General features: G+C 52.4%; 26 protein-coding genes, 2 long non-coding RNA genes and 1 other non-coding gene across 70 annotated transcripts in view; 19 read left to right on the top strand and 10 right to left on the bottom strand.

Annotated features, from left to right (window-relative positions):
- The window catches only part of JMJD6 (jumonji domain containing 6, arginine demethylase and lysine hydroxylase), a 14,277-nt gene extending 1,956 nt beyond the window's left edge, over positions 1-12,321 (top strand). The window contains exons 3-8 of one of the 2 annotated variants that reach the window (XM_039716272.1): positions 2,420-2,706; positions 3,976-4,111; positions 4,229-4,367; positions 5,007-5,134; positions 5,875-5,954; positions 6,696-12,321. In XM_039716272.1, coding sequence (XP_039572206.1) covers positions 2,420-2,706; positions 3,976-4,111; positions 4,229-4,367; positions 5,007-5,134; positions 5,875-5,954; positions 6,696-6,739 — 814 coding nt within the window. In that variant the 3' untranslated portion in view covers positions 6,740-12,321. The remainder of the gene's footprint in view (positions 1-2,419; positions 2,707-3,975; positions 4,112-4,228; positions 4,368-5,006; positions 5,135-5,874; positions 5,955-6,695) is intronic. The other variant, XM_039716273.1, reaches the window with a different exon arrangement.
- Positions 12,322-16,578: 4,257 nt separating this feature from the next.
- Positions 16,579-44,864, top strand: MXRA7 (matrix remodeling associated 7). Of its 7 annotated transcripts, none has more exons than XM_039716253.1 (7): positions 16,580-17,159; positions 24,108-24,203; positions 26,427-26,487; positions 30,191-30,290; positions 32,198-32,251; positions 32,384-32,464; positions 39,144-40,835. In XM_039716253.1, the coding sequence occupies exons 1-6, from the start codon at positions 16,701-16,703 to the stop codon at positions 32,415-32,417; spliced, it is 804 nt and encodes a 267-aa protein (XP_039572187.1). In that variant the 5' UTR covers positions 16,580-16,700; the 3' UTR covers positions 32,418-32,464; positions 39,144-40,835. The 7 variants fall into 7 exon arrangements, 6 of the variants coding, with proteins under 6 accessions (XP_039572191.1, XP_039572187.1, XP_039572188.1 ...); XM_039716254.1 differs by having other exon boundaries at positions 32,201-32,251; XR_005628249.1 differs by having other exon boundaries at positions 16,581-17,159; positions 32,214-32,251.
- A 15,248-nt stretch (positions 44,865-60,112) lies between these two features.
- ST6GALNAC1 (ST6 N-acetylgalactosaminide alpha-2,6-sialyltransferase 1) lies at positions 60,113-74,531 on the top strand. 5 transcript variants are annotated; one of them, XM_039716407.1, is made up of 10 exons: positions 60,113-60,499; positions 62,254-62,834; positions 65,804-66,437; positions 68,096-68,264; positions 68,457-68,628; positions 68,964-69,102; positions 69,758-69,861; positions 70,394-70,483; positions 71,747-71,846; positions 72,209-74,531. In XM_039716407.1, exons 2-10 carry the CDS (start codon positions 62,704-62,706, stop codon positions 72,377-72,379), a joined length of 1,710 nt encoding a protein of 569 aa, XP_039572341.1. In that variant the 5' UTR covers positions 60,113-60,499; positions 62,254-62,703; the 3' UTR covers positions 72,380-74,531. The 5 variants fall into 5 exon arrangements, with proteins under 5 accessions (XP_039572341.1, XP_039572342.1, XP_039572343.1 ...); XM_039716408.1 differs by having other exon boundaries at positions 60,113-60,242; positions 62,245-62,834; XM_039716409.1 differs by having other exon boundaries at positions 60,113-60,242.
- A 6,671-nt stretch (positions 74,532-81,202) lies between these two features.
- Positions 81,203-91,088, top strand: ST6GALNAC2 (ST6 N-acetylgalactosaminide alpha-2,6-sialyltransferase 2). The gene is made up of 10 exons (XM_039716322.1): positions 81,203-81,678; positions 86,814-86,906; positions 87,026-87,083; positions 87,698-87,872; positions 88,578-88,743; positions 88,827-88,965; positions 89,131-89,234; positions 89,387-89,470; positions 89,993-90,092; positions 90,280-91,088. Exons 1-10 carry the CDS (start codon positions 81,554-81,556, stop codon positions 90,445-90,447), a joined length of 1,212 nt encoding a protein of 403 aa, XP_039572256.1. The 5' UTR covers positions 81,203-81,553; the 3' UTR covers positions 90,448-91,088.
- Positions 91,089-92,581: 1,493 nt separating this feature from the next.
- Positions 92,582-95,762, bottom strand: LOC120505617. The gene is made up of 5 exons (XR_005628261.1): positions 95,705-95,762; positions 95,007-95,086; positions 93,870-93,953; positions 92,827-92,952; positions 92,582-92,664 (listed from the first exon to the last, which is right to left on the bottom strand). It is a non-coding gene; the product is annotated as an uncharacterized LOC120505617 (long non-coding RNA).
- LOC120505703 lies at positions 95,156-95,231 on the bottom strand. The gene has a single exon (XR_005628283.1). It is a non-coding gene; the product is annotated as a small nucleolar RNA R38 (small nucleolar RNA).
- A 16,538-nt stretch (positions 95,763-112,300) lies between the features above and the next one.
- LOC120505634 lies at positions 112,301-120,351 on the bottom strand. 3 transcript variants are annotated; one of them, XR_005628264.1, is made up of 4 exons: positions 120,115-120,351; positions 113,731-113,814; positions 113,474-113,615; positions 112,301-112,857 (listed from the first exon to the last, which is right to left on the bottom strand). It is a non-coding gene; the product is annotated as an uncharacterized LOC120505634 (long non-coding RNA). The 3 variants fall into 3 exon arrangements; XR_005628263.1 differs by lacking the exon at positions 120,115-120,351 and adding an exon at positions 114,811-114,903; XR_005628262.1 differs by lacking the exon at positions 120,115-120,351 and adding an exon at positions 114,187-114,597.
- Positions 120,352-126,186: 5,835 nt separating this feature from the next.
- CYGB (cytoglobin) lies at positions 126,187-141,976 on the top strand. Its single transcript, XM_039716108.1, has 3 exons — positions 126,187-126,697; positions 136,556-136,787; positions 137,468-141,976. Exons 1-3 carry the CDS (start codon positions 126,555-126,557, stop codon positions 137,630-137,632), a joined length of 540 nt encoding a protein of 179 aa, XP_039572042.1. The 5' UTR covers positions 126,187-126,554; the 3' UTR covers positions 137,633-141,976.
- A 10,203-nt stretch (positions 141,977-152,179) lies between these two features.
- RHBDF2 (rhomboid 5 homolog 2) lies at positions 152,180-171,326 on the top strand. Its single transcript, XM_039716193.1, has 19 exons — positions 152,180-152,240; positions 161,326-161,433; positions 162,864-163,155; positions 163,238-163,344; positions 163,638-163,830; positions 163,902-164,114; positions 164,661-164,786; positions 165,098-165,231; positions 165,462-165,665; positions 165,791-165,902; positions 166,232-166,306; positions 166,621-166,782; positions 167,078-167,178; positions 167,632-167,695; positions 167,796-167,890; positions 168,111-168,186; positions 168,502-168,602; positions 168,804-168,957; positions 169,521-171,326. The coding sequence occupies exons 3-19, from the start codon at positions 163,030-163,032 to the stop codon at positions 169,938-169,940; spliced, it is 2,463 nt and encodes an 820-aa protein (XP_039572127.1). The 5' UTR covers positions 152,180-152,240; positions 161,326-161,433; positions 162,864-163,029; the 3' UTR covers positions 169,941-171,326.
- A 573-nt stretch (positions 171,327-171,899) lies between these two features.
- AANAT (aralkylamine N-acetyltransferase) lies at positions 171,900-184,690 on the bottom strand. The gene is made up of 4 exons (XM_039716189.1): positions 184,582-184,690; positions 174,220-174,498; positions 173,284-173,438; positions 171,900-172,682 (listed from the first exon to the last, which is right to left on the bottom strand). The coding sequence occupies exons 2-4, from the start codon at positions 174,374-174,376 to the stop codon at positions 172,377-172,379; spliced, it is 618 nt and encodes a 205-aa protein (XP_039572123.1). The 5' UTR covers positions 174,377-174,498; positions 184,582-184,690; the 3' UTR covers positions 171,900-172,376.
- On the top strand, positions 184,548-245,578 carry UBE2O (ubiquitin conjugating enzyme E2 O). Its single transcript, XM_039716159.1, has 18 exons — positions 184,548-184,966; positions 216,379-216,438; positions 221,496-221,606; positions 222,278-222,375; positions 223,801-223,864; positions 225,523-225,666; positions 226,314-226,423; positions 227,207-227,357; positions 228,129-228,631; positions 231,246-231,400; positions 232,280-232,392; positions 233,562-233,687; positions 234,684-234,773; positions 236,972-237,629; positions 238,515-238,651; positions 239,434-239,637; positions 240,306-240,363; positions 241,893-245,578. The coding sequence occupies exons 1-18, from the start codon at positions 184,589-184,591 to the stop codon at positions 242,606-242,608; spliced, it is 3,876 nt and encodes a 1,291-aa protein (XP_039572093.1). The 5' UTR covers positions 184,548-184,588; the 3' UTR covers positions 242,609-245,578.
- Positions 245,579-247,249: 1,671 nt separating this feature from the next.
- SPHK1 (sphingosine kinase 1) lies at positions 247,250-261,952 on the bottom strand. Of its 3 annotated transcripts, none has more exons than XM_039716181.1 (5): positions 261,760-261,952; positions 250,267-250,416; positions 249,908-250,002; positions 248,970-249,085; positions 247,250-248,442 (listed from the first exon to the last, which is right to left on the bottom strand). In XM_039716181.1, the coding sequence occupies exons 1-5, from the start codon at positions 261,917-261,919 to the stop codon at positions 247,668-247,670; spliced, it is 1,296 nt and encodes a 431-aa protein (XP_039572115.1). In that variant the 5' UTR covers positions 261,920-261,952; the 3' UTR covers positions 247,250-247,667. The 3 variants fall into 3 exon arrangements, with proteins under 3 accessions (XP_039572115.1, XP_039572114.1, XP_039572113.1); XM_039716180.1 differs by lacking the exon at positions 261,760-261,952 and adding an exon at positions 254,513-254,913; XM_039716179.1 differs by lacking the exons at positions 249,908-250,002; positions 250,267-250,416; positions 261,760-261,952 and adding exons at positions 249,310-249,404; positions 249,674-249,823; positions 254,513-254,783.
- PRPSAP1 (phosphoribosyl pyrophosphate synthetase associated protein 1) lies at positions 261,938-287,240 on the top strand. 5 transcript variants are annotated; one of them, XM_039716187.1, is made up of 11 exons: positions 261,938-262,070; positions 262,713-262,824; positions 270,608-270,660; positions 272,306-272,372; positions 276,728-276,900; positions 277,311-277,426; positions 278,129-278,184; positions 278,669-278,814; positions 284,700-284,770; positions 285,434-285,580; positions 286,159-287,240. In XM_039716187.1, exons 2-11 carry the CDS (start codon positions 262,742-262,744, stop codon positions 286,315-286,317), a joined length of 1,071 nt encoding a protein of 356 aa, XP_039572121.1. In that variant the 5' UTR covers positions 261,938-262,070; positions 262,713-262,741; the 3' UTR covers positions 286,318-287,240. The 5 variants fall into 5 exon arrangements, with proteins under 5 accessions (XP_039572121.1, XP_039572119.1, XP_039572120.1 ...); XM_039716185.1 differs by lacking the exon at positions 261,938-262,070 and adding an exon at positions 262,097-262,224; XM_039716186.1 differs by lacking the exon at positions 261,938-262,070 and adding an exon at positions 262,231-262,573.
- A 4,016-nt stretch (positions 287,241-291,256) lies between these two features.
- LOC120505528 lies at positions 291,257-297,642 on the top strand. Its single transcript, XM_039716178.1, has 10 exons — positions 291,257-292,152; positions 292,367-292,471; positions 292,937-292,993; positions 294,333-294,441; positions 294,569-295,221; positions 295,404-295,573; positions 295,713-295,790; positions 296,309-296,374; positions 296,496-296,579; positions 297,092-297,642. The coding sequence occupies exons 1-10, from the start codon at positions 291,916-291,918 to the stop codon at positions 297,246-297,248; spliced, it is 1,716 nt and encodes a 571-aa protein (XP_039572112.1). The 5' UTR covers positions 291,257-291,915; the 3' UTR covers positions 297,249-297,642.
- Positions 297,643-299,709: 2,067 nt separating this feature from the next.
- UBALD2 (UBA like domain containing 2) lies at positions 299,710-304,150 on the bottom strand. Of its 2 annotated transcripts, XM_039716190.1 has the most exons (3): positions 303,986-304,150; positions 303,367-303,429; positions 299,710-300,597 (listed from the first exon to the last, which is right to left on the bottom strand). In XM_039716190.1, the coding sequence occupies exons 1-3, from the start codon at positions 304,103-304,105 to the stop codon at positions 300,277-300,279; spliced, it is 504 nt and encodes a 167-aa protein (XP_039572124.1). In that variant the 5' UTR covers positions 304,106-304,150; the 3' UTR covers positions 299,710-300,276. The 2 variants fall into 2 exon arrangements, with proteins under 2 accessions (XP_039572124.1, XP_039572125.1); XM_039716191.1 differs by lacking the exon at positions 303,367-303,429.
- A 3,504-nt stretch (positions 304,151-307,654) lies between these two features.
- Positions 307,655-331,715, top strand: RNF157 (ring finger protein 157). 5 transcript variants are annotated; one of them, XM_039716174.1, is made up of 21 exons: positions 307,673-307,848; positions 312,537-312,655; positions 316,179-316,267; positions 316,649-316,795; positions 317,283-317,400; positions 317,494-317,560; positions 317,710-317,753; positions 318,117-318,164; positions 318,418-318,489; positions 318,968-319,127; positions 320,150-320,262; positions 320,549-320,787; positions 320,883-320,991; positions 321,200-321,311; positions 321,721-321,929; positions 322,062-322,127; positions 322,560-322,608; positions 324,074-324,184; positions 324,821-324,916; positions 329,108-329,148; positions 329,561-331,715. In XM_039716174.1, exons 1-20 carry the CDS (start codon positions 307,761-307,763, stop codon positions 329,146-329,148), a joined length of 2,097 nt encoding a protein of 698 aa, XP_039572108.1. In that variant the 5' UTR covers positions 307,673-307,760; the 3' UTR covers positions 329,561-331,715. The 5 variants fall into 5 exon arrangements, with proteins under 5 accessions (XP_039572111.1, XP_039572108.1, XP_039572110.1 ...); XM_039716177.1 differs by lacking the exon at positions 329,108-329,148 and having other exon boundaries at positions 307,655-307,848; positions 329,561-331,710; XM_039716176.1 differs by lacking the exon at positions 324,821-324,916.
- Positions 331,716-333,354: 1,639 nt separating this feature from the next.
- FOXJ1 (forkhead box J1) lies at positions 333,355-339,818 on the top strand. Its single transcript, XM_039716182.1, has 3 exons — positions 333,355-333,450; positions 334,143-334,697; positions 337,404-339,818. The coding sequence occupies exons 2-3, from the start codon at positions 334,200-334,202 to the stop codon at positions 338,202-338,204; spliced, it is 1,299 nt and encodes a 432-aa protein (XP_039572116.1). The 5' UTR covers positions 333,355-333,450; positions 334,143-334,199; the 3' UTR covers positions 338,205-339,818.
- A 7,911-nt stretch (positions 339,819-347,729) lies between these two features.
- Positions 347,730-368,835, top strand: EXOC7 (exocyst complex component 7). 10 transcript variants are annotated; one of them, XM_039716170.1, is made up of 22 exons: positions 347,730-347,904; positions 348,686-348,751; positions 349,801-349,985; positions 350,646-350,751; positions 351,244-351,466; positions 352,540-352,707; positions 353,671-353,682; positions 358,163-358,255; positions 359,227-359,295; positions 360,491-360,636; positions 360,846-360,998; positions 361,413-361,511; positions 362,090-362,152; positions 362,468-362,534; positions 364,064-364,102; positions 365,125-365,190; positions 366,395-366,515; positions 366,936-367,031; positions 367,299-367,362; positions 367,859-367,900; positions 368,065-368,198; positions 368,580-368,835. In XM_039716170.1, the coding sequence occupies exons 1-22, from the start codon at positions 347,755-347,757 to the stop codon at positions 368,680-368,682; spliced, it is 2,265 nt and encodes a 754-aa protein (XP_039572104.1). In that variant the 5' UTR covers positions 347,730-347,754; the 3' UTR covers positions 368,683-368,835. The 10 variants fall into 10 exon arrangements, with proteins under 10 accessions (XP_039572104.1, XP_039572094.1, XP_039572097.1 ...); XM_039716160.1 differs by lacking the exon at positions 359,227-359,295; XM_039716163.1 differs by lacking the exon at positions 358,163-358,255.
- A 4,921-nt stretch (positions 368,836-373,756) lies between these two features.
- On the bottom strand, positions 373,757-377,193 carry GALR2 (galanin receptor 2). 2 transcript variants are annotated; one of them, XM_039716104.1, is made up of 2 exons: positions 376,616-377,193; positions 373,757-375,214 (listed from the first exon to the last, which is right to left on the bottom strand). In XM_039716104.1, exons 1-2 carry the CDS (start codon positions 376,855-376,857, stop codon positions 374,449-374,451), a joined length of 1,008 nt encoding a protein of 335 aa, XP_039572038.1. In that variant the 5' UTR covers positions 376,858-377,193; the 3' UTR covers positions 373,757-374,448. The 2 variants fall into 2 exon arrangements, with proteins under 2 accessions (XP_039572038.1, XP_039572037.1); XM_039716103.1 differs by having other exon boundaries at positions 376,517-377,193.
- A 4,615-nt stretch (positions 377,194-381,808) lies between these two features.
- SRP68 (signal recognition particle 68) lies at positions 381,809-395,970 on the top strand. The gene is made up of 16 exons (XM_039716207.1): positions 381,809-381,989; positions 383,803-383,869; positions 384,362-384,475; positions 385,364-385,559; positions 386,249-386,331; positions 386,559-386,668; positions 386,999-387,081; positions 387,327-387,467; positions 390,753-390,851; positions 391,133-391,197; positions 391,480-391,639; positions 392,363-392,457; positions 392,690-392,819; positions 393,237-393,312; positions 394,146-394,198; positions 394,630-395,970. Exons 1-16 carry the CDS (start codon positions 381,842-381,844, stop codon positions 394,855-394,857), a joined length of 1,848 nt encoding a protein of 615 aa, XP_039572141.1. The 5' UTR covers positions 381,809-381,841; the 3' UTR covers positions 394,858-395,970.
- Positions 395,971-405,532: 9,562 nt separating this feature from the next.
- Positions 405,533-430,301, top strand: EVPL (envoplakin). The gene is made up of 22 exons (XM_039716525.1): positions 405,533-405,645; positions 411,738-411,837; positions 412,555-412,709; positions 413,488-413,611; positions 415,131-415,256; positions 415,503-415,541; positions 416,229-416,390; positions 416,962-417,069; positions 417,663-417,758; positions 417,996-418,121; positions 418,928-419,074; positions 419,219-419,373; positions 420,671-420,768; positions 421,283-421,464; positions 422,169-422,347; positions 422,756-422,894; positions 423,434-423,627; positions 423,948-424,098; positions 424,683-424,766; positions 424,852-424,962; positions 425,667-425,759; positions 426,525-430,301. Exons 1-22 carry the CDS (start codon positions 405,572-405,574, stop codon positions 429,972-429,974), a joined length of 6,093 nt encoding a protein of 2,030 aa, XP_039572459.1. The 5' UTR covers positions 405,533-405,571; the 3' UTR covers positions 429,975-430,301.
- A 9,762-nt stretch (positions 430,302-440,063) lies between these two features.
- CDK3 (cyclin dependent kinase 3) lies at positions 440,064-445,130 on the bottom strand. Of its 2 annotated transcripts, XM_039716294.1 has the most exons (8): positions 444,865-445,130; positions 444,591-444,763; positions 443,619-443,696; positions 443,168-443,288; positions 442,506-442,676; positions 441,986-442,087; positions 441,325-441,528; positions 440,064-440,931 (listed from the first exon to the last, which is right to left on the bottom strand). In XM_039716294.1, the coding sequence occupies exons 2-8, from the start codon at positions 444,716-444,718 to the stop codon at positions 440,806-440,808; spliced, it is 930 nt and encodes a 309-aa protein (XP_039572228.1). In that variant the 5' UTR covers positions 444,719-444,763; positions 444,865-445,130; the 3' UTR covers positions 440,064-440,805. The 2 variants fall into 2 exon arrangements, with proteins under 2 accessions (XP_039572228.1, XP_039572229.1); XM_039716295.1 differs by having other exon boundaries at positions 444,591-445,130.
- Positions 445,131-446,289: 1,159 nt separating this feature from the next.
- On the bottom strand, positions 446,290-450,816 carry TEN1 (TEN1 subunit of CST complex). The gene is made up of 4 exons (XM_039716296.1): positions 450,665-450,816; positions 448,491-448,593; positions 448,214-448,371; positions 446,290-447,011 (listed from the first exon to the last, which is right to left on the bottom strand). The coding sequence occupies exons 2-4, from the start codon at positions 448,574-448,576 to the stop codon at positions 446,872-446,874; spliced, it is 384 nt and encodes a 127-aa protein (XP_039572230.1). The 5' UTR covers positions 448,577-448,593; positions 450,665-450,816; the 3' UTR covers positions 446,290-446,871.
- A 35-nt stretch (positions 450,817-450,851) lies between these two features.
- On the top strand, positions 450,852-471,115 carry ACOX1 (acyl-CoA oxidase 1). Of its 2 annotated transcripts, none has more exons than XM_039716292.1 (14): positions 450,852-451,049; positions 452,002-452,161; positions 457,166-457,326; positions 462,283-462,390; positions 462,878-462,997; positions 464,149-464,264; positions 464,463-464,632; positions 464,935-465,097; positions 465,662-465,852; positions 466,447-466,626; positions 467,242-467,347; positions 467,433-467,576; positions 468,334-468,540; positions 469,565-471,115. In XM_039716292.1, exons 1-14 carry the CDS (start codon positions 450,935-450,937, stop codon positions 469,613-469,615), a joined length of 1,992 nt encoding a protein of 663 aa, XP_039572226.1. In that variant the 5' UTR covers positions 450,852-450,934; the 3' UTR covers positions 469,616-471,115. The 2 variants fall into 2 exon arrangements, with proteins under 2 accessions (XP_039572226.1, XP_039572225.1); XM_039716291.1 differs by lacking the exon at positions 457,166-457,326 and adding an exon at positions 460,392-460,552.
- Positions 471,116-472,920: 1,805 nt separating this feature from the next.
- On the top strand, positions 472,921-477,981 carry MRPL38 (mitochondrial ribosomal protein L38). The gene is made up of 9 exons (XM_039716293.1): positions 472,921-473,048; positions 474,072-474,251; positions 474,680-474,808; positions 474,892-475,100; positions 475,411-475,483; positions 476,163-476,208; positions 476,535-476,693; positions 477,032-477,168; positions 477,423-477,981. Exons 1-9 carry the CDS (start codon positions 472,982-472,984, stop codon positions 477,557-477,559), a joined length of 1,137 nt encoding a protein of 378 aa, XP_039572227.1. The 5' UTR covers positions 472,921-472,981; the 3' UTR covers positions 477,560-477,981.
- A 427-nt stretch (positions 477,982-478,408) lies between these two features.
- Positions 478,409-494,708, top strand: TRIM47 (tripartite motif containing 47). The gene is made up of 12 exons (XM_039716194.1): positions 478,409-479,845; positions 480,424-480,519; positions 480,591-480,821; positions 481,099-481,270; positions 481,593-481,673; positions 482,749-483,272; positions 485,100-485,831; positions 487,408-487,503; positions 487,935-488,165; positions 488,721-488,916; positions 489,577-489,651; positions 491,116-494,708. Exons 1-12 carry the CDS (start codon positions 479,405-479,407, stop codon positions 491,739-491,741), a joined length of 3,501 nt encoding a protein of 1,166 aa, XP_039572128.1. The 5' UTR covers positions 478,409-479,404; the 3' UTR covers positions 491,742-494,708.
- A 1,609-nt stretch (positions 494,709-496,317) lies between these two features.
- Positions 496,318-504,036, top strand: WBP2 (WW domain binding protein 2). Of its 2 annotated transcripts, none has more exons than XM_039716310.1 (8): positions 496,318-496,472; positions 498,064-498,172; positions 498,698-498,833; positions 500,377-500,469; positions 500,686-500,802; positions 501,015-501,137; positions 502,221-502,297; positions 502,476-504,036. In XM_039716310.1, exons 1-8 carry the CDS (start codon positions 496,327-496,329, stop codon positions 502,527-502,529), a joined length of 855 nt encoding a protein of 284 aa, XP_039572244.1. In that variant the 5' UTR covers positions 496,318-496,326; the 3' UTR covers positions 502,530-504,036. The 2 variants fall into 2 exon arrangements, with proteins under 2 accessions (XP_039572244.1, XP_039572245.1); XM_039716311.1 differs by having other exon boundaries at positions 496,362-496,477.
- Positions 504,037-507,665: 3,629 nt separating this feature from the next.
- Positions 507,666-528,042, top strand: UNC13D (unc-13 homolog D). 5 transcript variants are annotated; one of them, XM_039716462.1, is made up of 33 exons: positions 507,666-507,753; positions 507,889-507,906; positions 516,008-516,040; positions 516,269-516,376; positions 517,055-517,114; positions 517,538-517,604; positions 517,686-517,863; positions 517,989-518,033; positions 518,413-518,481; positions 518,563-518,632; positions 518,959-519,063; positions 519,395-519,487; positions 519,722-519,825; positions 520,018-520,135; positions 520,662-520,786; positions 521,043-521,133; positions 521,410-521,466; positions 521,553-521,650; positions 521,884-521,935; positions 522,223-522,353; positions 522,595-522,715; positions 523,240-523,380; positions 523,540-523,638; positions 523,994-524,200; positions 524,372-524,440; positions 524,702-524,781; positions 524,994-525,099; positions 525,170-525,241; positions 525,364-525,447; positions 525,728-525,848; positions 526,420-526,543; positions 527,093-527,298; positions 527,390-528,042. In XM_039716462.1, the coding sequence occupies exons 3-33, from the start codon at positions 516,008-516,010 to the stop codon at positions 527,491-527,493; spliced, it is 3,138 nt and encodes a 1,045-aa protein (XP_039572396.1). In that variant the 5' UTR covers positions 507,666-507,753; positions 507,889-507,906; the 3' UTR covers positions 527,494-528,042. The 5 variants fall into 5 exon arrangements, with proteins under 5 accessions (XP_039572396.1, XP_039572395.1, XP_039572398.1 ...); XM_039716463.1 differs by lacking the exons at positions 507,666-507,753; positions 507,889-507,906 and adding exons at positions 513,651-513,723; positions 514,962-515,001; XM_039716461.1 differs by lacking the exons at positions 507,666-507,753; positions 507,889-507,906 and adding an exon at positions 509,585-509,627.
- Positions 528,043-532,218: 4,176 nt separating this feature from the next.
- The window catches only part of UNK (unk zinc finger), a 43,061-nt gene continuing 25,867 nt past the window's right edge, over positions 532,219-549,412 (bottom strand). Inside the window, exons 9-18 of the mRNA XM_039716195.1 lie at positions 548,640-548,782; positions 547,320-547,367; positions 546,244-546,444; positions 542,040-542,108; positions 541,191-541,365; positions 539,957-540,058; positions 538,299-538,487; positions 535,338-535,519; positions 534,574-534,831; positions 532,219-534,212 (exon numbers count right to left, since the gene is read on the bottom strand). Of these exons, the coding sequence (XP_039572129.1) occupies positions 534,057-534,212; positions 534,574-534,831; positions 535,338-535,519; positions 538,299-538,487; positions 539,957-540,058; positions 541,191-541,365; positions 542,040-542,108; positions 546,244-546,444; positions 547,320-547,367; positions 548,640-548,782 (1,523 nt within the window). The 3' untranslated portion in view covers positions 532,219-534,056. The remainder of the gene's footprint in view (positions 534,213-534,573; positions 534,832-535,337; positions 535,520-538,298; positions 538,488-539,956; positions 540,059-541,190; positions 541,366-542,039; positions 542,109-546,243; positions 546,445-547,319; positions 547,368-548,639; positions 548,783-549,412) is intronic.

Below are 549,412 nucleotides of genomic sequence, written 5' to 3' on the forward strand. Positions count from 1 at the left end.
ATCTAAAATGGGCACCAGTTCTTAGCTCCCCTTCAGATGGTTTTGGGAGAGAACAATATTTCATATCTGTGTAGTCTTTTCAACTCTTTATTTTTGCTTCAGCTTGGAAGAGGGTGAAATGCCATTTCATTCATATATTCAACTGCAACAACCTTGTATTTCGACTTCTAGATAAAAAGCCATTTTTATCTATGTTACTATGACACTTCATAGCACTGTGAGCTCAAATTGAACCCTCCCAAGTAATTAAAGTCTTTACAGTGACATTATAATTGTCAGACAATGCCTGTTGCTCTTTGAGTGACATGAGGCTGTGATGTGGTTTATTTAAATCAAATTGAGCAAGAGCTCATCAGTAATGGCACTTTCCTCTGCACCCTCATGTGTCTGTAGTCCAGTTGTGCTTTTGCAGGAGTGAAGCAAGAGCCTGATTCCATTTGAGATCACTGAAGGAGGTGTTTTTACAGTGCTTTCCAGAATTCTCTTCTAAGAGCATCCAACACTGTGGTCAAACACAAAACCACACCCGGTGTAGTAGAAATTAAATACATTTAATGACCTCGAGATCATTTACCCGAGTTAGAGGTGAATGAGAGTCTGGTTGTGACTCATTTATTTTGCTGTCTGTGTCCCCCACACCCTCCCCACCTACAGGCACATGCTGAGCTCCTTGCTCATGATCTTGGTATCCAATTTCTTGTGTTTTGTTCTGGAAAATTAGTATTTTTCAGGTTGTTGAGGTTTTTTGAGAGCTGACTGATGCACGAGAGCACAGTGATGTCTCCTGGAGTCAGAGGGTTCATCTAGGTACAGAAATGACTGTGCAGTAAATTTAGAGTATAATTGAAAATCTGATAAGTGGTGCTAATTGTATGAGGAGGATACAACCTCTACAGGTTGATCTCTGGATTGAGAGGTGTATGATAGTGTGTAGACCTTAAAAGAACAATTGGTTTAGCACATTTTTATTGGCATTGTTCCTCTTTAAAATAAAGACAGTGATTTCTGGAAGCCATTTACTGAAGCAGCTATTTTAATTTGAGGAAGGTGGCTGGGGTTTGCTTTCAGGTTGGATTTAGGAGCTGTGAAGTTTTTAATGGTAAATTTGATGTCTTGGGGCAAACTCTGTTTTGTTCGTTATAAATTAAGTATTTGGAGGAAGGTGCTGGTAAATGACAGTGTTGCTAAATAAGGGTTTTAAAACCTGTGTGTGTAGATTCAGGTTATTGTCAGAAAAAGGGTTTTGAGCAGGGCATCTGTCTGTGCCAGACAGAGCTTCGTGTGTATAATTTCTTCTGATTTCTTAACAAAAGCCTTGACTGTTCTACCTGTAGTGCAGTCAGCTTTCTAAGCATAATATAAATCTAAAGAGTGAATTTGCAATAGAAATGACAAACACCTGCTTATTTACAGCTCCTTTGTGAAGCAGGAAGAAATCAGCTTGATGATCAGACTTTACTGTCCTACAGTTGATGCCAGCAAATGATCCTTCAAAACCAGTTTGATTTACACCTGTACTGGAAAGGGGAGATGGAGAACTTGCTGTATTTTCTGAACCTTTGCATTCCTCTTGCTGGGCATCACCCTCCTGCCACTACACCATGAAGGGATTGTGTTGGTGCTTTAGTGTCTGCACTCTCTTGCTGCCAGTTAAACAATTTTTGTCATTTTTTCCTCTTGGTGCTTGCTATGAAGTCACCTCACACTGCTTTTTCTGGTGTGGTTGCTCTTACTGCTCTGTTCCAGGGAAAATGAGCAGCTAAAGGTGCTGCTGCAGTTAAACATGTACAGTAGATAAAGTTCTCCACTGGGAGAAATAAACCTTGTAAATGGGCAGGGGGAATATAAACCTCAAATCCTGAGTGGGCACTGGAGAATAAGCTCCATGTAGTTAAGTGTTGGAATGAAAAGCCCCTTGTGAATGAACAGAAGGCAAAGAGAGAGGCCAGGGTTGTGTAACTTGCTCTGTTCCTTGTTGTTGCCTTTTGTTCCTCATTGTTCTGCAGTTCTGATGTGTTTGAGCAGCAAATTCTAGAAAATCATAGGAGAATCTCCCTGCCTAGGAAGAATCCCAGCACGGGCAGTTGGGACTTAATCATGCTCATAAACTTTGAAATCATGATTTTATTGAAGAACTGTTTTAAACAAAATACAGCTATGACACATCAAAAGTCATCTTCACTTACTTATCCCACAGTCATTCCTGTCCCAATTCATACAGGATTTTAGGTTAACCTCCTGTTAAATTCTTTTGCTGCAGTGTGAACTTAGCCAAATCAGGAATGTAAATGAAGGAACTGTAGTTACTTTAATTTCTAACTGAATGTGCAATGAGTGCTCTAATTGTCAGTCTAACATGAAGAAAGGGAGCTACCTGCCTGCTCTGTGACTACAGCACTTTTCTTCCCCCCTCATGCAGATGGTTTGTGATGGGCCCACCTCGTTCTGGAACAGGAATTCACATTGACCCCTTGGGAACCAGTGCATGGAATGCCTTAGTGCAGGGACATAAGCGTTGGTGCCTGTTCCCAACCAGCACCCCCAGAGAGCTGATCAAAGTGACACGGGAAGAGGGGGGCAACCAGCAGGACGAGGCCATCACCTGGTTCAATGTCATCTACCCTCGGACACAGCTTCCCACCTGGCCCCCCGAGTTCAAACCCCTGGAAGTCTTACAGAAACCAGGAGAGACAGTCTTTGTGCCAGGTATGTGCAGATTTCTCCAGGGAGGAAATCTGGGAGGAAAAAAAAAGCATATTTGTAACATTCCATTTGTAACATTTCAGCTTTCTTATATGGCCCGTTTCTTACAAAACAAACTGAGCTCATTTTGAGACTACTCAGTTACATCCTGAATGTCACAAAATGTGTATGACCTGTGGGTAGAATTGCATGTGATACAGATGGCAAAACAAGTGGGATTTAAATTGCAGCATCACAGGAATGTAATCTGAACTAAACTGCAGTAGTAGAAAGCTGTCAGGGCATAAAATAATGGCATAAAATAATGGCATACAATAATAGAGGTGTTTGAGCCCCAGTAACTCTTAGACAAAAATGTTTTAGTTTTTACATGCTGGAGCAAATTTATGGCTGAATTTTGCATGTGAATGTTTCTTAGCTGTGGGAAATGAACTACTTTAAAGGCACTGACACCTTCCACCCACCTCTCTGTGCTTATGCTTCATCTTGCATTTGAAATCAAAAGCTAAATAAAGCTGTGCTGAAGATGCCCTTCCCTCTGAGTGGCTGCACACTGTGTGCCCATTGTAAGTGGGGGTGAGGTGAGTTCAGTACCAGATTCTAACCTCTGAACCTTGCATCATTTATGTGCAGCACAGCCCATAGTTTCTGTCCACATTGCTTGTCTCTAATATCCAGCTGACTTGGTGTGTGTGAAGGGTGCCTTGTGATTGTCTTGGCACTTATTAGTGACTCCTGAGTGTACCTTCTGTTAAGAGTTTGTAGCTGTCGGGTTCCATTAAACTGTTCCCTCAGTCTTTTCTGAGCCTCTAAGTGGGTTGTAAGAACTCCACTATTTTTATCCCATGTGGAAAAACAATTTTGCATCTATGTTTAAATGAAAGGTTAGTCTGTAGTCATAAGAACTTTGCAAAATCAGCGTGGAGAGTGCTCTGCAGCTGAACAGAAAGGGCTCTGTGCACTCTGGGTTACAATGGCTGCTGCTGTTAAATAAACTGTCAGCAGCCAGCCTGGTGCTGTCAGGTCACATCTTCAGTCCTGGGTGTGAGCTGGGTAATTTGGGCAGAGCACGGAGCTGCCTTCTGTAACAAGAACCTGTCAGGCACTGGGGTGAAAGCTGAAATAAGGCAGGAAAGGTGATGTGTTGGAAAACACTCCGGGGTTTGGGTGATAAGTCCAGTTCCACCTGCACTGTGGGAAAGGTGTTCTTGGCTGTTCTTGAGCTTGCTCTCTGCCATGCAGCCACCAATGGTCACTGCTGTTGTGTTTTAGGTGGCTGGTGGCATGTAGTCCTCAATCTTGACACGACTATTGCCATCACACAAAACTTTGCCAGCTGTACCAACTTCCCAGTGGTGTGGCACAAGACAGTAAGAGGGAGACCTAAACTGTCACGGAAATGGTACAGGTAAGAGATTCAGTAGCTTTCTTTGTATATTCTCCATAGAAAACAAGACCTAAAAATATTCATTAATGTGCAGTGTTACAATTCAAAGGCTAACCCTGAAATTTCAACTGTATTTAGGATCCTAAAGCAGGAGCATCCTGAACTGGCAGCCTTGGCTGATTCAGTTGACCTGCAGGAATCTACTGGTATTGCTTCTGACAGTTCTAGTGATTCTTCCAGTTCATCAAGTTCCAGCTCCTCCGACTCTGATTCAGAGGTAATGCTTTTTACTGCAATAGGTGATCCATATTCTGCATTTACATTGTTTTTCCATACCTGATCATGTGCCTTCATCCTGATATTCATGCCATATGGAATAAATTAATGGGAAGCAGCTAAACCAATCTACATGGTGGAGGAGCCTGTGATCTTAGCAGGTTCTGTTTGCTGAAGCCTCTCTGCATTGCTAAATGCATTCAATCTGTTTGATCCATGTCTATATTATATATGAATCTGTCACTCATTTAGCTTGTGGAAAATAGCTGCAAAGTGAATGTTCTAAAAATTGGGGGAGGGGGAAGAAATCCAAAACAGGTCAGTTATGGCACGGGACTCTTGCAACACCTAAATCCTTCAGAAGCCAAAGTCTTCTCTTGGAAGACGAGGTCCTTCTAGGGATCAAAAGAAGCACATTCATTGTTGTTCCTCAAGTTGCTTTAGCCAGTGATGAAATCCAAAACTGTTTCTGTTGCTGACTTTTCTATGCCTGATTTAAAATTTCCTTGATGTGTCTAGCCTAAAACAGCAGGTTGTTTGAGCTCAGGGTTGCTGAGCTCAAAGAACTGGTGGGGAATTGCACAGCACAGACAGCTGTTGAGGTTCCTCTGAACTGTGCTTTCACCTTTCCACGCTGCAGTGTGACTCTGGCTCTGAGACAGAGGGGATGATGCACCGCAGGAAGAAGCGGAGGACGTGCGGCATGGTGGGCAACGGGGACACCACCTCCCAGGACGACTGCGTGAGCAAAGAGCGCAGCTCCTCCAGGTGACCCGGGCAAAGCTGGCACACTTCAGACAGGGCATTCCTCAGGAGAGGGGCATGGAGAGCAAGGGACATAAAGCAGTTGGCCAGTGGTATCTTCCCTCTGTGAATGATTTCAGTTGTTCCAAACAGAAAACTAAGATTATTGATGTCTCTTTTAAAATCGGGGGTTTTATTTAATAAACAGACTTATTACTTTTCCTAGTTGTCTCTTTTAATAGATGAAAGGATTTGATTTTTATCTTTGTTTAATGAGAGAGGTGGGATGTTTAAACTGCTCTTCAGAGAGCACAAATGAATAGTGAACAGTTAAAGATGAAAAATGATCAGGCAGCACTCAGATTTCAATGTCTTGTTCAAACAGAAAACCTTCAAGTAGTTGTATGGTTTCTCTTGCTGCTGCCTGGACTATTTCAATTTGTTCACTGCTTTATCTGTTAAAGGCAAAATTCATCCTAAATTCCAAATGTCTGTGTTTACATTTTAAATAAATAAATAAATACATACATAAATATTAATCAAGTTTCAGTCAGTGTGGAAGGAGGCAACATTAATATTGCAAAATCAAGGATAGATATGCTTAGGGTAAAATTGCTGAGGAAAGCAATTCTCTGGACAGGCCAGGTTAAAAAGAGTGGAACGCTGGGAATTTGTAGGGAAGAACTTAAACATTCTTTGCTAAATGAAGCATTTTTCTCATATAGCAGAGGCTTGCCAAAAATTCTTAAGCAAATTCCTTGCAGCTTGGTTAACCAGTGCTGCTGGATTGGCTGCCTGCCTGCCTTAGAGTGCTGGCCAGCTCCTGAGCTCTTGGATGCTCCAGGTTTGGCATGGATGCAAGTGCTGTGGTGGCTTAGTGTGTGGCTTGCTAAAGAAGGTGTGCAGCAGTAATTGACCTGAGGAAGTCCATATTCCAGCATGATTCCTGCCTGGCTCCCTAGTGTGGGGACTGCCTGGAGGCCTGTGTGCTCCTGTAGATTGCTCTCTTGTTTCCAGCAGTTGCTCATAACTGAATACAATTGAATTACAAGTACAGAGCATCATTAAAGGTTGGGGAGAGCTGTACTGACTGCTTATTTTGCCCTGGGGGTTTCCACAGTTTGCTTGTTATGACATTGTCAAATCCCATTTTGGCAGCCAGTGTGACTTCAGGCAGGGAATGAGCAGCAGGAAGGAGCAAACATTTAATGCAGTGCCTGGTTTAAAAAGAAAGCTGTAAAAATGCAGATCATGATGCAGATCTGTTTTTCTGAAAAACCTGTGCACTTTTTAATTATTTGCCATTCAGATATTGAAATGAATACCCTAAATATTGAAAATTAGCACCTTGCTTTCTGGGTTTCACTGTTCTGCCTCCCATATGTTGATTGTTTCACTCTGTGAGGGTGGGTGGGCGTTCTCTTCCAGCTGTGTGATGGTTTAATTGCTAGAAATGCTTCCAAACATGAAATCCTAACCCTGCTTGTACAATGCTGGAGGAAGAATAAGGCTGAGATTAATCTGCATGCTGGGATCTTGTGCCCTGATACAAGGGGGAATGCTTAAAGGTACCTTTTTTTGACAGGATTAGGGAATCTTGTGGAGGCCGCAGCTACCCCTGAGGGATAACACCACCTACCCAGAGGCAGCTGCTGATGGAAGCTCTGTTAGCAGCCAGCCAGCTCTGTTCTACTCCCTTCTGCTTCTATTTCTCACACTCCTTAAGTTTTTGTTACTCTTCCTCAATCCAGACATCTTCGTTCCGTGCTGTCCAAGGTTGGTTCCCTGAAGGGAACTGTAGGAAACTGCATCCTTTGTGCAATGCTTTGTCCCCTCTGCACCCCGGGTGAGTGCACCCCAACCCAGCTGTGGGGAAGGACATGCCAAGTATTTCATGGCTCACAGAACTGGCAAGGAAGGCAACGGTCAGTTTTTAAAGAACTCTTTTTAAAACCAGCAGGTAAATGTAAAGACCTGCCTTGCTTTGACGCTGTCGTATGTTTACATGTTGTCCTGTACACTTGAGGAAAGGAGCACCAGCCCTTTTGGCCTATTGGAATGACTGGTGGGTCTCACTCCACAATTTTGGGAAGAACAAGGAGGAAATGAGCTTCTGCAAGAGCTGAGCTGTGGAAAAATGAGTCCTTGGATCTTACCCTGCTGCAGGAGAGCATTGCTGTCAGGGCTGGCACTCCAAGTGTGTGTCTCATAAAATCCTGGAATACGGGCACCTGGAAAGAACCCATCAGGATCACTGAGTTCAACCCTGGCCCTGCACAGAAACCAAAACCCCACCCTGTGCCCAAGAGCATTGTTCAAACACTTCATGAGCTCAGACAGGCTGTGCTGTGACCATTGCCCTGGGGAGCCTGTTCAGTGCCCAGCCACCCTTGGGGTGAAAAACATTTTTGTGATATCCAACCTAAACCTGCCCTCACTCAGCTCCAGGTGTTTCCTTGAGCCCTGTCACTGGTCACAAGAGTGAAGAGATTGGTACCTGCCCCTCTGCTGTCCTTCGTGAGGATGCTGAAGACAAAAATGAGGTCTGACCTCAGTTTCCTCCAGGCTGAACAGACCTGGTGACCTCATCCTCGTGCAGCTTCCCCTCCAGACCCTTCACCATCCTCATGGCCTCCTTTGGACGCTCTCCAAATGTCTGTTAGGTGTTGTGGTTCCCAAAACTGCCCCCAGCACTAAAGGTGAGGCTGCCCCAGTGCAGAGCAGAGCAGGACACTCCCCTGCCTTTCTTGGCTGGCGGTGCTGGGACTGGTGCCCCCAGGACATGGTTTGCCCTCTGGGCTCCAGGGCACTGCTGGCTCAGATCCAGTTTGCCACCAACCCCCAGGTCCCTTTCCACAGCTCTGCTCTCCAGCCTCTCATTCCCCAGTCTGTCCACACCACCAGGAGTGCCCAGACCCCAGTGCAGAATCCAGCCCTTGTTAAACTCCACATGGTTGGTGATTGCCCATCTCTCATTTGTTGAGGCCTCTCTACCCTTGAGGGAGTTGACAGCTCCTCCCAATTTAGTGTTTTTGGCAAACTGAATATTCCTTCCAGTCCCGTGTCCAAGTCATTAATGAGGATGTTGAAGAGCACAGGGATGAAGACAGAACCCTGCAGAACTCCACCAGTGACCAGTGCCAGCCTGGTGTCACCCCAGTCACTGTCACCCTTTGTGTCCAGCTGTGAGCCAGCTGCTCACCCTTCATGTGACATGATTTTAACCAGCTGTGGGCTGGACAGTCTGTCCAGAAGGTCACTGGGAGAGACAATATCCAAAGTTTTGCTGAAGTCCAAAAGGAAACATCTGCTGCCTTTCCTAGATCAATGAGGGGGGTCTCGCTGTCACAGAAGGAGAGCAGGGTCAACAAGCAGGACTTTCCCTTGGTGAAGCTGTGCTGCCTGTGACTGGTGCCTGCATTGTCCTCCAGGTGTTTTTCAGTACTTTCCAGAATAATCTCTTCCATGATTTGGCTGGGCACTGGAGTGAGACTGACAGGCCTGTGATTTCCAGGGTTCTCCTCCTTGATGTTGAAAACTGGGACATTGGCCAGCTTCCAGTCATCTGGAACCCCTCTGGATTCCCAAAACTGCTCAAAAATCATTGAGGGGTTTTGCAATGACATCAGCAGCATCTTGAGGATCCTCAGATGAATGCCATGAGGCCCTGTGGCCCTGTTGTAGGCATCCATGTGGAGCAGCAGATCCTCCTGCTTTGGGGTCAGCTTGGACATTCCCACAGTCACAGCTCCAGCTCAAGGCACTGAGATCCTCTTGGTCCATCAGCTGTGATGAAGACAGGCAAAGAAGCATTAAAAACCTCTGCCATGTCCATGTCTCTGTTTGTGAGGAGACCATCCTCGTCCTGGAATGGGCCAGTGTTATTTCTAATTTGCTTTTTGCCATTAATATATTTGAAAAACCTATTTTTTATTTCCCTCACAGTTCTGGCCAGTTTCATCTGCAGCTGAGCTTTGGCCACATGAATTTTCTCCTTACAGTGGCAGCAGCATTTCTGTATCCTTCCCATGTCACCTGACCTTGCTTCCACTGGGCAAACACCTTCCTTTGCCATCTTGTTTCCAAGAGAAGATCCCTGTTCAGCCAAGGAAGGGGAGGTGCTGTGAATGCCCCAAGCACTGCAGCAGCTTCAGCAGAGGTGACCTCCAACCTGAAGCATCTTCTGTGGGCTGAGTCTGCGTGCTCCATGCACACACCTGAGGTGCAGCACCTGAACCAGAGCAGTCCCTCCAGTCTGGCAGGGTGACAGTAACAAAGCTGCCCCTGCACCTTGGGATGGAAGCTCAGTGGAGCAGGAGAATCCTGGAATTTCTTACACAGGGAAAAGCATTTGCCAGTACTTCCAATCCTTCAGGTGTGTTGTTTGGCCCAAGGCAGCTGCTGACAAAGTCTGACTCTGGCAGGATCACATGTGCTGGGCTTGGAACACCAAACACTTCTGGGGCTGTGGGCTCGCTCAGGCCAGTGCAGTTCACAGCCCCAAATGGCTTTTCTTTGAGGTTATGTGTTCAGACCTTTCTGAAAGTTGCAGTGCCAATTTTAAAGGACTGAGGGAGGGGGACATGTTGGTGTTTTATGCTTTTTAAAAATGCAATGTGTTGTTTAAGTCTGTGTAGATGCATTTGTATTATGCCAGGTCAAGCTCTCGTCCCCAAGGGATCTTTTGGAGCTGCTGGTTTGTTATATTAGCAGGGGCTTGTGCTGGTGGTGTCTCTGTGTGGCTGAAGGTGCTGCCAGGAAATCGGAATTTCCCATGGGCTGCTTCAGTGGGTCTCTTCTGAGCCCTAGGAAGTGGGCACAGAACTCACTTCAGCCATTCTTTGGGAGAGGAAACTTGACAGCAGAACTGCTGTGTATGTAATAAACACACAGCAATGCCCAGGCACCGATGAAAGAGCAAATTAAAGAGAGATTAAAGCCTCAACTGTGATTTTCTTAAACGTGTTGGGTTTGGTGGAACCTGGATTGTTGCTTTTCTGTGCTCTCTGATCCATTTTTAACCTTGTCTGTTCCTTATTTAAACACTCCTGGGCCATATCCTTTTGTACAAAGGAATCCTAAATGTGTTTGTGGGGATCTCTGTTTTTGAGTCTTTTGTGCCAGTAAGAGCAGGGTGGTGGTGGGGAGATGGAGAGAGGGAAGGTTTATTGACACATTCTTTAGCTGTCCAGACTCCCAAATTTCCTGTGATAGGCAGCCAGGCATAAGCAAGCACACTTACTCTGTAGCCACTGCAGATTCTTCAGCAAGATCACTTTTAACAAATCCTCCAACTTCTCCAACTCCTGGCATTTCTGGCCAAGGCTGAACAGCCTGGGAGCCTGCACAGTCTGTGTGTGTCCTCTCAGAGATGTCTGCAGCTTTTGGAATCATATGGGGCCTGGAGGGGTGAATGCTCACAAGGCTCAGCTCTGTCAGGGTGAGGGGAGTCCTGGGAGAGCTGTCCCTTCCTCTCTGGTGGCTGGGCAGCACCTCAGTGAGATGCAGCTGCATTTGGCACATGGTTCAGTTTGCACAGTCTAAAATGTGATGTGAAAGCCTGATTGCTGTGCTGGGAAAGCCACAGCTCTGCCTCTAGAAGCAGCGTGGGAAGATGCAGAGTGCAGAGCATTCCTCCCTGCCTGTGAACTCTTCCATAATGTGAAATAAAGCAGTTCCAGGGGAAGCCTGTGTTGGTGTGACACCCTCACAGCAAAGCAGCGTGTTCACAACAGACAGCAGACATCATGACACCAGCAACCCTCTCCTGCCTGCCCCACAGGGCATTTCCTGCTGTGAAACAGTGTCTGCAGGCTTACCTGGGAATCAGGACTCTGGGATCTCCAGTTCTTCCACTTCTGGCTTTTGCCTGAGCCACTTTGGTGAGTTTTTGAGCAGTGAGGAAAACCCCTGCCTTGCAGGGCTGTGAGGCTGAGGTGCAATTGCTGTGTAAGATGCTTTGAAGCCATCCCACAAAACATGTTCCATTCATCCGGAGCAACCTGAGACTTCTGAGCCTGGTGGGAGCTTTTTGTAGCAGAAAACATTGGGGATGTTGTTCAACACTGCTGGCCACGTGGTGTTCTGTGATGGCCCTTCCAGAATTGCTGTGTGGTACAGAAATTGTAGCAGAACAAAACTTCTGTTTTCACCAGGGTTGAGCTGTTGTGTTCCGTGGCCTGCTCTAAACAGGATCTGGTTTTAAATAGGACTGGATGCAATTTTCTCATCAGGGAGTCAGCTCCTCTGGCCGTAGAGGAATGGGGGGAGCTGGTGCTTCCCAGGCCCTCACTTCAGCCTGGGTGAGGGTGGAACAGTTAAAAACTGTGCTCCCTTTGTGCCTCACTCCATGCTTGGAATCTGCCTGGGGAGAGTGGGCTCTGTGCTCTCATTTCTCCAGGCTTGTGCTTCTTGGGACATCCTTGTGTTTTGTTCCAACCCTGCTGCTTTGTTCTCCAGAGCCCTGGATGCAGCTGGCCCACACCCCGTGGAGCCCTCGTTTCCTTGAGCCCCAGGGCAGCAGCACAGCTCTGCCTCACTTCTCTGGGGCTCCCTGCTCCCCAGGGATGGCAGAGGGCCTCAGCCTCGGGCTGGCTGTCACTGTCACAGTCCTGCCTGCCCTGGGACAGGTGATGGGATTTGGGAGCTCTGCCTGTGCTTTGGAGCCTGGTGACAGCCACAGGCAGGCAGAGCTCAGGAGGAAACGATCCAGCACTCCATCAGAGCCACAAACTGGGCAGGAGGCACCAGTGCCAGCAGCTGCTCCCTGCACAAGTGCTGTGGGGAGCAGGTGACACCAGGAGCCTCTGGCAGAGCTCCCTCCCCTTTCAGCCTGGTGTGTGCTGGCTTCAGCTTCTCTTCTCAGTTACATCAAACCTCTCCAAATGCTTCAAGGAAAGACAGCAGCCTCTTTCATAGTTAACCTCCCCTCTCCTCCCTGAGTCCCCAGCCACTGTGGGCTGGAAGTGAGACTGAATCCAGGCTGGAATGCCTCTGTGGGCACTTTGTAACTGGGAGGATTTTGGCATCCCCCTTGCAGAGGGGGGAAGGAAAGTGTTACCCATTTGTGTGACAGTCCCACTGTCAGCTCCAAGCCCTGCCACTGCCCTTAGCTGCTTTTATCACCCATCCAGCAGAGCTGGGATACTTGTCTTGTTCGGATGATTGTGGTTTTGCTTTTTATTTTAAATAAAATCAATTATTTTGCATTATCTTGTCACTTTCTTTCATACTGCGATCTGAAAAAACCTTAGAGGTGTGCACCTCTGTCCCCCAAAGTGCTAAACGTGCTGGGAGCAGCTCTGGGGATGCTTGAGGCTTTGCCCATCTGTGCTGGGCTGTGGTTTGGAAGCTGCTGGAGGTGAGTTTTGTTGGTAGCTTTGTTACCAGACTGTCCCACCTGCTCTTTGGCCCTGCCCTGGCCTCTCCAGGCTGTCACAAGAGGTTTCTGTGTTGTGTTTCTGGTGCCACCTCACACTGCCAAGAGGGGGTTTCATCTTCCAGATCCTGTGCTGCTTTGGGATGGCCACCATGGTGACCAGAGGGATGGAGCACTTCTCCCATGAGGAAAGGCTGAGAGAAATGGGATTGTTCAGCCTGGAGAAGCCTCCAGGGTGATCTATTGTAGCCTCCTGCTCCCTGGAGGGAACCTACAAGAAAGAGAGAGAGACATTTTACAAGGGCCTGGGGTGACAGGACAAGGGGCAATGGCTTCAAGCTGACAGGGAGTAGGTTTAGCTTGGATATTAGGATGAAATTCTTCCCTGTGAGGGTGGTGGGGCCTTGGCACAGGTTGCCCAGAGAAGCTGTGGCTTCCTCATTCCTGGAAATGTCCTGGAAAGGTCAGGGTGGAGCAGCCTGGGATCATGGAAGGTGTCTCTGCCCATGGCAGGGCTGGTACAAAATGAGCTTTAAGGTCCCTTCCAACCCAACCCATTCTGTGATTCCCTGGTTCTAAATAAGCCCCACAGTGCAGAGAGGTTCTGTGGAAGGGCTGCACCCCAAGCAGAGGGGTTTGGGGCAGAGCTGCCTCAAGGAGCTGGGCTGTGAGGGGGAACAAGGACTGGGAAGATGGGGCAACTTCTACATTTTGTCAGTGAGTGTTGTTGAAACCAGTAACTGTGGGTAAACAAGCTGGAACAGAGTGGGACAGCAGCCCTGAGGCTTTTGAAATATTTATAGCAATATACTGTAAAATGAAACACCTCAAAGAGTAAAGGGCTTTGTGGCAGCAGACAGGCAGTTCACTCATTTCCACATAAACCTCTGTCCTCCCCTTCCCAGCCACTGCTGGAAACATTCTTCTTCTTTAGTGTCACCTGTAAAGCTTTTTTTTTTCTTCTTTCCAGTTGCCCTTCAGCAGCTCTCCCCAAGCCCAGCTCACCTCCCCTGCTCCATGCACAATTAGCAAATGAGCCCCTCCTCTCCTTGTGGGTGATCTGGGTGTGTCCATGCCTGGCATTTAACATTTAACAATTCCAGAAAATGCTGCGACTTAATGGTGGCTAAAAACTGTGTACAGCCCCTGTAGAAATGCTTTTATAATTGATCTCTCGGGGTCTGTCCCCAGCCATCCCCGGCTCTCTCAGGCACTGTCCCGGGGCTCTCGGGCACTGTCCCCAGCCATCCCGGGGCTCTCGGGCACTGTCCCGGGGCTCTCGGGCACTGTCCCCAGCCATCCCGGGGCTCTCGGGCACTGTCCCCAGGCCATCCCCGGCTCTCTCGGGCACTGTCCCGGGGCTCTCGGGCACTGTCCCCTGCCCGTCCCGGGGCTCTCGGGCACTGTCCCCAGCCATCCCGGGGCTCTCGGGCACTGTCCCCAGCCATCCCGGCTCTCCGGGCGCTGCAGGGCTGTTCTCCTCCCGAGAGAGGGCAGCGCGCTCCAGCCGCTGCCGCTGCCCCGCTCCGGGCTCAGCCCAAGCCTGGCCCGGGGGTGCCGTGCCCAGGGACCCCTGCCCGAGCCCCCAGTGCCAGCAGACCCCGAGTTTGTCTGCGGGCAGGCCCGGGCGGAGGTGCCTGGCTGGGAGCCTGCCTGGCTGAGCCGAGTGTGAATCCATCCCCTCCCACAGCGGGAATGATGAAGCTGGAGGCATCAATCACGCTTTGGAAGTTGATAGAGGAACCCCAGGGATACCTCAGTGCCTCCCGGCAGGAGCTCTGGCCAGGGACCAGGCCGAGTTTATTCCATCAGTTCCCTCATGGAGGGGACAGGCCAGCATCACAGGGGACCTGCTGTGCCCGAATCCTGCTCGGGGGACCATCCCCATCAGATCACGTTCTGCAGGAGCTTTCACCCCAGGTGTGGACACGGGGAGCTGAGCTCTGTTGCTGATCCTGTCACCTCGTTACTGCACGAGTTTGGCTCAGTTAGAGCAGCTCTTCTGGCAGACACGTCCTTGCTGCTCCTGCCTGTTGCTCTCAAGACCAGGAGTGTTGTTTTTCACAGACATCCAAACCCGGCAGCTCTCACAGCTCCTGTGAGTGCTGCAGATTCCAGCAACCCGAGAGGGAATTGCTGCAGGTCCAGAGCCAGGAGCTGCTGCTGTTGAGCACCTCTGAAGCTCCTGTTGATTCCCTTGTCAGGGATTCCAGCCCCCGGAGAAGCTGTCAGGACCAGCTTCTCTTATTTTAAATAAATAAATAAGAGATAGATAGATAAATAAATAAATAAATAAATAATAAATCCTGCTCCGGAGGGTGCTGGCTGAAGTGCTCTGTCTCCGTGCTGGGTTAATGCAAGCCACATGCTGCTGCATTCCTGAGCGGGCAGACACCCTCCAACACCCTTCCAACCAAGAGCTGTGGAAAATTTATACTGCCAGGAGAAAGAGCAGGAGTGTCCTGGGTGTTGGCAGCAATCAAGGGCACTGTGACAGCTGGAAATGTAACACCTAAACACGCCATGTCACCCTATTAGCTGCTCCCAGTGGCCAATTTCCCTCAGTCTCACCCAAAATTCTTCTTTATGCCCCAAACTGACAGTGAGCACAGGAGCAAGGACCCAGACGCTGGAACTTCCCCACCCTGACGCTGTCTCTGGCCATGAGCCATTTCCAGGGCTCAGAGGGAGCCTCTGAAGGCTGCACTGGACTCGGGATGATGCCCTCATGGCTACCGGGATTAGGGCAAGCAGGGGGCAGAAGGGACCAAACACACACGGAAAAGCTGCTGAACCAAGGAGCTGTGACGCTGCCAATCTCCGGGTGATTTGGCTGAGCTCTAGAGCAGCTCTGACGATCGAGACCCAGGAAATGCAAAGCTCTGCGGGAGAAGGGCAGATAAAGCCCGTGGTTGGTTGTTGCTAAGAATACAATTATCCAAACGCTAACGATTGCCTGCCTGATAGGATTACCAATAAAGACAAACGCAGTGAGGATCATGGCTTCACTTCCTTCCTCCCACCCGGGGATTTAATCCCGTCTTTGTTTGAGTTTTGTCTTTGGGCAGTCAACAAAAAAACTCTGCTCCGGGTGGTATCCCCAGAGCCTTATCCCTGGAAGGAACTTTCCGGGGTGAATTCCATGTCTGCTCCCCTCACGTGCATCCCACTCCGTGCTGGTTTCACCCTGGCAGGAATAGTTCAGGCCTTCTAATTTCAGCCTGCTTTGTAAAAGGTTGGCTAATCCTCCCAGCAGTCTGGAAATCCTCAGTGGCAGAGTCTGCAGGAACCTGACAACTCCTTGGCCACTCTGCTTGCCAGTTTGTGATGGCTTTTGGACACATCCTGGTTTTTCAGTCTCCTGTTTTTCAGACCTCACAGCAGCAAAATGCTCGGGGGGAGGCTCTCAGCACCAGCTTTACCTGGTGGACATCACAGCAGTTTATGGCACTGATATCCCCTGCAGCTCCTGGGGGAGGCGGAGTGATGCTCTGCAGCTTGGCATGGATGTGCTGCTCACCCAGGGCAGTCAGGACAGCCTTCCTGGCCCTGCCAGCCCCTCCGCTACCCACCCAAGGGCTAACAAGGTGCAAATGCTCATTAAACACTGCCCGGAGGCCAGCCGACACCCCAGCGTGTCACCAAGCCCTGGGTGCCCGCGCAGGGAGCATCCCGGGAGAGTGGCACCTTCCCACTGTCCCAATGGCATCCTTAACGAGTGACAGGGCAAGAGGAAATGTCCTCAAGTTGCGCCAGGGGAGGTTTAGATTGGGTATTAGGAACAATTTCTTCACTGACAGGGGTTATCATCCTAGAAGTCTTTTCCAATGTAAATGATTCTCGGATTCGGCGATGCAAGGCATTGCCGAGCAGCTCAGCAATGACTTTGTGGATGTAAGGCACGAATGAAAATGATCTAATGAAAGATCCCCTTGTCCCAAGCTGGACTCTCGCACTCAGCAGAGCCGGCCCAAGCCTCCCGTTCCCAAATCCCACCCCGGGTGCGGGTGGGTGCGGGCGCGCATCCCCGGCATGCGGGGCGCGGGGCCGGGCGGATGGTGGGTGCCGGGCCCGGGGGGGCCGGGGCGGTGGGCAGGGCCGGCGGATGACGCCGGGAAAAGCCGGCCGAGAGCCGGCCCAGCCCCGCCGCCGGCCGAGCGCTGCCCGCGCACCCCCGCACTCGGGTCGGGCGGGCTCCGGCGGCGGCGCACCATGGAGCTGGCCCTGGACTTGTACCTGGCCGTGCCGCTGCTCTGCACCGTCCTGGCGCTCGTCCTCGCCTCCGTCTTCCTGAGGCTGCGGGGCGGCGGCGGCGAGCGGGCGGCGGAGCCGGCTCGGGAGGGCGGCCCCGGGGCCGAGGCGGCGGCAGCGGCCGCGGACAAGGGGCCGGAGGACGAGGGGAGCCGGGTGCCGGTGGAGGAGGTCGGAGTGGGCGACGAGGGGAAGGAAGCGGTCGCCGAGCAGCGGGAGGAGGCGGCGGAGCCGGGCCCCGCGGCCGAGCCCAGCCCCGCGGCGGCCGAGAGCATCCCCCGGCAGCCCCCCGAGGAGCCCCGGCATCCCCCCGAGCAGCCCCGGCAGCCCCCCGAGGAGCCCCGGCAGCCCCCCGAGGAGCCCCGGCAGCCCCCCGAGCAGCCCCGGCTGCCTGCACACCGGGAGGATGCGGAGAGCAAGGTGAGGCCGGCTCCCCACAGCCGAGGTCCCCCCGTGCTGTCCCTTCTCCATCCCTCTGTCCCCGCGGCTGGCGGGGAGGGAGCAGCGCTTCGCGTTTTCCCCTAAACTAAGAGAGGTCTCGGCAAGCCCCGTGTTTTGTTTCGGGTGGGAACGAGCCCGTTGTCCCCGGAGGAGGCAGCGGTTTTTGGGGGTGTTTTTGGCTCCTTCCCTCCCCTGTGCCCCAGGGAGTGCTCCTAAAAATCATCGAGAAAGTGAAATGTAAGGGAAGAGAAGCGTGTGTCCCTCTCCTGTGTGCGCATCCAACCCCTGGGAGTCTTTCCCTTTCCCCACGAGCTTATCCAGGTGCTGGGGTGTGTGCTTGTGTTTATTCTTCCCGTCCTCATCCCTTTTGTGTGGGTTCAGAAGCTGTCCCCGTGCCAGCGCGGGTTCCTTGCGCTGTCCCTGCCTGCCCCAGGGAAGGGACCGCCCCGCTCCTTCCCAGCCCCAGCAGGATGCTGGCCCCAGGCTCTGGGTGAACTGGGGGCTGAACTGGGGGCTGGGGGCGGCAGTGATCCCCACAAACGCCCGGTAAATCCTTCTCCTCCACCGGATCTTGTTTAAAAATAAAAGAGCGACCCAGTGTCCACGGGAAGGTCTTGCCCAGGCTGGATGGGACTCGGTGACAGCCTGAGGCACCTGAACTCCCTGCCTTGGTGGCTGTGTCCCATGTGGCTCCGTCCAAGGGGCGGGAAGGGAGCGCTGGGGTGGATTCGGGAGCGTCGCCCGTGTGCCGGCAGCGTGCTTGGGCCGGGGCACAGGGCTGGGGCCCAGTCGCCTCCTGGCTATTATTAGCAGCATTTGTAATCCTCAGCAACTGTTTCCAGGCTGCCGGGCAGTGCATACTCAGCCCTGGCCTTGGAAAGCATCTCCAGTGACTCACTGGCCAGCCCTGGGCAGGTCCCGGGGGCTCGCACACCCTGCTGGGGCTGGGGTGCTCTGCAACACCCACGGGTGACCTGCTCGGGGCTGGGATGTGGCTCTGCCTCCCTGTGCTCCCTGCACCTCCCTCGGTGGTTTTTGAGCCTCGGAGCTCTCCCTCTCCCCTTCCTGGTGCCCCTTGCCCTTGGATGCAGCTCTGGAGCAGCCCTGTGCCTTGACACAGCATCCTGGAAACCACATCTGTTTCTCTCTCCTGTGATTTATCGGTGCCTGTGAGCACCAGGATCCCTGCAGAGCTCCTGGGCCACCATTAGCCAGCTGGGTCCTGGCTGGGCCAGCTCAGCACCAAAGTTGGCCTCTTGGCTGGAGCTGCTCTCTGGTGAGGTGAGGTGCAGCACTCCTTGGATGGCTGGATCCAGGGCTGCCAGAGCCCACGGGCTCCTCTGCTGCTAGCTCACATCTCGGCAATGTTTTCCTCCCCTCTGGCTGCTCTTTGGCCCCGATTTCTTTGAACAGGCACTGCTGCAATGCTTGTTGCCTTCAGAGAAGGGCTCAGCTCCTTTGTTCCCACTCGGCTCAGGTGCAGTACCAGGGTTTTGTGTGCCTGGAATGAGTTCTTACTCAAGAAACAGGGAGTTCTGTGTCCTCCAGAAGCCTGGCTGGGCTCTGAGGGACTGGGGCTGCCCTCAGCCCGTCTTACAGCAAAGGAGCAGCACAGGGTCCTGCCCAGCTTTTCCTCCTGGGAAATTGTTCCCTCAGTGTGTGAGCAAGGCAGAACAAGTGGCCCTGGGCCTGAGCAGCATCCCTCGGGCAGGTCAGGGCCAGGCCCGTGTGAGGTGGGAGCAGTGGGAGGGGAGCAGTGAGTGTTTGGGAGCCGTGGCCCCGCATGATCCCAGGGCTGCCTGGCAGGGCTGGTGGCACAGCTGCCCGAGGGACTACGTGCACTTCCAGCAGGCACCACACACGTGTGGCAGTGCCCAGTCTGCTGATCCAAGGGCTGCTGCTGAGGGCAGAGCAGGAGAGACCATCCACAGCTCTGCAGCATCTCCCTGCATTCCCTGGTTTTGCTCCCTATGAACATCCTCAAAGTTGCTTCATCCTTCCCCTCCTCCAGCACCACCCAGACCCAAGCCCAGAAGATGTTACGGGGATGGGACGGGCCCTGGGCAGAGCAGGGAGTGCTTTGCAGGCGGCTGCTGATGGAATCGTTCCCTTTCCAGCCTGCCTTGGCTCGGCGAGGGCTGCAGTCCCTGATGTGACTCAGCACCCGAGGCTCCCAGACCCTGTCCGGCTGCTGCTCCTGCTCTCAGCACATCAGCAGGCAGAGGGCTGAGCTGCCACTCAGACAGCTTTCTCTCCTTTTTTATTTTCTTTCCTTTTTAATTTCCTTTCCTTATTTATTTTCTTTCCTTATTTTCTTTCCCCCACGTGTGCTTGGCACACACTGTGCCAGGCTGGCTCGCACTGCCCGCAGCCATTAACCACTCGACCAAAATGCTGATGGATGGATGAACCCGCCCAGGGAGAGCAGCCTCGGTGTGTTAATGACGGGCTGAGCCGTGCATCCTCCTCCCCTGCTCCCTGCCTGTGCAAACTGCGATCTGCTGGGGCAGTTCCACGTCTTGGCCACCCTCCTGCTGCCATCTCCTGCAAGGCTGGTAAAATCGCTGAGATTGAAGGCTCCCTGCCCCTCTCTGCAGTGACCAGTTCATTGCAGCATCATGCTCAGGGCTGCAAAATGACCCAGGGAAAGGAGCCCAGGAGTCCTTGTTTCCCTCAACTGCTGGTAGTGTTTCCCCTTGTCTCTGCTGGCTCCCATCTCTGAAAAAAAACTTAATTAGTGTGTCATTGTCTGTTCTCATCCCCATCCCCAGCTCGTTAATGGATGAGGCAGTGCTGTCAAAGCAATCCCCTAATGAAAAGCTGCTGGGTGGGAGCTGGGGCTGTGGAGCGAGGTTCTTGTGAGAACGGCTGCAAAATGACCCAGTGGCAGAGCAGGGAAAGGAGCCCAGGAGTCCTTGTTTCCCTCAACTGCTGGTAGTGTTTCCCCTTGTCTCTGCTGGCTCCCATCACTGAAAAAAAACTTAATTAGTGTGTCATTGTCTGTTCTCATCCCCATCCCCAGCTCGTTAATGGATGAGGCAGTGCTGTCAAAGCAATCCCCTAATGAAAAGCTGCTGGGTGGGAGCTGGGGCTGTGGAGCGAGGTTCTTGTGAGAAACGGTCAGAAACTTCCACTCCCTAATGAGCCCTTCTGTCCTGAAGGGGCAGGTGGCAGGGACCGGGCAGGGTTTTCAGCGTTGGACCAGAGCCACCTCCGGGATGCCATCCTGGCCAAAATGTCCTGGAGAAGGGGAGGGTGAGTGGGCAGAGCCAGGGCACGGCAGCCTGGCTGGTTTGCCAAGGGTTAATTGCAGCTGAGGGTTTCAAACAGAGCAGGGGCGAGTGGGTGACAGTAGGGAGAGGGGACACACAATCCCTGCCTGAGCAGGGCAGCCTGGGGCTGTCACCTGGACAGCAGAGGCACAAAGCTTCATCTGTCTCTTCTGCCAAGCTCCTGGTGCATTTTCTGCATTTTCCCCGTGCCTCCCACCCCAGGCTGTGCCTCCCCGGGGGCTCCCGGTGCCTCTGGACACCCCAGGCAGCACAAAGCACCCAGCTCCCACCAGGAGCCCTCTTCACTTTTAAAAAGTCATCATTTCCCCCCCTGATGCCTCCTGCCTGCCCTCCCTGTGCTGCAGGGTGTCTAATTAAGTCAGGCTGTAATTGGCAGCTGTTCATGTCTGCACTGCCAGAGGGCTGGGACAGGAGCTCCAGTGTCCCACAGGGCACTGGGCAGGGATGTGGTGATGTGCCACCCCTGTCACACCCTGGCAGCAGCACTGCCAGGGAACGCAGGGCTCCCCACCCAGACTGCTCAGATGTGCCCAGCTCTCACCCAGAGCAGCCCGTGCCAGGGACAAATGCATCATCTCTGGCAGTGAGTGGAAACTGGGAAGTGAGACAGGACGTGTGTCACCCCCAGGGAGCCTGGGCACGCCCTGAATCCCACCATGGGGCTGCTGCTGGCACGTGGCTGGGGCAGGGTGGCACTGGGCTCTGCTGTGCTCCCTACACGGGGCAGGGAGGCTGGGCTGCTGCCCTGGGAGCCGTGGGCTGGGTGAAGCCCTGGAGCTGTGCCCGAGCCAGGGCACTGCTGGAGCAGAGGCCACGAGGACTCTTTGCCTCCTGAAGTGCCCCTTGTGTGAAGGGCTGCCAGCTTTGCCTCCTGCCAGGGATGCCATGCAGCTCACCTGGGCAGCAGGGGACGTCCTGGAGGGTGGTGTTTGCTGTAGCACAAAGGGAATGTGCTGGGTGGGAATGTGGTGGTGCCTGCAGGGATTGAGCTGGGCTCCTCACCCTGCTCTGGGACTCACCAGAGTTTTCCTCAGCAGCCCTGGCACTGCCTGATCCTCACTAAGGGCTGGATGGTCCCAGAGCTTCAGAAACGCTCTGCCCACTCTGTGCCTTGTCCTTGCCCCTAGCAGTGACAGGGGATGTGGCAGGAGCAGATGTTCCCACACTTTGGGGGGCTCAGACCTGCAAAACTCCATCCCCACATGAGGGACACCCTGTCCAGGCACCCCAGAGCTGGCAGGGCTGGAAATCTGCTCTGGGTCTGCAGCTGCTCCTCTGGCAGAGGGAGGATGGAGCCCCAGGGGTGGCTGAAGGGAGCTGCTGACACAGCAGCTGCTTTGCTCTGCTAAACTCTGCCCAACATTATTGTTATTATTTAGTCTTTTTTTAAAGGTTTCTTTCTTCCTCTTTTCTCTGGCTTTTCTCTTTCTGGCTGGCTCTCTCCTGTCTGCTTTCTTTCCCTCTTGCAATGTCTTGCATCAGGCTTGGAGCAGAAAGTGCAGCCATAAATGGCAACACACAGGGCCCAGGGGTTTAATCCAAGATAATTTTCTCCCTTTGCTTTGCAGCCTGGGATCTTCCCTTTTCCTGAAGCTGGAGCAGGGCACTTACTTGTCCCCAACCTGCCCATAAGGGCCAGGGCTGTCCCTGAAGAAAGGTGGTGAGCACCACCACCCCCAAATTCTCCTCTTGTCCTTTCTGAGACAGAAACCCTTTGCTCAGAGGGGTTTGCAGTGGGGATAGAGGAAGTGGGGAGGAAATGGCCAGAAATGAGCTGAAAACCAGATGATGCTGAGTGGGAAGCCTGGCTCCCATCTCCCATGGGCTGGGAGAGGGTTCAGCGGTGGCAGAGCCTTGAGGGGGCATTTTGGGGTCACCATGTCATCCTCTATCTGAGCCATCCTCCCCAGGGAGACCCAGGGCTGTCCAGGTCAGTGCTGGCTGTGTCCAGGATGTCCCTGAAGCCTTTCCTGGCTCTGCTGTGCTCCAAACCCCGCTGCCAGGTCAGCTTCTCGCTGGGTGTCTCACTCGAGGCCATGGAGCTGAAGGGCAGCAGCACGAACAGGAGCCTCGCTGTTCCTCAGGGTGGAAGATTGCTGGAGTTTAACCCTGGCCTTTCCGGAGCCCGCAGAGCTGTGCCCAGCTGTGGTTCCGAGGTGCGGGCAGGGCTGTGCCGGGGCTGGCTCCTCTCGCAGCTGCCGCCGGGCGCGTCCCTGCCCCGGCAGTGACATCTTTGTTCGGCAGTGACATCTTTGTTCGGCAGTGACATCTTTGTTCGGCACTGACATCTTTGCTCGGCAGTGACATCTTTGCTCGGCAGTGACATCTTTGTTCGCAGCGGCAGCTGCTCGGGGCGGCCCGTGTCAAGTCTCCTCCAGATGCTCCCGGATAATGACGCGCACGGCTCCCTGCAGTGCCGCTTCTCGCCTTTTTTGTTATTTTTTATTTTTTTGGTTTTTTTTTCCTGCGGGGTGGTTTTTGTGGTGCTGATCTGTGGGCTCTTGGACAGAGCACTCAGGTCCCTTCTTCTCCGGCTGTTCCTTCCTCACTCCCAGCTGCTCAAAACTCTCCCTGCATTCTCCCTGGGCTGTGCTTCCTACAGAAGAGCAGCAGCTGAGGTGCCCTGGTGTCCTCTGTGGCGTCCAAGTGCTGTCCCAACGCCTTCCCCTCCCTGCTTTGCCTGCGGGATGCCGGGACAGCAGCACCCGCTGCCCACGGCAGGGCTGAGATCCCTGAAATTGGGGGCTGCTGCAGGCAGAGAGGGCTCTCTCTCCCCTCCCTCCTCCCTGGCTCCCAGGGCTGGGGGCACAGCCAGGCTCCAGGTGGGGCTTTGTCCCTGCTGGCACTTCCAGCCAGCCCAGAGCTGCTCCCATCCCATGCGAGGCCAAGGGACACGCTGTCCCTGCTCCCTGCCCACGCACATCCTCCTCCACAGCAGGGAAACCTTCAGCTGCAGGTTTTGGACAGGGAGAGCTGTGCACGGGGTCCAGGCCACCCAGAGGTGCTGTGTGAAAGCCCAGCCCCAGGAGGGCAGGGTGGGATGGGGAGGTTTCCGGGGCTCTTTGCCTGTGATGGAGAAGGCAGCTGGCAGAGCACCAACAAACCCAGCGTGTCCTCCTCTCCCTGCTGCTGCATCAGCGCCCCGGCAGCTGCCGGAGCCCTGCCGGGACACAGGGCAGCCCAGGCTGCAGCTGGCACAGCCTCGCTGAGGGCTGCTGGCACTGGTGCCACCCCACGGGCTGGGGCTGCCACAGGGAGCAGCTCTGAGCTCCACAGGGAGCAGCTCCTGAATTCCACATGGAGCAGCTCCTGAGCTCCACAGGGATCAGCTCTGAGCTCCACAGGGAGCTGAGCTCCACAGGGAGCAGCTCTGAGCTCCACAAGGATCAGCTCTGAGCTCCACAAGGATCAGCTCTGAGCTCCACAGGGAGCAGCTCTGAGCTCCAAACCCTGGCTGCAGGCTCTGGGGGTCTCTGGGGTTCCCCACTCCGTGGCTTGGCACACAGCCCAGGGCAGGCTGGGCTGTTGGGCACCTTCAGGATTTGTCCATGTGTGCTGGCGCTGCCAGGGCTGGTTGGTTGAGCACAGGGAGGGCTCGGGGGTGTTTGTGCTCAGAGCTTTTGTCCTTTTCCAGATCCCACCCTTGGGTGCCTCGCCTGGATCCGGCCTCGGGCACACGGGACAAGCAGAGGACACAAGTGGCCACGAAGCACTTTCCAGCCACGCAGAGGTGTGTGGCAGGGAGAGCCAGCCTGGGGAGGGTGGCACGGCCCGCAGAGTGCCAGTGTCCCTGCAGGGGTGGGACACTGTCCCAGGGTGGCAGTGGCTGTGGGGAGGGGGGCAAATCTTGCCTGCTGCTGTCCCCTGGTGAGGCTGGGTGGCCTCTTAATGACACAGCCCATGTACAGCAGAGAGAAGTGGTGTTCCAGGTGCAGGTTTGCCATGCCCTGGGGATGGGGTCGGGGAGGTGGGTCCCCCTGGGGCAGCTGGACCACGATGGCTGCGGGATGGAGCAGCCCCAGGAGGGCAGAGGGATGGGATGTGGAGTCTGGGGCCACAGCGTGGGGGGGAGGGAGTGCTGGCATCTGCCTGCGAGCCATCCAAGCAGAAAAGTGCTGTGCTGCAGGGAGCAGGGGCTCCCAGACAGCCCTGGCACGCTGCTGCCGCCTGCCAGCCTGGCCTCCCTGCCTGCTCCCTCGCTGCTCCCCTCAAGGGTCTCTTCCTCTGTGCTGGAGCAGATCTATTTTCCTTCCTTGGAGGTTTGCCACCCAAATTTCCTGCTTGCTCTCACTGTTCAATGCTCAGTTCCTAATTCCCAGGCAAGGGAGAGGCTGAAATCTCCCTCCCTGTGGCTGCTCCTGGAGGGCTGGGGCTCCCAGGGGATGTCCCAGCTCACAGGGGGAGATGGATGTGGTGGGGAACTGCTGCCCTGGGCTTGTGGCAGAGTCTCCAGAGCTGTGTCCCCTCCCTGTGCCCTCCCCAGCCATCCTCAGGGGAAGCCCGGGTGCCCAGTGGGAAGTGCCCATGTTTGGCAGTGTGGCCCAAAATAGCCGTGGCTGCAGCGGGCAGGGGTCCCAGTGGCACCTCCTTCAGGGGAGCAGGGTGCCCAGAGTGGCTGTGAATAATGCACATTCCTCCCCCATGACAAAGCAACCCGCTTCTGGCCCGGGGCTGTGCTCCAGCAGCTCCTCCAGAGCTCTGCCCTGCACAGACTGTGCACGGTCCTTTTGGGGCAGTGTCATTCCCCTGGGTCTCCTTCCCCCAGCTTCTGTGTCCCTTGGTAATGAGGGGCTTGGCAGCCTCCCCCCATGCTGCCCCCCTCTCTGCAGCTGCTTTGCCCTTTTGCCAGCCCAGGGGTGCACAGGGTTAGGGTTAGGTTGGGGTTAGAGTTGGGTTGGGGTCAGGATTAGGGTTAGGTTTGGGGTTAGGGTTAGGATTAGGGTTAGGGTTAGGGTTAGGGGTAGGGGTAGGCTGGGGTTAGGTTTGGGGTTAGGGTTAGGATTAGGGTTAGGGTTAGGCTCGTGTTGTGGTTAGGGTTTAGGAGGCTGCAGGAGACACCCCGAGGTGCTGGTCACCCCTGGGCTCAGCTCACAGGGGTTTGCAGCTGTAGCACAGGGCTGTGCAGGAGGAAATCTCTCATGCAGGGGCTCTCCCACGTGTCCTTCTCTTGTCTCCAGAGCTGGGCTGCTCCCTTCTCTCCCTGCTTGGAGTTTCTGCACAGGACAAGGAATCTGGGCTTTATGGAGTTTGTTGTGTTTTGTAGAAGGGAGCCCCAAAACTTCCAAAATTGCTTTGCCTTTTAAAAAATCCCCAAAATGTGCTGTTGCTGCTCTCACCTGTGCTCCAGACAGCAGCTGTGGATGGCTCCTGGAGGGGTCCCAGCAAACCCCCCAGTGCTGCCTTTGACCCCTGTGCTTCAGAGCAGCCCCTTGGCCGTGCCTGCAAGGTGGCTTTGGCTGGGGATCCACCTTTTCCTGCTGCCAGCACAGCCTCTCCTGGCCTGGGGGCACACAGGAGTCCCCTGGCTCTTGGCTCAGTCCCCTGCCTGTCCCTGGGCAGGAGGGGTGGCAGGGGTGCAGCTGGGAGGAAGGTGCTCAGGCACCAGGCTCTTCTTAAAAACCTTAATATTCTTTTGATTCTAAACCTTAATATCCCTTTGATTCTAAACCTTAATATCCCTTTGATTCTAAACCTTAATATCTCTTTGATAACTTGCATTTCACAGCCTTTGGGTGGGCCAGATCACCCGGACTGAGTGGTGAGAGGGAAGCAGACTAATGAGCCCCTCTCATTAGCGAGCATCCCTTGTCCTGGTCCCTGGAGGAGGCAGGGAAGGGGTGCCCAGCCCTGCCACTGCAGCTCCAGGCTCTGCACCCAGCCCTGCCCCAGCCAAGCGTGGGTTGTTCAGCACAGCACCTTCTCCTCATGGCTGTTCTCTTTCTCACTCCTCCAGGAGGAAGAGGTGGACTCAGAAAACGAGAAGCTGGTGGTGAGAGAGCCAGAGGATGAGGATGGTGAGTGCCAAGCAAGCCAGAACTCTGCAGGGAGATTGTGGACAGGGCTGGAGCCCTGAGTGCTTGGGCATGGTCTCCTTCCCCCAGGAAATTCCTACCCTTCCCCAGATGCCCTTGGGCTGCTTGCCATGGGGGAGCTTTGTGATGCAGCTGCTCCAAAAGCTCCTTGCTCATCCAGGACAATCTCCAGGGGCTTTAGTCAGGGCCACGTTTAACTGATTAGCCAATTAGTTGATTGGAAAATGATTAATTGACTAATTGGGGTGACAACTGCTGCAGTCCTAAGAAAATGGAACAGATGGTGCCTGAATGTGTGTCTGAAGGGGCTCTGCTCTCTGAGCAGCCCTGGAGATGCTGGGATGGCCCCAGGAGTCCTGGCTTGGGGTGGCTGGGGCCAGCCGGGGCAGCAGGAGGCCTTGGGGTGTTCCCCCTTCCCTGCCCCACTTTCTGCCTGGCTTTGAAGGTGCTGTGTGGCAATCCCCCAGCTCGGGAGGATTATGCCTAATGCCACAGAGAATCAAATTGTAATCCTGATGCCATTCCTGCAAGGCAAGGGAAGCTCCTTTGGAGACAGGGTTCCCAAAATACACTCGTTCCACCCTGCTGGGCTTCCTTGCAGCACTGGTGGCTGGGGATGTCACCGTGGGGGGCTGTGGGAGGTCTGCTTTGAGATTGATGGATGCCCCTGGTGCCATCCTTACAGATGGGATGGGGGAAGGTGATATTCCCTGGCTGTGAGACTGGCTAGCACTGTGTCCTCCCTAAGCAGCTCCTGCAGGCAGCCCCTGGCTCCTCTCCTGAATCATTCCCACTGTTTCCAAGTGTTTGCTAACGGGGCTGGGCAAAGCCTGGGCTGAGGGAGCAGCAGCAGTGCCCTGGGACCAGCCCTGCTCCTCCTGCTCCTCTGCTGTGTGTCCTGGCCCCACTCAGCCCGCAGAGACTCCCCTGGGGCAGGTGGAGATGCCACAGCCTGGGATGCTGCCCTGTGACCAAAGCCACCAGAGCCGCCTCCCCTCCACCCTGGGCAGGGGGGACGTGTGGGTCACACCAGAGCAAGCCTGTCCAGGGGAGAGGTGCTCTCCTGGGGCTGCTCTCACCCCTGCAGGGGCACAGCACTGCCAGTGCGAGGGCAGAGAGATGCAAGACAAATGTTTTCTTTAATCAGAACTCGTGGAGGCTCTCAGTAAGTAGGGCGCCTCCTGTTCCTGTGGTGTTTTCCCTGTCTACATGAAAACCCAGCCTCCCCTTTTCTGTGTGTTTCCTGAAGTTTGTTTTTGAGCTGCAGGGAAAGTTCCTGAGCTCAAAACCAGCCAGAGGTTTCCAAAGCCACACACTGTCTCCTTTTTTTAATCTCACCGTGTGGGCAGGGAGATGGGGACCTTCCTTGCCTCCCTCCTCCCTTATTATTTTCTGGGGAGGTGGCAACTAAACTGCTCTTTTTGGGCCAGTCTAAATCCCAAATCTCACTTGATTTGGCAGAAAACCATGTGAGGGAAACGATCTTAATTGTCCTTGAAATCATTCAAGCTTCACAAAGGTAATGAGCAGCTCCTGCTCTGCACCAGCAGAAGGAACAGGATGTTACACCCTCTTTTTTTTTTTTTTTTCCTTTCTCCTAATATCTCCCAGGGCAGCAGCCAGCTGAATTTTCTTTCCATGCACTTTTATGGTCACCCAAAGTGCTGCTAAGCTGCAGCATTACTGCTTGTTTCCAGCTAGCCAGGTTTGTTTGTTTGTTTGCTCATGGGGAGGCTTTCCCAGAGAGGGAAGTGGAATATGGCCAAGCTGGATGTTTGGGGCTGCACACCAGAGCTTTGGGCTGCTTTGTGCTTTGTGAGCAAGCTGGATAAAGGGTTTGCATCCCCTGGGAGCCCCAGTGGCATTTAGGGATTAGAGAAACACTCCAGATCAGTAATTGAGTAGTAATCCACCAGGACTTCCCAGGGAAGCTCCCCAGCATCAGGAACCTGGAGATGTGAAGTGAAGAAATGTGGGCATTAGAGGGGAGAGGTCTCTGGGAAATTCCCATCCCACTCCTGTTGCTCCAGGCATGGTGTCCTGGTTTAGGGCAAATTTGGAAGAGAATATCTGAAGGGGTTCTTCTAGAAGGTAGATTTAAGTGGGGTTTCTTTGGTTTGGGTTTTTTGTTTTACATTAACTCACCAAATTTTATTAGTAAATTACACTTTTGGCATGGCAATGGGTAAAAGTTATTGTGCTTCACTCCAGTGAAGCCTTGCTCTGCTTGTTTCTGAGATCTCTGGTTTCCCCACCTGCAAAATCAGGCTCTGACTTACCTTTTACAAGGAGGTCCCCAAGGTCTGGCAGCAGCTTGGGGTTGGGGAAATCAAAAAATCAAGGTATTGGACACAAAGAGAAAAATCCTTAAGGGCAGTATTGATCAGAAAATAGAGGGAAGCTGGTGCTGAACCCTGTGTGTGAGGAAGGGAGGGGCTGTGAGGGCAGGTAGAGGAGGAGAGACTCATGGATATGGCCACAATTGCAGTGGGGAGTGTGGGAAGGGGCTCCCTGTGCTCCTGGCAGCAGAGGATGCATCCATGTGCAAAGCTGGGCTTTCTCTCCTGCCAGGGGAGTGTCACCCCTTTAGGGGCCCTGCTGGTGTCACCCTGGATCCTGCTTTGTGGATAATGTGCAATTTTTCAGGGCCATGAAGTACCACGTTCCTTCTGTGCACCCCTTGGAGGCATCCCCAGGGCTCTGAGGGCTGGGGGAAGCAGCAGATGTTCCTGGGAATGTGCAAACCCCAGTGCTGGGCGGTGGGATGTGAAGCAGCCGAGTCCTGCAGTCCTTGGGAGATAAAGGCTCTGAGATAAGCAGCCCGTGGATAACACAGCAGCAGCTCCTCCTGGGCCCCTCTTGGGCTGACCTCCCCTGCTGTTGTTTTCCCCTATCTGCAGGGAGATAAAGCACGGGAGAGGTTTTTAAGAGCAAATAGTGCTCCAACAAAATCCGATTGGAAAAGGATCGGCTTTGGCTCAGAGTCTGAGCTTTGGTGCTCTAATTAGCACGGGGCTGAGGCTGCAGAGCTGGGTGGGAGAGCACCCAGGAGGAGGAGACCTTGGCTGGTGACAGAGGGGCTGCCCTGCCTCGGTGCTGTCTGCACCCTGGCATTTGCCATGGGGCATCTTTTCACAAGCTGTGTCACAGGCTGCAGGAGAGCTGGGACAGCTCTGCTTGTGGCCCCATCCATGAGCCCCAAGCTGAGGAGAGGGCCCCAGGATGGGGAGAGGGAGGAGGAATGCAAGTCTGGAGAGGAGAAGCGGAAAATGCTGCGAGTTAATCAGGGCAGGATTAGCCTGTCTTGATAAGCCAAGCTGGGCCTGCAAGGCTTGGAATCCAGGGAGAACAATGGCATATGGCTGCTGTGCTCTAGGATTTCCTTGGATCTGCTGCTCACTCAGAGCACCCCTCGCTGTTTGCAGTGCCAGTGTGGCCAGGCTCCTCCATCCTCTGGCCAGCAGCACCTTGGCTGTGCTCTGGGATCCACGCTGCCCCCCTGGCAGTGCCCAGCCTTGCTGCAGGCTGGAGTGGCTCAGGAAATGTGCTGGGGTGGCCAGAGCATTTGGGGTGCAGGGGCAGGGCACAGAGCACCCAAAGGAACAGCCCCACTGCTCTGGGTCGTGGCTCTCAGGAGGTCTCTGGTTCACGGATTTCTTGCTCTTTTTTTGTCTCCCCTCTCCAGCTGCAGATGAGAAGTTTTCTTTTAAGTACAGTCCTGGAAAGCTAAGGGGAAACCAGTACAAGTCAATGATGTCCAAAGAAGAACTAGAGGAAGAACAAAGGTAAGTTGAGCTTCCTTTTTCTTCCTGCCCAAGCCCACCTGGCTGACATGCCCGTGGAGCAAGCTGGGTGTGCTCAGACTCTCTGCCCACACTGCCCTCAGCCTCTCACTGCTCTGGAGCTCCAGACCTCTCCCACACAGGAAGACATGATAAAAAAGTCACACTGATTTAGGAGATGGAGGCACTGTGGCCCTAAACACCTTTGGAGCTCCTCTGGGTGCTTAGATCAAATTTTCCAGCTGATGCAGCTGGTGTATTTGCCCTGATCCCACCAGTTCTGTGCTGATAGGTGTCTCCTGAGGACCTGATTTTGGTTACTTCCCCTCCCTTGGCCCTGTGGATGGCATCCCAAGCAAGGACATGGGCACAGCTCAGAAGCACTGGGGCACAGTGAAGGAGTGTGAGGTTCTAGAGCTCACTGGGATGGGGCTGACACTGCAAGTGTCCATCCCCAGGGCTGTCTCCTCAGCTGGACGTGGTGGGATTTACCAAATAGCAGGGCTGGTGGAGATGGAGAATTGTCCATCTTGCACTTTTTGCTGAAGTATCCCCCTGAGCCCTGCATGAAGAAAGGTCAGACCTGTCACTTAAAACAAGCTTTCTGGCTGGAGATTCCCCAGCCTATAGAAGGAATAACCCCACAGCTGAGGGCTCTGTGGCAGGCTGCTCCCTTACAGGTGTCTGCAGCTCACAGCCCTTCCCTGAGGCTGAGCTCCAAGGAACTGATTTACCCAGGGTGGCTGGGAGGTGGTGCTCTCCCCACTGCTGTCCCAAGGGCTGTGGGACCCAATTCTCCACCCAGAGCTTTGCAGAGAGTGATTTAGGGGCATTTGTCACCCCTCGCCTGTCAAATTTTGGTCTGAATACCACCACAGTTGGCCTGGTGTAAAGAACCAAGCAGAAACTGGAGCACAGCAGGGAAGGCAGGGATGGGGGGATCACTGCTCACCCCCAGCTCAGGCATCTCCTGCTGGCAAACCTTACCTTGAGGCTCTTGGGGAGCATCTTTGTGATGCCACCAGCTGGGCTGGCTGAGGTTTGTCTGTGTGAGGTGAGCAGGGCACTGTGGTGGGCAGAGCAAATCCAGAGACCTGCCCTGCTCTGGGGTCAGCAGCAGAAATCAGCTCTGCTTTCCTCTGGCACGGGGTTGGTTCTGCATTGGTGGCATCAGGAAAAAAATGTTTGCTTTCTTCTTTTCCATGTGTCTGTTGTGGCTGAAGCCCCCACCCTGTAAACTGCTGGGCAGGGCTGTGAGTGTCACTCTATTTTTCACTTGGGGAGGGTGGTGGGGGCATGAGCCAGGTGAATGTCAGAGACACCCATGGGGCCAGATGGGATATGGGATTTGCTTTTCAGGATCCTGCTAAACACCAATGCAAAAATCTGCCTGCAGCTGGCAAATTCAAGCCCACTGCAGAAAATTCAAACCAGCAGCTCCATGCAAACCCGCTGAGCAATCACTGCTCAGGTTTTCAGGCCCAGGAGTCCTGCAGAGCCTTGGGCTGGTTCTTGAGGGGCAAAAAATGCCCTTGTTGTCACCTGAGGACGCTGAGGGGACATTGCCTAAGGACAGCAGTGGGATGGGGGTTTTGTACTCAGGACTCAGAACAGAATCCAGGGGGTGATGGAGCTGTCCTGGGCACATGGCACTGCTCAGGCACTGCTGGAGCAGCCCCAGGGCAGGACAGTGCACCCAGAACTGATGGGCTTTGTGTCCCTTGGATGCTCTGAGCAGCCTCCCCACTGAGGCCCACTGGCAGACGTGTTTCTCCCACTGCTCCTTTATTTTCTTCTCTTCCGTATTTGTGTTGTTCGTTTCTTTAAGGCAGCCTGGTGAATTTTTTTTTTTTGTCTTGCTTTGTTGCTGGCTTACTTTTCCCCCCCTCAAATCTTCACTGCGGCATCAGCAGCTTTTCATTGCAGGCCTCGCAGGTGGTGCAAGGGGGCAGGGCTGCTGCCAGGTAAGCTGGGCGAGCTGAGCACAGCAGCTCAGCCTTTCCTGCATCCTTCTCCTTGCCCTTCCACCCCTCTCCACGAGCCCTGACAGTGCTGCTGACCTGCTGTGACCCGGGTTTGCCACCTTTATGTTGCAGGATTGAGCTGACCTCTGATCTCACATCTCTGTAGCAAGTACCTTAGGTCCTCGGCCACAAACATTCTTGCAAATCTTTTTGGTAAGGACACGCTGCTGCTTAGAGGTAGTGGTACCACTGATAACACCTGCTCGTGTCTTGGGTTGTTTTGCTTTTGGGTTGTTTTCCAGGGGAGGGGTTGTTTTGAGCTGCAGTTGGTTGCCTGCCCCACCTCCCTCTCCACCTGCCTCCCCTTCCCTGCTCATAACAGATTAATGAGTCCACTCCCCTCTGCCTCCATCTCACCTTCCATGAGCACTCCAGGGCAAATGGGGGCTCTCACGTGTGGATGCTCACCTCTTCCATCCTGGATGCCTGAGGCTGGACATCCCACAGCCACTTCTTTGTGCTGATTTGGGAAACTGGGGCTGCTGCAGAGTGGGGGATTAGTCCTGGGGTGTGTTACCAAAACTCAGACAGGTTTGGTGTGCACTTTTAGCCTGTCGCTCCTCCAGCTTTCCTGTGGATCAACAGGTTCCCTTGTGAAGCAGCAGATGTAAGAAACATCCCAAAAATGCAAGAGGGTCCTCAGAGGCTGCTTGCTGTGTAGTTCACAACTTTGAATTTTGGGACTCCTTGATTTTGGAGCTGCCACTGAAAATATTCCTTGCCTGTTCCAGGAGGAGCTGTAGGACTTCAGACAGGAGCATACAGGCATGCAATAGATTTGGTTATTTAAGCAAAAAACCCACTTCTGTTCTAACCTGCATCCCTGCAGAAGCTGTGGTTGTCCTGCCTACAATTCACTTGAGTCTTGTGGCTTCCAACTGGTGCTAAATCTGGACTAAAAGGGGAAGGAATGTGACCTTCACTGAGTGATGCAACTTCCTGCTTTCGGTGACTTCAGCCTTAAAAATTAGAGAGCTCACTGAGGGAGGAGAACAGTAAATCCTTTTGGCAAATGCTTCTGCTGGGGTGGTGGCTGTGCTTGATCACACCTGGTGGGTCACCAGTCCTTCTGGAACAGGAGCACGTAGCCTTTGCCCCCCTGGGGGAGAAAAACAGTCTGGGCAGGAAGGGGAAGAGTGCAGGGGAAGGATGCAGCCCTTGGTGCAGCCAGCACAGCTAATTCCCAATTCCTTGTCTCCTGCACCTGAGGCTTTTGGCCATCTGTTGCCAGCTGCAGCTGCCACGGTGCAGAGCTGGAGCTCAGGAAATGTGAGTGCTGGTGGTGCAGCTGCCCCTGCTCAGGCAGGGCTGAGCTGTGGGTGTGAGACACGACCAGGCTGCTGTCCTGGCTGGGCAGCTCCTCTGGAGGAGGGAGAGCTCCCCAGTGTGCCTGCAGGGCCTGGCTCTCATGGGTGGCTTGGAGTGGTCTCTGCCAGATGTTCTTCAAACCTCCCATAAGGTTGAAAGAGGTTAGTGGGGATTCTGTCTGTTAGAAATGAGTATGGTCAGGACTCTGCTGAATGTTGACAGCTGCAGCAAGGCTCCACTCCTTACAAAAGAGAAAACAATGGGAGAAATGGCCCCCTTGCGTCTCTGCTTTCAGTTCTCTCTTTCCATGAGGCAAAGCAGGTCCCAGCCAAGCCTTGGTTGGCCTCAGTGCTGAGCTCTCTGTGCTCTCTCCTTGTCACCCTTGGCTTGGAGTGTTGGTGGGACAGAGGAGAGCAGATCCCACCAGACAGGCTCTAGAAAGGTCTCTCCTCTTTGTCCTCTGGTGAGCTGGGGGTGAAGAGCCAGAAGCTGCCCCATGGCAGAGCCATTGAACAGGGTCTGGTGGATGGCACCAAACTGCTCCTGGCAGGGGCACTCCTGGATGGAGCAGGAGATCCCAGACCACTGCAGGGAAGATGGGATAGCTGCCCAGTTTCCCTGGCTAGTTCCCACGTCCAGGTGACCCATTCAAGGAGCAAACTCTCCTCCTGCCTCTCAATCCTCTCCCCTCACCTCCTGGCCAGCCATGGATGGGTTGAGGTGACACTGTTTGAATGCAGGCTGGGTTTAAGCCTAGAGCTCAACTGCAAATTGGAATTCATGCAAGGGGAATTGGATGGCTGTAAATATCAAGCTCAGCCCTTTTCTGAGTGGCAATTGAGCACTGGAAACCTGCCTCCTCCCCAGCTGGGCTCAGAGTGCCTCTTGGTTATGAGGTACTGAAAAGAACTGGGCTTGGACCCTGGAATTTCAGCAAGGCAGGGTAGACTCTGGTTCTGGAAAGTCAGAGAGGAGAGACCTTTCCCTGCTCTACAAGGCATCCTGAAGAAAGTGGGATGCAGCTGTGGCTTGAGGGCCAACTGTGCTGAAGTTTGAATGTTGAATGAGACAATGCTGGTGATGACAGCCCTGGGGCACACAAGGGCAGGAAGCAGCTGCAGAGGTTTAATGACTGTGTTGACAGACTTTGACCTATTTCAAACATCTCCACTAGTAGCCCTCCAAAAATAGGTGGGTGGACAGGGCTAGGGGAGGTTGCATTTTGGAGAGCTGTCCATTGGCATCTGTCCCTGTCCACCCCCTGCATTGCCATCACATAACCCTGGCCTGCCTGCTCTCTCCCCTCTGTGTACAGCATGGGACCTGGGCTTCTTTCTCCTCCCTCTCTCTTGCTAACCTTGCCCCCACCCCGTGGCTTTGCAGTCCTGCCCTGTCCTGTCCTGTCTTGTCCTGTCCTGTCCAGCATGGTGCTTCTTTTGGATGAGGGAAGCTGGTAAGTTTGGGCTTTTTTTGGGGCGTGATGGATATTATTTGTTTGCTTCTCATCTTCTGCAGCACGATAGTCGTCCTGGGCTGAGGGAGGAGGAGGAGCAGCAGCAAGGGGTGCAGAGCCCAGGGCCATGGCACTCTGCAGGGCAGGGTGGCCACTGCTTCACTGCAGCCACCAGCCACAGGGATGGCACCAGCCATGGGCAAGGCTGCTTTCAGCTGCCAAACACCCAGGGCATGAGGTGTGTTTGCTTCCCAGCTGCCTCTTACAGTAAAGGCACTGTATGTCTGGGGATCCCTGCTGAGCTCCCCCTCATGCTCACTCTGTGGCTGCCCAAGCCCACTTGGATGAGGAGGAAGTCTGCTGGTGGCCTGGTGCTGTTCCCTGCCTCCATATCCCCGGGGAAAACATCCTCTGACCTATGAGATGTCAGTGGACTGGGGCCCTGGCCCTATTTATAGTCATGATTGAGTCATGAATCCCCAAAAGCTTTAAAAACAGAGTCACTCAGGATGCCTCCCTCAGAAAGCCAAGGAAAGGGAGGCCAGGAAGCCCCTTCCCATCTCCTCCTCTCCCATCCCAGGGAGGAAACCCTTGCAAACTCCCCCATAGCCTTTGCAGGGTGTGAGTCTCTGACCCTGCCTTGGCGTGAGATTTTCGTTCAGAGAGCAACTCTGCTTGAGCTCCTGGGGTTTTTTTGGCTCAGGTCCTGAATTGTCCTGGCTTGTGGCTGCTTCTCTGTGTCTCCCTCACCCAGCGCTCATGACTTGTCTTCATCTGCTTCTGCTTAACCTTGTGCAGCATGGGCAGCTGGCTGCTCTCTGCCTGCTAACTCCCTGGGAGCCCTGCTCTGCCTGTCCTGGGCTCCCCTGCAGCTGGGACAGACCCAGGGATGCAGGGAATTGGGGCATCTTGCCAGGCTGGGAGCAAACTGGTGTTCAGTGAGCTGGAGAACAAACACTGAGTGATGGAGGAAAGCCCAGCCCAGCCCAGCCTGTCCATGGCTTTTCCCACTGCTGTGGTGTTGGCTGGGGTGGTCAGGAGTGTTGCAAGGGAATGGGCAAACAAGTGATGGATGAGCTGGTCAGGAGCCCAAGCCACCTCCCTGGCTGTGCTCTGGCCTTTTCAGCTCTTGCTGCTCTGGCTGGGCAATGTGGGAAGCTTCTGCCTCAGAATAGCTGTGGGCAAGGTCTGCTGGGGGTGACACAGCCCCTGGTCACACTGGCTCCTCACCAGCCCCTGTCCTAAAGCCAAAGACACTTGTGCTCCCTGGTCACACTGGTCCTGGCAGCCTCGAGGCACAGCAGGTATTTCCCAAAGCCCAGACACCTTTCAACTTCACTGTCCCAGTGGAGAAATTTCAGATCTGTGTTGATGAAGCTCCTTTTGGTACCTCTCACTCAATCCCTTCTCTCTTTTCTAAGCACTGTCTCCCTGTTCTGCATCTAAGTCCTCTCTGTGTTTTGCTGATTGGCTGAAGCAACTGGCTCACACTTTTGGGACCACCAGGAAAGTTTAATTTGGTGTGTCATTCCTCATATTCTTCCTGCAGTACCTCAAGACTGGGTTATAGTCACCACCAGAGAAGAGATGGTGTCTGTCCCCATGGTAAAGAACTGGGGACAGTGGTGATGGGACCATCCCCAGCAGTGAGATGGGAGGGAACTCCTTGGGGAGATCCCAACCACCCATTGCCAGCTCTGCCCAGCACTAAGGGCTTTCATTCCCTGCTCTTCATCCTCAAGGGTCAGTCCTGGTTTGGAGTGAGAAGAGTCTGGAGCCAGGTTGCTGTTCACCTTCCTTGCCAGGATTTCAGAGCAGAGGACTGATGGTTCTGACAAGGTCCTGAGCCAGGGAAAGGAGCTGGGAATGCTCTGTGCTTCTGAAAATAATCTTTTTGAGTGAAACTATTCCTTAAAAGGGCACAAGCAATTACCAGACATGGTTCCAGTAGGATGATCTGGGCTCTCCGTAGAGTGAGTCAGGACTCCTTTGGAAACCTAAAGTCTATGAATGGGCTACAGATTTCCTGACCTGCTGTGGATTTTTGCACACAGGAGAGATAGATGCACATGGGAATGCCACCAGTAACCCCTGTTTTTCAGAGCTGAGGTGCTGTCTTCTCTCAAAAGCAAGAAGCCTTGTGCCAGTGCCGTGGGTGAGCTGGAGTGAAGGGAATGCTCCTGAGGCCACTGGGACTTGTAGTTTCCATGCTTCTTTGAGACATTCAGTCCCTGAGCTGCCCTCATATTCCAGGAGCTGCTTTTGTCTGGGCTCCTTGTCTCCAGCTTTTCCTTGCACAGAACCATGTCCAGCTGACAAATCACACGATTCAGTGACTTGGCCATTGGCTTGAGCAAAAACAGAGATATCTGGATAATCTTTATCTGTAGAAAGGATACAGCTTCTGGCAAAAGATGACCCTAAGATGGTTTGATTGATGAGCTGCTGGGGGCAAGCATGCTGATCCAAGGAGAATGGAAAGGAGGGAAGAGCCAAGGATAAGCCGTGGCTCAAATCTCTGGGCGTCCATCCCAAGCTAATTAATACTTTCGGGTTCCATGGCTGAAATGCCAGAGCTTCTCAGCCTGGAGGGTTATATGGCCCCAATGTCCCAGAGAGGGACTGCCTCATGCTCTTTAGTCCAATTCCCCTCACAGCTTGCTCCAGGACCAGGAAGGGGTGTCCCTGTTGTGCAGATGGGAATTTCTGCCTCTGATGTTCATCCTCCATTAGGGTCATGCTGGTTTTGAGATTTTCTCACCCCAGCTGTCAGCCTGGCCTTGTGGAGATGAGGATCCCTGTGGGGGACTCATCCACCCTCTCTGATGTCCCCCATCCCTCCCTGCTCCACCTGTGGCACTCTGGAGGGGACCTCCCCTCCTGGGCCCCCGTGGCAACGAGCTTAGGCCCTGACACGTGAAATCTGATTAGGCTTGTGTGACTTGAGCGGGATGATCCGCTCCTCAGCGCCGCGGATCCCGCAGAGCGATTATCCACCCCGGGAAATTTCCTTTCTTTGTCCGGTAACCGCGGTGCCACGTGGTGATCTCCATCCGGGATCCAGGTCACTGGCCGCTCGGAAGGCTGCTGGACAAGGCAAGAATTTGCAGAGGAGTGAGGAAGAAATGAGGCTGTTCCTCACCCTCACGCCATGCCTGGCTGGAATAGGGGACGTCCAAACATGGCTCAGGTGTTGTGGACCATGAACCCGATTGAATTGAGGAGGAATGAGGCTGGGGTGTGTCTGAATGTGTTTGTAGGGTAGGTGATGTGTGTTGTAGCTTCCCTCTACCCCAGTGCGGGTCTCTGTGTCCATGGCAGCTGTCCAGCCTTGGGCCAGCTGTTTCCTGATGTGGATGGTTCACCCATGAGAGATGCTGGGCAGTAAGGGCAGAGTGTCTGGAAGTTTCTGGCTGAGAACAAGGGACCACATTTTTTAGAGCCTGGCTCTGCTGCATGGAGGGAGTGCCTGGATGTCCCCACACATTAAACACATCTCACCCTCCTTCCCTGGGACTCTGGGAGAGCTTCCCATCAAAAGGGAGTGACCTGCAGGGAGTCTGGGGGTTTTACCTCCTTGCCTTGAGCAGACTCATCTGTAGAAAGATTGAGAAAGGTCACGCAGTTCAGGCACACCACCCTGTGAAATCAGCACTCGTTCCTGGCTCATCTGGCCACAGGTGGGAAGAGGAATCTGGGCTGTCAAGGGTGCCAGCAGCCCCAGGAGGCTCTGCACAGGACAGTGAGGCAGTAACCCCTGGAGTTAATTCCTTTGGCTTCTCCAGTTCTTATTAGTAGCTCAAAAGGGTTGTTACTTAGCTTGGTGCCAGACAAGAGGATTTGCACTTCCGATTGGGTTTCGACTATCCTGCTGCAGTTGATGAAGCAAAGTCCTTCTTAGAGGCATGAGGTTTGCAAACAGCAGCTTGTCCTGCCCTGAGGGGGAAGCTGCCTTGCCTTCCCCCCAACACACACACCGAGGGCTCTCCCTGCTCGTTTATGTGAATAATAATGAACCAAGCTGAGGAGTGAAATGACTGAAATGATTTCTCTCCCTGTTTCTCTTTGCAGACCTGAAGACTATATGAAGTTGTCCCTAGCCTCCTCCTAAAGGCATCCCTTGGCATCATTAAAGGCTTGAGAGAAATACCAAAACCAACCAAACACACCCATAAGAGAAATCCATAAACCCTCAAAACTTGGGATCCCCTCTTGGTCTGAAGTTGAGTTCTTCAAAAACTCCTGTCACGTTTGAGGATATCCTCTTGTGTGGCTCCACGGACTGGGGCTGGGCCCAAGCAATGACCTGAGTTGTGTTTGGGGGACTGGGAAGAACCTTCCTCCCTCTCCCCCAGACAAAACCCAAAGTGAACACTAAATATGCAACAAGTCTATTAGTTGTGTTGGCTTCATGTATGAGGCCATGAAATCCATGTTGTTCCTTTCCTGGGGTGGACAGTCCATAGCTCTGCTCTCAGACCAGCTGGGACCTTGTACCAAAATCTCAAGTTGTTCTGTCCTGGGGTCAAACTCCTCTTTGTTGCTGGGGGGTGGTACCTGCCTGTGATTTCCAGTGTTGTACAAAGCTGCTTTACTCCAAGGGCTGGAGGGACAAAGTGGGGTCCATGTGAGGGATGGCAGACGATGGGTGGGCTGACTCAAATTTGCTTCTGTAGTTATTTTAGCAGAGCTGGTTCTGTAGGTACACAGGATACTCAAGAAGTGATGAAGTTTGATCGTTTAGCTGTTCTGCTTGGGGTGGAGAGGCCACACTTTGGCTGCTGTTATTATCTGCATCCTCACTTTTCCCTACCCCAGCTCCCAAGAGGAGAGACCCAAGGAGGCAGCTGTGGCATCAGGGGTTCCCTCTGGCTCAGGATGGGGTAGTGGAGGTCCTGGGAGAGGCACACTCCCCATTCCTCTGCCTGCTGGCTGTTCCAGTGCCCTCTTCTCTTGCTGGTCCATGGGAGCCAGAGCTCAGCGTTGCCCCTCAGCTCTGTCACACAGAGCAGATGAATCTGGCTGGGCACATGCTCGGTTTTAAATCAAACCCAGCTGGTTTTTGAGAGAGAGAAGAGGGTCTAAGTCCTTCAGTGATGTTGTAGAAACACCAGCCTGGGTGGGGATGTGTCCTCCAAAGCTTCTTTGTCACTGCCTCTTGGCTAACACTGCAAACATATCAGCAACCCAACAGGCTGCTTTTTTTTTTTCCTCTTTAATTCCTATGCAGACAATACTTGAAACCTTGTACACAGTTGTCCTTTCCAGCGCCTGGGGTTGGCAAACTCTTAATAAATGGGCTCGTTTAAAAGAACAGCAGGAGGCTTCAGCTTTAGAAGAGGCTGGGCTGCCCTCTCCCAGCCGACAACTGCAAGCGTGTTCAGTGGTTTGCATATGAATTTAGGCACATCTGGACCCTCTGCTTCAACATCCTGCTGGTACAGCTGCTGTCTCTCCTCGGTACTGGCTGGCTGACTGTGTCCCAAGCACCCAACTATGCAAAGAATGCCTTATATCCGTTGTGTTTAAGTTACATGGCAATATGTACATCCAGCAAAGTCGGTAGCTAAGTCCAGATTTTTGCTAGTGGCAGCAAGTCAAACTCTTTCTTCAACTCAAATGGCTGTCTGGGTATTTTTTACTTTTGTTTGGTTCTGTTTGTTTTGTATCTGATGGTGGCTCTTATACAAAGGACTGTAATTCTAGTGGCTTGAATCTGTAAAAATTGCCTTTGTTTGGTCCAATAAACCTTTGAATAGTTTATTTGGTTTGTGCTTGTTCTCCCTACCTCCAGCAGCTTGTAACTTCTTCCTCAAGAGATTTGTGTTGAAAATCTGGATTTTAGGTTAGATTTTAGGTTACTATGACTTTTATGCCATAAATGATTACATTCCCATAAATGATCAGAGGGAAAATCAGGGATATTCACCTTTTTCTGCTGAAGCAATGCAGTGTTGCACTCCTGCTCTTGTTTGGCTGCAGAGCAATTAACATCATTCCCAATGCAGAGCTCTGCCCAGGATTTCAGCTGCTGTGGACACGGGTGCTTAGCAGTTCCTAAACCCCAGATCTCTAACATGCCTATGGCTCACTGCCCCAAATCTCCAGCTAACTGTAAAAGTCTTGGACTGAATTGTCTAAAAAGAGCCTAAGGGAGATAAGTAGGCAAATATAATTGTCTATGAAGAAGAATTAGGCTGCTTCAAAAATCCTTAATTAATCTATTTTGTTAGCAATAAGTAAAATCCTGTTTGACCTCCTGAATCCAAGTAGTTTTGAGGACAGCATTTATGAGAAGAGAGAATGATTTTATTTGTGAATGGGGTGTGTTTGATCTGAGCTCATCCAAACAAATACCCAAAACCAAACCAAGCTGGATCACTACAAGGTTGTTTTGCAAGGTCGCCTCCGATAGGAGAAGCTCCTCTTCAAAGACAGTTTCGTGTTTGTGGTGCCTTGGTCTTCCTTCCCAGGCTCTTTTCTCTCTTTATCTTTGTTTTGCTGTCCCTTTGTAGTAGATTGTGTAGTGCAGAGAAGTAATAGCAGTAACAGCTCTTTTATTCTATTTTCCAAATGCACTTTCATGATATTTAAACTTGAGGGGAGAGCCAAAATGCATTGATGTTGTGTTTCCAAAAAAGAGAGTGAATATTGTCTGTGATCCTGATTTTGGAGACAAGGAAATGGGCCTTTGGAGAGGTTTCAGCAGCGCTGATGTCTGGGAAATGAGGAGTGAGGGATGCAGACCTGTGTGAGCACTCCCAGCTGGGATGCACTGCAGACACAGGAGCCAAGCTGTGTATTGAATTTCTCCACACCAGACTGGCAACGTGCCAGTGGTGCCCAGTGGTGATCTAAAATAAAATATTGATCACTCATGACCCTGCTTAACTTCCTCTCATCTGGAAAGGGCAGCTGGATGCTCTTCCTGTGAGCACAAAACATTACAGAAGAGGCAAACAAATCCAGGCTTCCATAAACAAAAGATCCCACATCATTATCAGGATTTATTTGGCATAGGACCGTTGCATTTTAATTGCAATGGAAAAGAACTGGCAAACGAGCTTGCTTTAGCCAGGATCTGCTTTTTTCCTGCCCTGTTTGCTTCAGCAGTGCTGAGAGGACAGGCTGCTGTTCCTGCTGCTGCTGGGGCTTAGCCCAGGAGAGGGGAAAATGCAGAGCAGCAGCTCAGGAGCACGGGTAGAAGTTCCTCTGCTCGTTCCTGACTGTCTTCCTCTCATCTTATTCCTGGTGTGGGGCTGCTGGTGCGTTGGTGCTCTCCTTTCAAGCAGAGATTGTGCCCTGGTTTTGCCTGTCAATAGTTATTACTGCCCCTCCTGCTGCTGGAACAGATGACAGCTTGTCCACACAGGCCTTGCAGGAAGAGTACCCCAGGTTATCCAGCAGCATGCATTTAAATGGATTAATTAAATGGTTTAGAGTCCTGGGTGGGAAGCTGGTTGTGGCAGAAAAGGGGACTCTTGACAGGGTGGCCATGTGGGAGTAAAAGGCAGATTCTGTGTTTTTAGCCCACGGGAGGTCTAAGGGTGCTGAGCGAGCAGGAGGAGCTGGGACTGTGGCAGGTCTGTGCTCTGAGCTGTCACTGAGTTCTGGCCTCACGCTCATGCAGGGACAAAATGAGCCTTGAAGTAACAGGAACTTCATCTGCCTTGTCAGAGCCATAAAGCACCACATCCCCATTCGTTCTTTCTGTCTCCCACAGGAGAGTCAGGAATGAGATGTGCTAGGCAATAGAGCAGCCTGATCCCCATCAGGTAGGGGTCTGGCAGTGGGAACATTCCATCCCTCAGCCAGCCCTGCCTGGAGCCACGTGCACATTCATCATGCCCCAAAAGGGAATTTTGTGCAGTTACAACAATTCATGACCTACCTGCCAAGAAATGCTGCCCACCCCCTGTATCCCCCAGAGATGAGCAGTATAAATCCTCCCACAAATAAAGCCCTGTCACAGACACCAGTCTTCTTGGGATGTACAATGGTTAACTGGTTCAGGGTAGGGAAAATTCAAGATATCTTCTGTCCCGGGGAGAAGGGGGTTAATCATCTATTATGGGACTGTCTGGGGATTAAAGATCTGAGCTAGGTGGTCCACTGGTCAGCCTCTGCCTACACAGGGACCACCTCACTGCTGGACTGGCTACCTGGGTCCATCTTACCACTGGACATTGGCAGACAAACTGGAATCAAAGCAAATTCCTATCCATGCTCTTATCTTCCAGTGGCTGATTCAAATCATGTCCACACTGGGAGGTAGTCTGCTCTCTAGTTTTAAGTTAGGATATGCATCTGAAATTTAATAGCTATTCCTGAATTATTCTGTATCCACATCCTCTCATTACAGAAGTAAAGCACACTGGGCTGTTGAATCTTAGTCCAGGTTTGTTATGGAGTCTGCTAAATTGGCACATGTTGGTCTTATAAAATTCCATATGTCAAGTTATCTTGAAAGTTTGAGCAGAGACAAGCCCTAAGGAGCTCCAAAGCCAGTGTTAAGGCAGGCTGGTTTATCCCCACATTCAGGGAGCTGCAGAGAGATGTGCAGGGTGATGGGATGGATGGGAAGGGGGAGGAAGGAGAGCCAGAGGCTATCTCTGCCTTATCTCACAGGGACAGATTTCCTGCAGCCAGTAAGGTTTGCACAGTGACCTGCCTTTGGCTCTGGGTTTCATTTCACAGTGGTGTTCTTGCTCCTGGACTGGCTATTCCTACTTCTCCTTTTCTTCTCGACAGGGTTCAGAGAGAGCAGCTGGCTGCCATCTTCAGACTGATGAAGGAAAAAAGTGACACGTTTGGAGAGATGTCTGAAGGGGACATGAAGGAGCAGCTCAGACTGTACGACATCTAACCCTGCCCAAAAGCCATCTTGGCCCTTGTTCTGAAGGACACTGGAGGCTGTAGTGCTTTAAAAGCGTCTCAGTAGTTATTTTGCAGTTCCAGATTGTTTTGCAAACACATATAGGCCTGTGATATGTATTTCAAAAGACTTGTAATTCCTCAGTCGTTTAATAATTTTTCTTTGTAGAGCTATCATCTCGTACAGCAATTTTTTACCTCTTTCTGGCTGGGTCATATGTCTCAGTCCTACAAAGCAGTTAAACTCACTTTTTTTCTGGCCATGCTTTATGCAAATGAACTCTCAAGCCTAGTCTTTCCCAGTTTGAAATCTGAAGAAAGCCAAAGAAGATTGGTGTGAAATGGATTAAAATAATAGAATAACTCAGGTTGAAGGGTCCTGCAGTCCAACCTCCTGCTAAAAATTATGAGACCAAGGTGGGTTACTCAGGGCTTTATCCTGTTAGGTCTTAAAAAACTCCAAAGATGAAGACTGCCTCCCTCTCTTGGCAGGGAGGCTTCCAACCCTAGAGCTAGAAAACAAACACCACAAGCAAGGCATCAGTGCTCTGATCAGGGCGTGCTGCCCCTCATCTCCCTGCAAAGAACACTTCATCCTCCTTCAGGCTGGCTTTTGAAACCAACCCAAGCTGGTTCTGGCTGACCTCACTGAGATCATCCTCACGCCTGAGGAAGCAGCAGCAAACTCCAGCCTGGGAACACAAACATCTCCTGACGCTGGTGAAAGGACCACAGAAAGGCTGCTGGGTTTAGCACAGGGATGGTTGAGTCCAGCTCAGATCCTGCTCTTCTCATGCAAAATTATGTGGGAAACTACATGCTTAGGAAATCTCTGTGATTTTATCAAGTATTTTGAACAGCCTTGAGCAGCCCTTGGTGGTTTGAATAGAGTAAATCAATGAGCATTCCTAATTATAACTAAATGTCTTCTGGTGTGCTTATCTCTCCTATGAAATCCTGTTAAATACTTTCTTGTCAGGAAGGATTTTCTTGCTTTTTGTAACTGCTCACAAAGGGAGGCAACATTTCTGCCCCGGTTTTAGGGAATGATCACTTAAAAAATTAGTTTTGCTTTATTTTGTGTAATCCTCTTCAGCCCAAGAAACCTAATATCTCGTTACCTGGTGGCTGTCTCCCAGTACAGTGTGTTCTATAACATTTAGACTTTAAAGAACCATTTGATCTTCTAATTGTTTTCACTTAGGCCAAGGCATATTTATAATGAGTTCAAGCTGGTTTTACTACCAATCATGACTTAATTTGAGGGGTCCCTCAAGAGGGGACGGCTACACTGGGGGTCCCCAGGACAGGATAATGGCAATGAGGGGTCCCTCATGAGGAGACGGTGACACTGGGGATCCCCAGGATAGGATAATGGCAATGAAGGGTCCTCATGAGGGAATGGCGGTACTGGGGGGTCCCCATGACAGGATAATGGCAATGAGGGGTCCTCATGAGGGGACAGTGACACTGGGGGTCCCTCATGAGGGAATGGCAGTACTGGGGGGTCCCCATGACAGAATAATGGCAGTGAGGGGTCCCTCATGAGGGGACAGTGACACTGGGGGGTCCCCGGGACAGGATAATGGCAGTGAGGGGTCCCTCATGAGAGGACAGTGACAGGATAATGGCAATGAGGGGTCCCTCATGAGGAGACAGTGACACTGGGGATCCCCAGGATAGGATAATGGCAGTGAAGGGTCCCTCATGAGGGGACAGGGACATTGGGGTCCCCATGACAGAATAATGGGCAGTGAGGGGTCCCTCATGAGGGGACAGTGACACTGGGGGGTCCCCGGGACAGGATAATGGCAGTGAAGGGTCCCTCATGAGGGGACAGGGACATTGGGGTCCCCATGACAGAATAATGGCAGGGAGGGGTCCCTCATGAGGGGACAGCAACACTGGGGATCCCTATGACACGATAATGGCCCAGAGGGGTCCCCGTCAGGGGACCGTGACACTGGGGATCCCTATGACACGATAATGGCCCAGAGGGGTCCCCGTCAGGGGACCGTGACACTGGGGATCCCCAGGATAGGATAATGGCAGTGAAGGGTCCCTCATGAGGGGACAGCGACACTGGGGATCCCTATGACACGATAATGGCACAGAGGGGTCCCCGTGAGGGGACCGTGACACTGGGGATCCCTCATGAGTGGATGGCAGTACTGGAGGGTCCCCATGACAGGATAACGGCAGTGAGGGGTCCCCGTGAGGGGACAGTGACACTGGGGGCTCCCCACGGCCGCAGGCCCCGCTGCCATGGCAACAAGTGACGATCGCCATTGGACTGACATGTCCCTATTGGGCTCCCGTAGGCAAAGCGGATTGTCCCTGTACGCCTTCCGTACCGCGGCGCGGCGGGGGCGGAGCTGGCTGGAGACGCGCCGGGATGGCGGTTACCGACAGCGCGCGTGCGCAGTGAGTGACGCCAGGCGCCGAGTGTGACGTCAGGCGCCGAGCGTGACGTCAGGCGCTGCCCATTACGTCAGTCTCTGTTGGTGACGTCACGCACCACGAATGACGTCCGTCGCTGCGAGTGACGCCACGCAGGTGCCGCTGTGGCTCTGCCGGCGGATGAAACCAGCACTGGGAGATAAAATAAACAGTGGGAAGGGTTCCACTGAGTGATGAGTGGAAAATGATATTTGCTTTTACAAACGAACTGCAGGCTTGCTGATAAATGACATTGGATATTGAAAGATGAAAGAAGCAATGGGGGAAAACATAAATTCCGTAAGAATTAAACATTTAAATGGAGGGTTGTTCATTAGTGGGAAATCTCTGGTATCAGGCATTTCAGGAAGTCTGTACCTCTCATGTACCTCAGAAATGGGGAAAGAGAGAGGGAACCAGCACTGGGAGATGAAATAAACAGTGGGAAGGGTTCCACGGATTGATGAATGGAAAATGGTATTTGCTTTTATGAACAAACTGCAGGCTTGCTGATAAATGAAACTGGATATTGAAAGATAAAAGAAACAATGGGGAAAAAACATAAATTCCGTAAGAATTAAAAATTAAAATGGAGGGTTGTTCATTAGAGGGGAATCGTCTGTATCAGGCATTTCAGGAAGTCTGTACCTCTCATGTGCCTCAGAAATGGGGAAAGAGAGAGGGACATGTGGGAAATTGGGATTAAAAGGAGGCTGTGTCCTCCAAAAACTTGAGAGACCCCAAGGGAATGCCCCACGGCCTCTCCCTTTATTCGAATAAAATAAAATTACTCCTCTGTCTCCTCTTTGGACATAAACCTCTGGTGGTTTTGGGTGAATTTTCCTGACAGAATTAAACAGGATTCAATTCGAGGGCTTGGAAAAGGCTTCCAGACTCAGGTGCTAGGAGGGAGAATGTGGATTTGCAGTGTAAGACAGAGACATGTTAAGTGGGGATGGAGTGCCAGTGCCATGGGTTTGAATGGATTTGAATCTGACTTTGTGTAGGACAGGGACAGAGCAGAGCACAGAGAGCCCTATGCTTTGTTTTGTTGTTGCTTTAAAAAAAAAAAAAATTAATAGATCTCATTCAGCTCATCCAGTCACTGGATCCCAGCCAGAACTTCTGGAATAGCTTTTTTTTTTTTTTTTTTTTTAAAAAAAAAAAAAAAGAATAGATCTCATTCAGCTCATCCAGTCGCTGGATCCCAGCCAGAACTTCTGGAATAGCTTTTTTTTTTTTTTTTTAACCTAAAGGGGAAATTCTCCTGTCTGAAATTCTTTCTTCATTCCCAAAGTAGGTCAGGAATGCAGCCACTGAGGTCTGTGCTGTCCTGAGTGTGCTCAGCTGTTGGGAATGCTAAATTGCACCGGGAACAATAAACACAAAGTGGAAGCATTTCATAGTTTGTTCCGTCTTAATCTGTCTCAGAGGGAGGGGATAATTGATTTTGTTTTCCATGAAAAGCTGCCGCGGGGATTGGGACTGTGCAGGCGTCGAAGGGATGCTGCTGCAGGGGGGATGAGGCAGCTGACACCACCCTGGGGAGGCACAAACAGCCTCAGCGTCCAAAACTGCAGTGGGACTGCAGGGAGCACCCTGGGGACACGAAAATGTGCACCCTGCACACCCTGATGGCATCATCCCCGTGAAAAGTGCTCTGCGCAGATATTTACTGTATTTACTGCACACATTGTGTTGAGTAGTGCTGTGTTAACATTTTAATACTGTGGTAAATGCAGTTTCATAGCAAAAAAGGTAGCTTTTGTAGTTAAAATAGGAACTATGTGTGTGGGATGTTTTCTTTTAGAAAGGAGAGAGGGGCCCTCACCGGGTGGCAGCTGCAGGACACCTGAATCTTTCAGAGAAAGGGAATTTATTGCTCCCTTATCAGCAGAAAACTAACCTCTTCCCACCTTGCTGAGACAGGAAGACTGCATGAGGATTAGGAGGAAGGAGTTGACAGTGACCAGACAGAATCCTGTGTTTGAATGGAATTTATGCATCGTGTATATGCAACAGGCAGTTCAGGAAAAAGTTGACAGTGACCAGACAGAATCCTGTGTTTGAATGGAATTTATGCATCATGTATATGCAACAGGCAGTTGTTTTTCAGGGTTAATCCTCTGTTAACAGGTGTCCTTTTTTATATATAAATATAAAATATATTTATAACCATAATACTATTAAACTTTTAAAATTTCAAAAACAAGTGATTGGCATTTTTCACAATGCCCAAACAATCTTTGGATTCCGGTGGATGCATGGGAGCAGTGGGTTCCTCACCTTCCCAGAAAACTCACTTCCTTCTTAACCTACAACACCAAGGCATCTTCTGAACCTCAGGAATCAGAGATCCTTGGCTCTGTGTACGTGACCTGTTGTGTCTGATTTAATTATTCAGGGAAATTCGGGGGACTCGCTGCACCACCACGGGCTGTGCCTGTGAGACATCAGGGTGAGGGATGATGAGTCCTCACAGGGCACTCAGCTTTTCCTCCTCTGCACTGGGGAAGGGATTGCAGCCCTTGGAGAGAGGTGGTGCTGCCTGCCAGTGGAAAGTGGTTTTTTGTTTGTTTGTTTGTTTGTTTGTTTGTTTTTGGTGGGGGTTTTTTTGGGTTTTTTGGGGTTTTTTTGGGGTTTTTTTTTTTTTTTTGGTTTTTTGGGGTTTTTTTGTGTGGGGTGTTTTTTTGGTTTTTTTTTTGTTTTTTTTTTTTTTTCTGGAGATCTTCATGGCTGCCCCCCTGCAATGGCTCGTGTTTGCTCACCCAAGGGTAACTCGAACCCTGCAGTGCTCCCAGCTGGAATAAAGCTCACATCCTGCAAATGTGGGCAAAAGGAGCGTGGAGCCAGCAGTGTTCACCCTCTGGATGGTGCTGTTGTGTTGTACAAACAGCCAGAGGGCCCGCAGAGCTCCGGCTGAACATTTCAGCCGCTGTTTGCTCCGGGGAGGGTTAGGGATGTGCTCAGTCCTTTTCTATTCACAAATCTCTCACAAATCCTGAGATCCACCTGTTCTCCAGCAGTCCTGAGACTGGCTAAACTTAGCTAATGAGTACTGATGAGAAAACTCATATTTTCTGAGCAATTCCTCCTGGTCAGGACCAGGAGGTTTTTTAGCATCTTGTTTAAAACTTCCCTCGTTCCCCCAGGCACCAAGAGTTAAGCTCTGTTTCACCTGTGGGATGAGTATTTGTTGGCTCAAGGGAGTGCACTGAGCTGGTCTGGAGTCACAGGAAAAAAAATAATCCTTGTCTTGATTAAACTTCACTGTGCGGGAAGAGAAGGCACATGCCTCTGAGGAAGCCAAAGTTCCAGAGGTCTCACTCTGATGTTTAAATGTTGTTTGTCTTCGTAGCTCCAGATAAGATCTGAAATGGGTATTTCCTACTGTAATGCTCACTGTGGGGGAAGAGAAGGCACATGCCTTGAGGAAGCCAAAGTTCCACAGGTCTCACTCTGATGTTTAAATGTTGTTTGTCTTCGTAGCTCCAGATAAGATCTGAAATGGGTATTTCCTACTGTAATGTGTGTGACCTTTTTCTAATGGTTGTGGAACTTTATTGTTTTGTTTTATAACTCTGTCATAAAGATATAACTGCAATCCTTATGGAGGAGAGGACGTTGTGGATCATTGCCTCTGTCATTTGTCTTCCTTGTCAACACTGCTGTAACCCTTTTATCAGAGAGAAAACCAGCAGCCTGTGTGAAGTAAGATATTGTTTTGTGACTGCCTGTGACTCAGTTCTACTCCTGATAATTGATGGAGGTAGAAATTAACTGAAAATGCTTTTTTTTGGAAATGGGAGGGTGGTAAAGGAGTGGTGGAAGTGTTTGGTTTGTAGTAAGTAAGGAAGGTCTCACTGGCTCAATAATTCTCCTGAAAGGTGGTGCTTTGGCTTTGTAGTGCCTTCCAGCATCAGAGAACTGCCTGTGTTTGCAGATACCCCAAACTGTGGTAGCAGAGCATCGCAGAGCAAGCTGCAGTCTGCTGTTCCTGACGAGCACTGCAAGTCCATGGGGTGCAGGGAGAGCCCCCTGTGTGACAGCTCAGAGCTGTGTGTGGTGTCCCTGGCCAGGCTCGTGTCCGTGCAGGGTCCCTGCAGCAGCTCTGGTGAGCTGAGCCAGAGCTGGTGTCCAGAATGTGTCCAGGATGTGTCCAGGATGTGCCTAACCAGAGACTGGCTGCTCCCAGCGGGCAGCAGAGGGAGTGTCTGACCCGGAGATGCCAGTGGTTCATACATGAGGCAAGTCCTGATTTCAGATGAAAAACAGCATCAGATTCATGCTTTAAAGTCTCATCTTACTGTAACCTGTCTGACCACAGTAGTGGTTCCCCACTGGAGCACAGGATCTTTTAAATCCCTCCTGTCACCCTGAATCCCCTTTAGCTGCCCCTCTGTTTATGTGGAGCGTGTCCTGTCATGCCACAAGGACCACTGAAAAATCCAGCTGTTTAACTCTGGAGGAGAAACAGCCCAGCTGCTAATGGCTGTGACTGACCTTTGGTGGGAAGAGGCACGTAGTGAAGATGGGACTGGAGGGATAAACCAGACTGCTTGGGAAAACAGATTTGCAAGGAGATGGAATGCCTGACTGCTCAGGCTTGTCCCAGCATCTGACTCTTTACCAAAAGTTAGAGCTAAAATGGAAGATTTATCATTTCTGGAGACTTCCAAGATGTGGTCAGTATATCTGGGAGGGAGATCACACCTGCTGATTTCTGAACGTTCTGTTTGTTTTGGCTTTTTGTCAGAAGCTCTCCTCTCTGTGTGCTTACACACTTCAGTTCTGAAGGGTCTGACCAGATACTGTCCATTCCTCTTCCATGCTCTTTGTTCTGTTTGCTTTTCCACTGTGATGTGAAGCCTGTGGATGAGTTACTACATGGAAGCAGCAGGAACACCAGAAGAAACCAAATGGAGAAAATAGAAACCCCAGCTTTCCTCTGTACAGACTACGCTGAAATTTGCACACCCACACACTTAAATCAACTTTGCAGTGGTGAAGTTTGACTTTTGGCATGAGCAAGAAAACTTCTATTTCAGGCAGCACAACATGAAAATTTTAGGTTGGCTTTGCCAATTCTTTCTCCCCTGTGGGCTGTATTTTTGTCCTGTAGTAAAGGATTCCTGTGCCCCATCTGCTGTCCTTGTGCTGTGTGACCTTAGTGAAGAAGGCAAGTGCCACTGTGTCTGAACCCAGTGACCTTGAGATAGGAGCAGAGGCATTCTGAAAACTTGTTTTTAGGGGGAAGGTTATCTTCTCCCTGTTTTCAAGCTGCCCATGAACACCCAGGAGTGTTGGGCCTCATTTGGTGTGTAGACCATGACAGTTTCAATAGCCCTACAGTGGCACTCTTAAACTGGCAGTGCTTTGAGTGGGTTGATGGGATGGTTCCCTAAATTTCCTGAGGAAATGGCACTCTATCCTACACACCTCCTTTGCTTTTTATAAACTGCTGGCAGCACAGCTGAGGTGGGAAGTGGCTCCTCAGGGAAGTGGTGACAGCCCCAAGGCTGCCAGAGCTCAAGCAGTGTTTGGACAACGATTTCAGGCACAGGGTGGGATTTCTGGAGCTGTCCTGTTCAGTTGCACTTGATCCTTTTTGGTTTGCATGGCCAGGTTTGGGTGGCTAGAGGGATGGCTTCTGTGAGAAGCTGCCAGAAGTTTCTTCCATGTCCAGCAGAGCCAATGCCAGCTGGCTCCAGGGTGGACCTGCCACTGTCCAGTGCCAACTAATCAGTGATGGCACCAACACCTCTGTGATGGAATACACAAGAAGGAATAAAAATCATTTCCCAGAGGTAATTGCAGTCAGAGAAGAGAGGAGTCAGAACACGTGAGAGAAACAAGCCTGCAGGCAGCAAGGTCAGTGGAGAAGGAGGACACACTGCAGGCACCAGGGTGAGGCTGCCCTGCAGCCTGTGGTGCAGAGCAGGGTGAAGCAGCTGTGCCCCTGCAGCCCATGGAGGTGCACATCCACCTGCAGCTTCTGCAGGAGCCCACGCTGGAGCAGGGGGTGCCTGGAGAAGGCTGAGAGCTCCTGGGAAGGCTGAGCTGGAGCAGGGTCCTGGCAGAGACTTGCAGTGAGAGGAGCCCATGCAGGAGCGTGTGACCTTGTGAGGGATCCACACCAGAGCAGCCTGCTCATAAAATGTGTGAGTGCCCAGGCAGAGATGCTGGACCTGCATCCAGTACCTGTATTTTTTATGTAGGTGTCCAGCAGCAGTGCTGGCTTGGATGGTCCCTCCATTCTCAGGCTTTTTCATAATAAAATCTGTCTTTTCCAGCCAGCCAGCTCCTCCTGTGGCCTTTTGAGGCAAATGGTTTCTTCCTAAAGGGTGGATTACCCTTGTTTGTACGTGGATATACTGCACCTGGGAGTGATCTCCATCGTGCTGACAGTTTGGTGATATTTGTACTGACAAGCCTGTGGTGGTGGGGTGATGTCCCCACTCACCTTTCTGCAACAAGAAACGAGGCAGAGAGCCTCAAAATGGTGTGAGCTTTATCCTGCTCTCTGCACTCACAGCAGCTGAGGAAAAGTGATTGTTGCAATGTTTTGGGGGGCACAGACATGCAGACCCTTGGGGTTGGGATTTGGGGGCCCAGGACTCAGCCACCAGGTTGTTGTGAGGCAGCATGAGAAATGGATTTGTGAAGAATTCTCAAAATCTGACAGACAGCTCACACAGCCCTGTACATCTGTGTGCAAACTCTGAGATAAGGTGTGCTGGCTTAGGAAGGCCATGGAATAGAGATGACATTGTGGAGAGAGAGACGGAACTCAACAAGTTTCAAAACATGGCTTTGCAAAAGATATTTTAGAGAATTAGAACTGTGAAAGACGCATTGTAGCAGGACCATGTGGGGAAAAAATATAGGTGAGTGGTGTTAGAAGTAACAGCAGCACTGTGGGGCAAAAGCTAATGGGCTGAAAAACATTTCTAATGTGACCAGGAAATAGGTTGGCTTCTGATGGAATTGAGTTTTACATCTCTTGTGTCTCACCCTTCATCAAGACTGATAATGGAATAAAATCTTTTAAAACACCTCTCAGTTTTAAATAAATCTATTAAAACACATATTTAAAAATAAAATATTTTAAAACACATCTCTGTAAAAGCTGAGAATACCAACAAGGTAGGAGAGCATGTGGTGATGGGAACACCAGGGCTCTGTCCCAGCAACCTCGGGGTCATCAGCAGGTGGAGTTATCCAAGACAAACCTTGTACAAACCTTCTTTCTTTAAACAAACCCACCAGAGGACAGGAGATCTTTTTCCTTCTTTGTGAGTGCAAAATAGGACAAAATTATCCATATGTACCTACTTGTGGAGAAGAAGTTGGCTGGGGGTGAATGTCCACAGTCACTTACCATGGTTATTTACAGTCACGTTTAGGTGCATGTAGGAAGGGATGGTGTAAGGTGATCTGCTCATCTCTTCTCCAGGTATGAATTCCACCTGCCAGCTGCAGTGTTGAAACAAAATTTGATCACCTTGGCTCTGCTCCAAGTCAAACCAGGTTAATAAATCTGGTGACCAAGTGTCTGCAGGCATGAATGTGTCTCGGTTTGGCTTGCAGGAAGCCCTGGCAGTGTTGGTGACCACCAAGTTCTTTTTCATGAAGGATGGATAAATGAATCCATGGAACCATTTATAATAAATGGAACTGCAGGCTCCTGGTTTACTTGAATTTGTAAGGCCAGACCTTATGAAATTCTGGTATTAACAGAAGCACAAAGCTGGCTTGAATACAGTATTGTACAGGGAACAGTAAACAACTCAGGGAAATGGCCTTCTAGGAAAACTGGCCTTCAATTCAGCTGCAATCCCTGGACAAGGAATTGTTTCACAGAATAACACAAAACCCAAAGACTAACCACGTGACAAGACAGGAAGTTTTTATTCCTGTTTAGATGAGATAGCAAACCATGTGAAATTCCACAAGTAAGATGCCACTTATTTATCCTCAAAGAGGAAGAGACAAATGTGCATTTTGCAGATGTTACGTAAAGCTAATTCTCAAATAAAATTGTATGTGAACTTCCATCCATCAAGCAGTGCAGTTATTTTAATGTGTTTGTGGGGTACTTGACATATCAACTTGTTTTTAATAGATTGCTCTCCTGAACAATGGTGGAATGTTTTGACTGTGGCAAAATGAATAATCCACCTTTGACTTGTGGGCTGCTGGAGCCTGGTGGCTTCAGCCATCAGGGCTCCAGGGATTTTGTGGTGGAGCCACGAAAGATAAAAGCTGACAGATAAAGCTGAAAGCAAAAAGATACCCATGTAGTTTTGGGCAAAAAGCAGAACTGTTGGCACCATCCTGGTTAAATTCTGATGTGGTTAACTGCCTTTACTGCTCTGTCTCCTTTCTATTTATTTCAGAGATCTTCTGTCTGGAAAAATGTGGGGTGCTGTAGGATAGCTCCTCATCCTCCTGGCAGCCAGGAGTGCCTTTCAGCATCAGCTGAAGGACCCACAGTAAGGCAATTTCCAAGTGCTTTAGGGTAAATTACACGAAGTTTGTCAACCCAAGGGCTTGTTATTTCTCAGTGATTCTCAGAGCACTTCACCATATGGTTTCACAGATAGCACTCACAGTTAAACAGCCAGCAGAGTAACTTCTCATAGTTCTCATTTTAATACAGAGCAATGTGTCTTCTTTCTCTTGATTGTTTTATGCATTTAAGATGTTATTTTAGTTAACTGAGATTGTTTACTTGTGTCTGGCTGAGACTGAAACAGAAGAGTCCTTCCTGGATTCTTTGAGGCAAACCTGGATTGAACAGATACTGAAGAGCTCCAAGGAATCAGGAGAGAATGTGTGGCCCTTCCTGAGCACCAGGATCTCACATTTCCACTACAACAGCATAGTGCTGCTCTCCCCAGAAATTTTTGGGGATTTCCAAGTAGGAGGTTCATAGGTGGTGTGTATCTGCTATGGCAAAGGCTTCCTTTTTCTCCACAGCTAACAAAAGGCTCTGTCAAGTTAACAGAAGGATGGAGATAAGTAGCACCAGGTATGTATCTAAATAAAGCAGGAGAAGAACTGTTACAGAGAAGGCAATACACAAAAGGGAGAGAAAGGAAGAGAAGCATCTGATTTTCAGCAGCTCCTCACAGGACCCTGTGGCTGTCCCATTCTTGCAGCTAAAAATGTGACTGCACTTCTCTGATGCTCCTGTCAGCCAGGAACAGAGAGGAAAGCACCATGAGGCCACATTTTCCCAAGTGTAAGACAGGAACAGGATGATTTATACCACTCAAGAAGCAGGCTTATGTCTTGCATTCCCTGCAGCACTTTTCACCCCAAAGGATGCCAAATGGCACATTTGTCCTGCCAGAGATGTCAAGAGCAACGGTTTCTGATGTTAAGGCTGTGGAAAGAGTATGGGAAAGACCTTTACCAAGAAATATTTCACTTCTGGCTCTAAAATTAGTGGATCCCCTTGGAGATGTGTTCTGTAATTCATATCTCTGCAGGGCCTGAGTTTTGCTGCCAGATGTGACGTGCTGAGATAATATGCCTGCATTTTTTTTTCCAGGGGTATGGAGAGGAATTTGGACTTTGTGATTCTTATATTTCTTTCTCTGGAGCAGTGGAGAGTCCTTGAATGCTCCTATTCCTGGCAGCTGTGAGGGACAGGAGCTGGAGAAGCTGCTTTTCTGATGGGAGGCCAACTAGCCATGAATTTAATAAATTACCTCTTCACCTGTCTGCAGTGCTGCCCTGCTCCTTAGAGGACCAGCTCTCTGAGAGATTCCCAGTCAAGGAACAGAACTTTTTCTTCCTTTCCATCAGACAGATTTTAAAAGGGGGGGAAAAATTCCACAAGCCATCTTAGCCCAGAAGTGGTGTCAGTTTGTCTCTCTGTCTGTCAGCTCTGGGGTGATGTGCTGGGCTTCCTGCTGGGATGGCACAGACAAAAGGCTGCTGTGGGAGGCATTTGGATAAAGGATCCCTGGTTCTTGCCAGCCTGTGTAACTCCAGATGATGTTTCCAGCCATTGTTGCTGGGAGTGTGTTTTTCTGTGGTTTTTTAAATTCTCACAAATGAAGAGGCTCATCAGTCTTCTCAGCATTGTGTGTCTGAGGAAGGAATGCTGGGAGCAGAGCATTCAGTGGGATGGGTGAATGTGAAGAGCTCGAGGAGCACAAAAGGCTGTGTGATGGCAGACTTGGTCTGCTCCACTCTGTTCGGGGAGGTTAAATATCACCCAGAGCTGTGGCCACAGGGAACAGCTCAAAAGCCAAGTTCTTACTTTGCTTACTGAAAGAACTAAAACAATTTCCAGCAACCAGAGCCTGTAACAGGGCCAGATTCAGAGGGGCCACCTCCCAGTGATTGCTCCAGGCAAGGACATTCCTGGTGTGTGGGCACTGGCTGGAGGAACCTGCCCATGGTCCCATTACCAAGTGGGAGAGGGGGAAATAATCCAGGCTGGACCCATGTCATCTGCTGGCCCTACACAGACCCAGGGCAGTTTCTTTACAGGGGCATGAGCTGGCTGGGGCTGGACACCAAGCACACAAATCAGCACTAATGAGAAGCTGACGGGGTTTGCAGTCCCTGCAGCTGCTCTGTGGACACTGAGCGGCCACTTGCTCATTCCACCATCAAAACCACTGTGTCTTTCCCTCCTGGAGCATTTCACCCCATGGAGAGAACAGACCAGTTGGCTCACAAAGCTGTTCCCTCACTCCTGGCACAGTTTACTGGGGCTTTGCTCTGTCACAGAACTCCAGGCGTTCTTGAAAGTGCCCCTGTATAACATGTGGGGACTTTGCTTTAACAAATGCTGTTGTCTCTGGCTGCTTGTTTAGTTTTTGAGAGAAAGTTTGGTGCAGAAGGGAAGAAACTAGCTGGAAAATGGCCAGTGAGTGTGGAATTATGGCAAGCTTGGGAGTTTCTATGCTATCAATTTCATTTGGTAAAAGCAAGACAAACAGCTGTGCAGAGTTTGCTCTTGTAATTTCTTCCCCTCCAAACTCCCAGCCTGAAAGCATTTGCTTCTGAAGGTGATTGCTGAACAGGGAGGGAGAAACAAGAACCTAAGGTTGCCAAGCCAAGCCCTTGCTAGCCCCAGGGCATGGCCACTGAGCTGCTGCATGCTGCAGACAATGTCATTCTTTTTCTCCCCCACTTATAACTCAGTTCTTGCATCATCAAATCATACTGTGAACATGTCCAAACACCCCCAGCTTTAGCAGCTTTATTCCACTGGCTTCCAATCAAACATTGGTTTTGGTAGGTTGTAGACATCATGAAAGACAAGTTTATCCTGCAGCTAAGATTCATTGATCTGTAGAACAGTTCTGTTCTTGAGCACATCTTGTGATGTTCTGTTCTGTAGACCAGAGACATGGGAGAGTGGAAAACACACAAGGCACAGGCAAGTAAACAAGATTTGGTACACAGCCCGGTGAAGAACGTGCACACAGAAAAGTTTATGGCACAGTTTAAATGCCAGCTTGCCAGCTGACACCCTCAACACACACAGTGTAGGATTTAACGACAATTAAGTTTGTTTACGAATTTTAAAAAAAACAAAAAACCAAATAAATAAAACCCCAAGCACCACTCCAGGCAAATTTGCCTTTTATATGTCCAGGATGTAATTAAGGATTAGTGAAGTGGATGCGGAATTAAATGGATACTGGAGCTCAAATAGGGCTGACAGAAAACCATCTTCACTCGATGATCCCAGGTGCAGTTTGCTTAAATAAAAAAGTCATCTTGTTTTTACAGTACTGAAGAATGGAAGAACTTCTGCTGCTGTGGGCATTGGTGCTGAGACTGGACACACCAGCAGTGCTGGGCTTGGAGTCTCTACACCATTAATGAAGCAGCATCTCCTGAGATTGCAGGTGGGGTTGCAGGCAGGACTGCAGAGAAGCATGCATTTGGAAAAGGATGCTTCCTGCCCAGGGAGCCCTGTGTATCCCAAGAATCTCACTTCTTACAGAGCTGTTTAAGAGATAGCTCTGATCTTGACCTCAGTTTTCACCAGGTCATCCCTGGAGGGTTCCAGTACATCCCCATTGCCCAATCTGACCTCATGCTTGGGCAGACCAGCCTGGTGGCTCCGTTGTGACAGACTGATCTCACTGGGGGTGGGTGGTGAGGAAATGATGCTCCAAGGAAGTGAAAGTCTGTACTCCAAGTGGGGGTTAGGTTTTCTTTTCTTACACCAAGAAGGTGAAAAGTCCTGTTTTGCATATATCAAGCCTGCTTTTGGCTAATGTGCTTGCATATGCTGACGTATGACCGGCCACACCAGGGAGCACAGGGCTGGGCATATCAATCAATACCACAGTAACATTACTCCATAAATTTCTCCATGGAGCAATTGACTCTGACTCATGACCCCAGCCCCCTGTGTTATCCTGGCAGGGAGGCACATAGCCCAACTCATCTTTACCCCAGCAGCACCCTGTCTGCACCCCCGATAACTGAACAGAGGGAGGGGGATTTTTGGTGCCACAGAGGTCCCACAGATTTTATGGATGCAATGTATTACATCTGAGCATCCAACATGCCAATGCAGAGTGACTCTGAAAGGCAGAGACACTCCTAACATGACTCATTGACACTGGAGACAGTGTGACTGTTATCTCAAAAAGCCTCATGGCTGTGCCTCAGGTGCTCCTGGGCATGGGTGGCAATCGTGAAAGTTAAACTTCATGTGATGTCTGTCCCCCTGGTTTTATGGAGAAGGGATGTGTTAACACCATGGGGAATTTTTATGCAGATTTTGTACAGGAGTCGCTGGGGACACTGGACACACCCCACAATGGTCCCTGGCTGAAGCACCCAGGTGCTTTGAAGCATTGGAAGGAGCAGTTCAGCTATCAAAAGCCACAGTTCATACAGATCTAAAGCCCTGAGGGACACCTAGACCTGGCCAGCTTTCCTGTTACTTGCCTTGTTTTTTAACAACCTATTTTGTTGTGAATTTTTTGGCACAGCTATTTATTACTGTATAACTACATCTCTTTTGGTTTAGCCTTCAATGTTTGTATGCCATTACTCTTACTAAGCCAAACTTAAATCTATCCTACAAGCAATCTTTAAAGCTGCTGCAGGGGGTTTGCCCCCCCCATCCTGCCTGGCACCAGCCAGTGTTGAGATTTACCCTCTAATTTTAGTCACTTGTGATTTGTGATTTTTAATAGGATTGCTATAGGCAACAACCAGATCAGGCCAAATCAATAATTTGAGAAAGCCAGATTAAAATAAAAGGGAATAGATTTTATTTCATGAATCAAAATACAAAATATGCCAGCCACAATCAAAGGGACAGCGTTGAGCCCGGGACTCGACCCTGGGTGAACACAGGTCTGACCCCTTCTCACCTCAGACCTGTGAAGTTTGATGAGCTGTGGTTATATACTGTTTCTCTTGCCCAAAGCTAGGTTTCCTTTGTTTCTTTCTCTTTCTTCAAATATTCATATGGTCCTCATCCCCTGTCCAGAGAATTCTATCTTTGAGTAGACAAAAAAGTGTCCAGGGAAGGATTTGAATATTCATGTAATCCCCTGTCCCCATCCGGTGTTGGAGAAATCCCGTCTCCTGCTCGGACAAAGCTGCCTTGGGACAAACAATGCCGTGTCCAGGAAATGACACATGTAAAACACGAGTTACGGGAACGGGGCATTCGCATCTCGTCGGTGTCGGCCGATGATGGCTTGGGCACTCCAAGGTTGACTCAGAATTTCTGTAGGAGCTATACCCTGAATTTCCACAGGAGCTATATCCTGAATTTCCACAGGAGCTATTCCCTTTGCTTGCTAATTTGGACTTTTATTCAGTGAACACCTGTGTGTGCTACAATCTAGTGAGGTAACCAGTTTCTCAACCCTTGTGTGAGATTTCTAAAAACCTGGGTGCTTTTTGTACAATATTCTAAAGCATGATTCGAGATATATATATATATATTCCTAAGTATGAATATATTTATTACATTTATTTGGGCACAAATTTGATACATTTATTACAAGATTGTTACTAGAAAAAATTCAAAGGTGTTAGTATAAAGGTGGTATCTTTTTACATATTACTAACATAACAAAACTACATCGTTCACAAAGAGGAATTAGGTAAGTTTTAAATTCAAGATTCTTTACCTCATATTCAAGACAAATCTTGAACTTTATCTGTAATGATTTTTTGAGACTTAACTCCACTGTCAGCATTGTTAAGTGCTTGCTTTTTACTCCATAGTTCTAACAAGGTAATTTTACTGTAAAGGTTTCAGTGCAGTTGTTTCCTTGAATGTTGTTTACTCTGATGTTTAACTGTTATATGACAAATAAGTTAATTCTTGTTAAGATTGATTTTTGTTTAGTCTCAGTGATGTTAACTTTAAGTTCTTTTACAGATACTTGATTAAGGTTAAGTTTTACTGAAGTTGATTTTAAGATTTTTTGAAGCATACATGTTTGAATTACAAGATATAATTCCTTTGCTATAAAAGTGAACGACATAAAGCCTGAATTTTTGTCAAAATTTGATCATTTAAATGACAAGATACAGCTTTTTTACTATAGCAATAAGAACAATTTTATTTTTAATAAATAATACTGAAGAATGAGAAACAATTCCAAATTATGACTGTAATTAGTTATGAGTTATTTAATGCTTTCTTTTACTTTTTTGCTTTAATGTCATATATGTCTAGAAAAATATAACCTCAATTTCTTAAGACAGTTTCTACTGATATATTAAGTAACCCTGATTATGTTGTTAATCTTGTGATGTGAATTCACTGACTTTTTATAACAAGCATTACTTTTTTATAACAGGCATTACATTTGCTATTTGTTTATGGTACCACTGACTAACTAACGATAAATGAGAAAGCTACTTCACAAACCTTCACTTATTGTTGTATAGCTATTTAGAAGACATATATTATTTTTCTAACTACTATTACTAAGAGATTTCTAAAATACATTAAAAAACCTCTTCCAGTTAAAAGGACCCTGGCCAAGTCCTGGCCTTAACTAGTAGAGAAAATTTTCTGCACCAAAATGATATTAAAATAATTTTGACTTACCAAATTTGGACCTTTTAAGGTGAACTTGGAAGTCTTACTCAGGAATGATTTTCCAAGCCCTCACTTTAAAAAATAAAGCTTGCCAATTACTACAGATCTAAGCAATAATACAATATTAAAGAAATTGATAAGGCATTGTTTTAAATCACCATTCTGTTTTTCAAATGCTACTTACTGTATCTATTACCTGATTTACCTTTACTTAATATAAGTTGATTGTTTTATTATATATTGTTATGCTTTTATGTTGCCTTCATGTTCATAATGAGAAACACACATGTTATTAAAAACCAAAACATTAGGGGGGAATATAGCTCCTTCAGAACTTTACACTAATATTTACACAAAAAATTAGGGGAAATATAGCTCCTCCAGAATTTTACACTAATATTTACACTAAAATATTTTTAAAGCAAACCAAATCATATTAAACTGGATCCTCTACCCTCCTGAAACATCATTGGTGGAACCCCAAGAACTAGAGTTCCTGGGTTCTGTGAAATTGCATTGTTATGTTAATTTTAAATACATGGGAAGAAATCAGTCTGAAGCTTGAGATGTTTCTCCCTATCATCCCGTGTATGAGAATCAAACCTTTTGGTACAATTACACTTCTGGCAGCCTTTCTAAATCCAGTAGTGCAGCTGCCATCAGAAATGTTTTTAGTTAATAAAGATCAAGCCTGAGCCTTTTAGTGGCTGGAGTTTTTAGCTAAAAGATTCTTTTTAGGATAGGTAGGTATGTGGTAATTTTGATAATAATTGTATTAATCATGATACCTTTCAGTGTGTGCAGAGATTAATTAAGAAGACCATTTAGTCAAAAGGGAAAGGGGAGTGCTGGAATGTTGGGGGACACAAGACAGATCATGGTCAACATAAGAGATTTGATAAGATGATACCTTGGCAAAAGCAAATGGAACTTTGAAAATTAGACCTAGATTGCAAGAAGATTAAATCAAACTGAAAGATCAAATCACCAGAAAAAGAAAATCCCATTAAACTCTGCAAGCAAGAGATGTTGTTATATGCATAAGTTTGTCTGTGCGATTTCAACCTAATCATTGTAGTACACATTACTGGTCTCCCTGAAACAGTACATAAACATTTGTGTCCCACAATAAAACCGGATTTTGATCACTGAGTCATCTCCCCGTGTCTGTCCATCGCTGCCAGCCCAGTCCTTCCACACACCCTGGTGAGGCGGTGCCTGGCCAGCGCCTCTGCCACCCACGGGCACCTCACCATGCGCTGCCCCAGGATAAGGCTCCCCAAAATTGCCAAAGCCCTGCTTTGCCTCATTGCTGTAACGCAGTTCTGCCTCTTCTTTGGTAATTCCAGATCTTTGTTTGACTTGGCGAAGACGAAGATTTTCAGGTAAGGCACCTGTTCCTTTGTGGCACTCTCTGCCCGGTGTGGGTGCTTGTGCTCGCTTTCTCTCTCTGTCTCTGTCTTTTTTACCCTGAAACTTGCACTTCTGATCCAAGTTAGGTGACCACTTTGCTTTAGCAGAACGTTCTGGTGGAAGATCCACAGTCAAAACCTGCCTCTTTTGGCTCACTGTTTTCCAGGGCTTTCTTTTGTAGCTGTGTAAAGCAGCTTTTGCTTCAGTAGTCCTACGTGTTTTCATACTTTGGCACTACACAGTATTTGCTTTTCCTGTTGGCTCCCAGAAGGACCTTATTCAGCCCTAATCCAGATTGTGTTGGTGGACGGTGAATTTGGTGGGATGGCTTTGAATTTACGGCAAGTTCAGCAGCTGATTCCTAACACAAAATGCGCTGCATGCTGCCACACCAATGTCATGTAGACACGATATATTGATATCTATTTTATATAAATGGTCAAGTAAATCCTACAGGAATGGGTTTGGAGGGAATTGCAGTGAAATGTCTCCAGCATCACTGGCAGGGAGCACTGCTCCTTGCATGAACCCGTGCAGGGATCTGAGCCTTTCCCAGTACAGGTATGGCTCATGGATGTGTTGGTAGATAAGAAGCACCACTCCCCAGCCTCCCCACCACCCTCACCTGGTCCCAGCTCTCCCAGGAAGCTCACATGGCTTGGCTGGGTTGGGTTGGTTCTCAGCTGAATGTCTGGGCTGGTGCTATGGGGGCAGGCAAGGGGAGTGAGGCTGGGAACATCTGCAGCTCTTCTGGAGGTGACTTGAGTTCAGCTCAGCTCTAGCAGCTTGAGACCTTGCTTTGAGGACAGCTGTCAGATTTGGAGAGGTTGGAACCTGCACAAGGGAGGTGGGAGGGAAAGGAGAGAAGGAGGAGGTGTAGAGAAGTGGAGCTCTCCTTGATCCCAGAGCCCATCAGTGGCAGAGCTGGAAAAAGTGGCTCTCCATATTTAGCTGCTTGAAGCCATCTCCTTCTACTGTAGTTTCAGAGAATGGAAATGCCTGTATTTGTACAACTTAAATAAAACATAACAAGATACGAGCTGTGTGTGGTTGTCTGTGTGGCAGTTCTATTTCTGTACCTTGTATGCCACGTAGAATACACAAAGCAGTATTTTCATGGCTTTATCCTCTATTTGTCCTTGGGCTTTGTAAAAGGGGAAGAAAATGACAGTAAATGTCATTGAGCTTCTGCAGTTGTTTGCCAGCTGGACTCTAGAGCCTGAAATTCACCGAGCTGCTTTGACAATTTATCTGGATTTAAAATGCTGTTCAGGAGAGCAGGGTCCTGTGTAAGCACAAGTGCCTGGCCATGTGGGCCTGACTGCAGGCAGCAAGTTTGGGATGTGAGGAGTCCTCGGTTTTACATTTTGGTCTCTGGCACAGCATTTGAAGTGTAACAGACTGAGGTGGAATCTGCCCTGCAAGACAGCTCTTAGGGAAAGCCTGGAGTGGAGGATGGTTTCTCATATTGAAACTCCTGTTTCATTTGTTCTCTACACTTTCATTTCGAAGTTTTAAACATCGTGTTAAAAATACAACAGAAGTTCTCCAAGGGATTTAAGATCTGCCTGAGCTACCTTACCAAATTTCTCTTTATTTAGAGTGTCCATATAAAATCTTTCCTCCTATTGGGCAGTAAACAGTGACAGTAAGTTTACACATGAAGCACTATGATAGAAAGAACATGTTGCACACTTGGTTGAAACTGGCTAATGATTATGAGAGAGGCAGAGCTGAAAGGCCATTTGCTACAAGCTTTTTTAGCCTTGGAAAGGTTCATGCATTTATCTGGTACGAAACGATTTTTAAAAGCCTCCTTAGCTGATCATTTCCTGAACGCTTTCAGAGTGGTATAACACCCATCAAATTTCAGCAGCAACTGAGCTGCTATCTGCAGCCTGTTATCTGCAGAAGTGCTTTTTGTCCCATTTGTCACTTCAGGAGCAGTCCGCAGCGTTCCGAAACAAGTGCGTCATGCAAAGGCTGAACGTGAGTGTGGGATCAGACTGCCACAGCCATGGTTTATCCTGAAAAGCTTTGCTGTACACAAAAGCTCAGCTGCAGATATTGTTCACCTTCCTTTTTCCTGTTCTACCCCCCAGCCATACTCAGAGAAGAGGGAATGTTTAGGACAAAACTCACCACCACTTCTGCCTTGATTTTTTTTTCTGGGTTTCAGCACAGTCATGTTGCAGGTGGCTCTTCTGCTGCTGGCAGATGTGTCCTCCTGTGACAACCTTGTACCTGCCTGTGCCTCTGAATCAGGCAACAGGGCAGCTGCAGTATTAGAGGCAAGTGCTAAAAATGTAGAGATTTTGCATTTTAATAGCTTCACAGTGTCTGCCTTCAGACACGTGCCTGGTGAGTGTGATGCCTTTGCATTACCTGACCAAGGCAGAAGAAAAGAGAAAGAAATGCCCTGTGGTCCCCAAAGCTCAAGAGGTGATGTAGGGTAAAGAAGTGAGTTTCACTTCTTCTCAGACTTCCCTTCCTGAGTTCTGGAAGATCTTCATGCTCTGCTGCTGAATCACAGGGCTCTGCTGGCAGAGGGGAGAGGCAGATGGCTGCTCCATGGTGGGGGCACGTCCTGAGCCCAGGATCTCCAAACCAACCCCGCAGTGCTCCGGGGACGTTGCCAGGGGGCCTGCCCAGTGCGTGGCAAACTGGGCTGTACTGGTTGGCTGTTCCTGCCAGTGAGAATGTTTCGTGTGCCAAGTGCTGAGGAGAGAATGTGTGTGCCTCTGGGATTTGCCTGCTGGGGAGATAAGCGATATTCAGGCTAGAATGGTGCAGGAAGTTGAGTAACATTTTGGCAAAGTTTAAAATGAAATTGCTCTAAAGCACAGAGAGAGGCTGAGAGTCAAGAGCACTAGAAATGAGCGGAAGGGTGTTCAGTGTTAAGTGTGTGTGATGTATCTGCTTTTCCTTTGATTGCATGCAGGAAATTGAACATTTTCCAACATGACCCAGAGACAGAACAAGTGGACCCCCAAGAGCAACAGGGTTTAAACTATTCTGATAATAATGGGAACTCCAGCAGCATTTTAAAGGTGACTTTGGGAGGACACATCATAACACTCAAAGATGTGGTGGAGAAGACACCAAGATGGACAGGAAAGGAGGAGCAGAAGGAAAAAGTGAAACCAGTTATGAGCGTTAAGGAAGCAAAGGAGAACATGGCTGTGAAACCACCACCCCAGCTGGAGGGAATCAAGAAGACAACAGTGAATACAACCCCTATGGTGCAGGGAAACAAGGGTAAAACAACAGTGAGGCCAACTCCATGGGTGGAAGAAGCCAAGGAAAAGACAACAGTGAAACCACTTCCCAGGGAGAAGGGAGGCAAGGAGAAGACAACAGTGAAACCATCCTCAGGGGTGAAGGGAGCACATGAGAACAGCACAACCACAGACCAAGCAAAACCCAAAGCACCTCCTGCATCAATGAAAACTGTAAGACCTGCTCCTCAGGCTGCTGTGACACAGAAGAGGAAACTGAGCTCTGCTAACTTCACATCTGAGCCAAAGTGGGACTTTGAGGATCAGTACCTGCTGGATAACTCATCCCCACCCTCGGTAGGTGGGGTGGTGCAGATGGTCACCAGGAACGGTGCCTCCCCACTGACCTCCCTGTCTGCTGCCCCGGGCATGTGTGCCCTTTGCAGCTGGGGATGATTTCAGAGCTGGTAGGGCACTCACTGGTATATGCAGATGTTGCTGGGAACCCAGACAACAAGACCCCTATATACAACATCTGCATTCAGATGAAGACACAGGTTAATTAAATTTGAGCATCTCTTAATTACTAATATCCAGGAACAGGGCCTTTAGGAAAGTAGTAAACTCCAGCAAAGTTCTCAGCAAGCAGCTGGGAGAGGTTGTGGTGTCTCATACTGTCTCTGGCCCCCATCCTATGCTGGTAAGTCTTTGTAAAGCTTACCCAGAGCAGTTTTCCCTGGCACCCTTGTTTCTGGAAGGCTTGAACAGGTGGGTCAGATGTTGTGTCTCACTCCCAGACCTGATCTGTAATTCTGCAGAGAGAGGGAGTCATTAGGAACACTCTCCCTCCTTAATTTCCTGCATGATCAGAGTTTTCCCTTGTTTCTATGGTACTGATCCCATCCAGCTCTGGAGGCACAAGTACCAAGCCTTGGACAGTACCTGCTTGAGCAGGACAGGGATGTCCCTGTTTCTGGACATGAAATAGGCTGTGAGTGAAATGATGCCATCATGAAGCCCTTGACAGTGCTGTGCTCAGTGTGCTCCTGTGGTGACAGGCAGAATGAGGGCTGTCTCCTCAGGCTGTGACAGGGCTGTTGTCCTCATGCCCATCCTCATGCACAGCTCAGCCATGGAGCACTCAGCAGGGCTTTGGCAATGCAGGGGATTTGAGCTGGGCACGAGGGTCCATTTGGTCTCTATTTTGTCTTTCAGTCTTTGTCTTCCTTGGGGAAGGTGTCTAAGAAAGCAGAGCTCAAATTGACTCAGCAGAAAATTCAGTGTAGTGGAGCTGTTTGCTTTCCATCTGCACACACAGCCTCACTCTTGCCAGCTGCAGTGAGACCTCCCTTGTAGGATAAGCTGGCTTGGATTCCCTTCTCAGCTGCACATTTCACTGATTTATTTATGACATTGAACAAGTTGTTGCACATTTTTTCTTACCCTTAAAGGGAGTGGCAATGCTGATCTGGTTTCATTTGTTCATCAGTGTTTCCTTGGGTGGACTCTTAGGACCTTGTGAGGTGCATTGCCAACAGGGACTGCTCATTGTAGCATGTATATGTTATTGCAGCATATTCCTAGTGCTGACAGCTTTATTTGATGCATTTAGGTTAGACCTATTACAAATGTCAATTTGCATCAGCTAATGGGGCCCAAAGCCAGTAAAACATTTAAAACAGTAAAATATTTTAAACAGTGAAACATTCAAAACATTTAAAATATTTGAAACATTTGAAACAGTAAAACAGGCCTGTTGTTCTGAAGAGGAAAGTCTCAGAGGCTTGGAGTCATCCTGGCTCCCTTGTAGGTGACTTTTCACCAGCTGGTTATGGATGTAGGGCTAAAATTGTGTTTCATGTTCTGGTGGTGGGGATCATGAGGGGAATGGTACCACTGGAGTTTCTGTGTTTCCCTTTGGTCCTGCCACAGGCAGGAACACAGGCACTGGCACACAGTCAGGTTTATCACCTCTGCTCATCAGTCATTACTGTTTTTCCTTTTTGCTTTTCAAGACCTGCTCTGAATCAGTGAGGGCCAGGGCTGCCAAGTCTGCCTGGCTGCGGGATCTTTTCCTGCCCAACATCACACTCTTCATGGACCAGAGATACTTCAGTGACAGTGAATGGAACCGCCTGGAGCATTTTATACCCCCCTATGGCTTCATGGACCTGAATTATTCACGTGAGTCCCTCAGGGCTTGTCAGGATGGGAATTTCAGACTCCTAACAGGAACCTTATCCTGAGTAGCTGGAGGTTTGCAGCATCTCCCCATCAAAGGCATCAGTCTAGGAGGATCTCATGGTGGAAACTCTGGTGGTTTCACTGTGACCATCCCAAGGCTCTTGATAACTCACCACTGTGTTTGCTTCACAGTGGTAAAGGAGGTCATATCCCTGCTGCCCCCAAAGCCCCACCAGCAGCTGCTCCTGGCCAACCATGACAGCAGCATGCCCACGTGCATCAGCTGTGCTGTTGTGGGGAATGGAGGAATTCTGAATAACTCTGGGATGGGCCAGGAGATTGACTCCCATGACTATGTCTTCAGGTAAGGCTGCTTTCCTTCTCAGAAGATGCACAGCTAGCTTACTGTGGCTTGCCCCTAACTGTGGCTGGAGCACTTCATCTCTTCTAGTATTCCACTCATTCCCAAGTGCCAAAATGATGGCTGGCAGGAGATAAAAAGTCCAAAAATAATTGGAAAGTTACTCAATATCCAAAGCCTGTGGTCACAAAGAGCCATCTCCACAGCTGGGGCTCTCCTGCAGAATGGGCTAGTCTACCCTTCCTCCAGGCTAACCTGTCTTTTCCTATTAGGAATGTGCATGGGAGGGGTTTCAGTGGTCACCTAACTCTGCTCCTCTGTTTGATTTCCTTTGCCAGGGTCAGCGGGGCTGTAATCAAGGGTTATGAAAAAGATGTGGGAACAAAAACCTCCTTCTATGGATTCACGGCCTTCTCCCTGGTTTCCTCTCTTCAGATCTTGGGACACAGAGGGTTCAGCAGGATCCCGTGGGATGAAGTGAGTGAGGTCCTGCTGTGTGCACGCACAGCTTTAGCAGGATGCTGTTTGTGTGTGTGCTTCAGTTCTGCTCTTGCCACGAGGAGCAAAGGGGCTGAGGCAGCCCTTTAGCATTATCCCCAGGAGGGAACCAGCCCTGCCTTGGCTCACTGTGAGTGTTTGCACTGGCAAGTTGTGTCATTGCCACCCAGCCTTGTGTCACCTTTGAGCCAGGAATGGGAGTGAAGGCGACACATGAACTCTCTTCAGCAGGCTGATTCAAGTTTATTAGAAACTCATTCTCTTTATATACTGTTCTGATACAGGTGGACTTGATTGGTCACTTAATTAACACCCCTTCACACCATTGGCTAATTAAGAAGACACCCTTTGGTAAACATCTTACGAGAAAACAGCTGTTCAAAACACCAGCTCCACTATTTTAATTCTTTCTCTCAGCCTTCTCAAAGCACTATTTTAATTCTTTCTCTCTGTCACATCCACAGCCTTGTGGCATGTAGAAGGAGCTGCACCTCAGAGGTTTTCTCTATTTTGTTGCTGTGGGCTGGTTGAGAGCTGCAGACTGAAGATGTGTGCCCAAGGAACTCAGTGACCCCAGACGTCTGCTTGCATTTTTTTGGAAGCGCTGTTCACTAATACTCACTTATTTTCTTAGCACGTCAGATACATTCACTTCCTGGAGGGAGCAAGAGACTATGAGTGGCTGAAGGCTCTTCTGCTGAACAAGCACATCAGGAAAGGATTCTTGAACCTTGGCAGGTAAAACAAACTAGAGCCCCCTCCACCCCTCCAGTGACGAGCTCTCTCTTGGGCTCTTTTCCTCTCCCAGTGCTCAGCCCTGTGGAGGACCAGGCTGGTAAAGCCTCCCTCCCCTGGCAGACAGAAATCTCTAATTTTCACAGCTGTGAGCGTGGTCAATACACCTCCATCACACATTTCAATGATGTGTGGCCAGAGCTTCGAGAAAGCTTTGTGGTTTTTGGGGATGAACACACGCTGCTGGCTGGTCTGGTGTGGCCTGCTCGTGGATGAAGGCCTGGTTTCACTAATTTTTGCCTATACAAACACATGCTTTTGATATTCCTGTCTCCTTTTGTTGCCTCTCCTCCCTGAGCTCTTCCTCTGCAATGCACACAGGCTATGGAGGCTTTGTCGTAATGTGGGAAATGTTACAGAATATTTTCACAGTGTTTGTGGTCCTCCTCTCAGCACCAAGTGCACCAGGGCTGATCCTTTGCAGCTGTGATGAGGTGTAGGAGATTGTTTTGGGTCTCTCCATTCCTGTCCTTAGGCAGAAGCCCCGGCAGAAATTCGATGAAGCTTTCACAATGGACAAATACCTGGTGGTTCACCCTGATTTCCTCAGATACATGAAAAACAGGTGAGCTGTGGGCTGGGTGCTCTAACAGGCTTGTTTTTCCTGGCCAGCACCATCTCTCTCTGTCTCTGGCCTCTCCTCCCAGCTGCCTCCCCTGTTCCCACAGTTCAGCCACACCAGCAGAGCTCAGCTGGAACTCTCTGGTGCTGCAGTGGGGTGCTAGTGCTGGGTAAACATCCAGAACTTGTGAGCTGGAGAAGCAACAGCCATCAGACTGCTTGGTTTTCTGCATCCCAAAGAGACCCAGGGCCAATTGCAACTTTAGGTGTAGGAAGAATGCTGCTGAAGTGCCAGGATAGTTGATCTCTAGTTCAGGGCTGGCCTTTCATGTTCCCCATTGCTTGGCACCTTGGAGGAGGGCTCTGTAACAGATTTTCTCTCCAGAGATTCCTTTTAGGCTCTGGAGGTTGGTTATGCCCTCAAGCACAACAGGCTCTTCTGCAGCATCCCCTTTGCCTGGCCTGGCTGCTGCTCTTCTGTGCCTGTCCAGCCCTTTCCACAAGCCTGCTGGCCACTGTCACCATGAGATCTGCCCATCGTGGGCCACACATGGCTGAGAGATGGAGGAACAGGAGCTCCTGTGGTGCCCTGCTTTGGCTGCCTTTGCCCTTCAGTGTCCTTGAGAGCTGCTGCCTTGGCTGGAGCCAGATGGCCAGCCCTGCCTGCCTGCTCTGCCGTCCCCCCTCTCACCTGGGGCCTTTCCAAGGCCAAGAGGACTCCATGCTGGTTTTTCCCAGTCTTTACTCCTGCTTTCCTAACAGCTCCTGGCATGACACAGTGCAGCTCCTGGCAGGTTTTGTGACACTCCTCTGCAGCTCCCCTGTGTCTCTTTTCACTCCTAGATGTGGGACATACCCACAGCTCCTGGCAGGTTTTGTGACATTCCTCTGCAGCTCCCCTGTGTCTCTTTTCACTCCTAGATGTGGGTGGGGAGCAGGATGTACCAGGGAGCCCCAAATCCACCTCTGCACTGCGAAGCAAAGGGCAGAGTTAAGAGCAGTGGGCTTTAACCTATGAGATCCTTTAATGAATCCCCTCTTTACCCCCACTGCTTCAAGACCTGCCCCTTCCACAAAGCTGGGCCTAGGTGGCAGTGCAGGTGGTGGAGAGTTCTGGGCACACTCGTGGCTTCTCTGAAATGCCTCAGGTGGCCCCAAGCTGCTGCAAGGAGGGAAGAGGCCACAGGAGCCACAGGGAGACAAAGGGTGTCCTGCTTGAAACACCACAGCCAGCAACTCCTCAGTGCTCTCCTCTCTCCTGCTGCAGGTTTTTAAAGTCCAAAAATTTGGAAAAGCACTACTGGAGGCTGTACAGACCCACAACAGGGGCCTTCCTGCTGCTGACTGCCCTCCATCTCTGTGACAGGGTAAGGGTACAGTGGTTCTTGCACCCAGAACTGTCTGGGAGTGGGGACAGGGGACACAGGAGAGCAGGGGTGGCTGCTGTCTGCCTCCAGAGTGTATGGGCTCGTGTCAGCTGTGGAGGAGCAGACTGAAGGTGAGAAACAGCCCCAAAATGGATCCCACAGAGATGGTGAAGCCTGCTGTGACCTAGAGCACACGAACCCCCAGGGAGGCAGTGAGGGGACAGCAGGATCTCTGGAGCCAGTGCTCACAGGCTGGTCCTTCTGGACCCCCACACAGGGTCACCAGAGAAGCCCCAGCTGGCATCTCTGTCCTGTGTTTCACTTGCTCCCTCCACCCCTGGTGAGCCCTGCATGTTTCCCAGGTCAGTGCCTATGGCTACATCACGGAGGGGCACGAGAAGTACTCGGATCACTACTATGACAAGGACTGGAAAAAGCTGATTTTCTACATTAACCATGACTTCAACCTGGAGAAACAGGTGTGGAAAAGGCTTCATGATGAGAATATCATGAAACTTTACCTGAGAACCTGACTGCAGCAAGGGCCAGTTTGCCTGGGCAATCTCAACAACACCTCACTGGGAACAGAAGACAACCACCAGAGCCAAGGTTAGCTCTGGACTGCCAGGCACATTTCATCCCCACAAAGACATTTCCCTCCTTCAGCACCTCTCTTATTTCACTTCAACAAATGTATGAATGCTGCAGACCCAAAGACCAACAGGAAAATGCAGCCTGCCAACAAAGTGCCACCTGGCTGTGCTGCAGGACTCCTGCTGGTTGTTGTAGGCATGGGTATTGTGAGAGCACAATCCAGGTTATGCTCCTTGGTGTAATTCAGGTTTTCTCTCTGCAAGGAGATGCTCCTCAGGCTGGGGCCACTGCTCTTCTGGGTGGATCCTCTCCATTAGCAATGCCCATTTTGGAGCTGGGTATTGTCTAAACAAACTCCCTGGGGAGCTGGAATGGATGGAGGTGGAAAGACAGATTTTGTTTCAGGTTGATTTAATTTCTTGATGGGGAGGGCTGCACTCACTCTGCTCCCTGCAGATAAAAAGGATGGACTGGACACATCCAGGTGACTAATTTGAGAGAATGGGTTTCACTTCTGCTACCCTGTGTGGCCTTGCTACGACACTTCCAGAGGAGCAGTGCCATCAACTCCAGGGCAGGTAGCTGCTCTCCATGGTGCAGCAGACCTCCTGTACCTCTGCCTCTTGCCCCAGGGCTCCCCTGGCTGCACAAAATGTGAATTTTGTGGCATGGACCTGATGTGCCAAGTCCTTGCATAGCTGGACTTGGTCACGCTTGGCTCCCAGCTGTGCCCAGGGCGCTGTGTTTGTCCTGTTGGGAGGAGAGGTGGAAGCTCTCCAAGGCCAGGGATGGATGCCATGTGTCCTTGCTGCTGGCTGAAGTGCCTGTCCCCCGTGGTGCTGAGAGGGGCCCAGCTGCAGCCAGCACACCTGGAGCGTGCTGGCCTCCTGGAAGGGGTTTTGTAAGTAAAATAAATGGCAATACTTTGGCCAAGCTGATCTTTCGTGCAGCCCTGTGGGTTGTGGTTATTTAGTGCACCCAGAATTGATGTTTAATGGCTGAGATACAACAGATGGCAAAGCCAGGAGAGTACAGGACTGAGGGACAATGAGGTTATCTTATTTGGAGAAGCTCTGCAGCTTGTGTGGACACACCTGAGCATCCCCCAGCTGTTCACCTTGCAGGACAGGGATCAGCACCAGCCAAACACCTCCCTGAGGAAGTGGGTGAACACCTGGCAAGTTTGCCCTAGTCCCAGCAACTGCTCTCCAAGTGCATCAGATATTCAAGGAAAATGCACGAAGGGCTGGCTGTTTCCCCCATGACACTGTGGAAAAACACAAAGCCACCTCCAGTGTCCCAGCAGGTGCAGAGCCTGTCCCTGGGGTTAACCAGCTGCACACTCACCAGACCTGCTTGGCTGTGAGTGTTTTTCCATTTCTGCAGCGTTTTTGTGGGGGGCAGCAGTGTCTCCAGGGACTCTCTGGGCTCCAAGGAAGGCATTTCAGCCGGGATTGTCAGCAGGGTTGGTCAGGCTTGATTTCCTTTCCCCCTTTTTGCTTGTGCTGCAGAGAGGCCGGGCAGTTTCTCATGTCTCACTGAGCTTGTTTGTGAAGGACAGCCGCCCACAGTGAGAATCAAAATGCAGAATTCAGCTTCTCTGGAGAGGCTGTAGCCTGTGCCTGGCTGCTGTGCACATCAGGAGCCCGTGGGAGCAGCGAGCTGTCCGAAAGGCACGGTGCCTCTGCTGGGAGTGATGCAGCCCTGTGGGAATGCCAGGCAGAGCAGAAATCCTTCCTGAGCAGCAAACAGGGAGGCCTGAGTGAGGCTGGTCACCACCCAGAGCTGCCTGAGGAGGAACTCCTGCAGCCAGGAGCTCCGGACCTGCTGGATGCCTCAGCCCCTCGTGGTGGCCGTGCACGCTGTCCCCAGGTGGCCCTGGTGGCGTGGCTGTCCCCAGGCCCTGCAGGCTCTCCCTGGTGGGCTGTGGGTGGGCAGTGAGGCAGTTTTGCTCCTTGCCTGTCCCTCAGGCCACACCACATTGCTGTGGGTTGCTTAGTGACCGGCTCCACCGGGCATTCTTCCTGCCTGAATAGGGCTTTTCTCTTCCCCAGAAGTTGGAAGAAGTTTCTCTTAGACCTTTCCCTCCCCCCCTCCTCCTCTTTTGTTCCTCTGTCCTTTGGGAAGCAGGAAGGGGCTGAGTCCCACTGAGCAAGGATTCCCCAGTGGGTGAGGGGGCTTTGGGATGGGCTGGCAGCCCCCAGCCCACGCTTTTCCCTGGTGTGGAGGCAAGGGAAGGAAATTCCCGGGAGGATTTCCCCAGAGCCTGTTTCCTCCAGGCTTTTCTCAGAGCACAGCTGAGTTTGATGTTATCAGGGATAATCTTGGCTGGAGCCTTTGTTGTGGCCTGAAGTTTCCCAGAAAGCTCAAAGCCACATCCTTCCTGGTGCCAGGAAAGCAGCTCTTTGATGGTCCCCGTCACCTCCTCACTTGGCTCCTATCCCCCTGCACCGAGGCATCCCGTCCCACTGTGGGCTGGCTGAGGACACATCCCCTGGGGCACAAGTCCAGCTGTGCCCCACCAGAGCCACCTGATCTTGTGGCATCGGCTCCAGCGTGGCCACAGGAAGCTGGGCAGGGTTGGAGGTGGCATTTCCCTGCCAGCTTCCAGCCTGGCACAAATGGAACAAAGCCTGTGGAGAGCAGCTACAGCTGCAGCAGCCTTGGCAAGAGCCAGGATTCAGGATTGCAAGAGTGTCCCAGGGTGAAAGCAGCACTGCAGGGCTGTGCTGCAGCAGCCCCAGCCTGCTCAGTGACCCTGAAATCCAGGTCCGCGTGGCTGGCACGACATCAAGATTGTCCCTGTGCCACCAGGTGGCAGCTGCTGTTCGGGGATCTGTCTTTGTGCAGGTCTGGCACATCCAGGTGTGCCACGGTGTCCCGGTGCTGGGCACAGCCCTGCAGCTCCCTGGGGAGTGGGGGGACACACGGAGCAGTCGGGGACACACGGAGCAGAGTTTGGAGCCTTGCAGTCACAGGCTGAGTGCAAAGCTGTGGCCTCTGCTCCTGCAGCATGGCGTGGAGCTGAAGGCTGCACGAGCAGAGGGGTTGATGGTGGGATCAGGTCTGACATCCCAAGAGATGCTCAGATACAGCCACTCCTCCTCCTGCACGGACACAGTACCCAGTGCCAGCCGCCAGTGGATTCCCCGCTGCCAGCAGGAGCTCTGGGGGCTGCAGGATTTAGACAGAGACATTTCATTTGGGGGATAAATAAACCGTGTGCCTCAGCATGTCCAGAAGTTGCTGTTTTGTCAGCCCTGCTATTTTCAAAAGCTCTTGGTGAGTACCATGAACTGTTATTACAGCTGTGCCAGACTCCTCCTGGGGCTCCTCAGGAGTTAACAGCCTTTAAATATTCCCCACCAGACTGTAGAAACCAAAACCAGTTGTCACCCAGAAGCTCTCAGGGTGTCACCTTCCTGGCAGGGATTCAAATTTATTGCTTCATTTCCACCTCTTCCCTCTTTCAGTGTGACTGCCCACCTGTAGAGCAGCAGCAGAGCCCACCCTGTCCTGCTGTGTGTCCACAGCTCCTTGACTGCAGATGGAGCAGGAGGAAGCAGACACGGGCTTGCTGGGGGACAGGGATGCATTTTGGGGACAAGTGAGTGGTGCAAAGCCCATCTGGTCCCTGCTCCTGGTCGGTGCAGCCCTGCTCTCTGGATCCACTCTGGGTTTGGCCCTGCCAGGAGCAGGGACAGGGTGGGCTCTGCACCATGTCCTGGGGTCTGAGGTACCTTCTAAAGGTGGCAGCCAACCCCAAACCCAACCAGGCGCTGGAGGGAGCCACTGTGTGTGCCACACACAGCTCCAGGGCAGCCTCGTGCCAAGGTGGCACATCCATATTGTCACTCCTGCCTCAGGGAGGGAACAGGGGCACAGAGCAGCCAGAGTTTTAGAAAACAGAAAATAATCTAGATGTCTTTATCCTTGCTAAATGAATGCATGTGTTGAGATTGTTTGTTTATTGGCTGTTTTCAGGGTTTAAATGCCACTTATTATATTCCCATCAATGAGAATGAAGGTTGCTCAGCACCTTCAATAGAACTTCTCTTTTTCTACATACTTTAGAAAAAGAGTGTATGCAAAATAGAAAAATAACTTTCTGCATCATAGGGTGATACATTTATTCAGCAAGGTGATGATTTCTCTCTCATAACCTTTAAACTACTTTAGAACCATGTTTTTCATGTTTCATTTTGCAAAACAGCACCCAGCTTCCCAGCCTGGACTTGCTCCCTCTGGATGTGTTGCTCTCCAGCCTCTGTGGCTGGTGGATGCTGTGGGAGTGTGGCAGAGCTGCGTGCCTGCTCCAGGTCAGCACTAAAAGCTCTGTGCTGGGGACTCAGCAGGTGCTGTTGATGTTCTCCAGTTGCTGAGAGGTTTGGGGCAAGCCTTGGGGGCAAAACGTGGGAGGTTTCCCCTCCTTGCCTCCTCTGTGTGGACCTTCTCCCTTTCTTGGGGATGTGGTAGCAGGTAAATCCAGTTGGACCAGAAAAACTATTGATAATAGGGGAGGGAGAACAAGATAAAGGAGCAGCCCTTGGCTTTGTTGTGGAAAAAGCACCAGCTGACCTGCCAGGAGCCCTCAGCTCCAGGTGCTGGAGCAGGGCCCTGCAGGTAAACAGCTCCAGGGGGTGCAGCAGGGCTCCTCTGCCAGGCTGAGCAACAGGACCTTGGGTGCTGCAGGGCTTCCCCAGCTTGGCCTGGCCAGCCCTTGGGGTGGGAAATTCTGGAAAGACACGTCCTGAGCCCTGGGGACATCCCAAGGCTCCCTCCATCCCTCCCCTGGCAGCCGTGCAGTGTCAGATGGGACCACACGGGAGGGTGGGCGAGGGGCTGGGTCACCCACCCACACCCAGACATGGTGTCCCCTCTCCCCAGCTTTGGGGACAGAGCCTGGCCTGACCCCAGGGACACGTGGCTTTGAGATTCCAGGGCAGGATCAGCTGATATCTGCTCTGCTTGGCCCAGAGATGACATCTTGGTCCAAGATGCCTTCTTGGTTGCCCAGGAAGGGGGAAGGCAGTGGTTTGCATCGTCACCCTCATTTCTCAGAGGTGTTTCTCATCTCTGCACCCCTCCTGGCATAGCTCAGAGCCTCCAGGCTGCCTCATGCCAGTGGAGAGGGGATGGCTTTTGAACTGTGTTTGAATTTTTGAGCCCTGCTCAGTGGTCCAGGGCTGGCCAAGGGCTCTGCCATGCTCAGGCACCTGGGCCAGCAGGGCCAAGGGGAGAGAGCCAACACGAGCCAGCCCAAGCCACATGCTGCCACTGCTCCTGAGGTCCCGACCTGCCACCTCAGCCCATGGCTCACCCCAAGAACCTTCCTGCTTTGGGGAAGAGCAGGAGGGGACTATGGGGTGCCACACTGGCACAAAGATCACAGAGTCACAGAATCCCTTTGGCTGGAAAAGGCCTCTGACATCACTGATTCCAACCTTTGCCAACCAGACCATGGCACTGAGTGCCACATCCAGCTTTTCCTCAAACCCCTTCAGGGACGGTGACTCCACTGCCCATTCCAATGCCTGACAACCCTTTCTGAGAAGAAATTCCTCCTAATGTCCAGCCTAGACCTCCCCTAGCTCAGGTCTATGTCCTCTCATCCTGTCACTGGTTGCCAGGGAGAAGATCCCCAGCTGGCTACACTATGGACTATGTCCTCTCATCCTGTCACTGGTTGCCAGGGAGAAGATCCCCAGCTGGCTACACCCAGGGACTTGTAGAGAGTGACAAAGCCTCCTCCAGGCTGAACAACTCCAGCTCCCTCAGCTTCTCCTCATGGGATGTGTGCTCCATACCCTTCACCAGCTTTGTTGCCCTTCTCTGAGCAGTTTTGCTGCACCCCCTGAGCCTCTTTCCCCCCCTGCAGCCTGGGGCTGTGGGCAGGAGGGCAGAGCCCAGCCCTGAGCATCTCTGATCCTGCAGCCAGCGTCCTGCTGCCACCCTGCTGTCACCCTGCTGTCACCCTGCTGCCACCCTGCTGCCAGCTGGTGCTGCAGCCAGAACCCTGCTGCCACCCTGCTGTCACCCTGCTGCCACCCTGCTGCCACCCCCATCTCCAGGCATCCTCTGTGTGGTCACTTCTCCTGCCCTTGGTTGTAGAAACACCTACAAATCCAACACAAAGCTGAGCAGAGTGTGGGGAATTCCCTGACCCGTTGCCCCCGGGCCAGGGGAGCTGTGGCCGAGCTGCTCCCGCTGCCCTGCAGGCAGGGCCCTGCGTCACCTCCCGGGACATCTGCTGATGAATTCTTCATGCTGCCACGCAGCAGCCATATGGCCCCCGTTCTCGGGGCTGACACAGCTCTGCCTTTCAGGGACCTGCTCGGCGAGCAGGTTTTTGGCACTAGCTTAAATGTACCTCTGACCCGTGCTGAATGAATTTGGATGTGTAAATCCTCCAGGAGATTTTTGGAGATCTCATTCTCCCACCTGCACAGTTCATCATGGCAAAGACCATGAGATTTTTCCTCTACCAACCTGTGGCTGGCAGCCAGCTGGTGCAAAATATGTTTATTCTCCTCTTGTGCTCTCTAGCCACGGGGAGGGATTGGGCTCTGTTTCCAAGTAATCACTGGAATAAAAAGCCCAGGCTAAAAATGACACTTTTTGGTTTCCATTGTAATTTCTTTTATGTTCTTTTCCTAATCTTTATTTGGCAACTACCATCCTAAAAGGTTTTTCACACTTATTTAACTTCTAAATTAAGCACCACTTAATTTTGGGGCATAGTCCAAAATGCATTGTAGCACAAAACAAGTAGAGCAGATGAAGAACTGTGCATCTCATTTTCACCCTGCTGAAAATAAAACCAACAGTAGAAAACCACATATCATGGAAACAGTGAGATGTGAAGAAACCAGCTCCTCCAGCCCTTGAAGCTGCCACTCCACCAGCATTTGCATGATTGGGCCATAAATGTTTCCAAATGGCAAATTCCTCACTTTCCCCAGGTCCATTTCCCCTGGATCATTGGTCATCCATCTGGAGCCAAGCCTTGCTGTGTCCCTTGTGATTTTCTCGAGCAGTTGGTAATAATTAGCTGTGGTTAACGAAGGGCCAGAGTCAGGAGCACGCGAGCCAAGGCACCGGATCAGAGGGAGCACATCCAGCAGCGTGCAAGGCAGACCCGGGGTCACACAGGGTGGGGACAGCTCCAGGCTGGGGCACTCTGAGCAGGACACCACACTCAGCCGTGAGCTGGCTCTGAGACTTCCAGAAAATGCCTGTACCCCGAGGGCTGGGAGCAGCTTTTGGTGAGAGAGGCAGAAAGCATCAAACCCCTCCACTGATGCACCCCCATTTCTCTGAGCTGCCTTCTGCTGCTGGGGTACATGTGACCCCCTCTTCCTGCCTGTTCTTCCACAGCTTTAGCTCCAGCTGGGCTTTAAGCTCGATCTCATCCCTCTGTGTCCAAGTGGCCGTGGTCTGTCCTGTCCTTCCAGCTGCTCTCTCCTTCCCTGGGACAGCCCGTGCCCAGCCAGCCCTCCTGCCACAGCTGCCCTGCACACAGCAGGGAGGGTTCCCTGCAAGTTTGCTTTGAAATCAGCCTGGTCCCCGTCCCTTTGTGGTGTCCCTGGGGCAGTGTCCTCTCTCCCAGTGGGACAAGGCCAGCAGTGGCAGCACTGCCAGCCTCAGGCACTGAGCTGCTCCTGTGTGTTCCTGGGCACTTTGTGGATGCCAACACGGTGCCATCCCCAACAGCCAAAATTCCCACAGGACCAGGGCTGGCAATGGAGGGATCTGGAGTAATGGAAGCAAGTGGAGATTGAAGCAAACTCCTGTTAAAATTTGTTTTGCTTTTATCTTCCTTTGAACCTGTCTAGGCAGGCTGGAAAGGAAGAGGGGAGTGGTTGGATCTGAGGGGATAAAGGAGAGTTGGGGGAAATGCAGGCACAGTGTGGCCAGGGACAGGGATAGGGTTTGGGCCCAGGTTTTGGGGCTGAATAATGCAAGAGGGTATTTGTGCAGGGGCTGGAGGTGTGTGAGAGCCTGGAACAACACGTGAGTGCTCAGGGAGCCACGGGCAAAGGGTTTGGATGGAGCAGGGCTCACCAAGTGCTGCTCCCTGCGTCTGGTGGCTTCCTAAAATCCAACCCCCCAAAACCCCTACAGCTCAACTGAAAAGGCTTGTCTGCCTGCTGAGTCCCTTCCCCCACTGCCACAAACATCTTGGTATGCATATCTTTCGGTTCACAGGCTGGTTCTTTCGGAGTTGAACTAAAATAACACCAAGATATTCTTTCAAAAAAGAAACTGGAGCACATCCTCTCCGAAAATACCAAAATAATTCATGCAATTTTCCCCCCAAACCCGTTTCTCCTTTCCTCCAACCCAAACTCTTTGTCGAGCTTGCCACAAAGCTCTGAAAGGTTTTGTTTGCTGCAAATGCAGGGGATCCATTCGGTCAGAACCCCAACCGTGTCCCCCCTCCTCTTGAGTGGCAGCACCCCATCAGTGTCCCCCTTTTTTCCCCCACATTTATCCCCCCTCCTGGCGGGTTCACTGGGTGGCTGCAACAGGGTGCTGCTGTCGGAGCCCCGACTTCAGAGCCTGCGGTTTCTGAGGAGCACAAAATAAGAATAATAACAAGAATGAGCGGATATGCTCGGGGGTGGCACCCGCCGGGTGTCCGTGCGGGTGCAGCCCAAACAGCCACGTGTGTGAGCCAGACAAGAAAGTTACAAAAAGGGGAACCCCTGCTTACTAGCAGTGGGTGGGTGGATGAAAAGGAAGTTAAAAAAATTAAAAGAAATAAAGAAAAAAGAAAAATTAAGGAAAAAAAAAAAAAGGAGAGAGAAAATTAGGGTTCCTTTCTGGTCTGGGTAAATGTTTAATCCCCAGCTCGGAGAAAATGCAGCTCAAAAGTGCTTTTTTTCTCAGCAAGTCTGAACCAGTCAGCCTGGTGCCTCCTCCCTCCGGTTCACACCCTCCCTCCCACCGCTCCGGAGGAATATCCCAGCCTGCTCCCAAGCGCGCCTGGGCACCGGGGGCAGGACGGAGCCAGCTCCCACCGGGCTGGGAGAGCCGAGGGACCGGGAACTTTGTGTGCCCGGGGCTGGCTGCCACCCTCCCGCGAGGCTCCGGGGGCTGCATCGGCCGGGATGGGGTCCCCGCACTGGAAAAGGCTTTGCCTTCTGCTCCTGGCAGGTTTAACATCCTCCCTGCTGCTCTACAGTCACTACCACGCCACGGTGGAGGTGCCCACCAGCCCGAGGATCATAGCCAGGTGAGGGGGGACGGGATGGGACAGCGAGGCGGGGATTGCAAATCCCGTGCGCTGGGATGGGGAATCGGGGTGCCAGTGTGGGCACCTCAGGGTTGGTGATCCCCGCTCTGCCCCGGCCGGTTCGGGAAACAGGCTGGCAGCAGGCTGTGCCCCTCTGAGTCCTGCCCACGGCCCCCAGCCGAGCCCAGCGCTGCCCGGAGCGGACCCAGCTGTGCCCCTCTGAGTCCTGGCACCGGCTGCTGCCCACGGCCCCCAGCCGAGCCCAGCGCTGCCCGGAGCGGACCCCAAGGCCATGGAGGGTCTGCAAGGGTCCCTGCATTGGGTTGGACCCCTCCAAGGGTTGAGCGCATCACAGTGCAGAGAAACCCCTGCGGAGTGGCTGGGTCCAGCCCCGATCCCACCGCGTGTTCCCGGCGGGCTGGTGCGGGACCCGAGCCCGCTGACGCAGAGAAACCCCTGCGGAGTGCAGGGACGGCTGGGGCTGGGTCCAGCCCCGATCCCACCGCGTGTTCCCGGCGGGCTGGTGCGGGACCCGAGCCCGCTGATGTCCCGGGGGAGGTTTGGCTCCCCACCGAGCCCCCCTTGCAGAGGCTGCCCCGGTCTGGGATCCCCGGGCTGCCCACGCCGCTCGCGAACTCGGGGCTGCAGCGTTTGCCAAACTCCAGCAATTTGCAACTCCGCCTTTGTCTGCTTTCCCTGCCTCCTCCAAACGTCCCGGAGCCCCTTCCCGAGCCTGCCCCGAGCCCAGGGCAGGGCTGCTGGGCTGCCCCGGGAGCGGGCAGGGGATGGAGCCCGCACGGTGCTCGGGCTGCGGGACCGGCTGCCCTGTCCCCTGCGAGCATCAGGTGCTGTGGGTGTCCCCACCCCTCCTCGTGGGTGCCTCTGGGTGCCATCGGCGTGACAGAGCCCCACCGGAACGGGGGATGCTGTGGGGAGCGGGGCCGGTCCTGCACAGGGTGGGATTTGCAGCGGGATTTGCTGAGGGTGCAGCCGGATGAGCTGCCCTGGGGTTCAGACCTGCTCTGTTCCCCAGCTGGGAGCTCTCCTTGCCCGATGCCAAAGGGAGAGGTCCCCTCTCCTGCCAGGCTGGTGGATCAGGGGTGTCTGCAGCAGCCCGGGCTGGCTGTTGGCTCCTTGCACCCTCACCGTGCTGGGTGTGCAGCCTTACCAAAAACTGCCCGGGGCAGCCACAGCTGCGGTGTGAGCAGCTCCCCACAAAGAGCTTGATGTCCACGGGAGGGGAAACTGAGGCCCTGAGGGCAGCAGAACGTGCCCATGGCCCACGCTGGAGCTGGGAATGGAAACCAGCCATGCCCTGACACAAGGTCTGTGGGTGTGGAGAAACCCATGGGATGGAAGCAGGGAGCAGGTTCCCCCCACCACAATCCAGCCTAACCCTGCCTGGACCTCCCACAGCCCCAGGTCACCTTCCTTGGAAAGCCAGCCCAGGCTCCAGCTCCTGCCTGATGGGACCAAGGGTCAGCTTGTCCAGCCCCAGAAAGGGGCCCAGGGGGAGGTAACTCAGAGCTGACCTGTGCTCCAAAGCTCTCCTGGACTCTCCTCTTGGCTTTAATTCAACTCCTAAAGCTAAACCCAAGCCAGAGTTCTGCCTGTTTGCTTCAATTCCCTGTCTTTACAGACGTGGCACTGCACGAGTGCTGCTCGTCCCAGCAGAGCTCTGTCCCTGCAGGAGCTGGTGCTGCCCTGCTGGCTGAGTCCAGAGCTGGAACTGGGCTGGCCATTTCACAAGGCTGAGGTGCCATCACAGAGCACTCATTTCCTACTCTGCAAGAAGGGACAGGAGGGTCAGAGTCCTCGCCTGTGGGTGCAGGTGACTCGGTTTCAGCAGCAGGTTTGTGTGAGCAGTGTCTCCATGCAGAGGGGCAGGGGGATGAAGGGGATCAGGAGGAAGCTGATCTCTGATGGATGGTGGCTGCTGCCAGCACCAGGTCACCCCAGGACCCCCACAGCAATGCCAAGTTCCCCTGCAGTTCTGCACAAAGCTGGTGGCCCCATGGAAGTGGGCAAATTCCCTGTTCCCTGCAGAGCTGGGATGGAGAGAACCAAATCCCCTGGGGTTCAGGTGGGCACAGCCCTGTCCCACTCCCTGCCCGTCCATCTCCCAAACCCCACTGGTGAGCTGCTGGCTGCACTCGTGGCTTTATTCTTAGGGCAGATGGGATGAGCACAGAGCTCTGCCCAGCCTCGCTGTGCCACTCCTGCTGTGCACCAGGGGAGGATGCTTCTGGAGCTCAGCCCTTCAGGGTGAGATGGAGCCAGAGCGGGTTCTTGTTGCTGTTTTGGCTCCCTCCAATGTTTCCGTGGGGCCCTGGGAGTATTTGCTGAAGATAAGGCCGGAGTGTGTGCTCACAACACTCACACACAGCGTTATCTTCCGGAAACGAGGGATGGCCTTGGACCAGGAACGTCATATTTGTGAATGTCACGATGGTGAGGGAGCGCACCCAGCCTGGGCCGGCTCTGCTGCCACCGCCGGTGCCCAGGCAGGGGCAGCCACGGCTTCCCGCAGCCCCATTGTGCATCTGTCGGTGCCGGGCAGGATTGTCATCTTCTGAGTCAACCAAGCAGCACGAGGTGCTTCACCACATCCTGGCAGGTGACGTCAAAGCGCTTGGCTCCCGTCACGCCGCCGAGATGCTGTTTGGTGGGGGGCCGGCTGCCCCACGCCCTTCCCAGCAGGGTTTGGGCAGCAGCAGTGCTGGAGAGCTGGCTCCAGCACCCACGGCTGGCAAGCGAGTGCAGGGAGGTGCTGGCACTGATTTATCAGTTCAGCACAAAGCCTGCAAGAAACGATGAGCAGGTGCCACCCACTGTGTCCGGCCATGGGTGGGGCTGGGGCCCAGCTCCCGTGGAAGGTCAGCAGGAGCTGAGCTGCCAGGCTGCCTGTGCCCACCTCCCTCCATCCTGGGCACAGCCACAGATCCCTGGCAGCTCAGAAAGTAGTGCAGCACCCTGGCACTGCCACTGCCCAGGGCTCTGCCTTGTGCTGCAGGCACTGGGGGAGAGCTGGGGAAGGGAAAGGGGAGAAACAGGAGAGGGAGAGCTGGGGAGGGGCTGGGTGGGCAGAGACGTGCAGGTTCACTGGGGCTTGTGAACCTGGTGGGAAGGGCTGGGGAGGTGGTGGGGCTGGGAGAGGCTGCTTGGATGCAGCTGAAGCCTGGACATGGTGGGTGAGGGTAACAGCCCCAGGGTTTGGTGGGGGCTGCACCTCTGTGGCCAGAAAATGGGTGGGTGGGCAACCCAGGGGCTTTGCACGCAGGGACTTCAGTGCTTGGCAGGAGCCAGCTCGGGGTTGGAGCAGGGAGGTTTCCCCAGCCCCATGTCCATTGTTGGGGGGTGGCTGGGCGCTCCCTGCACCCCAGGGCAGTTCCCCAGGGCTGAGCCCACTCGGGTCCAGAGCTGTGGGACACTTGTGTGGAGAGCTTTGCCCTGCAGGATGTGCTGTCAGTACCTGGGCTGAAAGAGCAGCTCCCAGTGTAAGCAGCAGGTCTGGTACAGCCTCTGATGGCCTTGCCCTTGCTGTGAGCAGACCCTGCACTGCCCCCTGCAAGCCAAGGGAACAGGCAAGTTTGCTCAGGCTGGGATTAGTTGGATGATGCATGATAACACCAGAAAGGCCCTGCAGAAAGCTGCAGCTCTGCATCTCTCTGGGATGGCTCAGTTCCATCTTGGTGGACGCCCTTGAGGATTTTTCCTCCCTCCTCTCTCTGCCTGCTGAGGTGGTCTCAGGGTGAGCCTCAGGGGTGAGCTGGTGGGGGCCCCACTGTGCTGACCCCTGGGCTGTTTGGTGTGCTGGGGGCTTTGCAGGGCCCTGCTCCTGCTGGAACCCATGAGACACCAAGGCAAGACACACAGGCTTGATTTAAAATCTGCCCTGCTCCACTGCTGGGGCTCAGCACCCTCAGCATGCCCTGCCCAGAGCTGGCAGTGCTGGCATGGTGCAAGGAGGGTGCTGGGAATAAACTCTGCTGGGTGCTGCCCATCCATCCATACCTGGGGAGATGCTCCAGCCCCCAGGCAGGGTGCTGGGCTGTCCCCCCATGTCATGCCATGCCCCCAGAGTGGCGTTTGGGTGGCAGATGGGTTTGGATCTGCTCCTGGGCAGGGCTGTGGGTGCTGCTGGTGTTGACATGGCAGGGACAGAAACCCAACTCCTGCTGTGCCCCTGTGCCAGGACACGTCATGCCAGCAGGGCTGGGGGGGGTGAGGCTCCGCTCCCCACCTGCCTTTACCTGTCCCCAGGCTCCCAGGCAGAGATCCTGTAACGAGGCCGTGGCAGAGACAGAAACCCAACTCCTGCTGTGCCCCTGTGCCAGGACACGTCATGCCAGCAGGGCTGGGGGGGGTGAGGCTCCGCTCCCCACCTGCCTTTACCTGTCCCCAGGCTCCCAGGCAGAGATCCTGTAACAAGGAGCCCTTGTCTCCTCCACAATAGCCCCCTTCTGGCCGCAGCACCTGCCGCCCCGGGGCTCTGAAGGGCCTTTCTGTGTGGGGATGAATGGGAGCCTGTTCCCCTCCGGTGGGCTCCCACCTCCTGCTCGCCTGCCCACCCCCAGCCCAGTGCCCCCCCAGGGGCTGGGGCAGCTCAGCCTGGCCCCGTGGGGCTCAGGGCACCCCAAGTTGCTCAGGGTGGGCAGCGCCTGGTACTAGTGAAGGATCAGGGCATGCCCCAGCCACCCCCATGGCAGAGGGTGTCCCATGCACCCCGAGAACCTCCAGAGCCCAGTTGCAGATTGCTTCTCCAATAGGACAATTAAATGTGTCCTGCTGGCCTGTCCAGTTTATTCCAGCCCGGTGCTCTTGGGACTCAGGAGTGGTGGGATGGTGGGAAGAGCCAGGGGTGTCTCAGCAGGAGTCCCCCAAGGCTGCAGGCTGGGCTGGGTGTGATTTTTGGTTTATGGGAGTCCTGGAGGTGGGACCCACCAGAAGACGTACAAATCCTGCATTTTGCAAAACCTCATCTCTCCACTTGCAGATGGGCATGGGTGGGCACAGCAGTGGTGAGTAGGAGATAAATGGAGGGGTTGTGGTGCTGCCCTGTGGCTCTCATGGGGGGGGATGTCAGGGTGCTCAGTGTCACCTCCTCAGCTGAGCCCTCACTTGTCTTCTCCCAGCTTGCTGCAGCCGGGGCCGCTGGTCCTGGCTCCCTCAGGGACACCACAGGGAGCCAGCAGCCACAGGTGGGCTCTTGGAGGCAGCTTGGAGAGGTAAGGAGGGAGGATGCTCAGCCATCCTGGCAGGAGCTGGGAGGGCCCTGCCCACTGTGGGCTTCCCCAGTTCCCAAGGAATGGATTTTTAACTCTGCCATATGTTTCCCCCATCCCAGTGGGAATTCCTTCAAGCCCTCTGCTGAGCTGGAGGAGCCGGAGCCCAGCAGAAAGCAGGTAATCACTAGCACAGCACAGTGATGTCCATGGTACCCCTCTGTGCTGGGTTTTGTTGGTTGAAGGGCCGTGTGGGGAGGCTGAGGAGGAGCAGCATCCTCTGGAAGGGGTTTACAGAGGAGCAAGCTTGTCCATCCACACAAGAGGTTCTCCCCAGGCCTCCCTGCTGCATTGCCCAGTGTGGAGGCTGGAGGCAGCATCACCACCCCCATCCAACCCTGTGACTCCTGGGCCAGCAGTCCAGGCTGGAGACTCATGGGGATGGATCGGGCCCTGAGGAGAGCTGTTACTGTTGTGTTCTCACAGAGCAGAGCCCTTCAACAGGTTGCCCACACCTGAAGGTGCTGAATCTTTCTGCCCTCAGGTGACTCTAAGCCCTGGTTCTGCCAGCCCCACTGAGCTGGGTGCCAAAGGCTGTTCTGCAGCACAAAACCAAGGCACAAGGCAATGCCCTGCCTGGGTGACCCGGCAGAACATGTGATGGACAAGGAGCATTTCTGTCCCTGGGTTTGTTCTCACCTTGGTGCCTGCTGGGGGCTGGAGGTGTCACAGGGAAGGCAGAGCCAGGCTGCAGATTGAGCAGGGATCCTCCTTTCCTCCTTCCTCCCTCCCAGCCCAGCCCCTGCCTCCACTCTGTAATGGCCAGAGCAAATGCAGACCCCAAGTTTCGGGACATCTTCCGCTTCAACACCCCGGTGCTGATGTGGGACCAGCACTTCACCCTGGAGACCTGGGACAGGCTGAAGACTCGACATGTCCCCTATGGCTGGCAAGGCTTGTCCCTCGCAGGTACAGACTCAGCTGGGATCTGGGGCAGCTTGAGGGGACTGGGGAGCCCAGAAGGGACTGGAGATGTGGGACAAGGAGCCCTGCAGAGGAGCCAGGAATGTTGATCTCTTCCCACCCCACCTCCCGAGGCAGAGGGTGCGGCTCCTGCTGCATCTTGTGACATTTTCCCTGAATAAAAGCTCCAGTGTGTCTGTGATTATTAACTGGGGCCGGAGGAGCTCGGACAACCAGCTCCATTGTTGTGCATGCAGATTGTTTCCCTTCCCACCCCAAACCCACTCTCTGTTTTCCCTGGCAGCTGCCAGCTTCAATCCCTGGGCTGGGAAGCGCTGGGAACGGCGAGCAGGAGAGAACCAGTGGCATTTGCAGAGACATCACCAGGAGGGGATGTGGCCAGCACAGGCAGCAGCATCTGGAGATATCTGGGTGCATCTCTGTGCCTTGCACAGCCTTGGGTGGCCTCTGCTTGTAGCAGGGTTAGGAGCATGGGGAGATAAGAGATATGAGGAGGTGACACCAAGCTGGGAGAGGAGAGTCTGTGTGGTGCCCCCATATCCCACCTGCAGATCTCTCCTGCACGGGGGTGGTGTGAGTTTTCTTGGTGCTGCTCCTGGCTGTGCTGTGCACACGCTCACATGGGTTGGCACACACACCCTTTTTTTTTTTTTTTTCCCTGCTGACTGGTCTCATCCTGCTCCATTCCAGTGGTGGGCAGCACCCTGCAGCTCCTCAACGCCTCGGCCAACCGGCACCTCTTCGACAGGGCCGCCTTCTCCGGGGGCTGCGTGCGCTGTGCCGTGGTGGGCAACGGTGGCATCCTCAACGGCTCGCGGCAGGGCCAGGCCATCGACAGCCACCACCTGGTCTTCAGGTGAGGGTGAACGCCAGGCAGGATGGGGCCACGGGTGCTGGGAGGTGCCAGCCCTGGACACGTGTTCTCTGCTTTTCCTGCAGGCTCAACGGTGCCGTGATCAAGGGCTTCGAGGAGGATGTTGGCACCAAGGTCTCCTTCTACGGCTTCACGGTGAACACCATGAAGAACTCGCTCGTCTCCTATGAGGAGTATGGCTTCACCCAGATCCCCCAGGGCAAGGTGAGACCCTGAGGGCTTGTTGGGGACTTGAATTGAGTTGTTCCTTCAGGCTGGGCTTGCTTCTGAGACCTTCTCCCCATCTTGAGAGCCCTCAGTCCTTGCCTGCAAGCGTGGGCCGTGTCCCCAAACCCCCCTCCAAGTGCCCTGTGTGTGTCCCTGCTGCAGGACCTGAGGTACATCTTCATCCCCTCGGATCTCCGTGACTACGTCATGCTGAAATCAGCCATCCAGGGCAGCCCCGTGCCCGAGGGCTCGGACAAGGGCGACGAGTGAGTAGCTCCCCAAGATCCCCCCAGCACCCCCAGTGATGCAGGCATGACTCGCCTGTCCTCTCCCCACATCTGCCCCTCCGGGGATAAACCCCAAGGAGCTCCAGGACTCCCATAACAAAAGTTCTGCCCTTCTCCTTGCCTTGCTGCAGCCCACAGAAGTATTTTGGACCGGAGGCATCTGCGGAGAAGTTCAAGCTGCTGCATCCTGATTTCCTGCAGTACCTGACAGCGAGGTGAGGGTGATGAGCACTGTGGCTGCTGTCTGGCTCTGCTCCGGGCTGGACTCAGACCACCTCCTCCCCCTCTGCTCATTCCAGTACAGACCAGTAGCTGCCCAGCATCAAAGTGCAGTCCCAGTCTCCCCTAGACACTGGAACCACCCCTGCCCTGCTGTTTGCACACAGGGCATTGGCGTCTCTCCCCTGCCATTCCTGTTCACTGCAGCACAGCTCACATCCCCTCCTACACCTCCCTGTGCTCACCTTGCTCCCATTCCCCAAAACAAATTGCATTTTGTCCCAGTCTAACAGGAGCAAAGGTCCCAACAGGATGGTCTTTTCCTGCCTTTTGGGGTTGGGGTGGCTCCAAACAGCAGAGGTGCCTTTTACCAGCCTCTGAGCAAATGAGAGCAGCCATCAGAGAGCCCAGTGTTTCACGCAGTGCTCCTGCCTCACTGGGCACTGGTGGCACTGGAGAGGGCTGGGGCTGGGGGCTGCAGGGCTGTGCCAACCCCACAGCCACCGTGTCCCCGTCAGGTTCCTGCGGTCAGAGCTCCTCAACACCCAGTACAGCTCCCTGTACATGCCCAGCACCGGCGCCCTCATGCTCCTCACCGCGCTCCACACCTGCGACCAGGTAAGGGCCCACGGGGCCACTGCTCCCCTGGGGAGAAGGAAATCCCCCCTTTGGCTGCTGTGCGGTTCCAGTGTATCCTCGTGGCTGTCCTACATCTCCCCTGACCCTGAAGGGAGTGCTGTAGTGATGGACCACCCGAGGTGAAGCCTTGACCCTTCCTCTGTCTGCCCCACCTCCTTCCCCACAGGTGAGTGCCTACGGGTTCATCACGGACAACTACGAGCAGTTCTCAGACCACTACTACGAGGTGGAGAAGAAGCCTCTGGTGTTTTATGCCAACCACGACATGATGCTGGAGGCGGCGCTGTGGAGGAGCCTGCACCGCGCAGGGATCATCACCCTCTACCAGCGCTGAGGCCGGAGCTGCCCCACAGGGGCAAGTCCAAGGACTCTTGTGGCTCTTCTCCTTCCTCCTGAGGGTCACCTTCTCCCTCCTGAGGCCTCTTCCCAGCTGGCCCACGGAGCAGGCTTGCTGCACCACAGCCGGCAGTGATGTGAGGATAAGAGGGCAGCTGGTGCTGCTGGAGGAATGTTGCATCTCCTCAGGGATCAGTGTGGTTGAACATGGCCTTTGGGGCAGCCAGAAGCACCACAGCTGTGGCTGTGCCCTGCCAGCCCCGTGAATGTGGGTTTGGGGCAGCAGTGGCCCCTGTGGAGCACAGGAGGGGCAGGGTGATGCTGGAAGAGGATGCTGGAAAATGCCCTTCACCTTAAAATGGTCACCACCATGGTGGGACCACAGCAGGCAGGATAAACCCTTGCACTGGAGCTCAGGTGACAAGAGGTGACATGTCTGGAGAACACCTCTCTCCAGAAAGTCCCAGCTGTGTGTGGATGTGTGCCACGTTCCAGAAGGATCTGTTTGCCTCCCTGGTCAGTGGCACAGAGAGTAGGACAGACACACTGGGCCCTGTCACTGTCCCCTTCCTGAGGTCTGGTGTTTTCTGACAAGGAAGGGGCTCAAAAGCCACCAGCTACAAGGAGGGTCACAGCAGCTCAGCCTTTCTTGAGGTCTGGTGTTTTCTGACAAGGGGCTCAAAAGCCACCAGCTACAAGGAGGGTCACAGCAGCTCAGCCAGGACACCAGGAACACATCCAGGCTCTGAGCCCAGAGGTGGCACTGGCCTCAGCCATGTGTGGCACTGGCCTTGTCAGCCTTTTCTTGCCCAGGGACTCCCTGGTGCCTCTGAGAGGCAGCCCCACACCAGGTGGGTCAAAGTGATGGTCACTCTTAATTTCCTTCCCCAAACCCCAGGGGAGGGGAGGGTCCTGAACCCTCCAGATGTCCCTCACCCACCAGCACTGCTCAGGGAGACCCAGCTGGGGCAGCTTCTCCAGCTGGTGGGGGCTGCAGACAGAGCAGTGTAATCCAAGACACTTTCCCACTTTGTGTAATTACATAAATGTTGAATGATTGTTTTCCTTAACACCTGTTTCTGTTGTTTTGATGAACTGGGTGGGGTGAGACCCCCGTTTACCTCCCACAGCAGAGGAGCAGTAACAGGGATAGAGACTTCAACTGGGCAACAGCAGGTAGGGATGGAAAGCAGTTTAAATCATGGAGACTGAAGGCTCTAAGCTCTGAGCACAGCCCTCTTCCACTTGGAATGCTATTTACTGTGTGAGGTTGGTGTACAGAGATGACAAAAGATACCCTGGCCCTGAGCCAGGGAACCTCCAAACCCCCTGAAGCTCCAGCAGGCTGCTTCCAGCTGGTTCAGACACAGGTTAGGCTCCAAGCCTGTTCCAGATGTAATCTCTAGCTTGGGGCCCATCTTGTGTTCCCACGTCTCAAATTAACCTTTGTTCCCATCAGAGCCACCTCACACTGGTACCACAGCAGCCTGTCAGGCCTGTTTGGTGTTCCCAAACACTCAGCAAAACCTTTCATGACACGAATGAGCCTGATCCTCACATCTCCCAGCCAAGACACCCTGAAACCTCCTCAAACCAGCTCTGGCCCAGCCTCAGGTGACATCAGCAGCAGTGTGACACTCGGGGCAAGGTGAGCAGGATGGGGCTGTCGTGGTGCTGCAATCCTGCCTGGAATCACCCAGTTCACAGGAACTAAACAGTGAGAACCACAACGAGCACCTTCCTTCCTTTCCCCTTTCAAAAAGGGACATTCCCAGCCAAGGGTGGAGCTGGAGTTAACTCATTTCAAAGACTTATTCATGGCTGTATTCCCAAGAACACCACAAGAACCATTTGGCACCAGACCTCAGCCATAAGTTGGTTTTGTCACACTGTTCCCATGAATTACTTCTGGGACACTGCATCTGCAGACACTGAACTCTTTGTTATCAGGTTCCTATGAAGGGTAAACTCACAACAGCCATTTCAGGAAGGGTTTTAATCCAAATCCTTCATATCAGCACAAAACCATTTCTGTCCAAGAAGAATCAGAATCATTACAGTTAGAAAACACCTTTAAGAGCATGCACTCCAACCTTTACAGAAATAACCAAATAAAACCCAACTTTGACTCGTTAGATTTTCCACAACTTATTTTATTCTGGAACAGAAGAAAGCAGGGAACCACTTTTTCCTCCAGCCAACTGTAGATCAGGTCCTGGTGAAAAAAAAACCCAAAAAACCACGGTATCAGAGCAGCTGAAAGTTCCTGGTTTGCACTATTTAATGTGGAGTACAGATCTCAGCAGACAAAACCTTGCTCCCACCCAGACCAATGGCACTAGTACCCAAATTCTTTTTGGATTTAGTGGTCTCTTACCATGGTGTGGCTGCAGCAACCACTGAGCAGTGAGGAGGAGCCTGTGGCTACACACAGGTGGCCATTTCACATGACAAATCAGCAGTCATTTGTGGCATCCAGTCCGGAACAATCTTCCTCCCAGATCTGTGGGAAACCACAAACCAAGGCTGTAACTGTTCTCCTAAAAAAGTCCATTCTGAAACAATTCCTGCCCTTCTGACCTCAAAGCACTGAGTAGCTTTTACTTGTCCCATTTATTATCAGGCTGCCTCTGCACTTTCTTTCCCCTTGGAAGTCAGAAGCTCCAGGTGCTTGTCCCAGGGCCTGATGCTGCCTGGGAGACAGCAGTGCCTGATTTGTGGTGCCATTCCCTCCCCTCTCACAGTGCTCCCTGTCACCAGCTCTGCTGGCCTGTCACAAGCTGTTATTGACCTTCTGCAAACAAAACTGAATTCTGTTCAATAAAGCGTAAAATCATTTAGCAGAAGGCAGCTGTCAGCTGCCCAAGACAAAGTGCTGCTCCAGCCTGTGTGTTCAGTGACTGTACATCAGGGAAGATAAAAAATGCATTTCTTATCTGCCCTTCAACCTGTCACTGTTTGCACAGGGAACTTGAAAGCTCCTTGCAGCTCTAAACTGTGCTATGACAACAGCAGCTCTGCAGCTGTGCCTGGGACTGCACCTGGCACAGGGTGGCAGGGCAGGGGACAGATCCTGTCACACTGGTGCCACTCACACCTCTGGACTCTCTGCAAGGGGCAGGGGACCCACAAAGGGAAGTACCTGAGCCTCAGTGGACATTTTCCTCCTCAAGCTGAGTGTCAGACAGGGATAACACACATCACAGGCTCAGTGTCTGTCCCACCCCAGGCTACACAAACCCCTCATGTTCCCCAAAACCACACACAGCACAGATACACAGCTGTTCTCCCTGGGATTTCTCCTGATAAACCTTCAGAGATTAGGCTCACCAGGTGACTCAATGTGCCTACAGGGCTGGCATGTAATTAATGAATTAAAAACAAACACACAATACTGAAGAATTCAATTTTCTTACCAACCTGAAGCCCAACACAGCAGCTGCCCTCTGGCCAAAGCTGCCTTTGGGCAAGAGCAGCTCCAGGATTCTGCAGGACCATTTCCTCCTAAATACAAGTTGCAATGAACACTGTTAGCAAAAGTACTTTAAATAAAGTCACCTCTCTTCCCCTCACTTCTCCTGAGAAAAAACCCAGCACTGGATCACAGAGCAAGAATTAAACAGAAATTCACCATTCAAAGACAGGCAACTTTTGTCTCACAAACTTAGCAGAGCAGAAAGCTGTCCCCCAAGACACAGAGGAGCACGTTTGCCAGGGGGCTGTCTCATTCACAGACAAGAAACTTTGGGAGGTGGATGCTATTTAAATCTTTGTTTAGGGAAAAACCCCACCAGCCCTGAGACATTGGTGGTTTAGACCCTTTTAAGATGTTTCAACTTTACTTTCTCCTCATCTTCCAGAAACCTCCCAGTCCAACTCGTTCCTTGCACCCAAGAATAATCCACCCATGGTGCAATTTGGGTTTATCCCAAGAAATGCATTCCTCAGCCCTAGGACAGCCACATCCCCTCAGGTGACAGGTTCCTCAGGGTGTGTCACTCACAGGATGACCCTTTGGGGCAGGTGAGCTGCACCTCCCCACCCCCAGCAACCTGATGAAAGCCTGAAACTGTCCCAGAGCACCTCCAGGCAGGCAAACAGAGCAATTATTCTGTCACTAGGTCTGTTTCTGAGACAGATACAGTTATGAGATGAGCTGTGTCAGGTGTCTCCATAATGGGCTGTCATCTAATCCCTCCTACCCCTAATCCTTCTGCTCTGGCTCATCTCTGACCGTGCTGACAAGCAGGTGCTCTGCTGGGCACCAACACCACTGAAATTCCCATTCAATCCACGCTGCTTTTCAGCTTGTGCTCTGTGCCAGCCAAGGGCAGCACACTCGGCTGGCAGCTGTGACAAAGCTACAGCCTTTATTGGCTTAATTACATCCATCAATGTAATTAAGCCAATAAAGCTTTTATATCTTTTATATCCCCTCCCAGGAGCCCCAGGAATTCAGGAGGGTATAATTTGAGACAGCAGTGAGGCTTTCTCCCATAACCCTAGAGGAGAAAAAGAAAACCAGACTGTGCCAAGCCAGATGCTGCTGTTTCTCACCATTGTGAAGGTGCACTGTGGGTGAATCAGCTCCCCAGTCAGGGGAGTGTTTTTACCCCTTCTTGACACGGTGTCATGCTCTGAAACCGAGAAAGGGGACAGAGTTAGTTCAGGTACCAAATCATCCCTTCACCTTTGTGTCTCTAACACTGAGCCTCAGAGTTACACTTCCACAGAGGCAAGATCCAATTCAGACAGGGATAACTTTTATCATCACTAGCTCAGCTTCCAGAAGAGATAAAGAGCAGAGGGCCATCCCACATCGCAGATCTGTTTCTGCCCTCGTGGCTGTCACCTCCTCACCCGGGCAGCACCAATGGCAGCGGCTACACCCGGCCGCACCGGCGGGGTCTCGGCCCGCTGAACGCCCGCCTCGGGGTGCTGGGACACGGCCCCGGCTGAGCCGCACCCCCAAAACGCTGAGCACGGCTCGGCCAGCCCGCGGTTCCTGGCGCAGCCCCGTCACAGCAGGGCCGGAGCCCGCAGGGCCCAGAGCCCCGGCCTCGCTCTCTCCGTCCACCATGGCGGGGAGAGGGGCCACCATCACGCCGCCCCCATGCAGCCCACAGCCCTCGCCGAAGCCCTACTGGCAGTTCCGGCAGCTTACGGGAGATCCCCACACACCATCCGGCCGTCCCCGCGCCCCTCGAGGCCGCCGTGCCCGCGGATGGCGGCGGATGGCGGCCCGGCCCACTCACCACACGCAGCACCGCCGCCATGCTGGCTCAGAGGCTGCAGAGAGAAGGGCGGCCGCGGGGGCTCATGGGAGCTGTAGTCCTGCTCCGTGAGGGCGCATGGGAGCTGTAGTCCGGCCCTGAGGAGCGCGGGGGCTGACGGGAAGTGTAGTCCCGTCCCTCAGGAGTGAAGCGCGCTCCTGGCCCCCCTCACCACACTCCTTAATGGCACTTACTAATTATTTATTGAATCTTCGTGTACTCTGTTCACTAGGGAGACACGTATAATTGTTCTTAGTAGGTCGAAGGCTTCAAAAGGCTGAATGTGCGTTAGCTCATGGAGGAAGGGGCTAATTAGCTGGAAATCAGGGATTAGTCAGAGATTAGTTAGTAAATGTATGTGCTGTGCTTTGAATGTCCGATGCTTCCAGGATGTTCTGTGATTGTCCTTTGCTGTTAAAAGGACATGGAATCCACAGGATCCTATTTAGCTTATACATGAAACTATAAATGAAATTATATGAAGCTATGGATGATTCCATTTAGCTTGTACATGAAGTCGGTGTGAACATTAACAAAGTGCAAACACAACCGAGGAGAAGAAACATAAAAACTGCTAATATCTACTTTCTTGCCCCAAAGGCTTATCCATCCTCGTGACAAAGAGCTCAAGTGAATGGGAATGGAGAGACAAAAAACCAGAATCTGAAATCAGCCAAGTCTGAGCACAGATGCCAACCCCAGTGCCACATTTCAGAAATGTCTGGGAACAGTGCAGGAAGTGCAGGATCTGTGGTCCCCTGGGGTGTTTGGAGCAGAGGTGTGCTCTTGAACTCTTTGCCCTCCAGAATGGCCCATGCTGTTTCTTAAAATTTCTTCTAAAAAGTCAACGGGCTGCAGGAGACTTTAAAAAAAAAAAAAAAAAAAAGTGCAAGAAGGCCGTAGAGAGATACCAAGGTGCTGTGATAAATAATCTGCTCCCAACAGCAGCAGCTGGCTGTGGTGTTCCCGTAGAGAGATAGGTGCTGTGATAAATAATCTGCTCCCAACAGCAGCAGCTGGCTGTGGTGTTCCCCAGCCCTCCATGTCCCCCCTGGGTGCAGAAACCCCAAATGTTCTCCTGGCTGGGAAGAGCAGAGTCCTGGGCTCTGACATGGGGACACAAGGGTCTCCCTGCCCCACAGGAGCCTGTGGGATGAGTGTTTGGCCTGGTAGGGAGGCAGATGATGGTACAGAACAGCAGTAATTAGCACAGCCTTCGTTGAAGCAGCCTTTGCTCCGTGAAGATTTGGCTGGCGATCTGCCTGGCTGCTTTTAGCATCCTAAAAAAGCAAAGATAACCCATCTAATTCAACTAGAATTAGCCCTTCAAGGCCCCAAGGGAGGCAGGTTTTAAAAAATAAAACTAGTAAAATCCCCCTTAAGCAGAGTTCAGATCCCAGAAGGAGAGAAGATGTGACTTGGATGTGCTGAGGGATTTGCCACTCTTGATTTTTGGGTGGAAGCTGCTCAGCCCACAGAGCCTGTTGTGCCTATAAAAGGATAAGCTCTGCCAGGTACCAAGTAATGAATGGACTCAACAATTAAAACTCAGGAGGACAGCATGAGCTAAGGGTGCAGTGGATTTGATGTAATAATTCGTGTTTGCAGTGTGCAGATAATGGTTCCAAGGATATCCTGGAGTCAGAACAAAGACTCTGGGTGAAGAGGGATAGCCTCGCCCATGCCCACGCTTTCCTAATTCCCTGCAACTTTGCCTGTGTGGGAATTAATCGGATTTTCTCAGCTCTTCCCTTTAGAGGGCGGCCATGTCCCGCAGATCTCCAGCACAGAACCTTCCCCGGGAGCTGCAGGACAAGGCAGAGCCTCCCTGAGGTCACCGAGAGGCTTTTCTGAAGGTCTGTGACCTGTCCGAGATGTGAAGGAAGTCACAGCCTGGTCTGAGGGCTGTGTTTGAGCACACTGTCCTTCCTCAGGCAGCTGCAGTGCTGCTCCCAAGGGCAGCTTGGACATCTTTGGAGAGATTTCCTGTGGCCAGTCTCCATCAGTTGTGGTATTGTCTTGCTCCAGTCTCTGAAAGGTTGGACAAGCAAGGAAAGCTATGAAAAGGGGATGTAGATCTTCCACACATGAACTTTTGGGGGCTGCTCTCGATTTCCCTGCAGAGGATTTGGAAGAGATTGCTTCCTCCCACAAATCAAATGAGAGATCAGTATCTGACAGAGGAGGGAAGGATGGAGAAACAAATGGAAATCAATGACAGAGCCACTCCATCTTCGGCTGGGCTTTGATCCCATGCTCAGATTAAAGGACAAGGTCATCTCTCCGTTTTCCACCCATTTCTTCTCTTAGCTGCCTGTAAATCCCTCGAGGGAGAAACTCTCCATGCTTATTGGCAGTAATTTGATTTCCTCCTGATTTCCCCTCTGCCTGCCCTGGTCCCACCCTGCAGACAGGGCTCCACAAAGCCTGGAGAAACAAAACATCTGGGCCTTCAGAGATGCTTTGCTGTGGTTATCTTTGACACGTGGCTGGGGGGAAGCAGCCATTTGAACCCATTAAAGGCAGATCCCCCCTGGAAGACCCCAGCCCCTGCCAGGCTTCAGTGCACAGAGCACGAGGAGATGCTGAGGTGCAGGGATTGATGCTTCTTTCTGTCAAAATACTGGGTTCCCAACAAAAAAACAGTCCCTTTGGGTAAGGCTGGAGATTGCTTGCTGGTGTTTCAGGTGCCAGACTTCCAAGAGAAAAGATCTATACTATTAAAAAAATATAAATCCTGCCACAAGGTCCTAAATCCTGGTGTCAGTTGCTTCAAATCAGCCCCCTGAAATGGCAGAAAGGCTCTTTGGAGCTCAGCAGCAGACAAGCAATGTCTTCCCACACAGGACAAGGCACACTGCAAACAAAACATCCTTCCCTGCTCCTGGCAGCAAAGCTCTTAAGCCTTCATTTAATATTAAATACACATTTAAACCTAAGCCCATTTCTCAGCATGTCTCGTGTGCTTATGTAGAACTTCAGCAGGCTCAGGAATGCTCTGCTGTAACTGGAGGCCTGTGCACTGAATAACAAGAGCTTTATGCTTACAGAATATCTCTGCAAACAAGGGATGGCTTCTCTGGGATGGATTCTGCAGGTTGAGGAGAGAAAATGTTCCCCTTTCTCCTGATGGTGCAGAAGAAATTGCAGCTCTGACCATTCAGCTGTTCCTCCTGCTTCTTCCCCTGTTTCTCGACTGAGCTTTGGGCACAGTGCAATAAAGTCAGTCTCAAGGTTTTTGAGTGCAACACAGAATGGATCTTGAGGAGATTGTGTCAGTGGGATGGAGACAAGCTGATCAACACTTTTGATCCTTCAGGTCTGAGTCCCAGCCAGGCAGAGTGACCATCTTGTCAGAGGCAGCCAGATTCTGTTCCCAGCTCCTTGGGGGAGTGATCAGAACACAGAACACACACAAAATGTTCCAATGGCAGTGCATGCACAAATAAATCCTGGGGCCAGAGTGATGCATTTGTTGAACAGTAGCAGCAGCAGGACACCAGCTTCTTCATGGATGAGCATGTTTAATTGAAATATTGAAATTGAATTTAATTGAAATATACACCCTCTGAGCATACCCAGAGATGTGCACAGCTACACAAATGCTCCAAAGGTAGCAGGAAAACTTTAACATTGTAGAGCTACTGAGACCAGGAGAAAGATTTCCTTTTAGGCCAAGTTAGATGAGCAAAGAAAGGAGAGTTGTCCTTGCTTTGGGCAAAGAGATGGATCCTCTCTATTTTCTGTGTCAGCCTGAGCAATTACTGCTTGGTAAGCAGAAAGAGGGTGAGTTGGTATAAAAATACCCAGCTAATATGGATGGGAAACTTCTCAGGCCCTCTTTTATCACAGTGCTTCTGTTTGCTTGGATTACTTGGCCAACCAGCCATCAGTTCAGCCATCCCCATCTGCACTGTGCTGTAAGCAATATTTCATCTATCAGGCTCAGATACCAGAAATATGCTGGGCACACACAGAACAAACAAGAATTTTCTTGCAAGTAATTAGCATAAGCTGCACTGAGGTCAAGCAGTTGTGTCAGGGCACAATGCAAATCAACATTTCTTCCCGCTGCAGATGGAAAATGAAGAATTGCAAATGCCATATCTCCAGCTCACCTCTTGCTTCCCACCATTTATTCCAGAGGAAGGAGATAATTGTTTTGAGGTACTTTTCAGAATAGCATCTCTGCTGCTTTCACTGGTTAATGGGAAAAAACATGTTTAAATAATGAAAGGTCACATTATTTCAGGACCCTTTGGTTAATTTTTCTTGCCCTTGTGCAGGGAAAGCAGGCCAAATCCCTAATTTGATGAGGTCTGAAGGTAAGCTGAGGCTTTTCAAGATGACAGAGGACAGCTGGTTAAAGGACAGTGGTTGTTCCTCCTGCTGCCTGTAAAAAGGTTCCCTCAGAACAGTTTCCCAGTGACATCTGCTCGAAGGAGCCCTGCTGCAGGGCATCAGACCAAGGGCCACCCAGACTCATGTCATTTTTCCAAGAGATGTCCAAAATGAATGCCTAGGGAATGCAGGAGCAGTGATAACTTCCAGTACACCTCCCAGCACCTTTCCAGCCACCAGCCACTTGAGGGGTGCAGATTCTGAGAGCCAGAGGTCAGCTCACTGCCCCTGCTAAAGGGTCTTCTCTGGAACAGAGATTTCAGTAACTTTGTTTTCCATGAACTTGCTCAGTGAATCTGTAACGACCATTCCCTCCTGTGGGGAGGAGAGGGACCAGCTTCCCTTTGTTTGCTCCATGTCTGGCTCCTGATTTTGTTCTGTGGCCCCAAGTTCCTGCACAGGAAGAGACCATAAATGGCCTTTGCTGTCAGCCCTCACTGTAAGGGCAGAACTCGTGGATCTACTTATCCTGGCCTTGTCTTCAGGCTCACAAGAGTGATTTCTTCAGAATAGATCAAAGAGGGTAGTGTTGTTTTAAACCATTGTTCTCCTCCAGAATGTGATCTATCCACTTGCAGATGGCTTTTATGGTCTCTAAAGCCTTGCATGGATTAGCCTGAGTTTGACTGTGTAAACATTTTCTCTATCCCACATCCTGCTTCCACAGCATGTCTCATATTCCCTTCTCTGTCCCTTCACTCAATCCAAACATCCTGCAGAAAGCCTCCAGCTCTCCCGGACAGCCTTCCTCGCTCCCTTTCCCCACAGGTTGCAAATAAAGCTCAGCCAGCCCAACACAACCCCCAGATTCCTGGAGATCTGCTTACAAGGCAGAGGCTCACACGCCTTTCTTTCTGATCAAGCTACCACCACACTGCTGCAAGGTCGGTCTGCCTTTAGCCGTCTCCCCCTGCACTTCTCGAGTGCTCTCCTCTCTCTCCTCAGCTGCCACCTCCCCGCTGCTGGAGGAGGTGGGCGGCAGAGCACGCTCCGCTGGAGACGGCTAATCCTCCGTAGCGCCTGTGCTCGGCGCTGGGAGCGCTCAGCTGCTCCGGCATCCTCCTCCTCCACCTCTCCTGCCAAGGGCAGCCCCGCCGGGGCTGCCTGGGAATGCTGCTGGGGGGCTTGGGGGGCTGGACATGCACCCCTTTACCCCACAAACCAGCACACTGCAGAGGAGGGAGATGCTGCAGCAGGTCTCGGGGTGACCCCTTCTTTTGGTGGGGCGGGACTGAGGTTTAGGGGGGTCACGGGGGTCCCTGCTGCTGGAGCAGCTGCGGGGCAGGCAAGGTGAGGCAGGGGGAGGCAGGACAGCATGGGTGGCACTGTCACAAACCTCAGCACCTGGTTTTCCAGAAGTTGCGTGCGCTGCTGGCTTGGAGCAGCTGGCAAAAAAAAAAAAAAACAACTGGAAACAACCCCCTTCCACCCCAATCATTATTTAAACAGTATAAAGGTCTCTGTAAATGTTTAAAACAACGTGGTTGTGAGGGGAAGGAGGAAAGACAAACAAGTTTGCTGTTTCAGCTTTGCAGAAACAGATCTTAATTTTTGGCAGGGTTTAATTCATCCAGAAGATCCAGCTGGTAGCCCGCTTTGGGAGACTGCAAATTCATAATGACTTCTCAAACATCCTTCAAGAGGCTGCAATTTGGCATGGGCACCACCCTTGATGTCTCTGTTTGGTCAGGGCCTCATGCCATAGGATCCCAGTTCATGGCCAGGGCACCTCAGCCAGGAGTCAGTGGCTGTGAGTACTCACTCCCAGCGATGTTTTGCTTTCCCACACCTAAGATTTATGGTGGCCAAAGCTCGGCAGGAGCCAGGGAGCTCAAAGCAGCAAGGTGCTATGGGCTGGCTGACTGCTGGGGTACCTTTCCTACATGTGAGCAGGGCAGGAATCAGGAGCACCCCTGTTCCCTGACCTCTGCCAGGTCCAGCCCACTGCCCTTCCTTCCTTCCTCATCTGTCTTAGCAGCACTTCCAGCACCTGCTGCATTGCCACAGCAGAATCCCTATGTAATTCCTGTTTAAATACACAGCTGGCACCATGACTTCAACTAATTCAGCTTTTTGCTGTTGAAGAGCTGGAGCTGCATCCTGGTTTGGCTCCAGACTGAGAGGGAATTGATGTGAAGCACTGGGCACTGTGGGCTCCTGGAGATCCATCCCTGCAGATCTGATGCCCTGGGTCCCAGATCCCAAACCCTGGAGCAGGACCATCATCTGTGTGGGCTCTCAGGGAAATGAGGGCATCCTGCTCAGCATGAGGGACACTTTGGACTGGGAAAAAGAGGGTTCATCCATGAGGAAGACATATGAGAAACAGGTCTCTGGGGAGCAGAGGAGGACTGTGCTCCCCACCAACTTGCCTGAGGTCTCAGCTTGTCCCCAGCACCCAGTCAGGCCTTGCTGCTGCCCAGTGCTACCTGCTCTGCTCCTGTCCAACAGGGAAGGACTTTGTGCTCCTGGTCAGTCTTGGTTGCCCTGGTGTCCTTCTGGCCCAGTCCTGCTCAGCCCCATGCCCAGCTGTGGGGTACAGATCCCCTCAGCACCCACGGCTGGCTGCTCTCTGTTCCTAATTGCTTTTTTCGGTGTGTGCAACCTGTAGTGCTACAGAAATGTGCTCTGCTCTCCTGTATTTGCTCTACAGCCTCTAGAATGACATTCCTGCCTCAGCTGTTCATTCTGACAATGGTGCTGGGTTGTGATCTGAAGATGCTGTTTCCACAGAAGCTCAAGTACCTGTTGGGTGGCTAAAAATGCCTTGCTGCTGCTGAGGTGTGGGTGGCTGTTCCTCTGTAGATATGGGAGGAGGATGTGCATGATGGTTCCTCATGCAGCCAGTCCCAGCCTGGCTCTTGCTGCTTCTGTTTCTGGAGTGACCTGATCCAAAACAGAAAGACTGAGCTCAGCTGTGCTGGCTTAGCTCTTGAGCAGGGCTGCTCCTGTTGCCTCATGTCGTTTGGGGGGGAAAAACTCTGATGCTATTTTCAACCAAAGCCTGAAGAGTGATGTGATGGACCAGCTGCTTGTGTGCTGTCCTGCCTCCCTGGAGTCCTCTTCTACTCAAATCAGTAACTGCCCACAGACAGCACCAGGAAAAGCTGTTGCTGGGGTCTCCTTTGCTTTTCTAACTTCAGCCAGCTCCTGTGCAGAGCCTACACTGCGATAAAAGAGACTGACACAGTGTGAAACCTTCCTCCTCTTCAGCAGATGGTGTTTGTGACAGTGGACTTTGCTTGTGTTGTTGTAGCAGAACGGCCTGGGCTAGCCAAGAAACAGAAAGAGAAGCTGCAGTCTAGGCTTGCTGGAACTGGCTTGTGTAAACCTGGATCACAAAGGAATTCTTGATTTTTCCAGGACTGGACTTCTCTGTCATCTCCAGCTTACAAGCTAAAGCACTGTCTTGACTTGCCTGCAGTCAGCAGCTCCAGGCTCTCCGAAGCACTCCTGGCAATCTCCCGGGAATCTCAGTGAGCAGGGAGGTGATGCGTGTTGCAATGTGAACTTCATGTTACCTTCACAGAAAAACTTAATGCATCTTAAGTGGGGCTAACCTGGTGTTGCTGCCTTAGGCTTTAGCAGATCAGTGTTGCACCTGTCCTAGCTGTGAACTCTACGTGCTTCATGCCTAAAAATCCTCATGGTCAGAGAAACTGCCCTGACTTGAGTGAACCAGAGGTGCTGCTGACGGAGCCTGTTCCTGTACATCCTGCTAAAATCATCACTGAGAAGGTGAAGCTGAATCTCCATCAGACCCATTTCTGTCAGACTGAGACTGCTGAGCACTAACTGCAGCAGATGATTTCAAAATAAGCCTCAGTCTCAATCAGGGTGAACAAGAAAAACATATTGCCTTCATATTGTCTGAAGGCTGCCTTCTGCACCATGACTGAGGGTGGAACCCTGTTATCAGCAAGGAGCAGGTGTCAGCTAGCATAAGCCCTCCAAGAAACTGGCTTGCCAATATTTCTGTCCTTATTCCATCTATCACATTCAACATGTGAGAGAACACAGAGCAAGTGTTGTTTCTTCAGCTGAAAGGGGCAAGAAGCCATGTGCTTTAAGGCTGCTTCTGTGTCTCAGAAGGTTCCAGGCCTCCAGAAACACTTCTCAATTTTCTTCTGGGTATCTCTGATCCTGTCCCTGCTTCCAACCCTGCCAAACCACAGCAATCTGTGAAGAAATTGGTGAGCATGGCAGGGAAACTATTGCAGGCTCTGTCCTACATCTGGTTAACACCTGGAAGAGATACTAACCCTCATGGGGAAGGGGTTATGTTCATCTGGGAGCTCTGCTATTCGAGCACACAGAAGTTCTGTGGACACAGATACCTCCCCATGCAGCCCCTTGTGTGCTTCCCTCCTCACCAGTCTGACCCTGATAGCACCAGATTTCCTCACAGCACTTGGGGACACATTTCTCTGAGTCCTGACAAGCCTCAAAAACTCTTTCACAACAAGCCATGTGTGAACTTAGTGTGCTCCATATCAGCACCTGCCTCTACCCTGCCCGGTTACAAGAGTGACAACAAGCCTGGGCAGGTAGGAGGACACCGGACACAGCTGGACTTGAATGCTGGGGGATTCAGCCAGAGTGCACTGCTCCCCACAGCACTGCTTTCAGCTAAAGATCAGATCTCTCTTCACGTCCTCCTTGACTCCAAGCTCTCAGACTGGTGCCGTATGGATGTGATCACAATGTTCATTAGTCTCTGTCTGAGCCCCCTCATGCTGCAAAATCCCTGGAGGGGAATGGGCTGGAGTGGAATGAGGTTTGCTGTGGCTGAGATCTGGTGGTTTTTCCCCTGGGGTTTCAAGAAGTTTTGTTCCACCCATGAAAAGTGCCAGGCATCAGGGGAAGATTTGTTTCTTGGCAGCTGTTCCCGTTTTGCTCCAGAAAACCGATGCTGTGCTAGGAATGCTCCGTGACTAAGATGCCTCTGGGCTGCTCAGGTCAAATAGCAGCAATAGGGGAAATGGGGGACGGGGGAACAGTTCTGCTCAGCAGAGAGCAAACAGGAGGGCTGAGCCCTTTCATTCCCCTTTCATCCTTCCCCGAGCCAAATACCTCAGGAGCTGAGTAGCTTGAGGGAGAGAGGAAGCTGGGGTTAGCAGGCTGCTTCCTCCCACCTCTGGCAGCCCCGGAGCACAGGCATGCACGCTTGGCTCTGCCTGTTGCTGCTCTGGGAAGCTTTGACACTGTCAGTCTCATTGCTTTTGAGGTGGTGTCTGATCCCTGTGGAGAACAGACCATGCTCTCTCCATTTGTTTTGCTGAGGGCTCAGGAAAGCTTTCAAGAGCAGAGGTTTAAACAAGGGGTGTGACAAGCAGCGACAGTTCGGGAAAAACACAAGCAGCAAAAGGTTTTGGTACTGTCAGAGAACATGACAGGCAAGTTCACAGCCCCTGCAGGCCTTTGGCTTCCTGTTTTCTTTTGCCAAACTGAGAAAGCAATCCTCTGTGGTGACCTTGTGGCAGGCAGAGCAGAACTGGAGATGCTGAGAGCAAAGCAGCAAGCCTAGGCAGGATCTGGGACAGGGAGATGTTCTGCAAGGGCTAGAGAGGATGCTGTGGGGCATCTGGAAACTCAGCTCCTCCAGCATGCTCAGCTCTGTCCTCTGCACCTTGGATGGTGAAATTGCTCTCAGGGCATCTCTTCCTGCTGCTCAGAGGTTGCCAGGGTTGATAGGAATCTCTGGGGCTGGAGAGTGGGGGGTGAGAGGAGCCCAAAACTTGTCTCCTTGCCCTCCAGCAGCTGAAGATGCCAGGACTGGTAGTGGGGCCAGTGAGCCCTGGGTGGGTGCAGTGTGGGGGCACAGCCCTGATGCTCCAGCCCCTCAGCACCACTGCACCACGTCCCATCAAAACACATCTTGCCTTGTTCCCAGACTAAAAGAAGGGGTTTTGTGATAAAAAGCTGCAGCTGGTCTTTCTAATCTTCCACCAGCATCTGCATTAACTGTCAAGACAGTGATTTCCTTGATGCTGAGCAATTTTTTTCTGTGCACGCATCCAGCTAATCAATTAAGTTTCTCAGCAGCTTCCTCCAGCATTCAGGCTTGGAGGGTGGAAGGAATTTGTTATTCTAGGCACTGTTGGAGAGGCATGAACTGTACTAAAAGCAAATTGGTTGCGCTTTCCAAGCACTGACACTCTTCACTCACAGCTTGTCTTGCTGATCCTCCTCCCTCTGCCTCCTCCCAGTTCTCCTGAGCAGCTCTGGGTGCAGCCCTGGTCCCACCAGCTCACCCGGGGCTGGCCTGAGGCACATCTGCTCAGCACAAGCTGTGCCCAGCTGTGATGGGGATGGCTTTTTGAGACACTCAGTGTCCTAGGCAGAGGCATGGGTGCCTTCCTTGGGGCAGGTCAGTTTGGCTGTCCAAGGACTGAATGGTGGTGGTTTGTCTCTCATCTGCTTTCCCAGCTACAGCTGGTACAAGGTGGCAAGGCTGGGTACCACACCACTGTCATGGGGACACACCAGGGTAGGTTGGTTTGTCCCTCAGCTAAAAAAATATTCTCTCTTGATGTTTTTATTTTTGTTCCCTTCTTGTTTTCCTCTCTCTTTTGTTGTTCCTTGCCCTGCCTAGGTGTGGTCCTCAGCATAAGATGGGATGTATTCACATCCGTCCCAGGAACCTTGGGCTTCACCGAGCTGAGCACAGATCTGAGAAAGGAAAGTGCAAGGATCCAGCAGAGTGGGTGGAGGCACCAGGAAATATGGGAAATTTGGGGTGATCTTGGGAAGATTTATGGGTGGTTGAGAAGAATCTCCTGCCAGATCAGATACACCCTGGCTCTCTTCTGGTGGGAATGGGGATGTTTTTTCTGAGTGTTTAGCAATGCAATGGCTCAAACATGGGAGCGGCAGGGTTGCTGGGGTCAGGAGGGCTGCAGAGGTCTGTTAGGAGCACAGCCAGTTGTGTAAAACTCCTCACTCCCCACTCTCTGGCCTGTCAGGACATACGCACGCATCCTCCCGGGCCAAGGAAAACTTGGCCCCAGCAGAGCAGAGCCGGGTGGCTGGCGAGTAGGGGTGGCCACAGCCTGAGCCCAGCCTGGCCTGGAGATGAGCAATTTCCCATGAAGTGCAGCCTGGCAGCCTCAGGAATGCCTGCCCAAAGGCTTCCCTGCAGATCTGCCGCCCAACATGTCATCCTGCTTGGAAATCTCAGCACAGAGGGTAAGGAGGAGCTGGGTGAAGAAAATGAGCCATGCTTTCAGTGGGTTATCTTTGTCAACAGGAGGATTTCAGCCACCTTCAGTCCTGTTGCAGCTAATGGCATTTCTTCTGTAGGTGAAATCCCATAGATGTCCTGCTTGGGAAGTGATTTGGTGAACAAGGAAAGAGAACCCAGGACCCCTGCTGCCAGTCTTCTTTCCAAGCTGTTACACAATACTATTCTGGGGTTAACAAACCAAAAACATCTGGGAATAATCAAAGCTATTTAGGCTCTGAGAAAGCATGGCTGGAGAAAGTTTGAAGGAAGCAACTTGAAAGCTCAGCACTGTTAAAAACAATCTGGAAGCCCTGAAAATTAAAACTAGGGTAACATCTACAAAGAGTGAGGAAGTATCAAAAGAAGGATCTAATATCCTCTGAGGAGCAGAAAGGAGCCGGAATGAATTGTAATGCTTGAGCTTCTAAGCTACAGGGCATTAAAAAATTGCTTCAGAACAAACAGATCTGCCTTTCCTGTGGTTTCCACTGGCATGAGAGCAGAAGGAAAGACCAGAGGTCTGGCTTAAAAGCAGCTTGGGGATTGGAAGTGTGATTTAAAGACAGATAATTGCAATCTCCAAAAGCCTGGCAAGGGTGGTGCAGAGCCCATTGCAAGCAGTACCTGCCAGGGCTGGGTCAGGGGGCACTCAGGGCACACAGCAGAGATTTGGGGTCCAATGGCATCCCGGGGGCACCAGCCAGGGTACAGCTGGCTAAAGGAGGAATGTAACCTGCAGGCTTTGCCTTGCTAGTGGCAGAATGTGTGTGCTTGGCTGACTGATGGCATCGCCACCATAGGTCATGGTTCCTGCGGGATGCTCCTGGTGGAAGGTGGGGATGTTCCTCAAGGATGGTGGGGATGTTCCTCATGGAGGGTGGGGGTGTTCCTTATGGAGGGTGGGGATGCTCTTGGGGGATGTTCCTCATGGAGGATGGGGATGTTCCTGGGGGATGTTCCTCATGGAGGATGGAGATGTTCCTGGAGGATGTTCCTCTTGGAGGATGGGGATGTTCCTCATGGAGCATGGGGATGCTCCTGGGGGATGTTCCTCATGGAACGTGGGGATGCTCCTCATGGAAGGTGGGGATGCTCTTGGGGGATGTTCCTCACGGAGGATGGGGATGCTCCTGGGAGATGTTCCTCATGGAAGGTGGGGATGCTCTTGGGGGATGTTCTCAAGGATGGTGGGGATGTTCCTCATGGAGGGTGGGGATGCTCCTGGGGGATGTTCCTCATGGAGGGTGGCAGTGCTGTGTTTGCTGTCTCTCACTGCAGGGCACATGCTCAGGTCTGCTCTGGCAATCCTGGGACCATCCTGGTGGATAACCCAGGGCTGGCAGCAGGCACAGTGTCTGTGGGGTGCCCAGCTCTGTGTGCTTGCTGAGCTACCTGCAGCACTGACCCTGCTCCTTCTGCAGGAGCCTGGAGGCTGCTTCCCTGGAGTGACTCAGTGACTCCCTCCTCATTGATGGAAATCCCCTCTTTTAGCATCACAGGAATCAGTCTGTCCCTGGGAAATCTCACTGCTGCTGATTTATAGAAGCTTTCATCTCTCAGTGCTTTCCATTCTCATATCACTTTATATCTCCTGCCCTGGCAGGGTATGGGGTACAAGCCCCCAATATCCCCAAGAGATGGAAAAGTGTCTTGGGTGTAGAGAGGGTGAACACACTGCAGGAAGGACAATGGCACAGCCAGCCACCACAGGAGCTGTGGAAATTGCTAAAGATTTGGGGAATCCAGATTTACTGCATCTTCTGTGGCAATCTGGCCTCCCCAGCATCCTTGTAAATGAGAAACCACATAAGCCTCACACTCTATTATTGCTTTAGAGCATTAGAATCCCTCATTTAGGATAAACATTCTCATCTCCAGCAGAGCATGAATAACATCAAATGAGATAGTTAAAATGTTTCAGGCCAATTATAGCCCTGGTGTAACTTCGGCAGAGTTACACCAGGGATTAATTTGATCCGGAGAGCTCTGCCTCCTGTTCCAAACTGGGATTCCAGCACGGGTAATTACATCCTGCCTCTCTGCACTTCCTCTGGAGTTTTAATTGGGTTGAATGGACTCAACTTCTGCTCTTTTCTTCAGAAAGCCATGAAATTTCCAAACTGCTACATGAGCTGAGGGAGCTGTGCTGCCTCTCTGCCGTGCAAGTGTGGCCAGGCTTCCCTGGGTGTGGGTGCACAGCAGCCTGTACCCCACTGCACCTCCTGCTGGCAAGCCCACCACTCCAATCTTGTGCTGGGGGTCCAGCCCACCCATCCCAGCCTGGATCCCAGACCAGGATCCCTGTGCACGGAGACAGGCAGCTGGACTGTCTCCCCCTTCCACTTCCCAGCCCTCTTAGTAAATCAGCATTAATGAGGGACATTTGACCCTCTCTTTCCCTGAACAGCCTCATGAAGCATTTTTGTTCCATGAGATAGTTAAGAAACTGGAACCAATTTCTTCTACTTGCTTCTACTGTCGTTTTTTGGTTGACTTTTTGTTTTCTTTTTTTTTCCTTTTCTTTTTTTTTGAAAAAAGGAAAAGTTACAGGCCACACACAGCCTTTAGGATGCCTCAGGAGTGGGAGCAGAGGAGAGACAGCAGGGTCTGATGTGGAGGGGATGGAGCAGACAGGGCAGCTGAGATGAGGTGACCCCAGTCCTGGTCCACTGGTTCGTCAGAGAGACCATGTGTGCCCCTGAGACAAGAGGGTCAGAGCTGGGAAAGTGCACATGCTGGCTGTGATTAGGAATTTAATTGGGAAGGAATTGAATTCTGAGGCATTATCTCACTGAGCTGGAGCAACACAGAGCCATACATCCTCCATAGCCAGCTGTATACTGGGACAACAGCAGAGGGAAGGGTGCTGGGAACAGTCTCCCTCACAGATTTCCAGGACTTTCTGCTGCTGTGTGGTCCACTTCCCTTCTCAGAGAGAAATGATGAAAACAGACAGCCTGATAAACCCCAGGGAGTGGGGCCCAGCAAGGCCCCACAGCTTCACCCCTCCTCCAGACTGTGTGGGACTGCTGGTCCCACACCCCCTCCACCCCGCTGATGGGGTGGTCCCCTCAACGTTCCACTTCCCCTTTCAGTTTTTCCCAAACTGTATTTCAGTGGGGACGGAGATGGAAAGAAGAAGAGCAGAGATGTCTCAATCCTTCCTTCCTCCTCAGACAAACAGCTTCTCCTCAGTGGGATCACAACAGTGGGACCAAGATGGGGGGACCATGTCCATCAGCATTCCTTGGAAAAACACTGGGGACACCATTCCTGACCTCTGAGGGCTGCCACCACCCCTTCTGTGTTTCTCATGAAGTGGAGGGCGGTTTTGGCCAGCAGAGAGGACACAATGAACGAATTAAGCAAATTCCCACTCCCACCCACCAAAGGCCTTCCGGGACCATCCCAAATCTCCGTGCAAGCAGCAAACAGCTCGCCATGGCCAGCAGGCCTTGGCTCTGAGCTCAGCCCCTGGCTGTGGCTGGTGAGTAAATAAAGAGCATTTCTCATGAAATCCACTCCCTCAGAGGTCCCCAGGCAGAGGGTTGGCCTTTCCATGGCTCAGGAAACCTTTATCCCCCAAATCTACAACGCTGCCCTGCAGCTGATTTAGCAAGCTCTGTTTGCACAGCCAGGTTTGCAGGGCAGTGACCCTGTCCCAGCAGCAGTGTGACATTTGCAGGCACCATTTCCATCTGGCCCCATGTTGTCCTTTCTGGGAGTTTTTGAGTGCTAGTCCAGATGGGGAGAGACGTCAGAGTTATTGATGGAAAGGTGCAGACTGCAATCTGGATTTTCACTAAGCCCAGAATGAGTGTGCCTGGGCTGACCCTGCAGATCAGGGCTCCAGTGGGCTCCCCTCAGTGAGGCTCTGCTCCAGTCTTTGGGTGTCTCACAGCCCCAGCATGCACCCATCATTCTTGGGGCTCCTCTCCATCCTGTTTCTGACCTTGCAGATCCTCCTTGTTGCTCATTTCTGCCCACCCAGACTGAACAGCACCTCTGCAGCTAAGCCTTTGACCTTTATTTTCCCTTAAATCAATACATAAAAGCATTCTACAGCAATACCAGCATGCCAGGAGAATCCAGGTGATTCATATCACCAGAAGAGCTGATTCTGCTTTTGAGGCTCAATCATGGTGAGCTTTTGTCTTTTCAGATTCCAATCTTTTCTGTGCTGCCTTCAGCACAGCATTGTATTCATTCCCTGACACCCCTTCCTGGCATTATTGACTCTGTATCTTGCTTTTAATCTGCTATAAAATGAAGATAGCTCGAGGTAAAACCAGTTTTATTGCTCCTGATCCTAATACTTCTTTTGCCAAAAAGAAGAAAGCAAAATGTTTTACATGAGTTGAGGATGAAGAAGCTCAATTAAAAAACTTACAGGGGAAAAAAATCTATTAGGAAAACTCTGTAGACATTTGTGAAATTCTCAGTATGGAGAACCAAGCTGCTGGGAGCTCTTGTCTGTGTGTCTGGCCTTACCTCTGAGGCAGGGAGGTGATCCTACAGCCTCAGGATGGGGAGAGGTTGCTGACATCAACCAGAACATCCTGGGCAGGAGACACATCCCAGGTTTCTTCCCCACCATCAGCCGCTCTCCTTCCCCCATTCCTGTGGCTGTCAGAAGAGGTTTGCTCTCAGAAGGAGCAAACAACCTGGTTTGGGGGCAAACTGGGTATATTTGGCACTGAAAATTCATGCCAGCCATGGCGAGGCCAGCACAACAGTGCCCATGGAAAAGATTCAGCTTGTGACTACTTCACTTACCAAAAACCAAAAGACCTGTGTGCTTGTGTCTATATCTATTTGCAAAAGCTCTGGGAGCTGCTTTTCCAGTTAGTTTGAAGCTGATGTTTGCGAGCCCACCGCTCCCAGTGACTGATCAGCACACCCCAATAGACTTTTCCCATCAGAGCATTTATTTTTACAGCAGGACACTGAGTCCTCAAACAAACGAAGGCTTGCACAAGAAATCGTCTGCCTCAGTTTGGCAGCAAACGGGAATATTTCTCTTTATTCTAAACCCAAATTTTTGTGGCTAAATAGAGCCAAAAATATAACTCACCCTGCTACTTCTCCCAGACACAAGTCATCTCTGAACGCCGAAAGCAACTCTTCCCCTGCCACAAATGGACCAAATAAACCCAGCACGAGACTGGTGCTTAGGAGAAGCTGATGTGCCTCTAATGCTATCATCTTCAGTGAGCTGTGTGCACGCTGATCTTTTATTAATGGATTTATATCCATGGGAAAGCTGCAGGGCACGTGAGAGCCCCGTGGCCGGGAGCAGGATCCCCAATGGCTCTGTGACCCAGGGCTCAGCCTCAGACAGGCAAATCTCCTTCCTGGCCCAGCACTGAGCCCAGAGCCTGGGCCTCCCCGGGCTGTGGGAGGACAGCTGGGTGATGTGGGTTTGTTGCTGTCACGGGTTGTTTTGTGAGGGTTTCAGCAGGTGCCGAGGCTGGGGTGTGCTCGGTGCCGGCTGCAGAGCGCAGGGGAGCTGCAGGATGAGAAGGAGTCGTGGTTAATTGGTGAATTGTGGTTAATTGTCTGTTGAGAGCTGAGGTTAGAAGACTTGGGGGAGCTGCCTGCAAGGCATAGTGAGTCCCTGAGCTGCCCTGGGCATTCAGCAGTGCCCAGGAGGGGAATTGGGAAAGACAGCTCTGGCCCCAGTTTCTCCCCATAGCCCAGTCCAGTGTCCCCTCACCCTTGACGTGAGGATTCCCTCCCAGAGCCAAGGCAGTGGTGTGTGAGTGACCCAACCTTTGCTGGGAGCTGCACATGGACACCCCAGAGCCAGCCCTCAAGCCCTGGGCTCGCTGAGCAGGACACAAAGCAACATCAGTCCCAAATCCCACACAGAATCACAGTCTGGCTGAGGTTGGAAGGGACCTTAAAGATCATCTTTTTCCAATCCTCTTCTTCAGGTTCCTCAAAGCCCCATCCCATCCATCCATCAATACTTGCAGGGGTGTGGCATCCACATCCTCTCTGGGCAGCCTGTGCCCTTGCACCCCATCCCAGCTGGATCACCCTGGCTCTGCTGCTTTTTCTGTCCCTACGAGATCCCCCTGGCATCCAGGCAGCCAGAGAGAAATGGCTGTGTGTGCCCTCACCTGGGAAATGAAATGCTATTGAAAGTAATGGAAAAATGGGGTTTTCCCTCCAATCCAGCCATTCCAGGTTTAATTTCCTTTCTCCAGAGCAAGACACTTGAGACTTCACAGCCTCACCAACAGGGGGGAAAACCAATAAATCCTGGTGAAACACAAAAAAATCACCATTAAAATACTTGAAAGTGAAATCCAGGCTTTCTGCATGTCCTTCCCCCAGTTTCCTCAGAGCTGCATCATCCCAGATAACTGCATCCCACCTGGCCTCTGCTCCGCAGCGCTGTTACGTGGTGTGAGGGTCAGAGCCAGCCTCTCTCCTGGCCTCCTCCTCTCCCTCGGAGTGCCTGGGGACACAGGAGATGGGGTGAGCTGTAGGCAGTGGTGCTGATTGAAGCCCCTTTCTAAAGGGAAGTGATAACTTGCTGCAGTAAAGGACATTTTTGCACTGAAGAGCAGAGCCCCCAGTAACAGCAAACCCTCCTTCTCCCCACGTCCCTCTGGCTCTGCAGAGCATCGTGCAGCAACAGGGATGAATCTCCCTTACAGGGGACCAAGCAGCTCAGCTCCAGTCCCACATGGAATTGCTGCAGCACAGTTTAGCCTGAAATATGCTGATTTTATCCAACAATTCTTTTCTTCTTCCTTTTTATTTCCCAGGAAATAAATAAATCATGCAAGTCTTCCATCACCCACTCTCCACGCAGCTGTCCCCGTACCACGGCCCATGCTTCCCCTGGGCTTTGGAACTGGGTCAGTGAGCAACTTCCAGCACTGGTTCTTCCCACTGAAATTCATAGAAAGCAGATATGGCCCCCGGCTGCTTTGGAGCAACTTTGCCTTTTTAGCACAAATCTCATCAGCCTGGGGTGGGCTGGAGGAGCAGGCCATGCCCAAGCACAACCCCCAGAGGGACCAGGGGATCTGCCAGCAGCACTTCCCTGCATCCCTCTGCCACGCTGGGGCTCATGGTGGGGAATTCATGGTCTTTGAACTTCCATCCCCTGCCAAACTTGGCTGAAATAAGCCAGCAGGCTCGAAAGCCATTGGGGGAAGCAGGCATGGACACACACATACACACACACAAACAGAGCACACAGCACTTACTGCTGGGGAAACCAAGCAAAAGAGGGAGCAGCTTCACCCTGTGATTGTGCCCCTGCTCTCCTGACAGTTTATTCTCTGCCCTGTTATACCCCGTGGTAAAAGGGAATTTGTTCTCAATGGTTTGGGACAGAGCTTGTCTCATCATAGGGAACATGGCTGAAACAAGTCCAGGGACCTCCTTAAGCTCCCAAAGCAGCCCTGCAGAGACCAGAAAGGTGGGTAAAACCTATCCCTACCTCCAGATACTGTTGGCTTCTCCACTTGTGCTCCTTTGCAGCGCTAGAATTTGGGGTCACTTTCAGTAACTCGTTCCAAAATCAGAAGGAAAAGCCAGAGACGCTCTCTGAGTCACTGGCATGTTGTTACCAAGGACACTAAGGTTCCTGATTTTGAAGAAGAGATTAATTACATTCTACAAATAGACATTTTAGCTGCACTGAAGAGCAGCAAGAGCAAGTTCTTTTAGCGTGGCTCATTATGTATCAGCAGGTAGTATTGTGACAGATGTAGGAATGCAGTCGTATTGTCACTGGGGTTTAATCATCAGAGAGCTGTCTTCCCCAGGTCAGCTCCCTGTGAGGATTTGTAATATTTACATAGCACTTGGGGCTGGCTTCTTTATTGCTGGAGTCTGTATTCACTCGTCAGTCTCTCATTATGCATGTGCCAGTATTAATTGCATTTAGAAATGAGATTCTAAAGCAGAAGTGAGAGCTATTTAGACCTCCATTCAGCTTGAAAGACAGCAGCCTTCTGTGTGACAGCTCTCGAGATGTTCTTGTGCTCAGCTCTCTCCCCAGCTGAAAAGCAGGTGTTGGAGAGAGTTGGTGTCAGAGCCACTGTATCAGCACTGCCTTTTGTGCATGCCCAGACATTTATATAACCGACAGGATAATGACTCCGCAGAAGTGGCACAGAATTGACCCTTCTGGTACTGGATTGAAAACAGCCAGGGAGAGAGCGGATCTGCTCAGCTGCTGTGCAGGCATGGAGGGAAAGCAATGCTGAGCCCTATCTCCTGTGGAAAGAAGAGGGGTGTTCCCTTGCTGGTGGGTTTGGGGGGTATTTATCGGCTCTCCTGTGCCTGCAGCACTTTGGGGCTGTGTTTGTGGCCTTGCTAATGTATTTAAAGTGTACAGAAATTTGGCTGACACTTGTCTGTGCCTGCCTGCTGCGCTCTGATTGCTCCAGCCTGGAGAAGCAGAGCCGTGTGCCACCACTGCCAGCTGCCAGCCGTGCCTGGCCAGTGGAAATGAGGAGGTCATGTCCTGCTTCCCAGAGGGAAATGAGCTGCAAGGCTGATCTAGAGGATGCCAGGCTACCGGCTCTGCTTTCCCCAGCCTGAAGTGCAGAGGGTCTGTTCCTGTCTTGCAGCAGTGTGGGGGATACAATGAGGGTGTTCTGGGAGGAGATCAGCACAGGGGCCAAACACTCCCTCTCTCCATGGCCCTGGCTCCCAGTCCCAGGAAAGCAATCCTCTGGGGCCCAGGGGGTCCATGTCCAGCCTTTTGGGAGGGGTCCCAAAACACAGCAGTAAGGCAAACCCACATTTCACTTCCCAAAGCACCTCCTTTGCTTTGCCATAGTCCAGCACTGCCCCACCAAGCCTGAGACCTCTCCAAGAGCTCTCCATGGAGGACATCTCACAGACCTGGCTCTTTCCAGCTGGCTCCTCTGTGTGACCTGTGCCCCTTTGGGTGCCCCTGTAGTCCCTTGGGTGCTCAGTCCCCTGCATCACCCCGTGCCAGACCAGCACCAAGACCAAACCCTGTGTTCCACACCAGCAGCATCTCTACCTCCCCAAACCCAGGAGCAGGCCATGAGCAGCTCCTGCCAGGAAGAGACTGGAGGGGAAGAACATGAGAAAGGCAAACAGAGCAGACATCCATAGCCAGCTCTGGCCCCCAGCCAGGATCTTCTCCTTAAATATCACACAAAACAAAGAATAAATCACTGCTTGTGAGGAAATCCAAGCACAAGGAGTCCCTCTTGACCTTCCTGTCTCTTGACAGCAGGTTAGTCCAGGATAGTGTTCCAGTTTGCTTTCCAACTGCAGCGAGGGGTGGGGATAGCAGACCCCAGGGCTGGGATGATGGGAGGAATCCCTTCAAACCTCTCCTTTTGGGATGGTGGCAGCCAGCTCCTGTGGCCAACACTAATCCCATGGCTGAGCCCCCCAGTCTGTGAGGGTGGGCCAAGGACAACCTGTGCCATTCCTGGCTGCCCCAAGGTATATAAATAGAAGGGAGGGACGTGAAGGAGGTCAAGTGAGCAGGGGATTTCGCATAATCTGATCTTGCCTGTGCTGTTCATTTGTGTCCTTTGCTCAGGGTGCACACCCTGCTTCTCACACGGGCACGTCAGAGGCAGAGGGTTGATCCTGCACCGAGCCAGGTTTATCCTGTGCAACATGTGGGCTCCTGACTTCCTCTTCACATGGGCTGTTTCTCAGGGATGTCTTTAATCCAGCAGTCATCCAGAGCAGTGCACACACGGAAAATCCTGGTCTTTGTTGCTCTATGGGCTCCTGGTGCCTGAGCAGCCTAATCTTGGTTGTCTAGCTGGCCAAAATCCAGTTGGATCAACACAGAACTGGGGCTCTGGTGCCTCAGGTCTGTTCCTGGTCTTGAGGATGCTGCCTGCCCTTCGTGAGGTCCACTGTGCCTTGGTCTCCTGCACCATTTCTCCCCAGGCCCTGCCCAGCAGCACATTTTTCTCTTGCTTCTGCTGCTTTCCTTTTCCAGGACATGAAAGTCTGGAAACAGAATCTCTCTTGGTGTAAAGCTGTCAGTGGAACAGCTCTGATTTATGCCAACACCAAGCAAGGCGAGTAGATGAATGTCCAAAATAGATCAAGTAGAAAAGCTGTTAATAGCCACTGGTCTTTAATGGTGAGAGCAATTAATCACCAAAAGAACTAATCTAGGAGTGTACAGCTTTTCTATGGGCTGCATCCAGACCAGGTGCCTGTCTGAAGACTGCAGTGGGGCTTGCAGGAAATTTTTCCTGGCCATCCAGCTCTGAGTCTCCCTCATGCTCCCAGATCCAGGCTGTGATGGGAGTCCTTGTGCTCATTCCAGCTTTTTGCTGCTGGTGCTGGTACCAGGCACATTCCCTCCCTGTGCTCTGTTGCTGCTGCTGATGCTGCTGCTGCTGCTGTTGCTGCTGATGGTGATGATGATGATGGTGGTGGTGGTGGTGGTGATGAAGCCAGCTGGGTGAAAGGACTGACCAGGCTACAGGCCTGCAGTTTAAATGCGGTGGAAGGAATGCTGATCCTGCCTTGAGTGGAAGCAGCCAGGGCAGGACCATGCCTGTCCCAGCCCCAGCCTTTTCAGCTCCAGCTCCTTCCTATCTCCTCGTGCACAGATTTGTGTTTTATTCCCTGCTTGCTCCTAAGAGGCTGACCCTGCACAGAGCTCCCCAGGGCAGGGCTCGTGCTGCAGCTGGATCTGCCTGTCCAGGGTTGGGGCACAGCTCTGTGCCATCATTCCAGGTGGCTTGTCCTCCAGCCACGTACCTGCCCATCCCTCCTGCAGCTTCCCAAGGGATGGTCCTGCAGTCTGCCAGCCTCGCCAGTCATCCCTGTGCCCTCTGCCCAGAGACAGCCCCCACCTCTGCAGCTCATTTGCTCAGACGCTTAATGAGTGTTTCATCCAGCCAGCACTGCAGGTAGCACAGGGAAACCCAGGGGCACAGATGCCAGGAGATGCCTTCCCCTGCTTTGAGGCTTGTTTCTCCCTCCCCCGACTTAACCGGCTCATTAAGTGCCAATTCCACCTCCCCACTTTCAGATGTCTCCAGTCTCCACCGGTAAATAGATTTGTGCGTCTCCAGCAGAAACCTCCCGTTGGAGCAGGCACAGGGAGCCAGGGCGATGCTCGGGCTGGCCACGAGCACGGCCCCGGTGCCTCCGAGCTGCAGCCGAGTGCTGAACGGGAGCAGGATGCCCTCCCAAAAGACGCGGGGAGCTGCAGGTAGCGAAGCCGCAGCCGCCGGCACCGTGCCCGTGGCGCAGCGGGGACGCACCGAGCAGGAGGTGACCCTGCCCTCCTGTCGCAGCTTTGTCATCGCCTCGGCGTGGGACTGCAGCAAGTCCCTTCCCATCTGCTCGCTGCCTTCGCCTGGGAGCCGGGATCAGCTCCTGTGAGCGTGTGTGAGCGCGGAGCGCAGCGCAACAGGGCGCGGGGTGCTGCCTGCTGCCTTTCCTCAGAGCCCACGTTCGCCTGGTGCTCTCAAGCATTCCACACATCCAGGCACTCGCCCAACCTCCCAGAGCAGCAAGGGTGGAGTGGGACCTCCCCGGGACTGTTCAGCACCAGTTGAGTGTCAGTGTCAGGCTGGTGATGTCCCCACAGCTGAAGTCGCTGCTCAATCTCCTCCCAAGCCAAGGCATGAGGAGAGTCAGGCAGCCAGGCTGCAGGACTGCTCCATTTGGGAAACACCTTGAGCAGTGCATGTAAAACCACCCAGTGGTTTGTCCCTGGCCCTTCACACCAGACAAACAGGAGGAGCAGGTCTGCATTTCCTCCTTACTGGCACTGGTGCATCACAGAAGGCTCCTCTCTACCCAGCTCAAGTGAACGTCTCCTGATGCCATCCAGAGAACCAAAACCAGAAGGAACCCAAATATCTCCATGAATCTCCACGGGCTGAGGAGTGAGATCCTCCACCCCAGACCCCCCTTTACCCTTCCATCCCAGCCCCAGAGCCCTGAGGGGACGGGAGGGGGACAGCAGAGGACGTACGGTTCGACTTTGTTGCAGAAGCGGCGCCGCAGCATGAGGACCAGTGGACCCAGGATCAGGATGGTGGTGCACATGGCGCTTCCTCCATCACCACCAGCACCCACAGCCCTTCACGTCCCTCTGCAGGCACTGCTCAGCCCAGGGCTGTCACTGCGCCGGGCTGGCCTGCCACCCCAGCTCATGGGCACCTCTGCCCAGCAGCCACCTGGAAGCTCTCAGGGAGGGTTTTAGGAGGAATTAAGGCAGGATCAGATGTATTTAAGAGGCAGCAAATGAGGACGCTCTCCTCTGACCTCTGGATGGGAGGGAGCCCCGGAGCTGGTCTGCGAGCCCTTGAGCATTTAATTGGTTTTGGTGTGTGGTGCCCCTGTCCTGGTTGGTCCCAGCCCTGCACCTTGCCCAGGTGGGTGCTGGGGGTGACATGTCTTGGACCAGAGCAGTTCCCACCTCATCCACCCCATGGCACCCCCAGTCTGTCTTCCTTCCCCCAGCAGGGCTGGGTACTCTCCTCTTCTCCCCCCTTTCCCCCCCTCTGTGCTTCCCTCCCCTCTGTGCCCACCTTGCCCTGCTGCTCTCTCTCCCTCCAGCTCCTCCATCCCTCCTCCTGCCAGACCTGCCTCAACCCGCTCCCCCCTTCCTGGCTCCAGTAATCTGACAGGCTCAGACCTGCCTGTAATTCCCTGTGGACTCGTCTCAGCCAGCTGATCCCAAGACCTTGTCTGCATCCTTCCCTCACCCGGGCTGGGTTTGCCTCCTCCTCCCTGCTCTCCCATAGCTCATCAGCACACTCACCTTTCTTCACAGAGCTGCTCTGGCCCTGTGCTCTCTGGTTTTGAAACCAGAACCAAATCTGAGCAGCATAGATGGGTCTGGGTTCATTGAGTGCTTGAGGCTGAAAGAAAGCACAACTGAGCTTTCCAGGAAGCCTGGCTCTCCATCCCCATCCAGCCAAGGCCAGAGATGCCCCCTGAGCCCAGCCATGGCAGGGGCCTGGGACAGCTGTGGTTAATTCTCTCCTGGTGGACATGTCCTCTCAAAGTACTCCAAGCCCTGAAAACAACAGTCTCAAGCAGCTCTTGAAATGTCAGTAAAACCAAATTCCTCCAAGGCTGTGCGGTAAACAGTCCCCATTCCTGAACCTGGGGGAGCAAAGGGGATGGATCTGGCCTCGTTACTGGCACCAGCAGGATGGGAAACCTTTATGAGAGCGGTGCAAGAAACATCCCAAGCGTGTCCTGCAGCCAGATGGAGACAAGAGTGACTAATTCCTTCCTGAGTGTAAGTCAGGCCGGCGGTGCGGAGCTGCCTTGCGCAAGGCAAGGGTGGGCTGGCCAAGCCCCTGTCCCAGCCAGCTGCCCCAAGCACGCTGAGCCCCCAGGAGAAGCCACTGGAGCCAAACAAACAGCAGCTTCTGGCTGAGCCTGAGCCCAAGAGGCTGGAAGGACCTTCTTCTCCCTGGCAATCGGCAGCCTGGCTTTTGTCCTCCCTGGGAGGAATCCACGGAGGAGTCCATGGCTGCTTGTAAACTCTTCTCCCCTCGCCGAGACCCAGCTGGGCTGACACCAGCAAACCCTCGTTCTTGCACCCCAGATGCTGCCTGAGGCCCTGAGCTTTCTCCTTCAGGGACTTGTTTATAAGTACACATCCCTCCTTCACCAAACAGGGCATCCCCCGTGGCACGAGCCCTGGGTGCCCCCCAGGTGTGAAAGGCAGCCCAGTGCAGGGGGCAATGCCTGAGTGCTGGCCCCTGCACTCACTTGGGTGACCTCTGCAATGCAAAACACATCTTCTGGAACCGATTGACTCTGGCACTGAGGTCACTGGGTGACCTTGGCAGCCCAAACTCGCCCCCTGTGTGGGAATGTATCACCTCCAAACCCTCTTGATTGATGCTGAGAGGTGCTTGGTTCAAAGGCAAGGTAATGTGAGCAGATTGGTTAATGCTTCTTGCCCTGGCCCTTGGGAGCAGGGCTGGAATGACGGGGCAGACAATGGGTTCTGAAGGCTTTTCGTTTTAAGATATGAATCAATGAAGCTGTACAAGGAGCATGGATAATGTGATCGGAATAAGAATCATGGCTTGTCTTTGAACCAGAGAGAAGTCCTGATGGTGTTTACTTCATGTCCTGGCACCAAATGTGAGATGATATGAATACATTAGCTTATTGGCTTTCCTGAGCAACCCCTGCCATGCTCAGACCAGCTCCAGGAAGGAAAAGAGCAGCAAAGAGAATCAGTTTGGAAATGCCAGCTTGTTTCCCAATAATCCTGTCACTCTTGCTCACCACTGAAGGCTCTGCCTGTGACAGGGGCTGTGCTCCAGGGGGGCAGAGCTGGGCACTGGGGGTGAAGGGGAGAGTGGTGACACCGGGGGCTGTTCAGGAGCTGGGGAAAGTTACCAGCTGGCTAATGCCTTGCTCATGAAGCCCTGTGGTGCTGGATCTGTCATCTGCTTCCTGAGTGTCTCTTGCTTCATCTCTCCCAGTTGCATCACAAGGTTTCTGTTTCTTCCAAATCCCAGTGTGGAACTGGGAGTTTTTGCAACATTCCCAGTCCAGGAACAGGTTAATCTGGGTTGGAACTGTTCTCCAGGGTTGTCTCACCCTGCCCTGCCCTGTGCTGACAGAGAGCCCTGGGCAGCACCAGCCCCTCTCTCAGGGCTCCTTTCTTCCTGTTGCCCTGGATTTCCTAATCCTTGGGGGGTTTTAGATTGTGTGGGTTGGTAGGGATTTCTGGGGAAGGAAACCAGAAAAACTCTCATAAGGTTTAAGGTCATGGGGAGGTTGTGCCTGCACCCTGCCTGCTGCCAAGGCTCTTCAGCCCATGGTCCCTTCCCAGGCATGACCTCAGTGCTGCCCCAGTGCCCAGCGTCCCACACCTTCCTGCTCCCACACACGGGGGTGAGCTGAGGCTGGAGTGGCCACAGGGCTTGTGGTGCCTCTGGGAGCTGGGGGCTTGGGCAGGGTGCCACTGGAAGGTTTGCTCTGGTGGCCCCTCAGTCTGCATGAAGCCACATTTGCTCGTCTGGGAGCGCAGAGCAGAGGAGCCCTGTTCCCGTGCAGGAAGGAGCATCTGGGCTGCTTTGCTCTAAGCACATTCCTCACAGCTCCAGCAGCACTGCCTGCAGTCTGGATTCCATCAGCCAGGAATGTCTGCTCCTCACCACAGCCCAGGTGTCACAGGGCTGGGAGGGCACAGCAGCTCCCTCACTGTCACTTCCCTGGCACATCTCCTCCCAGCCAAGCTGAAGACATGGAACTGGGGAAATCCCAGTTTCCCAGTAGCTCAGTCTTTCTGGGTAAATTTGTGACCAAGCCTTCCAGCAATGGGGACAATGACTGTGATTAAACTGGGATCACCCCCACCTCGGGATGGAGATTCAGGCAGCAATCCAATCCCAGCTGTATCTGTGGGGGTCCTGCAGCCCCTTTATCCTCCAGCCTGACCCTGCAGAGATCTGTGACCACAGGTACTGCCAGCACAGCTGGAGCATCAGCACTGCACACGGCTCTCCTGGGATCACAGAAGCTGGGGGAAGGAAACCTGCAATAAGCACAGAGCATTTGTACAGGCTTTAGGCTAAATCCTCCCCTCCCTGGGCAGCAGCACTGCAAAGCTGTTGCCTGAAGTCTTGTTATTCCTTTTCAGGCTGGGGCATTGCAGTCAGCAGCAGGGCTGGATTAGGAAAGGGGAGAGAGAGCCGGGCATTGCTGGGTGAGCTGGGCTGGTAACCAGAGGCTTTGCTTCAGCAAAGGTCAGGGTGACAATCCAACATCTCCAGGTCAGTAGCCCAGAATGGCTCTGGGAGGAGAATGAAGGAGGAACTGGTGCCTTATTCCACTCAGAATCCCAGGACTGCTCCTGTTCTGGCCAGGCTGGTGCCTTGAGGGTCTGGAGAAGGGATCTTCGCTGCAGCCCTGGAATCTCCCCAGCTCCAAGGCCTTGGGGCAGCTCCTGCAGCTCCTTCCCATAGCATTCCCTGATGGATCTCATGTGATGTCTTCCTGGGACCACCCCAAGTAATGGTCAGAAGGCCCCAGGGAGCTGACACTGCAAGGGACACAAGAAGTGGCCTGTTATTCTCCAGGAACCAAGTGACAAGGCTGTCCCCAAGCACCAGGAAGGGTGGACTCAGACCCAAAGGTCTGGATTTGAGGTGTCTGCCTTCACCCCAGAGACACTGGAGAAGTCAAAGGTGGGGATCTGCCATCCTCCACATCCCACACGCTGTGGAGCTGAAGTCTTGGGTTTTTTTGCCTTTACCTCCCACTCAAGGATTAGGAGCCAAGTACATTTCTCATTGCACCCAGCACATGAGAGGAGGAGAGGCAACGTGGGAGGGCACGGGAGGAGTGGGAGCAGCCATCATCAGGTGGGTACAGACCCCTCAGGAACATGGCATGCCACAGGCTTGGAGGGCCTGGACACCCATCCTCACCCTCTGCAGCTGGCATGGAGGATGGCTGGAACAAGCAATTGATCTCTTCCTGCTGTGCAGAAACTCTGGGAGAAGCAGGCTCAGGCTCAGCAGGGACAGGGCACCACAGTGTCACCCCACCACGGGGACAGGACGACAGGAAGGAGATGGAAAGCAGGAGGGCTGTGAGGCTCAGCTGGTGAGGGGAGAGGGACCAGGGTGCTGAATCAGGATCTGGGAGAGATGGATTGATTTCTTCAGTATGGATTTTGCAGGCTGACCCCATGTCAGTGTCTGCACTGGCCATGGGGACTGAGTGCTGTGTCCCCCTCCCTGGGGTGCCCTGTCTGAGCAGCAGGCACCGTGCTGAGCTCCCCTCGGGGCCAGCAGGCAGCAGGGGTGTCAAGGCAGCATCTCTCTCCTTCTGGAACAAGTCGCCTCCTAACCCCAAGCCCTTGAGAGCAACAGTCACGGGAAACCATGGAAACGGGTGGCAGCACGTGACAGCGTGTGCCTGCACTCCTGCCCTTGATTTATGTCCCACGTCTGGGACCAGACGCAGAAATGCAGGGCTGTTGGGATCCTTTGGGATTTCGAGGCAGTGGAGAATCACCTCTGCCCCACTCCCCACCTCCTTTTGTGGAGCAGGATGGCAGGGCTGGGCTCCTGCCAGGGCCAGACGTGAGGAGCCCAGGGAAGGAGGCAGAAATCTGGAAAAAGCTGGGGGATTTCTCACTTACTTTTCTAATGTTTTCTAATATTTTAATTTTTCTAAATTGAGACTTTTGAGCCCAGACATTTTGACTCCTGGTGCCAGGGAGTGAGGAAAAGAACCTGCTGCACCCAGGCACCACGTGCCAGGCTCTGAGCCAGGGTGGACCAAGACACCAGGTACAAAAGCTTGAAGATTTCATTTCTTTAAACACACAGCAGTGATAACCAACACCCGACCCAGATTATGCCCCCAGTGCTCACATTGGTCAGTATTTGATTTTTTCCCCTTTCTGAAAGGGGACTTTTTCCCCTTGCACTGCATTGCAATTTTAAGGTTTCAAGCTGGGTTTAAGCTGGGTCTCTCTGGGTTTAAGCTAAGTCTAAAGCAGCTCTTCCCCAGGGAAGGTGAGAAGCTCAGCTGTGCCATCCCCAGTCCGGAGGGGTTTCTCTGGTGACCACCTGGGGACATTGTTTGGGCTGGGGCTCATGGCTGTCCATCCCAGTGGCTAATGGGCAGGAGCCAAATGCAAACTTGGTGACAATCTGCTGGCTCAGCAGCTGCTGGTGCTGTTATTGAACGATTCCTGACCTCTGGCAGGGCCGGGTTGGCCACACTGCTCTGTGGTCACCCCGGTGGCTTCAGCAGCTCCCAGCTGAGCTTTGCCCTCCAGCCAAGGGGTTCAAGGCTGCGTGGAGCCCCTGTTCTGTCCCAGCACGTGTTCCTGGGGGACCCACAGTGGGGGATCTGCGGGCAGCATGTTCTCCACCAGCTCTCATCAGCTCTGCAAGAGCAAATTTGCTGACACCACCAGTCTGGCGGCTGCTAATGGGGAGGTGGCCGAGGCTGGTTTGGAGGAGAAATACAGCAAAAAAGCCTCGACAGCTCTGCAATAACAAAGCTCCAGCCCCTCAAGGGGCTCAGCCACCCCCAGGCTGCCAGAGCGGCACCCGCAGCCCGTCTGTCCGTCTGTCCGTCTGTCTGCCCCGGCTGCGGGGCACACCCGCAGCTCCGCTCGTCTCCGATCCCCCCGGGGCACTCGGGTTATGACAAGTCCCCGTAGGATTTTCCTGCCCTCTGTTGCAAACGGACTGCGCTGTGGGTTTAACACGCCGGGTTGCCAGCGAGCATTTGGGAATGGCATTTGGGCGCACAGCAGCCCCAAAAGCACTCCCACGAAGGCGGCGGGAGCCTGGGGTGGAGGTGTTCCCTGCCGAGGCGCTGCCAGGAGCGATGCAGTCGACAACAATGCCTTCATTTCACCAGCGCCTCAACTCTGGAGCCCTCTCAGCTGGGTCGTGCCACCAGAAGGGAGAGCAAATTCTCAGCATGGAAAAAGTCCCTATGGGACAGATCATGATCTCTTTTGGGGGGCAGAGAGATTCTGGCAGTGGGGAAGCCCTCTGCACCCGAATCTCTTCACAGCCCAAGAATTAGAGGTGAGGGGTCTGTCCTTCCAAACATCACCTCCTGCAAAACCAGGGAGTGCAAAGAGCAGAGCCGGGGCAGAGCTCGGCGCAGCCAGAGCTTGGGCTAACTTTAACTCAGCACTCTGAATTTCCTCTGAGCTGTTTACAAAGGGCTGGAAAAAAAACTTCCAGCACTACCTCCCCCCCGCCAGCCCCGTCCTGATGTTGCCCAGAACATCTCTCTCATCCCTCCCTTTCAGGGCGAAAAAAAAAAAAAATGGGAAGGAGGGAGGAGTGGGAGAGAGGAGGAGAGAGAGAGAAAGTGAGCTCACGTTCACACATTGGTGAAGAGGCTGGTCTTGCAATGCCTTTGAATATTTTACTTTTAGGCAGTTCCTCATCAGTCAGCCACACGCATCCGAGGCGAGCTGAAGCTAACTACAGCCATGGACAGCACTAGGAGATCTCAAATCTAATCGCACGCATCATTCCTCCGGGATATTTTTTAAATTCCATATCTAAACACGCTGACAGGCAGCTGCACTCGCACACACTCACACACACACACACACACATCCACACGTCGCAGAGCCGCCAAGCAAACACCTTGTCTCCTCTTGCAGGATATACCCGCTCACACACATCTCTCTTTATCTCCTCCTGGCTTCCCGGAGGATCCTGCCGGCTGTTTTTCATGGAGAAAGTCCAGGGAGAAATGGAGATTGAGAGATGGGAAAGAAGTGAAGAAATTTCAGACGCAGAAAAAAAGGTTATTCAAGAGATATGGAGCAGAGTATATGCAAACTGCGAGGACGTTGGGGTCTCCATACTCATCAGGTATTTAAAAAACAAACCAAAAAAAAAAAAAAAAGGAAGCAGCAAATCCAACCGAATCTCTATATAGCTCAGAAAGAGGCAGAACAATATATAGAACTGAGTGGAGATGAATGACAGCGAGTGGGGAGCTGGCTGGGTGTATTTGCTGCCTGGGAGCAGGGAGGGATTCACAGCGCTCCTCGGATTCCCACACCTTCGAGCCGGGTGGCAGCGAGGGGGCAGCGAGGGAGCCTCGCCGGGGACTTTGGGGGGAAGATGCTTCCATGCAAAGGTCACCTTAACCCGAGCCGGGGCTGGGGGGCGGCGGAGCGGGGGGAGCTCAGCCCCGGCTGCGGCTGGCTTGGGGCTCCGGGGTTTTGGCCCCCCCCAGGGAGCGCTGTGCGGATGGCACGGGTCCGTAGCAGGCTGCCGGGTGAAATAATGCAAGTTGGGAGCCAAGATAAAACCCAAGCAGGTGTGTCTCCGAGGGCACCATCTGTCCCTCCGGCGGCAGCGTCGGCGGGAAGGAGAGCGCTGAAGTTGGCGGTGGAAGGGGCTGTGGGGGGCGCGGGGGGGTGTGGAGCATCCCCCGATGGCAGTGGGGCACAGACAGCAGCTCAGAGCCCTGCACCTGCAGCCAGAGCAGGGGAGATGCTCGGGAGGAGGGGAGCAGAGGCAGGCGGGGGCTCTTGTGTTGTCTGGGAGTAAAAGCTAGCCAGGTACACCGGGAAAGTGGAAATCCCACAGGGTGGCACTGGGAGTTTGGGGCATCAGTGGGGTATGGCACCAACAGGCTGCTTCCCTTATTGAGGAGGGCAAGGAGAGGGGCAGGCGAGATGCCTGCAATGGCCTTTGGCAAAGAGCAAAGATCCTGCCCAGAGCCACACGGCTGATCCCTGGGGTCAGTAATGCTGGGATGTCCCCGGTCAGACCCCACCTGGACCAAACCCCACGTGTGGGTTGTGTCCTTGCCGTTTTCTCCTGCACCAGGGACTGTGGGTGTGCAGGGAACTCCTTGGAAGGATGTGCTGTTTGCTTAGAATCATCTGAAAGTTTTCCAGTTGACTGAGCTAAAGCTCTGAGCCCACGGGGTCTGCGGGGAGCAGAGCCTCCCTGGACACCACAATGAGCAGAGCCCGTTCCCCTCCAGGCTCGCTGCCAGCACTGCAATGGGATTCTCTTACCAAGAACCCTCTGCAGATTGCAAAATGACATTGGAGACCCCTCTCCACCTCCTTGACAAACATTTCCTTCTCTCAGAGCCAGCTGATGGCTGAGCTCGCTCTCCCGTGGCCCCCAGTCCGTGTAGGCAGCCAGGGCAGTCAGGAGCTGTGACAGCTCCATGGCTGGGGACACCAAACCTACCTAGGCTGGGCTTGAAGCAGGAATGGCAGAGATCTGGGGGTTACAAGAGTTCCCTCAGCCTCCTCCCAGGAGGTTCAGCTCACGGCTTGGCCACCCCAGCCCCTTGCCCAGCAGCTGGGCCATGCCATGGCCCCACTGCCAGCCCTTCCAGGTGCCCACTGCCCACAGACACAGGGAGGCTGTGGCACCAAGGGACTCGTGGCAATGCCGTGGGGGATTCACCCAGGGCAGCTCATTGCTTTTGGAGTCCCCATGGTGCTTGGAGCAGGACTGGACATGAGGAGAATCAAGGTGTGGTGTGGGGACTGGGTGGCCGAGCTGTGGTCCCAAGTCAAACTTTCCCATCAGAAGTTTTTGGTCCAGTTTGGGGTTTTGTTTTGGTTTTTTTTTTATGCAGGCAGAGTTGTGCGCTGTGGTGAAGGTTTTCTCCTGCTGTGACAAGGCAGGACAGAATTGCCTGCTGGGGTGAACCCTGGCTCTTTGGGAGCCTTTACATCCTTAGCCATGGCACGTGCCCTGGCACACCCCAGCTAAACCCACCAGCTGCTCCCTCAGCCAGAGCTTCCCCGGGATGCTCAGAGTGGGGTCTGGCCTTGTGCACGGCCCTGGGGAGAGCGATGCCATTTGGGAGAGGCAGCAGACCTGCTGGTTTGTGTCCCCTGCTCACAAACCCTGTCCCCAGGGAGGTCTGAGCCCCTCTGGGAGCTCTGAGCTGCACCCGAGCCCCCCGGGGAAGCACGAGGCGGCCAAAAGCAGGGCAGCCCTGGGGCTGGAGCACCCAGCTGTGCCCACAGCTGGAGCAGCCGCGGCAGAAGTGGGTCATGCCTGGAGCCGCTGCCCAGGACGTGATTCAGCAGCTCCGGAGGTCGGGGCTGGGCAGGGGGCGGCCGCTGGTGGGGTGGGTGCGAGGTTGACCCACCCCACATTTTGGGTGGGCACGCACACAGCGTGTGCCTGGGAGCTGCTCCAGTTCAGCCTCTGCTTCACCAGCACCAGCCTGGTGCTCCTGCTCCCCTCGCTAGGGAAACTGAGGCAGAAAAGGGTTTGCACAGGTATGGCTAGGGAGAAGGAAGGGGGTGCGTGGCTGTGGAGCCCCCTTTAGTGCAGCCCCCACGGGCAGAGTGGTGAGAGCAGCTAAATCTCTTTTAAAAGTCAGCACTTCTGTGGCTGGGGTTGTGACCAGCAGCTTGGCTGTGTCTGGGGGCAGAGGGTCTCTCCTTGTTCCATCCTCTCTCCGTCTCTTTAGAGATTACCTGTTCATCCTCTCTCCATCCCTTCAGAGCTGCTGAGGACAGGGAATTACATTTTCCCATGTAGGAAGGGCTGGGGGAGTTGCAGGATTTCTGAAGTTATTCTGGGGCCTGATGCTGTGCTCTGAGGCTGGAGGCAATGCCCACCAAAAGGCAGGGATGGGGGACCTGCCATGCTGCCATCCTGCAGAAGCCCAGCCCAGCTCCCTTTGTCCCTAACCAGCATCCCACCCTTCCACCCCCAGCCTTTCCATGCTTTGCAGGTGGGGAAACTGAGGCACAGAGCTGGGCATCATCTTCCCATCCCTCGTGGCTGCTGCTGGTGCTTGAACCCACAGCAAACCCCCGGCGTCCTGCCCTAGCACGATGAGCCCCTGATCTCGCAGAGCTCTGGGACCCCGGGGGACACAAACAGCAATAATGGGGACTAGGGCTGAGCAGCCCCCGGATCCTGGGAATGTGCGCTCTGCGGTTAAAACTGTGCCGCTAATTGACAATTTCCTCGGCGGGGAGCCTCGCCCCGGAGGAAGCAGAGTCTCCTCGCCACGCTCATCTTCCTCCTCGGGAGCTCAGGGGCCTCTGCAGGCTCCATCTCACATCTCACAGCTGCCTTAACCCTTGCTGGGGCTGGAGCAGGAGCTGGGGCTGAGCTGCTCACCTGGGGCTGAGTGATTCCCAAGAGCCCTGGGCTGAAGCTCCTCCGTAGCCTCCCCACGCCCCAGGCTCATTGCTGTGCCTCAGTTTCCCCATCTGTTATCCAGGAATCAGTCCTTTTTGACCCCTCCCTCAGCACGGAGCAGGGCAGCCTTCAGAGCCTGCATCATCCCTCACTGGGTGCAGGAGCCCTCCAGCCCTGTCCCTCCCCAGGGTCCCCCTTTTCTCCTTCTGATAGTTTATTGGGAATTCTGTGACACAGGGCTGGGGATGCAAACACCCGGGGGTGGCTCAGCCCTCTGCAGCACACGGGGGCTGAGAGCACCCTGGGGTGAATGTCACAGGGGGTTTGGGACCCTCTCTCCTTTGCAGGGCCCAGCTCAGCCCAGCAGCCCAGGGCTGAAAGCTCAGCCTGTCCCAGACATCTCCCACACCCACACACACGTACCACAGGCACAGATGTGACACCACAAAACTTTATGGATTCCAGAGGGGCTAAAACCCAGGGATAGCTTCTATTAGATCCCAGGAGCATCTGGACCAAATGGTAATGCCAAGCCAAGTGCAGGCAACGCAACCTGGCTCAGCCACCGCAGGCTGTGCCGCCTCCACAGGGCTTCTCCAGCACTCTGCTCCCTCTGTCTGCACTTCAGAGCCATCAGCTTTCCAAATTTCCGCCTTCTCCATCGCTCCTGATGTGCTCTTTCCCCCTCAAGAGGTGTAGGAGGGGAAGGAAAAGGTTTGCCAAGGCAGGATCAGGCCCCTGGGTCTCGACGGCTGCTTAGTCTGAACAAACACACCTGGATTCAGACACTTTGCAAAGAGCTTTAAAATGTGAAAGCACTCCTTGGATGCCAGACGTTATTGTGGGTTCTAGGTTAAAATAGCAAAAAATCTGAGTAATGAGTCTGGCAATGCAGAAAACCATTTTTTTTTTCCAGCTGAATCAAAAAAGTATGGGTTGAATCTACCCAAAAATGGCATTTAAAGAAGTGATTTTGCAGCTAGCCCCAAAGCCAACATGTGTTTTGTGGAGGCGTCCATAGGGAAAGGCTCCGTTCCCGGCTGATGAAGGACACATTGCAGGGCAAAGTGGCTCAGAGAGGTGCAATATCTCTCTTTGAAAAGGGCCCAGTGAAGAGCAGCAGCAGTGTCCCTGTCCCACGCTCGTGAATGGTTGTGGTCAAGCTGGGGAGATGTTTTTGTGGAGGGCCAGAGAGCAGCAGGGCTCTGCTCTGCTGGCACAGGCTAAGGGACACTTCCCAGCCTAACAACCACTCCCTGAGCACTGAGGGGGTGAGTGAGGGTTTGATAAGCTCAAACCAGCCCCTTCTTCTACCACTGCATTTTCTGATCACAGCTCCCAGGACCAGCCCTCCTGGCTTCTCCATGGCCAAGGCAGCTGTGTGTGGCACATCCCACACCAGCCACAACCTTGGTGCTGCCAGCAGTTCTTGGCATACCCAAAGAACCTTCCCCGTGTCCCCAGTCCCCGTGCTGCCCTTGCATCACTTGCAAGCCCCGTGGGGGTAAAAAATCCCACTCAGCACCCCGAGATCCACAAGGATATCCGTGACCAAGGCAAGCAAAGAGGGTGAGCAGTGTGCCCGGGCATTTTCCCTGGCTGTGGCTGAGGATGGGTCGGTACCAGCCGTGGCAATTCCCCTGCAGAGCAGCGGGGAGGGCCAAGCCCCGGCGGTGCCACCAGCCACGTTAATGAGCCTGCAGGAGCTTCGGGGCTCATTAACAGCAGGGAAAGGGAGGGCCAAGCCCCAGCGGTGCCACCGGCCACGGCCACGTTAATGAGCCTGCAGGAGCTTCGGGGCTCATTAACAGCAGGGAAACGTCAGGACAGCCCCAGCCAGGCTGGCAGGCACTCAGGGTGCCTGGGGAACGCTGAGTGCCGGCTGGCTGCCCATCCTGCCCAAGCTGAGCAGGCTGGAATCACCAAGGGAGAGCTGGTGCTGGTGGTGGGCACACAGCCACACACAGGTTCAGCCTGAGTGCAACATGGACCACGTCCTTGTGGATGGGTCTCACCCACCTCTCTACCCAGCCAGGGGTCTTCTTCCAGCTCCAAGGGAGGTAGGTCTCCAGAGCCACGTGGGAAAGCCACTTTGGTGCTGTTAATTCACTCCTCCCATGGATAAATGTTCATCCAGGGAGGCTTCGGGCTGAATCCACAGATGTGCTAGGGAAAAACAACAGCAACGAGGACTTGGAGGTGTGAGCTGTGCACATGGAAGTCAGCAGGACCTGCCCCTGGGGTTTCTAGCTCTTGTCCAAATGTGTTTGGTGGGATCTTTGCTGAGGAGTCGACTCCCAGCCCCACTGGGTGTCCTGGTCCCTGTGCCTTGGGCACTGGGGCATCACAGCCCCCGAGCACGGTTCAGCATCGTGCTGGGTTCTGCTCCCAAGGCTTTGCAGGGGATGTGAGCTTCACCTGGAGGAAGGCCAGCTACACATTCCTCTCAGCTGTAAAGCTGAATTTAGCATTAGTGTGTGGATGGGGGGCTTGGCCCTTCCCACCACCCTCTCCACCTGTCCAGGAGCTTTCAGAGAGAGGACACGGGAGGAAGGAGGCACCATCCTCTTCCTACTCCTTAGATTTGCCTTTTTCTGCCTTGCTGAGCTGTAGCATCGACATGGCTGAGACCTTCCTGACCCTGGGCTGGGTAAACCCCCAGGCAGCAGCCTTTCCCCAGCCTGAAAAGGGGATGGTGGGCTACAGGTGGCTGGGAGGAGCAGGGGGAACACGCAGGCAAAGCCGTGAGCCAGCCCTCGGCACAATAAATAGCAGCAGCACACAGCACCTGCCTACCCATTATCAGCTGCTTTGTAGGCACCCCAGAGAGGAGCTGGAAGGAGAGGTTTGAAAGGGACACCGAGGCTCCAGGCTGCCTTAGAGTTTCTCCCACGTAGAGGGACGAGGCGAGAGAAAACATGAAAGCATTGGTAGGTTGAGTCACCAACCCTGGAGGGATTTAAGAGATGTGTACATGTGGCACTTGGGGATGTGTTTTAGTGGTGGGCTTGGCGGTGCTGGGTTAAGAGTTGGGCTTGGTGATCCTAAAGGCCTCTTCCAACCTAAATGATTGTGGAAATCTGGAAAAAAGGCAGTCTCCAAGTGCTGGCTGGGCTTTAAGCTGAAGCCTCCCAGCAGATCTGAGGTGAGCATTTTCACCCCACGGTTTGCAAACAGGGGAAGTGAAGTAGCAAGGGTTTAGGTGCCTGGGGGACCAGGCAGCATCCAGGTATCCTCTTTCCAGCTGGGGAGGCAAGGAGGCGCTGGGCTTGGAGGGTTCCTCCATGCAGGATTTGCTCTGTGTGCTCTGGGGAGAGGGAGGAAGGTGGCGGAGATGGAGGAGATGCCACTCCTCCTAACAGAAAACAGGTTTCCAGTAACTGCAGTGGGTTTGCACCTTAATTATTTCCTTTGGCTCTGCTACTGGGAATGGTTGTGTCCTTAAAGTTGTTACAAGGGCAAAAGAGAGAGGAAAAGCAATCCTGACATCCTGTCCTCTGGGTCCAGATGTCGCTGGCAGAGTACAAATTAGCGGGTGGAGAATGGAATCGCTTAAAAAGAAATTTAATGAGATCGGTATGCAGGCATCTGGTCCCTATCAATCATCATTTTGTGTGATAGGCAATGGTAAATATCATCTTTTAATGACTCTGATGGAGAAAAAAAGCCCAAACCACACACACGCACACATAATGATCCAAAAAACTTCCAGATCTCAAGAGGTTTGAACTCTCAAAATTTTCTGTAGATGGAAAAACCCCAACAGACACCTCTTCTAACTCACCATTGTTGGATTATTTTATTTCTTCTTTTTTTTCCCTCTTCCTTTCCTCTGGTTATATTTAACCTTTGTGTTAAATTAATCTTCTCTGTTTATTAACAACTACCACTGAGTGAGCCTCCTTCCCTCTTCTTTGTGGTTTGACAGCTCAAATATTTGCTCCAGGCTGAAGTTCTTGCTGCAGGCGCCTGCTGCTCTCCAAGCAGAGGTGGCTGCAGGTCTCTGGCCATCCATAGGTTTGCTCCTGAAGATGTTTTGGGCTCCTCTGTTTCAGTTCTCCACCAAAGAAATCCAGCAGACACAGGATTGAACACAGGAGCTGAGGGTTTGCTGGTTTTACATCCCCTGGGAAAGCTCCCGTAGGGGCATCAGCCTGAGGGCCTGCAAAGCAGGGAAAGACTGGAAACCAAGAATTTGGATCCTTCATTGGTCTGGTTTTACACAGGTTGGGGTATTTTGAGGGTTTGACCAGTCTTTGCTGCTGGCATATCTGTCCAAAAGTGGGGAGAGGTGCAGGTGATGGTGCCAGGGTCTCTGTTGGCCCTTCTCTTGCTGGGGGCACACTGTGACTCCTCATGATGCAGAGGTCAGTCCCCCATTGCTATTCCCTTCCTGGTTCAGACCAGGAATTTTTCTCAACTCCTTTCCCATGCCTTGAGAATATCCTGCCCTTCAGCTGAGATAAAATACAGCTTTTCAGGGAGCTTCCTGTGCTTTGGGGTTCAGAGGCTGAGGCATGCAGGGGCCAGCAGCTGGCAGCCTCCATTCCCTGGCTGGGGCAGCAGGTCCCACTCCCAGTGACATCCCTTGCTCCCAGTGCCTGGGGGGAGCCTGTGAAGGGGAAAGGTCCACTAGCAGGGATGGTAAAACCCATAGCTCTGATCCCTGCTGGAGCTGGAGGGCTTTGCTGGGTGACTGGAGTGCAACAGCTTGAAGAGAGGTGGGGAGGGATGGGCTGAGGGCAGAAGAATGCTGAATCCAGCAGGAAAAAATTAAACCAGAGTGGAACACTTGCCCTTCTGTGGGGAAATGCCCAGGGCAGAAGTCTTAGATCCTGGAAATGATGTTGTCTGTGAAGCCCTGGCCAGCTCCATCCCCCAGCACCTCTCTGACAGCTCTGGGCTGAAGGACTGAGCATCTCTGTGGCAGCAGGAGCTGCAGACAGCCAGGCCTGGGAGTGATTTCTCCCGACAGCGACCAGATGTGTCAGGAGGAGCTGTGCTGGGGGGAGGAGGCTGCACAACAACAAGAGGAGTTTTGTCGTGGGTCCCCTCTGGGTTTGAAAAGCAACACCTCATCTCCCCCTTCCACCTTCCTTCCTCCCCCACCCTTTCTGCCACACATTCTTCACACCTCCAAAACCTATTTTGGGCCATCTGATGAGTCCCAGCTGCCTGGGGAAGCAGCAGGAGCGGTGGTGCACTCCAGGCACAGCTTCAGCCGCTTCCTTGGCAATGCCCCCAAGCTCTCACCAGCCAAGGGAGCGGGGGAAGGAAGGGAGGGAGGGGGGGAAAGGAGGATAACAAACTGCTAAAGGAGCCTGGTACTCAATATTGTGATTATTCACGGAGTGGTGAGTGGGGAAGAGGATCCCACCTGGCTCTGGAGAGAAGGAGGGATGGTTGGAGAGAGAGGTGGGATGGGTTCGGGTTCCCGTGGTTTGGGAAGGGGTCAGGGAGGGGAGCAGGGAGTCTGCCTGGAGCCAGGAGGGATGGGGGACAGCCTGGGAGCACTCTGCTGCCTCCTGAGCATCCTTCACCAGCCCAGGAGCCAGGGAGGGAGCTGGGTGACAGCGGGGAACCAGCACTGGCGTGGTTCTCTCCTGCATAAATGAGGTGGAAGGGGGTGGTTAATGTGACTCAGGTGTCAGCCCCAGCTGCAATCCTGGCATGGGTGGTGTTGGCATTGGTGGCTCCAGCCTTGGTCCCTGTTACCTTGTGCCCTTCAACTCCCTGTCCCCTCCAGCCCTCCACCTCCCTGGGGAGCCCAGCATATGAGCTGTGGCCACAATTTCATTTCTTTCAGCTGCTTTTGATTGGGTTGATTTAATCCTGCAGAAAAGAGGGTCCCCAGGCCCCTCCCAGAGGGGTTGGTGAGTTTTTGGAATATCCTTGTGCTGGGAAAAATGTCCCAAATGAGCAGTGACACCAGCTCAGGCCTTGGGTCCTGCTGGAGACTCTGGTGGGGCTGATCCATGAAAGGTGGGGCAGCTTGGACGAGGGGAGACTGTTCTGGGTGGCAATGCAGAAATAAAGCCCATGAGAGCAAGGAGAGGAGGCTGGGTGGGATAAAGAGAGGTTTTCATGCTCATCCCCAGCTCTCTGAGGCAGGATGGGAAGTTTTGATATATGTGGGCACATATCCAGCATCTGGCACGCCTGGGTGGCATCTCTGGGCATCAAGAACGGCAAGGAGAGGCTGGGTGGGATAAGGAGAGGTTTTCATGCTCATCCCCAGCTCTCTGAGGCAGGATGGGATGTTTTGATACATGTGGGCACATATCCAGCATCTGGCACGCCTGGGTGGCATCTCTGGGCATCAAGAACTCAGTCTTGCTTCTGCTTTGAGAGTGACTATCCAGCTGTGATGACCTTGTAGCAGATGGGGTTTGGGAAAGAGGCATCAACCTGCTGGTTTTCAGGCAGCTGAAATGCTGCAGCCCCTGGGGAATTTGATAGGAAAATCAGCCCTGGCTGTGAGAGACACGGGGTGGATTCCACCACCTCCATCCCCCGTGCTCTGCTTTAACCCCTCAGCCTGCTCTCCCCCTCCTGATGGCGTTTCACGTCTGCTCTTTCTGGAAGGTTTTTTGTGAATTTCCCCTCGGCCAAGCAGTACTTCAGCCAGTTCAAGCACATGGAGGACCCGCTGGAGATGGAGAGGAGCTTGCAGCTGCGCAAGCACGCTCGGAGGGTCATGGGGGCCATCAACACCGTGGTGGAGAACCTCAACGACTCTGAAAAGGTCTCCTCTGTGCTGGCCCTGGTGGGCAAGGCCCATGCCCTCAAGCACAAAGTGGAGCCTGTCTACTTTAAGGTAAAGGATAGGAGCAAAATAACCTTTGGGCTGCTTCAGGGAGAGGGCAGGGCAGCAGGAGCTGTGCTGAGCTGGTGCTGCCTGTCCTTGGCTGGGTGTGGGGGCTGCTCCCCACATCCTGGAGTGTCCCCCTGTGTCACTGTCCTGTGGACACCACATCCCCACACACAGCCAGTGCCAGAGCACCCAGTGCCTCCCCCTGCCCAGGGAATCCCACCTGGCTGTGCCCATGTTTGTGGCTGTGTCCCCCTTCTTCTGGAAATTAAGCATGATAGCAGAGACTCAAGTTGGTTAATTAGCCCACCTCCATCTCTGCTTGGTTTCTTTCTGATGGGAGCAGTAACACCAAGATTTGATCACAGCTTTGATCCCCACATGGCCATTCACTCAAGAGTTGATGATCCTTGTGGGTCCCTTCCAATCTGGAATATTCTATGATTCTGTGAATAATTTGGGGTGCCCAGACTGGGGAGATGCCTGGACCTGCAAGCAGCTGCCTCCTCTGCTGCCTGGGCAGGCTGCTTACCTGTCCTGCCTGCTCCCAGGGGTGTCAAGGGACCTCCAGGACATCTCTGTCCTGCAGACCAGCAGCATTCAAGTGTTTTTGTAGGAAAAAGCTCAATTTGGAGCAGCTCCCTGGAGAGTTCCTAACCCCTTCCTTGCTGTCTGCCTCCCCTCAGAAACTCACTGGTGTCATGCTGGAGGTGATTGCTGAGGAATACCCCAACGACTTCACCCCGGAGGCACACGGAGCCTGGAGCAAGATGAAGAGCCTCATCTGCACCCATGTGACAGCAGCCTACAAGGAGGTGGGCTGGGCTCAGTACCCCACTGCCACCCTGTGAGCGCCCAGGGGGCCACCAGAGGGGCAGGGAGGGCTTCGCTCCCCCCAGGACTTCACTCTGGTCTCTTCTCAAGATCTTTGCTCGGTTTGGGGAGCCCGGTAGGGCCAGTTCTGTCAGCTGCCAAGTCACAATTTGATCTCCACGGGGTTTAAAAACAAACTAAATAAGCCAAAAAAAAAAAAAAAAAGCCACAGAACCGTTAAGGGTGTGGGTGGGTCGGGGTGAAGCAGTTGCAGGGGATGCTGGAAGGGGATGCAGAGGGCGAGGGGAGAGCTTTGGTTGTTGGCTCCATCTTCCTGTCCTGGCCTGTCCATCACCACCTCCCAAATCCTGCACCTCACTTGCACCATCTCAAAGTCCCTTGCACAAGCGCTGCTGCCCCGTTCACTGAGGAACAACACAACCCTCATTTTCCACGTGAGGCCCCTGGCTGAGCCTGCCTTTTGGGGGCACGCCTGGACACCTCCGACTGGCACCGAGAACACTTTGCTTTGCACTTTGGGTGTCACCTGGCAGGGCTGACAGCCAGAGCCACCCGGGGTGCCCACCACCAGGTGGGCAGCAGAGCCCACCCCTCCTGTCACCCACAGTCCCTGTCCTTGGCTGGCTGCTGCAGCCCCTCCTGGGGTGGGAGAGAAGCTCCCCCACAGCACGAGAGAGTGGAAGGAGGGGGATGCCTTTGGGGGATCCCTCGTGGCTCAGAGCATGGCGTGTGGGTGGGATCCCTGTGCCACACGTGGGGAGCTGGTGAGCCCACCCACTGCCCTGCAGCTCCCTGAGGAGGGGCTTGCCTGGTTCTTGATGTGCCCTTCGGGCTGCTGTGGGTAGGTCTGCCTGCCCAGCTCTGCCCTCTCAGTGAGAAGGGGGTCAGGCTGTGACTAGGAGGAGGAAAGATGGCACAGACATATCAGGAGGGATTTCTGGTTATGAGGAAAGGTCCCTTCTCTGTTAAACATTGATAAATACCTTGTATAGAGCAGATTCCTGCCCTCGTGGTGAGACTGGGCTCCTCCAAATAAAGTGCCTGGTGGAATTCAGCCCATGCAGGAGCTGTGTCCCTCCTGGGGACAGCAGTGCTCCTGCCTGTGCCTGACAAAGGCTAATCCCACACCCCCCAGAACGTGGCTGCAGGGCTTGGAGCACTCACCCCGCCTCCAACACCAACTCCTCCTGAACCTCTGGGTCAGTCTGCCTGCTTTGTGCCTCAGTTTCCCCTGCAGTTAAGAAAAAGGGAGGAGGAGCAGCCCAATTGCCTCCTTCCCTCATGGGGTTGGATTAATAACATTTCTGGGAACTGAATGGCAAAGGATTGAGGATGAAATGTCAGATGTGCTGGGAAGCTTTGGACTCATTGCCACCCAATATTTCCCTAAAGGCCTCTGCTATTTTTAGAGCTCGAGCATTAAGGGCAATGTTATCTGTGGAAGTGGGAGGAGGGTTCCCCTCTGAGATTTCCTCTGGCCTCGCTCCACCGCTGTCCTGGAGAGCTGGCAGCCTCCTGAGAGACACCAGCTCCTCTCCTGGATGCCAGCTGGACAGGCAGCAAGCCCAGAGTTCCAACTGGGATCCCCACAGCCACCCTGGGGACATCCCTGCACTGTGGGGACACTGCCCCAGGCTGACCTCCCTCCTGCAGAGCAGACAGACAGACAGAAACTCCTGCTTTGCCCACCTGTGCTTTTCCCCGTCCCCAGGAACAGAACAGGTTTGTGATGTCTCAAAAGAGCCCCAGGACTCCAATAATGTCACTGCAGCCACGCTGGCCTTGCAGTCCTTTCCTTCCCACATCCCACACTACCACTGGTGGAGAGGAGCAGTGGCACATCCTGGGCACCCACGAGAGCTGGGTGGCAATAACAGCTGGGCACAGCTGGCCCTGGCGTGGCAGCGTGCAGGATCAGGGGGCTGTGAAAGGGAGGGACAGGCACAGGGTGACAGGTGATGCTGCTGTGCTCACGGGGCGGGCTGCCAGTTAGAGTCAGCATCCCCAAAATTCAGCCTGCACGGGTGAAGGTGCCAATGGCTGCTCATCCCTCGGGGGTCAGTGCAGCATCCCTCAAACAGCTGCTGCTGCTGCCTGGGGTGGGGATGGATGGGAAAAGCCTGTTCAGCCATCGACTTCCCTCCAGGGCAGGACTGGAGAGGGATCACTTGGATCAAGACTGTTGGGGGATGTTTGTGTGTGTGCACATCACGGCACTCACGAGCTGACTGCCCAGAGGCCAGCAGCACAAGTTTCTGAGGGGTTCATGCACTCCCTGTGCTCTGTGGATGCTGGGCCAGGGATGTTTCCCTACAGGGATGTTTCATCTTTAGACAAAATTTGCACATTAACCTTTGAGGTTAATAATCTCCAGGTGGGAATTTTATTTTTGCAGTGCAAACCCTTTCCCCTTCCCCACCTTCCCTCAACCAAAACTGGGCTCCCAGTCTGCAGAGAAGCCACTTTGGAGTGTCTGGAAATTCTCCATGTTCGTTCCCAACCTACCCGTGTGCCTTGGTTTTTGGGGAGCAGCAGCAGGGAGGTCCCCCCACCTTCCATTAAACAGTGCTTTGGTTTCTCCTTTTTTTTTTTACATCCCTAGAAAAAGCTGACCCGTGGCCTCCTGCGCCCACGTGCGTGTGTGCTGGGCTGGGGTTTTTTTCCAAGCACTCTTTCCTAAAACAGATCCAGATGTGTGCAGCTGCTGTCCCTTGAGGAGCACCCCCCCATCAGCCAAACTGCAGGCCGCTCCAAGAGATGCAAACAAAACCACGTTTATTTTTATCAGCTTCCTAGGAAGTGACATGGAGCAGGAGGGCGGCCGGGGCAAGGCTCGGGAGGGAGGAGATGGAGATGAAAGGAGCAGCAGAGGAGGCATTGCTGGAATCCAGGAATGTTCTCATCTGGGGAGAGATGGAGATCAACAGAGTAAGGGAAAAGCACCATTCCAGAGCGACAGGGCTGATAAATGCCACGTGGAAGAGCAGAAAGGGGGGCCGTGTCCTGGCTCTGTGCGTGGCTCTCTGGCACACACACATCCATTCCCCATCACTGCTCCCCCCAGCCCCACCACAGCTGACTGGGGGCCCCTTTATCCCCCTTTTGTTCAGCTCTTGCCCTCTGGGGCTTGACCTTTCACTTCCTGGCACGCTTAGGCCGAGCTAAGGGCACACTTAGGCTGAGCCTTGCTCTCCTTGGTGGCGGCAGGTAGGGACCGGCTCACAAAGTCCTTTCCCCAGAGCTCACAGGACAGAATCTGAGGCTCAGGGCAGCACTGCCAGCACATCTTGGGGGCCAGCTGGTCCCTGTGGAGGACCCCTGCACCCCCCAGACCCAGCCAGCCCCTGGCTCTGCCACGCCTTGGCAATATCACCAGGGCTTGGAGCTGTGACCCAGGTGGGAAAGCCTCTGTGCCCCCTGCCAGAGGTAGAGAAATGCTGAGTGAGGAGGGGTTCAGTATCCCTGGGGCAGGGTCCCCCTTGAGCACCCCGTGCTGGCTCTCCCTGGCAGCACCTGCTCACATCAGCCAGCTCTTGTCCCCTCCCCTGCAGCTCGGTGTTTGGTCAGAGGGAGCTGGGCACTGGGGGAATGGGAGCACTGGTTTGGGAGGGGGACAGATCCCACCCACCATGTCCCCCCTCCATGGCCAACATTCATGGCAGGTTTAGCCCTGCAGACACCCAGCTAGAGAGACCCCCCAACACCACCAGAACCCTTATGGGCCTCGTGCCACCAGCCTCATCTTCTCTTGGGGGGTGACAAATCCCCTGTCCCAGGGGAGTCCTCTCACATCCCCTTTGTCCCGGGAAAGAGGTCACAGTGTGTCCCCGCTGTCCCAGGGGATGCTCAGCGACTTCAGGGGGAGCCAGATTTCACCTGGCTGGACTCTGGTGCCAGAGCTCAGCCTCCCCTGCTGCCCTGGCGTGGGGATGTGTGGGCCAGCACCACCAATGCCAGGCAGAGGGATAAAAGGGAAACCCACGCGCTGACCTTGGACCAGCTTAGGGAAAGGGAGGCCCAAACCCACCCGCCTGGTCTGACCTCTGTGCCAGGCTGCCAGTTATTTTCCATAGCTGAAGTCGTCTCTAATTGTTGGTATGTCTGACCCAGCCCCAGCGTGACCCACAGACATGAGCGTGGTCTGATGTAACTCCGTGTCTTTCCTGTTCCTGCTGCAGATCCTGTTCATGTTCGTGTTCCTCGGCGCTTCCGTGCTGGTTTTATACCTGCGTTCCGTGTATATGGGTGTAACTCGTTTTTTTCTTTTTTTGTAGGTTTTTAGTATGTTTGTAACCGGACAAAATGGTGTTATTAAACTGAAACTTGTATCTTCAGTGGATAAATCAATCAAACCCCCTCCAGCTTTGCTTGGTTTCTTTCTGAGGGGGTGGCTGGAAGGTGAGGGTGTTGGGGGCTGCCCCATGGCTGTGTGGGTCTGAGGGTTCCTGCTCACTCTGAGGGAGGTTTTGGGCAGGAAAGCAGCAGCAAAGGGAGTGGATGTGCCCACCAAGGGTGGTAGAGGTGGGGAAGGAAGGGTTTGCTCCTCCTCCAGGCTCTTCACTTGGCTTCCAGGTACTCGTGCAAACCAGCAGGGTCTGTCCCTGGATCAGCTCACTGATGGCCACAACGTGCAGCAGCCACGACCACCGAGGACTGTGAGGCTGTTCCCAGCCTGTAAAAACAACAACCAGCTCCCTGAGCAGCAGCAGCAGCCCAGTTTTCCACGTCTCAGTCCCTGGTGGCCCCTCCTGCTCCTCTCGCTGAGGGTGGATCACATTGCAGGGGGGTCCAGAAGGGTTGGGTCACTTTGTCGTTTCCCCCCGTGGGTCTTTCCAGCTCCTTCATTTGCAAAACAGGTCCTCACAAGTTCAGCTGACACTGGCCAACCTTCCCAAAGTTGTTGGCAGAGGATGGACAGACAGACAGACAGACTCGTGCTGTGCTCCCATAAGCTCCATTGCTGTGGGATCCAAGGCTTGGAAAGCAAATTCAAGCAATCCTGTTCCTTGTGCTCCTCTTTACCCTGAATCCAGAACAGCTTTCCAGGGGTGGGAAAACCCATCCCACAGGGTGGTAGAAAACAGCAGCACCTTTCCACAAACAGTTTTAAGGGGAGCAATCCCAGTTTGGGACTGAGCTGGGGAACACTGTTCTGAGAAGGAAGAGGGCAGGGATTAGTGCCTTGGAGGTTGCTCAGGGTCTTGGGGAGCCTGGTGCCAACTTCTCCTGTTGGGCTGAGGGCAACAAAGCTGTTCTCCAGCCCTACATGTTGGAAAAAACAGCAGCTGAGTGGTGCAGTTTTGCATGGGCAGGCACTTGAACTACTCTGGAGTGCCCAGGCCACAATTAGAAGGGTGGCCTTGCAAGAGGAACCTTTTATTTCCCTACAGCTTCACCACGGCCACAGAGAAGGGATCCAGAGGCCTACTCATGTGGGGAGGGGAATAAGTGCCTGGCTCAATCTTCTCCTGCTGTCTCTTTTCTTGTGGGGCAAAAAAACACTTGGTGCTGTTAATGTGATTAATAAGCCATCCTCAGAGTCTCTGCCACATCCTGTACACGCTCCCAGGCAGAAGTGAGCAGTCAGCAAAGCCTGCACACTGCTCTGCTCCAGATGGGAGATGGCTGGGAAGCCTGGAGCAGCAGGACTCAGCTCTGCAGTGGCACCCAGAGCTCCCAGACCTTGGCACGCTGAGCTGAGAGTAGCCAGGACCAGCAGTGGCCAGAGGGTGCTAAAATGGGGCTGTTTTTTTCCTAACAGCTTGTTGAAAAGGAGCAGGGAATTTCAGCATTACCTTGCAGGGAGAAAATATGTACACAGCCCTTCACTTCGTACTAATATTTACCCCCAGATGCTGTCACGTCAGGGTGGCTGTGACGATCACACCCTGACCCAGGCCCTGTGGCCTCACCAGAGCCCTGCAAGTGCTGCTGGAAAAGGAGGCTGAAGCTCACACCATGCCAGAAAACTGGCCCAGGGGCTGGGACAATGGGCTCACACCCTCACTGCCCTCTGCTCACAGAGTGCCAGACCCACTTTGTTCCCAAATATCCCAGCCTGGGGGTGCTGCTCTCCAGGAGCTGCCCAAGGGAGCTGGTGGAGGTCCAGCCCTGAGATCACTGGTGGCCCCAGTGATGTTTTGTGGGCTGGGAGATGGAGGGAAGGAGGAATTTGACAGCTCAGGCATGGCCCAGGGTGTGCTCCTAGTCCACTTGCCATGCTCCAGCTCCAGGAAAGGCTCTCCATCCACTCCAGGGCCCAGTGCTCCTGCCCAAGGCCTGTCCCAAGCTGGGAATGGCGGCTCCACCATCCTGGTGCTGGGTGGGACCAGAGGTGACACGTCTGCACCGTGTGTCTCCGTCCTGCTGGCACCTGGTGACAGCTGAGGAGAGGGATGGGAGGCCACTGTGGGGGACAGGCAGGAACACAGCTGCAGGGGGGGAGATTAAGAAAGAGAACATGCAATGACTGCACTGCAGGTTTTAACATGGCTGTTGAAATTCCTAGGAAACCCCATCCCATGGAAGCTGGCAGTAAGGAGAAGTGGGTGTGGGGGTGGCACAGGGTGACAATCTTGCAGATTCCCACCAGCTTGAAGGACATGTCCCTTCACCAGGATAAGAGCCAGGTTTCTCCACATGGACCCCACCATGGCCACCCTCACCAGGGGGGGAGGTTTTGGTGGCTCCTCGCTCTGAGCAAAGCCCCCAGGGAGAAGAAAAAAGGCAGGAAAACACCCTGGCAGCCCAGAGGGGCTGACACTGAGCAGGAGGCAGCCCTTCCTTCCGCGCCCGGCTCCTCTTCAGCTGCGCAGGCTGATATGGTTTATCTGAGCAGCGCTGAATGTAAACGCTGTCAGCGCCGGCCGGGATTAATTCCCGGGAGTTTGGCAGCCGAGATGAAATAACAGCGCTGCGGGGGGGGGGAGAAAGAAAGGGGGGAAGAGCGCATCTCAGACTGAAAAATCCTCCTGGTTAATTTACAGCCGGGTTTCTCTTCTCCCAGGCGCTCTTGAGAGGGAGCAAAGCCGGGGGCAGAGGGAGGGTGGGGAGAGGACCAGCAGCAGGAGGAGGTTGATGGAGGGAAAGGCTGGGATCCCAGCGAGGGGGAGGATTGGGAAACCAGGCTTTCCCCAGCTCAGGAGCTGTCCCCATGGTGGGGACATGGTCTGCAGCCCCCAGCCCAGCCCAGTCCCCCTCAGGACCCCCGGGTGCAGCACCAAGGACACCGGGATGCTCCGGACACCCGAACCTGGACAGGAGCCCCTCTGCTCCCCACTGGCCTGGGGGCCACTGCCAGCCCCTCTCTGAGCACCCACCGCCCTCTGCTTGGGCAACAAACCACCAAAAAATACATTCTGGCCGAATATCCCCATCTCTCACCAAGAGATCACCCAAGGACTTCGCTGCTCAGGGCATTCCCAGCCCAAAATAGGTGGGACTGTCACTGCTGTTTATTACAAATCCTTTTCATTAATTGATAAATGTACTTCCTTTAAGGGAAAGCTTTGGAAAACTGCCCCACTACGCTGTTGTTTCAAGGTTGATGTTCCAAACAGGTCCTGAAATAAAATAATCATCGGGCTCTGCCACATTGCTATAGTTTATATTTATACAGCAGAGGGATTTGGTTTGAGGATACTTTTCTAAAGAATACTGTGGTTTTCATTTACTTTCTTTGGATATTTAAGTAAATAACCACAAATGCTTTCACTTATTTTCATTGTTTTCTTGGTAGAGGATTGGCTGGACTAAGAGCCAGGCAGTGCACGGGAAGATAAATTGATTTATTTTGAACTTAGGAAACCCATGCCCCATCTGTCTGCCAAGAGCTGTGCACCACTTGGGGCTCTGCAGCCAGCAAATTATGATTATACTCAGGATTTAATAATTTTTTTTTTTATGTTTTATATGTACCTACGTAAAATGTAGTCCCTGGCCTGCATCTGCCAGGGCACTGGCTGACATCTGCACCAGGTGGAGAGGTGAAGAGAGGGTGCAAAGTGCAGGAAGCAGATCCTGGAAATGGTCCTGTCACTTTGGGGAACCTGATTTAAAAATAATCCTCATGGTGGTGGCTGAGTGGGAGGCCAGTGAGACAGAGGTTGTTCCCTGCTCCATGCAAACCTCCCTGTGCCATGGCTCCCTTTGGATCAGGGGCTGGCAGAGGCTTTGGGGTGATGACAGAAAGGGTTGGGGTGTCTGCAGAGGTGTTGTGGAGGGAAGGGGTTCCAGCCCATGTGGGGCTGATGATGATGCACAGGGCAGGTGCCTGTCCTGGCAGCCCAGCCTTCATCTCTGAAGAATCGTGTTTCCTGGGCTGTTGGGGTCCACTCCAGTAGCTACAGACCCCTGCGCACACGATTCTTCATAGACAAAGGGAAAAGATTGAGAAGCGCTCTCCTCCACGTGGGAAACGTGGTCCTTTATTTCAAGACACACATCAGGTGAACAGACCCATGGGAGAAAAAAGAGGGTTTTCCCTGGCAGCAGGGAGCTTTTATACCCCAGGAGGGGGACAGAGGGAGAGGTCCACAGCCAATGGGACACCACTGAGGAGCGCCGAGGGGAGGGGTAACCCAGGGGAGGGACCACCAGGTGGTACCGGGACAGGTGAGGGAAAGACCGTGTGATGGGGAAACGGGGTAACACACCACATGATGTAACATAAACTATACATTGCAATATAAAACTATTCTGTGCAAATTCCCAACCACCCAGTGCAAGAGAACAACTAAACTGGTGCACCACAACAGCTCTCCACCAAGCCCCCTCTCCCCTGGGATGTCAAACCCCCCTGGCCCCGCAGCCAAGAGCGGCTGGGGCTGATGGAGCTCTGCCTCCGCCCCGGCCCGGCTGCTGCTGCGGCTTGGCTGGGCAGCTTGGCTCGGTTCTCGGGAGGTGGATGCGGGTGAACACCGCGCTGCAGCCTCTGCTCGGCCCGCCGGGCATTCCCGAACCCCGCATCCCCGAGCCCTGCACCCCCGAGCCCCGCATCCCCGAGCCCTGCACCCCTGAGCCCCGCATCCCCGAGCCCCGCATCCCTGAGCCACCATCCTTGAGCCCCGCATCCCCGAGCTCCGCGCTCTGCATCCCCGAGCCCCGCATCCCCGAGCCCCGCGCTCCGGCAGGCGCGGCACAGAGCCCTGGGAGTGCTGAATAAATAACAGCGGGCGAGGAAGATCGCTTCTGAAAGGTCAGCGCTTCCTCCGCGCTGCTGTGAACTCGCCCACTCGGATCCCTCCTCTCTCCAGGGCATCCTTGGAGCATCCTCGGCCCCAGCCCCGCTCCCAGCAGCTCCCGCTGACCGAGCCCCACAGCCGGGGGCACGAACGGGTCCCCACCAAGCCAAGCTGTTCCCAGCTTTGACATCTGACTGAGCAGCCACTGGAAGAAAAATTCCCAAGGCTGAACTACCCTAGGTTATTTCAGAGTCACAGAATCACAGAATTTGCTGAGTTGAGGGAGCAGGCAGCTCCCAGCCTCCTGACCTTTCCTGCTCCACTAAATCACTCCAGAGTCCTCCCAGGAGTTTATTCTTTGAGAAAGCAATAAGAGAGGAGGAAACCCCAGAAGAAAAACTCCCACCAGCCTGCCTTTGATTACATTTGATATTGTTTTATTTCTTAATGCTTTCCCACTGTATCCTGGCTGAGCAGGGAGGGAGGGCCAGAGGGCAGGAGGAGACAGTGCTTGAAAGGGGTAAAAATACAAATTTTCCCACTAATATCTGTGGCTTAGGGCGGCTCAGGCAGGATCTGAGGGTAACAGTGGCTCTGAGGATGGGTCCCCCGGTTGCCCAGGCTGTGAACTGGGGGTGAGCAGGAGCATCCCCATATCTGCTGGGGTGCCAGGGCATGCAGAGCTGGCACGGGTGGGCAGTGGGTGCTGGTTCCCAGTCCCAGCCCCTCGAGGGCTGAGCAGGTGAGACACCACAAGCTCCATCTGCCACACAGCCGGGTGGCACTGCTGCCACGCAGCCAGGGGTGACATCACTGCCACACAGCCCGGTGACATCACTGCCACACAGCCGGGGGTGACACCGCTGCCACACAGCCCGGTGACACCACTGCACAGCCGGGTGGCACTGCTGCCACACAGCCGGGGGTGACACCACTGCCACACAGCCCGGTGACACCCTGCCACCACCCCTGCGATGCCGGTGGGGAGACCTTGCAGGGGCTTTCTGTGTGCTCTGCCCTCCCAGAACCAGATCCAAATTCCCAGTTTGCCCGACAGGAAAAACTTCTCCTGACTTTGGCAGAGCCACGCTGTCCCCAGGGTTCCTGGTGCCATCAGGAGCTGGGCAGCGGTGACAGCTGTGACAGCCGGCGTGGCACTGGGGGGAAGGAGGAGAGAGGGAAGGGAGCGCTGGGCGATGGCAGAGGCTGAGCATCCCCTGCTGCTGCTGCTGGAGCAGCTTCCACCCCGCTCGGAGCGCGGCCGCGGCCTGGCCTCTGCCGTTCGCTGCGGGAACAGCAGCGCGGCGCGCCCGAGGCTGAACTGGTCCGGGTTATCCCCCCAAAGGCTGAACTAGTCTGGGTTATCCCCCCCAAAGGCTGAACTGTTCTGGGTTATCCCCCCGCGGGGGATCTGCTGCCTTCCAGGGGAATGGTGGCAGCAGGGACACACGTTTTGTGACCCTGAGGGAGGTGGGACTATAAAGCAGGGCAACCCCGACAAAAGGGTGAAATGATGCATGTGACTCTATTGATATCAGAGGGCTAATTAATTATTTTATTATAGTATATTATATATTATTATATAATAATATAAAATATAGCATATAATGTAATATAATAATATAATATAATATAATATAATATAATATCATATCATATCATATCATATCATATCATATCATATCATATCATCAATTATATTATATTATATTAATTTATATTATATTATATTAATTATATAATATAAGCCAGGCCTGGAGGTTTCTGGTGAGGGGGAAGATTAAATCCACAGGATGCAGAGCTCTTTTCCACAGGGAGCAGGAGCCTCTCGGCCCCAGCAGCTCTCCCAAAACACAACAACGGGGTTGATGCCACGTGTCACAGCCTTGCTGGCCCCTGGGTTTGCTCAGCAGCATCCTTGGGAAGAAAAACCAGCTGCCGTGCCTTCTTACAACATACCTGAATGGCAATAAAATCATAGGATGGTTTGGGTTGGAAGGGACCACAAATCTCATCTGCTGCTACAGGGTACGTGGCCAAGGAAGGTGGGGCTCAGTTTGCCCCTGAAAATCCTCTTTAAAATCCCCTGAAACCTTCCCTGCTGTGGTTTCTAGAGAAGTCTGGTGCTGCTCAGGTGTCCTGCAGTGCCTCCACACCCAGGGACAGGAGCTGCCCCAGCAGCAGCCCCTGCCAGCCTTGGGTGGGCAGTGAGCAGCAGGGCCTCGCTGGCTCTGGGCTGCTGCGACTGATCCCACGCTGGAGGGTTTCACGGCGCAAGAGGAAGGAAAATCTCTTGCCCAGAGATATCCCTGGGCCCAGCACACCACTCTGGAGGCTTCCAGCACCCTGCACAGGATGGTGTCCCAACCCTGGGCTGCACAGTGCTGTGTCCCCTCCCTGCTGTCCTTGGAGCCAGAACCCTTCTGGCCAGGCTGTGGAGCCGTTTGCTCCACAAAGGGAAATGCTCTGCCCTGCTCTCCCCAGCAGTGACGCAACACCCAGCAAAGCTCTAACCTGTCCTTGCTGCCTTGGGCTTTTTCAGTCATTTCTTTTGCTTCCTTATTGCCCAATACTCAGCAGGGCTGGCACAGGTGGCAGTCACCCTCCTCTGTGGGCTTTGCCATCCTGCCTGGCTCCTCCATGGAAAGATTCATCCCACAGGACACAAGCTTGAAGCAGGATGGGCCACAGCAGTGTTTTGTCAGCCGTTGTTTATCCCACCCAAAGGTTGTTCTGTCCCTTCCCAAATCTGGGAGAAGAGCTGGCACCTTGGCACAGGTCCCTGCTTGCCACCTGCACCTCACCCTTTGCTCACCCCTGAGTCACGGGCAGGGAACACCCCCAGCCCCAGCCCTGCCCGCGTCGGGCTGTCTGTGCCCAGACACCCACCCTGGCACCTGCCAGGCTCTCCCTTCCCCACCCGCTTGCAGCCACACCTTCAAAGGAGCCGGCAGGAACCAAGAGCTGCCCCCACCCTCCTTTCCACCAGGAACCAGGAGCAGATTTGCTGAGCGTGAAGCCAGGGAAGGCTGATGAGAGCACGAGCTCAGTGCCTGAACAGGCACCCGTGAGTCCAGGCTGCGCCACCCAAGGTCAGGCTTAGCACAGTGGGTGTGCAGGGAAAAGAAATATGAGGGGAAATTGTAGTTTTGGACAACAAGGCGTAAAATTCCTCGTCCTGCCTGGTCCCAGCTGTAAATTCAGCTGGTGCTCACCTGGAACCTGTAGCCAGTTGGGAATAAAAAATTTATTTTACGGCAAAATCCAGGGTATATTTTCCTCTATAGACCCCTCAGCAACAAAACCATGCCAAACCCCATCTGCAAAGGTGTCGTCTCAGCCCCCACATCCTGCCAGCACCGTCTCCCCCTCGGGGATGGAGAGAGCCGAATGTGAGGCTGCTGCGGCAGAAGAACAGCCCAGCTGATGGAGATGGAGCAGCTGCAGCTGCCGAGGGGCTGAGCTCTGCCAGCCCCGGGATGAGTCAGGCTGTGAAAGCCGCCGGGACCGGCCCCGCGGCCGCTGCCCGCTGCCCTGCCCGCCTGGGCGTCACCACGGCCAGCGGAGGGACAAGCCCGGGCCCGCAGAGCCCGGGGGCTGTGCCAGCCTGGCCCTGCCCACCGCTGGGATGTGGGGTCAGGGGGCCGTGCCTTAGAGCCCTAATAGTGGCCAGTTCCACTAGTGATGGGTCCTAATAATGACCAGTCCTAATACTGAGAGTTCTGATAGTGACCAGTCCTGATGGTGGCTGGTTGTAACAGTGATCAGTCCTAGGAGAGGCTGATCCTAACAGTGACCAGTCCTAACAGCGACCAGTCCTAATAGAGACTGGTCCTAATAGTGACTGGTCCTGATAGAGCCTAGTTCTTATAGTGGCAGGGCCCCATAATTCCCCGCCCTCATGCTTACCAGTTCTAATAGTAACGGATCCTAATAGCGGCCAGTTCTAATAGTGACCAGGCCTTATAGTGACCGGTCCTAATAGCATCCAGTGCTAACAGTGCCCAGTTCTTGTGGTGGCTGGTCCCAATAATGCCCAGTCCTAATGCTGACCAGCCCTAATAGTGACCATTCCTAGTAATGACCATTTCTAAGGGCTACCAGTCCTAATAGTAACGGGTTCTAATAGCGGCCAGTTCTAACAGTGACCAGTCCTAATAGTGCCTGGTCCTAACAGTGACCAGTTCTTATAGTGGCAGGTCCCAATAATGCCCAGTCCTCATGCTGACCAGTTCTAATAGTGAGCAGTTCTCATACTGAGCAGTCCTAATAGTGACCATTCCTAGTAATGACCATTCCTAATGGTTACCAGTCCTAATAGTAACGGATCCTAATAGCGGCCAGTTCTAATAGTGACCAGACCTTATAGTGACCGGTCCTAATAGCATCCAGTCCTAGCAGTGCCCAGTTCTTATGGTGGCTGGTCCCAATAATCCCCAGTCCAATGCTGACCAGCCCTAATAGTGACCATTCCTAGTAATGACCATTCCTAATGGTTACCAGTCCTAATAGTGCCTGGTCCTAACAGTGACCAGTCCTAATAGTGCCTGGTCCTAACAGTGACCAGTCCTAATAGTGCCTGGTCCTAACAGTGACCAGTCCTAATAGTGCCTGGTCCTAACAGTGACCAGTCCTAATAGTGACCATTCCTAGTAATGACCATTTCTAAGGGCTACCAGTCCTAATAGTAACGGGTTCTAATAGCGGCCAGTTCTAACAGTGACCAGTCCTAATAGTGCCTGGTCCTAACAGTGACCAGTTCTTATAGTGGCAGGTCCCAATAATGCCCAGTCCTCATGCTGACCAATTCTAATAGTGAGCAGTTCTTATACTGAGCAGTCCTAATAGTGACCATTCCTAATGGGTACCATTCCTAATAGTAACGAGTCCTAATAGTGGCCAGTTCTAATAGTGCCTGGCCCTGAGAGCGTCCAGTGCTAACAGTGGCCAGTTCTTATGGTGGCTGGTCCCAATAATGCCCAGTCCTAATAGTGGCCATTCCTAGCAATGACCATTTCTAAGGGCTACCAGTCCTAATAGTAACAGGTCCTAATATCGGCCAGTTCTAATAGTGACCAGTTCTAATAGCGCCTGGTCCTGAGAGCGTCCAGTGCTAACAGTGGCCAGTTCTCATGGTGGCTGGTCCCGATAGCTGCCAGTCCTGGCAGTGCCGGTACCGGCGGTGCATGGGGCCAGCTCCCGGTGCCGCGGGGCGGCCGCAGGGCTCATTCCCCATGGGGCATTCCCGTGGATGGATACGGGGACCGGGGGAGACCCGGCTGGGGAGCCGGCGGATCCCGGGGGGAGACCCCGCCCCGGACACGCCCCTGACACGCCCCCGGGAGCCCCGCCCCGGGCCCGCCCCCAGCCCCGCCCGGCCCAGGTGGAGGCGGCGGCGCTGCCGCGGGACCGGCACCGGGAGCGGCACCGGGGCAGCACCGAGGTGAGCGGGGCCGAGGAGGGGAGCGGAGCGGGGCAGAGCGGGCCGGGGGTCCCGCTGCCTCCGCGCCGCCTCGCTCCGTGACCGCCCGGTTTGTTGCTGCTTTGTGAGCGCCGCGTCCCGCCAGCTTCCTCCTCCGCCCCGCGCCTCCCGCCCGGCCCGGCCCGGCCCGGCTCGGCCCGGCCCGGCCCCGCGGGGCTGCGTGCGGGCTGCCCCCTCCCACCCCGGACACTTTGCGGGCCCCCCCTGCCCGGGGCCGTGCCCCACGCCTCCAGCGCGGGCATCCGGACGGATGGCGGGGGCCGGGCTCTTCCTCCTCCTCCTCCTCCTCTCCATCACAGGGGGAAGTGGTGCGTGTCCCGGTGACCCGGCCGGAGGGAAAGCCCTGCCCGCTCCCGGGCCGAGGCAGGCAGGAAAGCTCTAACCTACTTTCCGGCGCTGCCGGCCCGATAACCCGGCGGGTGCTTTTTGTTTGTGCTCGCTGCTTTTCCCCTGCCCAGGTGAGCGCGGCTGGCAGCGCCCCTCGGGAGGGGCAGGTGGGCAGCGCAGGGGGCCGGGTCCTGACCCCCGGCGTCCCCCTGCCCTCCGCCCGCCGGGGCTTTGTTGTTGTGGCTGCTTTGGGGGTTGCTGGAGGCGCTGGGGCGCTCGCACGTGCTGCCTGGAGTGGCCAGTGCTGCCACCAGCCCTCCGCAGGCGAACAAAACCCTTACAGAGCGGAGGGTCGGGTCATCCTCCGTCCGTGTGTGCATCCCGCCGGGAGCAGAGGGATGCTGTGCGGGGGTATTTCAGTCAGATTTTTGCTGTTGGTCCTCCAGGTTTGGGATAGAGGGGTGAGGCTGTGCTCTACCCCATCCTGCCCTGCCTTGCTGCCAGGCCAGCAGGACTGGGCAGAGATTGTCCTTCCAGGCTCCCTGCAGCCAGGTTGAGGTGCCCTCGGTGATCTGAGACCCTGCAGCTCTCGCTCAGCCCCCCAGGCCCACGTCCTGCAGGGGGAAGGGACCTGAGAGGCTGCGTTGTCACCGCTGGGTCCCTGTGGCAAGAGGAAGTGTCTGCCTTCTTCCCCAGCGTGGCGTCATCCTCCTCACCACTAGGACATTGTCCTGCTTGCACTGTCCCAGTCCCTGGACGGTTGCTCCTGGGGATTTCCAGGGTGAACTCATCGTGCTGCTGCTGTCCTGGGCACACAGCCTCCAGCCCAGCTGGGGACTTGGGCAGTGCACCCCACCACAGTGCCACGGCTGTCCTGAGCGAGGAAACGCTGCTTTGTGCCCTCTGAAGCAGCATCCTTTGGCTGCTGCCTTTCTCCCAAGTGGGAAATAACCAGTTTGGAATTATCCCACCTCCAAAATGAGCTGGAGGGAGCCTGGGAGAAACCAGAGCTGCCTCTGCCTGTGCTCCCCTGGTCAGCTCTGGCTTCACATGTGGCTCCTTGGGCTCCCGGCTGCTGCACCTGGGCTCTGCCCTTCCCAGCTCCTTTGCAATTAATGGGGTGATCAGCACCTTTTGCTGCTTGCTGATGTGGCCGGAGGCTCCTGCCAGCCCTAAAGCAGGTGACCATCTACCACTTCCCTTCGCGGGGCTTCTCCGGCACGGCTGCAGCTGCGCTGGGGCACCTGGAGGTGCTGCAAGCCCCGGGGCGAGAAAGGGCGAACCACAGAGTGGGGTTTGACACCACAACAGAGCCCAGATGCGAGTTCTGCGAGACGGGGCCGAGCCCGGCGTGGCTGTGCCGTGCACGTGTGAGCGCTGAGCGTGTGCCGGAGTGGAACAATAGATGCCTGTGGATGCCGGGAGAGCAGCTCCGAGCTGGGGATGCAGGGCACGGGGGCTGAATCCGCTGGGGAGGGGTCTGCTGGGTCGCCCCAGGGGGAATGCACTCGTTGGGATGCGCTGTGCGATCTGGGGAATGTGGGCTGTGTTTGGGCTGGGATGAAAGCTGAGCTGTCGTCTGGTTCTGTGTTTTGTTCGTGGATGCTGCTCCCGTTTAGCTCTCACAGTGAAGCTGAGGGATCCCCCCAAATACATCCTCATTCCTTCCCTTTGGTTGTTCCTGAGCTGAAAACAGCCCTTGGGACAAGCCAGGAATCCAAACAGAGCTCATTACCAAACAAAGTAGGAGACAGGTGATGGAGAACCAGCTGCTGGGGAGGTTGCAGAGCTGCCCAGACCAACATGGGGCTCGTGAGGCATTTCCACGTTTCCCGTGGGCATTGGGAGTCCTGCAGAGACCTGACCCGGAGGAGTGAGTGCAGCTTGGTGCTGACAGGGGCTCAGCACTGAAGGAGTCAATCAGTGGAAGCTGAAAATTAATTACTTAAATCTCTATGAGCCCACAAGTGATGGGATCATGAACTCTCCTGCTCTGGAGGAGCTTTTTACCTAATGACTTTCAGTTTCCGCTGTCCTGCCGGCCGTGAGATGTCTGATAACACAAGCAGCTCCCAGCGGGGGTGGGCACAGTCCCTTTTAATTACAGGCATCCAGGAGCTGTGGTCATTTGGGGGTGTGCAGTGCTTTCAGTTATGGTCATTTCCTGGCCTTAAAGTCAGCCTGGAGAGCGCTGTGTGTGCTGGTGGGTATGGAGGAAACCCTTGGCACTGGTACCTCTTTTTCCCACTTAATCCCTCTTAAAAAAAAAAAATACAGTAGTTGTTTGGTGGTTGTTCTCTTAATGAGGCATTTAGGGTGGAGAATGGGCCCAGGGAGGACCCCAGGCCACCCCTGCCTCTGCTTGCCCACCACACAGGACCCCTGTGTCCCCCTCGTCCTTGGGGACTCGCACTCCAGGGTCAGGCTCTGTGGGGTGCTGGTCACATTAGCTGAGCACAGAACTGAGGAAACCCCCAAATAATTGCTCTGGGAGGTGAGGGGAGCAAATATTTATGGGGTTTGCATGTGAGGGCTTCCTCCTCCACCCTTGTCCTCCAGGAACTTAAAACTGGGAGAGCTGTGTGGGCTTCGATGGAGAAGGAGCCAGCTCCCTGCCTGTGGAGCAGCAGTGGGCTGAGGAGGCAGGGAGCTTTACTGTGCCTCAGTTTCCCCGCTTGTGAAATGCCACAAAGGAGTGACAAAGCACGGAGGTGTCCCGTGAAACCACAGCTTGTCACCTCAGGGACAGTTTGTGCAGCCACAAGAGCAGGGCTGATGCTGTGGCTGTGCCCTGGGAGCAGGGGCAGTGAGCTATAAACCAGCCCACTTGATGCTGTGCTGCAGTGGGGCAGGAGGGAGCAGGACAGTGCCCACGGATCTTCTTGACCTTTTCTCAAGCTGCTGACGTTGGGTGGGAGGAAGAAACCCACCAGTGTGGAGGGCACACGGGCTCTGTGCTGGATGCCCAGCCCTGTGAGGAGCCGTTCAGTTGGGTGGTGTGTGGTCCCCCAGGGGATGCTCCTGCCTTGTGGCCATCCCCCAGGACCACCCCTCCCATCTCCAGGCACCTTTCTCAGCTGCTGCAGCCCCCAGAGAGATGGAGCCCTCCTTCAAACAGCCTCCGTTGGTTTGTGTTTTGTTGATTTATTGCTTAAAAGTGATATTTCCTGGTGTAATTCCTCTGGCCTGACAGACCCACTTGGGGCAGAAGAGATGTAGCCAATGTCCCCCAAGGTGCCCAGTGCCCCCTCCCATGCTGTGGGGCTGGCTTCAGTCCCTGTGTGCCAGGCTGCAGCTTGTGCTGGGGGCCTGATGGAGCTGTTCCTGTAAGGGAATTCCTGCAGGAATGCCAGGCAGGGCTGGGAGTGACCTCCTGTCACGTGTGAGCCCAAAAGCTGTGCTCTGTGCCCATGGGCAGCCAGGGGAATCCCCAACCCTCGGTGCTGGTGTGTCCTGCCAGCCTCAGCTCCCCCATGGAATGAGCAGGGACGTGGCACCAGGGCTGTGCTGTGGTCACACAGCTTCTCCAAGGGTGATCCCATAACCAGTCATGACTTAACCAGTCCAAGCTCTCCTGGGCAGGACATGGAGGTGGCTCCTTGAAAAGCAGCATCTCCAGCCCCTGCTGAGCTTCCCTGTGGGTGCAGCACCCCAGGGGGGGATAGCAGGCAGGAGGAGCATGAAGATGCTTGAGGAGACCCCATCTCCAGCTCTGGGCAGCTGAGAGGCTGCAAAGTGCCTGGCTGGCACAGGTCCATGGAGATGCTGTGGTGGGAAGAGCATCACACTGCACAGGCAGCAGTGAGTGGGGGATTCCCTGTGCAGGTTTGGGGATGGATGCTGCATGGGGATGAGCTGCTCCCAGCCTGGGAACCCTCTGCAGGGTGCAGGTCTGGGTGCTCCAGGCCTCCTGCAATCAGGAGTGGAAGGAAGGAAGCTGAGGAGTGGCCCACCCACGCTTGGCTGTGCTGGCTGCGAGGAGGGAGGAGCAGCTTCCCCAGCTGTCCTGGGGCCAGGGAGCTCTGAGCCCTGATGGGCTGTTTGGGGGACAGCCTCCAGCCCCCTGCCAGCTGAGGTGTCACCAGCCACAGCCCAAAGGGACACCACAGGGTCCTTTTCCCTTCTCCTCAGGGAGCTGCTGGCCCTGGAGTGGGAAGGAAGGAGGCTGCTGTGTCCACCCAGGGCTCCCCCTTTGCACTGGGCCTGTCAGGGCGAGCAGCACTTTCTAAAAGCCTTGGAATGGCTGTGTTGAGATAAGGAGTCTGTTCCCAGAGATAGGGAGCTGCAGCCACGGGGGCTCCAGCCCAGAGCTCATCTCATCCCTGGGCTGAGCCAAATTCCTGCCCAGGGCTGAGCACCACCTCCCACTGCTGCCTCCCACACAGCGTGGGGATGGCCAGAGCCCAGGGCAAGGGAACCCTCTGTAAATATGGGGCATTTCTGCCAGTCCTGCTGCTCTGGGTGGCTTGGTGTGCTCTGGAACGGGCAGCAGGGGACTGGGGAAGCCTGCAAGCCCAGCCAGGGCACCGAGAGCTGCTGGAAGAACGAGTGTTCAGCAGAAGAACCAAAGGGAGGAGTATCCCCTCCAGCCCCACTGACCTTTCATACCAAGAATTTTGCTTCGAGGAGGGAAGTGGGAGTGAGCTCAGTGCTGACCTGCAGCATGGGGATGGCAGGCACGTGGCTGCAGGCAGGCTGTCCCCTTCCCTTGGGTAAACACCAACCTGGGACCCCTCAGCCCCCTCCAGAAGGTGCAGCCAGGGCTGAAACACTTGCATGTCTGTGCCCTCTGTGTTTAAGCCAAGCTAATAAGGAATTGGAGTAGATTTGAGTAATTAATCAGTTCTTAGATAAAACCAAGTTAAGTCAATCCTGGTAGGTTGGGAAAAAATGAAAAAGAGCTTTTCTTGTGTGTCTGTGACCCTGCCTGTGGAGCAGCTGATCCCCTGCACATTCACCATTGAAGCTGCTGTGCTTCCCTCACTCCTGGTGGAGACTTTGGCCCTTTGCTGTCCCCAAAGCCACTGGGGTGACCCAAAATCTCCACGTGCATGTTCCTCACTTGGCCTGAGCTCCAGCCTGAGGAAGGGGGCAGTGGGCTGAGGGTCCCCTTGTGCAGCCACAGCCACTCCAGCAGCTCCCCCACCTTGGCAGGAAGCAGGGAATGGGTTTGTGCAGTGCTGCCTGGTTGGGGTGGCTGTGCTGTGAGGTTTGTGGGCTCCAGGGAGGTGGGGACACGTGGGGTGGGTGGCCCAGAGGGACCCCAGCCCACCGGGACTTGCCACCCACACCAGCAGGCTGTGGGAAGCCTTTGTGTGCCAGCACTTGCTCTGCTGGGGTGGGTGGGGTTTTTTATACTGGTAAACATTAACGAGAGTGGGAAGTGGGCTGTGGGAAATCCTCCACATGGCTTTTTCCACCCGCTGCCAGGCACTGCAGGCAAATCCTTCCCTCTCCGTGCCAGTAGGGATGGCGTCACCCAGGACTGCTGGGGAGCCCAGGGCCACATCCCTGGCCCTCCAGCTCTTGAAGCAGGGAAGCCCAGCTCAGGCTGAGTGAGTGGCCCTGCTGCCCATGTCCCCCTGTCCCTGTGTCCCCCTGTCCCTGTGTCCCCATGTCCCCCTGTCCCTGTGTCCCCCTGTCCCCGTGCAGGGCTCTCCTTATCAGCAGGCCCAGCGTGGCTCCCTGCCCGCCATGCTCTGTCTCCCCAGCCACTTTCCTTCCTCCTGGGGCGTGCCATGCTCCCAGCTCAGCAAACCTGCTGCCATTGCCCAATGTCCTCCCTGATGGAGGAAAATGGGAGAGGATGTTCTAGTGGTGGCGTGGGTGAGGCGTGTGCTGGCTGCCTGCACGCCCTGGGCGTCAGGCAGGATCTCATCCCTACCCCATCTTCCTCCCCCAGGCAGGATTGGAGCCCCTGTGGGTGTCCATGCTGACTGTGTGGCTCAGTGATAAGGGAGAGGGCAGCTAACCATCCCCTCTGAAGCACAGAGGGCCTCTCTCAAGACTCAGAGTGAAACCCTGCGTGTCACAGCTTTGCCATCCAGTGCTGTTGTGACAGGGCTGGGACACGTGGGGAAAAAATGGAAGTGTTTTTCTTTTTTTTCTCCAATAATACGATTTTATTTCAAGAGCTGTTTGCGCTTTGTCTCCTTTTCTCCAGCCCTGAAACTTGAGACTGCAAAATGGCAAAAAGCTTTTTGAAAGGGAGCAGAAGCAGAGAAGGTGCTGGGTGTGAGTCCACAGGATCTCGATGCTCAGAGCAGTTGCACAAATTGAGTTTTCTGTCTGGAGCTCTTAATAACTGGAGCACCTTTTAACGCGGCTCCAGCCTTGAGAGGTCTTTAACGTGCTCCTGAATCATTTATGGGCAGCAGCAGCAGCTCTGCCTGATGGGCTCCTGGGTACCAGCAGTGCCAGAGGCTGTGGGGCTGTTTGGGTGCCTGGGGCATTGCTGGTCCCTTTCTCCCTGCCCTGTGGAGGTGCAGAGGAAGAGCTGGGCTCATGGTGCTCGGGGTGATGGGTGTGTTGGGTGCTCTGGGGGTCCCTGCCCCACACCCTTGGGTGGCTCAGAGCTGCTTTGTCCTCCAGCTGCCACAGTTCAGTTATTCCAGTCCCTTCCCCCAGTGCCAGCAGGCTCAGGGAGAGAGATGCTGATCCTTCTCCAAGCACCCATGAACCCACTGCACACACCCCCCTCCAGCCAGGGCTGCTCTGCAGGGTCATTTCTGCCCTCCTGTGCTATAGCTGTCCCAGTTCTGCTCACCTGGCCTTGCTGCTGGTCCTTTTGTGTTGCTTGGACCATCCCAGCGTGTCCTGCAGTGATGCTTTGTATGAACCACATCATTTTTTCCATCACTTTCTTCCTCGGGTGTGCTTCCTCTGGTCAGTGCTTGTTGTGATTCACCCTGGGGCTGGGAGCCAGCCCTGGTCACCCTCCTTGTGCCTTTTTTGGCTGAAGGCTGAACCCTTGTCCCAGTTGCTGGACAGTGGTGCCAGCACATCTGCCCTCTTGGGAAAGGCTGAGGCCTTCACCCCCGTGCTGCTGTTGGAGCACAGGCTGTGTCCCTCGCTGCTGGGTGTCAGCTTTGGTGGCCTTCAGTGGTCAAGAGCTCTGGGAGCTGGTGATAGTGGGGGATCTCTTCTCACCAACCAGACCAGCAGCCCTCCCTCCATGGCCTGCCCATTTATCACTCCAACAATGGCAACAGCCCCAGTGCATGGGGATCTTTTCCAGCCTAAACTGACAACATGCTGCCCCCAGGACCCTTCTTCCAGCCCAAAGCACAGCTCCTACCAAGCTCAGGACATGCTTGTGGCTGCCCAGTTCCTGCTGCTGTGACCTGCCTTGTCCCCACAGCAGGACATGTGCTCGGCCATCCCCCCGTGTCAGCTCCGCACGTCGCCTCTCACTTCCTTTTTCTGTGCCCAGGACAAAGCCACCACATCCACCCAGAGTGCCCGAGGACTGGGCTGAGGCTCCCTGGAGACCCTTTCCTGTGCCCTGCAGTGGGGTGGCTGATGCCAGGGCTGCCGGGCAGGGAGCCATGCTGCTGCTGGCAGAGCCCTCCATGCCAGGGCTGGGGGTGACAGGGACCTGCAGGGATCTGGAGGGCTCGGGGCAGGCTGTCTGTGTGTGGAGGCACTGCCTGGCCCATTCCCACGCTGAGCATGCCAGCTCCAGAGGGCTTGGGCACCAGCACCAGGCACGTGGTGAGCTGGAAAACACCTTCCCAGCACCGTCCCCTGGGGATTTCTCTGCCTGGCACGGGATAAGGCTCTTGTGGCTCAGGATCTGTGCTCAGGGGGTGGCTGCTGCTGCAGCCTGTGTGGCAAAGGAGCCTTGAGCCCTCGGGGGTGCTGCCCTCCTCCCCCTTCTCTCAATGCCAAGTGTGCCAGGGCACGGAGCCGTGACAAGCGTGACCGTGACTGGGCAGCAGGTGCTCACCAGGCTGTGCCAGCTCCCCCGGGACTGAGTCACCTCAGGAGAGGCCAGGCCAGCCCTCCTGCATGGGGAGATGGTGGGAAGCAAGACCAGGGTTTTAAACAGGCTGCAATGCTGCTTTGCTGGGAAGCACAGAGAGCTGGGGCTGTCCGGGGTGTGATGGGAGCAACTGGGGATGGGATTTTGGGATGGGAGTGTGCAAGAATTTGGCTGCAGTTTCTGTGCTTCAGGCTGTGCTGGTTGTTACCACTCAGAGCCATTCCCCAGAGCTGGAGGAGGAGGAGGGTACCCCAGGGATTGCTCTGACCCCAGAGTGTTCCCATTCCCAGCTCTCCAGAGCAGCTGCCATCTCAGGCTCACTGCTGGCTGCCCTGGGAGGAAAACAAACAGAGCCTCCAGCTCACCAATGGGATGGAAAGTTTTACTTGCTGGGGCTGGCACTCTCCCAGTTTAGCAGCTATGAAATACCCAGTGAGGCACTCATATTCCATGCCTGGGTATCTTGCTTCCCAAGAGACAGGAAAGCAGCAGCAGGGGAAACCTCCCTGCCTGCCCCAGGCTATTCCCTGCCATGGGGCATTGCTGTAAATGGGGTTTTTTCCTCCTCCTGCTGCCCTGTGCCAGTGGCTGATCCCTGTCCCTGGTGTCCTGCCACCTGCAGCCCTGTCCCCAAGGTCTAGGGAGCACTGAGCTCAGTTCTCCCTCTGCCAGGATGCTCCTGCAGCCCTTGCCTGCTTTCCCATGCGTGGTTTTCATCACAGCCTGTCCCCACAGGAGGAATTCAGCCGTGTCCTGGAGCTCCTGTGTGTGAAGGACAGAGGCAGAGGAAGGCTGCCGTGGCTGTTTGCCATCACTGCACAAGATCCCTGTCACTCTTATGAGGTGAGGAGACCCTCGTGGGGACCAGCACTGGCTGAGCCCCCAGGGGAAATTTGGGAGTTGATTGCTCCCAGCTTTGGTGCTGGAGAGGGAGCCCAGCACCCGTTTTAATGCGGGAAGAGAAGACTCTCACAGGGCCCAGGAGCTGATGGAGGGCAGCAATTCCTGCCAGTGCTGCCCACTCCAGGCTTTCCCCTCCCTGAGGAGCTGGTTCTGGACTCCTGCATCCCCATGAAGCTGATCCCTTGGGCACCCCATGCTGCTTAAGCCAGACTTTGCTTGTGGTGTGGTCTAAGGGGAAGGTTGTGTTCAGGACTCCAAGTGCCAAGGGAGCTGCAAAAGTGTCCCTGTCCCTGACCCTTGCTGTGGGAATGGGCTGCCAGTGGGATGCTGGTGGGATCTCAGTCACTCATCTGGTTGCTCAAGTGATGTTGCCTAAGGAGAGCAGAGCTGGAGGAGTGTGGTCATTGGGATCTTGGGCAGGGAGAGGAACCAGGCCTGTGGATCAAGCTTTTGCAGCCAGTGGCACTGGGCAAACGTGCCAGGTGACACCATTCCCATGGCCAGGCTGTCCTGGGGGACAAGAGATGCTTGTGAGAGCTGCGTGAGTCCCCTGGGCACTGCCACGTGGTCAAGCAGAAGAGGTCAGAGAGGGCTGTGCCTCCCTTTTGATTGCCCTCATAGTCCCTAATAGGATCTGGGACTTGTTCTCTTGCACTCTGATGGAATTACTTTTCCTGCAGAGCAAGCCCTGCCTGGAAGAGCTGCCTGCAGGGACCCTTGGGAGGGGATTTCTTGAGGAATTAACCACATCTTGGCTGTTAAGCTTCCCTCTCCTTGCACGTGGTGCCAGGGAGGATTCAGTCTCCCAGCCTGGTGTTCATGCACGTGCCAGAGGGGAATGTCCTGCACCTCCCCTTCATGGGGCACCCCAACAGGTGACAGGTCCACGTGGGAGCTGCAGTGCACGTGGGGATGTGGATCAGGTGTTTCCAGGCCTTGTGCCCTCCCTGCCCAGGCAAGAAGAGCTCCTTGCAGACCTCCCCTGCTATCTCCCCTTGGCTGCCTTGCCAAACTGGGAGGGCTGGTGTTCCCATGTGCTGCAGCTGTGTGCCATGGGCCTGGCCAGGCCTTGCTGGGATCCCCCATATTTCCAAGGCACATGGTCAGCCTCATCCAGGCGGGGTGTGAAACCTGGGTGTCCCACTGGAATGTGCTGGGATGATGTGGATGCTTTGACCTGGTCACTGTTGCCATCCCTGCCCTACTCCCAGCAGGTGAGGGGATGGTGTTGGTGACCCCTGGGGGACTGGGAGTGACTGGTTAATGTAAGCCTTCCCATCCACCCAAACTCTGGGAAGGAATGTGGGTTTTGGGGATGCAGCAGCTGGGTTCATGACGGCAAGACTCACTTTTCCTCCACTTCCCACCAGCACAGCCAGGGACACAGGGTGCTCAGTCTGGTGATGTCCCACTGATGAGGCCCCATCTCTTACTGGCACCCAGCCTTTCCTCGCACACAAGCTCCTGGGGGAATACTTCTCCCCCCGTGGCTGACTCCCTGCGCCCTGCCAGCCTGCTGACCACCCCCTGCCCGAGATGTCAGCCGGGGACAAGAACGGGGGCAGCCGCTCCAGCAGCAGCCGCCTGCAGAGCAAGAAGCCCCCCAACCTCTCCATCGTCATCCCGCCCCGGGAGGCCGAGGAGGATGGTGCCCACAAGGAGGTGAGTGCTGCCTCCATCCCACGCTGGGCTCGGGGCCCTGCCAGGTGCCCTCGTGTCCCTGATGCCCTGCTCTGCCTTCCAGCCCTCCAAGGTGCCCATCTACCGCAAGAGCAAGAGCCTGCAGGAGCCCCGCCCGGAGCGCCGGCCCGGCTTCCGCCGGCAGACATCCCTGTCCCAGAGCATCCGCAAGTGAGGGCAGGCTGGGCTCCAGCCGTGCTGGCCCGCTCACGGGGGGCCGTGCCAGGACACTGTGGGCACTGCCCGAGGATTTGGGGTGGGGTTGGAGGGTTGTGTCTCAGAAGGGAGCGCAAGAATCGCTCTCCTCTGCTTCCCTTTGACCCACAGCCAGGTGAGAGCTGCCCTGCTGCAGGCTGGGCTGAGACACCCCAGCTTCTGCCAGAGGGGATCGCTGGGCTGGGTGGGACGGTGGTGCGTGGTGTGGGGGACCAGCTCTGTGACAGCCGTGCCCACCCTGTGTCCAGGGGCACGGCGCAGTGGTTCGGCGTCAGCAGCGACTGGGAGGGCAAGCGGCAGCAGTGGCAGCGCAAGAGCCTGCAGCACTGCAGCATGAGGTACGGCAAGCTGAAGCCTGCCTATCGCGACATGGAGCTGCCCAGCCAGGAGGTGCCCTCCTTCCAAGCCACCGAGTCGCCCAAACCCGCCAAGATGCCCAAGGTAGAGCTCAGGGTGGGGCGTCCCACTGCCAGCCTTGCTGCCCCAGCACTGACACCTCCTCCCTGCCCCAGATCGTGGACCCGCTGGCCAGGGGCCGTCCCTTCCGCCATCCCGACGAGACCGACCGTCCCCACACGCCCCACCACGTGCTGCCCCCGCTCACCCCCGGCGTCGTCTCCTTGGCCTCCTTCAACAGCATCCGCTCGGGCTACGGCCGCCTGCCGCGCAGGAAGAGGGAGTCTGTCGCCCACATGAGCTTCAAGGCGGCTGCAGCCCTCCTCCGGGTGAGTTTGGGGAGTGTGAGGGGGAGAGGGGGATCGCCTTCCTAAGCTGGATTTCAGTTCTGTCCTTCACTCGTCATCTTTGTTTCTTGGCTGTTTGCTGTGCGTGGAGACTGCTGTCTCTCCAGGGCGGGTTTGAGGGGGGAGATTGGTTTTTTTAACCCGAGCTCTACTTAAAAGTAGAGGTTTTGGTGGAAATTGGACAATCTGAGAAAAAAAACGACTTCTGGGTTCCATTGCTGAGGGGCAATGAAACCTCTCCAGCAATTTTGAGGAGGGCAAACCTTGAGGATGGGTTTGTGGGTATGAGCCCAGATGAATTCAGAGGTCACTTGTCATGCTGACTATTGTGGCCATGGTGCAGCATGGATTCTGAGGTGCTAAAGGCAGCATCTTCTGCCAATTCGTCCCCACACGAGGGGCTATGGTGGCTGACTGGGATTTAATCTTTGCCACTTGGCTTTGGAGAGGGAAGATCTGACAAACCCTCAGTGCTGCAAAAACGGAGGGCTTCTGGTTGCTTACCTTCATTTGCTTGTGCTGCCAAAGGGGCGCTCTGTCCTGGAGCCACTGGCTCCCAAGCAAAGGAGCAAGAGGAGCTTCCTGTACCCCAGCTTCATGGACGAGGACATGGTGGATGCTGCTGATACCCTGGACTCGTCCTTCTTCAGTAAGGCAAGCAACTTTCCATGCTGGCTGCTGGAGCTGGGGCGTGTCCCAGTGCCCTGCACCGGGGGCTGGGTGTGGAGCAGGGCTCTCACAAGCACCCCTGTGTTGGCACTGCACCCAGCAGTGATGCCTGCCCTGCCCCAGCCCTGGTGACAGCCCTTGGGTGTGACAGGGAGTGATGTGGCCATCTGGGCACATTTCACAGCCTGTGATGGGCCATTAGTGTGGTGTCATTGGGAGTCACCCACTCCCCCTGGCCAGGGGGATGCTCAGTCAGGGGGATTCTGACCAAGGACACGTATCCATCCCCTCTCCAGATGGACATGCACGACGAGACATACTCCATGCCCGACGACGTCTTTGAGTCACCTCCTCTATCAGCCACCTACTTACGCATGCACCAGGTGGCAGAGGAAGCCAGGGTGTCCCCTGAGGTGGAGCAGCCCACCCCGTGAGTACCAGCCCTCAGCAGGTCTTGCCCCCAAGGCTGCCAGATGCCCTGCTGCAGGCAGGACAATGTCCCCAGCTGTCCCTGCCGTGAGCACCGGGCACTTCCATGATGACCCTGGGAGAACAACGGAGCCAGGAGGCGCTCAGAGCCTCCCCTCAGGGCATCCTCAGGACTCTGTGTCTCAGCCGGTCCTTTTTGGGGGTGTGATGGGTTTCTCCTCTTCCCCACAGGCGGGAGGGCGTGCGGCTGGCCTCGGTGTCGGGCCCGGCGCCGCGGCGGGGCAGGCGCATCGCCTCCAAGGTGAAGCACTTCGCCTTCGACCGCAAGAAGCGCTACTACGGGCTGGGCGTGGTGGGCAAGTGGCTGAACAGGAACTACCGGCGCAGCCTGAGCAGCATCGTGCAGTCCCAGCTGGAGATCACCGACAGCCACCGGTGAGGGGCACCCCCCTCACATGAGTGTCCCCCTCAGTGCCTGGGGATCGGCCTTTGGGGGACTGCACTGTCCCTTTGCCCAGACGTCTTTGACCAGCTCCGTTTTTGGGTCCTGTCCCCTCCAGGCCGTATTTCACATACTGGATCACCTTTGTGCACATCCTCATCACCCTGCTGGTCATCGGCACCTACGGCATCGCCCCCATTGGCTTCGCCCAGCACGTGACGACAGAGTTAGTAAGTTTGAGAGCCATCCTTCAGGGGCACTGTAACCACCAGTGCCCCATGGTGTCATGCTCCCTGCGAGGACTGGGAGCATGACACCAGGGGACACTGGGAGAGAGCATTTGAGAGGCTCTGAAATGGCCAGGGCACGGGGATGAGCAGCACCGTGTTGCAGCACAAAATGTGCTGGGAGCAGAGCTGTTCCCCTCTCCTGCCTTGCTGGTGGGACCCTTCCCCTCGGATGAAGGGGCTGCTCAGCCCCTTTTGAGTGGAGGAAGACGGGGTACCCCCCCTCAGCACTCATCCCCTCAGTGGGAGCTGACCCTGGCCTCTCTTGGCAGGTGCTGAGGAACAAGGGTGTCTACGAGAGTGTCAAGTACATCCAGCAGGAAAACTTCTGGATTGGGCCCAGCTCGGTAAGGACCCTGCCAGACCCTTGGCCCCTGGTCTCACACTCTGCCCTCTGCTTCCCCTGCCCTGAGCTGGGGGGTTCTCTGTGGTGCTCCTCTCCTCAGGGGGGCAGAGCTTGACCTCCTCACTCTAGCCTGCTGTCCCAGGCCCCCATCCACATGGGACATGTGGCATCGCAGTGGGATGGTCCTGCCTGCACTGGGATGACAGAGACCTTTGTGTATTGCCTGTGGAGACCCCCTGCTGAACCCTCCCTGGGGGTGGCTGGAGCGAAGGGAGGTGCACAGACAAATCCCCTTTACCGGCATCTCCCTGCCAGATCGACCTGATCCACCTGGGAGCCAAGTTCTCCCCGTGCATCCGGAAGGACCGGCAGGTGGAGCGGCTGATCCAGCGCGAGCGGGACCGCGAGCGGGGCTCCGGCTGCTGCGTGCAGAACGACAACTCGGGCTGCATCCAGACCCTGCCTCAGGACTGCTCCGTGCGTGCCCCTGCCGCGGGAAGGGCTGGGCAGCCCTGGGGAGAGCAGGGGAAACCGTGTCAGCAGGTGGGGTCAGAGCCGTGCATCCCCTGCTGCATCCTCAGTCTCTCCCTGCTCCCTGCAGGAGACACTGGCGACCTTCATCAAGTGGCCGGGCAGCAATGCACCAGCCGTGGGCTCGGGAGAGAGGAGGACCTCGGGGGCTGTGTGCCTGCTCTGCAGCAGGGCAGGGTGCAGAGGGGGACAGAGCCGTGCATTCCCTGCTGCATCCTCAGTCTCTCCCTGCTCCCTGCAGGAGACACTGGCGACCTTCATCAAGTGGCCGGGCAGCAATGCACCAGCCGTGGGCTCGGGAGAGAGGAGGACCTCGGGGGCTGTGTGTCACCAGGACCCCAGGTAGACGTAGCAGCAGGGTGGAGGTGGCCCTGTCACCTGGCTGTGTGTGGGACACAGCAGAAGGAGCTGCCTTTCCAGCTTGGATGCCTTGAGTCCTCTTGTCCGAGGGGATGGGAGGCTTTTGCACACTGGGAGAGTGATAAAGAAAAGGGAGTCAGTGGGGAAACTGAGGCAGGGCCTGTGTTTAACACAGGCAGCAGCAGATGATGCTGTTGTGTTGTGCTTGTCCCTGTCCTGCTGGGATGGGAACATCCATGGGCATCAGCGGGGTTGTCCAGCAGCTCTGAGTTCTGTGGGATTCACTCGCAGAAGGAGCTGCTGGGGGGTGTTGTGGGGCACCCACTGGTGGGCAGGATGGAGGCAGGTCCCAGAGCTGTCTGTGCCTGAGGGGTTACTGCTCTGCAGGGGGGTGTGATGGGGGTCCCACCCGACTCACCCCCCTCCTCCTGCCAGGACATGTGAGGAGCCTGCATCCAACCCACCCCATGTGTGGCCAGACGACATCACCAAGTGGCCGGTAAGAGCCCGGTGCCACCATCAGCTGGTGGCTCCATGGTGGCAGTGGCAATGAGCCTGGGGCTGGATCTGACCAGGGCTCCTTTCCCTCCTGCCTCTAGATCTGCACCTACGAGACCAAAACCAACCACACGGGCTTTGCCCACCTGGACTGCGAGATCAAGGGCAGGCCCTGCTGCATTGGCACCAAGGGCAGGTGGGTTGTGGCAAAGGGGGCACCTGGCTGGGCTCCCCCCTCTGCACTCCTGCCTCGTGCTGTCCCATCAGTGTCCAGAGCTGTGCCTGGGGGCAGAGGGAGCTCACGGAGCCTTGTGGGGTGGGAAGCAGAGTGGCAGCAGGCTGGGAGCAGAGGGGGATGCTCAGGGGTGTCCTGAGTGTGCCCTGCCCCCAGCGAGCCCCCTCCTGTCCCCTGGCAGCTGCGAGATCACCACCAGGGAGTACTGCGACTTCATGCACGGCTACTTCCACGAGGAGGCAACGCTCTGCTCGCAGGTGAGCAGGGCCAGGGAGCCACGGCAGGGCGTGTGGGGTGCAATGCCAGCAGCCATGCTGATGCCAGAGGCCTTCAGAGTGTCCTGCTAGGGATGGGACATGGTTGGGATGGGCATGAGCATTGCAATGTGTGGGGACTTGCCCAGCTATTGGTGGGCTCCTGCTGCTGTGCCCACCTTGCTGGTGTGGGGCAGGAGGCACCTTTACCAGGTGCCCCACACCATCCAGAATCCCCTCTCAGCTGCCACATGGCATCCTTGGCAGCCCATCCCTGTGACCCAGGTGGCTCTGGGGACAACCCTGCTGCCTTTGCAGGTGCACTGCCTGGACGAGGTCTGTGGGCTCCTGCCCTTCCTGAACCCCGAGGTCCCTGACCAGTTCTACCGCCTGTGGCTGTCCCTGTTCCTGCACGCCGGGTGAGCCACAGCCCCCCTGTCCCCAGGGAGGGGGGAACTGGGCACTGGGGTGCCCACTGGGATGGGCTGGGAGGGAAGAGAGAGGGGCACTCCCAGACTGTGACAGGAGCCTTCAGTGGGGGTGTTTGTGAGCTGTTTCATGCCCCGGGGCACTGGGTGGGAGGACTGGGCAGGGGTCTCTAACCCAGGGCCTCTCCCCAGCATCATCCACTGCCTGGTGTCGGTGACGTTCCAGATGACGGTGCTGCGGGACCTGGAGAAGCTGGCAGGCTGGCATCGCATCTCCATCATCTTCATCCTCAGTGGCATCACGGGCAACCTGGCCAGCGCCATCTTCCTACCCTACAGGGCAGAGGTGAGGCTTTGGGGCTCTGTGCCAGGGACCAGAGGACACCCCTGTCCATCCCCACCCTGGGCAGAGGTTTGGGGAAGGGGCTGGGGCACAGATCCTCACCCCCTGGCAGGGTTTGCTGCAGGGAGAGGGGGAGGGGGTGTCCCTGCCCCACGTGTGGGGTTGACACATGCCATGTGTGTCACATGTCACCACGTGTCCCTGAATGTGCAGGGTCCCTGGGCAGATGGCTAATCTGCTGCCAGCCAAACCCTGTCAGGCTTTAAATGAGATCATGCCAAGGGCCCTAATCCCCCCACAGGTGTGCCAGGATGGGGCTGTGGTCTGCGAGGGGGTGATGCTGTCTGGCTGCCAAGTCACAGAAAATACCAGCTCTGCCAAAACAACACCCTGCTCCCCTCCTCATCCTCCTCTGCCAGGGCTCCCACCCCTGAGCCCCATGCAGCATCCTGCACAGGGATGCAGGAGCCAAATGTGCTTTGCTAGGGGAGGAGATGATCCCTGGGGGACGTGGGGTGTGTCTGGGGTGACACAGAGCCCAGCCCTGACTTCCCCCATCCCTGCAGGTGGGCCCTGCCGGCTCCCAGTTCGGCTTGCTGGCCTGCCTCTTCGTGGAGCTCTTCCAGAGCTGGCAAGTGCTGGAGAAACCCTGGAAAGCCTTCCTCAACCTCTTTGGCATCGTCCTCTTCCTCTTCATCTGCGGCCTCCTGCCCTGGATCGACAACATTGCCCACCTCTTTGGCTTCCTCAGCGGGCTGCTGCTGTCCTTCGCCTTCCTGCCCTACATCACCTTCGGCACGCTGGACAAGTTCCGCAAGCGCGCCATGATCATCGTGTCCCTGCTGGTCTTCGTGGGGCTCTTCGCCTCGCTGGTGGTGTGGCTCTACGTGTACCCCGTGAACTGGCGCTGGGTGGAGTACCTCACCTGCCTGCCCTTCACCAGCAAGTTCTGCGAGAAGTACGAGCTGGAGCAGGTCCTGCACTGACCCTGCTGGCAGGGATGGGGCTGGAGGTGTTTCCCATGGGGTGGGTCCTGCCCAGCCTCTGGGAGGTGCTGGTGGCTGCTCCAGGATGGGGCAGATCCTGGCCATGGCTCCATCATCAGGGAGGCTGGGTTTGGCTACCCCTTGCTCAATGCCCTTGGCCCCCTTTGGGGCTCCCTCCTGATGCTGGAAAGCCGTAACTGGTTTGGGGACTGACTCTGGCTGCTGCCTGTGTGGGGAGAGGGCTGAGGGAAGAGGGATTTTGGTGTGTCCGTGGCCAGGCTGGACTCCCAGTCCTGGGGTGAAGTTGCTGAAGTCTCCAGCCTGTGCCCCTGCCTGCCTGGGGCTCCGTGCCACCTCGGTGCCCTGCAGCTCATACTGTGAACACAACCCCCTTTTTGCAGGGGCACTTTTTTTTATCCACAGCTCTTTGGGCCAAGGGTTTCCCCATTTTGGGCTCCCTGGAGTCTGTCGTGGCTCCAAGATGTTCAGGGCTGACCTTCAAAGAGATTTTTCAGGCCTGCTCCCCCTGAGGCCAAGGAGGCTTGTGCCTTCCCACCTGGCTCCTCACTGGATGGAGAGGCAGGACTTGGGACAGGGGGCTTCTCCTTCCCTTATTTCAGTGAAATTGTCCTTTTGGAAGGGGAGGAGTGGCAAGAACCATGTTTCTAGTGCCATGGTGGGAGGCAGACATGGAGAAAAACCCCCTGGGGGGGCTCATGTGGCTGCTTCTGGAGCCCACAGACCTCTCAGGAAGCTGTTGGTGCTCCCACCTTCTGCCTTGAGTCCCTGCTGTTTCCCTTTTTCAGAGCTTGGAGACCCAGGCACCCTTCCTTCCTGCAGTGGTGCTGGTCAGATGGGGAAGTGCAGGATGGGGCAGTCCCCTTCCTTCTTCCCTGCCCAAGGCTGCACATTCCCACCTGCCCCCAGCCCTGGGCTGCTCTCCCCAGCATCTCCTCCTTGCCACCAGCCATGGCACGAAGGCAGGTCCTTCCTGGGGTCCAGGTGACCCCTCTGGGCTGGTTTGGACCCAGGTTGGTGCCAGGCTGTCTCTCCCCTGAGATGTGTTGCTTTGGTGCTGGAAGCCTCAGTGCTTTTAAGTGGGGGCAGGTGGGAATGCCCCAGTTAGGATGTCCTGGGATAAATATTCAAGGACTGAGAGCCTGGCTCCCTCTCTACAACCACTTTTTGAGAGAGCCCAGGAGCATCTGCACCTGTCCCTGTATCCCTCCCTCCACCCTGGGCCAGTTTTCAGCCCCACTCTGTCCCTCCAGTTGCTGCTCCAGCCAAAGACAGACACTTCACCTCATTTGTCTCTTTTTGATACTTTTTTAAAAAGCTGTGGGTTCCCCCCCATCCTTAATAAATTTCTACCTGTATTTAATGAGATGCACAAGGTCTCTTCTCCCTTCTTGGGCATGGGGATGCAGCACTTTTGGGGGTTCTGGTTGTTTGGTGATGGCTGCTGTGGCAGGGAGGGAGGACAAGCTGGGCTGGTCCCTGAAGGGCCACTCAAAGCCCTCCCTGGGAGGAGACAGGGTTTGGAGGGTCTCAAGCAGAAGGAGAAGCCAAACATTTGGATCCATGGAACCTCCTGATCGTGCCTGAGGGCAGAGTCACCCCTGCCTTTATCCCACCCTTCACTGAATGACCTGGGGCTGGATTTGCCCCTTCTCCCCTGAGGCTGAGGAGCCCCCAGGGGTCCTGGATTGCTCCCCTCATGCAGCTGCTGCCCTCCCTCTGGCCATTGTGGTGATCATGATCAAAGCAGGGCAGGAACACACATGGGCTGTGTTAGAAAATCACCACCACGTCTTTATTTGCTGCTTTCCAACAACCTGAGTTGTTTGCAGAAGGCTTGTCCTGGGCTGGTTGTGGGTCTGGGACAGGGAGGACCAAATGGTTTGGGCTGGTTCCCTGGGGAGGCTCTGCAATGTGCAGCTGAGGGTGGCTGGGAAGGGGGCTGGAAGGATGGCTGTGGGCAGGGAGGTGGCTGCCATGGCCCTGCCTGGCCTGGGGGCTGCTCAGGGAGGGCTTGGCCATGGTGTGCTCCACTCGTGGTGGTGGTGATGGTGGGAGGGGTGCCAGGCTGGGGCACGTGTTTGCAGGGGCTCTGCTGGGTGTCTGAGCAAACCGTGGTGGGTGGAAGTGTCCCCACACCAGCAGAGCCCCCCAGCCATTCCCAGGGCAAAGCCTTTCCATCCCAGGGGGCTCATGGCCCTGCAGCCCACCCAGAGCTGCCAGCAGAGCCCAGGCAGCCGATGCTTCCAGCCGGACCTGGCAGGAATTCCTGCGCCCAGCCCCGCAGGGATGGGACGGGGCCAGGCTGGTGCAGCTGTCAGGCAGATGTGGCAGAGGGAGCAGCCACATCCAGAGCCAGCTGGGGACGACGGATCGCAGGGGATGCACAGGGGCTGCAGCCTCTCGTGCCCCGGGGCCTCAGCAGCCGCTGTTCCTGCGCATGAAGGCGTGTCCCCGCACGGCGTGCTGCATCTCCACGAAGGCCATGTCCCCCACGGTCACCTGGCAGGGCCCCAGCGCCTGGAAGCCGCACTTCTGGTAGAAGGGCACGAGGAAGGGCTGGCACATGAGCAGGGCGCGGCGGGCGCAGGGCAGGCAGCGCAGGTGCTGCAGGTAGCGCCACATCAGGATGGAGCCCTTGCCCTGCTGGCGCACGGTGCGGTGCACGGCCAGCACGTGGATGTGCACGGCCGAGCCCTGCGGCTTGTGCAGGGTCAGGGCTGCCTGCCAGGGGGGAAACAGGCCTTAGCAGGGCTAGAAAGTCCCATCCTGCTTCTTATTCCCCACCCCAAAGAAGCAGGGTCTGCATCCTACCCGCCCCGTTTGCCTCCCCCTCATCGCCTCCCCCCGTCATCCTCAGAGGGTTTTTAATTTTAAAATGAATGTTGAGGGGGATTTTTTACTTGGTATATTTTTCAACAGCGTCGTTTAAATTAGTTAATGAGAAAGTTTGTTTCTACCAGAGCAGCCCTGTAGCAGTTAGTCATGGGAGAAGATTTTGGGAGTAGCCTCAGGGTCCCAGAGAGCTTCTCCTGGTCCCCAGGCTCTGGCAGGGCTGGTGCCCTGATGGGCCACTCAAAGCCCTCCCCGGGAGGAGACAGTGAGGGTCTCAAGCAGAAGGAGAAGCCAAACATTTGGATCCATGGAACATCCTGATCCTGCCTGAGGGCAGAGTCACCCCTGCTTTTATCCCACCCTTCACTTGGGGCTGGATTTGCCCCTTCTCCCCTGAGGCTGAGGAGCCCCAAGGGGTCCTGGATTGCTCCCCTCATAGCAGCTGCTGCCCTCCCTGGTGGTGCACGAGGTGGGAAGGACTGGGTCATACCTGGCTGAGCCTCTCCTGGTCCCAGAGGGAGCCAATGATGAAAGCCACGAGCCGCCCTTCCTCAAACCAGCCGAGGGACAGCTCCGGGCACAGGTTCAGGAAGTGGCGGATCTCATCCAGGTGCAGGGGACAGTCCCCAGAAACCGATATAAAGGCTGGAGGGGGGCGGTGGTGAGCACAGGGAGACACAAAGCACACCCGACCCAGAAACACCCCCAGCACTGATGTAGGGAGGGGAAAGTGGGATGTGATGGGGAGAGATTGCATGTGTCCTGCTGCCTGCTGGGTCTAAACTCTGAGGGACACAGGGAGCAGTTCTGCCTCTCCAGAGGCAGCTCCCCATGGCCCAGTGACCAGCTCCTGACTCTGCTGATTCCAGAGCTACAGCAGCAGGTGCTGAATTGAGCCCACTGGATCCAGGGAGCAGTTCTGCCTCTCCAGAGGAGCTCCCCATGGCCCAGTGACCAGCTCGTGACTCTGCTGATTCCAGAGCTACAGCAGCAGGTGCTGAATTGAGCCCACCCTCGCAGCCCTCCCTGGCTGCCCCTCTGCTGGGAGAGGAGGGAGAAACGGGCTGGGTGAGTCTGAGCTATGGGGAAAGGTTGCCAGGGTGGCATCTCAAAGTGCCCCTGCGCAGGAGGAGGCAGAGCATGGTGTCCTTCCTCCCACCTCCCCTTTTCCTATCCTGCCTTTCACAGGGTTGTTTTGGGGTCCTACTCAGCATCCCCACCCCAGGGTGAGCTGGGGCCGTGGTTCTTCAGCTCATTAACCACAGATCCTCCTTAGGGAGCCCGTGGTGGCCACAGCCACTGCATCCCTCCCATGAGGGAATTCACCACTACAAGGAGCGCAGGAGACTGGAGACAGATGCTTCTGTGGGATCCAGAGGGATCCACAGATCCAGCTGATGGGATCCAGCTCCCCGGCTCCCCGTACCTTCGCGCTCGATCTCGAACACGCTGGCGGCGTCCCCGGGGCCGAGGCAGCGGAACTCGCTGGCGGGCAGCGTGTGCCGGCGCTGGCCCCCGGGCGAGCTGCGGGGCGACCGCAGGTGCACCGGCTTCAGGAAGGGCAGAGCGCTGAGTGCCGACATCCTCCTCCTCCTCTTCCTCTCCTCCTCCTCCCGCCGCTCCCTCGGTTCGGGGCCGCCCCTGCCGGCTCCCACGCTCTTTATTCCAGCCGAGCTCCTCCAGCACTGTTAGCCGGCAGGAGTATCTGTTGTTCACAGGAAGAATTAGGCTGCTTGTCCCCCTTTTCCTGTGGGTATTTGTTTGTATATGCAGCAAATGTCTGCCCACAGTGACACCAGCTGCTCTCGCTGTCAGCCAGGGGACGCAGGAGGCTGGCACGGAGCAAACCCCAGGGACAGAAGTACAGTGATGCAGGTGGTGGGACAGAACAGGAGAGGAGGCAGAGCTCTTAGAGCTGGAGCAGGTGGGGGGCTGAGCATCCTGCCCAACACTGCCCAGCCCATGGCAGCACCAGGCAGTGGCATGGGCAGGAGAGCCCTTGGGACAGGCAGGGTGGGATGTGCCTGCAGGAGGCCAAGAGCTGTAAAATAAGCATCTATTTCAGTGAAAGCTCCCTGTGATGCTCCGTTTTTTGTGGAACAGCTGTGCTGGAGTAGGAGGTCACAGGGACACACACCAGGCAGCCAGAGCCACCTCCTCCAGAGCACAAGCTGGCAGGATTTCCCCCCTTCTCTGACTCACTGAGCAGGTGAGTGACACAGCTTCACTTCTCTTGGCTTCTTAGGTCACGTCCACACCCTCAGAAGTGGGTCCCTGGCAGGGCTGAGCAGGTGACTGAGGCTGAAAGCCTTGCCTGTCCTCCCTGGTGAGGTGGCCTCAGGCTTTGCCCCCTGCCCCAGCAGCTTTGGGCAGCATCATCCCACCAGGCACAGCCCAGGCCAGGACACTCCACCTTCCACAGGCTCTCCCAAGAGGGTCACCAGCACCCGAGGGCATCTGGCAGCACCCATCCTGCACAGCCCAGACAAATCCCTTGACCTGGATCAGCGCCTGTAGCTTCAATCTGCCTTTCACGTGTGAGTGAACCGAGGCAATAAACCCAGAGAGAACCACAAACTAGTGAATAACTTCACTAAGCACACGCATCCTGCAGACAGAAATAGTGGGAATGGCTTTCAGAGCCACCCGTTCAACCACCCATCCAAACTCAGAGCAATATGTAAGCAATTTTCAGTGAAGCCAGAGCAAAGCCAGGTCATTTTTCATTATTGTTTCAGAGGTGCCGGCTTTCCCTGCTAATTATAGGCTTGCCTCCAGCTAATAGGATTTATGAAACAAAAGCATTACCAGCACAAACATTGCACAGGGCACAACTGGCGCAGGCTGGGAATTTTCCATCCTGAAATGCCAAGGGCTGGATGCTTGAAATGCCAGTGTTATCCAGCCTGAGGTGAGACAGGGTGGTCAGGATTTATTTTCAATGAATGGCTGCTTTGGCTGTGGGTGTGTATCTAAGGGATCAGATCCATCAGGGACAGAGGGTTTCCTTGGCAGGGGAATTATTTAGCATCCCCAGTGCTCATTCCAGCCACCAAGGACTGACTGAATTCATGCTGGGAATGGGTGGTTCATGTTCCTGCAGGAGGGAAGCAAAGCAGGGTGAGCTGGCAGGGAGAGTGGGGTGCTAGGGGAGTGGGTCTAGTGTTCATAGAGCTTATTATCAAACCTTCTGGAACTCCTCGTCCTACTAATTGGATTAGGGACTCTTCTGCATGAATAAATCCCAGAGTAGGCAAAAGAGTAAGCTCAGGATCAGGGGAAAATGCAGTGGTGGTTTGATCCTGGGGGTGCTGAGTGCCTGGGGTTGATCTGGGGGTGCTGCTGGACCAGGCTGGGATGGCTGTGCAGGGATGGCAGGGCAGAGAGAGCAGTTGAATATGACCTCAGGCAGGGCCAGCACTTCAGTTCCCATGGGAATAATGGAGCTGGATTGTGGAATCACAGGGTGGTTTGGGTTGGAAAGGACTGCTAAAGGTCATGCAGTTCACTCCCTGCAGGGAGAAGGGACACCTCCCACCAGCCCAGGTTCCTCAGGGGTGTTCAACAGCCACCATGCAGTGCTCACTGTCCAAGAGCAAGTCTTTATCCCAGAGCACATGGAGGCTGGAAACTACTGAGTCACAGGAAGTCTCTACAGGGACAGCCACAGAGCTCAAGGTTCAAAACCTGCCGTTTGAGTGGCTGCTCCAATCCCATTAGAGAAAACTGGGAAAGGGCAATCAGGTTCCTCCAGCTATTTTTAGGAATTACCTGAGACCCCAATCAGCAACACCCTGGAGCAGTAGGCAGGGAAGGGGAAAGGTTGCTCCTTGTTTGTTTTCCTTGTACTTTTTCCCCTCCAGCATGTTATTCCTGCCAACCCAGTTTATACAGCTGAAGGGCTGATATATTTGTGTTTGTTTTCTGGAAATGAACTTCTTGCTTTGCTTCTCAGCTCCCTGAAGAGTTGAAGTTCTTCTGGGGAGGGGGGGATACATAGAACCTGCAGAGCACAGAGGAACCAACAGTGCTCCCTAACCCTGGAGAAACCCACGAGCCCTGCACAGCCATGGGGGTACCACGGGAAGCATCAAACCTGCAGAAGTAAAGGAAACTCTGCCCAGGTCCCAGAATAAGTGAGAAACAGCAATGAAGAAAACTCTCTCTCCATAGCTCATCTGTCCTCTGATGCTCCAGCACAGCCTTCTGTATTTGTCCATGTCACTTATACCCCAGGCTGAATTTTGTGCTGTGACTCCTTGCCAGACCTGCCTGAGATGAGCCCACTGTGTCTGTGTGTCACAGCAGTGAACCAAGAGCTTGCTCTGTAAATTTTTCCTGCCATCACTTGTGTTTGTGCACCAGAAATCAGAGCATCCCTGTGGTACAGAGAGATGCTCACAGATAAATAAACAGGCAGGTGCACAGAGCCCCCCTGGCAATATCTTTTACTAAGTTATGAATTGTCTGCCTGGATTTGGAGCTGGATTTTTTTAATTAGTTGGCAGTACAGAGTTATTCACTCAGTCTTAAAGTCAAATACTCTGTATGGAAGAGCTCAGAGAACAGGGAGGGTTTCAGTGAGAAGAGTCCCTGCAGGATTTTGGAAGCACATGTTGAAAATATAGGGGTGAGACAGGAGCTGGGATGAGAGTCACACCCTTCCCTGTGCCAAAACCACTTCTCAGCAAGCCAGGCTCTGTACACCAACCTCCCACCCCTCCGGGGAAATCCCCCCTGTCCTGGGACACAGGAGCAAGCTGCACTGGCCATGGGACCAGGAGCTGTCCCCGAGGCTGCCAGTGCCCCTGGGATGGGGCAGGGATGTGGGTGCTGTGCCCCTGGGATGAGGCAGGAAGATGGGTGCTGTGCCCTGGGATGTGGGTGCTGTGCCCTGGGACGTGACAGGGATGTGGGTGCTGTGCCCAGGGATGGGGCAGGGATGTGGGTGCTTACCAGCCGGGACGCTGAGCTGCTCCCTGCCCTCCTGCCTCCAGGGGTGCCGTCTCAGTGCTGGCAGCAGAGGAGGATCTGGGCTTTTGCCTCCTCTCCTCCATCTGCTGCATCCTCCACAGCCCCTGCTTATATATATTTGTTATTTATGGAGCACGTGATGACATCCTAAGGAGTTTAGGACTCCGATGAAAGACAGGGAGAGGTGAGAGGCTTTAGGTGTCAGGCCAGCAAAGGGATCACTTCAGGCTCCTTTCTATTATTTTTTTTCTCCTTCCCCTGGTGTGAGTGGCTGCAGAGGGATAAAGCATTTAGCTGATTGCTCTGCTCTGCGGGCTGGGCAGGGAGAGCAGGGGACTCAGCCAGGAAAGGGGAGCACTGTCCTGTTCTGATCCTGACCTCTCCAACAGCACCAGGAGCCTGCCCAGAGTGGATGAGCTTTGTTTGGGGAAGGATGGGGAGGCCTCTGGTTGTGCCAGCCATGATCATGGCTTGGGCTTGAGCAGGGGGGAGTTTCTCAGCTGACTCCTTGTAGGATGGGGAGTCAGATCTAAGGTTTCTTGCCCAAGGAGCTTATTCCAAAAAGCAAGCACCTCTCCCCCATGCAGCCCTCTGTCCCTGGGAGCTGTTACATAAGAAACTGGACAGGCAGAACCAGCAATGTTTGTCCCCATCAGGACACGTGTAATAAAAGGGAGATTATCCCAGGCAGGAGCACGATGTTGGCATCATCATTATCATTGGGAACCAGATGCAGCCCTGAAAGAAGCCTGGAGCAGGAGGCAGAGCTGGCTTTGCTCCACTGGAGACATTTCCAGGGCAGCTCTGGACCTGCTTTAGCTTCCAGCCATGGGCAAAATGACCTGGAGCTACGCCCTTATCTCTCTCTTTTAAGCTTTTTCATTGAATCGAAACAGAAATATGACCCAGCAGCTTTTTGCTCTTCAGAAATGGCATTTTTTGGAGCAACTCCCAGCCATTAAAAGAGCCCAGCAGAGCAGAGGTTGGCCCGTGGCTGGAATAGTCAATCAGGGATGCCGCATTCCACAGCCTGTCTCTTCCTGCTCCCACACAGCTGCAGAGGGTCAACAGCTCCATTAAATCAGAGCCACAGCAGCGTGCCTAGATTTGCATATTTAGCAGCTCTCTCAGCATCTTCAAAGAGCCCCGAGCTGTCGCTGCGGGCTGGTCCCTGTGTCGCAGTACCCACTCAGGAAGGCAGCAATTATCTCCGGCTAGGATTTGCTGCGAGGGGCGACATGTGGGAGGCAGATGAATCACGGCTCGGCCCCCCCTCTGCCAGGGTTTGGGGATGGAGCCGTGCTGCCTCTCCGGCCCCATTATCCCGGTGCTGAAGGGATTAAGCTGCTTGTGGTGTCTGCAGCCCTGGCTTTGAGGCTGGCTCTGCCATCACGGGATTCAGATGGCATCGGGATCCTTGCCTGCGTGACGCCGTTGGAGAGGTTTCTCTCTCAGGCTCACGTAATTGCATAATTCCCAGCTGGGTGCTGTTTACATCCCTGTTCAGCACCTTCCTCTGGCTTGGACCCACGTTTCCAAGGGGGCGATGCTTTTTTCCTGCCAGTGACCTAACAGCAGGGCTCTGCATTTGGGCATTGCTGCAAGGTCAGCAGTGGGCTCTGATTTCCTCCTCCCTCACCTCCTTTTCCATCACTCGTGCTGGTGCTTGCTGTTGCTGTAAGTTCCCAGCAGGACGTGGCTCTTTGGACACGCTCACTATTCTCAGCTCTTGCCAGGTTGCCCACCTGCTGCTTCTGTCCCCCAGTGCTCCCTCTCGAGCCGCCAGGAGTGGTTTTAATTCTCCTGAGGAGCCAGCGTGCCTCCAGCCCTTCCTCTGGAGCAGGACATGGTGGTTTAGGAACCTGCCAGCTGCTGCTCTTTCAAAATAGCAATAGAGGGCTCCTGTGGAGGGTGGCCAGCCCCCAGCCCCACGCTCTGAACAGGCCCTGGAGGGCCTCTGTGCTCTGAAGTGTTTATATATGTATATCTGTAATATGAATAACATGCAAATATACATGTATACGTCTTTCCTCTGGCATATTCCCCTTGGCCCATCAGTGGTGAGGCTGATTCTCCCCACAGACACTCTCAGGGAGCTGGGGAAGGGATGAAGGAATGAAAGGATGTTACTCTTTTTTGGGTTCTCAGCAATGGTTAGAGGAACAGGCTTTGACCTGCAGTAGATAAGCACGTGCCTTTGCAGGCCTGGTGTATCTTGCTGCTCTTCTATCTTTGAGGAAGGAGAACAAACAAGTCTGGCGGATGGTTTCAGCCATGGCAACCTCAGCCAAAAGCAGGAGGTGGGTGCCAGGACCCAGCCAGGACCTCTTTAGTCCCCTCCCTGGAGCAGAGCACTGCTGCTGGTTAACCTCCTCTCCTCTCATGAGCTGGGGTTTGTAACTAGGTCACACACTCATGGCACAGTCCTTGGGGGAAGGTCAGGGGGGCTGCAGGAGCTCCTCTGGGAGCAGAGGGCTGGGCAGGGGGGAAGGAGCTCAGCAGTGGCAGCCCCAGAGCTCCAAGCAGTTTAGAGCCAGTGTGGCTTTGGGAAAAGAAGATTCCAGCCCCCTGACAATTGCTGGGGCATCCTGCTGCTTGCAGGATCTGTCCCGTCCCCAGCCCTAACCCTGGCACATGCTGCTGGCAGCCAGGGTGACCCCTGGACATGGCTGGGGACAACATGCCACCCACAGGGAAGAAAAATCCTGGAGGGCAAGGCTGAGCCTGGACCAAGGCCATTGGGGGAGTTCTGAGGTCTTGTTGTCAGTGAAAAGGGTGAGAGGCGGGAGAGGAGGAGGATCAGGCTCTCATCGGGTTGTTCATGTACAAGGTGATGCTGCTCTGAGGTTTTTTAGGAGAGCCAGCAGCGTTTGGTCGGGGCAGCACAGCCAGAGGGGGAAGGGCTGGGTGATCACGATTCCTGCAGGATCACAGCATGGCTTGAGGTGGAAGGGATTTCACAGACCATCTCCTTCCCTGCCCACCCAGCCTCCAGAGCTCTCTGGGATCACAGAGACAGGGATTGCCATGTGCTGCATCACATTCCTGTTCCCTGATGTTAACGGGGACACGGGGACTCCTGCTGAGCCGTTTGTCTGCGTGATGATGAAGATAAACGCCCAGCTCTCCCTGTGGGAGGGTCTGGAGCATTCCCTGTGACACGAGCTGCTCTGAAAGATTTTCCCGGAGGCACCAGCTCTTCCCAGCAGGAAAAGGAGGAGGACTCTGCCTCTGCGAAGCAGCAAAAGAGGGAAACACCGGGAGGACTGGCCAAGGAGGGGCTGCAGAGCTGGTGGAGCGCTCACCTGCGTCTGATATGGAATTACATCAGCTCAGAGGAGCTGCTGCCCCTGGGCAGCCGCTGCCACCGCTCCCCCCGCCGGCCCGGAGCCACCGGGAGGCGACAGCCCACGAGGTGGCACCAGAGCCCCGCCGCAGCCGGCACCGAGCGGGCCCCGCGGGCACCCCCGGCCGCGGGCACCCTCCGGGGATCCCCGGGGGACATCCCGGCACCCACTCCACTCCCTGCGGGCATCGCAGGGCCCGGCAGGCATCCCCAACACCCAGCAGACATCCTGGTACCCTGCTGGCATCCTTGGCACCTGCCATACCTCCTCGTACTCTGCTGGCATCCTTGGCACCTGCCATGCCTCCGTGTACCCTGCTGGCATCCTTGGCACCTGCCATACCTCCTTGTACCCTGTGGGTGCCTCCAGCACCCTGTGGGCACCCCAGCACCTGCCCCTTAAACCCTGAGCAAAGAGGCCCTGGGAGAGAGCCAAGGAGGAAGGACAGGGCTTGCTTTTCAGCAGTATCTCCACAGGGGGATAAGGAGTGTCCTGGGCATCCCAGCACCTGCTGGGCATCTTGGCACCCTCTGGGCATTCTGGCACCCTCTGGGCAGCAGAGCTCAGCAGGGGGACGCTGGTGATCTAACCTCAGTGCCATAAGGTGGTTAGATCACTGGGACAGCCTGGTTCCAGGGAGGATGTTCCCCTGCAGAGTAAAGGCCATCCCTTCCCAACACAGCAAGAACTGTCCCTGAACTGGGCAGGGAGGCTGCTTGGCAGGTGTGGCTTTGCACAAGTGCTGCGTGTTTTGCTGGGTGGTGTGGACTTGCAGAGATGCCTCAGTGGACATCTGAGTAGTGATGTTAAATAGGAGAGGCTCCTTTTGACACCCAGGCACTGCAAAATCTGCAGGCCCTCAATATTGTGACAGCCAAGGCCCTGGGCTGTTGTGTCCTAAAAAAAGCAATCAGTCCTCCTTCAGTGCCACTTCCTGATGGAAGCATGTCAGAGCTCCAGCAGGGATCAGAGTGCACAAACACACCCAGCTCGGCTGCTGCTAACGAGCAAACAGCCCTGACTTGTCCCCATTACAGAGCCCCTGCCGTGAGCCTGGCCAGGGGTATAATGTGATTGTTTTCGTGGCTATTTGTGGCTACCTGAACCCCCACCACTGCTCTTCAGGACATAATAGCCCTGAAGAGGGACGGTTTCCATCTCCACACATGATTGTGCCCATTACTGTATCTATATTTTATTAGTGGCTGTTGTAATGCACATTAAGGAGACGGTGAGGAGCATCACTGTGCTGGGTAAAGCTCTGCTTTGAAACCTCCAGAAGGCATGGCATCAGATTAAATGAAGCCAAAGGGCACTTCTGCCTTTCTCAAGGGCACAATTCTCCCTGGCTACAGAGGGAGAAGGGCTGGTACCTTGTCCTCAGCTCCAGTGGGCTGGATGAACGCCCTGGGGAGATGTGTCCTACTCCCCCCTCCAGCACAGTGATGGTCAGAGGGTGAAATCCTCGTGCTCTAGAATTCTGAACGCTGCCTATCAACCCTACAGCTTGTCCACAGAGGTCAGGGCATGTGGATGCAGGTCTGCATTCCCAGGAGCACAGCCCTGGAAACAGCTGTAAACCCCCAGTGGCACTGACTTGATATTTAACTGCCTTTCCCTGTGGGGCAGGCTGCTTTTAGCCACCCAATGGTCCCTTTTAGCTCTATTCTGTTTCTTATCCCTGGAGCTGAAGCCAAAAATGCTCCAGCAAGGAATCACATTAACTGATTAACACATTGACTGATCACTTTCTGATTAACGGGGTGCTCTGGGGAGTGATTAAATGCTGGGTGGAAGCTGGCTTGGCCTGGAAGCAGACAGGGGCTGGAGGGCTTCACTGCCTGCAGCTCCCTGATTTGGAGGCAGGGCAGGGGTAGTTTGTACCTCTCCATCCCTTGGAGCATCCTGCTGCCCTGCCACCCACACCCAGGGGAGGGAGGAGCTGGGCAGAGCTCCCAGTGCCCCCATCACCCCCACACTGCCTGCCCCAGCCTCTTCTCAGCTGCTTCCCAGGGCTTTAGGGCCGTTTGGAAGATTGGAAGATCCCAGTGTTGAGGAGAGGGCTCCAGAATTGAGGAGGTGAGCACAGGCAGAACTTTATCCTGGTTGATTTTCCTGAAAGGAGAACCTTGGGAGGTGGACTGAAGGCCAGTTGGTTGATCCAGCCGAGGCAGAGCAGTCTGGGAGGGAGAGGACAAGAGGGAAAACTGCTCTGCTGCTCCTGGGGTCTTTTTGGCAAGAGAACAAATTAGGCTGAGGATTTCAGGCATTTTCTTGATATTCAAGCCAGGGCTGCACAGGCAGGAAGGTCTAGGGAGAAAAGAGGCAGGGTGTGTTGTGGTAAAAGATAGGCAGTGAAGGCTATTTTGGATTCCTTTAGTCCTTTGCCTGCCAGAGCAGCAGGGCCTGCTCAAAAAAAACCACAAACTTTTCTGTTTACAAAATCTCTGCAGACAGAGGGGAAAAATCCTCAGAGTCAATGAAGCCAAATATTCTGCTCATTTGCACACCCTAATGAGGGCTTCTAGGAGCCATGAAAAGCAAGGCCAGGCTTTGATGTCAGCTGGAGAGCAGTGCCCGGTGCCAGGACGGACCCCAGCTGTGCCCAGGCAGAGGGGGCTGCAAACTGCACAGCCCCCATCTCCGGGGAGCAGGAGGGGCTGCAGGGCAGGGGCTGAGAGCTGGGGATGATGCAGAGCAGTGTCCCCGATCCCTGGGGACCAGGGACAATGCAGAGCAGTGTCCCCCATCTCTGGGGACCAGAGGGTGATGCAGAGCAGTGTCCCCCCCATTCCTGGGGACAATGCAATGCAGCCTCTCCCCCCAATCCCTGGGGTTCTTGGGATGATGCAGCAGAGCCCCCCATCCCCGGGGTCAGAGAATGATGCAGTGCAGCCCCCGCCATCCCTGGGGATGATGATGATGCAGTGCAGCCCCCCAAATCCCTGGGGATGATGATGATGCAGTGCAGCCCCCCCATCCCTGGGGATGCTGATGCAGTGCCCCCCATCCCCGGGGATGATGCAGAGCATCCCCACACCCCTGGGGCTCAGAGGAGGATGCAGCCCCCCCCATCCCTGGGGCCAGTGGCGCAGCACAGCCCCCAATCCCTGGGGGAGATGATGCAATCTCCCGTTCCCGGGGATCAGCGGGCGATGCAGCCCCCCCGCCCCGGGCCCGGTAACGCAGCGCAGCCCTCCCGGTCCTGGACCCGGTCCCGGTCTCGGTCCCGGTCCCGGTCTCGGTCTCGGTCTCGGTCTCGGTCTCGGTCTCGGTCTCGGTCCGGGTCCGGGTCCGGGTCCGGGTTCCGGTCTCGGTCCCGGTCCCGCCCCGGTCCCGTCCGCCCCTCCCCTATGGGCGTGTCCTGTGCCCGCCGTGGGCGTGTCCTCCCTGGCCCCGCCCCTGGGCCGTTACTTGCCGCCCCTCCCCTGCCCTCCCCCTCCTGCCGGCCGCGCGCTCCCGCTCACCGGCGCCATGGCGGACCAGCCCGAGGAGGGGGCCCCGGCAGCGCCGGCCCCGGCACCCCCGGCTCCCCCCGCCGCGCTGCCCCTCTCCGCCCCGCCGGGCGGCTCCCAGCGCCTCCTCTTCTCCCACGACCTGGTGTCGGGCCGCTACCGCGGCTCCGTGCGCTTCGGCCTGGTGCGCCTCATCCACGGCGAGGACTCGGAGGAGGACTCAGAGGAGGGCGGGCGCGGGGCCGGGGCCGGCGGCGCCGCCAGCTCGGGCGGCTCCGAGTCGGGCGGCCCCGGGGGCGGCGGCGGGGACGAGGGCCGCGCCAGCCCGCTGCGGCGGGGCTACGTGCGGGTGCAGTGGTACCCGGAGGGCATCAAGCAACACGTCAAGGAGACCAAGGTAAGCGGGCGGGGGGCGGCCTGCGCGGGGCCGGGCCCTCCCCGCGGGGCCGGCGCCGGTTGCAGGGCAGCGGCGCCGCCTTGGAGGCCTCCCCGGGCAGGCCCTGCCCGGCCTGCGGGGTCGGTGCGTTGGAGGCTCCCGAGGCGGAGGTTGCTGCCCGGTTTCCCCCGGGGCGGGGAAGGGGGGACGGCGTTCTGCAGAGTGTGAAATCCCGCTGCCTTCCCTTCATCGCGCTGCCCCGGGCAGCCCAGCGTGGATGCTGCCGCTGCCCTGCGCTGCTGGCAGGGCACGGCTGCTCTGCTGGGGCCGTGGGGCTTGCGGGCCTGTGAAGGTGATTTAAGCGAACTTCCAGACAGCTCTTACTTGCTGGAGTTGTAGGCCGGTGTCTCAGCCTTTATTGAACGGTGTCGTCACCGCCTGTTCCAGGGGAGTCAGCAGTCGAGCAGGGAAACCACCCCTGGATAAAGATTCCAGCAGGAAGGAAGCAAGCACGGTTTGGATCTGCCCTTGTTTACGTGAGCATTTACCCCTTGCTAATGAGTTACACATAAATCTGTGGTATCTTAATTATATCTGACGAGCAGTAAGGTGTAGGTCTGCCATGTAATATTCGCACTTCCCAAAGTTGGTGTGGCCTGGGGTTTTAGCCCAGGCTGACTGGCAGCTCGGAGACAAAAGCGGGCGAGGGGGGCACTGTAATGGAGCACAAAGGGGCTGCCAGGGATGGGCGTTGCACTGAGCAGCACGGGTGGCTGCTCTGTCCCTGCAGGCTCCCCCTGCTCCTCTGGGCACTGGGAGGCAGGAGGCTCCTGGAGAACCGTCTGCTTTGCTGTTCCAGAAACGGCCCCACACGCTGCAGGAGAGAGGGGAGACTGAGAGGAAGAAAGGTGTGTTGCAGTCTTAAAGGCATCGCTAGGATTGCCAGTGCTACAGAATGAGCTAAATTTAGGTGGTAGTGTCATTAGACACGTGACTGCTTGGAGATAAGGAAAACGAAAACAGGTATTCTGAGAAGATACTGCCACATGATGGATTTCTACCTTAAAAAAAAACCAAACCACCTCTTTTCTCTAGAAAAGCTTCAGTCACTGCAGCCTTCCACTAAAATCTTCATGTGTTATTGCAGCAAAAATTTGTCCCAAGTTGTGATTGGTTTTCAGCATCTAAACAAAGCCACCTCCATTTGGATGAGTAAACACGGATCTAGTTGGTGCTGTTGGGCTCCTAAATCCAGAAGTATTAGCTCTGACTTCAGTCACTTGGTAACTGCACCCATTGCAGTGTTAGAAAAAGCTGGACTGAGGAGGCTCAGAAATCAAAGACACTTATGTAAATAAACAGTCTGTCTGTTTTCCCTTTTAGTGCTGCTGCTCTGCTGTAGGTGCCTTTACCACTCGGGTAATGGACCCTGGGGAGAAGTTTCCTGAGTGCTAGAGAAATTTAGGTGTACTTGTATTGATTTTTTTTTTTTCTGGAAAGCTGCCCACTAACCAAATTGAGAGGCATTGTGTACAGTCTGCACTGCAGTTTGGGTTTGCTGAAAACAAACCTGACACCACTGGAAACATGCAGTGGGACTGATCATGGTTCTGTGGTTATAATTGGGTTTTTTAGCTGTTTGCTGACCCAGCCTCTTTTGGGTTCCAGTGATGTGTGAGAACCAGCCAGGTAAGCCTGACAAGCTTGTCCTTGTCTGTGCTGGTGCAAACCATAGGCATTATATGGTTATCCTGGGTCTGAAGTTTGTTTTTGGTGCTGTTGCCTACAGGTACATCTTTTGGCAGTGCCTCTCTAGCATCTTTGCCTGTGAGGGTCTTGTTTGAAGCCTTTAAAACATTATCCTGTCCAGGTGACAGCTCAGCCCTGGACTCCAGAGGATGCTTGTTACACTCTTTTATTTCCCTTAAGTCTGAAATGGGCAAAGGGTGAAGGTGCTCTTGGGGCCAGGGCTTTTGTGTGTCTGTTTAGTGTATCAGATCCTGATTCCACACAAAAGGCTGGCAGCCTGTCTGCCTCCTGCTTGTCAGGTGCTTCAGGATCTGGGAATCCTGCTGTGTGTATTGGATAGAGCGAGTGTTGTAAACAAGGGAGAAATAAAGTTGTTAGAAATTTTGAGTCCTATGAAACAGCACCTTTGGCTTCCAGTGCAAAGGTCAAAAGCAGCTTTCTGTACCCAATTAATAATCCTCAAGCTTTCCTGTCTTTTCTTGGACAGTTTGGGGTTTTTTTGATGTAGGTTGTGCAGTAATTTTTGCTGTTGCTTCTGGAAGTTCAACACTTGCTGTTGCTCTTTCAAATAGCAGAAGCTTTTTTAAGTGGCAGAATGCCACTTAAACCCAGGCACACAACTACTGATATTAATCAATAATAGAAACTGTCTCTTGAGATAGAGCTGAGCAGTTGGTGCAAAGCCCCACCAGCTCCTCCAAGAATTGTGCATGTGAGCACCTTCCTGCCTTTGGTTCCCCTGTTGATAGTCATTAGCAGCACAACAATGATGAGAATAAAAAGAGCCAGGATTTCTTTCTCTCTGGCTTCAAGTGCTCCTTTCCTGCTTTCCATGGCCATATCACCCATTTAAGACACTGGGAAATATTGAATATTGTAAAACCTAGCAGACCTGGAAGGATAACATTTCCCTTTCCAAATATATTTGTCATCCATGTCTTGTCTGACCCAGCAAATCTGCAGAGCAGTTCCTCTGGCTGGCTAAAGCCATATCACTGGAGGTAATTTGGAAGGCAGTTTTGGAAGTACTATTAACTGCTGTGAACACCTGATGCTTTTTTTTAATAAATTATCAGGAGTACTTGAGGCCCAGCTGAATTTTAATTTCATGATTTCTCCGCTGTAGTTCAGCATTCCTACTGCACACTTGAGGTGCCTTTGGGAACTTTATGGGAATGCTTGGAACATCCTAGGTATTAGTCTGGCTCTGGGGACTTTAAAATGCTGCTGCCCTTTGTCCTGCCTCTCCCCTGAAAGCCTCAGAGCTCTCTGTGTCCTTTCATTTTCATAAAGCCTGGGCAAGGCAGAAAGACCTCTTGTGCAGCTGGGGGAAATGGAAAGTGCAGGTGTTGTGTTTCAGCACCTTATCTGAAGGCCTTCAGCCAGCCAGGCCTCCCGGCTTCCCTGTGCCTGCCTCTGGGAGTGAGGGCTTGGTGTGATGCTGTGATACCCTGGCAGTGCTGGGTGGTGTGTAGGGACCATTGCAGGACTCCAGGTTTGCTCTAAGAGTCTGGATGCAATTTTAAAAAAGTTTTTTGCAGCCTTTTTTTATAAGGTCCAGAATATATTTTAGTTTGGATGACTCTCTTACCTCATTCAACTTTGCTTTGGAAACAGATTCAAACTATCAGGACTCCTCAGACATAAGCTGGTGGCTGATAAACTCATTATCTGGAAATTATCTGATGTTATCTCCAAAAGGCTCTCCATGAATTCACCTCTGCTTCATCCCACACAAACCTACTGTTCTTTTCCCCCCTTTGCTCCTGTAATTTCCTGACCTCAGATATTGGGTCATGGATCTAATACGAGGTTACAGGAGGAGTTTCTGAAGATCCTCAAGGTCTGTGTTTCCCTCTGTCCATTCACATCTGGGATCCCAGCCCACCAGCATGTGCCCTTCAGATGTTAATCCTGGCTAGTGACTCTGCAACTTATTTAGAACTGAGGCATGAAAACAGCCTTAAAAATCTCCTATCTTCCATCCTGGCGAGGTGTTGGCTGTCTGGAAGTGCAGTGTGGGAACGCTGGGCAAGTGAAGAGGGATAGCAGGATCATTTTTGGGGCTGTGAGGAAATGCTGGCCACAGAATGAAACTCTGGTTCTGCTGCAGCACACAAATCCCATGCCCATAAACTATTAACAGAGGGTTTTACTGCGTGAGGAAGCTGTATCTAACCCTCTTCTTGCATCTGACATTTTCAGTTAGTCTCCCAGGGGGGTTCTTTGAAACCACCTGATGTTTGTAGCTGTTAGAGACAGAAGAGAAAAGGCTTACTGGAATTTTTGCAGTTCTGCATAATATAGAACCAATTAATGTGTGACCTTTCCATCCTGTGGGTATCCATTGCAGGGTTAGGTACCCTTGGGTCAATTCCCCGTTTTACTTTGATTTGTTTGGCTCTTGTGATATAGACTTGGGGATCATCATTAATATTTTACTGCAAAAGTGGAATCCGGCACAATTCACAGAGTGGAAGTCTCAGGAGTACTAAATATTGTGCACTGTTACTGCTTTGTGTACTGTGTGCAGAGTGAATTGGTAATTCAGGAGTTGAAAGTGGCCATCTGGGCTGAGCCATTTATTATAATTATTCCAAATGTGGACAGGAGTGTTATTTTTAAAATGAACGAAGCCTGTCCTCTAGAAGCAATGTTTGTGATTTGCTCTCTTCTAAGGTGTGCTCCCTTTCAGTGTGCTGCTGTAGCTTAAAAAAACCCCAAACTAAATTAGTAATGCTTTTAGGACTAGTAAACAAACTAATGTGCACTAAAAGCTTTAGAAGGAATCAATCGATGCCCGTGACAGGCTCTGAAATACCTGTGTGGGTGAGACATTTTGCTGCAGCTTTCTCATACAAATTTATTTGCTGATGCGATGCAGCTCCAGTGCAGACTTTGGCAAGAAAAGGGACTTCAGGCAATTTTATAAAGTTTCTTTTTTGGCTGAAGATTCTTTATTGAAGTTAAATAGCAGCAGCTTTGACAAATGCTTTTTGGGACAAGGTCTTGTTGCCTATGGCAGCTGTCCTCAGCTCCTCTGCTCTCTTCAGAGGAAAGACATTATTTTTAATGTTCAACATCTGTGTTGGTGTGGGAAATAATTGGTGTTTGGGAAGCTAAAAGCCTCTTCTCCTTTGACTGTTTAATTGCTTGGGGGATTTCAAAGGCTCAGAAGGTGATGACACCTTCCTTAAATGCTACTTAGGAAAACCCTGCCTCATTTTTTCCATTCTGCTGTTACCTCCCACCATGTGCAGGGTCTTTGCCCAAAGGGACCTGTGTTTAGGTCATCCTGAGTACAGGAGCTGATCATTTGAGCTGAAATCCTTGTGCTTCCTTTTGAGGTTGGCAGTCCTGACTTTCCTGGAACTGAGATGTGAGGTGATGGCTCAGCTTCTGCATTTTACATAGTTCTCCAGAGTACTTGACCTGTAACTCAGGCTCTACTTTGTGTAGCTGGTGTGTCCCATTCCCGAGACCTTTAGACCTGTGGCAAGGTATGAGAATGCTAACTCCTAGGGGGGAAAAAAAAAAGTGAAGGGAGGCTCCATGGTAATGTTTGGGCTTTCTTCCATTTGCTTTTAGGCTACTAAATAGAAATGTGCATGTTTATGTCTGAATCAAAAATATTCTGCTAACTTGAATTTGTGAAGTTAAGCAAAAGTGAGTTTCTCTTAATGACAGTGTCCTAGAACTCAGATAGGGCTTTTTCTTTCTGAGTGTTAAATGTTTCTGTGAAAGGAGCAGGAAACTTTGAGGGGTAATGATTGTTAGGGGTGATTTAAAACATCAAAGACTATGAACAGCATGTGGTTTTGACAGTAAAGATGCTAGGGCTTGCTGATTACTGTAATAGCTGCAGCATTTTCAGATGTGCCTGAGTTTCAAGTTGACAGGTGTCTTTAGCTTTAATGCCATTTCTGGTCTGTGCTGACTGAATTTCAGAAGCTGCTGTGCCTGTGGTGGTACAGAATACACACATCCCAGCTTGGTGTAGTTGGAGACTTCAGACTTGGATGCATTTCTGGATAGAAAGCATCTCTTCCTGTGCATTTCAGGGTTATTGTTACCTCCCATGTGTTTGACTGCACATCTGGCCAAAAGAGAGTGATCCAGTCATGTTTCTGCTGTGCTTTCTCCATGTTTGGGAGCACTTGGACCAGGCTTTGGAAGAGACACAAGAGGAAATTGTGAACATTTACTGGGCTCAAATCTTCGTGTGTGCTGTAGATGGAAACAAATATGGATGTGGATTTGATAACTATTCTGGACATGTGCATGTGCAGGAGAGGTAAGGGGAAGGACAGGTGATGTTATCTTTGTTTTCTGCCCTTAATTGTATTAGGGTTTAGAGCAACTTAATGGAGAGACCGATCCAATAAATACCTGTAGATGGAATTTCTTCCTCACAGAATGACCTGTAGATCAAGGCCAAAACCATGTGTTGAGAGTGGGCAGATTTGAAGGCTAAGAAATCTGTACCTCTGTACATGTTTTGGATTGCTTTTTAAAGAAATGGCATCACTTGAATGCTTTCTTCAGCCTTCTCCATCAGTCAGGCGCAGGTTGTACCAGGGAAACTCTGACTGCAGGGAGCTGCAGTTCAGTTCAGGTTACTGGGAAGACTTTAGCTAAATAACATTGATGCTTCTGTGCTGAGAGATAAAAGCGTGGACCTGCTGACCTGCTGGTCTAAAATTTAACAAATGAATAGTTAATGTGTGGAAGTGATGTCTTAGACCAGTATCTCGATGAGCCTCTGTAGTTTTGGTGGGTTTTTGGATTTGCTTGCTGTGTTAGCTGCTGGCATGGTGTGTGAGGTTGCTTGGATATATAAGGTGGAAGCCAAGATATAAAATGCTTTTTGTGCACATATGCTGAGATCTTGAAAGTGGGACACATCAAGCTACACCATAAATAATCTGTCTGGTTTTTCAAAGGGTCTGAACAACCATCTCCCTGATGATGTATGTTGGATGCTCTAGGTAGGTAGGCTTCTTTGAGATTGCAAAGCTGTTTTTTTCCCATGTTTTTACCATTGTCTTTAAAATCATGACTTCTGTTTCTTTCCTCAACAGCTGGTGCTGCTCTCTGTGTGAAAGAATGGGCAGTGTGGAGGCAGTTGGCAGGAGGTGAGACCAAGGACTGGCAGGCAGCAGAGCAGGCCAGGAGAGGACAGCAGCATTGGTGTCTTACTGTAGCTGCCAGGACAGGAAAAATTAAATTCACAGGAGTACATTAGGAATGAGGAAACCATGCTCAGCTTGCATTTGCAGTGGTATCACTTCACAGCTTCTGGTTACAGCCTCTTGAGTTGAAGAGAAACTGCACAGCCATACCCTTGGTCCATTAAGCAGGATTGGTTTTGTACAATAAAACTGCAGCAGTGGTACCGTGTGGTTCTGTATTCAGCACACATCAGACACTGTCTCAGTGGTTTGCTCTTACTGCTGCCTGTAAAACTTTTGGCTTCTCTGCTTGTGAGGGAGGAGTTTGGAGACAGACAAGTGAAGAGGGCTATTTAATCACCAGCTGAAAAGATGAGCAGCTTAAGGCTTTTAACTGTTTTTCTTAGCCTGGAGCTGGGAGTTGTGGTACCTTATTCCTGTGGAAGAAGTGACTGGATACAGTTGTCATTTGTCAGTGGATGATGAATCTTCTGCTCAGTAAAATACACTAATATGGTGAGCTGGAATTAGTTCCATCATGACTGATTTATTTTTTACCTACTTTTGAAAGGATAGAACTTCTTTGAGAATAAAAGAATTTTGTGTATGAATCATTTGGGTGTAAGAAACGGTGCTGCTTTTCTGCTGATAAAGGATACTTAGCAAATAAGTAGCACTTTTCATCTTCAAAGCATTTCCTGGGCTCTGATGTGGCAGTGGGTGTTGGAAAGGTGACAAAAACTCTCCCCTCAGGTGACTCTGGATAAGGCAGCCAGCATTAGTGCTGCCAGGTGGTGTTTTCTTAGTGTGTGCTCAGTGCTTTCTCTATTTGACCATTTCCAGGACTCAAGAGCATGACCTGGCTGCTCAGTGGAAAAACTTTGACATTCCTCAGTGCAGTTACAGCTAGAGATTTGTCTGGGAAAATTGCTCTCAGGCAGAGCCACAATACATTGGTTATTTGGTGTATGTGTGACATTGGATGCTTGGGAACTCACCATTTGGTATTGAGTAACTCAAGTTTGATTTGGTTTCAGTTATGTGAGGAGCTAAACTGAGTTACCTAGTGTTTTAAAAGTTAGTTTAGGTGTAAATCTAGTGAGTTGAGGGTTTTGCAAGGCTGGGTGAAAAGTGTAGTCAGTGAAGAACAGCTGAGATTAACTCTTTAGTTAGTTCATAGTGGTGTTTCTAGAATCAAGTGGGTGTTTCAGACCTGCTGTTAGAGAACTGGTCCTAGATCTCAGTCCTCAGTGAAATTGTTGGCAGCAGCTGTACAGAAACAGTTGGAGCTTTAGTACTGATCACCAAGGAACCTTTTTATTTTCATTTACCCTCCTGGCAATGGCTATTCTGCTTTACCTGCTGCTGGACAGGGGTTGGGGGTGTCAGCAGTGTGAGGGGCTGCTGCCCATCCCAAGTGTCCAGTGCTGCCTCTGCTCTCTGCCCTCTCATCTTTGCTTTTCAGTATTGCAGTGAGTGTGCATGGAGCACTGCTTAATATTTTTGTCGAGAATTGATGGCATTTCCAGCAAGGCCCTACTTGTCCTTTGGCTTTGCCCTTCTGTCTGCTTTTGAAGATGAAAGTTAGGGTTTTTTCCCTCTTGGAAGGCGAGTTAAGTATCAATTCCAAGTGAATAAATCTCATAACTATTGCAAGTAATATTTATGCTTCTGTTGAGCCTCTGAGTCCAAGTTCCTTGAAACAACATTAGTCTTGAGACAAAATAGCCACATTTTCTAAATTTAGAGTTACTACGCAGTTGGATAACTGGCTGGAAAGGATACATCATGAACCTCCTCTTCAGATTTGTTTTGTCCTTAGCACGTGTAACTTCTGTCAGAGGTCTTTTCTCTGTCCTTGTGCTGCAGGTTGTTGAAATCTTTCTGATTTCCCATGCTGTGGTACAGCCTTGTCTTAGTGAACTGTCCGTGGGTTCAGTTTAAAGCAGAAAGTGGGAGCAGGGAAGAGGGAGGAATCTCCATCCTTTGTTTAAAACTTGCTTTTGTGTATTTTGTGTCTTAAAGTCTGCAGATGTGGATGATTCATTTGCTTCCTGTTAGGGGCTAGTCTGCCCAGCATTTCAAGTGTATTCCAGAGAGCTTGGGAAGCTCTTCCTCGTTGTAGTAGCACATAATCACAGAACTTCCTCGGCTGTGCATCTCTGTACATTCCTGAAATACAAGAAAGAAGAGAGGACCCTGTGGAATGCCACAGCAGGGAAGGTGACACTGTACAGGAAGCACCAGCATTCCTGGCTGCTTAGTTTAGGAAGAAACTTCACAATGGCTTTCTTAATTCATTAACTGATATTTTATCACTTCCATGTCAATGTTGTGAGATCTCACTTTGTGTTAAAACTGGACAAGCAGATCCAGACTGTGTCATTGACTCAGTAACTGCTTTTTCACCCACAACATCTCACTTGCACAGCTGATTCGGCTTTTTGGTGCTTTTGACTCTGGGGCCAGAAACTTCCTCTGTTTTGTTTTGTGTGGTGATGGGGATTGTGCTGGCACACGATGGAGAAAAATGTCATTTGGTTCACAAATGAAATCTGCCTTGTAATGATAAAGCAAAGTGTGGGGTGACCTTATTGTAACAAAATGTGTGCTGGCCAGGAACTCCCTGTGAGCACCCTGGGCTGGTGCTGCTGAAGGCATCCCTGCAGGAGCAGCCTGCTCTCTCAGAGAAGTTCTATTAAAGAGTTAACTCTTTGCTTTGATTCCTTGAATTAGGAACCTGTGTCAGCCTGGATGAGAAAAGCTGTAATTTCTAGTATAAACATCCAAACAGCTTACACCCATCTCCTCTAGTAAAAAGTAAATGTAACTCCTAAATAGCTGCCTGTCTTTAGAAATGTGCTATTATGTGCTGAAGCACAATTATTTTCTCCCTTTTCACACTCAGCCTGTACATCACTAACTTCCTTCCCAGAGAGGCTCTTTCCCCACTATTCCTGCACCCCTTGTCCACACTTACTCCAGTTCACACCATGCTTTCTTCACCAGAGTTCACTCTGGCTGCCCTGATCAGCCTCAAGTGCCTTGTTGAATGCTGTTAATCTTTTTTTCCTGAGCCCAAGTGTTAGATGAAAACAATTCCCACACCAGGCGCTCTTTGCATTTCACAGGAATATTATGTGTTCTGCTGTCATGTTTCTTGTTCTGTTGTGGAGCCTAGAGAAAATTTAATTTATGGAAAATAAATACCACCAAGATGGTGATTGCTCTGGTCACTTCAATGAATGTGTAAACTCTTTAGTTAGAAGAGTCTTTCTGGTTTTTTTCAGTGTTGACACTCTGAACTTTGGAAGAAATCCAGGCTGAATTCCTGGCTTCCTCTTAATTGTGCTGTGTTCTTTTTTCTGTTCTCAGTAACTTAATTTAGTACCAAGTTGCCATCCATAGGTATTGGTTACCATTTGAAATCTGTCTACTTGTGCACAATCGTTAAAACAATTGTGATTCGAATTTCCTCTTATCTTAGTGTAGTGAATGCAGAGTGTTTGTGTTGCACTAATTCGTGTACTCTGCTGCTTCTTTGGCACTGGGTGCAAACCCAGCAGAGTATTCACACCTCCTGTCTCCCTCATAGGGATGCTTTGGTTTTCTTTTGTTAGTGCCCCACAAAGTTGCTTTCTTTTGAGCTCCAGCAGTCTCTGATTAGCATATGTACAGCCATGCAGGGCAGCTCTGGAGGAAATGCTCTTATCTGAGAGCTCCCAAAGTGGAGCTGCAAAAGCGGGGTTTTTTTCTCTTTTAGTGGTTGTGCCAGATTGGAAACTGGTAATGCTGGAAACCTGTTGGATTTAACAAGCAATGTTTGTCTTTGCCATGGTCAGCTGGGTAGAGAGGTCTCATCACACACCCTACCTCTGACAGCAGCCATTGAGTGCACATCACTGTCCTGATGTCTGACAAGAACCTTAACTTTCTCTTGTGATAATCTCTTCTAATCTGGCAGTGATAAGTGCTTGCTGTCAGGAGAGCTGTGATGAGAAAAGAAGGGACTAAAAAATCAGCTTTGAATGTGGTGTTTGTAGGGCAGATTCCCCATCTCTGTGCTCCTGTTCCTGTGTCTCTGTGTGAGTGTTGTGCTCTGGTTCTGCTGAGGGCAGCAAACTCAGGGTGGGGAATTCTTTTCCAGAACTGGGATCTTTGTGGCTGCTTGGTACTGTTTGGGCTAGCAAGCCATTCTGTAAAAGCATTTATGAGCAGTCTTAGAACTCTGCTGTGTGTCTCCTTTCTGCTTCTTGGTGCTGGAAGAATTTGTGATAGTGGCAGCAAACGGAACACCCCAGGAGCTGAGGAGTCCATAATACTTATTTGGAAAGCAGCCTAAGGAATCTGTATGAATTGCCAGTTGTTCTCATTAGTGCTGCTAACTTAGCCCAGCTTTAGCACAGTTCGCATTGCCTGCCTCTGATCTGCAGTGCTGGCAATGCTTGAATAAAGCCTTAAAACAAAAGATCAAGGATTAGAGACAAATTTATATTCAGAACATCATTGTCTGACCTGTGTATTTAACTGAGCATGGTAGAAAACACACCAAATTGCAAATTGTAGCTAGGGATAATGGCAGGACAAAGCACCTAATCAAAAACACTATTAAATAATTAAGTTGGTTCCAATAATTCAACTCTAAGCTATGTAATTTTTCTCTGAAGCAATAAACTCACACTAAGCAGAAATAAGTAAGGTAATACATAGAATTAGTAGCATGTGAGAGAGAGGATGGTGACTTAGAACAATGCATCATCAGTTCTGTGAATACTGTACCATCACCCAGAGTCTGCAACAGCTGGCAAACCTCATTTCACAGTGAGGACCTGGAGAACCATTCCTGGGCAAGGTCTCCAAGCTCACTTCAAAAGGGTTCTTTAATATTTGCTAGCTGGGCTCTTGGCTCAGCTGGTCCTGCTGTGCTGTAGGAGGATCAGGTGCTGCTGCTGCTGCACACAAAAGTTTGTTGTTGTAGCAGGTTGTTTTTTCATAACTTTCTTTGATTTTGATACCATTTGTCTCCTTCCAAGCTCCTGAAGCATTCTTCCCTTTGTTTAGGTTTAGTTTTCTCTCCACATCTGGAGGGACACAAAGACCCTTTCTCTTCACATCTTTTATCTTTGCTAGTTTCATTGTTCTCTGAGAATTAAGTTATGCAGGGCAATAGCATGTTCATTGCTCTTGAGAGAGGTCCCTACCCTGCTCTGGATGGCTGGCAGGGCATCCATTTGCTCTCTCAATTTTCCAGTTTCACCAGAAAAAGATCCCCAGATATTCTCAAAATACTTAATTGGTTAATTATGACCTTCTAGCCTGGGCGTGTTGCATCTGAATTGAGGAGTGATGTTGAGCTGAGATTTTAGGTTTTCCTGCTGGTGAATTGAGCTAAAATAACATTTCCCCTTCCCCTCCGCGCCCCCAAATTGCTTTAGGGTGTATAAAATGAAGCAGGATTGTCTGTGTTCTGAAGAAGAATAAAACAAAGGATGTTTCTTCTGTTCTCATGGAAATGAGGCTCTGGAGGAACATTGCAAGGTTAGTATGTGCTGTGTGCATACCTAGTGCAGCTGCTTGAGCTTAGTCACATTTAAACAGTGCCTTTGAGTTTATCTCCTGCTTTCAAGAAAACCAGGCACCTGCCACGTTCAGCTCCAGTGTGATTTAGCAAAGTGGCAAATCTTCATTAGAGACCAGGAGGAGCTTTTAATCAGAAATGACAACATGCAGTCTGTGATTTACACCCAGGCCTCAAGTGATGGGAGAAATCACCCTTCTCAACACCCACCTTGCTATAAATAGCTGTTTTCACTGGGGGCAGGTGCTACTGAAATGTCACTTGGGTGAAAGCTGAGTGACACGTTGAGTGTGTGTCTCAGAGCCAAAGAGGCATTGTCTTTGTCGGGTGTATTGAAACGTGCAGTGTCTCTGCCAGGAGATGTTGTAATGGTGAGATAGATATCGATCACAGCTCCTCTTGAAGTGTTTTGAAACTCGAATACTTCCTTGAATCATCTCTGCTCCATTCACAAAAGCTGCCGTTGTTAAAATGTTACACTGTTAGGTTTGTCTTGGTTTTATTCCACCCTGTTCTGCCACCATAAGGGTTTTTTTTCAGGAAACTCTATATTTTTCAGTTCCCTACTTTTGTGCACATCACAAGGGGTTATTTTCTCCCCATTGTTATGAAAAGAAGTGTTGTTTGAGTGCCCAGACAGTTGGTAACATCTGGCAGTCTGCTTTTTGGTGGAGTGTTAAGTATCTTCACAGTTCAGTTTTTATAATTGTCCTCTGAAAGAGCAAGCCATGATGACTCTCCCAGTGGAATATTTATCTGTCACACTCTGTCTCTGCAGTTTTTGGTGGGACTGTACTTCTGACACTGACAGTTTCTGCAAGAGGAAAATTAGTTTGTCTTGATCCATCAGTTCAGCCCTGGAGTGTTTCTTGAACTTTGTGGAAAGGGTCTGAGATGGGTACATGTGGTAGAAGAAAAGTAGGATTCAATTGCAAATTGCCATTATTGCAATCACTTTTTGAGATGAACTCTACCAGTCATCACTTGGTCTTGAGATGAGAGCAGCAGCTTCTTTTTAAACTTCATTGATGTCTTTTTTTAAAAGCTACTTTATGGAAAGCATCTTTGCTAGATGAAATAGATTTGGGACTTTTGAATTACAGACTTTGATTTTAAGCAGATGTCAGATCTTCAGGCTGTTCCAGTTCAAAAGGTGTGTGACACTTCAATGCTTTAACACTGAGGCTTCTGAGCACCTGTCTGGAGAACTTGGACACCCAAAGCCTGCAGAAGTTACCCCTGTTTTGCCCTGCTTTTGGCTGTCAAGGAGGGTTTTAGTGCAGAAGCCTGTGGGTAATGGCGTTGTGGTGACAGGGTAGTCCTGAAAAGGATCTGGAGCATGGCTGTGGTGGCAGACTCAAGCACTGATGGGCAAGAGTATAGCACACCTCTGTAGAAGTGATTTTTAGTAATTCCTATTTTTGTCTTACCATCTAGCTCAGCCTGGTCTGCTGACCAGACTGAAAGCTATAAAGAGCTCTGAATCTGGGGCTGAAGGAGCATGTGTGTTGTACAGAGTGCTTGCACACAGCTGGGTTTGGGAGATTTGTTTTATTTCTCCAAGGCTGACACACAGGATGGAGAAGTTTGAGGAGATGAGATGCTGAACAGCACCAGGAACCTGAGATGTGCTGGTGCTGCAGTGAGGGGGTGGATGTCATAGAAATGGTGTCTGTGGTGCTGGGTCCTGCTGCAGACAGGGGCTCAGGTTTGTCCTGCCTGGATTTGGATGTGGTCTGGCTGCCAGACCTGCCTGACCACTGCAAAGTTCTTTTCACTGACATTTCCCAGCCAGCGTATCAGAAGAGCTGCCTGAAAAAATGAAGGAATTTATAGCATGAAAAAGGAGAGTATGAGCTTGTTTCCTTCCAATTACAAGGAACTTTAAGCCTGATCTCTCCTTAGTTTGTTCTGTTTGGAGTGATATGAACCAGAAGAAAAATCGTGGGATTTTCTTCATCTGTGATTTTCTTACCCCGCCCCTGGTGATCTCATCTCTTCAAATCTGAGACCTATTTCTGTGCAACATAATCCTTGTTGTTTTGTGACAGCTTATTGTATGCACATTCTGTGTGCATCTGCTGCTCTTAACTGCTTAGTGTGTACCAGAGCAGGAGTTATTTTTACTGCTGTCAGTGGTGTTGAGCTTTGCAGCACTGGGCGTATCCTGCTCTGCATCCACGAAGCAAGCAGCCTTCAGAGGGACCAGGGGCTTGCACTGCTGCTGGTGATGGAGAGGGCAGAAACATGATGAGGTTCAGCATAAAAACTGTTGGGTTTTTGAATGTCTAAAATGAATATGGGATTGAAAAACATAGCTGAAAAAAATTCCAGTGGGGAGAATGCGCTGCTCAAGTGTGTGTTTACCAAAGGCTGTGGCAGTGAGGTGTGTTATTCTGGCAGTGCTTTTTCTGCCTTTTCTCAGTGTCTGTTGCATTCTGATGGCCTCAGTGTGAGCTGTTGTCCCTGATGCCCTGCTGACAGACTGTGTCCATGTCCCTGGTGTGCCGTGGGGAAGCTCTGAGCAGCTCAGGCTGCAGCTCTGAGGGATGGGCCTGGCTCCCTGGCTATGCTGCCCCAGAGCAGCTTTACACAAATTCTCTTATTTTAAATTCTCTTTACACAAGTTCTCTTTTGAACTTTCCATGTTTCATTTTTGGTTTCCTGGGGACTTTTTTAGGGTGAGTTGGGTGTGTGTGTTTTGGGGGGTTGGTTTTTGCTAGCTCTGCATTAGTAGAGGCTGGATCTTGATAGCAATTTGAATTTCCCAGAACTTGTTGGACACAAGGGTTAGATGTAATCCTTATATGTGAGTTGCTGCTCTTTTTTTTTTTTAGTTTTCTTTTAGTGCAGCCCATGAGTCTGCTTGCCTTTCTTGTCCTCACTAATGGCTCCCAGGCTCCTTTCCTGAGGAGACAAGAGTTGAGCTCACTGAGTGCCCCAAAGCCACCTCCTGAATTTGTCTTCCTCCTCAGAACTGATCTTGACTGCAATTTCTCCAGGAGGGAAGCTCTTGTCCAAGGTAAAGCAGCTGGCCAGGCTCACTGAGGGCTTTGGTGTTCATCCATCCCAGTGGTCTCTGGAGCAGAGGGTGCCCATCAGACCAGGTTGCAAGTACTGCCTGCCATTATTTGAACCTGGTGGCTTTTTTATCACTCTCTCATGGAGCTTCTGTGAGTTGTTATCTGAAGAGACATAAGGCCACTCCATCCATCCCTGCCAAACCCTGAAAAAATGCTGGAGCTGGTTAAAGAGGCACATTCCCTCTGGAGATGGGGCTCCCTTGAGCAAAGGAATGTAGGTCATGGTTAAGTGTATAAAATGAAAAGCTACTCCATTGTAGTGCCAGCATTTCACCACAATAATCCAGTGAGGTCCTTGCACTAATAGGAAACCTGGTCTTATATATATGCTATTTAATATGACTCATTAAACAAGCCTAATTAAACAGCAGCTTCAGCCTTACTGAATGACATGGCACTTAAAATCCTTAAGGCTTTAGTGCTGGCATCCTGACCAGTTCATCCTCCTGTGTGCCATGTTTTTGCTGTCCAAATCATGGTTCTGTGGTGTCAGAGCCCAAGGCCAGCATAGAGGGGAGCAGTGAGCTTTGAGGCCCTCTTCAGTGTCAGGTGGGATAAAGGTAACAGTGCATCCATGGCAGTCTGAGCCAGGCACAGAGCTCTGGGGTAATGAGAAATGAATCCAAATGCAGGAATGAAGGGGGATGGAAGCTGGCTGTGTGGGGAGAAGGAGGTACTCTGGTCACTGCTTGACTATTGCAAAGGTATGTGTTGTAACATGCAGGGGACCACTCATGCACACCTGGTAGGGGATGTATCCCCCAAAAAATTCTGACAGGAAGATGATGAATGCCTGTCAGGAGCAAGCCTCAGGCTAGTGGTTGTTAGGCAGATGTTCGTGGTTGAGGACTTTTCAGTAAAGATTCTACTGCATCAGGTGCCTTCTGTATTTTGTGGGTCATTTCATAGTCCTTGCAAGTGTCCCTTTCATGTTGTTTTTTTCTGTATACTCAACATACTTTTTCATCTTGACAGTATCTTGAGTACCTGAGTAAATACTTGAGTATATGCAGAGTGTTCACCTTTGCAAGGAGAAGTGCCATTTTCTTGGTGTATTATTGTCCCCAGTGTAACTGTGCACCTGGTTTTTCATAGGTACCACTGTTCAACCCCAGTGCTGCTGCATTTCAGTGCCTGATGGCACAGTACCTTGCATATGCCTGCAAAGCTGAGCAACCTTTTTAAGTAAAAATCACTGTTGTAAGCATAGAAGTGTTCTGGCAGTGCCTCGTGTGACTTGGTTGGAATTGCTGCTGGGGGTTACATCTCCTGCTCAGGAGCCTGCCACATCTGAGTAGTACAGAGTGGCAATTAATGAGCAGGGGCAGTTTTAAGGAGCAACTTAGTTTTTGTGTTTAATTAAGAATGACAGGCCATATAATGCAGCCTAAGGCTTATCAAGCCATGGATCCTTCCCAGAACAGGGCTGGGGCTCAGCACCTCGGAGCAGTTCTGCTTACTGTTGTGCTAACGCTGCTCAGTTCATGCCGTGTGACTCTTCAGCAACTCTGAAATCTGCTGTCCAGTCATTCCTTTCCTCAGTCACAGGCCTGCAGCTTTGTCCCTGTTTCAAGGCTTTTCAGAGCACTCCTCACTGTGGCATTTTGTCAGTGCTGGGTAAGGCAGATTCAGTTCACCTCCATTTTTCAGAAGAGGAAGAGGCAGAGCACTCTTTCAGCTCTCAGGGGAGCAGAGCCCTCTCTGTCATCTTGCAAGGGTGTTTTTATAGTGTTTGCAAATCTGCTCTACCTGTGTTTATGGCTCAGTGTTTCACTGGGGTTGTGATGAGCTGAAATCCCTCTCTTACAGCTGAAGTCATTAAAGCCAAGAACGAGTTATGTATGTATGGCACATAGCAGAATCTGGTGTTAAAGCACAATACCCACTTACCTGCTATATATGTGCACAGCAATATATCCTCAAAAAAGGTAATTTTAGGAAGTAGGCATCAAGTGAATTACAGTTCCAGGAAATATGGGGCTTGCTGTCAAGGGTAGCAGGTTGGCTTAAGAAGGTAAAATTTATTTTGCAGAGGAGACTATTGATTAGCTGTTCACCAGACTGCTTTTATTGTTTGATGTGTAGATGCAAAGGCATCCAGATGTACAAAGCATGCACTTGGAGTCAAGCCATTGCCAGGACAGGGATCAGTGGCTTTGTAATGGATTAGCTTTATCTTTTAGCCTAGTATTTTTTCTTCTTGGTTAAGATATTTGCTGTTAGGTACAGTGCATCTGTGCTAGGACCTGGTACCTTTCTGCTTTGAAAGATGCTCTGGATGCTTTTTTTTAAAAGGGGAAAAAATGGCCTCTCACTGCCTGGCCATTTGGAGACAGAAGTGCTGACTTTGGGCAAACAGGCTTTTGGTGCTTTTTGCTTGTGCTGTGTGGAGTGAGCACTTACTCCTCTCAGGGCATCTCAGCAGAGCTGCTTACATCCAGTGAGGTTACACCTGAGAGGGTCCACAGAGGCAGTGAAGGAGCTTTAGATGAAAGACCTTGGCTCCTCTCAGACATTAGGCTGAGCTGGCACATCTGAAGGAAGGGTGGGAAGGACAGGAGAGGAACAAATGCACTTTGTAAATATGAAACATTTGACAGTTTCCAAGTCAAACATATCTCCCAATCATATTTTAGCATCTTCTCTAACCAGCTCTGCATTGAAATACCTTACAGGGGATGTTACTGTGTGATGTTGGTGACATTGGGCCAAGAAGACACTAAAGAAATTCTCCTGCTAGGAGAAGCTTCCTGATCTGTATGCAAGGTGAAAGATGCAGCAAAGCATCCCTTAAAACAGTTTTAAACTCCAGTTTGGAAAATTCTGTGCCTTTAGTCTTTGACATTTATGGGGAAATAGTCAGCTCTGAGGCGAGTTCTGCTAACAATCGATCTCCCCTTCCTTGCCTGTAAGAGGTGACCTTTCAGAAATGTTTTCAGTGAAGGGGCAGTTCCAGGCCTCTCAGAAATACTCCTCTTGTTAAAAATAATATTTCACAGCTTCCTGGTTGGTCTAGAAGTATGTTACTCCCCTGGGGACTCTTCGGATGCTGGGTCTCCTAAACACTTCTTTGAAAACTGGATTTGAGTATCCTGGGAGATACTTTTTCCGAGTAATTTGTGATTGCTCTATAGCTGTTGGGCTGTAGAGCCTGTGCAGAGCAGAGGAGCATAAAGATGTATTCCTACAGGAATTCTGTAGCTGTCTGTATGTTATGTCCAGAGGAAAACCACACTGGCAGGGATTAATGCACATAGAAAGGAGTTTGTCTTAAAAGATCTGTAGAGGAGAACTTAATAATCTACCTTGAGCAGGTTTAGAATGGGAACTGTGTGTACACTGTACAAAACCAGGGAACATCTGGCTTGATTACTCCTGTGCTTCTTGTGCCATTGCTGTGTTTACTTACCCCAGGGGCTGGGTGAGTTCTCTGAGCCATCTCTACATGTGCTGATGGGTTGCTTAGTTCCCAAGGAGGAGATGGGGAGAAAAGAAGATTCCCCAAGCTATAAGCTTGAATTATTGCCACATCAAATATATTGCTGAATAACTGAACCTGCAGAGTAATGTGGAGAGGAGAGTGGTGTTTCCATGTGGGTGTTGGATGTTCTGCTGGGTAAATGCTGTGTTGTCTCAGGCTGCTGGCAGAATCTGGAGAGCTTACAGTAAATGGTTTAGAAGTCAGCCAAGAAAACACCCAAAGGCAAAATGATACAGGAGGGTTATTATGATGACATTGATGAGTTTTAAATATGGTGCTGAAAGCTTTGTGCTCTGCTGAGATGGGAAGGAAGAGAAAGTCAGTCCAGTAGACTTACCTGTGCAGGAGGGGAGAAACATGGCTTTGCTCCAGGGGTATTAAGTCCAACTCTGCAGGGCTTTTATATTTCTGTCTCTGTTGTATCATAACTGTCACCAGTGCTTGTTGAGATTTTTCTCAGATTTATTGAAAGGAATTGAAGGTTGGTTGCTTTTGTGTTGTGGAGTGTATAAACAGAAGGCAGTGAATGAAACCTCCTGTGGCTGGGAGATGTTTTAGTCTTCCCCCAGCCATTCTGCAGGTGGTGGATCCACCCCTCACAGAAAGGGATGTCACAGTGCAGGGGTTGCAAAAATCCAGTAGTTAAATATCTGGGCTTCTGTAGCTTGGTGTATGCTTTCAGTAGGGGCTGTTCCTCCTTTTTGTAATGGCCAATACAGCATTTATGCATGTGGGGGATAACTGAAACTCTTTCAGTGAATAGAAAATGCAGCTGAGGTTCTTTGGGCAATGATGCAATTGTGCTGCATTGTCCCAGTAGCATTCACATACTCTTCTGCAGTGTGAGCTGGGGGAGTGGCTTTGCTGTTTATCAGAAATAAATGCATGCACGGGGTACCCACACTGTCACTGAATTTTGGGTGGATTCTCTTTAGCATTCCAGAGGTTGCTTCAGATGAATGTAAAGGCATTGATTTTTTTATTTTTTTTTTAAGGAATGTATGACTTAACTGTGGATACAGCTGGCTCAGAAGGAGTGTTATTTAACAGGAAAGTCTTTGAATGCTTGCTCTGCCTTGGAGCAAGCATTGGCCATTGTACTTCTTAAAGCAGTGTTTGCCTTTGCTGTGTGCCAGGAGGGAGCGAGGTGACCCCAGACCTCTGCCCTGGCTGTGGCCCCATGGGGAGAAGTACCACTGGTTTCTCTGTCAGCTGGACTCGGGTGTCCCCAGAGTGCTCTTAATCACTGGCTGTGGAAACTGCCCTCAAGGCCAGCCTGAGCATCCTGTGTTTCTGAGCTAAGCTAGCCAGGTCCTGATCTTCCTCTGGAATCAACTGCCTCCCTCTTCTGCTGGGGGTGCAGGCAGTCTGTCTGTCCATGCAGTGTTCCTCTGTGTGACAGAGCACTGAGGCACTGCAGTGTGTTTGGGGAGTGTGTTCTGCATGGGAGATGAGCCAGGAATGTTTCTCCAGGGGGATGCTCTGATTCCAGAGCAGGGATGAACCTCAGAGAAGGTACAAGGGAGGCTGGCCAGCTTCATGCACTGGCTGCCTGGGATTGACTTGGGAATGTGGCATGACACAGCATTTGCTGTGCTTTCATCTACAGCTATTTATACATTGCTTTTCAGGGTTATTTTGTCTCCTCTAGGAGATTCTGTACTTGATAAAATATTCTTGCTCAAGTTTATTAAATTTGCCGAAGTTCCTAGACTTATTTGAGTATTTTAGCTCTGTGGCAGTGCTCTAACTCTGGATCCAAACAGGGCTGAATGTGAAGGAATTTTTTCTTTAAGATACGTCTGGATTCAGTCCCCTAAAGTAATTTGACCTGCAGACTGGGCTTGCATTGAGTCTCTATGTGAACTAAAACAGGCACGCTAGGGATTTAAGGATAACACACTAATACCTTCCCTCTTCCCTAGGAGAGAAAATTGCAGTAATTGTGGGGGAAGGGACTCCTGTGAGGGTGGTGGTGGAGGCTCTGGGTGAAAGGAAGGGAGAGGAGAGTGGGCTGTATTACACTAACCATCCTGTGTCAACCTCCTCCGTTCGGGTGTCGCATGGCTGACATCCTATCAAAGAGCTCTGGCTGTGTCCAGAATTTTAAGCAGCATTATAAATAGTGTTGCTCAAACAGCCTGTGTGTGCACAGACTGTGAACGACTGGGGTAGACCAAAATATTATTGGTTTAGTTTTTGAACAAGTCCAAAAATGGGAGCAAGAAAGAGTAGAAACCTGAAGAGTAGGAACACCCATGGATTATCTCCTTCCTCTGCAATGCCAGGCATACATCTGGGGGGTCTGTGAGAGAGGCAGCATTGCTGGAGATGGCAGGCTGTGAGACTTACAAGGCATGAATATGTGAATCTTGTCAAGGCATCTGAAACCATTCTTTCTCTCCTACTTGCCTGACGTCTTCCTGCTTGCAGGTTATGCTGTGTCTGAATAATTGTGAACAATTAGAAGCTAATTTAAATGGCTGGTTTGTATTCACAGCAGCAGCAAATGAGCTAACCAGCTGGAAAGCAGACACGGTGATTTTCTGTTGATATGTCTCCCTCTTGTTGTTCCCTGGCAGTTTTTGCAAGGTGGATTTTTTTGCTGTGGGCTAATAAGGACTTCCTCCTGCATGCTGCTGACCTGATTGCAAAGGGGAAGGAGGATATTTTGTGTCCTAGCACAGGTTACCACCAACCCAGCAGAGTCCAGTTTAGCTTAGCAAAAGAGCCCACCCTGCTTTGCTCTAGGAATGTGGAGCAAAGGAGTATTTTTTATGGATACACTATTTACTCTCAAAGATGTAGAAAGGTGAGGCACACTGTTGTGCCTCAGGAGTGAATTGGCCAGCAAGAGTCACACAGATTTCCTCACAGCATCCTTTTTGTCCTCTGAAAGGCAGATGGGATCTAAGCAGCCCCACTCTTTCCTCCAGAGCTGGCGTATGCCCCAAATGCAGCTCAGAGTGGCCAGTGACTAATTTGTGCTGCTGATGCTGTCCAGATGGCATCCCCATCCATCCAGGTCCAGCAAGAACCTGGAAAACCTGTTGTATAACAACTGCCATCTCCCTCCCAAGGCAACAATTTGAAGAATTCTTTTGCTTCAGGAAGAGCTACTGGACAGACTATTTTTGCCCACAAGGAAGAACACAGCTTAACTGGCAAGTTAAAACAGCAGGCTGTTGGGAATCCTGGGAATCCACACTGGAGGCTGAAATGGGAATCTCTTCTTCCTGGAAGAGAACACAGTGGATGGTGTCAGCATCCATGTGAGCTCCTCAGGGGAGTTTCTTCTAGCAGTGAAATGCATCTCCCTTAGAGCTTATCCCAGAAGAGCTGCACAGCCCTTGCTTTCACCTGCGTGGTCAGATGTTCACCAGGCTCTGCAGCCATCCCTGAGGTCCTGCTGGAACCAGGCAGCCCTTGACACACCGGGCTTGGGGCTCTGTGGAGCTGCTGGGTTCCTCACAGCAGTTTCTTCTGGGGATTGCTGCCTCTGATCTGTACTTTGGGTGAGGTTTTACTGCAGGAGTGTTGGGGCAGCCTCTGTGAGCAGTGTTGGCTGAAGTATAGGCAAAATGTTGTCCATTTTCCTGCTTACTGCTGACAGCCAGCTTCTCCTGTGCGTGTAACTCTGGTCTCCTGTGGTTTTCCTCAGGTAACAGTGCCATCTGGTGCTGGAGCACTGCTCTTGGTCAAGCTTTCCTCAAGTACTTGGCCAGAGGTGATAGGAGAGCAGTACTGCTTTTACTCAGCCATCTTGCTGTAAGAAGATGAGGGGGTGTCCTGTAATAATCTGTGCTTTGGGGACATTGCACCTGGAGGTGATCCTTTTGTCTTTTCTGTTTAACAGTTGATGTTCACAGAACTGCTGTACAAGAGGCAAGAACTGTAAACACTGAGAAGGGAGATAATTTTTTACTTAAAACTGCTGCTAAGAAGTAAAATCCAACATTTAGATTAAATTCTGTAACTGGGGACATATTTGAAAGAGTCCCTGTAGGACTCTTAAGTGATTTCCTAGTCACTAAATCTTCTCTTGGAAGATCTTTTACATATTTTCTAGTCATAGCCATGTACTTTTAAACTTTACCCTTCTATATCTTTATGCTGAGCATTATTATGTTCATGCTGTCTGAATTATTTTTACTTTATTATTTTATTGCTTTTATTTCCTCTGAAGTTTTGTAAACCTTTTTGCAGACAGGGTTTGATTATGTTCCCAGATGAAAGTCCTGGTTATTGGTTGATGGGAGTGAGTATATGGAATGTACTGTTTGAACAAACAGCACTTGGTGACAAGGTTGGCAAAATTCAAACTGTGCTGTAATTTTTTTCTTTAGATACCAGTTTTTACCCCTTTGTCAGGTGTCCAATCCAGGCTGGCACGTGTGAGTGTGTGGTAGTATTGAGCATTTACACACCAGATAGAAAAGTGAGGCTGAGGATACTGAACAGCTGAGAGTGGCTGTTGTTTGTGCAGCTTTGCTTGTCTGCTTCCAGGATCCTCCTCTCTCCCAACCACATTCTCTCTTCTGGGAAATGCTCCCAAACCTACTTATTTTCCTTTAAATAACAACAACCCAGTAACCTTCCTGTTGTCTTATCTTCCTTCCCTTGAACTACTGCCTTGTACTTCTTTTTCAGAATGGTGTGTTCACTGGGCCAGGGAATCTGTGTTGCAGTGTTTTCCAAAATGTCATGTAAATATGCAGAACCACAGAAGTGATTTGTTGTCAGTAAAATAAATATGCTTCTTGGACAAAGGAAATCCAAGTGGAAGCTTTACTTTTGCTTAGCAAAAGATTTCTGTTGAAGCCAAATTCTTCTGCTTCAAAGTACAGCATTTACCCACATTATAATTACAGTGAAATTTTGTTTCATCCAGTGATTTATTCAGACTTTTTAACTAAGTTCTACCTCTTGGCAAAGGAAAGTAGAATATTTCAGTGTCTTTCTGCCAGGAGGCTCAAAGGTGATATTTGGTGGGAGGAGGGGAAGATCCTGCACTGTGACTGAAAGACCAGAACTTTGCTGTGGAAGGAGTTTTGTACTTTATTAGCCAAAAATAACGTGGAAGACAAAAATAAAAATAGCTTGTGTGGTCAGAAATATGAACAGGAACGAAAGTACCTGCAGGTTCATTGGGGATCAGTGTGAAAATAGGGGGAGGAAGCTTCAGCCTGCAGTTGGAAGGGACTCAGCTGAGTGACTTCAGGTTTCTGTGTCTCCATAATGTGTCATAAAGACAAATTACAGAGCTGTCACTTTGTCTTATGAGAGCTGCAGGTCCCCAGGGAGGCTTCACAGCACTGGGAGATGATCAGAACTAATGGCACAGCTGGATTTTGAAGCTGCTGTGTTACAAGGCTCCCTGCACCTCTGGCAGTGATGTGGTTCTCATTTTTCAGATTCCCTGCTCTCCTGTGGGTGTCGCAGAGACTTTTCTTTGCTGCCTGCCACGAACTCTCTTGTTGTTTACTCAGTGACTCTGCATGATGGCAGGTGCTGCCTGGCTCTGGCAGCCCTGGGTACAATTCGTGTGTAATTAGATAAAAAATCATGTTCTCTTAGTACGGGGGGCTTGGAGATTTGTAGGCATTCAGGTGTGTTTTAGAGCAGTGTGTGCTGGCCTGGGGCTGGAAACTGCAGTGTTCATCCCTACCACTGATGGAATCTTCATGAGCTAATTAGGAAATTCTGCTTTAGGCCATGCCTTTTTCTTGTTTTCTGAAAAAAAAATGCTATGTTCAAACTGTACAATCAATCCACAGTAGTTTGCAGTAACAGGCACTGCTTGGGCTTGGCTTCGTGGTGAATCTCAGGTTGTGCTGCTGTGGATGTGCTGAATGTTGGATGATTGGCAGATTCAGAGCTGCTTGCATGAACAAAAGAATTGTAATGTGTGATCAGGTGACTGCCTGCAGGTAGAGCTGCTGCTATGCAAAGCTGTCTTGGTTTCATCTTGGCCTCTGTGAAGTGTTCTAAAACATCTCTTTCAGATCAGGGGAGCATTTTAGCACCCCCACTGCCTACCCCTGTGCTGTTCTGTACCTGAAGTTAATCATCAACCTGACCTTTCACAGAGGGATGTTTTGCACTGTCCAAAGCAGCCTCATGAGCAAGCTTTTGGACTCTTGTACAGAATACATGAAACAAAGATCCTGCTTGCTGTCCTTCCCCTGCTTTGACCAAACCAAATGGAACTGTGTGTTCCTGAGTCACTCAAGGCTCTTCAGAGTTAGTTCAGTTGTTCATATTTGAACAAATTTTTAATCTCCTGATGCAATTCCTAAGTAACTTAAATATTTTCTCCTTTTGTCATTCTTTGAGTGCTTTCAGGTGACAAGCAATATAATGATATTATGAAAATGCAGAATGCTGCTAAAGTAAAATGGGTGAAAATCTCCACATGTCTACAGGTTGCCCAGAGAAGCTGTGGCTGCCCCATTACTGTCGTGTAGGAGTAGCCAGGCACTGTCATAGGCAGAACTTTGGTACCAAACAGTGCAAAAGATTTATTTTCATATTTTTGCAGCTGCATCCCTCCAGGGTTGTTTTGAAAACCCTCTGTATTGTGTAGCTCATTGTTCAGCTGTTCTGGGTAGTAGAATTTTAGTTCTCAGGAGTCTTAAGTTTCTGTTAGTCTGTCTTCTGTCCCATTTGCCCATCTCTCTTTCCCATAAAAGCCCAGCATGGCTGGAAAACTCCAGTTAGAAGTGAAGCAACATGTGCCACTTTAAATGTCACAGTGTGAATCAACTCTGAGCTTCCAGGGGATTCTCTGCTGTTGCTTTTCTCCTTGCTTTTCACAACTGCTCATGTGCAGTGCAATCTGATCAGTGTAACACAAGTCTTTCACGGAGGTGAACTTTGGATATGGAACATATTTTTCCAACAGTAGTATGTGATGCCATTGGTAATGTGTTGATACTGAAAAGATATTACAATATCTTGGCTTCAGATCTTCTGGGTCATTGAATTTCTGAACCTTTGTCATCTAACTTGGTGTATCCCTGTTATATTTGGACAGCTGACTTGTGTTTTTAGACACCTAATCTAGATTTAAAATAAAAACAGCTTGTGTTGAGTTGATTGCTACCCTACTGTTTTAGTTGAAGTGAATTTCGGTGTTTAATCAGACCTTGGAGTTAAAAAAAACAAAACTGGGGATGCTGAGTTGGGTTGGCTGCTGCCTCTTGTGCTCCCTCCTGCCCATTTCCATGAGCACCCACCCCACAGCCCTTCCAGTGCCAAGGCAGCTCTGCAGCTGCTTTGTTTTCTCCTGGTGCCTGGGGCTGGAGCTGGTGGTGGCCAGGAGCTGCCTCATGTAGGAAGGAGGATTCCTCTTAACCCCCAGGAAGAGCCTGGCAGTGGTCCCAGTCACAAACCATTGCATCTGGTGGAGGTTTCCAAGCCACAGCTTCAGGACTGGAGGAGAAAAGGATCTGTTTGCTTTTGGGTTTAGAAACCAGGCATGGGAACTGTGGTACATCATGTCATGTTTCAGGTGCTGAGAGGATGTCCAGGTCTCACCAGGCATTTGGGTTTAGCTTTAACTGGTGCTATTGAGGTTTGGAGAGGTTTCCAAACACCTCCAAGGAGCCTGTCTGTCAGCTCAGTGAGACAAGGCTTTACCTTTTCCCAGCACCAGGCATTTGGGTTTGGCTTTAACTGGTGCTATTGAGGTTTGGAGAGGTCTGTCATGCCTTGTTACCTGTCACTGCAGTAGTTGCTTTCCCTGTGGTTTGCTCTTAACCTAGGGGTTTTCTTCATCTTCTGAGCATTGATGTTACAAGTTTCCATGGCAATTTCCAAGCTCTCAAGTAGGTGCTGTCCATTCAAAACAGAATGCTAATGTGGGGTTTGTAGGACAGTGACAGTCCTGGTGACCCTGGGGGAATGTTCCAGGGAGTGGATTAATTTTTAACTTCAGAACATTTCAGATATTGACTTGCCAGGAGAACTCTCCAATGCAGTTTAAAAAAAAAAGTCCATCTGTGTGAGTCTAAAGTTCTATCTGTTGATGTTGGACAGAAATCAGGTACCTAGTTCATATCTGCTCCATCATAGTATTTGTCCATTGTCAAAAATACAAGTGTGATGTGTTTTCTATGGATAAAACCTTGGCTTGACTAGAAAGGAGGCCAGAAAATGATAATACATCTTAAAAAGGCATTATTATTTTTCCCCTCACATTTTTAGTCCCATTGAGGGAATTCAAAACAGGCTTCACAAAATTGCAAGTAATTTTTTTTTTTTGTTACAGTTGTAGGTGCAGAGCCTGGGAGCAGTGCTTGAAATGAGATCAGTTATACAAGATTTGCAAGGGGAGGGTTGGGACCTGTGAGATGGGCAAGTAGCCCAGAGCGAGTAGAAGTGACAGATCTGTGCAGGTCACAGCCTGGCCTCTCTGCCCTTGTGGTGGCCACTGCTGTCCAAGTCCTTGCTAAGTCAAGAGGCAGAAGCAGCTTTCATAATAGATAATTCACTTCTGAGTCAGCTGGATAAACATCTCAACCATCATACAGCAGTTCAGGTCAATGTACAGAGTTTCATATCCAGCATTGTGCTTTCCTCCATTTTTTTGGTGGTGCCTTGTATTCTCATTTTTATAAGCAGATACCAGTGTGTGTGTGCTGCTTTTTCTCCTCCATCTGTATGAGCTCATTTCCAGGGCTGTTGTTTTGGAGGGTGAAATTCAGGATGTGTCTGGAATAGAAAGTGATGTTGTCACCACAGTGACTGCGTTGGAGGGAGAGGCTGTGGGATCACTATCACCACTGCTGGGTACCAGGGATGTTATAAACCTAAATTGCTAATTAGTGAATTTAAGCTCTGCTTTAGTTATGCAGAGAGAGGACAGGGATTTAAGCCACTACTGAATATCTCCAGTACTCTGTTTGGATTCTCACCACCCAGGGCTTGTCTCTGTATCAATCCCAGCAACTCCCATATTATTTGCCACTGAATTTCAGAAGTGACTGTTGCTTATTCACCTGCCACAATATTTGGCATTTGTTGCTAGTCCAGATCATCAAAGTAAATTGTTCTGCTTTTGAGCTCTTGCAGCAGGGAGCTGCTGGAGAGGAAAACTGGCACCATATCTTGCATTTGTTCAAGGGAGGTGAGAGAGAGTTGCACTGGGAGTTTAGCCCACCCATGCCTGGGGATGTTTGCACCTCACTGCCAAATTGTTTGCTAAAGTGGGAATTCATTTTTCTGTCACGGACATCTCTCTCAACCTCTGCTGTTAGTTTAAACAAATAAAACCCAAACCACAAAGATTTCGTTTCAGATGACAAGTTTGTAATAAAAAAATAGGCAAGTGGATGAAAGCAGAAAGCTCCCAAGGCTTAATGAGCTGGCAGTGTCTGTCCTCTCCCAGTCTGTCCAGTTCCAGGTGTGAGCCCTGATGGCTCCCTTACTTTGCTGAGGTGAGATGACTCAGCTGAGAAGGGGAATGTGGTCCTGTTGGTGCTTGTTCTCTATGCAGAAAATGAGAATTTGTGTACTCCTCCCGCTGTGTGTGGTTTCAGAGCATCATCAACCCTGCTAAAGAATCAGGTGTTCTCCAGATTGCAGCTGCTGCCTTTTGATGAGTAAATGTGCTGTGGAGCTCAGCCACTGATTCAGTGCTGAGCACCAAGAGCATCTGATTAGCAAAGGAAATAAATGAGGCCCAGAGCTGTTCTGCCACTTCTCTGTGCAGTCAAGGCCCTAAGGAACACAACTGACTCCAGGCTGGGTGTGTCATCCCTCTTCACCAGGGTGAAATGAGTGTCTTTGGTTTGCCTCATAACATTTGTAATAGTGAATTTATTTTTTAAAAAGCAGCACAAAACCCATCTTGCATTTGAGGAGGGAGCTCAGCTTGGCGTACAGGAGTATAGAATTCCTCAGAGCATCTCTGGGAAACTGCTGTTTCTCATTCTTGGGGCTATTACTGAGGCACATGGATAGAACATAAACCCAGCCATGTTAATACTGACTTTCATAGAGGTAAATATAGCAGCAGCGAGGACCTATTTTAAAAGTGCTTCTGCAACAGAATTCCCTCAGTGCTGAGGGAGGGGGCTGTCCATCACATTGCTCTGGGTATGACAGAGGACAGGAGGAATCACTGAACTGCTGTGTTCATCAGCAGCCATTCCAGCTCACTCTGGTTGAGTTTCTTGTGGGTTTTGAGTCTTTTGTGACATGACAGACCTGTGAAGTATTTATTGTTGATGCTGGCATTCTGCCTGCTCCTTGGCTTGCTTTTTCCTGCCACTGAGACAGGTGAGTCTGGCACATGAAGCTGAAAATAGTGCTGCCTTTAAAAGCCAAGAGACCTGAAAATAGGTTAAATATAGTCCCCTTGTAGAGGAAGTTTTATGCTTTGCTTTGGGAAGAATTGGTATGATTATATTCTTGAGGAAGAATCACAAAATGGGAATGCTGCTGATTGACAGCTTCTGTGTTTTACAAGCATTGACTAACCCAAAGATGCTGCTGCTGCTGGGTAACATCAAATCATCTTGATGATCTGGGTTCTTCAGAGGCTGCATCATAAGGAACAGTATGGCTGAGTGATGTGTTGAAACTTAATGCATCAATTTAAGCCCTAATGCATTTTGAAATGAAAGTATCATCATACACTTGGAGCTGTGCAGTGAGAATACTTCAGTTACAGTACCCAAACTGCTGCTCATGCTTGAGTACTTACTGAAATGTAAATGTTGCAGCCTGATTATGGATTTTAAAAGGTTGCCTATACAGTACTTACTGTAACAAATAATTTTAGAAAGCTGTATAAAAATTGATGTCTATCTATATACCACAGTGGGATGTGGGAGGCAGTGAAAACACTTCTACAATCTGGAAATGTGCTGTGGGCTTCAGGTTTCCCACTCCAGTGTGGTTCTGACTCCAGAAGTTGGGTCTAAAAGCCTGGCTGGGTCTCTTCCCCTCTTGCTGAAGCACACAGTCAAGAAGATGATAAATACTCAGGTCCTTTGGCTTGATTCCAGATCCTGTTCTTGGATTATAGATTTGTCTAATTTCGTAAAGCAGGCTGTAAGCCAGGGAGTGGGTTAGGATGAAATGCTGACAGGGCACAGTGGAGTTCAGGCTGGGATGAACAAGGAGAAGCCAGGAATGCAGCAGCAGTGGCACGGCTGGGTCTGAACGTGACATGTGGGAGAGGCTCTGTCCCTGATGGTGCATTCATGTGGCACTTCCCAGAGCACATGCTGTGTAATTAGTTTGTTAGCAGGGCTCAGTGATGTACCAATGCAAATAACTTCTGGAGCACTGAAATGCAGATGAGGCTTTTCCATGCTCAGCAGAGGGAGATTTTAGCTGAGTTACTGGGAGGCTGAGCAAGCCTGAAATTGGAGTTCAGTCTTGTGGCCTCCCGTAGGACATCATCCCTCGTGTGGCATTCCAGTGTATTCAATGGCAGCTGCATTTTGTAGTTTTAAGCTTGTTGAAAACACTTAATGAAAGTGCCTGCAAGTAGTCTTGAGGTCAGTGAAACAGCTGGGTGAAGGACCACTTGTGGAAGGACATCACTTGGTTAATCAGTGGAGATTCATCAGGTGATCCATTCCCTTTCCAGGAGCACTCCTGGTGCCCACAGGTCTGTGGGAGCTGCTGTAGGGTACATAAGGATGGTCCAACCACATCCTTTGTTTCCAGAACAAGCTCTTTGCCATCAAGTGCTTTAGCAGGAGCTGGAGTCAGCAGTGCTTGACTTCATCCATGGGCTTATTGATGTTTTGATACCTGCTTGTACCCGAGAGCTTCTATGTGCAGAAACAGCTATTTCTTTTCCTTTTTTTTTCCAAAACAAGTGCTTGCTGCAGTGGATTTGTCACCTATTCTCCTGCCAGCCAAGACTTCTTACTGTACAGGACCTTGCTTTGTGTCCCAAGCCAAACAGGCTTTCCATGGATATTTGGGAGTATCTTGGGTGAAAAGCGTGCAGGATGAGACAGAACTGTGGCGTGATGTGCTGCTTTGTGTGTCTTCTCTGCTACATAGACTGGATGTGGGAAGGAAATGATGCGTGGTGCAGGCAGAGGAAGAGGAGAGGGAGACTTGAGGGGATGAATGAGTCAATGTCTGCACCCTTTTTGATGTGTCTGCTGACTTAGAGCACAGTCATGGATGGATCCCCTGGTTGCTGATGTCAGATCTGTCAACTGGATTTGGCAACTATGCCAAGGGGATTAACTCTGTGTATGGAAGTGCCTCAGCGTCCTCCACTGCAATCCTCCTCAGTCTGGAGGATTGGGATACTGTGCATTTGTATTTGTCATGTTATTTCTGACTGAGTATCATCTGGGGTCATCACTAAAGCCAATCTCTCTCTCTCTCCTTAGCTGAAACTTGAAGATCGCTCAGTGGTCCCTCGAGATGTGGTCAGACACATGAGCTCCAGCGTAAGTGCTTTTTTCTTTGTCCCTTTTTGACTGTGGTACTGCTGCATGGATTTCTAGGACTTGCCAAATTGCCTCAATGGAGATGGACAGTAATGCTTTGAGGATGTTCTATTTTTAGTGTGTTGGATAGACTTAGCTCTCTCCAGTGAAAATGCAATTCTCCTAAGGCTTCCTCTCTACAGTTGCATATCTGCAAAGGTCTCCTGAGCCAGCAATGCTGAGTATGGTCAGAGAAGGAGACAAGAAGCCTGTCTACCCTACCTTATTAAAGTTTTACATTAATCCATTCTGAGATGTGGGGACTGTGGACCTGCTCTCCCAGACCTAACAGGGAGGTTGGAGTTGGGGGCAGATCCCAGTTCCACAGCTTGTCTTTGCCTCTTTGTGTGCTCTGGTACAGAATTTGGAGAGAATATTTTCAGACACACCTCTCAATCTACAGTAAACAGCATCTTTTCCAGCTTCTCCCAGAAATTCAGCAAACCCAACACTGCTGGAGCATCCAGCACAGCTAGGTTGACAGAAAGCAAGCTGTTTCTTAAGCAGCAGCTGATAATTGTTCCCTTTGCTCTTTCTGGATGCTGTTCTATGTCCCAGCCCCTCTGTTCTAGTTGTATGGCACTTGTACCTATCAGAGATGTGTGAATCTGGGTTTTGTGTAGGGAATACTGGGGAGATTGTTGAGTATCAATGATCAGATGGGATGTGCACTCTTTAGGAGCTCAGCAAAGTTGGCAATTTCTTGCTGTGGCTCAGAGCTAACCTCTAACCCTGAGCCATATGGCCCTGCCATGTGTTTGCCTCCATCTTCTCTTGACTTGCTTCCAGCAATGTGGCTACCAAGGCTGTGATGAAGGAAGCAGCTGGCCACTAACTGCTGCAGTTGCACCACATGGTGTGCAGCCTGGTGCAGGGATACAGAGGGCTGTTCTCTGACCTGTCTGGCTTGTTTGGGTTTTTGTTATTTTTAAATAAAGCCTTTTTTGTCAATTAATTAAATTTAACCCACCCCCTTTTTCACAGAATATTACAAAGAAAAAAAGAATGAGAAGCTTGAATAATAATTTGAAAATTGCTGAAGCAAAGTATTTCCTTAAGAAATTTAATGGTTGTTTGAAGTGGAAATTTGAAGTCAACATATTTTTCTAAAACTGCAGCTTTATGGAAGAATTCTCATACAAAACAATGAACAGGTAGAAACTGGAATTATAGGCTGTTAACAGTGTTGTACCTGGCACAGCTGGAGCTGTCAGAATGTTCTTCTCACTCAGGGGGATGCTTTGAGTCTTGTCTCTCAACTGTTTGTTATCCAGTGCTGCTTAAAGTCATTTTAAGCTTTCAGGACAGCAGGTTGTTCTCCTCTTGGCAAACATGGATGTGCTGCTTTTGTTTGCAATTTCCATTCTCATTTGAGCAGAAATTGGCTCCCCGGGCTTGCTGCACATGCTTTGGTAGATATGTACCCAGCAGTTGTCTTGCACATTCATTTTTGTTGGTTTGCATGTTTTATAATGGTATCTGCTTGACCCTTGTGTCCAGTGACTTCATTTTTTAATTGATGGAATGGTGAGATTGTAACTCAATTTCTTCTCTCTATTGAAAAGCCTATAACAAATCTGAGGATGACTTACATGTCCTCACCCTCAAATGTTTCTAAATGTTAGTGGGGGTAAATCAAACAATAAACAATTAAACAAAAAACCCTCTTTATCCCAAAGAAAACCTTCACTTGCTAACAGATATATTCCAAAATTTACAGGAGCATTTAAAATAGAAAACCTGCAAGTGTCAGCCTGCCAAATTCAGGATGTGGGATGGTTGCCCTGCGCCAGTTGGCCTGGCAAATGGAGAATGTGGAACTTATTCTGTATTCAACACACTCTCTTAGGGCTTGTTTTTAACCTTGAGCCAGAAGGACTCAATCCTCTGTTCCTCAAGAGAGGAGAGCTGCCTCAAAATCCATGTGCTTCTCATTGAGCACTGAGTGTGGGAAAAGACTGCTTCAGGGGGAAATGCATAAAATGAGATCGTTTTCACTGAGTGCAGTTGGGCCTGAAAGTCTAATCCAGCTGGATGAGGAGCACAAGAAGTGGCAGAGGTAATTTTTCTAGGGGATATGCTAATTTGGGGAAAAGATAAGAGGTAGGTCTGTAATCTGTGAGACACCTGGATTTTGTTGCTTCAAAGGATTCTGGGCTATGTTATTCCTTTTAAATAAAGGAATAAGGGTGGTGTAAAGATCCTCTTATTAGAAAAGAGAGTGCTGAGGAAAGAGTGGAAGGATGGGAGGTGGAAGATATGGCATTGATGGCTGTGTTTCCAGAGCTGCTGAGCTCTTAGATGGGAGTTTGCTGGTCTGCCTTAAAGCCTTGTCTCTGATGGGGAAGGAATCCATTCACTGCTTAAATATTCAGTGTCTCCAATGTGGTGCATGATGTCAGGGTACCAGAAGAAGCAGGAACAAGGTCTAGGGAGTGCATTCAGTTGTGGAGTGAGTGAGGCTTGAGGCCATCAGCTCTCCTCACTCAGTTCAGTCACCTCCCTTCTCCAGTTCTGCTGTTGGAATTGATGGAAATGGATTTTTGTAACAGAGCTGTGAAGTGTCAGCTTTCATTTGGCCCCTCCTTTAATGGGATCAGCTAATGAAAGAATGGGTGTGTTTGAGCTGTGCCCAGCTGAGGGCCTGCCCTGGAAGATGAGACAAGTTGGCAATGTCTCTTTCTGGGACTGCACTGCTATCAAGTCAGAGTGATTCAGCAGAACCTCTCAGCCTGCAAATCTGCATCCTCTGTCTCAGGCTGATGTTTCATGTGACAGGGAAATAAGTAAACTCATCATAAAGGAAGGTTCAGTGGCAGGTAAGGGAGGAGAACTGGGATTTGACAGGACAGCAGGTCCTGGGGCTGGATCACAACACTGATCTCTGCATTCTTAACCACAGACAGGGCTCTGCACGTGCTCAAGCATTTTATAATTGGAAGGAGAAGCAAGCTGAGCTAAACCTGTTGCTCTTGGCCATGACTAATAGCTGTGTTAGGTGGGAGGCACCTTTAGGGTGGTGCAGGTACCTTCTCCATGAGGAAACTCACTTAGGGAACAGGCTGAAGGGTGCTGGAGCACATCAGTCACTCCAGTCCTGGTTTTATTGCTTGCTATACTTTCACCATCCATTAAAGGGATTTTAGACCAGGAGACAGTATGATCCACAGAAATCACAGGTGTTGGATTGTATCATGTCTCAGAGCTGCTGTCGTGTTGGCTGCTGATAAAGAGGGAAAAATAATTTTGAAATGCACAGTGTAGGGCAAGGAATTTGTTTCTTGAGGGGTTTTTGGTTCTGACTAACAAACAGTGTAAAGCACAGGGCCTGAACTGCAAAGCACAGCCAGAGGATGGTGTGGGTATTCTTGTTTTAGCTGGCTCTGGAGGAAAAGCAGGGCAGGTGGCTGTGCTGTAGCCTGCAGAAGCTGTGGGTTTGTTGAGCAGGTGCCACTTCTGAGCAGGCCTCACTCATCCCACGGCTCGAATCGTGCTGGCAGTAGCTGTTGTGAAGCCAAAGTAGTTCTGGCCAACCCTTTTCAGGTGAGAGTGATGGTACAGCTCTGCTGGGCTCTTTGCTGGCAGCCTGTGCAGGCAACAAGCTTAGCTGCAGTCTGTTGTGATGGAGCTGGAGCTGGGAAAGGCTCCCTTTGCTTCCCACCCTTCTGGAAGGGCATGGGAGTGATCTGTGGAGCAGCTGGAGGGAATGAGCCCCTGCTGCTTTGGGGTCTGCCAGCCTGGCTCTCCCAGCCCTCCTGGCTGTGCTGGCACAGCTCTGCCTGGGGCAGGCCCCCCTCTCCTGATCCCACTGCCTTGGGAGCCTCGGGGCTGCAGGGCACTGGGCTGGGTGGGGTGAGGAGAGAGCTGGCAGCAGGCAGGTGGCAAACCAGCCAGAAGGGCTGAGCAAGCTGTCCAGGAATTACCCTGGACTGTCTTTGCTCCAACTGCCAGTCCTCAAGATGAAACTGCTGAGTTGAGCACCAACAAACTCCTGAACTCCCACAAGGCTGCCCAGGGCTCTGAGTGAAAGCCTTGACTAAAGATTTCCTGTGGTTGAAAGAACAGAACTGAGCAAACAAATCCACTTCTCACAGGGTATAAGCCCTTTAAGTGTTGTGCTCAAGTCCTGCTGGAGCAGAGACCTTGATGTTTGAGATAAGGACAGCTCATAGCAGGGCATTTGTCATGCTGGCCCTCAGTCAGCTTTGATAATGGACTTGTGGTCTTTAATAAATAAGACTATCGATTGTCCCAGCTGTCAGGAGGCCAGGGCAGCTGCTGCCTTTGAGTGTTTGGGTTAGCAGCCCTTCCTTGCAGGCCCCCACCATATGTGTGAGCAACATGCACATTGTGTGCTCCCTGCCAAGCTGCCCCCAGAAGGCTCCTGACAGCATGCCTTCTTTTCTTGGGGACAAAAAAGATTAAAACTTCGTTAAAAAGTGAGGGAGATAATGACAGACTATCTTATAATTAGACCAACTGTGAATTATCTGGCTGCAAACCTTGAAATTTGACCACAGGTGCCAGATTTTTTTGTTTTTTCAGTATGACACAAAATAAAGACTATTTATAATGTCCTTCAGAATTGTGAGTTAAAGTCACAACAGCTTTAAAGAATTTGTTTTGTTGCTGATCTATCTCTGCCTTTTCTGATTCAAGGCAATACCTGCATGATGGTCCTGTGGAGCTGGGAGCAAAGCAGATTTTAAAGCAAGTAAATACTAATCACCCGAGACAGTATGGTCTTATTTGACCAGGTGTAGGAGACTCTGCTTTAGCATCTATTTTCTATTTCTACCTGGGAAGAAAACACTACAGGTCTGTAATAGTGATGTCACCTTCTGAGCTCTCATAGCATTGTATGAAATGCCCCTGCAGAGCAAGGACCTGAAGGGTAAGAGGGGGTTTAGAGTTGAGGTTTATTTGTCTCTGAACTTACGACTTGTGCACAAAACACACACATTTGTATGGAGGACCTTCCCTAGGTAAGAAGCCTCTTTTCCCTTTTGTGTTTTCAGGACAGTCAGTGTGGAACCGTAATTGACGTCAACATCGAGTGTGCTGTGAAGCTGGTGGGAACCAACTGCATCCTTTACCCTGTCAACAGCAAAGACCTGCAGCATATCTGGGTGAGAACACAGCCAAAACACACGTGGGAGCCAGGGCCTGCTGTGTGGAGGGATGCTGCTGTACTTCAGGTCTCTCTTGAAGGCGAAGCATCCATGTTGTGCAAGAGGCATCTGCAGTTTGGTTTTATTTTAAAAACCTCCCTAGCAGAAGATGATGCAGCATCTCCTCATCTCCCCATCTGTTCTGTGTTTCTCATCACATTGCTGAGACCAAATTTTCTTGAAGAGCTAGACTGACATTAAATTATGTGAGAATTCCTGCACTGAGTGTGGAGAGCTGCTGTGGCAGCCTGACCAGGGCAGCCCATGGCCGTGGCCCAGAGCTGCTGGGCTGTGACACCACTGCTGTTGAAACAGGCTATGAAAATGCTGAGATGAGTCAAGCATGTTTCTGTTGAGCTGGAACAGTCTCAAACATATCTGTTTCTCTCTTTGAGTGGATAGTTGGTTTCCAGAGAACAGGTGGGGTAGGATTTCATTGTTGTTTTTCCTCTGAGATAAAGATAATTTGGGAGTGAAGAGCAGGAATGTCATAACTTGTCCCAAGTCACAGCCTGAGGGAAGACAGTAGGATATGAGCTCCTCTGGGATGAAAAATTAGTCTTAGTGATAAAAATTGGCTCCAGCTACAACAATTACTTAAAAAGTTTTGTTTCCTGTTTTCATCACAGCCTTTCATGTATGGTGACTACATAGCCTATGACTGCTGGCTGGGCAAGGTCTATGACTTGAAGAACCAGGTCATCCTCAAGCTCTCCAATGGAGCCAGGTACTTCTCTCCTTCCTGTGGAAAACTGTCCCCGTGGTTTTCACAATCCTGATCTGTTTTAAAAGAACAAGAAACAGTTTGGACTTCATTGACATAATGATAAGTTCTCTGCTTGCATGATCTTCAGATATAGAGCAAGAGAATACTTCTCTGAAAACATTGAGACTCATTGACAACCCTCTGGAAAAGCTGTAGTCTGAAAGGTGACAATTGTTTTCAATCCAAGCAGATCAGTGCTCCAGAACTAAAGCACATTGGTCTTTAAACTGTGCTTGTCCTCTGCAAAAGTAGCTGTTTAAGATGGGTGGTTGTTCCAGACTATTTCTCAGTAGGAGAGCATAACTTCACTGAGATGCAGGGAGAATTCTTACCTTAAAAAAGGGTCTGTGAAATGATGGAAATTTGTAGGCTTGTGGTTTTTATCAAAGATGAAAAAGCAACCCAACATAGAAACAGCTTTTTCACTGAATTTTTTATAAATGGAAACACAATCCAAAGTCTAGAGAAAAATTTCACCACAGATATTGAAAGAAATATGTGGTGAAATTTCTGCAAAGCCAGCAAAAGAATCTGAATTCTGTTCCTCTTGCTAACGGTGCATTGCTAACCCTTATGGATTCACTACATTCTCTGTTACTGAGACCTGTCTTATCCAACCAACTCTTGATGCAAGGGAAGGAAGGACCCAGTGGAGGGCCAAGAGGTGTATAGGCCTGGGGAATAACCCATCTGTCTTGTAAACTGAGTGTTGGCATTGCTTTAAACACAACAATCAAATCCCCAATCCTGCAGCCAGCTCTGAGTCTGTCTAAGAGAAGTGAGTAATGTGGGAGCTGTAGCAGATGACTGGTGGATGCATCGGAGAGTTTGACTCTGTTACTGTGCAGTTAACCCAGGCTGGAAGGTTCTTAGGTCTGAGTTGAGCTAGGAGTGAAAAATAGCCACACATCTGTCTGTAGTGCCTGCAGTTATTGGTGCAATTTAAAACTTTGCTTGGAATCTTGTAGCAGCTCCTGCACAGCTGTGTAAAGTGAGGTACTGCTTGCAAAACCTCTTCCTAATGAATCATTGGAAATGCCACCAGAACTTACTCTGGAAATGAAGCTGTTACTGAAGGAAATATGCCCTAATTGCCTTTAGGTCCCAGCATGGTGTGGGTAACAGATGGGACCTCTGCAGCAGACAGATCTTGTCCAGCACCCAGCCTGTTATTTAGTTTGGTTTTTTCATGTTGAATTGGACCTTTAGATACCTTTAATGCTTTTACAGTTTGTCTAAAGCAGTTTTTCTCTGGCCCATAAAAGCTCAGTGATACACTGTTGGGTGCATGGCCAGGCTCAGGCTGTGTCAGTTCCTTGGGTGCTGTTTGCTTTTGGGATGGATGGCTCTGGAAATGTGACCCCGTGTCTCCTGTCTGCTTTCCAGGTGTTCCATGAGCACAGAAGATGGAGCCAAGCTGTATGATGTTTGTCCCCACGTCAGTGACTCGGTGAGCTGCTGCCTCGCCCGAGAGTCCTTTTGATCAACTTTGTTTGAAAAACTTGTGCAGGAGGGAGGGAGAAGGCAAAATTCATTGGCCTTTACTAATCCTAAGAATGTATCACTAACATGTAACAGTTTAAAGGTGATGTTAGTCATGAGCAGGGTTTGAGGGGGTATTACAATTGATACATCCAACTGGTTTCTTTGTAAACAACTCGTGTAACACTGTCAGATGGCTGGTGGCAAGGCAGTTCACTCACTGCTCCTTCTATCTGCACCTGCTTCTAAAGGCTCTTAGTCCATTTACTGCTTTTACAAACTGTTCCTCTTCTGGAAAAAGGGGTTTTGTTTAACAGGTGTTCTGTTAGAAGCAGGTGCTCAGGTCATGTAAGGTAATGTCTCTTGTTACTGCAGTCCATGGTGTTTTTTGAACAGAGACCTGCCACCACACTGGCATTTTCCAAATCACGTGGCAGGGAAGGTTTTGCCTGCTTTTGGGTAAAACAGTTTGCTGTGTGATGGGATCTAACCTCTCTCACCTTCACAGGCTGATGACAGCTTTCTTGTTCTTCCAAAGGGCCTTGCTGCACTCCTGGCAGCAGTGTTGGGAGATGACAGAGGATGACGTGTGATTCTTAGGAACTAGCAAAGCTCTGAGCTCTTATCCTTCCCAGCCTTGAAAGCAAAGGTCCCTTTGATCTAAAACTGCACTTCTGCTAAAACTCGATGCCAGCTTGTTGAAGAGTAAATGGAATATCAGTTCAATAGGATGTGCTGCTGTGGTTTTCTGGTTCTGTACAGAAAAGGAGTGCTCTGTCACTCGATATTCTCCAATACCTCAGTCTCTGCTACTTTGGATTGTGCAGTGTGTTTTCTGCTCACTAAATGGATGTTGTAGCAACATTTAGCTTCTGGTTACCCAATTTTGAGATGGTTTGTTTTGAGTTAGGCTGCCTTTAGAGTGTACAGAGTCCTTTGGAGAATCACAGGCTGTCTCCATTGTTACTCTTGATCCTGTGCTCAGAATTACTGTGTGAGATGGTTACCTGACTTGGATCTTGTCACACTGCTCTTATCCCTTCTGACAAATTACAAGACTCGATGCAGTTTTGTGCTCAGTATTTTATCTACCCTAAACTGCTCTGTCCGCCCCCACACTCTGAATCTCAGTATCAGTGGGAAGGAGCTCTAGGAAAGCAATTGTTGTGTTTACTGTCCTGTTTTTGTTTTCAAAGAACTGTCATATTAACTAATCCACCTGAGACGGGAATAGTATTTACACACTTAATTTGACAAGCAGAGGAGTGAAGGCACACATTCTTTCCCTCTGAAAGATATAAGTGCTTGAATTAGAGCATGGAAAAGAGATGTCCTTGCCCTGCTGACCTTGGCTACCTCTGTGTGGAAATATGCATCTTTAGTTTCTTGCAAGTACCTTTGCTTCTCCTGCACTAAGTCCTGCTCCTGTTTGGAAGTGTGACAGAGCAGGTTGCTATAGGAACTGTTGGGTTGCCTTCAGGAGAGGATGAGATACAGGAGATGGGCATCTTGAAGACGTTACCTTTGTAGTTAATTTTACTGATCACAAAAGGGGGCAGGGAAATGCTGGAATATTAAACCTTAGAGTCCTTTATGCTGTTTTTTTCGCCTCTATTTCTCCCACAGGGTCTCTTCTTTGATGATTCATATGGCTTTTATCCTGGACAAGTCCTCATTGGGCCATCTAAAGTGTTCTCCAGTGTGCAGTGGCTCTCGGGTGTGAAGCCTGTTCTGAGCACAAAGAGCAAGTTCAGAGTGGTGGTGGAAGAGGTAAGGACTGACACCCTGACACATGGCCACCTTCTGCCTTGCATGGTCCCTGGCTGGCTGTTTGGATCAGAGTCAGCTTGCCATGGTAACCTCCCAAGAGCAAATGTGCTGTGGCTGTGGTGTTCTGAAGTGACAAATTTCTCACTGGGGACTGGCAGGACTTTTGAGCATCCTAGCAAGGGTCCCTGCTGGCACCCTGTAAAGTGATCATGTGTCAGCACACTCAGAGGGCAGTACTGCTGATCATTAGGGCAGTAGGAGCACATCTTCTATTGAAACTTAATGTTGCACGCTGTCCAAAAAGGAAGAAATATTGCTGATTCTTTGCTTAAAGAAGGAGCAGCTCCAAGTCCATTAGCATATCTCTTTGTGACATTGGACTGCTGATTTACATGTACCATAGCTTCCTTCCCAAGCCACTTGTCTTTGCTTGAAGTTAAAAGCTGTAGAATCTCTGTTTTCAGGGATCAGACTCTCACAGGGGGCACTGTGATTGTCCTGGATGTGGTGAAACTTCACTTGCCCATATTAAATGATAAAAGCAGGTTTGCCACTTTTCTGTATGTAAACTTTGAGATCTGAGATATGGGAAGTCTCTGGGAAAGTCTCTGAAATGTGTAATTGCCTTTTCTATCACTACATTATAGGTACAGGTGGTAGAACTAAAGGTTACTTGGATCACTAAAAGCTTCTGTCCTGGAGGTACTGACAGTGTGAGCCCTCCTCCCTCAATAATCAGCCAGGATAAGCTGTCCAGGTAAGATCTCTTGAAAACCCCTTTTCACTCCCAGCACTCTGTCACCCCTGCAGACTCTGGGTGACAGGCCTACCAGGTGAAGGGACACAATTCTTCTGTTTCCAGCAGGATTTTTTTTTTTCATGTTGCATGCCTGCATATCCCAGGGCTTTAAAAATACGAGAGCAACTTCCAAATTAGTTTAGCAGACACTTGAGTTACCAGCACGAGGGCAAGCATCCTGCTAATGCCAAGTTCTCTCCAGCTGACAGGTGCACAGAGTGGTATCTGGCAGCAGCTCCCTTCTTCCCTTGCCCTCAGACTCCTGCCTGGAGCAGGCTGCAGCTCTGTGTGTGTCAGGGGTGGAGCTCAGGGGTGCGGCTGCAGCCCAGGCTGCTGCTCAGGCAGTAACTGGTGCCCTCTTCAGGCGGCTGGAATGTGCTGGGAAAGCTCAAAAGACAAGTCAGATGACTGTCAGTGTGGGTCCTGCCTGGAGCTCCTGTGCTGGAGGGGAGCAACTCTCAAATTACAGCAAAAAACCCCAAATGTCTCTTGGCAGCTCTCTCTGGGGGGAAGAGGGGAGCTGCAGGGAGAGGAGTGACTTTTGTCCCACCCAAACCCTTTGTATCCCCACCCAGTCCCTGGTGAGATTCCCACTTCTCCTTTAGAATTGTGTGCCTGGAAATGATTTGGTGTGCTGCTCTGCCACCCCTGCAGCAGCACTGTTGGTGGAAGGCCATGCCAGCCTTGTCACAGCCCTGGCCACTGCTGGGTTCTGTGCTCACACTTCTCCTGTTCTGCCAGGGTAAAGCGTCTGGGGTGCTTCGACCATGCCCAAAGGCAGCTTGGGGAAAGGTGCCTCTACGTGTTCCCAGACAAAGTGGAACCTGCAAAAATCACCTGTGAATGTCCAGAGAGGAACTGTGTCCTGGGTGAAGGATCAGTTGCCAAAAAGGTGAGTTGAGGGGTCGAGGGAGGCGTTGACTTCTCTAAGCATTTGTGGTCGCTGTGGCTTTTAAAGCAGAGATCTTCCTGGTAGTCATGTGGTCTGAAATGTGACTCCTAAAGTGGTTGTGAAGAGTAATGGCTTGTTGTTGCCAGCAGGGAAGTCACCTTGTGGAGCAGCCTGACTGCTCTGCGTGAAGCGTGCAGCTAACACCTTGAGAGAACATGAACAGGGCCTCAGCACAGAAATGTCACCTTGCAGGGGTCAAGTGTGCTCTGACAGCTGGGTTTAAAAACATGTTTTCCTTAGCATTCTCATGGAGCTGAAGTGTTCAGTTAATCCTTGCTTCAGTGAAACAAGGAAGTTGGTTTTGCTTTCTAGGCCAAGTGAATCGTGCTGTTGTCTGTACTTGCTGGCTGTAGAGCCATGGTGTTCCTAGAATAACAGGATGTCATCAGTGTGTAGATGGTGACCTCTCTACATGTCTGAGCACGTTACATGGATTTATTTGTGCAGCTTCTTGTGACCTTCCATAACAAAAAAGATCAAAACATGCTTAAAATAAGCTGAAGGGGCAAAGCTCACTTTACTTGGGCTATTGCAGTGCTGCTCCTGAGCAGAGCACTGTGAGTTGCTGGTTTGCAGAGTGGTCTGGTGCAGGGGAAATTTGCAGAGCCCTGTGGGTGCTGTTTTTCCTGCACAAAGCTGAGCATTCCCCAGGCTGGCTGGCAGCCTGCTGGGTGTCCAGGCACAGGTCTGACCCACATCTGCTCCCTCCAGGTGAGACGGCTGCTGAAGAAGCAGATTGTGAAGATCATGTCGTGCTCCCCGGAGTCTCAGGGCACCAGCGAAGCCCCTGACAAAGAGTCTGCTGCAGCTGCTGACCAAAAATCAGAAGAGCTTAAGCCTGAATCCAAGTGTGAGCTGGATGACTCTTCCAACAGTGCACCAAGTCCTGGGGAGAGAAAGGAGGAGCAGCCTGAAGAAGCAGGGAAGGAGAAAGGGGGAGCAGCAGCGCGGCAGCAGCAGCCTCCCTTTCTCCTGAAGGATGAAGGGCTGCCCGACTACCGGCTGCAGTCCATGGAGCAGGATGCTGATGATGAGGCAGCTGATGACACTGATGACACCAGTTCTGTCACCTCTTCTGCTAGCTCCACTGCCTCGTCCCAGAGTGGCAGTGGCACCTGCCGCAAGAAGAGCATCCCTCTTTCCATCAAAAACTTGAAGCGGAAGCACAAGAAGAAGAAGACCAAGGTTTCACGAGAGTTTAAGCCAGGAGACAGGTGAGCTGTATTCCCACACCCATGTGTAATTGCCAAAATCTCCCTTCCCAAGTGCTCAGCTCTAAAGCACCACCTGAAGTGGGGTGCAGGATGATGGGGAGTTTGGTAGTAACTGACAGCAATTATCTTGTGATGACTGTGCAGTGGCTCGTGTGGAATCAGCTTGGTCTCAGTCCAGCTTCTGATGAAACTGGGGCCATGTGACTGACACTGATGCTATTCCATTTCAGCTGTGCCTCAGGGCATCAACAGCATATCTGTGCTGTGCTAGATTCTGTGTGCAGGGAAAGAGGTGAATAAAGATCACACAGCTTAAACATGACACTAATTTGTTACCTTATTGGCAGCTTCTGCAGAGAGGCTGAGGACACACCACGCTGGGAATGGACAGTTTATCCTAGAGAGCTGTCTCCAGAGCAGCACAGAGCTCTGAGCTGGCAGGTGGTAGTGCTGCCATGGTCTCTCTTATCCTGGCCCTGCTCTGCAGAGATCTGCAATTTTTGCCAGCAGTATACTTAATATTAGAATTTTTTAATGAATAAATTGCACTCGCTTCTTGAGAGCCCTGGAGGAATTTATTTCAGTAGCTTGGGGGAGGGAGCACTGCATGTATCTGCCCATTTCTAGATAAAACTGCAACTCAGCACCTTTTGCCTTTAACTTAGGAATGTTTAAACTGTTTTCATGGGGTGCAAGAACATCTAACAAGTGGTCTGCCTGTCTGCAGGCTTCCCTGGGCTGCATATTGTGTATAGATTCTGTATCAACTGATGCAAGAGAACATGGGAGGATTCTCCCAGGAAAGTGACATTATCAGAGATTATTCAAGAGATTCACTAGTTTGAGAATGAAGTTTGTGACATTCTCATTTTTTGTAGGTATTTAGCCTTGCCTGTGAGTGATTCTTGTAGTCCTTACAAGTTCTGGAGAAATTAGATTTGAAGGTCACAAAACCCAGCAGAGCAGCATCCAAGTGTGAGAAAAAATGGGAGCGTGTGATAGAGTTCCTGGGAGCGGATTCTCAGTTCACCCTTCAGTCTCACTCCCCCACTGAGTGTCTCTGTTTTACTGAAGGTTTTGCTAAGGAGAGCAATGCTAGGGCACCTGGTGGCTCCCTGCACTCTACAGGCAGTGGGGAGAAATCCCTGTGGCAGCCCCAAGAAATGACACAGAGTAAGAGTTAGAGGCTTGTTCAGCACAGACTGAGAGCCCCAGCTGATGCTGTGCAGGTACATGTGGCAGCTGGGCACAGCTCAGTGAGGGGGCAGTGCTGTTGAATATTCCTCTGGGGTGCTGAGGAATCAGAGATGTTTGTCTGGTCATCAGAGATGTTCTGCCAGGCACTGCTGAGAAATGCAGAGTTCTTGGGCTGCCTGCACTTGGTCACCACGTGTGATGTGTCAGCTCCTGGGCAGTCTGGCTGCAGGGGCCAGCTCAGCATGTGGCTTTGCCATCAGTGAGTGACCTGCTGCAGCTCTCTGTGCAGCACACAGACTGCTGGATATCTTTTAGTGAGGGTATGCAGGGATTTTTATTAAAATCAAGTCTTGATTTTTGTTTGCAAAAATCCACAGCTGCAGACAAGAGTGCCTCATTTCCTTGCACAGCCTTTCCACTCCCATCCTCAGCTGCACATGTCCTGTGTCCCCCAGACATGTCCTCTGTCCCCACACACACACTTGGGCTGTTACAGACCCTTCTCTGATAATTTCTGCTGTGGAATGCTGGCCCTGCTGAAAAACTTATTGTTTCCATTTAAAAATATTTCTCTGACATTAATAAAAACAGGGCTGGGGGCAAACAGCTGTATTTGCCTATTGTATCATCATTCTGATTTGATTCTGAAACCAGCATAAATCCAGCACTTGTGTTATTCTGGAAGGCCTGGCCAGCAAAGTAAAGGGAAGATTTAGAGCCAGTGTAGGGTTTTGGTTTGTTCTGTAGGAGAGATGAAATTAGTGGAAGGCTCATTAGAAGAGTGTCCAGCTAGGCTGTCCCTCGTGCCCCAAGCCTCCTCAAGCATCCCTGTCAAGCCCCACAACAGAGAACCAGCCTGTGGTCCATTGTGGTGTGTTTGGGTTTAATTTCTGAGCTGCAGAGACACGTGTGTGTTTGAACAGCTGTGGATGACATTTTTCTCTTTTAAACAAAATCCTTTTGCTTTACTCACATTCAATGTGTAGCCTCTTTATTTTGTTTTTTTTTCTTTTTCTCTCTGGAAGGGCTGTGATGATTTATCTTTCCAGTTATGTGCTCTTCTAGTTTCCAAGACTCTCAAAGCTGGAAGGTGCTCCAGTAGAGAAGGTCTCAAGCTTCAAACTATTTGAAGCTCCTGTCAGGGGCAGAAAGTGGGTGCTAGTAGATGTTAATTTGCCTCCATAGGAATAAAGGTGAACTCAGCAGGAGCTCCCTGGAAAGTCAGTCCTCCTTCAGCAGTGTAACACCTATAGGGGTTGAGAGCCCATCAAGACAAAGCCTGCTGTGTAGCTGTGTCCATGTGCTTCACATGGGCTTTCCTGACTTGCTTCCCAGCCTGCAGATCCATGTACCTCCATGTTGCTCAGGTCCATGTTGATGTTCCCTTTGGTAACTCATTGCCTTTGTGTGCTGCCAGGGTTGCTGTGGAGGTGGTGACCACGATGACTTCAGCTGATGTGATGTGGCAGGATGGCACCGTGGAGACAAACATCCGCTCCAACGAGCTGATCCCTGTCCATCACCTGGACAACAACGAGTTCTGCCCCGGCGATTTTGTGGTGGACAAAAGAGGTATTGGGTGTCAGAACAATGCTCTTAATTGCAAAGTATTGCTCACTTTGGATCCCCTAATTTGCTGTGTAGCTGTTGGTGCTCACTTGAGGTGGGCACCTGACAGGGACAGTGATTCAGCTGACTTGGTGGGAATGGCACCATCATTTACATACCAAAGTTGAACTGTGACACCAGGAAGGATGTGGAAAGAGTAAATGCCAAGGATGCAAACTAGGATTTCCAGTATTTCTGTAGAGCAGGAGTTGCCCACCTTGAAAGGGCCAGCAGCTCTGAGTTCTGTCCCAGAGTGAGGGGAGAAACAAACAGCTTACCTCAGCCTGTTTTCTCTGTTGTTGTTTCTCTGTCATGACCCTCACAGTTTTTTCATGGAAAGTTTTGGGATCCAGAGGCCTCTTCTTGAATCCTTTTTCTTCACCAAACCAATTGGTGATGCTAGTGAGGGCTACAGGACAAGTTCAAGGAGACTTAGAGTTTTTGGATATGAAATATTGATGATGCCATCTGGCTGTCAGCTCCTTTTCTAGCAAAGGTAGACCCTCAGCAGTGGGGACCAGAAGACACTCAGGGTAGGCAGCAGGAAATCTGACTTAGCATAAATAGAGGCTGTTTTATGTGGCCATTTCTGATGAGTAATGTCTGACTGGTCTTCTGGGTTACACGTAGTCTGTGGAAACTAAAGTTACCCATCGGCTCCAGCTCTACCATTCTAGTTTGGCAACAATTCTCACTGTGTAGGAAGTGTTTTTCCTCATGCCATTCACAAGTGGAAGGCTTTAGCCATGAGAGCCCAGGAGCTGACAGCCTCAGTCACTCAGCAAAATCTGTGCTCCTTTGCCTGATTTGTTCTGTTTTCTTCCCTACCATTGTGACCAAAAGTTCAGAGCTCCCAGGATCCTGGGTTGTATGGAGTGGTGCAGTCTGGGGACCACATCGGCCGTACCTGCGTGGTGAAGTGGTTCAAGCTGAAACCCAGTGGAGATGATGTGGAGGTAAGTGCAGGAGCCACAGCTGCAACCAGCTGAGAGAAAGCAGCCACAAAATAACACAAGCCTCACAGATAAACCTGGAAATCAGCTCTGCATTGTGTGTCCTTGAGGAAGGGAACAGTGCTTATGGGCCTGGGAGACTTAGCTAGAGGTGATATCACTTCATATTTGTAGATGTGAGGTAGCCAAGACCAGGCAGATAATTTACATCCTATGGTATCATTGGGTTCTGGTATGGATGAATATTTTTGCTTAAGTTGTCACAGACAATTGATTTCTTGAGTTCACCATAAGAATTTTTCCTCTCCATGTCTTTGCATAGTTCATAGAAATAGGATCAACTATTGCATGTTGCTGTGCTTGCCTCTGCCAGGTACTATTGCCCATAGTTACCCTAATGCGGAAATAGGATCAACTATTGTTGTTGTGCTTGCCTCTGCCAGGTACTATTGCCCATAGTTACCCTAATGCCTTTTTCTTGGGATTTGTAGGAATGCTGTATTTTCCAGCATCTTGATAGACTGCAGTCTAGTTGGAGATGAGAGGGGGCCTTGACACTGCTTTGTTTTGGCCTGCCAGGCCACACTGTCATACCTGAGCAGGGCCCTTCACATGCAGAAGCAGAACATGTGTCTGGTCTGGGGTTGTGCTTCACTTATTTCTCATAATTTGTGAGCTCCTAGCTCTCTTTCTCCAGGAGAAATCAAAGGAAAGATGCTTCCCATTAAATGACGAGTTTTTTTGTCATATACTTCCTCTTGCATTGGATAATTTAAAAAATGAGCTCTTGCCCTTTGGGCCCCAGTGAACTGCCTTGAGAAATCTGGCTGTTTAGAAGGGAATAAAACACTGTGGTTGCATGTCTCCTTGTCATGGTGACATAAATCCTGAGGTGAGAGTGAGCAGATGAGACAGAATATCTGCTTCCTTTCATTGTTGTGCGGTGACATAAATCCTGGGGTAAAAGTGAGGGTGAGCAGATGAGACAGAATATCTGCTTCCTTTCATTGTTGTGCCTTGATCCACGTGCCACTGGCTGAGGTGACAAAGAGCGACAGCAGCAGCCCCTTGCAGGCTGAAAAGGGCTCAAATAAAACACCCAAGTGCTTGGGAGGGCTGCAGGTGTGTTCTGGGGCCCGTGGGGCTGACGTGTTGTGCTGTGTCTGGTGCAGCTGATCGGGGAGGAGGAGGACGTGAGCGTCTACGACATCGCCGACCACCCCGACTTCCGCTTCCGCACCACCGACATCGTCATCCGCATCGGCAACTCGGACGGCGCCGCCGCCAAGGAGGACGAGGTGGGTGCTGGCCACGGTGCCACGGCCACAGTGGCACCAGGTGTCGGTGGAAACGCCTGGAAGGGTTGATAGGAAGGTGTGAGGCCCCCACGTGGGCATCCTAAATCAACTCCCTGGCTTCCTGATTTTGTGTCCCCTGATGTCATGAGTAACGCATCAGGGCTCTGCTGGTGGAGATGCAACCTTGAAATCCTTGATGACAGTCTGTAACAGAGCAAGAGTGGAGCTGAGACAAGGACTGAACACATGCCTGAGGGCTTTTCATAGAACTCTTGCTTTGGATTTCAGAGTAACTTGTAATAAAAGGATATTCTGTGGGCTCCTGAGCAACCATGAGGTGGATTTGTCATGAAACCGGTTTCACTTAGCAACAGAAGACTGGGGTTCAGCTGTGGTGACTGAGCTATGTTCATGTTAATTTTGTTGAGCTGCTTGATTTCCTTGGGGGAAGAAAGAACAATTTGTATTGTAGACAAAACACCTCTGGAGAAACCTCCAGCTTTTGAGCCTGCTGCCCTAAAAAAGTGTTAAAAGGTGTAGTGTGGCTCTTGCAGCACAAAACACATCCCAGCCTGCTCAGCTGACCTAAATAACCTGCTGCAGGGCAAGGTGCTCCATGCATGCACACCCTGCAAGACTGTGGCTTGTTTGTTCATGCCTGTACTCTCCGAGGAGCCCCTGGTGCTGGGTGTTGGGGGAGCTGAGGGAACCCCACTAGAGGGCACCCCCATTCCACAGAGGACCTGTCCCTTGCTGGCACTGAGAGGCTGCTGGTCCTGTCAAAGATCAGGATCTCCTGCCAGACCAGCATTCCTGCTCCTTGTGGAGAAGAGTTCTCCCCACCTCCGTGGCAGAGCTTTGTGGTTTCTGTATGTAGGGTGCAGGTGTTGCTCTAGGTGTTCTCCAGCTGGGGAATGTGTTTCTCAAATCCTTTCTGCTCTGCACTGAAGTGCCTGGGGAGGAAAAGGGGCTGACAAACCACTCTTGTCTCCACAGCCTTCGGTCGGGCAGGTGGCTCGTGTGGATGTCAGCAGCAAGGTGGAAGTGGTGTGGGCTGACAACTCCAAGACTATCATTCTGCCTCAGGTGAGGTCCTGTTCCAGCTCCCAATATCACTGTAGTTGTTAGCTGACTACAAGATGTGATTTAAATCCTGTGTGTGAGGGATTCATGGGTTAAGGAACTCGTGCTCTATTGATTGGTGCAGTCCCATATGATAGGGTGACTTCCCAATTCTGTTATCACAGGAAAACCCTTTTGTCAGGTGGCAGCTAGTTGGTCATAACTGCTCTCTAATCTAGTGATTAGGAAAGCCTGGACAGGTTCTTTTTGCCTTCACAGGTGCCTCCAGCTCTGTCCACAGCCCTGCTCCTGGCCTCCAGCACCTGGAGCTTGGCAGACATGTTCTGTCTCTCATGTGAAATGCCACCATAGTGGGGTTTTTGCTAAAGACCCCACTATGGCCAGGACCTGGGCCAGAGCCATAAATTGTACCTTAGCTAACCTAGGGATCAGACTCAAATCTTATCCCAGGGCAGGAAGGGAAAGGGTTGAATGCAAGCTGAAAAATACAGATACAGCCACACTGCTAATCCACTGCACCCTGCTGATTTGTCTGGGGTTCTTTTAAGGCTTTTGTTGTAATGTCTTGCTACTCCCCATACAGTTTCATCCCATGTCTTCTCTCCTTGTTGCCTGGAATGAAGGCAGACAGCCTAAAGATACAAGACAACCTACATCTTTAGAGTCCATTCTGTCACTGACAGAGCAGCCACTGCCTCCACTGCAGAGATGCCTTAGCAAATACAATGCACTTGAGCAAGATTCCTTTCTAAACCAAGCAGCTCTGCATTAATTACAGTAGAATAGTCAATGCCTGCACTGTGGCAGTGGGCTGGGGCATACAAAGCAGGCTGCTGTCTCCCTTGCCCGTTGTCACATGTGCTTGGATCACAGGCACAATCAGAGGTCTGATGTGTGCTCCACAAAGGCTGTTCTCACTCTGCAGTGCTGGGGCTCTGCAGCAGCTCCTGCTGTGTCACGCCAGTCCCTTCGATTCTGCTCCTCTGCGCAATTATGGGAGTTAGGGAAATGTCAGCAGCATGAATTATCAGTTGGTAAAACCATGATTTATCAATGCCTGACCGTGTGCCCAGAGACGAGCTGTCTGGGTGCTTTTTCACAGCTCTAAAAATAAAGATGGCATAACAGGCTAATTAACTTTCCAACTCAGATCTGGATTAGCTTTGAGGGCAGTGAGTTTTGATGGCTTTTCGTGCCTGCAGTCACTTGTGTTGAACCCAGCTAACCTCTACTGGCTGCCTGTCTCTGGCTGGCACAGGACTGGCTCAACAGTGCTGCTTCAGTGGAAGGCTTTGACAAGATGACTGAGGGTCCATGTGCTTTAGCCTCTGGGGTTGTATCTTGCAAGATTAAGAGGATTCTTGGGCTGTCACTCAAGTATCAGAAGCTTGTGGATAAAATGCTCCCATCTTGTCACTGCAAACACAGCCCTGTAAAAGTGTTCTTGCTCCCCTGGTTCTGTGTTGGTGCTTGAAGCTGGAGGAGGTCTGTAAACCTCTGCAGAGAGACCTCCTGAGACACAGCATGTGCAAAAGCAAGTTGTAGGAGGTGAGGCTGGCTGGAGTAGGGATGTGTTCAGCTTCCAGTAGTGAGAGGGAAGAGAGCATTTTATGTAAGAGCTTATTCAGCAACTTGGGTGAGGCTCCATTGTCTCAGCTGAATTTTAAGCAGTAGCCACATATAACAGCTAAAGCAGCCCAGCAAGGCTCTGTTGGCAAGTATTGTGTGCCACAGGAGAGGAGAGCTGCTATGGGAATGTGTTCCTGGTTCCAGCATTGTCTCTGTGGAAGGACAGAGTGTGGAGGCAGCCAAACCAGGGCTCTGTGCCAACCAGTTACTGGTGCAGAAGCAGGACTAGAAATACCAACTCCTCACATGATACCAAATACCTTCTGAGCTCTGTGTTCTGAATCCCTGGGGCATCCAGGGAGCTGTGGGGCACCTGCCTGCTCTCCAGGGCTGGATCCCCAGCACTGGGAAGACACCAGCCCATCTAGAACTTGCCTAGTTTTACCCCCAATGCTGCAGTTGGAAAAGTGGAGGATGGGACTGTGTGGTTTCATAATCCGTGCCAGTATAGATGGAATGGGTTTAAACAGCCCAACCTATTCCAAATGGAAAGTCCTTTTTCATTACTTACTTTTGAAAACAACTAAAACTGTGCTTCAGCCTAAGTCTTGTGTAACTCTGTTCTCCTTTAGCACTTGTACAATATTGAATCAGAAATTGAGGAGTCAGACTATGATTCTGTTGATGGCAGCACCAGCGGGGCATCCTCAGAGTGGGAGGATGAAAGTGACAGCTGGGAGACAGATAATGGCCTCATGGAAGATGACCACCCAAAAATTGAGGACTTTGAGCCTGAGGAACCAGCAGCAGAGGAGGTGAAAAAAGTAGAAGAACAAGTCCAGGGAGCTGTGGCTATGGCAGTTGCAGATCTTGCTACAGAAAAAGCTGGCAAGGATGGAGCCCCCAAGAGCTTCCGGGAGCTAAAGGAGGCCATCAAGATCTTGGAAAGCCTGAAAAATATGACTGTGGAGCAGCTGCTGACTGGCTCTCCCACCTCCCCAACTGTGGAACTGGAAAAACCCACTCGAGAGAAGAAGTTCTTGGACGATATTAAAAAGCTGCAGGAAAATCTAAAGAAGACCTTGGATAATGTGGCTATTGCTGAGGAGGAAAAGATGGAAGCCATGGTAGAGACGGAGAAGAAGGAAGAAAAAGCAGAGGCACAGACACCAGTGAGGTCAGAGTGGCCCAGTGAGACACCAGTGCTCTGCCAGCAGAGTGGGGGGAAGCCTGGAGTCACCTTCACCAGTGCCAAGGGAGAAGTGTTCTCTGTGCTGGAGTATGCTCCAGGTGAGTGTGGGATACTCCTTCACTGCTCTCCTGCAGTGTTTCTTTATTCAAAACCTCTGCCTCAAATCTTTTGGATTCTGTATCCTCTCTTCCTCTTAGTCCTTTCCATAGCTCATTAACTAGAGAAGAGAAATTAAGCCAACTTCTGTAGCACAGTGTGTTCTGGGACCCAAGCATGGCTTTTAGATAGCATCTCTGGGCACTCTTGCACCTTCCCAAGCCTCAGAAGTGTGCTTCCCTCTTTCCCAGGGTGGTGACTAACTTTGGAGGGCTGCAGACATCAGTTGCTTTCCACTGCCGACATTTCCTTGCAAGTTGCAGGGTTTGTTCAGGCATTTTTTTCCCAAGGCTGAATTGGTTGAAAAGCAGAGCAAAAACAGCTGCTGTTCTCATGCTGGCTGTCCTTGGAGAGTGGGTGTCCTTATTCACTGGCACCAGTGTTAGTGGCCAGAAATAAAAAAGAGCATCTGGCTGTGTGGAACATTGGTGAGAGGGAGCCCCAGGTGCTGCAGCCAGGCCAGACCTGGGTGGGAAAGGTGGCCAGGCTGTTGTGAAGCTGCAGGACTGAGCCAGGGAGAGTGGAGCTGGGTTGTGTTTGGCAGGGAAAGGGCCATTGCTCTGTGGGATTGTCCCAGCTGTGGGAAAAGTTTCCTTGCTGGGCCACAGGGGACAGAGTTGTGTGGGACAGTGAGAACAGGAGATGCAGGTTGTGGTTGCTGTAGTGTGTGGGAAATCATCTCTCCTGCCTCCTGGCTCAGCACCAAAGCAAGTTAACTCCTCTCTTCCACAAGATGCGTATTACACACGGGTAGATTTGCCTTCAGGAGGAGCCTGTGGCAGTTTCCAAAGGCAGGCTGTAATTCTGTTGTCTTCCTTGTCCCACAGATTCCCATGCCTTCAAGAAAATGGAGTTCCAGCCCCCAGAAGCCAAGAAGTTCTTTAGCACCGTGAGGAAGGAGATGGCTCTGCTGGCCACCTCCCTGCCCGATGGCATCATGGTGAAAACCTTCGAGGATCGAATGGCAAGTGCCTGCTCTGATGCCTCTGTGCTGGTGCTGGGCTCAGCATCTGCATCCCTGTCTTTGGAATTCCCTGCTTAGCCCTAATCCTTTGCATTAGAGCTGCAGGAATGTGTGCATGACCTGTGGCAGTTTCCAAATGCAGGCTGTAATTCTGTTTGTCTTCCTTGTCTCACAGATTCCCATGCCTTCAAGAAAATGGAGTTCCAGCCCCCAGAAGCCAAGAAGTTCTTTAGCACCGTGAGGAAGGAGATGGCTCTGCTGGCCACCTCCCTGCCCGATGGCATCATGGTGAAAACCTTCGAGGATCGAATGGCAAGTGCCTGCTCTGATGCCTCTGTGCTGGTGCTGGGCTCAGCATCTGCATCCCTGTCTTTGGAATTCCCTGCTTAGCCCTAATCCTTTGCATTAGAGCTGCAGGAATGTGTGCATGGTGTGAAACAGGGCTGTAATTGCCCAAAATGGCTGCTTTTGCATTCACTGGGTCAGGGTGGCAAAAAGGGAGCTGCTGATTGCAGGGAGCCTGTTCTGGGTGCTGAGTGGGAAGACAGCCAGCAAGGAGCTGTGTCAGCAGGGAGTAAATTTGGGATTTTTAGCCCTGTTCCAGTTGCAAAGGTTCACTTTGCTCTCAGGGTGCAACTTCTGGCGGGGGAAGGTGCCCTGAGATGTGCTGCTTGACCTGACACTTGAAAGGGCCAAGTCAATCACATCCTTACTCTCCCTCTGTGCAAACACAGCTCTGCCAGGGTGTTTCCCAGTGCCTGACCTCCTGCCTCTCCCCACAGGATCTCTTCTCAGCACTTATCAAAGGGCCCACACGCACCCCCTACGAGGATGGCCTCTTCCTCTTCGACATCCAGCTCCCCAACATCTACCCCGCTGTCCCGCCTCTGTTCCGCTACCTCTCCCAGTGCAGTGGGAGACTCAACCCCAACCTCTACGACAATGGCAAAGTGTGTGTCAGCCTCCTGGGGACCTGGATAGGCAAGGTAATGCTGTCCTCCACCTGGCCCTGGGGAGCAGGGCTTGTGCTGGGCTGCTTTTGGAACGAGTCACTGCCTACCAGACCTGGGTGACTTCTGTCTTGGGTGGTGCTTGAGCTGGGGTGGCCTGGGCTTTGGGCACTGCTTTAGGTGTCTGGAGCAGATAACTGGTGTAGTTTGGTTTTTTCTGGGTCTGTATTTGGCTCAATGAGCAGTCTGTGGTCAGTCCAGCCATAGCAGAGATGCCAACACCAGCACGGGGTGTGCCTATGGGTTAGAGCTCTGTCTTCCACACTGTGGACAAAAATCATGTGGCGTGGTACAAAGTCCAGCTGGAGACTTGGAATAAGCAAAGCCAGGGAAGTAGGTTTTGAGCAGGACAGGGCAGCTGGGAAGGGGTTGGAACTGATGGCTGGTGTGTAAGGTTACACAGTTCCAGACAGAGCTGGCCTGAGGGGGTGTGGTGCTGGTGAAAAAATAACGGAGAGATGTGTTGTTGAGATGGGACACCAGCACATCACGTGCTTGTGGAGTCAGTTCCTTGTTCCTGCCGTGAGCCACAGGATGTCAGCAACAGGAATGCAGAGCAACTGGGGCCTCACTTCATCTGACAACACTCACAGAGCAAACTGGTGGTGCTTCAGCCCTTTAACATATTTGTGTTTGCATTTCAGGGGACAGAAAGGTGGACCAGTAAATCCAGTCTCCTTCAAGTACTCATCTCCATCCAAGGTAAATGTTCCTGCCAAGCCTGTGGGGCAGGAAAAGGCAGAGGGAGGAAGGGATGTTGGTTTATGGGGGGCTCACAATTGGGACTGCCACCCCAGCTGGGTTAGTGCTGCCTTTTGGTCTCACCTTGCTGGACAAAGCAGTGTCCTTATCTCTGTGCTTGAGCAGTGGAAGCAAGTGCCAGCTTTTCTCCTGCCCAGAGTTCTGGCTGCATCCCAGAGCTCTGACACAATGCTTTCCCTTCTTCTCACTGCAGCAGCCAAGCAGAGTTGTCTGCTTGTTACTCTGAGCTGACAGAGGTGAGCCACCGTGTCCTCAGCCTGTTACCAAAGTTAGTTGAAGTTGCTAAACAGGGCCACGTTTGCAGGACTCTTTTTTTTTTTTTTTTTTTGTCCTCACTGAGTCACCCGCCCATCCTACTTGGGACATGTTTTGCACATGATGCTGGTGTTTATGCTCCTACCAAAGCAGAGAATAATCAGGGGTGTGCCTAGACGAGCCCCAGGGCTTCCTGCCATGGGGCTTTGCTCTGCCCTATCCAGTTTGGGAGCAGACAGAGTAAATCACATAACTTCCTTATGGATGGCTTTCTGTGCAGGGAGCTCAGGCATGTGATGAGAAACCTTTGACACAGAGCAAGGGTTCCTGCTGACTGGAGGCAGCTCCTTCTCCTCTGAACTCCCACAGTCCACCTGTATCCTCCTGTGGGGGAAGGACACCACAATAAAAGCCTTTTCTCGTTTCCAAAGCCAACGATCCAAATTTAGAAAACGAAATACTAAATGTTTTACTGGAGCAACTTGGTGTTAAGGGAAAATTTCCTCTCCTGCTGCCTGGGTTTTGAGAGACACATGATCTCCCCAGCTCTAATGCAACTTGTGGCAGGCTGCCAGCAGCCTGGCAGTGCTGGGGATATTGCTACATACCTGTAATTTCATTAGACCAGAAGTAAGCAAGAGAAATCTTGGTAAAGGTGACTTGTCACAATCTTCTGTGTCTCAGAACTGTAATGTCTGGTGGGACTCTGCTGGACAGAGCAGAACCTGGCCAGCTCAAAGCCTGTTGCTGCAGTCTGGCTTTTGTTCTGGTTAAGAGGAGGAAGAAAAGAAAAGCTTTTGTTGTGTTAGTGGGGGTTTCTGCAGGAGGGAAGTGAAAGGAGCTGTGAAACCTCTCCCTTCCTGCCCTTTTGATCTCCTCTGCTGTTGTGTGCCCTCTGCATTGTGCTGGCAGAGGGCTGTCCTTGCCAGCCAAGGAACATGGATGCCACTCCCTGCAGAGTCTGAGCTCCCACCACGTCACACTATGCTCCCCTTGCAACACCAGACCTTTGCACCCTGCAGCTTCTGGGGGTCTCCCACCCAGGCTCCCACCATGTCACACCGTGCTCCCCTTGCAGCACCAGACCTTTGCACCCTGCAGCTTCTGGGGGTTCAGCCTGCCCTGTGCTTGACCCTTGATCTTGACCCCCTTGGCGGGAGGGCATGGCCCCGGTGTCCCTGCCTTAACCCCTCGGTGTCCCGTTCTCCCGGCAGGTCTCATCCTGGTGAACGAGCCCTACTACAACGAGGCAGGCTTCGACAGCGACCGGGGGCTGCAGGAGGGCTACGAGAACAGCCGCTGCTACAACGAGATGACGCTGATCCGCGTGGTGCAGTCCATGATGCAGCTGCTGCGCCGGCCCGTCGAGGTCTTCGAGCACGAGATCCGGGAGCACTTCCGCTGCCACGGCTGGCGCCTGGTGTCCCGCATCGAGTCCTGGCTGGAGACCAACGAGCTGGTGGAGCGCAGCCACGAACAGGCCAACGGGGCTGACGCTGCCTCCCTGCCGTGCGCCGGCAGCAGCCTGGCCGAGAGCCCCGGGGACGCGGAGGGCAGCGCGGAGCAGGGCGCGGCCGCCGAGCTCTCCGACTCCAAGGAGGAGCTGGACGAGGCGGAGTTCCCCACCAGCAGCGACCTCCAACAGTACTCGGACTCGGAGAGCACAGGCCAAGCCAGGGGGGAGCTGGCCAGAGACCGAACGGACGAGGGGAAGGCTGCCCAGGACTCTGCCTCGCAGCCCAGCGTGAAACCAAAGAAAAGGAGAAAGAGCTACAGGAGTTTCCTGCCGGAGAAGAGCGGTTACCCTGATATTGGGTTTCCCCTCTTCCCTTTGTCCAAGGGGTTCATTAAAAGCATCCGCGGTGTCTTGCAGCAGTACCGGGCTGCCTTAGCAGGGGCCAACATCCCAGAGTGGACAGAGGACAAATAAACCATCAGGTTAGGGACAGGCAGGTGCAGGGGAGAAGGGAAAGCAGCAGAAAGTAAATTGGCAAATGCTGTTATCAATCAACTGGCTTCTCCTTCCAGCTTTTCTTCCTCAGCTTGGTTTGTTCCAAAGAAGGTGGTAGGCCTGACTGCTCCTCTGAGGAAAGGTTGTTTAAGCATGAATAACTCTTTTCCCCTCAACCCCTCTTCCTTCCCCCTGTCCCATGTACGTGCTCTTATTGCAAGTTTGACCCTGCAATGGTAAGATTTGAGACCTGCACAGAAGCAGTCTTGCAGCCACGTTCCCTCTGCACTTTCATCTTGGGGCACCTTTCCACACGAGGACTCTTCCCACCCAGCGTACACCCAGCAGTTTGTTCTGGTGGGGTTCCAGCCAGGAGAAAGGATTGCTGTAGTTTCTGGTAATGAAGGGCAATGCCCTCCCAGTCTTTTCTTTTTCTCGGCGTTCCCATGGGTTCTATGAAGTCTACCCCAGCTTATCTGTACTTAGACATTGGGTTGTGTTTGCATTGGAGTTGTCTACACCATACAGAGTTGCTCTAGTCTTAGTTGTTCACCCATAGCTACAAGGTTCTTCCAGTCGGGGTTGGTAGGCAGGGCCAGAGCTCTGCCCTGGCACTTGTGCTGCCCTGGGAGTGCTGCAGACTTTCCATGCAGTTCTGCAGCTTCCAGGTCAGTCTCCTGGAGGCAAGTCTAGCCATCCCCACTTCTTTTTCTCCAGAGTGAGGCAAACTTCCCTTTCCCCACCACGCATGCCTGTCTTCTAGAAGTACATGGGATTCAGGGATCTGTCCCTATTATTGCTTAGGTATCTCTCTTTTGTTCCCAGCCATCCCGGCTGTCACACAGCACTGCACCCACCCTGGATCCCAGCCCCACCCGGGCAGGCAGCAGCCAGTGATCCTGGGGCCTCTTGTAGATCTGGATGAGCCTGGTGTGGCTGCTGCTCCCTCATCCAGCTGCACACGGGGTTCAGGAGCCGTGGGAGTCAGGGTCACCCCAGGGAGGCCGTGTCATGGCCAGGCCCTGTTGTGGCAGCAGCAGTTGGTGCTGGTTCTGTGCTGTTACAGCAGCTGCTTTGGGCTGTTATCAGCTCCTTGCCTTGCCAGCTGTTTCCCATGGTGGCCTGGTTGTGGCCAGCAGCACTGTGGGCACAGCACTTCCCATCCCTAGCCCCAGCCATGGTGCTGCTGGATGCTCTGGAAAGGAGAACCCCTGGTGAGGGCAGCCTGTGGCTCACAGCCTGAGCTGTGACCATGAGCACTCTGAGGCAGTGACTTGCCAGAGTCCCCTGCTCAAGTCCCTTCCTGAGGCCTCTGGTCCAGTCTGCACACACCTTCACTTGGAGCTGGGGGGTCACTGCAGCCCTGCTGCCTTTGCCCAGTGCTCAGGCATTGGAGAGGCACCCTTGGGTGCCTCCCTGTCTCCCAGTGTCAGGGAGAGCCCTTCCAGCTGCACAGCAGGGCAGTGGTGCCAGGCTGCCAGGGAGGAGTCGGGCTGAGCAGATGGCTCTGCCAGAGGTAAGGATGGAGACAAAGCTCTCCTTTGCTTTTGCTCTTGCTCAGTGTGGCTGCAGTTACAAACTGATAATAGCAGGAGAATCCCAACACGTTGGTGCAGTGCTTTTTGCTCCCAGAACCACCAAGGGCTGCACCCAACAGCCCAAATCCACCCCCTCCCCTCCTCCCCCAGCTCCCTGTGCTTTCCTGCTGCCCCCATGATGCTCCTGAGCCAGGGGCTGGCTGCACAAAGCCCTTCTCGTGTCCCCATCCACCACTGGGATTTTGGAAGACACGTCCTTCTCCTGGTGCTCCAGAGGCTGCAGGGCTTGGCTGTGATGAAGACCTGGGCTGCAGCGCTCTCCAGACCCTGCTCCAGGAGCCCTCCCTGGCAGGAGGGACGTCGGGCAGGTGCTGATTTGGGGTGCAGAGAGGTGCTGGGGGCCGTGGGGGGGGCAGGGCAGGCTCGAGCTGTAACCACGGCCACGTTTGGCAGTGAATGGATCCCTTTGAGCAGAGCACAGAGTGTCTCGGAGGGCTGGGGGCAAGAGGTGAGGCCCCTGCTCCAGGAAGAGCAGGCAGAGGCTGATTCCAGGCACAGCCATGATCCACACACTGACACCCTCTGTCCCCAGAGCCAGGCTGTGGCTGCCCCATGACCCACAGGAGCAGGGATGGAGGGAGGGAGAAACCCACAGGGGATGGAGGAGCTGTTGAGTTCCCCTTTTTCCCCTCCTTTACTCTGCAGCTTTCATCTCACAGGGCAGGCACCACGTCCTCCCCTTTGCCCAAAAAGTCTCTGATCCTACACGAGAGCTTTTGCACAGGCTGGGCTCCCTCTGAGGAGGTGGATGTTGGCCTTTGGAAGGGGACACTGCTCCCCCTGGCAGTGCTCTCTGCAGCTGTCCCAAACCCGAGCGTGCACAGAGGTTTACAAATTTTCTAAAGCTTTTGATAATGTGAAGCTCCTGGGTGATGAGGTTGGTGGTGAGCACACTGCAGCTATGTAATTTTTTTGTGTATGTATGTAATATTTAAGGGTAACAAAATTTAAAAGGCTAAAACCTTAAAAAAAATTTAAAAACACACAAAAAAAGCCAAAGCATGATGCATATTGTTAGCCTTAAAACTGGCTACACGACTGTGTGATGTACAAATGAGAGCAGCCTGTAACTGTTTTAAGTGCTGGGGAGGGGGAAGAAGCATTACAAAATCAGTTTGTAGCCTTGATTCTGTACAGTATTTAATGAATAAAAACAAACCTGACTATTGAGGCCATGCTTAGAGGTGTGTCGTTCACGTGCAGATGTGGATGCTTGGTTGCTTATGATATATGTATAAAGTGCTGTGTGACCATTAAAACTTTTTTTACCTGCAGATTTTTTTTGTTTGGCTAACCAAGGTGTAATAAAGGAGGGAAGATGACTTGCCATTAAATTTTGCCTCTGTGAGTAGATCTGTGAGTTGTCTCTTTCTTTCCCCCACCACCCCCTGCCACTCTTCTGGCACTTGTTCCCTGTCCAGCACATCCCTGTGCCAGCCTCGGGGCTGGACAGGGTCCCGCTGGCTGGATCCAGGCAGGTCTGGCAGGGAGGGGCTGCCTCTGTGGCTCTCCATAAACTGTTCCCCAAGATGCTGATGTGCAGACTGGGATTTTTTGTTTTCTGTGCTCCTCGCTGTGCCTGGTGCTTGCGGGTGGCTCAGTGCATGCCCCAGCACAGCTTCTTGTGGTCCCACTGCTCATAGCCAGGCTCAGGCAAAAAAAAAAAAAGCTTTTTGCAGCCCCCAGCTTGACCCCGGGAGCTCTGCCCTGCCCCTCACCTCAGCACCCAGGTAAGTGTGTGATGGATGGGGCTGGACGCGGCCGGGTGCGGTACCTGCCGCAATCTGGAGCGGTGCTGTGCACTCGGGAGTGCTGACTTACATTTTGTCCTCGCTGCAGGATGCTCGAGGTGCCAGTGCGCGGCACGGGCAGTTCTCGGTGTGCTGGCCTTGTTCGTGCGGGAGCAGGGCCGGGGGCTCCCCGCCAGGAGCCCCTTGCTGGTTTTGGAAGCAGATGGGTGATGGCAGAGCGAAACCCGGGCCGGGGAGGGCAAGGGCAACGCCGGCCAACCTGCTGCTGAGAGCCACGCAGGAGCCCGGGAGGAGCCCGCGGGGAGCCTTTCGGGGCTGTGACCCGGAACGGCTCCGCTCCCGTGCGGGGACAGAGACAGCGAGAGCTCGGAGCGCTCCCCTGCCTTGGGCGCTGCCTCCGGCAGCTCAGCAGCGTTAGAGAGTTATTGCTCAGCCTGTTTCTACACCTGGCCCGATGCCACGGGGGAAATAACTTTATTTTGGGAGGTGGTTCCCAGCTGCTGCCTGCCCTGCTGGCTCAGGAACAGGGCTCCTCTCCATGAGCAAGTGAGGCCATGGGGGGAGGACAATCGTGCTCTTCTTTCCCGGATCTGCCATCCTAATTGCATCGTTTGCAGTTGAATAAATGCAAACAGCTACCCTGTTTACTCTTCTGCTTTGTACTTGAGCGCTGAAAATGAGGTTTAATTACTGCAATTTTATATCAAAGAGGCTGAGTAATCCCCCCAGGCAAGCCCCAGGGCAGGGACCTGTAGGAGGGCTCCAGCTGGCCCTGGGCAGCCGGAGGAAAGAGATGCAAGGGTCCCCCAAAAGGGCCCTGCTGCAGGCGGAAAGCCAAACGACCCCTCCTTGAACCTCTTCCATGAGTCCTTCTCTGCTGTCGCTCGGAGGCACCGAACTTTCCCCAGGATGTCCCCAAGTGTCACTGCAGGGCTGAGCTCCCTGGACACGATTAGCCCCAGCATGAAGCTGAGCAGGGAGGCATCGCTGCACCCCAAAAATGGGGGTGGCTGGAGGCAGCAATGCCCGTGTCCTGCATCCCCAGCACCTCCCCGGGCCCCTCGCTCCGTGCTGCTCCTGTCAGGATGTCAGGGAGCAAAGGGCTGCGGGGCTGAGCTAAACCTGTCCTGCCCAGCCCCCGAGAGCAGCCCTGAGCTCGGATTCAAAACCCAGGAAGGATTTTTTTTTTTTTTTTGCAAACGCTAGATATTTTATTTTGCAGTTCTCACAAGAATAAACTCCGCTTCTACAGGAAGCTTTGGGTAGAAACATTCTTTAAAAAGTCGGTTTATTGTATTAGATCTATTGGTCCTGACCCTCCCTGGGGAGGTGGCACTGGCTCCGGGGCGGGGACACAGCAATGCCACCGTGTGCGTCCGAGCCGGGGAGGGGACGGGGCTGTGCCGGCGCAGCCGCCTGCGGGCCGGGACCTCGTACCAGGATAAAACACGCTGGCATCTCGCCGGCACCGAGTACCTGATGGGGCTTGTGGCTCATTTTTGGAACAGTTCCGGTGGCTGTCCCAAGGGGGTAAAGCTAAGCGTGGGGGCAAGCGAGGGGATGAGCCCCACGCCCCCCCAAGACCTATTGCTATGGAAGGAGGGGGTTCCTGAGTGGGAGGAAGGCTCTGCCACCCCCGCGCCGGGCCGTGCCGGCAGCTCAGCGCCGCAGGGAGGGCGAACGGGGAGCTCAGGAGCCGCTGAGGACGCGGCAGAGGCGGGCGTGGACCTGGCCCTGCACGGGCTCGCAGGCCAGCGCCTCCCCGTCCACTGTCATGATGCCCGCGGCCACCCGCGGCTCCAGGCGGAACGCCCGGACGGGGACGTAGGACAGGTGGGGACAGTTCAAGTCCAGGTGCGTCCCCCTGGACATGGCCAGGAAGAGCTTCAGCAGCGTCACGCGGCTGATGCCGGCCTTCATGTAGAAGAGGTGGATGCAGCCGTCGTGCAGCCGGGCCGCCGGTGCCATCAGCAGGTTGGTGCCCAGGTGGGACTGGTAGATGGCGTAGACCAGGACAAACTCCTCCTCGGGGACCACGGTCCAGTGCGCCGGCACGGGCTGGCCCAGCGGCGCCAGCAGCGAGTCGTGGGGCGGGGAGCCGGGTGCCTCCGTCCCCGCCGGCTGCGGGATGTGGCCGTTGGTGACGGGCGCGGGGCCGTCCCGGGGTGCCGCGGAGCTGCCCTGCTCCGCGGTGATGGGCAGGTAGGACAGGCGGCCCTGGTACACCCGCAGCTTGGCCAGGCACTGCAGGGTGCCCAGGGTGAAGCGGGCGCTGCCCAGCCAGCGGTACTTCTCGCTGTCGATGTCCACGTCCGAGATGAAGCCCCAGCCGAAGCCCAGGAAGGAGAAGAAGCGCTTGCCCGAGGCCGTGCTCAGCGACACCAGGTCCATCTGCGTGTACAGCCCCTTGCACAGGATGAAGGTGCAGTTCGTCAGCAGCTTTTTCTTGGCAACGTGGTCGTAGCTGTGAGGAATGTGAGGAACGTGAGGAATGAGTGAGTTTGGAGCTCAGGACCTCTCCTGCTGCCCCAGCATCCACCTGCAGATGTGTCATAGCTCATCCTTGTGTCACAGCTGGGACAAGTCCCTGCTGGGTGACAGTGTCCCTCAGAAACAGCTGCTGGGAGTAGTTTTGCTGGGGGTGGGAGGAATAAACCAGTTCCTGAAAGAGGGAACCGAGCCAGGGCAATCTTGGTCCCCCACAACTTGGGACTGGCTGTGCCTGGGGTGGGTCCTTTGGGTTAAAGCTTTACCAGTCTCTGAGCCCAAAGGGAGTGGGGGGAGCAGGATACACAGGGACTGATCCCTTGCTCACAGCTGGGGCTGTGCTGCAGCAGCCTGTGGGGGGTGAGGACCTTGCCAGGCACTCCTGGGCATCCCAGCACCCTTCCCTGGGCTGCAGCCCCACACAGCCTTTCTCTTCCCTCATCCCTGCCTGGTTCCAGTGCAGCCCCGCAGGGGGCAGTGGGTGCTGGTGGGGCTGGGACTCACCCTGCATAGTAGTTGATAGAGGCAGCCAGGGCGTTCCCAGAGCCTCCTGGCAGGATGCACAGCGGCTTCTTCATGGCCTCCTTCCAGTCTGGACGCTCCATCAGCCCGTTCACCACCTGTGGGGATGCAGGAGCCTGTGGTACCCAAGGAACCCAGCAGCCCCTGCCCAGCCCGGGGGCAGCAGAGCCCACGGTGCCCTGGCCAGGGCAGGACAGAGGTGATGGCTGCTTTGCTCCAAGCTTGGTGCCATCTCTCCTTTGCCATTCCCTGCCTGACTTTGTGACTCAGAGCTTGGCTCCTGCCCCAGGCACCCTCTGCCCAGCCCCGAGGTGGCCCTCACCTCGAAGAGCAGCCCGTCCCCAGACATGACCACCAGCGTGTCCCACTGCGACAGGTCCTCATCTCGCACCTTCTCGTGTGCATGGTGGGGTCTTTCTGTTGGGGAGAGCAGAGAGATTTGGAGCATCACCCTCCATCCCTCTGCCCTTCCTGCTGCCACCCCCCAAACAGTGACCCCAGCCCCAGATGTGACCCCAGCCAGGGATGCAGGAGGCATGGCAGTCACTCTGTAGGATCCAGAGCAGTGCTGATGCAGAGTCAGGGGCCCTTGGAGGAGCCTGTCCCCATGTGGCAGGGGACAGGGAAGGGATCCCAGGGAAGGGAGAAGGAGGAGGAGGAGGAGGAGAAGCTGCTCATGGACTCACCGGTGACGAAGACAGTGGTGGCAATGTCAGCCTCAGCCAGCATGGGCTGCACCACTGCCTGGAAGTCATCAAGGGCACGGCCAGAGCCGCTCTGTGGGTTCAGCAGCACCAGCGCGTGGCAGGGCCGGGGCAGCACCCCATAGCTGTCACCTGGGGGGGACAGAGGGGACTTTGTGACTCAGAGCTCGGCTCCTGCCCCAGGCACCCTCTGCCCAGCCCCGAGGTGGCCCTCACCTCGAAGAGCAGCCCGTCCCCAGACATGACCACCAGCGTGTCCCACTGCGACAGGTCCTCATCTCGCACCTTCTCGTGTGCATGGTGGGGTCTTTCTGTTGGGGAGAGCAGAGAGATTTGGAGCATCACCCTCCATCCCTCTGCCCTTCCTGCTGCCACCCCCCAAACAGTGACCCCAGCCCCAGATGTGACCCCAGCCAGGGATGCAGGAGGCATGGCAGTCACTCTGTAGGATCCAGAGCAGTGCTGATGCAGAGTCAGGGGCCCTTGGAGGAGCCTGTCCCCATGTGGCAAGGCCCAGGCAGGATCCCAGGGAAGGGAGAAGGAGGAGGAGGAGGAGAAGCTGCTCATGGACTCACCGGTGACGAAGACAGTGGTGGCAATGTCAGCCTCAGCCAGCATGGGCTGCACCACTGCCTGGAAGTCATCAAGGGCACGGCCAGAGCCGCTCTGTGGGTTCAGCAGCACCAGCGCGTGGCAGGGCCGGGGCAGCACCCCATAGCTGTCACCTGGGGGGGACAGGGGGCTCAGGGTGCTGGGTCATGGCCCTGCCCTGGGAGGGCTTTGCCAGCCAGGGCAGCATTTGCCAAAACCAAAAGGGGAAGGGGAACTGGCCCTCCCCCATCTTCAGAAGCTCCCTGGGCTGCATCCCTACCCAGAGAACACGGGGGTGAGCAGGGATGGAGGCCCCTGCTGGGAATGCTGGGGAGGTGGCAGGACAGGACACAGGGGCCTGCAGGGACTCATTTGAGCTCCCCTGCAATCTGCAGAGATGTTCACACCCAGGATGGAGCCCTGCAGCACTCCAGCCATACCAGAGCAGGGAGATGAGAACTCCAGGTCCCAGTTCCCTGCATCCACCCAGATGGAGCGGGGCCAGGACAGACAGCTGTGCTGCCAGACGGACACTCTGCTTCCCCTGCTCCCCACGGGGCTCAGGTTTCGCCTGCGAGGGCCGGGCTGTAATTACAAGCCTGGCAGGGGTCCCACCCCTCTGCCTCCCCAGTTGCTTCCAGTCTCTCCTTCCCCAAGCCCAGTGGTCCCCGTGCAGGGGGACAGGGGGAGGCCACTGAGGTGCCCCGTGAGGAAGGCAGGGGGAGGAGGAGGAGGGCAGGAACCCCGGGTGCTGCTGGGCACCCTGAAGTGAGGAAGGGCAGCAGCCTCAGGCTCCCCCAGCGCCTCTGGAGATCCCTGGCTCTGCAGTGAGGAGCCAGTTTTGGGATTGTTGGGGATGTCCCCACCAGCTCTGTGCCCCCTGAGCTGTGCCCTGGGCCCGGGGGGTGTGGGTGCCCACCCCAGCCCATGGGCCCAGCTGCAGGCTGCACCTGCTGAGTCAGCAGGAAGAGCTGCTGAGTCAGCACAGCAGAGGCCTTTCCCAGCACCGTCCTGGGCAGGGAACCCCCTCTCAGCCCCTGTGGCACTGGGGGTGCCCCCACCTCACATGTGCAGTGATTTGAGCTGTTTGAACACACGAGCTGGGGCTCTACAGCTAAACCCTCCCAGCACCCACAGTGGGACAGTGGTGGGGAGAGCATGGGGCCACGGAGAACACCACGTGTGTCACCTCCCCTGGGTGACATCCAGCATCACACCAGTCACGGCCATGAGCTCCACAAGCTGCCTGGAGGGAGCTGGGACTGGAGCATCCCATCTCCATGCCTGTCCCAGCCCTGGGAGCACACAGAGCTCTGCTGACTTCATCACCACCAGGATTATTTCCTGGCCCCACGGATCACCCAGCACTGCTATCACCCTCCAGGACACCTCCCTGTCCCCTCGCCAGCTGCTTGGGACCTGCCACCAAGTCCACAACAAAGATCTGCCTGTGAGAGTCCCAGGGCTGAGCCTGGCTCTGGGCACTGGCTCCAGGCTGGCCCTGGGTGCCAGCTCTGGGTGCTGGCTCCGGGCTGGCCCTAGTGCTGGCTCCAGGCACTGGCTCCAAGCTGGTTGTCCCCACTGCTGCCCAGGGCCAGTGGCTCCCCCTCACCTCCCCAGCCCCTTATCAGTGGGTTCCAGACACAAGGGGACCAGCTGCCCTCGGGGAAAGCAGTGAAGGGCCCAGAGCAGAGGCCACTCCAGTTTGGGTCAGGGACAACAAAAAGCAGCCCAGAGCCCTGCTCTGAGCCCTTTGGAGCTTCCCTGGTCCCCACAGACAATAAATCCCCTGCAAGCAAATGCAGACAAGCGCCCACACAGGGTTTGAACACAAGCCCAGCTGCTTTCTCTCTGGGGGGGAGTTTCTGTCTCTTTCCTCCCCGAAGTCCTGGATATTGAAAAGCAAAAGCCAAAGGCACTTCAAAGGCCTAAATGCAGTTTTTAACCCTGCAGTGTTAACCAGGCACACTGATTCTCACACAAACATGGAGCTGCAGCTCAGTCTTGCCTAAAAATCCTGCCCAGACCTGTGGGTGCTGCCCTGTGGCCTGCTCTGGGCAGCAGGGAGAGGCTGGGACCCCGAGGATCAGCCCCTTGGCTGGAGGGGGAAAACAAACCCTGCTCGGGGCACAGAGGGATGCCACAACTCCCTCCCAAGGGACACACTGTTGGTACCAGGCTGTGAGTAGTGACAGGAGTGATCCCAGCCTGGGACTGGTGACACCAGCAGCACCAGGCTCAGCCCTGTGGTGGAAAAAGTGCTGGATCAGAGCTGGAGCCCAACAATGGTGATGCACAGGGAGACAGATTTCAGCAGCATCCTGACCCATCCAACCCTTCCTGTTGCACAACACCGGCCAGTCCCTGGCATCCCAGCAAGATTCCACTTCCCAGCACAGTGTGGTCGCTTTCAGCCTCAAATGCTGAGTAGAGCAGAATCTGAGTCAGCAGGAGGAAGGGGCTCCAGCTGCTGCCACAAACTCTGCTCCACTCCCTCTGCCCACATCCTCCCGTGTGATGTGCCCTGGCTGTGCCCTGGCCGGGACCACACTGCCACAGCTCTGCTGCCTGCAGCCCAAGCCACCCCACTGCATCCCTGCCTCCTTCTAGAAACTCTCTGGGCACAAGGAGCAAGCCTGCCAGGTGGCGTAACGCTGGGGCTGAGCTTCCCGGGGCTGGATTTCCCTGTTGGGACACGAGCCTGGGGGCAGTTTGTTCCCTCCTGGATAGCTGCAGTTTGGGGCACGCTGCAGGCAACCCCAGCTTTGGGGTTATCAGCTGCTGAGGAACTTTCTGTTTCTCCCTTGGGGTGAAACGAGGAGGGGGAATCATCCCTCCATCCCTGCTGCAGCATTCCGCAGGACCTGTATCCCAGAGGATGCTGCAGCTGCGACAGCACCAGGGTGGGATGGCTGGTGGCTGCCCAGGTCCCCTCCCCATGGGGACAGGGTGACAGGACTCTCTGCACGGACTCACCCTCAGCTTCCCAGCACGGCCTTATCAGCCCTGCACAGGCCTCCCTGCCGGCACGTGCAAGCCCTGGGTGTGGACGAGGGGCATTTTTAGCTCTGTCCCAAATTGAGGGAGGAGGATTGCAAATCCTGATGGCCCTCAGCGAGGAAAGTGACTGCAAAATTCTGCACTGCCTTCTGCCATCCTCCTTCCCCCTGCTGCCCCTGCGTGCCTTGAGCTGCTCCTGCCCCACAGCCTCACACCGTCTGCTCGAGGGTTGGAAAGCGCTCGGAGACTTCCAGCTGCAAAGTTCAGGCTGGAGGTAGAGCTGGGGAACTGGTTCTGCCCTCACCCCATTCCACTGGATTTTTTTGTAATTCTTTAGGAAGAGAGACAGAAAGTTGTTTTGTAGCTGCAGGTCATGTAAAAAAAAAGGGCTGCATTTTAAAATCCAAGCAAGGAAGAGCTGGGCTAAATGTGATTTGACAGGATCCCTCTAACCGCATGCCTCTTAATTTCCAAGTCTGATCAGAGCGACTGGACAGCAAATAAATGAAGTAGTGCATATAATTGAATCTCTGCTCAGATGTTCAACTATCTGCCAGCACGCCCTGCCCTGCCTGCGGGAGCTGGGGGATGCGGCCCCCGAGCAGGACCCTCCCCTCCCGGACACTGAGAGCTCCCGAGGGCAGCAGGATCAGAAACACAGACCCCGCCAGGCTGCCCTGAGATCCCGCTGGGCCGCGGAGGTCCTGGGGGGATCTGCCTGTCCCCAAATGCCAAGTGATGGATGGGACCTGCTTGGGGACAGTGCCTGGCTCCCGTCCTGCCTGCGTCAGCAATGATTACTTTTTTTCCTTGGATCATGCTGCCCTTTGGAGCTTTGGAGTTATCGAACGGGAGCAATGGGGATGGGGGGTGCAAAGGGCCCCCACGGTGTTGCCACGTCCCTGCTGCCCCTTCAAATTAAAGGTGAAAGGGGAGAGAAACAACAAACCCCTTCAGGGGCTGTCCCTGTCCCCCCAGCCTCGGCGAAAGCGGGGGGTGTCCGAGTGACCCCACGGCGGCGCGGGTCACCCCCGCTCTGCGTCCCCCCCGTGTCCCCGGAACGCCACACCGCGCAGCGCCCGCGGCTCGGGCACAGCCTGGGGCCCGGCGAAAGCGGAGCGACCCCGGCCGCGACCCCGACCCGGACCCCCGCACGGCCCCGGCGCAGCCAGCCCCGCGGGGAGCGGAGCCGGGCGGGCGCGGCGCGGCTCGGCGCGGCTCGGCACTCACCGTCCTGCGCGGGCACGGCGGGCACGGCGAGCTCGCGGATGCGGCGGCTCCAGGCCTGGGCGATGCGCAGGTTGCCCTCGGCGTCGGGACCCCGGCAGACGCGGAAGGTCCGCTCCAGGCGCTGGCGGGAGGGCGGCCCCCAGCGCGGCCCCCGCAGCGGGTAGCACACCAGCGAGAAGCAGGCGGCGGCCGCGGCCGCGGGGAAGGCGGCCGAGCCCACGCAGTCGGCCAGGCGGAGGGAGCGGAGCGGGAGGCACCGGGGAGCGCCGCCCGCCGCCGCTCGCTGCTGACGCCCGGCGATGGCAGGCGGGGCGGCCCCATTCATAAAAATTTAACCCACCCACCCCCCTAGCCACCTCTTCCCCCGCCGAGGGGGGCCCGTCCCGGGGCCGGGCCGGAACCCCCCACACCCCCCGGCAGATGCCTCAGTTTCCCCAAGCGCCGCCCCGCGCTCCGGGCAGCGCTCCGCGGGGGAACCGGCTCTGCAGACGGGCGGGGGCAAAGGGACGCCGTGGGTTTGCCGCGGGTGGTTCTGCGCTGCCGGGGTGGGTGTCTGGCGTGGGTGCAAAGAACAGACCCACGGTCACGCCGGGAGAGGGGAGGCAGAGCAGCCGGCAGCCACCCCCGCCCCAGTTCCTGCACATCATTCCCAGCAAGGCACGCATGGGCGCTGGCAGGTGTCCCCGGAGCCCCCACGCTGGCCTGAACAGAATTTTGATACCATTTCTGCATCTCTCCAAGCACAAAAGGAGTGAGGCGGGGGCCTGGCGAAACCGAGGCACGGTGAGGGGTGAGGACAGGGGCAGACGGCCAGGAGGAGGACGGAGGGGGGTGATGTCCTACCCATGACTGGTGGCTTGCCATCAGGTATCCCTGGGGGCTCGAGGTTGCCATGGGTGTGAAGCCCCGTGGAGGGAAGTGGGCTGTGCTGTGAACCCCACCTTGGGGCACAGAGCTCTGGGGACAGAGCCCAGGGGACTTGTCTGGAGAGTGCCAGCAAGGCTGTGAGTTGCTTTGTGTTCACGGCAGCTGGCAAAAATCATTGACAGCAGTTTTTGCTGGCAACAGGACTGACCTCACCCTCCCAAGGGACTGCTGGGCTCCAAGGGGTCTGGCCCAGCCCAACAAGGATTTGTTTTGTTTTGTTTTTTTTTTTGGCCAACCAATTCCCCATGGATGTAACTCTGTCCTAACCTTGAGCTTGCACCTCAGGGAGGCATCACTCCTCACACTTAGGGCAGTTTAATTAGCAGGAAGCCCTCTGTCCCTGTTAAAACCTTCTGGAACTGGCCAAGAAATTGCAGGGAGGGTACAGGATGACCAGCTGGGCAGGTAACATGGTTGAGTTTTGTTTTCCCAGAGCAGACCCATGAGGAGAGCCGAGGTGCTGTGATTTGGAGCATTGTGCTTTCCAGAAAGACTTCCCTGGGCGCTGTGGGCACAAAGGGATGCTCAGAGGGGCAAAACCTGCTCCCAGCCCTGATGCTTTTGGCTTGGGAACTACAGCACTCGCAGCTGACTGGGTGAGACTGGGGCTCAGCCGCTTCCCCAGGCGCTGCCATGACACGGTGCAGCGTTTGTAAACAGCTCGAGGTTCCTCAGCAAGGTGTCATGGGAGGAAACGGCTGGCTGCCGGGGAGTGCAGCGTCCTGACCTGCCCCTCACCCTTCTCGGTGACTAACCCGCTCCCAATTTCCGCTCAGGAAGCCATGAGTCGTGTCGGGAGGATGTGAGAGCAGCTGTCCCATTGCTCCTGGCAGGTGCCATGGGACGATGAGGCTGCTTTGGGCTCTGTCCTCACCACGCTACATCCGTCCAAGGCCCTGTGCCCTGGGGCTGCAGGGATCCCCCTTCAACCTGATTTAAATAGGAGTGGAATGCCTGTCCGGGCTCTGCTGGCCATGCTCGTGCTGTGGAGACAGGGGCTGAGAGTGGCTTCATGGCGAGGTGTCAGGGCTGGAGGTGGGTGCAGGAAGGGCTGGGGAAGGGCTGTGCACAGTGGGAATGTCAAGGGCTGGGGGCTGCAGCCAGGTTTGTCTCAGAGGGGGAATGGGACTGACAGGCTCAGCCTCTGTGACCACAGGGGAGACACAGACAGGGCTTTTCCATCTCAGTTCTGATCTCTGGGGATTTCCCAGAAAACTGACGTGGTGCTGTAGCACCCTTGGATGCCCACCCCATGCCGTGACCAGCGCCGTGGCCACCACCAGCCCCAGGCAGGTTCCTTTGCTCTCCACAGCCACAGGCTGATTCAGCCCGGGCCCACACAAACACCACTTGCCTCTAGATGTGATGTCTAATGTGGAAGTGGGATCACTTCCCTCTCCGTGCTGATAACCAGTCATTTGGCGCTCTCTTAATTAGGAGAGCCTTACCGAGGCCCCTCGACCCCAAGGGCAGCCTGGAGGGTGCTCAGCAGCTCCCAGGCTGCTGCAGGTCGGGTTTGTCCTGATCGGCTCCATTCCCGCCCGCGTGGCGCTGCTCGGGCCCTGTGTGTGGGAGGGAAGTGCCAGGATGCGACGTGGGGATGTGGCACGGAGCTGGCGTGGTGGGGGACAGCCCCTGGAGAATCCCCCCACTTCCTCACTGCATGGAGCAGAGTGTCCAGTCCAGCCATGACCACCAGTCTCCCTTCAAGAGCAAACATCCCTCCAGCTCCTGTCCCGGGAGGAGCCCTGGGATATCCCAGACTCTGCAGACATCATTTGGTGGAGAAGGTTTGTACATTTGAAGCCTAGGTTCGTTGAGCAAGATGATGTGTGGCCTGAGTTTGGGGACACTGAGGCAGAAACACCAGATAAGGTTTGTCTTGAGTTGTGCAAGAAGCCAAGGGTTAAATACAGCAACAACCTCCCTCAGCTCCCTCCGGCCCCTGGGCTTCTCCTGCTCCTGCCCCCAGCTGCTGGAGGAGTTGATCTGCACTGGGAGTTACCCTGAGGGAAGAAAAACACAGAGCCTGGGGGCTTCCCACGCCTTCCATAACCCTTCGTGCCCCCGGGCGTGCCCCCGGGGGCTGCAGCAGAGACCTGGGGCCCTCGGTGCCAGAGCAGGCCCGCATTTCGGGGTCCCACTGCCACATCACAGGAGGCGTGCAGAGGACGTGCCTGATGAACTGCAGCGTTTCCCTTGGAGGCACAGAGCTCCTGCACATCCCTGCCCGCTCTGCCGCGTCCGCCGGCAGCCACCCGGGGACGGGGACGGGCGGGGGATGCACTCCTCCCGAATCCATCTCTTTTAGCATCGTTCCCGCTGCTGAAGGTACATGTCTCAAGGTGGAGCCAGAAATAGCGCGGCTGGCGCTGCATCGGGGCTGGCAGGGCTGCAGGCTTGGCAGGGGGACAGGCACCGACTGCAGCAGTGGGAACTTTCCAGGCAGCTCCTGCGGGAGCGGCCGGTGCGGAGATGGAGCCATTTCCAAGCAGAGCCGGCCCCGGAACTGCGGATCAGCCCCGCTCAGCCGTGGGGTTGTGGGGCTGGGGCTGACACGGAGGACAAGCACAGAGCAGGAGGGGACACAGCTAACAGAGATATCTCCTGGAGGAGAGTGACTGGGATCACATCCCAGCTGAGCTCGGACACGGGTCCGGGCTCTGCCACTGCTTTCGTGCAGAACTCAGGAAAGTGGCTGCACCTTCTACCTGCCCCCGTGACCCGGGGTGGCGGGGCAGGTTTTCCCCAAAATCCATCTTCTCTCAGCCTCCAAGGAGCTCAGTATTTTTGTGGCAGCTCCTAAATCACAGCCAGGTTCTGCAGCTCGTTGGGGGCTGCTCCCCTACACTGACCCTCGGCTGAGCTCCCCGCAGCAGCCGGCACAGCCCGGAACTGCAGGGCTCACCGGGAGGCCCTGAACAATGCCGACGAGCTGAGCTCATTCCTCCCAGCTGATAATTTGCTTTAAAATATTTCTGAGCTCAGGCCTCCTCAGGGAAAACACTCCCAAACGCCAGGCAAAAAGCTGCTGAGTCTGGAGGAACCACACACCCACCACTTGCTGGCCGAGACATCCCCCCGATGACAAGCCCTGGCGTCAGAGGGACTGAGGCCAAAGGCTGCCGTTTGATCTCCCCCTTCGCTGGGGAAAGCCGAATTTCAAGCCGTCCAGGGGTTTTACCACTTCCCGGTAGCGGTTTCCTGCGATGATGTGAGCGCAGGAATTTTTGGGAGGTGAGTCAGAGGCTGCAATGAGAACCACCTGGCTGGGGCTAGCTGGGAGGCTCGATCCCGATCCGGGGTGATCCCTGCTGCGATGCTGGATGCCGGCAGGCAGCATTCCCAGAGTGGAATTACTTACAGGGGCACAACAACCCATCACAGACCCCATTGCTGGCCTGGAAGAAGAAAGGGATTTGTTGCCTCAGTTCCCACGGCTCCTCCTTCCTTGCCGGGCTGGGATCGGTACGCTCTGGCCACCCCACCCGGGCTCCAGGGAGAAACTTGGGTAAAAATAAAGAGCAAAACCTCGTCCAGCTCTGCAGGAAGCCGCCTGGAATGGCTGTCCCGCCCCAACCCTGTCTCGGAACCGGGTTGTTCCAAGAACAGAACTGCCCCAAAGCAGCGCCGAGGCTTGGTTTTCCCTGGGGAGCAATGCAGGAGTTGGCGGAGCTGAGGAACTGCCCTCCCTGCTCTCTGAAATTCAACATATAAAATGAGTTCCTGCTAAAGGAACCTCCCAGTTTTGTCTGCTGGGCTATTAAAGCTCCATGACCCCGTGCCCACTCTCTCCCCAGCATTACTCAAACCCCTCCATGTAGAGAATAAGTGAATTGAGTCCAGAGAGTGAGACTGAGCCAGGATAAGCCTTTGGAAAGGAGCTAAACCTGCTCAAAGCCGGCACTGTTCCCTGACCCGCCCTCCTAATCCTGCCTGGCTGATAATGGAATAATAAAGGGCTGCACAGCCTCACTCTCTGCTGCTCTGTGGGGGAGGTTCCTGCTGCCTCGTACATGCCAGCAGCTGGGATATTAATGACTCCCTAAGTAAACAGAATCGCTCCTTTCTTCTTCTTTGCGTGGCTGTAAAACCGAGTGTGACCTTCAGCACGCAGAGAAATCAGAGACCCTTTCCAGGAGAAAGGCTGGCTGTGGCACTGATAACACCAGTGATAACACCATGATCTCTGCCCGCCACCCTTGCCAGGGCTGATCCCAACCCTGCAGCTCCAACAACGATCCCGGTGGGACTCGCAGGGCCACCCCCACGAGGCTCTGGCCTCTCCTCACGGGGATGAAGCAGGTGATTCACTGAGGGGGAATCTCAGGAGCACAGAACAGGGGGGTTTGGGACACCCAGACCCTCCAAGGTGTGCACACCTCGTCAACTGTGCCAGGGGCTGCCCTGTAACAGAATGTACAAATTTGTTGGATCTCAGCCTCAGCAGTGGGAAAAGGGCAGGGAAGTGACAATGCTGTTGAGAGCCATTCCTTGTGTCTGGGAAGGCTCTGAGCACCTATGGTGACAGGGGGAGGGTGCTGGGGGACCCAGAGGGCAGAGCAGAGGCTGAGGGCACTCAGATGCCACAGCATCATCCCTGGGCTGCTGTGCTGAGGCTGCTGAGTGAGGAGCCAGCTGGGAAGGGAATAAACAGTCCTTCCTTCTCCACACGCCTGATTCCAGGCAGAAAAGGGCGTTAAAGAGGACGGCTGAGTGCTCTGCAGAGGGATGTGCCATGGCTCCTGCAGTGGCACGATTCCCTCCCCAGCCTTGGGGCATGCCTCCCCTGCTTGTGTGCCCCTGCAGCAAGATTTCCTGGCTCTCCTGGGAACTGCCATTTCTCTGGTGGGTGCAGGAGAGACCTCAGGAAGCAGCCAGCTTCCTATGTCACAAAAAGTCTGTCTCCATCAAATTTTTTGAAGGACAAAGGCAGCAGCAACCTGTGAGTAGTGACTGCCTGTGCCATGGGTGCCGTGACTGCTCCCAGCCTGGGTTGGGGTGCCCAGGAGGGGTGTCTGGGCTCTCTGGCTGATGGATGTTGTGGATTCATCCCAGGATGATGCCAGCCTGGAGGGCTGATCAGAATCCCACACCTGGCTGTGCTGCCTCCTCAGAGTGACCCCAGGCAGCTGATGCTGTCAGCTCTGGCCTCGCCCTGGGGGAATGAGCTGGAATGAGGGAATGAGCTGGAATGGCCTCTACAGCTGAGCTGGAATAGCCAAGGCACCAATTTAGGGCCTGCAGGAGGCACAGCAGGAGGGAGATGTGGGGCTGGAACTGCAGGGACAGGTAAGGTGTCACCAGGTGTGGTGGAAGAAACTCTCCATCCCAGTCCTTTGGCAGTGCTGGCATACAGAGGGGACAGGGACAATTCTGTCCCGTTTGCATTGAGGATGTCTGAGGGAGACAACCTTTAGTGAAGTGTCAGTGTCAGGGGGCTGATGGCAGCAGCTGAGGCTGTGACAGGGACTCACTGCTGGAGGCACCGTGGCTGTCACAAACTGGAGCAGCTGCAAAGCCACTGGGTCAGGGAGGGGAACTTCATCCATGTCCTGAACGAAGCCCACCAGGCCTCCTCCTCCTTCTCCCTCACTCCCAGCTGCGAGGACACGGGCCAAGGGACAATGGCATTGCACAGCAACTCAGAGAACTGCCAGGAGAAACCTTCCAGGGTGAACCAAGGGATGTGGGGTGATGCTGGTGATTAAATTAATGCAGTTTGCCTTCCCTGCAATACATAATTTCTGTCATGTACCCTCATTTCTGCTGCACTGTGGGGTGCTCTGATCCATCCTGACCACAGGGGATGGGTCCTGACAGTGTTGTCACCTCCTGTCATTTTCCCAACTGCCAAGGCTGAGATGTATATTATACATATATTAATTTTTTTTTAAATAAAGTGTAAATATATATAATTTTTTTCAGCCAAGTTTCACCTTGTCATATATATTGAGATATATGTATTCCATGCATATAACATATATAACATATATTTTATATATAATTACTATACACATTTATATAATATGCATAATATATGTGATATGTACACCATATATTATGTCATATATTTCATCTTTTTAAATACGCTATGTATTTTACCTATAAAAGTGTATACTATTTACAATATATGCGTTATTTAATTTAATTAAATTTAAAGAATAATTAATAATTAAATTAAATTTAAGTTTAATTTATAGGTGTTATAGATGTTATATATAAGCACACTCTCAGTGCACTGAAAGGTCAGCCCAGCGCTGTGCCAGATGGGCTGGAGCTGACCTTTCCCGTTTAACTAAACCATCGAGCGCCTGTACCCGTGAGGATTCCGGAGCGGACAGCGGAGCGCCGGGCACGGAGCGTTCCCTCAGGAAAGAGGTGCGGGAGCCGCGGGCCGGACGGATCCTGCCGCCGCCGCCGCCACAGAGCGGGGCCAGAGCGCCGCCGCCGCCGCGCTTCCGTTCCCCCCGCCGCCATCTTCGGCACGGGCACTTCACCCACCGCCTACGCCCAGCGCCTCTCACCGCCGCGCAGAAGCGGGAGGCGGCCGCGGTGCGAGCCGCCCTCGTAGCGGCGGGAAGTGTAATTATCCCCCGAGGAGGGACGTTTCTGCCGCTGTCCTCCCCAGGTACCGGCGCAGTTCGGGTGAGGGGATGCCGTGACGGGGGAGAGCGGCGGCGGTGCCCTCACCTAAGATGGCGGCGGGGGCGGGCTTTTCCCGCCGAGAAGATGGCGGCGGAGGGAGCGGGGCGCCGGCCGGGCGGCGGAACGTGCTCGGCTGGGTGAGGGGAGCGCGATGGGACCGTCCCCCCCAAAGACCTCCCCTTCCACAGGGACTTCCTACACCGCCACCGGGACCTCGGTCCAGCCCCGCTGCATCAGAAAGAACACCCCCAGCCTGCCTCCCTCACCTCATCCGCACCTTCTCCAGCCTTGCTCCCCGCCCTCATTTTGGGGTCATCCCTCCCCTGCTGCATGAGGGGCCACTGGGTGGGCGTGGGGTGGAGTTACCCGTTGCCTGGCCACCCCTCTACTCCCCAAGGCAGCCGCTGCTCCATTTTTATTTTAATAATCATAATTTCCACCCTCCCGTTCATACTTTGCCGCAGGAATGGACCAGCAAGTCCATAGGTAGCGGAAGGGTCCCCACCCTCCTCTTCCCCCTCCTCCTCCCCACCCCTTAAGGGGCGGTGATCGCCGAGGAGAGGAAAGAAAAGGATGCCACGGAAGCTGTTGTTGCCTTATAAATCTGTTTTTTCTCACTTTCGAGCTCCACGGGGCTTGCATGACGCTTTGGCGATGAACGCGGCCAGAAGTGGCTACCGGGTCTTCTCGGCCAACTCCACCGCAGCCTCCACCGAGCTGGCGAAGAAGATCACGGAGTAAGTTGCCTTCTCTTTCAAGTTTCTTTCTCCCCCATCGCTCCCCTGCGCGGGCAGGAGCCCTCCGAGAGGCTGGAGAAGCTTCTGGCATCCCCCCGCCTTCCCAAGGCTTCTCCTGCGAACACCTTTGTGGAGATTTTGCGCTGGGAATCCTCGCCAGCTCTGCCTGACCCAGCGATGGAAATGGACCCGCCGCTTTCTCCCTTCTTTGACGTCCATTTCGCTGCTGGAGAGGCTAGGCTGCAGCAAAAGCTGTTACTTTTGGGGAGGGTGGAGGTGAAACTTGGCTGGACAAACCTCAGGAAAGCGTTTTTAGCAGGTTTGGGAGATGCTCAAAACTTTCTCCGGTTGCTGACCTTGTTTTTCGCAGCAGCTTCGGTGCCTGGGGCAAGGGGAGTGTCCATGTGCACACCGGCACAGCACCTTGCACTGACCAGAGCGGATTTGGGAGGGCTGGGCAGCCTGTGCTCTTTGGTTCAGGGTAAAACTTTGCCCCATTTTCTTCAGCCCGTCAGTTTAGGCAGAGTTTGACCTTGCCTTGTTGGGGATGGATGCGCTGGGTCCTGCTGAGTGAAGGGTGTGACAGCTGCCTCCAAAATGGGGCTCTTGGTGCGCAGAGCTCTGAGTTTCCCCCAGCACTTGAACTTTGGGGTTGAATGAGTTTGGTTCAAACTGGGGTAGTCCCAGCTGAAGGGACTGTTCTGAGAAGGGCATCTGTGTATTGGGCTGTCAGCTTGGAACAGGATCTGGATTTTCTTTCTGCTGTTTCTCAGCTACAGTTCATAGGCAGCTGATCCCAAAATCGAGGGCTCTCAGTGCTTATTTCCCTGCTGCAGATTACAGCACCCCAGTTATCTTTTCTAGGTGTCTGCTGTCCCATTCCCAGCTCCAAGGGTGTGCTTAAATTGGAAGTAGGACTTAAGTACAGGTGTGCTGCCACCTTAAACTATGAAAACACTTTGCTGTTCATCCTGTTCGCTTAATAAATAGTGTTCAATCCTTAGCACAGATTATCTCCACGGAGCTGACTTGGCTGCTTGCTGGGAGGTGTGTTGGATAATAGTGATGAACTTGTCTAAGTGTGAGGCTAAGAGGAAAATCCTTGTGTTTGGGAGTGGAAAACTTTTTTTTGGCTCATGTATTCTTGCTGTATTTGGTCAGTTCTGTTCCACATTTCCTGTTCATTTTTCACTGAACTCTGAAATTAATGTATCTCTCTGGAAAAGTAAGTTTTGCTGCAGCAGATGGGACAGAGTTTTAGAGGACTCATTCTGTTGCATCAACACAGCACAACAGAATTCCCCTGGGGGTGAGCTCCCAGTTCTCAGGACTGGAGGAGCAAACAGGCAATCCTTCCTTGCTCTTTGTCTTAAAAATAACTCCTTCTTTTTAAAGATGAAATGAGAAGAGACGCAGAGAGGCTTCCCCAGGCCATGGCGCTGGCTGGAGTGATGTGCTGATGTTATCCCAGGGATGCTCTGAGGGGGAAAGAAGCATGATCTGGATCCAGAATGACCTCCCTGCTCCCTCCTTGATCTCTCCCCAAGTAAATTTCTGATAGGAGCAATGTGGGTTTTTTCCCTTGGCTGTGCCATCAGTGGATGCTCTGGTGGTGGCAGGAGCACAGCCCTGTGACACACAGCTGCTGCTTAACTGAGGCTTAAGGACATTTCTCTTTGTTGTGGGTGCAGAATCTGGAACTGTGTGCAGTACAGATTTGCCCACAGTAAAAAGTCTCCCAAAATTAAAGACATTTACAGCATCTAGTGCAGTGGTTTTGCACTGCCTTCCCTTGGGAGCTCAAGGGCTGTTTCAGCTGATCTGTAACACATCCCTTGTTCTTTCAGGTTGCAAAAGATGCGTGGCTGCTGCCTTTTTCCCTGTCTCACATCTCAGCCTGTTCTTTGCTGGGGAGGTCAGTTGCACCTTTAAATAGTGTTGGAGCAATCTTACAAGGGTGAGTCTGTCCTCTAATATTGTGTGTTCTTTTTAAAGTTTTTTTATGACCTTGAGTAAAAGTACTAAAAGAACTTTAAAACAACACGCAGTATTAGAGACACCTGTCCACCTGGGCTCTGTTCTTTCCCTGTAGGTGTGAGCTTAAGATCTCTACTTGAGTGGTTCTGACTTACCCTTTTTTAAACCTCAAGCCTGGAGAGGAGCAGTGTGACACTGACCAGTTTTCAGACACCTGATTTATCTCCTTGCTTTGTTCATTGCAAAATTTCCAGAGCTGCTTTCGTTTCAGGCTCTGAGCATCATGTTCTGGCACAGATCTGATCTTCATCCTTCCCCTTGAGCATTCTCTAGTTATGGGACAGTGATTAATGGTCAGTCTTACTTTCACTTTAGGTTTTCAGAGCTTTAGTTGATGGTAGTGACTACCAGGGAGAGGAGATGGTGCTAGATTATGAGTACCTTGTGAAACTTGAAATAATGAAGATGTTCCTTAGATTCAGCACCACTGAAACATAAATAAACCCATATATTTACTTTTCCCTTACAAATTGAGAGTGATGATTATTTTATTTTAAATTCTTTCCATGATGGAAAGAAAACTCTTGCTGTGATTGACAGACTTGGGGCCTGATGACAAGCTGTATTTTCAGGGGAGAAAGATAATTTCTGTGACCTAATGGCTCCTAATTCTGCTCCTTAATGGGCCTGTGTGCTGCTGGGGGGAGGGAGATCTAGGAAGTCTTTTTGATCTTTAATCCAACAGATGCATTTAGATCTCTCTCTGACTGCAGTGCTTGGCTCAGCAGGTACAAAGATTAGATTCTTCTCACTGCTTGTGTGTTTGGCTTGGAGAGGGGTGGTGATTGAATCTTGCTAATGCCTCCCCAGTGCCCCTGCAGCCCCCTGATGTGGGATGTGATACTGTCTCACTGCCAGCCCTGGATGTGAGTATTCCAGAGATTCACTCACTTTGCAGCATGGAAATTGCTGGTGATCTGAAGATAAAGCGTTGCCATGAGCCTAAACGACATGGAATTAGGAAAACATGGGGATTTGTGTTTTGACCTCTGGCTGCAGGGAGCTGGGTCACAACACTAAACCCATAGTGGTGTCTTCTGTGACTGGGTGGGAAGTGAGCCCTGCTTTGGAGGGAGACAGTACATTCAGAGGACTTGCAGCAGCCTCCCTCAGCTGAAGGAGGATTTCTGTTAGGAAATGTATTCTTTAGGTCATCTTGCCAGCACGTGAGAAGGTGGCAGAGGGGAGTCAGAGCATCTCTGTGCAGTTTAGGTGGAGCACAGAGTGTGGATGAGCAGTTGGGCTCATGTGGAGCTTTCTGTCCTGGCCAGCACAGCTCTAGAGGAAGTTCCTTCACCAGGAGTGGGCTGGTAGCAGTAGAGAAAAATCTGCCTGGTGTTTGCCAGTTGGGCTGCTTGGCTTTGGCATGGCTGGAACAAGTGATTCTAGTGGTAGATGAGCAATAAGGACTTTTCTTCAAATAAGCAGTCATGCTGGATGGATGGAGAGAGGCAAAGGAGAGCTCAGATAGTTTTAAGGATATCTAAACAGATTGTATCCAGGAAGCTGCCATTCCCTTTCCTTTCCTGGCTGTTCTTATGCTGAGGCATTAGGAAGTGCACAGCAGAGCTGCCATTGTGCTGGCTGGACCATGACTGATCTTTATTTGAAGATTTGTTAAAGTTTGAAAAGCAATTCAGAGTCAGTCTGTGGCTTGATTTGGCCACAGTCAGGAACAGCACAGACCTTCTGTGCTCTGCTCCAGCTCCTTCTGAGTCTGCACCAGTTCCTGGAGTCTGTAGATGTGGGAAGAGTTGGGAGTTTGCAGAGCTGAGACCAGGGAAAGTGTTTATAATGAAGAGGATACGCCAAAATAAAATATCATAATTAAGAGCTTTGTGTGGAGATTTTTTTTTCAAATTGAATGTTTGTGCTGTGAGCTGGCCGGAAGCTCCCTATGGAGATAACCTGACAAAACTCTTGGATTCTGGTCACAGAGGGGAGAAGGAAACACAGCCTTGCTGAGGGCACTTCTCAGTGGCACTGACACAGGCTCTGATGGCACAAAGTACTGGGAGCACATCTGCCCCTTGAAATTTGATTCAGCTCAACACGGAGTCTCTTGGGCTGCCCTTTGTCTCAAGAGCCTGGTACAGTGGTTTTTGAGTCTTCAGTGGAGCATTTTACAGAACAATCTGATACAGCCTCACAGTGTTTCCTAAAATGCTGCAGTGTGTCACTTCCTCATTAAACTATAGGCAACTCCTGAGCTGTTTGCATTGAGATGTGAATTTGAGACAAGTTTTATAAACACTTTTGTATTCACAGCTTAATATCCTCTTGGCATGTTTTGAGACTGCGGAAAGTTAGATCATCCTTCCTGGGCAGTGTTTACAGAGAGACTCCAGATCAATAGGAATTTTTACTGGCCAGTTGCTCTGAGTAGGATTTTTAAAGTCATAAAGATTGGGTTTTTTTTTCTCTTAGATGCTGTCATGCCCCAGAGGAGTTGGTTTAGTGATGGAGCTAGTGTGAGGATAGCAGCTCATTTTGCTTGGAGATGTGATTTATCTGCAGGACCTAAAATGTTATTTTTCCCAGAAGCAGCTTTATTTCTGCTGGGTGTGTGGTCTGGGTTACCTGCAGTGGCACTTTCTCTGTCCTAGGGCAGGTCTGTCTGTGTCTGCAGATGAGTGATCAGTAACTGTGGTAGCCCAGGTTCATGTGATTATGCTGTTAGTGCTGGAGCTGGATGAAAGCAGTTCTTGCTGTCAGTTCAATTCCTCTATCCTCTAAAGCAGCAACCATTTGGGAGCTTCAGGATAGAGAGGATTTTGAGAGAAAAGATTTGGGATGGAAGAGAAAACAAGGGAGAGGTAATAGGAAGGGGAAATTTATCTTTGAACTCTGGCTGCTGCTAGGCTGTGTGGTTGATAAGGTTGTGCCCTGCCCTTGACTTCCATGCAAATATCCCTTTTGATAAAAGTCCTCTGGAACTTGGTGCTTCACAGCAGGAGTTGCACCAACAGTCCCCTCTTTATTGTTCTTGACTCAGTCAGGGTTTATCAGACTCCTTCCCTGGCTGATACCTTGTCTAGCTGAAGCCTGGAGGAGGGGATTTGGTGCAGGGTGTGCCCCTGGGGTGCACACCTCAGCTGCTCAGGGGGAGCTGCCTCTGATCCTGCTGTGTCTGTGCCTCCCCTGGAGTGCTGCAGGCAGGGATCTGGGGCTTTCATGGGCAGTTTTATCTCATATCCACTGCTCTTGTTTACTTACAGTCAACAGTTGGAGCAGAGCTGGGATTTATTGTCTGACTAGAGCTGCTCATTCCCCTAAGCTGGCATCTGTGTCTTGTTTCTTCTGCTGCTCCCCGCACCCAGGTTTGACAACTGAGCTGTCTTAGTGCCCCAAGCCAAGCTGGTTTAGTTCCTCTTGCCATGGGAGCAAACTTGTGCTTCTGGCTTCTTGTTTCAGCAGCACACAAACTGCATTGCTGCTCTGTGGTGAGTAGGAGAGCACTGGGCTCTGGTTTCTGCTGGCTATATCATGGAATCATGAAGTTGGAAAATACCCTTTAAAACTGAGCCCGGCTGTTAACCCAGCTCTGCCAAAGCCACCACTAAACCACATCCCCAAGTGCCACATCTACATGTCTTTTAAATCCCTCCAAGGATGGTGACCACTTCCCTGGGCAGTGTGTTCCAAGGCTTGACAACCCTTTCATGGAAGCAGTGTTTCCTAATATCCAATCTAAACCTCCCCTAGTACAACGTGAGAACATTTCCTCTTGAGCAACACAAATACAGTTTTGTTTGCCACCACTTAGCACTGAAAGTGCCACCTTCCAAGGGGTGTTTTGCTGAGATGAGTCTGGCTGGACTGATTTTGAAGCTTTCCTTCCTGCTAAGAGATTCAGGGCTGACTAAGAGCACTTGCACAGTCTCTCCAATGGATTTCCTTTCCCCAGTACTGAGGTAGGATTGTGCTGTCTGCAGTGAAGTCCAAAGACTGAAGCTGTCTGCACACGTGCCTCCAAGGGGAGCTTGCAAGACTTGCCATGCAGTTGTGGAGGAACAAGAGTGAGTCATTAAACATTTCCCACCACACACTGCTCTGGGGGCTGTGTGTGTGTTTCTGAGCTTGTTTGGACTCACATGCCTTAGCAGTGATTAGGACTAAGCTTGGTGGTTGCAAATGCCAGATTATCCTCATCAGGACAGCAGGATCCCACCTGCAAAACTCACCTCTGGTGTCAGTCTGTCCCTGAGGTGCCCAGGCTTGCTTATATTTGACCAGCTGCCAGCCCTTTGGAAGGTACAGAAGGTACTGAGGATGCCTTTGCATTGCAGCTGCAAGTTTTAACCCAGCTGAGCTGAGAGGGGCCCAGCCAGAGATCTGTGAGTCTTGTCTGGCCTGGGCTGCAGGGGGATGCTGCAGGTGGTCCCCAAGCAGGGCTGGTGACAGTCTGGCATGTCCAGCTCTCGAGGTGGCAGTTCAGTCACCAGCCCAGGCATTGCAAAACGTGCTGCCAGACACTTGGTGGGGAGGGTGTGTGTGCCAGAGACGTGCTTTGGAGCCAGCTAAGCAAACACATCCCGTGGCATTCAAGTGTCTGTTATCTCAGCTGTCCCAGGCACACTCTCCAGGCCAGCTTCTAGCTGGGACTCCAGCTTGGGCTCACAGCTGAGCCCAGCAGTTGCTGATGGGACAGAAGCATGCCAGGGTCACATTGTGTTGCTCTTCCACTTCTAAAAGCACAGATCTTTGTGACAATTGAAGTGCAAGGCCCAGTTAGTGGGTAAGGAGATGGAGTGAGACCAACTGCTGAAGGCTGGAGACCAGGAAAAAAAAGCAGCAGAAGATATGGACTCTTCTATTTAGAGTTAGTCCTGATCTGCAGAATTTTGGCACATATCCAGGTAAATATAGTACAAGTGCAGGCAGGAAACTGCTGCCATAGTCAGCGTGGTGAACAAAGGTATTTTTCAGGCTGTTTCCCAATTCATTGTGTGGCCATGGCCATAGAGCAGATCCTGGGAAAGGAGGGAATTGCCCCACTCCATCTCACTTGGCTGAAGCATCTCCACTGCTGCAGGGTCTCTGAGGCTCTGGGTTGAAGCACAAAAGCCTTTAAGTGCTTACTAATGGATTACTTGTCAGTACAGTTAAATACTGAAGTGTCACCTGAGGGAAAAGTCTGCATTTTGGAGCCTTTTAAAATGCTCTTCAAAGTGAGTCTTTGTTTTATAAGAAAGAAATTAAAAAGAGAAGGAGGGTGACTAATCTTTGTTGCAGATTTGATATTTGAGAAAAGGAAGGAGTAATTTGATAAAATAAAAAAATTTGAAGTTAAAATCTCATTAATCACTTGAGTTATTTCAGAAGGAAGGTTCAAGGAGAAAAAAGAAAAGGAAAAGAGGTGGGAGTCAAAAAAAGTGACTCAGGGGCCATTAATTGAGTCTGAGTAAATCATTCAACTCTAGTTGCACATCAGACCTGCCCAAGGGGGCATTGCACAGGCTGGCAAGGTGTCCTTTGCCATCAGGAGTCCCAGCCTGTGGTCAGTCACACAGCTCTGGGTACAGCAGTGACCTGCTGCAGAGCTGGGTGTCCAGGGCCTGTCAGGGACATCAGAAGGAAGGAGACCCCCAGGGAAGGGGAGGATGTAGCTCTGCAGCCTGGCTGGCTCTCTCAGCTCCCTCTTGGGCAGTGCTGTGTTTGGGGGTGTGTAACATGCTCCAGTCCTGCTTGGCAGCACAAACTGCTGGGTTCCTCCATTTCTAATCCTTTCTTTCTTTCTTTCCAGGCGTCTCGGTGCTGAGCTGGGGAAATCTGTGGTGTACCAGGAAACCAATGGAGGTAAGAGAAATCTCTGCTATTTGCAACTGTTTTGAGGTAATCTTAGAAATGCTGGGTATCTCCATTGGGCAGACCTGTCTAAGAAGTGCAGTGATTCAGCTGTGGTGTTGCTGCTGCTCCTGGCACTGCTAAACCTCCATGGCTGACCTTGGACAAGGCAATTAAACATATTTCTTGTTTTCTCTGGTTATCTTGTTTGTCTGCCCATCTGCAAACTCTCCTCTAGAGTTCTACCTCAGGTTTTACCTGCTGCCAAATCTTCTCTGCTCCTACGCTGAGCAAAACATCTCCAGATTTAAAAGTAATGCCTTGCTTTTTCAGTGTCTGCCTTGTGAGCTTTTAAATTATCCCTTCTCTGCCACACAGAATTTACAGCTGCCCTTGCTTTTAAAAGTGCAAATTCATGGCTGTGCTGGGGAAAATGCCTCTTGGAGGTTGCTTTTGTTTTTAAGGAGGTTAACACTCTGCAAGCGTCCATTTTCAGATGCTGGGCTAAAACACAAGGATATTGGCCAGCAGGATTCTGTAGCCAAGAGTCATTTACTGTTTCAAGACCTCTGATACCTTGTTTGCAAGAGAGTAGAACCAGAGAGCTGCTACAGGCTGAAGGGGTGGAGGATTTGTGGTGCTGCTGTTGCGGCTGAATGGGCCTCACAATGGGAGAGCTGCTTTGGTTATGGTTGGGCTGGCTGGTGCATTCCTGCCCGGGAGAGTTGGTTTTAAATCAGGTTGCTTGCCCTGAGGTCTGAAGTAGTTTTTCATCACTGCACAGCAAATCAGTGTGCTCTCAGCAGAGTCCTGTAGGGTTACTGCCAGGGCAAGGCAGTTGGATTTGGAATTCCATAGCTGAGGAGCTGTTTCTCTCCTTATCCTTGCCCCTGCCCTCTAGCTCATGACTGTGTGGGAAATGAATGGCTGAGGCAGGCACCTTGGGAAACCTGGAGTCATTGCTCTGGCTTTGCAGAGCTGCTGGAGGCTCAGCTGCTGCATTTGAGCCAGGGACTGCAGGAGTGGTGCACAGCAGAGACCCAGACTTCCAACCTGTGTCAGTGCTGGAATGCAAGAGCAAGAACTTGTCAGTCTTGACCCTGACAGTGAGACTGACAAGTTCTTGCTCTGAACTCAGTGCTGCTGGTGTTGCCTTGAGCTCTCCAGCCAGCATGGAGCTGATCTCATGGTAAGCTGAAAGAGCAAAGTGCAAAAAGTGCTGAGTTACTTTCTTGGAAGTACTGAAGGTTGTTCTGCCTTGGGTGGTTAATTGCTCACTAATGAATGTGCTGCTGACAGCTGTCAGCACTCCTTGGAAGCATGAAAAGGATTTCTCATTGAAAGTTAGGTAAATTGTCTTCTCAATTTTAAAATTCTAAATTCTAAAATTCTAAATTCTCTAAAAAGTAAACAGCTATTCAGCCTGCTTTTGCTTTGTAAATACAGCTAACTCACTGGTATCTTATGCCAGCTGTACCCAGCTCCAACCTTTGGAAAATCCACTTGGCTCATCTGTGTACATGTGTGCACAAAGGGCAGAGGAGCGAGTCCTCATCTGCCCTGACCAGGGGGCAAGGTTGCTGCTACAACATGGTGTGTTGTCACTGTCAACCTGATGTTTGGAAACAAAACTGACTCTGCTTTCCATCCTTTTCAGAAACAAGAGTTGAAATAAAAGAGTCTGTCCGTGGCCAGGATATCTTCATCATACAGACAATCCCCAGGTGAGGCACTTGGGACTCAGTTTTGCACCTGGGATGTGTTTGAATACCTGGATCAGCAGATGGTTCAGTGGTTTGCTCACTGTAAACCAGCACAATAAGCAGTGGAACTCATGCACTGTTGTCATTGCTCTGACTTGGATGAAGGCCTCACATAGTGCTAAGCTGTTAACATTCCCAGGGGATTGATTGCAGCACTGAGATGTTTCCCATCAAATAGCTGGAGTGTGTCACTCGAGGCAGGAACAGGAGTTTCAGATGGTTTCCACTGAAGCATCCCTGCTCTGTGTGTTGATGGCCTGTCAGGCTCAGCTGTTGGATGATTCCTGACTGGCAATTCCATCCCAGGATGGGTGATTTCCTCTGCCTCCACCACCAAGCAACAGAGCCACCACCAAACAGAGTTGCTGCTTTCATTGCAGGCTGGATTATTCTTCCCCTTTTATTGTAGTGGTGTAAAACTTACCTCAGGTGGAAACCCATAGCCTCCCTTGTGTGCTTTTACAGTTTGTGATGATGGTGAGCCTTTTTGGGTTTTATTTTGGGCTGTTCTAGGCTTGGAGTAAGAGAAGTGTTGCAAGTAAGCAGGGACTAGAAAACCATGTGTAACCCCAGGAACCTTGCTGCCTGCTGGCTCAGGAAGAGTAATGGGACAGCACTAGGGTGAAGGGAAGGGAGCCTACAAATAAATGATAACTTCAAATTGACCTGCTGTGAATAGGGGAGGTGCTGTTTTCAGAGATGAGGTATTGATATTAACAGAACAAGGACATTCCTGCTCTGATAGCTTTTTCCAAGTTACCAAATTCTGCTTAGATTTTGGAGATCACAAGAAGTGATAAGTTAGCAGAGCTCAATTTTAGCTCAGAAGTAGCAGGGAGCAGAATTGCCTGGATACAGGATTTTTCCTTGCTTGCCAAAGAAATAGAGCCCACTGAGAATTCAAGTTCATTTCCTCTGTGAAATGCTTGGCCTGTTGCAGAGAAATCAGCAGGACTGCTAGACCAGCTTACTCACTTCTGGAATTCCTGTTGCAGGCAGAAACATGTTCCTAGGGCTCATCTCTCTCCAGAGAGATGCCCCAAGTGTTTCCTCCCTCAGGGAGCAACTAAATCTCTGCGAGATGAAAACCCCCTGCTGCAGGATTATGTTTCGGGTGAATGGTGCCATTCTGCTGTCCCTTGTGAAGGAGTTCTCTGGAATAACTTGTAACTGAGAGCTGTGTAAACATGAAACAGATCAAGTGTTCAGAGAGCTAACTCGGCATTAGGGACAGGAAGAGTTTGGGAAGGGAAAACCTCCCCTTTTGTTTTAACTAGTTGATCCCCCTTGATTTTCCATTAACTAAATTCATTGATTTGGGCCAAGAAATGGATTTTTTTTAGACAGAATGTTCAAGGCCCTCCAGGTGAGGAGCCAGTGTTGTGCAGCCAAGTCATCTTTCATTCCTAAGCTACAGCTGTGCCTTGCTGCATTGCTAGAGAGGACAGGCTCAAGGACATCTCAGTTTTACAGTGGGTTTCAGGGAGCTTTTCAGGAGTCAAAACAACAACTGTGTGGAATAATCTTAGAACAGGACTCCTACACTCAGTAGTGGTTTGAAAAGAAAATATTAGGACTTGTTAGCAGAGAGGGAAACAACATTGTTATGCTGCAGTGTGAATTCACAGTCTGCATCTTAAATGCACAGAGATCACAGAAAGACCTGAATATTTGATACAGGCTCTCTGTCATAAAAGCTGTAGCACAACCAAAAAAAAGGTGACAAGGACAGTTACCATCCAAGAATGGTGTGTGGACTGGCATTTTTGTGAGGGAAAAATCAAATAGCACAAGTTTAGGGAATAGAAAAATGAAGGAGTTGGTGATTTTGTGATACCCTAAAGGCAAAAGGAGCCTTTTAATGCTGAGTGTTGGTGCTGATTGTTGCAAAGTCCATGGAGAGTGTCACATAAAGTGTTTGCTCAGCCTCCAGAGCAGGAGTGTCCAGGGGTGGCCCAGGAGGAGATAAGGAGCAGCAAGGAAGGCTCTGGTGTGGTAAGCAGGGGGTGGGGGACAGCTGAGCTGTCTCTGAGTGTCCTGGTGTGAGCTGCCAGCCCTGTGTGAGGTCTTGGCTCAGCCCTCCCAGCAGTAACTAACTGAGCATGGCTTCAGGAGATGAGGGCAGCAAGGAGCCTGGGATGCTCTCTTGGGTACCTGTTTTGGAGATGCTGGGGCTGGGCTTCCTCCACCAATGTCATTTTCCCCAGCTGGTGCCCCTGCTTGGGGTCAGTGCCCCTGGCAGAGGAGCAGGTCAGTGATGGCTCAGCATGAAGCCATCTCAGCCCAGCCACCCTGGGCCCTGCTGGAGGGACAGACACATCCATCTCTGCCCAGTGCCTGGCCAGGTGATCTGCAGGAGCTTCCCAGAGTCCAGCTTGGGATCCTGCTTGAATACTGGGAGAAGTACCCTCCTTGAATAACTTCTCCATCATTATGGCTACTGGTGTCCTGCAGCAGCACCAGGACTGCTGGTGCCTTTTGAAGTCCCACTCTTGTTCTCTACCTGCTTTCCATACTTCCACTTCCACTTACTTCAAAGAGTAAGTTGAAAAATAATGATGAAAAATACGAAATTTCTCAGGTGAACTTTAAATAGGCTTCAGTTTGACCACTTTGTTTTTATATGACACTGATAGTAGCATCTTTTTCTTCTCTCACAGCCCCACTGCACAGCTAAATCACCAAAGGGAAGAAACAGTTCTTTGTTGTCCAGTGTGGCAGGGGGCTGTGTTTTATGTAATTCTTGGCTGGGTGCTCCAGAGCCAACAAAGCTTTCTTGTGTGTAAATGGCATTGTGTGCACAGGCTGCTAGGGCCAGCAGGACAAAAGAGACCCAGAGCCTCACAAAAGAGGAGGCACAAGTGGAGGTTAATTTCCAAAGGAGGGGAGAGCAGTGGGGAAATTGAAGTGGTCAGAGGTTTGTCATGGGTCATGTCTCTGGGCATTTGGAGAAGCTGTCTCAGGAGGAAAACAGGGCTGAGCAGTGTCTGGGTGATGTCCAGAAAGCTCTGCAGAGCTTTTGGCTGCTCTGTTTGCTCCTCTGCTGCTGTGTGGAAAGATGGCCCAGTCAGCCCTGCCCTGTCACCGTGGGCTGCACAGCTGAGCCCCTCCAGCAGTGCCCTCCTCACTGGGCTGGGGACATGTGTGTGTCCCTGGGAGTGTCCCTGCTGGAACCCCCCAGGCAAGGGGGTCTGTGCTGCCTGTCCTGCCGTCTGAGGCACGTGCTCTTCAGTTCCCAGAAGTTCTTGAGTCAGCCTGTGGTGATGCAGACAGTGTCTCTTGGTGTTTGCCTTAAGAATTAAAGGGGAACTAAGGGCTTAGCTTCTTTCTCCATCCTAAAATTAATTAAATTGGAGATTAATACACTCCAGTGATTGTGGGGGAGCAGATATTGTGGGGGATATTTCAGTCTCGTGACCAGTGACAGGACTCAAGGAAACAGCATGAAGGTGAGTCAGGGGAGGTTTAGGTTGGTATCAGGAAAGGGTTTTTCACCCAGAGAGCTGCTGAGCACTGGAACAGCCTCCTCAGGGAAGTGGTCACAGCACCAAACCTGTCTGAGCTCAAGAGGCATTTGGGCAACACTCTGAGGCACAGGTGGGATTGTTGGGGTTGTCCTGTGCAGGACTAGGAATTGTACCCCAGATCCTGATGGGGCCCTTCAAACTCAGTATATTCTGTGATTTCTCTGCCTAGGTTACTTTTTTGTTTTGTTGGTTTTAATTTCAGGAAACAGTCCTTTATCATTTCCTGTGCTGTTGTTCCTTCCATCTCTAGATAAGAGTGTGGAGATGCTGATGTCCACCAGAGTGCTCTGTCTGGAGTTTGTACTGCTCAAATTGCAGTATTTCTTAAGGCAGGAAAAATAACCTGCCTTACACTGTTAAAGAGGAAAATACCCTAAGAAATCCAATGTGGATGAAATTATGTTGGCTGCATGTGTCCTGCTTCTTTAAAAGACTATTTTATTTCAAATTACACTGTATCAAGTGACATGAGTTCCCAAGTAAATTCTATAAAAAGCCTTTTCTTTTGGATTATGGAGGGAAATCATCATACACCTTATGTTAAAATATAAAATCACATTGCAGTCCACAGCTCTTTAGTGCTGGTGTCATGTCCTGTATGTGTAAGAGTTGATTGTAATTTGTTGTGGAAGGAGCTGTATGGCTGCAGTCTGGGTCTGGGATACATTAGCCTGAGATGTAGCATTATTTCCTTGGAATTTTGGTGAGGGGTGGTCTGGATACAACTGGAAAAGGACTTGCATTGGAAAAACACCTGCTAATATTTGGAATTGTGTTCAAATCTCCTAGAGATGTGAATACTGCTGTCATGGAGCTGCTGATCATGGCCTATGCACTGAAGACTTCCTGTGCCAGGAACATCATTGGGGTCATCCCCTACTTCCCCTACAGCAAGCAGAGCAAAATGAGGAAGAGGGGCTCCATAGTCTGCAAGCTGCTGGCTTCAATGCTTGCCAAGGCAGGTGAGTGCCCCAGGGAGCAGCAGCACAGCAGGCTTGGTGCTGCTGGGCATCCCACAGGTCACCTGTCCTTCCATTCTCCTCTTTGGTGTGGGGATGGGTTGCTGAGATCTCCAGCCACATGGGGGAATTGATTTTCTTCAGCTCTCTTGTGTTTCTTTGTAACTTGCACCTGGGGAAGTGGCCTAGAAATGTTACAGTGAAATACAGTGTCAGCCCAGTGCTGTGGTTTATCACATGTCTGTTTCTCATTAAGTCTGTGGAACTTTCTGTGTTAATCTGTTTATGGTTATTTTATGACATGGCATAATAGTCTGAGTAATAGCTAAAACAGTCTGGAAAATGGAGGTGTTGAAGGAACTCCAGCCACGTGGGAATATTTTCAATAAATTGTTGTCTTTTTTGCCCTTTAGGTTTAACACACATTATCACTATGGACCTTCACCAAAAGGAAATCCAAGGCTTCTTCAGTTTTCCAGTAGACAACCTGAGAGCATCCCCTTTCTTGCTTCAGTATATACAGGAAGAAGTGAGGTTACTCTAGTTCTGTGTACATCAACTTGTCTGAACTCATTTTAATGTGATGGCAGCATTGGGGCTCTGCTTAAGTAGAGGTGGTGGTGTCAGTCTAGGTCAATCCTTCTGTTAATGAATTCTTTCTCAGGGGGTTCCTATTGCATGTTTCATGGAAAGATGTTACATTTCTGTGATTGGATAGAAACTGAACTGCAGCACAATCAGGAGAGGAGCTTGCTCTCTGTGGAGTTAGTGCCATTTGAGAGATGATACTTGTGCCTCTGCCTCTAATCACCTCTGAAATCTTGTTAAACTGCTCCCCTTCTCCCTTTGTGCTGTGCTGGATTTCTGTCTGCTCTGAATTATTGATAGACTTTGTCTTGGGCTGAGTGTAGGAGTGCTGAGCACAGCAGGGCTGGGAGCAGGGCACGGAGGTTTTATTCTCCATGTGCAAAAGATGATGATTTATTCCCACATGGTGAGAGCAAGGCTTCCCCATATGGAGAGGGTTAAACATAGTGAACATTCCCACCTTTGCAGAATGCACAAATACTGGTGTTGGAAGCACGTGCAGTTGCCAATCTAGTTTCTTGTCACAGAATGAAAATTTGGTTCTGGGGAGGAGGATGGGTGAAATTATTCAGCCATGTATCAAACCAGTTGCTTCCTAGCAAGAAGGCCTTTTTTTAATGAATTAATTTTTTGTCACATCCAGATTCCAGATTACAGAAACGCAGTTATTGTAGCCAAATCTCCTGGTGCTGCTAAAAGGTAAATGAATGCTTTGCTAGCTGGTTAAAAGTTACTTGGAAAATACCTGAGCTGGTGGAAAATATACCAGGGAAAGTGTGGGAGGGTGGCAGATGGATCGACAATCTGGTCATAATTCTTTTGTGGCTGGAAATGGGACGGATATGGTGCAGATAGCTGAACTTTGTATTCCCATCCCTATGGGCATGAACTCTGGCAGTCTCACTGAAGTGGTTCACCTGGGGTTCACCTTGCTGCTGGAATTTCAGCAGTGCCTGACCATCTCAGAAAGCATTTGTGGAGGAACACTGTGGTGGAGCCAAGGGGCAGAGTGGGCTTTGGGATAATAACGAGGAATGAAGAGTCACATCCAGTGAGGTTTCTTGCAAGAAACAGCCACAGAGGTGCAGCCTCTGCTTGCTGTTGGTGTGAGTGAGTCTTGCTGTGGTGGGCTGTGAAGCTGCATGAGCCAGCACCTTGCTGAGGGGCTGTTCTTGCCTTGCAGGGCTCAGTCTTACGCCGAGAGGCTGCGGCTGGGGCTGGCAGTGATCCATGGGGAGGCTCAGTGCACGGAGCAGGACATGGACGACGGCCGCCACTCCCCTCCCATGCTCAAAAATGCAACTGTGCATCCTGGCCTGGAGCTGCCATGTAAGAGCAAGCTTCTCTGCTTACCTTTGGGGGAGGAAAAAAAAAGTTTGGTGGGAAATTTCTGTTGGTTTATCTGTGTGGGTGTAACCAAGCTAAAGGCAGCTAGACCCGTGGAATTTTTTTTCATAGAAAGGTTGATATCAGTGAGTTGTGGGAGAAGTCACAGGGGAAGGTTTTTATTTAACTCCTTCTGGCCATGCAGAGTATTTTCTCCTTGCATCAGTATTTTCTCCTTGGCTGTGCCTACTCCATAGTGTTAGACTGACAAACCTCTGATAAAGGTGGTGCTTTTAGTGTTCAGCAACAGATTTCATTGAGCTGATGAAACAAGGGAGATGTAAAAGTGTAAGTAATGAGATAACAACCACTGAGACAGGCTGCTGGCTCCATTGGGTGGGGCAAGGCTGGTCTTTGTCTTCCCCTCTCTGTAGCCATTGTTACTACTGGAAATCTTCACCTTGGCACCCAGATGATCATATTCCAATGACAAGGTTTTGAGCTTTGTGTGGCTGGGGTGAATAGGTTCTCCAAGAGCATTGTTGACCTGCTTCTGGAGCTCTTGCCATTGATTTAGGAGCAGAGAGCAAAAGAAAAAGTGGAAACTTGTGTTCTGGGGAATGCCATCCTCAGGGTTGCTTATACTCCTGCAGCAGTCAAATAAGAACAGTGCAATCAAAATCCAGCTCCCTTTTGGGAGGATTTTAGCTTTCTAGGCAGGTGCTGGCAGGACAGAAATTGGGAGCAGGAAGGTGGCTGAGAAGTGCCCGTGGGAAAGGCTGGGTGCTGCTGTGTGTGGCAACACCAGCAGTGGTTTGGGCTACTGATAATCATCTAATCTTTGGAAATTCAAGGAGAACATCCAACCAGTTTGTGGGCAGCTTGTGGAGGGGAGGCAAGTAAGACTGCAGGCATTTTGCATCACCCCAGTTGTGTCTCACTGGAATACAATCAGTTAAACAGTGCTTTTGTTGCTGGTGAAACTCCTCTTGGGCCTTGGGGGGCAGGTGGGGTTTGGCAATGAAGTTTGGGACTTTATTGTTCTCCTTCTGACGAGGGGAGTTTTTCCATGCCTGTCCAAGAAAGCAGGAATTTGCATGGTTATTCTTCACTTTCTTCCTCCCCTCCTATTCTGGAGAATTTTGTCCTCCAGAATGTCAGCAGCTGACATTTGTCTGCTGTGGAGGAATTGATGTGACTGTGTGTTTATTTCCAGCCATGTCACTTCAAAGAAGCTCAGCTGTGGAAGGTTGTGCTGCTGGAGAACCCTGTAAATGGTTGTTCATACAGAAACGTGCCCTTGTCCAGTTTAGTTATGAATCCAATGGAAGATTGTTTTCAGTCCTCAGCTATCCAAACACAAACTAATTTGCTGTGTATCACCACTTCTTATTTTATCTCCTGCTGCACAGACTCAGCACTTGACCAATGACCTTCCATCCCAGCATGCCTAAGGCACAGTATAGAACAGCTGAGCTGTGGCTTGGCAGCTCTCTGTCATGGGCTGGATTGTGGGGCTGACTTGTCCCAAACTCTCAGCAGAAGTTGCTTTTCTCTGCAGTTTTCTAACCTGAGAGATACCTGATTTTGAGTGAGCTGGGTTCTGGAGGTGCAGAATTGAGGTTATCCCTATCTAAAAGCAGTCTGTACATTCTGGTTGTGTCACAGTCTCTGCCAGACAGGTGAAAGTGCAGCTGGGATGGCAGTGCTGTGAGTGTCTGTGCTGACCCTCTCTGCTGTGCCTCATTTCTTGTCCAATTCAGTCATTTGAAAAGCATCTTCCCACCTCAAAAGTCACATAATTCCAAACCCTCATTCAGCTCTCCCTTCCTGATGGTGAAAGCTCTGAGGGCAGAGTGTAGCAGGGTTCAGCTGTGTTGTGAAAGGTCAGACACGTGCTGCTGCTCAGAACTGGATATTCCTAACACCAAAACTGTCCCCAAACCCTCCAGTTGTCAAAACAAAAGCTGTGAGTCTGCCTGGCTCAGCAACCAAACCTGGGCCTGGCAGGGAGGAGCTTGGGGATGTTCCTGAGACTTCTTGTGGAGCATCCCACTGAGCTACAGCCACATCAGTGTGGAGCATCCCAGACTTGGCAACTGAAGCTGCAGACAGTTGTGTGAGAGCCAGGAGAGAGGTGAAACCTGTGTTGGGGAGCAGCCCCAGAGCTGTGGCTTGTGCTCTGTGCCATTCTCCTTGGGCTTCCTGGTGAACTGGCCAGGCTCCTGTGTCCTGGCATGCACCTTCTCCCCCTGTTCCTGCAGGGATCATGTGCCTCCAATTAATGAGTGCTAGGCAGTGTAATGGCTTATTTATTGTCCTGTGAGTATGGCCTGATGTGATATTCTGATTCGTAGGGAGCCACAACAGAAAAATGCCAGAGGTGCTTCTAATTGCACTTAAAATGCTTCACTGGAGTGGCAGCAAGAGCCCCCAGCAGTGCAGCCCCTGAAATCAGAGCCTTGGAGACAGGATGTCACTCCAAGGTTATTCCCTTTGATTGTGTGCTTTTGTGTCCCAGAGCTTGCAGCTGGCTCGGGGCTGTGCCTTAACAAATGCACGGGGACTCTTTGCCCGTTTCCTGGAGAAAGAGTGGAGCACCATCTGTTAAATCCCTTCAGTGGCTTTGGAATTCAGTACTTTATACAGAGAGCTAATGGTCTGCTTGAATCCCAGAGCCCAGCCAACTGCCACAAAGGGAGTTTGGGGGAGAAACTGGAGTGACCATGGGTCTGGTCCTACTTCCCTGCCCCCATCTTGCCTGTGTTTAGGCTGGGCACAGGGGTGTTTTCTGTCCTTCCAAGGTTATCTCTGCACAAAACAGTTCATTCTTGAGCAGCCTTTTGCTCCCAGGTTCTGTCATAAATGCAGCATTACATTTCTTGGTGATTGTCACTTTAATTTGCACTGTCAGCTCCAAGCAGAATTTATTTTAGTATTTCTTAACCTGTTTTTGACCACTTAATTAAAGCAACATGTTTACACACCTGGGAATGTTCTTTCTTAGTGCCAGTGATCCTGCCTTTAACATGTGGTACTTTGGTGTATATTATGCACATCTGAATGAAAGTGTTCTTTGATATTCTTGTTTTATAAAGAAATGGTGGTTGGTCTAGTTTTTTCTCTTTTATTTTTCCTCCTCAGAAGCTACAGATACCACAAGCATCTTTTCTTACCCTCCAGAAAAAGTCAGCAACTCTTTAAACCAAACTTGTACATGATCCAAGGGGTTACACCATGCAAAAGTACCACCGTGGCTTATTTCTGTTACCCTCTTCTGACTGCAAACATAGAGGGTTTGTGTCTGGGAGGAAAATATTCTTTTGTTATTTGGATCATTTTTCAAGGCACCTCCTCGTAGCAGTTCTGACTTGCACATCTTGATATGTTCAAAGATTTTGAAGAAGAAGCTGGCTGCACTAACCCCTTCTCATCACCTTGGAGCAGTTGAGATTTGATGTGGTTGTGGGTAGATCTTTAGCTTGCAATTTTTTTTTCTTTTTTTTGCAGAGAAAATTGAACAAGGAAAAGGGAGAACATCTCTTTAAGATCCGGGTAGGTCGACACGTTGCCTACCATTCTTTAAAAATAAACCAAAAGTGAAATACAGCTTTTAAAAAACAGACAGAGATGCAAAGCACTGCTAATGTTGCTGGTTGCCATGTTAGCCTTTAAGCACAGCAAGGAATGTGTCTGCTTCCTTCATGGAGTAGAAGGATATTGATTTGCTGAAACTCCATATTCTGTGAGTAAATAGTGCTGAATTTCAGCTCCCCAGGCCTGTTCACCATTTGTGTAGAAAAGTTTCCCCTGACCTGGCTGTTGTAAACAGAGATGGCACTCATCAGTGGATACACACAGAGGCTGGGATGGCAGCCAGGTGGATCCTTTTGATACTTCACAGGTCCCACCAGGAGCTCTATTACTGTCCAGACTAGACAGTAAACTCATAACTAATCTGAACAGGTCAGTAGTGCCTGTAACTGAAATTTATGATCTGCTTATCTCTGGTGGTGCTTAATCTTCGTTTATTACAAATAATCTTCCTTCTCATAAGAATATTTTTCCTTCAGGATTTAGATGTGACTTTGCATTTGATAGGAGACTCAGAAATAACCATGCAAGGGAGGCTGAGGAGTCTGTGCCATGAAGAGCTGTTGATTAACTCTTCAGTCCAAGGTAGCTGTGACTTTTACTCCAAAACCTGGCAATGAGTGATAGCACTTCGGGCAAAACAGAATTACTGGACACCTTTTCATACAGTTTTGGTAGGTTTATGGAAAACCAGCCTGTGGGGTAGGTCATGATGTGAAGAACAGCTCTACACAAGAATCTTCGAAGTTGTGGTGCTTAAAATTGCTTTCATCATATCCCTCAGTGTGAGTCATTCACCCAGCTGTGCTTGCACTCTGAACATTCCCAGGCACGGATGAGATATGGGAATAGTACTGGATCATCCTGATGTGCAGGATGAGGAGTTTGATGTAAGACTTTTTTGGTGAGGAGAGCAGAGATCGATATTTAGACAGGCTTTTTGGTGGGCAGTGGCTTGTGTTCTCCTGCTGCTCGGGTATTACACTGAAGTGGATTGTCCTAAAAGAGAAAAATCTTGCTTTGTCTGAAGTCCTTGAGGCACTTGAGAAGCCTCTGTGGCTGGAATCCTGGCAAGACCTGAGCTTACAAAAGGAGGGGCACCAAGTGCCTTGGTAGGATACTTTGCACTCACTGTGGAGAGTATAAAACAGGGCTGTGGGGTGTGGAGGTGGGCCAGGTAAGTGTTCCAAAATGCTGGAGGTGCCTCTTGGCTTCAGTGGTTAGATCAGCCCAGATGTCAGCTGCTGACACATGTCTGCCCACCACAGTGTCCCTTCCATGCTGGAGGTTTTTGTACCTGCACCCCATGGCCAGTGAGAGGTTTGGCAGGTGGACAGCAAGTCCTTGGCCTGCACTGGAGCTTGGTTGCTGTTTGGTGTAAGTCTGCAGGCTGTGTTACATCTGGACACTCTCAGTGCATCTCAGTTCAGCTCTCTGGTATTTTCATGATGCTGCTGGAATTTTGGCAGGGTGTGGTTTTGCATGAGCCCTGTCAGTGCAAAAGTAGTGTCAGGAGGGAATGGAATTTTATTTCCCAGTACATCTCTTCACTGTGTGCCAGGTAGCACAGCTTGTCAGGGTATGCTTTGATCCAATTGCTGGTTGCACTGAGCTTGTTGAACTGAGTTTCAACTGGATTTTGTCCTACTCTTTCCATTAATCCACTTAAAAATAATCAGCAAATTTGCTTCTGCAAACTTCCTTAAGCTTTCTTTGCCTGAGCAGGTGGTGTTAAGGTTCTTACACCCTCTCAAAGACCCCTCTGTGTTTGGTGATGTGAGAAAGCAAATGAGCTGCAGTGCAAGTCTCTGGTCCTACAGATGATTTACTGAGTCCAGGAGGTGAAAAGCTGCACCTTGTAAAGCACCTGCCCTTTGAGAGGTGCTGCTTGAAAAGCCCATTTGTTGTTCCCAGTCATGGAATGGACCCTTTTTCAAGTGCTGTGCTGGAGCACAGAGAAGGTCACTGATATTGCCCATAAACCAGGTGCTGCTTTGGAGCTCTCCTTGCACAGGGGTCTGTTAGAGAGTTGGAATTTCTTTCTGTTTCTGAGGTCAGTACAAAATCCCCACAGAAACAGAACTTCCTCTTTATGCAGCAGTGCTGTTCATTTGAGGAGAAAAATGATGGTTAAATGAGAGTTTCTCACTTAGGTGGGTGTCAGGATCACTTAAAGCACATCTGTGTCTGCATCAGTGTAAGATGTTTAATGGTTCAGCCTCTTGTCTGGTGGAACTGTTGGGGTTTGACTCAAGCCTGAGTCACCTGGACTCTTTTTTTCCCTTCTTCTTTAGTGATGATGGCCAAGGAGAAACCGCCAATAACTGTGGTTGGAGACGTTGGAGGAAGAATTGCCATCATTGTGGTATGAGTGTGAGGGGAACAGGTGGGGGGTGCCTTCTCACAGCCTCTTTGCTTCAGCTCTTGCATCCCTGAGGGTCAGAGGGATGGCTGTATAGGAGTGGGAATGTCTTTTTTAGACACTCTTTTCCCCAGTAGTGCTGGTGGCTTTGATTATTTCAACTTTCTGTTGAAAACCATTTGCACTTCAGCTCTTTAATCCCTAAAATGTCCTTGCTGCCTTGATTCTAAGTGTCAGATGTCTGCAAGTAATGAATAAATCCAGGGCACACAGAAAAAACTCCTGAAGTGTTAAAAAAACCCCAAACAAAAAACTTGCCAAGCCTCTCTTACTTGCTATGCCATGCTGCAGTGGAAGTAATCAACATGCAGCTCCTGCCCCACGGAAAAACACGCCTTGCTGATGATAAACTGAGTGCATGTGCAGGGACTGATTTGTTTCCAAGACACAAGATTTGTTCTCCACACTAGCAAAAGGGTCATTAAACCAGGGAAATAGCATTCACAGATTAGTCATGCATGTGGCTGTCCTCATCAGCAGCTGAAGTAGACAGGGATTCTATTTTTCATCTGTGTGCATGGCCAAGCTGCAGTAGCCTGCAGATCCACTCCTGCCCTGCAGGCTCTGTAGACTTCTGGCTTTGATGTTGTTTCTGTTTCTGCTCAGGATGACATCATTGATGACGTGGAAAGCTTTGTAGCTGCTGCAGAGATCCTGAAAGAGCGTGGAGCCTACAAGATTTTTGTGATGGCTACTCATGGGCTCCTGTCAGCAGATGCCCCTCGTCTCATAGAGGAATCCTCCATTGATGAGGTGAGTCTGCTCTCCAGACTGCAGAGTGGGGGCTGGCACCAAAACTCCCAAATTGATGTCCTTCCCAAGGCACGTAGCTTATGTCTGGAATTACTCATTGAATCAGGTGCTTTCAGTTAGCTGCTGCTTCATTGGAACAAAAAAAAAAAAGTGTATGTGATTAATACTTACTCAGATCAGATCTGCTTCCCTACTGTATTTTCTCCCTAACAGAAATATTAGTCATCCCTGCCTGGACCCTTCCCTCCCTGCAGCTGGGGCTGTGTGGCTCTCACTGTGCAGCCCCTCTCCCCCAGCTGGTCAGGGGCTGCTGCTGCTTGAAGAGGACAGGATTTCAAGCTTAATAATAGATCCTGTGATCTGAGTGGGCCCATCAGCCTGCTGGAGAGTGCTGGTTATGCTGGTCCCCTCAACAGACTGTCACAGAGGGGACACCATTTATTTTAGTCATTTTTCCTAATATTCAGAGAGTTCTCCCCCTGAGCTGTGAAACAGCAGCACACACCCCTCAGGCTGCCTGCTCATGGAGGGTGAACCTTCCAGCAGCACAACTTCCTTTCCTTTCTGGCCCTCCATAGGTGGTAGTGACCAACACAGTTCCTCACGAGGTGCAGAAGCTGCAGTGCCCCAAGATAAAGACTGTGGATATCAGTTTGATCCTCTCGGAGGCCATCCGGCGGATCCACAACGGCGAGTCCATGGCTTATCTCTTCCGCAACATCACCGTCGACGACTAGACCTGGGCCTGCCCCTCTCCTGGGTTCCACAAGAGAAGGAAATCTGCATGGAAAGGCAATACCATAAAACATAGGCATAACACAGCTGTTTATTTTTGTAGGAGTGTTGAGGTTTTCAGGGTCTTGAGCCGTGAGATCTAATAGAAAAAAAAATCAACCTGACCAGCACTTTACAAGTCAATAGAAGGGGCCACTGGCAGTGGGGGGAATTACACCTTAATTGAGAGAGATGGAGAAATGAGGTGGTTTTGAATTTTTAAGTTCCTTTAATGATTTTTTTTAGTGTGTTTTCTCTTGCCCTGTAGGGGCAGAAAGAAAAGCTAAACAGAAGTAGCTGTCAGCTTGTGAGAAGGGAACAGGGACTGCTCATTGCTGTGTGGGCAGCGAGAGCAGCCTCTGGGGTTGTTTCTGCCTGTGTCTCACCCCAGAGCACAGAAGGGAATGTTCAGGCTGTGCTGCTGGCAGAGCTGAGCCAACAGCAGCTCCGTGCCAGCTCAGTGGCCTCTCCTCTCCTGCACAGCAGAGCAGGGACTTTCATCAAAACTAAGTTAGCGGAACATCCCGAAAGGACGGCTTGGGGCACCCCATTGGCAGGGCTGCTCCCATCCCTGGGCCAGGGAGCTGGGAACAGGCTCTGTGTGTGTCCCAGCAGAGCAGGGAATGCTAGTTAATGTGTTGGCCTTTTCATTTTGCGAGCTTTGGATCATTTTTGCTCTTCAGTGACCAATCACGTGAGGGTCTTGGTCCTCTCTGGAACACTTGTCTGCACTGCAAAACTAGGCGTGATTTTTGGAGTTGCCTGGGGCTGAGTTTGTGGCAGAGTCTTGTGGGGAAGGGAAGTTGGAACAATATCTGCTTCTAATGCAGCTGTGCTCTCCAAAACACTAACACTGAACCTGCAATAAAAAGTCTAAGATTTTTCAGTTTTGGTGCTTCCTGTGAATCCTGTGCCCTCTGAAGAGCTGCTGTGTGTGTTCAGTGGGGCTGCTGCTGTAACAAGGCTCACTTGGCAGCTTGCAGCCCTCTTCCATGGATGTAGGACTGGCTGATCACTCCTTTCTTGAGTGATGCTAATTTTTGGGTGGAGGGGACACCTGAGGAAGCAGCACAAGATGCATGTGGAAGGCTTTGTTTCCAGGATGATGTAAGGATAAACTCCCAAACTGATCTTCCCCCTTGATGAGACAAACACACTCCAGAAAAGCCTACACCACTAGTCTGCTGATGTGAGGAACAAATAAAAGCTGCTGGAAGCAGTTGCTTCAACAGCACAGGAACTATTTAATTGTTACGTTTTGGTTATCCTTATATTACCCTCTTCTATTCCACTCTAACATATAAAATGTGCCAAGGGGCCAGCAGTGACTGAGCAGGACAAGCCTTGAATGCCAGGCAAGCAAATGGACCTTGGCATGGAGTGCTTGGACCACCTTCAGTACCCAGCATGGATTAAACCTCCATGCCAAATTCCATGAGGGGTGTGCAGAACTCAGTGAGTTATCAAACCTGTTGGTGGGTTTTCCTGCATTTTCAAAGTACCACAAACAGAACTCAAAACTCAGCTGTGCTGTGACCACAGCCTGGCTCCTTGGCCTGGAGGGGTAACATAATGCTGTACTGCAAGTATTGAACAGAGGATCTGGAGCTGTGGAGTCCTTGCAGATGTCTGTGCCCCCTTTATTCTGAGCCAGTGCTGGACAATGTTCATCCTGGAAGGCAGTGTTAAAAGTGGGAGCAGTATTGTTGTTCTCTCCCCTTCAAAGTGCTTGTCAGACCTGCCAAGAGCAACGCTGGGGCTCGTTGAGAGTTGTTGCCCCATTCAGGCTTGCTTTTGCTGGGCTGTATTTGGGTAGGAACCGTAGAATCACAGCACCACTGAGCAGAGGGTTGTGCCTGTGTGCCCTGGGCCCTTGTCATGAGTGAGTGTTTTATGAAAAATCACCAGCAAAGGTATCAGCAAAAGCAGGTTTAGTATAGAAGTGAAAGTTCCACAGAGTTGTTGGCAAGGTTCACTCTACTACTTACTGTGTGGTAAAAGCAAACTAAAATCTAAAACCAGGCAATCTAAACCCAAAATCAATCAAAAAATTATCAACATTGAGGCTAGGGAGGGGGGAAGGGGAAGGGTAGGAAAGGGCAAGGATAAAAAGGAAACAAGGTTCAGAGTAGACCCCATTGCAAAACTGAGCCCCAGACTTGACCAACAGTTTAGGCCCAAAGGTTTAACAGCATAAGCTGTTAAACTGTTGCTTATGCTGAAGTTAAACAATTTAACAATTTCATATGGCATTTACTTAAAATCTAAAGTACTTCAGGAGCTAGGAGAGCAATGTCCACAGTAGATTTGCTGTTGTGCATTCCCACTCACACACAGACCTGAAGCAGCCTGTACAAGGAACCTCTGAAGAATTCCCCTCAAGCTCCTGGAAATACATCAGATGTCTTTGCATCTTCTCAACAGGCAAAGAGTGGAGCCTCAAGGAATGGTTGTAATTCCTTTCCATCCTGGCCACAATTCAGGTCAGCAGCTTTCTTTGAAAGTTCAATAACAAAAATGTTGTTCTGCTCGGGTTGTTATTCAGGCAAGAAAAACAGTTTTCCAAGGCTGTTTGTAAGAATCAGGAGTTTGTTAGACAGCACAAGTTCCTGGGAGCAGACAGTGTTTCTGATAAGATTGAGAGTTGCTCAGCCCAAGTGCTGTTCTCAAGGCCAAGGCCTAACAAGCATTTCTGAGATCATAGTGCAGCTCAAGAGCTGGGGGAAGGCACCACCAGAGTCCACCCTGTGACTAAAAACAACTTGTCTTGCTCCACAGAGTGGCCATGTGGTCACCTCTTGCCTCTGTGCTTATAAACACAGATTTATTATGTCCAACTTAAAAATTGTGAGAAATTTTTGATCAGGTTGACAAAATACTGTGATTTTTAAGACTGTTGAATGTGAGGGAACAATATTATGTATGCAAGGACATCTGTGGGACAGTGCTACCTGTCTAGCTAATATTAACACTCCTGCATACAGAACACTACAGTACATTAAGCATAAAATGACAGAAATCAGCAAAATTACAACAGGATGCAATGTTAAATCTGGAATTCCTGTTGCAAACAGCACCCCACCAGTGATGTTCTCCATTTCTCATCCCATGATATATGTATTCTGTACTTGATGAATTGTGGTTAGAGCTCTGTGTCCATTGCTTCAGCCACCTTCCAGCAGTGAACACAGCTCTTTGTGCTGCAGTAATTTTTCCACCAGTGCAAGGTTCATTCCAGTGGGGGTGAGCAGGAAATCTTGCTGGGATGTGTAGGTAGATTGTTGCAATTCATGGGTTGTGACAGAACTGAATAGATGAAGTCACATCCTCCAAATCTGGAGAAAACTACAAACCCAAATGTTTGGCTTATTTCTATAGTGGTGTGGTCTCTGTGGAATCACAAATAGTTCTTACTCTTCCCAATGTATGTAAGTACAGTTACAAGCATTCAGCAGGACCAGTATTTCAAAATGACAAGCATTTTGTTCAGTGCCAAGACAAATGTCTTGGGCATTAGATTGGTGTTACTTTCACAAATAAATCCCTGTTGTTCCTGTACAACACACACATCAGCAGTGACAGCTTGCCATTTGTTCCCATTTTGTTGGCCCTAACCCCCAAGGTCTGCTCCTGCTCCCTGCACACCCACCAGGAGGCACAGCCTGGCACAGGCAGAGCCAGGGCAGCTCCAGTGTGCTCTCTGTTTCCTGCTCAGAGAAGGGCTGTGCTCAGGGTGATGGGAGAAACAGCAGGAGCCTGGGCCAGGCTGCACTGGATCCCAGCCCAGCCCCTCCATCCCACACAGCCCCTCCTGGGTGCCTGAAGCCCTTGGCTGGGGAAGAACCTTTTGGAATTCAACAAAGGCAAGGCCATGTCCTGCGCCCTGGGGTGTTCATCCAGGATCCCCCAGCACCTCCATGCCGTGGGTGCAGCCAGCACGAGGCCACCCAGCAGCACAGACCCTCTGCCCAACAGTGTGGTGGGACTCAGCTGAGTGCCATGGGGACAGCGATGGCTTTGGGGACAGCTCTGGCCCTGTTCCCTCTGGCTGTCATAGCCAGGAGCCAGGTGATGCCCTGGCATCAGACCCATTTAGCCAGTGATGGAACTGTGGGGGTGCTGGTGATGTCCTCCCAGTGGCAACAGGTTTCTGACATTCAGGGAGGCACAAGGAGTGGGCAGCTCCAGGATGGAGCCCCTCTGAAGGAGCAGCTGCTCGTGGCTGCCCAGGACACCCAGGGATGGGAGGTGGAGGGCTCAGGCTCCCACAGCTGCCATCCCAACCAGCCTCACACCTGTGTCCTTGCTTGGTCAGCACCAGGCCCCCCCTGTGCCCTGCAGGAGGGCAGGTCAGGACCTGGCTCTGGCAGCATGGACCATGAGAGGGTGGTCCTGGACCTTCAGGATGTCCTGGAGCTGCATTAAGGCAAAACAGCACCAAACAGTCAATTAGAAAGTTGGATGTTTTCAGCAGCAAGGATTTAAACCTTGTGATAGGTTGTACAGACTGGCGGCAACAATTTAAACCCTCCTGAGCAGCCTGTGGATTCAATTTCCCTGGACAACACGTGGATTAAACTTCCCCAAGGAACAGCCCACAGATTAAGTTTGTTTCAACAGCGTGTGGATTAAAATTCTCTGAACAACACGTGGCAACTTTTTTGAGCAGCCCACAAATTAAACTTCCCTGATGAAAAGCCCGTGGATTACACAACTACCCCAACAGACAGCTCGTGAGTTAAATTTCCCTGAACTACATGTGGAAACAGCGATTTCTTAACAGCCCATGGCAGCCACAATTTAAACTCTGTTTTCCTTCCTTTGCTCCTTCCTTTCTCCCTCTCCTCAGAAGTTTAAATTGCTTGTGTTTATCTGCTTTTCCCTGCTTCTATGGCTCTTGGCTTTGAAGTGAGGCACTGAAAATCTGTGTATTGGTGGAGTCAGCAGCAGCTTTCCACCCTTCCCAGATCTAAGGGAGAAGGGAAACTCATCCTTTTGAGACCCCAAAAAGGAATGACTGGAGGTGCTTCCTCTCTGGGGCTGGTCTCCTCCTGGAGTGTTCTGGAATGCTCCGGGCTGGGTGAGAACATGGATCAGCCCTCCACAGGGCACAGCTCTCCTGGGCAGGCTCAACTCACCCTGTGAGCAGCTCCTGGGGCACCACCTGCCCCGTGTGAGCTGTCCTTGGAGTCATTTTGGGGCTGAAATTGGTAAAGGCTGGAGGTGTTGTGGCACATGGTCCCTTGCAGGTCCTGCTGGAACCAGGACATCAGCAGCAGCAGGGGACAATGGGGACAATGGGGACATTCCACACAGGGCTGAGCCATTGCTGTGTAACAATGGGCACTCTCTGCCTGGGCAGGGGGACACTGTAAAGAGGGACACAAGAGGCACAGGCTCCGGAGCAAGGAGGAGACTGAAGAGGAAGGACCCTGTTGGCTGTGCACCTCTTCCTCTTCCTTCTCCTCCTTTTAACACCTCCCACCACCCTGCCTGCTCCTCTCCGGGGCAATAGCACAGGAGCCTCCTGTTCCTGGCAGCTTTTGGACACACCAGCAGCAATGGCAATGCTCACTCTTGGCCAGATGCTGGATGCTGCCCTTGGGTCATCGAGAGCTGGAATCATCGACTTTGAGCAGCTGCACAACCTCCTGAATGGGATGCTTTTGCACCTGGGTCTGCGGGATCTGCTCGTCCAGGAGAACGGGGAGCCACTGGAGGGGGCCGAGGAAAGCCCTTTCGCTTTCCTTAAGGAGTTAAAGGAGAGAGTGGAAGCCAATGAAAAAGAGCTCGCCGAGGTAGAGGCTCTTCCCAGCCCCAGGTGCTCCCCCCAAGCCACCCCTTCCTCTGGAATCTGAACCCCCCGTGCTGCTGGGGAGCTGCTGCTGAGGATGTGCTGAAGGCCAAGCACTGCCCAGGCCCTGAGCTGCCCCTGGCCCTGTGCAGACCCTGGTGGCTGCAAAGGACCTGGGACCCTGCCCTGGGGCTCAGCTCTCCATCCCCCTCTCCCAGGTGAGGGCTCTTTGCCAGGAGCTGCGTGAGGAGGTCAACGAGGTGAAGCTGGAGCAGTCCCACATGGCAGAGGACATGCAGTATATGCTACAGAACTTTAACATGGTGAGAATTTTAGCATGGACCCCCTTGAGCTGCCCCTCACTGTGCTGCCCTGCTGCCCCTGCCCTGCAGCCCTTGCAGGCTCCCAGTGTGAAGGGCACCAGGAGGGAAGAGAGCAGAAGGTGGGTGCTCATCCCAACCCACCTGGAGCCCCCCACTTTCCTTCTGCCAGCACTGCCCCGGGAAGGGCAGAAGGGCACCACTGCCCACAGGTCAAGTGGTTGAGATCACTGCCTCCCTCAGACAGGGCTGCTGAGGCATTTGTGAGCTAAACAGCCATCAAAAAAAAAGTAATCTGGGTCCAGGGAAGGTGAGGAGACAAAGGTCCACCTGTGAAATACAGCCACAGCCACTTGGCATAGCCCTGTCCAGGACCCCTCTGTCTGATGTCCAAGTTAATTTGCAAATGTCCCTTTTAAATCCTGCTCCTGTGTTCTGACTCCTGTCCCTGTCCTCACCCTCCTCCAGGAAGATTTCCAGAACATGATGGATGAGCTCCGTAACCAGCTGATGGAATCTCTCATGGTATGTCCTTGAGCAGGGCCTGCTCCAGGGCAGGGTCCCCTCACATCAGGACAGGGTCCCCAGATGTTCTGGGGTGGGGAAGGGGATCAACACTCCTCTGGATCCTGTCCTGCCCCCAGTTACACAGATGGCTCTGATGCCTTCCTTCCCAAAATTAAATCTGGAAAAGAGGCTGATGCTCTCCCCATCCCCAGAGGAGGTGAGAAACACGGTGTGCTGGGACGTGCTGGAGGACTGCGTGGGCAGGAAAGCAGGAGGAGGAGGAGGAAGAGGAGGTCAAGGCCTGGCAGTGGAGGGGGATCGCAGCCCCCTGCACCCCAGCGCCTCTGCCGAGCTTGCTCGGGACTCCCCTTCCCTGTGCATCCCAAAGGAGAAGGACCTGGATAGGCTGAGCCAGGGCAGCTCCTCAGCTGGCCTGGCGTGATCCCAGCTTGGTTTCTGCTCAGAAAAGGGAATGTTCAGGGTGGTGGGACAAGCAGCAGGAGCTGGTACCTCCCTGGGTGCGGCCTGGCTGCGCTGACATCGCACCACAGCCCCTCCTTGCTCAGCACCAGGCAGGACCAGGGCTCCCTGCCCTCCAGGTCTCTCTGGAGTGGTGGCTAGGGCTGGGGGACAGCAGAGGGATGTCACGGGGCAGGTCTGGGATACTGAGTCCCATTTCTGGAGGCAAGAATGCCTTGCTGCTGTATTAGATGGCATCAGTTGGGTGTTTGCTGATCCCCTGGGTTGGCTGTGAAAACCATGATCATGGAGGTGCCCAAAGGGCTAAACTGGCTGGGGAGGAACATTTTGAAGCTCAGCACAGGCAGGTGCAGGGTCCTTCAGCTGCGAGGAACAGCCCAGGCACCAGCCCAGGCCGGGACTGCCCGGCTGGAAAAGCAGCTCCGTGGGGAAGGAGCTGGGGCTGTGCACGAGCAGCGCTGTGCCCGGGGCACGGGAAGGGCACTGGGCCCGGGGTGCCTCAGGAGAGCATCTCCAGCAGGTCTGGGGCTGAGGCTGCCCCTCTGCTCAGCCCTGGCCAGGCCTGCCCTGGAGCAGGGTCCAGCTCTGGGCTCCTCGGGATGGGACACGGAGCTGCTGGAGCGGGTCCTGTGGAGGGCCTCAAAGATGGTCTGGGCACTGGGGCATCTCTGTCCTGGGGAAAGGCTGAGGGTGCTGGGGCTGTTCAGCCTCAAAAGGAAACACTGAAAGGGAACCAAGTCTGGGAGGCTGATGCTGAGCAGCCGGGCGGGGGGGGGATCTGTGCCTCAGTTTCCCCAGGAAGAGCTGGGTTGGAAGGCTGGCTGGGGGATCCTGAGTGCAGCCCAGTGTGGCAGCCAGCCCATCCTCTCCTTCCCAGTCTGCCATGAAGAACATGCTGGCTGGGCCCAGCTCCCGAGACAAGAAGTCTGGCCACCACCTCCTGGACTCAGAGGATGACCAAGGGCTGATTGTCATCGGCAACGAAAGTACCTCTGGGCACAGCTGGGGAGGGAGAGAGGGCACAGCGGGCCGGGCAGGGGGCTGCACCGCTGCCTTGTCCCCCAGCCACGCTCCCCCTGGCCCCGGGCAGCTCCCTCTGGTTTCTTCTTCCAGTCACCCTCGTGGAAAAGCCCAAGACACCAAGGCACGGGGACAGCCAGCCTGCCAGCCCCCTGTCCCCCAACGGCAAGACACAGGGCAAGGGGAAGGAAGAGAATGCGGGCAGTGACATCGTGTCCATCGGGGAAAATGACACGGGACAGAACGGGGGACGGGGCGGCGTGGGACGCAGGGGCATGGGACAGAAGGACACGAGACGAAATGGGCAAGGGGGTGACATGGGACAGAATGACACGGAGCAGAAGGACACGGGAAGGAGCGGGAGATGGAGCACCAGAGGACGGAATGGCGTGGGACAGGATGAGCTAGGACAGGATGACATGGGTCAGAAGGACATGAGACGAAATGGGCAGTGGAGCGATGCAGGACAGAGTGACATGGGACAGAAGGGCATGGGGAGGAATGTGAGATGGAGTGACAGAGAATGGAATGAAATGGGACAGAAGGACGTGGAACAGGACGACGTGGGGCAGGATGACATGGGACAGAAGGACATGGGACAGGATGACATGGGACAGATCAAGAAGGAAGAGACCGAGATACACATCTCTGAGGTAGAGGCTCCTCCCAGCCCCCTGGGTATTCCCCCTGAGGTGACCAGCATGGGAGAGATCAAGGAAGAAGAGACCAAGATGGGCATCTCCAAGGTAGGAACTCTTCCCAGCCCCTGAGCCACCCCCTCCTTTGGGGTCTGCACCCCCTCTTGCTGCCCTTAGACCAAGGTCTGGTTTAAGACCAAGCTCACAGTGGCACAGGGGGCTTCCTTGAGGGAAAGGGGTGGAGCTCTAGAGGTGAGAGCTGGGGCTGAAACCCTGCTCTGCTTGCTCAGGCTGCTCCCCATGTTCAGAAAAAGGGTTTGGATGGCAGTTTGACCACCTCAGAAATGCACCCAAGAGCCCCTGGCAGCCATGTCCCAGGGCAGCGGGTGCAGTCAGTACGAGGCCACCCAGGATCCCAGAACCTCTGGATCCCAGCCGAGAGCGTGGCTGGGCCTAGCAGGTGAGTGTCACGGGGACAGCAGTGGCTTTGGGGACACCACTGGCCCTGTTCCCTCTGGCTGGGCCCGTGTGGTGCCCTGGCGTTGGATCCATTATCCACTGCTGGGGCCATGGGGATGCTGATGGTGATTTCCTCCCAGTGGCAGCAGGCTCCCACCATCCAAGGAGGCACATGGAGGCGGCGTCAGGATGGAGGCATACCCAGCTGAAGCTGGACTGTAGGTGCAAAAGCTTTTGTGACAAGTGTGGGGGACACTGGCTCGTCCCCTGGCAGGGCTGGGACACGCAGTGCCAGAGTCAGGTGGTGACCTGCCCTCCTGGCAGGGCACAGGGGGGTGACCAAGAGAGGTGTGAGGCTGGTTGGGATGGCAGCTGTGTCCTCTGACCTTGCCAGCTGCCCCAGGTCCCATGGGACTGGGTTGCCCCTGGGAGACATTCCCATAGCAGTGGCTTTTGGGAGCTTCCCCCTGTGGATTCACCATTGTCCAATACGAGCTGGAGCTTTGTCCCAGGTGGGACTCCATGAATAGCCCATTTCCCAAATCACACCCCCTTTATTTTGTAACCAGCCAGCGGGTTGGACTGTGCTGTGGTGGTGGTGGAGAATCCAGGCTCAGCACCCCAAGATTCCCCTGAAAATTCCCCAGGTCCCTGCAGTGCCTGGCCCAGCTCTTGGCTCTGCCCAGTCAGGGCTGTGTGCCCCAGGAGCCTGCCCAGTCTTTTCTCCCTGCTTCAGGATGCTCCTGAGGGTGCCCTCCTCCGAGTACTCACCTTGTGAACCGCTTGTGAAGCTGCCTGGCCAGTGAGTGGCACCGGGGCACGGGGGTGGGACAGGGCCAGAGGGGTGCTGGCAGTGCCCTGCAGCCTCAGGGCTGGCTCCTCTGGCCCTGTCACCCACCCCGTGGCCCCTGTCACCCTCCCAGACGCCCTGACTTCATCTCATCCACGCCACCGGCATCCCCCGGCCTCTCCATGCGCCTGCCCCAGCTCCGCAGGCAGGAGCCCAGGTAGGGAGCTGGGCACCCACCCTGGGCCCTGGGGAGCCACCCTGGCCCTGGGGAGCCCTGTCCCAGCAAGCAGAGCTCTCCTGGCTGGGGTGGAAGAGGCTGGAGGTGCCCAGGCAGAGGCAGAGGGTCAGCTGGGCTCGCCCCAGGTCAGAGGGGTTTGATGAGTTGTGTCTGGTGTCAGCCTCAGCTCAGCCTTGCTGGGGACTTGGTGCCTCGTGTGAAAGGAGTTCCCAAAATCAAGCCCTGGAGCTGGGACAGGCCTGCTCCTGCTTCCTGGCGTCCCCTGCAAAGGGCACCGGGACCTGTCAGGGCCATGGGCAGCTCTTGGGGCTGTGGGGAAAGGGCAGATCCTGCAGGGCTGGGTGGGCAGGGGTCTCCTGCAGCAGCTGGAGGAGGGGGAGCACCCCCTGCACCCCTCCTGGCAGAGCAGGTTGGAGCACAGGGTGCCAGGGCACGGAGCACAGGGTGCCAGGGTGCCAGGGCACTGAGCCCCCCCGTGCCCGGTCCCACAGGGAGCAGCCAGCCGAGGGCTATTACCGCAGATCACCGATGTACTCGGGCGGCAAACACACCAGCGTCAGCCCCGTGCAGCCCATGGAGCCGCTCCTCCCAGACCCCAACATGGTAGGGATGGGGACGGGGACGGTGGGGACGAGGCCGGGACAGTGATGCTGGCACATCTGTGCCTCAGTGTCCCCGGAGGAGCCGGGCGGGGAGGCTGCCCTGGGGGTGCTGGGTGCAGCCCAGAGCGGCAGAGCCAGCCCGTCCCCTCCTTCCCAGCCCGGCACGTACGACCTGATGGGCAAGGATGGAGTCTTGTACCGGGGCCGGACTTCCCCGACGGACTGAGCAAGCAGCGCCGGCCTGCAGCAATAAAGGGAGCCCACCAGAGCGGGATCTGCCCCTCGTGCACACCGAGCAGCATCCCCTGCCCTGAAAGCACCCCTGACACCTCCCAGGCTCTGGGTCAGCCCCCGGGGGTCGTGCAACCCCTGGCCCTGCCGGGGGACCCCCAAAAGGGGGAAGCAGGAGACCGCTGCCATGGAAGCACGGACCCCTCTGCTCCCACCTCCCAACAGCAGAGGGACACGAAACAGCAAGAGGAGGAGGAGCTCATTTGCTGCTGGGGAAGGGGGAAATGGGGACCTCAGCAGCAGAGCACAGTTTGGTGCCAAATCCCAGCTGGTTTGCTGCCGCTTATCCCGGGATGAGCACGGCCGGGCTGCCTTCCTCACCCTGAGTGCAGAACCCCCCTGGCACCCCCCGTCCCTCCCGCAGCGCTGCCATGGAAGCACGGACCCCTCTGCTCCCACCTCCCAACAGCAGAGGGACACGAACCCTCCTTCCCCTGGTGCCACCCCAGGGCTTGGGGCTGCTTCTCCTGGCCCTCTGTGCCACCATCCCAGTGTCACCTTCCCTGTGCCACCCTCCCCTCCCAGTGCCATCCTCCCCGTGGATGGGAGGAAACCCCAGTGCGTGCTGAGGAAGCGGGCAGGACAACCCCGACCCCCGGGCACCGAGGGGTGTCCCAGTGCCACCGTCCCTGTGCCATCCTCCCAGTGCCACCGTCCCCGTGCCATCCTCCCCGTGCCATCCTCCCAGTGCCATCCTCCCCGTGCCATCCTCCCGGTGCCACCTTCCCTGTGCCACCCTCCCCGTGGATGGGAGGAAGCCCCAGTGCGTGCTGAGGAAGCGGGCAGGACAACCCCGACCCCCGGGCACCGAGGGGTGTCACAGCTGGGGACACGTGGCTGTGCCCGCAGGGGACTGGGGATGTCCCCTCTACACACAGTGACACTTCCTGGGGGGGGACACAGCTCTCGGGTGAGTGGGAGGGTGAGAAAGCCGGAGGGGAACCCCACTGGAACCTCGGGGGGCCCCAGAGCTTATGGGGGACATCCCCTGCTCGCCTGGTGGGTGTCCCCAGGCTGTCCCCCCGCAGGGACAGCCTCCGTCCCTGTCAGCTGCACTGCACTCCACAGGCACCGGGAGCTCCCCCTGGAATCTTCTCCCTGCTGGCTTTGGGTTTTCAGGGGAAAACCAGGTGCTCAAAACCTTCTTTGGGGGTACTGAGGTGGACAGAGCTGGATCTGGGATCTCCCCAGTGCCACCTCCTGTAGGATAACTGGGAACACCCTGAGCAAAGCCCTGGGCACCAGGGCAGAGCCAACAAACCAGGGCAGAGCCAACAAAGAGCCATCCTGCACTCCTGGCTGGGGCTGAGGGGTGTAAAACCAATCACCTTTGGGACAGATCGCCTCTGCAGGACGTGGCCCAGCTGGGGTCTCCTCTTTGGTGCTCCTCCTCCTCCTGCCCCTTCTGCTGCCCCCAGGATCCAGGTGCACCCTACAACCACCCCCAGCCCTGGGTGATGTTTGGAGCAGGTAAAGCAACCCCAGATAGATTTTTTCTGCCTTTTCTCCCTGGAGTTTGTGCCATCCTGGGGAGCTCCCCATCCCTGCAGGAAGCTTTGCACTGTGCCTTGAGTCCCCCTGTCATTCCTGACATTCCCAGAGCTGCTGTGCTCCCATTTTGGGGTTTATCCTGGCTGTTTGGTGTGTGAATGTCGTGGCCACAGCCCTGCTGAGCTCCCATGTCCTCTGGCTGGTGACCTTTCTGCAGAGGGGACACTCAGAGGACACCATCCCCTGCCCCAGTGTCCCCACAGTGCTGAGGCTGGGGGGCTCATCCCAGGGTGGGTGATGGGGCTGGGGGGCTTTTGCAAGCTGTGACATTTTGTGAGGGGGCAGGCAGGGCTGTCAGCTGCACCCCCTGGCACACGGGGGCTCCTGGCTGTGCTGGCACAGCACCCCCATGGCCCTGGGTCTTCCCTTCTCTCTGTTCCCCCTCTTTGGGGACAGCAGAGGTGGCTTGTGCAGGCAGAGCTGATGGCACTGCCTCACAGAGGAGTCACCCATATTTTCAGTGCCCTGCCAGGGACACCCTCCCAGCAGAGAGAAAAGGCAGGGACAGCTGGTGTTAAAAAAGTGATTTTTTTTTTTTTTTTTGTTTTTTTTTTTGAAAACTAAAAAACCCCCAGCTCCCCCCTGCCTGGGGAAGCACCACTTAGGGCAGTCACAGGGACAGGGGGACATCACTTTGATAAACCCCCAGGCCCTGGGGGTGCTGAGGGAGGGAGGACAGGGTTGGGGGCAAGTCCAGGGGGGGTCTGTGCAAGAAGCCGGGCTGAATTTCAGGAGCCAGAGAGCTGCTTTTGCTCTGGGCACTGCAACAAGTGCCCAGGGAGCCAGAGCTGGGGAGGGTGTCCAGTGGCTCCATGTCCCTGTGGCTGTGATCTGGGGTGCCAACAGCCACCTCCATCCGGTTATTTTTGTTATTCCTGTCCTCCCCTTCCCTCTCCTGCCCCGATGTAGAGATGCTGGGTGGGGACAGAGCCACAGGGAAAAGCCCCAGACACCCAGCAGCTGCCTCCACGCCGCTGCTCCTTCTCTCTGGATTTATATACATTAGATATATTTATATATTATAGTTATATATTTTTTTTTAAAAAAGGGGAGGGGAGTAGAGAGCAGCCAGAGGCTCTCACAGGTCAGTGCCCTCCCTGGCAGCACATGCTCCCCCGCCGCCACCCCACACTAAAAATAATAATAAAACCTAGAAAATTCTTCCAGTGCGTTTCTCGGCGAGAGCCCCTGCTCCCAACGCCCCGGCCCGGCCCCCCCTGACCCCCCCAGCCTTATCTCTGCCCATCCATGGTGGCCACGGCTTTCTGTGGGGGGGCAGGGGCCGGGGGGGTGGGCGGCCAGGAGGGCTGCGCGTGGTGCAGGTGGTGGTGCAGGCCGTGGGCGGTGGGCGAGGAGGGGGGCAGCCAGGCTGGCTGGTGGCTGGGGGGCGAGGAGGCCCAGAAGGGGCTGAAGCTGCCCGGGGGGGAGCAGGCCATGGAGGTGATGGGGCTGTTGCTGCTCTGCAGGCTCTCCGAGGTGCGCAGCTTGGAGAACATGGCCAGCGCGTCCGGGAAGTTGGGCGGCGTGGCCGGCGTGTTGCTGGGGGTGCACATCTGCAGGGCACAGCAGAACTGTCAGCTCAGGCACAGAGGGGTTTTTTTGGGGGTCCCAACCCACCCACGACAGCCAAGGGATCCGTCCTGTATCCCACAGCTGGTACCCTCCCAAAGGTGCCAGGTGTGGGATACAGGACGGACCCCCAGGGGTATGTGTGGCTCCCCCAAAGGTGTGGGGTGCCCAGGGAGAGGATCCAGCCAGTCTGGGAAGGACATTTTGGACCATCCCATGGATGAGGCGGGTTTGGGGAGCAGCACGAACAGGGCTGACACAAAGGGGTCCAGCATGGAGGGTGCTGGGGTCCTTTCACCAGGTCCCTCACCCCGCTCCCCTTCACCCCACAACGGCAGAGAGAGCACGAGGCAAGCAGGGCCCCCCCAGTTCCTGGTACAGGCCCTGCCTTCTTGGTACCCAGCTAAATTTAGCACTGGGACAGTGATGGATCCGTCCCTTTTTCCAGCAGAGGAAAAATCCACTGGGGAGGACCCAGCCCTGCTCCGAGGCTGGCACAGGGATCCCAAATCAGCCAAGAACTGGCTGAACTGAGAACTGGGGAGGGGCTACAAGGGGCACAGGGGTGTGTATGCAAATCCCATGAGGATGCACACACAGGCAGGGGATGCCTGGATAGGGAGGGGTGCGTGCACAGGGAGACTTCACCCCTCTGCCTAAATCCATCCCAAATCCCTGCTGCCCTCCTGGAGCCACAGCTCCTGACAGATGTTTGTGGGGACTTCAGGGGGCTGGGACAGTGTCTGCTGCCTTTAGCAATGGGGGAGTGAGACGTTTCTGGTGCTTCATCTCCCCCTTCCTGGGCCTTATCCCAGGATTTGCCCCTGGCTGGTGCTCACCTTTAGCAATGGGGGAATGAGATGTTTCTGGTGGGGAATAGCTGCTTCATCTCCCCCTTCCTGGGCCTTATCCCAGGATTTGCCCCTGGCTGGTGCTCAGCAGCCCCTCTGCTGCCAGCACAGCCCAAAATCCCTCCCAGAGGTTCCTCCTCATCCCCATCCCAGTGATGCTGGGATCAAAGGAGCAAACCCTTGCTGGGGGGCCCAGACCCCTGAAGTCAGGGTGCTCCCCAGCCTGAGGGAAGCAGCAGCTGGCTCTCACCAGCCTGGGGAGCTGGGGCACCCCAAAAATACAACCACGGCCTGGCTGGCACTGAACAGCTTCATAGTTAACCAGGAATATTCCTCCACAGAACTCATTTCAGAGCTCAGCCTCTGCTTTTTAAATTAACCTATACATTTGGCAGTATTTGAAAAAATACTTGTTGGGAAAAAAAAGCCCCAACCAATCAACAAACCCCAAAAACCTTAAATTTGCTCTGTTTTGAAAAAAACCACCACCACCACAGTGAGCCCTGGAATGATGCTGGACACAGCTCTGAGCTTCTGGGCTGATGTTTGCCAGATTAATTTGAAATATTAATTAAAAAATAAGAATTTCCATGTGATTATTGCCTTCCTCCTCCAACACATCTTGGGGAGAGCTGTCAGAGGGTCAGTCACTGACCCCCCAAACAGCTCTGGCAAGCCCTGGCCCCACAGCCTGGAGTCTGTGGGGGCTTGGGGGGCTCCCCAAGGGGTGGAGGTGACAGGGACGAGCCCCCGCCCATCAAACCACAGCCTGCACTCACAGCTTTGTTCCCTGACGCCTGAAAAAGAAATAGAAACTGCTAGCCCCAAACTCCTCATCTCAAACTGCACAAATCAGGGTGCCGGGGAGGGGGAGGGAAACACCAAATAAATTCCCCAAGACAGGAGTGTCTGGAGAGAAGGTGGAAGGTGTTTTGACACCACGTGGAGCACACACTGCTGAGGAGGGGGGAGAACCAGGTGCCTCGGTCCTGGGGAGGAATGGGGTGCCTGTTTTGGTTGGGGAGGGGTCCCTGTGCGGGGATGGGGGAACTCTGCCGGCAGGAATTGCCCTGAGGAGGCTTTGGGGTGGGAACAGCAGGGGCTGGGTCTGCTCCCTGCTGCTCCCCAGCCCCTTTCCCCCTGGGAATCTGGCTTTTCCACCAGGAGACCCTGGGTCTGCTCCCTCCTGCTCCCCCGGGAATCTCCAGCTTTTCCCCCGGCAGACCCTGCAGCCCGCCCGGGGCAGCTCGGAAGCGTGCGGGCTGGGCAGGAATTGCAATAAAAGGGGTTTTACTGGGAGCTGGCTGACAAAGCGACTTTCTCCGAGGGAAACCCAGCGCGCTCGCTGCCGGCAACGCCGGGCAGGCTGGCGATTCCCGACAACACGAGAAAAGGGGGGAAAATTCGCCTGAACCCCGACCTGCTCCTTCCCCCACGCCGGCAGCGTCCAGTTCCCTCAACACCAGAGCATGGCGTGGGGGGGGAGAGGGGAAACAAGAAAGAAAACCCGCAGAGAAACACAAAACAAAACACCCGGAGGGGAACAACTTCCTCCCTCCGGCCAGGGGGATGTGCCCTCGGCCAAGGTCAAGCGGCCAGGGGGGGAAAAGGGGGGTCCAGACGTGGCCCCCCGGCCCGGGGGGGGGAGCCCAAGTTGCAGCGCGATGCTCGCCGAGACAAACTATTTCCTGGCAGACATTTTAGCTCGTGTTTACATTCCCGGCTGCGTGCTCCTGCGGGCGCCCAGCAATATGGCTGGCAGGGAGCTGACAGCTCGGGGGCCGGGGGCTGCACCCCTCGGGGGGCTTGGTGGCGCTGGGAAGGGTGTGAAGGTGTTTTTGGGGCTGGGGGCGCTGGGGAGGGGTTTGGGGGTGTGCAGGGGTGAGGGGGGGTCCCACTTACCATCTGGGGGGGGTGGTGGCTGCTGGGGATGTTGGTCTCCTGGAAGAAGGCGCTGAGGGCTGTCTGTGGGGACAAGCTGTCAGCTCCAGCCCCCCACCCCTGAGACAAAGGCGGAGGGACAACAGGGACCCCCAAAACTCACCCCGCAGCCCCCCGCTCGCTCCCACCCCCGGTGGGGGGGGGAACCCAGGGGTGCCCCCACCCCGCCAGGCCTCGGGGCTGCCCTTCAGCGGGCCCGGCGCTGATCGTGTCCCCTCCTCGCCCCGGGGACCCCCAATCCGGGGGACACCCCCGGCCCGGCTCCGCACCCCCCCTCCCTCCGCGGCACCCCCGGAGCGCGGCGCGGGGAGGGGCCGGCCCGCCGCGGCTCGGGTTACGGCCCCGGTATAAATAACCCCGGCGGGGCCCGGGCCCGGATCGCCCCCCGCCCCGGTGCGGGTACCGGGGGGCGGGCACGACCCCCCAAAACCCGGCCCCGCCTGCCGGTGGGCCGGGGCCGCGCAGGCCTTGCCGCCACCCCCACCGCCTTCCGCCGCGCGGCTCCGCGGCCGGCCGGGCGCATCGCGGCCCGGGGCTCCCCGGTTCGCCCGGCGGGTCACCCCGACGCCCGTCCCCGTACCTCGAACTGCCAGTGCGCCGCCTGCAGCAGCTGCTTGGCCTGGTCGGCGGCGCAGCCCGCCGCCAGCACGAACTGGTTGATCATCACCTGGTGCCGCAGCTCGTCCATGTTGACGGACATGGCGGGGCGGCCCCGGCCCGCACCGCCCGGAGCGCCCCGCCGCCCCGCCCACCGCCGGCTTCGAACCTTCCAGCTGCCCCGGCGCCTCGCCATTGGCCGCCGCCTGTGTTTTGGCTGCAGGCGGCGCGGCGATTGGCTGGGGGTGGAGGAGGCGGGGCCAGGCGGGAGGGAGAAGGGGGGAGCCGGCCGCTGATTGGCTGTGAGGGGGGTTTTGTCGTGAGGCGTTGGTGATGTCACGTGTGTTCAGGGGTTATTGAGGGGGGTTCAATTTGGGGGGTGTTCATTGAGGGGAGATGTTCAGGGATGATTGAGGGGGGTTCAGTTTGGGGGGCGTTCATTGGGAGGAGCTGGTCAGGGGTTATTGAGGGGGTTCTGGTTTTGGGGGGCGTTCAATGGAAGGAGCTGTTTAGGGGGTTATTGAGGGGGGGATTCATTGAGGGGAGCTGCTCTCCCATCTGGGCACAGTTTCCCCTGGGAATGGGACCCTCACCAGATGCTGGGACCCCTCCTCTTCATCCCCAGGGACCCCTCCTCTTTATCCCCATGCTCCTCCCATGTACAGGCTGTGGGGTTCAGGGCAGCTCCTGTTTGGGGTAGGGGGATTGGGATTTTTTGTTAATGGTTAAAATCCGGATTTGAGCTCCAGCCTCAGCCTGCAAGGATGAACTCTCCCCTGCTGTTCTCTCCCCACACCAGGTTTGAGGATCTGAGTGGGACTTGTGCGATTTGTGCCTTGAAGTGTTTTGATTAAAAAAGGAAAATTGGCATTTAAACCCCAAACAAATAAAGAAGGGACTTTGCAAATGCACGGTGTGAAAGTAGGTTGATCTGGGAAGAGCCACTGGAAGTTTGGATGTGGTGATGGTGACCAGCTGGCCAGGGCAGAGGGAATGAGGAGGAGGAGAAATGGAAACTCGAAGCTGCATTTGCAGCTGGTTACCCCAGCAGTGAGGGCCTCTGTGGGCTCTGCAAAATCCTGCTGGCCCCATGGAGGTGAAGCCCAGCAATGGCAGACTGTGGCTGGAATCCTCCTGGGATATTCAGGGGCATCCCACCACTGGGGCTCAGCAATGGGTGTGGAGGGTCCTGCTTGCCCAGCAGGATTTTGTCAGCTTTGTCCTCTCGGAGCAAAACCAGCCTTGAGGCAGGTGGAGTGTGAGAGGAGCAGATGCAGATGCAGGGAGCCCAGACCCACCTGCCTGTGCACGCAGCCCTGGCGAGCTCTCAGAAGCTCCTCTTGCCAAAGCCACCCGTGAGCACGGCTTCCCTGGGCTGGGGTGGTGCCTGCCTGGGGTAACCCACGGGAATGCAGCTCATGGCAAACCCACGGGAATGCAGCTCACGGGCCCTTGGCACCCAAAGCTGTGACAGAGCAGTGCTGGTGACACTTGGAGAAGCCAGCAGGACTGGGAGTTCTTCAGAATGAGCTCTTTTCGGGGCAGGATTCGCTGTCACCTCTCCATGCTGAGGTGCTCTTCCAGATGTGCTGCCCTGACACCCCCCTGGAGCCTGGGGGTCACCCCTGCAGGCAGAGGGGGTCCCCAGCAATGCAGAGCCCTCGGCAGGCACCAAGGAAGGGTCACCCCCTCCCCAGGCATGGCCACGGCAGGGCTGCACAGAGCAGAGCCAGCCCAGGGGAGAAGGGCTGCTGCCCCCCAGTTCGTGCTGGGAATGAACTGGGAATGGACTGGCTGTACAGACAAACCCTTTCTGCTGTGGGTGGGCTGCACGCCCTCCTCTTGTAACATTACCCGCTGTGCTCTGCCGTGACTCAGTTTCCCTCTCAGCACAGGGAGGCAGGACCCTCTCTCTGTGCCATCCCAAATCCCACCGCCGGGCAGCACACGCATTTTGGGTCTAAACGTTGCGTTTTCTCTGGATTCGCCCTCCGGGTCAGCCCTGCTGGGGTTTCTCCGGGATGTGCAGCCGGGCAGAGCCGGGAGGGACCCTGCCCTCGAAGCCGAACCATCACCCAGCCCCTGCCGGGCTCCCGCGCTCCACTGCGGCACTGTCCTACAAAATCCTCTGCTGCAGTAATCGCTGGGAAAAAAATAAAAGCCACGAGCCGTGCATGCAGGCAGCAGCTCTGCGTGTAATGCCTGCCGGGTTATGGATGTGCACGGGGATAACTCTGAATTATTGCCGGCGCTAAAGCCCCGCAGTCTGCTGTGTGCTGCCGGCAATGAAATGTGCCGGGCTCCCTCTCCCAGTTTTCCTCTGTCGGTGCTGGCTGGAGTGGGGCTGGCAGCTCAGCAACGCTGGAGTTTTAAATTACAGGGATCCCCCCAAAAATGTGTGTTGGGGTGAGCAGGGATCAGCTCCTGGGGTCTGTGGGCGCCAGTGCTCAGAGCTGGAGCAGGCTCCCGGTGTGGATGCTGCCCTCGGCTCCTCCGAGAGCCATTTGGGGTGGAAAAGACCTTTAAGGTCGTGGAGTCTTCAATGCTCCTCTTCAGCCGGGGCTCCCGCTGGCACCACCCCAGGTGTGACATCCAGCAGCACGGACATGGTGTCACTGCTGGGAATGGGGGTCCCGGTGCGACAGTGGCAGGCTGACAAACAAGGTACAAAACCTGCTCTTTGGCTTTTCTCAGCTGCCTCTGGGGCTGTGTGGGCAGGCCGCAGCTGGGAGGGGGGTCCGTGTGTCCCTCTGCAGGGAGGGGATGAAGGGGGAGCCCCAGGGATGGCCTTTGCTCGTCACCGCTGAGCAGCCGAGGACATCAGGGCAGCCGATCCGCCTCCCCGCACATCTCCCGTTCGGTATTTATAGCACTCGTGTTATCAACTCAAATCACAATCATGTGATGCTCCACTGACTGGCGCTGCCGGACTAATTAATCACCGGCGGGTTTAAGCGAGCGGTCAGAGGGTCCATCCTTCCTCCTCGGCTCCAAGTGGGAAATGAGGAGGTGACCAGTGCTTCCCAGCAATTCAACTCTGGGGGACTGGGGGAAGGTGTCGGGGCGCACTGGAGCGCACGGGCAGCTCTGCCTGCAGAGGCAGCGGGGCTGGGAGGGCAGGGATGGTGGGATGGGCACTGGAGGGGGCTCCAACCCGGCCCCTCCCCAGAGCTGCTGGAGGGGAATCAACCCCTGTGCCAACAGCTGCACAAAATCCCTCCCCTGTAACCTGTCGGGAAAAGTGGGGGCTTCTCCTTCTCCCAGGGACACGCCGGCGACAGGGGGTACAGGGACAGAGGGACCATGGCCAGTGTGCCCCTGGGGGTCCCTGGGCTGGGATTGCTGCCCGGTGGGGCTGGGGACAAGGATGGGAGGAAGGTGGGCCGTGGTGACCAGAAGCCACTGAGGGTAGCGGATGGTGGCGGGGAGGGCCACTGAGCGGTACTGGAGGCAACTGGGTGGCACGGGGCACGGCAGGCGGGTGGCACTGTGGGCACGCGTGTGCCACCGCGGGGGGACAGCTAAGTGGCACCGCTGTGTGGGTGGGGGACACCGGGGCAGGGCGATCCCGGCAGCATCCCGTCCCCTCGCCTCACCGGCGAGCCGGACCGGGCCGGGGCGGGCCGGGGCGTGCCGGTCGGTGCCGGCCCCGCCCCGAGTGTCGCAGCCCCGCGGTGCCCGTCCCGCTCCCGGCCCCGGCCCCGCTCCCGGGCGGGAGGAGTCCCCGCCGCCCCCCGCCCGCTGAGCCCGGCCCGGCCATGGGGGCTCTGACCAGCCGGCAGAACGCAGGCGTGGAGGAAGTGGATATCCCCGCTAATTCCGTCTACAGATACCCCCCGAAATCCGGTGAGCCCCCGGGGTGTCTCGCGTCCCGGTGGCGCCGATGGGGAGGGAAAGAAGGGAGCGAGTCGGGCACGCACCGGGCACGACCTTGCTCCGGGCGGGGTGACCCTGCGCACCCCAAAGCAAACGCTGACGCACGGGGGGCACCCTAAAAATCTGGGTCTGGTGCGGGGCACCCTGCGTGAGCTGGGCGCGGGAGGGATGGGGGTCCCCCCTCTCCGGGCGCCCCTCTGCCCGCCCAGCCCGCTTCCCAAACTTGGCTGAGTTGACGCGACTTTAATGACATTATTGTCATAATTATTTCTGTAGCCGTGGTCTGCGGCACCGGGCTCCGGAGTTGCTTTTTATAGCCGGTTACTCCGGTGCTGGCTGCTCGGGAAAATCCTGGGTTTAAATTCCCGGGAGGATGAGGGAGGCTGGGCTGGGAGGGATTGGAGGGGATCCCTCCTCCCCAGGGCTCTGCCCCATCGCAGCACCCCAGCCCCTGCCGTGGGGATCCTTCACCCTCCCGGCTGCTCTCCGTGCCTCGGGGTTTGCCGGTGACTCATCTCCCGCTCCCCAGTCCGGCCCTGTCTCAAACCTTGTGCGTGACCTTGGAAAATCCGTCCCTCCCCTCTGTGCCTCGCTTTTCCCTTTTTCCTGGCTGAGCGGGTGTCCGAGGGGGAGGGAGGGGGGCTGGGGTCCAGCCCTTGGGTGGGCACCGGCGGGTGATGCCCCGGAGCGCCGGGCGTGCCTGCCAGGAGATGGCACAGGATCCCTGCAGCACTAAATATTATTAATAGGTAACTATTTTGGTAGTTAATAGGATAAGGTAAACGCTCGGATCGTTAGCGGTGTGACAAATTATTCACTAATTACAACTAAAGACCTCCTTAGCAAGAATTACAGCCCAGCACAAACCCTGCGCTTGTCCTGAAAAGCCGTGCTTGCCTTTTTTTTTAAATTTTAATCTAAAATAGGTTGCACAGCTGGCTGGAGATGGCTGATCCTTGACAGCCTGGCCTCCCGCAGGGCTCCCCCAGCTCCTCTTTTTGTGTGGTTTTAAGGCCTCTGCCACTTTGATGCCAGGTGAGGCTGGGCCAGCCCATCCATGGGATCGCTCTTTGTAGGGACGGTGTCTCCAGGCATTACAAGTTTTCCCTTGGGACCCTCTCTTATTTAGGGGATCTTGAAATATCTGGGTACAAAGGGATGGAGGGTGCAAGTGCATCCAGCTGAGCACTTCCAAACCCATCTCAGCTGCAGAGGCCACCAGGCTGGTGCCTAACTCCAGCTCCCAGGGGGAGCCTGGGGCTCCTCAGCTGGCCTGGTCCCACTGCTGGGGTCTGGGCAGAGCAGGGGGGATGGCCCTGCTGCTGCCCAGGGTCCTCAGGAGAAGGGCAGAGGGTGCCCAGGTGACACAGCCATCTGCATGGGGACAAGGGCAGGCTGGTGGCCCTGGGAGATTATGGCTGGTTTGCCTTTAATCCGTGTGGGATTTGCCTTCAGCGCAGCCGAGGGAGGACGTGCCGGGCAGCGGAGCTGATTCTGCTGTGCCAGCAGCACTTCCCTCACCTCAAACACCACCTGGAAACAGCCACTGGCCTGGAAATGTGGTCCTGGAGGGGACTCTCATGGGGCCTTGGGGCATTTCCCTCTCTCTGTGATGTGGCTTTGGCTGTTGGGCTGTGGGCTCTCTCGGGGTGGCCAGTGCAGCCATGGAAATAGGGCAGCTGTGTCTGGTCCCAGTTTATCCTGGGTATGCCATCCTCTCCAGACAGGCTGCCAATGGGATTAGTTAAACCACAATTTTTGAAACAAAGGCTGAGATTTACTTCTGTGGCTGCCACTGGGAGGAAGAGCCAGCGGGGGCTGTAGATGGAGCCCCCTGCCTGGGATGGCTTTTGGGGCAAGTCCCCAGCTGAGGCTGGCACTGAGCTCCCCTGGGGCACACGGGGCTGTGAGCAGGGCCCTGGCTGGGGCAGCAGCACAGGATTAATGCAGCAGTGGCACCCCCAGTCGTGGGGCACAAGCCCAGGTGGTGGCAGAGCCGTGCCAGCCGAGGGCTGACGCAGCAGTGCTGTGGCAGGGTTTGGCCTCAGCTCCGGCTGCCCGCTTTGAGCACGGAATTAAATAATGGGCTGCCCAGGGGCAGGAGCACCCAGAGCCTTTAACCAGCCCATCCCAGCAGCCTGTGCTGGCACCCGTGGCCGCAGGGTGTCCCTGTGCCAGCACCATGCCATGCCACCCGTCTGGGCTGACTGCAGGCTGTGCAAACCGGGTGCTTCCCTCACCAGGAGAGTGTGGATGAGCTGGGAATGAGCTTTTCTGGTTTGGCAGCTTTGGAGAGCGAGGCTGTGACGTTGCAGAGCCAGAGGCTGCAGCACCAGAGCCCAGCGGGGCAGCAGTGGCTGGGGCACGGGGCAGGACATGTCTCTGCATGCCAGAGCCACACGAGGGTCCTCGCCCTTCTCTGCCAGCTGGACAAGCTGGCATCGCTGGCACTCCTGGGGAGCAACGAGCTGGCAGCTGCTGCCAGATGTGTGCTGGTGCCAGCAGATGTGCAGGGCACAAAGACTCTTTTTTTGCCGGGAGCCTCAGGCAGTTGGGGTTTTTTCCTCCTTTGCAGCAGCCCTTCCCAGATGTGGCTGTCCTTGACAGGCTCTCCTTCCCCAGGAGCAGGCGTTGGATTTACAGGCAGCCCATAATCAGGTGGCTGTGGCTGGGAAGGTGCTTCCCTGCCCCCAGCCACGTCCAGGCAGTCACCAACAGCTCCTGCTGATGCCCTGGGCTCTCCTGTGCTGGAGCTTCCCTGGAAAAGCCTGGCATGACTCAAGCCTCCTGTTTAATAGCAAGAGGACCTTTCCTGGGAGGGAGCACAGAGCTGGCTCTGCCTGCTGTCAAGAGGGAGTTGAAGCCTCTGGGAGCCTGCAGCACCCAGGGATGCTCCCAACCCCTGGCAGGGACACTGGGTGATGGCAGCGTGCTCCTCACCTGCTCTGCCCATCCTGTGGGAGCCCCCAGCACGCACTAAGCTGCAGCTGGGAGCCTGTGCTCCATTTTCCAGCTTTTCCTCGCTGCTGGGGTGCCTTTTCTCCATGTTTAAATGTAATTTTTTTGCCATCTCCTGCTCTTGCTGCGAGTTGGTGTCAGGAAGAGCTCTGGATGGCCCCGTTCTCCCCTGGCTGTGCTGTTGCAGGCAGCTCTGAAGGCACTTTGCTCTTGAGGCTTTTTTTTTTCCACCTGGCCGAGTCCTTCCAGGCGAGCTGCCTATAAATTATGTACGTGGAAAATGGGACCTGAAAGCAGCAGGCATCAATAATTGATGGTCGACGTTTGCTCAGGGGCTCGCTGCATCCGGGCATCCCTGAGCCACGGGGCCTGGGCACAGCTCTGTGACCCCACTGCTCCCTCCTGGCCCAGTCAGACCCCCCTGCTCCTCCCCCTGGGCTTTGGGCTCCCTTTTGGCTTTCAGTGCAGTATTAAAGCCTGATCCAGTCCCTGCCTCTGTTGGAAGCTGATTGCAAGCTCTGACCTCGGTACCCACAAGCAGAGCTGCAGCCCAGGCTCAAGCTCCTTTATCTGTGGTCCCTAAATGTTTGCTTTTGGGGTGTCCCCAGGGGGTGCAGATGGCTCTGTGCTGGTGGGTTTGGGGTTTTTATAAGCTAAACCCTGTCCCTGTGGCCGTCAGGATGCAGGGCACTGTGTCCATATCTGGCTGACTCCTGGTGCTTCTGCTCACCCCTCGCTGCTGCCCCATCCCTGTCCACCTTTCCCTTTCCCTTTTTTCCTGCCTCAAGTCCCAGCCCTCCTGCCTGGCCAGCTCCTGTGCCACAGCTTGCTCTCCCCACACAGCCCAGCTCTCAGACAAGGAGCAGGCACCCGTTGTCTCCTGGCTGGGCTGGGAGGAAACTCTCCTCTGGTGGGGGAGTGCCTGACCTGGGGGCTGCTCCCAGCTCCAGGACATTCCGGTGTTTTGGCTCTGTCAGGGAAGAAAGAACCCTGGTCATTGCCCAGCGTCCATCAGGGCAATGTGGAGCACTCTGCAGGGCAGGTGCTGACCCCCTGGAGGGTCTGCAGGACCCCAAAATCCTGCCTTGCACAGGTGAGCCCTTCCTGGGGAAGGCTGCAGGCTGAGAACTGACACAACTCGGGTCACTTGTGCTCTGCCCACCTTGCTGGTGGCAGCTGCAGCCAGGCTGGGGACACGCTGCCCTGGGTGGCACACGAGCTCTGTGCCACCAGGCCCTGGGCAGGAGCAGCCCTGGGCTGTGTGCTGGCTCCACGCTGCCCTCCCCGGGGATGTGGGGGCCAGCCTGGCTCCCCGGGGCTCCCTGCAGCCCGGGCCGTGCCTCTCCTGCCTCCCTGAGGGCATGAGCCGGTGCTCATGGCCAGGATCAGCTCTGCTCTGCTGCCCCAGGGGCAGGACGGGTCCATCCACCCCTGCCAGGGATGGCCGAAGGTCAGGGTGACCTTGGGTGGCTCAGGCCACGCTGGGGCTCACCGGGATTTCCCAGAGAGGAAAAGGGGAGCAGGCAGTGTTGAATGCACGGAGCAGCCCCGGGGCCAGCGCTGCCATGGCTGGGTGGATGCAGCAGGAGGGGAGGGCAGGCAGGGCGTGTGGGCTCTCAGCTGCCAGCTCAGCCAAGGTGACCCTGGGGACAAGGCCACCTCCGTGCCCGTGCTCAGGCCCTGCTGTGCTCTGGTTGCAGGGAGTTACTTTGCCAACCACTTCATCATGGGCGGCGAGAAGTTCGACTCCACGCAGCCCGAGGGGTACCTGTTCGGCGAGAACAGCGACCTCAACTTCCTGGGCAACCGGCCCGTGGTGGTGGGTACCGGGCAGCGGGGCACGGCCGGCCCGGGGGGTGACACGGGGGGTGACACGGGCTGTGTGACACGGGGGTGTGACATGGGGGGGTGACACGGGGTGTGACATGGGCTGTGTGACACAGGGTGTGTGACACGGGGGGTGTGACACGGGGTGTGACACGGGCTGTGTGACACGGGGGGTGCAGGACAAGGCTGCTGGCTGTCCCCTCCTGCATTGGGCTGAGTGCATTCTCTGGTGGCTCATCCAAGGGCTGGGCTCCTGCTGCAGCCTGTCTTCCATCCTCCATTAGTGGTGGCTGATTTAATCGAGTTTCTTTCTCATCCCCTCTCCAAGAGATTTCTCCCCTTTTCCCCCCATCTCATCCAGGAGCCATATCCCAGACAGGAGGGCACATGACACAGAGCCCTGGTGTGCTTCAGGGTGGTAGAGCAGCTTGGAGAGGAACAGATAAAATTGCTCCCCAAGCTCTAGCAAGGAAGGGGAAGAAATAAAATAAAAATAAAAATAAGAAGAGAGGGGGTAGGTTGGGGCTGGGGAGGGCATGGATGGGTTTTGCAGTGCTGGTACTGCCAGCTCCAGCTGGTCTCAGGGCGCAAGGGAGCCTGGCTGGAGGGAGGTCCCTACACTCCAGGCTCCTGGAGATGGTTTTGGTGCTTGCTGCCTTTGGAAAGGGAGGAAATCAGAACAGGTGTACAGCCTGGGAGTGATGTCCCCCCTCATCTGGGTGCCTCTCATCCGTGGGACAACTCACCAGCACTGGCTGGAGGAGTTTGGGGGGTTAAGTGTTCAAAAGATTCAGGGTGAGGACTTAAAAGCCACCAAAGCTTTTCTGTTAACTCGAGATAAAATTGCCTGGTGCTTTGGCCCAGCTCTCAAGCATTGTCTGCTGCCAGTAAAGTTCCTGTTTCCTCCTTGGAATTGGCTTTGGTGGTGTTTTGGCAGCATCACGTGGTCCTTCAGCAGGGAGATGTCCAGCCCTGGGCTGTGCCAGAGCAGGGATCCAGGCAGAGCCAAGGTCAGGAGCACCCACAGAGCTCATAACACGGGGTGGCCAAAGGCAGAGCCTTTCCCCCCCTCCTCTGTGCTTCCCTGGAAGGGAGACGTCAGCACTCAGGGTCTCTTCCAGCAGTGAGCGTTGAGAAATCCTCTTGATTACAGTAAAAGCCTCTAAACTGCCCAGTGAGCAGTTCCCATGTCAGCAGAGCAGCAGGGAAGGCAAAGGAACAGCTTGGAAACAGCAGAGAGAATTAATACAGCCTCACGAGCTAAATTGTCTTGCTCTGGTTTAATTACTGATGGCTCTGGGCTGCAGAGCTGTGACCAAGATCAGGAGCAGGGGCAGTTCTGGGGCTGCACTTCTGGGTCAGGCCAGTTTTGGGGGCTCAGGGAGGAGCTGGGGAGCATCTGTGCTGGTTCTGGTCCAAGCCTGGTCCAGGCAACTCTTGGGTCTCTGTGGTGCTGCCTCCTGATGCTTCTTGCCTGTGATACTTTTGCTTTCTGACCCTCTGTGAGAGCCCTGGTTGGGCTGGAAGGATTAAAGATGGCCACTGCTTTTTAGTGGGGGATTAATTTTGGGTTCCTTGGGGATAAAGGCCAGGTGATCTTGGAAGAATTGTGTCCCAAGTCCTCTGTGAGCCGAGCACTTTGTCTCAGCTATGAACAGCACTGCTGCCACAGGGATGTGCAGGGCAGCCAGAGGCTGTGCAGGCTCTCCCCTCCGTGTGCACATGATAATCTGGATTTTCCAGCTGGGAACAGGTTCCCAAGGGGCTGGGAAGGGCGTTGCAGGTTTAAGTTGCTGCCACCATGCAGGGGCTGAGGAGCAGAGAAGCTGCTGGAGGCACTCAGAGCACAGGGGAAGCCAGGAGCTGTTGAAATGTGCCACTGGGTTTCCCTGCCCACGCAAAGCTGCTGGAGTTTGCTTGTAGAAAAACCCCAAGACAGACTTTAGAGGGTGGTTTTTATTTCACTTCAGCAAAAGCTGGTCTGCACCAAATGTTGCTGTAGGCACGTGGATGACATTCTTAACTTCACCACAACCGTTACCATTTTTTTTGTTGTGTTTCAGCTTGATTGAAAGTGAGGAGATGCAAAACGTCCTCTGAACGTCCCCTTTCTGACATGCAAAATCTGGCTTGTAAAATTTAATTTAAAAAGAAAATCCAACCACCCCCAAAAAGTGCTTTTCACACGTGGGAGTGAAAGAGCCCAAAGTGGTTTCTGCAGAACACAATTTGCCTGTGGCACTTCCCCATCCTGCCCAGCCCCACGGCCCCTGTCACCCCCTTCCCTCCTCTGTCACCCACCCCTGGCTGCTGCAGCAGGAGGGGGGTGCACCCCTGGGTGCTTTCCCAGGGCTGGTTTGGGTATGGTTTGGCTGGGTGAGGTGCAAAGCAGCAATTTTGGATGACTGATAGTTTGAACAGCAGGGGATGTATCACGAGTGGCACAACCTGTCACGACAGGGCTCAGCTCCAGCCTGGAGCGTGTTCTCACTCTCTCCCCTCCAGCTGCAATGGGTGACTCTGCAGGTGCTCAGTTCTGCAGGTGCACCTTCAGTGACTCATAAAAACGTTCGTTAACAGCAGTTTAATGACTCTGCTGCCCTTTTCCCCTCCTGAAGAGGGTGAGAGCAGTGGGACACAGTTTCACAGTGCTGGCAGTTCATGTCCCAAGCCTCTGATGCCACCAGCCATGCTGTGCCCAGCCTAGGCTTTAATCTGCCCTCAGTGGCAGCTGTGGCATCAGAGCTGGGGATGGTGGAGCAGGGATGGGACAGAGCTGTGCCTGCTCTGAGGGGTTCTGCAGCTGCCTGTCCCTGCTGTCCCTCTGAGCCCAGCACGAGTCCCCAGTCCCATCCCTGCTCTGCAGGGCTTTGGGGACAGCAAAGGTGGTGATGGCTTGGAGGACAGTTCAGGTGGTGATGGCTTTGAGGACAGTTCAGATGGTGATGGTTGTCCCACGTGAGAGCACCAGGGACACGGGACATGGGAAGTGGGCAGCTGAGCTGGCTCCCTGCAGGGCATCCCCAGGTGCCACCTGCAATTCACTCTTGTCCCCTGGGTACTGGGGTGCAGTGGGTGCCTCGGTGAGGGACAGTGGGACACTATTCCCTCTCCAGTTGAGGCTCTTTGACCATCTGCCATCCCTGATGGCACTGAGACCCTCCTGGCTCTGGCTTGTCCCTTGGCACATGGTGGCAGCTTGCCAACGAGCTGGGCCTTGGTCAGGCTGATCCCTCCTGGAGTTAAACCTGCCTGGGAGATGGAGATGGACAGGGGGAGGTGGGTCCTGCATCCCTTTCCCACTGCCCAAGGGACACCCCCTCTGTGTGTCCCCTCCCCAGTGAAACTGCCCCTGGGCTTGCTGTTTGTGGAGGGACATCCCTGCCATCGTGCTGCCTGGTACCCAAATGCCAGCAGGAGCTGGCAGGATGCCCAGGCCACCCCAGTTCCCCGTGCAGGTGTTGGGTTTGGGTCGCTGCGTGCGTCTGCCTTCACCGGTGTCTCTCTCGTCCTAGTTCCCTTATGCTGCTCCACCTCCTCAGGAACCCGTCAAGACCCTCAGGAGCTTAATCAATATCCGCAAGGACACCCTGCGCCTCGTCAAGTGAGTCCTGCTCCCCTGGGTGCTCCGGGGTGCTCTCGTTCCGCAGGACGGGGGGACGAGCGCTGCCCTCCCCTCTGCATCCCACAGCACATCCAGCACGGGCCCTGCCGCAGGATTAGAGGAGCTTAGTGCTGCCTTTGAAGTGCTTCACTCCTTCTTCCTCCCCCAGCTTCCAAAGGCTTTGCTGGAGGGAGGCTGGGGATTGCTGCAGGGCCGGGGGATGTGGGATTAGGGATGAAATCTGTCTGCGGCGCTTCCCAGCCTGCAGGGTGACCTTGTGCCTCAGTGTCCCCTGAGGGAGGGCAGAGCCCCTTTTGGTGCCTGGGGAATTAGTCCTGGAGCACCCCAAAGCCCATCTCCTGGACTCTCTGTGCTCCCCAGGTGCTCGGAGGAGGTGAAGACCCCGGGGGAAGAAGTGAGCAAAGCCAAGGTGCACTACAACGTGGAGTTCACCTTCGACACGGACGCCCGCGTGGCCATCACCATCTACTACCAGGCTACTGAGGAATTCCTCAACGGGGTGGCGAGGTGAGGGGCCCAGACAGGCCTGGGTCACCCCCCAGCTTGGCCTGTGTCACCCCCAGCCTGATGGACATGGAGCCTTCCCCCCTGAGCATCTTTCCTCTTCAGGACAGAGAACAGCTGAGGTGTTTCAGCAGGGGGTTCCTTGTTTCCCCCAGGTGCCACCACCAGGTCCTTGCCAACCTCTGCCACCTCCCTCCCTGTCACATCCCGCTCCCTCTTTTTACCTTCAGGTCAAAACGGAGACCAGGGGAAATAATTTTCCCCCCAAACCCCTCCAGGCTGGCTGTGGAGTTGTCCCTGTCCCCTCCTGTGCTGTGCTGGCTGCCCTGTGGATTATTTTAGCCTTTTTTAGAACTTCTTACCTCTGCCTCAAGAGGCATCTGGGAGGGAGGAGTGACACACACACCCCCCATCCCATTTTCCTGGCATCTCTGGGGAGAGCAGGCGGGGTGTGGGGACACCCTGACCCTGTCCCCTCTCCACGGGACAGCTACACCCCCAGGGACAACAGCCTGCAGTCCGAGACGGTGCACTACAAGCGGGGAGTGTGCCAGCAGTTCTGTGTGCCCTCCCACACCATCGACCCGTCCGAGTGGAGCGAGGAGGAGGTGGGTCCCCCCGGCCCGACATCCTCCCTGATGGAGGCGGGATGAAGGCTCAGCGCTGCTCCATCTCACCGAGCCTCCCCTGTCTCTCTCCAGCTGGGCTTTGACCTGGACCGCGAGGTGTATCCCATGGTGGTGCAGGCAGTGGTGGATGAAGGAGAGGGTGAGGAGGGGGTTCCTTGCTGGGGTGGCCTTTCCCAGTTTGCTGGCGTTGTGATGCCAGCTGGGCAGAGCCTCCTGCTTTTCCTCACTGCTGCTGTGGCGCTGCCCGTCCCCCTGCATGTCCCCTGAGTGCTCCTTTGTGTCTTGCAGAGCACAGTGGGCACTGCCACGTGCTGCTGGCCACCTTTGAGAAGGTAAGTGCCAAGCTGGGGCCATCCCCCTGCTCCTGCCTCCATCACCCACCAGGTACAAGAGCCTGGAGAATCCCTGGGGATGGGGATGGTGCTGCTGGGCTGGGGTGGTTTGGGCTGCTCCTCAAATCCTGGGACTATTCCCTCATTTTAAGCACCCTCTTCTAAGGCATTTGGGCTCAACTTCATCTTCCTTCCTCCAACAACTCTCCAGCTTTGCAGTGTGTGTGACTATCAGGAAAAGCCAGAATTCCTGCAAAATGGGAATGTTGGGAGCAGGGAGGGAGCAGTGACTCCGCAGGGTGGGTGGGTGCCCTGGCACAGCAGCCCAGGGCTGCTCATCCATGTGCTCTTTCCCCTCTCCAGCACAGTGATGGCACCTTCTGCGTGAAGCCCCTCAAGCAGAAGCAAGTGGTGAGTGTTGAGGTGTCCCTGAGGTGCAGGTGTCCCTGCACACCCAGCAGGGGAGGCACTCAGGGGTTTTGGGGAGCCCCCAAGGCTCTGCCAGCCTTGCCCCTGCCTCCCAGGGAGTGCAATTTCAAGGTTATCAATGCAGAGAGAACCCCTGGGTGCTGGGCGGAGGAGGACTGGCCCAAGCAGGGGGCTGGGAGCCCTGGTGGCTCAGGTAAGGTGTCCCTGCTGCTCACCCCTTGCCATGGGGTTGCAGGTGGATGGTGTGAGCTACCTGCTGCAGGAGATCTACGGGATTGAGAACAAGTACAACACACAGGACTCCAAGGTGTGTGCCTGCATCCCCTGCCTGCATCCCAGGGGTGTTCCCTCATCCCTTCTTCCCTTCCCCTAGCGCAGCTCTGGCCACTGAAACATGCTCAGGTTAAGAGTTTGCAGCACAGCATGGAGCTGGTGGTGACTGGGGACACTTTGTGTTGGCATCAAAGCTGCTGAAGGCAGAAAACTGAAGGACTGATCTTTTCCCCCCATCCTTTGTGGTTTCTTGGGGAAGGGCTTAGATGGGGAGCATGGGGCTCAAGGCATGGGATGTGCCTTATGCTCTGCTCTAACATGTAAAAATTATGGTGAAAGTTTGGGTGTCTGTTTCCTTTGGCCTCACTCCCAACCTCTTGGAGGAGAGGAATGAGATCCCAGGGGGGCATTTCACCCGCAGGACACAGGCAGAGCTCTCTCTGAGCACCCAGCCAGTGTTGTGGTGGGCTGGGGACCCCCGAGCCGAGCAGGTCCCTCTGTCCCCGGGGCAGGTGGCCGAGGACGAGGTGAGCGATAACAGCGCCGAGTGCGTGGTGTGCCTGTCGGACGTGCGGGACACGCTGATCCTGCCCTGCCGCCACCTCTGCCTCTGCAACACCTGCGCCGACACCCTGCGCTACCAGGCCAACAACTGCCCCATCTGCCGGCTGCGTGAGCCCCGGGAGGGCTGGCCCTGCGGGGAACGGGCTGGCACCGTGGGCAACGGGCTGGCATCTCTGGGAACGGGCTGGTGACACTGGGAACGAGCTGGTGACTCTGGGAACGGGCTGGCATCACTGGGAACGGGCTGGTGACACTGGGAACGAGCTGGTGACTCTGGGAACGGGCTGGCATCACTGGGAACGGGCTGGTGACACTGGGAACGAGCTGGTGACTCTGGGAACGGGCTGGCATCACTGGGAACGGGCTGGTGACACTGGGAACGGGCTGGTGACCCTGGGAACGGGCTGGTGTCACTGGGAACGGGCTGGCATCTCTGGGAATGTGCTGGCACCGCGGGGAACAGGCTGGCATCTCTGGGAACGGGCTGGTGACACTGGGAACGGCATCTGCAGGCTGCGTGAGCCCCGGGAGGGCTGGCACCGCGGGGAACGGGCTGGCACCGCGGGGAACGGGCTGGCACCGCGGGGAACGGGCTGGCACCGCGGGGAACGGGCTGGCACCGCGGGGAACGGGCTGGCACCGCGGGGAACGGGCTGGCACCGCGGGGAACGGGCTGGCACCGCGGGGAACGGGCTGGCACCGCGGGGAACGGGCTGGCACCGCGGGGAACGGGCTGGCACCGCGGGGAACGGGCTGGCACCGCGGGGAACGGGCTGGCATCTCTGGGAATGTGCTGGCCCCGCGGGGAACAGGCTGGCATCTCTGGGAACGGGCTGGTGACACTGGGAACGGGCTGGCACTTCCAGGAATGGGCTGGTATCTCTAGGAACGGGCTGGTGTCCCTGGGAACGGGCTGGCATCTCTGGGAATGTGCTGGCATCTCTGGTCTAGGAACGGGCTGGCATCTCTAGGAATGTGCTGGCATCTCTGGGAATGGGCTGGCATCTCCCACCCTCCAGCTCTGCAGTCCCTCCAGCCCCACTGGGGATGCCCCTTTTGGGAATCAGGGTGTCATTTTTTGACAGGTCTCCTTTCAACGCCTGGTTTTCACCCCTCCCTTTCTTCCCCAGCTTTCCGAGCCTTGCTTCAAATCCGAGCCATGAGGAAAAAGCTGGGCCCGCTCTCGCCCAGCAGCTTCAACCCCATCATCGCCTCGCAGACCTCCGACTCCGAGGAGCACTCGGTCAGTGCCTGGCTGAAGGTGGGACCCTGGCCTCTCCACCATGGAGGGGGAGGTCTGGGGATCCCTGTGTCTCTGAAGAACAGGGTTTGTTTATTTATTTATTGCAAATTCATCTCGCAAAAAATGCAGGGTTGATATTACAAAAAAAAAAAGAGAAAAAAGGATTCTGGCAGGGTGTCCATTCTCTAGGTTTGAGCTTCTTCCTGGGGCGTTCTGATCCCACTGGGAGTGAGGGGATCAGCAGAATGTCCCAGGGAGGATCCTGACCCCACGATCCTCTCCGCAGTCCTCGGAGAACATCCCGCCGGGGTACGAGGTGGTGTCACTGCTGGAGGCCCTCAACGGGCCACTGACACCGTCACCAGCTGCGCTGCCCCTGCGGGCCCTGGGGGACCCCCCGGGCGTGGGGACCCTGCCCTCCTACGGCAGCGATGGCCCCCTGCCCCCCCTGAGGGGACTGTCCCCCCTGGAGCGCCTGCCCGACTGCGGCCCCCCGGCGCTCAGGATGAAGAAGAGCATCTCCAAGTGAGTCCTGGCGTGGCTACGGGAGTCTGGGGGTGCTCAGGGGGGCTGGGGGGCATGGGCAGGGGTGAAACCCTCTGCTTTGCCCCTCTGGCCAGGTCCATCTCACAGAACTCCTCCATCCTGCCTGAAGAGGAGGATGAGAAGTCGTGCACTGAGTCAGAGCTGAGGGTCGCCAGGAGGAGATCCCCAGCCCGGCATGAGGAGGTGAGCACTGTCCAAAATGAGTATAACTCCTACTGCTGGTAAGGAGTTGAGGCACTGGGGGGCCAGCATGTTTGGGGGAGGCTTGGGACCAGAGAGACAGGCTGGGGTTGCCCCTCCTGGTTCTTCCTCCATCCATAAGAATACCTGGAGGAGATGGCCCATCCATGCTGAATATTCCCCCCTTCCACCCTGTGGATTCCTCTTCCAGGAATGTGGTGCAACCCCAGAGAGTGAAAACCTCACCCTGTCATCATCAGGAGCCATCGACCAGTCCTCGTGCACTGGGACACCCCTGTCCTCCACCATCTCGTCCCCAGAAGGTACAGCTTGGAGGGGCTCACAGGCACTGGCAGGGCAGGAGAGTGGCACCGTGATCTCAGGACTGTCACACTGTGAGGGGAGTCAGAGGGGTGGCATGGCCCCTTCTTACCCTGCCATGGACATTGGATGGAGCCCCAGAGCTCACCTCTGCTTTGTCACCTGTACACCTGGAGATGGGAATCACAGGGGCACTGATCCTGCCTGTTTTGTCACCCTGTAGACCCAGAAACGGGGGGCTGTGAGCCTTGGGGACCTGCTGCTGGCAGCTTTGCACCCATCACATCTCCTTGGTGTGCAGCCAGTCCTTCCTCTGCACCCCACTCCTCCTCATTAGCCCCTCTTCCATTAGTGGGTGCTGGGCCATGACTCCCAGCGTGGAGCAGCCCCTCAGCCCCTGCTCTCCCCCAGAGCCCGTGAGCAGCAGCCTGGCTCAGTCCGTCATGTCCATGGCCTCCTCCCAGAGCCAGCACTCCCAGCTCAGCACCGACACCGTGTCCTCCATGTCTGGCTCCTACATCGCCCCTGGCACGGAGGAGGAAGAGGAGGAGGAGGAGGAAGAGGAGGGGGACATGCTCCCCTCGCCCGCGGCCGCAAGCGCCACAGCCTCTGATGGAGAGGTGGGGACTGGGGGTTGTTGGTGGAGTCCAGGCTGGGCAGCTTCCCCATGGGATGTAAATCCTCCTCCAAAACCACTGGCACCAGACTTGTCTTTCTGTTTTCCTTCCATCTTTCCCACCTTCCTCCTGCAGTCAACACCCGTGGAGTCCCCGGATCTGAATTTTGTCAGCATCTCTGCTGAGGAGCGCGATGCCGAGGTAACCAAAACCATCCCACGGGGAGCTGGGAGCTGTGGTGTCACCTGGCACCGTGGGGGGATCCCAGCTGTGCCCATGCTGGGAGCTGTGGTGTCACCTGGCACCCCTGTGCCCATACTGGGAGCTGTGGTGTCACCTGGCACTGCTCTGCCCATACTGGGAGCTGTGGTGTCACCCAGCACCGTGGGGGGATCCCAGCTGTGCCCATGAAGGGGGGAGCTGGGCAGCTGGCACCAGGGCTGGGCTGGGGCACACGCTGCCCACGCATCCCTGTCCCTGAGGGCTGCCCTGGGGATGGATGGGGCAGTGGGGCTGTGCCCCACCGACAGTCCTGACCCATGGAATCCCCAGGGATGTTGCCCCAAGGGGACCTGGGAGCAGCCCCTGGCACAGCCCCGGGCTAACACTGGCTGCCTCTCGCCTGTGCCACAGGGCAACGATGTGCTGGAGGACGAGGACGCCTCTCCCACGCAGGAAGACGGTAAAAGGCCCTGGGTCCTTGTTGTCCCCTCGCTTTCAGCTCACTGCCACTGTGAGTGGGAGGTGCTGTGCTGTCCCCAGCTCCCCCACTGCCATCAGGGAGAGCCCTGGAGGACCCTGCGGGCACTGGAGTCACATCTGTGACAGCAGGGACACCCACGGGGGGCTGAACACCACGGGGTGGGGGAGCCAGCCAGCCACAGGGACCCAGAGAGCTCCATGTGGGACAGGGAGCAGGCCATGGCTGGCTTTGCCATGGAGCAGGACCCAGTGGTTTTTCCAAGGAGCCAGATGGGAAGGAGGGTTCTCTCTCTGTGTGTTTATTCCCTCGCCAAGGTCTTTTCTCAAATCTCTGAGACTCTCCCCTGTAGAAATCAGTGTCTGGGCTGATTCCCATAGGAAGGGGCTGCAGAGCTGTTCCCACTGGGATGCTTTCCTCACTTTCTTTGGCCTGTCCTCAATGTGCTTTTGCAAGTCAACACACGCACATCGAGGGCTCCTCCCTTGGGCTCAGACAGCCAAGGAAAGAGGTGGTCGCCTCCATGCCATTGGCCACCAACTGCCCTGAACTGCTTTTGGGCAACAGGGAGCTCCACGATGTGCCTCCTCCCACATTTCCAAGTCTCTTTTTAGCAAAAATACAACAAAACTATTTCCCCATCCCACCCGGATGCTCGGCCAAGCTGGAAAGCAGGAACACCCATGGAACACCCATCCCCAAATCGTGGCCTCTGACCTGCAGAGAGGCTTGTGCTGATGGGGAGACTCGAGTATAACAAATAGGAGCAACCAGGGGCTGTGACGGACATCCGTGGGCATCCCCACAGCTCTGGGAGCAGGATGGCCTTTCTCCTTAGGACACAGTCCTGCCCCTGTTCTCAGCAGGGCCACTGGCACATTTGAGAACATCCCTCCTGAGGTTCAATCACCTGCATCCGATGGATGCGGGTTAGAACCTGGGGGCTGATCTCTTGCAGAAGCAATGCTAAGAAGCAGAGTTACCTCCCTCATCCCCAAAAGCCTCCATCCCCCCTGCAAAAGCTTGGCTACGGCTTCTTTTGCCCCACGCATCCAGCTACTGCCTCTTCCTGGCATCCACGCAGCTCTCACCGCACCGCTGGTGCCGGAGAGGCTCCTGCAGGAGGTGATGGGTGCCACCACAGCCTGGCTGTGCCCGAGGGAAGGTTTGGCAGAACCCTGGGCAGGTTCATGCTCACACCCACGGCCGCATCGTCGCTGTTCCGCTGCCCTGCGATGCGGCCGGTGCGAGGAGAGGAGCAGCTGGGGCCCTGCCCAGGCCTTATTGTCCACTCTTCACCCCGATGCATCGTCTCTGTGTCATCTTTTTGTTTCGGAAGAGGCTGGGGAGGGGAGAGGAAAAGCCCCAGCAATGCCACCCCCCAGTCTAAAAGGCGACGTCGAGCCCCAGCGCGGCCGCGGCGTTAACTGCCTTAACTCCCTTCCAGGCCCGAGGACAGGAGCTTTCCTCGGTCTGAGGTGTGACAATAACAATGACATGGGCATCGCACACGTGAGAGCGCTGGACAATAAACTGTGCTCTGAGGCCTGCTTACCTGGTGAGTGGCCGTCTGCTGAACATGAACTTGGGGTGGGGGGGACAGTTCCACTCTTCCCTGCATCCCCCCAGCCCTTTGCATCCATCCCTCCTCTCCCATCACCATCATTCCCACCATGCCCGCCAGGCTGTGCTCACTGCACCCCTCCATCCGTCCCTCTGTGGGGCTGAGCACCAGCCATGTCACCACCTCTAGGTCAGGGTGGCTTGGCCAGACTGGGATGTCCCCAGGCAGCTGCAGACTTGCTTTGCTGGCATTTTATTTCTCTTGGCCAGGGGGCTGCTGGCACCCCAGGAGGCACCAGTCCTCCTCAGGAAGGTGGTTATGTGGCACAGCTGTGGCCTGGCACAGGCTGTGGTGGGCACAGCAGTATTTTGTGCTGGGGTGTGATCCACAGGCAGTCCAGCTGTACAGCAGCAGTGCCTGCCTTGTCCTCCCTCCAAGGCCAGGGAGATGGGGTGTGTCCATCAGGTCATCATTCTACAGAGCCCCAACTTTCATCTGTCTTTCCCATTTCTTCATGCTTTCTCCCCCACCCTCCTTCCACCTTTTTTTCCTCCCAGCCTCTCTCCATCCTTTTTTTTCTTCCCAGCCTCCCAGCCTCTCTCCATCCTTTTTTTTCTTCCTTCCCCCCAGGCTCCTCCGTCTGCGTGAAAGTTCATGTTCGCTCTGTGCCAACACGGTTTCCTCCACCCACGCTTGTGCCCCTTCCCTGCCCAGAGTTGCCCAAAGGTGACAAATGTATTGAACACCCCTGGCCCCGCTGTGGAAGGGGGCAGTGGGCTGGGGACCCTGCCCAGCCCTGCAGGCTCTGCTTCCTCAGCCTGTGTGTGGGGAAACGAGCCAAAAAGCCAAACCAGTGCCCTCCATGGGGTCTCACTCAATACATTTGTGGACAAGCTGAAAGCAACTCTGCCTGTGCCTTGCCCCTTCAGCTGACTTTGTGGCAGGTCCCAGACCTGCAGCAGGTGCTGGAGAGCCAGTGAAACCCACTGGAGGGAGGTGAAATCCTTTCTTCTCCTCTGCTCCTTTGGGAAAACCTCCTCTCCTGCTGCCTTGCCTGTTCCTGGTGGTTTCTGTGCTGGAGAAACACGGTTGAGGCTCTTGGGGAGGAACAGGCACCTGCCACAAAAGCCCTGTGTCCTCTCCATCACCCTCTGTCAGCAGCTGGCTGAGTCCTGCTGGCCTGGGGGGCTGGGGAGGGAGCTGGGGGTGTCCCAGCAGCACCTCTGCTTTGCTGGAGGGCCTGGCAAAGCATCCCTTGGCTGTGGCAGCAGCCAAAACCATCCGTGACTGCATCCCTCTTGGTTGTGCTGGGGGGAGGATGAGGAAGGGGGAGCTTTGCAGCCCAGATGGCTCCAGCACGGGGTCAAATTCTTGCTCTGCTGTGAGGTGTGCACTGGCCTTGTCCCCTGCCTGGGCTGGGCACAGGAGCTGCTCCCTGGGCTGAGCCCAGCCAAGGATGCCCTCTCCATCCTTTGGCCACCACAGCTGCCCTCAGCACGAGCTGTGCTGCATGAGAGGGGTGATCCAGCCTCAGCCTCTGTGGGGAAAAGCAGAGGGCTGAGGTGGGGCAGAGTGGGAGCTTTGGGGCTGCCCGTGGTCCCCTGGAGATGGCAGACATGATGTTCTCCATCCCTTTTCACTCGCTGTAGGATACAAGGCATTTTCCCCACATAATAATGGACAGTGATCATTGTTTTCTGACTTTCCTTTGTGAGCTCTTGTACCAGTTTGTGTAGATCAGGATGTTCCAGTGGTTTTCAACCAGTTTTTAACAACCCATTCCAGTAGGGGTTGTAGACAAAATGTCGTATAACACATCTAACATAAGTTTTGGTGCAGTTTTTGGTAGGGAGTAGCTGAAGTCACACCCTGCTCTATAGGTGAAGTTACAAATACACGGATTCAAGTGGCCACAAAGCTGTGTCTTTGTGTCACCCACTGTTAAATTGTCACAAGGGGTTCTTAGACACGCTCCCTTATCCTATGGACACTGGGATGGATTCAGGGTCATTATCAGGAGACATTTTGCAATGATAGACACAGTTCTGTGTCCAAACACACAGCTTAGGGTATCAGAATATTGCTTTCACATATAAACCCCTGTCATTCTCTCACCACACAACAATGTACATCAGTGGTTTGCCATGCACGTGTATGATTGCTAAAAGCCCATGCTCAGTGCTCCAGTGGATCTAATCCCATTCCTACCACAAGGATTTGGTGCTTGGTACACACAGAAGCTCTCTGTATTGCTGTGACCTTACTAGTGATGGGGACATAAGAAAATTTGATTGAAGATCATCAGAGTTTAAATCTCTTTCAAATTTCAATGAATAAAAGTCCCTTTTCCCATTCAGTGATTATCCCAGAGGTGGAGGAGTGTAACCACAACTGAGCTGAGTGCTGAAGACGCTGCTCTGAGCAATTTCCAGACATCAGCCAGTTGGTCATTAACATGTGGATATTTTTGATATTTGAAGCTGATCACTGTGTGTTTCTAAGAGCAGATAAGGAAGACCTTCAGGGTTGATCTGTAGTGTTCAAATTATTAATGGTTGCACCCAGTTGATCAGTCAGAGTTTCAAGACTAATATTGTTCAATACTCCTATTCCAGTTCCCAATATATCAGTTAGATGTGTGAGGTAACAGCCTCTGGTTTACCAGGAAAACCACCCAGCAGAGGAGGTACCTGTAAAAGATGAACATTTTGGTCTGATAGCAGAAACATTGGTCTGCATCTCTTTAAGGACTAGGATTAAACAGTATTTGTTGTTCAACCAATCTGACCTTGAAATGTTCAGAGTTGATTTTATAGGTTTTGGGGAAGTTTTTGGAGCAGTTGTGGAGGGTATGCTGGGCACCCTTAAGCCCTCTAGAGCAGTCAGCTTCTGTACATAAGGAGTTAGGATCAGTATTGTGTCTTTAAATTTACAGTCCTTTAGGCTCATGGTGAGACAGACTGGGGGTGTTCCATATTTTGTGGTTTTGTTTTGGCTGTATTGTTCATCAAATCTCTCAGGGCTTGTACCCAGTCCGTGGCAACCCCTCTCAGTGATTGCAGGGAAGGCAGTGGCATCCTGGCCCTTGAGATCTGTGGTGTTCAAGAGTCTACATCTCCAAGTCCATCAAGTCTCTTGGACAGTCTCCAGGCTGGTGCCATTTGATAATGATGTTTTTGTCCTCTCTGCAATGGATGAAGGTGCAGGATGTGGTTCCTCAAAGCTTCTTTCGAAATCTCTGCAGATTTCAATCTGGTGGGAAAGAGCTTTGTGAGGAGGCAAAAGTCCCCATCCCAGGGATTTTAGGACATGAGGTTTAACTAAAACCTACAGATCCATGTCCTCGTGCGGATCCTGCAGAGCAGGAGTTGCAGGGGCTGTCCCCAGGGTTCAGAGCATCCTCTGGCCACAGCCTCTGCCAGGGGCAGCATGGAGAAACAGCTTTGGAAAGAGAAACTGGGGAAAGACATCTGCCAGAAAGGCTGGCACCGAGCTGGGGGCGCTGGGGAGCTGCTGTAGAAAACCTGAAATCCCCTGAGGGCTCCTGATGCTTTAAAGCCACAGATGCTCCGAGCTGTGAGCAGTGGGCTGGGTGAGCCGGTTGGATTTCACCAGGATGGATTTGGGTTCCACCAGGATGGATTTGGGGAGCTGGGTTTCACCAGGATGGATTTGGGGAGCTCGGGCTGGGTGAGCCGGTTGGGTTTCACCAGGATGGATTTGGGTTCCGCCAGGATGGATTTGGGGAGCTGGGTTTCACCAGGATGGATTTGGGTTCCACCAGGATGGATTTGGGGAGCTGGGTTTTACCAGGATGGATTTGGGTTTCACCAGGATGGATTTGGGAGCTGGGTTTCACCAGGATGGATTTGAGAGCTGAGTTCCACTAGGATGGATTTGGGAGCTGGGTTTCACCAGGATGGATTTGGGGAGCTGGGTTACACCAGGATGGATTTGGGGAGCTGAGTTTCACCAGGATGGATTTGGGGAGCTGGGTTACACCAGGATGGATTTGGGTTCCACCAGGATGGATTTGGATGGATTTTGGTCTGCCCAAGGCAGGTCTGGCAGCAGGGGAGACCCCTCCAGCAGCACAGGGGGTGGGAGGTGGGTGGGCACAGGGCTGAGACCCTGCTCCAGGGCCAGACCATGTCCTGCTGCCCCAGCCCTGCTCCTCAGCAGCCTCTCAAGGGTGCTCTGAGCACAGCTGGGCCTCTGCACTGGAGCACTGCAGTGACTTAGGCAACATCAAGCTCTTAATGGGATTTCCGTGTGCGTGTGTACGTGTGGTCCTGTTTAATTATCCATTCCCTCCGGGATCTGCAGACTTAACGTGCCTCGCTCTCCAGCCTGAGCTCGCCATGAAAAGCCACTCGAAATGGCAGCTGTCACCTCCCATAAATCAGCAGGCAGCAGGATTTTGTTGCTCCCCCTCTGAGAAAGCCTCAGCCCTTGGCCTTGGCGTGCCCTCACACAGTCCTTCCAGCTCAGAGCTGCCCTGGGCACGGGGCTTGGCCTCGCTGGAGGGCACAGCCAAGCTGCCTCAGGGGTGCACCCCCTTCCTAAGGGCACCACGCAGCCTCTGATGGGTTTGGTGGTGGGACACAAGCCACAGGCCGAGCTCTGCCATCCCCCTGCCCCAGCTGAAGGGTGCTGCCTGACCTGGGAGCTGCAGAGGAGGCACGGGGGGACCCACAAGCATGCCAGCCCTCGGTTCCCCTTGGCACGAATCCCGGGAGGCTCCACGCATGGGGACCCCTCACCCCGTGCCTGGTGGCAGCTCCCCTGCCCCCTCCTGGACCCGTTCACAGGCCATGAGACCCCCAGGCCCCCCTCTCTGCTCGCTCGTGTGCATGTCCCCGTGTCCCTGCTGCTCCTGCCTTCACCATGTGCCTTCTGGTCTCTCCTGCCACGCAGCCGCCGTGCCGGACTCCTGCCCCATTAACATTGAGGAATAGGTGAGCCCATGGGCCCCCCAGAGCTGCACCTGCCTCGTGCCCCGTGCCCCCGGGGGGTTGGCGCTGCCTTGTCACCCATTGCTGGTGGCCCCCTCACTGCCCAGGCCAGGGGGACATCCCCTGGTGCCTGACCTGCAGCCCCATGGGTGGCCCCCTTCATGGGGGTTATTTAAACCCAGTGGTGGCTGTGCTGTGCTTCCCGTTTGGCCCTCAGCACTCCTGGGGGTTTAAGGGGCTCCCCAGCCTGGAGAGGTAAGTGCAGGCACCCCCCAGCCTTCACTGCAGCCAAAACCCAACATGGGGATGGGGAGGTGGGTTCCTTTGGGAGAATAAATCGCACCCCCCGTGGAAAAATGAGCCCAGTGCACCAGTGGCCTTTGGGAGCCCCTAACCCCCATTTTTCTCCCCCCAGGCCCAGAGGCAGCCAACAACAACGTGGGGCTGCAGCAGACCTGGCCCTGCTGCCCCCCTGGCCCCCGGGACCCGGAGCAGGCAGCGGCCACCCTGCCCGTGTGAGGGCACAGACCCCTGCCCACCCACAGGGACCCTGCTGTCTGGGCACCGTGGGCATCGTCAGCACCACCCCTCAGCTGTACCAGGACTGATTTTCAAAAGAAAATATGGTAACCTCGACTTTTCTGTGGGGGCTGAAAGCCATGTTACTTTGGAGCTCCCCACAAGCACCTTCCCGTTCTCCAGCCCCAATGGGATGGGCTGGGGTCCCCTCCTGCCCCCCTGGTCACCTTACACCCCCAGGCTCCTCTCCTCCAAAGTGTGGAGCAGATGGGACAGGGACACCTCACCGAGGGGGTTCTGGGATGTGGGTGGGTGGGGACATTGGGGGGATGATGTTGGGGGTGTGGGTTCTAGGAGGAGTGCTGGGATTTGGGATTGGCATCCTCGGTGCATGAGCTGCTGACTTTCACGGGGGGCTGCCCCCACCCCCCAAGTTTGCTGGCCCGTGCACTGTCCCCCTGCCACAGGATGTCCCCATTAATGCACTGGCAGCAATGGTGCCCCCTTGGCTCCCCCTGCTCTGCTCTCCTGGGCAGCACTGGGCCTGGCTGCTGCTTCCAGGGCATGGGGCAGGGTGGCAGGGCTGGGCAGGAGGCCTGGTACCACCCCCAGCCCGGTCACCAGCCCTGGGGCACTGACAATTTATCCTCTGTCTTCCGCCCTGCTGTGAGCTCGGGGCTGCGCCCTCTCCCTGGAACAAGTGCCAAAAGTGTCACCCCATGCCACCCGCCCTGCCCTGCCCATAGCACGTTGTAGCAAGGGGTGGGTGAGGGTGGGGGAGCTGCCCCCATCTCCATCCCATCCCTGTGGCCAGCACTGGGCTGACAGCATAAGTGGATGTTGCTCCAAGGGCAGGCACACAAGGATGGTAAAGCAGGAGGGGTAAAGCCACAAATTTGGGGTCTGGTGGGTCACTGGCAGAGCCAGGCTCCACTCCAGAGAGCATCAGGGACAGTCAGGAATCACTTGGAGCAGCATCAGACCCTGCATCCCAATCTAGCAGGCTCTGGGGCTGTTTGGGGCAGCCCAGGGTGGGAAGCTGAGCCTCCCTTTTCCCTGCTGGTTTTGTCACACGGCTGTGGCAGCCGAGGCCACCTCCTCCTCTTTGCAGGACACAGCTGCAAAGGTGGTTTCAGAGCCACCTTAGCACAGAGATGTCCCTGCACTGCAGTGTCCCTGGAGGGCTGGGTGGGGAGCAGGTTCCCAGTGCCATCCCCACTGTGCTGGTGGTGGCTGTGGCTCCTGGAGAGGGATGAAGCCCTTTTGGGGGCTGGGGGTGTTTTCTCACCTTGCTCTGTGTGGGTCCTGCCAGAGGTGGGTTTGGAGCCTGCCATCCCACTGCTCTCTCCTCTGGGCTGGCTGTGTCTCCTCTAAGCTCAACAGCTCCCAAATTCCTCCCTGGGAACCCGGGGCTGGGTGCTGGATGTGAGGGGTGACAGCTCCAAAACACCATCCTGTGGCATGCCAGGTGGGAGCTGCAGAGAGCAGGGAGGGCTGAAGTGCTGGGGACGAGCCTTGTGGCCCGTCTGGGGACGTGCTGGGTGTCCCAGCCCCAAGGAGCCACAGCAGGGAAAGCTTTGGAGGTTCACCATCGTGCTGAGCTGAGGAAACCACGGCAGCCATCCCTTCCCTAAGTCTCCAGCTTGGGCAAGGGAGAGAAAATCGGGCTGGTGCTCCAGGGGCACCTCGTCTACCAAAGCCCAACCTCGTGGTTTCAGAGGGGACAAGGACAGCTGGCCTGGCCCCCTGGCACAGGCTGCAGGCCGAGCAGTGCTGCTGCCTGCCTGTGAGCAAAGGATCCATCCTCTGGGTGGCACAGGAGAGACGGGATCTGGCCAGGAGTGACATCCGTGCTGTCCTCGGCCACCCAGAAGGGGTAAGGGGCAGGCAGGAGCTGCCAGGGCAGCGTGGGGTGGGAGGTGGCAGCCCCGTGTCCCAGCGACCCACGTGTCAGGGATTTAAGGAAGGAAACCAGATTGCTGCTTATGATTTTGCTTTGAGCATGTTTTGGATTTTAAGAGTTTAATAAAGGGTATCTTATGTCGACAGGGTGTCCAGAGTCGTTTTGTGGTGGCAGGGTGAGGGTTTGGGGGGCTTGGTGTGTAAAAACCCCTTTTGGCTGGGAGCACCCACTCACCTGTCACCCAGGTACCTCCTCCAGAACAGCCCAGCTGATCCAAGTGTCCTAAAACACTTCCCAGCCTGCATTCCCAACTATCCTAAATCCTGCCAGGATGGAGAGAGGGCAAATGCAGATTAAACCTCTGTCTGGCCTGGGGTAGAGGCATCTTCCCCGTGTGTGTTGTGGGTGGGCCCTGTCCCTGCTGGGATGGATGGGGACACCCAGAGGGAACTTTTCCTGGGGGAGAAGAGGAGCAACAGAGAGCTGGGAGCTCATGCAAGAGAAATCCCTCCAGGGCTGGGGAAGAAAATGTGTGCTGGGAGCTGAAGGCTTGAAGGTGAGGAGGGCTGTAAGAGGGGTTGTAATTTGGGCTTAGTAGAAGGGGCTGATGATGGTGGGGGGAAAAGAACTTGCAGCTGAATCAGAGCCAAAATCAGAATCAATCAGATTGGAAAAGGCCTCTGAGATAACTGAGTCCAAGCCAAGACTGACCAGTTTGGGGGGATGGCTTGCAGATGGTCAGATCCCTCCCTGGCCTCTGTTAAAGCTCTCAGAACAGCACTTAGGGGGCAGGGATTCCTTAGAGAAGTCTGTGGCTGTAATTTTTTAAATTAAATTAAGGCAGATCCCGTCCTTTATTTTTGGAGTCTGCCAGCCTCCCTTCTGCTGTGCCCTCATTGCTGTGGGTGCATCTGGAGCAAGAAATAGGATGGGGGCATAGGTAAGAGGAAAAGGGCTGGGGGTGCCCCTGGAGGGGCAGGACACAGGTTTTCATAGAATCACAAACAGTTTGGGTTGGAACAGACATCAAAGAACATCCAGTTCCAACCTCACCCCCCTCACCACGGGCAAGGACACCTTCCACCATCCCAGGCTGCTCCGAGCTGGCCTTGAACCATTCCATCCACAGCTTCTCTGAGCAGCCTGTTCTACCACCCTCACCATCATTTTGTCCTATAATCCAACCTGAACCTACTCTCTTTTGGTGTGCAGCCATTCCCCTTTTGCCTATCACCTGATGCCCAAAGTCCCCCTCCAGCCTTCTCAGGGCTCCCTTCAGCTGTGGGATAAGGTAACCCCAGATTCCATCTCTCGGGGCTGGGCTCGGCTCTCTCCAGCTTTCTCAGGGTGCAGGACAGACCGATAAGGTCACCCCAGAGTGTCCCCATCCCCTGGGACTGGGCTCGGCCCTCTCCAGCCTTCCCAGGGTGCGGGACAGCCCGATAAGGTCACCCCAGAGTGTCCCCATCTCTCGGGCTGGGCTCGCCCCGGGCTCGGGGTGCCGCGGCATCCCTGGCTCCGCCCCCGTCCCCATGGCAACGCGCGGACCAATGGCGTGCCCGGAGGATGTTTACGGGGCGTGGCGTCGCCGTGGCAACGCGCGAAGCCTCCCGGAGCCGCTACTTAACCCCGCGCGGGGCGGCCGCGGCTCACGGCGGCTCGGCGGGCACGGCCCGGCCCGGCCCCACCGCAGGCGACCCCGACACCCACCGGGCCTCTCTGTCCCCTCTTCTGTTCTTACTCCCCCACACCTTTTCTTTTCTTTTTTTTTTAAATTTTTTTTTTATTTTTTATTGTTTTTTCCTCTCTCGTTTTTCCAGAAGCTTCTTCTTACGGTGTCGTGAACTTCGCCTCTCGGGGGGCGACAGCGGCACCGGGACGGGGTAAGGGGGTGCGGCGGGGGCGGGAAGGGCAGCGCTGGGGGCGGTGGGTCTGCGCGGGGAGCGGCTCTGCTTGTGCGCCCTCCCGGCGCTCCCTCCCGGCCCAAACACTGCGATTTGGGGTTTACATTCACATCCCCGACACAAGACTCCCCAAAGGCTGAAGGTGCCGGCTCGCTCTGACTCAGGGTGTGCGTGGGGTGGGACCCCGGCAGTTCCCCCAACCCACCCTTGAGGTGTTTCTGGGTACAACGGGAAGTAAAAGCAGAATTAGCATCAAACCGAGAAGTTGGCTGCGAGGGGGGACTTTAAAGTATTTTGTCCTGGTGTGGAATGCTGACAATCAGTCCTGTGAGTGCCAGGTATCCAGAGATGTGTGTTCCCGAGAAACAACCTCAGTTTGTGGGGTGGCAGGGCTGGATTTTGGTAGTTTGAGTTTTTTTCTATTTAAAATTCTTTGCTCAGCCAAGAGCTTTTTGGGCAGCAGGTCGGTGGGTGACACTGAGGTGTAGGAGTTTGGGGGAATTTCCCCAAGGTCCAAGGGTGCTGAAGCCCCTCGGGACAGGCATTGCAGGTTCTTTGCAGCACACCAGGGATGGGTCTCACCCAGCAGCTCCAGGAGCACCCAGGGGTGGCCCTGCCTGGCTGTCAGAGAGAGGGGGGGGGCCTCACCCCTGTCCCTGTTGTTATTGCAGGATCTGCCCCATCCCTTCCTCCCGTTCACGTGCAGCCTGGGAAGCACCGAGGGGGGCATGGCGTGGCCAGGCCGAGCACTGAAAGCCAAGGGCAAACTGAAGTGTGTGGAGGAAGACCTGGATGACAGCCTGCCAGACCTCATGTGGCTGAGGGACTTCACGGTGGCCCAGACTGGCCTGCCTCAGCTATACTGTGCCTCAGACCCGCAGGACTGTTACACCATGAGTGAGAGTCTGTTCAGCCTGGTGGATTTTGAGTCGCCGTGCTCGCCCCTGGCTGCCGACCCGGCCTGCAAGGGCACACGCCACACCCCCTGCACGCCCGTGTCCTCCTCCACCTCCTCCAGCACGCACAGGGACCCGGCTGTGCCCCCTCACCTGGCCGGGGACATCGACTACAAGACCAACCCTCACGTCAAGCCACCCTACTCCTACGCCACCCTCATCTGCATGGCCATGGAAGCCAGCAACAAACCCAAAATCACCCTCTCTGCCATCTACAAGTGGATCACTGACAACTTCTGCTACTTCCGCCACGCTGATCCCACCTGGCAGGTAGGAGATGTGGAGCCCTGGCCACTCTGCCTGCAGGGCTGAGCAGGGCTTTCCACAGCCTCCACCCTGCAGGACAAGATCCTGCAGGGCTGCTGGATCCCACTGGGAAAAAGTGACACCAGCCACTGGTGGAAGGGCTGGGATGGCAGAGAACTTGGCTGGGCACAAATGCCACGGCCACAGGGGTGGCAGAGGGAAGGAGCCATCCTGGGGGAAGAGCTGGGAGGTATTTGTTGGGCTCCTGGCACCTGAGACTCCTCTTGGTTTCAGGGCAAAGGCCTCTCAGCCCCTCCATTCTCATGGCACCCTGAGCCCCTCGGGGTTGAGCACACATGGAGAAGGTGCCAGGCTGAGTGTCCCTGGGTGCTGAGAACCAGGCATGGGAGAGAGATGGAGAGTCCTCTTGTTGGACAATATCCCACTGAGTTCTGAGCAGAAATGCTGCTGCTTTCTAAGCAGGGCAGAGTACTGGGCTCCTGGCCCCAGGGTCAGGCCGAGGATGCTCCATCACTGGGATGAGCTGGTGAGAGCTGCAGAGGGCAGCCCAAGAGGGGTTAACTCGGGCTGCTGTCCTCAGCATGTCCCCAGTGGGGAGGGGATAGCTTCCAGGCTCACAAGCCTGAAGCCCAGGGGCTTTTCCAGCCACCTTGGCTCACTGCCCTCCTCTGTCACACGAGGAGAGCTCTGGCACATGAGGTTTTCTGGGATATGGCAGGGCTGGAGAGCCCTGGGGGGCTCATCCCTCCCCTGGGGTTATTTCCATCCCAAATCTGCAGCGTGTCACTAATCCTGATGGCAGTGCCCATCCAAGCAGAGCTTGGACCGTGACCGTGCCCACCTTCTCTCCAGGCAGGTGGGTCTCCAGCAGCTCTTGAAGCCCCTCTTGGGGAAGGGAACCTTTCCTGGTCCCCCTCCAGGGCCATCTTGGTCCCCCTCTTACACTCAGGGGACCTATGAAAGGGATTTGGAAGCAGGAGCTGGGTGCCAACGAGTTGACTTTCTCCTGCACTCTTCGTGGCTGGGCATTCACAACGTTTTTAATTAAAAGTGTTCATTAAAAAAAGAAAGAAGGTTTTCAATCCCTCTCTGCAGAGATGCAGGGGGTACCCTGGACCGTTGCAGGCAGGAATGATAAATATGTTGACTGGCCGAGTAATAACTCAGCCTGGGCTGAGCAAAGTTTGGGATGGGGAGGAGAGATGGGCAGCAGAGAATTCAGCTTTCAAGTCTCTGATCCTTGTAAAATTTCATTACGCAGTAAAATTGGAGCTACCACAGCCTGGATTGTGTGGGGGAATATCTGTGTTCCTGCTTCTTCTTTCTTCTCTTTTTTTTTTTCTTCCCTTTTTTTTTAACCTTTTGTTTCTTTACACTTTTTTCCCCCTTCCTTTCTTTTTTTTCCTTTTCTTTCTTGTCAAGGCTGTGTTCTCATCCCCTATCCCGATTCCCGTACGTGAAGACAGCCTGGAAAGGTCATGCCACCCATAGTCTGGGGGGAGATGGATATATTCCTGTGGGAGCTGAGTGCTTTGGAGAGGAGCCAACAAACCCAAGGAGCTTCAGCCCAGAGGAGGGTTTTGTTGTGTGTGTGTGTGTGTGTGTGCATGTTTTTCAACAGCTCTAAGCAATTGAGCCTTGTTTTTCCTATTCGGCACTACGGATTATGGATGAATAAGCATAAAGATATCCAGGCAACATTAAAAAAAAAAAACCTCTGCCATATCCAATCTCTTAGTACAGTCCTGGCTTTGTGGAGTCCAGTGCTGGGTTATTTGCCCGATAAAACCCCTACCATATCCAATCTCTTAGTACAGTCCTGGCTTTGTGGAGTCCAGTGCTGGGTTATTTGCCCGATAACTGAGTTTCCTTTCTGATTATTCACATCACTCCAGGCACATTCAGGGTTTCAGAACAGCTCAACGGGAGCAGAAACTCCTCCTATTCTCCCCCCCACACCTTTTTTTTCCCCTCAGCTTATTCGAGCAGTGGCTGATGAAGATGCAGTGATTTCACACTGAGCTTCCCTGGGCCAGGAGGCACCTCTGGGAACACGCAGGGTGGAACAGCCCACGTGTCTCTCCGCGTTCTCCCATCTGATTTGTGCCAGCCTGGCTGGGGAAAGGCATGGTGCCTATGTTTTGTCCAAATATTTTCCTCTCAATACTAACAATAGACACAGTTGAACTGGGGGGATGCCAGCAGGGCCCTGATTGCCCCCCCTCATGCTGCCATGTGTTGTCCCTTGTAAAGGGGCCATGGCCACATGGGTGTAGAGACCCACCTCTTCCTCCCTGCCACAAAGGAGGCTCCAACCTCCTCCAGCCTAGCTCCGTGCCTAGAGCAATTCAAGCCAGTTTCTCCCAATGCTCTGCATGATTCAAGGCACCATGGCCCAAATTTCCAGCCAAGGAGAGCTGCCCAAAAGCTTCCCATTGGGTGGCAAGTCCTAGCTTGAACCCCTTGGCTCCTGCTACCTTTGGCTGGATGGGACAGGAGGCAGAAAAACTGCTGGAGGCTCAGGGGAGGAAAACTCAGGGGTTTTGAGGGACTTTCTGCTGGGCATGTAGCCTTGGATGTCTGGATGTCGCCAGTTCTGCTTTATTTTCCTGAAGATCCTTGCTGGAAACCTCCACCAGCCTCCCCACACAGGCGGGTCCCACAGCAGACAAGCACTCAGCCTTGCTTTCTTTCCCTTTTTGTCCGCAGAACTCCATCCGGCACAACCTGTCCTTGAACAAGTCCTTCATCAAGGTGCCTCGAGAGAAAGACGAGCCAGGGAAAGGTGGATTTTGGAAGCTGGACCCCTACTACGCCAACCGGCTCAAGTACGGGGCCTACAAAAAGCGGCGGCTGTCGCCGGTGCAGATCCACCCGGCCTTCTCCGGGAGAGCCCAGAAAGAGGCACGGCACGCTGGCAGCCCGGCCTCTTCTTCCTGCAGCTCCAACAACCTCCTCGAGGCCAGCGTGGCATCGCAGCAGCTGCTCAAAGAGTTTGAGGAAACCACCACCAGCAGCAGCCAGAGCTGGAGCCCCGTGGGCGCCAAAGCGGGGCAGAAGCGCAAGCAGCCCTCGCCCCTGCCCAAGGCACCCCGGCTTCCCAGCTCAGCCCTGATGACCCAGGAGGAGCAGACTGAGCTGGGGTCCCTGAAAGGTGTCTTTGACTGGGAAACTGTCTTTAACACCAACCTCAACGGAGATTTCTCCACCCTGGTGGAAATGGAGCTCCCACCTTCCGTCAACCCTGTCACGTGCGACCTGGACTGGGCAGGACAAGGGCAGCACGTGGAGTGTCCCCAGGGGCAGGAACAAGTTGTCACCGAATCCAACCAGTACAGCCTGGACTTTAACGAGACCCTCATGGCCACCACTTTCTTGGAGCATCCCTGGGATGAAGGGACAGGCGATTACCTCTCCAACTGTGTCAACATCGACCAGGTCTTTGAAGACATCGATGCCTCTTTGCTGGCAGATGTCATCAACCTGAGCAGCCTGGCACGCCTCTTGTAAGACTTCTGTAGGATGCTCTCCCCAAGCTGGGACTTCCAAGGGACAAGATTTCCTAGAGATGCCCACGGTGACTTTTACCAGCTTCATTGTAAGGTTATTCCCAGAAACACCAGGGAAAGAACCTACCACCCCAGGAACTGCCTGCTGTGTCTCCAAAGGACACCTCAGAAGTCTCTAGTTTTCTCAAGAGAAGAAAATCAACACTACTTATTTTTTTTACATTTTACTTTAAAAAAAAGAAATGTGAATTATGATGGGTTCTTTTCCATCAGGGCTAAAATTACCTGTGAAATCCCATCTAAGACATGAGATTCCTGGTGGCTTAGGATTTGATAGACTAAAGTGCAATTTCCACACCTCTTTGTTTCTCTCTGTCTCCTTTTTCTGTCTCAGTGCAGTTGGTAGGTACAGTGTGATAATTAGCTGGTAAGAAAATACAGGTCCCTTCTGGATTCTCCAAGTTCAACATCCCAGCTGATTTGTGCCTAGGGAAGAGGAAAAGGTTTATAAACTCAGCAAGTGTGCCTCTTTAGATGTTTTTATATAATCTATTATATATTATATATTCAAAGAAATCTATATTTTTTAGCACTAGAATTTCTTAAGGGGGGAGGGGAAGACTGGAAATGCAGTTTGAGAGTTGTTTTATATTTTCACTGTTTAAAGGTTTTGTGTTCACTGTTCTGTAAAACAAGATCACACAAGGGAGGACTCCTGCACCAACAGGTTTTGTGAAGAATCCAGGAACTGGCCCTGGCAGGAGAGGAGCAGCGGGGATGGGGATGCTCCCAAAACCAGCTTTTGTATTTTTTGTACCCAAACCCCTTGCTGCAGTTGCCAAAGGGTCTGGAGCACCATGAACCCTCTCTTTCACCCACTGACATAGCCCCTCTCTGCTTTTTTGGTCTGAGACTGTTGCTCTTCACTTCTCCAGCTCTTCCATCAAGCTCTGAGAGCAAGGAAAACCCCTCAGCTGGTGGTGATGGAGCCACTCCACACTGAACACTCCCACGGGGACTGAGGAGGAGAGAAATCCACACCCAGGCTCCATCCAGGAGCTCAGGCCAAAGGCTCTGCGTGCAACAGGCTCTGGGGACAGCGGTGGCAATGAAGTCCCCTCCAGCCAGAAGGGACCTTGGGATCCACACCAGGAGAAGCTCTGGCCCTTTGGGGTGCAGCGAGAGCGTGGCGGGGTCGGTGCAAGGTGACCTGGAAATCTTTGGGGAGCAGAGCCAAACTCTGCTGAAACTTGACTTGAAGCTCTCAAGAACCAGATTCTTTGCCTGTGCTTTGCTGTAGGCTGTGAGAGGTAGAGCAGGCTTTAGGTAGGAGCAAGTAGAAGCTGGAATTTTAGTGGTGTGTCTTAGACTTGGCAAAAGAAATTTGAGATTGTATTTAGATTCTGTTTTGGTTGCAAAAGCACTTAGGAGGGGCTTTGGGGTCTGTGTAGTTGTTTGTGTTGACAGTGTTTCTTTTTACTTGCTGTTTTTCTTCTGTTTTCCTGCTTTGGGGATTATGTTGGAGAACTACAGAGATACTTGTGCAATTTAACTTTTTTCATGCAAAGTTATTTACAAATTTAAAAAGTAATAATAAAAAAATTGAGAAAGAAAAACCCCTTTTGCATCCTTGTTTCCTTTCCCCAGCCCAGCCCTGTTTGTAAACCCAGTCCCGGGACACAGGAGCTCCCACCCACTTACACAACTGTGCAAATTCCCTGTGGGGAAACTGAGGCACGAACCAGCCTCAGTGAGACAATGGCTACACACCACCTGTGTGACACAAGGTTGGCTGTGCCTGGTGTCCTGAGCCCTGGGAGCTGCTCCTTCCCTGGCCCTGCAGGGAGCTCCTGGGGCTGACAGGTCCCTCTGCTTGTGCTGTGTCTCCACCTGGCCCTGTAGATGCTCCAAGATGCCCAGGTGGCTTCAGAGCCCTTTTGGGTGCAGGATGGGGAGAGGAGCTGCAGAGATCCCCCTCCTGGGTGCACTTTGGGTGCATGTCCCAGCCCCCTTCTCTCACACGAGGAGCACCCCATCAGCTCCCCAGTGATCCACTGCATCCCCTGAGCACCAGGCACCCCAGCAGCCACTCCCAGAGCTGCCCCAGCTGCCCCCAGTCCAGCCAATCTCAACCCAAAATAAGGCCTGGGCTCAGCACAGACGCTTGCCTGGGTGTGTGTGTGCTCTGTGCTGGGAAGGCAGGATGCTGACCTTGGGAAAAGGTGGGGTCATCCCTGGGGGAGCAGCTTTGGTGTGTCTGGGGGAGGGAAATTAGAGGCAGATCTGGGTTTTCCTTTCAGCTTTGGGATATTGGGGGCCATGAATACCAGAAGGCATTAAGGAATTCCTTGTCCTGGCTTCTCCTCCTCTCAGCTCCTTGTTGGAAAAGCTGCTCCCTTCTTCCCCCCCAGTACTGGTGGCACTTCAGGGCTGCAAATTTGGCACTTCCCTTGCCCCTCAGACCACTTCTTCAATTTGTTTTGCCAGGCACAAACACGTAGTACTGTTTCCAAACCCCCTGGAAAAGAGAAGCCTCCAGCATCCCCACCCTGCCAGGGGACTTAAAAAAACCCCAACCTTGCCAGGAAAAAAATATTCCAGCCTGCCGGAGCCAGCCGAGGGGTTTAAAGTGAGAAAGGGTGAATATAAAGGAGGCAGCAGGCGAGGCCTGGAACAACCCCGTTTTGTTCCGCAGCTGAAAGCAACCAAACCGACTCGGAGGCGAATTTCCCTTTATTTGGGAGGGGGTGGGTTTTTTGCGAGCGGCGGCCGGGAGGTGCAGGGGCTGCTCTGGGCGGTGGCATCGCTTCCCAGCACAAAGCGCGGCTGTGCCCGGTGCCAGGAGGGAGCCGGGGCTCGCTGCCAGCAGCGGGGTCAGCCCCGGAGCTGCCCGGGCTTGCCGGTGGCAGCGGGGCTGCTCCCGCCGGGCACAGGGAGGTGACAGGATGGGGAGTGTCCCCCCTGCTGCAGAGCGCTCCGGAGCTGGCTGGGTTCTGGGGGCATCCAAAGCACCCAGAAAGGGGGTCTGGGAAGAACCCAGCTCCAAAAAGGCTCAGCTCGCTGTCCTGGTGAGGTCCTTGCCCAGCTGGTTATGGCAGTGATTCCTTTATTATTTATTTCTGCTATTTCCCCAGCTATCCCCTCATCCATCATCCCTCCCCGATGGGCAAACATTGATACCTCAAACCAATCTCCCGTTCACAGAGGGAGGAAAAAATATACACATAAGCCCTTCTTTTCTCTGCCTTTCTTGCCGTGTCTTTCTTTTCCCTCCATTGAGTGTGGGGCTGGCATGGAGCCATTCTGGCAACAGCCGGCTTTCACTTGCTAATCATCCTAAATATTGAAAATCAACCCTAGAATAAACAGCTCAAAGATTGGGGCCATCTCTGCTCTGTTTGGAAATGCTAATCTCGCCGCCTTTTGTTTTCCTTGTGTGGATTTGGTGCCTTGAATTTGGAGGAGGTCACAGCTCATGGGTTCTCTCTTCATCCCCAGATTTCTAAAAATTTTTTCCCCTCTCATCGTAAAAAAATTCAGCCCATTTTAACATCCCAGGCTGGGATGGTTGGAGTGGTGAGGGGGGAGAGGGGGGAAACAGGATGGAGGAGGGTAGGGAATGGACTCGCCTTGCATAGCAATGAATGAACCTCCAAAGTTTGGGAAAAAACAGGTTCCCAAACGTGCACCCGGGAGCTCACATGGATGTGAAACTCGGACAGGGAGATCTACTTGGGACAGCAGGTCCCTGGTGGGGATGGGATGGGGGTGGCATCGGGGCAGCCTGGCACTCACACACGGCAGGGCTCGGGGACAGCTCAGGACCTCCCTGCCCCGTGGTGCTGATTTTTGTAGAGTTTGATACCTGATGGGCTGGACAGGCTGTGCTGAGCCCCACGGCTGGGCTCGGACGGCTCTGCTGGGGGGGATCAGGCTGGATGTGAGCACCTCTGTGCTTGGCCAACAGAGAGGGGCAAAGCCCCTGCCCTGCTTTTCCAGCAGTGACCTTGCCCTGCCAGCAGAGCCCCGCGGGCCCTGCGGCACCCACACAGTGCTCTCAGCACCCTGATGGGGAAACTGAGGCAGGGCTGGTGTGGCTCAGACCCTGATTCTCTCGGCAGAATTTTTTGGAGCACGTCTGCACCTATTTCAGTGCTGCTCTTGTGCCGTGTGTGGGGCGCTGCACCCTCTGGCATGGGGGAGCACATGCAGGAAAGTCCCCCGGGGTGCCCAGGAGCCCCGGGACGGGCCGGTGCCGTTGCCAGTGGCTGTTCCCGGCTGGCACAATGTCCCGGCAGGCCGGGGCTTGCCCTGCGGCCGGGAGGGGGGGAGTGCGGGCAGCCACAATGCAACAACCCCTGAGTAAGAGCCGGCACATGGACACGCTCGGCTGCCCCTTCCTCCTCCTCATCCTCAGCCCCACAGCCCCCTCCATGCATGCCCTGCAGGGCTCCTGCTCCTCCAGCCCTGCTGGTGCCCTGGAAGGGGGTCCCTGTGGGCATGGGGGGACACATCCAGCCCCTGAGCTGCTGGGGCAGTGCCAGCATCGCCTCCTTCTTTGGGAAGCCACATCATGGCCAGGCCGAAACTTGGCCGGTTTGCAAACAAGCGCCGGGGCCGCGGGGATTTCTTTACAAAGGCTGTTTTTCCAGGTGGTTTATTTCCAGGTTTGGGGCGTTAGGACCGTCCCATGTCTTGAGGTTGTGGCGGTTTTTTCACTGCCATCATGACGGTGTGAAAATGTCTTTAGGAAACCAGAGCAAACACGCTCCTTTGGTTTCTGACTCCTTGGGATGGGTCTTACACCCCTCAAAAAGGGTGGAAGCAGGGGCAGGCTGCAGGCTGTGCACTGCCTGCACACAGCTCTGCTCTGGGTGCTGCTGGGGGCAGAGCCAAGCATTTGGGGAATGGCCAAGTTCAGAGCAATGAGGGACAAATATCCAGGGCTTGCAGATGGGGCCAGCCAGGACGAGCAGCAGGAGTGGATCCTTTGGGATGCTCCTGTCCTGTGCACAGGGACCACTGGGCTGGAGGCTGGCACAGGCTGCAGGAGGGCTCAGAGCATTACGAGAGGCTGGTGTTGACCTAGAAATTGCAAAGAATTTGGCCTGGCGCCGTGCCAGCCTGGCAGCCGAGGGAAGCATGGCTCTGCTCCAAAACGGTTGCTCCTTTTCCCCATGCTGGGAGAGGTGACTGCTGCCTGCCCCAGGGACTCTGGGAGCATTTGGGGCTCACTGGAGTCTTCACTCCTACCAGAGGCATCAGGTTGTGCTCCTTTGGGGAGTCCATGATGCCACCTGGGAGTCCACGATGCCACCCGGGGTCAGTGCCAATTCTCAGCTGGGGAATGGGAGGGAGCAGCCTGGCAAGTGCTGGGGGGAGTAATGCTCTGTCCTGGCAGCTTTTGGTTATGAGACACATTAACAGGCAGGAATGTGCAAACATCCAAAGGTCGGAGCTGTACAGGGTGGCTGTGGTGGCTCCAGCCCCTGGGAGTGCAGCAGACAGAGGCAGGACCCCCTTGTCCTGCTTCAGACAGACGGAGGTGACCAAAGAGAGTCCCCTCTGCACGGGGCTCATTGGACCTGCACCCCCCAGCAGCCCCCATGGCCTCACTGGCAGCTCTTTGCCATCCCTGGGTGAATTCCTGCCCAGGGGGTGAGGCCAGCTGCAGCCCTGCACGGCCTCCCATTCCTGTCACACGGGGGATGTGTGCCCAGCGCCAACCCGCATGGCAAACACCCCCCTTCCTTCCCCAGCAACGTGGCACAGGAAGAAAATGAGCATCATCCCCCAGCTCACAAAACACGGTGCCCTGGAGATGCCCTGTCCCCAGACCAAGGCTGCTGCTACGTGCACACACATCCCACCCACCCCAAACCCCTCAGGGAGCCTCTGCCATGGCCTGGGTGGCACCTTGCTAGTCCTCAGTGTGTGCCAGCTCCTTGGTGGCCCTAGGAGCTTGCCCAGAGCAGGGGGTCTCTGTCCTGCTCCCCTCACTCTGGCAGAGCACGAAGTAAACAGTGATGAGGGGAACCTCGTTAATCCTGGGCTTTCATTTACAAAAAAAAAGCCATTTAGAGCTGGCTCTGCAGGCAGTTATCAGAGCACAGGGGAGGTTTTCCCAGCAGGACCTTAATTCCCTCTGCAAATAAAGCCAGAGGGAAGGGGAGCACAGCTTGGGCCTGTGATAGTTGAAAGCTTGGAAGGGTTCTGGGGCCAGCCTTGGAGGGGCTGACTGCCTTGAGCTCCTTCCTGCAAGGAGCAGGGAGGGCTGCTGAGGGATTTCCCTGCCAGGCTCTGTTTCAGGGCGATTCCAGCCATGCCACATCCTTCCCTGGAGCAGCAGCACTGGCCTGGCCCTGCTCAGGGCACACAGAAATGCTGGGAAGCTGCTGAGGCCCAAGTGGAGCTGGTTTTCCAGGAGCAGTGCACATCCCTGTGGCACATTGCAGCGCTCTGGACCCGGGTCAGGATCCCAGCAAAGTCAGGAGGGCTCGGGCGTTACCAGGGAGGCAAAGTCCTGTGGTGGATTTGGTTCCTGTCTCATCCCTTCAAGCTCAGGGACACGTAACAGCCAAGGGAACGTGCCTGGGTGCACCCCACAGCCTGCCTGTGCACACTCACTGCCTCTCTCGGGGGCTCCCTGCTTATAACCCCTCCTGGAAGGGAAAACTGGGGGCTTGCCAGGCAGCCCAGAGCTATTGGGTTTATGTCTGAAGATTGATTTGGCTGAGCATTGGTGACTTTTTGTGTTCAGCTGACCTGACGGGAGACAGAACAGGCTGTGTCTGGGGAGCAGGGAGCACCAGTGACTGTGTTCCCAAGTTTTCCTTCAGCCTTGGGTGGCTCCCACCGTGGGGGGACACAGCCCAGGACAGCCCTGCAGCCCAGAATGGAAGGCTTGTACATTTATGTTAATGCTGACTCCTCCATGCTCTGATCTCTCCCCTCTCCCACATCAAATGCAAAGACCTCCCTGAGGTTCCTGGCTGCATTAATCTTATTTTGCCTTCCTGCATCCTCAGGCAGCTCCTGTGGCTCGGGAATGCTGCTGCCCTGTTGCATCCCCAGCGCCCCCTCCTCACTGTCCTCTCTTGCAGGAGCAGGATTAACCCTGCCAGCAAGAAGCAAGAGCACGTATATATATATTTTAAATTTTTTTTGCAAGCAAAAATGGTTTATTATTTATAAAATATCACTATATTTTAATGCAGGAACTGTTCCTGGGATGAGCAGTACCGAGGCACAATGCAGGGGGCAGAAAGTCCCTGCTTTAAGAGCTACTGTTAATTGAATTTCTCCAAATCTTGTCAAGATCCCACTTTTGTGCAACGACCTTCGCTACCATAAAGGCAAGCAGCAGAAATAGGAATCTGGGGGATATCTGGGTCCATCCAGCAATTCACTGCCAAGCCCTGAGCAGGCAAAGCAAACCCCCTTTCTGCCTCAGTTTCCCCCATTGTAATCAGGCTCCGTTTTCTCTCCAGTGGCATTTTGGGTGGCCAACGCCCTGAACACCTTGTCCTCGGGGAGAAGTGGCTGTCACGTCCCCGCCAGCAGGGCAGGTGCCACTTCCTCATGCCTGTGGTGGTGCAAGCTGTTGCTGAACAACAGAGCTGGAACCCCGCAGCCCCCACAGCCCCGAGGGGCCCGCTCCCATCCCAGCCGGATCCTGGAATTCGGAGCACTGGAACCAGTTTTGTTCAGCAAATGCACTAAAAGGGACTCGTTAACCCTCTCATTGCCAACCCCCAAGCGAGCACTGCGCTAAGGATGGGACCCTTAGTTAGGCACTGTAGTGGTTTTGGTTTGCTAATTTGAGATTTTGTTAATTTGGAGGGGGTTTTTTTGCACACAGGGCTGTGTCCCATGCAGGACAGTGTCCCCAGGCAGGTCAGTGTCCCCAGGAGTGCAGGGCTGTGTCCCACACAGGACAGTGTCCCATGCAGGGCTGTGTCCCATGCAGGGCTGTGTCCCCAGGAGTGCAGGGCTGTGTCCCCATGCAGGCAGGGCTGTGTCCCCACACAGAGCTGTGTCCCACGCAGGGCTGTGTCCCACGCAGGGCTGTGTCCCCACACAGGGCTGTGTCCCCACGCAGGGCTGTGTCCCACGCAGGGCTGTGTCCCCACACAGGGTTGTGTCCCCGTGTCCCCAGGCAGGTCAGTGTCCCCAGGAGTGCAGGGCTGTGTCCCAAGCAGCCGCTCTGGCGGGATAGAGGCGGGCAGGAGCGGGATTGTCCCGGAGCCTCGGGGACAGCCAGCCTGGCTGCGGGGATCGGCAGCGACACCCGCGGTGCTCTGCCTTCCTGCAGAACACGCTCTGATGCCTTGTGAAGGCCGGCCTGGAACAGAGCGAGACAGAGCTTAAGAATAAAATAGGGATTTATGAAGAGTCTTCAATGGATCCACCTTGGGCAGCACGACCCAAAATGGTCACAAAATGCACAACCCCTCACGGGGTCTCTCACTTTGGTCAGCTCTGCTCCATTTGCACATTGCAGTTCATTGTCCAATTCCAGCTTTAGCTCATGCAGTCCCATCCTGCTTGTTTTTATCTCTTCACGTTGTTTGTGCTCTTGGGCTGAGGTGTGGATCATTTGTCCTTGGAGCCCAGCTGGAGCAGGAATTGTTTTGTCTCCCTGCTCTGTGCAGAGAGCTCACCATCCCCTGATGTGAACCCATTTTCCATGCTAATTAAGTCCAGGTGCTCAGTCTTTCTCTCCTTTTGGGTTGGTGGGTTTCTTGGCTCTGCCCCTGCTGGAATTACAGTTAATCAGAGCTGACCCAGCCCAGCTGCTGAGTTGGTTTTAAAAGGTTCTTCCTTATTTTGGTGGGTTCTGACAAATGTCCTCGTGGCCCCTAAATTCTGCATTCTTTGTGCCCCCTATCAGTAGTACATCTTTCCCAAGCCTTGTTAACCTACCCCTGAGATAATTTTAAAATGTCAAACCCTAAACCTTAATAAAGCAATTCTGCCAATATGCAGTTTGTTTTTCTAACAGCTGGACATCACTTAGAACTTGTTGGCTGTTACGTCTTTCATGGATTAAATCTCCTTTATTGTTGATTAGCCTTGAAAGTACACAAAGACCAAACATCAAAGAACATCCTCTCTTAAGAAAATTTTACGCAACAGTGCCACGCTCAGGACAAGAGGACATAGTTTCAAGCTGTGCCAGGGCAGCTTTAGGTTGGAGATGAAGAGGAATTTCTTCACAAAAATTGTGATTAGACAGTGGAACGGGCTGCCCAGGGAGGTAGTGGAGTCACTGCTCCTGGAGATGTTTAGGACTGGGCGCGGCACTCGGTGCCATGGTCTGCTTGCCAAGGGGGTGTTGGGGCACGGGCTGGACTCGATGATCTCGGAATCCAAAATAATTGATCCTGTGGTTGGAACCTATCGAGCCACTCCCAAGATGGCGGGCAGCCCTCCCGCCACCCCCAACATGGCCGCTGGCAGAGAAGTGCGCATGCGCCATCACCCCCGTCCCTCCCCAGAGCCCTCCTTGAACGGCGCCACTCTCAAGATGGCAGCGGCGCTCTGTGCGCATGCCCGGTGCGCCCCGCCGCGCCCATCATGGCGGCGCGGCAGTGACGGGCCGGGCGCGGTGGCAGCGAGCGGCGGAGCGGCTGGGCGCGATGATCCCGAGCGAGGAGGTGTCGGCCCGCAGGAGGGAGATCGAGGACAAGCTCAAGCAGGTGCGGCTGGGCTCGGGACGCTCTGCGGGCGCTGCCGGGGCCTGGCGCTGGGCCCGGGGCCCGCAGCCCCCTGGCGTTGCCGGGCAGACGAGGCTGGGTCTGGGGCCTTGAGGTGTCCCGGGACCCCTCAGGGCCCTCGTCACCCCCTCCTGCCTTGGGAGCACCCCCAGGTTCCCTTTCAGGGCTTGGTTTGCATCTCTGCTCGCCGCTTTGGGCCTGGGTTTCCCCTCTCTGTTCTTGGGAGGATCAGTGGGCTCTCTCACAGGTGCAGCCTGTGAGGGCAGCCTTGATAGGCTGCAGTTCCCCCTCTACCTGTGGCCTTTGGGGGCTTAAAGCCAGCCCGTGCGGCTGCTGTTCCCCCCAATCTGTGGGCTTTAATGACATAAAACCAGCTTTGCATCGGACACTGGGGTTCCCGGCGGATTTGGGAGGTGCCAGTGCAGCACCTGCCTTGTGCTGTGGCAGGGAAATGTGTGCTCTGAGTCGTTGTGCCGCAGTGGGAAAGGTGTTAATTTAATTTTGTGCTGATGCTCATGGCATTGGAGAGAAACAATGAATTCATAACCCCCCTGGCTCGTTAAATGATGTGTCCCCACCTTGGGTTACTTGCTTTGATTTCTGTGAAGAGGTGGCAGTGTTAAAATGTGGCCACACAATCGGCATCAGACCAAACATGGCTTGCAGCAGAGTTTACAAGATTGGTAAAAACCTATGTGTACTCTTTAGTGACTTAAACCTTAGCATTCAGAATTTAAGAGTGTTTTTTATATCTCACTCACAGGAAGAAGAAACTCTGTCCTTTATCAAAGAGAGCCTTGAGAAGAGCGACCAGCTCACCAAGAACATGGTAGGGATGTCCTAATGTTGGGCCTGGCTTTACTTTTTCTTAGGTTTATTAATTTTCAAGGCTGTTGTTATGCCCATCTGAGGGATGTGGAGCAGTGAAGCACTGATTTCAGTGACTGGGCAAAGGGGAAACCTGAGAAATGCTCCAATACTGAGCTTCTCTCCTGCTGTGCTGAGGGCTCAGCTGAGCTGTTGGCCTCATCTCTGCTACAGTCAGTCCTCTCTCTTGGGGAAAAGGTATTAAGAAACCTCAGACTGGTTTGTGCAAGAGTATTATGTTTTTGCTTCATAATTCAGGTTTTGTTTGGGGTTTTATTTTGCGAGCGTTCTGTGTAAAGGTAAAAAGTAATTATTGTGCTCTAATTGCTCATAGGCCCTCAATGTATGTACTATGTCCAGTCTTGGTCTCAGTGCTTTAAAAAAGTCATAGAGGCACCACCAGAGAAGTGTGGAAAATGTGATACAGGAGTGAATCTCCTAGGAATTACCTTTTGGCCTGGAAAAGGTGACTCTGAGGCACCCTTTTGTGAGCTTGCTGTGGTTTTCCACCTCTCAGAAGCACTATCACAATCCTCTTTAAAACAAAAACCTCTTTAAGAACCAAATTTCTGGTAGAAAAGAAGGTTCTCGCTAGACTTGTCCTTGTGCAGTTCCTGTTTGGGTCTCAGTGTGGAGCAGAGGGGCTGCTGGTTTGTGCTTTTGCTGCTCTCTTTACATGGAGCACCTCCAGGCAGTTCCTGTGGATTTATTTTCCTTAGTGAATAGAATTTTTGCTTGTCCTTTTTCCTGTCTTGGAACATTATCTTCCCTCTTTACAAGCATTTCATTTGGGGTTGGCCCATCCCTCTATGGCAGGTGATCTGTTTGGTGATTGTTAATAAAAGTCAGGACATAGAGGGATGGAAGCAGCTGCTAAGGAGCCATGGCAAATTCATAGCAGAGCCCAAACCCAAAAGCTAGACCCTGAAGAACCCTGACTTCCCTGCCCTAACTCCTACCCTCTCCAAAGGAAGGAAGTCCTCAGCTCTTGGTTTGTCTCGTGGTGTGCAGGTTTCAATCCTCTCCTCCTTTGAGAGCCGTTTGATGAAGCTGGAGAACTCCATCATCCCTGTCCACAAGCAGACAGAGAACCTGCAGCGCCTGCAGGAGAACGTGGAGAAGACCCTGTCCTGCTTGGATCACGTCATCAGTTACTACCATGTGGCCAAGGACACAGAGAAGATCATCAAGGAAGGGTGAGTTGAGCAGACAGATCGTGCTGGGAGCTTCACCCTGTTGGTTTTTTGAGATAGAGGTGGGGGAGCTGACTCCACACACCCGTGGTGTGCTTGGTACCCTTCCCACGCTCTTTCCTCATCCCCAGTGCACGCTGACTTGACATGCAGCCATTTCTGAGGGCAAAGACAGCTCAGACTCTGCACTGGGATCTCTTCCAGATCTTGCAGAGGTGCTGCCATCACAATCTCCATAAACACTGGTGGCTTCTCTGTTTTCCTCTGCCCTTTTCCCAGAGGTTTTCCCTGCCCATTGAGGTTGTCACTGCATCCAGAATGTACTAGAGCTGCTCTGGAGCCTCCTGGTCTGGGAGGGTGTTGAATGGCTCTTGTCTGAGATGGGATGTGCAGTTCCCTCTGCCTTCCCATCAGGGCCTGTCTGGAGAGGAAAGCAAGCTGAGAATTGTTGCTGCTCCATCATCAGTACTTCTGCACTTTCTGGGTGTCCTGCTGTGGCACTGAGTGCAGGCAGAAGGGAATTCCATGATCTCCTCCTAGAGAAAGAAAAGTGGATTGAGATTTCCCTTTATATTTTTATCCCGGGTCTGGTCCAGTGCTTTCTTGTTACTTTGTTTGTTTGCTTCTTGGTGAACTCCTTATTTTTCCTGGTTTTATTTTTAGCCCCACGGGGAGGTTGGAGGAATACTTGAATTGCATGGACAAAATCCAGAAGGCAGTGGAATACTTCCAGGACAACAACCCGGACAGCCCGGAGCTGAACCGTGTGGTGGGTGATGGACCTGGAACCTGTGCATGAGAGGGGGACAGACACAGCCCTGCTGCTTGTCCCCTGCTGGCAGAGGCTGTGGGTTTGCTGCCTGGGGAAGGTGCTCTTTGGGCACAGCTGAAGGAATGGTTGCTTTGGCTTCTGGGCAGAGTTTCTGCTCCTGGCATTTTGCTCTCTCTCTGTTGTGCCAGGAGAGCTCTGAAAGCAGCTCTTGCACCTGTGGAGGAGTTGATTGAACCTCCTCCTGAGCAGCTCTTGTCAGTCCTTCAGCAGCTTGAGCAGAGTGGGTGATCTGTTTAAATCTCACTTGAACAACTCCCAAGCATTTCTTAGATTTAATTCACTTTAAAAGTCTCTCAGATACAGCTGTGGTTGGAGTTTGGAGCCTGCAGTACTTGACAGTGGTCATTAAGGATGTTCTTGTGCAAAAATACTCCTGAGTGCCTGATTACAGAAGTCCTGTTCTGCTTCTGTGCTGGTGTTTTGTGGCAGAAATCCCTCTTTGAGCGGGGCAAGGAATCCCTGGAGTCGGAGTTCCGCAGCCTGATGACGCGACACACCAAGCCAGTGCCCCCCATCCTGATCCTGGACCTGATCAGTGGGGATGAGGAGATGGACACGCAGGAGGAGCTGTCCCTGGAGCACCTCCCCGAGAGCGTCCTGCACGACATCATTCGCATCTCGGGCTGGCTGGTGGAGAACGGCAGGAACCAAGGTGGGTGCTGCTGCCTCCTGCTCCCATCTGCCAGCTCTGGCAGCACTGTGAATGATGCCTGAGTGATGCCTTAGTGGCACCTTTCAGCTGAGTACTTCAGTCTTTCCAGCACCTGAAGATCCTGGGGTTTTTTTTGTAATGAGACTGAAGTGATGGTTTGTCAGTTGAACAGAATGAGCTGTGTAAACAAAGCACAAATTATGTTAATGCAAAGTCTGTCCTGTAGCAAAAATCCACTGCATTTTCACCTGTAATGCCTTCAGATGAAGCTGCAGCTATCCAGTACTCAGGTTTTATAACTGTGCAAGACACTGGGCACTTATTCCTATTTGGGAAATATTTATGACCAGAGCTCTGTGTATGAAATGTGACCAAGGGCAGGGGGAAAGCAGCACAGACTTTATTCAGTCTGTACATGTCTCTCCTTTCCTGTTCTGCAGCATCATGAACTGCCTAGAGCTTTATAGACCTTTATTAACTTTTCCTTGAGGATTGAGTGACTTTGTAGACTTGTACAGGAAATGTGAACTTTCACCTTCAGGCAGCTCCAAGAATCACCCCCCACCTCACTGATTCACTCCTGAGGGGGGGATTACTGTGCCTACCAAGTATGATGAACATCCTTAAAAGCTTCTTAAGAATTTTTCCATGATCAAAGGCAACTCAAAAATATGCATACAGAGCATATTTTATTAGTCAGTTTGCATTCTGCTTTCAAATGATGAGCACCTCATTAAATTCCTGAGGGCCCTGAATCCTGAAAAGTGTGTAAAGTCTCTCATGCTGGAAACAGAGCACTTGAATTGACAATGTTTTGCAGAAATATCTCCTGTCAGTTCCACCACTTGGTAGTGGTGGAATTAATGTTGTGTGTGGTGGGAGGGGTGGAATGAAGATTGCAGGGGAAGGGAGAATAAGGTTTTGAAGAAAACAGGAGATGCTCTGGGAGGGAAGAATGCTGACTTGGGGTCCCACACCAATGCTTGTAAGTCTCTGCAGGGGCACAAAGTGTCTGCTTTACCATATAGTGTTCCCTGTGTGCTTATAATGTCATTTTTACCTTGTCTCCTCAGATTTCATGACAGTTTACTTCCAGATCCGCTCCGTGCAGCTCGACCGCTCCATCAAGGGGCTGAAGGACCATTTCCGTAAGAACAGCTCTTCCTCAGGGGTGCCATATTCCCCTGCCATTCAGAACAAAAGGAAGGACACCCCCACCAAAAAGCCCATCAAGAGACCAGGTGGGTGCCCAGGGAGGGATCACTGCACTGGGTATTTACACATCTTCAGGCCTTCTCATTGCTGAGGTATCTCTGTGTCTAAAATGTGGTTTTAGGACATTTGGGTGAGGTTTTGGAGGTAAGCACTTCTCTGCTTTGGATTCAGCATTGGGATTACAGACTGTCTGTCAAGCCATCAGGTCTGTTCTGTGGGTGCTGTAAAGGGAGCAGAGAAGCCCTGTGTACATCTCCTTAACAAAGGAGATTAATAAAAAGAGACCTGAGTGGGCTGTAAAAGGATTTGATCTAGAACACCTCAGATCAAATCCTCAACCTTGGCATGTGGCCTGAGCCACAGCAAATAGAAAGCTCATATCTGATAAAACACCTCAATTCAGACATTAGCTATGAATAAAGTATTATTGTGCTGGAAAGCAAGAATCCCCCAGGAGCTGAGATGGGGATTAGGTAGGTGCCTACAAAAATGAGATACAGCATTGTCTGAAGTTTGGAAGGGCTCTTAAAGCTCTTGCCTCAGCCTGTCTTGGCAAGAGCTATGAACATGGCTGATGGGTTATTCCTTCTCTCCTTACAATACAGTTTTGGTGCAGCTGGTGATGTTGGGCATTCTGGAGTTTGGGAGTGCAGGGCTGGAGTTCCCATCTCTGGAATGTGCCATCTGGTGGGAGCACAGCCAGGAGGAACAGCAAAAACCAGCACAGGAATATTGATCCTCTGTGTCCCAGCACTCTGTCTCCTCTGTAACAGTGATCACATCAGAAAAGTTCACATTTCTGTAGGTTTACCTGGCCAATACTCCCCTTCCATATTTTGTCCTGTGTTGTCCAAATCTTAGTGGGTTCAGGAAAAGAGTGAGAAATGTGGGTAGGGACTGGGAATGGATGGGATGGGGAAAGGGAGGAAGAAAAAATACCCATTTTAATTTGTGTTGTGTTTATTTTTATAATCCTGATGTGAATGCAGTCCTCATCCCAGGTAATGTGTCTATGTGTGTGTGTGCTGGCCCTGGTGCTCACTCTCTTCACTTCTGTGTGTGGAGAGGCTTTGCTGGGCCTCTTCTTGCTGCAGCAGAGGGTGTGCCTGGGATATTTGGAGAGGGAGGGCTGCCTGGGGAAGGCTGAGGCATCCAGACATTATCCCTGTGGTCTTTTAAAATCAATCTGTGCCATTGCTGCTGTGCCCTGGAGCTGTCCCTGAAAGCTGATGGAATTGCTCTGTGAATTTCAGTGAATTTTCCCCTGGCAGCAGAGAACCACTTGCTAAGGCTCAGAGACACTGAAAGGTGCCAGTGGGATTCTGTAGTTGAGCCATGGGAAGCTCAGGTTGCAGATTCTTCAGATTTGGTCAACACTTCTGAGTTATCACCTGATTCTGAAAAGGTTCCTGTGATTTTATTGCTGTGAATTCAGCATGGTCAGCAAACATTTCTGAGCAGCCTGACAAGTGATAGCATCTCCCCTGTGCTCTTAGGTAAAGAGTCAGGGATGGGGGAGATGATTTGTTTTTGTGGGCAGATTATTGAAAAATCCTAGGGTTTTTTAAAAGAGTCTCAGATCTTGGGTGCTTCCACAGAGAGGAGCCCATTGGAGATCACAAGTTCCTACAAACAGGACTCCTCCAAAGTGGATGCATTTGAGCATCCAGAATTACTTGAGGCAAGTCTCAGCTGTAGATGTGCCAGAAGATTTTCATGTCTTTATGCCCAGTTCAGTTAGATTTTATGAGATGGAGCAGGTAGAGCGTGGTCTGAATGCCCTAGGGAGCTGATGGTGCATGAAGGAAAGTGTCTCAAGTGATCCATTGGGTTATTGTAATGTCAAGAAAAAATAGTGGCTCATTTGTCTTCAATGTTCATGAAGCAGACAGAGAACCAGACCGTAGCTCTTGAAGGTCAAGGATGTTGAACCTCATACAGCAGCCATCTCTTATGACTGCTGAATTGTACTTTATTGAAATTAAAAATGGAGAAAAAGAGTCTTCAGGCACAGATTCACTGTTTTTTCTGCAGTTCCATTAGCTTTCAAGTGCAGCTCTTGAGGTGGAGGTCTCACACCCTCTTCACACTGGCACAGTGGCTCTCTTCAGAGCAACATCTGGTGGTGTTTGAGTCCCCTGGGTTTAGCCTTTGTTCAATTTGGACAAAGGTTTTTTTTTCTGTTCTGTTACATTATTTCAGTAAGTAAAGCCAAGTTCTGCCAATCTGGGTTTCAGATAAGGGGGTTTTCTGACAGTTCCAGCAAGAGACTTGATTTCCTTGGTCCTTGAGGAAGAATATCCCAGTGCACAACCCAATGCACACTTTAATCTGTTGCAAGGGGTAAATAACAAACTAAATCTGATGTGCTATAACTTTTTTACCACAAAACAAAGCACGAGAGAGGCTAAAGGGAAGTTGAGGAGCAGGGTAACAAGGCAGAGATAGCCCCAGGGACTGTGTTGAATTCTAGAGAACATGCTCCATATCCATGTGTTGTTTCAGAGGGTCTTCATCTCTCTGTTCCTGTTTTGTCTGTTGATGTACCCCGTGCTGTCTCCTGTTACTACATCATGCAGTTAAAAATCTGACTGCTGGAGATGCTGCTAAAGCAGAGTTGTCTCCTTTTAAATGACACTTGACAGGTCAAGTTGAGCTGATGGTTTGTGGGCTTTTTCTGGTTTTAGTTTGATGTTTGGAATGTCACCACTCCCTCTCACAGAGCAGGTGTATTCAGGTTCCCAAATCATCCTGCTGCAAACATATGTGCATAAAATAAAGTTTCTTTGTGATGCCTGTAGACCCTGTGCTCTCTTTTGGCTTGAGAGCAGCAGGCAGCTCAGCAGCTCTGCACTTCTGGGGAGGGATGGGGCTACATGGCCTGGAAAAAGCCAGAGGGCATTGTCTGGTTTCATGCAGATTCCTGCAGCTGGTACTTGAGAAAAGAGGATGTGTTGCCTTTCTGCTTGAATAGAAAACTAATGGAGGAGAGAAACAAGAGAATGAGTTGCATTTGGAAAAATGTCTCATGCATGCCCAAACCCACTCTATGAAACAACTGGGCTGCAGAAGCAAAGGTTTCAGGTGTTTTTTTACCTTTGGAGGCTCTTTTCAGACTGCAGGGGAGCTCTTTTCCAGTTTTCTTAGTGCTCTAGTGAGGTGGTACCTAAGGCAGGTTGAGTGGCAAAATAAAGAGCCCATTCCTGTTTCCCAGACTGATCACTGCCTGGCTTGAATGTGATATTTTCATTAGTAGCTGAAACACAGCCTCATTTGGTTAGGGAGCTGCCTAATAGGGGAAAACAATCCTGGAACAAAAACATTTGGCTTCCACCAGAATCCATTACAGCCTAATTATGATGCCAAGTCAGAGGGGTCCAGCAGCACTGAAGTGATGCCCCCGGACACTGAACACTTGGTGTGTGTCAGTAAACACAGGTAATTGTGCTTATGCAAATAAAATGCAGCATAATCAACTCCTGAAATTGAGAAAAAGAGGGAAAAAATGGAAAAGAGAAGAAACCATCAAGGGTGGGCTGTGAAAACATCCGCTGCATACCTGTGGAGTGAGAGCCTGCTCACAGCAGCAGCAGTTGCACTGTCTGCTTGGTTTTCACACCAATTTTACCCTCTATTTTTATTCCTTTGTATTTTTCCCCTCCTCCTAAATGCTTGAAAATGGGAAGGTAGAAGAACAGTGCCTGAGCTGAGCTCCTGTGCAGCTGCTGGGCCATGGGAGCAGCAGTAAGGAAGAGCCCTCCTTGCTCAGAGGAGCTGCTGGTGTGCCCAGGCTCTTGAGGTTTCTGGAAGTAGCTAAGAATAAAGTGGAGATGCAGGGTGTGAAAAACATCAGGAGGCTTGGAAGAAGAGGCATAGCCTTATCTGATCATATGGCAGAAGCTTGGGAGCAAATGCATCAGCCAGCAAAGAGACTTTCCATCCTTCCCATCTCCCAGGTGTGGTTTGAGAGGGGAGAAGTTTCCTGCTAGAACAAAGTGTTTCATGGATATGATTTTTTCTTTATTTACGAAGTGATTGAGAACACTCTGAGCTGGTAGAAAGACAACATTACCAGTGAAATAATACATTTTGGGAACCATGTTCTGTATTTAGTAAGTGCACCAGGTTAAGGCAGTTTGGTAATTCAAGGGGAACTTCTCTCTCCTGTTGTCTCCCACTGTCTGGGGGACCTGAAGTTTCCTTTCCCTTGCCATAAATCCCTTTATGGGATGGAGCTGTCCTGCAGCCTAGAATGTTGTTCCAGGGGTGTGCAGCAGTGTGTACTTGGGCTCCCTTCAGCATTTGGGCAGCCAGCACTCATTTCCAGGCTGCACTGTGGCTCACAGTTAGTGGTGGAAGTAGAGATGTTCTGCATGTTTGAAGTATTTATTACTTTATAGCAGAAGAATTCTTAATTTTGGCAGCAGCATTTTTATGTTTTTGGCTTCTTCATTTACTCAGCCCAATTCTGTTTCATTTGAGTCTCCTATAGAAACCCCTTCCACCTTCCCAAAACTTCCAGTTCCCTGTTGTGCAGGCAACAGCAAAGGTCTGCTATGGGAGGGTGTCGGTGTGCTTGTGATAATTGTAGCTTGTTGCATGACAACTAACCTTTTAATGTGGAAACACTGCCTAGGCTTCAGTTGTCACATTAATGCTTTGTTTTGTGCTTTCCAGCTGTATATCCAGCACTGCCTTTTGTTCAGTTCTGTCTGGTTTTTGTGTGTTTGAAGTATAAATCTTTTAACCCAGTCTTATTTTTTTTTCCATGGTTTTAACTGATTTGCAGTTCTTTAGAAGAGAAGTGTCTTGGGGATTAGGGTGGCTTAGTGCAAGTTACTCATGGGTGGGCAGCATCCATTATTCTGGGATTCCTGTGATGGGAATTGCTGGTGCAAAAAAAGCCCAGAGGTTGTCACCCTTTTACTGCTTCCTGTACCATTCCTTGTCTTGGCTCTGGGGCTCCTGATGGCTCTTTATTGATTATGCTCAGAAAATACCCCTCAGAAGGGCACCTCGTGCTAAGTGACTGCAGCTGTGGCTCTGAGGAGCAGGCAGCATGTTGCCAGACAGGAATTGTCCATATGCAAAGCCCTGCTTCCACAGCTGAGGAAAAGCAGCAAACTCTGTGCTTGGATGCAGAGCATCACCTTCAACAAACCCTTTACAGAGAAGGGAGCTTCATGCCTTCACTTCTCTGGTTGTGTTTATCACTCATACTGTGTCTCCACACTGATTCTGTATCCCTGGCTGGAATTTATACACCCCCAGCCTCAAAGCAGGGAAGCATTCTGGAAATTGTATCTGCACACTTGGACATGACTTTGGAGTTCACGTTGCCGTGCTGAGCATCCTCATTGCTGCCCAGCATCCTCTTGGTGGGCCCAGGTGACTTGCTGGTGGAGGGCTGGTGTTCTGGGTTTGTTTTCTTTCACTCATTTTCTAGGTCTTCTTGTCTCTTCTCTCTGGTTCTGGTGACAGGCACGATCCGTAAGGCTCAGAACCTTCTGAAACAGTACTCTCAGCATGGTCTAGATGGGAAAAAGGGGGCCTCTAACCTCATTCCTATGGAAGGTAATCACAGCTCAAGCTACTTCAGCCTTGACTTTCTCTGTGTATCAGCCTTGCTTTTCCAGGTGGGGCTTCCATTAGTTCAGTGCTTGGTGGACAGCATTGGATTGGGGAACCAAAGAGATGCTGGAGGGCCAAATTAGTTTTATTTATTCTGTTTATTCAGAATTTACTATCTGAATTTAAAGTTTCCATAAGCATGAGTAGAGGTGGAGAGGAACGTTACCTTAGCATTGACCCACCACAGCCACCTGGGTAATGGAAGCTCTGCTGACATCTGCTTGTGGTGTTCCTGTTCTTTTTTCTTTCTGTCTGGACTTTGAGACATTCAGTTTCTTAGTGACCTTTCCAAACCTGATGCTGAAGTGTTGGACCACAGGTAGCTCAGTTCATTGTGCCTGTACATCTTTTCTGTGCAGACCTGCCTGAATGGTTGACTCTTGTTTTCTGACCTCCTCTGCTCCTAGAGGTTGTGTCAGTTAAGGGAGAAGATGCTTCAAAGCATCTCTAAGACACTGCTGCCCCCTGCTATGAATCCATCCTCAGCAGGTCTCTTCAGCACCTGTGCTGCAGCCTGCTAAAGCCCAGATGTCACTGACATCACTCACATGGGGGAAAATCCTCATGCTGAGCAGGAGAGAGCCTTTGAGTTTGGATTTTTAATGGCTGTGGGTAAAAATTGGACTCTGGTGCCTGCAATCCCATTCAGAACATATGGCAGGAGGTTCAAGGAACTCTTGTGGTCCAAGAAACAACTTAACTCACACTTCTCATCAGGTTTCAAAGGGTTGCTAGCGCTATATAGCCCAACAAAAGGATTTGGTCAGGAAGCATTCCTGGGACTGTAGGGCAATAGATATCCACCAGATCAAATAAACCAGGCTTGAAGCAGCTTCCAGCCAGAGTGAGCATCCTTGCTGTGACCACCCTGGATAAATTGCACCTTCTGTTTGTGCCGGCTGCCATCTCACTAGGTCATGAGCATGACTTACGCGTTAAGCACCTTTCCGATGCCCTGGGCGACAAGCACGGCCCGGCCGCGGGTAAGTACCGGGGTGGCACTGGGAGCCAGCTGGTCCCCCTGCTCCCTGTGTGCCCCACTGTGGTGGTGCAGCCAGGGCTGGTCCTCTCCGTGGGCAGGCCTGGAGCATGAGCCTCCTCTGGCTAAGAAGCTCTGGCTTTTCTCAGTAGAATTCACTGCTACTAATCACACCCCCCAAGCCCTCAGAGAAGGAACCCAACTTTGTCCAGCTAAAGGTCACCTTGCTGAGGGACATTTTCCTGTAGGTGGCTGCTGGCCTTTGGGTGCTGAAGCAAAGCAAGCAGGAAAGGGAGCAGTGCAGCACATGCTGCAGTGCACCACTGCACTGGAGGCAGTTTGTGTCTCCTCTGCTGACCAAAACTTCTGAAATATCAACCTCAGGGACCTGTCAGTATGGGGAAGAATTGGTTCTTTCTCCATCAAAAGTCTCTGGGAGGAGAGAAGCAGCAGCCTTTAGCTTAGAGAAGGGCTCTCTGTGTCATCTTGCTGTCTTGCAGGATGGGGTCTGTCTGTGTCTGTCCTGCAGACACCTCCAGCAGTGGTTGGCATGAGTGGTGCTGGCCCTTGTATCACTTCTCATGCCTACCACGTAGGATCTTTGATGGATCTTTGACTGAGATATTCATATTCTAGGACTGAGATATTTGCATTTGTATGCAGCGTTGTGTGGCAGATAACTCACCTTGCTGTGCTGATATTCCTGCTTCATAAGATGTAAATGTTCATCAGCCTGCTTTTTTATCTTGTTTCTGCAAGCGGGAAGAAGCTGCCTTCCAGGACAGCCTTTAGTTCCCAGAAATGCTGATGCCAAATGGCAGTTCATCTGCATGACGGATGGAGATAAGGAATTCTAAAAATACAAGCAGAGATGTTGAATAATTCACCTCAGAACTTCCTGAGTTTAGTACTCTGTGTTCAAGCCCTTGATTAAATTTAGTCTGTATCCCAGAAGAGCTCCAAACTTTACTTCTGTCATTCAGCTGGAAAGAGGTGGTGCCCTGATGTGCATTTCCTGAGCTGCGGGTGGCTTTTCCTGCCTCCTGCAGGGTACTCAGAGATTCCCACACACAAACCCAGGGCAGGAGTGGTGAGAAGAGACTCTTATTCTCACACACGGATGGGTGCAAAGCCAGAATCAACTTCCCCAGAAGAACCTCGTGCTCCTTGTGTAAACCACAGGCATGTTGCCCTTGCAGGGAGGGACGACGTCTTCGACATCGAGATCGACGCCTACATCCACTGCGTCAGTGCCTTTGTCAAACTGGCCCAGAGTGAATACCAGCTCCTGACAGAAATTGTCCCAGAGCACCACCAGAAGAAGACCTTTGATTCTCTCATCCAGGTCAGTTGAGCCTCTGTGCTTGTGCTCCAGGACCTGTTGAGGGAGCCAGGCCCTGCACAGAGCCTGTAGAACATGTGCTCAGAGTCCTTCACTGGTACCAAATGATGCATCAGCCAAAGGGCCATCTGGAATGGGTGTCCTGCTTTGAGCCCTTTGAGCTGCCTGGGCAGAAGTCCTGTTCCTTCCTCCTGAGTCTGGCTTTGTTGCAGGAGTCATTGGATAACCTGATCATGGAGGGTGATAACATTGTCTCAGCTGCCCGGAAAGCCATCATCCGACATGACTATTCAGCTGTGCTCACCATCTTCCCCATCCTGAAGCATCTCAAGCAGATGAAGCCAGAATTTGACCAGGTCTTGCAGGTAAATATGATGGGATTGGAGAGGGTCCTGTGGCTTGCATTATCTGGAAAACTTTTTGAAATGGATTATCACAGTGGCTTTGAGCAAAGCCTTGCTGCTTCTGTCCCCACTATGGACTGCAGTTACACAAATGCACCTTGCTCCTTTCTGAGCTGGTGAACCAGCAACTCAGCATCTCTCAGCAGCAGCTCTTTTCAGTTCAAGTCCTGAGCCTGATGGACCACCATGATATCTTCCCTTTCTGCTTGGAGAATGTGGGATTTCATGTGTTGTTGATGGTGCTGTAAATATTCTTCTGGCATATGAGGAGCTGAGAATGAGATGCTGGGGTGGGGGATGAGGTAGGGTCGTTGCTGGGTGGAAGTTCAGATACTATTTTATTTCCTTTTCTGATCTATTGTGGAACTATTCCAGGGAACTGCAGCAGGCACTAAGAACAAACTACCAGGGCTGATCACTTCCATGGAGACCACTGGTGCAAAGGCACTGGAAGAGTTTGCAGACAACATTAAGGTAGGATTCTCCTCAGTGGTCTCTGATCAGGCTTGGAAGAGGGTTTTTTGGAGCAAAACCCCTGGTTTAGCTTTCAGCTTTCCATGAGACCATGTAGTTTCTGACTGAAGCAGGAATTACTTGGCACAGTCCAATACCAAATGCCTGGTGCTGGTTTCAAACACAGAAGGCCTTTGCCTAAGATCCTTAGCAGGCATCCTACAAATAATTTGACATGAGCATCCAGGCGTCTGCAGATACCAAGTCTATCTCAGAATTAATGCTCTTTAAACACAAAGGAAAATTGCTGCCTTGAAACATTTTGGAGGACTCATGTTAAGCTGTTCCTGTGTAAGATGGGCTTGGTGAATGGTAGGTGAGCTGAAGGTGTGATGGTCACATGCTGAACAGAGCCCTGAGGTTCTGAGCTGCTGGTGCCTGGCAGCTCTGGTTTCTGAGCACCAGGAGATGGCACTGCAAGAGCTGGGCCTGAGGGTGTTGGGAGTGGCTGGATGAAGCAGCCTTCAGCTCACTTGTAGCAGCAGTTGTATTGTAGGTGTCTCCCTTACATGCTCACCTTATGTCTCTTCCCTTTTTAGAATGATCCAGACAAGGAGTACAACATGCCAAAAGATGGGACAGTTCATGAACTCACCAGCAATGTACGTGATGATGATTTGAACCATCCTTTGTGGAAAACAGCTTCTGAAGGAGTTTTCAAAAGAGCAGTAGGGAGACTTCCTACATTAAGGTGTCTTGGCATTAACAATAACACAATTTCCATGGCAGGATGAGCTGGTGACCCTTGCTCAGCCATGGTGGGACTGTGTGTGGAAAACCCAGCAGTTCAGAAGAGTGTAGTGATTTATTCTTGAATGTCTCTAAGTGTGGGGGGATAAGTGGTTCTCATGATCCTTAATAGCAGAGCACAGGAGATGTAATGATGGTTGCTCCTAAATTCCCTCCTTTGCTTCCAGGCCATCCTCTTCCTACAGCAATTACTGGATTTCCAGGAGACAGCAGGTGCCATGCTGGCATCACAAGGTATGTACATGCATGGGGCTTGCTTGGGCATGCAGTTCCTTCCTCAGATTCCCTGGGCATCTTCCCTGAAGTGACCAAACCTCAACATGCACTGTGAGCTTGTTCTCCTCCTGTCCTTCACCCTGTGGTTTGTCTTGTCCTTCAATATGCCTTGACCACATAGCTGATTGTCTGGAGAACTCCAAGGGATGCAGAGTTTCCTGCTGGCCTTCCACACTTGCTCCTGGCAGGTACAGTTTACTGCTGGTGTGCTCTGAGAGAGGATGCCTGGGTCTTTTAGCTCCAAGTCTGGCCCTGGTCTGGTGCTGTGTGACTGTGCTGGAGTGAGGGTGGCTGCTCCAGCACCATCCTCTGCTCAGAGAACAACAGCAAGAATCTCCTCAGCCTTGAGACATGGGCATGCTGGGACTCTGGAGCCATTTGTGCATCCTGCCAGAGAGACAAGTTTTAGTTCTGCTCTCCAGGCTGCTCACTGGCTCTCAGTGAAGAGACTCACTGTGGAAATAAATGCATAGATCAGAAGCTGAGAGCTGTTTGTGTAGCAGGGTGGTGCTGCTTATCAGCTGGAGTAGGATTTTTGGCTCTGTGCAGAGCAGCAACTCCAGGCTGTCCAGTGAGCTCTTGGCCTTGGCAGAGCTTGTGCTTTCAAGGAGGTTGGAACAGAGCAGAGTGGAGATTCAGGGCCCTGAGGAGGCACAGGCTGGAGAGGGTTAAAGAGCCCATTAGAAGCAGAGGTAGGAGGAAGCTCAGAGCTGCCTCCAGGCTGTTACCTGCAAAGTTGCGTTTGGAAATTTTTGCTAATTCTAAATCAACTCAAACTAAGATGTCTCTGCTTTTGCCCCATCTCTTCTAGCACTGCCTTGTGCCTTTTCCACTTGCAAGCTCACTGTGCTCAGGCCCTTCTGGGCCTTGGTTCTCTCTCCTTGGCCAAAGAATTGGTCTGAATTTTTTCTTGGAACAACCACCTGTTTCCCATGTTGTCCCCTGAATGGTGATGTCAGCACTGTGTGGAAGTCTTGCCATATTGTCTTGCAGTGAGATCTCAGCTGATTGAAAAGTCAGCACAGATTTGAGGTAGCTTTGCCCTGAAAGCAGATTTGGACTGATTTGGAATGAGGTGTTGTGCTAAATACAGCCAATGACAATGCAAACAATATCTCCAGCAGGGGAAGGAGGCTGGACTCTGCCTTTCCTCTGTGATCTCCGTTCCATTTGTGGCCTTGGAGGGACTCCTGCCTGCTCTCCTGTGCACCTGCCTGTGCTGCTCTGTGTTAATATCTGCTTTGTTCTCAAAGGAATGGTGGTCTCTAACCTGTCTTTTTGCACTTTTGCATTTCTTTTTCTCTCTCATCATTCCATTTGTGGCCTTGGAGGCCTGCTCTCCTGTGCACCTGCCTGTGGCTGCTCTGTGTTAATATCTGCTTTGTTCTCAAAGGAATGGTGGTCTCTAACCTGTCTTTTTGCACTTTTGCATTTCTTTTTCTCTCTCATCCCTCCCCTTTTCTCTCTGCTCTGCCTAATCTCTGTAGTTCTTGGGGACACATACAATATTCCTTTAGACCCCAGAGGTAAGCAAAGTTACCCACACCTACCTGCCTCGGACTCTGGTGATGTATGTTAATTCTTTATCCTCCAGCAGTTGTAAATAAATTAACACATAATTGAAAAGGGGGGAAAAGGGAGGGTGAATAATCCTTGCCAGTGGGCCAGAGAGAATAGGGAGGGCTTGTCAGCAGCAGACAGTGAGGGATGCCACAAGAGCTGAAAGAGGCTCAGGACACTGATGGCACTGAATCTTTGGCACAGGTAGCAGATTGGCCCAGCTGGTGTCGTGCTTTATCCCCTGTGCACTCAGCTCCTCATTGTGCAGCTCCCAGCAACAGGAGCTCGAGGCCTTTCCCATGGGGTGCTGGTGAACTCGGACCACCCGAGCTAGGTCTGGCTGCCAAACTCTCTGGAGGGGGCAGGAGGAGGTGGCCACCCCACGTGTCTTGTGGGCCCCATGCCCACCAGCCCTCGAGGGCAGAAAGGCATCTCCACACAGAGCAGCATGTGCCAGCCTGGAGTCTGTGCTGCCTGCAGGGGCAGCCTCCCAGGCTGGCACAGTCCCTCCTAGAGCCAGGCAGGCCCTGTCAGCAACCATGGGGATGGCTGAAGCTTTCCAGAGCCCTTCTGCTTGTTTCAATTTGTGTGCTTGCTGTTAACAGCTCCAGCTCATTGTTCTCTGATTGCCAGTTTCTAGTGCTTACCAACACTTTTCAGGCTGGGGGAATGGGTGGGGAGGAGGAGTTTAATGATTCTTTCTGATAAAAAGGATGTTCCCTTGCAGCGGCTACTCCCTGAGCACCTAGAAGGAAAGGAGATATTTCTGCTGGGATGCTCTGCATTGATGCAGACACAGGGACTGAGGGTGCAGAGCTCTTGCCCCCTCAGCCTGGATGAGCTGCTGACAGTGGGCTCTGAAGCAGGAGCTATTTCACTGTCAGTGGGAGATAATTCCATAGCAACAGGGATGAGGAATAGAGGCAGGCTGACCACACAGCCCCCCTCTTCCCAGGGCATGTTAACTGGCCTAAGACTTTCCTTTCAGAGACCAGCTCCTCAGCCAGCAGCTACAGCTCCGAGTTCAGCAGGAGGCTGCTGAGCACCTACATCTGTGAGTACCCTGCACACCTTTGATGCCTTAGGATTTCAGCTTTTGTATTTTTCATATATTTGTAAACCTGCAGTTCTTTAGTGTATAACTCCAAACGCCATATAGAGTGCTAGCTACTGTTATCCCATTTTGGTCAGACAGAGCAATTCCTCTCTAGGTCTTGGAATCAAGGACACCTCACTGTCCCAGGCCCCAAGAAATGTAAACAAAAGTGAGTTGGGGGGGAGCAAACTTTAGGTAAATTACTTAATTATCTAAAGCTGTAATTGGAAGATTAACCCCCAATATGCAAATAGACCAAACTTATATGAAAACCTGTGATTCTGTCTGGTTTTGGGTGTAGCCCCGGGGGGGGGCTGAAATGTACCTGAAGGCCCTTCAATAAATATAACTGCTTTTTATTATTTTAATTTTGTTGAGCCTCTGTTTTTAGGTAGCCCCTAGAAGGCATCAGCTTCTGCCCCATGGACAGGCTTTCACTGGGCTCATTCCTGGGTGAAGAGCACAGGCTGTGTCTCTTCTCCATGTCATCTTTCCACATTAGAGCTGGAATCTGATGGGAGGGGTGGAAAAAGGGTCATAGTGGAGTTTGGCTGTTAGAGTAGGACAGGACAAAGCACAGTGCAGCAGCTCACTGTGCTGCAGAGCTGTTCCCTTAAACCATTGTCACCTTCAACCCCATGAAGGCTCCCAGCTGCTAAAGGGGAGTTTAAGAAAGAGAAATCACTGATGTCACTTTCTGTTACAATGGAGATCAGCTCCTTCAGCTTCTGAGACCTGAGCTTGCATTGTGGCAGATTGTGGGAGTTCTCTGAACCAAAGTTCAGCTCCATTGCCAAGGCATGGAAGGCAGTTCAAAGGGGAGTTTAAGAAAGAGACATGAGTGATTTCTCTTTCTGTTACAATGGAGATCAGCTCCTTCAGCTTCTGAGACCTGAGCTTGCATTGTGGCAGGTTCTGGAGGTTCCTCTGAACCAAAGTTCAGCTCCATTGCCAAGGCATGGAAGGCAGTTTTCAGAGAGGCTCTGGTGACTTGCTGAAGAAAGTCTGTGTAGGGGCTGTTAAGTACATGTGATTGTAGCCTTTGTGCAGGCAGTCAGGTGTGTGCTGTTCACTTTGCTGTGGGCCCACAGCTTGGTTTGCTTAGTCAATATTAAGAAGTTTCAGTGCAAAACTTCTTGTTCTGTGTTTTTCCCTCTTTAAGGCAAAGTTCTGGGCAACTTGCAGCTTAACCTGCTTAGCAAATCCAAGGTTTATGAAGACCCAGCTTTGAGTGCCATTTTTCTGCATAACAATTACAACTACATTCTGAAATCTCTGGAGAAGTAAGTGTGTCCCCTGAGTGAATCTCCCTCAAGTCCAAGGCTGATTGGATGGTTTTGGAGCAGAGCTCTGCATTGAGAGCATTTACTTGCCAGCCTCATATCTGCTTTTTCTTCTGTCCTTGAAACTGCCTCTTTGAAGGTTTTGCAGTATTATAAACATCACATTACCTGAGAGTGGAAGATAAAAGCATTAGGAAATGCCTTAGGTTTTAGAGAATCCTTTCATCTTGGGAGGATTGAGAATGTGGCTGTGGAAAATAACTCAGAGTAGCTTCTGTCTCCCAGTCTGCACATTTCAAGGAATATTTTATTGTGAAGGGCTGAAAGGAGCTTGTTGATGGGGGTTGAAATGCTGCCATCCTGAGAGCAGCCCAGAGAGCAGCTGGCTCAGGTGCTTCCTCATGTTTCCTGCTCTTCCAGGTCTGAGCTGATCCAGCTGGTGGCTGTGACACAGAAAACAGCTGAGAGGTCCTACCGGGAGCTCATTGAGCAGCAGATCCAGACCTACCAGCGCAGGTCGGTGACATCCTCTGCCTCTGCCTTGCTTTTGTCACTTTGGGAGCTGCTGGAGCAGTGGGAGAGGTTCACCTAAACCAGAAACTTGGCTAAAACCAAAGCAGAGTATGTTTGGTTTCCAAGCAATGAATCCATCTTGGGAAGGGGGCACTGTGGGAAGTTTTGGGGTGTGTATTGTCTGTGAGTTGGCCTTTGGGTGAAGACAGAGGTGCTCTGGTAGAGGTGTGAGTAACTCTCTGCCTCTCTCCCATCTCATTGCACATGCAGCTGGCTGAAGGTGACAGATTACATCTCTGAGAGAAACCTGCCTGTCTTTCAGCCTGGAGTGAAGGTGAGAGGATGGACAGGGATGGGCTTGACACGACAGAAGTTGCCAGAAACACCATCTTCTTTGTCATAAAAAATTCTCAGAAACCTTCTTTATTTCTCATGCCAGTATCACTCTGCAGATTGAACACTGGCTGGCACAAGTGGACAACAGCAGTGCCTTCTGATCTCCCCTGCCCCAGATTCATCCAAGTCTTTTAACCTCTGCCTCCATTCTTACATCTTCACCTGAGCAGATGCCTCTATTTTGGATTTTAAAAACGCTGAGACCTTCCCTTGGAAAGGGCTGGAAACATGAAGAAGTTTATTTTAGATGTGTTCTTGCTGAAAATTATCCTTGTTAACCCTACTTCATCTGGGGGTAGGGTGTGTTGCTCTCTGCATCTCTCTCCTCACTGCTGTGGGATATTGCTTAGGTTGGATGGGGAGTTGTGGGCAAACATTGGTGTTGGATATTTATTTCTGGAGATGAAATAAGATCCTTTCCCTCCTTGTTGCAGCTGAAGGACAAGGAGAGGCAGATGATAAAGGAGCGCTTCAAGGTAAGGAGGTGCTGGATGGTGTCAGAACATGCCCTGGTTGAGTGGGACACAGATCTGCCTGAGGAGCAGACCTCGTGGTGATCAGCAGGGGAGGGGAGGAGCATCAGACTCAGTGTGGAGATGTGATTGCAGATGGGGTGCTCACTGAGTTTGTCTTTGGACAGGGTTTTAATGATGGGCTGGAGGAGCTGTGTAAGATCCAGAAGGCCTGGGCAATCCCAGACATGGAGCAACGGGACAAAATCCGCCGGGCACAGAAAACCATTGTGAAAGAGACCTATGGTGCCTTTTTGAACAGGTGAGACCTCCTGCAGCACTGTCCTCTCCTCTTTGGGTTTACTGAGGTCTTTGGGGCCTTGCATAGCCTGAACAAGCCACTTTTCTATCTGTCCTGTCTTAGCTTCTCTACTTTGCACACTCAGACATCCCCAAGCTGACCTTGAGTGTTCACAGACATCTGCTGTCACTCTGATTCCTTGGTCAGTGAGCACAAAGCCCTGAGCCCGCTGGGCTGTTCATGTAAGACTTGTGAGGCCAGTTGTAACCAGGTCACTTAATCTACACAGAATACTGTCACTTGAGTGGGATGTGCTGGAGTGGAGCTGGTTTGTGACAGAGGAGGGACCAGTGGGTGTCTTTGCTGTGTTCCAGTTTTTAATTCACCTGTTTTCTTTTGTAGATTTGGCAACGTGCCCTTCACCAAGAACCCTGAAAAATACATCAAATACCAGGTTGACCAGGTGGGGGAGATGATTGAGAAGCTGTTTGACACGTCAGCATAAATTTCCAGCTGTCGTGAACTCTCCAGCTGGCAAGTACAAGCCAGTGCTCTCTCAGCAACCCTTGGGACTCCCTTCCCTTCTCCCTTGCCCCATTGTGGTGGGCAGGGTGTTATACTTGTATTTATCAGATTTATAAACCTGTGGAAACACTAACTCCTGGCTGTCTTTGCTCTGGGGCCATGGGATAAGGCAAAGTCTGCCCTGTGGGCTCCTATCTTGGTACATCCACCTCACCTGGGTTTGTGTGCAGCAGTCATGGGGAGCATGTTTAAAACAAAAAGAAAAATACACGACCAAAAAACCCCTGTATGGGTACAGCCTTTTTGTTAAGGGCAGGAGGCTGTGAGCTCCAAATGGTGCCATCTGCTTCTCTGATGGGTTTTGGGAATCTCAATTCTGTAGGATCCCAAATTATTTTCACATTCTTTTATTTTTTATTAATTTAATACAGCTGTAATTTAGTTCAGTCCTGTAATTTAGTTCAATGCTGCTTCTGGGGTTTGGGGGTGCCTGGCAGGGCTGCAGTCCAGTCATGTACAGGGATGTTTTACCCCAAAAGCAGACCTATATCAGTGCTCTGTTCCACGTGAGGCAGTGGGGTGGTGGCAGGGCTGTGACAGTGCAGTGAAAGCAGAGGGAGCTCCATGATGGCCTGGCTGGGTGCTGCTCCTTATTGACCTGAGGCAGAGCAAGTGTTCCCATAGTGATTTCCACTCAGCACCTTCCTCCTATCCCTGTTTTTCTTTGTCTCCTGTCTTCCTGAACCTGATGCATCTCCTCCCTGCAAGCAGCCAAGCCCATTCCCTTTGTTTAACCGTGGGGATCATGTGAAGAGCAAGTGCTGCTCTCCCACGTGCCTGGAGCATTCCTGGCAGGCTTTGACAGGGGAGCTGGACTCTGACACTTTGCACCAAGGCTTTGCAGAGCACTGGAGCACCCTTGTTGTACCTGTGGTCTCTGGCCAGGCGCTTCCTGCTCCCCTCTCCCTCTCTCCTGCTGCCTGCTCCATTGTTTGCCTGGAACAATTGAAATACAGGGTTTCCATAGAGCAAGGAGCACTCACAATAGCTGCTGCTTTGCAGTTTGGAGCAAATCCATTATTCACCTGAGCAGTGTTTACAGCAGAGTTTGCTGGGGTCTGATCAGCCCAGCGGTGGAGGAGCTGTTGGATGTGAGAACCTGGATGAGAGCACAGGTTGTTCTGTGGCAGACCCAGCTGCCTGCCTGGGCTGTGCCTCCTCAGACAGATGTTTTTCAGGTACCTCCTGCCCTTTCTGAACCCCTGGCCTTCTCTTCCTCAGCCTGGTGTAGCAAATGCCTGAAAACAGCAGTTTTGGCAGGCTTGCCCAGCCCAGAGCTGGACCATGGTGTGAGTTCAGGTCTTGACCAGCACCTGACTGTTTTTGTGTCTGACCATGCAGTGCCAACACAAGAGCCCTCCCTGCAGAAACCCTCCTCCTGCTGTCAAATCTCAAATGTCTGTGGGAACCTGAGATCTTGTACTTGCTGTTTTTAACCTCTGCCAGATCCAAGAGCCTCTGGAGGCTGGCAGGCGCCGGGCACTGTTTTTGTACATAAGCAAAGCTCTGCTGACTTGTGTTTCATGCAGTGTTGAGTCTGCTGGATACACACCCTGACATTCACCAGAAGGAGCTGGATTCCATCTTTCTGGATCTGTTTCTGACACTGCAGCAGTCTGATATGAATTTCTTTCTTGAGGAGAGTGTGTGGAATTCATGCTGAGCTGTAAAACATGTTTTATTACAGCTGATGCCAGGGCGAGGCAATTCACCCAGAACAGTCACAGGGAAAGCCAGGAGAGGGGAGGGGGAGCTCTGCCTGCAGCTTTACTGAGCTTTAGTGTGCAGGATCTGAAATCCTCCCTGAGCTGATGCTTTTGTGCCAACCAGAGCCTAAAGAAAGGGGTAAGATTGCCCAAGGGTCTGGGATAGAGCCACATCCTGTTCTCCAGAGGCTCTGGGAATGCCCCTCTGCATGGCCCCCACCAAAAGAGGCCTTTCTGGGCTTTGCTGTCAGCCTGTTGCCCCAGGAAAGCTGTCCCAGAGGCCAGATGCAGCCAGAGATGAGATGAAAATATCCCACTCCCTCCTGGTCTCTCCATTAGCAGCACCAGTAGCTGACTGCATTGTTTCCACCCCAATATTCCCTGGCTGCAGCTGGAGGAAGGAATGGGGGTGGGAGGCTGAGAGCTGAGCTTGGTGATATCTGTGCAGTGAGGAGGAGCTGGAGGTGGTGATTCCCTGGGGGAACAGGTAAATTCTGCTACTCCCAGGTGGGAATCAAGACCCTCATTTCCCTTAAAGGGAAACCTGAGCCAGCTGGTCCCTGTTCCCTAAACCCAGCCTCCCACTCAGCCTGGCTGTAAGCATTCCCTCACTGTCTGCCCTCTCTGCACAGGGGGTGAATGTGGGGAGCCAGAGCTGCTTTGGGAGCAGCAGCACGTTCTTCCCTGAGCACCCCTTCCTCAGGGTGGGAGCCTCCAGGCTGAGCTGTGTCCAACCCTGTGCAGCACCAGGGGAGGGCTCCGTGTGCTCCCTGCCTTTTTATGGTCAGGAATGTGTTTGCAACACGTTAATTAAGAGCGACCATGGTGGCCAGCACAGCCTGACCCTCTCACAGCTGAGCCCTTCATGCCCCTCTGAGAGCTGAGAGTGGAGCCTGGAGTCATGCTGAGACCATGGCAAGGGGCCACAGATGGGGTGAACCCCCTCTGCCTCCCCTTTTGCTTCCCCCAAGGCACTTGTGGGGTCTGGCACCCTTCCCTCACCTCCTGTTCTGCCCTGACACAGGGAATGTGTCTCTAACACCCAAGGTTTTGGGGCCAGAGCCCCATTTCTCCCTTATTTTTTAGCTGCCTGGCGCCCATGCTGGGGGCTGTGCCAGGGTCTGGGAGTGCTATCTGCTGCCTCCTAGACTGGGGAGCAAATTTGGCAGAGTAAATATTTGAAAACAAACCCACAAACCAAAATAACTTCTCTAACCTAGTGATAAATCTGTGTGGAAAGCTCACACTAACTGAGGTTGCAGCCAAGTGTCTCTCATCTCCCTTCTCCCACTCTTGGCTTGATGGGAGCTCAGTTTGGCCTATTCATTTTTCATTTCCAGTTAAATACGCCTTTATTAAATTTTAACTGGAACATAGGGACTTGCAGTGCTCTTAATTTAGGATAAAACCTCCCAAGGGAATGGACCAGGAGCCCATTTCTCTCAGCTGGGAGCATGTTGAGTGTCAGCAGATCCGGATGCTCTTGTCTTTTCCATCTGGGCCTGAGATGCTCTGTTATTTGAGGGGGAAAGTGGCTTCTAAATATGGTTTTGTGTTGGCAGCACAACCTCGTGTTTGCCCTTGGGGGGCTCATCAAGGCACGGGCTGGGTGTGAGGGTGATGGTTTCCTCCTCAGACGAGCAGGGACAATGTCAGATAAGGAGAGGGCTTTTTTTCTCTAATTCTGAATTTGCTGTAAACAGTGTAATGATCTGATTCACTCTTACAGCCTGCAGCCAAGGGAGAGTCAATTGATGGGTGAGCATCCATAAAATGAGGAGGGGTGTTGGATGTGTCACAACACAGAGCCCTGACCTTGCAGTCTGACCATCACCCAGCCCCTCTGCCCCTGCAGAGGGTGAGAGCAGCCATGTGAGCCATGTGCATGTCAGAGGGGATTTGGGGGTGCTGGGGGCAGCAGGGAGGTGCAGCCCCCAGGCTGGGAGCCGTGCAGAGCCTGCCCCCAGCCCACTGTCACCCTTTGGGACCTCACTGCTGACCAGTGCCCAGAAATAAGCAGGGGCCAGTGGTGCCCACGGCCTGGGAGAGGGGCACAGTGATGCTCTGGGCTGGCAGCTGAGGTAGGGGTGTCCTGGGACGTGTCTTCATGGTGTGGCTGGGCAGCTCTAGAGCAGTTAGCAGGGCAGGGCAGGGTCAGCCAGGGCTTGGGATGCTGTTGGAAAGGCTGGGGTGGGGTGGATGGGGGAGCAGAATCAGTGTCTCTGACAGGGGACATGGGGATATTGCACCCCCTGCCATGCCAGCACAGGGACCTGTGCCCTTGGGCAGCGCAGAGGTGCTGGGCCAACATCTCCATCCCCAAGGTGAGCTAAAAGCTGCCCAGGAGAGTGGATTGAACCCCTCAGTGTGTGTGGGATCCATGGAGGCAGATCCTGTGGCTCTCAGAGCAGAGGTAGATGAGGGCACGAGGAAAGTGAGGCTTTTAGCTGTGTTTGTGCAGCTGCTTCAATGTTTCCCCTGGCTGTGAAGAGTTGAGATTTATCCCTGTGAGCAGGGAGATAAATGCAGATGTAATTAATGGAGCTGCTTATACACTGCTCCCTGTAACTTATGTTGGGAACAGGACTAGACTAAATATCACCATCACTGATAGGAGGAGGTGGCCAATTTATGACCCTCTCTGTGGGGAGAGGAAGATCTGGTTATAATAACACTCAGCAGGGGAAAAGAAATGCTTTATAGTCAAAAGCTTCTCAAGAAAAAAAAAGGCCAAGCACTGGGGCTGGGTGGAGGAGAGCTCTGTTAGGACCAGACCTCCAGGGAGAGCCTGGACAGAAATACCCACCCAGCCCTGGGGAGCTCTGCCGTGGGGATTCACAACAGTGAAATCTGTGCAGACAGGCTCTGTAATGGCAGTTTACAGAGACCTGACCTTCATGGGGCTGTTGGGGTTCACAGCTGGGAATTGTAGGGATGCACAGCTCATCCTGCACTTTGGCCACCACCTCTGGCTGTGCTCTGCCACGGGTTTTTCAAAAGGGTGACCTGATCCTAGTCCCGTGATGCTCTTCTGGTAAACAAAAGGAAGGAATTCTTTCCCCAGTGGAGCCTTTGCAGGGTTAGGAGGTGGGAGGGTAAATCACAGCAGCCTCTTGTGGGCAGCAGCACTGAGAGGGTGCAGTGACATTCCCGTGCCACAGTGCCCCCCTCCAGGGGCATCACCCACATCCTCCGTCCCCCCTCAGCTTCCCTGCATCCAGCAGGACCCACCACCCCCCAGCCTCTCCTTCCCTGCAGCTGTGGGGCTTCCCAAAGGAGCTGGACACGGCAGTGGGGTGGAGGGGCTTTATTTATTCCTGGGCTGGCTGGGCACCCCCAGCTCTCACACAGCCCTGGCTGTGTCAGTGCCAGTGCCCTGCTTGTCTCCACGAGCACCTTGCCTGCTTGAGATGCTGAGCTGTCCCCAGGCTGTGCAAAGGCATTAAAATCCTTCCCCTAGCATGGGTGCATGGCTGTGCTTCCCTGGCCAACAACCTCCCTCCCCTTGGTCCTTGGTGACCTTCTGTGCTTTGCTCCTGGATTTTCCTACCTGAGCTGGGTTTGTGCTCAGTGCTGCCCCGGGATACAGCTCCTGAACCAGGACACAAACAAACCAAGACTTTCCAAATGCCCCTAAAAGTGCTTCCACAAGCTCCAGATGCTGTGCTGGTTGGAGGGGCCAGAGCTTTTCACAGGCTCTGGGTGTAGATGCAACAGGGAGTAAGTCCATCCATGACAGAGGAGCAGGTGCTTACACATGGCAGTGGATCTTTGGGTTTGATCTCTCTGCTCTCAACAAGTGCTTGGTGGAAGCAAATCCTGTCCTTGGTTAGTTCATGGCTGAGTTTGTATCAGCAGTATCACAGTTGTGATATCTGGGTGCATTTGAATGAAAAGACTTCAACTGCACCCATTTCAACCCAAAACAGAGCCCAGCCCCAGGCCTGCAATGCAAAGCCATGGGGTGGGAGGGAGCTCTGCTAGCTGACGCTGAAGGTGACAGAGGAGCCCTGTGCTCTGTGCTGCTGCCCCTGCAGCCCTGCCTGCCCCCAGGGCTGTGCGGGGGCCCTGCGGCCGGGCAGGGCTGCGCTCAGCTGGCTCGCCTCGCTGAGCTCTGCCTCCAGCGTGCTGACCGTGTTGGCAGCCTGGGCCACCTGCACCTTGTGCGCCGCCTTCTCGTGCAGGAGGCAGCTGAAGATCTTCTTGAAGCCCTTGCGGAAGTGCTTGGAGACCAGGGCGTAGACGATGGGGTTCACGCAGGAGTTGGCGTAGGAGACGACGTGCGAGAGGATGCGGAGCACGTACGTGGAGTGGTTCAGGGGGAAGTACCCGAACCACACGCAGAGGATGACCAGGTGGTGGGGCAGCCAGCAGAGGCAGAACAGCACGGCCACGATGATGATCATCCTGGTGACCTTCCTCTTGGCCTTCTTGGACTCCGACATGTCCTGGAGAGGGTCCACGGACCGCCACAGGTAGCGGATAGTCCGCACGTAGGTGAGGCTGAGGATGAGCACGGGGATGATGTAGCTGAAGATGAAGGTGCAGATGTCCATGATCTTGCGCTGGGAGATCTCCCAGATGGGGTGGCAGACGGTCAGGTTGGCCAGCTGGAACTCCTGGTAGTAGCTGAGGTAAGGGCCCGAGAAGATGAAGGAGAGGGCCCAGATGAGACAAATGGCCAGGAGGGCGTTCCTGGGTGTCCTCAGCTCCCTGGAGTGCAGGGGGTATCGGATGGCCAAGTACCTGCACGGGAGAGGGACAGGGACATGGCTGCAGTCCTGGGGAGGGCACAGAGAGAGCATCGCCAGGAGCAGGTTGGACAGAGGGCAGAAATGGATTTGGGCTTTCCAGGGCAGTTAGTCACAAAACTGATTCCCTGGTGCTTCTTAGGGACTCCGTGCAGCACAAAGGACTGAGGAAGATTCTCTCCCTGAGCCTGTCCTGTCACCCTCTGCTCTTGGCAGTGGTTGTGGGGACAGTGGGATGGTCCCATTGTGTCCCTCCCCTAATCCAGGAGACCCTCACTTGACCATCACTGTTAGGCACAGTGGAGCAGTGAGGATACAAAGGCAAGTGCCTGGGATTCCCAGACACAGCATTCCTTGTACTGGCACATGTGCGAGCACATCACCCCTTTTCAGAGCTGTAATTAGCTGGTCCCTTAATTGCACCCAGCTCTGAGGCTTGTGCAAGCCCTCCCTTGCTCAACACATCTGTTCTCTCAGCTCCATGGGATGCGGGAGGAGAGGCAGCCCCCGGGGGTGCTGCCAGCAGCCAGTGCAGTGCTGGGATGGCAGGACACATCCAGCCGGGCTCCAGGGCCTCCCAGGGGACTGGCACATGCACTTCCCACATCCCACCTTGCAGGATTTGGGCACTGAGTGGAGCAGCACCAGGAGCTCCCAGCCTCGTGCTTGCTACAGGGTCATAACTCACCGGCCTTGCAGAGGCAGGGACTGAGGTAAAGCACAGACAGGAGCACCAGGCTTCCCAGGAAAACCCTCCCTGGAACAGGCTGGGATAACCACTGGGACAAGGGACAGTATGGGAACAGAAAGAGGCTTTTTGCTAATAGAAGGAGAGGGTGGGAAAAATCAGTGTCTCAGCTCAAAGATCCCCGTGTTTTTTTCTCCTCAAGGTCTGCCTGCTTTGCTGGGGGTTGTTGGGAGGGAAGGGGCTCTCTCTGTACATCCCAGGAAGAGCCAGAGCTGCACAGGCACTCAGCTTTGCTTTCTCATTTTTCATCCCCACTTCACTGCCAGGGCCTGTGGATAAATCCCAATCCTACAGCTTCAGGGTCTGAAAGCTTCCTCCAGCTGGGCACTGGGGCCAGGGGTCCCGATCCAGCCCTCTGCAGCCCCTCATACTGGGACTTCCTCACACACATCAACTAGGAAATGCTGCTTGATTGCCCCAGGAGCCCCGGGACATCACAGCAGTCAGGATTTAGCCCCAGGGGAATTCTCCCCCTCCCTGCCCCGGTGGGATCCAGAGAAAGGGGAGCCTCAGGATGCAGGCAGCCCCTTGCCCCGTTCCCTTTCCTACCTGTCGAGGGAGACGGTGGCCAGGGTGAAGCTGCTGGCGTACATGGTGAGGTAGATGAAGAAGTGCACGGCCTTGCACATGAAGGGCCCGAACACCCACCCCTCCAGCGTGTAGATGGTGGCTTGGAAGGGGACGCAGAAGAGGATGAAGCAGAGGTCGGCCACCCCCAGGTTGAGGATGAAGAGGTTGGTTGTGTTCTTCACCTGCCCGTTGCGCAGCAGCACGGCCAGCACCAGGCTGTTGCCCACGGTGCCCACGAGGAAGATGATGAAGTACACGAGTGGGATGATGACGGACTCGGGCTGCCAGCCCCCCCCGGAGCCCAGCAGCGAGCCGTTCATGGCCGGGAGTGCACGGCTCGGGCGGGCAGCGGGCGTGGAGAAAGCACCGGGGGCACACGGGGAGAGGGGTGCGCAGGGAGATCAGTGTGGGCTGCAGGGAGAGCACGCTGGGGAGCACAGAAGGGAGGGAAAGGGAAAAGGAAAGGGAAAGGGGGTGCGGGGAATGGTCAGTGAGGAGCACACCGGGGATGCATGGGAAAGGGGTGGATAGGAAAAGACGTCCAGTGGGGAGTGCAGCAGGGATGCAAAGGAAAAGGAGGGGCAGGGAGAGGTCAGCAGGGATTGCACAGAAAAGGGGTGCAGGGAGAGGTCAGCAGGGATTGCACAGAAAAGGGGTGCAGGGAGAGGTCAGCAGGGATTGCACAGAAAAGGGGTGCAGGGAGAGGTCAGCAGGGATTGCACAGAAAAGGGGTGCAGGGAGAGGTCAGCAGGGATTGCACAGAAAAGGGGTGCAGGGAGAGGTCAGCAGGGATTGCACAGAAAAGGGGTGCAGGGAGAGGTCAGCAGGGATTGCACAGAAAAGGGGTGCAGGGAGAGGTCAGCAGGGATTGCACAGAAAAGGGGTGCAGGGAGAGGTCAGCAGGGATTGCACAGAAAAGGGGTGCAGGGAGAGGTCAGCAGGGATTGCACAGAAAAGGGGTGCAGGGAGAGGTCAGCAGGGATTGCACAGAAAAGGGGTGCAGGGAGAGGTCAGCAGGGATTGCACAGAAAAGGGGTGCAGGGAGAGGTCAGCAGGGATTGCACAGAAAAGGGGTGCAGGGAGAGGTCAGCAGGGATTGCACAGAAAAGGGGTGCAGGGAGAGGTCAGCAGGGATTGCACAGAAAAGGGGTGCAGGGAGAGGTCAGCAGGGATTGCACAGAAAAGGGGTGCAGGGAGAGGTCAGCAGGGATTGCACAGAAAAGGGGTGCAGGGAGAGGTCAGCAGGGATTGCACAGAAAAGGGGTGCAGGGAGAGGTCAGCAGGGATTGCACAGAAAAGGGGTGCAGGGAGAGGTCAGCAGGGATTGCACAGAAAAGGGGTGCAGGGAGAGGTCAGCAGGGATTGCACAGAAAAGGGGTGCAGGGAGAGGTCAGCAGGGATTGCACAGAAAAGGGGTGGCACAGAAGGGAGGGAAAGGGAAAAGGAAAGGGAAAGGGGGTGCGGGGAAAGGTCAGTGAGGAGCACACCGGGGATGCACGGGGTGGATAGGAAAAGATGTCCAGTGGGGAGTACAGCAGGGATGCAAAGGAAAAGGAGGTGCAGGGAGAGGTCAGCAGGGATTGCACAGAAAAGGGGTGCAGGGAGAGGTCAGCAGGGATTGCACAGAAAAGGGGTGCAGGGAGAGGTCAGCAGGGATGCAAAGGGAAAGGGGGTGCAGGGAGAGCGCGCCGGCGAGCACAGAAGGCACACACGGGAAGAGGGGGAGCAAGGAGACTGCAGCGGGGAGCGCACCAGGGACGCACGGGAAGGGGCAGAGCGGCGGCAGGGGAGCCCGGAGAGCGCACGGGAGCTGCACGGGAGCTGCGGTGCACGGGCAGCGTGCGGGGGGCCCGGCGGGGCTGCGGGGGAGCCGGGGGCCCTTCACCTCCTCCGGGCGTGCGGGAGCCCGCGGGCGCTCGGGCGGCTCCGGCGGGGCGGCTGCGGCGCTCTCGGTGCGCCGGCGGAGCGGGGGGGCCCGGGGGGCTCCGGGGCGCGGCTCCCGCCCGGCCCCGGCGACGGCATCCCCACCCCGCTGCCCTCGGGGAGCTCAGGGACCCAGCCCGGGCAGGGTTTCCCCTGGGATGGGGTGAAATGTTAGTGATGTTACCCCTCCGGAGGGGCTGGGGCAGCCGGGCTGGGCGCCCCAAAGGGAGCTGGGCACCCCGAAGGGAGCTGGGCACCCAAAGTTAGGCGTCTGCGGGAGTTTTCTGATAGCCTCCCCCTTCAGCAGTCACTGAAAGAGGGTTTGCTCACCCCCAGGGGCTGCGGGGCTGGTTTTTAGCAATGGGAATCCTCTGACTGCAAATCTCTCCGCATTGTCCAGCGGCAGAGAAATCCTCGCACCGAAACAGCCGAGGTGAGCCCAGGTTTTCTGAGAAACTGCATTTCTCCCCACGGCTGGGTTAGGGTTAGAGAGCAGCGGGATACATCGCAGCCAGAACAAATCTTTTTTCGTGCCGTGTCGTCTTCCTGCAAAATTGCCTTTTTGGTCCCGCAGGATGGGAGCCCCGGGAGCGGCCGGAGCAATCGGCTCTCCGAGGACTCTTGGTCTGACCCCACCCCAGCCTGCCTTGTTTTGCTTCTGGAATATTTAATGCGCCAATTACTTCTGTAACTAACTCGCTCCGCAGTTTCTCCGCTCTCTCAACGGGCGCTGAGCCCGCGGTGCTGGCAGCTCTGGGGACACTGCCAGCCCTGTGACACGGCCACCGCAGCACACGGAGCCCTCCCCACCCTGGCAGCCCTGCCCCACCAACCCCAAAGCCAGCTGGAGGCGACCAGACCCCTCTGGGGTGGGGATGCTGCGGGTTCCCGGTGACATCCCACAGCGAAAAGCAATTAGGAGCAGCACGGCGGAAATTGGGGCTGAAGGAGGTGCTGAGACACAGAACAGCTCTGCCTTGCTCTGCCGGTCCCAGACTGGCTGCATGTCCCCGGGGAGCCACAATGGTGCCACAGCCACGGCCCGCGGGGAAGCCTGGCCCCAGCGAGGTTCCACCCTGTGTCCTGACAGCCTGGTGGTGTCTCTGGTCAGCCTGCAGAGAGGCTGGCTCCATCCTGGTGCTGCAGAGTGAGATTATAAAAACAAAACAAAACAAAACAAAACAAAACAAAAAAACCCCCAAACAAACAAAAAACCCCAACAAAACAAAAAACAAACAAAAACAAACAAAACCAAAAACAAACAAAAACAAACAAACAAAACAAAAACAAAACAAAAACAAACAAACAAAAACAAAACAAAACCAAACAAACAAAAACAAACAAAACAAACAAAATCAAAAAAACCCAAAAAACAAACAAAAACAAACAAACAAAAATAAACAAACAAACACAAACAAACAAAAACAAAACAAAACCAAACAAACAAAAACAAACAAACAAAAATAAACAAACAAACACAAACAAACAAAAACAAAACAAAACCAAACAAACAAAAACAAACAAACAAAAATAAACAAACAAACACAAACAAACAAAAACAAAACAAAACCAAACAAACAAAAACAAACAAACAAAAATAAACAAACAAACACAAACAAACAAAAACAAAACAAAACCAAACAAACAAAAACAAACAAACAAAAATAAACAAACAAACACAAACAAACAAAAAACCCAAACCAACCAACCAAACAAAACCACAACAACAACAAAGAAACCCCAAAAAAACAAAGAAACCCCAAACAAACAAAACCCCAAAAACAACCCCCCCAAAAAACAAAAGAAAACAAAAAATCCCAACAACAACAATAACAAAAAAAAACCCCAACAAAACAAAAAACAAATAAACAAAAACAAACAAACAAAACCAAACAAAACCCCAAACCAACCAACCAAAACCACAACAACAACAAAAACAAAAAAACCAAACAAACAAAGAAACCCCAAACAAACAAACAAAACCCAAAAAACAAAAGAAAACAAAAAATTACCAACAACAACACCAAAAAAAAAGGGAAATCACTCAGTTTCTTCCCAAATAGCAGTTTTACTCAGTTTTACGGGAGTAGCAGGATAAAAATAAATAGCAGCAAAATATCCCAAATAGCAGTAAAACTCAGTTTTACTGAGTTTTACTCAGTTTTACAGGAGTAGCAGGATAAAAATAAATAGCAGCAAAATACATTTTTGTCCTGAGACCCAGAAGGGTTATTTGGGCAGGGGTGAAGGAGGATGATCCAGATCCCCAAAAGCAAGATCCTCTGGCCAAAACCAATAGGAAAAGGCCTAAACCAATAGGAAATTGCCAAAATCAACAGGAAAAGGCCAAAACCAACAGGAAAAGGCCAAAACTAAGAGGAAAAGGCCTAAGCCAACAGGAAAAGGCACGCTGTGGGGCTGGCAGAGGGATGGGAGTGCCCGTAGCTGGGGGTTTGTGCCCTGCAGCAGCCCCTGTGACACCGAAGGCAGCTCAGCCTCGCTGCCAGGCTCCCCTGGAGGCTCTGCAGGTTTGTGTGAGCCCCTGGCCCCTGCCCTGGGGGAGTTCACACACCCAGGCGGTGGCTGACGGTTTTATCCTCCCGTTTGCAGACCCCAGAGGAATCCAGAGGAGCTGCAAAGCTTCCTGCCAGCGTGCCAGAAAGCAGAAATGTCCCTGTGCCGCACCTGGGGGCTGATTTGGGGTCAGCACTGGGGCAGGTGACCCTGGGGGCTCTTTTGGGGTGGGTGGGTGACTCGGGGGCTGTTTTGGGTCAGTTCTGGGGTGGGTGGGTGACCCTGGCTCTGTTTGGGATCAGTTCTGAGAGGGGTGGGTGACCCTGGTGGCTGTTTTGGGGTGGGTGGGTTACCCTGGGGGTTGTTTGGGGTCGGTTCTAGGCTAGGTGGGTGACCCCGGGGCTGTTTTGGGTCAGTTCTGGTGTGGCTGGGTGACCCTGGGGGCTCTTTTGGGGTGGGTGGGTACCCTAGGGTCAGTCCTGGGATCAGTTTTGAGATGGGTGGGTGACCCTGGGGGCTGTTTGGGTCGGTTCTGGGCTGGCTGGGTGGCCCTGGCTCTGTGTGGGGCCAGCACTGGGGCGGCGCTGGGCCCGAGCCCCGTGAGGGAGCTGGGGCTCGCTCGGGATGGATGAGCGGGACCGGGGCAGGAGGGGCTGCACCCGCACCCGGGGTGGGGCCCAGCCCCGGGAGCCCGCCGGGACGCCCGATCCCGCTCCTGTCCCGGTTTCCCTTATCCCATTCCCGGTTCCCATTCCCTTTTCTCCCGTTCCCGTTCCCGGGCTGCCCCCGGGTCCTCCCCGTTCCCGGCAGCCCCCGCGCGCCGCTCGCCGCTCCCCGGCCCGTGATGCTCCGCGGCCCCGGTGCAAGATGGCGGCGGAGCGTCAGGGAGGCGGCGGCGGCCGCGGGGCCGGGGCGGAGGAGAACAAGGAGCACAAGGACGGCAAGGACAACAAGGAGAACGAGCGGCCGGCGGGGCCGCAGCCCGGCGGCCTCGGCGACAGCCTGGGCCTGGAGAGCATCCTGCGCAGCGGCGGCGGCGGGGGGACGTGGCAGGCCCGGCCCCGTGGGCGGCGGGGGGACGTGGCGGCAGCGCGGAGCTCGCAGGGCAGGGACAGCGGGGACTGCCCCCGCTCCCGGCTGGAGCCCCGTGAGGGGGCAGCCCGGAGGGGCGGGCGGTGCTGGCCTGGGCCCGTGAGGGTTTGGTTCGGATAAAGCGGGTTTGGATAAAGCTGGCTTTCCTGGGTTATGGAATCGCGCTCCTTCCGAGCCGCGGGACAGCTGCCGTCAGTCTCCACAGCGGGGCCGTGTGCTTTAGGGTACGGGCAGGGCACCCGGGAGCTGCTCCTGGTGATACCGCACCTTGAAGTGAGCAATAATAAATTAAAAAAAAAAACAACAAACTTACCAGGTGCGCTGAGGTGGCAGGCTGGCTCCTGCAGGTTTAGTGCTTCTGAAATCTCGGCGTGTAAAGCTTGTGGGGGTTGTGTAGGTGAAACTTGGATGTGAAACCGGTCCAGCTGCACAGCTGTGGTAGAGCTGAGTTTTATCTTCTGGGTCAGAGGGAAACCCGGGGGGAATCAGGTTGCAGTTTTCCACGTGGCATATGGCAGGTGGTGTGTAGTCAGTGACTGTGGAGTAAGGTGCAGAGTTAGCAATTGCCCTGGGAATGTTGGGAATGAAAAAATAAAAAAGTTCAGGGGGTATGAATTCAGCAAGTAACTGTGCAGGATAAAAGAGTGAAAAAAATCTTGGGTAGACAGCAGAGATGAGGAGGGCTGTGGTGAGACACTGCAGTTCAGCTGGGTTGTTCTGCAGATACAGAATAATTCAGTGGTGTAACTATTGGTGCAGGTTTTTATACTTCAGGGACTTTCTTCTAGGTGTAGTCCTAAGAACACATTTTGATAGACATCTGGCATTTTTTAAACTTTAATTGTTTGGTGTTTTTTAGGTGTAGTTGTAGTTTTTCTTTTGTTGGGGTTGTTGTACAGTCTGGTTTTCTGTTGTGAATTTTCTTTAAAGGTATTTTGGTAAAGCTTAAAAGGGAAATTTTAGGGTATGAATGCATGTAGCACAGAGATTTCTTGTTTGTGGTGGAGGTTTTATTTCACAAAATAGCCTGCCTTGTAAACTGAATGAAAAACATCAGGTTTACTAGAATGTAGCATGATTTTGATTTTATTTGCTAGGAATAACTGAGGGAGTGAAGGAAGTGCAGGAGCTCTGAGTGATGGTGCCCCAGGGCAGTGCTGTGTGTCACAGATATTTGTTACAGCAGGACTAGAAACGTGCTGAAAAACTGAGATCAGCCCTGGAGTTGTTTCCAAAAACTCTTTTTATGAGGTTCTGTGCTCAGAAGGCACTTGGTTTGTTTGTTTGTGCTGGGGAGGCAGCAGATGTTCTGTTCTGGGTGGTTTTATCCTTGTCCTGAGCAAGGGGACATTCCGGGGCAGGAAAGCTTCTCTAGCTCAGTTTTCCCTACAAATCTGTGTCACAAGTGTGGCTGGGGAGGTCCTGTAGCCAGGCTGGGGTGGTCTGAGGATGGTCCTTATCCCCAAAGGAGCTCTGGTGCCAGCAGCACTCCCCTGGATGTCTGCAGGAGGTGCCTGAGGTTTGTCTCATCTCTGCTGACAGAAATGAGCTCTGGAGGGAGCTGTGGGCTCATGATGTGCTTTAGAGCCATCAGCTCTCTGCTTTTAGGAGGTTTTGGGGTGTCCCACTGCTCAGAGTGTGTCTGGCTCAGGGGCTCTGGGGGTTCCCTGTGTTATTTTGGGGTGGAGGAGGAGCTGGTGCCCTGCACTGTGAGTGTCCCTTAACGCCAGCCGCAGTCCTGCAGATCGTGAAGGAGTCCCAGCAGCAGCACGGCCTGAGGCATGGGGACTTCCAGAGGTACAGGTGAGTGCTGGGGGCTGCTCCTGGGCTTGGCTTCACTTCATTTAAATTGTAACCCCTTGTAGCAGGCAGCAAACCTCTCTGCCAGGTGGAAACCCCTGGTGGGCTGTTCCACGTGGGGCCCTGTGTGCTGATCGCCCTTGGCTGTGCTGTGCTGTGGCTCTTGCATCCCCACTGCCCATAGGAGCTTGTGTTCACACCTCCCTCATAGGCACTGTACTCCTCCAGCTCAGTGTTCCATAAACACACATAAAGCACCTAGTCATGACCACATCACCCTGATTTTTCAAGACCATGTCTTCTTACTTCGTTTTCTATTAATTGCTGCTTTACACGTAGTTTTTGAGCTGCCATATGTCACACATGGTGTTTTAAATGATAAAACATTGCCTGGTACAGCCTTAATTTTTAAATTTTTTTTTTCTATTTAGATAGAGCAGTAAACAGAAGCAAAGTTGTCCTTTGGCCAGACTGACTGTGGTTGTCCTTTTTTAGGGGTTACTGCTCCCGCAGGCTGAGGCGGCTCCGCAAAACTCTCAACTTCAAGATGGGCAACAGACACAAGTTCACTGGGAAGAAAGTAACTGAAGAGATTCTCTCAGACAACAGGTACAGGGACTGGATGGAATTGAGACTTCAGTGTGTTACTGAAGAGTTTCCTTTCAGTAATTTCTTTTTCATGTGGAAAACTATTTTGTACAATATCATCCAAAACATTTCTTTTCAGAGATGTGTTGTTGATACTAATAAAAGTTCAGGCTGTAGTGCAGGTGCAAGAGACACTGCTCACATCCAGTGGGACAAGGAGGAGCAGCAACAGCCTGTTCCATCTCTTCCTTCATAGTTGCTAAAATGGGTTCTTTTAATAATCAGTAAATTCCTGTGACATTTAAGAGGAAATGCTTATTCAGGTGTGTTGCAAGGTAACCATGGGAATGCTGGTAATGTAAATGGTGTAGCCAGCAAGGTTGGGGTTAGAGATACAATCCCTTCTGTTTGGACAGAAATATTGCACTGCAAGTTTTACTTACATCTTCTAAATTTGACAGAATGCTTGTCTGACAGAGTTTGTGGAGAGCAGCCAGGATTTTGGGTTCACTTCCCATCTTTTAGGTATACTTAGAATGTTTCTTGTCTTTTCTTGTGGGAAAACAACACATGATGCTGCATTCACCTGTGTTGTTAGAACATATTGAACCAGTTTTAAGAGTGGCCTAAAATGATAAATCCCTTGTCTTTGTAGCGTCTGTGGTACTACAGAATGATACCTCTCTTCCTCAGTGGGGTAATTGCACTTCTGAGTGAAAAACACAGCAGAAACTAGTCAGGAATAACAAGACTTTGTGTGCTTAGAACTTTAAGTAAAACATCTGCCTCTTACTAATTAAGCTGCACTTCTGCTACTGAACTTGGCAGACCAAATGGCAAAGAGCTGGTGGTGGTACAACTCTTGTGTGAGTGTCATTATTGTCCCATGCACCCTCCTGTGCCCTGCAGGTATCTGCTGCTGATCCTGATGGATGCAGAGAGGGCCTGGAGCTACGCCATGCAGCTGAAGCAGGAGGCCAACACGGAGCCCCGCAAGCGCTTCCATCTGCTCTCGCGGCTGCGCAAGGCCGTGAAGCACGCCGAGGAGCTGGAGAGGCTCTGTGAGAGCAACAGGGTGGATGCCAAGACAAAGCTGGAAGCTCAGGTAACCACTGGTACTTTCATCTTGTTGTACAGCAAGGGCTGAACAAGAAATCTTTGGAGTTTGGGGTGAAGAAATAATTACTGTCTTTCAATGAATAATAAAAGTACAAAAAATTGAGGGCAGCTAAGATGGTGCAACACAGCCTAAGAAACTGCTTATCAACTGAGTTACCTTTTTGTTGAATGTGCTGAAGTAGCCACCCAGAATGCAAGATTTGGGGGTTCAGTTTCTGGAAAACAGCTCTTGTGAAATCTTTGAACAGCAGTGCTGTACTCATTTAATTAAACTACCATTGTACAGCGTGTTGCTGGGGAAAAAAGTTGTGTGACATCAGTGGGCCATTGAGTAACAATCAAGAAATATCTTCAATTTCTGGGCAACCTTGTCTAGTGGAAGATGTCCCTGTCATGGCAGAGGGGTTGGAACTAGATAATCTTTAAGCTCCTTTCCAGTCCATTCTGTGATTCCATTTTATGATTGTGCGGTTCCTTAGAAATGCAGCAGAGTCAGTTAAAGGGGAAGAGGTAGGTAGCTGTAACCTGTCATCCAAATCAGTTGTCTTCTGTGGGAAGCCCCAGTGAAAAGGGCAAAGCTTAGTCACCCACTGCAGGAGTCCCAGCAGCCTTTCTCTGAAGGTGGCACAGTTAGGCAGCTGATGGGGAGTGACCTTGCCCTCGCTCTCTGTGCAGGCGTACATGGCTTACCTCACCGGGATGCTTCGCTTCGAGCACCAGGAGTGGAAGGCAGCAATGGAGGCTTTCAACAAATGCAAGTGAGTCCCTGACTTCACCAGCTTCCTTCAGGAAATAGTGTTGGATCACTTTAGTTATGTGCATAACTAAACTAACATTACTAACACTGTGCATTGTTAATTCTGCTTAACTGGGAGGTGCTGCTGAAGAAATAGCATCTCCCAGAGCACAGACACAAACTGTTCCCTTAGGATAGCACCTCACAAGTGACACACTCTGCAGTGTTAATATCTGTCCTTTGCTGTAGGACCATCTATGAAAAGCTGGCCAATGCTTTCACAGAAGAACAAGCTGTGCTGTATAACCAGCGTGTGGAGGAGATCTCGCCCAACATCCGCTACTGTGCCTACAACATTGGTAAGGGAAGGGGGGCTCATCTGTTCACAGGAAAGCAATACTGGTTTAGTTAAACCCTCATCTAAGTAACATTGACACCATAGTATTTTGGGCAAATTCTGCTCTTGTTTTGGGACAGTTTAGCAATGCAGAAAGGGCCTCATTTTGCAACAGCACCTGTGGTTTTGTATAGAAAGACAGAATAACAGTTTGTGGTAGCTTGCCTATGAAGTTACAATGAAATTGCAAGCTTGTCCCTAAACTGCCAGTGTAAAATCTAATGATAAGATTTGTATATGAAAGTGATTTTGAAGTCAAATGGAAATGTGATCTCAATTTGTTGATTTTCAGGTGACCAATCTGCCATGAATGAGTTGATGCAGATGAGACTGAGGTCTGGTGGCACTGAAGGTCTTCTTGCAGAAAAACTGGAGGTAATTTATTTGCATGCTTCAGCTTGAAATATTCATTATTACTGTGCTGAGCATGAATATTGCTGCAGCAAACCATTCAAGAGCCAGAATTGAACAGAAGTGAGCAAGTAAGCCTAGGCTTTGTGGGAAACAACTTTCTCAAAAAGCCCTTTGATTTCAAAATAGTCAAGTCTAGCATCAGTCCAGGAGGTTCAGTTTTGCATCCCTGTAAATTGAAGCTCCTAAGCTCAGTGTGTTCTGTGCAGGCTCTGATCACCCAGACTCGGGCAAAGCAGGCAGCCACGATGAGTGAGGTGGAGTGGAGAGGGAGAACTGTCCCAGTGAAGATTGACAAAGTGAGGATCTTCCTGCTGGGGCTGGCTGACAACGAGGCAGCAATTGCTCAGGTAACCCAGCAGCCCTCTCCATCCTGCCCTTCTCACCATCCTCTCCTTCTATGCAATACCTGGTACCTGAACTAAAAGCTTTTGAGTAATGTCATTTTTTTTTTTCAAATTTGGGGCTGGAAGGCTGAAGGTAAAAGTGGGGGAGTACTGATTATAACCCAAAGCTGAAGTGTTGGCTGGGGATAGCTCTCACAATCTGCTGAGTGGAGCAGTCTGGGAGATCTATTCTGAGTATTCCTGCTCCTTGGAACATTCTGTGCTGCCTTGCAGCAGCAGGGTGATAACCATATTATTAGAACATCACTTAGAAATGAAGGTTACAGTTTTAATGAATTACTCTTCTAATTTCTTTAAGCATCTTGCTCAAATGCTCCAACTTCAGAGCAGCCAAAACAAAAATACATATTGATAATTTCTTTCTTTAGCAACAAATAGCCATTTGCCAGGTGTAGCAGGTGGTGTTCCATTCTCTTACTGACTTCTGGAAATCTTCAAAAGCAGGAAGGGGATTAATAAATGTTAGAATGTAAATCAATTTCACATGTAATGGTTCCGAAACACTTCATAGAATCATGGAATGTCCTGAGTTGGAAAGGACTCACAAGTATCACTGAAGTCCAGCTCACTGGAACTTGCAGTGGCACATACAGTTCATGTCTTTAGTATTGTAGTAAAGTTTTCCATCTGTAGTTTTTTCCTTGGAAGTGGTGACCAGAGGAAGTATCCTGCTTTTTAGTGTCTGCATACACACTCAGAGTTTTAAAAGGAAGTGAAAGGATCTTCAGTGCCAGTAAAAATGGGAATTTTGCAGCATTAAAAACCTTTTATCACTAGGAAAATAATAATAAATAAAAAGAAATAAATAAAAATTATAATCCTACAGAGGGTTAAGACTAGAGCAGGGGATAGTGGTAAGAGGAGTGTGATTGGTATAAACAGGATGTGGCTGGGTGGGAAACCTGAGTGCTACCATAATGTTAGGAATTGAATGTTGCTGAATGGATTTGGTTTCAGGAAGCACCTAAGTGTGGCCAGCAGGTGGAAGTACAGCTCTGAGTTCCCTCATTTAACTTCCATCCTGGCAGCTGACAGCTGGACTTTCTCAGTTTAGTTGCTCTCTAAAGTAGTGGCAGAACAGCCTGAATTTGGTCTCATCTTTGCATTCCTGGGAATCTGACTAAACAGAGGAGTTGAGTGGACTGCTGAGAGCTGAGCATTGCAGCAGCACTGTTTGCATTCCCAGAGAGCTAAAACTTGCCTTTTTGGCAGCAGTTCTGGAGTTGTGTCAGCTGTGATGGGCAGTCCAGCTTCGTGTGAATGAATTGTGCTTCCTGGGATCTTTGGCACCTTTCTGCTCATCTTCACTGAGCTGAAGCCCTGACATAACAGCAGTGCTCTGCAGGGTTGGACTAGTTGTAAAACCAGTCTGTTTTGTGTAAAAATGGAGTCTCCCAATGCAATTACACTGTTGCCTTTGGTGCCTTATTGGTAATGGGAGGAACAGAACAAATCAGCCAAACTGAAATAGGAATCCAGGTTTGAAATTGCTTTTGTCAGTCCTTTTGTAGATTTGAAGGTGTGGCTGTGAGGGCCCATTGGCTCTCACCAGGTAGAAGTGACAAGGCTGCAGGGCAGCATGACACAGGTGTGCTCCTGGCTGGTGTTGCCTCAAGGATTCTGTGCTCATCTCTAGATTGCAGCAAAAATGGGTGGTAATAACTGTCAGAGATGTTACACAGTGGTTTAGACCAAAGAAAATCTGACAGCTGAGCACTGCACATTTTTTAGAATTGGGTTCAGGGGGATTGGTTTCCATGAACCTCTAAGATGAACCTGTGCAGTTCTGTCAGGACAGTTGAATCGCCAGCTGCAGCACTTGTGTCTCAGCCCTGTGAGCTGATATCTCCCAAATCAGAACATGGCTATTTATGCATAGAATCAGCTTAAGGAGTTTTTGCTTGGAAAGGAAAGCCTTTGTTTCGTTGCAGGGCCCAGCCCTTGCCCTGTTTGTGCCTGAATGATGATCTGGCCATGTCTGTTTTCATTTTTGTGCTTACAGTGAAATTGCTGTGCTGCTCTGGGTGAGGTTGAGAATGCAGTCAGACTCGTCTCTGGTTATTCTCAGGAGCCAGTCCCACCTTAAAAATTCTCACAGCAAATCTTAAATTAAAAACAAAAAAAATCCCAAACTCAAAAAACCGCCTCCATCACAAGATACCTGAGGCTTTGTGAGGGAGTAAAAATAACATTCTTGATTAGGTTTGTGAACGTGGGAAGTGGAGAGGCAGAGTCTGTGGAGCTGTACAGTAGATTAACAAGTGAGCATGGTTTGAGACTTTTTAAATTCATTTTGACAATTGCAAATTTATTGCAGCAAAGCTTATCTTACACTGTTACATGAGATGGGAGTGGCAGAACATGGTGCTGGTGCTCTTGAATTCTTCTTCAATCACTGAGGCTGAGGTTTGCTTCTGAGTAGTTTTTTCTTACTGAATCATTGAAAGTCTTGCAATCTCCAGCTGGTTTCCGACTCAGCATCTGAATAAAGGCTGAGTTTCAGTTTGGGAGCTTGTTTAATTGGGTACACAATATGCCAATAAATTAGGCAGAGATCAGGCCCCAACTTGTTTTTTAAAGGTTGTTTTCAAGTTCTGGTTTTGGGGCAGAAGGCCAAAAGCTGCTTCACTTCTTTTTTTAACAAAACTTAAGGTGACAGCAGAAAAGCACTCGGTCACTCCTGCTGCTGAAATATAGGGTTACTGTGAAAGATGCTTCAAACAAGCAAGTTATTGCCACTGTGAGCATTGCTGGAGTGGGAGTGGAGAAAAGATAATCATCTGCATGTTCTTACCACATGGGAACATTAAATCACCATAACAAGAGCTGTCTGCATTGGTAGTTTGCCAGTTCAGGACTGCTCAGCTCTTCTATTGCTGGGCCTTTCCCACAGTGCAGTCCAGCCTCAGCTCAGGGAGCAGTGCAGGTGCCATCCAGGAAGGGAATGGAGTTGCTGGGAAGGAAGATAACTGGTGTAGGAATGGGGCCATGAGCTGTGTCTGCTAGGCCTTCACTGCTGTTCAGTTCTCAGCACTGACCCCATTCCTGAGGATTTCTGGCAGATTTCCCCCAAGAATATGTTACAGATAGGCACAGATTGGAGTTCTAGCTACCCATGGACCTTAAAGACATAATTTGGGAGAAACTTCATTTAATCTCCTCAATTAATTCATGCGTCATACAAAAATGTCTGATTTCTGATCTGTCTTGAATCTCCTTTGCTCTTAGGCAGAAAATGAGGAGACAAAGGAGCGTTTGTTTGAGTCTTTGCTCAGTGAGTGCAGAGATGCCATTCAGGCTGTTCGGGAAGAACTGAAACCTGACCAGGTAAGCAGCAAACACCAGTTTCTACTTCCAATGGCACCGTGTTTCCTTGGGGCTGGTTTAGTGTTCAGCTTGCTGGGATTTCTTTAATAAAGAGCTGCAAAATTTGAGTTTACTCTCTCCAGAACTGGAGTGGGGGAATAGCAGTGGAGAAGCCCTCCCTCTTTTGCCTAGAAGTCTGTTACTTCCATGGCTTACCCTAACCTTGAGTTGTTCTGTGTTTTTTGTCCCTTGGCTGCCAGTTTTAAGTAAATCATGCAGTGTTTTGTCTCCATTGCCCACAGAAGCAGCGAGAACACTCTCTGGAAAACGATTCTGGGAAGGTGTCCAACATCCAGTACTTACACAGGTAATAGGCAAACATTGCTGCCAGTGCTAGTGTGAAGAAGCCATGTTCTTATGTCAAGATTTTATTTTGTTTGGTTTTGTTTTATGGGGTTTTTGTTCTGGCCTGTGGGATCCCAAAGGATGAGTGTACAGATAAGGATCTGCTTCAGGCAGCTCTGTAAACATTTCACTCCAGACTCTCACGTTGACCTTCCAGATGTTTTTCCGCCACCAGTTCAGAACACAGAGCAATGTCTGAGTAGCTCTGACAGTCCTGATGGGCTTTCTCCTTTTATTTTGGCAGTTATTTGACCTACATCAAGCTGTCCACGGCCATCAAGCGCAACGAGAGCATGGCCAAGTCCCTGCAGAAGGCCCTGCTGCAGCAGCAGCGCTCCGACGAGGACGGCAAGCGCTCGCCGCGGCCGCAGGACCTCATCCGCCTCTACGACATCATCCTGCAGGTACTGCTGAGAGCATCCAGCTCTCCAGCCTAACCTGAGAGCTCCGTGTGGTTAGGGTAAACAGGATGTGGCTGGCTAGGAAAGCTGAGTGTTACAAAAGGTTATTGCAGAAATTCAGCGCTGTAAATGAAACTACCATGAAGTCTGAAGAGTAGCTGAGTACCTTGAAGTACCTCAAAGATGTTCAACATCTGCATGAAACACAAAAAACCTCTTTCAGTTATGAGCAGAACCTGCTGCTTCAATGGGTGTCCTTTGTTGTGCACTCTAATAGAGTTTTAAAATAGTCTTTCTGACTCTTGTGCAGCACCCTTAGAGCTGCCTTAGTTTCTGCTGGCCAGGGAAAGTAGCAGCTAAAAATACTTGTTCTTCATTAGCAGGTTCTCAGTTTCTCCCATAATTTTGCAGTTAACTGAGGAAGCCTGTAGCTGAAGCAGATGTGAATGGGAGAGGGAAATGCCTTATGAAAGAATTTGTTCATGTGAAATCTAAGGAGTCTTTGTTGTAATTCTGCTTTGTGTCAGGAAGTCTGTCCTGAGGGCAACTTGCACAAGTTTCAATGAGAGTCCTTCACAAGGTTAGAGAACTGATGATTAGAAAACTGGAAACTATTTTCCTGGGAGTGTTCTGTTGACTTGTCAAGAGGGTCAGCTTTCTCTTAGACCAGCAGATTCCAGGGGAAGGCAATCCCTGCAGTTGTTATTCCAACTCTCTTTTGCACAGAACCTTGTGGAGCTGACACAACTTCCTGGCCTAGAAGAGGACAAGAACTTCCAAAAGGAGATTGGATTGAAGACACTTGTGTACAAAGCTTACAGGTGACTGAGAAACAGCCAAGTTTTCTTTAGCACACGTGACACCTTCAGAAGTTTAATTCCACAGCTCTTTGTGCTGTGCAGGCCTTTGATGCAGTTTTTTCTGTCCTTTGAGGCTGGTTCCTAAAGGGAAACTGCCCACTGCTACTTAAGGATATCTCCTATTGCCATTCATTTCAGTTGGCAGAAGGTGTGGACAACAAACACATCAGGAATGCTCTCTTGACTGTTGCAGGTGTTTCTTCATTGCCCAGTCCTATGTCCTGGTAAAGAAATGGAGTGAAGCCCTTGTGCTGTACGAGAGGGTGCTGAAGTACGCCCGCGAGGTTCAGTCGGGAGCTGGAGCTCACAGGAACAGCCTGAAGGTAGGAGCCCAGTCCTGAAGCTGAAGTTTTATGAAGCAGCTCTGTCCCACTATTTATTGTTAATTAGGTGCCAGGCCATTATAATTCAAGACTGATCTTTAAGTAGGGAGAAGGGTAATGTTCATTATAGCAGAGACTTTCTAGTGACATGGGAACACTTCAGCTGGCTGCTCTCTTGGAGGAGGGACAGACTTGCACCAACTCCAAAACAATTTACCACTTTTTCTCACCTGTGCATTTTCTCTTTTACAACTTCTCTGGTGCCTGAAGCACAGTGCTGTAGCTTTTCCCCTTCTGGAAAAGCTTATCAACACTAGGAGTTAATTTCTTAGTTCTTACTCTGTCTGGTTTTACCTTTGCTCAGACTGTTAGACTGGCACATTTCAGTCTCTCAGATAATTTTCTTTAATGCTCTAGGAGCTGCCTGATGTTCAGGATCTCATCACTCAAGTCAATGCAGAGAAGTATTCCTTGCAAGCAGCAGCTATTTTAGGTGAGTAACACAGCTATACTGGAACTCTGCTCTGATGTATCTTGACTAAAGCCCCTGCAGCTATTTCATTCCTTCTGTTTAATCCCAGTTCAGTTTCAAATGTTTTTCCATCACCATTCACTCAGGCTTTGGAAAAGTGCTTCTCCCCAGTTCCAGCTGTTTCTGTCTGTGTGTAGTGCAGGTAGGCAGGCAGTGACTGGACATTGGCATCTTGTTCCCTGCCCAGAGATGTTAAAACCCTTCCTGGGCATGTGCACCTGTTTTGGGAGCCTGCACAGAGCAGTTCAGTGTTTCATTTTTTTTTGCTGCAGACACTTTGGCCTAACTCATCCCAGTTTTGCCTGGTTGGGTGAACTAAGAAGAGGGAGAGCAGTGATGTTCTCTCTGTCAGTGTCAGCCTGGCCAACAGAACTTTGGGGGATGGATAAACTTTGTGATTTCTTGGGCTGCTGTTTTTGCTGTGCCTGCTGCTGGAAATCCAGGACAAGGAGTGTGTTGCCTCCTTTATTGCCTTAATGGTGGTTTAACAGACCCCCCTGGAGTGTTTTCATCATCTTCTGCTGTATGCTTCACTCAGAGTCTGTGCTGCTTTCCAGACCTTCTCGTGACAGTGTGAAGGAGAAGCTCCACCACTGCAGGGCTGTGGTGGCTGTAGATGAGTGTGTGTGGTGCTTACTCTAGAAATCAAGTTGATTCTGCTGAAAATACTGTCCTGTGTATCCCAGAGAGCAAGGATCATGCCTAAGCTTGGGGCACAGCTGCTTCCTGAGACAATCTTACTGTACACCAAGGTCAAGCCAGTTGTTCTTACCCCCTTTTGTTCCATTTTGCAGATGCAAATGATCCTCATGAGACTGAGTCTCCATCTCAGGTCAAGGATGGCAAGGTAAGAGCCAAGAGCTCAGGCAAATTCCAGCTGTGCTCTTAATGACCATCACCTTTGTCCTGTTACCTGAGTGCCTCTCACAACACAAGAAATGTTACATTGATCAAGATTTGGTCATGACTGGTGTATTTAGGAAATTTTATTAGGTTTGGTGCTGAAGGTACCTGACAGAGGGGTAAGAACTGGGAGGCAGCTTGCAGCTTCCAATGTGGCAGCTTGCTTTATTTAGCTTTCTCTCTGCACATGGGAGGGTTTTCCAGAGATCCTGCAGCTGTGCTTTGACAGGAGGTTAAATCATTTTCAGAGTCCCCAGAGGCCTCACAAAGGAGCTTGAACTTCTCTTGTCTCAGTTGCTGCTCAGTCCTGTTTGATGTTTGACCCTTTTGACATGACTGGAGTTTAATTTGTGTCCCTGCCTTGGTCTCTTGCAGCCACTCTCAGAACGGTTTGAGACTTTCTGCCTGGATCCTTCCCTGGTCAGCAAGCAAGTCAGCCTCGTGCACTTCCCACCAGGATTCCAGCCCATTCCATGCAAACCCCTGTTCTTTGACCTGGCCCTTAACCATGTTGCTTTCCCACCTCTGGAGGACAAGGTGGAGCAGAAGGCCAAGAGTGGTCTCACAGGATATATAAAGGGCATTTTTGGATTCAAAAGTTAACCAGGACCCCCAGAGGAACAGAGGTTTTATTCTGTATTAAAGGAGAAGCTCCAAGAGGCTCTAGGACACAAATACCTGCACCTGAAACCAACAGAGGGAAGTTCACATCTTCTCCCCTGTGTCCTGTGTTCATGTCTGTGCACACACATTCTCTCCCAGTGTATTAAAGACAAACAATTACTCAGAAACAAACATACACTATAAATAGCTGAAAATAACCTGGAGCACAGAGAAATTCCTTTCTGCTTGGAGAAGTTTTGTGATCAGTGACCTGTCCAGGGTTGGTACACATCTACTCACCATGGACCAGGGCATAGATACAATTTGATTCCTGCCTCTGCCCCATTACTTGACACTATTATTTGTTTTTTTGATGTAGAAATTGGAGTGTAATTGGGAAATAAGAGGCAGAAGTAGATGGAGAGCTAAACCAGCAAGGTGAGGCTTTCCACACAATGGCTGTGGAACAGTAGCCAAGGCAGCAGCTTCTCTCTCCTTCCCTTTCAACCCAGAAGTCTCTATATTTTTTAAGAATGTAACTTTCTGAAATCACAAAATAGAGCCTCTTTCCTTATCAATAAGGATGGCAGACATCAAATGTTGATGGTTACTCCTGCTGTGGTGGTGAATTTGTACTCTGGGCCAATAGCACTCTTCTTTATTCATACACACACTTTGTTAAATACCTAAATACAGTAATAGAACCTATTCCTGAAAGTATTTTCCTGGGAAAATAGCTTCATGGGTGGCTTTAGCAATAGCTACTTGCTCTTCTTGGGAAGTTGGGTCTCTTGGTGTTTGTTTTGTCTCTGATCTAAACCTTGCCTGAAAACAAGATGATCTTTTTCTGGAGTTCATCTGTTGCATTGTTTCTTGTCCCTGGTCAGTAGCTACACATGAAATGAGGGATGAGGAACAGCAGACAGCAGGTTTGTGAGTGATAATTCATCTCTGTCATGCCAGACAGCGTTTTTTATAAAGCACCCAGGTGCCACGGGGATGGGCACTTTGAAAGTGCAGATAATTTCATAATTGTGATCAATTCAGTAGGAAAAAAACCCACAGCACATGGGCAAAACTGTTCCTAAATAAAGCATTTGGAAGATTCCACCAGCACTGTGTGGGTTTTCACTCAGCCTGTCCTGGCAGGTGAAGCAAGAATTTGTTCTGCTTGTCTGGACTTTGTGTTTTTTCTCCTCTTGTAGGCATTGGAGTTAAGGCTGGAAACAGAAGAACCATTTTGAATTATTGGGTTTTTGTTGTAAAGGGAGTTTTCTTTGCAAGGTGCATGTCAGATGAATGGGGGGAATTAACAATTCCCATTATTTTAATATGAATGTTCACTTTGTTCCAAGTTGATCTGATTTGTGAGTTCTCAAAGTACAGAAGAACTGTGTGATCACAAAGAGGTGGGAGCGGGAGGAGGAACTTCTTGTTTGTGTTTCATTTTTGCAGCATGGAAACAAAATGGGAATTTCTGGAGTTGCAGCCAGTTCCCTTTGCCTCTGGATTCCAGGGGCATTTTACAGAAGAAAGGGAAGTGTACAGGTAAAAGAAATGTGGAAGATGATTTATCAGATGGCAATTTCTAGAAAACTTGGTCTTGACTGGCAGCTTTCTCTTCCCCATAAAGCCCATTTCCTTTTAGGCAAGGAAAGGCCCACAATGACCAGGCTCACCTGGTCCCTGTGTCCAGCTGAGCTGCTCTTCTCAGCTTTTGGATCAAATCACAGAAGGGTTCTCCTTTGGCTTGCACCAAACTCTGTTTTCCTTCCAAGCATCTGTGGGGTACCTGGATGGATTCCAGGGGAACTCCTCCTGTGGCCACTTTCTAGTTACAGGTACAAAACCCTAAGAGAAATTGGCCTCTTTCTGCCAAACCTTTTTTGACAAGGAACGCAGTTCAACGCTGATGAGTTGAACGCAGATAAGAAATTTGAAAACAATAAACTTTTATTCCTGACCTCTGAGGCGTGTAGTTTGTATTAGGAACACTGAGCACTCTTTACCTCCCAAGCACTGAGAAGATTGAGGTCACACCATCACCTGGGGCTGCTGAGCCCCTGGAGAATGGCCACTTAGCTCTGCAGGAGGATCTTCTGCCCCAGAGCTCAGGTAACACCACTCCAGGTGACTTGGCTTGTTTCAGTGTAATGTTAGTGGAAAGTGAATGGAGTGGGGTTGTGAGCAGTGATGTGGCTTAAATCATGGAAGGTGCTGATGAGGCTCAGGAACAGAAACCTAAAGATGTAAAGAAGGGGAAAAAATTGTTATTGAAGTCACCTGTACGATGCAGCCCAGACCAGACTGGCAAAGCTGAGCCTTTTAGCCCTGCAGTGGAGCCTGGGCTGGCTCAGGTGAGGCTCACGGAGCTGCAGGGGCACAGAGCAGGCAGCTGAAGTGTCTGATGTGCAGAACAAATCAATTCCCCTGGGCCTGGAACAGCCAGGGCAAGGTTCAGAGCACGTTGTGGGGCTTGGAAGCTTCCTCCTTGCCCTGCTCTTTCATCGCTGTTCCTTTAAAGTGCTTGAGCTCTTTCCATGAATTAATTGGTGAGGAGGCCACATGATTGCCCTCAAAACAGGAAACTCCAGCAGAATGGACAAGAGGATTGCTTTCAATCAACTTTTCCTATGGAGTATCTTTGGGATTAGCACTGGAATTTTAATTACAGGCTGAGCTAGCCGTGTCTGGTACCATTGCATCTATTAAAATAGGAATGAGATGTTCATCATGGCCCTCACTCCACCACCAGTGATAGACCTCTGTCTGAGCAATGTTTATTTCTGGCTGTGCACTCTGAGGGGTCTGGGGACACTGGATGTGTCTCGAGGGACTCATGGGGGACAGAGCATGAGGCAAACTGGGCAGTGAAAGAGCTGAAAGGTGGCACATGGGATTGTAGAGCTCCTAAACAACAGTGTCTGCCTCCTTTTAAAAAAAAGTTGGGAGTATTTTAAACAAGGGATTGCGTTGCTAGAAGATTTTTGCCTATTCCAAGCTGCTCCAGCTGTGGGACATCCCGGGTGGGCACTGTCAGGAGTTCTGTGCAGCCTTTGTGGCTGTGTCTGCAGCAACAGGTTGTAGGTTTGGCTGGCAGGTGCTGAACTGAGGAGTGGGAAGTCCCTGTCCAACTGCAGTGGGACTAGAATTCATCCTTGGGAGAAGATGCATCTCCTGAGGGGTTTCTGTGCTCCCTCACAGCTCTTGTGAGCTGCCCCATCAGCACAGGTACCCTGTGGGCTGCAGCCGGGTGTGACTGAGGTGTTTGCTCGTTTAAAGAGTGATTTGATGTGCTGACTCTCTGTGGCTGCTCCTCTTCCTTCAGGGTGGGATTGCTGTTTTCAAACAGCAGCAGCTGGAGGTCGGTTTTCCTGCCAAGGAAAAGACCTGGGAGGGAGGCAGGGAGGGATGCGTGGTGGGAGCCCGGCAGAGCGGGGTCGGGAGCAGCTCCCAGCCACAGGCAGCCTAAGCAAGCTCAAGTGATATCAGCTCTTAGTGATTATCAGCTCTGTGTGATTTCAGGTCTTTAGCTTGCTAGATGCTGCAGCAGACACCGGGAGAGAGAGGAGAATGCTGTGTGAGGTTCCGAAGAATTCTTTATTGGTCTGTGAAGGTTCTCAGTGACAGCTCTTCTGTCAAACCAGGCAGAATTAGGGGTTTATATACCTTACAGGGGTTTTGGAAATTGTCCAACAGTAAGGGTCAAGGGAAAGTGACCTATGGGCTTACAGAGAGATAAGCAGGGTCCAAAGGTGGAAGAGAGGGGCTTCTAAGGCCCAGTCATCATGACTTGGCCTTTCCTAGCTCAGGCTTCTGGCCTCCAAGGAGGCCTTGCAGGCCCTGGGCCTGCTACAGCTGCCCGCCCAGCCCAGCTGAGATCGTGGGGTCCCTGTCCCCCGGGACCTGCCCAGCCCAGCTGAGATCCGGGGTCCCTGTCCCCCTGCCCAGCCCAGCTGAGGTTGTGGGCTCCCTCTCCCCCCAGACCAGCCCAGCCCAGCTGAGATCCGGGGTCCCTGTCCCCTGGACCTGCCCCTGCAGCCCAGGCTCTTGCTGGGCTCCGTGAGCAGTGACTGCACTGGAGCTGATCCCACGGGACACCCCAACAGTCTGGCATCCTGCAGGGCCCATCCGAACCACACTGAGGGTGAACAGCTCTGAGAAATGCAGCCCCTCCCTGCCCTCTCCCTCTGGGGAGGAATTGGGGCCTGGCCGCGCTGCTTTGTGCCTGAGCGGGGCTCGGTCCTGCCAGGGGGACGGGATCATGGTGGGGCTCGGCTGGGCCAAAGCAGGGCAGTCCTTGCTCGGGAGCATCCAGCCCGCAGTGTGCTCACTCTGTTTGCTTTGGGGATTCACTCTGTGAGCAGCAGCTCAGTGCTGGTGCCTGGTGACAGCGTCAGAGCTGAGCCCAAGCACAAACTCCGCCTGCCAGGGAGGAGGCCTTGTCCATCCCCTGCCCCTCCATGGGCTGCTGCGAGGGACCTGTGGGGAAAACCTTCCCACCTCTGGCCTAAAAAGCAGTAATGGCTCAGAGGGGAGGTTTAAAACCACTTTCAAGGCTGTCATTTACATGTCTGTTGTGCAGCCCTGGGCACAGCTTTCATGTGCCATCCGTCCACATCCAGAATGGATGCACCGCTCCCGGTCCGAGCGTGCACTTGGCATTTCCAGGCACTGCCACGCTGGGATCTTCGTCAGACTCCTCTGCTGCTGAGCACCCGAGGTGCTGCCGTTATTAAAGTCAAAATCCTTGCTGTGGGGATGAGGGTGTCCCTGCCTCGCTGGGCTGCAGGACGTTGCTGGCCGTGCCCAGTGCAGACACGGCGCTTTGCCCCAGGCTCTCACGCTGTGCATGAGGATTAGTGACTCCCGTCCCTGCCCGTGGTCAGTCCAGGGAGCCGTGCCAGGGCTGTGGTGCCCGAATGACTAAAGAGCAGCATCAAAGCCTCTGAATTACCTTCAGTGCTTGCCTTTTTCCACAGAAGCAGGAGAGCGTCTAATTTTCTCAGAGCATCAAATTAAGTCGGGGAAGGCGAGGTCTGGCCACAGAGAATTAGCTGTGGCAAACACATTCATCCTGCTCTGGTCCCTGCCTGTGACACAGAAGCATTTGCTGCTGAATCAGGCAACAGCAGCTCACAATTGGAGCTTTGCAGGAGGTTTATGTGTGGTTGAAATCTGGGGCTCTGGGCTGCAAGCTGCAGTTTGGGGTATGAGCCCCCTTGGCTCAAATGTTCTTGGCTGCTGCACCCTCTGCCCTCACAGATGGGCTGGGAGGTGCTTTGCAGGGCCTGTCACTGTTCTGTCCTCTGCCTTGGTCACCCTGGAAGGGTTTGTCTCCTCTCCCTGATAGGCCTGTGGTGCAAGCAGAGCCCTTCCAGGAGCTTGGTTTGGTTTGGAGGGTGTCTGATCCTTCCTAGCTGGCATGAGCACCCTCCTTCCTAAGGGCCTCCAGGTCTTGCTGGATGGCCTGCTCCATCCTGGGCCCCTCTCAGCACCTGCAGCTTCAGCCAGCTCTTTGTTGAGGTTGTTCTCCCAGCAGGAACATCTGTGAGCTGTCCAAGCACGTGTTTCACTTGGCCACCACGTGCAGTCCACCATCCTGCAGGTATTCTGCACATTGCAGGGCCTTTTCCTTGCACCTGAGTGTGGAGAGCAATCCTGCCCTCGTGTTTCACTTTCCATCACCCAACACGGGCTGCCTGCCTGGTGCCTCATCAGGGCATGGTCCCTTCTCAGAGCACTCCTGTTTGGGCAAAGCAGCTTTGAAAGAAACACTCCAAAAGCTCTGATCTCCCACCCTGATTCCATGGGTTCCTTCTCCAGCTGTGTCATGAGTGTGAAGGCTGCTTCTCCAGGCAGGTGTTTAATTACCTCATTGCCTCGTTGTTAATGATCTAGGACACATCTTGTTCAGATCCAATCGCTCTGTCAGGGAGCAGCTCCTCTCAGCTGTGTCACAGGATAATAAAGCCAAATTTGCAGGCTGCATCCTGTAAGTTACAAGCAAGTTTTCCAGACAAAGTGTCCTGAGAATTTGCCATTAGTGAATTTATTTAGTGCTATTACAGCCTTGCTAATCCTCTGGGGAGAGGAAAATGAGGCTAAGGCGTTAACTGCTGCAGGGAATTGCCCTGATGTCCTGCTCCTTAGCTCTGGGGCTTGAACTCAGAAGGAGCTGCAGGATGCTGGAATGAGGCTGGAGAGGCCGTGGGGTGGGAAGCAGGCAGGTCCTTTTGATGTCTGAAGGGTCTGAGGATGAGTAGGCTACAACAGCCCTGGGACTCCTGTTAAGGAGATGGCGTGGTGGGAATGTCCCCTGTACTTAGAGAGATCCAAAGGAGCAGCACAAGGGCTGCCCATTGCTGCTGGGCTGGACTGGGACACCTCTGGTTCCTGGGGAAAGATCCCTGGAGCTGAGCTGGCTCTGCAGCCAGAGCCCCCCAACCCCTGCAGGCCCTGGCAGGGTGCTGAGCCTGCCCCAGTCTGGGGAGCTTTTAAATGGGGCTTAATTCCTCCTGGAGGGAGGAGCCCAGGGCCTTTGCACTTCCCCTCTGCTTATCAGTTGGCAAAGATAAGACAAAGAAAAACAAGGTTTGAGGACCTGGTAATTTTAGACTTCAGAGTATCAGCTGTCCTATTATCCCAGTGGTGAGGCAGTTTTTTCAGGCTGTTCTGAGGCTCTGGAGATTCACTTTGGTTTGTGGAGTATGAAAACTGCTCCACAAGGCAGGAAAAGGGTCTGAAATGGGAATTGTATGAAATTGTGCCATCCTTGGTGTCTGCAAGGCAAACAGAGGCTGATGAGTGTGTGAACCAGGCTCTGATTCCTCCCAAGGAGGTGTGGGGGCTCTGATTTCATGCCCCACTGCTCTCCATGCCTTTGGAGACACTCAGAAGTGTTCCCTGTGGCTGAGGTCAGCTCAAGTGTTGCAGGCTCAGTCTCCAGCTGCCAAGTCCAGGTATCCTTTGCAAGCCTTGGCCTGGGCTGCCTGTACCTGCTGGTCCTGCTGCCAAACAAGCAGCACTTCCACAGAGCAGAGCTTCCCTCGTGGGTGCAGAGGCTCCCTGGGGTGCTGGGAGCTGCTGGTGAGATGGGCCTTGGTTTTATTTGGTGTAAATATGGGTCATTGAGATCAGGGACCTTACAGGTGAGGAGATGCACAAACTGCTTTTCCATAGGTATTTTATAAACAGCTCTAGGCTCTTTCCAGGTGCCAAACAATTGGAGACAAACCCCAACCCCCCACTGCATCCTGCTCACTGGTTGTTCCTGTGTTTCTCCTCCTACTTCCCAATGGTTGAATTTGTGGTAAAGGTCCTTCCCTTGCTCGCTGTGGCACCCACTACTCTACAGAGTCATTCAGGACCCTAAAAGTGGAGTTTCCCTGCAGTGTCTGGCCAGAAGCAGCTCTGGGTGTGTGATGACATGGGAGCTTTGTGCAGTGCTTTGATTTTGTTGCATCACAGGGAGAAGAGTTCAAGAATGAAGAAGTTCAAAAGCAAGGAGGTGAAATGGAAGGAAAGCTGATCCAAAGGAATGGTGTGCAGAGGGTGATCAGGAGGGAGAGGCACAGGGGAGGCAAGTTCATTGCCATCCAAGAATGCAAATGGTCTTCACAGGTAACAGGAAATCATTTATGAGCCATGTTCACCTTTCATCCCCTCTGTAAAAACCCAGCAGAGAGCTGATCATGACAGCACACCATCCTCCAGCTTCTGCCAGCCTCTCAGGAAAGGTGAGCCCAGGGTGGATTCTGAAATCGTCCTGCCCTGAAATGTTCTGTGCTCCCGAGGTCCCCATGGCAGCTGCGCCTGCTATCTGTCCCTGCAGGCAGCCTCTCAGCTGTGTGAGCAGCAAGAGGCAGCTGCTGTTGTGTGGCTGCCCTGGAAAACCTGGAATCTGCATCCTGGCACAGCTCCCAGCCACGGGGAGAAATGCTGCTCTGGAAAACGAAGGAAGTGATTGTGGTGTGACTTCCCATGCCACCTCCTGCTGCGTCTGGAGCCCTGCAGGAGCAGCCAGCCCCAGGTCTATTCCCCCAGGAGATGTGTCTCAGCCCCCAAACAGAGCTGGAGCCCAGCTGGGAATGTGCCTGGGCAAGGCACAGCCTGCTCTGGGATTGGCTTTGCCTCTGGTTCTGTGGCAGCATTTCCTGGCTGGAACACCTGGGATGAAAAGAGGGCTGCCCACCCCTGCCCCATCTCCTGTGGGGACAGCAGCTCTGCCAGCTTGCCAGGGGGGAGCTTGGTCCCCACTGCAGCACAGGGTGGTCCTGTTGGAGCTGGAGCTGGGATGGGGCTGCCAGCCCGGGGTGCTCTGCACAAGGGGACCCTTGGCAGGGCTGTCGGGGGGGCTGCAGGCCTGTGCTCAGCTCTCCTGCTGCACTGGGCCAGGTGGGTCCTGCCCAGCTCCCAGTGCCAGCTGCAGCTGTGGGTGGCTGTGCTGCAGGACTGGTTGGACTGGTTGGACTGGTCTCCTTGCCTGCTGCTTCTTGCAGGGTCTGGGTTAACCACCCTGCTCTGCCCTGGCACAGCTCGGGCCAGTCTGGGCAAAACCCACGGGGGTCTGGAAGTGGGCTGGGCTCAGTCCAGCAGTGCCTGTCAGAGTGTGAGGGTCTGTCACAATCCCCTGAGGGCTCTTGCAGCGACTTCTCCTTCCCCTGAGCAGATCCTGGTGTCCATCCCAGAGCAGGGGAGGCCAAGCTGGCAGCAGCAGAACATTCCTTGTGTGCCACACATGTTGGGCAGCAGCAGAAACTTCTGGGCTGGTGCCAGGGCTGCTGGGCTGGCAAGACCCATCACCCCAGAGCCATCCCTGCCTTCCCCTTTTCTCCTGAGGCTGGGACAGGGCTTTGCTGAGGGCTGGGCAAGCTCTGCTTCTCCTGGGATGAGCAGGCAGCCAGGAGATGCTGCTGACATGGACTCTGCCTGTCCTCCTCCCCTGTCTGGCTGAGCGAAGCAGCTCGAGGCAGGCTCAGAGCTCAGCATCACTCCTGGGCTGGGGCTCAGCCTCAGAGCTCAGCATCACTGCTGGGCTGGGGCTCAGGACCTGGCCTGGCTTCCCAGCTGCTGCCTCACACGGCCTGTGAGCAGCCAGGTGCCTGCCAAGGACACTGCTCTCCTCCCAGGGATCATGCCCTGTTTGTCTGTCCTGTCTGTGTGGCTGCTGCTGCCTGCCAGGGCGTGTGTCTGTGTGTGCACAGGCTGACAGCAAGAACCACTGCCTTTGGAACGCTCTGTCCTGCTGAGGGATCCTCACCAGGCAGGGACTGGGAAGGATCACAGCAGTGTCTGGTTGCAGAGGGGAGAGGAAGGTGCTGGGTTGGAGCTGGCAGGGCAGGAGCTCAGCCATGGGCTCCAGGTGCTCCGGGGTGAGGGATGCCTTGGGAAGCAGCTGTCCAGAGGGGTATCTGTGCTGGGTTTACTCTTGGTGCTAAGCCTTAGAACTTCCTCCACATGCTGTTTTCCAGGGGATTGCAGGCAGCTGATCTTGTCCAGTTTAGTTTTCTGTGACTCTGCAGGGAATGAATCCCCTCCTGGCCCATGCAAACAGCAGTCCCCCACAGAAGAGCTTGTCCCATTCTCCTGTTGCGTGTGGGTACAAAATCAGGTCTGTGTGGAATCAAATGCTTTCAGTTCTCATCTCTGGCAAGGCTTTGGGTCACTCAAAGCCTTTGGATGCCAATGACAGGGACTGGCTCTGGTCTGGGGGTCCCCCTGGGTCCTGCAGCAGCTCTGGTCACAGAGCATCACTGCTGGCATCAGTCAGTGGGATGCCAATGGCAAAGGGCTGATCTCTCAGCAACCACTTCCCATCCTCTCTGTGTTTTTCCCTCTCTCTTGAGACAAGAATGATTTAAATTTAAAGAGGTCACCCAGAAAGGGACAGTGGATGCTGGGCCTTTTCCTCTGGTCCTGGGTTGTCCTTGGACCACACAAACAGGTGAAGAACAGCCACAAGCCTGTGTTGGCATCACTGGTGTTTATGTGGGGGCTGTGACCCCCATCTTCTCCTGTCCCCCCCATCCTCTGCCCTCCCTCCCTGGTCCTGCAGTGGGTAAGATCCTGTGTTGCTGTGGGATCTGTGCTGGATCAGCCTGACCTCCCCTCTGCCTGAGCCCTCAGTGTTTTCCTGGGAGCCAGGGCCACCTTCTGCTGAGCCTGGGCCAAAAGTTTGCTGGACTGAGAATTGTTCTGAGAAAATGCTGGACTGAAAGTGTTCTGGGAGTCGCTGATTCCCAAACTGCTGCTGCCACCTTGGAAAACCCTTGGTTGGCTTTGCCCATGGGGATTCAGCTGCTCTGTAGCATTTTAAACAGATGCTGCAAGGAGATGCTTTAAAAAGTGCCTCAGTGGCTGCAGTGCACTCCCTGCAAGTGGTGTCCCAGGCTTTTCCTGCCTGCGAAGTGCTCTCTGTCCCTCTGCTGGGAAGCTGCTGCTCGGCTCTGGCTCTGTGAGCCCCAGCACTCTCCGAGCTAGGGCGAGGTCTCCCGTTCTCCCTCTGGGGCTCTGCTCTTTCCACCCTAAACTGGTTTTTCGAGTCATTTTTTCAGAGGTGCCTCCATCTCTGCTGCTGCTGCTCACCTGCGTTCGGGGAGGAGCCTCGCAGGGGCTGCTCTTTACTGAGCGCTGTCCTTCCATCCCGGCACACCGGAGCGGGGAGCCACCACACCCGAGCAGAGCCCGGGACAGCAGCTGGGACCTGGCCACCATGTTCAAGGGGGTGGGCAAAGGCTCCCCGAGCAGGAGCTCCCCCAGCAGAGGCTCCCCTGTCAAACCCAGCAAGTAAGTGTGACCCCTCTGTGTGTGTGTGTGACCCCTCTGTGTGTGTGTGACCCCTCTGTGTGTGTGTGACCCCTGTGTGTGTGTGACCCCTCTGTGTGTGTGTGTGACCCCTCTGTATGTGTGACCCTTCTGTATGTGTGACCCCTCTGTGTCTGTGTGTGTGCTCTGTGACCCCTCTGTGTGTGTGTGTGCTCTGTTACACTCTCTCTCTGTGTGTGCTGTGTGACCCCTCTCTCTCTCTCTGTCAGTGCTCTGTAACCCCTCTCCTTCTCTCTGAGAGTGCTGTGTGACCCCTCTCTCTGTGTGTCTCTGTGTCTGTGTGTGTGCTGTGACCCCTCTGTGTCTGTGTGTGTGCTCTGTTACACTCTCTCTCTCTGTGTGCTGTGTGACCCCTCTCTCTCTCTCTGTCAGTGCTCTGTAACCCCTCTCCTTCTCTCTGAGAGTGCTGTGTGACCCCTCTCTCTGTGTGTGTCAGTGCTGTGTGACCCCTGTGTCTGTGCTCTGTTACCCTCTCTCTCTATGTGTGTGTGCTCCGTTACCCCCCTCTCTCTCTCTGTGTCTGTGTGACCCTGGGGGATGACAAGGGATGGGTGATCCCTGCTTTTTCAGCCACCCCAAGTGCCATCCCCCTGTGCAGCAGCAGGAGGTTGGGGTTTGCTGGGAGCTGACACCAAAAAGTGCTGCCTGGCTGCTGTCCTTGTCTCTGGTGGGCTTCGTGCTCCTCCCCAGCAGCGTCCTGCAGCCCCTGATGTGCTCAGAGCTGTGGTCACTGAGCAGGGAGGTCCAAAAAAGCCCCTTTGGGGCAGGTAGGAGCAGGGTGAAAGCAGCCTCTGTGCTTGGGTGTGCTGTGAGGCAGATCCCAAGCTGGGTCTGAGATCCTGGGATTCCCTGGCTGTGTGAGGCTGCCCTGGGATCCCTGGAGAAGGATGCTGAGCTCAGGGATGGAGATGGGTGGATGGGTTTGCTGGTGGCTGCTCCAACCCAGCCTGGGACAGGCCAATGCTGAGTTTGCCTCTTTCAGACCTGCTTGGAGCACTCTGCTCTGGTGGAAACTGTCCCTGGCCATTTCTTTAAGGTCCCTTTCAGCCCAAACCATCCTGTAGCTCTATGAAGAGTTCCCTCAGTTCTGAGGGAATGAGATGTGTGATGCTTCCCGAGGATCAGGGCCTCCTCTGGGAGGGAGCACTCCTGCAGGGACACCTCAGCCCTCCCTCCAGCTGCTCTCGTTAAATCAGGATTATTTTCCACCTTCCCCAGCAATTTTGCATGTTGTAGGGTTGGTTGATTCCATGGGAATCCTCTGCCCTGACACGTTTGGAAGCTGAGGAAGCAGCCAGGGGGGTTGTGCTGAGGAAAGGGGACATGCAGGGGGTGCTGGCCACATCTCCTGGGGCCACCAGCAGCACCCCAGGACAGTGTGTGTGTATGGGGGGGGTTACAACACGGTGCTGGCCCCCAGCTGGGCTGTTTTGGGGGCCAAACCCCAGATTAGCCAGCAGGGTGAGGAGGGGGAGCTGGGCAGGGCAGCAGGGCCTGGGGACAAGGTGACCCCTCAAAGGCTGGGGATGTCAGGAGCTGGCCCCCTGCCATGGGAGGCTCCAGAGGAGCTGAGAATGCACAAACCCATCTCAAAGGCAGCTCTGGGGGGCTCTCTGAACACCCAGCTTTGCCTGGGGCCTGGCTGCAGTGAGGCACCTCCCCAGCAGCCCCGGAGCTGTGCCAGGCTCTGCTTTATTCAGCCTCACTAATGCAATCTCTGCAGCTCCCAAAGCAGGCTGGGGGTTTCTCAGGAGCCTGCAGAGGGTTTGGGCAGGCTCTGCCCCGGCATGAACCTCTCAGAATTACTGCAGCTGCATCCAGCAAGGCCTCACAGCTTTTCCCATGCAGGATGGAGGCTGGAGCCAGGAGCACAGCAATTCCTGAGCTAGCTGTGCTTGTTTCAGGAGGCTCCAACCATCAGACACAGCCTCATTCCCTCAGCCATGGCCTGGGGCTGGGCCAGTGCCCAAAGCAGCTGAGAAAATGAAGGTGGATGAGTTGTCCTGGGAGCAGCCACCAGCACACGCTCTGCAGATGGCCCCAAGAAAATGTTGGTGGCCCACAGCTTGTGTTGGTGGCCCCAAGGCCAGAGCCTCAGCAGCTGAGTTTCCCTGTCTCTGGGGTTCATAACGAGCTGCTGGACCCCCTCAGAGGGCTCCTGGTCCCTGGGGCTGTGGTGTTGAGCCTCCTGTCAGGGCCCTTTGCTGTCTCACCTTGGTGGATGCACCCCAGGGAGGGAGCAGCAGCACAGGTTTGTGCCCCAGGAGTTCCTGGATGTGCCCTGCTCCAGCTGGAGGCACTGCAGGGCTGGAAGGGAAAACCCTTGGGAAGGTGGAATTGAATTGGATCTGGCTGGACTGGCTGTGCCTGGGTGTGATTCTGACAAAGGAGAGGGAAGGCAAGTCATCTCCTGGGATTTAAGTGTCTCCTGGCATTGCTGCTTTTCCCACCGTGTCCCTCTGCTGCTGCCATCAGTCTGGAGCAGAGTGGGCCCTGGGGACAGGCAGGGGCTCAGGTACTAACCCACAGCTGGCAGGGGTCAGGGGTGCTCTGCTGGAAAATAAAAATGTGCCAGGACTTCTGAGTGTGTCAGGGAGAACAGACCCAGCCTTGGGCCCTTTTCTGTCCCCACGAGGAAGGGACAGAGGGCTCAGGGACTGCCTGGGTGGAGCTGTGGTGCTGCCCCAAGTGCCCTGGCAGGAGTGACCAGGAGCAGGGACAGTCCTGCTGCTGCTGGGAGACACCATCCCTTCTGTGCAGCTGGGCTGTCCAGGAGGCAGAAAGTGGTAGGAGAAATGAACCAATTAATAATGCTAATAATAGTGCTGTGCCTCGCCCAGGAGTGAGATGGCCCTAGGGAGGAGGCTGCCCTGGCTGCTGAGCAGGAGGAGCAGGAGGAGCTTGGCCCAGCCTTGCTCTCAGCCATCCCGGGGCTGTGGCTGTCCCATGCTCTGTGTGTGGGGCTGGACCCGAATTTCGGGAGGCTGGGGGGTGTCCAGCATGAGCTGGTGGCTGTCTGTATCCCACCTGATGCCAGGCTGCCTCTGTGCAGCCCAGATGTCAGCATGATCCCCCTGAGATGCAGGGCCCAGCTCTGGCTGAGGGAGAGCTCCTGCCCAGGGGCAGCAGGGATGGACAGGGGGACACCCCGAGGGGGGACAGGGATGCATCCACGGGCTGTGTGGATGGGTGTTTGCACAGACTCCTCTCAGCACACCCTGCTGCTCCTGAGATGATCTCCAGGGTTCATCCCCACTTCCCTGAGAGCCAGGCTGTTGGTCTCCAGCCTCAGGTGCTCCGTGCAGCACAGGCTGGGATGGGCTGAGTCCCTGTGACCATGAGGTTGCTGACATCTTTTCAGTCCATAGATTTGTTGTGGCTCATCCTAAATAAAGCAGGTTCCTGTGCCCAGCCTCAGCAACTAAGGGATGGAGTGCCCCAGTGTTTCCTTCAACCAGAAAGGGAGTGCCAGCAGGAATAAACAGGATTTTTGGGATTTTTGTTGGTATCTACCATCCCTGGGGAGGATGGATCCTCACTTCTCCCCTCTTGGAGCAGCACAGAGTTACCCACTGGGCCAGCCCAGCCCGTGACTCACATCTCCTCCCTGCACACAGAGCCCGGGCAGGAAATTTGGGTGGTGCTCAAGTATTTGCTCATGGGACACCACCTCATTCCAGGCGTGTCAGGGATGAGTGGGAGGTTGTGTAACCTCCTGGGGAGGGGGAACCTCCGAGAGCTCCAGCCTGCTGCACGCTCAGGCTCGCAGGGACCGAGCCCTGTGCTGCTCCCACCCACCCCGTGCATCTCCCTGGGCACTGCAGGTGACACCAGGAAAGGGCATGGAGTAGGAGTGATGATGAACGGGATGTTAAACACAGGCTGTAGCAGGGAAGGATGCTTTGGTGGTGATGGATGCGCTGCTTGGGCTCCATAATCCCTGGAGTTAGACCTGGAGAAGCTGCCCAGCTCAGCAGTTCCCTTTCACTTGCTGGTGAACACTGCAGGCATGGCAGGGAGATGCTGCCAGCCCCAAACCTGGGGGCAGCTGAGAGCTCCAGGCCCACGCCTGGGGAATGAAACACAAGGGAGGGGCTGGGGAAAGGGGACAGGAGGACGCTGTGAGCAGGGGTGCTGGGGCTGTGCCCCCTCTGAGGCCACACAGGCTCAGTGGGGCTGAGCTTGCTTCCAACGGGAGCTTGGGGTGACCATCACACTCCCTGGCATGTCAGCACAGGAGGATGCTGTGAGCAGGGGTGCTGGGCTGTGTCCCCTCTGGGGCCACACGGGCTCAGTGGGGCTGAGCTTGCTTCCAACGGGAGCTTGGGGTGACCATCACACTCCCTGGCATGTCAGGGTCACCTGGGGCTGTAGTAAATGAACATCCCAGCACGTGTTCCAGCCTTTGGAATGAGCTGTGGGACAGCCAGAGCCACGAGTAGGAGCTGGAGCAATGACAGAGCCATCAAGGAATAATTTCCCCCATCCTTTGTGGATTCAGGGGCTTGGAAGGAAAGCACATGGCTAAGGGCAGACATGCTGTAGGACATCACCTTTCTCCTACCTTCTTCTTCCACCAAGCTGCCCTGAAGTGTCCCCCACTCCAGCTGGCCCCCAGTGATGTCCCACTGCTCACTCTGCTCCTGCTCTCAGCTGCCAGCACCAGCACACAATGCACTCAGCTCTGCTGGACTTTGTCCCCCCAGCAGCATTCCAAGGCTCCATCCCTGGTGATGCTGTCCCTCCCCACCCTGCTGCCCCTGCCCACATCCTGGCAGTGCTGTGCTCTCCCTGCCTGCAGGGCAGGGCCAGCACTGTCCCCAAGGGCAGATGCTGTTAGAAACAACAGGACACAGGGACAAAGGTGGCACCGAGGACAAAGGTGGCACTGAGGTTTGTGCTTCCTTATCCAGAGGGAGCCTTGGGAGCCATCCCATGCCTGGATCCAGCTTTGGGTCCAGCTCTTCCAGCAGGGCTGCTGGTTCCCAAGGGTGGTGGTGGCACAAGGGCTGTGATGGCACCATTGGTTTTGTGGTGGCACTGAGGTGACAGCAGTAGGGAATGGTTGTTGGGAACCTTCAGTGGAGCCCCACTGGGGCAAGGAGGGCTGGTAGGTGAGCCATGGCCTTGGGAAATTGGAGTCTGGGAATCACAGGTTATCCTTGAGCTGGAAGGGACCCACCAGGATCATCGAGTACAACTCCTGGCCCTGCACAAGACACCCCAAGAATGTGAGAGCATTATCCAAACACTCCTTGAGCTCAGACAGGCTCAGTGCTGTGACCTCCTCCCTGAGGAGCCTGTTCAGTGCCTGAGCACCCTCTGGGTGCAAAACCTTTTCCTCATATCCAACCTAAACCTGCCCTGACTCAGCTTCCTGCTGTTCCCCAAGCTCTGAAAACACCACAACAGCCTCCAGGACACACAGGGGCTTGTGGTCTGCACAGCAAGCCCTTATCCCCTGCAGCCCAGTCTTGGGGTGGCACTGGGCTCTCCAGCTGTGGAGAGCTCCACGTGGACCAGAATGGCAGCTCTGGTCAGGCTGAAGGCCACCTGTGCCAGCAGCACCCAGGGGAGCACCTCCAAACAGGGTGAGCATGTTGTGCTGCCTCTGCAGGGTGCTCCCCTGGCCTCCAGCCCCCTGTGGCTTTGGGTCTTCCAACCCCAGACTGGTGCTTTTGGAAACCCTACAGCAGGTTTTGTCTCTTTTTTTCCCCTGTTGTTTTCCTCCCTCTGATGGAAAAAAAAAACAAAACACAAAATTTTGAGGACCTGCAGCAAGGAGTTGTGCAGAGGGGCTGGGTGGTGGCAAAATCCCAGCAGCACTGACTCTGGGCACAGCAGCTCTGTCCTTCTCTGGCTGAGGGCAGCAGCAGGCACTGACCACATGTGTGTGTGCCCGTGCCCTTGGCCACAGCTCAGGCTCTGTCCTGAGAGACCCAGTGGCCATGGGGGAAAGGGATGAAGGACCAGACCTGGGGCAGGTCCTGGGCAGGGATGGAGGGGGTGAGCTTTGCTTTACCCACCCATTTGCTTTGCTGTTCCCTCTCTAGGTCCTCCACAAATGAGCTGGCTGTGCTCATCTCCCGCATGCAGACAAATGCTGACCAGGTGGAGAAGGACATCCTGGAGACTCAGTCCAGACTCAAGCAGGTCACTCGTGGCAGGGGGTGGTGGGAGGTGAAAGGCTTTGCCTGGAAATGCAGTGTCTAGGACAACACCCAAACCCATGAAGAAGGTGAAGAAGGACCAGCCTATGCCCTAAAACCTCCATCTCACTCTATATATATTACTGTATTCTGAAACCTTAAAATCTGAATTTTCCACCCGGTGATAGTTCACACTTCTAATCAAACTACACACCTGTAACCCAGTGCTATCAATCAATTTTGGAAGCCTCCTCCACATCCTCAGGTCAAATGCACTGTTCTCCTGGGGCTTTCTGTGCCTGCCAGCACAGAAAGCCCAAACCCCTCAGCATCCAGGGCTCCCACGGCTCAGCTGTGTGCTCTGTGTGTGCTGCTGCAGGTTTTGGGGGCTGGCTCGAGGCTGGGGAGGAACAGACACCCCACAGAGCCTCCCAACCCTGGGGCTGCATCCCGAGGCTTCCCAGATTCTTTCTGCTCAGTGCCTGAGGCTTTGCACAGCCAGGAAAGTCTCCCCTGTGGCAGCACAGCCCCGTGCCCCCAGCTGCCCCACAGGCTGCCAGCCTGACCCACACCACCCCTGGCAGGGAGGGAGCAGGGCAGGAGGCTCCAGGGCTGCTCTGTGGCTGCTGTGTGGATCCAGAGCCTCTGTGCTGGCCAAGGAAAGTGTTGTGAGGTGCCTGAGGTCCAACCAGCCTTCCTCCTCTGTCTCCCCATCCTGCAGGACTCCAGCAACCACCAGAAGAACAAGGCTTTTGAGTTCCAGACAGAGAATGCCAGGAACCTGAAGGAAGCTGAGACCCTGCTGAAGGATCTCTTCCTGGATGTGGACCGTGCCAAGAGGCTGAAACACCCCCAGGCTCCCGAGATAGAGAAAGAGTGAGTGCAGTGGAGGGACAGGGGTGCTGAGGGCACTGAGCAAGTGGGAACCTCCTCAGGACAGGGAATGAGCTCCACTCCTTGCCATCAGTGGTAGTTTCACTCTTCTTCCCACAGAGTTTAGCTTTAAAATCATCTTTTCTGCCAATTTATTATAAAGATAGTGGTATGCAGGGTGGATGCCAGAGTGATTGCCTGAGAGGCCCCAGTCTTTTGGGAGCCCTTTTAAAAGGTACTAGAAAAATGCAGAGCTAAAATGCGAGAGGCCAATCACTCTGGCATCCACCCAGTGCCTTTTAAAAGGGCTCCCAGTCTTTTGGGAGCCCTTTTAAAAGGTACTAGAAAAATGCAGAGCTAAAATGTGGCCCCACTATCAGGGCAAATCCCCTTTTCCTCTGCCTTCCTTAAAATAAATCCCTTTAATGTGGGGCAAGCACAGAGCCAGAGGTGGGTGTTGGAGTGGGAGAAGAGCTCCAGCTGGCTTCTGGTGCTTTGCTCCCCTTCACTTCCAGCCCTTTATGCAGAAATCAGGAGGGGATTTTCCCAGCTGGGAAGGGCAGCCCTGACCTCCCTGCAGCATCTCCTGCAGGCAGTAATTCCTGAGGCACCCCTGGGGATGGAGAGCAGCAGGACAAGTGCTGGACACTGCTGAAGGAGGCCACAAAGGCACAGCAAAGCACATTTTCACCCTCGTGGGTTCAATCCGGGCTCTGCAGGGCCCACCTGGGCTCTCCTGCACCCTGAGTGACACGGGGACCTGTGCCTCTCCCCCTGGCAGCATCCAGCAGCTCCATGACCGTGTGACACAGCTCTGCTCCGAGTACCGGGCCCTCTACGAGCAGCTGAACATCCCCGAGGTGGGGCCCAGGGTGGACTGGGCCAGGATCCTGGACCAAAAGATGGTAACAGCAGCTGGGTTTGGATGTTCTCTGCATCTCCTGCCAGGCCAGATAATGTTTGCTGTTGTCTCTAGGGCTGTGCCAGGCACTGCGTGCTCAGCATCATGCTGGGATGGTGGAGGGAATAATTCAGTAATAATATAAAAAATAATGTAATAATATAAAAATAATAATATAAATAATATATGCATGCTCAGCATAATGCAGGGATGTTGGAGGTGGTGGGAATAATTCTGTAATAATATTTTAAAAATAATGTAATGATATAAAATAATAAATATAAATAATGTAAATAAATGTAAATAGTATATGCATGCTCAGCATAATGCTGGGATGGTGGAGGTGGTGGGAATAATTCAGAAATAATATAAAAATTAATATAATAATATAAAAATAATAAATATAAATAATATAAATAAACATAAATAATACATGCATGCTCAGCATAATTCAGGGATGTTGGAAGTGGTGGGAATAATTATGTAATAATATTTTAAAAATAATGTAATAATATAAAATAATAAATATAAATAATATAAATAAATATAAATAGTATATGCATGCTCAGCATAATGCTGGGATGTTGGAGGTGGTAGGAATAATTCTGTAATAATATAAAATTAATATAGTAATATTAAAAAATAATAATATAAAAAAGAAATAGAAATAATATAAATAAACATAAATAATACATGCATGCTCAGCATCATGCAGGGATGTTGGAGGTGGTGGGAATAATTCAATAATAATATAAAAATAATATAATAATAATATAATAATAATATAGAATTAATACTACAAAATGATATAAATATTAATAATATATTAGAATAATATAATAAAATAGTATAATAATAATAATAATAATAATTCTGGGTGGAAGATAGACTCAATAATAATATAAAAATAATATAATAATAATATAGAATTAATACTACAAAATGATATAAATATTAATAATATATTAGAATAATATAATGAAATAGTATTATAATAATAATAATTCTGGGTGGAAGATAGACTCTCCTTCTACCTCTTAAAACCCTCTGGAGCACCCTCTGAATTAACCACTTTGGGTTAAGAGTTACCAGAGGGGGATCAGGTAGAGACCCTGCTGTGGGATGAAGGGATGGAGAAGGTGATGTCTCCTAGGATTTTACAGCCCTGCCTTTCAGGGTTTCCCACTGCAAGGTTTGGGTATGTGGGGTTCTCAGATTGGAGGCAGTTTGGGTTCCCCTGAAAGCTGCATGGTGTTCAAGTGCATCCCATGCCTGTCACCGTGGGCAGGGGCTGGCTCAGCTCAGCTCTGTGGCCCAGGGCTGTGTGGTCTGGTTATCTTTGCCCCTGTGTATGGCTGGGGAAATGGCAGCCAACAGCAACGATGGGAAACAACAAAAAATCCCCTCCCTTCCTGCTGGGCTGCTATCAGATACCAGATCTTTCCATGCCCTGCCAGCACTGCCAGGGGATTCTCCCTGAAAAGCCTTTGGCTTTAGTGTCTGCCCTGACTCCTTTTGCACAGAAACAAGTCGATGCAGGGCAGTATGGCCCCGGCATGTCGGAGCTGGAGAAGCAGATAGCTGAGCACAACATCCTCCAGAAGGAGATCGAGGCCTACGGGCTCCAGATCAAGAACCTGCACTCCGGGGTAAGGCCCCTCCGTCCCCTCCTTGTCCTGTCACTGCCCTGGGGACCCTGCTGCCTCTGTCACTGCTGTGTCCCCTCTACTCCTCCACATGGTGAATGTCCACCCTTGTTCTGCAGAGGGCAAGGAGGTGGCTTCATGATTCCCCAAATCACTTCATCAGCATTCACCACATGTTTTGCTAACAGCTTTTTTTTTTTTTTTTTTTTTTTTGTTCACTTCCTTGGTCTTGGCTGTGTTGTAACCCAGGATGTGGCAGATTTAAAAAGCCAGTACAAGGACTTGCTGGTAAGGTTCTCAGTGGTTTTTTGAGCAGATGGGGTCTCACCATCCCTGATGGGCAGGAAACACACAGTTCAGAGCAGGAGCCACCCCTGGGCTTGCACAGTAAAGTTCTGTCCCTCATATCATCTCCCCATTTCCTTCCCTCCTTGGGATAGGTGTAAATGAAAGAACTCTCTGTCCTCAGGGCAGTGCAGAGGGTGAGATCCATGTCTCTGCTCTTCATGGGTCATGGACCTGCAGTTTCCTCTGTGTCCATGAGCACCGGGACCAGAAATCCAGCCCACACCCTTCCAAATCAGGATTGCAAATGTGTCCTGATCCCTAACAAGGCTTCCAGAGAGGAAACAAGCAGCCAGAGCAAAGAGGTGGCCAGGAGGAAAGAGGACCATGGCTGGGTCAATGAAGCTGATGCTGAAAATGGGACTTGTGAGAAATACAGCAGAGCTGGGCCAGCTCTGAGACTGCCCCAGGCACCAGCCCACACCTGGGATTCTGGTTAGACAAACACATCTTGTCTGTGAGGAGGGAAAGGGAACAGCAGCCCCATCAGATAAGAGCCAGTGGTGGCAGATTTCTCACCAAGGTTTCTGGGAATCTCCTGCAACAGGAGTGTGGTCCTGGGGAGGAAGAGGAGGGGAAAGGGAACCCCGGGCTGGGCACTGACACTGTCTCTGTCCTGTGTGTGAGCAGAAAGCTTCCATCTGGCGAGGGCAGAGCCTTGGCAGCCTCTACCACCACCTGCAGGGCTGCACCAAGGAGCTGGGCTACCTGACAGAGCAGCAGACCAAGATCCTGAAGCAGGACTGGAGTGACCAGATGATGGACGTGCAGAGCGTGCGGCGCGAGTACGAGGTGAGCCCGGGGGTGTCCTGCCCGTGAAAGGCTGGCCAGGCCTGGCACAGGGGACCTGCAGGGTGCATCCAGCCTCCTGCACACCCACCACCAGCCCTGAGCAGGAGGCTTTCCAAAACAGAGGGGGAAGAGCCCCCTGGGTTCGTGCTGGAATTAGGAATGAGCCGCTCGGTGGGATCTCTCCAGCCCCCTGAGCTGGCATGTGGGGTTGTACATCAGAGAGCTGCCAGGGGGGCTCTCCATGGTCAGAGAGAAGGGAAGGGCTCAGTGCCACATCAGCCTCAGTGGCCACAGTACAACACCCAGTGACTGCCATGTGCTGGGACACAGAAAATGAGAGGGATAATTGCATAGGAAAATGCTCTTTGAACAAATGCCCTGATGATTTCTGAGGCCCAAATGTGTTTAATTTATTTTAGCTCTATCTAGCCCCTTCTGCTTTAAAAAACAAAGAAACAGGCAAGGATGTCTGTGCTTTGGGAGCCTCATCTCTGTTATGTTTGCTGCCCCAGGAGACCCCTCTGTGCTCCCTGCATGCTCCCAAGGTCAGAAAGTTTCTTTTCCCCTCCAGGATTTCAAGTCCAATGAGCTGCTCAGCCAGGAGGAGTTTGTGAACCACCTTCAGGACGATGGGGACAGGATGATTGAGCTGAAGCACCCAGCCATCAAACCTATCCAGGTGGGGAGAGGGGTCCCTTCCCCAGCCCCGTGGGACAATGAGAGTGGTGGGTCAGAGGAGACCCCTGCACCTCTCCTTCCTTCCACACTGCACTGGCTGCACTGCAGCATCTTTCTGCCTGCTCCAGCCCTGCAGGGAAGCTGAGGGAAGTGCAGGGCCTTCACCCTTTCCAAAATTTCCAGGAGGTGGTGGCCAGCACCTGTGTGCTGGGACGTGCTCTTGCTCAGGTGCTCACACACATCCCTCACACCGTTGGGAAGTTCCAGCTTTGACATGGCTTGACTTCTGCCACGTGAAAGCAGCTCCCATCCTCCAAGGCTGGATTTCCAAGCCTGCAGAGGCAGTGCCAGGCTGTGGTGGGCTCTCAGTCCCCAACACCACTGGAGCTGAGACCACTGGAGAAGTGATGGCTGCTCTGTGTGAGCCAGGTCCTTCTCAAGGGGTGTCCTCACTCAGGCTCAGCACCAGGCAGTGCCTGGGCACAGCTTTGTCTGCTCTTCCTCCCATCTCTGGCACTTCTGAGGAAAGGAGACCTCTGGGGGAGGAGGTAGGAGCAGCTGGAACCCACTGAGATGTGCTCTGTCCCACCACAGGCGCACCAGGAAGCCTTGAAGAACGAGTGGCAGAATTTCCTGAATCTCTGCATTTGCCAGGAGAGCCAGCTGAAAACTGTGGAGACCTATAAGAAGGTAAAAAGCAAATTCATGGGCCATGGCTCTGCAGGTCAGGCCAGAGTAGGCAGGCTGGGAGGAGAGACAGCAAAGGGGTGAGGAAGGGACACCCTTTGCTTGCACCTAGTAAAGGTATTTTGGGGAAATGCCCCTCAAGATAGAATCTTTTAGAGGTGCTGTGAACTGAGAGACCCCACTGGACTTGGGGACAGTGATGTCCCCCCTTGCCTGACTGTTTCCCTGCCCACATTCCAGTTCCAGGATGATGCTGAGGCTGTGAGCCGCTCCCTGAAGAAGATGAGCTCTGACCTGGACACCAAATACAGCAAGTTCAACAAAGACAGCCCTGGGGTGGTGTCAGATCTGCTGCTTCAGCTGGAGGTGGGGCCTTCAGGGCTGGTGGCACCAGCCAAACCTCAGTTAAATCCCCAATAAATGAAAAATGGGAAGGGGAAGAGGTGGGGGAATTATCCTACAGGGATAGCTCACCCCAGCTCTGTGCTAGGGAGGGGATCCACACTGCTCCCACTGCCCTGAGATGGCACTGTCCCCATCAGTGACACACAGCCAGGCCCCAGGTCACCATCAGAGTAAAGGAGAAGTGCAGGGAGAAGCCATGTGTTGTCCCTAGCATAAGACACTTGGATTAGAGGGCCTGGCTTCCAAGCAGGGAAAGATCCTCCCATCTCCTCAGCACCCTCATGAGCCAAGGGCAAGGGAGGGAATAAAGAATCTGACCTCAGGGGTGAGATGCAGATAGGAAAGGAAAATTTACCCCAGAGAGAGGGAGGGGACACGTTCACCATGAGATCTTCCCAAGTATGCAACACATTTGGCTCTCAAGAGATGCTGGAATCTTGGTACTTTCTGACACTGGAATGCAGCCACCTCTTGGCAGGTGTTCCATTTCTGAAAAGGAAAACTCCTTCAGGATATTTGATATGAAAATGTGGGTTCACCTAAGGTTAACCCGGGCTCAATGGCAGATCTGTGAGCAAAGGAAACTGAGCAGAGTGTTGGCAATGAAAGGGGAAGAAGGGACATGGATGGAGGGATTGAGAATGGAGAAACTCCTGACTCCACCCTGCAAGGACAGATAATTTGTCCCAGCATACCTGCTGTAGTGTGACCCTCCCCTTCCTTCTTACCAAACCTGGCCACAACCACTGTCTCCTCTGTTTTTCTAGAATGAGGAGAAGGCCCTGAAGCAGGCAGAGAAGAGCATCACTGACCTGAAGAGAAGGAGCAAAGAGATCAGCCCCCTGAAACTGCGCAGGACACGTCCCTCTCAGCCCCTCACCCTGGACACCCTCTGTGACTGGGATGCTGGGGAGGTGAGGGCTGGACAAGCAGCACCCTCAGAAGGGACAGAGAACTGGATTCTTCTCTGATTGCTCCAGATCCTGACTCTGTGGTGTGAGGAACTATCTTAGGGACAGAAAGCCAAGCCTTTCACTGGGTTTTGTGTCCCCTCCCAGGTGCAGCTGACCAGAGGGGACAAGTATACTCTGAAGGACAACAGCAACCCAGAGATGTGGGTGATCCAGAGCAGCACTGGCATGGTTCAGGAGGCACCTTCTGCTTGTTTCTCCATCCCTCCTCCTGACCCTGAGTCCATAGACAAGGTCAATAGGTGAGTCTGCAGCAGAGACCCTGACCCAGAGAGACATTTGTACTCTCTTGGGTCAAAACCAGCCTGACTGCAGAGAAACAGCAGCTGGGGACAGGCCTCTCGACTATCTAGTACTAAATCCCTCCTGGAGAGGGATTTTCCCTGCACCCAGGGGTCTTATCCAGGTGTCTACCATTCCTCAGCATCCCTGCACACTGCACAGACCTCACTGTCAATGAGTTCTCTGGCAGTCAGGCTTGATTTCTTCACCCAGACATGTGACTCGCATAGGTTTGACTAAATTCATTGCAGAATCAGTCTGGAGCTTGGGACTCGCCAAACAGGACGGAGTTATCTGTGGAATCTGCTCTCAGCCAGCCCCAGCAGAGGCTGAGCAGTGCTGCCTGAGCCTCTGGGTGGGTTTGCTGCCTGCCTCAGCTCCTGCCGTTCCCACAGGACGGGCGGTGGTGCAGCAGCTTGGCACTGCCTCTTTCATCATGGCCCCGGGTGTTTGGGTAAATCAGGGCTGCTAAGTGCTGAGGAAAGGCCACAGCCCAGACTCAGAGCTATGCAGGCATGCCCAAAGTGGGAGCTTGGGTCCCCAGTGCCATGGGTGTGATTGCTTCATTGTGTTGCTCAGTGTGTACCCCTCTTCACACATTCCTATTGAACTACTGAATCTTTTGCATTTATGGGTTTCATGAGTGTTTTAAAACAGATATTCTGTTCCTCTTCACAGAGGAACTGCCCTCATCTGACAGCAGCCAGGCAAGCTGGGAATTGCTGGTTTTAGCACACAGTGTTCAGCTGGAACAGTTCACAGCAGGGATGAGAACCAGCCTGGTCCTTCCTGTTCCCCCTCCCTTCTGGTTCCATGAGTCTTTTCTCACCCAGAAATATTTTTTCGTCCTTCCAGCTCTGGCAGATCCCAGCCCTAGTTTCATTAGGCAGGAACCATCCTTACAAGTGAGATGTGGCATTTCTAGTGCAGCAGCAACTTGTACTTGTTCCCTGCCAGGCTGCAAAGCACTGCAGCCATATGAAACACATTTCCAGCTTTGATAGCTTCTGCTGAGAGTTGGAAACACTGTCTCCCTTGAGAGAACTCAGCTGCTCAAACCAACCAGCTGCTCTTGCTGCTGTGCCCTTTCCTAAGGGACATCTCTGAGTTACCACAGGCTGCAGGCTCCCAGCCTTTGAGGACAGCTTCCCTTGCCTTGGGGACACCTCCCCAGCACAGCCAGGGAGCTGCTGCTGCTGTGCAGGGCTCTGTCAGGGCTGTGTCCCTTCCTGGGGTGATGCCTCTCCCTGCTCACAGGTTGGAAGGGGAGCTGAACACGGTGAAGCAGAGGCGAGCAGCGGTTCAGAGCACCCTGAGACGCAGCCACAAGGAGCAGGTGCAGCCCAGCCAGCAAGGTTTGTCACCTGGATAGCCCAGCCCTCTCCAGAGGCAGCTCTGGAAACACAGCACCCACCCAGGGTGGGCAGAGCACCTGCAGCTCACACACAGCCACGTGCAGAGGTCCCTGTGGGAGGATGCGTTCTCCTCCATGGCAAAGACAACCTGACTCCTGTCTCAGCAATTCACTTAAAGTCTGCTGCCCTCCTCAAGCCTCTGAGCTCCATCAACAGCTGGAGGGTATTGAGGATTTCAGGGGGATGTGCCTATCCAGAAACCTTAATTAAACCTGCTTTGTAATCTGGGTCCCTTGCAGTTCTCTTCCCTAGCTGGGGGCTGTGGGATGAGCAGACAGCCGTGGCTAAATCCCAACCCTGGGTTATCTGTGCCATTCCCACAGCTGCAGTTCAAAGGCAAAGTGAGAAGGGATGTGTCTGCATGGCAGCACTTGGCTTTGTCCCTCCTTTGGAGCTGTGGCTCACCATGGCAGAGCTAAAACCTGGGATTAACCTGAGCTATGTCTCCCTGCAGCTCTGTCCAGGAGCCCTCCAGCAGTCCAGGATGATCCCCAAGCTGACCGGCTCCTCAGCAGCCTGGATCGTGTTGGCAAGGACCTGGTCCAGGTAGAGAAGGAGGTCTTGAACCGAGTGAGGTCTCCTGTGAACTACAGTGACCCTACAGATGACCTTGGCAGGAGGATCAAGCAGCAGCAGGTGAGTTGGAGCAGGAGCAGTTTGGTAGCTCTGTGTCCTTGGCCCAAAGCAGGACAACATGGAAATAACACTAGAGAGGACAGCTGGTGCTCCAAAGGAGAAAACCACGCTGCAGATTTAAGGGTTTCAGGCTGGCTTGAACCCTTGAAATGGGACTAAATGAAACCCTGAGGAAATGCAGGCTCTTCCCTTGGCTCTGGAGCTAGAGGGTCCATTCATTTCAGAGCTGTGGTCCAGGTCCCAGTCCTGGGAATGCTGTCACCCTAAAAGACTAAAGGATAAAGGGAATTAACCCAAGGGCCAGCTTTGTCTCTCCTCTCAGGGAAGTACAGACTTGTAAATGTCAGTGAGACAGGAAAAGAGGCAGTGCCCTGGAGCCCCACTCCTTTCCTCTGGGTCAAGGTCTGGGTTTGCAGTATTCCAGCTTGTTACATCTTCATCTGTGGGTATTTACCTGGCTCTGGCAGCAGGATGGGCTCAGGCAGGTAGGATTTTTCCATCTGTCTATGTGGATCTCTTTCCCACACCCTGCCACTGCCAGACAGCCACAGTCTGGATGGGGCTGTGCCCCAAGGGGCAGCTCCTTGTGAGAGGGGCACCACACCCTGAGCCCCACAGCCAAATCTGCCCCCGAGGGAAACACACTTCCACAGCAGCACTGTTATGGCTGTGTTGGGTGACTGTGCTTCCATCTGCTGTGCCAGGAAACAACAAAGAAACTTGAGAACCTGGGGGCAGCCAAGGATGCCTTGCAGAAGGAGTGTGAGACCTACCTTTCCAAGAAACCCAGCAGCACCTCAGCCTCCCAGCTCCCTGTCACGCTGAACGCCCTCAGGAGCAAGTACAACGATGTCAATATGCTCTCCAGCCTCTACAACCAGAAGTGAGTGAGGGGGTGAGGGAAGGAAGTGTCCTTGCACAGGTGTGCCAACACAGAAGCATGACAGAAAATGCTTTTGATCTTTATGAGTGTTGGTTGAGATCCAGCACAGGTTGGAAACCTCCCATCCATCATCAAAGGACTCCTCTGAAGGAGTTCCTGTGTGTAATTTGTGAGGAGATCCCCTCACCATGGAAAATCCACCACAATGGGTGTGTGCCCCAGCTCTGCTGTGTGGTGAACTGCAACATATCTGACTTGTGAGCAGCATGACAGGGGTGTGAGTGCACATTGCTTGTTCTCTGACATATTCCAGAAGCTCTAATTTTGAATAAGGTTAAACATCAAAGGGAGAAAAGAAGAAGAGTAGTTTCTGTAGCTAACCTTGTCCTTCGTTTCCCCCTTTCCCAGGGCTAAGGCTGCCCTGAACCTGGAGACTCAGATTGAGAACACAGACAAGATTGTCAGCACGTTTGAGGCCAAGCTGGCTCAGGACAGCATCATTCCTGCATCCCCCAATGCCCTGCAGGATCGGGCCAATGACCTGCAGGTAGGGGAACATCAGGCTTCTCTTTAGGGGGGGATCCCTGAGCTGAGGGACCAGTGTGGGAGGAGCTGGATTTATTTGAGCACCTTGAGGCACCAGCGATGAAGTCTTTTTGAGGACTTTTCCCTTGAAGGTTTAATGTTGGTGTTGCAGGCTGACCTGGTCTCACTGGACAGGAAAATACTCTGTGCCTCTGTCCCTCCTTTTGCAGTCCCTAAAATACATCATGACCCCCTTAGCATCCAGTGTCTCTTGCTCTGCCTCACACCTCTCCCTAATCTTTCCTGCTCCCAATCTCCTTGCCCCATCCTTGGCACCCACAGTGACCTGATGTTTTGCCTTCCCCAAAACTTCTCAGTGCACTGTCCAAGCCACCTTGCTTCCCTGGAGAATAAACCTCACTGCTCCACCTCTTCCACCTCGCAGAACACTCGGAGAGCCTGACCAGCCCCCGGTGCTGCCCAGTGACACCTCAGGGAGGCTGTTTGGTGTTTGTTCCCTGACTGATGCAAACACAAGGTGTCTTTTCTTCTCCCCTGCAGAAGATCAGGCGGGACCTGGTGGCCCAGGAGGACTGTGTGCTGAGGCTGAACCGGGGGCTCAAGGATGCTGAGCACAGCTGCAGTGCTGTGCAGAACAACTTCCAGGAGTACTGCCCCGACCTGCCCCGGCAGAGGCGCGAGGTGCAGCTCCTCAACGACCGCTACCACGCCGTGGCCGACCAGCTGGACCAGAGGTGAGGCCCTGGGGGCATCCCTGCTCCTTCAGCTGAGGTGGACTGGGGCAGGGTCACAGCCCTGAGTGTGTTCTTCATTGCAGGACCCTGATCCTGAGCCCAGTGCTGTAATGCTGAGGAGCAGGGGTGTCCTTCTGTGTAGTTGCCACCTTCCTATTCACAGCACAGGCTCTGAGCTCCCAGAGTTGTGCTCCCCACTCAGGCATCAGCTGTCACCTCCTGTTTTTGTTATCTTGGTGTTTGTTGTGGTGATATTTTCACCTTGCACATGACTCTTTGCCCTTCCCCTTGATGTTCCTGTCCACTTTTGTGCTGTGCAGAGAGAAGACCCTCAGGAACATCAGCCTCACCTACCAGCAGTTCCAAAACTCCAACGAGAATCTGATGTTCTGGATGAACAACCTACCCAAGCACCAAGTGAAGACCACTGACGGGCCAAGCCAGATCAATTACAAGCTGCAGGCACAGAAGGTGTGTTCCAGGGCAAGAGCAGCCTGTAAATTTACAGGGATGGGGAAATTTGCTTGTGAACAGCACATGCAAAATAGTACCAGCCAGCTCCTAGCTCTGTGCTCCCCCACCACAGGGAATGAACTAGAGAAGGATTGCAGCCCACAGATGGTGTTACCTGGTGTATCTCACCTTGCTGGGTTTATCTGCAGTGCTGGTGTCCTCATCTGTGCCAGTCACCTCCAGGATGAAATCTTCTCCATGGAGAGGACACTTTCAGATCCTGAAATATTGCACCTCAGGCTGAGATGTTGTATCCAAGTCCTTAATTTTTCTCTCCTTGAGCAGATTCTAAGCTCACTAACTCAGACAAGGAGTTGTGGAGGCTCTGTGTTGGCTGCTATTTGTCTTATTTGTGATAAATCAGTGTGGGAAGGCTGAGGCAAGTCACGGCACAGCTGAGATACCCTAAAACCCTGGAGACTCTTCCTAAATGTCTTCCTGTTCCCACCATTCCCTCAGCCGAGCTGATTCTCTAGGCTGCAGGAGTATTACTGGGCAGCTGGATTTCAGTGTGTCCTTACCACCCCTTGTGTCTCCTGCAGAGGCTGGTGGAGGAGATCCAGAGCAAGGAGCCTGAGAAGAACGCCCTGATCAGGCTGTCCCAGAACGTGCAGTCCACACTCAACGTAAGGATGGGCTCTCCCATTTGTCACTCCCTTAGCATTTCACCCAAGGGATCCCACCTGATTCTCGTGTGTCTGCTCTGAGCAGGACTATGAGCTTGAAGCAGGCAAATACAGCTCTTCTCTGGACCCTTCCCTGACTGACTCTGCTGCAAAGAGGCTGCGTGTGACCCCCCTGCAGGAAAGCATCCAGGCCCAGGTAAAATGTTAAGAAGACACAGAAACCATTGCCCAGCTCATTATCCATGCCCCAATGCCCTCTGCAAGGTTTTAATCCACTCTTACAGCCACCAATGATCATGGTCCTAATCCCAGAGTTGGAGTCCTCAGGGATCCTTTGTTCCTGGGGCAAAGCAGCATGTGAGATCCTGAATTAGGGCTGTGCCTGGCACCTTTGGTTGAGATTGCTGGTGTTGCCTCCACACCACATTGTGCATGAAGATAAAGCTTACAGGGTGGGTGTGTGAGGAGAGGAAGAAGCCAGAGCTCCTCTATGCTCTTCTCAGTTACATCCCAGTCCTCCTGCATCACCTTGAGGCTTTTGCCAGCTGCTCTCAGTCTGTGGATTTGGAAGACTGGGCCCTGTGTAGGCCTGCAGGCATCTAACAGGCATTCAGATAACAGGAACAGGTTCTCCTGCAGGAATCCTGTCTCTAAAGAGTGAGATGGGAAGACACTAATCTCTAGAACTATGACATACACAAAAGTGGTGCGAGGAACAGGTTCTCCTGCAGGAATCCTTAGACTCTGTGTCTCTAAAGAGTGAGATGGGAAGACACTAATCTCTAGAACTATGACATACACAAAAGTGGTGCAGGTGAAAGGAGGTGTGGCAGAGTCTGCCATGCAACAGAGCTGTGTCTGGGTGAGGGCACAAGGCTCTCAGCACTCTTTCTTTTGCAGGAAAATGATGTCACCAAGCTCTACATGGAGTTGGCAGCAGAAAATAAACAGCAGCTCAGCAGGCTGGAGTTTGCCAAGAAGATCGTGGAGAAGGTACCAGCTTACAGCTCACTGCAAGATTGGGGTGCTCTAGATTGGGGTTCAAATCTGCTCAGCCTGGGGCTCCCCCACCCCTCCCTGACTCTCCACATCCAGGTGTGAGGAAGGACAGGAATGGGAACCCCTCTGAGAAAAAGACAACAAGAAACCACAGTTTCACTGACACTGATCTTGGGTTGTGACTCCCATCACCTCTGGGGCCCCTCACCTCGTTACTGAAGCTGTAGCTTATGCTTGGGAAAAAAAAATAGGGCTTTTAAGTCCAATTAATCAACCATCACATACTGACAATTTCAGATTTGGTTTGTGGGTGTGGCTGGAATTTAGTGCTCACAACCTTCTGGAAACCTTTCAAAGCCATAGGATTTTTATACCATTCTAAGGTTTGAACCACCTGTAGGAAAGGTCTCAGGACTGGGTGACTTTTAGTGGGTTCAGGAAGCACGAGAGATTAAGCTGGGGACTGGCTGTGATGCTCTCCCTCGACTGCAGATATAGGAAGGCAGCACAAAGCAGCTCTGTGGGTTTCTGCAGCACCTCCATCTGAAGGGGAAGACCCACCAAGTCAGTTGCTTGAGATGATGGGATTGTGTCCTCACTTTCCATTTACAAACAGCCTTATTTGAAGACTGCCTGAGGATTCTGTGCCAGTTTTGTCTCCCACCATGCCATGTCATTTAAAAGATCTCTGAGTCACCTTAAAAGAGTGGCTTGGTTTGCCTGCCTTTTTAAAATTATTTTTTATTTTTTACTTTGCAGAAGGAAGTGCATGAAGACATTGAAGCTGTACATGAGCGAACCCAGAAAGCTGAAAACAAAGCCACAAAAAGCAGGGAATCTGAGGGGTTGAAATTGCAGCTGGAGGAGGAAAGGAGGAAAGTAGCCAGGATTGAAGAGGACCTGGAGGAACACAGAAACAAGCTGCTGATGTTGAAAACTCAGAAGCCTGTTGAAAGAGTGGAAGAAAAAGAGGTGATTGAATACTACAGAGACCCGCAGGTGGAGAGCAACCTGTCTAGGATGGTACAGCAGATTGAAGAGGAAGGCAGAAAGAGGCAGAGCCTGCAAGAAGACATTGATGTGATGAGCCGTAAGCTTGCCCAGATGGAGAGTGAGAAGAAGGTTGCTCCTGCCCAGCTCCTCACCAAAGAGATCACAAAAATTGAGAAGGATCCAGGCCTGGATGGCCAAGCAGCCAGTCTTCGTCAGGAGATCAAGCATCTCCAGGAGGAAAGCTTGGCTGCTGCTTCTGAACTTGAGCAGCTTAAGAGGGAGCTGCACATGCTGGAGCGAAAGCAGCCCAACATCCGAGAGAAAGTGGTGGTGAAGGAGCTCATCAAACTGGAGAAAAACCCTGAAATGCTGAAATCTGTTAGGACCCTGCAGTTACAAATTGATGAGGAATCCTTCAAAAGGAAGTCTGCAGAAGAAGCGATAGTGAAAGTGAAGAACAAGATTGAGGAGGTGGAAAGACTGATTGAAACAGCAGAACCCAAAATTATTGTTAAGGAGGTGAAACAGGTAGAGCAGGACCCAGAGTTATTGAAAGAGACTTCCAAGCTGAAAACTCTGATTGAAGAAGAGAGGAGCAAAAACTTGATGCTGACAGGTGAGCTGGAAGAGCTGCAGACCCAGTACAGCATTGCAGAGAAGAAAAAGCCCAGGGTAGAGGTAAAAGAGAGGGTCAACGAGATCTTCCTGGTGGACCCTGAAACAGAGCGGCAGATTGCACACCTGAAAAGGCAGCTCCAGGAAGTCACTCTGAAAAGGACAAAGATTGACAGTGAAGTGGAAGAGGCCTTAGCAGAGCTCAAAGTCCTGAGGTCACAAAAACCAGAGGTGGAGTTTAAGGAGGTCATAGAGGAGGTGGTGAAACATGAAAAGAGTCCAGAGATTCTTAGAGAAATTGACAGGCTGAAAGAGCAGCTCAATGAACTTGTGAACACCAATGGCAGGACCCAGGAGCAGCTGATTAGGCTGCAGGGGGAAAGGGATGAATGGAGGAGGGAGAGATCCAAGGTGGAAACCAAGCTGGTCAACAAGGAAGTCATCCGATATGAGAATGATCCACTCTTGGAAAAAGAAGCCGATCGGCTGCGTCAGGAGGTGCGTAACATGTCCCAGAAGAGGAGAGCTGCAGAGGATGCCATCTATGACCTGCAGAACAAATACATGCTACTGGAGAGGCGGAAGCCAGAGGAGAAGGTGGTTGTTCAAGAGGTGATACTGACCCAAAAGGATCCAAAGCTGCGAGATGAGCACAGCAGGCTGAGACGCAGCCTGGATGAGGAGGTGAGCAACAGGCGTCGCCTGGAACGCGACGTGCAGCAGGTTCGTGTGCTGGTGGAAGAGCAAGAGAAGTTGCTCAACTTTCAGGAGGATCGAAGCAAGAGGCTTGCACTGGAGAAGGAGATGAGACAAATTACACTGAGAATAAAGGAGCTGGAGGAGAGCCCAGCCCCAGTGCAAGAAAAGATCATTATGGAAGAAGTGGTTAAGCTGGAGAAGGATCCAGTCCTGGAACAATCTGCCAGCAACCTGCGCTTGGAGCTGGAGCGGGAGAAGATGGAGGTGCTGAACTTGCAGAGAGAATGCAAGAACCTGCAGGTGCAAGTTGATGTCCTGCAGAAAACGAAATCTCAGGAGAAGACCATCTACAAGGAGGTGATTCGAGTGGAAAAGGACAGGGCGCTGGAGAGTGAACGTGCACGCATCTGGGAGCTGCTGAGCAGGGAGAGGGGAGCCAAACAAAAGGTAGAAGAGGAGGTACGGCGGCTCCGGGAGAAGATCGAGAGAGCTGAAGGCATGAAGAGGACATGGGCTCGTGAAGAGACGGAGCTGCAGAAAGCCAGGAACCTGGCCATCCAGGAGAGAGCCAACTTGGAGAGTGAACTGCGGGAGCTGGAGAGGCAGAAGCAGCAGAAAGTCCTCTTCCTTCGTGAGGAATCCAAACTGCTCAGCCAGCGGACTGAGAATGACAGGCAGAAGAAGAAGCAGCTGGAACATGAGGTTTCCCTGCTGGAAGCAGACATTCTTAGGGAGAAGGACCAGATCTACAACAAGGAGAGGTTCATTCGGGATCTCCAGTCAAAGGTCAACCGTGAGGAAATCAATCACGAGACCCAGATGAGAGAGACAAACCTCTCCACCAAGATCTCTATCTTGGACCCTGACACAGGGAAGGACATGTCCCCTTACGAAGCCTATAAGCGAGGTATCATAGACAGAGGCCAGTACATCCAGCTGCAAGAGCTGGAGTGTGACTGGGAAGAAGTCACCACCTTGGGCCCAAATGGGGAGATCTCCCTTCTCCTTGACAAGAAAAGTGGGAAGCAGTATTCCATCGATGATGCTCTAAGGCTGAGGAGGATCACCAAGGAAGAGTACCAGCTGTACCGGGATGGCAAGATCCCCATCTCTGAATTTGCCTTGCTGGTGGCTGGGGAAACCAAGCCTCCCTCCTCCCTCTCAATTGGCTCCATCATCTCCAAATCCCCACTCACATCACCCACCACCCACCAAACCCAAACCTTCTTCCCCCCAGCCTCACAGAAGGGCATATGTGATGACACATCCCCCATCGCTGGGGTGTACGACACCACCACCAACACCAAGTACAACATCAAGACTGCCGTTGCGAAGAAGCTGCTCGATCCCATGACAGCTCAGAAGCTCCTGGAAGCCCAGGCTGCCACGGGGGGCATCATAGACCTCATTTCCAGGGACCGGTTCTCGGTGCATAAGGCGATCGAGAGGGGGCTGATTGACAGGACCTACATGCAGAGACTCCTCAATGCCCAGAAAGCTTTCACAGGCATTGAGGACCCAGTGACCAAGCGAAGGCTGTCTGTGGGGGAAGCAGTTCAGAAGGGTTGGATGACCAAGGACAGTGCTTTCCCCTACCTGCAAGTCCAGCATCTAACTGGAGGGCTCATCGATCCCAAGAAAACTGGTCGCATCCCTGTGCTGGAAGCTGTCCAGACGGGGATGATAACGAGCAACCTGGCCAATAGGCTCCAGGATGAGTCCAACTATGAAAAAGATCTCGTTGACCCTGTCACTAAAGAGAAGATAAATTACAAGGAGGCCATGGCCCTCTGCCAGAAGGATTCTCTGAGCCACCTGCTGCTGCTCCCAGCCGCGTCGGAGGGGTATCAGCGGTACCAGCAGGCGAGCCGTTCCCCCCGGCTCTCGCGGTTCAGGCATTGAATGGACCAAGGCACATATGGGGCTGGTTCCTTCAGGAGTTCATCCCTTCAGAACACCTCTCCCTGCGGAGGCAGCAGGCTCACAGGAATGGAGCATCTAGCATTTAGGGCTGCCTACTCTTCTCTCTTAGCTACCTGCCTCCCAACACAGCTCGGCCGTGCGAGGAAGAAAACGTGGTCATGGGCCTGCCACCGAGGGGTCCCCACAGTCCCTGGGTGCTGTTCCCTGATCAGCCCAGAGAGGGTTGATTGTGAGAACTTCACGGGCAGTAGGTTAAATGTGGCTATGCCCAGAAAGTGGGGAGAGCCAGAGTGTTTTCCAGTTGGGTCATCCTGCATGCAATAAATATAGCAAGTGAGTGGCTGTGGCTGTGTTGTCTCTGCAGGCTGTGGCTGAAGGCACAGCTACTCCTCCCCCATGCAATCCCATGCCCTGCAGCCCTATCCACACAGGTTTTGTAGACTTGCTCTCCCTGATCTCCCAGCACTGAACCTCTATGAGTCCATATTTTTAAAGATTTTGTTATATTTGCATTTAAAACTGAAGACCAACAGGACTTTGCTTCCTGGTCATTTGGACACCTCTAGAAGAGGGACTTGAACAACAAAGGAGTGCAGTCCCACCCAACAGTACTGGAAAATCTGCTCTTGCTGTTTCTTTAGGTGAACTAAAAGGAAGTTACTCTTCCGTGTAACTTCCACCACTCAGTCCTTCCTGAAACAATATATCTCATATCCCAGTATGAGCCAATATATCTCATATCCCAAATATTCTGCCCTAGTATCTACCCTGTTGTGGAGCATCCCCTGGGTTTATGGGATGTGAAAATTATTTTATATCAGCTGCTCCTTCCCCTTTCCCAAAGGCTCTTTTAGCTGATGTAATTCAGGAACTCCAACATACCCAAAATAATCCATGAGAGTAGAGGTTTTCTCCCCCTCCTTCACCCACCAGACCAGCAGTATAGCCTCTACTTCCATATAGTCTGAGCTCCAGAAAGAAACTGTTCCCAATCTGGCTAGGTTTGCTCTAGTGTTTTATTTATGTTTCTGGACTGGATGAATGTCCTTGGTATTTATTTTTTACTGCAAATCTTTTAAAAACAAAACAAAAAGGAAGCTCTTCTTCAAACAATTTGTCTGGTACAACACAAACATTGTTTGCATAGAGCAAACAGCATAGCATTGACTTTACAACATGTATGCAAAGGCAGGGAAATTATTCCCACAGCAGAATTCATCCATCTTTCCATGGATTCATCCACAAATATGTGTCTCCAAGCTGGCTGTCACCACACAGAGGCCATGAGATGCAAGAGCACAGCTGTCAGGTTGTGCTGAAATTGTTTTGTTGGGGTTGCAGTTACTAGGAGAGCAGACGTGTGCAACTACATGAAAAACAGGAGTGCAGAAGTTTGGCTTCTGTAAATTAGATCTGACTTTTGAGTATTTAAGTAGAACATAACTGTGAAATAGTGTGTGGCAACTTCTAATGGAAAGCAGCCCCACACTGAGACATCACTGGGCTGCAGAACCATCAGCCCCTTGTTCTGTCACTGAAATTCACTGAAAACCAAGTAAGATAAAACTCCTTAACACCAATGTAGTGTTAAGGTGAGGCATCATTTATTACAGGACGAGCTCCACCTAATGTGCACATGATTCTCTACAAGGACATTGCTTATATACAATCACCACATGCATATTATAAGTGCCTATTACCACAAAACCCTCCCCATGCTCCCAGGTTCAGGTTTTTTATAGCCTTGTTTTGGCTGTAGCTGCATTCCTAAGCCAGATGTTTTAGGAATTCAATAGGTCCTCGCTGAGAAAGCAGCTCCTGCATACCCCATTTCTTTTTGCTAAAAGTACAAAGGCACAGCACAAATTGGATTAACCCTTTTGGTATCAATTCCCCCCTTTGAAACATCTCAAATTCCTTAAGGCCATTTGATAAATTCCAACTCGATTTCTATCTATAGTCACCTATATTCCCACAAGATTATGACTGATCATTTTGCAAACACAACCAATAGCAGTGCTGATAATTATTACAACTACAATCACAGTTAAGATGTTTCCAGTATTCCAGCCAGCCCTCCTCTCAGGGACCATCACACCATTCCTTGAAGAATTTTATTGAACCAATTCATTTCAGGATAGCTTTGCTATCCTCAGCAACTGCCCACATTTTGTGGTCCTTGGAGATCTTCTGTTACATTTGGGATGTGTACACAACAACATTCTCTATCCAATTTTAAATATCCACAATCCCTTGTTCTTTTGCCAGCAATAGATCTAAGGCCATTCTCTTTTGTAATGTCAGATTATCATATTGAATCACCATTGACAGATTTATAGGGATAATTCCCCAAGGAATAGGTTCCCCTGCTGAACTGGGGATAGGGAGGCAGTCTGTAGTGCTGGACAGATTGTGCATCTCACCAAACCCTTGGACTCAAGTCAATATTAAATTTTCTTCTTCATTTTCTTTCAAACTAAATTTTCTTCAATATTAAATTTTCTTCAAATTTTCTTCAGAAAAACGTTATAATAATTTTAAATTATTTTTTAAAATTTTAAGAATTAAATTAATTTAAAATAATTTCAAATTTAAAATAATTTAAAATAAAATAATTTCACATTTAAATAATTTCAAATTCTTTTATCTCCACCTAAAGATAAAATAATTCCCATGAACATTAGTCTATACATTTTGCTGCTCATTTGCAGATGTCTTCAACACTTTCAGCTGCAAGGGTCTGGTGTTTTTCACGATTCAGTCTGAGTCAGAAGTCCTCTTAATTTGGGAGCAATGAATCCAGGAGTTAATTACTTTCACTTTCACAGCTGGTCTTGAAGTCAACAGAACCAGAGAAGGTCCTCTCCACTGCTCCTGAAGTGGCTCAGGTTTCCAGATCTGGATGTGTGTGTGATCCCCAGGCTGAAATGAGTGAACTGGGCTGTCTAGGGTAAGGGGTTCTGAGAGAATGACAAACCTTTTTTGTTCATTCAAGGGTTTCCCTAACAAAATTAAATATTTTTCTATTTCCCAATTCCCAATTTGTTCCTCAGATCCAGAGAAAGTTGCAGCAGAATATGATCTCCCAAACACCAATTCATACAGGCTCACCTTCAGGTTAATTTGGGGCTTACTCTAACTCATAGCAAGCCTGGTGATAACACCTGTGGCCATTTTAAGAAAGTTTCCTGACACATTTTGCCAATCTGTCTCTTTAAAATCTGATTCGTTCACTCAACCCTTCTGCTAGATTGCAGTCCCCATAGAGGATGATGTAAATCCCAACTGCTTACCCAGTTGCTGCAACACTTCAGGTATAAAATGGGGTCCCCTATCAGATGACACCCCAATAGGAACTCCTAACCAGGGGATGATCTCTTTGAAGAGTACCTTGGTGACTTTCCTGGCCTTGTTGGTGCAGCAGGGGAAAACTTCTGGCCACCTGGAAAAGGTGTCCACTAAATAACACCAGGAGATACCAGTATGATGTGGTAGCTCAGGAAAAACAATTTATCAGTAATTCCTGGGGGTGTTTCCTCTATTAATGATCCACGGAGGCAGTCCTTTTGAATTCAAAGGATTATTTTTAAGACATATCAGGCATTTTTCTGTAACAGACTTGACACTTTTTCTCATAGGGACATTGGTATCTGAGTCCTTGGACCAGTCACCATAGCACTGATTCCCCAGTGGGTTTGCTGGTATTTCTCCTTCACAATTTGCAGCATAACTTGGGGTGGGACTATGATCTGGTTGTTGGGAGTTCCCAGCCATCCACCTCTCTATTCTGGGCTTTTAGGTAAGTAGCTAATTTTAAATCTGCCTGACTATACCCAGGGCTAACTTCTGGGAGTGAAACAGCTTTCTTAGGTGTTAATGCCAGGATGCCTTGTTGTGCAACCTCTTGTGCAGATTTCTGCAAGTCTGTTTCCTACAAGAATTTGGGACTCCCCACCCTGGTGTGCCTTGCAGTGTAGTACAGATACTTCTCTGGGCAACTGGGTGGCATCAAGGAAGGACAACATTTCTTGTGTATATTGATCAGAGATCCCTGTGCTGTTAATAGGCCTCTTTCCTTCCATATGGTTCCATGGGCAACTCTAAAAGCATATTTCAAGCCAGTCCATATGTTCATTCCTCCTCCTGCTGCCAATTCCAGGGCTCTTCACAGACCATGAGCTCTGCCTGTTGTGCTGAGGTGTCCATGGGCAGTGGTGCAGCTTCTATTACCTTGGCTGGTGTTACTATGGCATAGCCAGCTTTTTATTTTCCATCTTGTACCAAATTACCTCCTTCTGTAAAGAACTCTGGATCTTCAGTTGGTGCATCTTGTAGGTCTGGTCAGCTTGCACAAACTTGCACAGCTGTGTGTAGGCCTTCGAGGGTCAGCTGCTCCTCTCCTTGGATCAGGATGTTCAGGACTTGGGCTGGATTTACCACTGTGGATTTTCCACATCTTCTTGCTCCACTAGAACAGTTTGATATCTCAGCATACAGCTTGGGGAAAGCCAATGCCCCTCTTTTTGGCAAAACACAGTGGTTATGGTGTGTGAAGTGTGCACTACTATCTTTTGTCCCAAAGTCAATTTCTTGGCCTCTTGGATGAGGAGAACAGTCACTGCCACAGCTCGCAGACATTGGGGACATCCCTGACTGACCTTGTCCAGTTGTTCTGAAAAGCACCCCACAGACCTCTTGAAGTCTCCTACCTTCTGAGCCAGAACTCCAAGGATGAGGTGCTGTCATTCCTGCCCAAAAATCTCAAAGGGCGTTGTTAAGTCTGGAAGTCCTAAGGTGGATGCAGACATCAGGGCCATCTTTAGGTGACAAAATGCATGTTCTCCCTCAGGAGTCCAAATCAAAGGTCCTTTGGGGGCCTCCTTTAAAAGCTCAATGATATGACCAAAAGTCCATTAATTTAAAACCCACAATCTTCACCACCAGCCACATCCAGGACTGCTGTTAAATCTCAGGCAATTGCAGGTTGGGGTACTTGGCAGATGGCCTCTTTTCTGTCCATTCCCAATTTCCACTGTCCTGGTATTATTTCAAATCCTAGGGAGGTAACTTCCTGCCTCATGATTTGAGCTTTTTCCCAAAATACTTTGTAACCTTCTTGGCCTAGGAAACTTAAAAGACTAAGAGTCAATTCCATGCACTTTTCATTAGTAAGATATCATCAACATATTGCAGGACCAACCCTTCAGGGTTCTCCTTTTTTCCGGGTCTCTAATTCCTTTGTCAGTTGGTTCCCAAAAATCGTTGGACTATTTCTAAATTTTTGTGGTAACACAATCCACATAAGCTGAGTCTTCCCACCAGTTTGAGGATTTTCAAAGGCAAAAATGCCCTGGTTTTGCTCATCAAGAGGTATGAAAAAGAAGGCATCCTTCAAACCTATCACTGTAACCATTGGTGATATTCTGTAAGGGATGTTGACAGGGTAATGGGACTGGCTAGAACAGGGTGTATATCCTGAAATATTTGATTGATTGCTCACAGGTCCTGTACCAACCTGTGTATTCATCCCAGGCTTTTTAACTGGCATAATGGGAGTGTTCTGACTTATGTATCTATAATCCAAATCAATAATCCAAATTCCCTTACATTTTCTATTAGTATCTAGGAGGGGAATCAAGTCTAACTATAAAGGATATTGTTTCTGCTTTACTGGTTTTCATCCAGGTTCTAGGGTAACACTTACAGGCTGAGCTTGTTGGGAATGGCCTGGAGTTCCACTGGTGCAAGTCAAGAGTGTTTTACTGCATTTTATGCTGTTTCTGGTATTCCTCCAGAATTGCCTGGTTCCAGTGTTGCCTGCAACATTAAAGTCCTTGCCTCGATGGCTTTAGTCTCGGGCACCAATAATTGCATTTCTCCATGTTTAAACAAAATCCATGCCTCCAATTTACTTAGCAGGTCTCTTCCTAACAGAGGAACTGGACATTCAGGCATATGTAAAAATTGGTGTGTTATCCACCATTTGCCGAATTTAAAGTTAATGTGGTTAAAGAATGTTTAGTTTTCCTCTTTCCCTGTTGCACCAACAACATTTACAGTTCCTTGGTTTAATTTTCCATTATTTGTATTTAATACCGAATAAGTATTTATCATATAATAAACTATTTTTTATATAATATAATAAACTACTGGAAAGTCTATATATATATGTCAATATATATATAAGTCTAAATATATATATATATATAAGTCAAGATATATAGTTTATATAATATAATATAATAAAAAATTAGAAAGAAAATTTTCTCTTTCCCCCAGCTCTGCTGTAGCCAGGGGCTCAGTGGGGCTCTCACTCGCGGTTCCCCTCATTCCTGATGGAGGGCTAGCTCGGCGCGCTTGGGCCCTTTCAGGTTCTTGGGGCATTCCCGTTTCCAGTGGCCCAGTCCCCGGCAATAGGCGCACTGGTTGGGCTGCAGCGCCCCGCGGGCAGAGCCCCTCTCCGTCCGGCGCTTGAACAGCGCTCTCTGCAGAGCTGCGCTCAGCATTGCATCCCTGCATCTTTCTCTTTTTTTCCTTTCCACCTCCCGTTTCTTTTCTCTCTCCTCCCTTTCCATTTCCCATTTCTTTTTCCGCTCCTCCCACTCAATTTCGCGTCTCTTTTCTTTCTGCTCCTTCTCCTTTTCTCTCTCCCGGATCTTGTTTTCTTCCTCTTCTCCCCTATGATTAAAAGCTATCCAGGCCACTTGTAATAGTTCACCCAGGTCACGAGACTCTGCTCCCTCCAGCTTTTGTAACTTCTTTCTAATATCCGGTGCTGAGTTCCCTATGAAAATGGAAGCCAGCTGTACAGCTTCCTCTGGTTTTTCTGGATCAATATTAGTGTATCTCCTGGCAGTTGCCCTTAGGCGTTCCACAAATGCAGTTGGAGTCTCACGTGGTTCTTGTTTCACCTCATAAAGTTTAGACCAATTGATTGCCTTTGGCATTGCGTGTCTAAAGCCAAATAATATCCATTGTTGATATTGTCCCAGAAAAACCCTCCCCTCCTTTGTGTTAGGGTCCCAATGGGGGTCCTGGGAGGGAAAATGCTCTTCCACAGTTCCTGGTAGCGCACCTGCTGTTCCTATCCTGTCCACCTCTTTCCTAGCAGTCCTGAGTACCATCTCTCTTTCTGTGGAGTCTAATAGGGTATCTAATAGAACTTGTATAAACCCCCAATCCGGGTTCTGGGTCTTGAGAATGGTTTCAAATACTCTAGATACTCTCTCTGGATCTTCTCTGTAGGGCCCTGCCAGTCTCATCCATGCCTCGAGATCGACTGGGGAGAAAGGTACCTTCACCACTACCAGGCTGTGAGATCCCACCCCTGCCCAGAGCTGAGCTATGGCCTCCTGCTCATCCCCCTCCTGCTTTCTTACCCCCTGCTCCCCTCTCTCCTGCTTTCTCAGCTCCTGCTCCTCTACATCCTGCTTTCTCACCCCCTGCTCCCGTTCTTTCTTCATTCTCACCCCCTGCTCCCCTCCTTCCTGCTTTCTCACCCCCTGCTCCCGTTCTTTCTGCATTCTCACCCCCTGCTCCCCTCCTTCCTGCTTTCTTACCCCCTGCTCCTTTCCCTCCTTCTTTCTCACCCCCTCCTCCCCTCCTTCCTGCATTCTCCCCCCCTGCTCCCCTAACTCCTGGTTTCTCACCCCCTGCTCCCCTACCTCTTGTGTTCTCACCTCCTGCTCACCCTGGGTTCCCCCCACCACTGGACTTGAAATTAACTCTTGCCTCCCCCCTGACTGCTCATCCCATCCTTGTGCTTTCCCCTTATCAGGCACACCCCAATTCTCTCTGCCCCTGTCTCCTGCATCCGGTGCCTCTATCATTTCTATATCATCATCCTCCTCCCATTGGCTGTGGCATTTCAAACAGTGGTGCCCAATACTACAAAGGGAGCAACATTGCTTTGATCTCCTATCCTTTTCCTCTTCCTTTCCAAAAGCTAACATGAGAGGGTTTGACAGGCTGGGTAGGCACCCCTTTTGCAACTCCAGATGGTCTCTCAAAGTAAAGAACAGATCTACATAAGGCATCTCACTCCATTTCTCCTCTCTTCTACAAAACAGCCTCAGCTGTAACATGGTGTGATAGTCTAAGGTGCCGTTCTCGGGCCACTTCGCCTGATTGTCCAGTTTATACAGCGGCCACCAGTGGTTACAATATTGGATTAGTTTGGATTTCAGTAGCGAGCCTCCCCCTATCTTTTCCCAGCGGTTCAATATACATTTCAACGGGGAATTCGGGATATCATTTCCCACTCTAGTTTTAGAACAAACCGCCCCCATACTCAATAATACAAGTATATAACAACAGCCAGAAAGCGAATACAACGATTACCTGGGCGCGGGGAGCCCCCGCGGCTGGTTCTGGGCTGCAGCGAGCGGGGGGCTGGAGCTGCCCGGGCGCTGGAGCAGGCGAGAACCCGCCGGGCCGGGGCAGGGCTGTTGTGCTGCGAGTCTGTTGGGCTTCTTCTCTTCTCCTCCTCCTCCTCCTCGAGCTGAGATGACGGCGGGGAACGGCGGAGCTGCAACTGGGGGTGCCCCTGCCCGCCCGCCCGCTCCCACTCTCCGGGAATGCGGTGCGCAATGACACGAGAGGGCGCTTGGCGTCCACAAATGCGATTTCAGCGGCGCGCACAGAAAACAAATCAATAATCGATAGCACACACCCCGCGATTGCTTCGAGACCCCAACAGTCGGTTAAGTTTCAACACTCTTCCAGCTAACGAGTTTTATATCACAGGCGTCCCAGTGTTGATTTTACAGGCCGGCAAACTGAAATCAACACACAACCCACTCACACGCACACCGCCAGAGACCAAAAAGAATTCAGAGTATCTAAGCGAACTCCACCACCAAAGCGGCTACAGCAATGTTTTGGCTCCGGTCTTACGAGCCTGTTTGTTTTCTCCTCGGCCAGCTACAATACTGCTTTAAGTTTCCTGCTCCAGGGGAACCCCTCGGAGGGAACTGGAACCCCCTAGTCCTGGAAGTCCAGTAGTCCTGGGGGACTCGAAGCCCCAGACAGTGAGCTTTCCAAGGACTTGAACCCTGCTGGGTGACTCAAACCCCTCACCAGTAACTCTGTGAGGGGATTCGTACCCCTGGTCAATAACCCCAAGATAAACAATTTAAACGATGCCTTCACTCACCCCAGGGATCTCACCTCGAGCCCCTGACGGTCTGAGGCCGAGGTTCTCCCCGAGAACCCCTCGGTGCCGGCTGGAGATCTGTCGACTGCAGATCCGCCGAGGCTCAGAGGTGAGCTCCTTATCTGGGTGGCCAATAACTTTCACCGAAATTCTCCGAAAAGCGGGTCAAACAAAACCCCTTAACACCAACGCAGCGTTAATAAGTTATCACAGGCCTGGTGCACGGGGGATAAGCTCCACCTGGCGTGCACACGATTCATTACAAGTGGGTTGCTTATATACAGTCACTGCGTGGGTATTAAAATTGTTCATTACCATAAAACCTTCCCCATGTTCCCAGGTTCCGTTTTTTCTATAATCTTGTTTTGGCTATAGCTGCATTCCTAAGGCAGATGTCTTCCCCTTATCTTCCTTCTGTCCTTGATGAGAAAGCAGCTCCTGCATACCCTGTTTCTTTGCTAAAAGTACACAGATGCAGCAGAAATTGGATTAACGCTTTTGTTACCAGTCCCACGACATCACTGAGAGCACATCTCTGCACCTGACAAGGATTTGGACTGGAAAGGATAAAAGAAAGAGTGCAGGAGGTGAGGAAGTTTCTGTCCTTGATGAGAAAGCAGCTCCTGTTTCTTTGCTAAAAGTACACAGACCCAGCAGAAATTGGATTAACGCTTTTGTCACCAGTCCCACGACATCGCTGAGAGCACATCTCTGCACCTGACAAGGATTTGGACTGGAAAGGATAAAAGAAAGAGTGCAGGAGGTGAGGAAGGGAGAAAGGCTCTGTGGAAAAAAGGACCAGCCAGGCTGTCCTGTGTTACCAGCCTGATGGGCTTTGCCAAACAACGAACACCAAGGTTTCTGAACAAATGATATTTATTTTATACTGAAGAAAAAGGAATTAAGATGTCAACACCACACCAAGAGTCAGAGACAATCCCCCAAACATTTGAACAGCAAAAAACATTTCCAAGGCAATAAAGCAAAGGGAAACAGCATTACAGCTGGAATGATGATGGAAAGCCAGTGGTTTAGGTGGTCCCTGTTTCCAGTCATATGCAGCAAGTGCTTTATCCTAAGTGGATCTGCTTTTATGCTAACTGGATCTTCTGGCTTCTTGGTCACAGCTAAGGCACAAACTAAGACACCTGATAGTGCTTTTCAGCTTGTGAAGGTGCAGGATGTCAGCTCTATTAAACAGCTCAGACTAAACAGCTTTTTTAGTGCTAAGAAGCCTGGTTGATAACAGCAGCAAAGGGCTGAGCAGAGAAGTGTTCCCCTTCCCTGATGCCAGCAACTGCCACCAACAGACCTGGGGATGCTCCAGTGCTGGAGACAGAAGTCACTGTGTGTCACCTTAGATTACTAGTGGAAGAACAAACCTTGGAGAAACACTCTTTTCTATACATTTCAGTGGTTTATGCTGATAAATTATTCTGACCTTTTGCAAATGACCACTTCAAAACAGCTCTCCAAGCTGTAACCCAAACTTTCCCCCAGCAACAGACTGAAAGTCTCTAAATGCCAAGAATGTCCCCTTCCAGGTTCCTCAAAAGAAGCAAGACCCTGGGATCCAGCCAGGCCCCTGCTGAGTGCCCCAGACCACATCTGCAGTGCTACCTGGAGGTGCAAGAGCTTGGGGAGAGCTGTGTCCTGTCATCTGCAGTCCCTCCGCAGCACAGGCGGCTGTTCAGGGCTCCCAGAGTTTCTGCAGAGGAAGTACTGGTGGTTGAGAGCTGCTTTGGCTGAGATGCGCTTGCTGGGATCATACAGGAGCAACTGCTGCCAAGAGAAAAACCCAGCAGATTTAGGATTTTAAAAATTGGGTGATTGGTTGCACCTGCACACAGCTGGGCCCAGTTGCAGATGTTGGTCATGCTTTTTTCCTTCTCTGGGCTCCAGGAGTCACCCACAACTGAAGTTACTCTGGGGATTATGTTAGAAGAGTTCCTTGACTCCCAATGCAGTGGTTCCTAGAGGAACCTGCAATGACAGGTCCTTCTTCAGAGTAAGACTGAGCCCTATTCCATGACTGGTGCTTCTGCATTGTCAAAGGTGGGCATTCAACCCAGATCAGCTACACTTCCAGGTAATTAAATCTCAAATATCCCTACTCCTTGCCCAGTTTGAAAATGTCCTGTCTATCCCCAGGCCCTGTTCTGAGCCCTCACTCACCGTCAGTAAGTCTCTCCCATCTCGATCTAAGTTTGGAACAATGTCCTTCATCTCCTTCCGTGGCCACCGGGGAAAGCTGCCCTTGTAGTCAGGGAGCTGGGTCACACCAGGCCAGGTCACCTCGGTGGGAGTGCCCAGAGTGCGAAAGATCTGGAAGAGCTGATCTATCTCGGAGTCCCCTGGAAACAGGGCCTTCCTGGTCATCTGGGGAAGAAAAGAAAAAGCCAGTTCCCACCTTTCCATCAGTTGTGTGCCCTACTTCCTGCTGCAAGCAGCCTTCTGTCCCAGCAGGTGCAAACAACTGCACACACCAGGGCAGTTACAATGCAGTGATTCTGCCAGGCAGGGGCTGCGAACATCACAGGTGTCTGACTGCTTGCTCCCACTCTTGGCTATTTGTCCTGCCTGCTCTGCAGCTCAGGACTTTGGGGATGAGGAAAAGTAGTGTTGTATTGCAGGGCTAACCACAGCTCTTCCAAGAGGAGTATGGACCCCTAGGAGATCCATTCTGCCATGCCACAAGAGTGCTTGTTCTCTTCAGCCCACCATGTGGACATCTGGAAGAGTCATCTTCTCCCAGGGTCAAAATGCTGCAGCAATAAGGCTGAAGGTGCAGCTGCCTCCTCTGGCTCAAGAAAGAGATTATTTAAACCCATCCTACCATTTCTGCAAAGATGCAGCCGATGCTCCAGATATCCACAGGGGTTGAGTAGTATCTGCATCCCAGCAGTATCTCAGGGGCTCGGTACCACAGAGTCACCACCTGTAAAGGAGCCAAGAAACAAACAAACTGTGTCTGGTTTCCCTGGATAAAACCAAGGGTGTGGGACCCTCCCTTCTCAGCTGTAATGGAGTGACTGTACAAATCAGAGCATGCTAAGGCCTTGCTGAATTTACAAACGCTTTAGTGCCTGCAAGGTTGGGATTAACAGAACATTCTTCAAAAACACGCTCTGGAACAATTAAGTGTACCCTGTGGAGAGAAGGTGGGAGCCCAGCTGGCAGGCTGACTCCAGTAGACAGTCAGCACACCTTGTGGGGACATGGAGGTCCCTTAGCTGCAGGTGAGGTTAAGAGCACACTCCTGGCATGGCTATGCCTCTGTTATGGATGAGCAACTTGTGCTGCTGCTGTTCTCCCACTCGGGATTTTGTACCCCACTCAGGGAGCCTCAACACTACCTCATGAGTATATGTGCGGAGGGGGACCCCGAAGGCTCTTGCCAGTCCAAAATCAGCCAGCTTGATTGCTCCTGCTTCGTTAATGAGCAAGTTCTGTGGCTTCAAGTCCCTGTGGATGACCCTGTGCGAGTGGCAGAAGCTCACACCCTGCAGCAGCTGGAAAAGGTAGTTCTGAGGAGAGAAGAGATTTCAGATAGGCCATGATGAAAACACTTTGAACTCTGGCTTGTGTGAACCAACGCACTTTGGATCTCTTACAGATGTGAATGGAAAGAAAGCCCTTGTTCCAGTGCAACATCAGACTTATGGGCCACTACTCAGAGATACACACAAACTGCTGCCATGCCACGTGGGCACAGAGAGACTCTGGTCCAGGCACTATCCTTCTCTTCCACCCACCCATTACTGTCTACAAAGGCAATTAGCAACAGATCCCTCCTTTGTTCTGCAGCAAGATAGGCTGGAGAGCCTGGAAACTGCTGGGAAATAAACATTTCTGAGCAATAGTGCCAAGAGAATTTTCCAGCTGAAATGTTTGAGATCTGGGAGGCTGAGGAATCATTTCCAGCCCAGTCTAAGCAGCTCTGAGGTGCCTCTGCCCAGCAGAAGGCAGCAGGGACATGCTGTCTGCCCTGCCTGTTGGCAATCCTTCCATGCTGTACCTTGACCAAGCTTAAAGGAAGCTCTCCAGCTTGGCATGAGTCCATGTACTTCTTCAGGTCCTGATTCAGATACTCAAACACCATATAGAGCTTCTTCTGGCTGTGTATGACATCCAGGAGCCTGTAAAAGAAGTACAGGCTGTCCCCTCAATATCTGCTCCAAACCTCTGTAAATACCCAAACATCCCTCCTCCCACACATGCCTGTGCTCTGTTGGTCCTTTGGAGAAGAGAGGGGCAGCTTAAGGGCAGAATCTAGTATGGGGCACAGCAGTGTGTTAGTGAAGTGGCAGACCCATGAAGTATTGCTGAAAGCCAGGGAAGTGTAAGGGATTCCTGCATTTTGCTGTGTATTTTGTCAGTTGGGGAAGGACAGAAAAACCCCCTTGCTGCCTGCTCCCAGAGCAGGAGCTCATGGATGAGCTGGTGAAGAGGGTGTATCCAGGTCTTACCTGACTATGTTTGGGTGTTTCAGCTCCTTCAGCAGTGAGATTTCTCGGATTGCAGTGCTGGGGACACCCTCTGACTCCCTGTGGCAGAGACAGGCTGTACTGCACCCCATAACCCAGGGGGATCCCACAGCCCAGTGGGGCTCTGTGTCCCTTCCTTCTTCTACTGTACCCCAAGGGAGCATTTGAGTTCGGGGTGGAGCAGTGGCTGGGGTGGGCTGGGGTGAGGCAGGGGGAAATGGGGTTGTGGGCAAGAAGGAGGTGTTGACCTAGACATGCAAGCCTTGCAGCAGAGCTTGTTTGGAAGCACCTAAGGGTGCATTTAGAGAAGAGATAATGTATTAGTTACCTAGGTCTTTCTTTTTGTAGGTGGGGGAAAATGAAAGCTCTTTGCCCCTCAGGCAGCCACATCCCCCATGCTGAGGGGTCACCATGGGGTGCAGCCCCAGCATGTTGGCTCCCAGTCCAGGCAGACACCCCTCACTGTGCACACAGCTCACGGATGACCCAGGGAAACAGAAATAAGCTTTTACCTGCTCAGTACACCCTGGAGGGCCGCGGCTGACCCTCCTGACCCCCACAGCACAGCCCTGAGGGAGATATTACCTCACAACATGGCAGCCATTTCCCCCTGCCCTGTGCTGTGGACCCGGGTCAGGCCCTAAACACTCACACTTAAAGATTTTCAGCTGCTGCCCCAGCAATGGGTTAAATCAGCTCTTTTTTAGATCACCTAAAAGTTGGGGGTCTTCCCTGTGGACCCACACAGCTGCCATGCCCACCCAGAGACACGAAGCCCCCAAGCCCTCCAGATGAAATTCCCTTTGGCTTTGCTTTTTCTCTGCCACAATACATAAGATTATTTGAATCCTAGAGACACCTTTTTCCCCCTCACGTGAGGCTTTTTTGTGCCTCTCACACCATACTGGGCACAGGCCTGGCACCATGGCAGGCCCAGGGCTTTGCCCCACTCACGCGTCCAGGCGGATCTTCTTGAGGGCCACCAGCTGCCCCGTGCGCTTGTTGCGAGCCTTGTACACCACGCCATAGGTGCCCTCCCCAATCTTCTCCACCTTCTGGAAGGACGCCTGGATGGCCTCCATGGGGCCGCCTCAGGCGGTGGCAGTGGCGGCGGCTGGCACCGCGCTCTGAGGGGAGGGAAAAAAGCGGGAAACACAAAGATGAACGTGGGGAAAGCGTTTGAGCCCCCCCAGTGTTTCTTCAGGTGCTGCCGGGGTCTGGGTCCCACCTTGGTTCTCCCTCAGCCTTGAGGGAGCCCTCAGGGACCTGCCTGGGGCAGCTGTGAGGGGACAGGGCGGCCTGGTGGGCTCTGAGGTGTTCAGGGAGCTTCAGGTGGACAGAACCACAAAAGAGCCACACAGCGCTGGTTGTTGTGCTGCCCAGGTTGTGCAGTGTGCTGGTTACAGACAAAAACTGAGGAAAATTGATGTACAGATGTACTTGGGGGCCTCAGGAAGAGCAGCACGAACTGCACAGGGCCAGGGGAAGCTCTCCCGCTCCATTGCTTCACCAATGCCCAGCTGCACAGTGCTGGGCATTGGTGGAGTAATTGGGTTAATAATTATGGCTCCTGGGACATGCTGAGGGCAAACACCCAGCAGAAATGTCTTTTTTATTGTTTGGTTGGCTGGGGGGAAGGGGGAGGTTTTGGTGTGGGGTTTTTTTATTTGCTTTTTTTGGGTTTGGTGTTTTTTGGTTGTAGGGTTTTTTTGTCGTTGTTTGGTTTTTTGTCAGGGTTTTTTGTGGGGCTTTTTTGGGGTTTGGGGATTTTTTGTGTTGTGTGGGTTTTTTTGTTTTTTGTGGGGTTTTTTTTGTCTTTTTTTTTTCCCCTTTTATTTAGTCTTGCACAATTGTCCCTTGAACCTCCCCAACATGGGCTGTGCTGCTCAGTCAGCCTTTCAGGAGATGTCCTTGAAGGGGAATTAATCATTGACTTGATAGCTGGCAGAAGACAAGATTAAAATTATCTTATGTATTGTGGCACCAGGAAAGGCAGAGCCGTAGGGAATTTCATCTGGAGGACTGGGGGGCTCCATGTCTCTGGGTGGGCATGAACATTGCAGCTGTGTGGGTCCACAGGGAAGACCCCAATTTTAGGTGCCCTAAAAAAGGGCTGATTGAACCCATTGCTGAGCCAGCAGCTGAAAATCTTTGAGTGCAAGCAGAAAAGGCTGGAGATGGCTGCATTCCCCTGCAAAACACAGGTATGGTTCACTCCAAATTTGGGGATTTCTACACTACAGGAGTATTCCCTCCCTTGCACAAACATTTGATTCTCATGTGACATTAGCAATGTTCTGTCCTTTTGTCAATGGTTTAATACAGCTGTGTGGGCCTAGCACTACGTTCTTCAACCAGAGTGGCTCTGATGTAATTTAATCTCCTTTTCTTGCAACCTTTTTAAAGCCAGCCACTTCCACACACACCCAGTACTTAGGAGAAAAACTGAATTTTCTTACATCATCTATAGGGTTTGTACAGGGCCTAACACATCTGACTTGGCAAGCAAGAGGGATTTAATCAATAAAAGACAGGCTGCCTTAGTTTTTCATCTTTATTTAGGAAAATGTCAATCAAAATCTTTTGATGCTTCAAAAACAGTGATTTCAGGTCTCTTAAACTTAGCTGTGTCAAGGAAGAAAGTCAAGTACTCAAATATTTATTTTAGAGTTGAATTAATCCTCCCCTTAGATACCAGTTCTTCCTACCTGAAGAGGCAGGTGCTACTGAAAATAGTGACTCTTTGTTCTTCTTGTTTCTTTGGTCAGCCCAGATAGGTGAGTGTTTTGCCAGGAATGTTCCTGTGTGGCAGCTGAGTCAGGGTTCCCCAACACAGGCACTCATGGGCCCACAGCCAGGCAGGGCTAATGAACTTTGTGCTAATACCCTTTCCCCCCATCTGCCAAAGGTGAGCTGCTTAACTCCAGATTCAGAGATGACTTCTTCCTGTTGTGCATTATGAAAGAAGCAGTGTAATCCAAGTGTTCCCTTTCCTTAACCACCCTTTCAAGCAAACAACAAACCTGCTTCCCAGAACTATTTTCAGTCATGACACCTGGGGCAGGAATGGAGAGCCCACAGTCACACACATTGACTCAGTCTTCAAAGTGTTTCCCTGCTCAGTGACTTTGCTGCTTGCCACAGCAAATTTACTAAATTACCCTAATTTACTTTGAACATATTTGCTGCAAATGGTAGTGCAAGGACCAGCGTGTGGCTGGTCTCAGAGCTGCTGTCAGGATGTGCTGCTTTCCCTCTGCTCCTGCCTCTCACTGAAGTATTTCCTCTGCTCCTGGATGGCTTGTTCCAGCAGGGCCACATTCATCCCCTCCACGCAGGTCAATATTCGTGCTTTTACCACAGGACTGGAAGTTTCTGGAGAAAGGAAAATAGAGCAGCTTGGAGACAGAGAGTTCCCTAAGGCAACATATGAGTCAAGCTGGGCAAATAATCATAGCCTGAGAACTTCAGGAAACCAGACTGGCTGCATATTGCCACTGATGAAAACAGCAGGAGCAGCTTAATTCTGTGATGTGCTTTCCCTCTGCCCTGATGGCTGCAAAATGCTGGTGACTGACACTGCCCTCTCCTTGCACTGGGGAACAGTGCCAGTGCCTGCCATCTGTCTACTTTGTGCCTGGATGCATTTTGGTTTTCCCTGGCTGAAAAGCAGCAGTGGTGGGTCTGAGCTCGTTTCTGAACACCCCTGTGCAGACAAGAGGGCTTAGAAGAGGCTCAAACCCAACTGCAACCAGCAGTTCATTGGTGGCATTTAAGTGGCAACATGGAACTGCACAGAAGGGGCCAAACCTTGGTGACACAGCCACCATCTCAGCGTGCTCCCCTTCCACCCCTGCAAAATGGGGCCAACTTCCTCCTAGGCTAGGATGACCAAAATAACAATTTTCTAAAGGAATTTTGCAGCAGTGGCTTAGCTGGCCACTCTCCAGGGGCCACGTGAAGTGTGGCTTTCCACATGCCACTGAGGACTTCTATGGCATGAATGCAAATGCTTTTTATCAGGTGTGGCCAAGATAAACAGTTTGCTTCACCATCCCATGGCTCAGCTCAGATCAACTCCCCACACAAAGCACCAAGCAGCTGGAACACAGGGCACCCCAGGAAAGGACAACAGGGTGCCCTGTGTGACAGTGTCTGCCTGCATTCCTCACATGTCTGAGGGCAGGGATAATATATTATTAGAGCCTTTCAAGGATGGCAAAGAGCAACCTAGTCACTTGCAAGGAGGTATTGCCATGTTTGGGGTGAAGACAGTTGCTGTGGTGGCTGGCAGTGATGCCAGAAGGCTTTTTAGCATAGGTTTCACAATTTCACAAGCCCAGCAATGTGGCTGAAATGCTTCCCGTTTCTAAAAAAATCTGTGCCAGAGGACCAGATTTTCACCAAGATAAGGGTGGCTCTTCTCATCGTCAGCAGGGACAGACAGGCTGCTCCTACCTTGAATCACATGCACGAGAAGAGCCTTGGTCCAGGCTGCCCTCAGTGACTCAGGGAGCCCCAAAAGAGCTGATGTACCATGAAGAGCAGCAAAGGGCACCAGTTCCCAGAGCATTTACCTTCCCTGTGTTCAGCCTCTCCCAGGACCATGTAGGAAGATCCCACTTGGGCTTGGAATGGCTCCACAAACTTGGTGTCAACACAGACCTGGTACTGAGCCGAGTTGTGCTGCGTGGTGAGAATGGCTTCAGATCGGGCCAGGTCATAGGAGCATAACCTGGGAATGATCAATTTGGGAAGCTCAGCTGCGCAGAAATCCAATTACAAACCAAAAGGGGGTGCTCAGTCAGTGAAGGAAAGGCCTGGCCTGCAAGGAGAGCAGGGTACCCTTCTCACCTGCCAAACGTCCTCAGTGTCTTCCCCTCAGGGACTGAGCTGTTGATCTCCCAGGGGAAGTAATAGACAGCAGCACTTGGCAGCATCTCACACAACGGCTGACCTGCAGCAAAGCCAAAGGCATGACTCCATGCTTCTGCAGTACCTGATCCAAACTGTAAGTGATACTGCCCTTCAACTCCTCCCTTGCCCAGGTTCCACCACCCAGGGGGCTGCAAGAGCTTCACAGCTTCCCTGCTGAGTCCTATTTGCAGCTCACTGCATATGCCAAGCTCAGGGCATCCTGGCACAAAGAGGAGCTGCCTAGTCCCACACAACCCAGCATGAACTACAGGCAGCCCACCAGGTCCTCTGGGTCTCCCCCAGGCTAGGCATGAGTTGAGAAAAGTTAAGGAAGTGGGGAAAATGGTGACTGAGCAGTTCAAAGAGTGTGAGGGACTGAGATACTGGGGTACCCTCAGCTGCTGGGGTGACAGAGCACTATGCAGCAAGACTTAAGGAATGATCCCAAGCCTGTTCTCTTACTGCAGCATAAAGTTCTGGCAGTGTCTGATCCTGCAGCTGGAGAACAATAAACTGGATCCAAACCAGCCTAGTTTCATCAGAAGTCTGGCAGGGTTTAGCAGAGAGTGAGGAGTGAGAAAGATTAATTCCAAGGCAACGCTCAAGTGGGAGCTCCTGTGCTGGAGCAGGGCTGGCATAAGCAAGTCAGCCACAGCACAGAGCACACAGAAAGGCAGGAATGCAAAGCAGCTTCAGCAAAGTTCTAACCCTGCCCAGTCAATGCCATAGCCCGGCTCCCGCCTGTGCCCTGAAGTGGTTTTTTTTGGCATAGTTTTCCTTCTGATCTCCCTTGCAGGCTGCCTGTGTTTGGAATGTTTCCATGCTTCGTTTACTGCTTTTCTCTAATTTTTTTTTTTTTTTGCCTCCCTGTGGGGGACGCCAAGAGCTGCACAACAGCCCAGGCAGGGAGTCCTGCCACTCACACAAGTGGGTCCACCGATGGGGACCCCAAGAACTGCACAACAGCCCAGGCAGGGAGTCCTGCCTCTCACACAAGTGGGTGCATAGATGGGCGTTCAAGGACGCCTAACACTGATCACTCAGCAGAGGGGGCACTGAGCTGACACACATGCTGTGGCTTTCATGCTTGGTGTCCCTTCCCCACCCCATGCATTGCTCACGGTATTGTCACCTTGCAAAATGCCCCACGGAGGACTCTGTGGGAGGCTGGGGAAACTAGGGCACCCCTGCACATGCCTCCCTCTCGGCCTGCTGCCCCACAGTCCCACGCCAGGCTGTGGGCACTCAGAGCAAGCTGAAAAGCTGAAAAATCCTTCTGGCAGGGTCGCAAGCCACCTCCCCGCCCTCTGCAGGCCCGCCGCATCCAACATTCAGATTTTTTTTGCCTCCCTGTGGGGGACGCCAAGAGCTGCACAACAGCCCAGGCAGGGAGTCCTGCCACTCACACAAGTGGGTCCACCGATGGGCATTCAAGGACCCCCAAAGGGGACACTGAGCTGACATGCATGCTATGGCTTTAATGCTTGGTGTTCCTTCCCCACCCCATGCATTGCTCACGGTATTGTCACCTTGCAAAATGCCCCACGGAGGACTCTGTGGGAGGCTGGGGAAACTAGGGCACCCCTGCACATGCCTCCCTCTCGGCCTGCTGCCCCACAGTCCCACGCCAGGCTGTGGGCACTCAGAGCAAGCTGAAAAGCTGAAAAATCCTTCTGGCAGGGTGGCAAGCCACCTCCCCGCCCTCTGCAGCCCCGCCGCATCCAACATTCAAAAAGCAGGGGCAATTCTGCACCTCCAGAAGGGCAAAGGCTGTCCTGCACCGCTCGGGTTTTGCTCCTGAATCACGCTGTGCAGCGAGGTGGATCAGCCAGGGATGCAAGACGCTCAGCGTGCATTTAATGCACTTTTCAACGCATGGAGCCACTTGGCTTGTAAAAGCCATACCCCAATCACCACACACCCTGCGCCCACCCGATGTGCTACCCAATGCATGCGCCAGCTCCACCGCAGGACCTTGCAGAGAGATTTACAGCAGGCCCAGCCCCGAGCGCAGCCCTTTATTCGCAGATCCACAGAACTACCCAATACCGTGCCGAGCGCACCCGCCAATGGCACTTAACGAGCTGTTCATTTAATCAGCAGCTCCATACCGATGCCGCGTGTGCCGGGCACCCTCGCAGCGCTGCTCCACGCACACCACAGCGCGATTTACAGGCACGGCTCCCATCAGGACGGAAGGCACGCTCGCCGCTCCGCCATCGCCCCCGCGGGACGCGCCCACGTGCTCAGGAAACACGTGGCGTCGCGGGGGTGACGTCACGCGGGGGCGGGGCCGGCGCCGCGGGGACGGGAAGGGATCGGGATCGGGATCGGGGCTGGAATTGAGATCGGGATCGGGCACGGGCAGAGCCGCCGCCGCGATGTCGGTGAACGCGGACCTGCGGAGGGAGCGCGCCGCCGCCACCTTCCAGCCCGAGCTGCTCACCCACATCCTGGACGGCGGCCCTGAGCGCACCCGCCGCCGCAAGGAGATCGGTGAGGGAGGGCCCGGGCCGGGGGAGCGGGGAGAGACAGCCCCGGTGGGGGCTCGGAGCGGGACAGGGGTGTGAGGGGCGGGGAGGGGAGAGGCTGCGCGGTGCGGGACACCCGGGGAGAGCGGGGTGCGGAGTGAGGAGCCACCAAGTTGTGAGGGGGTCGCGGGGCGGGAGGGGTGTGGAGGAGCTTTTGTGGGGACCCCAAGGAGGGGAGGAAGCTGTGAGGAGAGGGTTTGCAGGTGGAGGGTCAGTAAAGGAAGGGTAACAGGAGCTGCGTCCCCCTCTTCTCCCCAGAATGAATTTAATGCTCCCTGATGGAGCAGTGTCCTTTTACTTCTCTGTGTCCCCTTCCTCCAGAGGGTCACAGACGGCTTCCCATGGGCATTTCTCATGGGCTCTGTCACCGCCTTTTTCCTTCCTAACCTGCTCTTGCCCAACAGTGCAAATGTCACCTGTCAGCCGGCGCGATGTGGTTGTGAGAGATTAATGAGCCACTTCCAGGCTCTTCCCTGTCAGGGGCTGCTGTTGTGTAACTTGGCTGCCAAAGGGGGCACACAGAAAGTCTGTGCTCCCTGGGCACCTTGTTTTCCAGCTGGCACAGGGGGGGATGATAACTGTGCCCTTCTGCTGGAGTTGCACGGGGTTCAGAGTTCACGAGGCTGCCCGAGCCTCTGGGCTGTTGCTGAGGGACCTGCTGCTCTTACATCAGTGAATTGCCCTCCTGCCGAGTCCAGAGTGCTTTGAACTGAAAATGGAGTTTATGTGTGGAATGAGAGTGCCAGCAGCTCTCAGAGAGCTTTGGTTTCATTCTCATTTTGTTAACTTACAATTTTATTTTCAATTTTTTGATACCCCTGCCTTGAGGTAGAGCAGGTAAAATGCTGGGTTGTTGCTCACTCCCTGCTGAGGTTTGTGGACACTGAGCTTGTTTTCCTCTTCTGTTCTGTCCCCAGAGGCCTTAGTTCTTAATGACCCTGACTTCCAGCATGAGGATTTGAACTTCTTGTCCCGTAGCCAACGCTATGAGCAAGCCATCAGGAAGAGCTCCTTGATGGTGATGAAACTGAGGGAATATGGAATTGCAGATCCCGAGGAGATCTACTGGTTTAAAAGGTACCTGAAAAGATCCAGAGTTTGCTTCTTGTACTTCAGTCATCACCAGGGATGCCAGGGGTGTGCTTTTTTCCTGTGTTTGTTGTCTAAGGGAAGCTCAAGACCTGTATAAACTCAAGTCTGGCTTCAGTGAATTTCAGATGAAACCCTCAGTTCCTGAATGTTGTGTTTTCTTAGGGTTTTTTTTTTTTAAGAGAAATACAACATTAACAATGATATGCTGTTCTGTATGTGTGGAGCAGAAACTAAAAAACAGAACTTGAAGTCGGATTTTTTTTTTCCCCAAAAGGAATTTTAAAAAATCCTATAGAATTACTTTGAATCTGAATAGATCTGATGAGTTTGCAGCTTCTAGTGAAATCTCTAAAAGCTGATTACTTCACTTTGCACTTAGACCCAATAAAGTCATTGCAGAGATACTTGAAACTATTCCAAGGTGGTTTATAAGTTCTTGTGTATCACTGTCTGTTCTGGCTCCCTCCTCTAAGCTCCAGAGGTTCTCTTTGACCCAGAGGCTTTTTGTTGTACCTGACCTTTGGTTTATCTGATAGTACCACCTTTGGATCAAGTTAATGAGACTGTCTTTATATCTAAGTTTTCATTCCTTCCAGAAGAAATTAGAATTCAGTTCCTGATTTTTATGCATTTCTCTCCCTAATTCTGTTAAACTCCGATTTAATCAAACAGAAACTGGTAAGAGAGAAGTTACACAGATCTAGAAATCTGTCATGATCCTATGGATATATCCTCTGGCACATTAAATAATGAACCACAAGCCCCCTCTGACTGGTTTTGTAGAAAAGCTGTCATGGGCCCCAGGGCATGACCCTTGGCACTGGGAAATTGAAGTCATCTTGTGCACTGTGGTTTTACTTTCAGAGAAACTGGTCTGCACTGACCTGTGTCATGAAAGTTCTCATGGAAGTCATGTAAATAATTTAAAAATCAACATTGGTGGACAGCGATAACAGGGAACAAGTTCAGTGACAGCAGTGGATTATTCACTGTGCAGCACAGCCAAAGTTAATTTTTTTCCCCCACACAAGGTTTATTGAAAGTGATGGGGAAGTTTATTTATTTATTTATTTCTACAGAGAAAATTAAGCAAAGTCTATTCAGTCTATCAGATGGAAAATTTTAACATATTTTCTGTCTTTTTGTACCATTAATGACAATATTATATGAAAACAGACTTTTCTGAAGTAGTCAAATGAGAGATTCTAGTTTTGTCTTTCCGTAAACTTATTTTGGAGTCAGCAATTCTTCGGTGAGTGAAAGTTTAATAAATACTTCATACAGATACCAAATAGCACCTCCATATCTAACGTGGCATGAATGCTCAGGTGTGACTAGTCAGAATTCACAGTCCAAAACCAACAGAAGCAATAAAAAAGGCTTACTTTTTTCCAAGGTAAAATCTAATTACCACCATTCAGGATTTCAAAATATAATTGCAATTACTGTAGACTGACTGTATTTGCCTTGGTTTATTTATTTGATATACCATATTCATTCTGTAGTAACGTGTAACAGAATGAAGAGCAGTGCATAAACTTCTTGCCTACAGGTGAAGTGTGTTTGCTCTAAGAACTGTTGATATTCTGAAATTACTTCTTTGCTATAATCTGTGGTGTTGGCAAGGGAGGATGTGGGCTTGGTGCTGCTTAATAAATTGATTAAATGAAAGAATTATTTTTTCATCCTTTGATTTCATTTGCATTTTAACACCTGTCCCCACTTTCCCACTTGCTGACGGTTAAAGATTTTTTAAATTTGGTGAACTGCACCCAGCTGACAATTATGTTTATTTCTATCCCATATCCAAACATGCTAATTGGTGCTAACTGGAAGTGACTTCATTAGTGCAAAAGCTGACCTGGAGAAAGTGTGTTTTGGCTTATTAATTTTTCCAAACTGAAAACTGAATGGATGTGGTGTTGCAACATGCCTCAGATGAAGTTTATGAAACAGACTGACATCCCTGATTCAGACCTCTGGTTGTATTTATTGTGATTGACATTTCTGCTTATGGAAGCTTAAGAGATTTTGTCACTTATCCCCAAAAGGCAGGGACAGATTTACATAAGCAATTTTGAAGAATTTTTTCCTGTAGCTTTCCTAAAGTGCCAGAGCATCTCTAGGTAGCTTTGCACATGACTCACCAACTTTATAGCTTGATTTATGAGTAGGTGAGGAGAAATGCTGCTTCCTCCACTGCCCTGAAGATATACTTAAACAATTGCTGCTGCTGCTGTGACATGTCCAAGTGAATGCTCCTCCTTCCTGTTTCCAAAGGGCTTTGTTGGACTCCAAATCATGAGAGGATCTATTAAATATACTTAATTGCTTTTCATGTAATAATTATTCTGTGTCCATACTGCAGTTGCAGCTGTTGTGACTACAGCTTTGAAGGCCAGCAGCCTAAAAGTGCTAATATTTCAGATTTCTTTTACAGTCTAACTGCAGCAAAATGTAAGTCAGCATGAAAAATGGGAAAAGTTTCTGATGTAATGCTCCAACACTCTTGGAAGAGAGTGAGCTGCTCAGTTTTAATTCACCTTCAACTTTAATTAACTTTCATTGAGGAAAATGGGATTAAGCAAAGAAGTGAAAAACATTTGAGACAAACTGGGTCAAGGAAGAAGAGAAGATCTGAGAGCTGCTGGTCACCAGATGATTCCTGTGTTCATAACCATTGCATGAGTGTGCACTTTCCCTGCTGGAATTTGTTCTTGCATCTCTAAATTAGGACCTGGAGTACCTTTGAGCAAATCAAAAGTAGAAAAACTCTACTATGGGCCCTACTTGCCACTGCTAAATTAATGCAGAATGAATGAGTCTGGCTTGGCCTTACTTTGATAAAGCTGGAACAGGAGTTTATTGCCATAGGAGTTGTTAGCTCTGAAGCCAGGTAGCACAGCTCAAACACAGCTCCTGCTCCTTCTCCCCTGGGTTGATGCTTTGTGTTCACCCTTAAAAGAGTTACTTCAAGAGCTGCCCAAAGCAGAAGAGTTTGCACACAGACTCATGTAAAGGAAATGCCCCTGTTCTGTGACCCAGTTCTGCAGCCTGAGGATGGCTTTGCAGCTGTTGCTGTAGCTTTGGAGCCTCTGAACACACAGGCTTTTCTTTCTCCTATGATGCTTTGTGTTTGTCTTTAAAAGAGTTACTTCTGCCCAAAGCAGAAAAGTTTGCACACAGACTCATGTAAAAGAAATGCCCCTGTTCTGTGACCCAGTTCTGCAGCCTGAGGATGGCTTTGCAGCTGTTGCTGTAGCTTTGGAGCCTCTGAACACACAGGCTTTTCTTTCTCCTGTGTCTTGAGACAGTGACACACCTGTCACATAAGTGCCTTTCACTGTGTGGGTGGCACTGTTTGCTGTGAAATCTGGGAAGGTCTGTATTGCCTAAGCACACATTACTGCACAGCCCTCTCCCAGAAGTGGATTTGGAGCTGCAGCCTCACTGTGACACTGGTTGTTGTAGCAAGGCTGACCTCAGAGCAGCTGGGCATTGATCAGATGGTCACTGCCACCCTCAGTCCTGATGGAGCAGAGTATTTGAGCAGTTACACACTGCAGCCTTTGGAGAACAGCCAGTGCAGGTGCTGGGAGTGTTGAAATTGTGATGGGAAGCAGTAAAAGTTCAGAGAAAGAGACAGAAGGGAAGAAAACCTGTTGTTCCTCCCTTCACAGCTGGTACCTCTTCTGTTTGCCATGTCTCGAGGAAAACAGGATTCTCTCTCATTGTCATTCAAGTTGTTAAAAGGCACATTAAGGAAATCTTAAATCTTCACTGTGGAGTATGCAGAGATGAACAGTTTCTGCTGTAATTTAATTTTCAGCTTAGTTAATGCTAGAAGCTGTTAAAATTCTGCATTGGCTACAGAAACATCATGACCTTCTGTGTTAAAGCATCCACTTGCAGAATGTCTGTTGTCTTCCTCCTGTCAGAGAAGGTAATAGTAATCATTAGATATCTGGACTTGTGATTAAACTTCCAGTGAAAGTTGCTGGTGTGACCTTTCAGAAGATTTCTGGGATGTTTTCCTGGAGCATTACCTTCAAAGAGGCAGTGTCTGACCTGATTTTTTCTGACAGCAAAGCATGAACTGCACATTTTTCTCCAGTTCTTTCAATGACTGCTGTTAAATTATCAATTATTTACTCTGCATGGTGCAAAATGCCAGTCACAAATGCTGCTGTGATTGACAAGCTATGTGCAGAACATCCCCTGTGGTATTTATGCAGAGGGCTCATTTTTTCCTCCTCTGTTTTAGAGCTTAGATAGAATAAACATTTGTGTACAGTAGATTGAAGATGAAGAAACTGTTCAAGCTGCAGAAGGGAAGATGTTTTAATTGAGAATGTACTTTGCCTGGCATTGTGGCTACTAGATGATTAGAGTTTTCTTTCATGAAATAACTTCTGCTTTGATGAAGCACACCTAAAATGCCTGATTTTTCTTTCCATTCCCTCCAGCACTAGACTGTAATGGTAATTTTAATTGAAGGTGAGTTCCAGATCTCACAACTGATAGAAGCAGCTGCAGGCAATACAGAGCTGTTCCAAAAAGAACTCCATCACCAAAGAAACCTTTTCATTTTTAATACATATTTCTTCTAACTAATAATGCCCTAGTTGTAGGCTACCAGCAGCAGTGGGATTTATTCCCACAAGGCCTGAGAGATGGAAGAGGAAATATTTTGGTTTTCTTGTCCTTAGTTTCAAGTTCCTCATGACCCTTTATAGAATAATATTTTTTGCAGTTACATAGCAGCAGTAGGATTCATGGAGTGAAGAAGATGCTGGAAGGAACACCTGTTTCCCCATTAGTATTGTTTCTGATGCCTCCACATTTGGAGGTTGCTTGTGGGACAAAAAAAAAATACAGGTTGAATGAGGCAAAGAGATTATTTATCTTATGCTCCAATTAGAGAAAAGCCTTTCAGGTTCATGGTAACAGTGAGACTGAGATCCAGATCCCTCTATTTCTCTCCTGTAGAACATGCTTGGGCAATTTTCCTGAACCTTTGGGTCTCCACTTCAGCATGTTTCACAAAACCATAGAGACCCAAACGTCTGCTGCTCAGAAGGAGAAGTGGCTGCCCCTGGTCCGTGGAGTCAAGATAATTGGCACCTACGCCCAAACCGAAATGGGACATGGTTAGTTCCCTTCAGGGATCAATGGGTAACCTCTTTTCTCTAACTCCAGTGGGTAAATTCTTCCTGTTCCTGGGTCAGGCTAAAAGGGGGAAAGGTGAAATTCCTCAGTTAATGGTTGATGTCTGTAGCCAGACAGCTGCCTCATTTCACATCCTGACAATCCCAGGGTTCCTTTTGGTCTTTTCCAGAATGCACCTCTTAGCTGATCTCTGCACTGGTAGGTGTTACCTTTGTTTTTGAAATGAGGAGGTTGTTCTAAGCCCTGAGAATCTGAATTTCACTTGAACCAGTTGGAACGTGTCAATGAACAGTAGTGTGCTTTTTCCTTTTGCCTGATTTTGGGACATGTATGCCAGAGCCCTCAGTGCATGGCTGGCCTGCAGAAACAGGTCAGGAGCATTCCTGCAGGAGCAGTGGAGCACAGTGAGATGTGAGTTCTGGATTGAAAGTTAGGTATGCTTTGCCTCAGGCACTTCTCTTCCAGATGCTGCTGCACTGCAGCTGTACAGCTTCCTGGAAAGGTCTTGTTTGCAAAGAAAAAACCATCCTATTCCTGCTGTTGTTGAAAGCAACTTTCACTGCTTCAAATGGAAAAACATTTAATGGATCCAAACACAGTCTTTTGGCCCAGAACCTGGAATTATGGCTGTTAAAAACCAGTAAGAACAGTTAAACAAGGACTCCAGTGCTTGTGCAGGCATCTGAAGTGGGAAAGAATGAGTCTGGACTGTGCTGGATGGCAATGCCAGCTGCCTGCCTGTTCAGTTACAGCTACTGAAACATTTGGAGAAGACTCAGTGGAAGAAACCCTGTCCTCTGTCCTGCTCAACACCAGAAGCTGAGAGAGAACTGAATGGCAACAATCAGTGCCTGCTGGCCTTACTTGCTTTCTCACACCAGCTGCTTGAAATCAGTCACATCCACACTGCAATGATTGGTTTTACTTCTGATTTCACATCAGATCATTGCACTTTCTTGCCTGGTGATGGTTGATTTCCCTATAGTTCTCATGCTGTTTCATGGTTAAATTGGTATTTTGACACTAAATGGAATACAGTGAAGTAGACATGCTTTCTATGCTGAATAATTAAAATGCAAACATTTGGCATTCCTGCTGTGAATGTTGAATATCTGATAGTTCATCAGTGAAGCTGCTGCAGTAATTGTCACTGATCTTTGGTTAATTTAATCCTGATGTTGAAAATCTGGTGATGGGGAAGCAGACCTCTGGATTATTGAATTGAGCTCTGGCCTGGATGGGTAGTTAGTCAATTTTATCTTGGTGGCTATATGTGTGATAGCCTGTGTTGATTTTAACCTCTCATAGGGAAGAAGTCTCCTCTCTCTCAAAAAAAAAAAAAAAAAAAAAAAAAAAAAAAAAAAAAAAAAAAAAACAGGGGTGATCATAGGGAAGAAGTCTCCTCTCTCAAAAAAAAAAAAAAAAGAAAAAGAAAAAAGAAAAAACACAAATAGCACAGGGCTGAAAATTAAACAAGAAGGAGCAGTGAAAAAGTGAAAATATTGTTTTGCTTCTATCTGGTTTATAACTATTGCTGGTAGATAAGGATTTTCTTTTCTTTTGCTGAAAATGAAACAAGAACGAGCAGAGAAAAAGTGAAAATACTTTGTTTCTATCTGGTTTATAACTATTGCTGGTAGATAAGGATTTTCTTTTCTTTTATTTTTCTTTTCTTTTTTTTGGTCACTCTTTGGCTGTCAGCTGTAGCTGTTCAGTACTTCTCACCAGTACTGAGCTCACTTAAAATCTGGTATTCCTGGTAGGCCATTAGTCCCCTCTTGGGCTTGGTCACTGTGCAGTCAGAAAGCTCAGAAAACCTTGCTGAGTTTATGAGATAGCTGAAGTTATTTATAGGAGTCTGAGAATATCAAAAGCAGTTCTTGGGAAGCCCTAGGGACACAGCTAGTTCATATTAATGTGTATTTAGAGAACACAAGGGTGCATTGTTCCCACTTTGCTAAGAATGTCGGATGAGTTTGAGCCAAGCTCAGACCAGTGCTCTTTCCATAATACATATAATTTAAAAAATATATATATATTCCTGTTAAAGTCCAATTAAATTTTTTTCATATATAAATGAGCTGGATGGAGGTACTTGTCCTCAATCTGTCACCACTATTTTAATACTCAAAGGTGTCAATATTTTAAGATTTAATGATTCATTTTCAATTTATACTGAAAAACTTAATAGACCACTTAATTACCTCACAGTGGTGCTTGACAGAACGTGGAGAAAAAGTAATTCTACTGAAATATGTTTAATTGGAGATAATTTGTGCTAGTGATTTACAAATTCAAAAATGTTGGCTTTCTTCCCAAGTTGTTCATGTGTAACTTTGACTTACACATACAGAGCACTGTCCTTTTAAGAAAGTCCTTTAAAATAGCAGAAGTTGAAGGGAGTTGATTTGAAATGCCATGTACACTGATTGTGTCTGATATTTAATTTTTAAAAATTAGAGTAAATAGTACAGCCAGTTAGGATTTGTCTTTAAAAAATAAATAAAGTTCTTTGAAAACTAACTTGTTTAGCTGGACAAACTGTGATTTCCACCAGGTTCTACCTTCCAAACATGCAAAAAAAAAAAAAAAGGTGGAGTTTCTGTATTTGGTTGAAAGCACACTGCCTTCAGCCAGATCACATCTCCAACAAACTGACATCCTCAGCTGACTGCCTCAGCCCACTGAACTCAGGGATGCTCTGATGTTCAAACCAGAAGGTCTGGTCCATCTTTTGGTTTGGATTCATCCTTTTTTTGAATCAATCATCAAAAATAGGGGAATGTTGCAGGTGCACTTTCTGCAAGATTACAGAGAAATGCACTGCAGCATGTTTATTTCACAGTGAGTGCAATTTCTTATTACTCAGGCCTGAGAAAAGGACAGTGCTCTGGCTCTCTGAAATACACTTGCTGAATTCTGATTGACACGTGAATCGTTTTTTTTTTCTTTTTGTCTCTTCCTGAATCTCCACCATGAATCCTCACGCTTGCTTCCCTCCCATAACATTCCCTTCACGCTCCCATCCCACGATAATTCTTCACAGCTTTGTTCACCGTGGACGGCCTGAGCCTCTGGACCTTCACCTGGGCATGTTCCTCCCCACTCTTCTCACCCAGGCCACCCCAGAGCAGCAGGATCGCTTCTTCATGCCTGCCTGGAACCTGGAGATCATTGGCACTTATGCCCAGACTGAAATGGGCCATGGTACAGTACATTCAGTAAATGTAAATTCAGTAAATGCTCTTTTAAGAATGCCTTTGTGTACAGAGGATTCCTGTGCCTGGGTAGAGCAGTGTGTGTGTGTCCCACATTTTACACAGCCTGCTGTGGTGGTAGGGAAAAGTGGACAGGCTCTGCAAGGGTTCATAGAGCATTATTCCACTGCTTCCCTCTTCCTCTGAAGAGAGGGTTGGATGTCTGTAGCTCTGTAAATCAGCACCTGGGTGCTCCTTGTGCCATTCAAACCAGTATCTTTTCTGCCCATGACTGGTGCTGCCAGTTTGGTGGCATCTGTTCATTTTACACTTGCTGTTCTTTCCAGTTGGAGTGCTGCTTTGCTCTAATTAATGTTCAGTGTAAAGACAAAAGGACAGAGCTTTGAAGTAGTGAATGAGATGCCAAAAAATTAAAAGTTGCTTGTTCACCTCAGGATTAACCTTGGATCAGATGGGTCAGGATTAACTTGGTTCCAATGCTCATGTTCTGTGGGGAGCCTTTTCCCCTTAGTTCACTCCCATGTGTTCTTTTTAACTGACCATGACATGTGTGTTGGGCTTTTTGAGTTCTCTGTGTCATGTTGACTTTGTTTTTTGTTGCCATTCCTTTGCTTTCAAGCTTTGAAATGGATTTTGATAACTCCAGCAGTATTGTGATTGCAACACTTCTAATTCAAGTTTCAAAGGGAGGATATTCTGCCTTGGGAAACTTTAATTTTGGTCATCTCAGAGTTGCAGATGAGAATTATTTTCTAAAAGTGAGCAGGATTCACCTTTGTGTTGAAGGGAAACGTAGAGACTGAAGCATAAAGTAACTGCAAGTCTGAGGAGAATCTCTTGGAACTAGTGGGGTGTGAAGATCCTTTGCCAGCAGAGTAAGTCTGTGTTGAGCTGCCTGTGGAAGTCTGCCATTGCCTCCATGCTTTGGGAACATGGTTGCTGCAAGGTGATCTCCTTTTTCCTGTTGGACCTCTTGTCCTGCCCTGGCACTCCAGACTCTCAGGAGTGTTCTCAGCTTGTCTAGCTTAAACAAGTAGGCCTGGTGATTTTGGGAGTTTTTAAAATATTCAGGGGCAGTGCCACTGCTCTGAGACAGGTGTGTGGGAAGTGCAGCATTGAGGGCAGAAGACAAAGACTCTTCCTGGAATTTTGTCCACCTTCATGCAGTCTCTTCATCTACCTGCATCAGTACCTGGCATACACGTGCCATTACTTGCTCTCTTGGAGCTGTGGATGATCTCTGCTGGGAGATCAGCTCCATCAGGTGAGAATGTAGGCTTGATGAGGGAATGAAGAGGTGATGGGCACTGTTTATTTCGTCTTGTGGCTGAGAACTGCATGGTTTTATTTTGCAATTTAATCAGATTGCATTTTAGTGAAATTCAGGTGAGTGTGTTCCTGTGGAACATTTTGAATGAGAAATGGCTTCTGGTGTGTGATAGCAAAAAGGTGTCAGATTGGAGGTGCTTGGAAAACTAGTCTTAGACCACTGGGGAAAAAAATCAGTGTTTTCTGAGAATTGGCAGTCCCAGAATGTGATCTGGCCCTCACTTGTTCTTCCTTAATTGGTTGATATTTAGCCTTTTATACATATGGTCTAAAAGCAAAATTAAAATTCAAACATTACTACTGGAGTTCTACTTTCCATTGTCCAGTTCTGTCCTTGTCTCTGTTTTGTGACTGACTTCCTGCCAAAACAACGTGTTTGCTTGTTTCCAGGGACTCATCTTCGGGGCCTGGAAACCACAGCCACTTACGACCCCTCTACACAGGAGTTCATCCTCAACAGCCCCACTGTCACCTCCATTAAGTGGTGGCCAGGTGGACGTAAGTGTGTCTAAATCTGGAAGATGTATGGAGAAACTCAGGGAGGTGATGTTATGTGTGTTATATCTGCAGAGTGATGGCTGAAAGTTGATCCAAAGAGCTGGCTGAAAGCCAGTCACTCTTGCATAACAAGCAGACCTATCAGAGCCTGCTAAACTTTGTCTGTGTGCTCTGGACTGTTGCTCAGAACCATTCACACCGTGGATTTCGTGTAATTTTTGATTGCTTGTATCAAATTATTTATAATTCCTTCAGCTTCACTGGTGGGTGTGTCAAGGACTCAGTGTTTTGTAGACAAGAAAATTGTGTTGTGCAACTTCCACTGACTTGAGCAACATTTTGTCATAGAGCTTCATGATTGGGGTGACATCCGTTGGGGGCAGTCTGGTTTTGTAGTGCACGATACGATGAGGTTGTCTCAGAAGAAAGGCTCTGTGTGTGAGTGTGTCTGCCTGTGTTTCTGTGCTGAGTGCTGCTCCTGTTGCAGTTGGGAAGACGTCGAACCACGCCATCGTCCTGGCTCAGCTCTACACCCAGGGCCAGTGCAAAGGCCTGCACGCCTTCATTGTCCCCATCCGCCAGCTGGGCACACATGAACCTCTGCCAGGTACAAACCCACACTCAGAGAATAGATTAAATCTCTTTCTGACTGTGTACAGCTGCTGTGTCTTGTTAAAGTCCATGGTTTATTTCATTAGCTGAATTCAGCTGGTGCATGACAGGGCTTAAATGAGTCTTTCTTAGGACTGAACTACCACTAAATCATCTTTCCTACCAGGCCTTCAATGGGAAATTTAGTTTGGGATTTGATTTTGCCCCAGTGAAGTTTAGTTTGGGATTTGGTTCTGCCCCAGTGTCTCCCAGCTATGCATTCCATGAGCAGCACATCCTGCTTTCTGATAGAGGAAGAACAGCTTTCATCACTCTTTAGCTGGAAGTGAGCTGGATGAACTTTAGAGACAGCTCCTGCAGTGAGTGGATAGGAGGGCTGCATGGAAATTTTGGAGACTCCCATGTTTTATATCCAGTTGTTGTGGTTTAATTCATCAGGCAGCTAAACACACACAGTCATTCCCTCCACACAGAGGGATGGGGGAAAGAGTTGTGGAAAAAGTAAAACTTATAGGCTGAGATAAAGGCAATTTAATAGGACAGAAAAGGAAGGGAAATTAACAATAATGATAGTAACAACAATTATAATAATAGTAGAATATGCAGAGCAGGTGATCACTGTGTGATTGCTCAGCACCAGCTGACTGATGCTGAGTCAGTCCCTGAGCAGGGAGCTGTCATCCCTCCCAGCTGGCTTCACTCAGTTTTATTTTCCAGCAGGATGCCACATGCTGGGGAATATCCCTTTGTCCAGCTGGGATCAGCTGTCCTGGCTGTGTCACCTGCCAGCTTCTTGTGTCCCCCCAGCCTCGCACTGTTGGGGAGGTGTGGAAATTGAAAAGTCCTTGATCTGATGCAAGTACTGCTCAGCAACAACTGAACCATCAGTGTGTTATCAACATTGTTCTTGTGCTAAATCCAGAGCACAGCACTGTAACAGCCACTGGGAAGATAATTTCACTCTATCCCAGTCAAAACCAGGACACCACATTTCCATCAAAGAGATTAAGATCCCTGTTAACTCTTACTCATAACACTGCCAGGACTTGCTAGAAAACTAACTAATCTCCTTATTGAAGGAGGTCTGAACCTCTTGTGTGCTGTTTAGTTTCTGTTTCTTAATGCAAGTGGCTTTGTCTGTGGCAGGTATTACAGTGGGTGACATTGGCCCCAAATTTGGCTATGATGAAATGGATAATGGCTACCTGAAAATGGACAACTTCCGAATTCCTCGGGAAAACATGCTGATGAAATATGCCCAGGTAAAGCAGTGAGTTTCAGCATCTGCTGTCAGAAATGGGCACACTGAATGCTCCTGTGAGCTTGAGTGCTGCCCCAAAAGGATTGTGGGTGGCTTGTAAACGCTGCTTGATGAGTCCAGAGTGTGAGCATGTTAAAGGGAGGAAACTTCACAAATCAACCCGCTGTATTTTTTTTTTAAATCTTTTATTTTTTGGCAGGTTGAACCTGATGGCACCTATGTGAAACCAGTCAGTGACAAGCTGACCTATGGGACCATGGTGTTCATCCGTTCCCTCATCGTGGGTGACTCTGCTCGCTCGCTGTCCCGGGCCTGCACCATCGCCATCCGCTACAGCGCCGTCAGACACCAGTCTGAGCTGAAGCCAGGGTGAGTGCAGGGACACCCAGAGCAGCCTGAGCTGCTGAGGGAACATTCTGAAGTACTGGGAGGAATGGGGGCTGTGGCTGATGTTTGCTTTGGCACTCGGTATGGTTTCAAAACACTGTTTGTCCTGGGGAGTGCAAAATCTTCCATTCTTGGAATGTCCTCCCCTGCCAGAGGCTTTTGATGGATGGTCTTAGAGAGTCTGGCTTGGTATGGATAGTGAACATACTTAGAGTAGGGATAAATGGGATTTCTGCAGCAGGTTGCTACCACTGACATGCTAACTAATCTGTGTTTTGCTCTAGGGAACCAGAACCCCAGATCCTGGATTATCAGACCCAGCAATACAAACTCTTTCCTCTCCTGGCAACAGCGTACGCCTTCCATTTTGTGGGAGCCTACATAAAGGACACCTATCATCGTATCAATGGGGACATCAGCAAGGGGGACCTCAGTGAGCTGCCAGAGGTACTGTGTCCTCTAAAAACCAGAGTGTTGGTTGAATTTGTGTGAGGTTTCTTCGCAGCATGGAAAAAGTGGCATTGAGCCTTTTTGGCTTTCACTCATGAGATGTCTTCTACTTCTGTAGTTTCAGAAGCCCCCAAGTCCAGAATGTGCTGGTGACATTTATTTGCTCTACTAATTTAGCATTTTATAAAAAACAGGGAGTAATGCACAGTGAGAAAGCTACTGGGAATATAATTTTATTCAAAAGGTGCATTTCCAGGAATGATGGAGTACTGTTTTGGAGTTAAGACTTGTGCTTGTTCTCTAAACTGTCAGGGTTTGTGACAACAGGCAGTTGAAAACAGTCTTGTGCATAAAATGTGTAGGGTCAGAAGGCATGGTGTACTTTAAAGAAGTCTTTCCATGTATAAGGGTTTTCATGTAAATATTTGGTTTAGGAATTTCAAGAAAAACAAAAGCCTGTGGAACAGCGCAAGAATGGTGTTCACTTTTTTTTCTGGGAGTTGCATGTATGTGTGCAAGCTAAGACTGGAAAATAAACCTGGCTTTGCTGTTTCCCCTCAGCTGCACGCCCTGACAGCAGGGCTGAAGGCCTTCACCTCCTGGACTGCCAATGCTGGCATTGAGGAATGTCGGATGGCGTGCGGCGGGCACGGCTACTCCCGCTGCAGTGGCATTCCTGACATCTATGTCACCTTCACCCCATCCTGCACCTATGAGGGGGAGAACACTGTCATGATGCTGCAGACAGCCAGGTATGTGCTCTGCACAGGCATGTTCCAGCCTCTCCTCGTGGTCCTTGTGGCTGGACTTGGTACCAAAAGGGTTAATTCGATTTCTGCTGTGTAACTTTGGTCAGAGAAACAGAATCTGCTATCCCAGCAAGGACAGTTGGAAGATAAGGGAGACACATCTGGCTTAGGAATGCAGCTAAAGCCAAAACAAGGACTCAATCTGGGAAATTGGGCAGGGTTTTATGGTAATGAGTTAATTATAATATGCATGTAGTGACTGTATGTAAGCAACACACTTGTAAAAAATCACATGCACACAAGGAGGAGTTACTCCCATGCAACCAGACACCTGTAATAAATGATGACCTTCTTAACACTAAATTGGTGTTAAGGAGTCTTTTATTTGACTGGTTTGCAGTGAATTTGGTGACAAAGTAATGAGCAGAAGTGTCTGTATTAGCATGAAACTGGTGTCATGTTTCTGTCCCCTACCCTATTTTTGACAGATAAACAGGTACAACTGTTCTTTCTGGTCTGAGCCTCAGTGAGATGAGGCTCAGACCAGATTCAAACAATTTATGAGTAAGAGCTGCCATCTGCTGTCTCTATTTTCAGGTTCCTTATGAAAAGCTACACGCAGGTGACCTCTGGACAGCAGGTCAGTGGCATGGTGTCCTACCTGAACGACCTCTCGAGGCAGCGCATCCAGCCCCAGCACGTGGCTGCCAGGACTGTCACCGTGAGGATCAACGACCCCACCAGCTTGGTGGAGGCCTACAAGTCACGTGCTGCCCGGTGAGCTCACACTGGCTGGGCTGAGCCAAGAAAAACTGGGTGAGGTGGTGCTGCTGCACTGCCCTGTTTGTGCTGGGTTCTCGAGGCGTGGCTGGCAAAGCTTTGATCCGTGTGTTGTTTCAGGAAATGACACATTTTACTGGGTTGGGGTCAGGGTTAAGGGCTTTGAGGCTGCTCACAGCCTGCTCATAGCCTTGTTATTCTGCTCCTCAATCCTTTAGAATGTATCTTTTTCTTATTTATGTGTAAAGTATATTCAAACTTACAAATACCAAACTACTCAGAGATCTCTCTGGAGAGAAACGATCCTGATATTAAAGTTAATTGTGAGAGAAGTAGGAGAGTAGAACAGACACCTGCTTGTGACTAGGTATTGAAGCACCACATGTGTGCTGTCAGAAGTCTTCTTACCCCTCTGTAGCTGTCTTGTGGCTGCAGCAGTGGTTATTGGTGTTATAGAGGCACAACTTGTCACTCCAGTCACTGTCTTCACTCACGGCACACGAGAAAAATTCTGAGCTCATGTGCTATGACTGATGTGTATGAATTCAGTATATGTCATCCTGTTTATGTGGTGTTATTATTTAAACTGTTTTTCTTCCTCATGTGAAACAGGCTTGTGGAATCTGCAGCAAAGAATCTGCAAGCTGAGCTGACCCACAGAAATAACAAGGAGGATGCCTGGAACAGAACTTCTGTTGATCTTGTGCGGGCATCAGAGGTCAGTGATGTGCCTGCTAGAGAAACGTGCTGTGACAACTCCTGATCTTTCTGTGTCCCTGACTGAGCCTCTCTGGTTTCTGCAGGCCCACTGTCACTACGTGGTGGTGAAGCTGTTCACAGCCAAGCTGGCCGAGGTCGGTGACGCCGCGGTGCGCGCGGTGCTGACCGAGCTGTGCCTCCTGTACGCCCTGTTCGGCATCAGCAGGAACGCGGGGGATTTCCTGCAGGTTGGTGCCTTCCTCCAGCACCCCAGAGCCCTGCAGCCAGGTGCACTGCTTGCAAATGTGCTTTTAATGCCAAGCTGTATGGATGTTACACCTGTAAGTTCTTGGCTGTTGGCTGACAGAGTCATTAGCAGTACAGGTCTGCTGGAAGGCTTTTGTCAGGTTTCCCTTGCCAGGGTTCAGGTGAAATGATTTCCAGTTGGTGACCAGCTGCTGTGTGTTAAAAAACAAGGAATTAATAAAGGAGCTGCAGTTAGAATGTGCTAATATCCCTGAAAGGGGATCTTGTGCTCCAAATTCTGACCCATCCTTCAGTTAATGGCTTTACACTGTCAGGCATTGCTTTTTTCCTCTTAATTCTGTCAGTTTGACAATGCATTTGTGCAGCAGTGTTTTGTTGGCTCTTCTGGCAGACTTGGTATGTTTTGTCTTCCCATTTTCCTCTTTGCTGCTTACTAAAAATTTCCCTGGAACCAGGCACAATTTAATACTTTTATATACATATTCTCCAGGAAAACTTGCTGCTGCAGTTAACTTACAGGTACTCACAGAGTGAGTCTCCCATCCAGGATTAATAGCTGGGCAGTACAGAGGGCATCTCCTTCTGCTTGTGCACTGTGGCAAATTGCTTAGTGAAGGAAAAAAAACCCCTTGGTGTTTCATGAGCTGCTGCATTGTTGTGTGTGGGAAGGCTGACCTGTGTGAGCCCTTGGGGAAGGGAGGATTTGTGACTTGTGTAATCCTTGTTTCCCCTCTCAAGGCGGGTATCTTGACCAGTGCCCAGATAACCCAGGTGAACCAGCACGTGAAGGAGCTCCTGGCTGTCATTCGTCCCAATGCAGTGGCACTGGTGGACTCCTTTGACTTCCATGATGTCCACCTGGGCTCTGTGCTTGGCCGCTACGACGGCAACGTCTACGAGAACATGTTTGAGTGGGCAAAGAAGTCCCCACTGAACAAAACACAGGTAAAGAAACCTCTCTTCTGTTTCTCACATGACCAGAGAAGTAACTCACTTCAGGGTTAATAACAAATTTATTTATTATAACAATTTAGAAATAACAACACTGTTAACAGTGTTGAGGGCTGTCAATTAACTGTTGTTAATTCTGCTCCAGTGATCTCAGCAGGTAATTGAGGAAGAGGGGAGAAAAGTCACAAGTAGTAATGAAGCAAAACTAACAACCTACTTTCAGTTTGCTCTCTGTGGTTCTCTGTCCCAGGTGTACCTTGCATTCATCCCTGTGGGATCTCTTGGGCTTCTGAGTTGAGGGAGGAAATGGTGCACTCCACAGAGGAACAGCTGAAGTATCTCAGTGAATTCAAAAGCAATTATCACTTGCTGTTGGTTCTGCTTAGTGACAGCAGCTGTGGAAGCCTTGCCCATTTTCTGGCAAATCTTCCACTCTTCAGGCTGTAGCAGTGAGTGGAGGAGAAAATAAATTGTCCCCTGTAGTACTTAGGTGTCAGATGTTGTATATCTGGCCTAGCATTGGAGCTGCAGCCGAGCTAAAATAAACTGAAGTGCCCCTGCTCCATCAGCCAGAATGGTAAATCCAGTCTCCTGGTGCCTTTATTTGATGAGGGAGGACTATCTCCTGCAATGGGCTGCCAGAGACTGCAGCTGCAGTTGAATCCCACCAGTTTGCTCAGTGTTTTATACTTCTGAAGTCACTGGGGCTTAGGAGATTCATTACAGCCCCTTAGGAAACCTGTACCAGTTCTCTTGTAATTAAAATGCCAGACAATTGTATGGATATAAATCTAACATTTCTTTCTTAAAAGAAAGGTAGTGGGCAGGCTGTTTTTATATCCTCATGCTTTCTGTCATGTAGACCCTGAAATATAGAAGTTATCTGGCTGTTCTTAAATCTCCAAAGTGCCTTTGATTCAAATTTTCTTAGTATACAAACACACTGCAAGATGTGAGGAGGTAAAACTGTTTCAAAGATCAAACCTGACCTTGTAACTTCTGTCTCGTTGTCCTGCAGGTTCATGAATCTTTCCACAAACACCTGAAGCCAATGCAAGCCAAGCTGTGAAGCCTGCAGGTTTTTTAAAATGCACTCTTGCCCTACCCTGAAAAGTGGGTGTTTGCATCCTTCCTTCAGGCACCTTAATCAAACCTTTGAATCCTGTAGCTGTAGGACAGTGAATAATTGTAGCCTTTCTTTCCTCTTTCATACACAGAGGAGGTGTTTGGGGAGAGTGTGTAGGGATTGATGCCTCTTTTTAAAGTGCAATTATAATGGTAAAATTAACCTTTTAAAAATCTGGGAAAGCTTTATGGATTTATACAAGGATTGCTTTTGTGAAGCTGCTAACTAGAGAGAAGTTCCTGTCAACTGGAAAAGTGGCAGGGCTTCACTATGACATAGTTGACAGCCCTCAGGCAGTAGCTTCTGATGAGCAGTTATGTCCTCCCCTCAAAAAAGCATCAGTGTCTTGATTTTCTTAATTTTATCTTTTTTTTTTTTTTTTTTAATTAGCCCCACCTCTCTCCTCATTTGGCAAATGTTTGTGCTGTGTGAAACCTCCTGCAGAGCTCTGTGCATGTGAGTCTGCGTGTGGCACTGTTTTCCTGATGGATCTGGGAAGTAAATACCCATCCTTCTCTGGAGCTCTGCTTCAGGCATCTTTCCAGAAGAAATCCCCGTATTTTCCTTTGTTTTCCTTCTTTCACTGCCCTGCACAAACTCCTTTTTCCTTTGTGACAGCTCTTGGTTATTAGGAGGTCAAAGGAGAACATAGTGATGCTGCTCTGAGGATAAAACCAACTCGTAGTAATCAGCTGGGTGCTGATGACAGATGTTCTGCCCCTCTTTTCACTCTTAGCATTTTCTAGCACTATCTCAAAGCACTTTACAAATGTTACTTATGTTGATTTGGTGGGAAAAAAAACACAGGTAGAGGTAAAAACTGCAAATTTGACCTGGAGTGATGAAGCCAGTATTGGAGGGCAGAAATCAGTTGACCAATATCCTCAGGTCTTCTGACTTTGCTGGGATGTTGTCCTGGTTTTTTAAAGGCATTTGTTCAAGAAAACGACAATCCAAGTGAAGTGTCCGGATTTTTTAAATTATTTTTTTTCCTACCCATGCATTTCCAAGGAGCTTTCTCTGATTTGCTTAATTTTGTTTTGATACCAACTTGGGCCTTGCACGGTGCTGTCTGAGGGAACAGGAAGAATTCAGCTTGGAGGAGAACGTCCTGCTGCCCAGGGAAATCAGTGCAACAACCACAACCAAGCAAAATCATTGCTGCTTTTCCACACCACTAACTCTGTCCAGTAACCATAAAACCTTTTCACACTAGAGAAGGGCAGCTCTGAGCTTAACATGGTAAAAAGCTTCAGCACAAACCCAAATCCTGCAGTTCTGAGGCAACACCTGAGAAGCTGCTTCTCTGTAGCTTTGGGCTCTGTTAGTCTAATTTTGAATCAGTTTTCTGGCACTAACAGTGATCAGACACAAGGTTTGGCTCCACGTGCAGTAGCTGAACAGAAAGAAATGTTTAATTTTAAATAAACTAATCAAACTTGCCTTTTGGCTGCCGAGTGTTTCAGGTCCCCTGGAAGTTCAGGGTGCCAGAGGAGGCTGAGGGCTCTGCCTTCCCTGTGTCCAGTGGAACAGGCTGCTGGCCTGGGGAGGGGGCATGGGGGAGCAGGTTAAAAATATGCTAATGAGAACAGCACTAGCTCTGTACAGATCTAATAAATTACAAAAATGTGTTTTCAGACAAAATGTCTTTCTTTTCACACACTGCCTTCAGTGGATCTCGTAAATTAATGGGGGAAGTAGAATGAAGTATTCAGAAGACCTCCAATTAGTTGGATTTTGGTGTTTTATATAGTGTGACCTCCCTGGCTTTGCTCTGCAGTGCTGTGGGGCAGCCAGGCCCATCCCAGGGGATGCAGCCTGTCCTGCTGGCACAGGGCAGAGCTGGCTGTGGCTTTGCTCGGTGTCACTGCAGCTCCAGCACCAGCAGTGCCTCAGCAAGGTCTGACCACGGAGCTGGGCAGCAGCAGCCTCAATTCACAGAAGCTGTTTTCCATTCATTTGTGGAGAAATGGAAAGAGAAGGAGAGTTGTTTTCAGTTTCATATTTTGATGTACTGTGAAACTTTCTTGCTGTTGGTGAGAATTTTGTGCACTTCTTACCTTGCTGTGGTTGGTGATAATGCCTGAGTGCCAAACCTGGCGTGGTTTGCTGTGTCTCAGGGCCAGCAAACAATGTTTAAACTCTGCTGTGTCTCGGGGTCAGCAAACAATTTTTAAACTCTGCTGTGTCTCGGGGCCAGCAAACAATTTTTAAACTCTGCTGTGTCTCAGGGTCAGCAAAGTGTTTAAACTCTGCCCTGCAGCCTCATCCACCTTCCCATCAACACCATGCTGCCATTGCCACAAGTGCTGAGCCTCCTGTGGCGCAGGAGCAATTTCAGTGCCAAGCTATTAAAAGCAGAACCAGGCTCCCGGTACTGAAGTGATTTCAGCATTTATTATAATAAAAAAGAAAAAGCCTAAAGCAAGGGGCCTGGGCCGGGCAGGAGCGCTCCCGTCGGGGATGCTGCAGTGCTGGGGCTGCTCCAGCAGCGATGTTCCAGGTGGAGCAGCACACCTTCCCTGGGTCAGATGCCTTTTTTTATCCTGTTTTTGTCCCTCTGGGTTGGTTTCTTTTTGGATCTTTTATTTGCGTGAAGGTTTAAGGCTTGATTGGCCCATTGCGGTTCTGGCTCGTGCTGCGCTTCACTGAGGTCTGTTATGGTACATTGAGCACCATATTTCTTATAATTACCCTTTCAACCCCTTTTACAATATAACAACCGAACTAGCAGTACATGCTTAACAATTATCAACTATTTTACAACCGTTTCTAGCCTATTTTTAACAATTCCACGACCCTTAAGCCCCTGTTCCCTCAGAACCAGGGGGCTGTGCCTGTGGGGTCGCTGAGGGAGCCATGGGCTGCTAAAAACGCCACCTTTTGGGGACGGCTTCACAAGGAGCCCGTGTTCCCAGGGGCTGGCAGCGTGTGAGGGGAAAGGCCCTGCAGGAGGGGCTGCGGGTTATAAAATAAAAATAGAAAATTCCAGAGGCAGATGGTTCCCGGGGATTTGCGGGAAGCGGGAGCTGCAGTTTGTCCTGCACTCAGCCTTGGTGTGAACTGCCCGCGACACGAAGGAGGTTTGGGTGGGACAAGGGCAAGGATGGCGAGCCGGGCCGAGGGAAAAGCTGCGGCCGTGGGGACACTTCCAACCAGGCAGTACCAGGGGCAGCCCCACTGCGGGGACCGCCCGACTCAGGCGCCACGAGGGACTGCCCCTGGCGGGCGGGCCTTCCAAGCCAGGCCTGCGCGGCGCAGCGCCCGTCACGATGGCAACGGGGTCCTTCTCTGAGCGCGGCGCACGACATGGCGGCGCCCTTGCTGAGCGCGGCGCTCCGCGGGGCCCGCGGCGGGCGGAGCTTCGGAACGGCCGGTGAGAGACGGGAGAACCGGGGCAGCCCCGAGACCCGCCGGGAAAGGGGCAGCGAAGGGGAGCGTGCTCTCGGACGGCTGTGTCCCGAACGCCAGGCCTTGTGGTGTCCCCCAGGGTTCAGTACTGGGCCCAGTGTTGTTTGAGGGTGACCGGTGACTTTGGTGAGGGGTCGGTGCCTCCTGAGCTGATGGCACAAAGCTGGGAGGGCTCTGCGATAGCGCAGAGTGCTGGGAGCCCTTCAGAGGAGCCTGGGCAGGCTGGGGAGAAGGGCAGAGAGGAACTGCCCGAAGCTCAGCACGGGCAGGTGCAGGGTCCTTCAGAGGAACAGCCCAGGCCGGGACTGCCCGGCTGGAAAAGCAGCTCCGTGGGGAAGGAGCTGGGGCTGTGCACGAGCAGCGCTGTGCCCGGGGGCACGGGGAGGGCACTGGGCCCGGGGTGCCTCAGGAGAGCATCTCCAGCAGGTCTGGGGCTGATGCTGCCCCTCTGCTCAGCCCTGGCCAGGCCTCCCCTGGAGCAGGGTCCAGCTCTGGGCTCCTCGGGATGGGACACGGAGCTGCTGGAGCGGGTCCTGTGGAGGGCCTCAAAGATGGTCTGGGCACTGGGGCATCTCTGTCCTGGGGAAAGGCTGAGGGTGCTGGGGCTGAGGGGGGCCCTCGTCCCAGTGTCCCTGTGTGCAGGGAGAGCAGAACACGGCCCAGGCTCTGCTCCAGGGGCCCAGCAATGGCACCTGAGGCACGGACAGCGCGTGATGCCCAGGAAATTCCACCTGGACAGAGGCAGAACTTCTTCCCTGTGCAGTGCCCAGGCCCTGAACAGACTGTCCAGCGAGGGTGTGGAGTGTCCCTCACTGGGGACATTCCAGAGCCACCTGGACACAATGCTATGCTCTGGGATGAGCCTGCTGGAGCAGGGCTGTGTGATCAGATCTCTCTGGCCCCTTCCTGCGACTCCACGAACCGCGGGAGGCGGGGACGGCTCTGGCCCTGCACGCCCCAGCCTCTCCCCTCTCTTTGTGTCCCCCAGCCGCGCTGTGGAGGAGGGCAGCCCCGCTGGGGCCCCTGCCCAACGAGGCCGTGGCCGTGGGGGAGCCGCAGGCGCTGCAGCGGTACCGCAGCTTCGCGCGCTACCTGCGGCAGGCGCGGCGCGCGGCGCGGCAGCCGCGCTGGTGGAACACCTACCACGGACACACCGACCCCCCCACAGGTACCCCCGAGCCCCCACAAGGCCCCCGAGGGCTCCGGCACAGCCTCAGCCCTCTGGGGGGTGTGCTCCCCAGGGAAAAGGGGTTTTCCAGAGGGAGGGAGGCTGGTCAGGAGCGGCCAAAAGTCGCGGAGTGGGGAAGGGATTCCTCGGTGCCACGGAGAGCAGACAAGGGGGCAGAGCTTCAAGCCTGCAGCAGATAACAGCTGGGAGTGGGAGGGCCATGAGCTGGGGAGGGAGGTGCAGAGGGGACAGAATCAAGTCCTGATTGTCCTTCCTTGTCCGTGGCGGGGTGGGAAGTGGATGGTTTTCAACCCAAGCCCTTCTGTGATCCTGATCTCTGGAAGTCTCTGTCTCACCCTCTCAGACATTTCACAGGGTGTGTTTGGGTGCTCACATTTCACCCCCTCTCTTCTCACCCCTCCCTGAAGAGCCCCAGACAGACATTGGCCTGCCACGTGAGAGGCTGTCCCGGGCAAAGGAGCTCAAGGAAAGGAAGAGGATCCTGAGGGAGAACCACCAGAATGCAGAGATGGAGCGAGCGGCACGGCTCCGGACTGGTCAGTGCCCCAGCACCTCCCTCCTGCTCCAGCTGCTCTGCCTGTCCAGCTGCTGCCCCTGCATCCTGCCTGTGTCCTTGCAGTGCTCATTCCCCTGGAGGAGGTCAGGGCTGAGTGGGAGAGGACCAGTGGCCCGTTCCACAAGCAGCGCGTGGCCAGGCACTGCGGCGTGTTCCGGGACCTGTTCAAGGGGGCCACCTTCACCCCCTGGGTGGCCCTGAGCGTGCAGTACAGCCAGGAGGATGAGTACCTCGTGCCAGTCTACTATGGGAACATGGTGACTCCTTCAGAGGTGCGAGAGGGGAGTGGGAACAACTTGGAGCCCCTGGGAAGCCTCTTTCTGCCAGGTGCTTCCAACAGGCATGGTTCCTTCCAGGGGATGCCTTTTACAAAATTGTTTCCTTTATGCTGAAAGAAAACAGTTTGTGCATGTGGCAGGGACAGAGGTTGTAGGTTGTCTGGCAGGAGGCTGGTGGTTATTTATGCCCTGTGGATTCCTCAGTGGCCTGGCAGTGCCCAGTCTGTGTCCAAGCCTTGCCCAGACACAGTTCATGGAAGCTGTTGTGTGAGTGATTTACATTCTCTTTATGTTGCTCTTTTAGGCTTCCAGTCCCCCTGCAGTGTCGTACGAGGCAGACAAAGGCTCCCTCTGGACCTTGTTGCTCACAAATCCAGGTGAGCTCCTTCTTTAAAGGAACATGTTTAAACTGGGTTGTTTCACTCAGCTTTTGGTTAACTCCTGATTCTTTGGCTGCACAGAGATGATGAACACTGGAAGGGTTCAAGGCCAGCCTGGTCTAGTGGAAGGTGTCCCTGCCCATGGTAGGGGGTGGGATGAGATGAGCTTTTGGGTCCCTTCCAGCCCAAACTGTGCTGTGATTCTGTGATGTTATATCTGTTAGACTGGGACATGTTACACATGAGGGAAAGATTGTAGCCTCCCCAAATCCCCTAGCAGTTGAGAGAAGGGACAGTGATACTACAGGACCTGTGTCACAATGTAGAGGACACAATTTCCTGACTCCCATCTTTGTTTCCCTCCAAACTCTCCTTCCTTGGCAGTCTGCCTGGAAGGCAGCTTTGCTGACACTGTTCACCCTGAGAGACCAAGGCACAGTGAAGGATGCAGCTGCCCAAGAAGATTTCAAGAATCTTGGAATTAGATCTGCAGAGTTCTTTCCTCCTTGTTTTAAACTCAGTCCTATAGGAATGAGTTCCTTTTCTGCTAGGGAAGGAACTCTGGGAGGTCTTGAGCTGCTCCCTCTGGTCAAAGCAGGTCTGGGCATTCTCAGTTTGGGGTGGATGCTGGCACCAGGGTGTCCCTAAGTCCCTTTTCCCTGTTGTGTGTTGGCAGATGGACATTTGAGGGATGCAGACTCGGAGTACCTCCACTGGCTGGTGTGAGTACATCAGAGCCAGGTGCTCTGTGCTTGTGGGCTGGGCACAAACTCCTCCAACAGCTCAGAATCCGTGGCTTTTCCTGGTGCTCCTGCCATCAGCTCCTTTAGCCCTGTGTTCTGGGTCCTGCTAAGGATGCAGGAGTTGCAGATGTTGCTGCTGTTCAGCATTCCAATCACTGGGTGGGATTTTTCCTGTGGTGAAAGCAATCTCTCCTATCTATTCCCTTATCAAACGGGGCAGAAATCACATCACAGCATGGCAGAGTGAATTGCAGTCCTGGATGATTCTTCTGGAGGGAGACGAGCATAAATGTGTTTGTGTTCAGGACCAACATCCCAGGCAGTGACATCAAGGCTGGCAAGGAGATGTGCCACTACCTGCCCCCCTTCCCTGCCATGGGGACAGGCTACCACCGCTTCATCTTCCTGCTCTTCAAGCAGCACGGTGCCATCGACTTCAGCCAGGACGCTCGGCCCACGCCCTGGTAATTCCTCTGCCCACCTGCTGGGCTTGGCTGCTGCTGCTGCTTGTGGGGTTTGTGTGTCTGTCACTGCACTGGAGGAGCAGCTCCTGTCACTCTGCAGAGTTCTGCAGGGCTGCTCTGGGTTTGTGTGTACTCTGCAGCACTGCAGAGTCCTGTTGTTACAGAACAGGCTGTTAGAGAGTGGTTTGTCCTGCCCAGAAACGTGCATGGAGCTGGAGACACTGGGAGATTTCCTCTTGGTGGCTTCCCTTTCCACCTCTGTCATATGCCCTGGGGTGATGTGGAGCAGAGTACTGCTGCAAGGAGAGGTTCACCTGGTGCTTGTGTCTTGTTTCCAGCTACAGCCTGAAGATGAGAACCTTTAGCACATTTGACTTCTACAAAAAGCACAAGGATGCCATGACCCCGGCAGGGCTGGCATTTTTCCAGTGTCAGTGGGACAGCTCTGTCACTTCCACCTTCCATCAGCTGCTCAGTAAGGAATGGGGACACTGGAGGGGGTCTGTGGGTGGGACGTGGCCCTGTGGCTGCAGGCTCTCACTTGGTCTTGGCTGAGCCCTTCCTGAGCCATCCTCCAAACTAACAGCAGCCTGAAGGAGCACCCCCTAACCCTTGGCTGAGCATTTTAAACTAACTCCAAGGGCGTGTTTGAGCAGCCCTGCTCCTGTGTGGTGCAGGGGGGTGTGGGGTTCACACGTGAGCCCCCTGCTGACCTGTGCCTCTCTGCAGACATGAGGGAGCCCGTGTTCGAGTTCGTGCGGCCGCCCCCCTACCACCCTCCGCAGGTGAAGTTCCCTCGGCACCAGCCCCTGAGGTACCTGGACAGGTACAGGGACACACAGGAGCCCACCTACGGCATCTACTAGCAGCTGGCCCCTCTGTGTCCCTGGGATGCTGGCTCCTGGATTTCCTGTGCTCCCCTCAGTGCCTCAGGAGGGAAATGACAAAGTCTCAGCCCCTCAGCTCCCAGTTTCCCTGTGCTGGGAGCTGGTGTTGGGTGCTCACAGGACTGGCAGCTGCTTAATGAGAGCATTCAAAGTGAGTCCATGGCCAGGCTGAAACCTTGCTCCTGATTCTGCAGCAGTGGCTGGCAGGCTGCATCTCCCCAGAGATGCTCTGCCTTGCTTTCCTGCAAGCATCACAGTTTCCCTTTTTCCTGTTTATGGAACAGAGCCAGGCCAGCCTGGATTTCCTCCTCTCACAATGCTGTGGTTCAGGACTGTGTCAGATTTTATTTGTGCAGTCCTCCTGGAGAGATGAGTCTGATTAAACACTCTCTGAGCAGTGCTGGCAAAGCTGTCTTTATTGGGGAGAGCCTGTTACCCTGGCCAGTTGGCCCAGAGCTGGGGAGCTCAGCAGGCTGTAGGGCAGATGGGCAGCCCTTCCACTGGCCAGAGTCACTTCCCTTCTTGGATGTTGTAGTTTGGGAAGAGAGTGGCTACACAGGTGATAAACCTGCACAAGGTTTGTGGAGGTGGCTTTAGCTACCCTCAGCCTCCTTCCCCTCTGTCTCTGGACAGGACATACCTGGCATAGGCAGGTGAGCAGAAGCTGAGCTGCTGCTGGTGGTGACCTGCCACTGCTGCTGCAGGTCCTGTTCCCAGGCCTTGGAGAGCCTCTGCTCTCTGCTCTGCTCCACTGTGCATCTCCTGTTCATGTGGACCCCCAAACACCAACTGAAGTTTGCTGGGACATACAGGGAGTTGTGAGATATCCCAAGTCCTCTCCTGTGCTCAGGGGGGTGGCTCTGAGCCTGCCTGTGCTATGGAAGCTGGTCTGGATGATCCACCAGAGACCTGCTCCCTGCTTGCCCTCACCTGTGCAGGTGAAAGGGAGGCTGCTCATGAGGGCAGGCTGGAAAAACAAGGCTGGGAATGTGAGCAAGATAGCACATGGGCCTGGTACAGAGATAAGGCTTGGGCTGGGAAAACTGAAACTGAACTGAGTGACAACGAGGGGAAGGTTTGCAGTGCCCAGGCACCACACTGGCCTCTGGGCAGGAGGCTCCACCTGCCACCCGAGCAGGGACAGGTGGCCCACGTGCCATCTTAATTGTATTTCAGGGTGCTGGTGTGCACAGGTGTTGTAAGGAAGTTCACAGGAAAAGGTGTGGTGGGTGTGCATGGGGACATGGCAGAGAGCAGCAGCTGTGGTTTAAAAGATGCAAGGGAAGAACATGGTGCTGGCGTGTGTCACAGCCTTGCCAGGGCACAGGGAGGTGACAGTGGGTGCCTCTCTGCTGGTTCCCAGGCAGGAGCTCTGCACAGGTCTCTGTGCCAGGGGGACTGCCATGCTCAGCTCGGGGAGAGCTGGCATCCTCAGCCGTGGCAGAGCTGAGGATGCCTGGAAGTTCCCTCAAAAGGCAACAAAGGAGTGAAAATCCAATTGCACATGGCTGTGTGCCCAGCAAACGCGTTCATGGAAATGCACATTGCTCCGATCCCTGTCGCCTCCTGAGTCTCCCTGTGCTGTCACTGCAGCATTCATTTCATCCTCTCCGGAGTGTCCCACCGTGCCTCTCAGCCCTGCCTCCCCACGGGGAGCAGCCCCAGCCTCTCCGCAGCGTGTGACAGGGGACAGCCACCGGGTGTCACTTGAGGAGCGCGTCTGGCCGGGAGCCCTGCCCCGCCTCTGGGCACAGCGCCTCCTCCGCCTCCTCCTCCTCCTCCTCCTCCTCCTCCGCCAGTTTCTATTTCCCCGGCGCGGGCAGGATGGCATCGCCCATGTCGCAGAAGCTGGAGGAGAAGCTGGTGTGCTCCATCTGCCTGGAGCTGTTCAGGGTGCCCGTGACCTTGCCCTGCGGCCACAACTTCTGCAAGCGCTGCATCGGCGACCACTGGGACCAGCAAAGTCAGGCCGGGACCGCCGCCAGCTGCACCTGCCCCGAGTGCCGCCGCGCCTTCCAGCGGCGCCCGCAGCTGGAGAAGAATGTCACCCTGCACAGCGTGGTGGAGCTGGCCCGGGACAGCGAGGAGCGCGGCTCGGCCGCGGGCCGGGGCGAGGCGGCCCCGGCCGGGCTGTGCCGGCAGCACGGGCGGCCCCTGGAGCTGTTCTGCCAGGACGAGCGGCGCTGCATCTGCTGCGTCTGCACCGTGCGGGACTGCCGCCGGCACCGCAGGGTGCTCTTCGAGGAGGAGCGAGCCAAGAAGCAGGTGGGGGACACGGGAGAACAGGGATGTTGTGACAGCTCGGGCGCGCACGGCATCCACCTCCACTGCCCCGTGTGCTGCTGCAGGGTGTGATGTCCCTCTGTGTGCCAGAGTGCCCAGCCTCAGCTGGACATGGGGCTGGCCAGGGGGGTGCCCCAGTGCCTGGCTGCTCCTTGAGAAGCCAGGTGTTGTCAGGAGCAGCAGTGAGCTGGGGAAATCCAGCAGCTCGAGATGAACGGTGCCCTATGTGTTTGTTGCCCTCTGATCTAGGGGAAACAGCTAAAAAGGGGGTGAAAGGCAGCACAAAAAATCACTTCATTGTTATCCTGACACAGAGTCCCCTTCCCAAGCTGCCTCCTTCCCTGTGTTAGCCTTGTCCTGCAGCCCTGAGAGGGTCCTGGGGGCCAGGTGGGCAGCAGTGGGTTGTTCCACAGGATGTGCACCTGGACATGACTGGGAGAGATGACCGGGTATAGAACTCAGTGCTCTGGGCCAGTTGAGGGTGTTCAGTCATAGGCTGAACTCGATGATCTTGGAGGTCTTTTCCAACTGTAATATTCCGTTGGTGCCTCCCTTCATAGACCTTTTTGAATGAATCCCTGGAAAAAGCCCAGGAGGAATCAGAGAGGATTGAGCTGGCAATGAAGGAGCTGGAGTTGCAGACAGAGAGCATCAAGGTAAGGCTGCAGCCTCCCTGTGCTGGCCCGTGGGTGGGAGCACACTGGTTCTCATGGCTCTTCCTGCCCAGGACTGCTCCGAGCTCAAAGATGGGATTCAGAGCAAATTCACCCACCTGAAGCAAGCTCTGGAGGATTTCAGGTGTCAGACAATGGCCAGGATTGAGCAGGAGCAGAGCGCAGCACTGGAGCATGTGGACAAGAACTGGAACCTGTGCAAGGACCGCCTGGACGCCCTTGGCCAGCACAGGGACAGGGTTCAGAGCCTGCTGGCCTGCCCTGACCACAGGGCCTTCCTGCAGGTACCACCCTGGCACTGTGTCCTCCTGTTTGCTTGGGCCTGCACCCTTTTGATGACAGCAGAATCATGTCCAGCCCATTCCCACTGGGAATGCATCCTCGCTTTGGCTCAGGGATGTGCTGGGGCTGTGGGGAGGAGCTGTTTTTTGGGGGTCCCTGAAAAGTTGTGTGGGCAGTGCTGGGATGCCCCTGTTGCCCACTGGGGAGACGTGGTGAGTGCAAATGGGTTTGCAGAGTCCTCCCCAGACTGGTGCATGGTGTCCGTGTGTCTGTCCACAGGAGTTCCCCCTGCTCCCACCCCTGGAGAGCCCAGAGGCGCTGGTGCCCGTGGAGTTTGATGTGGCTGCTGTGATCAAGCCCATCTCTGAGATCCTCACCAGCATCTCCAGGCTCCTGCTGGAGGACCTGCCTGCCTCTGTGGCCCCCAAAGCCCCCAGCCCTGCTGGCCAAGGTAACCCTCCTGCTCTCAGGGGTACTTTGAAGGGCTCTGAGACATCCTGAGGATGAGCCTGGCCTGTGTTACTGCTGGGGACAGGGGTTTGGGGTGGGACACACATTTACTGGTCAGCAGATGAAGTGGGATGAGCAGAGTGGCCTCCCTGTGGCCCCTGCTTGCTGGGAATGCTGAACCATGGTGGCACATGCCTGCTCCCAGGTTTGGATACAATGCAGCTCCTCCTCCTTCTCCTTCTCCTTCTTTTCTTCCCATGAAGCCAGGAAGAAAGCAGTTTTTGGGTGGCATCACTCAGAATTCCTGTTTCCATCCTCCACAGGCCCAGTGCATCCCCAGGAGCTGGCAGTGAAGGCTGTGGCCCCTCTCCCCAAGTGCCAGCTCCGAGCTGAGCTTCTGAAGGGTAAGGAGCACAGGGGCCCTGCAGGGACAGCACCTCACTGGGGTCCCCAGCAGGAAGAGATGCCACCAAGCCAGGCTCCTTTCCCAGGAGGAGGGTGGTTGTGAAGGACAGGGGTCCTTCCCTGGTTCTTCCAGTGTCTCCCTAAATGCAGAGAAGGGTGGTGTAGGGGTAGGGATGGGAAAGGACCCACTAGGGGGATTAGCAGCACCAGGGAGTGCTTTCCTATGGAACTGAGGCTGTCTGGTGTTGGATCAGTCACTGCCCTGCATGGCACAGCCCCAGTCCAGAGCCCTGCCTGCAGTCAGTGCTCTCTATCCAGGGATATGGCCTCAGCATTCCTAGCTACAGTCCTTCATGTCCCCTATCCTCCCCAGGCCAGCCCTCTCCTGCTTTTAGGAAATTCCTCTGTGTTCCTCTTCCCATCTCCTCCCTGTTGGGAAGAGGTTTGGGTAATGTTCAGCCCATGTTGGTCATGTCACTCTTGCCAAGGAGGCAAGAGTGCCTATGGGACCTGTAGGAATTCCTTCCTTCAGGCCCCACAGAACATTCTTAGGGTTATTAATAGGAACCCCCTGTTATTTATGGGCAGCAGGCAGGAGCCCAGCCAGCTGCCAGGCCCAGGTGTTGGGGGAGCAAGGTGGGGTGCTGGTGGCCAGAGAATGCCCACGCCAGGAGCTATCACAGCCCATGCAGAGGAGAGTAACTCCCTGCAATACCATATTTTCTCACTAAACACCTGGTTTTCTCCCCTTCTCCCAACCCACACTGGTATTTTGTGCTCTTAAAACCAAGCACATCCCTGCCAAAGCGGCCACAGAGCCACCCTGGTCACAATGGCCATTGAGCTGGGTTGTGCAAGAACTGTGCAGCATCGTGTCTCAGTGCCTCAACAGCTATTTCTGGCCTTTTCCATTCCCTCTAGGGCAGGTGTTGCATCCTCCCCATTACCCTTCCCTTCCAAACAACCTGTTCCCTTCTCTTTTGGGAGCCAACCCTACATAATTTAAACCCCATCACTGCTGGGAGGGCATAAAGGTCTGATGAAACATTTCATCCATGCCCTTGCTCCCCACAGACCACCGCAACCTGACCTTCGACCCCGAGACAGCCAACAAGTACCTGGAGCTGTCCAAAGGTGCCCACAAGGCCAAGCACAGCCCTGACACCATTCCTGGCAAGGGGCAGGGCCCCCGCTTCGAGCCCTGGCAGGTGCTGTGCACGCAGAGCTACGGCCCCGGCCGCCACTACTGGGAGGTGAAGATCTCCAGCCACTCTGTCATCCTGGGGGTCACCTACCGGGGGCTCCCCCAGGAGCAGCAGCAGGGCCACAGGTTCAACATCGGCCTGGACGGGGGCTCCTGGGGGCTGCAGGTGCTCGAGGATTGTTACCTGGCCTGGCACAAGGGCCGCGCCCAGAAAATCCACGAGCAGCTCTATACAAACCTGGGGGTCAGCCTGGATTATGGCAAGGGGCTCCTCTCCTTCTATGGCCTCGGGGAGAAGACAAAGCTCATCCACTCCTTCCACAGCGTGTTCACTGAGCCCCTGTACCCCGTGTTTTGGCTGTGTGAGAGGCGAGCGGTGACGCTGTGCCAGAGGGACTGAGCCACAGCCAGGCTGGTGCCAAAGTGGAGCTGCAGCTCAGGCTGTCAGTGGGGCCTCAGTGCTCAGGCAGGTGTGGAGTGCAGTGTTTTAGCAAGAGCTGAGGGACAGACATGTGAATTAACCTGTGTGATTTGCATATGCAAATGTCATACTAGTGACACTCTGCAGGGCTGGAGCTCACGGTGAGTGCCTCTCCCTGGAGACAGAGTAAAGGAATGGGGAACAAGGAGAGTGAAAAAAATGAGATTTTCCTCTTTCTTCCCTCCCTGCCAAACGTCCCAAACTTGGGGAAGGTTTGGATGAAGGGGACTCCAGAGGGAGGTGGTACTGCCACCGGGTGCTCAATTTGGAGGGAGCTCTGTGCTCACACAGCCTCACATGCAGGCAGGTCCTGCTTCCCCCAGCCCCTTCTTGGTTTCCTCTTGCTGTTCTCAGACCTGGCAGAGCAACTTCTCAGGGTTCTATGTTACAGCTCTTTGTACAATGCTGCTTTTCCCAATAAAGCTTTATTTTCTTACTGGTTTGACCTTGCTGCTGTTGGGAGATGTGGGACCCTGCAGCCATGGGGGTGGGGGGAGCTGGGTACCCCTGCTCTCACAGCCATCCCTGCAGGGATGTCCCCTTGGGGCCTCTGACCAACCCTTGGAGCAACCAGCAGAGCCAGAAGGTGCTTTATTTACTGTAGCACTGTGATAAGGAAACCTGGTTTCCTACTGCTGTGCTCCAAGGTTGATTTGGCACAGAAGAAACTCCAAAGTTTTCATTGATGTTTTTCCAAGAGTGAGACTGCAGGTCCAACATCTCCTCCCACTCCTGTGGGAGTGCTGGTGAGGATTAACAGGGTGAAACTGGGCACTGGGTTCAAAAGTGCTGGGGATGTGAATGCCTGGGAAATTAATCACGTCATTTTTTCCTTCGGGGACAAAAAGCTTAAAAGGATCAATCCCCTTCTTCAAGAACAGATAGGATTTGTCTTGTGCTTCCTGCTTCACTCAACACCTCCCTGCTCCTCGCAGCCCTGTCCTTGGGTGAGGCCTTGGGCCAGAATGCACCTGGGAACTTATCCAAGTCCAAAAATTGTCTGTGTATCCTGCACAGAAGGGGTCCAGAGATCTCATGAGGCAGATCTTCATTCTAAAAGCACTTCGGGGTCTCCCAGCCCTCTGGTGCCTGCCAGTTCCTGCCAGACCCCAGAGGAAAAGGGGACAGTGGCTGAGCCAGGGCACTGCAGCCCTCTGTGGCCTGGGGAGGGCTGCTGTGGGTCCATGGACACCAGGGCTGCCAGGAAAGCACCTGCACCTATGAAAGGGGGGCTCAGGACCTTCCATGTGGCCCCAGGGTGGGGAGCACCTGCGGAGTAGCAGCAGCTCCTGGAGGGGGAAGGAATGCTCAAGGGGAGCAGCAGGTCCTTGGGAGGGGGGCTGGAATGGGCTGGCAGCACTTCCCCTGAATGGGAGATTCGGGAAAGGTCAGCAGCTTCCCTAACCCTAACCCTAGGGAGCCGGGGAAGGCCCAGATCCCAGTGGGGCAGATCCTTTAGGAGGCGGCAGACCCTGGATAGGGACAGCACATCCTCAGCACAGCGACATCCCCGGGGCTGATCTCCCTGACGGCGGCGCATGCCAGGGACAGGGACCAGACGGGAGCAGATCCCATTGGGGGTGAAACCCTTTCCAGGGCGGCGGGTCCCGGTGCCGGGTGGACGCTGTGGGTCGGTGCCCCGAGGACCCAATCCCAGCCCCGGCGGGGAGCGGAGCCCCGCGGGGAGGCGGAGCGGGCGGGCGGGGCGCGGCTGCCGCCCGCCCCCGCCGGGGCTGGGAGCGGGGCCGGGGCCGCTCGGGGCGTTCAGGGATGGATGCAGCGCCCGGGAGCGCCCCGTCGTCCTCCGCCGCGGCGCTGCGGCTGGCGCTGTCGGCTCCGGGGCTGCCCGAGGGTCCCCTGGGCTGCCCCATCTGCCTGGACGTGCTGCGGGACCCGGTGACGGTGCCGTGCGGGCACAACTTCTGCCAGGGCTGCTTGCAGGCGCTCCGCCAGCAGCCAGGCCCCCCCGACGGCGGCGGGGCGGGCGGGGCCGCCCGCTGCCCGCTGTGCCAGGAGCCCGTCCCCGCGGCCCTGCGCCTCTGCAAGAACCGCGCCCTGTGCGAGCTCCTGCCGCTGCTGGCCGCCGCCGCCGGCGCCTCGTCCCCGCCGCCCTCGACGTCCCCGATGGCGCCGGGAGCCGAGGAGGAGGACGCGGCGGGGGAGGAAGGAGCGGCGGTGCTGTGCGACGTGTGCCCGCCCGGGTCCCGCGCGGCGGCCGAGCGGTCGTGCCTGGTGTGCCTGGCGTCCTTCTGCGGGCCGCACCTGGAGCCGCACCGGCGGGCCCCGGCCTTCCGAGCGCACCGGCTGGTGGCCCCGCTGCGCCGGCTGGAGGAGGGGCTGTGCCCCCGCCACCTGCAGCCCCTCGACGGCTTCTGCCGCGCCGAGCAGAGCTGCGTGTGCGCCCGCTGCCGCGCCCACGAGCACCGCGGCCACGACGTGGTGCCCCTGGAGCAGGAGCGGGAGCACAAGCAGGTGCGTGGGGCGGGGGGGGACGCGGGGGTCCCCACGGGGGTGGCACCCTGGGGTGGGGGTGTCGCGGGTGCGCGGCATCCCTCGGAGGGGCTCACGGGGATTGCAGTGCCCAGGAGGGGTGTGTGCAGGTGCAGCACTGCTGGGATGCCATGCAGGGGCGTGCTGTGCTCCCACCCCTCGGGGGATCCCAGCCCAGCATACGGACAGGATGCTGCGCCATCGGGGAACCCCTGGGACTGGGACAGGATTGGGACAGAATCGGGGCAGAGCCGTGCCGGGCATCCCGTGGGGAGTCCGGACTCGCGGTCCCGTGGGTGTAGGGCTGGGCGAGGCTGCCTGGGACACCCCTCAGTGCCACCCCCGCGCTCCCGGGGCACCCGCCCTGCCCGTCCCGTTCCCACAGCTCCGTCGGGGCGGTTTTCGCCCGCGCTGGCAGCCGGCCCGGCTCCCGCTCCCCCAGCCTTTTGTATCCTGCCGTTTGGCGGCGGGGGTTTTTCCATCACTCCCGTTCCCAGATGTGGCTGAGTCACCTCCTAAACTCACACCCACGAGCCTTCCCAGGAGCCGGGGCTCCAGTCCCGACGTGGTGCTGCCTTCCTGGGCACTGCAGCCTCTGGAAGTGTGGGGCTCATGGTGTGGTGGCATCTCCCATGGCCATGAGGCATTTGGAGACCTTGGGAGAGTTTTCCAAGGAGGAGCCCAGCCCCAATCAGCACCCCAAGCCAGCTGCCCCTCCTGATGGGCTGCTAGGCTTGCGGGAAAACCCTTTTATCGGCATTATTAGTCATGAGGCACCTTAAAATAGAAAGTGTGTGTAATCCCAGCCCTGAGGAGCTGTCAGACCTCGGCGGGCGCTGCTCAATGTCGCCTGCAGAACCTCTGTGCCTGCCCTCCGCCCTCGCGCTGCGGGCTGGGGGGGATGCACGGGGAAAGCACCTGCAGCTGCTCCCCGGGAGCCAGCACTGCCCTGCCAGGGGCTGAGCATCAGCAGGGGGCTGTCTGGCTGTCCCCTGGCTCCCCCGGGACCCGTGCTCGTGATGGGCAATGGCTGAGCCAACAATAGCGTCTCAGGAAGCGCCGTGCTCGGAAGGTGCTTCCTCTGCAGCCCGTGCTCCAGAGCTGCAGCTTTGCTCCCAAACAGAAACCTCCAGGGGACTCTGTGCTGAGTTTCTCAGTGCTCCAGGCCTGCCTTTCAGCTTCTGCACCAAACCCAGGTGGATTTTTCCCAGCCCTGGGTACTCGCTAAGAGCACTCTTAGCTTCAGTCATTGCCTGATGGGTTTGCTTTCAGATTCCTGTTTTGTTTGGTTTCCGCTGGGACCAGGGTGGGGAACGTGGAGCTGTACATGACCCTTTCGTTTTCCAGCTGAGAGAGAAGGGTTGTTTGCAGGTTGGATGTTGCAGGGAAGGAAAACAGGAAAACAACTCATGGTTCCCCTTGCATCCTTCACGCCAAGCCTGGTAGCAAGGTCATGGTCAGAGAGCGTCTGTGGATCGAGCTTGGGGAGAGGCTGAATGCCCTGTGCCTCCCACTGGGACTGGGGGTGAAGCTCAGTGTTTGTCCTTCATGTCTGCAGGCCCAGCAAGCCAAATTCCTCAGCGATGTGGAGAATGAGCTGGAGGAGCTGGCAGTCACCATCACCCAGGCCAAGAAGATGGTGGAGCTCATTAAGGTGACTCTGCAGTGCTCTGTTGGTGCAGCTCTGCTGGGCTGGGGGTGGAGGGGAAGGGGCTGTGAGATTTTGGGGTGCATGGGCTGTAAAGATGATGCTCACAGGAACAGATGATGATCCTGGCAGAGACCCCTGAGGATTCTTTCTCCTCATCCCTGCTAACACTCATGGCATCTCTGGTTGCTTTAATTTTTAACATGGAAGAAGGAACAGGGCAAGGGCCATGCCAGGGCATCCTCTGGCTCTTGCACCTTCTCTCCCCAGGCTCTTGGGGGGGTTGTCTCCTTTGGCCCTTGTGCAAACACGTTCTTGGGTGAAGGGGGTGATCAGGGGGATTCCTCAGAGCTGAGAACTGGGTGCTGGGCAGGGCACAGGCGAGGCCCTCCTGCACCCTCACCTGTGGGACCTGGCCCCTCTCTCCCCGCACTCAGGGTGCTGCCACAAAGGAGAGGGAGAGGGTGGAGAAGCTCTTTGCAGAGGCCTCTGAGGTGCTGGCAGCCTTCCAGAAGGAGGTGACGGGATTCATCGAGGACGGGGAGCGCTCCATGCTGGCCGAGGCCGAGGCCGATCTGCGCTGGAAGGAGCAGAGACGAGCCAAGCTGGCACAGTGCAAGCAGAGCCTGGAGAGCGTGCCCAGCACCGACACCATCTACTTCCTCCAGGTGGGATGGGGCAAGAAGGAGCTGACAGGGTTGTGTTTTGGGCTTTTGGCTCATTTCCCGTGGAGCTGGGGGCCAGGAACCCTGGGATGTGCAGGATGCTGAGTCTCACTCTTGCTGGCACTGTCCTCTCCCCTCCCTTCTCCCAGGGGGACCAGACAGCCAAGGTTTTCCCCTCCATCACCACCACCTCTGTCCTGTCCATGACTCAGGACAGGCTGATGTGCTGCTGTGTGGAGGAGAGCAAGAGTTTGGGGTGCCCCACTGCCTCCTCCAGCATCCTCCCCCCTCCCTGACAGCCCAGCAGGAGGAGACATTTTAGGGAGGAGATGCTGCTCCGTGCGAGGAGGGTATGGTTTGAGTCCTGGTTTGAAAGGGAGTGAAGAGAAGGTGCCAGGAACACGTGGCTGGGAAAGAGCTCTCCTCCCTTATGCTGTCCTTGGGCCAAGTCCTGAGAGCTGCCAGATCCCAAATCCTCCAGGGCCGGGTGGGGTCCTGGAACAAGAGACAACTTTGGCTTGTTTGAAACCTCCTGAAACTCCATCTTTTTTGGCTCAGGAATTTCAGGCCTTGAAAGCAGCCATGGAAGAAAAGCTCTCTCCACCTTTGAGCTTCCAGAAGGAGCTGAACTTCACCAAGTGCACCCAGGCTGTGAGTGCCATGAAGGATGTGCTGTCCACTGCCTGCAAAAACCAGTGGAACCACTTGCAGGGGAAAGGAATTGATGGATTGAATTGCCAGGAGATGGAGGAAGGTTTGTGTTCACCCAGCCCCTGTCCCTTTCCCCCTTCCCTGCGTGGGTGGGAGGTGGCTGCGTGGCTGCATGGCCCCTCTGAGTGCTGGCCCCTGTCCTTCCAGCCCTGGCAGCTGCTCAGCACGGGTTCCCTGCACGTTGCACAATCCCTGTCTGGGCTTACGCCTCTTTGAGGTTTTGTGATTTTTTCCACGGAGACTGGAGAGGCAACAAACAGCCTGGGAGTTAGGCAGGGCCCTGTGGGAGGGGGCAAGTGGCCAAAGTGGCCTCCTGTGAAAGGGGACTCTTCTTCCCAGGACAGACAATCCTCCTCACGGGGCAGACTGTGGGCTCCCGAACATGCCAGGGTTAGAGAGCTGATGTGGCAGCTCTCTCCCATGCTGTCTCATTTAACCTCAGCTCTCTCCTTTCTCGTTTTCTGGGATGCCCATGGGAATTGCAGCCTGTTCCTTGCCCTGCTGCCCACCTCCCCGGGGTGACAAAAGTGACGTCTGTCCTTTCCTGTGTGGGAGGCACTGGGGATGTGCAGGGGGAGTGGGGATGCTGGCTGGGGCTGTGACAGCTCAGTGCCATCAGGGGCAGGGGACAATGCTCCAGTAGCCCCCTTGGTGGTGTTTGGTTCCTTCGCTGATGCAAACCCTTCTGTCCCTGTCTCTGCAGCGCTGGCTGAATCCCGATTTCCAGACAAGTCAAACAACCCTGCCTGCCTGGAGAACCGTGATTATTTCCTGAAATGTAAGTGGGGTGTTGGAACCCTGGATTCTGAGCGTTTTGGGCTTTCTGTGCTGAAAGGCACAGACCCTCAAAAGAACTCTACATTTAACCTGAGGCTGTGGAGAAAGGCTTCCAAAATTAAATAGTAGAGCTAGGATTGTGGGTGTGTGATTTGAATAGAAGTGTGTAACATCACGTAGTAGAAAACTTAGAGTTTAAGGCTTTAGAGTATAGTAATATATATAAAGCTAAGATGGAGGCTTTAAGGCAGTGACTAGTCCTTCTTCTTCACCTTCTCCTCCATGGGTTTAGGTGGTATTTTATTTATTTTGGTGGGGGATTCTGCTTTGGGTTGTTGCTAAGGCCCATCTTCCCTTTCCTCTCCCTTCCCGCCTGCCCGGCGCTGATCCAGCGGCTGCGGGAGCGCTGCCACCAGCAGAGGAAATTCTGCTTGGCTAACAGGGAGGCCTCCTGGCTTTCCTGACAGCAGTCAGAGCCTGCTTAGGTGATGGATTTTTTCCCTTCCCTGTGGTTCTGCTGGCCCAGCTGCCCCAGGGGCGCTGCAGGCGTCCTGTGTAATTCCTGCTGCTTTCCAGCCCTTGGCAAACTGGATCCTGTTTAAATTAGACCAGAGTTGGTGTGTTGTGTTTGTCTGCCTTGTTTGCTGCAGGACTCTGGGCTGGTGAGGGTTGTCTGCAGCAGCAGAATGACAGGGATCATGCAGTGGTGGAGCAGAGTGGGGCAGGAGTGGCTGAGGCTGGAGGGTGCAGGGCTGGGCTGGAGCTCCCACACCCTACCTGTGTGTCCCCAGCCTTACAGGGGATATGGGGTCACCTGCTGACGTGTCCTTAGGGGACAAGTTCTGCCTCAGTGGCACAGAGCAGCAAAATCTGGCCTCTAGGAGGGTGTGCTCTTCTGCTGTCAGACTGGGACATTCCATGGTCCACACTGCCATTCAGCTGATAGTGATCCATGCCCAGGGTTGTTCCCTGGAAGAGCTTCCTTGGGCATCCCCTCTGTTTGGGATCCATCAGTGGCTCTACGTGGCCCATGGCTGCACTTGCTGGGGGCTGCCTGTTTGCAGCTGTGGCATACCTGGCTGTTCTCTCTCTTGGGGTCTCAACTGCATTTATGTGTGATTACCTGAAATATGCTTTTATGTGAGGTTTCCTTATCACCAGTCTTCAGGTGGATTCTCCAAAGTCTGGTATCACGGTTGAGCTCCTCAAGCAGCCCCTCTGCCCAGTAACCTGTATTCATCCTGCTTATGGGAGTAACCTGTATTCATCCTGCTTATGGGAGTATCAGCTCTTTCAGCCTTTCATCCTCATTGACTGAAATTTGCCGTGGGACTTAAAAGCAAGGGGACAGAGTGATGGGAAGGGTCAGAAAGGATCATGCTCATCATCAAAGGCTGGGGCAGGGAGGATTTCCTTGCACTTCCCTCCACTTCCCTTGCTCATTTCTCCCTCTTGCCCCTCACAGTTGCCTTCATCATCGACCTGGACAGTGACACAGCCGACAAGTTCATCCAGCTGTTTGGCACCAAGGGGGCCAAGCGGGTGCTGTGCCCCATCCCCTACCCGGAGAGCCCCACGCGCTTCATCAACTGCGAGCAGGTGCTGGGTTTGAACCTCATGAACAGGGGCAACTACTACTGGGAGGTGGAGCTGATCGACGGCTGGGTGAGCATCGGGGTCATCGCCGAGGACTTCGACCCGCGGGAGGCCTACAACCACGGCCGCCTGGGCAGGAACGACAGGTCCTGCTGCCTGCAGTGGAACGGCCAGAACTACGTGGCCTGGTTTGGTGGCTTCGAGTGCCCCATCCAGCAGCCCTTCTTCCACACCATCGGCGTCTTCCTGGAGTATTCGGAGAAGGCTTTGACCTTCTACGGGGTCAAGGACTCCAAAATGACCTGCCTGCAGCAGCTCAAGGTCTCCCCTTCTGCCAAGGGGAAGCTCGACCCGTTCCAGAACAAGATCAACCGCCAGTTTGCCTCTCTTTTCTCGTGCAAGCTGAAGCCAGCCTTCTTCCTGGAGAGCGTGGATGCCCACCTGCAGATCGGGCCGCTGAAGAAGGACTGCGTGTCCGTGCTGAAGCGCCGGTGACTGCCCGGGCAGAGGGGCATGACAGACCCTCAGAAGGCTCTCCTGCCACCTCTCCTTGGTAGCCCTGTGTGTGTCTGTGGCAGCCCTCCCTCCTCTCTGCACTGCTGGGGACCCAGGGATGGATGAGGCTGGGTCTGAGTGCCAGCTCTGCTGCTGGGTGAGCTCGGGCCAGTCCCTGTGCTGCTCCCTGCCCCTCAGCTTCCCTTTCTGGACATCAGGGACTGCCACAGCCTTTCTTGGTAAAGCGTGCTGCTCAGAAGTGCCACATGGATTTGGAGCTGTGCCTTGGCCACCTGCCCAGTCCCTCTGCTTCACCTCTGCTCACTCTGCCCCGGCGACTTGTGCCGATGCTTTGTGCCTTATCTCAGGCTCTGTTCCTGAAGCTTTTTTAAGTTGACACCTTCTGCATGCTCCTCACAAAGTGCCTTTGATGGAGCAAGCCCTGTGTGGACAGGTGAGCCCCCAAGGCAGGCGTGGTCACTTCCCATCCCCTCTGTGCCCTGGCATGGATGAGGTGGTGCCCCAGGGAGAGGGATGTGGAGGAGCCTGGCTGGCTGCTGGGGTGATGCTGGAGTGATGCAGCCCCTCTCCTTGCCCACCCATTAGGGCTGCAATGTGAAAAAAGGATCTCTGCCCAGCTGGGAAAGGGAGAAACCTCCTGCTGAGAAGCAGCACAACTGTTCCCAGCTGGAGATGGGGAAGGGAGCAGCACAAGCCAAGTTTTGAGGATGTGCTTTAAGTAAACACATTCTTTGGTAACTCCTAGCAAAGCTTTGCAGCCAAATTTCCCCCCATATTTTTGATGGCACTGTTGTTGTGTGGGGTTTTAGTACTGTTAAATGACCAACACTTCAAGAACCCTGGGCAAGAACCCTGAACCCTCTTCAAGAACTTGAGCTGAAAATCTGCCCCTTAGCTTAGGGATTTTTAAGTGACAGAGGTGCTGTGAATATGTCCCAGAGATAAATGGTCTGGTTTAGTGTTCTAGGACAGCTGTGCCTCCATAAAGGTGCAGCATCAGTCAGCTACTAAATGACCCTGTAGACTCTGGGAATAAGTAACAATTAACAAAAACTACCCTCAAGCGAGGGGGAACACTGTTCCCTTCAGGAAAGGTGGAAACTCGAGGCTGAGAGACAAAACTGCCAGTTCACATGTCCCGAGGGAGCTTTTTCAGAAGGAAAACAGAGAAATGCTGCCTGTGAGAGCAGCACAGAGCAGCCCCTGTCTCAGCACAGCCTGCCTTTCCACAAGTTTATTTTTTTGGGGGTTATTTTGCTACCTACCTCCCAAAGCCTGCTTTACAGAACCATGGTGCTGGGTAATGTACACCTGGAGAGAAAATACAGAGGGTCAGGTTCTTCACTGGCATGAGTGAGTCAGGGATGATGCAACAACCAGCAGGAATAATAAACAGCCCATTCAGCTAAATAGATGAAATATACATATATTTTCCCCAAAGGATAAGCTGGAAATCATACTGCTATATTCAAGTGGAGCCAAGGGAAAAATGTGAATAAAAGGCAGGCACAAAGCTGGCAGGTTTGAAGTTAAAGCCACGTTTACACGCTGAGGCTCAAAGAGCTCCTTTACTGTGACTCCTTTGGCAGCACTGCCAGTTTCTGGTGGTGCAGAAAGAGCTGCCAGTGCCCTGAAAATTGGGATATTTTAGTGGATCAAGGGTCTGAATGCAGCCACCCCTTCCCTGGGGCAAGGCTGGTGAGTCAGTTTGGGAAGGGGCTTGCTGGGATCTGTCTGCAAATTCCTCCTCCTCCTCCCCTGCATGAGGTTTCTCCTAAACTGCTGCAAGCAGTGGGAAAAGGAACAGTAGGGCTTCCAGAATGAAATCTTCAGCTGAAATCTTGGCCTTTCCTGGCTGCTGGGAAAGCTGCCCAGACTTCTGTCCGGATGGGAATTCATTCCCTGCGTCCTGAGCTCCAAACCCTCTTTGTTTGGCTGGCGCCTGCGGAGCCCAGCCCTTGCACGAGATGTCAGCGGTGACACAGAGCAGGTACAGGGGCAGAACGTGGTGTCAGGAGCTCCTGGAGGAATGGGAGAGGCAGAGCTGTGCCACAGCACGGTCACACCCCGGCAGGACAGGGCAGGGAAGGAGCCTCCATCTCTGCAGGAAGAGATCTCCCACGTGGGCCCACGTCTGCGCCCTAAATCTCATTTATCCAGGCTGAACTCCCACAGTTTGCAGCCAGGAGTATTGCCAGAGTAAACACAGCAGATCTGGGGCTTTGCCCTGCTTGGTTTCGCTGTAGGTGGATTGATTGCTCCGAGGGGAAACCCACGCTGGAGCCACTCATCCCACCCTTCTCCACTTCCCCAACGCACAGACAAAACCCCTGACCTCCTTCAGGGCTCGGGGGGCTCAGAGGGATCCTCTCTTCCCATCCTGCCACCACGTGGGAGCAGCTCAGGAGGCCCCTGGGCTGTCTGGCCATGGTGTGGGCTTGTGCTGCAGCTTTGTTGGGATTCATGGATGCAGCTCCACGGAGCTCCTGTGCATGTGCCACAGCTGGGAAGTGCTGCCCAAGCCTCTCCTTCCTGCTGCTTGCTTTCATCCTGGTGGGAGTGCTAAAACCCCTCCTGCTTTAGGATGGTTTAAGATAGGAGCAATCCCCTCAGGAGCTGGGTCAGAGTTTGCCCTGTGCTGCCAGGAGTTTGTAAACTGGAACAACCAGGGAGTGTGCACTGTGCCAGCTCTGGATCCCTGATTTTGCTGTAAACAAAGGGTTAAAAGCAAGGTGAGATGGGCTGAGATGGGTTGATGGCAATTTAAGCAGCCTTTCCTTGTTCCCTTGGGTTATTTCTGCTGTCACAGAGTGTTCCTCTTTTTAATTAGGATTTTTTAAATACAGTAACTGTAGGGTGTTTTACAGTGTGTGAAAAAACTGTAACAGAATAATGTAATGGTGTTAGAGACTATGATTTGAACATTAAATATGATACAGTCATTGCCCTGGGTTGTCTTTCCTTTAAATACCAAACCATTTGACTTGTCCCATTATCTCGTGTTTACTTTTCTGTCTCCTGCACATCTGGCATGAAATAAGACAGATTTTATTTTCCCAGTGTGTCCAAGGGAATTCTGCCACATACACTTTCTTATTGCAAAAGGAGTGGAAGAACCTTAAAATCCAATAATAATTGTCAGCCCTGGGCAATTCAAAACAATGAATTGTCTCAGTTCTCTCTGCTATGTCTGTCCTCATGCTACAAATAAAAAAGATTATCAGATTAGCTATTTTTTCCTTAGTGTTTTTAAGTTTTAGAGTATAACTTTGCAAGGTTTTCTGTGTGGTGAGGAGGTCTAGAGCTTCACACGCACACTGGCAATTACAGCAGCATCTTTTTTAAGTGAAGGGTGCTTTTCTTCATCCCAAATGTCAGTTGGAGTTAGGATAAAAATGTTATTTGGTGAGTCTTAGTTCATGTGAGGTGCCAATGCCAATGCCAATCTGGGCATTTCAGTGGAAGCCGAGTGGGTTCTGCTCCTGACTTTAATAGGAGAAGAATCAGAACTGTTTGTTATGGCTGTTTCTTAAAAGGGAAACTTACTGCTTATTGAAAAAGCGGATATGAAAAGCACAAACTTGTTCTTTTCCTGCCAAGAAACCATACAGATTATGTCACTGCATTTATTTAAATCTGGTTTCCATTATGTCTTTTTTCTGCTTTTCCCCCCCCACCTGCGTCTGGTTCTCAGACAGGACTGGGCTGCAAAAGCAGGGAATAGCTCAGATCCATTTAAAAATATGTAATAGAGGGTGATACATGCTCTTTTTTGTATATTATTAATATACAGCTGTCAGTTATTGATCTGAGGGAGCCCTTCAAGCAGTTTTGCAGGGTTCCTATTTTTAATGAAGACACCACAACAGTTATGCATTATTTTTTTTATGAAATAATGAAGTTATCATTAATTTTTTTAATTCCTCCTACTTGCACACCTGGAGGTGAGAATTCAGACCCTTCCTGCAGATCTGCAGATGCCACAGCTCTTTTCTTGCTCCCAGATTCCTGACAGACAGACACACAAACACTGTCCTGGCTTGTTTACGGGGAAACCAGTTCTAGTTTAACACACTTCAATATAAACGGGTAATTTTTTGGATGTGCTGGATTCCACCACTGAAAGCAGCCAATAACAGGATCAAAAATCTGTTTGCAAGTGTGTGAAATGCACCTCAAGTGGGAATTTAAAAAACCGTGGGAAATGAAGCATCTTCGTCGTTTAAGGGGCTAAACCTCAATTCATGTGCAGAACCGCCAGATACCCGGGATTATTTTTATTTTACTCCACCAAACAGCACAATTACAGAGAGACAGGGTGCCCGGCCCTGAGGCGGGGAAGGGGGAATCATGGCGGCCGGCATACAACTCCCAGCATGCACTGCGTGTCCGACGCGGAGAGTGTTAATACCGTACATGTAGGGACTACAGCTCCCGGAATGCTCCGCGCGGGGAAACGGCGCAGCGGTAAGGTGTTTTGAGGTGGACTACAGCTCCCAGCATGCACCGCAGGGAGGATTAGAAGTGACCCGATTAATTTATGGCGATGACTACAACTCCCAGCATGCCACTCGGTCCCATTGACGGCGCTCCATTTTCCCGCGCAGGCGCAGCGCGGGCCCGGTGCTGTGAGGAGGCGGAGGAGGCGGCGATGGCGCTCAACAAGAACCACTCGGAGGGCGGCGGCGTCATCGTTAACAACAGCGAGAAGTGAGGTGCTATCCCCTTCTCCCCTCCTCCGGCCTCGGGAGCCGGGGGATAGCGGCGAGCTGCCTTCCCCCCCCCGTCCCCCTGCTGCCTTTCCCCTCAGGGGGAGCGGCCGTGTGGGTCATGGCGGGGCGTGCTGAGGGGGCGAGGCGGGTAAAGGGCGTGCTGTAACCCTCTCGGTGCCGGCGTTGCTCGTCCTCCCCTCACCTCCCTGCGGCACAGGGGCTGTGTGTATCCTCCTGCCCCAGGGCCTGTCCAGGCGAGCTCTGCGGGGCTTCATCCGCGGGCCTTGCCCCTCTACCCCGCGTCCCTCAGCCTGCTGCTGGCTCTCGCTGCTGTCCCATCCTCACCCCAGCCCTGGGGAAGGGCTGGCGGAGCTCAGCTCCCGCCCAGGTGATGTGGCAGGACCCCGGCCTCTCCCCGGGGAGGCTGCACTGCATGGCGCTCAGCCCGCTGCGCTTTGCCGGCTCTTTCCCAGCTCCCCTTCTGCGTGCGCGGGAGGCAGCGGCAGCCTTGGGGAAGGTGCTGGGGTATAACCATGGAAACGGCGAGGCTGCACAGAGCCGCCTGTGTCTGCCTGGCAGAGGGCTGTCCGTGCCCGTGCTCCTGACGTGGCAGTCATCCGCTCCGGGGACAAAGGAGAGCTTCATCCCCCAGCGCTCCTTTCCACCGGCCGCTTAAACACTGCTGCAGCAATTCTGTGCCTGGCTTCCGCTTGGGATGTGGCTTTTCTTAGAAGGCTTTAGTAGGATCAAACCGAGCACTTAAATCGGCGTTCCCTGAAGGAATGGGAGTTGAAGGTGCTGCTGTTCCCAGCTGCCAGCCTGCCTGTCCCTGGGCTGATCCAGCTGGAATGCTGCAGCCTGGAGGGGGCTGCTCCCACTGCCCTCCCCGAGCTGCTCCTGGAGGTGTTTAGTGGCAAATGACTGAGGATGGAAACACGTCAGCTGCCAAAGATAGAGGTGCTGGAGATTTCTGCAGCTTTAGGGATTAGAGTCCCTGATGTGGGTGCTGTAATGCCAGTACAACTTGCCTGCTGTGCCCAAAGGTTTTAATCAGGCCAGTTTGCCATTGGGAGTTAAGGAATCAGTGCAGGCAAGGCGAGTTAATGAAATCTTGTGGCAAGGAAGGGGAGTTCCTGTGGATCACATTTTTGTATCAGAGGTGCCTGAGCTGTGGTGAGCCCTTCCACAGCCGTGTTGCATAAGCCAGCCTGAGCAGCTCCTTCTCCTCTGTCCTGTCACTTGTGGACAGCTGGGTTAGGGAGCTGATCCAGCAGAAATGCAAAACAATTTAAAACGAAAACAAAAAAAAAAGGTCTTGAGATTCGGTCTTGAGATTTTGACCAGGTTTGCTGCCTGGTTGTGCAGACAGCAGCTGTGTCAGCACTCTGGGAAGGGAACCAGCAGCCAGTGCTACTTCAGTTGCTGCTGCCAACATGAAAAACAACAAAAAGAGGCAAACCAGATCTGATTCTGTCTGCATCTCCATCAGTGCTGAGGTTACAGGTGGCTTTGGCAGGTCAGTAAAGTTCTGTGCATGCTGCATTTCTGCCCTGAGCTGTAACTGCTGTCCCCTGTGTCACTGTTGGCAGTGTTTTGATGACCTATGACCATGTGGAAATCACCTTCAGTGATCTGGAGCCGATGCCAGAGGCCTTCAAGGGCACCAAGAAAGGGAGTGTGTTCCTGACTCCCTACAGGGTGAGTGGTGGAAGGCTTTGTCTTGTCTAAGGAGAAAACAGCCCTGGAGCCTGTATTGAAATGTCCTCAGTGGATGAAAGTCAGGATAATCTACTCCTGCCTGAAGTGTGGCTCATCCTCCCTTTGGGAGGCATTGTGAATTCATGGCATATCCCATCTATTTGTCAACAGATAATAAATCTGATTAGTTCTTGTACAGGCAGCTGTTTAGTCCATCAGGCATCTTCAGACTGGAAATTAGCAGTGGTCTGGAAATGCTGAATGCAACAGCACAGCTACTAAATCACAGAGTGTGGAGCAGCAGCTTCTCTGGAAGCTGGGAGGAGCATTATCTGAGCAAGGGGCTTCTGGAAGGCTTTAGGACCTTGAGGATTTGGTTTAGCCCTGTGGCTGTTGTGTGTAGCTTTTGCTTTGTGGAACTGGTGATGTGGGAGGGAGTTTCACAGAGAAATCTGTTCATACAATAAATCAGGGCTGTGTTTCCTGTTTGTTTTGACTGGCTCTTGTAATGTTCTTTTCTTGCAGGTTATCTTTGTGTCAAAGGGGAAGGATGCTATGCAGTCATTTGTGATGCCCTTTTATTTGCTGAAGGATTGTGAGATTAAGCAGCCAGTGTTTGGAGCAAATTACATCAAGGGCACAGTGAAAGCAGAGGCAGGAGGTAGGTATCACATAGTGATGCTCTGTGTCTCAGTTCAGCTGCTCACTTCACAGCAAAATCCTGGCTGACCAAACCTTGGCACTGTCCAGGTGGGTTTTCACACTCCTGTGAAAATGTTTTTCTTTCATTGGCAGCTAAAAACATTCCCCTTACCAGCTCCCTGTTCAGCTACAATGAGATGTGCTCTGCAACCCTTCTCATTCCTGCCCTCTGCAAAATATAAAGTTCAATCAAACAAGTGATCTCAGCAAATAAACATCAGAGTGGAGTCAGCAAGAATGAAGATGTCATTTTGCTTTGGTCACTTGGGATCACCTATCCCAGCTGCATCCAGGTTCTCCTGTGCCAAAAACTCCGATCCTTTCTGGCTCTGTTGGGGTTCAGGTGCACAGCACTTTCTCCATTGTGTTTCTTGTGCAGTTCAAGGACAGCTGTGGTATTGCTGTAGTGCATCCTGGCAGTGAAAATGGCACTTAGAAGGGAATGGATTGTCTTGAAATCAGGGAATTTAAGGAGCTGTTTCACATTAAACTCAAATAAAAGGCTGTGGCAGACATTTTAAAAATCATTTTGGTTTTGACTGTTTTTGGTTTTTTTGCCAAAGGCACAGAGTTCAGCAAACTTTCATCCTCAGCTTGATTCAGTTTTGCAGTTGTGGCACAGAAATCACAGCACAGGGTGGAAGAGCCTTCAGCTGGAGTTCTGAAATCAGCATTGCAGCTTCTGCATGGGAGCTGAGTGGGACCATCCAGCATGAGAGGGAGCCTGAGCATTAATGACAAACTAAACTGTGTGAAAGGCAAAAGGCTTTAGCTGAATCTTTGTTAATTTTCCCCAGAGGCCATCTCTTTTAATGATGATGTTGTCTTAACAGCCATGAGAGTCTGGTTTAGCTTAAAAGGCTCTTTAATCTGTTTGTTTCTGTTTCAGCACAGCTTCTGCTTTGATGCTTTCTTGGGACTCTGGACTGTGCATGTTTTTCTTTTTTATACTGTAATGTGAGATGTCACTAATTTATAAATTATTAATTATCCTGACTTGAAATACCTTCCATGGGCTCTAATGGATTTATGTGGACCGTGTTTTTCATTAAGCTCTTTTCTTTCTTGGGCACTCAGACTCCCAAACTAATTTGGAACTGACAGTTAGGTGTAGTTGCAGAGGTTTTTTAGCAAACTGGATTAACAAAATCCCTGTCTTCTGCATTAATCTTATCCAAAGCAAGAGCAAATCCAGCACTCCTGATAGCTTGGCCTGTGACAGCTACTGTGGCAGCAGCCACAACTCCAGAAAGCTTTTGAAGCTCTCCCTCATGGATGTTTCTGCTTCAGGTGTCTCTTCACCTGACAATACCCCAGTGTGAATTTTTCTGATACCATAATTCTGCCACTTCATCTGGTTTTTTGGGGTTTTTTTTTAATTTGGATTTTTAGGATAAGCTCTTTTAAGAATTACATACAGAGTATCTGTAGATGGAGCATGTAACCTAAATAGCCTGGGAATGCCTTCTCCTTGCTCCTCAGTGCTGTCTTTCCTCCCTCAGGTGGCTGGGAAGGATCTGCCACATTCAAGATGACATTTTCAGCTGGGGGTGCAATTGAATTTGGGCAGCGGATGCTGCAGGTGGCATCACAAGGTATGGAAGTCTGGGGGTGTCTGCCAGAGTTCTGTGGTTTTGGGAGCCCTTGCCTGAAGCTTGCTTTAAAAAATACTTTTCTCACATCCAAGGAGCAGCAGATTTATTGGGGTGACACTTATTTTTCTGATAAGGACTCTCTAAGTTTGTTGAGTTGTTGGCCTGCCTTTGAGGCAGGCTTGATGTTCTGATGAGGTCTTGTCTTTGGTTTTCCAGTCTCCAGAGGTGAAATACCCAGTGGAGCTTATGGCTATTCCTACATGCCAAATGGATCCTATGCTTTTGCACCACCTGCAGCTAATGGGGGCTATCCATACCCCCCTCCTCCTCCAGGTAAGCCTGGGAACTGAGGCTGGGGGTTATTCCAGTGAGTAAGAGTTAAAATAGGTTAAAAGGGCAAGAAAAACATATTTTATACAGTGTTTTAGTGATGACTTGTGCAGCTTTTGTTCCTGAGTTTAACTATGTTTGCCTTGGCTTCTTTTGGTTGAGAACTCCACCCAGAGGAGTTAAATCTCTTGCTGTGTGATCTCCTTTCCTGACAGACTTTTACCCTGGCCCTCCTGCAGCAGATGGAAACATGGGCTACATGCAGCTTCCACCCCCTCCATACCCAGGGCCCATGGAGCCCCCTGTCAGTGGCCCAGACCTGCCCTCCACTCCTGCAGGTGAGGAGCATGTCCAGGGGAATGAGCTCACAACAGTTCTGTTAGGAATGAAACAGACTTTGTTTCTTTTGGGGACCTTCAAAGCTCCACTTAGAAGTTGAAATTTGTTTGTCACCTAATCTCCAGCCTTGTATATCCAACTCAGTCTGGAGTCCAGCCTGATTCTCTCCAGGGTAGGCACCATTAGTGGGCATTTTACAGATGGATGTATTCTTCTTTTGACAGAAAAAAAAATACAGTTTGTTATTCTCCTGTGGTGGTAATCTTGCCCTAATGGATGAATACAAGGAAACTGATGGTGAAATGTGTTTGTGGTCCATTTTAGGTCACAACTGGGGCCTTGGTGATATTTGCTTCCCCTTCCCCTGTTTCATTCTTAATGTGATTATTTTTGCTGAAACAATATGGAACAGGGGAAGAGATGATGGAAAGGAGGAAATGCCAGCCTCATTTTTCACTCATTTGGGATTTATTAAAATGAAAAAAGAGCTGTTGTGGTTGGACACAGCCATAGATCTCTTGCAGATAAGAATATTTGTTTAGATAAGGATTTAACTTTTCTCTTCAGTTTGAATAAGCAACCATTCATCTTTGAACTATTATTTGGAAAGTGGCACTGCTCCAGAGGGTTGTACAAGATTTTTTTGTGTTCTGCAGAAATGGAGGATCTGGATTATGCTCATAAATTACCATCTTTAATACACTAATCCCCTGAGCTGCTATCAACTTGTGCTGATTTTTGTTTTGCCTGTTGATTTCACTCCCAGGAAGGATGATTTGTTCACTGGCTGTTTGTAAAGGGTATTGTGTGTATTTAGGCAAGGCAGCAGCAAGCATTTATTTATGGCTGACATGCAAGTCCCAGGTGACATTTCCAAATTCAGTCTTCCTCTGTTCCACTGGGAATTGGCAATTCCGTGGTGACTGGAAGAGATAATGCTGATTGTGTTTGTTGCAGCTGTTTTGCAACTTGACCACTGGTCACAGGGTGCTCTGTCAGTAACTTTTGATGGCCAGGAGTTCTTGTTTTATTGTAAGAGTTCTCTGTGTGTCCCTAACCTGTCCCTTCTGTCCCTGTGACAGCTGAAGCCAAGGCTGCTGAAGCTGCTGCCAGTGCTTACTACAGCCCAGGCAACCCCCACAATGTCTACATGCCCACGGTGAGTCCCTGCTGCTCTGGGGTTGCAGGGCAGCCCAAGTGTGTGTCTGCAGACCTTCTCTCAGTGGCACAGCAGAGTTGGTCTGAATTGATCTGGTGTCTTGGTTTTTTGGGGGGCTTTGAGTTTAGTGTTTTATTCTTAGCCATGCACTGATGTCCTTTTGTCATTTTTATTGCAGGACCAGCCACCCCCTCCTCCATACTTCCCACCAGAGGACAAGAAAAACCAATAAGCTGACACAGAACTTCTCCACAACTCATTGCTTTCTTTTTTTCCATTTTGGCAGAATTCTGGGGCACTGAGGAGTAGAACCTTCCCCCAAGGCACAGCTGCTTTCAGGGGCTCTAGGAATAGGTCTGTGCAGAGCAAGGGGAGGGGTTTTGGCAGCCTGGATCACCTGTGGAGCTCTGAGGGTTTGCTGTGCTGCAGCTTTCCCTCCTCCCTGTGCACAGCATCGCTACACCTGGAGGTTCTCTTCATCTCTGACTGCTTCCCTTAGCTCTGTTTCTTTTGATACTTAAGGTATACCTCTTTAGAGTCAGCATCTGCTCTAAACTGCTAATTAACACGATCACAACATGGAAACAAGGCTCTTGGGGGTGGGAGGTGTCTTGAATTTATCTTAGTGTGCATCCAAGAGCACCTCTGGACACAGGGATGCCTCTGGTTATTCTTTTTAATCCAGAGTGTCACTTCCAGCTCTGCTCTTGAGAAAGGACTTCAAAGGCAGCCTTTGGGATCTCAAAGGAAGTACACACCTATGACATTTTTCAGATATGTATTCAACTTTATTGGGTTTCTTTTTTTTTAAATCTAAGTCATTCCTGACAATCATAGTAAATAATCTGTAGCCCTTCAAATTTCCCTGCTGCTCACCATGTATGACAGTGTTGACCAATTTCCTTTAGACATGCTGCTCTTCACAGGGTTCCCCAGTAGCATCTGACCACTTTAGATCCCATAGGAACACTAATATATATTTCTGTAGTCTCTATTTTCCAGTTAGATATGTGAGTTCACCAACTCCTGAACATTCTCCTCATAGTCTGTAATGCACTTTTGTTTTTCCTTTGTTGTAACACAAGTTACACTTTTTGGCCAGTGAAGCATCTTCCTGCTGTGATTTACCTGTGAATTAACAGTGAATGGGCAGAAAGCAGTTGCTTTACTTCTGCACTGGAAGCACTTGAGAGAATATGCAAAACATTGGAATAAGCTGTAAGGTACAAAGTGTTGTTTATTGCTGTTTGTGTTCCTGGTCCAGCTGTGAATTCCCAGTCACCCAGACGTGGACTCCTCATAGCATTAATTCCTTGGTCTCATTAGCAACAACTCCAGTGCAGAACCTGTGCAGGACTGATCAGAGTCTGGGCTGTGGAACTTCTGCATTGTAAAAGCTTTGACAAGTGACACTTCAGTGACTCCTGACATCTGAGAGAGAAAATCCTTCCCAGCAAAGTGTGACAGAAGGTCCTGTGCCAGGGAACTGCTGAGACTTGCTGCATGCAGCCTGCTCGGAGAGAAACAAGGTCCACCTCTTGTTTTCTTTAACTGATTAATGAAATTGCTACTGTTTGTGCACTGACTTTTCTAGAATTGCTACTGCGGTGATGTAAAGAAATCGTTATTTAAAAAAATATTTATTTTGAAAGCATTTGATTAATATATTAATGTGAAATGACTTCTGAATGCAGATTTGTTTTGCCAAGACTGTGAAGTAAAAAGAAATCAGCTCAAAACCTGGGGTGTTAGTGTGTGTGTGTGAGTGGGCAAACTTCTGGTGAGCTGGTAGTTTTGGATGCAGAGAGGAGGAATTAGAAGCAAAATCACTTGGATTTTTTATTTTTTAGTATTAGAAGCAAAATGACTTGGTTTTTCACAGGTGACATCAGTTGCTTGATTTCTCTTGGGTGACTTTGTGAATGAAAATAAGTTGTTAAAATGTTTCAGCAAACTCCCATTTCACAGTTCCTGTTGGAAGCTGGCAGCAGCTGCTTTACTCTCCCCAAATGTGTCACCCAAGTTGTTTTTCCAGACAAGTTGTTCTCATAAAAGTTACAACCTGTTTACAATTTTGCTTTGCAAGAACTAGCTCAGCAATGCAGCATAATTAATGCCTCTAAAATATGTTTCTGATTAGAAGCAATCCACAATTTTATCATTTTTTTCCCCTGTAAGTGTGCTGGGGTGGCTGTGCCCAGTGAGGTCGGAGCTGTCTCAGGTGTGTTCCTGTCCCTGGAAAAGCTGGGAATTCTGCTCCAGCAGCAGTTCCAGAGCTGCTCCTGCCTCTGAGCTGAGCCTGGTGTGTCAGTCTCACTGGGCAGGGCAGAATAGGAGTGTTCCATGTGGGATCAGGCCCAGCTCACACTGACCCCTGTCAAACAGGAGCTGCTCTCCAGGGAGCACCCAAACCTCACTTGGTTTCATTCCTCTTCCCAGCAGCTGCTGTGGCTGCCTTCATTCTCTTGAATTCCCTGCCCAGCCAGCAGGGACATCTTCCAGATCCTGCTCATTTTTACATCCCTTTTGCCTCTCACATCCTCCCACATGGCAGTTTGCACTTTAAGCCTGCCTGAGCCACTTGGGTTTGTTTTCTGTAGAAGAAGTGGCTGAAGGAGGAAAGCATTGAGATAAAATTTTACAGTCCAGTAGGAGCCAAAATCCTGATTTGTGAATTAAATTACTTCAAATCAAGGTTTCCTCAGTCACATCTGTCCAACTCTAAAATGGTGCTGAAACCTTTCTGTTCTGGCTCATTTCCAGTTACCTTCAACTCTGAGACAGAATCCTAGAAAACACAGATTGCATGAAGTTTCCAGAGCTCTTGCCCAGCCCCACTCCCTGTGCACCTCTTAGGCCAACAATCAGAAGAAATCCATGAGGTTCTTTTAAAACCTTTCCTCAGCTAAGTGTGCTTGAGAGAGAAATATTTAGATATCTGCTCCCATGGGAACTCGGCTGTTGAGGTGAACACTCCACGTGTGAGGACATGAGGCTTGACTCCATTTTTATTATGTTACATAATATATTAAAATACTACATTAAAACTATACTAAAGGAACAGAGTGAGAAGATGATCAGAAGGCTACAAAGAATAGAATAGAATAGAATAGAATAGAATAGAATAGAATAGAATAGAATAGAATAGAATAGAATGCACAACATAATCCTGTGACTGCTCACAGCCTTGGCACAGGGGGCTGTGATTGGTCACTAATTGAAAACAATCCCCATGGACCAATGGAAGATGCACCTGTGGCATTCCACAGCAGCAGATAGTTATTGTTTACATTTCTTTCCTGAGGCTCTCAGCTCCTCAGGACAGGAAAAATCCTAGGAAAGGATAAAATATCATGGCTACACTCAGCTCCATGGTTTGAGCTGAATCACTTCCCTTAAGAGTGCAGAAGTGGCAAGACCTCCAGAGACAGTTTCTGTCTGGCAAGAGGGAAATTCAAAGGATCAGTCAGGCTGGAATAAATGAAGTATTCCTTAGACGGGTGTCAGTGAGCTAAATCGAGTTGAAGCTGTGGGTTTTCCACTCTGGTTTGAGGTTGAATGTTCCCATTCCCCCAGGCTGGAGCTGGGCACGGTCTGTGGGGAGGGGAGGAGGAGCGAGCCAAAAAGAGCTTGGGTGTGGTCTCCGTGTTTGGAGTGTGCTGGTGGGAAGTGAAGAGTGTTTGGGCTGGGCAGGTCACAGCCAGCGAGGCTCAGCAGGGGTTGGGTGAGTGCAGCAGCACGATTTGGGAATCCAGATTTATGGCTGCTAGTGAGAATTCCTGCCAAAGCAGCCAAATCTGGCTTTGCTACTCAGCACTCCCTGCCATCCCCCATGGAAACTGGAGCTGTTCTCTGCTTGGGAAAGGGGTCAGGGAGGGTTGAAGGGTCACCAGTCCTGCCCACAGAGAACATTTTGAATATTAAAGCAGGGACATGCAAATTGAAATCTGATGCTGCTCCGGAAGCCGGGTGGGAGTAGGGCAGGCAGAAATGTTCATTGACACGTCTCCAGGTCTGGTCCCTGCCTCAGTGTTTCACTGGCTGTGCAGCAGGAGGCTGCCATGTGACAGCCAGACTGGTACCATTAAACTCCAGCAGCTGGCTGGTGTTACACTGCTGGAGGAAGAGAGGAGGGAACAATTAGTGTTGGATGCTTTGACAGAGGCAGATTTTTCCACCACCACCTACAGCTGTTTAATGTGACTTGGGCTCTTCAATTGAGAAGTGTCTCCCTGCCCCTGATGCTGGGAAATGCAGCTGCTTTCCTCCTCTGGGGACTGTGGGGTAACTGGTATTTCCAAAGTGCTTTGAGATCTTGTGCAAAGAAGTGTTGCTGCAGGAACCGCAGGTGCTGCTGACAGATTTCCTGCTCTCAGCCTTGAAATCCTGGTACTGTCCCTGGGGGCTGGGGAAATTTTTTACCTTGGAAGGATTATCTCATTTTTAGGGATTAAGGATCCTTACCCTGGAAGGATTGCTCCATCCTGTGTGTGCTTGCCTGGGGTTGCCTCCAGGCAAAGGAAGAAATGGAGTCCTCCTCTTCCTCCCCATCATTCTGCCCAGGTTTTACCTCAAATGCTCCAGCTTCATGCATTAATTTCTTTCTGCTGGAGGGATGCACTGAGCAGTTGCAGGGAGTGGGGTTAAGCCCACCTGGCCAGCACCTCCCTGTCCTGTGTGTGCCTTCCTTTGGAGATCGTGAGGACTTCCCACCACTCTCAGAGCTGTAGATGCTCAAACTGCCTCAGCCACATGATGGCCACTGATTTATGAGCTCTGCTCACAGCACTGTCTCCCTTTGCAAACACTGCTGGAGGTGGCAGGAGGTGTGGGGTGGAGTTTGGATCCAGCTGCTCCCAGAGCATCCAGGAGCAGAGCCAGCCCTTGCCAGTGAGCAGCTCCTGTTGCATCACAGGCACCACCACCTGTAAAGAGGTGCCAGGGGTGTGTTGGAGGTGAGTTTTGCCACGGCAGGCTGTGATCAGGAGAGTTCCAGGTTAAAGCTGCACAGAGAAGTGAGGTTTGTGGGTGGGGATGGAACGCTGAGATGTGCAGGGCGGAGGCAGGCTGTGATCAGGAGGAGTTCCAGGTTAAAGCTACACAAAGAAGTGAGGTTTGTGGGTGGGGATGGAACGCTGAGATGTGCAGGGCGGGATCTTGATTTATTTTAGTCAAGGCTCTCTCTGCAGCCACTGCAGGTGTTACTCACCCGTCTGCCCTCTGGAGCTCCAAGAGACTGGAACCAGTATTTCAGCCCCCTCCTTCTGGCCCTGTGCCACTGGGAGAGGCCCCAGTGGGACATGAAGTGCCCAAAGTCACGGGGACCAGGAGCAGGGACTTGTACCTGCTGCTGGTGGCTGCTGGATCTCTCACCTCAGGGTGCACACAGACCAGGATCCCTCCCTGCCGGGTCCTCCCAGCCCACCTGCCATTCCCTACACAATTCCTACAGTTTCTGGACACTGGAAGGGACTTGTACCTGCTGCTGGTGGCTGCTGGATCTCTCACCTCAGGGTGCACACAGACCAGGATCCCTCCCTGCCGGGTCCTCCCAGCCCACCTGCCATTCCCTACACAATTCCTACTGCTGATGGACACTGGAGCAAAAGGTATCAGCTGGGCTCCATTTACCAGCTCAGCTCAGCAAATCTGTCTTTCTAAACTTTTCCTTTCCCCTGCTCAAGCTGTCTCCTCCTCCTCGTTTTCCATGCACTTTGCTCTTTGAGGGCTGGGCTCTGCTGGGACAGGGTGGCACAGACTGACTGCAGCAATATTCCATGGTTTGGTGTGTCCCTCTGGAATGTGGGGGTGGTGGGAGGGGTTGTCCTGCAGCCTCCTCCCATCACAAGACTCTGGCTCCCTGGAGCTTGCTGGGCTCCTGTGGGGCTTTGGCAAATGTGTGGGGAGAATTGTTGGTGGAAAAGCCATGGGGAGAATGCTCTGTGCTGGAGCTGCTCAGTAATTTGGCATCTGTGCTCCGGAATAACCTGGTTAATGGGCACCATGGGCATGGAGGTACCTGGGTGTCTTGGTTTGAGCAGACAGGTGTCTGCTGAGGAAGGCAGGAGCCTCCCTTGACATGGAAAATGTAAACCCCCTCCCTCTGAATTATTATAAATTTGAAATTAAGGGGCTCTCAGGCAAAGATATGGGAGTAGAAATAACAGTTCTTTACTAGAAAAATTTTTAAAACTACAAATGTAATAGTACAAATAAAAAAACCACTGTCGGAGTCAGAGCAGGCCCTGTCCCCTGTGTGGCTGTGGGGGAGACAAAGAAAACTGCCCCATGAACAGCAGAGAACTGCCCCAGCTCTGACAGATGGTGATGGAATACACAAAGATATTTCTACACTGGGTGTCAGCCCTGGGTTCTGGCACCTTGACAAGAATCCCCCTGGCCCCTCCTCAGCTCAGGCACATGCTGTAGGTCCTGCTGCTCTCAACTCAGCCCCCAAACCAGCAAATAAATTGGTTTTGAAATGTGTCCTCCATTCTCTGTCCCTGCATTGAGGGGATGATAAATCCAGTGTCTGAAATGGAATTATCTCACTGGGAGAGGGAAGTGGAAGACAACACATGACAGTGATGGTGAAAACATTTTAAAGTGGTCACAAGGTGATGTGAGGCAAATGAAGGACACCCAGTCTACACAGTCTACACCCAGTCACAGTCTGTGACTTCCTCAGAGTCATCTTTGCATTCCCTTCTGGCAGCTCTTGGTGCAAACCTCTGCTCCAGCACAGGCAAGGGGAACAGAGCTTTCACAACTGCCCTGTCCTGTGTGGGTGGCTGGAAGTCCCCTCTGCTCTTCCCAGAGGGATGGAGTTTGCCTTGACATCCTTCTAAGATGTCCCAAATGAGGTGGGACATCTGTGTGTTCCCCACTTCCTTCCCAGGTGCCACCAGATTTTGTCAGGTGCCCCCAGAGTGCTCAGGAGAGCCTGTGGCAGGAGAGATGTGGGCTCAGGGCAGGAGTAACTGGAGAGCCCCACAGGAAACAGGGAGGGGGATGACTGACATCCCTCCTGGGTATGGAATCATTGGCCCCACAGCACTCAGTGGGGGATGCCTCATTCCTCACCTGGGCAAAGAGGGCAAACAGGGATGTCTCATTTTGAAACCCCCTTCCTTTCCTCTCTCCTGCTGTGCCTGCAGTCTCCCCTTTGCCAAAGCCTGGCAGGCGCCCTGGGTTCTGCAGAGTCATCAGACCCGTGCTTAAAGGAGAAGTGAGGGAGGAACATGTTGAAATCAGTTTTTTGACTATTTGTCCATTTCCATTTGAGAGATAAGAGTGAGGCCAGGCTGCGGCTTCAGGATCAAGACAGGAGGTAGGAAATAAAATGCTGTTAATGCTGGTGGAGGGTTCTTTCCTAGCAGGTTTTCCTTTGAGGGGAAGATGATTCCCTATAAAGAAGGTGATGATGCTTGCTCTTTGGAGATCTGTTTTCTCAGCATCACCTACCACCCCATTCACAATTGAGCTGTGGACTTTATTTATACTGGGGACAGGTATAAAGGGTTTTCTTTTAGGATGACTTGTTTTTAAAAGGAATGTAAGGCTTCACTCCACACTATATATGTGTATATCTATGTTGGTTATTTTGGGAGGCAGACTGCCAGCATGGGAAGCAGGGGCTGTTTTGGGGAATGCCAGCCCCCTCCCTTTGGAAAGTCCTGCCTTGGATGTCTGGGATGTTTTGCTAATTGTCTGCCAGTGTGGGGAATGGAGTTTATCAGGATTGTCTCTACTAACCAGAAATCCTCACTCATTCTGGAGCTGCTTTTAGGGCTTCTCTTTTGTTTCCTGGACAAGGAGTAACTCGAGGTGCAAATACTGGAGCTCAGGGATTTTTGTCACTGGTGTTTTGTGGAACAGGGGGTGCTGGTAGGGAAAAAGGATATTTGCTGCTTTTGAGACCTGATCACCAGCCAGCTCTCCCATGGCACCCACAGAGGCTGGAATCCATGTGATCCCTGCACAGAGTCCTTCCCAAGGACCCTGCTGCTCTGATGGGAGCTGTGTGCTCCCACCCTGCTGGGCTGGGCCTGAGCATTTCCAGCGGGCATTGCAAACCAGTGCAGTGCCCACCTGGGGAAAGTGTTTTTAAACAGACACTTCCACACTGCAGCTGAACTTTTGCTTTCTAAAGCCTGCACAAGCCCAGCCCAGCCACCAGCTCCTGGCTGGAGGGTCACTGCTTGATGTTTAGCAATAGTTATGACTGGATTTTACTTCTCAAGTGTTACAAGGAGGAGAGAAGTGGATTTGAAGATGGACTAAATTTTTTCAGCTGTTCTCTCTTGTGCTGGTTGAGGCAAGAGACATCCTGACTGCTGTTATTTTTTGTTGGCAAGGAGCAGTGAAAGGTATGAGCAGCTCAAGGATGCTGAGTCCCTGTCCTGCCTTTACCTCTGGGGTTGCTGTTTGCTGGGCCAGATTTTGCTTTTGCAATCAAAGCTAAAAACAAAGATGACAGCAACGGTTTCCAAAGGCCATCATGCACTTTTCTCTAGTTCCTACTAACAATATTTTGCAAGGGTGCACAGAGCTGATGTCCCAGATCAATAAACTGCATTTGTGGTGTCACGGGACAGGAATTGGCTTCTCCACCACATCCCCCCCCATCAGCGAGGGAGGAGATGCTTTAAAGCTTTGCCCAAGGTGAGCCAATGGAAAAGGCTGGATAAAGCCAAGGCTGAGGCTGGCAGGGCTGGGTGAGCACCTCTGAGCATCTCTGACAGCAAAGGGAAGGGCATCCTCAGCAGGTGTGGGGTGAGGAGGTGGCTCCAGTGCCAGACTGGGGAGTGCACAAGAAGGGATTCTGAACCCAGTTCCTTGGGGCACCCAATTTCTGGGGACAGTTACCAGAGCCCTCCTGACAGGGGAGAGAGCAGGAGTGTAACAGGCAGCTTTTTTCAGACCTCAGGACACAAGGCTGAAAAATCTCAGGAGTGCATTTCAGCTTTTGGGTGTCTCACTGTATCTCTGGATTTTTATTCTGTAGATTGTCTTGGCATCCCTCTGCTCCTGGAAATTCAGTGGTTTTATGTGCTGTGCAGCCCCTCTTGGCCCCATCCTGTGCTGGCTGACCTGGATAAAGAAAATCCGCCCCCCACATCAACCCCCTGCCTCTGCTCTCAGCCCTTTCTCCATCTCCTGGTCCCACAGCTTCAGGGAACCCCTTTTGCCATTAACCTGCTCTTACAGGGTTCCAGGGCAAAGGGAGGTTGTGTCCCTCTTAAAGCAATTAAAAGAGTGCAACCTGCCTCAATGAAAGGAGTGGATGAGTGCAAGGCTGGAAGGGACTGGCTGCCTGCCCTCATCCTCTGGCAGGGATGCTGCTGCCAGCCTCCTCCTGCAGCCCTGCTTGGAGCCAGCGTGCTGTGGGGCTCTGTGCTGATGCACTCTGATTCCTTCTCTGCTATTGAGACAAACTTTCCAGTGCAGTTTCCATGGTCGTGGTTTTCTGTTTGGGTTCAGCACAAATCCCTGAGTGCCTGCACAGTACCACTGATCCCAGTGTGGAGCCACTGCCATCTGAAACAGCTTTTTCATGGCTTTTGGGCCATCCAGGGGCCGGAAAGGTGTGGGGAAGACAAAACCTCCCCTTGGCCAGTCACTGCCCTGCTGCACAGGGCCTGTGGCTCCTCCGCAGTGACACCAAACCCCAGCAGTGACACTGAGCATGGGCTGGTGTCCTTCTTCTTCCCGGGGCTGAGGGTCTGGCCGCTGAGCAGCAAATTCTTGTGCAGCTCAACAGCTCCTCCAAAGCCCGGGAGCTGTGCCTGTAGACACAACACACCCCCAGGAGCAAACTGGCTCTGCCCCGGCCATCTCCTGGTGCCCAGCCAAGCCTTCCCCCACCCAGTTTGTTGTCAGTGAGAGCATCCTGATAGGGATCTTCGAGAGGAGGGCAACTGCCTGGCAAGCTGCAATCTGATAAAGCATTTACAAGAATGAAAGCTGATGGTAAAGAACAAGCTTTCCACATCATTTCTTTCTGCTTTTTTCTCAGTAACCAGCTCCTTCTGAACAGCCCGTTTGGGAAAAGGTCACAGGCCCTTTCTGAGTGCTGCTCTTGGCTCTTTGCTCTGTCTGTTCTCAGCCCAACCTTGTGCAACTCTCCTGGGTGTTGCAAGGACTCATCCTGCAGCTTTTGCATGGGGTTTCAGATCCCCCCATCCCCCGGGGCTGAAAACACCCCCTGCTTTCTGCAAGGTCCCTGCCTCTGCTCTCAGAGCACGAAGGATCCCAAAACCACATCAGAGCCCAGACCCTTCGTGCTGCCTTCACTAATCCTCTCCATCGTCCCCTTCCCCTGCTGGGCTTTGCCTTCTCAGGACTATTTCTCTCCACTTGCTCCCAATTCCTTGCTCATAAGTGGTAGCAGGCACCTTCCTTTCGCCCCCATGCCGTGTGAGCCACACAGTCCCCAGGGCTGGGGTTCAGGGGAGCAGGGCTGGGGTTCAGGGCTGGGGTTCTGGGGAGCAGGGCCGGGGTGCAGGGAACAGGGCCAGGGTGCAGGGGAGCAGGGCCGGGGTTCAGGGGAGCAGGGTTGGGGTTCAGAGGAGCAGGGGAGCAGGTCTGGTGTGCAGGAGAGTAGGGCTGGGGTGCAGGGGAGCAGGGCCAGGGTTCAGGGGAGCAAGGCTGGGGTTGCAGGGCTGGTGTGCAGGGAAACAGGGCCAGGATTCAGGAGAGCAGGGCGAGGGGTGCAGAGGAGAAGGGCCGGGGCTCAGGGCAGCAGAGCTGGGGCTCAGGGGAGCAGAGCCGGGGCTCAGGGGTGCAGGCCTGGGCGCCTGCGTTCCGGGGCGCTCTGCAAGGAGCCCCCGCGCGTTTCCGCTGTTTTAACATGGCCACGCTCCGATAAGGGCTGTGGTTTCCTCCTCTGAGGAGGCTGCAGCTGCAGGCAGAGCCCAGCCCTGCCCCACGCTCTGCCTCCCCCGAGATGGATCCTGCTGGCCAGAGCCCCCCGGGGGGCTGGTGTGCAGGGAAACAGGGCCAGGATTCAGGAGAGCAGGGCGAGGGGTGCAGAGGAGAAGGGCTGGGGCTCAGGGCAGCAGGGCTGGGGTTCAGGGGAGCAGGGCTGGGGTTCAGGGGTGCAGAGCCAGGGTTCAGGGGTGCAGGGCCGGGGTTCAGGGGTGCAGGGCCGGGGCTCAGGGCAGCAGAGCTGGGGCTCAGGGGAGCAGAGCCGGGGCTCAGGGGGTCCCTCTGCGTCCCTCGCGTTCCGGGGCGCTCTGCAAGGAGCCCCCGCGCGTTTCCGCTGTTTTAACATGGCCACGCTCCGATAAGGGCTGTGGTTTCCTCCTCTGAGGAGGCTGCAGCTGCAGGCAGAGCCCAGCCCTGCCCCACGCTCTGCCTCCCCCGAGATGGATCCTGCTGGCCAGAGCCCCCCGGGGACCCTCCCCGGGGAGGAGAGCCCCGAGGTAGGTGGGTTTGAGCTCAGGGGGCTGGGGAGGTGTTTGAAGGATGGTGGCAGTGGTGGCAGCAGGCAGGTGATGGTGGCTGTGCCCAGGGACCCGCTGGGCACTGAGGCTGGAAAGGGAATGGGGGGAAAGGGACCAAGACCCGGCTGTGACTGACACAGGGGGGTACCCACCCGGGTAAGTGGGCACCCCAGGGTCCATACGGGGTCAGCTCAGCTGTGTGCCCCCACTGAGGGTCCCTCTGAGCCCCTCCGGGCTCTGTGCTGCCACAACCACCCCAAAGCCCTGCTCCAGGCCATCCCAAAATGACTGACTCCCTCTGGGTCCCTCTGCGTCCCTCTGGGTCCCTCTGCGTCCCTCTGGGTCCCTGTCTGTGTGTCTGTCCTGGTGAGATGGGAGCCACAGCTCTGCCCGGTGCTGCTGGGGGCACGAGGGCACAATGTCCCACGCTGAGCTCTGGGGATGGTCTGTCCTGGGAGTGTCCCCCTCTCAGGGGCTTGTTCCCCCTCCTGAGCACCCCTGTCCCTGCTGCCTCCCCACTGCTGCAGCTGGATCCAGGCCTGGATTAAACAACACTACTGGATTTGAGCTGGGCTCTTGGCTTGAGGATTAGCAGCAGTAAACATGTCCTGGTGGCTCAGCTCAGCTTAAGCTTAACCAGTCCTGGGTGCACGTGGGAGCAGGGAAGCAGATCCTGCAGCCGTGTCTGGGCAGAGTGAACAGCAGGGAGCTGCCCCCAAAACCAGCAGGGATTCCTCCCCCTCCCTCCTGGGCCACCCCACTGCTGGGCGAGGAACAGATGCTTGCATCTTGCTGATAAGTAACAGCAGCAGAGAAATAAAGTCCTTTTTCTGTCCCCTGTGTGCTTGTGACCTTGCAATGGGGCAGCTGTGGGGATGCTGAAAGGTTTGGGATGGGGCCATGCCCCCGTGCCTTGGCACAGGCAGGACAGTGCCAGCAGCAGCAGAAGGTGCATGGAACATTGTCAGGGGCAGGCTGGGACCTCTGAGTGCAACAGGACCCCTTTCACAGGGGCTACTGAGCCACCAGAGCCCCCAGCAGCCCCCAGTGGGTACAAGAAGGGATGTGGAGGCAGGTGGGAGAGAAGCAGCTCAAGGGTTAAACTTGCTGGGGCTGGAAGGGTTGAATTCAGTCCAGATGGCCAGGGGATTATGCCAGCCCTAGATTTGCCATAAGCAAATGTTAAAGCTCAGGGTTGGTTTATTTTTTTCTGTTAGGGGTTCCTAAGGTCACTTTGGGGCCTGAGCTGACCCACAGGTAGGATTTGTCCGGTAGGATTTGTCCGTCCATCCATCCATCCATCCATCCATCCATCCATCCATCCATCCATCCACCCCCTGCCCTGCATGAGCAGGTGCTGGGACCATGCTCTGCAAATTGCCCTCAGCCAAGAAAATCCCAAACTCATTTTAAAGACTTCTGCTGCATTTTTTGGTGTCACCCCCTTGTGCTCCCAGAGGCTCCAGTGCCAGGACCCGTGACAGATGGCACAGGGACACCGGTCCCCTTCCTCTGGCAGTGTCACCACTTGGATTTAATTCCTGTTTGGAAAGTCAGTGCTGTCCTGGGCATCCTTCAAGTGAGCAGTGCTCCCTGGCATCTTTCAGAGATTGTAGCAGTGCACCAAATCCTGGTGGTTTTTGGCATCTCCCTGCCCAGCCTGGAGCTCCTCACCGTGCTCTGGCCCCCTGCCCTGTCCCTCAGCTGCTCTTCTCTCCAGCCTGGTGCTGCTGGAGTGGGTGGCTCTGGGGGGTAAGACTTTTTGTATGTGAAGTAATTCCTGTGGGGCTGAGCAGTGCTCCCTTGCAGCTTTCAGAGATTTGTAGCAGTGCACCAAATCCTGGTGGTTTTTGGCATCTCCCTGCCCAGCCTGGAGCTCCTCACCGTGCTCTGGCCCCCTGCCCTGTCCCTCAGCTGCTCTTCTCTCCAGCCTGGTGCTGCTGGAGTGGGTGGCTCTGGGGGGTGAGGGGTGGGTGGCTTTTAAACCCTCCTGGGGGTCACCCCAAGCTGCTGTTTCCACCCTCGCAGCCCCCTCCTCAATTCATGGGACTTGGGGGTGAAGCCCCCCGTGCTGCCCTGCTGGTGGGTGATGGGGGACATTGTCCCTTGGCCATGGGGTGTCACAGCATCCTTTGGGACATCCCACCCTCACGTGCTGTGGGTGATGCCACCCCATCCTGGCTGCCCTGCCCTGTCCAGCCACAACTTCCTGTTCAAACCATGCTCTTGATGGGAAACCTCTCTGCTTCTCTTCTCTCCCCAGATGGATCTGTCCCACCGGTTCTCCAAGGAAGAGGTACCCCACTGTGGTCTCCCTTGGTGGCACTGGAGGGGGTGGCAGTGCTGCAGGGGCTTGGGGACGTGGCTCAGCTCCCCAGGGACAGCCAGTGCAGGGCTGGATGCAGGGGGTGGCAGGGCCTGGCACGGAGCTTGGGGAGCTGTGAGGAGGAAATCCTGCTGGTCCTGGGGGATGCCTGGAGCACATCCCTGTCCCCACACGAGGTGTCAGCACTGTCCCCCACAGCTGGCCCTGCTCTACGAGGAGGTTCTCTACACCATCCGGCACCGCCTGGGCAAGCCCGAGCAGCAGCATGTCAAGGACTCCCAGGAGCTCTACTCCTACGTGCAGAAGGTGCATCCCCTTCCTGACAGGGTCCCCAAAACCTGTCCCCTGACATGTCCGTCCTCCCAGCTACAGGGGATGGTAGGGGTCTCTTATGTCCCAGGCTCGCTCAGTGAGTTTCTAGAGGGGTTTTGATTTACTCTGGGGTTCACAGGAGACCACAAAATTCTCAGGAGGCTGAATAACAAACTTTTACTTGCAAACTTGAGAATATTAATGTTGAATAAGGTTGGGCTTTCCATGTGCCAGGGGCTTGGGCTGGACCAGAGGCTCGAGGGGCCAGGATGTGGAAGTGCCCCATCCCACCTGTGCAGAACTAGTCCTGACCCCCACCACACACAATTTCTCTCTGATTGTTTGGAGCCAATAATCATGAGGGTCACTCACAGGGAGCTTTTAACAAACACCATGAAAGATGTAGCAGCAGCATCCAGCTGGAGGGCTGGGAGCATCCTGTGGCTGGGAAATATTAGCCCTGGGGAGAAGTGTTTATCTTAGGCTGAGGATGGTGGGAAGAAGGCTCTCCCTCAAGAGCTTTCAGCTGATTCCAGCCTTCCTGCTGGACTCTGCCACACTCCTCTCCCCCTGGGCTGCTGCTGGCTCCCAGGGAGCAGAGGGAAGCCCCTGGCTGCTCTCCAGCCCCTGTTAGCAGGGCAGCATCCATCACCATTCCCAATATCCACGCAGGCTTTTGGCATGAACGCGGAGGAGCACGGTGTCATCATGCAGCAGGTCATGGAGCTGGAGGTACAGTGTCCCCAGTGTGCAGCTGGGGTGGTGCTGGGGGGCTGCAGTGCCCCCGAGCCCCTGTGGTTGGGATTTGGGGTGCCCTGGGGTTGTCAGTGCTTGGGTGGGAGCTGATGGCAAGGTCCTGCTCCAGCCCCAAAGTGGAGCTGGAGAAAACCCCTGGGGTTGTTTCAGTCCCTGTGTCCCATGAGAGGCAGGAGATTGTGGGTACAGGGGTGCCAGGGTGTCTGGAGGGCATTTCCCAGGGGTTTGTTCCCCCTCTCTGTGGAGAGCCCCTTACCCTTTGCACTGACATCCCCCTCTCCCATCCCTGCCATCAGGTCAGTCACAACCCCCTGCCAAACTTAAATATGACCCAGCGTTGATCCTTCCCCACAGTGTTAGTGACCCCTCACATTAATAGCTGTTTATTCATTTTTCCAGAGCCCCATTTACTGCCTGAAAGCCACGGTGAAGGAAGCCAAGGGAATTTTGGGTAAAGATGTCAGTGGTAAGTGGAGGGGTGGGTGTCCCATGGGGAGAGGGGCAGCTGCTGCTCCCGAGGGGAATTCCCAGAGCTCTGCCCTTGCAGGGCTCAGTGACCCTTACTGCCTGCTGGGCATCGAGGCCAGGAGCCAGGAGCCAGCCCACCCCGACCCCAGGAAGAGGATGAAGGCTGTGGTCAAAGACCTCATCCCCGAAGACCAAATCCATCGCACCCAAGTCATAAACCAGACCCTCAGCCCAGTGTGGAACGAGACCTTCATCCTGTAATCCACCCCCAGCCCTTGGCTCTGCTCTCTGGGGGGATGCAGGGCATGGCCAGGGCTCCTGGCTGGGGATGGGGGTTCACTCCTGTCTTATTCGAGTAACAACGTCCCCTGGTGCCTTGCAGGGAGTTTAAAGATGTGGAGACAGCCAGCTTCCACCTGGACATGTGGTGAGTGACAGCATCCCAGTGAGCCCAGGACCCTGCCCGAGGGGTGCTGCCTCCTGAGATTCAATCTGCAGCTTTTTTAAAGGCCTTGAAGCCAACTGGGAGCCCCTTTCCCTTCACTTTCCATGGAGCAGTTCTCAGTGCAGGGTGCCAGCAGGGAAAGCCCAGGCTGGCTGTGCCCAGGCAGGGCTGGTCCTGAGCCCTGGTTTAATTTATGGAGAGAAGCCCAGATTTGGGCTGGGTTTGGGGGTGGCCTCAACCCTGACACTTCCCTGCTCGGGTGCTTTCTCTTCTCCACCGTCACTGCAATTCCCTGCTGTGTTTTTCCATCCCCTGGATTTCCCCCTCTCCCCGCCATGGGTTTTGCCCCCGGCCCTCGCAGGGACTCGGACGTGGTGGAGTCGATGCGGCACAAGCTGGGCGAGCTGACCGACCTCCACGGCCTCAAAAGGTTGGTGCTGGTGTGGCCCCGAGGCTGCTGAGGAAACAGGGGGTGGAAAATGCTTATTTGCTGGCTGTTTGTGCCTTTCAGGATCTTTAAGGACGCTCGCAAAGACAAGGGGCAGGACGATTTCCTGGGGAACGTGGTGGTTCGCCTGAAGGTGAGCGCCGCCGTGCTCCCTCCTCCGAGGGACTCCCCAGGACTCTCCCCAGTGAATCCTCCCGGGATCCGGGCGGGATCCCAGCCCCGTGGCAGCACCCTGTGGCACACCCAGGATCCCGTCTCAGAGCCACAAGCTGATGGCAGGTCCCTCCCTGTGCCGCAGTCGTTCCAGCACACTCAGTCACTGCACATCCTGTGATTTTAATCTAATACAGAACCTTCTTGCCCCATGAAGGCAGTGGGATGAAGATCCCCTGATCTCTGAATGAGATCCTTCTCCTGGGAAGCTGCCCAGGGTTTACCCTTGTTCCTCTGTGCCTGCAGGACCTGCACTGCTGGAATGACCAGTGGTACCAGCTGGAGCCACGGACAGAGACCTATCCCGAGCGGGGCCACTGTCACCTGCAGTTCCTCCTGACGCACAAGAAGGTGGGATGGAGTGTGGAAAGGTCCTTTCTATTGCCTTGCCAGGATGGGACAGCTGCCTGTCCCTTGGGACTTGTCTGGGGGCCACAGGTGCCAGCCCCAGGGGCAAAGGTGCCAGCACCAGGGTCTGCAGGTGCAGGACCCTGCCCTGAGCTCTGTCATTATGGGAACATCTTATGGGACATGAATGGGAGAAAACTCGGTGCCTGAGGGATCCTGCTCCTGGAGCACCCAGAGCTCTCCAGCCCTGCCTTTTGGGTCCTGTGTCCCCACTGTGGCAGTGTCCCTGTGTGTCCAGGCAGGTGATGTTCCTCTCTACCTTGTCTCTTTGCAGAGGGCCACCACGAGCAGCAGGACACAGCCCAGCTACACCGTCCACCGCCACCTGCTGCAGCAGCTGGTGTCCCACGAGATCCTCCAGCACCAGGTACCACCAGGGCTGCTACCAGCACCAGAAGCAGCCCTCCAGCAGCTGGGCTGGGGAGGCTTCCAGCAGCACATCCCAACACACTGTGTGATGGGAATGAGGGTCAGGATGATGGCTGGCATCTCTCTGGGCTCCCACTCCTGCAAATACAGCCCCCCCATGGTACCTGTCCTCCTCCTCCTCCTCATCCTGTCTTGCTCCAGGACACATTCCTCCCCCTTTCCCTCCTGGCAGGCCGGCAGCACCTCCTGGGATGGGGAGCTGAGCAGCCACGCCAGCACTGTGCTGTACCTGCATGCCACACAGAAGGACCTCTCTGACTTCCACCAGGACATGGCGTGAGTACCCCACACCCAGTGCAGCACCTGAGGCCTTGCTGGGACCCTCTGACCACAGCTGGTCTGTCCCATGAGCTCAGGTGTTGCTCCCAGGACACCTGGGTGCCCCCTGTGATCCCAGCTGTGACTGTGGCTGCCTCCTGGGTGCCCTCCAGCCCCCGGGGGCTCAGCCCAGCCCTCCCTCCTCCCCAGGCAGTGGCTGGCCTACAGCAAACTGTACCAGAGCCTGGAGTTCAACAGCAGCTGCCTCCTCCACCAGATCACCAGCATCGAGTACCGGTGGGTGCAGGAGCGCCTGAGGCCAGAGCAGGTGAGGGCAGAGATCAGGGAGAGGTGCCCCAGGCACCCAACCCTGAGCCTCTCCTGCCAGAGCCCCTGGGGCTGTTTCAGTCCCTGTGTCCAGGAAGGGCAGGAGATTGTGGGGTACAGGGGTGCCAGGGTGTCTGGAGGGCATTTCCCAGGGGTTTGTTCCCCCTCTCTGTGGAGAGCCCCTTACCCTTTGCACGGACATCCCCCTCCCCCATCCCTGCCATCAATCACAACCTCCTGCAAAACTTAAATATGACCCAATTTCTGCTTCTCCCAGCCTGTTTTCCCAGAGCGTCCCTGCACCCTGCTGAGACACTGAATTTTCCATGCATAGCAATGAGGTTTAGGCACAAAGCTCAGTTCAGTCCCTCCAGGGAGAAGCTACCAGACACACCACGGCTTTTTCCCATCCCTGGAGCAGTCTGGAAAGGAATGGGAGCAGAGCTCCCTCCCCTGCAGTGCCGTGGTTCTGCCAGCATCTGCCTGTCACTGAGGAGGACGATGCATGTTTCCTTTCTTCTCCCCAGAAAGCAGAGCTGGCCGAGTCCTTCCAGTCCCTGCTGACCTACGGGGTCTCCCTCATCCGTAGGTTCCGCATCATTTTCCCCCTCTCTGTCCCGAGGTCCACAGAGAGGCTCCAGTCCCTGCTCCGGTGAGTTGGTCACTGGTGCCAGCTGCATGTGGGTCCTGTGGCTCAGGACAAGTCCCTGAGCACCAGCAAAACTCAGTGTGAGCCCTTTCTGCCCCGTCTAGGCTGCTGTGACACTTGTCCTGTCCCATCCCTCATGCTGGGCTCCCTGTGGGAATGTTGCTGGCAGGGGAAGGCTGTTTGGGCAGGGTCTCTGAGGGGAGAGGTGCTTGTTTCTGATGGCAGGTGCTGGGTTTCACTCCAGGTTCTCACTTTGCAGGGTCCTCGTCCAGATGTGCAAAACCAAAGCTTTCCGTGAGCTGTGCACACCCAGCCCTGACCTCCCCCACATGGTCTCCACAGCTCTGAAGGTACTGGGGGTCTCACCCCCCACCCTCAACCCCTGCAGGGTGGGACCCTGTGGGTGTCCTTTTCCTTCCACCCCCTGCCCAATGCCCACAGCTCAGCAAATCCACATGGATCACCATGGCAAGGGAAATACCCACCCCTTCAACCTGTGGCCCCAGCCTGTGGTTCCCACCACAGGTTCTCCCCTCACCCAGGGGACAGGGAGAGTGAAGGGGGTGACAGAGCTGGCTTTGCTCCTCCTGCTTCCCTGCCATCCCACCAGGACTCCTCTCTTGCAGTCAGGCACCACGGAGTGGTTCCACATGCAGAAGCAGCACCTCAAGCCCATGGTGAAGGTCAGTTCCCATCTCTGTCCCTCCGACATGACAAAGTCGCCTCAGAATGTCTGAGCATCCAAAATAAGCTGTTCATTCCTTTGCAGAGCATAGAGGAGAATAGCAAAGCCTTGTCCAAGCTCCTCCTGGAGGTGATAGAAGATCTCAAGCAGTGCCAAAAGATCTGGAATAAATTGTTCAGCACGTACGTTTCAGTGCTTGGCCTCACCCCCATCCACCTTCCCTGGGATCAAGAGTGACAGGGCACTTTGATGCCTCATTCCTTGGCCCTTGGGCTCCACAGCTGGGGTCTTTGTCCCACCTCTGCCCCTTGGGGCTGTGCTGTCCTCACCCAGGACATGGCCTGGCAGGGTTTGCTGGCCTGGCTTTGCTGGGCTGGGGCTGGCAGGCTCCTGACTCCATGGTTCTCTCTTGCAGCAACCTGAAGTTGAATATCTTCTCCATTGCCTACCTGGAGCTGGAGAGCCTGGTGAGCAAGCCTGGGCTGCTCTGCCCTTGGGGAACTAATGTCTAAAGCCAGGCTGAGGTTTTTGGCCACCTTTCAGGTGCCAACTGCTTGTTGCAAGCTTGGAAGGGGAGCAAGAGAAACCCCCTCTATTCCTGTGTGCTCAGAAGTGACTATGGGCACTATTTGACCCAACAAATCTCCTGAGACGCCACCCAAAAGGAAGAGGAGTCCCCTGAGCTGATCCTCACCCCAGAAGGAGCCTTCTTGGCCAGACCTCACTGTGTCCCCCTGGCCTTGCTCCCATCCAGGTGGCAGAGCATGTCCAGGAGCAGCTGCACCAGGTTGACAGCAGCATGTCCAGACCCACGGCCGAGAGCCTCTTTGATCTCTACAGGAAACTGCAGGAGCTCTATCAGATGAAGGACTCCCTCCCAAGCAGGTATCCAGCCCTGAGAGGGAAGAGGTGCCAGAGGGAGGGATTCAGCAGGCAACTGAGAGGATCTCCAGATCCTTCATCACTACTTGCACACCAGTCAGAGCAGGCTGTTGGTGTCTGGTGTCAGTGGGAGCATCACCAGAGGGTTTTGGGCTGATCTCTGGCTGGGTTGGTGTGAGAGCAGGAGGGGAGATGGTCCCGTGCCGCTGCTGTGCATTTGGAGAACCAGAGCCTTCCTCCATAGGGATGGACCTCTGGCTCTGAGCAACTTCCACCAGTGGTTTGAGGAAGCATTGCCCCTGTGGCTGCAGAAGGCCTACACCACCACGCTGGAGAGGGCCCAGAGAGCCATCCAGATGGACCAGGTAACGTGGGGAGGAGAAATCTCCCTCCTTCCTTTGGGACACTGCAGCTGCCCTCCATGCCCTGCTGCTGGGCAGCCCAGGAGCAGTCTGGTTCCTCTGCCAAATGCATAACAAAGTATGTGGTCCCCTGGGCCAGCTGATCCCCCCCACCCTGGCCCCACACAATGTCCCTGTGACCCTTCCCTCGTTGCTCCCTGGTAGCCCATGTGATCTGAGGACTCTGCATTCAGGCCATGCTGTGAGGATCCCCTTTGCTTCTAACCTCTCTGAAGAGGGGAGGGAAGGCAACCATGGGGCCACGGGCTGCTCTTAGTGGGGTCCAGCAGCATGGGGTGGGTGTATGGAGGGAAGCAGGGAGCTCGTGCTGCTCCATCCATCCTCATCTCCACTCTCCAAAGTGGTTGTGTGATGACATTGGGATATAAGGAGCTGATGATGGGCCAGAGAGCCCCAAAGTGAGGAGCAGTTCTGCTCTCTGGGATGGCATCTCTGTTCAAGCTGTGTTTGCCCTCTCTGCCTCTCAGCTGAAGCCTTATGGGTACCACAAGCACAGCACATCCACCGTTGACCTGTCCACCTGCTACGCCCAGATCATGACAACCTGGCAGCAGCTCAACTGGCCAGACCCTGAGAAGGCCTTCATGATCATGGTCAATCTCCTGGAGGTTTGTACAGCTGGGCACCAGCACCTGGAGTTTCCTCCTCCTGCTCCTGGGGATGTGTCTCCATGAAGGAGCCAGTACCCCAATGATGGGGTTCCCTGAGTCCACGGTGGTCCTCGTGCTGCCTGGTTCAGTCCTGCTGGTTTCCTCTCTGTCCTGCAGGACATGTGCAAGATCTCCCTGATGTACTGCAAGCTCATCAAGGAGAGGGCTGAGGCTCTGTCCCTGAGCGAGCAGAACGAGGGCGAGGCGGCCAACAAGGTTGGTATTGGAACCTGTCCTGGTTGCTCCAGGAAGGGCAGGATTTGGCCCTGGCTTCTAGACAAAGAGGGAGCTGAGCTGCTGAGAACCCAGCTGACATCCCCAGTTTGGGTTCCACAGGGACCAGTTGGCCATCAAAAGCCATAATCCTGGAAAATCAGGAGGGAAATGATGTGACCAGGGGGAGCAGGATGGGGTGGGGACAAAGGTGAGGATGAAAATGAGACTGACGATGGTGATGGAGACGGGACTAGGGATGAGGATGGAGATGGAAATGGGAATAATTATTGCCTTGAGGATGGGGATGGGGATGCTGCAGGGGGTGTGGACCCTGAAGCAGACCCACCTCCCCCAGCTCTGCATCGTGGTGAACAACATCGAGCAGCTCCGGCTGCTGATGCTGAAGCTGCCATCACAGCTGGGCTGGGCCCAGCTGGAGCAGCGCATGAGGGGCATCATCGACCCCCAGCAGATCCAGAACGCTCTGCACAACCAGCTCGACAGCACCGTGGCCTGCCTGGACCACGAGGTCCGCGACGTGGTGAAAGCCCTGGCTACCAAGGTGACCACCTGCCACTGATGCCCCCTTGGCCCTCACCTGGCCCACAGCAGTTTCACCCAAGGTGTCCTGAAGCCCATAATGCTCCTGGGATGGAGAAAAGGTGCAGCTGGGCATGGGGAGGCTGGTGCAGAGGGCAAAGTCCAAGTCTCTTCTTGTGTTTCTCCCTGACAGCTGGAAAAGGGCATTGCCAGACACATCCAGGAGCTCTCATCTTCCAGTGACACCCAGAAGCCTGAGGATGTAAGTATCTGGTCCAGCCCCTCCTGGACCATCTTTTGGGCAGCCTCTATCATCCTCCATCAGTGCTCCCTGCCCATGCCTGGAGCACAGGACACACCAGTGATGGGGTCCAGACCTCCACATGATGCCCATGTCAGCATCAGGACCACACCAGGCACAGCCTGCCCATGTGGGAAGGAGCCTCTCTGGGATCCTCCCTGGCCTGCTGTGCCCTGCTGAATACCCCCCTGCCCTCCCCAATGCCCTCTTCTCTCCCTGCAGTCCATCATCCCACTCATGAAGTTCCTGGAGTCGGAGCTGCAGTACCTCAATGAGCATCTGGTCCAGGAGAACTTCAAAAGGTGACCAGGGCACTTGGGATGCACTGTGGCAGAGGCCACCAGGTTCACCATTCCTTGGGCATCTCCTCAGCTCCATGGGGCTTGGGGCCATCCCACTTCAAGGCTGGCAGGATGAGGCACTTCCTTCTCGGGCTTTGCAGAGCCCTTCATCTGAAGACCATCCCTCCAGCCCTGCCCCTGGATCCTGCTCACAGCCTCCCTCTCCCCTGCAGCCTCCTCAGTCTCCTGTGGCACCACACCCTGTCCGTGCTCTCAGCAGCACTGGGGCCGCAGGTGCCCTCGGTCCAGCACTGCCAGAGGCTGTTCTGTGCCCTGAAGGTACCAAGGGGAAGCAGGGGGTGGCTGGCAAGGAGAGGGGTTTGGATGGTGGCTGACAGCTTGTCCCCAGAGCCTGGAGCTGTGCTTCCACGCCGAGGGCTGCGGGCTGCCGCTGGAGACCCTCCACAGTGCAGCCTTCCAGGTATGGAGATGGGGATGGGGGGTCCCCGTGGGTTCCTGTGGGAGGAAGGGATGCCAGGCAGGACATCCCCGGGCTGTGGACCTGTCCAGGTGCTTGACCATCACTTCTCCCCCTCCCCACAGACGCTGGAGGCTCACCTGGCTCTCTGTTCTGCCAGCAGCCGCAAACTCATCCAGAAATACTTCAGCAACAGGATCCAGCAGCAGGTAGGGCTCTGGATAGTGCTCCCAGCCCCTTCCCACATCCCACCCTTGCTCACAGGCCCTGCCTGTGGAAATGTGGAATTTCCCCACCACCCTCCCAGTCCTGGGGCTGTTGGGGCAGGTTTTGCCACAGCGTTGAGCAGGAGGGGGCTCAACGCATCCCAGAGGATTCCAGCACACCCTGGTGCCCCAAAATTCCTGATGAGCCTCTGCCCGACCCTGTGCATCCTCTTCATGATGGGGATGAAGGACAGCATCCTTACCCTTGTACCCCACTGCCCAGCTGGACATGAGCTCAGAGAAGTACGGGGCCGTGACCATCAAAGCTCTGTACCGGCCTTCGGAGCAGAAACTCCGTGTGGAAGTGCTCAACGCCACCAACCTCATCCCGCTGGACTCCAACGGTGCGTGGGGGGGGCAGGAGACCCACTGCCCCAGGGCCCCCTGCCCTTGGTCCCTGGTATGCCCCAGTCAGCAGAGATGCTGGCAATGCTTGGGCTCTCCCTTGATTTGCTTTTTTATCCAAGGAGGTGGATTTGGGGAAAGAGGGGGTTGTGGCCCTGGTTCTGGGTGGTTCAGTGGGATGTGGCAGGTGGGACCAAGCAGGACACAGTGCCCACGTCCCGCTGCTTGTGGCACAAGCCAGCAGCCAGGGCAGACAGCTTTTCTTCATCATGCAAAGCAATCACAGATAAAAAAAATACGCGGGGTGAGCAGCGACCTTCTCCGGGTCCGGCTGTCGTTTGGGGCGCTCTCCAGGAGAGGTCACTGCTCCTGCAGCCACCCCCGGCCGGTCGCTGTGCGGGCAGGCTTAGGGATGTTCCCGCACCCTCCAGGAGCCCGGGCCGGGCTGGGGGTTGCGGTGAGGCTGCCCTGAGCCCCCCGCAGCCACCCCAGTGTGCCCAAGCCCCCCCGGCGGGGTTCATGCCGGGGCAGAGGGGCCAGGGGAGGCGGCTGATGTCTGCACCCCACCAGGCTCCAGCGACCCCTTCGTGCAGCTCACCCTGGAGCCCCGGCACGAGTTCCCCGAGGTGGTGGCTCGGACCACCCAGTGCAAGAGGAACGAGCTGCACCCCCTCTTCGACGAAGCCTTCGACTTGTACGTAGGGGCTGACACCCTCCGTGCCCCCCGTCCCCACAGCCCTTCAGGCTGAGGAGCCTCTGCCATGGGGCTGCTGCTCCTGGCACTGCCGTATCCGGGGATTTCACCATAGTGGGGTCCCCCAAACACCTGAGGGCATGGAGCTGACACCCTCCGGGCCCCACAGCCCCTCAGGCTGAGGAGCCTCTGCCATGGGGCTGCTGCTCCTGGGACTGTTGAGTCCAGGGGTTTCACCACAGTGGTGTCCCCCAAACACCTGAGGGTGTGGGGCTGACACCCTCTGGGCCCCCCGTCCCCACAGCCCCTCAGGACTGCCGTGTCCGGAGATTTCACCACAGTGGGGTCCCCCAAACAGCTGTGAGGGTGTGGGGCTGTGCTGGGGCCCTGAGCTTGGAGGGGTTCGGGTCACTGTGGGGTTCTGCTGGGGCCCTGAGCTTGGAGGGGTTGGGGTCGCCGCGGGGCTGTGGCCGCCCATGGAGCACAGAAGGCTGTGCCGAGGCCTGAGGGGGTGGATGTGAGGATCCCCTGCCTGCTGTGCCCCCGCAGCTTGATCCCCTCCGAGAAGTGCCGGCAGGAGGGGGCCTGTCTGCTGCTGACCGTGTTTGACTACGACGTGCTGGGCTCCAATGACCTGGAGGGCGAAGCCTTCTTGCCCCTGTGCCACCTGCCCGGCCTCGACAGCGAGGAGGACGAGGCCGACATGGGCCGGGTGCCGCAGACGCGGCTCCCCCTCACGCACCCCAAGCCCGCGGGTACGGTGTGTCCCCCCCGGGCTGAGCCCTGCAGGGTGGGGAGGGGGCTGTGGGGAGCATCTCCCTCCATCACTCCCCCCTTCTCTGGCAGATGAGATCCTGCAGCTGCTGGAGTCCAGGAAAAGGGACAAAGAAGCTCAGGCCTTCGTTAAGCTCCGCAAGCAACGAGCCAAGCAGTCCAAGGAGACAGAGTGAGGGAGGGGCAGGAAGATGGATGGCCCTGAAAGGGGAACCTTGGTGGTGTTGGAGCCAGAACCATCTGCAGGGAGTGTGGGGACAGAGGGGTCCCTGTGCCAGCACCCAGCACCCAGTTCACCCCCACCTTCGGGCAGCAACACCCCCATGCGCCAGGGAGGGTGGGCAGGTGGACTGGAGGGGATTTCTCTGCCTGCCTGGACTAGTAACACTACACGAGGGATGTGGAAGCGTGGCTGTCCCTGTCCGTCCCTCTGGAGTTTGTCACTGCCAGTGCTGCATCTCCTGGCCGTGTCCCCAGCCCTCCTGTCTGCAACATGGCATGGCCAAACCTGCCTTCATTTTTCTTTAAAATGTTTAATTTCTTTCCCCCCTCATTTTCTTGTGGATAAGCCTCTTATTTTAAATGAAAAGCCACAAAGCTGATGCGTGGGCTGTGTGCTTTGGGGCAGTGGCCCTGTGCTGGCAGCAGCAGCACAGTGGGGTGGGACAAGGCACTTGAGGTCTGGTGGGAGCTGCTGAATTTCTCATTTTTTAAAATGTCTAGCTCTTTTGTCTGTTTGGGTGTTTGTTTTTTTTTTTAATTTTACCACCAATTTCACTGACTTCCTGGAAGCCTGGGATCTTGCTGGAGCCTGGGCAGCAATAAAGAGCATCACAGCCCTGGCATCCAAATCAGGAGGAATTTTGGGCAGCTGACAGCCCAGGCATGGGGTGCAGGTCCCTGGCATCACTCCCAGCCTGTGCCAGGGACATGGGTCCCTCTGGAAGTGGGCTGCATCCACGTGGGGTGACCCAGTACCACAGTAAAAATACCTGACAAGGCAGGTGGTTTTAACAATTTGTTGGGTTTTTTGGAGCTGGTTTTCTCTGCAATTAGTACTAATTATACACCTGGAGCTCCCTCTACCCCTTACCCTGCACGGGGGTGGCCATGTTTGAGCTGCAGCAGGTCCCTGGGAGCTGCCAGGGACCAGGGAATTAAAAGCATCCCCCTCCCGGGTGCCTGAGCACCAGCTGCTCCCTCGGTGGGCAGAGCAGTCTCTGGGTCAGCTCAGGTCAAATCCTGGATGCGGGGGTGGGAAAAGGAAAAAAGCTCCTTTGCTATCTGTGTGACAGAGCCCACAGCAGGAGGGATTAAGGCACTGCAGGCTCTCAAGGAAGCCATTTGCTGGCTTAGGTTTTTAGTGCAGAGAAATAATATTCCAGAGCTGGGTCTGGGATTGTGGGGATGCTGTCTCGGGGTGTCATTCAGCTGGGTCCAGCACCCTGTGCCTGCACCCTGCAGCTCAGCTGGGGCTGGCACCTGCTGGCAGCCACCTCATGCTTTATTACGAGGTTTACTCCACGGGGCTGGGGCTTGAATATGGGCTCAGCTCATTTTTAGCTATTTTTTTTTTAATAGCTGAAGGTTTGAATATGGGCTCAGCTCATTTTTAGCTGTTTTTAAAATAATTCCTGTGTCCCCAGGCTGCCACCAACCAGGTGTGTCCCAGGGAGCAGGTAGCTTGGGCTGACCTCTCTTCTAGGTTGTTTGCACTGTATTATTCAAGGTGTTTTAGCTGAATTTTTGCTCAGCTACAGGCAGTGGTGTGGGTCTTCTCCCACCCTAAAAGAAATCCCACCTTTTACAGAGAAAGACTAATAAACCTTAATCAGTCAGAGCACAACTAACCCCATGAAGCAAAACAGCCCAAACATTAAAAATAAGGCTTGAAGCACACAAAACCAGCTCCCAGCAAATGCAAGAATGATGAAGAGGAAGAAGTCTCCATCATCATCCTCCTAATCCTGGTGAAAAACCCAACACAGGCCCGAACACAATAGGGAAGGGGCTGGCACTTAGATCTACTGATTTTATTGTTTTACCAATAATCTGCAATACAAATGGGCCCATTCAGATTATTGTTGTGATTGGACTAATGGGAAGTGGTTGATGCATCTTTAAAGCATTAATTAGACTAAATTAATTAACAGATAATTCTTGGATCCACAGGCCAGGTGTGTTCTTTTGGGTGCCAACACACACAACACTGTATCCACTGTGCAGGCACAGCTCACCTCTGCCCAGCCTGGCTCCTCCAGGACATAAATCCATGTGCAGACCAAGAATTTGGGTGAGAAATTTTTGGATTTGCCACTTCCAAAGAGGTCTCTGCCCCACCTTAACCACACTGCATTGATGTTCCCCCTCTTTCACCACACCTCCATCAGGAAAGTGAATTGCAACACCCCAAAAAGGGAGGGGAACTCAGAGAGAAATTATTCTTAGTTGTGTGAAAATTGGCCACGGATCTGTTGTTCTGAGGGCTCCAAAGCCCTCAAAGATTTCTCCACCCTCCCAAGGCCCAGAGCAGAGCCTGGGGCTGCACATCCACCCGGGCACGCACACACACACATGCACACACTGCTTCGGTTTGTATTTTTTTTCTTAGCAAAAAAATAAAAATTTATTGTCATCTAAAAAAAAAAAAAATCCATCCTGCCCTTGGAAACTGTGACACAGATTGAGTTCTTTCCAGCCCCACATGCAAATTCACTCTGCCAAGAAAAGAGTCTAAACCAGGTTTCCGACAGCCAAAACACATATTTACAGAGTACGAGAGAACGACAGCTGAAATCACAGTTCTATACATGGAATCAACAACACGTTTTACACCACTGATCACCATTCTGCCAACTTCTACACGGACTAGGGGCGCCTCTGCCCAGTGCCCTTCCTCCTGGGGAAAGCAGGGAAGGGACTGGGCAAGAATTGCCACCAGAAATACTGCAGTGTGTATTATTATTATTTTTTTAAAATGTATACTGTATTTATTTTGTTTTAACATTGGAAGCTACAGAGTGGGGAAGCCCCAGAAATCTCTCCAATGCAGTCACTACTTTGCAGGAATACTTCACCTTTAAAATACTAGGTTTTACATCAGTAACATCTATTTTGCTGTTGGCCATCACTCCAAGGATTATAGTAACTCTGGAGGAAAACACTGGTAATATTCTTCCTTCTCAGATAGGGGAAAAGGAGGAAGAGAGGAGGTTCAGAGGCTGGTGGAACAGCAAGGGATGACTGAGTCCATTCAGTGTTACAGGCTTCCTCCCAGGGTAAGGAATTCTCTTCATTGTCTCAGCTGCACAAGCCTTGCCAGTGGCTCAGGTTCAGCTTCAGAGATGTACAAAAGTGTAAAACCCTTTGGCAGGGGATCAGCTGCAGGGACCCCCAGGGGAGGGATCTGCTTTAGGAAATGTGCTCCAGCTCTGAGACCTTTCCTGGGTCCCTCCTGTGCCACTGCAGGCACATGGCTATGGCCCCTAAGGCCAGAGAGGAGCTCAAAATGGTCCTGGTTAGCCCAAAATCCTAAAATCCTTCAGCTCCTGGCTCTCACCTACAGCTCTGACCCTGCTTGTTGCTCTGGATCTACCCAGGCTAGTGTTGTCCCAAGCCAGCTGCTTCTAGGTTGGTTTTCCATAATAATATAAAAGTTTATTGACCTTTAGGATGCTGTGGTTTCACAACACAACCACAACTCCTTCCCCCAGCTCTCAACTCAGAAGTGTCCGACCTGCCCGATTCATCACCAAGGTCAGCTCTTCTGAAGCTCCCAAAAATCTGGGGAGGAAATTGTCATTATCCACTCAGGAGTCTGTCTGTGTGGGGAAGCAGGACCCAGACATGGTCAGGGCTGTTCAGCTGGGCTGCTCCCCAAGGAACCTTGTGGACCCCACTTTTGTTTTGAAGCCCCCTCAGCTCTGCTGTGTTACTGTGTGTCCTGTAAAGGGAGTTCCTGCTTCAGAAGGAAGCCTGACAGTACGTGACAGGGGCTGCACTTATTAGCACCAGGTTTATTTCAGCTCTTTTTACACCATACAAAAGCTGATCACAGACTCTTAAGCCTCAACTGCAGTGCTGTGATTATGGTTTGTCCTTCCTGCACGGAGCAGGCAGCAACAACTGCTGGAGTGGGTCAGGAATGCTGCTCCTTCCCCCTGCTCCCACCTCATTTGGTTCAGAAATTGTCTTTAAATGGCCCACCAGAACATTCACAAAATATGCAAAGATGTAGTTCTCTTTTCCATCTGATGCTTAAGAAAATAAATTCACATTTCAATATTCCTCTCCTTATTTTTTTTTTAAAGCAGCAAACAAATTGATAGAAACCTAAATTTAGGAAGTGTTTCTTCAAGAACCAGAGAAAAGTGAGAAAGTCGATGTGCTTGTGCAAAGAGAGTGCTGAGAGAGGATGGGGTGGGGGCAAGGGAAGGGTCTAGTGCTAATTCCTTCAGGCTGCTCTGCCATGAGTGCAGTGTGGCAATGGAAAGTTCAAATTTAAGGGCCACAAAACAGGTGAAATTCTGAATTCTTTGGTCCTTCAGTATAAGTTTTAAAACAGAGAAACTGTTTTACTCAGAAGGGAAAAACATATTTTCTCTGGCCTGGAATTTTTCCTTGTAACCCAGGGAAACTGGGGGCAAACTGCTCTTTGCCCTTGACCCCCCCAAGTGCCAGGAGACAGCCCAGGGGACAAGCTCCATGTGAGGGATTCCCTGCTGGAATCACGGAGCTGCTGCTGGACTGATCTGGAAACAGAGGGTTGGCAAAAGGCAGCATCACCCCTGAGCAGCCCCCGGGGAGGCAGAGGAGCAGAGAAACCCCCACGCTCATAAAAAGTGTTACAAACCATAGCCAAAAACAGGCTGATCAGCTCTGCTGCTTATAAATATTAAAGATCTGATTCAAGAGTTTATTTCCTATGATTTAAGTTAGTTACAAAAAAAAAACTTTTTAGTAAATATTTTTTTCTTAATTGGGCTTTTTCCTCCTCCTCCCCCCCCTTTTAATTTTTTTTTATTTTTTATTTTTCCTAAAAAAAAGAGAAATGTTCATGTACTTTAATAAAAGGTCTTTCCTTAAGATCAGACCAAGGCAGATGTGCTGCCCCATGGCACAGACATTCAAAGGCTATAACCAAACAACATAGCCACAATAGTCACTCAACAGTGTCTCTCCATTAAAAAAATTAAAAAACCTGATGCTAGTTACAATAAAATACACATGGAAAAAAAGCATTTTTACCAAAAAACCCAAAAACAAGTTAATGGGAAAACATAAAAAAGAACTACACAGAGCTGCACTTAAGAGATCATCTGGGAATGCATATTAACCCCTTCCATGGAGAGGAAAGGTGGAATTATGGAAACAAACCTAATTATGTGTTTGTATTAAATATGAAGCTTTCTGAGAGGCTCTGGTAAAAATTCAGTTTTCCTACAATAGTGGGCTGCTGGAGGTTCCAGTGCTTTTCCAGGTCATGGAGGGGCAGCACAGGAGCATCCCTGTGCAAAATAAAAACGTTTAGTCAACTGAGTGGCCTTTTTGGTTGAGATCCCAGCAGGTTACTGCAATCCACCTGATGTAAAAATCCAATGGACATGCTGGTAAGGAAAGTCACAGGAAAGCTCAGCTGCTGGGCAGGTCTGAGCTGGTGGAATTCTCTGTCCTGCTGGACTATTTCTGTCACCACACATCTCCAGCACCAGGGTTTCTGGAGCCAGCAATCCACAAACCACCCTTGAGCTGCTGACACAGGCAACAAAAACGTCCTCAGCCTACCTGGAATTGGTTCATGCACTTCAGCAGTGGCTACGAATCAGGTCCCTGTGGCTAAAACAAAACTAATCTGGTCTGAAACAGTAAAAAGTCTCTAAACAGCTCCCAGACAAAGGGGTGCCTGGAGAGAACTAACCTCTGCATCCCAATTTCCTTCATAAAGGGCTTTGGCTCACCCAAGGGCAATACTCCTAAGGCTGCTCAGACCTGGAACATGTTGGCTGCATCAGCAGTGAACATTGGTCACTGAATTTTGGGGCTTGGCTTGCTCTAGGTCCAATAGAAATTTTTTTTTTCCCTCTTTTCTTCTTTTCATACAAATATACAAAGAGTGTAAAAAAATTTAAAAAGTGAACTTTGCTGATTAAATGGCAGACAAAGTTCCTGCACATTCAGAGATGGGCAGTGTGAGGCCCTCCAGGCAGGAGCCTGGCAGAGCTCCCATCAGGGAGGACGGCTTTAACCAAGCTGGGTCAGTGAAAGAGCAGGGGGACCGAGGGCATGAGCAAGTCACTTCAAACCACCTCGATCCTCCCCGTGATCTCAACTCTTCCTCTGGAAAGCACGTGGAAGCCCCTCTTGCCCACTCTAAGTCCTTCTGGAAATAGTCAAAAATTTGTTATCACCTAAATAGAAAAGAGGAGAAACACAGACTCTTTGCAAATGGCCCTTTGATCTGTATTAAAAACAGCTCTCAAAGTTCATCAAGAGTTAGAATTAGTGGGGCACGGGTGAGGGGCAGTTTAGATACGGGATGTAAAATATTAAAAAGTGCTCTGCAACTAATTTTCTGTTTTCATGTGTGCATGTGCGTGTGTGTGCACGTCCCTACACGTGCACAGCCACGCCCATCCACACACATATATACATATATATATATACACATACATATATATGTACGTATGTATAAAGTTAAAAAGTTCTATAGGATATGATGAGAACGAGTGTCCTCGGAAGGTCACGACTGCAGAGAGTGGGGCCTGTTGGGGTGGCAGATGGGGCACTCGCCCTTCTCAGCGCACGTCTCGCACAGCACCGCGTGTTGGCACGGCAGCACCACCCGGTTCTCCGCCTGACACTTAAGGCATTTCACTGACTGCATCTGAAATACCGCCTGCAAGAGAGGGGACAGGGCACAGCGTCAGCGTCACACACCGCCACGGGACTCGGGAAGGGCAGGGAGGGCTGCAGCTGCCCTGCTCATCTCCTGAAGCAGAGGAAAGCAGCACAGTGTGATGCCTTTCAGGACCTTTAGGATCAACAGAGCAGCTTTGGTTGATTTACACTCTGTGCTTTAGGCACAAAGAAGATGGAGTTATCTTCCTGTGAGCCAGCTAGAGCTCACTTTGATTACATCTACCTGGAAGCGCTCTGACAGGCTTCTGATTTCTGAGTTTAATAAAGAAAAGGGGAAAAGCTGTGACCTGTAGGAGCAGAGGGGGCAGAGCCCTGCCCTGCCAGGCCCTGGCACTCACCTTGTCCACTTTCTCCAGGTTTGCTCGCAGCTGTTTCTGCAGGGTGTAGAGCGACGAGAGCGAGAGCGTCTCCAGGTCAGAGAAGGAGCGCAGGAACTGCGGGTCCTGCCCGGTGTGGATCCTCTCCAGCTCCTCCTGCAGTTTCTTCACTTGCAGCTCCAAGGCTTCCCTCTGCTCCCGGGCCAGTTCACATTCCATGTTAGCTGTGTTGGCGCGATCATTTGCTTCCTCTGCCTCCTTTTTCCAAGCATCACAAGCCTGTAAGTCCCAACAAAGAGGGTAAAAGAAGCAGTCTGAAAACTTGGTCTGTCTCCAAAGACAATCCTAGGCAAAATGATCAATTTCCATACACTCCTCACACCAGTTCTGACCAATCTGGCCTGTTCCCAAATTCTGAAATACATTTGGAGCCTTACTTCAAGGCACTTCTCATTCCACATATCCCATCTGCTTGGGCTGTGGTTCTACTCATCTGGCTCACAGCATTTAGGGGATGAACTTTTCAAACTGACAAATTATTGTGGATCAAAGGTCTGAGAGACTGTCAAACACTTCAGGGTATCTTGTAACATCTGGCCTTGCAATTTCAGCACCTGAACACACTAGGCCAAGTGATTTGGTGATTTCCAAGGGAGAGGAAAGAATGCTGAGAGCCTGTAAAACCCACAGCTCTGTCCATCACCTCCATGTCCAGAAAGAGCCTGTTGAAAGGCTGACACCCTCCACTCCTCTACACCCCCTAATCCCAGGATTTGCCCAAGTACCTGCTTGGCTTGTTTCCAAGACTCTTCCCACTGCTTTATTGTGCTGTTGGCCTCATCCAGTTCTTGCCGTAGCCGTGCCATCTCCGCAGCACCTGGACCTGACAGAAATGCAGGTGAGGTACTGGGCGAAAAACTCCCCGAAGCAAAGTGTTCCCATATGCTGCTGTTCATCCCATTTAAACCTGTTTCACAGGGAAATAGAGAGGGTTATGTCACAGGTGCTGGCAATTTCCCCATTTCCTCCCTAACCCTGTGAAATCCAGGATTCAAAAATGTGCAAATAGGATTAAAAGTTCATCTTAAGAATCAGTTTCATCTCCCTGTGCCCGAAGTCCATTATAGAGGGACTTTATAGGAAAATTTCACACCATTAGGCCTCATCTTTAGTGATGCAGGGAGGAACCATGACAATGAGTGGTGGCAACTCTTGAATCAGTCAGGCTGTTTTTAGAAGCATCACTTTTACAGCAGAGCTGACTGTCAGCTTGAATGCCCCTTCTTTCAGGGGAACCCCTGATCTGCTTCTACCTCCCAATTTTCAGTGCAGCAGAGCCATCAGAGTTGGTTCACAGAGCCCAGGTGGTGCTTCCTCCCACCCTACACCCTAAGAAATTTCTGCTTTTGTCTCCTCAGTGTGGGGCTTAGAAAAGGAGCCTCACTTCCAAACAGTGTCACAAAAATGCTCCAAGTCATTACTGTTTCCATACACAAGGAACAGAACTGGAAAATCCTGTTTATAAACAAGTAGAGACAATAGTATCTGTATCTGCTTCATCCTCTGCAGAGTTCTAGCACTAAGCTCATGAGCAGCATCAAAGAAAACTGATTAGCCATTTCCCTATTTTAGCTTGCTCAAATAAACTCTCTTTGCAGGAAGAAATTCAAGACTTAGGAGACAAAGGAGTAGAATATCACTTGTAGACAAAACTGGCTATTTTTCCAGAGTTCAGTCTTTCTATAACTTTCACTTAAAATAGGCACCTACAATTTGCATTCAGGGGAAACTGTAGGAAAAGGTAATACTGAAACAGAGTGTGGGCTCTGACCCACACAGTTTGCTCCAGTTTAATGTGGGGGTAATTTTCATGCAGTGGTGGTCACCACTGGCTGGGAATATTCCCAAATCGAGCTGCAATCGATAATTCTGATCTCACAGCAGCTAAACTGTGCCTGCAAGTGAACCCTGGAATCAACAGCCTCTCTCTGAGGTCCATCCCAGCACCACTGACTTCCCAGCCAAGACACAAATAGTGACAAAATTGTCTTCACCAAGGGCTTAGGCACATGAACTCATTCAGCAGAGCAGCAAGGGATCTTTGCTGGCTCAGGCCACTTACCACAGATCCATTTCAGCTGCTCTGAGAGGTGCTCAGTTGAAAGCAGGAAGTTTTAATGGAATCCCAACTCACATATCATTTTTCAAACCTCAGTTTTCTTGAATGGGAATCCAGCATTAAGCAGGATGCTGGCAAGCCACAAATTCTGCCACAGTGCTGACCAGGCTGATCTTGTAATTTGTTTTAACTCCCTCTTTCCATCTGCTGTTCTCATTTCACATTGGAAGTATCAAGCCCCTTTGGGCAGAAAAGCCTTCTCTGCACATTTTGCACCTAGCACTGTGGAAACCAGCCCAGAACTAGGTATTTTTAACTCAATTTCAATACAAATAAGTGATAACTACACACTTGACATGTTATGTGCATTCACTAAGTTAAATGGAACAGATGATTGCCAACTGCTAAGATACTATTTAAATATATTCTCAAAACCCCAGCAAAGGATTTGTTGTGTTTATGGAAAAATATAATTTATAAATAAATTATTTAAATGCATTTGTGAATTTCCTGCAATTTTTGGCTTTTTATTTATATAAATACACAGTCAAGATAAACATAACTCATTTCTTCTGAAACAGCAATTTCTCCTTTCCTTACAAAACTAGGACAAACAGCCAGCCCCAACCTAATTAAGAGCAGAGATGGCCTCTGATGCCTTTTATTGCAGTAATTGTAAAAGCTGTTAAAGCCTAACAAGCAGCAATGGCAAGCATAGAAGCATGGACCTGGGCTGTGCAAACAAGGGATGCAGTTACACAGATAAGTGCATGCAGAAATAGCTTACACAAGCATGTAATAATTTTATTAGGTTAAGCTGAATATTAAAGATTAAAGTGTATCTCAGATTTTAAGAGGCATTTATGTCTAGCATCAACAGAGAATTAATATTTACCATTACAAACAGAAATGAGCTGAACTGGTGTCCCTGTAGCCTGGAGGCCAAACAGTTTTATTTCTCAAGGTAATCCCATGTCTTGATAATAAAACAGATTTGTCTGCTAAATTCCCTGTTCTTCCTGATACAGCTGAAGCTCCAAAGTAATTTCTCTTCCTTCAGTCCCTCATGCTGGAGAAAGACCCTCGAGGAGGGGAAGGAGCAAAGGGGACAAAACTGAAACACTGAATTTTTGGCAAGTCCGCATTGCAGAACTGGTGCAGGGTGTCAAACAGGAGGAAAAGTTCCAGTGGCCCAGGCCTGCTCTAGAGCTCCCAGAAGCCAGCCTGGCCCACAAGCAGTCCTGAGGGCAAACTGCAATCCCCACCTAAACTAAGCCAAGATGAGGACCCAGCTCTGAGTTTTATGTGAAATCTCAGCAAAGCACCGCTTTGCTGGTGCTGGAAAAGAGAGCTCTTTTCCCTGAAAGGCATCATCAGAGCAAGGCAATTAACCTATCTGCCCCTTTTTTCCAGCCTAGAAACAAGGGAAGTAGAGGGAATTGCTCCCTTGTTCATGAGGTATTAGCTGACTTCTGGTAAAACACCTTCTAGTCCCCTTGCTGTTCTCATGGGAAGAAGAGATACATGGCAGCAGTGAAACAACACATTGAAATTAAAGCCAACTGAAAAGAAAATACTTACATGGCACAGACAGCATGTACATGGGACACACACACTGTGCATTTACCTAATGATCCATGAGAAGCTGATGTCCCCAGGAATGTGTTTTCTGACTGGCTTAAGTGTCCCTGGGGCTGATGGAGGAAATGCGATGAGAGGCTGACCGGTGGAGAAGGAGAGGCAGAGTGAAAGGAGGCAGAGCTTCCAAGGGACCCGGGGATATTTACAGGAGCAGAACTTTGCAGCAAACTCCCACCTGGACAAAGAACACACAGAGAGGATGGCTATGTATGACCATGAGGTGTGGACATAGGCAGGAGTTCAGAGCAGGAGGCGTCAGGCTCCCTTTCTCCTCCCTGAGCCCCTCGGGATTCCCTCCACTTCTCCTGAGGTCTCATTCCCCTCTCAGCCCTTAAGAGAAGCACTGAAGCTGCCATCCCATGACCCACACAGGTTAAGACCCTCCACAATTCAATGGATTACTCTTTCAGTGGCCAAGAAACAAAATGTTTTCTGAGCAGAGCTCGGTCCCTGTCAGTCTAGAGAAGATGATTTGCTATCTGGTGAAATACTTTGTCACAAAAAATTCACTTCTAAAACATGTGTCTCTGCCTTTGTACTTCCAAACAACCTGTAGTGAGAAGACCACCATGATCTCAACCACTAAAAACCAGTGACTAGCTGCAGTTACACATACCTGAGTGCCTGGATCTATCGGTAATAAAAAACCCCAAATAAAAAAAGCCTAACCACAAATGACATCAACTTCCCTTAGACCAGAGGTTGTTCTGCCTGCCACTCAGAGATTTAGGGAGACCTCAGCCCTGCTCTCTCCTCATCTATGCCCCTCCTCAGATCACCAGGTAACACCCAGGCCTGATGTGAAGAGAGGGAGAAGGGGAGCATCCCTGAGGCCCTGCAGGTGGGGAGCAGCAGCAGCAGGGCTGGCAGCACACAGGGACACTCAGCCTCCAACAGCCTCTAATCTTTGGCAGGGAAGTGGAAGTGATATTCTTTCCACAGGTCCTTTCCTACTTCAATATAGCTCCAAGCAGTGCAGTTCCCTTGGAAACCTCCAGACAACCAGTTAGCTCCTGTTCAAACAGCTGCTTTACACAGAGGGGTAGCCAGAAACTACAACCACTTCCAAAAAAGTTATGAGACCTTTTTTTTTTCCCTGAACACCATCAGAGACAGGTAGAAGAGGCCTTAGCCTACCTCCATGTATCAAAATGAGACAGACATTACAGGAACCAAATCAGCAGACCATGATGACACTCTGACAGATGGATGGCATTACCAGGTCAGTGAGTTTTCTGTTACAGCTAGGGAGAGTTTTCTGCTTAAGATGCAAATTGTTATAATTTGGCCTGATTTGAAATGCATCAGATGCCTTCTGGAGTCCACTTACACATTAAAAAAAGAAAAAAAAAGAAAAAAAAAAGAAAAAAGAAAGGAAAAAAATGAGAAAAAAAAAAAAAGGAAAAAAAGTCTCAAGAAACATCCCCAGACAGCTGGGCCCAATGGCAACAGCTCAGCTCTGCTAGTCAGTAAGGGCAAGCTCACTTCAAAGATGCTCAGGGATTGCCAGAGTTTGTTGTAATTGCTGTTTTAACCAATGTAATTTTGGGACTGGTTTTAGAGCTTGGTTGGGCTGGCTCCACTGAGGTGACTGGGCAACACTGCTTGGCAGAAGATAAAGAAAGCTCTGTTGCTTTCATGTACCTATCATGATGCCACTCGTGTGGGGCACTGTGCTGCTGTCAAATGTCTTCTCCAGGGCAGCCACTCCGAATTCATTCAGGTCCAGGTCATCCAAGGCAGACTCTGCCAGACACAGAGGTACCAATTATGTTATAAAGGACCAACAACTTCAAGAGATAGGATGGCCCAAAGAGCCTACATGCAGAGGAGCCTGTGCTCGCTACCTCTCAGGGCCCTACTCTCCATCCTGCTCTCACATGGTTTGGCAGAAGTGTCATGGGCAGCTTTTCAGTTCAGGTTCTTTAACCTGACCTGTTTCTTTTTGTCTTAAAGTATTCCCAAATGGTATATGAAAACAAAAAATCTGATTAATTAACAGCAGATCCCATAAGTCTTCCCCAAAGTGCTCTTTTAAGTCTGTCTCTTATGTACAGGAACACTGGCTTATGCATGTCTGGTCTGGTTTGTGCTTTGTCCCTGCTTTCCTGAAAAGCCACTTGGAAAAGAAATACCAGGAGAAGGGAACACTTGAAAAACATCTCTGAGGTTCTCACACTGGGTAAAAGAAAACTTATTAATGCCTGAAACTGTTATATCTATTTGAACATGCCTCATCACTAATGATGATCAATATAATTCCATCCCACACATGCCCACTCACTTCTATTATTATTTTTAACAAATTAGTGAGATCACCTCAGAAACGTTAAATTTAATTAAAAAAAGGAAAAAAAAGAGAAAAAAGGAAGAAGAAAAACAGGTGACCAAAAAGCCTGTGCCTGTCTAAGAGTGACTCCACTCTGGACTCTCCTGTTTTCCTTTCTCTTACAGCCTCTGTCCTACACTCCAAAAAGGGCAAAGTCCTCACAATCTACCTGGTGGTAGCTCTGGCTATAAAATTGTCATTTAGAACTGAGGAGCTGTAATTGTGGAAAATGCCCCTGTGATTTCCTGCCTAGTCCAAGACCTCTTTGTCACTTTGACAAAGCTAAAACTAAGGTCCTTTCACACCATGTGACATTCTGAGTGAGTGGCTCAGAGGCCTTCAGTTGGTCCTGTGGGTGAATTTCATCCAAAATGACCTGCAGGAAACATCAGATGTGTCACAGTCACAGCACAAGCTTCAGGAATCTGCCAGCACTGACAGACACAGAAAACTGGAGGTCACTGAAACACCCACGTTATTCCAAGCCTCATACCTGGAGATCCATGGCTGAGGAACCCTTACTTTCATAAGTGAAAAAGGCAAAGTTACCTATGACAGACTCAACGGTGTCACTGGTTGGATAGAAGGGAAGGGCATTGGCATTCATGCCTGGAATGCTGCTGGTGCCGGCGGGGCTCGGGGGGGTTGCAGCCAGACTGGAGGTGATACTAGAGGAGATGCTGGATGTCAGTGGGCTCCCCACGGGGAGAATGCCCAGGATGTCCTGAAACAAGAGTGTGGAAAGCGAAAGAGGTAGGAAATAAAACATCTTTCTAGAACAACCCCTTCAGAAACGTGCAGGAAGGAGCCAAATGCCAGCAGCAAACCTGTTTCCTGCCTGCTTCCAACCTGACAGATGGCTACTGCTACCACTGGGCTGGGGGTGGGGAGAGATTAACAGCTTTTCTTTAATTTCTGTCGACTGTTCTCCATTCCATGTCTCCCCTCCCCTCCCCAGTATTCTAAACATCTTTCAGGCTGCCCCAAATTAACTCGTGTGACCCACAGGTTGCATGCAATCACAGCCATGGGCCACACAATCACTCACTCAGACTTAGTTCAGCACACGACTTAGAACCTGATATTAAATTCCCTTTGCCAAATCCTTGAACTTAGATGACTCCAGAGATCCATTCCAGCTCAATTTTCTGTAATTTGAAGACTCTCTCCTGCACAGTCCAGCCCTATGAATCTACCTTGAATTCACTCAGGTCTAACTACTCACAAATAACACCTCCAGCAAATCATCCCATCTTCATAAAGTAATCCCTCCAGCTGAGCATCCCTAATGGTGTCTGGACTGTTATTTACTCCCTGCAGAGCTGTCTGGATCCACAGATTTCTCTGTGGTGCTGGAAGCCCTGAGCTGGGTTCAGAGCCCTGCCAGCAGCTCCGTACCTGTTTGGGCTGTAGCAAAGGTTGTTCCTGGCTCCTGTGTTCCAGGGAATGGGACTTCATTTTTGCTTGCTGCAGTAAAGAAACAAAACAAAAGATAAGCAGAGGGATTATTTAGCAAAATTAAAAATGGCTGGCTGCTGGCTTTGAAGAGGCCATGGGAAAGACAGATCATTCCTCTCTTGGGCTGCCCAAGGCACTGGAGAATTTGGGGAGAGGAAAAGCACAGCAAACTGAAAACACTCCAAGTAATTTGCTTTCTGTATAGCAAGACATCACCCCTAGAGTTATGAAGAGACTTGTCACAGTGACATTTGCCTTCAATGCTGCTGTAAAACCCCTGCTAGCACAAAGCACATGGTAAGAACCAAGATCAAAACTGAATTATTTTGCCTTGCTGTAACTAACTCATCAGCCCTACTGCATCTAACACCCAGAAAGGGCCAGAAATGGTGGGAGGCACACTGCATTGTTATATTATGCAAATATTTTTCAGTTTGGGGAAAATAAAAGTATGTAGATTATGTTTTCCCTCAAACTTTTCCAGCTTCCAGCTAGGATTGCAAAGTAAAACACAGTGATAACTAACCAATTTTCAAAGCAACACCATCAAACTAACTTTATAAAAAATCCTCCCCTCATCCATTAACATAAGAGCACAAAGGTAGAAAACATAAGTGAGGCCAAGGCTGTCTGGAATTGCAAAACTGCATGAATGCCAATGCACATTTGGAATCACACTATTCGGGGTAAAAAAAATCAGCTTAACATCCTTCCAGCATTGTATCTTTAATGGATATCAACTCTCTTCAGCCAGTTCTGCTGGCATTCAGCTGGGAAGTGGCCTCAGGAGCCTGTCAGTCTGTCTGCAGGCCTTGCTCCCTTCCTCCCATGCTGTGACATGGCACAGGGAGATCAATCCCACCCTGTGGGCACAGAGAGGCAGCAAAAAAGTGCTGGGAGCCAGCCCTGACTGTTTACTCACTCCCCAACCCCCCAGTGTGACACACAGACATATTCCAGCCATAAAGCAAGCCTGGTGTTTATCCCAAATCCAGGCAGGCACCATCTCTGCAGGCATGATGGGCACCAGCAGCACATGAGGCACCACCCTGAGCTGAAGTGATACCCCTTGACTTCTTGGCTCAACAGTCTCATGACAAAGATAAATGAGTGCTGGAGAGGGGTGACGTAACCAGACAGGCAAAAGAGCAGTGCAAAAATTCCTCCCTTGCTTTTACTTCATGAAATCATTTTCTCTGCTCAGCTCTGTGCCCGTGGGCAGGCAGAGATGTGACAGCCTGGCAGACAGGCAGCTGGGAGATGGACACAAAGATCCTCCTGCAGTGCTCTCTCACATTTCCCTGAGCATTTCATGGCACAGGAGCCCACGATGGGCTGGCTCTCCTCTGAGTGAGAGCTGTGCTCTGTGAGTGCCTCTGTGAGTGTCTGATAAGGCTGCTGCTGCATTACCCAGCACAGCCCTGCCCTGTCTGACACTCAGCTGAATACAAAATGTGTTATCTCAGACGTCAGCAGCTGAGGGAGGGCACACAGGCAGCCGTGCCCCCACTGAGAGCTTCCTGCCAGCGTGGGGAGCTGCCTCTGCTGCAGTCAACTCTTACTGGAAGCACATTTTTTTTCCTTTAAGGAGGAAAAAAATGAACATATTTCCAAGTTAGCCCAAGTTCCCAATGCCTGGATTCAAACAACACAAGAGAAAAATAGAGCAAACAAAATGTCACCACTCAGGCAGTCTCCTTTAGCTCTGAATAACATTAGAAAGGGCACACACAGAGACAGACATTCAAAGGAAAGGCTGAAATTCTCCAGCTCTCTCTGTTGCAGTCAGGGAAGAGAACAAGGGACATAAATTGAGTGAAACTAAATGTTTTCTGACCAGCATGGAACAAACCTACTGTGCTGTGTGTCAAGACTTGGGAACACCTCCTGGTCATGGCATTCAAGTCCTTCCAGTGCAGCCAGCATTTTTCCAGCTTGCTAAATCTTTTGGGACTTGGGAAAAGTATTTTCAGCTTTAACTGCTGGCTCAGCCTTACCATAAACTGAATATTAAGACTGAAGGTACATTTTTTTATTCTAATAAGATAGAAACTATTTGTACAAATTCTACAGGGGGAAAATGACAAGGCCATTGCAGAACTGAGCCAGAGTGTCTCCTCTGATGTTTCCACACAGGAGCTGACAAAGTTAAATGCCTCATTATTGATCTAATTTACAGAGTATTTGAGAATCTCTGGTGCCCACTGCAGCCAAAGGGAATTACAGTAGAATTTAAAAACTAAGTAATTATAGATTAAAGTAAAATTAAATCAGGACACTTATGAGACACCTAATCTTGTCTGTAGAAGCCTAGCATAAGGCAACTGTGATTACTTCTGTCTATACCTTAATAGCTATTTATTCCTATTTAACACAGGTTTTGCTTAATTAAAGCCACATAATTAAGCAGTTACATGAATACAGTATCTTTGTAGCACAGATCTGACTTCAGATACAAATGCTCATCATCTGGCCCTCCTTTCAGTAGTCTTATTCATGCTCCATCCCTTTTCTCCTTGGCTGAGGCTTGCTGCCCATTTTCTCCAAAGCAGGGCCTCCCTGGCACCCAGCCCCTGCTGGCAGCAGACAGGGGTTCTCTCAGTCCTTCAGCTCTGGCTTCACTCCTCCTTTGCAGCAGAGGCCACAGAGAAGGAGGACATGTTTTTCCTTTTGTTTCTAAACAACTGCTACAAGCTGCTGTGCCTGCAAGAAGTGCCAAGATCACAGCATGCTCTGCTCTTTACCCCCAAAGACGTGTTGCATCAATTTGCAGTTTCCTAAGGCACATCCCCCTCAGGCCAGACAAAGGGAGCATTGATAAGAGAGCACACATGCATATAGCTTAATCTGGATTTGTCACTGCATCATTTTAATTAGACTAAACAGTGCTCAAGACTGGCCCTACTGCAAAGCTTGGCCGTATTTTCCCAAAGCCATAAAAATAAATAAAACCCATGGAGTCTGCTTCTAAATTCAACTACTTTATGCAAGACCTTGTCTGGACAGGATATTTCCACAGTTTTCTCACAGCAGTACAGGCTCATTAAGACTGACTTCTTTAATGTCACAGACCAAAGTGAAAACATGGCCAGGCTGAAAGCAGCACCTCTTGTCCTTTCTGCTCTCAGGCAACACAGACCTGGCATTCTTATTGCTTTTTATACTCTTGTGCAAAAGAATTTGTAGGAGATCCTTTTGCAGCACCTCCTCATACAAGTAGCTATTCTCCTCCCCCTAAATCAAAATAAAATTACAAACCCAGTGAGAAATAAAAACTGAAATAAAAACCAAAGCTCTGGGATGGGCTCAGGTTGGAAGGGGTGGAACAGAGAAACTATTAATTGTAACACCAAGAAGGGAAATTCACAGCAAAAAACTGACTGTGGAAAAGTTCATGTGTGGCAAAAAAGCTGGAAGAGATTGTTCCAGACCTAGGGAGCAGCATGAATAAGGCATGACACCAGGAAGAAGACTGAGGAAGCAGCAAGGCAAGACTGGGAAATCCAAAAGGGATAAGAGGGAATGTCATTAAGAGATGTGGGTTGGGTAATATTCAGAGGGTTCTTCAGATAAGAATGAGGAATTCTAATTTAATACAGAAGCCACAGGACAGAGTCAAGGATAAGAATGATACAGCCACAGAAGCAAGAGACAACTAACATGACATCTTCAATACACCAGAGGAATGGTGAACAGAGGACAAACCAAGTCATGGAGATCAAGGTAAGAGTTTGGAGTGGAAAGACAGAAGGAAGGATGAGTTTCCATGAGACAGTACAGCAAAAGACACAGCAACTCCTGGCAAGGACCTAAACATGGAAAAAGAAAGAGCAAGAAGTGATGTGGGAAGCTACCCAGGGTCAACACAAGACAGAAGTTGAGAGGGGTTAGGAAAACAAGTAGCAGCTCAACTTCTACAAACTGGGTGTGTGATGGCAGCAAGGGAGACAAGACCAGATGTGAGATGAAAGAGGCTGGAAGGGAGACTGAAAACAAGAGCAGAGATCCAGAAACTGCTCATACAGTGAGAACAGTGCTTTGCCACTTTTGTTCCACCAGAAACAAAACCCCATTCGAGCTAGACTGGGCGATCTCTTATTCTTTCTCATCCCCCCAAGTCTTCCAGCCAATATTCCCCACTAACCTGGCATTTGAAACTCTTCAAATACTCGGCCCCAACCTGATCTTCTCGCTCAAACCCCGGTGCTTTCTTGTAGCTGCCAGCTGCTGTGACTGAGTCTGGAGGAAAACCAATGCTCTCCAAGCTGTGGGGCTTCCCAATGGCACCAGGAGGAGACCCACATATATTAGATGGGCTTCCAAGACTGCTGTTCCTACAAAGAATCTAACAGAGGGAACAAGTGTCAGGAAAGTACAGCCAGACAGCAGGAACTGCTCAAAGAGGCATCCATGGAAGTGCTCAATCACATCACTGTTTGTAGGTTGATTACACTGACAGCCAACACAACCATACAAGCTTCCAGTAAACACTCATTAAACAAACAGGAAAAAGCTCCACTGAATTTACACAGTCCCACAATTATGGTTTTATTGTTTTATTGTTCTTACTTTGCAGGGCAGTCTTGGAAAATCTAACCTACAGCTCTAGTGACATTTTTCTTTCTGAGGCCTCAGAGGTGACTGATCAGGCTCCAACATGACCACAACACTCTTCCCTCTCCTTAGGCTACAGTGGGTCCTGTCTGACTCTGGGTAGTGGTGTGGAACCTGGAAAGGTGCTGTGGCAGTCACAGAAATCAGGCATAGCTGAGCTATATGTAATACTCTATTTTTTGCCTTCCAGTTGGAAATCTCCAAGTTTTAATGCAGACACAAGTCAGGTATCAACAGCTGCATTAAAAAAATTTCCAATGATTTCCAACACTTCCATTCTTTGGACTAATACCAGGGATCACAATCACATGCAACAAGGCTGGTTTTGCACTGTAGATGAAGCCACAGACAGCAGCAAAGAAAGTTGAGTTTTAGAGAATGTGTCCACCTGGATGAACACAAATATCCCAGTCCTCTGGGACAAGAAATTACTTGCCTCCACTGGCAAGCACAACTGTGCTTCAGACATCACAGATTCAAATGTGGCACAGTCTGGGCTGGCATTAGGAAAAAAAAAAAAGGAGCAGCCTACAATGTTTTTATTTTATTTTTATACAGACATTCTGCTGTCCACGCTTCCCTACAGTCACAAAGATAACTACTCACTGTGGTGGAGGTGGGGCTAGTTGGCAGAGTTCCTGATTTATTCCACACCTACAGTACAAATACAAAACAGAACAGGCCATGTGAGGCTGGCTGCTACAGGGACCTTTTTCTCTGATTAATTCATCATGTAAAATGATCACCAGCAAAGCCATATTTGTTTGCAAGCTACATGCAGATGCCCTGTGGAGTGATGAAGTCATAGACAGACATGTGCTGCCATTTGGCACCTATCCAAGGATTAGGAAAGACTGTTTAAAAGACTAAGAGCTTGAGATAGACAAGACCTAAACAGCCTAAAAGTAGGAGTTATCTTCAACTGCCCTGCAGTTTTCAGAGAATTTAAATGATACCTTCATAAGATGGAGGGGGGTTTGGTTTTTATTGCTTTCCAGTGTTATTTAGTAAGAGACAATACTATGTCCAGACTTTTCAAGATGTGTTTGGAATTCTATCTGCAATCCAGTTCAGGACAGCTATGAACTGCTGGTTGGCTCAAACACAGCTTCTCTTTTCAAAGAGAGGGAATAAAACAAAGCAGAGGTCCTAGATGAGTTCACCTCAGTCTGACCAGTTTCAAATGAGTTAAATTCATGTCATTGTACCTTCTCAAAACGTCAGCCAACCATTTGAAAAGGTTACACACCTTATCAAGTGCAGTACAAACAGGAAAGACTTAACAAAAAAAAAAAAAAAGAAAAAGGGGGGTGAAAATGTAGTCTAGCATTCCATGGGTTTCTAATCTGACTCTGACTATATGTTCTGCACTTGGACATCTCCTTTCTTGTATGGACAACTAACTACCAACAATCTGGGAGCATTACTGAAACATATCCCAGAGTTTAGCTATCTCCAGGAGTACAAGAGGGAGGGAACTAAGGATATCCTATAATGCAACACACAATATGCACAGGCTAAGGCTCTGAGATTACATATGTAAACAAACTCAATTGTAGTTATGTACTTTAGAGGCTGTTGGCTCACAGCCTTCAATTATAGGTCTTGGGAGCTAAGCCCAATATGTACCTCCAAACAGGAAGGAGTTGGACTGCGTGTGCGGATGTATTCCACTCTCCTGAAAGTACATCAACAAACCCTGCTCAGAAAGGAAGGCCTAGAATTTTTATATGTGAGAGGACAATACTAAAGCCACTGAATGTACGTTCCAAAAAACCAGATCCCTCTAAAAAGCGTGGAGCTGAGAACTAGGAGAAAAATCTCATCTCCTCTGGGCTTTGGGACACTTCTCCTGGGAGAAAGAACAGACTCAGAGAAACACAGATTTGCACAACATGGACACGGCTTCTCCACAGGGCTACATACATTGCTAAGGTCTGGGGCGTGTGGACTGGAAGGGCTGACTGGAACAGAGTCCCCAGCAGCTGAGGGCATGTACATCACAGGGGCTGTCTGCGTGGGGCTGGACACGGCCGAGGATTGCTGCAAATCTTCGCTGAGCGCCGGCTCTGCGGGAGACAGACAGGGACAGCACTCAAAGCTCAGCAACTGCCAAGGAGCACACAGCATTTATGAACAACAACACCCAGATATTCCTGAGGAAAAAAAAAAAACAACTCCACAAGCACCTATATATAAATGTGGAAGTAAGGAAGAACCTTATTTGGCTTGTTGGCTTATTTAATATTCCTCACGTTTTTACTGGCATCACATATACACTGTGCTGCTCTTTAGCTCATTAAGGCTGCTCCAAAATTATCTTCCCTGCATGAATTGTGTGTTATTCATTCAGCTCTCTTGAACTAAGCAGAGTTTCCTTCTTTGCTTGGCACGGAGTTGATGGGTGCATTATAATTAGCTGAGGGAGTTAAAGTTTCCATCTGCTCAGTACAAATCATTACCAAAAAAAGTGGCACTGGTTTGGAAGGTAGAGATGCTGTAGATTTGTAGGATTTACATCTAACACTCAGCATCTTCACAAAAACTGTAGAACTGACACTACATCTATATTTCAATACCCTCAAAATGCTGGTTTTTTGCTATTGATCAGTAAAACGCAGGTTAAGAGCAGATACAATAAATGGACTCCTGTTATTTTAATTGCATTTGGACTGTCCCAGTTAACCTTGTAGGAAGGA

This window comes from Passer montanus, unplaced genomic scaffold, assembly GCF_014805655.1.
Source record: "Passer montanus isolate IOZ18808 unplaced genomic scaffold, ASM1480565v1 scaffold35, whole genome shotgun sequence".
In the NCBI taxonomy this organism is placed as follows: Eukaryota; Metazoa; Chordata; class Aves; order Passeriformes; family Passeridae; genus Passer; species Passer montanus.

Bases quoted from the DNA above. Each gene is read 5' to 3' on its own strand.
- FOXJ1 (XM_039716182.1), top strand. From the start codon at position 334,200: ATGGCGTGGCCAGGCCGAGCACTGAAAGCCAAGGGCAAACTGAAGTGT. The intron at 334,698-337,403 runs GTAGGAGATGTG...TTTTGTCCGCAG, and splicing joins ACGCTGATCCCACCTGGCAG to AACTCCATCCGGCACAACCT.
- MRPL38 (XM_039716293.1), top strand. From the start codon at position 472,982: ATGGCGGCGCCCTTGCTGAGCGCGGCGCTCCGCGGGGCCCGCGGCGGG. The intron at 474,809-474,891 runs GTCAGTGCCCCA...GTGTCCTTGCAG, and splicing joins AGCGGCACGGCTCCGGACTG to TGCTCATTCCCCTGGAGGAG. The intron at 477,169-477,422 runs GTAAGGAATGGG...GCCTCTCTGCAG, and splicing joins CACCTTCCATCAGCTGCTCA to ACATGAGGGAGCCCGTGTTC.
- RNF157 (XM_039716177.1), top strand. From the start codon at position 307,761: ATGGGGGCTCTGACCAGCCGGCAGAACGCAGGCGTGGAGGAAGTGGAT. The intron at 316,268-316,648 runs GTGAGTCCTGCT...TGTGCTCCCCAG, and splicing joins GACACCCTGCGCCTCGTCAA to GTGCTCGGAGGAGGTGAAGA. The intron at 322,128-322,559 runs GTAACCAAAACC...CCTGTGCCACAG, and splicing joins CTGAGGAGCGCGATGCCGAG to GGCAACGATGTGCTGGAGGA.
- UNC13D (XM_039716460.1), top strand. From the start codon at position 513,667: ATGGATCCTGCTGGCCAGAGCCCCCCGGGGACCCTCCCCGGGGAGGAG. The intron at 519,064-519,394 runs GTGGGATGGAGT...GTCTCTTTGCAG, and splicing joins TCCTCCTGACGCACAAGAAG to AGGGCCACCACGAGCAGCAG. The intron at 526,544-527,092 runs GTACGTAGGGGC...GTGCCCCCGCAG, and splicing joins TTCGACGAAGCCTTCGACTT to CTTGATCCCCTCCGAGAAGT.
- CYGB (XM_039716108.1), top strand. From the start codon at position 126,555: ATGGAGAAAGTCCAGGGAGAAATGGAGATTGAGAGATGGGAAAGAAGT. The intron at 126,698-136,555 runs GTATTTAAAAAA...TCTTTCTGGAAG, and splicing joins GGGGTCTCCATACTCATCAG to GTTTTTTGTGAATTTCCCCT. The intron at 136,788-137,467 runs GTAAAGGATAGG...GCCTCCCCTCAG, and splicing joins TGGAGCCTGTCTACTTTAAG to AAACTCACTGGTGTCATGCT.
- ST6GALNAC1 (XM_039716406.1), top strand. From the start codon at position 62,704: ATGCGCTGCCCCAGGATAAGGCTCCCCAAAATTGCCAAAGCCCTGCTT. The intron at 62,835-65,803 runs GTAAGGCACCTG...GATTGCATGCAG, and splicing joins GCGAAGACGAAGATTTTCAG to GAAATTGAACATTTTCCAAC. The intron at 69,103-69,757 runs GTGAGTGAGGTC...TTATTTTCTTAG, and splicing joins GCAGGATCCCGTGGGATGAA to CACGTCAGATACATTCACTT.
- EXOC7 (XM_039716170.1), top strand. From the start codon at position 347,755: ATGCCCGGTGCGCCCCGCCGCGCCCATCATGGCGGCGCGGCAGTGACG. The intron at 350,752-351,243 runs GTGGGTGATGGA...GTTTTGTGGCAG, and splicing joins GCCCGGAGCTGAACCGTGTG to AAATCCCTCTTTGAGCGGGG. The intron at 362,535-364,063 runs GTATGTACATGC...TAATCTCTGTAG, and splicing joins TGCCATGCTGGCATCACAAG to TTCTTGGGGACACATACAAT.
- WBP2 (XM_039716310.1), top strand. From the start codon at position 496,327: ATGCCACTCGGTCCCATTGACGGCGCTCCATTTTCCCGCGCAGGCGCA. The intron at 500,803-501,014 runs GTAAGCCTGGGA...CTTTCCTGACAG, and splicing joins ATACCCCCCTCCTCCTCCAG to ACTTTTACCCTGGCCCTCCT. The intron at 501,138-502,220 runs GTGAGGAGCATG...TCCCTGTGACAG, and splicing joins CCTGCCCTCCACTCCTGCAG to CTGAAGCCAAGGCTGCTGAA.
- UBALD2 (XM_039716190.1), bottom strand. From the start codon at position 304,105: ATGTCCGTCAACATGGACGAGCTGCGGCACCAGGTGATGATCAACCAG. The intron at 303,430-303,985 runs GTACGGGGACGG...TTGTCCCCACAG, and splicing joins CGGCGCACTGGCAGTTCGAG to ACAGCCCTCAGCGCCTTCTT. The intron at 300,598-303,366 runs GTAAGTGGGACC...TGTGCCCTGCAG, and splicing joins GCCACCACCCCCCCCAGATG to ATGTGCACCCCCAGCAACAC.
- EVPL (XM_039716525.1), top strand. From the start codon at position 405,572: ATGTTCAAGGGGGTGGGCAAAGGCTCCCCGAGCAGGAGCTCCCCCAGC. The intron at 415,542-416,228 runs GTAAGGTTCTCA...GTGTGTGAGCAG, and splicing joins GCCAGTACAAGGACTTGCTG to AAAGCTTCCATCTGGCGAGG. The intron at 424,099-424,682 runs GTGTGTTCCAGG...TGTCTCCTGCAG, and splicing joins ACAAGCTGCAGGCACAGAAG to AGGCTGGTGGAGGAGATCCA.
- CDK3 (XM_039716294.1), bottom strand. From the start codon at position 444,718: ATGGAGGCCATCCAGGCGTCCTTCCAGAAGGTGGAGAAGATTGGGGAG. The intron at 443,289-443,618 runs GTAAGACCTGGA...CTTCTTTTACAG, and splicing joins AAACACCCAAACATAGTCAG to GCTCCTGGATGTCATACACA. The intron at 441,529-441,985 runs GTAGGATGGGTT...TTTCTTCCCCAG, and splicing joins GCTGCATCTTTGCAGAAATG to ATGACCAGGAAGGCCCTGTT.
- SPHK1 (XM_039716180.1), bottom strand. From the start codon at position 254,837: ATGAATGGGGCCGCCCCGCCTGCCATCGCCGGGCGTCAGCAGCGAGCG. The intron at 250,003-250,266 runs GTGAGTCCATGA...TCTCCCCAACAG, and splicing joins CACCACTGTCTTCGTCACCG to AAAGACCCCACCATGCACAC. The intron at 248,443-248,969 runs GTGAGTCCCAGC...CATTCCTCACAG, and splicing joins TCTATCAACTACTATGCAGG to CTACGACCACGTTGCCAAGA.
- GALR2 (XM_039716103.1), bottom strand. From the start codon at position 376,857: ATGAACGGCTCGCTGCTGGGCTCCGGGGGGGGCTGGCAGCCCGAGTCC. The intron at 375,215-376,516 runs GTAGGAAAGGGA...TCTCCCGTGCAG, and splicing joins GCCACCGTCTCCCTCGACAG to GTACTTGGCCATCCGATACC.
- TEN1 (XM_039716296.1), bottom strand. From the start codon at position 448,576: ATGCTGCCAAGTGCTGCTGTCTATTACTTCCCCTGGGAGATCAACAGC. The intron at 448,372-448,490 runs GTGAGAAGGGTA...GATCATTCCCAG, and splicing joins ACACTGAGGACGTTTGGCAG to GTTATGCTCCTATGACCTGG. The intron at 447,012-448,213 runs GTAAATGCTCTG...TCCTTTCTCCAG, and splicing joins AGAGGCTGAACACAGGGAAG to AAACTTCCAGTCCTGTGGTA.
- AANAT (XM_039716189.1), bottom strand. From the start codon at position 174,376: ATGTCGGCACTCAGCGCTCTGCCCTTCCTGAAGCCGGTGCACCTGCGG. The intron at 173,439-174,219 runs GTACGGGGAGCC...GCCCCCCTCCAG, and splicing joins GTTCGAGATCGAGCGCGAAG to CCTTTATATCGGTTTCTGGG. The intron at 172,683-173,283 runs GTATGACCCAGT...CCCCCCTGGCAG, and splicing joins ACCAGGAGAGGCTCAGCCAG to GCAGCCCTGACCCTGCACAA.
- RHBDF2 (XM_039716193.1), top strand. From the start codon at position 163,030: ATGTCAGCCGGGGACAAGAACGGGGGCAGCCGCTCCAGCAGCAGCCGC. The intron at 168,603-168,803 runs GTGAGCCACAGC...GCCTCTCCCCAG, and splicing joins TCCCTGTTCCTGCACGCCGG to CATCATCCACTGCCTGGTGT. The intron at 168,958-169,520 runs GTGAGGCTTTGG...CCATCCCTGCAG, and splicing joins TCCTACCCTACAGGGCAGAG to GTGGGCCCTGCCGGCTCCCA.
- ACOX1 (XM_039716292.1), top strand. From the start codon at position 450,935: ATGTCGGTGAACGCGGACCTGCGGAGGGAGCGCGCCGCCGCCACCTTC. The intron at 465,098-465,661 runs GTACTGTGTCCT...GTTTCCCCTCAG, and splicing joins ACCTCAGTGAGCTGCCAGAG to CTGCACGCCCTGACAGCAGG. The intron at 467,348-467,432 runs GTCAGTGATGTG...TGGTTTCTGCAG, and splicing joins ATCTTGTGCGGGCATCAGAG to GCCCACTGTCACTACGTGGT.
- MXRA7 (XM_039716251.1), top strand. From the start codon at position 16,701: ATGGAGCTGGCCCTGGACTTGTACCTGGCCGTGCCGCTGCTCTGCACC. The intron at 17,160-24,107 runs GTGAGGCCGGCT...GTCCTTTTCCAG, and splicing joins GGGAGGATGCGGAGAGCAAG to ATCCCACCCTTGGGTGCCTC. The intron at 24,204-26,426 runs GTGTGTGGCAGG...TCACTCCTCCAG, and splicing joins CACTTTCCAGCCACGCAGAG to GAGGAAGAGGTGGACTCAGA.
- PRPSAP1 (XM_039716184.1), top strand. From the start codon at position 262,661: ATGCCACGGAAGCTGTTGTTGCCTTATAAATCTGTTTTTTCTCACTTT. The intron at 272,373-276,727 runs GTGAGGCACTTG...CAAATCTCCTAG, and splicing joins ATCATACAGACAATCCCCAG to AGATGTGAATACTGCTGTCA. The intron at 278,185-278,668 runs GTAAATGAATGC...CTTGCCTTGCAG, and splicing joins TCTCCTGGTGCTGCTAAAAG to GGCTCAGTCTTACGCCGAGA.
- SRP68 (XM_039716207.1), top strand. From the start codon at position 381,842: ATGGCGGCGGAGCGTCAGGGAGGCGGCGGCGGCCGCGGGGCCGGGGCG. The intron at 386,669-386,998 runs GTAAGGGAAGGG...GTTGATTTTCAG, and splicing joins CTACTGTGCCTACAACATTG to GTGACCAATCTGCCATGAAT. The intron at 392,820-393,236 runs GTAGGAGCCCAG...TTAATGCTCTAG, and splicing joins CTCACAGGAACAGCCTGAAG to GAGCTGCCTGATGTTCAGGA.
- TRIM47 (XM_039716194.1), top strand. From the start codon at position 479,405: ATGGCATCGCCCATGTCGCAGAAGCTGGAGGAGAAGCTGGTGTGCTCC. The intron at 481,271-481,592 runs GTAACCCTCCTG...CATCCTCCACAG, and splicing joins CCCCAGCCCTGCTGGCCAAG to GCCCAGTGCATCCCCAGGAG. The intron at 488,166-488,720 runs GTGGGATGGGGC...TTTTTGGCTCAG, and splicing joins ACACCATCTACTTCCTCCAG to GAATTTCAGGCCTTGAAAGC.
- UBE2O (XM_039716159.1), top strand. From the start codon at position 184,589: ATGGCGGACCAGCCCGAGGAGGGGGCCCCGGCAGCGCCGGCCCCGGCA. The intron at 227,358-228,128 runs GTGAGTTGAGGG...TGCTCCCTCCAG, and splicing joins AAGGATCAGTTGCCAAAAAG to GTGAGACGGCTGCTGAAGAA. The intron at 238,652-239,433 runs GCAAGTGCCTGC...CTCTCCCCACAG, and splicing joins AAACCTTCGAGGATCGAATG to GATCTCTTCTCAGCACTTAT.
- ST6GALNAC2 (XM_039716322.1), top strand. From the start codon at position 81,554: ATGGGGTCCCCGCACTGGAAAAGGCTTTGCCTTCTGCTCCTGGCAGGT. The intron at 87,084-87,697 runs GTAATCACTAGC...CCTCCCTCCCAG, and splicing joins CGGAGCCCAGCAGAAAGCAG to CCCAGCCCCTGCCTCCACTC. The intron at 89,235-89,386 runs GTGAGTAGCTCC...GCCTTGCTGCAG, and splicing joins GGCTCGGACAAGGGCGACGA to CCCACAGAAGTATTTTGGAC.
- LOC120505528 (XM_039716178.1), top strand. From the start codon at position 291,916: ATGGCAATGCTCACTCTTGGCCAGATGCTGGATGCTGCCCTTGGGTCA. The intron at 292,994-294,332 runs GTATGTCCTTGA...TCTCCTTCCCAG, and splicing joins AGCTGATGGAATCTCTCATG to TCTGCCATGAAGAACATGCT. The intron at 295,791-296,308 runs GTAGGTGCAAAA...TCCCTGCTTCAG, and splicing joins TACCCAGCTGAAGCTGGACT to GATGCTCCTGAGGGTGCCCT.